The 502,071-nt window shown below is 38.9% G+C and overlaps 10 protein-coding genes and 2 long non-coding RNA genes across 32 annotated transcripts; 6 read left to right on the forward strand and 6 right to left on the reverse strand.

Annotated features, from left to right (window-relative positions):
- The first annotated feature begins 8,916 nt into the window (after nt 1-8,916).
- AMD1 (adenosylmethionine decarboxylase 1) lies at nt 8,917-33,889 on the forward strand. The gene is made up of 10 exons (XM_083348860.1): nt 8,917-9,311; nt 9,402-9,545; nt 17,709-17,799; nt 21,876-21,998; nt 24,978-25,080; nt 28,595-28,637; nt 28,733-28,877; nt 29,508-29,600; nt 29,702-29,857; nt 31,054-33,889. The coding sequence occupies exons 2-10, from the start codon at nt 9,412-9,414 to the stop codon at nt 31,186-31,188; spliced, it is 1,023 nt and encodes a 340-aa protein (XP_083204986.1). The 5' UTR covers nt 8,917-9,311; nt 9,402-9,411; the 3' UTR covers nt 31,189-33,889.
- Nucleotides 33,890-37,494: 3,605 nt separating this feature from the next.
- Nucleotides 37,495-44,994, forward strand: GTF3C6 (general transcription factor IIIC subunit 6). Of its 2 annotated transcripts, none has more exons than XM_083374056.1 (6): nt 37,495-37,594; nt 40,411-40,491; nt 41,575-41,638; nt 42,924-42,968; nt 43,052-43,165; nt 44,247-44,994. In XM_083374056.1, exons 1-6 carry the CDS (start codon nt 37,508-37,510, stop codon nt 44,546-44,548), a joined length of 693 nt encoding a protein of 230 aa, XP_083230182.1. In that variant the 5' UTR covers nt 37,495-37,507; the 3' UTR covers nt 44,549-44,994. The 2 variants fall into 2 exon arrangements, with proteins under 2 accessions (XP_083230182.1, XP_083230183.1); XM_083374057.1 differs by having other exon boundaries at nt 43,055-43,165.
- Nucleotides 44,995-45,484: 490 nt separating this feature from the next.
- Nucleotides 45,485-62,993, forward strand: RPF2 (ribosome production factor 2 homolog). Its single transcript, XM_083349257.1, has 10 exons — nt 45,485-45,556; nt 48,020-48,152; nt 50,098-50,135; nt 51,089-51,128; nt 54,106-54,187; nt 54,771-54,847; nt 56,237-56,336; nt 56,732-56,834; nt 59,867-60,011; nt 62,227-62,993. Exons 1-10 carry the CDS (start codon nt 45,534-45,536, stop codon nt 62,401-62,403), a joined length of 918 nt encoding a protein of 305 aa, XP_083205383.1. The 5' UTR covers nt 45,485-45,533; the 3' UTR covers nt 62,404-62,993.
- LOC310632203 lies at nt 53,559-59,549 on the reverse strand. The gene is made up of 3 exons (XR_014490808.1): nt 58,071-59,549; nt 57,457-57,570; nt 53,559-53,764 (listed from the first exon to the last, which is right to left on the reverse strand). It is a non-coding gene; the product is annotated as an uncharacterized lncRNA (long non-coding RNA).
- Nucleotides 62,994-85,565: 22,572 nt separating the features above from the next.
- On the reverse strand, nt 85,566-94,787 carry LOC310645988. Of its 2 annotated transcripts, XR_014493624.1 has the most exons (4): nt 93,713-94,787; nt 92,610-92,642; nt 86,944-92,399; nt 85,566-86,879 (listed from the first exon to the last, which is right to left on the reverse strand). It is a non-coding gene; the product is annotated as an uncharacterized lncRNA (long non-coding RNA). The 2 variants fall into 2 exon arrangements; XR_014493625.1 differs by having other exon boundaries at nt 85,566-92,399.
- Nucleotides 94,788-97,593: 2,806 nt separating this feature from the next.
- Nucleotides 97,594-147,250, forward strand: SLC16A10 (solute carrier family 16 member 10). 2 transcript variants are annotated; one of them, XR_014494239.1, is made up of 7 exons: nt 97,594-98,301; nt 120,336-120,480; nt 122,159-122,591; nt 136,341-136,484; nt 141,410-141,638; nt 142,383-144,072; nt 144,157-147,250. XR_014494239.1 is itself a non-coding variant. In XM_083377877.1 (6 exons), the coding sequence occupies exons 1-6, from the start codon at nt 97,893-97,895 to the stop codon at nt 142,616-142,618; spliced, it is 1,596 nt and encodes a 531-aa protein (XP_083234003.1). In that variant the 5' UTR covers nt 97,594-97,892; the 3' UTR covers nt 142,619-147,250. The 2 variants fall into 2 exon arrangements, 1 of the variants encoding a protein (XP_083234003.1); XM_083377877.1 differs by having other exon boundaries at nt 142,383-147,250.
- A 6,349-nt stretch (nt 147,251-153,599) lies between these two features.
- MFSD4B (major facilitator superfamily domain containing 4B) lies at nt 153,600-166,949 on the forward strand. Of its 2 annotated transcripts, none has more exons than XM_083367847.1 (4): nt 153,600-154,022; nt 158,881-159,049; nt 161,388-161,504; nt 163,367-166,949. In XM_083367847.1, exons 1-4 carry the CDS (start codon nt 153,714-153,716, stop codon nt 164,584-164,586), a joined length of 1,815 nt encoding a protein of 604 aa, XP_083223973.1. In that variant the 5' UTR covers nt 153,600-153,713; the 3' UTR covers nt 164,587-166,949. The 2 variants fall into 2 exon arrangements, with proteins under 2 accessions (XP_083223973.1, XP_083223974.1); XM_083367848.1 differs by lacking the exon at nt 153,600-154,022 and adding an exon at nt 156,075-157,037.
- A 6,303-nt stretch (nt 166,950-173,252) lies between these two features.
- On the reverse strand, nt 173,253-249,313 carry REV3L (REV3 like, DNA directed polymerase zeta catalytic subunit). The gene is made up of 32 exons (XM_083367370.1): nt 248,762-249,313; nt 233,796-233,985; nt 229,456-229,530; nt 226,475-226,635; nt 222,768-222,858; nt 221,718-221,812; nt 221,209-221,313; nt 218,170-218,254; nt 217,946-218,085; nt 216,809-216,931; nt 214,248-214,473; nt 212,814-212,950; nt 207,429-211,500; nt 205,770-206,662; nt 203,041-203,129; nt 202,055-202,180; nt 201,725-201,923; nt 199,148-199,259; nt 193,074-193,189; nt 192,329-192,447; nt 190,429-190,547; nt 188,371-188,512; nt 187,590-187,834; nt 185,510-185,618; nt 183,775-183,981; nt 181,490-181,599; nt 181,041-181,155; nt 179,913-180,050; nt 179,499-179,689; nt 178,247-178,493; nt 176,522-176,731; nt 173,253-174,110 (listed from the first exon to the last, which is right to left on the reverse strand). The coding sequence occupies exons 1-32, from the start codon at nt 248,898-248,900 to the stop codon at nt 173,970-173,972; spliced, it is 9,267 nt and encodes a 3,088-aa protein (XP_083223496.1). The 5' UTR covers nt 248,901-249,313; the 3' UTR covers nt 173,253-173,969.
- Nucleotides 249,314-254,923: 5,610 nt separating this feature from the next.
- Nucleotides 254,924-305,537, reverse strand: TRAF3IP2 (TRAF3 interacting protein 2). 6 transcript variants are annotated; one of them, XR_014493869.1, is made up of 12 exons: nt 305,476-305,506; nt 302,898-303,042; nt 301,625-301,692; nt 300,375-301,130; nt 298,845-299,034; nt 294,466-294,662; nt 292,087-292,175; nt 291,039-291,107; nt 288,805-288,921; nt 272,899-272,973; nt 268,157-268,773; nt 254,924-255,243 (listed from the first exon to the last, which is right to left on the reverse strand). XR_014493869.1 is itself a non-coding variant. In XM_083374559.1 (11 exons), exons 2-11 carry the CDS (start codon nt 302,933-302,935, stop codon nt 268,615-268,617), a joined length of 1,758 nt encoding a protein of 585 aa, XP_083230685.1. In that variant the 5' UTR covers nt 302,936-303,042; nt 305,414-305,520; the 3' UTR covers nt 267,361-268,614. The 6 variants fall into 6 exon arrangements, 5 of the variants coding, with proteins under 5 accessions (XP_083230685.1, XP_083230684.1, XP_083230687.1 ...); XM_083374559.1 differs by lacking the exon at nt 254,924-255,243 and having other exon boundaries at nt 267,361-268,773; nt 305,414-305,520; XM_083374558.1 differs by lacking the exon at nt 254,924-255,243 and having other exon boundaries at nt 267,361-268,773.
- A 13,322-nt stretch (nt 305,538-318,859) lies between these two features.
- On the reverse strand, nt 318,860-427,548 carry FYN (FYN proto-oncogene, Src family tyrosine kinase). 7 transcript variants are annotated; one of them, XM_083350065.1, is made up of 15 exons: nt 427,307-427,548; nt 378,649-378,712; nt 377,888-377,927; nt 359,255-359,332; nt 347,770-348,027; nt 345,956-346,052; nt 343,446-343,544; nt 342,136-342,239; nt 341,452-341,601; nt 333,494-333,658; nt 331,129-331,308; nt 326,627-326,703; nt 326,381-326,534; nt 320,910-321,041; nt 318,860-320,563 (listed from the first exon to the last, which is right to left on the reverse strand). In XM_083350065.1, the coding sequence occupies exons 5-15, from the start codon at nt 348,014-348,016 to the stop codon at nt 320,355-320,357; spliced, it is 1,614 nt and encodes a 537-aa protein (XP_083206191.1). In that variant the 5' UTR covers nt 348,017-348,027; nt 359,255-359,332; nt 377,888-377,927; nt 378,649-378,712; nt 427,307-427,548; the 3' UTR covers nt 318,860-320,354. The 7 variants fall into 7 exon arrangements, with proteins under 7 accessions (XP_083206191.1, XP_083206192.1, XP_083206194.1 ...); XM_083350066.1 differs by lacking the exon at nt 377,888-377,927 and having other exon boundaries at nt 359,255-359,328; XM_083350068.1 differs by lacking the exons at nt 333,494-333,658; nt 377,888-377,927 and adding an exon at nt 332,916-333,071.
- Nucleotides 427,549-461,963: 34,415 nt separating this feature from the next.
- Nucleotides 461,964-472,523, forward strand: CCN6 (cellular communication network factor 6). Of its 2 annotated transcripts, XM_083350393.1 has the most exons (5): nt 461,964-462,675; nt 467,750-468,041; nt 468,660-468,905; nt 470,571-470,764; nt 472,175-472,523. In XM_083350393.1, the coding sequence occupies exons 1-5, from the start codon at nt 462,625-462,627 to the stop codon at nt 472,454-472,456; spliced, it is 1,065 nt and encodes a 354-aa protein (XP_083206519.1). In that variant the 5' UTR covers nt 461,964-462,624; the 3' UTR covers nt 472,457-472,523. The 2 variants fall into 2 exon arrangements, with proteins under 2 accessions (XP_083206519.1, XP_083206518.1); XM_083350392.1 differs by lacking the exon at nt 461,964-462,675 and having other exon boundaries at nt 467,774-468,018.
- A 624-nt stretch (nt 472,524-473,147) lies between these two features.
- TUBE1 (tubulin epsilon 1) lies at nt 473,148-495,970 on the reverse strand. 5 transcript variants are annotated; one of them, XM_083367590.1, is made up of 12 exons: nt 495,647-495,970; nt 493,074-493,126; nt 492,886-492,945; nt 491,980-492,032; nt 490,724-490,839; nt 489,559-489,680; nt 487,943-488,130; nt 486,543-486,718; nt 485,010-485,150; nt 481,423-481,563; nt 474,476-474,650; nt 473,148-474,032 (listed from the first exon to the last, which is right to left on the reverse strand). In XM_083367590.1, the coding sequence occupies exons 3-12, from the start codon at nt 492,920-492,922 to the stop codon at nt 473,874-473,876; spliced, it is 1,308 nt and encodes a 435-aa protein (XP_083223716.1). In that variant the 5' UTR covers nt 492,923-492,945; nt 493,074-493,126; nt 495,647-495,970; the 3' UTR covers nt 473,148-473,873. The 5 variants fall into 5 exon arrangements, with proteins under 5 accessions (XP_083223716.1, XP_083223715.1, XP_083223717.1 ...); XM_083367589.1 differs by lacking the exon at nt 492,886-492,945 and having other exon boundaries at nt 491,980-492,037; nt 495,647-495,720; nt 495,861-495,926; XM_083367591.1 differs by having other exon boundaries at nt 495,861-495,909.
- Between the last annotated feature and the right edge of the window lie 6,101 nt (nt 495,971-502,071).

Consider the following 502,071-nt stretch of genomic DNA (forward strand, 5'->3'; position numbering starts at 1 on the left):
GATAAAGAAACAGAATATTCCTAGAAGATACTGCTCATCAACTCAAATATTCAATTTGTGAATTCAGCCTTTGTTGCAGGGTGGTACCATTTCTGATTTTGCAACTGGGCCATGTTGCTATGCTAGTATCACTTTCTTCCAAATTCTAACAGGCAATATCTTAATGCCTGAATTAAAAAGACCATCCACCCTCAGTATTTTACAATGCTGTCTGAAAGAAGCTAAGTTTATGTCTTATTCTATATATTGGAAGGGAGCACAATGTTAATCTATACAGAATGGAGTAAAATGTACTGAATGCACCAGCATCTCCAACTACCATTATCTTATCATCTGTGTAATAAAACACTATAGCTTACCATTTGTGTATGCTTTAGATTTTTTTCTGTCATGTTGTGATTGAAAGTGCTGAGGACTTTTTCTGCACTGCAACTTTAAGGTGCTTGTCTCCCATTTGTAAACTAGAAATGAAGCCCGCTTAAGAAATCCCTTTCTGGAATTCAGCCTCTTCCTCTGCTTTAATCATGGGAATAGCCAGGTGTTGTATCTGGACTGCAGTTAACAGAGCCCCCTACTTCTTTTCCATTTATTCTAAGAAAGCAAATGCCAATTGCTTTTGTTTCTGTGGTCATGTCTTTTGAGGACCAGTGGAAAAGTAAAAAACCACTACTGCTTTATCATTCTTCCTGTCACTTGTATTAAAAGAGGAAACTTGGCAGAACTTTAGTAAATTTTACTTTTAAAAATCGGCTAAGCCAGTTAAGAAAAAAAAACACCAGCTGCAGCCAGCATAGCCAGTGATAATGAAAACAAAGTTGTTTCTGGATATCCTACATTGAAGTTTACTTCAAAGTTGTAATATATATTGATGCACTTCATTTTTTAAAAGAACATTTTATGATAATGGCAGTATTAAAAATCCCAGTCTGCTTCCAAGCTACAATTTATATGGAATATGGTAACATAAAAGGGAAGATAAGTATATATCTTACTGAGAGTGAAATCATATATAAGACAGCACTAAGAATTATCTGAGTTTAACATATTTCTTTTGAAAGTTTTGAAATATTCCTGAATATTTTGGTTACAACTAATAATAATTCTGAACTAATTGGTTCGAGTCCCACCAGGCTCAAGGTTGACTCAGCCTTCCATCCTTCTGAGGTAGGTAAAATGAGGACCCAGATTGTTGGGGGCAATTAAGCTGACTTTGTAATAATGCCGCTTGGGGTGTGTGTGTGAAAGCCCTAATAAGCAGGCATATACATAGAATGAAGGCTACTGCTAAGCTTGTAAGCCGCCCTGAGTCTTCGGAGAAGGGCGGGATATAAATGGAATTAAAAATAAAAAAAATAAAAAATATTTCTTGTTAGTACTAACATGCAGAAATTTTAATGACAGTTGTTTAGATCAGAGGTCCTCAACCTTTTGGGTACCAGGGACCGGTTCCATGGAGAGAGGTTTTTTTCTGCGGACCAGAGGGGGTTTGGTTTTGTGTGCTGCCTATATCTCGCAGATGGGGATTTGCTTGTTTGTGTGGCCCAGTTGCTGGCATGCCACAGCCCGGTACTGGTCCACAGACCAGGGGTTGGGGACCCCTGCTTTAGATGTTAACTGATTGATTTATGGCTGATAAAGAGTTGATCATCTGGAGGACTGTATATAGCCTTTTTTCATCTCTATTGTTAATGTAAAAATATCCTTATAATGGTAATTACTACTCATTAGAAGATTTTTTTCATATAATAGGAACAAGAGAAAAGTCAACTGTTTTATATGTTCTGTTGCAGCATGAATATTAAATAGTTTTACATTAAATTTTAGTTCGGAAGCACTTATTTCTGATTCTTTAATTTCTAAATTAATCCATTTCTATTATAGAACATTTCCCCTTTTTAGTATAGATATAAATACTCAGCATGACAAATAATAAAAGCCACTCAAAGTCACTTTTCAGAGTGAGCTTTGAAGCATATAAATTTAATAATAAAAACAAAAAGTGCAATGCAAACCGATAAAGACCTATAAGTAAATCTACAGAGACAATTCCATAGTTAGGGTAACTCAAAAACAAAATAACAGAGTTGGAAGGGACCTTCTAGTCCAGGGGTAGGTTGCCAAGGTTGCCTGCCCCTGTTCTAGTCCAACTCTCTGCTCAAGCAGGAGACTCTACCATTCCAGACAAATGGCTGTCCAGTCTCTTCTGAAAAGCCTCCAGTGATGGAGCACCCCAACATCTGAAGGCAAGCCATTCCACTGGTTAACTGTTCTGTTAGGAAATTTCTCCTTAGTTTTAGGTTGCTTCTCTCCTTGATTAGTTTCCTACATTGTTTCTTGTCTTCTGGTGCTTTGGAAAATAGTTTTTCTGCCCTCTTTCCAGTGGTCTCAACATCTTTTTAATAATATGGTGACCAAAACTGGATGCAGTATTGTAAGTGTGGTCTTACTAAGGCTTTATAAAGCGGTACTAATATTTCATGTGATCTTGGATTATCTACTATAAAGGAATTATCTAGTTAGCATCTATCAATACTAATTTAATCTACAAAGATACAGCATTTCACATTGGACCCGATTCAGACTTTAAATATATTCAAATGTTCACTTACCTCTAAGTCTCATACCTAGCTCTCAGTTTAATAAATAAATTCAGATTGGTTACATGACTATAGCTAAATGATTGGAAGACTAAACTTTACTGGGCAGGATTTTGTCTTATTGAACATATTTTCAAGTATAGTTTAAAGTATAATTTATAAATGGATCTAAGACTTATAGTTTCAGTAAGTACAATTCCAGGTTTAGACCTGGAATACTTCTCAGGACTTCCTTTTCTTATATTTAATGGAAAAGAATTATAAATGAAAGTTATCAATTTCAAATACTACCCAATTATGCAAGCTAAATTTTCCAGATAATAAGGGCAAATACCTGGCATGAGAAGTAATATTTCTATTTTTTGTGTCCTATTACATGCATGTTATTCCACAGTGATAAGATGTGGTTTAGTAACCACTATGTCCTTACCATTATGGGACATGCTGCAAGTGATATAATAAGATTAAAACTGGTAACTTAGTCCACACTTTCTAAAGTGTAGAGTAAAAAAAAATTCAATGAAAACTTTAACCAACTGAAACCATGATTGATAACAGAGGGCAATATTTATGGGCACATGTGGTGACAAGCATATACTGTATATGGCAATTTATGATGTAGAAATACAAACAAGCAGTATGGATGAGTAAAATGAACCAAATAAAGCCACGTTCTATGTTCGGGAACTCAAGATAAGGCAAAGAATGTACTATGGCTTAATAAAGGTGGGCTAATATTGGCAGGTAGAATTGGTGAATCTCTCAGGCTATTAAATATATAATTACAAATGAAATAACTAAATTGTAAAAGAGTATAAAGTGGTGTTATCTAGATGTTTATAAGTACATGAGAAAGCAGGAATCTATCAGTAAATGACACTTGCATGTTACACTGTGTTGAATGATAAAATGAGATGAGGTGAAAATTCTGCAACATTCTGAATAAATTATTTTGTTAAGTGGTGTTAACTAAAGGATGGGAACAAGATGAGAGGTTTAAAGAAAGTGATTGGGTCTTTCAGAAATTCAATAATGAATGATAATTTATTTGGGAATATTTGGGAGAACTGTAGGAAGATGTACAGGTTCTGTATGAAAAAGTATGAAAAGATAAATTACTCTCCCACTCTCCCATGGAAATATGCAGAAACTACTTATAACAGAATGAAAAGAATGGTTAAAAGTGCCACCAAACTCAACAAAATGGGGAACTGGTTAGACTGAGGAAGAATTATTAATAGTAGCAAGTGAGAGGTTGAGGCTGTAAGAATTGCATGAGGAGATGGCAGCTTGGAGCAGCTTTCTAATGCCCTTTTCTTTTTCAACTATCAGGTGGACTTGCAACATTCCACACCCTCCTATTTTCCTTGGTAAATAGAGTCTGGCAACGTTGCTGCATGGATGATGGGCATGATTTATTGTCAATATTTTTCTGGTTTTCCTATCCTGGACTTTTAGTTCTGGTGCTTATATTTGATATTAAACTATTGCCATCTTTTTAATATTTGTGCTAGTTGTTTCTTTCAGTACAGGCAATCTTATTCTGTTGTTTTTGTGCTATTCTAGATGCTCAGTTATTCTTTGTTTCAATTTGTCTTTGTCTGAGGAGAAGGCAGAAGAGAGGGGCCTGGTTTGGAAATGAAAATGATTCAATGTTTATGCTGACTTCTTATACTGCCAACTCCTTTTGTTTGTCTCTACAGTCAGATATTTCTGGCAAGGCTTCATTATTATTATTATTATTTTGCCCTCTGTGAACCTCTGCAGTTCTTCCAATTCTGCATCTGTGAATATTTTATTTTGTATTATAAATGATGTTGATTTGCTGGCCTCTGTTGTGTTATTATTGATTCTGGATGCTCTTTCCAGAACTGGTGCATTCTTTTCAGATATCCTCTTCTCAAGAGGATTTGTAATAGCAAATCATTTTTCTTTGTTTTCTATCTTGGTGACATTGGTGCATGGATGAAGGGTGTAACTTATTGTCATTATTTTTCTGGTCTTCTTAATCAGGGCTTTTAGTTATGCTCAAATCCACTATTGTTTTAAAACTGTATTTTCCTTTTCCCTTACCTACTTTTCTTCCTCCAGCTCTAACACTAGGATCTCCTTATAAGGTAAAAGGTAAAGGTTCCCCCACACATGCGTGCTAGTCGTTTCCAACTCTAGGGGCCGGTGCTCATCTCCGTTTCAAAGCTGAAGAGCCAGCGTTTGTCGGAGGACATCTCCGTGGTCATGTAGCCGGCATGACTAGACGCCAAAGGCGCACGGAACACTGTTACCTTCCCACCGGAGTGGTCCCTATTTTTCTACTTGCATTTTTACGTGCTTTCGAACTGCTAGGTTGGCAGAAGCTGGGACGAGTAACAGGCGTTCATGCTGAGCTTGTCGATCAGAAGGTCAGCAGTTTGGTGGGTCAAATCCCGAGTGCAGTAGCTTAACTGGGTGTTATTACTATTAAACTTATATTGCTTTATTGCTAATTTTGTAGGATCAGCAGAAATAATTGGAGAAGGCCATACTGCAGATATACATTGTAATATGACGACAAGTATCTGCCCAGAGTTACTCTGCAATGAGCGGCCAATAAATTTAATAATAAATAAATAAATCTTGAATTTCATCTGGAAGCCAAATAGTAATAAGTGCGCCTCACAAAGTATAAGTGTAATATGGACAAGTGAAAGCTACATTTATAGATCCCTAAGCTTTTGGTGCTGGAGGATTATAAAAATGTAAACAAGATCAGAAGCAAAAAGCCTGAAATCAAGCCTACTGCACTATGTTGGGCAAGGGGGGGGGAAGAGACCAAAACTAATTTTTTTATTTTATTATAAATAGGACTCATAACTGATACATACAAGTCACTGGAATTGTCCCTTAATAGTTTTATTAGTTTTTCTACAATCATTCCTATTTATCATGGAGTAGGGCTCCAATTCCCCTAAAGAAGGCAGATTATCTGAATCTTTTTTAGTTAGGTTTCAAACCAAGGATATCAGTTTGTGCTGGATGGTGACTTATATGGGTTCTAGATGGGAGGAAGGCTCCTTTCCTGATCCTTTTGGATCTCAGCAGCATGAATACCATTGATCATAAGATTCTTCTGGACCACTTGTAAAATGTTTAAGTTTACTTCTGCTTCTTCCAAAATGTGGAGTTGGCAGAGAAGTGGGAAGAGGTTAGATCAGACATAGTTCAGCTTTTCTCTTGTCTAATTGTTAATATTTGCATGATATAACTGGGAAATGTCTTAATATGCAAATTATACGCAATTATACATCTCCATCAGAAAGTCTTCACCCAGTGTGTGTCAGGGTTGTCAGGATCTTTCCTGGGAAAAAGGTGAATCATAGTGAGACTAAGTACTTCAACTTATATATAACATAATGAAGACAGAGTTGTTTTGAGTTTCTTCTCATACTTTCTACTTCCCAGGAATCAATTATTTTTCTGTAATGCCTTGATAATTCTCCCACAACTGAATCAAACCAATAATATTCTTTCTGGAAGAAAGAAATGCTGACGACGACTCTCACTTACCCATGTATAGATATTACAGTGCAGGCTACATGGGATTGGCTTTGAAGAATAGCTGAAAGGTGCAATTTATGCAAAATATCACAGGGCTCGTCATTTGGAAGAGATACTTCTCACATATAATGCCAATTTTGCAGGCTCCATGATAGGTACCAATAGGCTCCCAGGTACAATTCAAAGTACTGCTTTTCACTGATAAAGCTCTATAAGCTTTGGTGCCCAGAGATTTGCAGCACAATCTCTTTCAAACCAAACCTACCTATCTCCAGTTAGCATGGCTGATGTGGGAATGCTGAGTACCCCATGAGAGATTTGGGGGTAAAGTCCAAAAGTTAGTGCTTCCCAGTGACAGCTCCTAACCTGTCGATAGTCTAACCATGGAAATCTACATGGCACTCTCCCTCCTTATATTTAGAAAGGTGATTTAGGCGACCCTGTAATGTTTAAGATCCTATTACTTGAGAAACTATAATGATAAAAAGATATATGATTTTATAGTGGTTTTGTCCCTAGGTACCTTTTGAGAACATATCAGTATAAAAATACACATATAAACCTATTTTGTTTTTCTTATGCAGGGGTTACTCTAGCATATATTAGGTTTATCCATCCATCTATCTATCTATCTATCTATCTAATTTGGAGACCACTGACCTCACTCAGTGAGTATTGCTAATTTATTCTGGATAACAATACTTTAAAAAAATAATATAGAATTATAACACCACCATAGTGCTTACTGATTTTTCTGAGAAGTAACAGCTGTTTTCAGAGAAGTGTATGTTGCTTTATTTTTATTTTTTAAACAAATCAAAGTTGAGTAATATCTTTGATAGAATAGCCAAAACAACTGTTATAATATCAGAGCTGCAGAAACAATTTTGTTATTAATGGACACGACTAATTTGGCACTACACATACCACTAACAATTTTGACACCAAGTTTGAACTGTAGACCTGGTTAAAATACCATTATAAAATGTTGCTCTTACTTGATTTTGTAACATTTTGTGGCAAAGAATACTGAGAACTGGAACATTTTCATCATTTTATATCATTTTGTTAGTTCCAGTAAAGATATTCCATTATGGTTTTTTAAGGGAGCAATGAAGCTGTAATTGATTTTATAATTCTTGAAATAATTACATTATAAAAGTATATTCCTCTGCTCAATTTCATGAATTATCCCAATAAATGTGGACTATCTTAATTAAGGTAGATGTTAAGCCTTATTCTGCAGTTCTTATTTTTGGTTAAAAGTTTATTTCTTTGTCTCACTTCTTTTTTAATAACATGAAAATGTTTAATAACATTTGTAGCATACAAACAAGAGATAATTGTTTAGATTTGTGCCCTGTATTTTCCCAGCATAGACTCATACATCTACTTTGTGGGAGGTGGTACAAAAGTCTCTGATAGTGGATTAATTGTAGTTAATTCTGAGCAGAAATCTTTCTTAGACAATTATTTCAACATATTTTAACATATTCTCATTATGTAGCTTTATTATGGAAATAAAGATATTGCATGCTTTTACATTTTATAGACATTTACTGTTAGTATGAGTATACATATTTGGCAACCATGTTCCATCTTGTGCTGCAAAAGCATGATTCTGTCTCATGGTACTGAAGAATTCCCGTCTATAATGATACTTTACAAATTACATACAGACTCAGTGATTGGATATTTATGACTAAAAAGACACAATGCGTACAGGCTGGAATTCTAAATATACTTATTAAGGAATAAGCACCATTTCCAGCTACAGGACTGTCCTCCAAGTAAACATAAACGTATTGCACAACCAAAGGATACATAATGGGGCTTTATGTGACTATTTAAAATCTTAGCAAGATTATAAACTACAGGATAATTTATCTACTGCTAGTGGAATTGTAATAGTCTTGATAGTACCATTGGTATGATTGTCTGGTTAATTGGGTTAAAGACCGAAGAATTCTTAAACAGTCTTTTCCATTAAGCAGTTTATTTTTTATTATTATCCCATATTCCTCATTGCAAAACAGCAGCCCAATAATGTCCTAGAGAAGATAAAAACTATAGTCACCATAAATACAAATTAATATCCTAAAAGCAGTACTAAAACTTTTAGAAAAAACCCTCAAAATCAAAATTAACTGTGTGCGTGTGAGAAAGAAGAAATTCTTAAACCTTAAGCTTCATTATGCAATATTGTTCTGCTTTCAGTGACATACGCAGCCCGATTCAATGTTTCTTTATTCAGAAGTCTCTAGGAAGTTTTATATACAAATATACTCTTCTATCAGTTAACACATTTCCCATGCGCTCTTTATTTTTTAGAAATAATTGTTTCTCAAACATACACGCCTTACTTTACTCATCCACCGTGACTGAATTTTAGAAACCCCCAGCAACAATAGTAAATTTGGGAATTCTGTAACTCAAAAGTAAATTTCAACCAGCGCCATAGTGTCTTTCAGAACCAGATATCTTGATCACTATGTCACAGAGGCATTCGTTGTTCTTTTTGTATCGGCTTTTAAAAAAAGAATAACTCCCTGCCGATATTTTCTTCCTTGCTTGTTTCAACCCCTCGCATGTGCCACCCGGAGCCATCTACAGCGCACCTCGGCGGAGACCGCACGAGCTGGAACAGCCAACAAACTGGGACGAGCTCCTAGTGCCTGTCTGACAGTTAGAATGCCCTATCAGCGAAGGAAGTGGGCGGACCTAACGAGCGGAAGTCCAATAGCAGCAGACCCCCTGTACCTGTGCAGTTATAAAAACTCTGCGTGGCTTCCCTCACTTCGCTTCCACAGTATGGCCGGCGACATTAGCTAGCGCTCGCTCAATGCTCTTCTCTGTAACGGGAACACACGGACTACAAGGAACCGAACCGCACCGCGTCGCCTGCTCGCTCGCCTGCCTGCCTACTCCGCACTTCTCGCCTTCCATTTCCCTCCTTCCCCTACCCCAAAGGACCCTAATAACCCGCCACCCTTTCTGCAACCGCTCGCTGATATATATTTATATATGAGCGCCCACATACACACACGTATTTTCTCTTATAACTTAATATAAGATTACTGCCCCATCCAAGGTAAAACCTGCTTGGGACGGGCTGAGACACCAAGAAGGCGCCGCGGCCCTGCCCAGAAGCAACAGTCATATCAGCTGTAGCTGGTGTAGGTGAGGAGGGCGGCGGCGGCGGCGGCAGCAGCAGTTTGGTCGTTGGGGGGGTTGTCTGTCGTTTTAATTTCTGTGGTTGGTTTTGCGGAGTTGTCTCACCATGATGGAGGAGAACGGTGCACACTTCTTCGAAGGGACCGAGAAGCTACTGGAGGTGTGGTTCGCCTGGCAACAGCCCTCGCCGCAGGAGCCGCACCAAAGCAAGGGCTCCGGCGACCTCCGCACCATTCCCAGGTGAGTTGGCAACCGGCAGGAGAGCCGGTGGAAACGGGCGGGTGGAAGAAGATGGATGGAGGGGGGGGGGAGGAAACTAGCCGAGCCGAGCGAGTGCGGGAATATGCCCGGCCGGTGGCGCGCATGCCCTGGTGAGCTCCCGTCACGCCGCACCGCTGGGCGGGAAGCGAGCGAAGCTAATGGCCGGGGAAGAGGGGCGGGCATGGCGGCTGCTCCATTCAGGACGGCGTTGTGTTGCGCGAGGCGAGGCAGGGACGGGGCCCGCCTGCTCCGAAGGGAGGGAGGGAGGGAGGGACTTTCACCGGGACGGCCTGGCGGGGGGGGACGGGGGGGGAAAAAGAGCGATCGAGCGAGCCGGCCCCTTCAGTAACGGCCGCTAACGTTCCCCCTTGGCGCATGCAGGCCTGGCCTCAGCGTGCCGTGGCTGACGGCAGGCCTTTTTAAGTTCCCAGTAGGCCGGCGCTCTGAGGAAAACTTAAAAAACCCAAGACCAGTTCACGTCGGGAAAAGGCGGAGTTGTGACCTTGCTAGGGCGGGACGTGACCTTTCGTTCATGGTTTCTCCCCTCTCTCTCTCTCTCTCTCTCTCTCTCTCTCTCTCTCTCTCTCTCTCTCTCTCTCTCTCTCTCTCTCCTACCACCAATGCATGGCGGGCTTTCACGAGGGCCCCCCCCCTTATTTGCCTTTGCGCTGGTTCACAACGGAGTGTGAGCATAAGAAGCGTGTCTTATACGGGAGGGAGGTGTTTGATCCTGTGGGAAAGTCGAGGGCCGCCGGGATTCTCTCGCAGTTTTGGATCGGAACCGAATTAGGAGACGGCTAGTAAATTGTTGGTATAATAAGCACTCGACGAACCCTACCTCCCAAGCTGGCCATCGCAAGTGGCGGGCAGGGCATCCACGGATTATCTCTGCACCAGCATGATCTTTAAAGGGTGGACTGTGCTTGGTTCGTGGACTCTTGGAAAGGGAACTGGACTGTTCGTTCTTTTTCCTCTGAAACTGGCTGCAGCTTAGTTGCCTGAGTCTTGATGGCCAAACCTTTTGTCAAATTGTCGAGGAAGCAGAGGAGTTTCTTCTGGGTTTTTTTTCCTGATTTCTTTCAAGGTCTAGTAAAAATAATGCAGGCTGTTGGGGAAGCTGGCAAGGATGTTTCTGTAGAACAGGGGTCTTCAAACTTGGCCCTTTTATGACTTGTGGACTTTAACTCCCAGAATTCCTCAGCCAGCTTTGCTGGCTGAGGAATTCTGGGAGTTGAAGTCCACAAGTCATAAAAGGGCTAAGTTTGAAGACCCCTGCTGTAGAATTTACGATTTGTTTGTTTTGCTCCTTATAGGGTTAGCAAGAGCATGACTATATAGACAGTGGCTGGAGTAGGAGATTTTATGTATGCATTTGCCCTTCTGGAATTCAGGCAATACAATGGGATATAGACAGAAGCCCCTTCGGTGTTTAAAAAAAAAAGATTGAGTTAAATAGGCTTCAGGCTCAAACTCCAGATGAAGAAGCCTCTCCTCCATTAATGAGATCAAGCATTACTTTTTAGTGTTACTTTAAGGGTTGATTGTGGGACTGTCATCTAGTGGGCATTTCAGGAATGTGGAGGAGGCGCCAGCTCCTCAACAGTTATGGGGGAAGGGTTGTATTCTCTACAGCCTTAAATACACACTATTAGTACTTGTATTTTACTTGCATTGCACGTACAAAATAATAGCTTGAATCCGCTTCAATAGAATTCAGACACTTGAAAATTACAATGCTTAGTCTATATGCATGTTTGAATGAGCTACATTTAGCAGAGAGAATAATTAAAGGTAAACTGGAACAATGTACCCTTTCTATGTATGCTTATTCTCCTCTAATAATGTACTGCTAATGTGCTAGAAACACCAAAGAAATAATGGATAGTTTGGATAGAAAGAAAACTGCCTTATAGAAATTGATATCTGTTCTCAGCTTTATGTAACTTTATGCATTTGTATTTTTTGTTAGCAAAGAGTAGAGAACTGCAGGAGCTACTCTACCAATAAACCACCTAAGTGGAGTGCTCTTGCAATAATTAGTGCACTTGTAACTTCAGATTTTTTTCTGAAAGCAAAAAAAAGTCAATTTGTTTTTTTATAAGTTTTTATTGATTTTTTAATACAATTCAAAAGTACTTATTCAAAAAATGTGTTGTCTGAGTTTATCATTCACTAATACAAATTAAATTCCTAATCCCTTGTTTGTTTCTCCAACCATTGATAAAATAAGTCCCAAGTTTGAAAATATTCTGTCTCTTCTTTTTCTTTCAGCTTCAGAGTAAGTCTGTCCATTTCAGTATAGTCTAATATTTTTTTAAAATTATTTCTTCCTCTGGTGGTGTTACTTCATTTTTCCAATATTGTGTGAATATAATTCTTGCCGCTGTTAGCACATGTAAAATTATATACTTTGTCAAGCTTTTCTGGTATTATACCTAATTTTAAAAGTTCAGGTTTAAAATCTACATGTTTTCCCAACATCCTTTCTAGCCAAGTATGTATTTTTGTCCATCTCTGCTTTAACATAGTCCACCATACATGATAATAAGTACCTGATTTGTGATCACATTTCCAACATTTGACATATTTTTAAACATTTTTGCTAACCTTGCTGGCAAGTGCCATTTATAAAACATATAAGTTTTCTTTATAAGAAGTTGACATTGTCAATTTATAATTTCTTTCCCACAAGCTTTGCCATTTCTCTAAATCTATATTGTATCCAAAATTCTTTGCCCCTTATCATTGTTTCTTGTTCATATTCCATTTTCAAATTCAATAAAAAGTCATACATTTTCTTAGTTTTCCATCAGAGGTTAATATCTGATCAAACAAGATCTGCTCTGTATAAAATCCATATTTTTACCATATCTCACTTGCATTTGTAAATATGACCACCAAGAAAAACCAAAAAAAGTCAATTTGGAAGGCTATGTCAAATATCATTAGGTAAGAGTTGCATTATGAATCAATTTGCCTACTGTGCAAAAATACAAACAGTAATAATTGGGTTTGTATATTTTTGACTTCAAACTACATTATGCCTAGGTATACCAAGTATGTAGTAGAATAATTTAGTTTTATGACAGTTCTATATTGTCATCACCTGATGACAAACTGACTTGTGATTTGCATTGTTCATTTTCTAATGCTAAAACTATAAATAGCAAAAATATAAGAAACTGCATAGTTCCAAGTACCTAGACTAGATATCTAATTATTTTTATATTCTCTTTCCTCCACAATGTTCACATCATGGTATAAGTGCTTTCCTTTTGTCCAAATTTGTCCTTGAATAATTTTTTTGTATTAAGCTAGGCTGAAAAAGTTATTGGTGCATATCACCGATCTTGATCGTACAGCATGGAATGTTAAATATCAGTGTGCATATTCAATAGTTCTGGTAAATGTTTAATTATTAAAAGTTACTAGGAATTTGTCCATTTTTCTATGGATGACAACTACTATATGTGTTTCCCTATAAAAGATCATGAAGAATGTCAGCACCTACTCTGATGGTTTCAATAATACCCCAAATGCTACTACAGGAATTACTAAAATTTATGATGGATCATAGACCAAAATTGCATTAAAATTATGTAATGTAAAATACATTATAGCATATATAATAAATTCTGTTCTTGTGTTTAGACTGCTATCATCAATACATGAATTCTATAGGCTACTTTTTGACAGCAAAAGTTTCCCTGGAATTTATTATCTGCCAAAACACACTGTACATAGAATTTGTTTGTCCAACCTGGAAATGGGCTAAGAAGATGCCTTAATAACTCATTACAAATGTCTTGGTAAAATTACAGTAAAGCAGAGCATAACCCTGTAATTTAATATGCCCATCTTTATAAGGACAAAGTTTTCCATCATATGGGATTTTGCAGTATTTACTCTCCAACACTGTTGACAGTAAGATATTAAACTCTGGTAGTGTGAAGGCCCTCTGAGACACATTTATAAGTTGATCCAAACATAATGCTAGCTTGAAATAAAATTTACTGTGACCCAGTTTTGCTCTGATCATGTTAACTACTTGGGTAATAAAATGTCTGCAAGCAAATAACCAAGCTCAGAGATCACCAAGGTCTCCATATCAAATAACCTTTCTTTGAAAACTTCCACTGCCTGATCTTGTCCCTGGAAATCCACTCCTCTTGAACTAAGAAAACTTTTATATTGTATAAATCACACATAATATGGCTAAGCTTCATAAGCTGATTTACAACATTCTGTATTTGCTTCCAAACTTGTGTGTGCGTTTAAAACAAAGGAAAAGAAAACATAACATCTAATAAGATAAAAATAAGGTAAATATAAAACTAAATAGAACATTTTTGCTTTTGCTATTCTGCATCCATGAAGGAGGGAGCCATTTTGATCTCTATTGGGAGATTGTTCCATAGGACTGGAACTACTACTAAACGGCAACACCTTTGGGTTTTAGTTCCCTTCTGTAGGGGGGAGGGGGAGGGAGTAAGAGCAGTTTTCCCTTTTTAATCTAATCAGATGGATCTGTTCAGGTTGGAGTAAACAGTGTTATAGATACCCAAATTCTAAGCCATAAAAAGATTTGCAGGTCAAAATTAACATTTTAAATCATATCCAGAAATCAATTGGTAGCTGGCACAAGGTTCATGGCGAATGACACAGATATAATGTGCTGAAATACTCTGAAGTGTTTTTGATGTTTGTATGACAAGAAATATGTTAAAACAAAAATGTTCTATGAACTCCAGTCCTGAATTATTCTTTTTTTTTTTTTGAGACTGGCTTCAACCATAAAACTGTTTCCACTAAGCACAAAAAGTGTAACAAGCACCCCTCTCACTATAATATTATGAACAGATGTCTTTCTAACTTTCAGAGATGCATGGTACCTATCCAATCTTGGTTAGACATAATGTATGCATTTTTCCATATATTCTAGAGTTAGAGAACTTACTGCCTTCCAGGATGGCAAGTGAGGAATATTGCTGAGATTTGTTAACTTGGCAGCAGCGAAATGGCTATGATTTCATATTTCTGGCCAATTTGATATTAATCCAGTAGCTTTCCGCATAATTCATTGTCCCCTCATTTTTTAAAGAGCCTGGTATGGATTGTAAATTGCCTAGTCTGAGAAAGTAGGTGTTATCCTATTGTTTCCTGAGGAAACTTAAGAAGGAGCGTGATCTTGTTTTGCAAGGCTCAACTGCTGAAGCAAGAATGTAAGGAAGAATGTGCTTCAGCAGTCAGTTTTGAAAACACACAGCTCTCCTGTAAGAGTGTAGTGACTGCAAACAAGCTATTGAGTCAGCCAGAATTATGTAGACCTTTAAACAGTACTGTACTTCCTGCCAAGAAAATATAGATAAGGTTGCCATTTCCTATGAGTTGGTCATTATTTAAAGGAGCACAAGGGTGTGCAAAACATTTCATGCACAGACCAAATCCAAATAAAGTATTCAGCGATTCAGTTCAGTCAGATCATGACCAATCTGGAAGAGTCAGGAACATTAAGCCACAATCTACTTGTTTGCTGTATTAACACATTTTCTAGTTTGTACAAGCCTCTAGAAGAGTAGGGTGAGCTTACTTACTACATGAAAGAAATATAGAGGCCTGTGCAACAATATCTTTGTTTTAAGAGAACTCTTGCTTTCCTGTATACAACCATTAGGAAGTATAGAGGTTTAATCCTATAAAATCAGTCAAAAGGATTAGTATTCTGTCTGACAACTTAGTTTATCCTCAGTTCTGTCTTAAGATAATGACTTAGGTATTTGGCTTGCTGTGAAGTGTGACAGGCTTGGCATGTGTGCATGAAATGGTTGGTGGGAGTTTGAAAATATTCAAGAGATCTATATAGGGTTTTTTTCACCCAATTCTGAGGAAATAAGAATTATTCCAGATAATCTGGGATGCATATTTATTTTATTTTTACCCCTTTATTAATTTTTTAAATAAGTCAGCAAGTTGTTTTATAAATAACAAAACCCTTTCCTCTTCCTATTTTCCCTAGAACAACAATCCTATTAGGTGGGCTGGTGGAGAAAGAATGACTGGCTCAGATAGTTTGAACAATGTGATGTAACTAGTAGAATGTTGACAACATACTTGATCAAATATTCAAAATTAAGAGTAATTGTGATTATCTGAGTACTGTAATGTCTTTATAGTCTGTAACATCCATATACCGTATTTTCCGGTGTATAAGACTACTTTTTAACCCATGAAAATCTTCTCAAAAGTCAGGGGTCGCCGGGTGCTGAAAATTTAGGGACAGGGCTGGCTGGAAAACCTGGAGTGGATCTCCCATTTAGTCTGTGCAGGGAAAGCTGGACCAATTGGAGAAGAAGCTGCAGTCTGTGATTTTTTACAGGCTGGGGTCTGGGCGTCTTTCCTTCTAAAGTTGAAGAGCAGCTGTAGTATATCCCAACTTGAAAGGCAGGTGGGGAAGGCAGCAGCCAGAGCAGCGGCTTAGCTCTAAGGACACATTTGACTCAGGAACTGGGTGGGCTGGCTGGAAAACCTGGAGCGGATCTCCCATTTGGTCTTTTTTTTTAAAAAAATCCCATTTATATCCTGCCCTTCTCCGAAGACTCAGGGTGGCTTACAATTTAAAGCACAAATCAATGTGCTTAGCAATAGCCTTCATTCTGTGTATATGCCTGTTTATTAGGGCTTTCACACACACACCCCAAGCAGCATTATTACAAAGTCAGCTTATTGCCCCCAACAATCTGGGTCCTCATTTTACCTACCTTGGAAGGATGGAAAGCTGAGTCAACGTTGAGCCTGGTGGGATGCGAACCTGCACTAATTGCAGGCAGCTGGTGTTACTTAAGGCTCTGCGCAGGGAAAGCTTTAGAGTGAATTAGGAAAAGTGAAAAAGTGAATTAGGAAAATAGGGAACGGTTGCTGGAATTGGGTATGTGTAGTTTAACGAAGAGAAGGGTGAGGGGTGACATGATAGCAGTAATCCAATATCTCAGGGGCTGCCACAAAGCAGAGGGAGCCAAGCTATTCTCCAAAGCACCTGAAAGCAGGACAAGAAGCAACGGATGGAAACTAGTCAAGGAGAGAAGCAACCTAGAACTAAGGAGAAACTTCCTGACAGTTAGAACAATTAACCAGTGGAACAACCTGCCTCCAGAAGTGGTGAATGCTCCAACACTGGAAGTTTTTAAGAAGAGACTGGACAGCCATTTGTCTGAAATGGTATAGGGTTTCCTGCAGGGGGGTGGACTAGATGACCTCCAAGGTCCCCTCCAACTTATTATTATTATTATTATTATTATTATTATTATTATTATTATTAATCCACTTGCACTGTTTTATGTTTACATGTTTGATGACAAACAGCCTTATGTTTATAAGTGACAGTTTTCCTAGTAAGCACCTGCATGTCATAAGCATTTGAATTAAAATTACCATACTAAAATCAAATCTGATGTTTTTTAATTTTTATTTGGTGTGCGTTGGAAGAGGGGTAGTCTTATACGGCTAGTGTAGCCCAAACCCTATAATTTAACAGGAAATGTAGGGGGTCGTCTTATACGCCCAATCGTCTTATACGCCGGAAAATACAGTAAGTTTTAAATTTAAATAAACTGCACATTTTTCTCCTCATGAACTATGGTGGTGACATCAAACTCTATAACATAGTTTAAATTTACTACCAGTGCCTAAAGCTTTAACACTTGTATACTAGTATCAAAGGGCATTGGACAAAAGGTCAAAAATAGGCATTCAATTTGGTTTATAGGAAATCTGCAGTATTTTAATATGCCAAGTTCAGGAGAATAAAATGGTTTCCAAGATATTAGTAATAGAAGTTACCAAGAATCCATAAAATTCAAGTAAGTTTACAAATTCAAATAGTAATTTCTGACTTTCCACACGTTGTCTTGGTATAATTTTATGTCATTCTTAAAATAAAAGTTTTTTAATAAGTAATAATGAGGTTGATAATTACTATTTCGTTAAGCTAAATCTATAGATATTGTACAATAGTTTGCACATTCTGTTAAGTTTCCTTTTTGATATTGAAATGCAGATTGGTCTTTTGTGATTCAGTACATAATCCCCTCTTATTTAAAAAACTACAAAATTCATGTATTTCCTTTATTGTTTTCCTTTTGGCAGGTTTGAGTGGGACAAACTTCTGGAGAATGTGCATTGTTTGATCATAAGTGTGACAAAAACTGACAAGCAGGAAGCTTATGTACTCAGGCAAGTAAATACCTGTACACAAAGAATGGTCTTGATTTTAATGTATTAAAGTTTTACATAAATATTTATTTCCTACAAAAATATAAAGTAATGTGCAGTGTACAAGTAGTCCTCAACTTACAACCATTCATTTAGTGGCTGCTTGAAATTACAGTGGCACTGAGGAATACCAATTGCTCCGTTAGCCTTCCTGACTAACTGGTTAGGATGTGATTGATCCCATTATATTAACCAATACTTCCCTGTGGATGGGGAGTGTTCCCCTGCCTCAAGGAGGTAGTTATAAAAAATTATTGAGATCATATCATGGTATGCTATACACTTTTAAGCAAACTAATTTTTTTGGTTTATGGAGAAAGTGGCAGAAAAGTAGTAACATAGCAGTTTCTGACACATCTGGGTAATACTGTTCATACCCATTTTTTAAACAGCTTTTGGTAAGGATATACAAAGGCTAAAATGATTGCCTTAAAGGATAAGCCATGGTGTAAATGGATATAGGTTATTCGACTGGCGTAATATGGCCTGAGTACTTCACCGCAGATAGGGACTGCAGCCAAGAAATTAAAAGACGGTTGCTCCTGGGGAGGAAAGCCATGGCAAACCTAGACAGCACACTAAAAAGGAGAGACATCACCCTGTCAACAAAAGTGCATATAGTCTTCCCAGTTGCAATGTATGGCTGTGAAAGTTGGACCATAAGAAAGGCTGAGCGCCAAAGAATTGAAGCCTTTGAACTATGGTGCTGGAGAAGACTCGTGCAAGTCCTTTGGGCTGCAAGGCGATCAAACCAGTCAGTCCTAGAGGAGATCAACCCTGACTGCTCTTTAGAAGGCCAGATCCTGAAGTTGAAGCTCAAATACTTTGGCCCCCTAATGAGAAGGAAGGACTCACTGGAGAAGAGCCTAATGCTGGGAAAGGTTGAGGGCAAGAGAAGAAGGGGACGACAGAGAATGAGGTGGTTGGATGGAGTCACTGAAGCAGTAGGCGTGAGCTTAAATGGACTCCAGAAGATGGTAGAGGACAGGAAGGCCTGGAGGAACGTTGTCCATGGGGTCGCGATGGGTCGGACACGACTTCGCAGCTAACAACAACTTTACCTAGATTTCTGTGCATCTTCTAGTAACATTTAACACTGACTTTATCTCAACTTTCTGATTGTAACATATCTTGGGGACCTGCAGCCCTTATGCTCAGAAAATGTCAAAAAATGTGCTGGGGATCTACTAACCAATATACAGTATATGATTTTCATTTTGTCCCACAAAAACTGCATGGTAATTGGGGTTGGGGGGACTCAGAGATTTGAAGTTGAACTATTTGACTTTATCATCCATTTCTAAGGAACAGTACTGTTAAATCCTGAATGAATTCAGTAGTGATCTAGATGAGGAACAATACAATGAGCTTAAATATAAACAGTGTTGAATTATTGGATTCAATCCTCCAATTTTGAGGACTGAGGGTTCAACCTGTTCTGGGGAAGTTTAGTGACAGTTAAAGATCTGTGTTGGTTAGCAGTCTATTTTAAAGAATTTGCACTGAGCTTTAAAATTCTATATGGCTTAGGACTGGAGTACTTCAGAAACTGCTTTTTTTGTTGTTAGAAACTTGTCTGACAAGTAAGAGCTACAGGATACGCCCTTTTGAAACTATTCCGCTTTTGGAGGCTTACCTTTTTGGCAGAAAGAAAGGTCATTCTTTGCATAACTCCAAGGCTATAGTAAAATCTCATTTTTATAGACTCCCAAACAGTATAAATGTATTCCTTGTTGTACAATCACAATTTTTAAATATTCTTAGTCTTCATCATTGTTCTTGTTTTTGAAAATGAGATTGGGAATGAATTTTCAATATTAAATTGTAATAGAAAATGTCCCAAAAGTGCTTTTCAAAAGGCAACATGGACTTCCTTGGTTTTTTTCCCCTTGAAAACATTTTGCTTCTTATCCAAGGAGCTTCTTCAGTTCTCTTCAAGGAACTGAAGAAGCTTCTTGGATAAAAAGCAAAACATTTTCAAGGAAAAAACCAAAAAAGTCGAATTGCTTTTTGAAAAGCACTTTTGGGACAACCATGACTTGGATGATTGAAAATCTCCATAAACATTTGTAACAGAAAATGTTCCTCTGCATGTTATATGAAGTAGTCTTATCACATAAATAGAAACATTTCATTAGACACCATTGTAATATAGGTTAGAGTTCAGAAAAAAAGTACTTCCTTAACTGTTGATTATATTGCATGTGATGTGGTAGGTAGTTTTCACAAGGGAGTGGATTCTAAAAACACCCCATTTATAACTTGTGGACAAATACGTAATGTTCTTTTTTTTCAAACTGCATCTGCACAGACAAAAAAGATTTTCATTTCAACATTATTATAATAAGAGTTTTCTATGTCAAGGCTTTATTTAAAATATTAATATATCAAATTAATACTTATTTTTCAAATATTAAAAACAGTATTAAATGTTCATTTTAAAATTAAGGTTAAATATTAACATATCGTGTTACATATTAAATATTTTGAAAGAATACTAACATCACTGTAAGTGCAATATACCCACATCTCACTTTGATTTCTTTGAACTTGTGTTGTATTGTCTGAGTGTTTTAAATATTCATGCAGTTTGAAGTTTGTCAGCCATACCTATTTTTGTATCTTGTAGCATGTGATGAAAACAATCATTATGTATTATAGTAATGAAGTAAATTGGAAGTTTCTATAAACAATTGTATGAAAAAGAAGTGAATGATATCAGAACAGGGTAAAATGCAGCAAGAGGAGTTTATTGTTAAATATTGTTATTTAATTATCCACAGCACCTTGATCGATAATTGCTACTAGACTCATGCTGATGGTTAAGCAAGTTAAGAATATGATAGAATTACAGAACCTAAGGTGGAAATCAGTTTATTATTTGTTGTAATACTAGATACAATGTAATGAAAATCTTAGCAATGCAATATTTGTTATAGCACCTTCAGAAGATATTAGCTGTATATCATTATTATCACATCTTTACTGCAGAATAAGCCAAATTGTTAGCATAGTAAGTAACATTTTAGTGTAATTGTGTGACTTTTTCTTTAAAAAAGAATTCTAGCTTATTAGAGTTTTAAGACCTATGGGAAGTACCATCTTAGAGAAATAATTTCAAATTGAAAAACAAATTAAGGGTAGTAGTTTTCTCATATGTCACAATCTTTTTTCCTCTTTGTCTCTTTAAATTTTATTTTGGTTAACATGATGTAGTGCTTTGCCCACAATACCTGTTATTGCAGAAGTATCTTTCAAAATCAGCAATATCTGTATTCTTATATTTATTTTGTAATAACTTGCTTTGCCTCCAAAGAGTTCAAGATAGATTACACGGGGTTCTTCTTAATGTTATTGTCTTCTTAATGTTATCTCAATAACAGTATTATTAAATAGGTTCACTTGAATGAATTAATAGCCTAAGTTATCCAAAGAATTCCATGGTTAAATAAGGATTCAAACTTGGTTTAATACTCAAGTATTAATCACCATTCTGATTCTAATATTTACCTCAACTGTATTTTGAAATCTTTTAATGTATTATGACATATTTCTTTACCTCAGGATTACATACCTCTTACTTACCTTTCTAATCAGAGTTGCCCAATTGGGTATGGAAGGGTCAAAAGGGACAAATGATGAAAACAGTGTTGCTATAGCATAATGCAAATTTGATCTTTTTTATGTGATGCATGCATATCTAAAAGGGGGCAGTTTGTATCAGAACAGCACTGTGCTACTTTTGGTACTTTGATGAAAGCATCAAAGCCTGCAGGAACTTCTTACTGTAGAAAAAAAGGAATGTTTCATGTTACACCATTTATACAGAGAGTAGTTGTGCAAGAAATCTACTTGATTTAAAGCCCAGTATATGAGATGAACCTTTTCATACCTACAGAATTCTCAAAGGAACAGAGATCTGTATTGACTAAGCCAATATTTTTGTTGTCTCTAATTCCTAAGTGACTAAAGCTATTTGGAATTTCCAAAATCTATTCAGATACAAAATATATTAATTATATCATTGTGTTTTTCAGTGAGAGTAGCATGTTTGTCTCCAAGAGACGTTTCATTTTGAAGACATGTGGTACCACCCTCTTACTGCAGGCACTGGTTCCCCTATTAGAGCTTGCTAGAGAGTACTGTGGGTTCGACTCGATTCAGGTAAGAAAAGAAAAGAAAATGCTGAGACAACTTGAAAGTTGTTAACAGTTATATATTAAATAATTTATTGACTTATTTTTTGGTATATATTTACAAAATATATCAGTACTAAATGCTGAGCATTTAATAGTATTTTATTATTGTACAATATGTAAGATGTTTTTCAGGTTAATTCCCCTCAGATGATATTTCTGGGATTTTCATATCTCATTCACACTCAGTCTTTCTTGCACTACATATTATCTTGTCTCCGCTCTTGCGGTGCTCTGCCACTCATGAATGTCATCTTAAGGTTGCTGGAGATGCAGGTTTGTCAGTAGTCAAAAGTTTATGCAGAAATACACTTAAACACTTCAGTGAGGTTTCAGTGCTTCTGGGATCTTGGATCGGCAAGTGTCTCAACACAAAGCCCACAAAGGTTGCCACTTTTAGGATGACATACAGTACAAAATCACTGATCAGTAATTGCTAATAGTTTTATTGGTGACACATAACCAGTTTGCCCAATATTTTTTTGAAAGCTTTTAAACTTATTTTACCCCACCTCTGACTTACGGTATAAATACATATGCCTATTGACTTGAGTTGCGGGAGCAGGAAGAGAAAATAACATCTTTTTGAAAATGCTGAATAAAATGCCACACCTTTAAAACATAAGATACCAACTTCTAAGTGGGAGCACAGACTTAATCAGATAATCCATATTCATAGTAAAGATGAAATAAGCTATTGCCTCAAATAGGTTGGCTTTAAATGATGCCAGCTTAAGGTGGGGGATATTCAACAGATGCCATTGGAGGCTTCAACATGAGGCTTGTAAAATGGTCAGGAGGAGAAGGAAAGATCTAAGAGCACTCCCTTAATATAATTGGCATATATTTTACTAAAGTTCTTGATTCTCTTTTTCTATACTCTTGCTGAGACCACAAGTGCTTTAAGAAGACTGTATCCAACTGTACTCTTTACATATTTCCTGGCCAAAAAAATCCACTTAAAAATGCTAATAATATATATTCATTGACTGTTCTTAAATATAAATTCTGTTCTTCATTATACAAATATGTCATGAACCAATCATTTTGAAACTTTATAACAGGCATGTCAAACACAAGGCCCGGGGGCCAGATGCGGCCTCCGAAGTGGTTTCATGTGGCCTGCGAACCCATCCTGGAAACAGTGAGGGAATGGCCCCCGCTGCCTTGTCCCTGGCTCAGGCCGGCCAGGAGCCAATGTACAATTTCGTAGTGGCCATCTATGCTGAAACACATTCAGTCTTAGCTCCACAAGGCCGTCCGGAAACAGCGAGGGACCAGCCCCTGCCACATCGGCCCTACCCACTTGGCGTACGCTGGGGAGGTATCACCCTTTGTGAGGAATGAAGAAATGCACCATTGCCTGGAAGTGGGCAGCACATGGCCATGCCTACTTTGGGCAGGCTAGGGGCTGGGCAGCGTTGCGCTTCTCTTCAGATTCATGCCACCTGGCTCAGCCTCGGCACTGTGAGGAGAGCGCCCCATTGCCTGCCAAAACTGGGCAGGCTCCAGGGTGGATAGCATTGCATGGGTAACATTGTCTCTCGTGCTGCTCATGGCATCCCCTCCCCCAGAGCCCACCAAGGCAGATATGTGAAGTAGGTGAGGGCCATGTGCTGGCCACTTCCAGGCAATGGTGCATTTCTTCATTCCACACAAAGAATGACACTTTCCCAGCTGCGTTTCTTGTCTGTTTTTCTCCCTCATCTCAAATATTTTCCCACCACTCTTAGGAAAGAAGGAAGGAGAGGGAGCGTCTGAGGGAAGTCCTGCCTTAGTCCTTCCCTGCTGCCCTTTCACCATCCCCTTGCCCCCTCCTCCTGGCCTATCCTGGGGGGGGTCTCCCATCCTATTGCTAAGGAAGCTTTGGATACAAAGCCAGGTTTCCTCACATGGAGAGGGAATGGGCCTTCCTCTTGACTTTGCCCTCGTATCCATCATGAGCAACCTAGCTAAGGAGAGCAAGCACAGCAGCAGCAGCAGCCTTGAGGAGGGAAGTGCAGCTGGGCGCCCCTTGGGGAATTGGGGCTAGGCTTAGTGCCTTGGGTGCTTGAGGGCTGGGCTGGGCATTTGACCTCTGCACCACCATCCAGGGCCTCCCCCCCACATGGCCTGAGAGCAAAAATGAGGCTCCTCCAGTGGACCATGCCTTGGCACTTGCCCAGTCCCATCTCCTTCTGCCAGAGACCCTCAGATCTGTCCCACTCCTGCCCAAGCCCCCATAGGTACCCTTGACGCAAATGATGTAGAGCTGACCATACCCACCCAGTAGGCCACACGCACTCCAGCCACGCCCACCCAGTAGGCCACGCCCATCATGGCCACACCCACCCAGCCCCCTGAAGGCAACTGCAATGCTGATGCGGCCCTCAATGAAATTGAGTTTGACACTCCCTGCTTTATAATAACAAAATAGATTATCCTTATTTGAAGAAAGAAAATATAAAAGCTATTGCTATTTCAGAGTTGTTTACCATACAAGTATGCATAACCATCCTAGTCATCTACCTTCCTTGGTTTTAGGTAAATATAAACCACACTGTTGTGCCTAAGCAGAGCTTTTGTTTTTGTCTCTTTAGCTTCTTCATTTGCAATAACAAGAATATTGGGGATGGGGAGTATAAATGTGAGGTTTCAGGTAAACTGATAGCATAAGATCATTAAAAGATAAAAATAGTTTATAGTTGAAAAATCTTGTCCAGTTGAGAATAAATGTTATTCTAAAGATGCCACTTTTTAATATTTATATTCCATGTTGGTATCTTTTATGTAGCAAATTATATTGTTTATGAATTTCTAAGGGATTACTGCATTCATATATTGAAGCATAGATGCATGTCTATATGTATAAAGTTGCAAAACCTTGTACAGTAGATAATTTCTTTTTATATAAGGATGAAATTGAGGAAATCATACTTATTTTATTTCAATTCTTGGTTCCCTTCAGAGCTTCTTTTATTCACGTAAAAATTTCATGAAGCCTTCCCACCAAGAGTACCCACATAGGAATTTCCAGGAAGAAGTAGAGTTCCTTAATGAAATATTTCCAAGTAAGTAAATGTCTTAATATCTTCAATTTACAATATTGTAAATAAAATCTGGCTATTCAGAATGTTTATGCATAGGAGACTGTTCAAATAAGTCATGATTTCATAGCTAAACGGAAAGATATAACAAGTAAAAATAATAAAGCAGAAGATTGCTCAGTCAAGTACAGCATTTTATTTAACTTTTTCAAAACAATTATCCATGAAGATTTTTACACGTGCAACAGTGATGCAGTGTTGTTGCTATAACCAATCAGTTTATGATAGTAAGAATGAAAATGCCATTTGTAAGACCTTGGTTTTGGCATGATATATGTAATTGATTTATTTGCTAATATTTGTGGAGCATGCATTTTGTTGAAATGCTGTAGATTCTTGTACTTAGTAGTATAGAAAATGATGGTACAGGTAAAAAATAGAGGTGTGCATTATTTGGATCTGAAGTGGCAAAAGGTGCTTTGGATCCAACATGAGCACGCTGCGTATCTGTTGGTTTCTTAAAGAAGCTGGGTTTGCTTAACTATTAACTTGAGTGAAAAAGATAGTGACAGTGCATTGCCTTGTTAACTCAAAGACTGTTTGGTGTGGAAGAGTGAGCTCACCACCAAGATTGAGTAGGCATTTCTTTTCCCACCGGGGATTCCAGGTGCTATCTGAAAGGTGGGTTAAAACAGACCCATCCCTTCCTTAATTGGAGAATATTTCCTAAAACGAACCAAAAATGAGCATGGGCATGGGTGTGTCAAAAGGAGTCAAGCCCGGGAGACAGCAAGAGACTGGGGAAAAGAAACCACCAACCCAAAGTTAATTACCTAAGCAGCAGTGCCTAGACAGCAAAAGATAAAGCAATTATTGGAGCTGAAGAATCAGCTGAGAGTGGAGGGAGCTTGACCAGTGTGCAAATCCAAGCAAGTCTGCAAACCGAAGTAAGCCCACTGTGTGCGACAGTCCAAGTGCGAAGTTCCACAAACCAGCTCCAGAAACAGGGCTGGGGAGTGCTGGGAGTGCCTCCTACAGAAGAGTGAGGAGTTCACATGCAAATGGACTGGGATTGGCTACAAGAGCTAAAGACCTGGGGAGAAAGGAAAGGTTTAAAGAGCTAAGAAAGAGTTAAGATGGGAAAAAGCAGTGCACTAAATCATAGAGATTGAGCCACAAACATGGAAATTTTTAGACTGAGTAAGAGAAATAGTTATAAGTGTAACTAATAGGAAGGTAGTAGAATAAGGTAAAAAAAAATAGAAACAAGCAGGGCTTTTTTTCTCACAGAACGCTCAGAACTGCATTCCGGCACCTTTTTTTTTTTTTTTTGGAAAAAATAAATAAATCTCCCTCTATTGGCTTTAGGAGTAGGCAACCTTGTCTCTTTTTTATGACTCGTGGACTTCAACTCCCAGAAATCCTGAGCCAGCCACACTGAGGGGAAACAGAGAGGTTTCCAAGCTGAGCCATGCTGGCTCAGGAATTCTGGGAGTTGAAGTCCTTGAGTCATAAAAGAGCCAAGGTTGCCTACCCTGCACTAGAGGAGGACATTAAAAATATTTACAAGGTTACTTCTTTAGGAACTAAACTTTTAGAATCTAAAACAGCTAATTCAAAAAAGCCAACAGGAAAGAACCTCACATTTTTCATCTGCTTCTATCTTTTGGAAGGTAAAATTAAATAACAAAATAATCTTATTTCCTATGTTAACATCTCTGCAATGAAATCAATAAAGGTAACAGGAAACAAATGAGAAACATTTTTCTCAATGTAATATGTCTAATTTAGCTGATGCTAGAAAAAAATAGTATCTTTTGTACACTCCTGAAAACTATTTTGAATCTATAGCCATCTATTACAACTAAACCACTTCAAACAATTCTTAAGAATGAAATATTCTTAATTTGGACTTTATTTTTACTGTTTGGACTGTTGTGTGTTTTGGAAAAATAGATTATTTAGAATCTAGTTATGTTGCACTTCAGTTGTTAAATAATTAACCTAGTATATACATAACAATATATGATGTTTTCCATGGTGAGCTTAACATCAATAACAACATTAAAAAGGCTAAAATAATTTCTGGTGGTATTATCTGTACATTAAAATTTTGTTTAGTCACAATCTTTCACTTTTCACATTCTGGACAAGCAGTGGTCATGTATCCTAGCAAAAGCCGTTACATATGTGCATAAGCGTAGTCAGTAGCATATGCCTTTTTAAAAATATCAAACATGCAAAGAAACAAAAATAACTCCAAAATATCTGTATTACATCCAGAAATGCCAACTTTGCAACCAATATTTCTCATCCATAACTATGGCACCCTAAGGATACCTTCATACATGCAAATGCTTCTCTGGGATCAGTAACACAGCAGGGATTGCTTTTTCCTTCCAGTAACAGATTGCTGGGAAATACCAAACATGGCCTTGAGAATTCCAATGTTTGTTACAAATTTTTCTGGATGTGGTTGGAAAGAGGCTGTTTGGCGCCGGAGACCACTGCCACGAGGAACACAGCTCTGGGTCGGTGTTTGGAGCAGCTCCGGGTGGGGGCTCAGCATGGGCTGCGGCGTGGCAACTGCAGGGAGGGGAATCCCCACGGCATGTGGCTCCGAGTCGCAGGGGTGCAAAGGATGGGCAGCAACGCCGTAGCAAGACACCGGCATCGCTCCCAGTGACAGCACCTCTTGAGTTCTAGCACCTTTTTTTTTTTAGAAAAAAAAGCACTGGAAAAAAGTATGGAATTAGCATTAACTTTAAAAAATAGGATTTTTGTTCAATAAAACAAAAATTGTTTTAATGTTCAAAATATTGTCTGTGTTCTGTACCATATTAAGAAAAGCCCTAATGTGGCTTCTGTGTTTGGTCAAGGAAAGGTGTAAGTTCTTTAAGGAGCCATTGAGAAGTTGAGTAAGTATACCTACACCAGCCCCAAAGCTCATTTTCTGCTTTGGAAGAAAATTCTGTACGCCTGTAACAAGAAACTGCGACTTACTATAGCAACTACAGTAAATTACTCTGATACCAATAAGTATGGTATGGCTATTGTTTTGCTTTACAGAATACTTTTCTTTCTGCCTAGTGTTTTCTCCTGAGTGCGGGGTCCGCTCTTTTCTTTCTTTTGTTTAACCAATCAAGTTGCACTAGTTGCAAGAGGAAATAGCTGACCAGTTTGTCACCCATCCTGGCAAGATGGCTAAGAGAAAGTGACTCGTCCGAAGTTACCCAGCCGGCCTTCATGCCTAAGGCCTCCTTGTTTCTAGCCTGTGCCTTAACCACTATATACTGCAGTAGTAAATAATTAGGAAAAAATTATTGATAAAAAAGATGTAATAGTAAATATCTAAAGCCAAAAAACAATTGATTAAAAGCATTTATTGATACAGTGTCCCAAGACTTCTTTATGAGTTACTGGTTGTTATATAGATCTATATGTTCATATAGTCAGGTTTAATCCAAGAAATACAACATAAGGAAAAGAAGGTAGTTCTTTGTATAAGACCACTTTTCACTTTATGTATCTGCCACAGATGGAGCAGCATACTGCATGGGCCGTATGAATTCTGACTGCTGGTAAGGTTGCTTCTATCAGTGTAACATTTGGAGCAGTATAAATCTGTTATACCAGTTTAGAATATTTTTTTCTGAAATGCATTTTTTTAAAACAGGTACTTGTACACTCTGGATTTCCCAGAGAGTCGAGTAATCAATCAGCCAGATCAAACATTGGAAATTCTGATGAGCGAGCTTGATCCAGCAGTTATGGACCAGTTCTACATGAAAGATGGTGTTACTGCAAATGATGTCACTCATGTAAGTCTTAAATTATGGTAATTAAAATAGATTAGATTAATTCAGTGAATAATAGAACTTTTTGTCCTGAACAGCCATTCATTTTCAGGCGTTTCTAACAAGTCAGTTCTGAGTACAGGTTCAAGAAGAACTTGAGATGGATCCCTTTCTAATCTAATCTTTGTGTACCATATCTTTGTATACCATATACCACAAGTCATGAAAGGGCCAAGTTTGAAGACCCCTGGTTTACGCAATTCAAAATTAACAAAATACCTAAAGGGAAAACAGTGTAACAGAATATTAGCTGGAACAATGTTTTAATGTTTCATTAAATATTTAATAATGAAATACCTCTTATCAGAAAACAAAAAGTAACAATAAAACCAAGTAATGTTTTTAAAAAGGAGCAAAAAATGGTAAAACTGGGCAGTAAGAAAAAAATATATGGGCACACTATTCAGAAGGGGCTTCAACCACCTTAATAAAGAACCAGGTCTTCAGGACTCTGTAAAACAAGATGGGTCTTAGATGGGACCTCATCTCTTTGAAACAAGAAAAGTAATGATTTGGATGAACAATAACTGTGGTAGACATAACATGAATTTTCTGAAATAATATTCCTCAGTATGAATCTTCTTTATTTTATAGGTGAGTGGAATTCGTGACCTGATACCAGGTTCTGTCATTGATGCTACGATGTTCAATCCTTGTGGGTATTCAATGAATGGGATGAAAACAGATGTGAGTATGATATTTTTTTCTATATTCCATTGAGTATTTGCAGAAATAATGTAACTACATTAAAAATACTAATATAGGTTATCTATTTTGCTCCTCTCCAGGGAACTTACTGGACTATTCACATCACTCCAGAACCAGATTTCTCATATGTTAGTTTTGAAACAAACATAAGTCAGACATCCTACGATGACCTAATTAGGAAAGTCATAGACATTTTTAAGCCAGGAAAATTTGTGACAACTCTCTTCGTTAATCAGGTAAAACATCTCTTATTTTGGGAAGATGGGACGGATCTTTTAGATATATTTTTTAAAAACTCCTAAGTCACATAAGTGAATAATTGTGTTTAGTTTGGGACTAGAAATCGTAATCAGTTCCCATCCATACAGAAGTAAACAACTGAATCTGTAATAGTTAAGAAAGGAACTCCCAAGTCTTCCAATTGACTAGCATCTTTATCAGTTTACGGAAAGTAGTTGAATTTCATCATAACAGACTTACTTGGCATATGTTCCTATGGCCATAGCTACCTCATTTAATGCAATCCTTATAAACTTATAGGGGGTAAATGTTATACGACCTCTAGAAATTCAAAGATGTAAACTTTGAGGCATATGTATTTTCAATTATTGTACATATCCTTAAGATAGATGGTTTATGGAAGTAGAACTGTTCTGTGGCAGAATACCTAAGACTTTTTCCACCATAACCAGTTTCTCAGAAATCAACAATAACTGCATAATCATTGTATTCTGAGGTAGTAGTTGCTAATTTTAAAATTATTGAATGTAATTTTCTGATTTTTGAATCATTCTTGTAAAACCATAACTTGCTGATCACTTTGCAACTGATTTGTGAAAGAGATCATGTCAGTTCTACATATCCAGAAGTTTGCTGCATACAGTATACATTTAATAAGTAGTCAAGCGCACATATTCTTATATTCTACTTGTTTATTAATCTGGTTGATCTGACTTTCTTGTACATATTTTCTAATAGATATGTTCTTTGGTTTGGAGAAGCCAAATTCTTAAGAATTCTTACTGAGTTCTTAATAGAGTTAATCCCTCAGATAAAGTTTTTTTGTACTGCTTTTCCTGGTTTCTATAATTCCTGAGTGCAATTGTTAAATCTGTTAATTTCATTTTAAATTTATCCTTTTCATTTTTCACCATTGTGGAACTAACATATCCTTTCAAATTGGTTTTATTTGCTACTCCTATTTTTTTTCTTCTACATAATCTTATCACTCTCAAAATTACTGTGAAACATTTCTTAACTTATTCCCACACATTCATTCTCTTGTTCTTTCAAATAATTATACCTACCAACTGTGGTTCTCGTCACCCAGCTCAGACAATTCTTATATAGGACAGGGCATCGTAATATTCCAAAGCTGATTTTATGTTTGATTAGTTTTCTCCAAGATTTTAGTATCTTTCTTTTCTTTTAGAGCTCAAAATGTCGCACCGTGTTTTCTTCAGCCCAGAAGATTGAAGGTTTTAAGCGTCTTGATCGCCAGATTGCCCAGTTTAATGACTACAACTTCGTTTTTACCAGTTTTGCCAAGAATAAGCAGCAAAGTTGATTAAGAGGAATGAAGAAGAAAAAGCGCAAAAAAATACCCATTAGAGGTGGTGGTGGTGGTTGCTTTCTAGTAAATGATACAAGGGGCCATATTTTTCATATCCACCTCGTAGTTGCAGAAAGCCCTAGATGTAATCATAGTATAATTTTCAATTGTATGCATTATTATAACAGAGTTTTAGATATATTGCATGAACACTCTCTTCTGTGTTTAGATATTCTATTTCACTTTTGCTGTGAAACTGAAGCGCATGTAGAAACATTTTACTGTATGAGACTCTACAGCATTTATAAAAACATCTCAAATAGATTTACATGCAACATAGTTTTTCTCCAAGTATCCCCAAAAATTCCCCACAGACAAGGATTTCGTCCTCATTAGAATTTCCCCTAGACTTACTTAACTAAAAGTGTTAGTTGCCTATTTTTTTCACTTGTATGCTGTAACAAATTTTAAAACAATTATTGAATGTGTGGTTTCTAATTGGCACATTTTTGCAACAACTGAATGACAGATTAAAACTCACAGTTTAAGATATTGAAACTGATAGAACAAAACTGGATACACTTAGTGGGATATTTTCATTTTAAAAATATTGAATAATTTTTATCACATTGGATCTGCATACAATTCTACAATGAATTGAAGTGGCAATTTGCTGTGGTTAACACTTTACCTTTTCACCTATGGGTAAAAATGTATTTGTTTATTTGGCAAGTTACTTTGATAATTGTTTAATTTTTGGCAAACCCATTCTTGCTCCATGTCCTTTGTTTAAAGGCAACCTATAGCAATTGGTGGCAGTCATTGGACATCTGTTTTAAGTATATAAACAACATTTTGATAGTTAAGGACACAATTCACCCCAGGCTTTTCACAGAGTTCAGATGCAGTTTTGTCATCTAGGAACCTAACTGGTTAGGAACTTGGTGCGCTTTATGGTAATTTAGCAGAGCGATTGGATAGAAAACGGTGAAATGTGATTTACTGCACAAAATAGCTGCCGTTTCTTACTGTGAAATATGCTGGCTCAAATGTTAACTTTATATTCAAACATGGACCCTTCCAGTCTGTAATGTCCTGTGACAACAATGCATGTGATGTTTAAGCTAAATTTAGCAATATTGTGACTTCATCTGTGTTTCTTCCGAATTAATATACAGTTCTTTTTTACATGGTGTAGAAGGCATTGGATGATTTCGCTGCAGTAAGAAAATATGGGAGCCTAAATACAGTCATGTAAAACACTTATATGTAATACATTAGTAACAAAATAGACATGGATATTGCTTCATGGATATTAAATGCAAATTCCTGAGAGAGCATGTTCAGTCACCTCAAATGCTGTGGGATTTCAGCTGTTGAGACCAGCAAGTCTTATAGATGTGTCATTCTAATCCTTGGCTATGTTTTTGATTACGAGTGTTTTGTTCTTTTTGTATTTATAAAGGAAACATTTTTAGTGTTTCTATGTTATTAAACCTGCTTGCTTGGAAATCAAGCAATTGGAACATTTTTTCCTACCAAAATCAATAAATGTTGTTTCTCTGTAGCACCTAGCAGTTTATGGTGCTTTTGCTTTTTAAGGGCCAATTTTTCAAATGTTTTTTATAATAAAGTACTCTGAGTCATTAACACTCTTTGACTTGAGATCTGTTTAGCTGCAGATTCTTTGAAGTAATGCTGGAAATGCAGAACTTATAAGCCTTGGATAGAAATAAAGCAGTTCAATGGATCTTCATGAATAGTAGGCTGAACAAAATGGGAGGGGGATATGTTTGGTGTTTAAAATTATCTCTGGTGTTAGACATGGAACATTAAAATGTACAAAAATATATCTGTACCAGAAATCATAATGCTTCAATAAAAGTTTGCTTTCTAAGCTGTTGCAAATAGTAAAAATGCTACTACCCTGACTTAGATAATTCTGCTTTGTGTTTTTAACAGTGAAGCCTTGATATGAATTAACTGATGTTACCTGTATTTCCTCAATAGTCCCTATGTGCTACTGAATGATTCAAGAAGATTAAATCTACTGGAAATGCTATTCTTGTTAATCAAACTAGAACTCTGTTTCTATTCAATGAAAAAGCATGATAAGAATGAAAACATATTAAAAATCTTTAAAAGTTTCTCAAATTGTAATACTGTATAATCAATGTTAGAACGTTGTAAAGCTTCATAAGATTTTTACTACCCACTTTAATTTTAAAGACTGGTTTGTTGTTCAGAGATAATAATTTCTGAAATCTTCAAAACTAAATTTACAGATACTGTATGTTGGAGGGGGTAAGGAGCAAAGCTCTATGTGTTCTGCTTATTTTTTGCTTACTATAACATGTTAACTTGGATTGGTCTATAGTCAACTATGTAACTCTTGACTGCCCTCATGTATGAATTTTTATTTTACAAACCTTACAGGCTATTCCAATACATTTGCTAATATGTTACCCTCATCATGGCTTCTACTGTATATTAATGCTCAGGTTTGCAATTGGCCCCTAGAATATAAGTACAAACTTCAGAATCCATAAATTTTAATGTAATTGGACTCCATCAGAAGTCAGTAATTAAACAAGGATTTCAAGGTAGGGGTGGGGTTTGGTGTTTTTTTAAAGGAAAGAGCAGAGCAAAACGGAACATCAAGTAGAAAATAAAACTCAATGAGACCGACCAAGGTTGGTGAAGGTGTACCCCAAATAAATTCATCGTTGACCCACCACCACCCATTTCAAGGCACATGTTCCTACCCATTCATCAGCTCTGAGGCATACCAGATGGGGAGACAGTTATGAAATTTATATGGGTGGCAAAAGAATGACTAAATGTGATTTAAAAATACTGTACAGTAGTATTGCAAAAAGCATTGCTTTATTAAAGATAGTATACATTGGTAGGTCATTTTTAAATCTTGCCACAGGTTTATAATGGAACCATATATAATTGACAGAGTTCTGATTATTTACCCTGTGAAGTAAATTGCTTGGATAACAAAAATGTGTAAATATTACCTATGACTTCCTCTGACAGCGCTCTGCTATATTGATTTAAAATGTAAAAATACTTTGATTATTCAATATTGCTTCTCCATCTGAGGAAATTTCAGGGGTTGAATTTTTGCTTTTTAACTTTAATCATTGATTAAAGTGAATTTCTGCCTTTAAACTCTAATCATCAAGCTTGCACAATCTGAAGCAGCTAACATTCTCACAAGTTTGTCCATGGCTTCATTAGCTCCATTTTCTAGTCCAGACATGTTTAACTGAGATAAAATGTGATTGGGTAAACTTTAGTTCAATATTTCATATGAGCTTAATTCAAAATAATCACCAGATTGGAACAAACTAGATCAAAATGTTCATTACAGTAATCCTTGGCATAGGACTGTAATGGAACCTGCCCATTATAGTCATATAGCATGATGGTTTTTAAAGTGGCCATGTGATTTTTAATTTTTGTGCAAAGCAAATATGGTACTTGTAAAACAGTTAAGTGAATCCATTGTAGTGATTTTGCTGAGAAAATCACATGATCACAGGATGTTATAAGTGGCCATAAATGTGGCCATGTTGCTAAGTGCCTCTTGAAGTGTGGTCGTGAGTGCACGAGTAGTGGTGAACTGACCATCAAAACTTCAGAACCAGAGTGTATGCCCCGTTTTCCAGATAGGTTGTAACGTTGAATGGTCACTAAGTGACCAGCTATAAGTCAAGGACTATCTATATATTGTTCACTATGTTGTGGCAAGTCAGAACATACAATGACTGATGTACCGGTATCTACAAATTACCAAAGAGAATGTTTTTAAAAAGATGACAAATTGGAAATGCTTCTACAGTATCAAGATTAGCCCATAGGTAAAAAGGTAAAGGTTCCCCCGTACATGCGTGCTAATTGTTTTCAACTCTAGAGGCTGGTGCTCATCTCCGTTTCAAAGCCGAAGAGCCAGCGCTTGTCCGAGGACGTCTCCGTGTTCATGTGGCCGGCATGACTAGACACCAAAGGCACACGGAACACTGTTACCTTCCCACCGTAGTGGTCCCTATTTTTCTACTTGCATTTTTTTACGTGCATTCGAACTGCTAGGTTGGCAGAAGCTGGGACAAGTAACAGGCGCTCACTCTTTTACGCGGCACTTGGGATTAAAACTGCCGACCATCTGATCAACAAGCTCAGCATCCTAACCCGCTGAGCCACCACATCCCTCCTTTAGATAGGATAAGGCAGACCAAATAAAAGCATATATGATAAATTGGATGCAAAACTTCAAAGACCCAATAAAACGAGGTATTGTGGAACAAATCAAGTTTACAAACTGCTTTCAGAAAGAACTGATATAAAATATTTTACAGATGATATTCAACCCTGTCAATAATTGCTAAAATAGACAACTGATAGTAATAAATGCTGGAACTATTGTGCGACAGAAGGAACACCCAAAAGTATTGAAAATTGAAAAAGTGTACACAGCATAGTACAGAGAATCTTAAGGAACAAATTGGAAATGAAATCATTTTTTTCCTGAGTAGGTATAAGTTGAGAACATAAACTTTTATTTCTTTTTCAAGTCTGTTTCCACCAATTTTTCATTACTGGCACATAATTTTTACAGATGTTCCAATGTATCATTTTGGTGACATGCAGCCTTCTATCCAGAGTAAAATGAGGACCCAGATTGTTGAGGGAAATATGCTGGTTGTAAACCACTTAGTGCTATAAAGCACTATGAAGTAGCATGTTAAATCTAAGTACTATTGCTGTTCATAATCAGTTTGTGTGGTCTTCTTGCACAAGCTGAGTATATGACATGCAGTTTCTTCTGCAGTTTGAATTGTTTGGCAATTTTTTCTAATTCTGGCCTTGGCTGCATTGGTTGAAATAGTTAGGTTTTGCACAACCAAAATCAACCTTCCAGTTTTTCTTTTTAATGTTCCAATTGTAAGCTATTGCTAGCTTTTATCTTTATCCACTTTCCCCTTGATCTTTTGAAAAAATTACCATGTAATGGCTTTCCTTCCCTGCATTCTGTTCTTGTTTCTATTACACTATTTTTATGTTTTGTTTCCTGCACATTGAGTAAATTTCAGTTTTTAATTTGCATCAGTGCTTGTTCTTGGCTTTTACATGGAATCAGCAATGCATGCATTTTTTTTTCTTTTAACAGTTTGTTTGACCTAAAGTAAACCTCTGCCTCTATTTCTTCAGGTCAGGTATAATCCATGTCACAGTGGAGATGTTGTTGTTAGTTGGGAAGTCGTGTCCGACCCATCGCGACCCTATGGACAATGTTCCTCCAGGCCTTCCTGTCCTCTACCATCTTCTGGAGTCCATTTAAGAGATGTAATACATGGTTAATAGTCATTAGCTGTTTCTGTCTGAATTGTCCAGCTATGTTTGTTTCCAGTTAATAATTCCAGCAATGAATTGTATCACAAGTATGGTCCAGGCCTTGATGGTGTTTCTACCATTTTATTTTATTTTTTAAAATATTAAAATTTAAAAAATTATGAAGACAACCACTATGCTGTAGAAACGTCAGCTACACAACTGCAGTAGTATTTCTCATCCCTAGTGATGCTAATGAGCAGAGATGTTCCCCACCCTAATAGTTCACAGTAAATTTCTTACAACAAATAAAGTAGATGAAACCGATTTATAAAGAGGTTTTGCAGAAGTAAAATCATAGGATGTGGGAACAACAAAGTATCAATCACAGGACAAGGTTATCTTTTTTCAAACACTCAACCACCCTTCTCTAAAAATTAAAAACTGGGAGGCTGCTTCTGATTGATGAATTAAGTGCCACAAAATTATCGTCGACTCTTAATGACTGTCTAAATTGATGTTCTCCATCATCTGTCCTTAACCTGTCCAATCTGTATTCATTACAACTGTAACTGAGTCCATCCACTTTGCTGCTTGGTCGGGTTTTTTTTCTTCTTCCCGCCACCTTTCCCAACAAACATCCGTCTTCTGCAGAGAGTTGATTCTTACCTGATACTAGGACAATTTAAGCCTAATTCATTTATATTTCGAGAGAAAATTCTGGGCTGAGAGACGCTACTATCGAATCGTAAAGGAGGAAAAAGCAACGTTTGCAAGGCGAACTAGAGGGCTTCGGGCTACTTATTCAGCGCACCAGGCGCTTCTCCCCGGTTGAACGGATCCGCCGTTTCCTCAATCAGACGAAGTCGTGAGGAAGCCGCGGTAAAAGGAGGGCGCTGAGCTCGAAGTTCGCGCCAACCCACAAACGCCAAATTCCCCCTCCGCCCGCCTGGCGGCGCTCCTGCCGCGGGAGACGCGAGATGTTTCGGCTGAGATGGCGGCGGGACCGTCACGTGAAGCTGGCGGAGGCCCTGGTAGCATGGAGGCGGCGGGTGGGGCGCAGCAAGCCGAAGAGGTCGAGGTGGGTTTAGGGGGGGGGGGGGAACCCAGCGGGATGCGATGGCGTGCATTGCAAGGCGCCTCTGAGCGGCGTCCAAACGACCGTCGGGGAAGGGGGACCCTTCTCTCCTTCGGGATTGCCGAGTCTTGGGAAGGTATCGCGGGGGATTTCGCTGCCTGCGGATTGCCTTGCAGCCGACGAACCAATGCAGGAGACTATTTGTAGCTCAGTGTTGAAATGAGGGGGTCCTTGGTGCCCGCTGAGCTTGATTATTTTCCTGCAGACGTTTCGTTACCCAAACTAGGTAACATCATCGATGCTAGGATGTTACCTAGTTTGGGTAATATAAAGTCTGCAAAGAAGCAGGAGAAGCACCAAGGACCCTTCGCTTTTCAATGTGTTATGCTGCATTAATGCCACACAACACTTGCAGCAAATAAGAGCGCTCGCAAGTCGACTTATAGGCTGGCTGGCTGGCTTTTACGAAAGGAAGAATTGAAAGAAAGAAAGAAAGAAAGAAAGGATCTTCAGCCTATTCCTAAGGTGAATCCCCACCTCAGTCTAAGTCCCACTTCATCCGTCAGGAGGCGCCGAGGTTCATAAGGAGCACTGCTGCGCATCGTCCTTATTTTGAGCCGTCTCGGGCAGTTGAAATACTCCAGCTTTTCCCAATTTGCAGTCCTCCAGATGTTTTAGAGGTTGGTTCCCATATAAGCCTTAACCAGCACTGCTGGCTGGGCCTTGGTCCGTGTTTAGAGAACAGCGGTTGATTTAACTCTCTAGAAGAGGAATCCTATTCTATAGCTTGGCAGGAATCTGGATCTCTTGAGATCTAGCCCTTTTCCCTTTGGAAAAAAAAGGGGGGACACCTTACTTAGTATATAAATATTTAATTTGTATTTCATTTCATTTACTTGGTAACTTAACGTATTTACTACCCTTGTTAGAAAGAAATAACAATACCAAATGTGGAGAATTGCCTTTCCAAATTGCACATATGTAATTTTTTTAATGGTGTGATGTAGAATGACAGAACAGATTTCTGTTCTATATTCCAATTAATTTATGTAAGTTTGTCCTGTGTGTGTTAACTGTTAAGAGTAGTGAAGCACTATAGAGGCAATATAAAAAAATCAACTTTTTTGAGGGGGAAGTTTGAAATACCATGGTTACTTATTCTTCTGCTAGATTTAATCCCCACTAAAGGCAGTTTATATGGTGGCATGCATAAAATTCTACCTTATGTTTTTTCCTACAACAACCCTGTGGAATAGATCTGGCAGAGAGAGAGAGAGTGACTACTTACAGTGACCAAGAAGAAAACAGACCCTGGATCTCTTTGGTGCTAATTCCTATACCATATTAGCTCATTTGGTTCTTTAGTGACAAGGATAAACCAATATCAGAGGAAGATATAAATAACTTCCACAGTGTTTTACATTTGGATGAAATGATAGAGAAAGCATTGGATAGCTGCTTTTTCATAGTGTCACAGTCATACCTAAACATCCATATTGCAACATAAGAAATGATGATTGGGGTATATTGTGTGTTGTTCAACAAATGTCTATGACGGGTTCCCAACCAGGGGTGCTTGCTTGCACCCCTGGTGGTGTGAGAAGATATTCCAGGGGGTACGAAAACTTGGGTTTTCAAAATTATAGTATGTATGCATAATTTGTTGCCATTATTTCGAACTTTTGTAAGGGGTGCGAGAATATATCAGAAGCGTTCTAGAGGTGCAGGGTATAGAAAAAGTTGGGAGCTGCTGGTCTATGAAAACAATGTATATTTGCAAATGGGTATTTATTTATTTATTTATTTATTTATTTATTTATTTATTTATTTATTTATTTTTTAAATTTATATACCGCCCTATTCCCGTAGGACTCAGGGCGGTTTACAGGGAAAATTAAAATACATAGCATACAAAATTAAAATCAGTTAAAACTATTAATTAAATTACAGTCCCTGAAGTTAAACTAAAACCCAATTAAATTAAATTAAATTAAAACCCCTCAGTCTGGGCCAAACAACTCGAAGAACCAGGTTTTCAAGTCCCAGCGAAATGAGCGAAGGTCGGGGGCAGTCCTGAGTTCCGTGGGAAGTTGGTTCCATAGGGCCGGCGCACCCACAGAGAACGCCCTTCCCCTGGGAATAACCCGCCGGCATTCCTTAACTGGGGGTACCCTGAGAAGGCCCTCCCTGTGGGAGTGCACAGGACGATGGGAAGTTGATGTCGGCAGCAGGTGTTCACTTAGATAATCTGGACCCAAGCCATTTAGGGCTTTATAGGTCATTACCAGCACCTTGAATCTCACCCGGAGGGCAACCGGAAGCCAATGCAGCTCACGGAGAAGAGGTATTACACGGGAGTATCGGGAAACTCCCATAACAACTCACGCGGCTGCATTCTGCACCAGTTGAAGCCTCCGAGTGGTCCTCAAGGGCAGCCCCATGTAGAGAGCGTTGCAGTAGTCTAGCCGGGAGGTCACGAGCGCATGGGTGACTGTGCGTAGGGCATCTCGGTCCAGATAGGGCCGCAACTGGCGCACCAGGCAAAGCTGGGCAAAAGTCCCCCTGGTCACGGCTCCTATATGGTCTTCAAAATTGAGCCGTGAATCCAGGAGGACGCCCAAGTTGCGAACCCTATCAACGGGGGGTAACACCTCACCCCCCATCATTAATGATGGAACGGCCTGGCTAACCCAAGATGCCGGTATGCACAGCCACTCAGTCTTGGCAGGATTGAGACGAAGCCTGTTTCTCCTGGGGAGAAACTTGAGACTTGAGCTGTTAAATACACTATTTAAAATGTTTTGTAATTTTCTCCCTAGGAACAATTAGTTGTGGTAGAATTGTCCGGAATAATTGATTCAGAATTTCTGGAAAAATGTGATAATAAATGCAAGATTTTGGTGAGTGTTTTTAACATAGTACAGATTAATGTAGCTTTTTATTAAAAAGTACAGTTGTGATTGTATTCAAAATCTTTTGAAATGGCAGTAGTTTAATTTGTTTCTGCTTAACAGAGGGCACAAACGGCATCTTTTACTCAGCCTTTTTTGCTTCTTACAACAAATATTTATTACAATAGACCACATTCTTCCATTCATTACAACAGACTACACAAATTCACATTCTTATTCTAGATTTATCCACTGTTATAAACAACTTATAGTTATTCATGCCATTTTCCTTATCAAACAGAGCTATCTTAGATACATTGATTTCCAGATCCATATTCCCTACTACAAATTATCTAATATGTGCTGCAAAACATTTTGACTGTTAGCCAACGAATCAGAATCATTTGTATACAAAAGTATATATACAGTATGTTCATCAACCAACATACATCTTATACATTTGCACAATCAAGGGGACATCATGTATCTTGGCCCTGCTCTCTGTTTTATGATTTACTAAGTATTCTCATGGATGCTTTGCTTCCTTCATGTGCCATTGTTGTTGCATTTAGCAACCAGCCTGCTAAAGCATTCCATAATTGAAACCTGTTTATCATTGTTTTTCTATATTAAAACACAGCAATTTTTCTGCTATTTGTAGATTTCTTGGTGTCTTAGGGAAGAACAAAATGCTTTGCTCTGTTTACTTCCTGTTTGCCAAACTCAAATTTAGCTTATTGTCATCTCTTGTACTCTTTCCATCTGAATTTGGCAGAATTCTCCCCAAGTTAAAACCAATTAGGTGTGGTAAATATTTATTAGTAATACCGGTACTAAAGACACAACCAACAGCCCATTTTATCCAAGCTTGCTCATTCTAGAAAGCATATTCAGGGCACTGATACTGATACTCATGATACCTGGGTATTCCTGCTCATTACAAATGGCAGTGATAAATGTCTGTCCATGCACAAAACATTTTGTAATGACATGTCAATTTTATCAAGTTTAGAAATATCACGCAGCTTAGACCATGCTTTGAATCCACTGACTTCCTTTCTCCTAAACGTGCTTCTGTCTTTATGTTTTTAGGGAATTGACACAGAGAGACCTATTTTGCAAATAGACAGATATGTCTTTGCTGGAGAATATGAAGGTAAGAAAAGTAACGAGTAGCCTATTTTATAAGCTGTGATGTAAAGTAACATGTACCATAAGAACCACCTTATTTTCTTGTTGTTATTATTTTCTATAGAAACAGAGGGAACCTTCCTCATCTAGTCAATAAATGGATCGAAAAATGTACTTATAATCTCAAATCAGTAATTGCTTTGATTATGTAAAAAATCCTGATTGGGTGACCAAATTTAAAGTTAAATCAAGGAAAAGCATGCAGTTCTGTGGATACGTGCTCCACATAGGAGAATATTTGAGCCCAGATTGGGGCACTACTTATTGGGGCAACAATTAGAAGATATATAAGCCTATCTGAAAATCAAATGTTTCTGTTCAGACTTGGAAGTAGAATCTGTCTCATATGTGCTATTAAAATGTCCATAGTATACTGTTTCCTCTTGTTAATAGTCCACACTACCATTATGACCAAGGAGGCTGTTATCGTTCTCTTGAGTGACTATTCTTCAGAAACCTCTAAGAAGGTTGCAAGATTCTTATCAATAGTTATAGCTTTTAGAAATAGTCAAGATTGTTCCCCAGTGCTATTAACTGTTAGTGCTAAATGTTTTAGGATTCTGTTTATTTACTTATGTACTTATTCATTTATTTGTATCCTGCTTTTATTACTTTTACAAATAATTCAAGGCAGCAAACATATCCAGCACACTTCCCAGTCCTGTTTTCTCTACAATAACAACCTTGTGAGGTGAGGTGAGCTAAGACAGAGTGACTGTCCCAAAGTGATCCAACTGGCTTTCATGGCTAAGGCAGGACTTTTATGGTCTTCCCACTTGGACTTCAACTTCCATAATTCCTGAGTCTGGGAGTTGAAGTCCATGAGTCATAAAAGAGCCGAGGTTGCCTACCCCTGCACTAGACCAAGCTGGCTGTCGGAATTATTATTATTTTGCAGTTTTTATTTTTTTTTTACAAATGCTGTATGATATACTTCCCTTTTTACGACCCTATTGTTACTATTTGAAACTGGATGGAGCTGAGCATTTACTGGCTGGTGCCAAGTGGAGTTCGCAGCAGATATTTGAACTCAGCCTTCTGAGTGGGAGATTAGCACCTTCATCATTATACAAGCACACCACTTGAATACTGTACTATATACAAATCTTTTATTGTGTTTGATCTTGGATTGTAAATAAAATTTGAATTTATGCATTCAATCTTCTAATTCTTTTATAGAATTGAGTAAATATTTCTCTTTAAAATAAGTTTATATTTTCTCTCAGCAATTTGTTTACTCTCATCCGCAGATACTCTTGGAACATGTGTAGTGTTTGAGGAAAACCATGAACATGGTAAGCAGTATTTTGTATATTAGTTTTTCAGAATCTCAAAAAAATTTAAAAAACAAATGACATTCTGCTTTTTTTCCTGACAGTAGATGTGGAAGGCAACCAAAAATTGCAACTAAAATATAAATGCCACACAATGAAGAAACTAAACATGACGAGGACACTTCTGATTGAGAAAAAGGAAGGGGAAGAGAACATAGGTGATTTTCAAGTTCTAGAAATTCATCCTCTTTTTCTAAAACTTTATTTTTTGTTTCCTCAGTCTAAAAAACACTAGGTATATCCACCAGATCCCTTAATATTATATATTTCTTTTTGCTCTTTTCTACTCTAATTGGGTTCACAGATAGTTTAAATGGGGTTTATTGAATAAATATCATATTGCAGAATACATTGTTATAAACTATAGCAACATAACAATATTGCTTGTGTAACATCGTAAGACAAAGTTAAATTATTATGTGGGAAAACAGTCGCAGACTGCTTTACATTGCTGTTTTTCTGGCTTGTAAATACATGCTTTCTTTGCACCACTTCGACATCAGATTACTTTAATTGAGCTTTTATAAAATTGTAGCTCAGCAACTCTTTCTGTTATCCTAATGAGATCTTAACCAGTTGTTCATAATATTCTGAACTGTAAGTATTTATAAATTAGTTACTAAAATGTTCAGGATTGTTTATGTTCCCACCTCTTTAACTGATAGAATCAATTTGAGAAAATACAGAGTTAGTGTATGTTCTGTTTAATGTCAGAATAATAATCTTGCCAGTCTGGGAAGGGCAAGAGTCCCATCTACCTTCATTTATTCATTTTAACATTGCTTGTCGGATTTATTGCAGATTTACCCAAATCTGCTATTACTGGAATTCAAATCACCGTTGCCCATCATAAGAGGGACTTGGCATTGAAGATGAATGAGAGACAAATATTTCCATTTAATGTTTTTCAGTTGGATTTAGAATCCCTAAATTTGGAAGTGGTTTTTTCCCCTCAAGTTTTGTTGTAGTAGCTCATGCAATATTTATTTTTGTAATGCAGTATTATCTCAACATGAATCTTTTTAATCACAAGCAGCAGCCAAGTAATCTTTGATTTTTGCTATGTGGCATTTTCAATATACCATGTGGTATCATTTCTGGGAAACCAGAAAAGAGGTGATAAGAGAGGAGAGCAAGATATGAGTAAGGGATGAAACTGAATCTTCAATAAAATAGCATTTGTTTATTTATTTTCTTCTTACTCCTTCCTATCTCTTTTCCCTCTTTTTAATTTGGCAGGAGGCAGCATAGAATGGCTAGATCTTAGGGACAACGACTTCTCATACAGCAGACCAAACATGATTTGCAATTTCTTGCATGAAAAAGATGACGAAACAGCTGAATCCCAGGATAAGCTGGCAGAAGAGTCTGAGGAAGAAGCCAGTGACAAAGGAACCGTAGATTGGAATTTGGAACCTGGGATTCCACTTGACATTGCAAAGGATGATGCTGAACCCATTTTGGATACTCCAGATCCCATCATAGAGAATCCTTCCATAGAGAACAGTCAGAACATAGTTTCAGAAGAGCCTCTACATTGATATAAGCTGTTTGATTGAGCAGCAATCACTGTGTAGGATAAATTGACTGATATCTGATTTGTACATATTATCATTAGAAAGACTCTGAATTCATTTGCAAATTATTCTGTGAAAGTTGTGTTAGGATCACATTTCTTTTGTGATATTGATCTAATACATTTCCCAAGTTCTCTGTATCTCTATCAAAGGAAGTGGAAAGTGAAGAGGCTTCTGTTGAACTTGAAAGTCCTTATTTTGATTACAGATTCCTTTCTCTTGCCTTCTCCAAGTTACTACTTTTGCATACTATCTTGTCTAGTGAAGAATTTGGAGAACTCAAGTTTGTTTCCTATTTTGTGATTTTGATACAATAAAAGATGCAACTGTAATAAGGACTTGGCTTTTTCCTTTTGACCAATATAGCTGCCTTTGCTTTTTATAACGTAAAATCATTTAGCATAATTTACAAACTAAAAAAAAATCTTATGTATTTTCAAGCAGTAACCTTGCACGTGCAGAAACAGAAGCACAATGAACAGTTAACCCCTTCTTGAAACTCAAGTGGAACACCATGAATTAGGACATTGCCCATATCAAATGTGAACTAAAAGCAGGAGATAACGCAGTACAAAGCATGAATTCCTTGGCTCTAATCCAGGGATCTTCAAACTTGGCCCTTTTATGACATGTGGACTTCAACTCCCAGAATTCCTCAGCCAGCGTGCCTGGCTGAGGAATTCTGGGAGTTGAAGTCCACAAGTCATAAAAGGGCCAAGTTTGAAGACCTCTGCTCTAATCTGTTGCGTCTAACGTAAGATTCGAATTGTGCATGCAGTGTACTGAAGTACGGTAACACCTTCAAGAACCACCGCTTCTTAGGGTTCTTCATTTTCTATCTCTATGTTCAAACCACGGCGGATATGATGTCACAACGTGGTTTTATAACTTTCCGGTGTCTGTGTCTGCTCCACGTGGGTGCATTTAACTGTCCTCTACCACCGCGAAGATGGAGGCTTTAGACCGTGTGGTGTAAGTACCGGGTTTTCAGCACTTTTTTCCTTTTGGGGTTATTAAATGAAAGCATTTCTGGGCTCGTAGTGGGGGGGGGGGTGGTGAAAGTATTTTTAAAGTGATATGCGCAGCCTTTTTTTATCAAGTAGGTGCGAAAAAAGAAAGAACCGGTTTTAGGCTTGCGGTTATTATGGCAGGAGATTTCACGGGGCATCCCGACCTCACGCCGCTTATCTTCAGTTGGTAGAAATCTGCTTGTGGCATGGCTGAATATATCAATCTAAATCAGGGGTCTTCAAACTTGGCCCTTTTATGACTTGTGGACTTCAACTCCCAGAATTCCTCAGCCAGCCCTGGCTGGCTGAGGAATTCTGGGAGTTGAAGTCCACAAGTCATAAAAGGGCCAAGTTTGAAGACCCCTGATCTAAATTAAACGTCCAGTCTATCAGTTTTCCCTACAACACTGTCGGCGTTCACTAATACGCTTTGCGGGGAAAATCACTTAAGTATCTTGAAAGCGGTTAAAAAAAAATAAACTATTGCACTATTTAAGAGGCAACGGTGAAGTTCTTGGTGGGATGCAGCTAAACTGCAGTTTTTGTTAAGGAACGTTTCTGAATTTTAAGACTTTCGTGTTAATAAGGTTTTATGTATTTTCTCTGAGACGTTGCAGTTAAATTTCAAATGAGGTGAAATGAACGTTTATTTGGTAGGTGCCTCTGCCAGTAGTACACACATGTATGCCTCTCCATCTTTGGGGGTTTGTGACAATTGTACAGCAGACAGATGTGAAATACAGTCATTATAATCTGACAGTTGTTTGTAAGTGCCTTTTGTTTCCTGCCTTGTTTCACACCCTCTGGCGCTCTGATGTTTTGGTTCCGTGCTGGTGTTTGGATGATTACAAGTTTGGCTTTTATTTTATTCATTGGTGTATCAAATAAAGTTAATATTTTTGGAGAGAGTGCTAGTAGTTCTGATGGAGAATTATTTTTTCAAGTTGCAAAAGAAAAATCCTGAAGTAGATGATGTATAGTTGTACTGGTTTACTGAGTGAAATGAGGTGAGGAATGAAGAGATGAGATGGGTACGTAGTACCTATGGCAAGAGGTCATGCTTCAATAAACCAAGTTAAGATATGCTGTTTGTGAATATGGAGTATCTTAGTTGGAGAGAAGAAAAACATTGGTCAATTAGGAAGGGGAGATTCCAGGAATAATATTTCAACTTAGTTTTAATTTTTCAAACACTTCTTAGATTATCTCTTCCAGAAATATAAAAAATGTATGTTGCTTTAAAATAGAAAACAAGAATTAAATTATTTGCATGCATGGAAAGAATGTGAACAAGCCTTGCAGTCTTTTCTTTCTTTCCCTATGCAGAAATAAAACTTTAGGTTTAGGGCATGAGAGGAGAAATACAAATATTCAACTTTATTTTGGCCAATTCTTGAGTTGGCATTTGTGTGCATTGGAGATTATAATTTCAGATAAATTCTGTCCAATTGGTAAACAAGATAGCCACACAGCCAATAATCCAAGGTTGGTAGTTGGCTTATTTACGGTTTTAAATGTAATTTTGAGTTTGCACGTAACAACCTTGCAAGCAAACAAAATAAACCTGAGTTCCTTTTGGAAGAGTTTCTACATATATGTGGCATGCTGGCTCCCAGATTGTTCACTTTTCTGCTCTATATCTTATGGCAAGTTTTCACATTACATCTGAAAACATTTTCAGGCACTGATTCCACTGTAACCAATTTGAAACAGATAAACATTAGGTGACATACCAATTGCACATTCACATTCTGATCTCCCGTAAGTTATGTTTGGTGACTTCTGAAGTCATCAATCATTTAAGAACCAGTCATTTACTGGGGAAAAACCTCATATGAACTAGGATTGCTAGCAGAGTTTCCTAAAAAAATTGGGGCTCAAATAATCCCAGATTGTATAAAGAAGAGATAACAAAAAAAACTTAATACATCAGTTTTAAACTAAATTATTTTTGCCTATTTTTAACTTTTAGAGTTCCACACGCTAAACCCAGATACTGTACATAAAACCTTAGATAACAAAAAACACAAAACAGTTTTCAACTATTTTTACCCATTTAATACATACTGATAAAAAATTAAATTTTAAAATAAAAACCTAGACATCCACACTGGATCAAAAACCTGGTGTGAATCGGGCTATTCTTTTAAACTTGATGCCTCTCTTCAGTGGTCATGCTGAGAGGCAGGTAGTCTTTCTAAGATGCATTGGACATCATTTCTCTTTTTCATCCATAGATTCAGTTTGCATCAATAATGTTCTGCTAGTGGTTATATCATTTTTGTATTTTTTATGAATTGTCATGTTGCCATTTTATGATGGGAAGCATTTAGAAGTGCTAAACAAAATAACACCATTATAGGTCTTGATTAAATATTTTGTGAAACTTAATATGTTATTTGTTTGGGGGTTTTTTTCATGGCAGAAAGCCTAAAACAAAGAGAGCCAAGAGATTTCTTGAAAAAAGAGAGCCTAAACTGACAGAAAACACCAAAAATGCAATGCTCATAAAAGGAGGAAATGCAAGTTTAACAGTGGCAGAAGTACTCAAAAATATTGTAAGTATGTTTAGAAATTTCTGTAAAAGTAATGGCACTTCTTTGGGATTGGATCCAGAAAATATACTGTAAATCAGTGGTTCTCAACCTTTTCTTCACCATGGACTCCCTTTGAATATCTTTTGTGACCACAGACCACAGCCTCAGACCCCCAAGACTTAAGATTTAAATTGTAACATTTCTTCAAGCCCTCGCAGACCCCCAGGGATCTGTGGATCACAGATTGAGAACCATTGCTGTAAATAATTCTTCTGGAGAACAATTATTTATGTAGCATTATTCTCAGCATTATTATCAACTGCCAGTTGTTACTATTATTACTAGTTATTACCAGAATCTGGAGCACAATGAATTAGGAATTCAGTCATTAAAATCTCAGCATTTTATTTTTTAGTTCTTTGTGCTCCAGTTTTTTGTCTTATATTCCTTGAAAGACAATAAGGTAAATATGTCCTCTAGCACAGAGGTCCCCAACCTTTTGAGCACCAGGGACCGGTTCCGTGGAGTGAGGTTTTTCTGTGGACCGGAGGGGGCGTGGTTTCCTGTACTGTCTGCATCTTGTGGGTGGGGGTTTGCTTGTTTGCACGGCCTGGTTTCTGGCATGCTGCGGCCCAGTCCTGGTCCACGGACTGGGGGTTGGGGACCCCTGCTGTAGCAGTCTATTAGTTTATGGAATTTGAGGGAATGGTAACTTTTGTTACTTATACTGGAATTTTGTTGACTAGAAGCCCAAATCTTGAGTGCATGGAGCTATTACATGTGTTACAGAGGAGACCTACATTTGTCTCTTCATTCTCCCTACTCTGCCTTCCTAAACATATCTGTATTCACTTAACTTATTTCTATTTCTTGAGGGCTCAAGGGGACTTATCTTTAAAGGGCATCCATTATAAGGAGAAGGGACGCGGTGGCTCAGTGGGTTAGGATGCTGAGCTTGTCAATCAGAAGGTCAGCAGTTTGGCGGGTCGAATCCTGAGTGCCGCGTAACAGAGTAAGCGCCTGTTACTCGTCCCAGCTTCTGCCAACCTAGCAGTTCGAAAGCACGTAAAAATGCAAGTAGAAAAATAGGGACCACTACGGTGGGAAGGTAACAGCGTTCCGTGCGCCTTTGGCGTCTAGTCATGCCAGCCACATGACCACGGAGATGTCCTCGGACAAGCGCTGCCTCTTCGGCTTTGAAACAGAGATGAGCACCGGCCCCTAGAGTTGGAAACGACTAGCACGCATGTGCGGGGGAACCTTTACCTTTTACCTTATAAGGAGATCCTAGTGTTAGAGCTGGAGGAAGAAAAGTAGGTAAGGGAAAAGGAAAATACAGTTTTAAAACATTCCAGAGGAGGATGCCTTCCATGAAGCTGAGAGGTCATTTTTTTACTCTTGTCAGAAGAACTCCCCAACTTGGCAAGGGTGGGGTGGAAGTGACTTCCAACAGGAAAGTGTCACCTATTTAATAAACTCGTCAGGATATGAGAAGGGGACAACAGCGAAGGGTATCAGATGCTAACATAATGTTGCTGTTCCCTCACCTGTGGGAAAAGGTAATTGATCTGATACAGATGAAACCTTTTTAGTGCGATGACAGTATTTGTGCCTCAGTGCTGCTATAGGAGGCAGCAAGGGATTAACATAGCTATTTGGTAGACCCATTGCTGGAAACCTGTTAGTGAGCTTAAAGCCTGGTGAAGTCCCTCAGGCACTCATTAATCTAGGCCAGGGGTAGGCAACCTCGGCTCTTTTATGACTCATGGACTTCAACTCCCAGAATTCCTGAGTCAGCTATGCTGACTCAGGAATTCTGGGAGTTGAAGTCCATGAGTCATAAAAGAGCCGAGGTTGCCTACCCCTGATCTAGGCTAACAAATATATTTCCATTTTATTTAAAACATTTATTTGAAGAATGTTTCATTGTTAAATGCTTCTAAACTAAAATGTTTTTTTCTTATAGTATGCCCTGAAAAAGCCCTTCGCTGTCCTATATAAAAAGTGAGTGATATATTGCTGGTATATTTTTCTCTGGTATTCAAATATGATACAGATCTATGTGGCATTTGGTGTGTGTGTGTGTGTGTGTGTGTGTGTGTGTGTGTGTGTGTGTGTGTGTATATATATATATATATATATATATATATATATACACACACACACACACATACACATACACATACATGTATGTATGTATATATATGTGTGTATGTATATGTGTATGTATACACACATATATGACACATATGCATGTCCATTCACACATTGTAATAGGATTATGCAAAGCAGCTGAAAAAGGTGTGGAGACAGTTTTTTTCTGTGGACTGGAGAATGCGTGGTTTTGGTGCTGCCTGCATCCCGTGGATGGGGTTTTGCTTATTTGTGCGGACCGGTTGCTGACATGCCGCGGCCCGGTACTGGCCCACAGACCTCTGATCTAATCCATCTGGAGAGTATGTGCATGAGCCTTCTGTCACAGCACAAATACATTTCCAAAGAATTGTATTAGTAATGAGTGGTAGCTTGGTATTGGAAACCGTGATAAAAAGAGAGCCCCTATGTTTGGAAGAGGTACATCAGAAGCAGGAGACAAAATTTTTGCTAATAAAGTGCCCAAGAACATTTAATTAGTTGCTGTATGAATTGGTGAGGTAGTCCTTATGACCAGCCTCAAAAACAAATGGCATCGCAGTTCTCGGGTAAGAAAAGCAACAGTATTTTACTTTAGATCAGTTTGCACATCATGCTAAACCATGCTTGTGTTCAGACAGCGCCCATTGGCTTCTGCTAGTGGGTGCTATCTGCTAATTAGAAAGCTATAGGAGGAGGCATCCATGATTTGCTTAGCATATAATATGAACCAAACAAGGGTTTTTTTTGGGGGGGAAGGTTCCTAGTTTTCAGGTAGGTTAAAGCAGGTACTTAACGAGTTTTAAAAAATCTATGTGTTTCAGAAAGAACATTACAAGGCCCTTTGAAGACCAGTCCTCTCTGGTGAGTATTAAGTTTAGGCTTACGTATGTGAGATAGCAAAATAGACCCGAACACTTTCTGGAATCATGTGAAATTTAATTTGGCTACAAAATATCCAGTCTGTATTGGCTATCCCCAACATTGTGCTGAACTAGCTCTCTCGTGTCTGATGTCACTAAGAGAGTTTAGAATAGAATAGAAGCTGGAAGGGACCTTGGAGGTCTTCTAGTCCAGCCCCCTGCTCAAGCAGGAGGACCTATACCATCTCAGACAAGTGACTGTCTAGCCCAGGGGTCAGCAACCTGAAACAGTGAAAGAGCCACTCGGAACCGGTTCCCTCACAAAAGGATAAACTGGGAGCCGCAAAAAATGTGTGTGCATGCACGTACATGCGCACATGTGCAGAACAGGGTTTGAAGAGTGGAGCCAAGGCGAGATATGCACCTACCCTGCATATTTGAATTGATTGGTTGAACTTTTTTAGTCCCTTTTTTTTGGGACTGCACATAGCAGCAGATTGGGAGCCCCGCAGGAGACGGCTGAAAGAGCTGCATGCGGCTCCGGAGCCGCGGGTTGCAGCCCGAGTGTGAACATTTGTTTTTGTTTTAAGTTATGATCAACTTGTCATCTGAATCCAAAGCAGTTCTAAATACTAAATGTAACTTGGTTCAAACATGCCAGGATTAATCGCAACCTGACAAATATTGGGTGAATTAAATTACTGTTTGTGTACTACTAAAACCCTTGTTCCCATAACTTTTATTTGGGCAAAATGGTGCACCACAGGGCAACAGTTTTTGAACCAATGTATTTCAGATGGGCTAACATAGACAGTTTGTTCAAAATCTGGGACCCGTGCCTCCCATTGAATTGAAATTGTAAAATTTTATAAAACCTGACATAAAAATTATCACCAAACAGTTTATAACATAATAAAATGTCACAAAACGTTTCCTGTGGTCAACTCCTGATGTTTGTGCTACACAGTTCAACATGGAATATTTTCAAAGCAGAAGCTCTTCCATTGTTTTGCTTACCTCTCTGTCTCTATTCAGTCCTGTGGGAAGCTGGCAGGAATTAATTGGAGATTTGGAGGAATCTTATGAGAAAATGCCTCTGGAATGATGAGCCAGTGGGTCACAAGATATCTAGCTTAAGCTGAAAATGATTTCTAGATTTCCCAAGCTGATGCTCTTGTAAGAGTTAGCTTGATATAGCTTCAATTGGGCCATGGAAACAAGTAAAATAAATGTTGCAGTAGTTATTGTCTGAGTTCTCTAGTAATACTTTTTTTTGCCTCTAGATGGATCTGTCACAGAAGAGATAACTAATCCTTCTGATAATTGTTATTATATTTTTATCCAGCTTTTTAAAATATTTATATTTTGGCCAACTCAAGAGAGCAAAAATACCCATATTTCTGCCTCCTGTTTTCCCCACAAAAACATTTTCTAAGGCTTAAGAACAGTTTCCAGGCCTTAGAGAAACACACCATAGCTTGAGAAAGCAGAATATGGTTTTGATTATAAGCTAAAAAATGAGAATATTGTTTTTGCATAATGTTTCTTCTGGGTTACATTATGGGCGTGGAACAGTTATGAAGAAAAAGGAACAATAGTCCTATTGCTTTGGTTTATAACTTACCCTGAGGTCATTGTATTCTTTTGTAAAGAAGTTGAGAGAAGTTTGTTCTCAGTTTGAAGCTGCCATTATGTTAACCCAGAAGGAACTGGAATTTGAAAGAGTTCTGTCAGTCTGTGGAAAAAATGCAGCATTCGGCGTTTTATGAACAATATATTGCAGGGGTGTCAAACTCAATTTCATTGAGGGCCACATCAGCATTGCGGTTGCCCTCAGGGGGCCGGGTGGGTATGGCCAGGGTGGGCGTGGCCTACTGGGTGGGCGTGGCTAGAGTGCGTATGGCCTACTGGGTGGGTGTGGCCAGCTCTACATCGTTCGCATCAAGGGTGCCTATGGGGGCCTGGGCAGGAGTGGGACAGATCTGAGGGTCTCTGGCAGAAGGAGGGTCTCTGGGCCAGGGCCAAGGCAGTGGGGGCCGTTCCCTCACTGTTTCCAGGATGGCTTCGCGGGCCACATGAAACCACTTCGCGGGCCGCATCCGGGCCCCGGGCCTTGTGTTTGACATGTCTGATATATTGTGATAACAATTTCTATTCAGTTACTCTCTGAATTTCTGACAAAGGATAACTGCAAAATCTTTGCTGATTTTGATCTAGAGTACTCCATAGATTATTGATAAAAGAGAATATTGGTAGCTCAGACTTGAACAGTGGGGGTCACTGGTGCTCACTGAGCTTGGTTATTTTCTTGCAGACATTTTCTTGCTGTACTAGGTAACATCACCAGTGTGCTTTATAGTCATTGTTCATTTAGTGTCTCGTTAGCAACCATTTGCAAATAAAACTGTAATAAACAGTAGTAAAAAAAAATCATTTTCCAACCAATGCATGCATTTATGACCAGCCTTTGCAGACCACACAACAGGAGCCTTCAGTGTGAAACTGATTTAGGGTCTGGTCAGTTTAGGCAGTAGATGATTCTTACCAACTAATTAAGGTCACAGAGCTCAGCATGTTAACTTGATGTTAAGGAAAGCAGCTCAGGAAAAGACAACTTGTTTAGGCGATCTCTCCACCCTGCAACAGAGCAAAAAAAAAAAAAAGGACAAGAAATAGGTCAGGGACAGAATACCGTATGAGAACTTTATCTGTATGAGACCGCAGCAACTGGTGTTCTTTGCCGTGTCCATCCAATGTTTGCTTAGCAACCATGTCACTCAATGACCGAGTGGTTGGATCAGAATGTGTTTGCTAAACAAGGAGAAGGTGGAATTGGGAGTTGTAAGCCAATGGAATCTTCTCTTTTGGCAAAATTTACAGTGGCATAATAGCTGCTCAGTCCAATTATGTCCTGAAAGCTGGTTTTGTGTTCTGCGAGGCATTTCGATATATTTAAACCTCTGTGCTCTTATTATTAGGAATTTTTTTCCAAGAAGTCTGATTGTTCTTTGTTCCTGTTTGGATCTCATAGTAAGAAGAGGCCTAATAATCTGATCGTAGGTAACGTGTCTGGGTTTTATTTATATAATTATTGTCGGTTGGAGAAAGTAGATCAAGAGCCTCTCAGTGTGAAAACAAGCCTGTTCTTGCCTTGAGCCAAATAGGTGGAATTTAAAGAAAAGATCAGTGGAGGAATTGTGGTCAAGGCCAGCTTATACAAACTCATCTCTTTCAGGGTTATTAATCAATGCAGATAGGTTTTGATACATCTGCTTGGCTAACTTTGTCTGAAATCAAAGTTTCTGAATCATGTAACAAAAGTCACAATGCTTCTTTGATTACTCAGTGCAAACTAGGCCAGTGTGGTTTGCTTGTAGTGTAACTCACTACGTTGTTGAGTGAGTTTGAGTAAAAGATAGCGCTGGACTTGTTATGTTGTCAGCCTTACTAATGGTTTCTAATGCTTTAAAGAAAAACATAGAAGCTATGTTAACACAGGTATCAGAAAGATGCGTGAAGAATTTGTGAGAAACTTACTATATGTGTAAACCATGTACCCTAAAAAAAGCATTTATTTCTAAAGTGGAAATGTATTGCATTGACAGAAGACAAATTTTAATTATCTTTCACTCTCTTTTGGTAGGTCGAATGTATGACTATCATATTCTGGATATGATTGAACTGGGCATTGAGAAGTTTGTTGCCCTCAGAGATATTAAGGTGACATATTCCAAAATATTACCAGTTCCCTTACTGACGTAATCTGTTGGGGGTGTATCTCTTTTCTCTCTGATTTCTGCTTCTGAATTGCTGTTTGATCAGTCTTTTAATGCATTAATAAAGGAGAATATTTGTAGCTCAGGGTTGACATGAGTGGTCCTTGGTGCTCTCCGAACTTGCTTGTTTTCTTGCAGAAGGTCCTTGATGATGCCTGCAAGAAAACAAGCTCAGAGAGCACCAAGGACCTCTTTTAATGTATTTTGATCATACTTATTTATCTGTGCCTTTGAGTCAGCATTGATAACTGCCTGGATTAGTCTCTACAGTTTTCTTGACAAGATTTTGGAAGTGGTTTGACATTGTCTCCTACCTAGAGCTGAGAGTACATGATTGGTCTAAAGTCACCCAGCTGACTTCATGCCTAAAGCGGAAATAGAACTCACCGTCTCCCAGTTTCTAACCTTAACCGCTGTACCAGATAGCTCTGTTTAATTTAATTTAATTTTGTACTAAACACTTGTTTGTGTTAACACTTTTTAAACTGATACAGGAAAACCAGGGATACTATTTGAAACTCAATTTGACTATAAATCTGTGAAAGAGTATATCTTTATCCAGGAAGCTTTTCCCATGGTTTGTTCTCATTGGTACTTCAGCAGAATCTGTTTTTGAAACTTGGTGATGGGTATCCATGGAGAAGCTGTAGTTTGCTACAGTCCAGGTGGCTTGAAATTGTGTAGTCAAGTCCATCCAGCTGTGACGGGTTACTGCTTTTGATTGACACCATCAGCTGCTCTACTTGTTCCAAGTATTCCTGGATATTTAAGCTGTTACTTTTGGCTGACATTTGCAGGGCAGTGTTTTACCAGTGGTGCTGTCAAATGATTTAAATAAAAACATAGAAGATCACATTTGTTTCAGCAGCCTATGTCTGCCTATATCGAAACATTTTTAACCATATAGGAGCACTTGCTTTTTTTTTGACAGTAAATGTACATGCCACAATGCAGTGTCTTAGAAGAAACATTTTTCTAATACGTTGCCTGTCATTTCAGTTTTTAAGAGCACATCAAACAATAGTTAACTTTTAAAGTACCCAATTTGTTGGGTTACTGGTTTAATTGCCTTTTTTTAATTTAACTATGTTGCCCACTAAATACTTTCCACAATTCTCAGTTAGTACAGACGACAGCTTGGGGTGTAATCCCAACGTATCCAAAAAAAAAAAAAAAGGAACATCAGAGCTGCCAGTTAACATTGGCAAGCTCTACCCAGCAGTCTGTTCCTCTTATGAGTGACCTGGTCTTAGGTCTTCTGGGACACTTTTTCTCCTTCTCTTGGTCCTCTGCCAACCCTTTTTGTTCTTTAATCTTTTAATTTTTATAATAGAACAGCAAGTGTCCAGAAGGAACAAAGCCCATGCTGATATTTGCAGGAGATGCTTTTGACCTCAATGAAGAACACAGAAGGTTAAAAAGCCTTCTGATTGGTAAGCCATTTGAGTTAACCTGATGGTGTCATACAGACCTGTTTCTTAAACTTTTTGCTTTCAGGATCCCACTTTTAAAAATGATGGAGGACCCCCCAAAAGATCTCTTTTTGTATATTTATTTATATTTACCATATGAAAATTTTTATTGAGTCACGTAAAAATAATAATATTAAATCTAGTAGATATTAACATAAAATATTTTTCATGGAAAAAACTTTTAAAATTAATAAAAGTTATAATGAGAAGAGTTACATTGTTAAATGTTTGCAAATATCTTTTAATATCTGGCAAATAATTTTGATTTTTGCAAACCCCAGAGAGGGCCTTAAGGGATCCCTGGCATCGTTGGACCACCTTTTAACAAATGGCTCTTGCTCTTTTTTGCCCTTTAGATTTTTTCAGAGGTCCTGTTGTACCCAGTATTCGTCTGGCCGGCTTAGAACATGTTCTGCACTTCACAGCAGTGGACGAAAAGATCTATATAAGAAGTTACAAGTAAGTCTGTATGGTGGTTGGATACGTGCCACTATGTGCAATCATACACTGACTAGGACTAGAAATGGGGTGCATCTGTAGAGCAGTGTAGGAGAGGCATTTTAGGTGGGAAAAAGTCTAATTTCATCCTTTCAGGCTGGCTTCCCATGGTATTATCCCACATATTATAAAATATTGCATTGTGCGCTACACCTGCTGTCTGTATGAAATGGCTAAAGACCACTAAAATCCTCATCTACTTAGAAGAAACATAATGTTACAGGTATATTAATTGAACTTACAGATTTTATTTTCAAGCTAAACATGGTAAAAACTATGGATTCTCAACACTAGCAAAGAGTATGTACATATGAAACACATATGCCCACAAGCAAATTCTTTCCCCAAAAATCATGATTTCCCCAGAAAATGCTCACAAAAGTACCCTCCTTTTAACCAGGAGGTACACTATTATTTCTACAATATTCCTTGAGGTTCAAGCTATCCAGTTGTGATTGCTTTTATTAGTATTGCTCTTCCACTGTTAATATTTATTAACCTTTACTGTGCTAACACAGAGCTTAATATCGCCTACTGTATTCTACTGTATTTTACGCTTGAAGGTTTTTCTAGATTTAATTACCTATTTTGGATTGTTATATAATAACTGTTAGCTTCGTATTGCTATCTTCAGCAATTCGGTGTCTGGGATAGAGTGATTGTTGAATACTGATATTCCTACTTTGCTGTTCTATTTCTGCAAAAAAAAAATAGACACAAGACCTATTTACAAACTGTTGATCTCAAATTTCCTCTGCTTTGCTATGATATCAGCTCAGGTTTATTATGACCCACAAAGATATGTCTTAGTTTCTTAATACGTTTTAAATATTAGGGCCACTTGTCTTCTGTGAATATAAAACACATTACTACATACTGTATGTACTGAGACAAATTCTCAGAATTTTTCATACAACATGGCCATATCTGGAGTATCCCAAACTTTGAGAATTCTTTTTGAATCCTGTATAGAATCCAATCATAAACATTAAGTTTCATGTGGTTATGCAACTGTCCAAAGTCTGAAGCATAAAGCTTTACACTCTCTCTTAAGATAATAGAAGGAGGTTGGAACATAAGATCAGAGTATATGTTTACCAATCTTTATTATCCCCCAATAATATCAGACCTATTATATCATGCTTGGTTGACTAAACATCTCAGTGGAGAGAATAATGAGAAAAGAACAAATCATACGTATCAGTCTGAAGATTTGGAAACTGCTGCCACTCGTAGGCTGCACGTTATGGGGAAATTCCAACTGTTGAAAATGTTCAAATGCTTTAATTAATTTGATGAATGTCCTCAAAATTAATTGTAGTTATCAATCTACTAAATGTTAATAAGCAGGAATATAATTCAGATGTAATAAGAACAGGGTTTCTGATAAGGTTATAAAAGGAATTTGTGATAAATACAGAGAATACATTGTTTACCTTGTATGAGCTGGTACATCTCTTTTCAAACTTAGTCATGTCTGATATTAATACAGCTTTGGTAGAATGTGGCACTAGATACATGTTTTAAACAACTGGTATGTGCAGGGGCACTTGGGACTGATGAACCAAGAAGTATATTAACAATATTAATTCATTTATGTTAAAGTATATTAATTGCAACTAGCTGCTGTTAGGCTGCAATTGATTGTTTTTTGTGTGTAATTTCAACAAGGGATGGAGAAGACGTTACTCAGATATCCTGCAATTAATCCATTTCTCTTACAAGCTGATTGGGCTACTATTTTGGAAACTAGATTGCACCAAGTCCTTAGTTTTGAAATTAAATATGGATCAAAAACAAACGGATGAACAGCTGGATGTCATACCTCTCTATTGCTGCGATAGTAGATGGGGAGAGTATGCTCAGAATAAAGGAGACAGAACTGAATGATACCAATGGTAAAATGGGTGTAGGATGGTGAGGACAGTATCCAGCTGTCTTCTAGACACAGCAGAATGATGTTGGAAGTTTTCTTTTTTCTATCCAGCCTTTAGATTTGGAGGCATGCAGAAGGAGAAGGAAGAATATCTTGTATGGGTTGCAGTGCCAATATAGTCTAGAAATCTGCCTCTCCGTCATTGGTTGTAATGTTGTTTTCCAAGTGTAGACTCTAAAATCCAATTACTCAGTCAGATGTTTCAACCAAAAACCCGGCAGTTCATCTTTATCCGATGTTGACCAATTTTTGATCTTCCTTGCCCTTTTCTCCATGATTTCTGCTGTTCTCCCCCCCTTTTTTTCTTTCTTTCTCTATCTTCTTTATCCAAGCTGCATTCTAGTTGTATTTCTGTTATTTTTTTTCCTGCAATATACAACCTCAATTTCTATTTTATAACCTCTTTGATAATATTTTTGTCACTATTTGATCTCATGAAATTGTTCCCTTTGAAAGTTACTCCTATAGCCAAAGACGGAAGGCATTATAAATTTTACTCTCAAAATACTTCTCTGCAAAATAAGCCAAAGTATGCTATCTCTATGGTAAATGAAGCAGTATTTTCTATCTCACAAAAGTATATGGTCATTATTCCTCATAACGTTTCTCCAGAAAGAATATATGGAGAAAGGACTGCTAATATACTTTTGGGAGGCAAACATTATGGATTATTGCTCCTTTCTGTTTAGTTCTAATCCCAGAATCTTTTATTCAGTACTTGATTTTAGTAAGTCCATTGATACTATTAATGTAGACTTGATATAGCTTTGCAAGTTGGCATGAGGTATTGATATGAACTGCATAGGAGTGGTTTGTTCTTTGTGCTGAACGGTCTAGAGCAGGGGTAGGCAACCTCTGCTCTTTTATGACTCATGGACTTCAACTCCCAGAATTCCTTAGTCAGCTATGCTGACTTAGGAATTCTGGGAGTTGAAGTCCATGAGTCATAAAAGAGCCGAGGTTGCCTACCCCTGCTCTAGAGAAAGATTGCTACAAGGATTCAGAATGTTAGATGAACTAATCAATAAATTTTTGTTTCCCTTGTCCCATTTTCAAGGGTGTTATTGAAAAAGTCTGGTTGTAAGATACCAAGGATTGAACTTGAAGATATGGGACCTTCATTAGATTTGGTGATAAGGAGAACACATTTGGCATCAGATGATCTTTATAAGCTGTCACTAAAGAAACCTAAAGCTCTCAAGGTATGTAGAAAAATCTTTATACATTTAGGCCAGGAAAATCTGCCCATGTGCAGAACTGAAAGTGATATATAATTGAAAAGATTTTTCTGTTTGTGGAACAGAGCAACTTAACTACCCATTTTTCCCCAAAAATAAGCTCGGGTCTTATATTTATTTTTGGTCCAAAAGACCCATTAGGGTTTATTTTTGGAGGGTGTCTTATTTTTTTCATCACAAGGCTCAGCCCGGCTGGCACCCCGCCCACCAGGCGACTCTGGTTTCCCTCCACGGGGGAAGAAGGCTTTGGAAACTGCCTTTTCATTTACATTCATCATCAATATTGTAATCCGTCCCTTTATTTTTCAAAAAAAAAATGATTTGTATTTACCACGACTAGCCTCCTTGATCACCAGTGGGAAGGTGCAGTGTGAATTCTGTGCATGAGCTGTGGAAATACAGAAACTTGCACCCTCAAGGCTCATGCTGCTTCCTCATTCAGGGTGTACCACTGCTTTACGTGAGCGTTCAACTTCATACAAATCATCTTTTTGAAAAACAAAGGGACGGATTACAATATTGATGACGAATGTAAATTAAAAGACAGTTTCCAAAGCCTTCCTCCCCCACCGAGGGAAACGTGGGTCGCCTCCCAGAGTGGGGCGTCTCGGGATGCCCAGCTTTCTTTCCTGCCCTTCCGCAGAGGAGGAGAAAGCCGGCAAAGCCTGCGGGGCAGTGCAGACCACCTCCGGGGGCTGCTTTAGGGTGAGGGTGAAGGAGAGAAGCTGCTGGTTGAGGCCCCGGCCAGCCCCCACCTCCACCTGCCTGCTGGATTCTCCAATCCAGGGCAGGGATAGAAAGGAGACAGTCTCTGCTTGCCTGGCTCTCTTAACGTTCAGGCCACCTCGCAGCGGTGGCACCGGCAGCAGGCAAGGCGGGGGACGGGGGGAGGCATGTGATCCAGCCTGCCAAAAAAACCTACGGTGGGATGGAGTGGGCGGGGTAGGGCTTATTTTTGGGGGGGGGGGTAGGGCTTATATTAGGCCCAACCGCAAAAAAAAAATCAAGCTAGATCTTATTTTCTGGGTAGCTTGTATTTTCGGAGAAACACGGCATAACTCTTTACAGTTATAGCTACTTAATTAAATCCACTAATATGTACTTAATGTACTTTGAGGATTAAATCTGCTAAATAATTACCGTATCCCAATATGGGACTTCGGGAATGATTGCTACTTGCTTATTTGTAATCACAATTTATTCTGTTGAGGGAGGGATAGCCTGGTATGTATGCCTTCAAGCCAGTCTTGATTCCTGGCAGCTGCCTGGACTAGTCCCTGCAGTTTTCTTGGTAAGATTTTGGAAGTCGTTTGCCACTTGCTGCCGCCTTAGACTGAAAGAGAATGACTTCGTGCCTAAAGCAGGAGTAGAACTCACGCTGTTCCAGTCTCTCGCCTGATGTCTTAACCACTACACACTAAACACTGTGGATGTGTTTAGGTCATATCATAAAGAGCTAACCTGATATGACAGGGTTAGTTTAATTTTGTAATCCTTAAATCATTGTTTTGGGAGTTTTTGCAAATTAAACTAGTTTTCTCTAACTTGAGTGCTTCCCTCATCTGTGGCTCAACCTACTTATGGCTCTTGATGAAAATTCTGGGAGTGGCTGGGACATTGGAAGTCAGTAGAGGTACGAAGCACTGAGTTGAACTTGATCCTCAAAAAGAGCCTTGGTGGAGCAGTGGGCTAATGCCTCCTTAAGTAACACCAGCTGCCTGCAATTAGTGCAGGTTCTTATCCCACCAGGCTCAAGGTTGACTCAGCCTTCCATCCTTCCGAGGTAGGTAAAATGAGGACCCAGATTGTTGGGGGCAATTAAGCTGACTTTGTAATAATACCGCTTGGGGTGTGTGTGAAAGCCCTAATAAGCAGGCATATACATAGAATGAAGGCTACTGCTAAGCTTGTAAGCCGCCCTGAGTCTTCGGAGAAGGGCGGGATATAAATGGAATTAAAATAAAAAAATAAAAAATAAAAAAATGAGGCTTCAGCATAACTCCCCAGGTGATATTTGTTGTGTTTCTCCTAATTAATTCAAAATAGATGAAATGGTGAATTAACTAATTAGATTTTAAGTTGTAATGGAAGGACATTTTCCGGCGGGTATTGGACAGGGATTGCATTTTGAAGAAGTGTCACTCTAGATCAGAAAATGGGCACTGTCTTGTATTTCTAGCCAAAGAAGAAGAAGAACGTCTCTCACGATGTCTTTGGGACAAAATATGGGCGGATTCACATGCAGACACAGGACCTGGGTAAACTGCAGACTAGAAAAATGAAAGGTTTAAAGAAGAGACCATCTGAAAAGAAAGCTGAAGACGGCGGGGATGCAAAGAAACTAAAGTTGGAATGAGAAGTTTAGACTGGAATGAGCATTTGAATTTGGGTCCTATCAGCGAAATGCCATATAAAGCTAAATCTTACTTCAAAGTAAATTTTACTATTTTGCCTTTTTTGAAGATGTTTTTAAACAGTGGAGGATCTTAATAAATTTTTTTTACTCTTTGGTATAACTATGTCTATAATGGCTTCTGGCCATTACCAGTACTTGCCATAATCTTTCCCAATCTTCATCATAAATTATTTAGAATATAAAAAAAACCCGCTTGTTTGCTTTTTCAGGCGTTTGGAGCTGATTTGCTCAAAAATACATAGAGCTAATGGCTTGTATAGAAATGAAGAATAATTTCCAGAATGTTCTGATCCTATATCTTTTCAAATTGTTGTTGGTTGATTGCTCTGAGTTAAGTCTGTATTCTTATTTTTTATTGTTGCTGTTTACCAAATAGGGTTGCTGTCTCTCCATATATGTCTGGATTTCAAGTGCCAGAATTCTGAGCAATAGCCGTGCTGGCTGGAAATTTTAAGAGTTAATCCAGAGTTTGGGGAAAACTGGTTTATGTAATATATTTGATTTGTAAATGATAAAATCCAAAGTCCTACGTTATATCAAGAACTCATTTCTTTTGACTTAAGAACAAAATGAAAAGGAATCACGTTAGAAGCAAGTTTTTAAAGAACTGCAAAATGTGAAGGCACATAAGAGTTATAAGGTTGGGAGCAGCAGGTGACTTCTCCCCCTCTAGGTTAATATTTTTGGATTATGGTATGTATTCTTCTTTTAGGGAAAAGCAACAAATCAGCTGCAGGCATTGCAAAATAAAAGCAAACAATGTACATGCCTATAAACAAACTTATCCATCATGCTATGAAATACCTATGCCTAATTAATATACAGCTAGAAAACCAAAACATCCTTGCTTGGTAAGTTTTATTTGAGCGGAGTCCCATTTGCTAGCAAGATAGCTCATCAGCTTCTGCATTCATTTACCTATTTTCTACATACGGTATCCAACCCACGCAATCTAGGGACTCTTCAGCCTACACGGAGTATAAAAAATACCAAGCAAAGCATCCACAGCTTACCAACTCTAAAGAGTAAAACAATACCACCCAAATAGAAAATGGCAAACAATGAAAATAGAAAATGAAGGTGCCATGACAAGATCGAGAGAAGGTTCTCCACAATAACTGTCCTTAAAAACCTCCAACATATCAGCAGGAAGGAGGCTGTTCCATAGTGCTAACCCAGACCCAGAAAAGCAGTACCTCCCAAAATTGTGGGATCGTTTATTTTTTTCCCTTTATTTGATCTAATTGGTCATAGGACATAGGGTGAAGCTTTGTTTCTTACTGAAGTCTTCTTTTCAAAGTGTTTTCAGATGAAACTGTTAGAAAAACAGTTCAATGTCCTGTGCATTTGCAACAGACTTTAATTTAGTAGCAGAGAAAATCCTATTTTATGACCTCCACAGCTACTTCTGATTAAAAATCAGTGGTATGATCTTCTGCTGTGTTGAGATGGAACATCTAACGTCTGTGTAAATTTGAGAGTGTTTAATCAGCTTTCCTGATTCCTTCTTCCCCAAGAGACAATTGCCCTCTTTGCATTGTAGCTTTTTTTTTAATCCCTCAAAGCTTTCAGTCACCAAAAGATGATCCACCTTTGCCTTAAATAGTTGCCCTCTCTTAGCAAGGTTGTTTTGGCATTGACTCAAGAAGCTGGAGTTACCCAATAAATAATTCCCAAAAGAGAGATTTGGACTTATTACAGGTAGTCCTCACTTAACAATAGTAATTGGGATCAGAATTTCGATGCTAAGCAAGTCGGTCATAATGTGCAAAGTCATACGATCATGCCAGCAAGAAGGTCCCAAATGACGGTCACATGAATGCAGGATGCTGTTTTATTGTAATTATGAGCCAGTTACCAAGCACCTGAAATGTGATCACATGACCTTGGAGCTGCTACATTGGCAATAAGTACAATAAGATAACAATTGGACTGGTTGTAAATATCACTCATTCAGTACTGCTGTAAATTCAAATGGTCATTGACAGCATGGACCAGTGGTAGATTTTTTTGAGGAGATTCTTTATAGAACTTCAAATGGCTGGTTTTTATCTCAAGGTAAAGGTAAAGGTTCCCCCGCACACACGTGCTAGTCGTTTCCGACTCTAGGGGCCGGTGCTCATCTCCGTTTCAAAGCCGAAGAGCCAGCGCTTGTCCGAGGACGTCTCCGTGGTCATGTGGCCAGCATGACTAGACGCCAAAGGCGCATGGAACGCTGTTACCTTCCCACCTTAGTGGTCCCTATTTTTCTACTTGCATTTTTACGTGCTTTCGAACTGCTAGGTTGGCAGAAGCTGGGACGAGTAACAGGCGCTCACTCTGCCGATCTACAAGCTCAGCGTCCTAATCCACTGAGCCACCGCGTCCCTTTTTATCTCAAACCTTAGCCTAAATGGTTCATTAATAATGTTCCACAATGGTATTAAAGCTGCCATAAGCTCTTAATTTGGTAGAATACTTGAGATGAAATGTCTTCATGAAAGTCTGAAACAGCCATGATTCATTTCAGTTTAGAGTTGCTAGAACATCAGACCTCATGTAAAGGGTGATTCTCACTTAACAAAATAAGGGCAAGGACTGTTTCTTTTTAATAAAGAAGAATTTATGCTGCAATCTAAATTGAGCATCCATCTCATTCTGCAAACTAAAAAGCAGCTTTTAGGTATGAACAAGGAGCTATAATTGATTGCTTGTCCTTTATAACATGATATATAAGAGTTCATTCATTTATACCTTATTCAGGTTTCAAGTGGAAAGTTGTTTGTTCAAAATCTTTCCCAAATCTATAATTCATTGCTAAAGATGGCTCTTTTCCCTCCATATTTACCTCTTTGAAAATTAGTGTGATTTAATCATTTGGCATACGTGTCATAAAAATGAGTGGGAGGTAGTGAGAAATGTCATTTTCTTTTAATCAGTTGCTGCTGGCAATGCTTTAATTATATATTTTTTTACTGTTCATGAGGCCCTGAATAACATAATGTTTGAAATTATTTTGGTTTCCACTTGACAGCACGCCATTGAACAAGCTGCTTTTTGTGATGTATGTTGGAGAGATTACTTTCGTCCATTTTTCAGTTTCTTAAAAAAATGTTTGATGCTCCGATAATCATAAAGAGGCCACATGTGGAGATAATAAGTTTTTTTGAGCAGCATTAGATGTGTTTGGTTAATGAAGTCAAATGGAAAAGATGTACTTGTGATGAAAAAGCTGAATTTAAATATATTATTATTATTATTTAAATACACAGATTTTCTACCTTGATTTAGACCAAGATGAGAAAAGGCAATTTTATTAAAACTGATTTGTCCATTTACAATTATACGTTATGTTTAAACAGTCAGTACATTTAACCTAGATACATTTTTATAAGGGAAGTAACTCTTTAAAAAGCTAACTAGTCGAAATACTAAAGTTTTTCCCACCCAATTTGCTGCTCCTTGTTGTTGATATACATTGTGGATGTACATTATGAATATCTTCTGATTCACATACTGTATAAATCCACAGAATAGCTTGTTTGGCTAAACACATTGCATGGATTTGTTCATTGTGTTTTGTCACAATTTATGGCTTAGCATTATATGATAAGTGTTGATGTGTGTATGAGACTGCAGTGGAGTAATTTTTAAAAGGATCTATGTTAAAGGAATTTTTATTATTTTCATACTAAATAGATTTCTGCCGTCTGTTGCTCCTGTGTTTAATATCTCTGAATTACACAGGGAGTATTTTTTTTATGGAGGGAGATTATCTTCTAACCTAAACGGTTGAAGTCAGAACAACAAATTGCAGTGAGATAATGATACAAATTCTTAGATTTTGGGTGGGACATGGAAATGAGCAGTGGATAGACAGCATTTATAAAAGAGATGCAACCTACTGGTGATTTAAATTTTCAGAAAATGCTGTGAAAATGGAAATACATTAGTGTTGTTCAGAACATAAGTGGAAGTCAGTCATATTTCAGAAGCAGATTTACTTGGTGACCATATTATTTAGCTTTTACCATATAGTCATTGTACATATGTTTTATACCTGTTTTGGTTCATTTATAAATATGTGTATATGTAAGAGAGAGAGAACATATTTTGTGTCAGGTATTTGTATGAAAGTAAAAATGAACCTGTATCAGAGATACATTCAAAGTAGGATGTAGAAGCAGAAGGACTTGTTCTGGAAGATTTCAGTTTATGCAGCATGTGTAAAAATATTAGAATGAAGACTTTTAAGAAGATTTAGCAATAATGATTTACAGAACAAGAGACCATTCTCAAAACGTGAAATCTGCAGGACACTTGAGTTTCCATGTGAACTGGATGATGCGATAGCACTTAGGTGGAAAAGTACTAGGACGTACGAGAAGAATAGCAAGCTGAAACTGGCCAAGCCTTGTCAAAAATTATAAAAATAGATGGGAACAGCATGTACTCTGTTTGGGGCCCTCATAGCTTAAAAGCACCTTTTTGCTTGTAGCTGCTGCTGCATAGTTTATAAAATCCATGGACCGTGCAATAGAAATAATATTGTGATGTAATAATTGTTCTTTTTTTCACTATGTTTTTGTTGTGGCAAGGTGTGTGTGTGTGTGTGTTTAAATTATATGGATCACCATCCAGTCTTCCCATCCTTTGTCCCATTGCAACCCAGTCACATTGGGATTAACAATTTGTGTTAATCTATTTTGACCTGAATAGGCTCATAGTACAAAGGAATAAGTAACATTGGAAAGACTCACTGGAGAAGAGCCTAATGCTGGGAAAGGTTGAGGGCAAGAGAAGAAGGGGACGTCAGAGAATGAGGTGGCTGGATGGAGTCACTGAAGCAGTAGGCTTGAGCTTAAATGGACTCCAGAAGATGGTAGAGGACAGGAAGGCCTGGAGGAACGTTGTCCATCGGGTCGCGATGAGTCAGACACGACTTCGCAACTAACAACAACAACATTGGCTTGGTCCATACATCGTGTTAAGTGGTGATTTGTTTGATATTGGCTTAGTGTGTTGTATAAACGCGCCCATTGTGTCGTGTGTGGCATCAGTTGTGATTTTGTACTATAGGTGATATCAAATTTGGGGTTCATCAACAAACAGTAATTAATCTGACCGTAATATATTACAATATGCCTTAAAAACATTGCACTAATTTCCTTCACACAGTCCAGGTTTTTTTTCCTATGTCGGTGCTTCCATAGCAAAAGGACTTGCCAGTGATATCTGCCCAGGGGATGCCCATTTGGGGTCTCCTTTCAAATCCCCGTGAAGTTGCCCACTAAAATAGTATCCATTAATCTACTCATGGTCGCCCACTTTCAAACTGCTGGGGCAGCAGGAGTGTGTGACAGGAGCTCACCCCTTCCTGCAGCAGCAATGGGTCTCGAACACGAGGCTGCTGATCGGTAGCCCAGCATTCTAACCTTATGAGCCACCATGCTTCTTTTATAATCTAGGTGTTCCTATAAGATTTTGGGTTTGAGAATATTTGTTCCAAACCATGTAATTCAGTTACAGGGAATGAGTCGCTTTTTTCCCTCTCATTTTCCCTTGTGACTGAATAGCACGGAGGATTTGTTTGTCCTGTTTACAACAGTTTTGTAGTTTACATATGAGCAATTCTAGACCCAGCTCCATGGCCAGTTTCCTAAAGCAAGAACTGAGTGGGATTTTAGAAAATGATGAGATCTGTAGATTAATTTATACCTGAAAATAGAAGTAGCCCCAAACCTCACAGTATGGGAAGAAAGAACTGTTTATTCAAAGAACTGTAATTGTGCAGCTGAAATACTTACCCTGTGATCTTTGCTAATAGCTATGGAAAGCACCTCTTTGATCCCAAATACTGTTTCGAATATAAACGGCAATGAAGCTGTTGCCAGCAGGATGGGACTTGTTCAACTTATGCCTCCACTTACTGTCGCTTTGCAGTACAAGGGGAAGTCTGAAAGGCCTCTTGGTAGCAACAGATCTGATGTGAATCAGTCATCAAAGAGAAATACCTATTGTTTTTTTTTTTTTTTTAGAAAAAAGATGCAATTTCATTCCACAACCTCACTTAAGTTTTGTATAAATATTTTTTGCACATACAAACCCAAATGATGTCTTGGAGCCCCTTCAAATTAAGAATGGTCATTCCTAACAAGGCAGAAGAGAGAAATTGGTATATATGTGAGGATTAACTGTACTAATTAGTTGTCATTTTCTTCTGTGTTGTCTTTATTTCTCTTGACCCTATCTATCTGTTACCTGCCTGCCATTGAAATTCCATGGCAGCCTTCTGACTACCCATCACACAAAAATTGTGCTTTGCAGATAGGAATCTCTGGAGAATTGTGGGTGGGTGGGGTAGAATGAGGAAAGTTTTTTCACTGTCTTCCTCTACTTATGCATCATTACTATATATTACTGTAGCTTTAAGTTGTAGACTTGGAAAAGATCCTGGGCAGAAATCAGAAGCAGAATTTTATCTCACTGATGCATTCATAGGACCTGGACTTAAACTCAAGGATAAAGTTGAGAAGCTGCATTCTCTTTATTATAATGTCTTGCCGTTGCAGAAGAATCAGGTCCTTCCGTACTGTTGAACTGAAAGTGGTTATAGAGCAGTGATGGTGAACCTTTTAGAGATCGAGTGCCTAAACTGCAACCCCAAACCCACTTATGTATCGTCAGGTGTTGGGTGAGTGTGGCTAATTGGGTGGGCGTGGCTGCGGTGGTAACAGCAGACTCGGGACTAAAAAGTTTGATCAATCAATTCCAACTTTGCGAGATCTTTTTTTTCCCTGCAAGAAGTTAAAATTGATTGATGGAACCTTTTTTTGCACATGGCGGCAGAGCCCTAAAGCGAAAAGGTTTTATAAAACCCAGCTGAAGGCCTAGGACTGGGTCGATGGCGCACGTGCCCACAGAGAGGGCTCTGCATGCCACAAGTGGCACACGTGCCATAGGTTCGCCACCACGGTTATAGAGCTTTCGTTAGAGTGAAAAGAAGCAAAAAAAAAAACCCCAACGTGTCACTTGTGTAGTTTTGAGACCTGACCTACTACAGGTTTATAGTCCAATACAATGTATTTTGTTACCCCAGGAAATCTACATATCTGCTCTTTGCTCTGTAGCATTTTTAGAAGTTAGTTTTAATTTTAGAAATTGTGTTTGACAGATGCTGTGTTACCTGACCGGGCTAGGGTTGTCCCTTTCCATTATAGCTCTTCACACAGCTTGTACCTCTGCCTTCCATTCTCATCTTCAATATCTATATGCCCATAAAATTATAAATTAATAGTACATTTTCACCCTCCATCAGACAGATGCAACTGCGCATAGCAGTCCCCAATTTGATGCCCATGCACACATTTGGATATACCCCTCTGAATCCATTATCTGGGGATTCAAAGTATTGTAATCCAGATATAAGGAAAATATCAGACTGGGGAAGGCAACAATATGAAACAATATTTTGAGAATTCTGAAGAAGACCAAACGCATCAATCTCTGGAATGAGTTTTTTTTGTTAAAGACTGGAAAGAGTTTAATTGGAACTGAAATACATTTGGTATAATATATGTAGAATATATTTCTAACTCATCTCTGCACTTGCTAGTGTCTGTGGTATGTTAAATAATCACAGAGGCATTATATGTACTGTGTATATCAAAAAGTGCTCTCAATATGTTGCAGCTGTAGATCAATAAAAATTATGCACAGCAAGATTATTAGGGTGAGGAGTTGTAATAATAATAAAGGAAAGGAAACCCAATGTTAAATGAAGTACGCTATATCTGCAGGAATGCTTTTCTTCTGCCGTAAACGTTTCTCTCTTTAGAAAACAAATATAATTGAGGCTGGTGAAAAAGGCACAGAAGTGTAGAAGAATGCAATTGTGTCTATACATGTCCAAAAATATATATTTTTAAAGCTAGAAAAAAGCAATCTTCTAAAATGTAGCAATAGCAGTAGCACTTACTCATATATCACTTCGCAGTGCTTTACAGCCTTCTAAGCGGTTTACAGAATCAAAATATTTTCCCCAATAATCTGGGTCCTCATTTTACCGACCCTGGAAGGATGAAAGGCTGAGTCAACCTTGAGCCCATCAGGATCAAACTGCTGGCAGTTGGCAGTCAGCAGAATTAGCCTGCAACACTGTAACTCAAAATATCACCGTCACCTTTTTTTTCATCATGGTTAAATGCTTCCTTGTAAAGTTTGTGTCAGGAAACTTTCCTGAGAGAATTTACAAGAAATAGCTTTAAATTATAAAATCAAGATACAGAAGACATAAAGAGAAAATGGAATTGTTCCAAATTGCACAACATGGTTAAGGCCTGAATTCCTGTGGCCAATGACACATTAACTTGTAATGTGGTTGGCCCTTCAGCAAAAAGTGAAAAAATATCCTGAATTCAGTAGTGACTCTAATATGATAAAGCTGACTAATCATGTTTTATATCCTCATTTTGAAACTTGTCATTTTATTTTGGACATTGACAAGCAAAACAAATCTTTTGAAAAAGTCCTATATAAGTTGCTGAATATCAGTTCAGTTTATATACAGGTAGTCCTCGAGTTACTAATGGAATGGAGCCTGCCCATTCCATTCATAATTCAAGGATTTCTAAGAGTGAATTGCATACCTTGAACATGATCACTCCCTGCTTTCACCCACACATTCACTAATCGAATGCGTGGTTCGTTAAGTGCACATAAGGTATCTCAGGGTGGGGAGGGCCATGGGGGGCCTAGGGATGGAACAGGAAACATGCTTAAGACCTTGCACGGCCTCCCCCGACCCACTGAGATACTTCATGCTCCCCAAAATTGCTTTCTTCCCCCCCCCCCCCGCCACACTGGGTCACCTTTCCAAAGATCTAGCCAGCTGTCTCCAGCCTCTGCCACACAAAATCATCGTGCCCAGAAGCCTCCAGTCTCCCTAACAAATATTTGCAAGTTGACAGGAGGCTTTGGGTCAGCAAAATGGCTGACTCAAAGCATCTGGCCAGCTTGCAAACACTTTGGGCGCCGAGACTGGAAGCTTCTGGGCACTGTGATCTTGTGGGACTTCAGTTTCCAGTCTCCATGCAAAATGTGCTTGAGGAAAGGCCTTGGCCACCAAGAACGGAGCCCTGGATTGAGTGCGTGTCGCTCCTGGCCTCCATTATCATTGGCAAAAGCCTTTGCTCAAGGGCTTTGCTGCCAAGAACGGAGGCCGGGAACAACGTGCACGTCAATCCGGGGCTCTGTTCTCAGCAGCAAAGGCTTTTTGCAAAGATGGCAAAAGGCTTTACAAATGGAGGGAAGGCTTCAGTGTTTCAGACCTGCCCTCCCTTTTGCAAAGCCTTTTGCTGCAGATCTCGTCCAGGCCTCTGTTTGCAGAGGCTTAAAGTACCGTGAGATCACGTGCTACTGATCTCACGTGATCTTGCAGTACTTTAGGCCTCCATTCTCTGCGAAGGCCTGAAGCAGCGAAACAGGCCAAGAAACGAAGGCGCTCTAGATCTTTGCAAGGTGAGTTTACACAGGCCTAATGCCTATGGAGATCAGGTGGAGAGGAGGAGGGAATAGCCAGGGTGAATGTTGCAGTGCTTCTGCGGTCATTTGTAGGGGTGAACGACTGCCACGGTGCTGCAACATTCATAATTTCAGGACTTGTTCATAAACACTAGGAGGTGCTTATTGTGTAAATTTAAGCGTTCACTAAGGGAACATTAGTAACTCGGGGATTATCTGTACATAGAAACTGACTAGAATAAAATAAGCTATACAATCATAAGGAAAATTGTAGGTTTAAAAATTGGGGGCTTAAAAAATCTGAGGAATGCAATTTTAATAAGGTAATTAAATGATTATTTAGAATAGTAGGATAGACCCCATTATAATGCTAAAATCCATGGGGAAAATGTGTAATGAGTGCCATAGAGAAAATGCAGTAACATAGCATATACTTTTCCATTATGTGAACCCTTTGGGATTACGTGGAGTTTTGCATGAATTGGCCATAAAATGCACTCTAAACGTCATGTAAGTCACAACAATAGAAAAACACAGTCTGCTTAAAATAATACTACACAAACAGCTGTTATCATGTTTTAATTGAACATAAGATGGAAACATTCACAGTGCAGGGTGGAAAAAGTATGTGAACCTTTGGACTTAATAACTGGTTGGCCCTCCTTTGGCAGCAATAACCTCAACCAAACGTTTCCTGTAGTTGCATATCAGACCTGGAGTAATTTTGGACCACTCCTCTTCACAAAACTGTTTCAGTGTAGCAATATTCTTGGGATGTCTGGTGTGAATCGCTCTCTTAAGGTCATGCCACAGCATTTCAATCGGGTTGAGGTCAGGACTCTGACTGGGCCACTCAAGAAGGTGTATTCTGTTCTGTTGAAGCCATTGTTTTGTTGAATTACTTGTATGCTTTGGGTCATTGTCCTGTTGCATCACCCATCCTCTGCGGAGCTTCAGTTGGCGGACAGATGGTCGTACGTTTTCCTGCAAAATGTCCTGATAAACTCTGGAATTCATTTTCCCATCAATGACAACAATCTGTCCAGGCCCTGAGGCAGCAAAGCAGCCCCAAACCATGATGCTCCCTCCGCCATGTTTTACAGTGGGGATGTTTGATGTTGGTGTGCTGTGCCTTTTTTTCTCCACTCATAGTGTTGTGTGTTTTTCCCAAACAACTCAATTTTGGTTTCATCTGTCAACAGTATATTTTGCCAGTAGTGCTGTGCAACATCCAGGTGCTCTTTTGCAAACTTCAAACATGCTGCAATATTTTTTTTGGACAGCAATGGCTTCCTCCGTGGTGTCCTCCCATGTACTCCATTCTTGTTTAATGTTTTCCTTATTGTAGATGTGTCAACAAAAATGTTAGCATGTGCCAGAGATTTCTGTAGGTCTTTAGCTGACACTCTAGGATTCTTCTTTACCTCATTAAGCATTATGCACTGTGCTCTTGCAGTCATTTTTACAGGACGACCACGCCTAGGAAGAGTAGCAACAGTGCTAAACTTTCTCCATTTGTAGACAGTCTGTCTTACCATGGACACATGAACATCAAGGCTTTTGGAGATACTTTTGTAACCCTTTCCAGCTTCATGCAAGTCAACAATTCTTGATCGTAGGTCTTCTGAGAGCTCTTTTCTGCAAGGCATGGTTCACATCAGACAGTGCTTCTTGAGACCAGTAAACCCAAAACAGGTGTGTGTTTTTAAAGGGCAGGACGGCTGTCAGCAACACATCCAATATCATCACACTGCTACAGCTTCCTCAAAGAGCGGCACCTCTGCCCGTTCGCGCGGAGGTACGCGCGCACCTCTCCAAAGGTTTGGGGAGGTGCGCACGCACCTCCGGTCGTTCGGAGAGGTGCGCGCGCACCTCTCAGAATGGGCAGGGGCGCTGCTCTTTGAGGAAGCTACCGCGGCCCATCTGCAAAGCTGCTGAAAGCGGCAGCTTTGCAGACGGGCCGTCGCCGTCGGGCAACCGGGAACCGGTTCCATCTCACTTTTTAAAAAAATGGCAACCGCGTGAGTCCGCGCATGCGCAAAAAATGTTTTGCGCATGCGCAAAACTTTTTTGCGCATGCATGTGCATGGACACATGCACGCGGCTCCCACTTTTTTTAATTTGTGATGGAACCGGTTCCCAGTGGCTCTTTTCCTTTTTTAGGTTGCCGACCCCTGGGCTAGGGGTTCACATACTTTTTCCACCCTGCACTGTGAATGTTTACATGTTATGTTCAATTAAAACATGACAACAGCTAATGTTTGTGTAGTATTATTTTAAGCAGACTGTGTTTTTCTATTGTGACTTACATGACGTTTAGAGCGCATTTTATGGCCAATTCATGCAAAACTCACGTAATCCCAAAGGGTTCACATACTTTTTCTTGCAACTGTAAATATTTGGATTTCTGAGCAATATCCTGATACATATTATGAAAACACATGACAAATAATTAGAGGGCCAGGATGTTTTCTGTTGTTCCCATTCAAATGTTTGCCCTGGCATTCCCTTGATTACACTCTCATTCCATATTATTCAAACTGGATCATAAAGTGCATCTCAATAATATTGCTAATCCTCTCTCCACCCTTCAACCTGACAGGGTTATCTTTGCAGATAATTCCAAATGTTTTTATTTCCCCAATAAATTACAACTGATTACTTATGATTGTGCTCTCCATTCATTTAGCTTTGGCTACTGGGAAATGTTTCAAATGCATTCCTTTGCTCATTCTTCACAAGAATTTGCTCTTCCTGTCACATGACCTCAGTGCTGCTACTCCCTTATCTCAGAATGTGTGTCAAGTCAATCAGCAGGCCTACGTTTTTTATTTGACCTACTTTTTAGCTCTAAATCTGTTTAGATTTTTATTTGGGTTCTCTACTGAAACGTAGTTATGTTCAAATGTTTATATCTGCCGTTGGGAGAAAGGTGCATCCTAATATGGTCATTTAAAAATATATTTATTCAGTGTATATAGCTGCCTATCTGAAATGATGGTAAGAAGTTAACAATAACAATAATAAATAGACAATTGGCTGCTGAGACAGCAACAACAATACGACCACTAATACAAAATTGGTCCTTGTTTCGTGACTCCAAATGATTCTGGTAAAATGGTCACTAAGTGAACTGTGTGACGGAGAAAGATTGCTGGTTGCTGTTGTCTCATTCAGGTAAAACCTTCTCCTACAGTGTCCTGTGCCTGATCCTTTTTATCCCCTCGCACGGCAGAGAGATTGGCTAAATAAGCTGTCTCTTCTGAATTGGTTTTTTCTACGCCTCAAAGTCTCTAAAATCTCTTAACAAGTGCTAACTTCAAGTAAACAAGCTCAATTTTGTGGCCTTAGTTAGATATTTGGAACCCTTTGTTGCCTGAAAATGACTGCACTGAAGGATTTTTTTCTTGTAAATATGTGCATTGATTGAAAAATGATTTTTTTACCATTTACTATCATTATCTTTGTGAATGGTCACTATCTGAGGCAGTAGTTAAACTAGGACTACATTTATTATACAAATATTTCAGTAAAACTAATTCACAGGCTCCAGCAAACACTTCATTCCCCCAAGCCTGGGAATACAGCTATGTTTTCAGAACCTTGCAAAAGGCCAAGAAGGTCAGGGACAACACGATTTCTGAAGAGGAATGTTGTTCCACAAAGAGGTGCTGCAACATAAAAGGCTTTCTTCCTGATTCCCACCAAGTGGCCTTCTTTCCTAGCCTGGACACATAATATTTCTGAACTGGCCTTCCACAGAGCCTGGGCTATCTTGAAAAAAAGTCACTGAATAACTGTGGATGCAATAAAGGGAAAGAAATAGCAATAGCACTTAGACTTATATACCACTTTATAGTGCTTTACAGCTCTTTCTAAGCAGTTTACAGTCAGCATATTGTCCCCGATAATCTGGGTCCTCATTTTACCGACCTTGGGAGGATGGAAAGCTGAGTCAACCTTGAGCTGGTCAGGATTGAACTCCTTGGCAGTGAGCAGAGTCAGCCTGCAATACTGCATTCTAACCACTGTGCCACCATAGATATTTCATTTCCCTTGTTACCATAAGATAGGTTGGAACTGTGGCTCTAGGAAATGTTTTGTTGGGCTTACTCCTTGTCCTCCAGTGGTATTCTAGGTATCTTTCAGCTGTTTCATCTCCATCAACTGAGGGAAAAGAATTGATATAATCCAATCCAAAGCCCTCACAGTCTTCTTGCTCCAGGCAGCAACCAATGTCTTGGTTAAAATGTAGATCAGATAAGACAATCCCAATCTCCTCTAGAACCCTACAGGGTCCATTGGTCCTCTAGATTGTACCAATCATATAGTTGCTGTGATTCAGTGTCAGCCTGTGCTCCCAGCAGCTGAGTCCGATGGGTCTGAGGAGGAGGAGGAGAGGTTTGGAGAGCCTTTGGTGTCGGAGGGAGGCTCTGATACACTGCAGGCCTCTCAGCCTGGCCCCTCCAGTCATGTTCCTCATGAGTCTCAGCTGTGTGAGTACGAGGTGTCGGACTCAGAAGAGTCACGGCTGAATCTGTTCAGAGAAGCTAGAAGAAGAAGGCAATCCAACAGAGCAGAGAAAATCAATGAGTCAACTCAGTAGAGGAGGAGAAGGCAGTGAGAAGCCACACCTTGGGACTGATAATAAAAGGGGAAGGTGTGGGCGGGGCTGGTTGCTGAAGGCAACTGGAGACATTCTAAGGGAATCCTGGTCTGTTCTTAATGCTTCTGTTTAACTCTTGTTTGTTGACTCTTGTTTGATATTTTGATTCATTTATTGAAGGAAATATTCTGTTGCTTTTTTGTTTGAACTGTAAATAAATTGTTAGTTCTATAAGGTGCTGTAGGGCTTCATAGAACCGGTCAATTTCATCCTCTTCAGCACTGGTGGTTGGGGCATAGACTTGGACTACTGTGATATTGAATGGTTTGCCCTGGATTTGAACTGAGATCATTCTGTCATTTTGGGGATTGTAACCCAGTATTGCTTTTCCTACTCTTTTATTGACTATGAAGGCTACTCCATTTCTTCTGAGGGATTCTTGCCTGCAGTAGTATACCTGATGGTCATCTGAATTAAATTCACCCATTCCTGTCCATTTTAGTTCACTGATTCCTAAGATGTCGATGTTCAGTCTTGTCATCTCTTGTTTGACCACGTCCAGCTTTCCTTGATTCATGGATCTTGCATTCCAGGTTCCTATGGAGAAAAAATCTTTACAGCATCGGACTTTCCTTTCACCACCAGACACATCCACAGCTGAGCGTCCTTTCGGCTTTGGCCCAGTCGCTTCATTCTTTCTGGTGCTACTAGTACTAGCCCTCTGCTCTTCCCCAGTAGCATATTGGACGCCTTCCGACCTGAGAGGCTCATCTTCCAGCGTCATATCTTTTTGCCTTTTGGTACTGTCCATAGGGTTTTCATGGCAAAGATACTGGAGTGGGTTGCCATTTCCTTCTCCAGTGGATCACATTTTGTCAGAACTCTCTGCTATGACCTTTCCGTCTTGGGTGGCCCTGCACGGCATAGCTCATAGCTTCATTGAATTACGCAAGCCCCTTCACCACGACAAGGCAGTAATCCATGAAGGGGCAAGAAGCAATGGATGGAAACTAATCAAGGAGAGAAGCAACCTAGAACTAAGGGAGAAACTTCCTGACAGTTAGAACAATTAACCAGTGGAACAACCTGCCTCCAGAAGCTGTGAATGCTCCAACACTGGAAGTTTTTAAGAGACTGGACAGCCATTTGTCTGAAATGGTATAGGGTTTCCTGCCTGAGCAGGGGATTCGACTAGATGACCTCCAAGGTCCCTTCCAACTTCTTCTTCTTCTTCTTCTTCTTCTTCTTCTTCTTCTTCTTCTTCTTCTTCTTCTTCTTCTTCTTCTTCTTATTATTATTATTATTATTATTATTATTATTATTATTATTATTATTATTATTATTATTATTATTATTATATATTCTGGTAAACAATCATGTGTTGCAAAAGAAATTTCATTATCAGAAGGCAGTATTGTTGCTTTCTCTCCAAATTCCTAAAATAAGGTTAATAAGTGTGGAAACAACAAATTGTCTATAAGGAATACTTTCTCTAATCCATGATGGAGAGTGCTTTCATTTTTCAAAAAATTGTTATAAAATTGTCAGACTATTAGGCCTTGACTTTATCCTGCCATTCTTTTTGCCTGATAGAATATATGGTCATTCTACTTTTCTGTCAACAATGGCCCTATCAACTGAGATACCTAGAGACTTTTTAAAAACAAGTTTCCTTAAAACAGCCAAGGAACCAGCATTTGTTTAAAGAATGCAAGATATAATTTATTGCAAGCATTCACTTGATATCCTGAGTCTATACACAATTCTTGTCTGTTTAGTTTGTAGCAACTGGACATTTTCGTATCACAAAGTTTGCCTCTGAGAAAAAAATGGCCATACAAATCTCCATTATGCAATATCCATTAAATAGAGAGTACAAATAATCAATGTTACAACGCACTAACTAGAACAGTTTAAAGAGGGGGAAAAAGAAAATAGGGAAGAGGTTAACAGGCATAAATACACAATCTCCTTTTGATTCAATGAGTTTTAGAAATATTAGGTTGACGCTAGAAGTATTTCCTGAGGTTGGGGGTGAGTACATAAAATATACAATGTTTATTTGAACATGGTGAACCTTGGTTCGTTTATCTTGTGCATGAAACACATCCAGTAGACCATGTTGGGCACAGCCCAGACAAAATATAATACTTCTAATTAAATGTTTGGTTTCAGTGATCAAGAGTTTAGCACCTGCCCCATTCCTGGATGAAATCAACAAGTTCTAAAACTACTTAAGCTGATCTGGCAGAGCCACAAGCATTGTTTGGAAATTCATCCTTGAAAATAAACATCAATACTACACAGATATTGAATTGAGCAAAATTTTCTGAATATTTTTTCTTACCACATCCTTGCTCAATAAATAGATCAGAGATTAAGACTGCAGTTTGCATGAAGATCCTCGGGCTGTCTTTGGAACAAAAACAAGCTGATGGCAGGAAAAAGTTGGGCTTGCATCATTCACTTGTGACTCATCTCCATAACAGTTTAAGCAAAGCAAAACAAGAGCATGAGCTGAAGAAAACCTCTTATTCTTTTTCTTGGAAGGAAGTCTGGCTTCCTTCATGCTGCATATGAACCCTAGTAACTTAGGACCTCTTTGAGAAAGTAGTTCAAATCCTTAATTGCTTTGTACCAAATTTAAATGCATTTTTTAAAAATAATTCATTTGACCTTTCACATGTGTCACAGGGGGAGAGAGAGAGAGAGAGAGAGAGAGAGAGAGAGGAGAGAGAAGAGAGAGAGAGAGAGGAGAGAGAGAGAGAGAGAGAGAGAGAGAGAGAGAGAGAGAGAGAGAGAGAGAGAGAGAGAGAGAGAGAGAGAGAGCGCAGCTATATACACATTTGTCTCCCACTAATTGTGATGTTTCAGAATGGAGTGGACAAAAGAGCCCACCACCATTAGAGAAAAATGTTGCCAGATAGTCCTTGAGTCTTCAGTCTGAGCCCTCCCAGCTTTGTCTGTTTCTAAGAGGTGACATCTGTATGCATGCCATGTAACCATACCTGAAGTATCCATCTGCCTCTGGATGAAGGGAGTCTGGCAAGAAGAAAGCAAATTGCAGCTCTTTCAATGTACCATTGTTGCTATTTTGTGATGTCAGTCTTTGTAGTTAGTCTGTGCAATCTTCTTGCAACAACTAACCCAGTGGTCCACTGTTTCTTCAACTTCTTGCACTTACTATCTGTTGCTATCTTCTCAATTCTGGCTTTGTATGCATTTGTTCTCAAGACTTGGTCTTATGCAGCCAGAATTAGCCCCTCTCTCTCTTTCTTCAACTTTCCTGCCCTTAGCCATTTCCAGGTTTTGTTGTTGTTGTTATTGTTGTTATTATTGCAAGATCAGCTGGATTTGTCTGTCACAATGAATCATGAAGTATGATTCCTAAACAGCAGTATCTGGAATCAATGAATATAGTAAGCCGAAATAAGGTAGATCAACCAATGGCTTAATGTGATGTGTGAATCCCATCTTTGACTCTTCAAATATCTACACGCCCAAGTCTCTTACAGAGAATGGGAGATTTCTGGAGTAGTTTGGAAGTGTGAGTCAGTGTGTGGTGGGGGGATTCAGTGTGTTATGGGATATAGGTTATCCACTGCAGACCATTTTTATTCTTTTTTAAACCTGTACAAAGGAGGAGGAGGATTCAAAAGTACTTGCAAAAAAGGAGACAAAAGAAAAAAAATCTTCGTAAATATCAGAAACAAGCAAAGACCTTTTAATAATCATATGGCATTTTTCATTTGAATTACCTGTATTTTTTATTCAGCTGGATAGTTAACTGGAATTAATTTATTTGGTTTAAAAATTTTATTTTAACAGCTTTTACCAAGTTGAGAAAGGGAAGTACGGAAATGTTTTCTATATGTTGATTTTACAGCCGCAGCTTGAGAAGTGAAACTTCAGATGTATTTCTTGCTCATGCAGCAATAAAGATTTTGCAAACAGTGTAGCCTGCAGTCCTGTTAATCATACACCAGACTGGATGAGATACTAACAGAGCTGAAAAAAATTAAATGCAAAGGAAGAAAGGTTATTATACTCAATACAGAGAGCAGGAAAAGTAGATGTATTGTCAGGTACAAATATTTGTATTGGCACTGACTGCATTGCCAACATTGTCTGATGGGATGAAGCAATCAGTTGATACATTTGTTCCACGCTGAATATAAATGTTATCATTCTGTTTATAGATTGAAAGCTTCCTATCTGTCATCACAAAATTTGCAGAAGGACCTAACTACAGAATTTTGGTTGGATGTAATATTTGTCATTACTGGGGTGGAGTCACTTCAACCCCTAAATGTTTAATAATGATCAAGTCCTTTTTCATTTGTTAATAGGACCATCAGTAAATCTGATCAATAACAATTTGGACTTCATGCTAACTCATTTTGTTAACCATAGTTTGTTGAATAAGCCATACATGTCTGGATTCTCACAACACAATACCCAGCAAACTATGTCATCCCTTCACTTTGTAAAAATACAGTTAGTGGTTGGTTGAGAGGTTTAATAGAATAACAGGGATAACAGAGTTGAAAGGGATCCTGGAGGTCTTCTAGTCTAACATCCTCCTCAAGCAGGAGACCCTATATCTTTTCTGGGAAACTGCTTCAATTACTTGAATTCTGCAATGGGAAAAAGGCACCATATGGAAATAATCAATAATAATGTGCTAGATCTTAGAATTGGTGAAATGCTGTTGCATTCGACATTAACCAGCTTCATATTGTTCCCAAAGTGATAGGCATGCACTTTCCTTCCAGATGTTGCTCTTGTAAGTTCCAAATTGACATTCAGCCTTAAAAGTTAGCCCCCTGTTCATTTACCCAACTATATATTTATATTTATACACTCACACGTACATACAAATACAATCCATGTTCTTATTCATTTATATTAAAATATTTGTTTTTAGCCAACTGCATTTCCTTTGCCTCCTCTAAGTGTCAAACAGCAGGAGCCCAACCATTGATTAATAGCAAAGTGGCTCTTACAGAGAGGCATAAATTAATTCTATTTTGGGAAATGCCATGTGACGTGGATTGTTGTATTCCTTGAATAATTGTTTGGGTATTGAATGTTATTTTTCACGTACGTTGAATTAGAGTGGAATATTACAGGCATTGTAGCAGTGACATTTAAAATCTGGAAATAAGGCTTTGAAGAGTACGAACAGTGAGTGTTTACTGTATACTACATATGTCCTAATTGAAGTGATCTAGGGCACTAATAAATTGCTTTACCATAAAGTCTTTAGATGAGAGATCCTAGCTTCCATAGACTAGCCTAAGTATGCTATATGCAAAGTATGAACTTTGGTTGTGCTTGTGGCATTCTGGCCAAAACATACCAGAACTGACTAGTACTATGCTTATCTTTAGCAGGAACAATGGCATGGACATAACTAAGTCTGGCTGGTAGTCCAATATTTGCTTGCTTTATGTAAAAAAATCATATATGAAAATCCTCATTGGCATGGCTTAGCCATGGCAGACAGTAGAGGTCAACATCAGTGGTGGGATTCAAATATGTGAACAACCGGTTCTCTGTGTGGATGCCGCTTCCGGAAGTCCATTCTGGGCTGGGCAACAAAAAATTAGCTACCAGTTCTGCCAAAGGGGTGCGAACCGGCTGAATGCTACCACTGGTCAACATTCATGGGCATGCATGATAGCCAAAACATCTGACTTCATAATTTGCACTGTACAAGTAGAAAAATGGTAAATAGTATGAGTTTAAAAATTAAAAGAAAAAGATGTGTCCCTGAAACTAAGATAAAGAATAAGAATATAATAGACTTGAATAAAGGTAGTCTAATCTTGTGAATACATAGAGGGAAGGTGTATGTTTCACTGTGAACATAAGGGCTAATGTAAATGTCAGAAAGGAATGAAATAATGTTATCTAAGCTGTAGTTGGTGTGGATGAAAATAACAGTCCATAGGTTGATGACATTTGCAAAAATAGTCACAAAGAGTTAAGTACAATTAAGATTAAAAGACGAAGAGAAAGTGATTTTGATGGAAATAAATATTGGTTTGAAACTGGGTAGAGATTAAAAAGAAGCTTCCATCAAAACAAGTGGAATTAAAAATAAAAGAGATGGAAGTGAATTGAAATTAAACTAAAGTGAGAGAATTTAAAATGTACATGAAACATATAATATGTTAAAAAAATTAAATGAATACTATAAATGATTATAGCTAAGAAAAAATGATGAAAAGAAAGTAATAAATTCTGTTAGAATGGTTAAAGAAAAAAAGGTAAGTCTATTGGATTAGTACATTATAATAGGTACGGTATATTATATTATAGTTTTTTTATATAATTATGTGAGTATATTAGATAATCCTACAAGGCTATAGGATTAGTATATTAGTGTAATTGTATAAATGGGAAAATATAGATATGGTTTGCTTGCCAAATGGTGTGCTAAAAACGTGGGTTTTTTTTGTTCCTGATGGAAGATGTTGTTAATAACTAATACAGGAGTTAACAAAAGTAAATAAAAAACTTACAAGGGATTAGCTTGTTAAGCACTCTTGGGAAGAGCTTGGAAAAATTCTACTTACCTACCTTCATCCTTTGGGGACACGAATATGCATATTCTTTAGTATGCAAATGAGGAAAACTTAAATGAATTACAGCATATGCTAGATGAATTATGTGATGTAATAGAAATTATAGATCACAATTGCAATACTTAATAAAGAAGATATAGTACATGAATACAAAAAAGAGTAATCAGTAGTTAAGGCATCAGATTAGAAAGCAAGAAATCATGAGTTCAAGTCCGGCCTAAGCCATGAAACCAGCTGGGTGACCTTGGGCCCGTCAGTCTCTCTCAGCCCACACCACCTCAGAGGGTTCTTGCTGTAGGGAAATTAGGAAGGTTGGATATGTTTGCCAGCTTGAGTTATTTGTGAAAATAATAATGGTGTAGATGGTGGTGGTGATGATGATGATGATGATGATAATGTTGGAAGGGACTTCGGAAGTCATCTAGTCCAACCCCCTGCTCAGCAGGAAACCCTGTACCATTTCAGACAAATGGCTGTCCAGTCTCTTCTTAATAACTTCCAGTATTGGAGCATTCACAGCTTCTGGAGGCAGGTTGTTCCACTGGTTAGATAGATAGATAGATAGATAGATAGATAGATAGATAGATAGATAGATAGATAGATAGATAGATAGATAGATAGATAGATAGATAGAGATAGATAGATGATAGATAGATAGATAGATAGATAATAGATAGATAGATGATAGATAGATAGATAGATAGATAGATAGATAGATAGATAGATGATAGATAGATAGATAGATAGATAGATAGATAGATAGATAGATAGATAGATGATAGATAGATAGATAGATAGATAGATAGATAGATAGATAGATGATAGATAGATAGAGTATGCTGAAGTAGTATGTAGCCAGCAAGATATAATAACCAAGGTGTTGAAGATGGACATGCAGATATTAGTCCACCATCCACAGAAGCTCACTGGGTGACTGTCAAGCCCCGTGGGCCCGACATTCAATAGGGGGGAGGCGGAGCCTCATGTCGGCTCCTTTCCCTTTCTGGACCCTGGACACGTCATAGGGTGTCACTGGGCCACTGACCGCACCCCCGCTTCCCTACCCGGAACTGCCAACGCTGCCGAGCTCCTGGCAGGCCCTGCTGACAGTCAGCTGAGTTTGGGGCATGCAATGTGTCTCGCTGATGCCGCTGGTCACCCTGGGCGTCCTGTAAGAAAAGGTGAGATAAACATCAAAGGAATTTTTAAATGGAGAAAAGAATGACAGTCCAATTACAAAACAAAGCCATCAAGGAAAAACAAATTACTCAGGAAGAAGTGGAAGACTTTTATTTGGATATTAAATGAAATGCTGCAAACGAGATAGATAAAAATTTTAAGGAACAAAAGTGAATGGTGTTGGTATAAACTAGATTTAGCTGTGTTTCCTCTTCTGTTTCTTATCTCATGCCTTTGTTTCCTTATTTGTTTTGTCGTTTTCTATATTTATTTACATTTATTGTATCTGCCCCACTTCAATGGACTCCAGATGGCATACAAAATCCATAAACACCTAAAGCAGACAGTCCAGATTAAAACAATCTAAAATGGCACAAATCACACAAAAGAAAATACCCTCCCCCCAAAAAAATATAACAATACCCAGGCCTCAAATCAAAAGCCAGGTTTGAAGAGCTTTCCAAACTTAAGAGCTTCTAGTACTTTGCATAATACAGTTTACCCCCAAGTGGAGTAGTGACACAATATGAAGGGGACATTTATTTAGAACAAACTTCTATATCGGTCGCCATCATTAGATGCAGAGAGACCTGGCCCACTGAATTGCCAAGAGTTGGACACAAGTGTATGGATAACAACATCGTCATCACCTATACTAATAATACTAAGACCTCACAGTTTGCTGGGGTGCTTGCTTTTCTTTATCATCTCCAATACATTTAATTTTACTCTTAGATTTATGCCCATTGGTGGTTAGCATTGTGTGCATTAAGGCAGGAAGAAGGCTTTTCTATGATCCTTAATGGGATGAATCATAGTCTTTAAAATAATGTTTACTGATCTTTCCAATTTCATCAGCAAATTATTTTACCCATTCAACTGGGGAAGACAACCAACAAGAAAACATGTGATACAGGGAAACCTAACAGTTGTGTTGTCAGGTTTCAGCTGTGCAATCTGTTCTGGCAGCCCACAGAAGGGGTACTCATCTTACATGGGTTGTCCACTTTTCTTTTAAATCAATTATTTGCTTGGTGTCTGGTTCTTATTACTATTAAAAGTAGAGCTCAAAGTCATCTCAGATTTTGGGAATAAGGATTTATGCACAAGGTAATGGAAACTTTAGGAGGAAAATGAATTTATGACTTTCTAGGAAGAGTTTCTAAATAGAAGCAATGTAACACTGTATAAACGTGTTAATTTATAAAGAGCATATTCAGGTTCAAACAAGTTTTTAAACAGATTTACACAATGCAGTGCTTGCTCTTTTATTCAAATTTATTCCTATATTTGCTTACAGGGATATGAGTTGCAATGGGTAACATATGGCTCAAAGATTTTGCGCACTCAATGATTTGATTGCATGGTGTCCTAGCAGCTGTGTTAGCTTTTAGAAAATATGAACTAGTCAGCATAAACGAAAATGCACTTTCTTATTACAGGGCAATCAGTATCAGACATGACCTTTGATAACTGGTAATTGTTCTATAACTTGTTAACTATCAATGTAATTAGCAATAACAAATGAATATACTGGCAGGTTTTTATATAAATCAACATTCAGAAAACAGGAGAAATGATGGTCAACTATGCATTTAATAAATTATACAGTAGAGAGTAGACTTTGGAAATCAATATATAAAGGAATCTGTACAAAAGAATCAGCTGCTCTTTGAAAGAGAACAGCATTAACCCCACAGAAGCAATCAATATTCCAGTCTGAAAGCTAATAGATTTAAGATGTGTCACCTTCCTTCCCAAGTCAAGACTGTTTAAAATCTGAGTTTTAGAGAGAGAGAAGTTTTAAAATTTGCTGCAGAGCTTCATATTGTTAACTCTTAAAGAAATATAGAAGATGAATAGATATAGATGATAGATAGATAGATAGATAGATAGATAGATAGATAGATAGATAGATAGATAGATAGATAGATAGGAGTGAGTGAGTCAGTCAGTCAGTCAGATAGATCTCAATCTACAAATACTCTGTAGAAAATTACTTTAGCTCTCTACCTCCCATCATGTTTTTAAAATCCTGCTTAAAGCTCCACTGTACTCATTGTGGAAACAGTTACTTTGGAGACAAGTCACACAAACCTAGTGGGCCAATTTAAGGCTTATTGGAAAGATCTCCTGGGGAAGCTAAACTGGGTCTCTAATCCCTGTCTAGAAATGTATGACTAGTACACACAGGAGTCATGCAATTCTTCTCTAGACATTCAGCCTAAGAGGAATGGTAAGAATGGGGTTATATTTGGAGGGGACCGAGCCATCAATCATTTTGATAGGAAGGAAGTCATTCCTGGCTTGATTTTCCTTCTTACATAAATAACATGTTCCTTCCTGCCCTAGCAATATTTAACAAACAAAACCAATAAGCTGTATCTTTGAAATTTATTATAGTTGGCAGCATAGGGAAACCTATAGCTACTTCAAAAAACTCTGTAATGACATTTTTATGAGTAAGTGAAAAAGCTACCTTCCACAAAGATCTTAATCACTGCAGTAAAACTGACCCAAGGAATATTGGATACGTACTCCAACAAAGCTGAGTGTTTACTGGAGCATGTATCCAATGTTCCTTGGCTCATTTCATATGACCATGGAGCTGTGTCTCACTGCAGTCCATGAAAATAGAACTTCAGAGCAGGTCATTTAAACACTGAGCCTTCAGGGTTTTCTTAAAGGTATGAAGTGATACAATTTGATGGGTCTCTATTGAACATGAACAAGAGTGGGGTCACTGCAAAGCAGCCCTTCCCCTTTCACTTACCAATCAAATTGCTTTCAGGCAAACCAAAAAAGGCCCCAGTGCAAATCTTAATGTGAATCCAGGTTGGTGTGGGATAAAGCTTTCCATTCTTCCTTTTCTATACAAATGTCAGTATTCAGAAGCATCTTTCAAAGTCAGCAAATACTCCGTTGGGAAAAGAGTAACCAAAATAAATTTATTTTTTCAAAATAAATAAATCTGAAAAACCTTTGGGCCAGTTGCTGCCCAACAGTGCAGGATTGTTGTTATGGAGAAAATAGGAGGAGGAAGTAGTGTTAACTACATTCATCACCTTGAATAATTTATAAAAATGACAAGCGCAGGATATAAATAAATAAATAAAGCCATACACACCCTCCATTAGGTTGACCCTGTCTCTCTGAGTCTGGCTGGGTCTGCACAATGTACCAAGACATTGAACAGTTAGTGTTGTTTTGTCTTACTATGGTGATGGAACCCCATTTGTTTGAATCATAAGCTATATGTTAATAAGAAGCACTCCAATTGTTATATGTAATAATGTTTTAATACTTATTAATACAGAATCTGGTTTAGGGATTCCTTTTTGTGGGGCAGCTTGAGGAATCAGGAGCTCCTCATGAAGGACTAATGTCATCCTGACAACCCAAATCTTCCCCGCTTATTTACATGTTGTTGTTTTTTGCATCTCTACCCTGAAAATTGAATCAGCCTGAGGTTGTCCCTAAGCATGCCCATTTAAAAGTACTGTAGTTTCTCCTTAAAGTGACATTATTCCACCACAGCTTTTAAGATAAATAAAATCTGCAACCCTTTATCTCCTGTTATCTTGGAGGTGAAGTCAGTTAACCTGTTTTGGGTGTACAGACTATAGAATAACAGACTTGGAAGGGACCTTAGAGGTCTTCTAGTCCAACCCCCTGCTCAAGCAGGAGACCCTATACCATTTCAGATAAATGTCTACCCAATCTCTTCTTAAAAACCTCCAGTGGTGTAGCACCTGCATCTTCTGGGAGCAAGCCATTCCACTGATTGATTATTCTGTCAGGAAATTTCTCCTTAGCTCTAGATTAGATCCCTCCTTAATAAGTTTTCACATTTTACTTCTTGTTCTGCCCTCAGGTGCTTTGGAGAATAGGCTGACCCCACTCTTCTCTTTGACAGCCCCTCAAATGTTGGAGGACTGCTATCATGTCACCCCTAGTCCTTCTCTTTGTTAGATTAGATAAACCTTGTTCCTGTGACTATTCATCATATGTTTTAGCCATCATCCCCTTAATCATCTTTGTTGCTCTTCTCTGCATTCTTTCTAGAGTCTCAACATCTTTTTTTCTATCATGGTAACCAAATTACTGGATGCAGTATTCCTAGTGTGGCCTTACCAAAGCAGTGTAAAGTGGTATTAACACTTCAAGTGACCTTGATACTATCTTCCTGTTGATGCAGCCTAGGACTGCAATAGCTTTTTTGGCAGCTGCAGCACACTGCTGCCTCATATCATATTAGAACATAGCCACAGCCATTTTTCTCCAATCTCTACAAGAGTTTTGTTTCCAGAATTACTTTTATAACAGTTATCTCCTTTCCCTGTTTCTGATCCCAACTTTAGTCCAGGCTTGTAACAACAGAAGAGGATAGCAGACTTCCCTTATTTTACTTGGGGGAAAAGAGACATATGGCATGCTTCTGTATTAACAATATTGTCAACTGACATCAGTTGCTTTAGATGCAACAGTCTGGAACTTCTTCCAGAAAATAATAAATGATGATGAACTGTATTTTGTTGCTTACTTGTCAGTTTGTTTTGCTGAACTAAGAGACCTGGTTGCCCAGTGATGGTTAGTTTTTGTTATTTACACAATCTATGTATTTGTACAATCAGATCATGGTCTGCCTACCACTTCTGCTCAGATACCCTACCATATGTTTCTCTTTTTTTAACCTTGGGTGATGCTCAAATGGCACGTGGAAGGACCATGGGATATATTATCCTAGAGAAACCCAGGCAAAATCTGGAAACAGCACCTCCCTATTCAGGCTGTAATGCCTTGATTGATGGATGTTTTCCCTACTGGCTAATGGGATGTTGTCAAAGGCAGTAGAGAAAAGCAAACACTTTAGTTATCAGGAGTAGCACATTCACAGATCAGACAATACCATTTGGTAGCTATTTGGAGCAGATATAATGGAGACAAAATAGGGATCAGGTGGCCGTAAGAGACACGGTCAAATAATATTAAACATTAAACCACAGAAGTAGGAGCATGGTGGCCTAGTGGTTAAGACACTGGTCTGTCAACTGTAAAGTTGGCAGTTCGAGACCCAAGCACCATGGGACAGGGTGAGCTTTGGTTCTTGTCTCAGATCTTGCCAATCTAGCAGCTTGAAAGCATGCAAATGCAAGTAGAGAAATAGGTAACACTTTGGTGGGAAACTAAGAGAGTTCTGTGCACCTTAGTATATAGTTATGCTGGCCACATGACCATGGAAATGTCTTTGGACAACGCTGATTCCCTCGGCTAGAAATGGAAATGAGCAGCACCCCCCTAGAATTAGACATGACTGGGGAGGGGAAACCATTACCTCTACCTATTATTATATTATTAGGGACACGGTGGCTCAGTGGGTTAGGACGCTGAGCTTGTCGATCAGAAGGTCGGCAGTTTGGCGGGTCGAATCCCGAGTGCCGCGTAGCAGAGTGAGCGCCTGTTACTCGTCCCAGCTTCTGCCAACCTAGCAGTTCGAAAGCACGTAAAAATGCAAGTAGAAAAATAGGGACCACTCCGGTGGGAAGGTAACAGCGTTCCGTGCGCCTTTGGTGTCTAGTCGTGCCGGCCACATGACCACGGAGATGTCCTCGGACAAGCGCTGGCTCTTCGGCTTTGAAACGGAGATGAGCACCGGCCCCTAGAGTCGGAAACGACTAGCACGCATGTGCGGGGGAACCTTTACCTTTACCTTTATTAAACCACAGAAGGAATAGTGTTGACTCATTTCATTACTTGTTTATCTCAGTGTCGGGATTGTGGTTGTAGGGTTTTTTCCTGGTAGGGATTTCCTAGCTTGTAAATACCAGATAAGATGCTACTTTTCACCCTGGGGTCAGGTCACACTTTTCAGAATCTATTTGATTTGATTTGTTAAGGCCACCTGATTCCACAGGTTGCTGGGTGCTTATTTATATATAATTAAAACACACTTAAAAACAACAAAACTTCATTGCCCAGACAACAACATTCAAAGAAACACAGAAGGTGGTCCACTGGCAGTTTAACCCCATACCTGAGAGCAGAAACAGATCTTAAGGCACACTTGGAACAGTCAGAAAGTGAAAATCAATAGTATCTCTGGGAGGATATTATTCCAGGGGGCAGAAAAATGGGTCTCTGCTAGATCCCTTGAGGCTTAGAGCATTGGAAGTTTGCTCTTATCTGGTTTGGTTAAATGTTACGTAAATTGCTAAGGTTACAAACCTGTCTCTGGTTATCAGCTACAAACACTCTCCTTTCACTTACTCATCAGCAGTAGCTTTAAGCAAACATTGGGAAGTTCTCTGCTTTTATGGCAGAGAATAATTATAGATAACACTGAACCAGAGACCTCTAAAAACAGTTCTGTCTTCACAGAACCTATTAAAGCAATTGCAAGGCAAAACATGGGTGCTTAGATTTTCTTCTTCTTTGTCCTAAAGGTAAAGTAAAGGTAAAGGTTCCCCCGCACATGCGTGCTAGTCGTTTCCACATTAGCAACATGTAGATCTCTACTGGGTAGCTATACTTTGCCTCTAAGGAATGGCTGAGCTAAAAAGTAAACAAAAAAAACAAAAAAAAAACAAAATCCCACAGATGTGTGGAGCAATGTCATGGCTGAATATGTGCCAAGAATTGCACTGGCTCTCATCCCAAAGGCCAGTTCTCTTCTTCAAGCAGCCGTCTTCATCCTTCATCATCAGACTTCTTCATCCTTGGCATTATCTTGTTCCAGGAATGGTTTCAAGAAGTTACGCAACCAACTGAACCTCCAAATAACAGTCTGTAACTTTTGTGTGTAGGGTTACAAGGACCCTCACACTATTTTCCTCTTTGGCATCCCCAATGGCTCCACTTTCCCAGATGTTTGCAGCTTTGGTCTTCAGCCATTTATCTAAGTTGCCAGATGCACTGCACTTACGTAACTCCAGTATCTTGGTCTACTGCACTAGCCTATCTGAAAAACAAGTACCTTTTAAATAGTAATGCATTACATAAAAATGCCACACAAATTAATCCATACTCGGTATAAAACATTAAATGTACCAGATTCCCAAAACAACTTATCAAATGGGGGAGCAAATGTTATGCCATCACTCACACTGCTTTGCCCCAATTCAAGAACAGTTAGAGAGTATTTTAACTCAGGAAGGAGACAGACATTTAAGCCTGAAATAAATGTGTTTTTTTTAAGGAACATTGTTTACATGGTTCCTCTCCTTTTGTTTTTTGTGCTAATATTTTTCAATTGATCGTGGCTTCTGTGACTTGTTCAATAAAACACGGCTGAAATAGAGCAAAAGTCAGCAAAATGTGTGAATCGCTGTCTACTGAAATTCCCTGGGACAGAAACCTGGTATGCCTATTCTTCGCACAGGAATGGTCCAATAGCTCATTTCACAGTGTGATGGTGATGACAGTGATGATGGTAATGACGATGGTGATGGCATAAATAAAAGTTTTTTCCTGTATCTTTGTTACTTTAGGACTAGACTAGACTAGACTAGACTAGACTAGACTGGAATGGAATAGAATAGAATAGAATAGAAACTGGATAGGTCCTTGAGGTCTTCTAGTCTAGCCCCCTGCTCAAGCAGGAGAACTTATATCATCTCAGACAAATGACCGTCTAGCCTCTTCTTAAAAATCTCCAGTGATGGAGCACCCACGATTTCTGGAGGCAAGCTGTTCCACTGTTAATTATCCTCACTGTCAGGAAGTTTCTCCTTAATTCCAGGTTGCTTCTCTCTTTGATCAGTTTCCAACCATTATTTCTCGTCCTTCCCTCTGGTGCTTTGGTGAACGTGACCCCCTCTTCTTTGAGGCAGCCCCTCAAATACTGGAATGCTGCTATCATGTCTCTCCCATTTCTTCTTTTCTTTAGATTAGCCAAGTCCCGCAGCTGTTCTAGGAACTATCATAAATCTTGGGCTTCAACCCTATTCTACTTGAAAAAGTCCTGCATGATCAAAGGATCCATTTCCCCTTCTTGTGTGGAAGGAAAACAGTAATATCAGATGCTCTTTTTATCAGCATCACGTTCCAAGCCAATCCACCTGTCAAAGAGGAAAGAATCAAATTATTGATTTTCTATACTGGTGATCACTGTTCTATACAAATGCTGCATGAACAAAAAAAAGAATGCTGTAATAAGATATATCTTATACCAATAATGCTAGGACTATCCTCTTACATTCCACACAATATTAGCACAAGGCTGGCACTATACATCTTCAATTTATGTCTTCTGTTATCTTGAATTGTACCTTGTCTTGAGGACCCTCATGGGCAAAGATAATCTGTACTTGAAATCAATATACAAATTAGAAATGGTAAAACTAGATCAGGGTTTTTACACTGCTAGTTTAAGATGAGTTCCTGTTTTGACTGATTGGGTGCTAACTATGCTTTTTTTAAATAAATAAATAAATACATAAATAAATAGAAGCATCAAATTGTTATTTCAATTAATTTGTTCTACACCAAAATCAGAACATAGACTATCAGAGTCAGAAGGGATCTTGGAGGTCTTCTAGTCCAAGCAGGAGACCCTATCTCATTCCAGACAAGGGGCTGTCCAGTCTCTTCTTAAAGGCCTCTAGTGATAGAGCACCTGAACTTCCGAAGGCTAGTTGTTCCATTGGTTGATTGTTCTGTCAGAAAAAAAAATATGCTTCACTTTTTCTCTTTATTATTGTGGGGTCATTTGAGAGTTATACTGACTGGATAGAAGGCCATTTTCCACCTGCTTATACTGGTTTTTTTTATTCTGGACAATCTCAATGCTACTTCAAGAACACAGGAATGCTTATGAATAAATAATATACATTCTAGAAATTAATACTATTTTGTAGCACATAATCTATTGACCTTATCAAAGAAAATACTGCCAAGTCAGCTATCAGGTATAAATATTTCATTAAAACAAATATAAAGAAGAAACATTAATAAAATTGCTAATTATGAGATTTTTAAAAATCCAGTCATATATAAAGTTGGAACAATAATTCAAAGTCGACAATCAACAAATAACATTGTAGAATATATGAAATATTTTTATTTATCATATTTAGGAACTACCCATCTCCTTACAGAATGATTTTGGGTGGTGTACAAATAACATGCTAAAAGCATAAAAACAATATATAAAGTACATGTAATATTTGCATACACGGATGCAACTGATATATAAGATTGGCCAAAGTTATACACATTGCTATCTCTCAGAGCTTAATTTTTTTTGTTTTTAATCTTCTCTAAATTTATAATTAAATTACATGATTTACATTATCTCATATACCAAATATTAATGATAAGACCAAAAAGATATTTAGCAATAACTGCAAAAACATAATACATGAATGTTTACCTTAGACATAACTTCTTAGGAAATCTTAATCTAATGTCCAGAATCTCGATTTCATTATCTCCATGAACAGGAACACACACACACACACACACACACACACACAGATACATCAACAATTTATTTAATTACAGTCACAATTCTAGGTGACTTACAAATAGGACTAAATTAGAACAACAAAAACAACAAGGAAATAATCACAAACAACAATTTCACATTCCATGTTATAGAACAGTGGTGGCAAACCTATGGCACGGGTGCCAGAGGCGGCACTCAGAGCCCTCCCTGTGGGCACCCGCGCTATGCCTCGGAGGTGGCAACTGTCCCTCTTCAACCAGCTGCCCCCCACAGGTGTCCCTCCCCACAGGTGACATTGAGGTGACAACACCCACCTTGGCCACACCCATCCAATCTTCCATGGCCACCACAGCCACACCCACCCAGTAGGCCATGCCCACCTGGCACCCAGCGATAAATAAGTGGGTTTTGGGTTGCACTTCGTCTCTAAAAGGTTCACTATCACTGTTATAGAAAATAACAACCATTTACAAAATAATACAGAACATTCTTTGGCTAGCCAGAAGCCAAACTACCCAGCCGCAGGGCCTACTAAAAAGCCAGGTCTTATAAGTCTTAAGGGATCTCCAAAAGATGATAGTGTCAGGGCCATATGGACTTCCAGAAGAATGATGTTCCATAGGACAAATCTGGGTATAGAAAGATCTGCCCAGGTCCTGCCAGATCTTATCAGAAAAGCAGAAAAATATTCCAGAGAGGGGTAGCCAGTAGGCAACCAGGAAGCCAGGAAGAGCCTTATGGGAGACAATTAGTAGCTTGGATTGCATCCAAAAGTCAACTGTCAACCAGCACAGCTTGTGAAAGTAGTGATGTTTTAAGAGTGAAATGACATACTCACTGGTGCATTCCTTGCCTGCATTCCAAGTGGAGTTTAAGGGCAGTCTCGTGTAGAGTTGTATTGGGGTGCAGCTGATCTTTTAAATCAAAAGCCAGACTTATGTGCTTGATCACATTCTCACTACCAAACCAACTGGAACCAGAGAGAACTGGTTTGGAACTACTAAACCAGAGAAGAGAATGACTGCTATAGAATAATGTTCTCTATCCCCAACCCCAAAAGTGGTCCAGAAGGATATGATCAATTTATATTGAAAGTTGTAAAGAGATCAAGCAATACCAGCCAAGTCACATCAGCCCTGCCCTGTCCCACCAGAAGTCTTCCATAAGTGTGATTGGTGTCATCTTAGACATTCTAATCTAAAGTCTGACCAGAAAAGAGTTCAGACAATCTATTTCTTGGAGGGTCTTCTAGAGTTGCAGCCCTATCGCCTTCCCCAAAGCAGGGAGTCTGGAAACAGGTTGAAAAATCATCTAATGCTGCTGGGTCCTAAGATGGCTTTTTGAAGAAAATATACCTTTTCCTTAATACCACCTTTTCAAGAAAGCAGTTACACCTCCTAACTTAAAGATGAATTTACCACAACCTGAACACAACCAATGGCAATCATTTGGGCAGCCTTAACCAGCTAGAAGGGACAAACATCCAACAGCCATCTGGCAGCACTTATACCCCCCCAAAAGATCTGGTCCTTTGTCCCCAGGTACCAGGTACCAAAGCAAAACCCAGCTTCAATTAGCTCTATAGCAACTGACCGACCGAAGCCAAATGGATCTGAGTGATTTTATTCATCACATGCCTAGAGTATTCCTACAATGGCTCAGTAATTCCTTATCAGGAACACAGGTAGACTTCTTTAGTAACTGCCTCATTCAGTGATTATTCACATTTACCACAGTGATGAAAAAATAACTTTGTGACCAATCCTCACTTCTATGATCACCACAGGGAAGATCGTAAAGCAAAGGAAAGCTGAAGTAAGATCATAAGCACAGTTTCACTTAGTTTCGCTTAATGATGGAGTTGCTGGTCCCAAATGTGGTCACTAAACAAAGACATGTTCTTCATGCCCCTCTCTCCCTAAAAGGGCCAGTGTTAAAGGAACTACTGCTCAGCATTTTGCAAGCTGCGATAAGCTTCCCGCCTCCCCTGCTAAAATATTTCTTACACTTCTAGAAGCCTTGGGTTGCTCAACAACCACTATGTGAAAGGCTACTGAGGGTCACACATGCAAAATCTGTGCTGGACAGAAAGCATCAAGACTAAAAATAATTCCCTTTTTATTAAAAAAAAGAGTTAATAAGATTACCTCCAGTGCATTTAAAATTGCTTTATAGTGGAGAAAATAAATCCAAGAAATGAGACGGAGGCTGCACCCTTCCCCCCCTCCTTCCCCTCACCGGTTTTTTGGACATAGCCAGAATCAAACCCAGCTCCCCTCTTTGCATAATCCTATCAGCCCACTATTGACTATCCCCACCTCCCCAGACAATCCCATCAAAACTACATTGTAACAATCTGAGGAACCCCAACCTCCCGTCCTCAACCAGCCTGTTGACTTCAACATTCCCCAACTCTGCTGCTCTTCCAGAAGGCCAATTTTGTCTAGCCACAGGATTCCCACCTTGTAGTGCTTTGATAAGTTAAAAAAGAACTTGAAAAGAACTACAAGGTGGGAATCCTGTGTCTAGACAAAACGGGCCCTTTTATAAAAATCTGGCTTCCCAATTTTCAGGCCCCTCTTTCTTGGAAACCATGCGCCTAAAGATCAACAAAGCTTGATTCTTTTCAGTGTCGTGAGCTTTCAGACCGAAACCACAATACTTTCTGTATACTAAAGATTACAATTGGAGGCTTTCTGGTTTGTGGGTGGGACACCCAAGGCCTTGACATTTGTGCCGCCATGTCTTATAGCTACCAGATATCTCTCTTGAAAGAACACCTGCTGCTGTTTTTCTTACTTTAGTGATAACGCTCACCCTGAACATTGGACGTATTTGCAGTGATGTTGATAACCCTTTGACGATTAAGCCTGGGCTCCAGTCCAGAATGCTTTGTATTAGAATTAAATATACGATACTTAAAAAGCGTCTTTATAACAAACCCGATATACGGATCCTCTTCTGCTTTGATCACTTCGATGGCTGCTTTGTTAAAGAAGAACCATCTACCTGTCTCAACCTTGGTCAGATTATGCGGTGTGCACCTACTAAGTTAGCAATACTTCGTTGTTTCTTTTTCTGCTCGTCCCTACCTCTGACTCCTGCCCTTTTGCCCTGTACCTTGGCAAAAGGTTTGTTTCCCTACCGCCCTGCCCAACAAATCGTCACTAACTTTGGGGAGGTGGCTGACATCAGAGACACGCACGCAACAAAACCCTGCCTCTGAGACCGTCGTCGTGTGTACGACGGGGGTTGGGGTGGGGAAAGATCTCCTTTCTCACGCGACCCCGTCGCAGAACGCGGGTCGAGCAGACCCTCTCTCTCGCCTGCGGGCTTCAACTTTGCTCCTGCAGCAGAGAAGTAGCGGCGGCAGCTGCAGCGGCAGCGGCAACGGCAACGGCAACGGCAACGGCAGCGGCAGCAGCAGCAGCAGCAGCAATCGCCGTTGTCACCACCCCACCCACCAACCCCGTCCAATCGCCTCCCTCGGGTGGTCGCCTTCTCTTTGACTGACGGGCTGGATAAAAACCTCAAACCGCCCCCCCCCCATCCCCGCGCGCGCTTTCTCCCGCTCTGGTCTTTCCTTTACCCACGCGCGCGCTCTCCGCGCTTTGTCCCGGTTGGCCCACTTCGTTGGCCTGAGGGAGAGGGGCGGGGAACCTCCGCGCCCCCTTTATCCAATGAAGACGTTCGGAGCCTTGGAGGGGCCGCCGAAGAAGGTGGGGGGGGGGGCGCAGAGCCCATCTCTGCTGGAAGGCCACGCCTCCTCGTGGGCTGCTCCTTCAAAAGCACCTGGAAGAGGCTTCCCGGGAATGGAACCGCCTTAAGGGCTGGCTGGCTGGCTGGCTCGCGCGACAGGCAAGATGAAAAGGCAATCTATGTAAATTGAGCTCCGAGGGCTCGGAGTGGTGTCACAAGAGCGCGGGCAGAACGTTCTCTTGGCGCCCGCCCGCCCGCCCGCCCGCCCGGGCGGTCAAGTTCTGGATCGCGCTCCTCTTTTGCTTGACGCGGGGCATGGTCGCCCTGCCTCGGCATTGCTGAAGGAGCCAGGCAAGCGGCAAAGGCGTGCAAGCCCCAGGCCGCCTGGGCGCTTGGCTTGGCGGTTATGTCTCCCGTCAGCCAGGAGGTGGGAGAGGGGAACGCCGTGCCCGCCGCCTCCCCTCCGGAAGCAAGTGAGGCGGTGGGCGAGGAGGAGGCGGCGAGAAAGGAGAACGGAGAATGGTGCCCGCGGGAAGCCACGCTCGCCTCCGGGAGCGCGGAGCTTCCCCTGGTGCCTCCTGGGCTCGGGGAGACGCCGAGTCCTCCCGAGAAGGCGGCGGAGCCAAGGGAGCCGCCGCCAGGGCACCGGGAGACGGCCGAGCCGCCCGAGGGAGGCTGGGGCTGGTTTGTCATGCTGGCCTCCATGTGGTGCAACGGGACGGTCTTCGGGATCCAGAACTCGTGCGGGATCCTCTTCAACTCCCTGCTGTCGGAATTCGGGGACCCCAAAGACAAGCAGCTGATGTTCAGGACAGGTGAGAGGGAAGAGCCGACGCCCGGGGCTTCCCTTCCCAGCTGCCTTTAAAGCAGCCAGGCGATGGGTCCCCGGGATCCCCCAAAGACGTGGTGGTGGTGGGGAATGTCCTGTTAAATGGGCGTTCTTTTTTTATTGAAAAGTTTTACATTTTATCTTTAGCAAAACAAAACCCCTCCCAACCCCCTCCCCTCCCACCCTCTTCCCACTCCCCAACCCTTCCCTCCCTTTCCCCTCCCCCCCCCCCCCCGACTTCCCAGAGCTGAGTACAGGGTATAAAAATACAAACCATCATAATCTAACTGATGCAAACAATCCTAAACTATTTAAACTATCGCACTTTAACTCATATAGATAAACTCCAAACGTGTGTATATATATATATATATATATATATATATATATATATATATATCGTATCAGTAATTATTCAAATGCAAAATAATACTTTTTAGTCCCATATTTGCTCCGTGGTATCTCTCTGTTACAAATAGTCTTTCAGGTGCACTGAGATCTTTACCATATCCTCGAAATTAAAAACTTTACAGTCCATTCTTCTGTAATCAGTAATTCTACCTTTTTACTAGAAATCTTACTGCCATAGTTAAATTCAATGGGCGTTCTTGAGCACAGCGGAAAGGCGGCGAGAAGAAGGGACCGAGCAACTTCGGGGAATGAGGCTTGGAGTCCACAACATCCAGAAAGCCCCAAGTTGGAGAAGCCCATGGTGGGCTGCATGGCAGCTGGATACCCGCCTCCCAAGTGGGAGTGCTGCATGTCCGGCCAGCAGTGTGCTGCCAAACAACGACCCCCCCTGCTCCCCAATCTGTGCTCTGGGTAGTATGTGTGTGTTTGCACAACATGCAAAAACTGCTTTGAAATTTAGGACAGAACATTTCTTTAGATTGTGACATACCGTTTTTTAATGGTTTGCAAGGAAACTGTACCTCTGCCCTCCTGTAGTTCTCAGAATCAGCCTGCCTCAAAGATAAGGACATCTTTTATTTTGTAATTTTTTTTTTAGTAACGTAAAACTCTGTATCTCTCATATCTATACAGTCATATGGTCTGGGGGCCCAATTGTGAACGTTAGTGGTTTTGTTTGGCATCCTGCCTAAAACATTTTCTCTCTGGTATTGTCACCTTGAACTGCCCCCCCTCTCTCTTTTTTTTCTCTTTTTTCTTTTAGTTTTTTGTATAATGTAGTTGCAGGGAGGGATGCCAGTTGTGATCTGACAGTGGCATGGGGAAATTCCTTTGTAAAAAAAAATAGTTGATCTCTCTTGTTTTTGTGTCATGGGTGGCATCAGCGCTTTTTTTGTAAAAGAAAAAGGTGCCGGAACTCACACATGTCATACAACCCGCCTTGCCTACCCTACAAGGTTCCCTCCAAAAAAAGGTGCCGGAACTCCGTTCTGAGCGTTCTATGAGAAAAAAAGCCCTGGGTGGCATAAAGCATCAGCTTTGTGACCTGCAGCTCCCCCTCCCCTATCTAAAAGAATGGAGAAATTGCTCTTTTCACTTGTGTAAGGAAAGAAGAACATTATCCTGGAGGCAAGGATATCCTGGCAAATGCCACCTTGTGTTCTCTAAGGTTACCTGAATTCTACGTGGCTACTCTTAATTGTTAGTTGAGTAAAGCAAGAAGTGTAACAGCTCATGAAGCACATACTAGCCACGCAGTAGATCATTCTAGGTTGATTAGGGTTTAGCCTAGTGTGTTGTGCAAACCCAGAAATTTGAGCTAAGTAAACCACTTAATCATATATTAGTGAGCCTGTAAATATCACCAGTACAACTCAATAATCAAGGTGAAGTAATACTTGCTGGGCAAACTTGTGAAATACAAATTTAAAACAACTGCATAGTACTTAAAATCATGCAATTCTCATAGAAGTAACACTACAAGAGGGGGGAACTGAAGGCATGTGAACTTAAAATATATTTAAATTTAAAAATACAGATCTTTTTATTACACCTTTATTTTAGTCTTTATTTTGTGGAAATAAAAAACTGATAGAAATTACTAGAATGTAATTTAATTAGAAAAATGTGTTTATAATTCTTTTTGTAAATGACAGTGTTCCCCATCCAATTAATTTGAACTTAAAAATGATTTTAATTTGTTTAAAAATGCAACATTCCAGATCTAGATATGCATAGTTATATGAATTTTTAAGGAAAGTTTAATAGCTAGTATTTATGACAATGTGTTTTTCCCTTCAGTAAAAAAGCTGAAATTATGTTGACCATCTGTTGATTTCGGTGTAGACTACAATTCTCTGTCTGCTTGTGTAAGAGTTCCCATTGAACTCAACAGGGTATAGCAACAGCACTTAGACTTATATACCGCTTCACAGTGCTTTACAGCCCTCTCTAAGCAGTTTATAGAGTCAGCATTTTGCCCCCAGCAATCTGGGTCCTCGTTTTGCTGACCTCAGAAGGATGGAATCTTGAGCCAGTGAGAATCGAACTGCTGGCAGTCAGCAATACTGCAGTTTAACCACTGTGCTACCACAGCGTCTATTTATACTGCTCAACAAAATAAAGGGAACACAAGATAAGACATCCTACTATTACAGAACATTGTGTTGTTTAAGTGTTCCCTTTATTTTGTTGAGCAGTATATTTCCAGATATGTGTAGGATTACATTGTTGGTAACTCACTGCACAGTACATTTTTGGAGGTTGCTACTTCATTGTACAATGCAAATCTAAGCATTATACCGATTCTTTACCCAATTGCCATTTTCTGATTTGGGTTAATATTTCTGTACCTAAAACAAAATTAACTAATGCATTTATTTTAATTCCTGATAGCACCTTTATCAGATTATTTTGAAAATCAGTTATTAGGGGAAACTGTTGTTGACACACTGTGCATGAGTTTGGTCAGACTCAAGGAGACAGTGGAGGATGGTGTGTGTGTGTGTGTGTGTGTGTGTGTGGTTCAATGGCCCATGAGGTTGAGAAGAGTCAGACATGACATTGTGACTGAACAACAAGGTTGCATTTTTCCTAGTATGATTTCAATGACTGCAAATGTCTAGTTGAAACTGAGCATGAACTTCATGCAAAATACAGGGTACATGATCCCCATTATTTTTGCCCACTGGCGAGTAATGGTAAACTTTAAATAATTGCTTTGACTTGGGCTCAAGGAATTTTTCATTATTATAAAAGTATCTAAGTTAGAAAAGTATCCACTGCTTAAGTAATTTGAAAAGTCTAATATGGCTGCTTAGCTTGACATTGAATGTAGTGGAAATATGACATCATTACATCGTCGTTTCTTGTTGGAATATATTAATCTTTATTTTCAGAAGCAAGTCTTTCTGATATTTTATGATATGTGTACCTTGTGTAAATATCTATTTATATTAATATAATATGTCATCTTCTAGCTAGAATAAGGACTGATACAAGCTGAATGAATATAGACAGCACCAAGCATGGGCTGAACATTTTCAAATCTCTTGAAAGGAGATCGAAAACTATCTTGTTACTCCATACAGGAATAAGGGAAGAGAATGTAGTTTAGTATGCAGGGACTAGTCTAGGTAGTTATTAGGAGTCAACAGTGATTCAAAGGCACAGATTAAAAAAAAATAGGGGAGGAGGGGAAACAGATGGTTTGTCAGGAACAATGTCAAAGGATGTACGGAGCAGAAGAGAGATGCCACTAAGCTTCCTTCATTTAAATATATTTATTGCTAAGTTTTTGAAGCTGTTTTTATTATTATTCAATTTAAGAGGCTGCTTCAAATGCAGGACTAAGGCAAAAATAGATTAGATAGAATCTATTTCCTTTATACTAGGACAACTTGACACGGCCACCTTGCTACAGCCAACTCATCACAGCCAATGTGCTGCAGCCAAGTTGTGGCCAACCTTCCACGGGACAACTCGCCATGGCTAACTTGCCACAGGACAACTTGCTGCTGGACAAGAGTTACACAAATATCAAAGAAATTGTAGAATAGAATCATTAAAGAAAGGATGCTAAAAGAGGGATAACATGAAATGTGAATGACAAAAATTAAAATATTTTTAAAATTATTTTAAATAATTAAATTAAATTATTGAACTGTCCCGTACTGAGTTTTCTCATGGTGAGTTGGCCGTGGTGAACCGGCCGCAGTGAGTTGGCAGTGGCAAGTTGTCCCATTCCCTGGCAGAGCTGTTTAAACTCATCTGAATCTAACAAGTCTCTCTTTGCGTTCACAGCAGTGGTGGAGGATGGGTGTAAAGTTGTATCTTTCTTATAATCAGAAAACATTCATACCCAGTATCTTTAGAACTATGCAGAAGAAAAGCTTAGAATAGTAAAAGCCGTTTGGAAAGAAGTGAAATCAGTGCTTTTTTTGTAAAAGAAAAAGGTGCCGGAACTCACACATGTCATACAACCTGCCTTGCCTACCCTACAAGTTTCCATCCAAAAAAGGTGCCGGAACTCCGTTCTGAGCGTTCTATGAGAAAAAAAGCCCTGGGTGAAATAATTAGAATACTGTATATAGGATTAATTCCAGTGCTGGGTGTGAGGGACTGTTACAAACATGTCGCAAACAAAAGGAGCAACTATGTTTTCTTCAGACTTGTTTAAAATATGCATTCATTCAGCTTCAGATCCTCCTTGTGGCTCTCATCAAACAATTGCTTCTTTGTTAATTCTCTACCCCAAACCATTCATTTTCATATGTTTTCCAGAGTAAGTTGCAGTAAGCTATATGAAGTGTATTTGAGGGTCAGGTCTTTAGAGGACAGAGAAACACTGGAATGCTGAAATGACCATCTGATGTAAACAAAAAGAAATTTACAGAATAAAATCTGCTTTAGACTACTTGAAGATGCTATTAGCTTGTGGATAAAAGAGATGAATATAATAAAAATATTTGTTTTATTAGTGAATATTGAAGTGATTGTTGCTTTCAAAAATGCATTGCCAAAGTGCCTTGTTTAGTGACTGCTTTGTTTAGTGACCATTTGCAGTTACTATGGTGATGGAAAATCAACTCTGCTGGTTACTTGTTTTGAAACAGAAATTTTGGTGCATAAGACTGCACAAACTTTGTGGTTTAAGGTTTTGTTATGGTGATCACTTTTTTGTTTCTAATTCCATAAATTACTTTTTTGTTTGCAGAGTTAAATGAATCTGTAAGATTTTTTTTCAGAGTCTACTTTTAAGTGCATGATGCTCTAGAGTCTTCAAAATTAAAGATAAATCATTTGTTTTTTTAATCCTTTCAGGTAATTTGATAAATTTTTAATATTCATAAAGACTTTCAATTCAACTGTCAAGAGCAAAATTTAATGTGCCTCTTAGTGTGCTTTTTCATTCTTTTTTATTCTTATATAAATTACAAATCAGTATAATGCAATATGAGTCAGTTTGCTGTATTAATTAAGGCATCAGACTAAAAACCCGGAGCCCATGAATTCTAGTCCCATCCTAGGTACAAAGCCAGCTAGGCGACCTTAAACCAGTCACTGGCAAAACACTTCTGGAAAACCTTGCCAAAAAAAAACCCCTGCAAGGACTTGTCCAGGAAGTTTCAGAACCGGATATGATTGAGTGGAAGAAAAAAAAATGCATTATGTAACCCAAGCTAACACAACTCTCAGAGGAGAAAGAGCCAGAATCCTACATGAAAAATTGGCTACAAAAGATGACCTGACGTGCCAGTCAGCTTTCTGGCAGCTAGTGGTACAGTGGCAGCAATGGAGCTGATGGTATCCATAAGATCTGGACTGAAGCCTCGCAGCCACTCAGTACTGTGCCTTTCAGGCTGGTGGTGACTGTGAAAAACTAGGTAGAATATCCTTTGTGGAGGAGGCAACGTTTAGTGACCATGGATTTCAGAAAAGACCAATGGGCTGCCCAAGGCTGGTGGGCCACACTGCAGACCTTATGTCAGACTTATGGGCGTGATGGAATCAATGAACCTTGTTAGGGAAACTGATCCAAATAAGATTTATTGACAGCAATCTGAAATGTTTGTTATGCTAAACCAAGCGTTGTCAAAAAAAAAATTTAAATTAGTTTTACAAATGAATTTCTGCTATAGCATGCAAGGGGTTAGTGCCAAGCAACATGAAGTTTATCATTTTCTAATAATATGGCTATGGTGCAAAACTTGCATTTTTATCCATTTAACAATAGTCATAGCCAGCCTACTTAATGAGATTGTTAGGCTCACTAACAGAAGAAGAAGGTATGTAGATTCCTAATAGTGCATTATTTTTCTTAAAGTTTATAGACCAGCCCTTTAATACATTTGTTTTTGAACTGTTTAGATATCAGTCTAACTATTCTGGGATCATCTGGAATCATTTTTCTCCTATTTTTGAAGATTAAACCCTTTAGTCAGGCACTCTGAAGAATTACAGCTAGCTATAGTACTTGCTGATTAACGTATTTATTAATACATTTTATGACATGAATTATTCAAAATCTGTTACATAAAATTTCAGCTTTTAAAAATTAGATTTAGCTATTAAAGGTGCTGAAAGAAATATTAAAGATTTTGCTACTTTATTTTTCTAAGAACAAATTAAAAGAACATAAAAATAAGCCTTAATCAATGCTAATTATTATAAACAAAATATAAAGTTATCTTCTATCAGACTTTACCAGATGTTACAGAACTGTTCAGCTTTTAATGAAGTATCACTAGTTCATATTTTTTTGACATTTAGGTCTTATTTTGGTAACTGCTCAGCTTTTTTTTTAGCTGCAAAGTTGAAAATAAACTCTTTGATTTACAAATAACATCCATGAAATATTGCCAAAAATTATATAAAGAAACAATTTTACCGTATTTTCCAGTGTATAAGATGACTTTTTAACCCATGAAAATCTTCTCAAAAGTTGGGGTCGTCTTATACGCTGGAAAAATAGTACATAAATCAATCAAGCGCCCCCGTTCTTGCAAAGCAACTTCAAGTCTCCTTAGTCCAGTCCCCCCTCCAACATGACTCTCCCTTCCCACCCCCAAGAGCCTCTAAGCCCCTTCCCCTCCCCCTTGAAAATGCCAGACCCCGGGAGTGGCAGGAAGCCCCTCCCCCTCACCGAAGCAGCATCTGAGCATAAGCAGAGCGTGCCCTGCTACCCGCTATCTCTCCCGGCAGTCTGGACAGCGGTACTTGGTGGCCTGGTGCCCCTCTCGCCCACAGACCACGGCGTGGCCCTCGCCAGCCGGCCTCGGCATGGCCGCCCCAAGCCCGGCTCTCCAGCGCATCTTCCGGGCCCGCCTGGCTGACCGCCTCCTGGGTGGGGCTTGGCTCCAGATGCAGCGGCTGCTCCGTCTGCAAATGTGCTCTCAAAGCCGGATTGCGCTCAGCCATGCAGGCTGCCGAAAGTCGGGGACTCGGAGTTCCCGCAGTGGTTGCGGCTTCTGGCGTGCCATTTGCAGAGTCTGGCCTGGAAGAGCACGTTGTGTGAACGCAGCTCTTGCGTTTATTCCAAAGGGTGGGTGGAAGGAAAAGCCCCTTTGGGCTTCAAAAGGGAGGCTTTGCACCATCTGCATCAGATGAGGCTGAATCGGGCTTGTGTTGGACACTTGGCAACTGGCATGAAAGTATTTTCCGGCATATAAGATGAAAAATCTCGAAAATCTTCTCAAAAGTCGGGGGTCGTCTTATACGCCCAGTCGTCTTATACACGGGAAAATACGGTATATACAACATCTACAGCTATTCTATATAAGTGTAGAATAGTGAAATCAAATTATACAAAAACCCTAAGAATGCTTAGTACGGTAAATGTTTTTAAAAATTAACTCAGGAAATATATTTCAGAAACTTTGCAATGAATATATTAACATTTGTATTTGTTCCACCTTGAAAAAACCAATGGATTAATATTAAATTGTGTGCTGTCTAGGTATAAGTATACAGCAATAGCTAAACAGATAGGATCCATGCATTTTATGTATTTCATAAAGGAAGTTTGGATCTTTTAGCGTTTCAAGGCTGATTTTGTTGGATAAATCAGTTATCATCCATTCCTGTACTCCCAAGAGGTCAGAAATGCAGTGGAAGAAGTCAAAGGGCAATCTCTGTGAGGTTGTTTACATTTCCTCTGTGACTTGCTTGACACAATGAACTATTTACTTTACAAAAATCTGTTCCTAATACTCATTTATGTGCAACATAATGTTACTTCCCCCTGCTTTTTAAAAAATAGATAATAGCTGTGTTGTGTAGCAGAAAGCTAAATTAGATATTTTGGAGACAACTATATCGCTAAAAGACAGAGTTGACAGGATTTTGTCTGTATCTAGCTAGCTGGAGCTCTCTTATTATCTGACCTCTACTTTTATAGGCTGATCACACTTCGTAATATTCTTCACGTCAGTTTAAATAAAATCAAGGCAGTATAGTAGTGGTAGACTATGCCAGAGGAAATTGTTTCATTTTCACTTGATAGTAGAGCTCATGAGGGGTTTGGGTCTTTCCAGTTGCGTGGACTTTAGTAGTTTAGCAATGACCATACTAAAGAATTTTGTGAAAAGTCCTCAGATTGAAAGAGATTTTATAATGGAAGAGAATATTTGTAGCTCAGGGTTAAACTGGCTGTAGTTTTCTGATTGTCTGAGTTGGTAGTTCCTTGATTGGGGTATTATTCACTGCTTGATTGTTATTCTGGTATTAATCCTGGTGTTAATCCCTGCTTATCTGGGTATTGATTGCTGGCAAGGAGGTGTTTTGGTCTTTTTGTTTCCTTTTCGATAGTTAAATGTGGTTTATCTCTGTGTGTCTGTTGATGGCAGACTTCCAGGAATTTCGACCAAAGATGCCTCTCTTTTTTTTCCCATGAGGCAACTGGACTTTCTTGTTTTTCTTTGAAGATGTTTCACCTCTCATCCAAGAAGCTTCTCAGCTCTCACTGGATGGTGCTGGATAGACTATCCAGTCAGAGCTGAAGAAGCTTCTTGGATGAGAAGTGAAACATCTTCAAAGAAAAACAAGAAAAGTCAGTTGTCTCATGAGAAAAAAAGCATCTTTGGGACATTATTACCTGGATTACTGAGAATCTCCATAGATATTTAGCATTTTTGGACTTAACTTGATCTAGGATGCTCACAGTTTCCCAGCTGAAACTTTGCCACGTGGGTTGTACAATTAAGGAATTTTCATCATGTCTTCTGACTGCTAGTTCATGGATGTCTTCTGCCTGTCTGTGCTACATAGTGGCTGTTACAATCCTTATATTGTATGTTGCAGCTGACTCCTGTAGGTGACATCTTGTACTATTGGGTCTTTCAGCTTATTTAAGATGTTTTGGAGGGTTATAGTCTTATATGCTACAGTAATGCCATGCAGTTGTAATGGCTATTTCTCAGATTTTTTGATGTATGGCAGTGTTATCTTTTTCATAGCTTGTGTTGGTTGTGCTGTGTAGTAGGTTGAGTATCAGACACTTTTTCTGATGAAGTTTCATGGGTATCCATTTTGAGGGAAGATGTTGTACAGGTGTTCAGTTTCCTTTTCCTTGATGTTCAGGCAGCGTATTTGTGCTCATCTAAATAGAGTTCTTACACAGCCTCTCTTGTGGGAGATTAGATTGTTGTTTTGATAGTGGAGCACTTGGTTGCTGTGAGTGGTTTTACAATACACTTGTGTTTCTAATTTGTCGCCATTTCTTCTGCGGTTGAAGAATGTGCTACAAATTGCCAATCATTTTTCCTGTAGGAGTAGATAGCCCCAACTTCTCTTCTTTGCATTGTCCTGATCCAGAGTTTTCACATCCAGCATCTCCACTGGCCATCCGTATGACCTGGGTTCCCTCCATAAGCAGGATCTTCTTTTTTCCTTTTCTTCCATGCCCTTCGTTCGTTCTCCCTCATGTTTAATTTGCTCTTCAGCATTGGAACGAAAAGCTCCATAGTAACTAAACTCTGGACAAAAGTCCCCAGTGGTGCAACTGTGTATATTCTTGCCACCCCCCCTATGCTTCTCTTAGCTGAATGCAATCAATTCATTTTCATTAGAACTTTACTTCTATGAGCCAATCAGCTCAGTTCATCACATCTTCTTAGGGAACAGGATGCTCAGGCAGGGTATGAACAAATTAGCAAAATCTGCTGCTTTTATGGCAGATAACTAGGAAATTAGCATGGCCACTAAGACACAACTGTTGCTGAAGAATTGGTACACAGCCTCTAAATCAAGATCTGTCCTCTTATTGGAATCCTTCAAAGGTACTAAGCTATTCAGAGTCCCTATTTTAGGGTTTTAAAGTGTGTAGCTTTGTTAAACAAAAGTCCTTGACCAAGAGGAGTGGGGCTTCTGAATGTCAGTTTACAAGCTCTGTACTTTCTGCTGTTTCTTAGTGATAAAGGAGGGTAGGGGACTTCTCCATAAGGGGTTAAGCCTTCAACCCAGCAGAAACACTCACTTCCACTATAAAGGGGGAACAGAAACAACACCATCACAGCTTCTCCGTGGGTGTAAGGTTAATTATTTTGTCAGTCTCACTCCATAAAATATTAGATTTGTGGTTTCCTGCAGTTGCAGAGTAAAATTCACCCTTCCCTCCCTCCCTCAGAATTATTTCATCCCATCTGTGAGATGACTAAGCACGGTTTGGGCCACCAGGGCCCACTTGAAGTAATAGCAGATTATGGCTGGTTTGTCATCCGAATGGGAGGAGAAACAGAAGATTGGACCCCTTTCATTTTGTGTGATTTGTTTTGCAGACACATTTGTTTAATTTTCATGTTGATGCTTAAACTCATTGGAATACTGTATATTAAAACAATAAAAAAGAAAATGACTCCTGAGGTTCAGCTGTATGGACATGTCCAAGTTGTTTTCTTGACAATAGTATAGAAACTATTTGCTATTGCCATTTTCTGGGATAGGTTGATGATGATAATGAGGAGGAGGAGGAGGAGGAGGAGGAGGAGGAGGAGGATGGTGAAGATGATTATCATTTCCAAGCATAGCACACAGCCCTGGAATTTTCTATTAGTCTATCCAAGGTTCCATCAGAGCCAAACTTATTTAGCTTTTTGAACAGTGTTGCTTAATTTCTGCCACCTTGTAGTGACCATAGGAATACTGAAATTTGTGAACATTGCCATCCTTTCTCCATATAGAGCTTGCGATCATATTGTATTAGTTCTTTTTATACTGTACTAGGCTTCTATTAGATTCCTACCTTTTCGTACCAGCATTCATTGAAATCCTTAAGAATGCAGGTAGAACATTTGTTCTCACAGTAATCAATGCAATAGTAGTCTTCTGCTTACATTCCCTAGCAAGTGATATTTAAAAGATTATGCCGGCATTGTACCTGTAATTTGTTTGTCTGGCTAACAAATTGCAGAAATGGATCTGGTGGCAAGATATTTTTAGACACCAAAGTGTGGGCTTTCATAAAGAGAGCCAGTCTGATGTAGTGGTTGAGGTACCAAAGCTAGAAACCAAGAGACTGTGAGTTTTAGTCCAACTGGGCTAGTTATTCTTTCTTAGCCTTAGGAAGCAGGCAATGGGAATCCACCTCTGGGGAAAAAATACCAAGGAAATCTTAGGAACTGGTTTAGATCAGTGTGACAAACTGCCAGCCTGTGGGCCGGATGCATCACCAGGAAACCGCGCCCACCCCATTGCCGGCAATGGAGAAAAAGCTCTTGTTATGTATGGGGTTTAAGCAACAGCTCGGCAAATACCACCAGGTGTCGCTGTACCGTTACCGTATTGGCTGGTTAGCTTTCGGCGGGAGATTCAGATGAACGGATTGGCCGAAAGCGTACCTGGCAAGGTATATAAGGGGTACAGGTAACCCCCTTTGTTCAGGACAGTCCTACCCACAATAAAGAGCTGATGCTGTACTCATCTGCCTGCTGTCTTTCCATGCGGTCCAGAACCCACTACACAATACCGTATTTTCCGGCGTATAAGATGACTTTTTAACCCATGAAAATCTTCTCAAAAGTCGGGGGTCGTCTTATACGCCCAGTTGTCTTATACGCCGGAAAATACGGTAGCTCTGATACATCGTGTGACATCACGTGACATCACAAGTTTGACATGTCTGGCCTAGATGGTCCTTGTAACTATACTGTATTGCAAACTGTTGCTTTTAATTTGCTTGCTGAATTTTCTGATGCTTCAGGGTTTTAAAGATGGGAGAAATTGCACTGGTTTTTTTATTTTGGGTTTTGTTTTTTTCTTGTCTTTAAAATCAGCAGGAAAAGATGAATGCAACCAGCGTGAAACAATGAATGCGACCAGCTTGTCACATGGTAATCTGGGAAATTTGCCCATTTCTTAAATGGATGCCTTATAGAAATGAGAATGTCTCTGGCTGGTTCTGAACTACTCTATCTCTCTACCTATCTCTCTGCATATCCACCTATCTCTCCCTGGATTCTTAAAGTGCATCATTATAGCTCCCTGACTTTTTGTATTGAAGATGGCCTAACATTCTGTTTTAAATGAAAAAGATTGCATTACGTTCAAGACAATTGAGCACTTCCTTTTAAAAATTCATTTATTTATACATCCATTCAGTTTCAAGCCCACCCAACTCCACAGAAGCTTTGCATGGCTTACAATTAAAAATTGAAAATATTTTTTATGAAAAATTGATCAGTTGATCAGAAAGCAGAACCAAAAAAACAAAAGAAATCCAAGGGGAATTCAATCACCATCCTAGCCCAAAGCCTGGGAGAACAACCAAATCTTTAATAATTTGCAGAAAGTTAGAAGGGTGGGAGGAGAAAGGATTTTCTAAAAGAGGGAAATCACCTCAGGAGGCAGGTGTTATTACCAAAAAGGCACACTGGTCCAAATTTTCTTTGAAGACTTCCAGTAATGGAGAATCCATGACTTTCAGAGGCAAGTTGCTCTTATAGTCAACTAATTCTCATTTTGAGTTTGAATCTCTCTCTGTCTAGAATAAACATACCCAGTACCATTGACTGATAGAAACTATTAGAAGTATTACTAGAGAATTAATCAAGAAAAAAATAAATTTATTTTTTATTTGAATGGAAATTACTTTTGAAAATTAGCCAAACTTTTGTAGAAATGCACCTGATCCATTAAATTTATGTGTCACTGAAATCCAGAGGATCTGATTTATTTTTTGGTCCTGTTGGATTCACAAAATTGTTTGGTCAATCATAATTTATTATGTGCTACAGAAAATGTATTGCTTAGTTTCTTTTCTTTTTCTCATGCAGCATATCAAAATATGCTAGAACTTTAAAATTTCTACTAAAAAAGACAATAATTGTAGCAGCACTGGGCATTTGTCGGAAACATAAATAAGACAAATATTATTTTTAGATTTTTAAAATAATTTTTTTAAATTAATTTTATTATATGTGTTCATCATTAGATCATGCTCAGTGCATTTTGTGTGTGTGTGTGTGTGTGTGTGTGTGTGTGTGTGTGTGTGTGTAAGTAGCCTACATTGGATATTTTACTGTTTCTTACCATATGGCTGTAATAAACTGATTTGATTTAGTAAGCATTTTCTGAAAAAATATTTATAAATGACTTTATGATGTTGTGATACCTAGCATTAAAATGGTTGATAGCTATTTTCCAGACATAGAATCAGTGTTTCTCACGCTTAGGAGGTGGAGAATTTATTTCATTTTTACCATCTTTTCAGCTATATTTGCCATTCTGCTATTCAACATAGTGACTAAAAACATTATTTTAAATAAAGTGGGTATATAGCAATATAAATCAAACTAAAAAAAATAGCAACCATTTAGTTTGGTTTAAATTTTAGTTCCTTTTAAATCTCAGTATTGATGTTAATTTTCTCATTTTCTCTTTAAACGTTAATCATTTTTGTAACAACTTTAAGTCTATATAAAGTAATCTAAATTAAGAAAATAATAGCCAATATTACTATTTCAGCAAACCTCAAATGGTGCTTAAATACATTTCTGGCTCGCAAAGGCTTAAACTTTAAGTCTTCTCTCTCTCTCTCTCTCTCTCTCTCTCTCTCTCTCTCTCTCTCTCTCTCTCTCTCTCTCTCTCTCTCTCTCTCTCTCTCTCTTTCTCTCTCTCTCTCTCTCTCTATCTGTGTGTGTGTGTGTGTGTGTGTGTGCATGCGCACGCATGCACACGTGCTTTTAAGACTACAGTATTCCTTTATAAAATTATCTTGGATTAACCACTGCTGGCCAGAAACAAATGCTTAGCAGATATGTATCAGATTTACCTGGTAAACTGGTTTAGAAATCATGAGCAAAATGATAACCAGTTAAATTGTAGCAAAATAGGCTGATTATGACTTCCTCTGCCAGTTCAACCTTCTTTCAAGATCAATTCATGACACAAATGTTACAATAAATCCTGAAAGTTACAGAAGCAAGAATCCATGTATCAGTTTCTGGAAAATAATTTGTCTACATTGCATCAAAAATGATATCCCTTCCCCCAAGTCCAATCTGCCTAAGTAAGTTTTCAAAAATGGCTCTGTTTTCAAATTCATTGAATAAATTCTTGGTGACTATTTTCTATACAATTTGTAAACAATATGGAAATAGTTTGCCATTACCTTCATCTGGGATCTTCTCACGTAGCCAAACCAAATACTCATTGGATCTGAGACTGCTTTGTTTTGGGGAAGATCAAGATTGTTGCAATGTGACCTTTCTTCAACTCTTTTTCATACATTAATAATAATAATAATAAGTTGGAAGGGACCTTGGAGGTCATCCAGACCAACCCCCTGCTCAGGCAGGAAACCCTATACCATTTCAGGCAAATGGCTGTCCAGTCTCTTCTTAAAGACTTCCAGTGTTGGAGCATTCACCACTTCTGGAGGCAGGTTGTTCCACTGGTTAATTGTTCTAACTGTCAGGAAGTTTCTCCTTAGTTCTAGGTTGCTTCTCAAGCGAGCTAGATCATTGCTCTGTGTGTCCATTGTATGATAATGATAATTTGAGCCTAATAATTTGTGCTTTGAGTAAGCACTTGATTGGTTTTATGATCCATTTATAATAATAATAATAATAATAATAATAATAATAATAATAATAATAATAATAATAATAATAATAATATAAAGTTGGAAGGGACCTTGGAGGTCATCTAGTCCAACCCCCTGCTCAGGCAGGAAACCCTATACCATTTCAGGCAAATGGCTGTCCAGTCTCTTCTTAAAAGCCTCCAGTGTTGGAGCATTCACCACTTCTGGAGGCAGGTTGTTCCACTGGTTAATTGTTCTAAGTGTCAGGAAGTTTCTCCTTAGTTCTAGGTTGCTTCTCTCCTTGACTAGTTTCTATCCGTTGCTTCTTGTCCTGCTTTCAGGTGCTTTCCCTCTCTGTACTAGAGATACACTTTCTTCCTGCCATTATCCTTCCAAAGAGTAAAATAAATTTAGTCTTATTTGGATTTGGATTCAGTCTATTCATACACTATTCATCTGCCTCATTATAGCTATCAAACACTGTTTTCAAATTAAAGATAGTTTCTTTGTAGACACATACAACACAGACGTGCTGATGGCAATCAGTTCTTAAGCTATCTGGAATAAAAATGGAGCAGAGGTGAAACTAAAACTGAGGCTCCTGTATCCAACTCCGAGGAAAGCGATAAAGCCAAGACTTGTTGAGAAATAGGATAAAGTCTGGCTGCTTTTTAAAAGAAGGTACTGGTCTATTATATCAAAGGCTAAAGCTGCTGGAAGAATCAGAATTTGGGGCTCTAAAAAGTAGTTTTTGACTTTTTTTCAAAACTGTAGAGGAATCACGTGTCATCCAGGAATATCTGAAGTTTTTATGCTGCCATGTGGTCAATCACTTTGAGACAAAGAAGCTAAAAGTGGATCTAAGCATTAGCAGATTTTCCTTATCAAAGTATTGTTTTTCTGAAAACAAATAAATTAATGCTATCTTAAAATTTTGTGAAAACATATTCTTTCAGGGGCACAGTGATACTTTTAGTCAAAAAGTGCACAAAGTCAGCTTTTATATAGTATTCATTATTAGATGCCCTACCTCTCTTACATTTCCAAAGAAAGCTGAATTCAAGTGTATCAACATAAGTATAGTGTGAATAATAAGCTGTTTGAAAGTTGTGGCTTTTCCGGTAAGTTCTATGCAGAATCACATTTTATGCTAAAAAATACAAGCAAATCCTACTACAGGTAGTCATCGACTTAGAAGTGTTCGTTTAGTGACCATTCAAAGTTACAATGGCACTGAAAAAGTGACTTATGACCATTTTTCACACTTACAACCATTACAGCATCGCCGTGGTCACATGATCAAAATTCAGATGCTTGGCAACTAACTCATATATATGACAGCTGCAGTATCCCGGGATCATGTGATCTCCTTTTGTGATCTTCTGACAAGCAAAGTCAATGGGAAAGCCAGATTCACTTGACAACCATGTAGTTAACAACTGCAGTGCTTTGCTTAACAACAATTTTGCACCATGTATGGGGCAAAATTCACTTAACAACTGTCTCCCTTAGCAACAGAAATATTGGGCTCAATTGTGATCGTAAGTTGAGGACTGCCATGCAAAATGTTCTAAAAATTGCAACTAGTGGATGGTATTATCAAATACAGTATTGCAGGGGTGTCAAACTCAATTTCATTGAGGGCCGCATCAGCATTGCGGTTGCCCTCGGGGCTGGGTGGGTATGGTCTGGGTGGGCGTGGCCTACTGGGTGGGCATGGCTAGAGTGCGTATGGCCTACTGGGTGGGCGTGGCCAGCTCTACATCGTTCGCATCAAGGGTGCCTATGGGGGCCTGGGCAGGAGTGGGACAGATCTGAGGGTCTCTGGCAGGAGGAGGGTCTCTGGGCCAGGGCCAAGGCAGTGGGGGCCGTTCCCTCACTGTTTCCAGGATGGCTTCGTGGGCCGCATGAAACCACGTTGCGGGCCGGATCCGGCCCCTGGGCCTTGTGTTTGACATGTCTGCAGTATTGTATACAAGTACACCAGCTGCAGAGACTAACTTGGACCTTTCATTTCTGTCATTCTGAACTGATTTCCCAGGACAATGTTTCTTCCAGGTGTGAAAGACCAGGTCTACAGCTGAAGTTGCAGTTTAACTGAGTTATTGCTAAAAGCTTATGCACAGGAATCTTTGCAACTAACGGTCAGCACTTGGTTATATAGTTTGATAACAACAACAGCAATCAAGGAGGGACTGGACTTAGTTTGAAACGATTCTAGGCTGATGCTTCTTTTTCCCTCTCTCCCTGGCTCTACAGTTCCAAACATGGTCAATTTGGAGGGTTGGTGTTGGTTTGTTGGTTTGTTTTCTTTTGGGATCCTTCAGCACTGTGTTCCTCTGTTTTGCTGTGTTCTTTTCAGCTACTTAGTTTATTGTGTTTATTATACTAGGGATATAAGAAGGATAATATAGAGCTTGAACAAATACAAAAAAAGGACAACCAAAATGATAAGGTCGCTAGAATGGCTTCTACACAAAAAATGATTATTGGAGAAGGTAACGGGGAGGGCCGAGTCAAAATATAGAAAATCATATGAAGATATTGCCTGCTTGTTTGTTTGCTTAGAGACATTTCATTCATCATCATTGTGAGTAGGAGGTTTGCTGTTTGCATATATAAAGGTGGCTTGCCCTCCCAGGTTAAATGGGGTATGGTTTCTTCCTTAATGGGTCTTGATTATTCTATTGTTTTCTTCCTGACTGGTGTCTAAAACACCATGTATGGCACACGTAACATTGATATAGATTTTTTTCCCTCCCTCTCTAAAAAGGAGAAATTGTACAGCCTGATTAAAATGGAATCCAAGCGTTTGGTATATTCCCTGCCTGCAGCAAGAAACACGATCTTTTGGAAAAGAACTTGGCAAACTTGTATAATATAAGCAGAATGTTAAGAATGTAGTTGAACAGTTCTGTCTCAATTTGGACACCTACATTACAGAAGGGCTACTTGATGTAACTGCTTAACATTTTAAGGAAAAGAAGAGTTTGTACTTTAACACCTTAATTCCCTCGACAACCATTATGATATTAATTCGGAAATAAAGATAATGTTAAAGGCTGGGGTTAAAAACCACTGCTTGGTTAACTGACTGACTAACTGATTGATTGACTGATTGAATTATAGTCTACCTTTTCTCCTGTGAGCTCAAAGCGTTTTAAGGGAATAGGGCGTGAGTGGTTTCCCTTACTTTAGATCCAAAATAGCCCTGTGAGATAAATTCACAGTGACCATATTTTCTTGGAAAAAATAAATATCGTGAACAGTGTACAGTAATAACCGTTAATTCTTGTGCAGAAGGCAATGGAATTTACTTATTAATTCTTGTTCAGAATTTAGCTATACCAGTGGGCATAGTGTTGCTATGCCCTTTATGATAGCTTTTCCAGACTTCACAGCCAGCATAATCAAAATTATGGGAGGGCTACTTTCTGGTATACAGGCTCTATTGAAAAAGCAGACTACTCAATCTGTTTCAGAAATTTTTTTGAATAGGTAGCATAATAAGATACTATGCTTTTTTTTAGTAGACGAAGGTCCCACCCGTAAATGCTCAATTCCATTTTGCCTTTAGGCTTAAAAAGTGTGAAACAGGTAGCTCTCCTTAATGATGGTAATTGGGACCAGACTTTCCATCGGTAAGTGACTTAGTCGTAAAGTACAATGTTAGGTGACTGTGCTACTTAGTAATGATAGTTCTGACAGTCCATGGTTGCCACTGTTAAGTGAATTACCATGGTTTGTTAAGCAAGGACTTCAAGTGACTGTGATTTCTGACTTCCTGCCGACTTCTTCATCAACTTTGTGGAAAGTTGACAGGGATAGTTGCAAATTGCAATTATGTGACTGCAAAATGCTGCAGAAGTTGGAAATATAGTTCGGTTGCTGAGCACTCAAATCATGATAACATGACTGCAGGAGCTCTATGTTAGCCAGAACTTGGGGGAGTGTTTGTAAGTACTACTTGCTCAAAGCTGTGATAAGTTTGAATAACTGCTAACTGAAGACCACCAGTATAATTATGAAAAACCTCATATTGTTGTGATTCCAAGGTATTATGTCGTGGGCTCTGATGAGCAGGAACGAGAACACACAGAGGAGTACAGACAACACATACTTTATTTAAGCAGAAACTGTACTGAGAGATTGGAGTCACCCTGCCACAATATATAGCCAGGCCCTATGGTATTAACCAATCAGATTGAAGCTATACTTGCCGCCCAAAGTAGACCAATAGCAGGACTGGCGACATCCTGTCTGAGTTGCTGGAGAACCGTTAGTTCTCCAGCAAAGCACGTGGTGATATTCCAAAAGCCCAGTACATAACACAAGGTGCCAAATATTTACCTCTTTTACACTGTTCATTTTCTCTAAATTACTTTTTACATTTGAGTCTAATGAGGTGTAGAATCTTAATGGTTTAAAAGCGTACCCTTAGAATGCAGTCTATTAATTGAGTTTTCTGTAGTTCATGGGGATTGATTGTTAAAATTTATAAACAGCATCATTCCAGAGTTTCAGCTCATTAGCATACAGCTGGATGTGAGGGACAGAGCCCTGCTTCCCTTCTATTGATAGCTGTAGTAGATGAATAGTAATCTGGAAGAGAGCAGTTGGGAGGCAAAGGCAACTGGTGCCTTTTGCTGCCTCCTAAAATGTAGCAGCAAAACTTTTGAGTTGTAGGGGTTTGTTTTTCATTAACCCTTTTTAAGTTCCCAAAGCATAGTTATTTTTCATTTAATATCCATTGTCCCCACAAAACGTTTTTTAAAAAATTAAGAGTGCTTGGCTCTACCCACAGTGACTTCATTGTATAACCCAGGGGTGGGCAACCTCGGCTCTTTTATGACCCATGGACTTCAACTCCCAGAATTCCTGAGTCAGCTATGCTGACTCAGGAATTCTGGGAGTTGAAGTCCATGGGTCATAAAAGAGCCGAGGTTGCCTACCCCTGGTATAACCCCTTGGAGCTGAAACTATTTGCAATGAGTTATTCAGCCCTGGCTTTAAAAAAAAACCTGTCCATCTGTCCCCAACCTTTTGGGCACCAGGGACCGGTTCCATGGAGCGAGGTTTTTCTGTGGACCAAAGGGGGCGTGGTCTTGTATGCTGCCTGCATCCCATGGATGGGGCTTTGCTTGTTTGTGCAGACTGGTGGCTGACATGCCGTGGCTCAGTACTGGTACATGGACCGGGGTTTTGGGACCCCTGCTCTAAAACATCCAAATCTTAATACTACTGCAGACCATTGATAAGGATGACAGACCAGCTGTTCCAAAGGGGAAGATCTACCATAGATAAGATTTGCTCGGTGGTCTTTGAAGATGATCCGATGGGCAGATTCCATTTGGAGCAGGCAAGTCTTGCAGATATGCCTGTTGAAAGCCATAAAAGGTTTTAAAATTCATTACCATGCTCTTGAACTACAGTTAATTCAGTAACTATAATCAATATTAGTTGGTAAAGATTATCTCTAAAGTTTTACTAAGTATTTTATCTTTCAAAAAAGCTATGAAGTATTCTGTTTGGTTTGTAAATAATTACTTCATCCATCCATAGTTTTAACCTAATTTTGCAATGTGAGTTCAGGTGTAATATATTGGAATGGATTGCGAATTTCAGCTCAGCTCACCCAGTCCTTTTTATAAACTACAAGTAGTCCTTGCTTATTGACAATTTGTTCAGCAACCATTCAAAGGTACATTTGCACTGATAAAGAAATGTATGACTAGTCCTTGAATTTACAGCTGTCGCAGTGTACCCGTGGTCAAGGATCACCATTTGTGATCTTCACAGCTTGCTTCCAACAAGCAAAAGTCAATGGGAAACCTAACAGGAAGTCTCAAGTTGTGGTCACATTACTTCATGATTTGCTTAATGGCAGCAGCTGGAACTAACATCATAAGCTGGGTATCACATGATATTTTATATTATGACTACATTGCTTAGTGACAGAATTACTGTAGGAGATTAGCAGACTGAGCCTGAGAGCAGGGTCAAAGGTGCCGTCAATTTGGAGTCGTCATATTCTCACAAGAGACCAATGACCTGTGAATTCCATTGACCCTTATCTAGTGCCAATTGGTTTGACAATTAGTAGATCAGATTCTTGTGTGTCGGTAGCATGTAATGAACTTTTAATGCTTTGGACTCAACTCCTATTCCAGATTACTTGCACCTAACAATTACTGGTCCCAACTGCAATCAGTAAGTGAAAATTACTTGTATATCTAATCTATAAAATGAAAAACTATATGATTTCTAATCAACTTCTAGTAAAATCACATTAAATCTTTTTTCATGTAAGTTAACATTTCCTATGGTCATTCAATTTGCACAATCAGGAAATAAGTTCTGTATGTCAGTCTTGGAGTGAGTGTGTGTGTATTGTGTATGAAACATTATTGTGTGTAAAGGAAAAATATGAAAAGCATTTATCTCTTACAGATTAATTAAACAAGAAGCATCTTGTTAAGATATTTTAAAATCAAGTTATAGTTTAAAAACTTATATAAATAGTTCTGCTAAACATGCAGTCTCAGTTCCTAAATTATCCTCCAGAAGAGTCTCTGAGAAGTACAGTGCCTATTAATATATGGGCAGAAAAGATATTCAGATTGTTGTAATTGATTAAGGATCTTTCTAATCTCTGCAGTATCAGTCTTTATGCAAGTAGGAAAACCATACAATATCCATTTTTATTCTCAAGAAATTATTTCTGTCTTGTCAAAATCTCATTAAAAAATAGATATGGAAAACAAATGCTTTCAAATGGTGGTTTATCTGTATAATTATTTATGCACGTACAATAATTTATATATCTCCCACTTCCAACACTCCAAGTGCTTTTCAATACATTTTTATAATATAGCTTTATAAGTATTCGCAAATTTATAAAAAACATGTCTATACCAGTTCCTATCTTTTAAAAGTTAAACTTCAAGTCCGCTTGAGGTTTTCCCAAATGCAAATTATTATTCGCCTGCCAGATTTTGTTCCATGCTACCTGAAAACCGGAATAAACATTACACTGCATATTCTCAAACCTGCCAAGCTAAATATATTCTAATTTTTAATCTTTTCTACAGCATTGGTGAATTCTTTGTCGATGGGGATGATTTTCTTCTGTTCTCCCATTGTCAGTGTATTTACCAACATGTTTGGTTGTCGAAAAGTAGCTGTAGTAGGAGCAGCTGTGGCTTTCGTTGGGCTCCTTTCAAGCTCCTTTGTACGGTAAGAATAGTAATTTTCACTGACTTTTCGAAATGCAACTGGCCTCTAGCAGTATATTTGGGGTGCCCACTTGAGAACTCTAATATTTCTTCTACTGCACCTCCCACGTTCCTATCATTAGATCATGATCTTAAGGGTGCTGTTGGATTCTAAAGTGTTAGGATAATACTTTAAATGTGACATTTTGACTAAAATTGTGTGCTGCCTATTTGTCAATGCTTTGAAGGCAAACAGATTCCACACAGATCACAAGAACTCTGCTTTATGGATGTAGTATATAGGAGCAGAATCTTGAAAGCGTGACAGTTTCTCTCTTTCTCCCCGGAACCTTATACTTAAGCAAATCAAAGCCAGACAGTCTTGAGTTTCTTTGTCACACTTTCTTCTCTTTTAGGACTAAGTTGATGCTTATGTAATCGCCCTAGCCTTCCTTCTTCAAGGTTACCTCCATATGTCTCTACATCATTCATTCAAGACAAAATCATTCAGATCTTCCTTTTCAGATTTGAAAAGATTGTTCAGAGTAATTTGTAAAATGGCATGGGATTGCAAAATTGTGTACAGCATTGGGAATAATCTATTTTGCATCCCTGCAACATTAATGGTGCATCTAGTAGCACTTTATATCCCGTCTGAATGCTTAGTAGAGTTATTTTCTCGTATCTATTTAGTTAATCACTTCTGGAAATGCAGTGATTGTGTGGCTTTGCTTTCAGCTTCATTTACCAGTTCCAGTAGCTGGAAATGGTTTCTATTCATGAGTTCCAATCATGCTGTGAAGCTTCCCTTGACACTTCCAGTAAACTAATGAAATTTTCAGAAGACGCCTTTTTTATATGGCCACAGAAGAGATAAACAGTGCATTTATCAAATTTACAAATGATACGTATCGGTTTCAAAAATGGGATATGCATAAGATAATCCACTGAAGTGCAAGAAAGAATAGAATGTCTATATTTATCTCATCCTTTTAAAATATATATTTTGGGTGTATGTTTTATAATGTGCATAATATATTGCAATATTACTCCATGGATGTAATTTATAAATAAATAATATAGTGAGGATGCTCATTTTTTTTTAACTTATAAATGTATGCAATCAAAAGTTTGGAGACTGCGAACTTGAAAGATAAAAACAAAATTCAGTTTGATTTAATCTCCATAAATTAGAAAAATTGGATGAAAATAACAAAATAAAATATAGCATACACCTTGTTAGTGTTCTTCTCTTAGGAAATAGGAGCCAAATGATCAAGTATATGATGGGAATAGAAGCTGAATATGAATCAACAGTGTGATATGACTGCAGAAAAGGTCAAATGTACTTTTAAGCTGTAACAGAATTATAGTTTCCATATCACAAGAAATATTTTTCTTCATTATGCAAACCATGTGGAAAACATAGTCAGAAAATATATTTAATGCATAATTAATGTTGGTTTGAACTATGCAAAGTTATATTTTGGGGATAAAAATGTAAACATTATGGAAATATAGCCTTGTAGATATGACTTATAAACAATATTTTAGAGTACAGCCAGCATCATGAGTACTAAATTATCTTTGATTTTCTAACAATATCCAAAACTCAATATAAAACAACAATGAAAAATAAAAATAAAAAAAAGGAAAATACGCAGAAGACCACATTTAACCCTGTTCTCTGTTTGTTGTAGTTCACTTGGACCCCTGTATTTCACCTATGGAATCTTGTTTGGCTGCGGCTGTTCATTTACCTATCAGCCATCCCTGGTCATTTTGGGACATTATTTCAAGAAGCGTCTGGGACTGGTGAATGGCATTGTTACGGCCGGGAGTAGTTTGTTCACTATAACACTGCCTTTTCTTTTAGATGAACTGGTCAGATCTGTTGGCCTCTCTGGGACATTTCAAATCCTATGCATTTTTGTGTTTATTCTCTTCCTGGCTGGCTTTACGTACAAACCCCTCATGCCTAGGACCAAACAAAGTGATAAAGGGAAGAAGTTCAAATTGCCTCCAGCAAAAGCAGTGTGCAATTTTTCCATTTTCAAAATTTTGAGTTATAGAATCTGGGCTCTGGGGATTCCGGCTGCTTTATTTGGATATTTCATACCTTATGTTCATCTAGTAAGTATCCATACTTTTTTTTTGTTTTCATAATTTATTGCTTACATGAGTGAATATAATCAACTTTATGTTTAAAATATTTAGATTTTTTTAAAGACCTAAGCCCAAAATACCATCTTTGGGGATTACTGTTAAACTAGGAAACCTTCAATCAGCCAGTATTTCTTTTTTTTTATCTGTTAGGTTTCGTAGTTTGAAGTCTATTTAAGATACTAATTTATGCTACAGCTAATATTTATTTTTTGAGTGAATAAAAATCTGATTAATTAATTCATTATGTTTGTGTGCTATGAAAAGAAGAGCAAAGGAACTGGGGGAAAACATCTTGGTCTGTTTAATTGAGATACAGTCATGTGAATTTATTTATTAGATTTACATGCGATTCATCTCGTCTAAGATAGAATTAGGATATTATATAAGAAATGATAAACTTAACAAATCTTTAGGACAACTCTAACATGTGGACTGCAAGAATGGATTTGTTCTCTATGTCTGAACCTAGGATGAAATTTACTAAGGCAAAGAAAACTTATAGTTGGGTGATAAAATGATACAAGTTCATGTTTATTACTTAAAATGTTAATTCACATTTCATTTTAAAATAACCTTTCTTACATCCTTAGAACTTGTACAGTTTTTCTGAAACTGATTCAAATTAATGAATTTACAGTTCTGAAACGATTACTTTTTTTTTTAAGAAAAACTATTGTACCCTTTTCGTTTCTGCTTTATATTAGGAAAATATTTTTGGTGATCACTTTCAAAATTTCTAGTTTTCTGGCTATATGTTACGTGAGAAGGGAAATTTACATCGGTGCCTGTCCTATGTAGAACGATAGAACTGGAAATGTATAGTTATAATTGCAACTACACATATTTTAATATTTGGGCAGTTCTTCTTTGTTGCTCTCTTGTTTTCTATTACACTTCTTGCTCCATATCTTTTTATTGTACTGTATTCAGTTTTTATTTGCTGTGTTAGCTTCCCCTTTTTCCCCATCCACATCACCTTGGGTAAGTTAGAGGAAGGAAAAGGAATCCATTAGGGCCCATCTCTTTTGTTGTATTCTGTAGACAATGAATACTGATGAAAACAAAGATACAGAGCAGGACATCTGACCCCTTCTCAGTTTAGGATGTTTTCATGCTTGACAGAAAAATGTGGAAACCTTGAGATTATAATCGATACTTTTAATGCCTGGGAAATGTGATAACTGTAGTCCAACCTTGCTGACATTACAGTATTCCTCAATTCAGAACCGTTCATTTGGTGAGCGTTCAAAATTACAAGACTGAAAAACGTGTCTTATGACCATTTTTCACACGACCATTGCAGCATCCCCGTGGTCATGTGATCAAAATTTGGATGCTTGGCAACTGGTTCATATTTATGACAGTTGCAGTGTTCCGGGGCATGTGATCACCTTTTGTGAACTTCTCACAAGCAAACCCCATTGGGAAACCAGATTCACTTAAGAACTGTGCTACTAACTTAACTGCAGTAATTCACTTAACAATTGTGGCAAGAAAGGCCATAAAATGGGGCAAAACTCACCTAACAACATTTTTGCTTAGTAATAGAAATTTTTATCTCAGATGTGGTCTCAAGTCAAGGACAACCTGTACTTCTTCAGAGAACTTGTTTGGTGATTTATGAAGCCAAGAAATTTGACGTAGAGAAACTTGATGCTGAATAATTAGCTATTAGAATAGCTTGAACAATATAAGTTTGCATCTGGTCACAAAAAGGGAGTTTCTTGATTTCAGAGTCCTTGCCTTTGAATATTTTTTCCATCTGTTTTCTTGTTCTGTGCAGGCAATAAGTGAGTTTTTTTCTTCATGTACAACCATGCTTTTTTTTTTAAGATTACACTGACCTAGTTGACGGAAGAAGTGAATTTGGGAATAATTGTTCTAAGTGCATCTCCTTGGATCCCCTTGAAGCAACTTTGTTTAGGGTACAGCCAGGGGAATAATTCTGAGCTGAGGGCAGGGATATGGATGTCTCTCGGACATTTTGTGAACATGACATGAAATCTCTATGTTGGAAAAAAAATGGTGCAACAACATATAGAACAGTAGGCACTGGAACCAGGCACAAATTCAGAATAAGGGTAGCTCATATTTTTTTAAATTTGACTCTGAAGAGGCCAAGTCAAGACTGACAAGATTGGTTGGGCAAATTAAAGTTTTAATAAGTTAATTTTGAAACTGATTTCAATTTTCAATGGCTGCCACAGAGGAGGCTTGCTAACTCAAAAAAACAGCAACCAGAAATTCAACTACAAAATCTGAGAGTCAGTATGGTATAGTAATAAAGCTGTTGTGCTAGGATTGTGGAGGCCAGGTTCATCCACTCTCAGCCGTGGAAGGATATGGGATGACTTTGTGACAGTCTCTCTAAACTCAGTTTACCTCATAGGGATGTGGGGATAAAATGAAGGTAGATCCCCTGTAATTGTCTTGAGTAATAGCACCTGAAAGATACAACTTGAATTAAGGTGGTCTGATTTTATAAATGGAGCAGATGAATTCATGCAGCAAAGAAAAGGTGTAATTATAACTAAAAGGGTTAAATTTTATGTCAGATGTATGACATACAAATTATAGGTAGGTGTGAAAGTGGGAAACAACAAACTGATGCATGTTACATTCCAGTGAATGGAAGAAAAAGTGATGAGTTTGGGGAAACATTCTGAATAGATGCAATCTAGCAAAAATTAGCAATTTTTTAAAGCAAAATTAGCAAAAATTAGTGAAAAATTATTCTGTAGATTACATGAATGGGTGGAAATGAGACAGGAGAGTATAGAAAAGGCGACTGGGCCATTCAGAAGAGAAATATAAACACTGATATAATGTAATGGGAATAGAAATACTTAAGTGTTTATAATAAAATGTAGAGATAGGGTTGAGAATGAATGAATATTGCATGAATATGAATTAAATGCAAAAATAAATGGCAAGTATAAAAGTACATTGGTGGTTTGGTCATAAGAGAACCAATGAATCAGGATTAAATTGTAAATGCAATGTAAGGGAAAAATGTATGTATGAAGAAGAGAAAGACCAAATCAGCTCCTCAAAAACAAACAAAGAAAACAAAAACAGGGAAGGAAGGAAGGAAGTTTAAAGAACAAAAGGCAACATATAATTCAGTCTGTGATGTGGTGGAAATAAGGATGGTTGTGAAGATAGACAGTGTATAGTAAATGATATTGGTATAAAGGGGATTTAGTTGCATTTTTTCTTATATCTCATGATTAATTCGTTTAAATTATCTTAACCTGTGCTCTGTATAACATTGCATACCCAAAGAGAAATAATGTAATATGTGGATAGATTTTCTGCATTGGGCTGCAGCTTTCAATTTATTTATTAGGGGTTAGAGAGAGAGAGCTTTTGATAAAATGTGATATAATGTATAATGTGATACTAACATACCAGTGCCTATTTAATTCTTTACAGTAAAAATGTCATTTCATATAATTGCACTAAGGCTCATTCAGATTGGAAAATACAACTAAAATAGCCAAATTCTAGTTGATTTTTGGGAGGAATGTATTTTTGTAAAGCAGACTTTTGCCCACTTATTTTCTTTCTTCTATTTTTTAAAATATAATTTTATTGAAAATTGTAAACACAAGAATAAAACTAATACAAACTCTAATAGAGCAAACAAGAATCATCTTCTTTCTTCTAGATGTCCCAATGAAAATAGCAGTTCAGAGCTATCATTTTTGGATGGAATAAGGTCGGAAAAGCCTGGTATAGTCTCATCTTAATCTCTACAGATTGGAGTTTCAGTTTCTTCTTGATAGATAATAATGAACATTTTTTCTTAATAATGAATCTAAACTTCTACTGTTCATCACTAGGTTATCATAAAAACTAGTTAAAATATCTAATTAGAGGGACACTTGACGTGATATGTATTTCAAGTGAACGATAGTTCCTGACTCTTGTGCTTCAAATACACTGTATGTCAATAATGTGCACAGCAATTGACAGGCAACCTGACAAGACATTTTGGTCACCTCATGAACACAGCCCCTGTTCTGGCTTCCCTAAAAGCCCAGAAAAGACCAACTATAGTTTTCAGTAGACAAGCAGTGACCCATTGGGCCATTGTTTCAGAGATACCTCTTATTTGAACAGAGATACAAGAATGATTATGCGTGGGCAAAAAAAAATCAGTGTGAGTAGTGTCAATTACCCTACTGATTTCCCTTAGACCAGGGGTGTCAAACTCACAACGTCACATGACGTGTCGCGACGTATCGTGACTTTTTTCCCATTGCTGGCAATGGGGTGGGCGTGGTTTTGTCATGACGCATCCGGCCCACGGGCCAGCGGTTTGACACCCCTGCCTTAGGGGAAGCTGACAGTGACCTCATAAATCTACCTTCCTTCCTGTTCCTTCCTTGATCACTTCCTTCCTCTCTCTCCTCCCTTGCCCTCCCCTTTTCAACAGGCAGTGGCTGTTGCTAGGTTGGGGAGGAAGCAAGGCTAGGTGGGCTAGAGGTCAATGGAGTGCAAGTGCAGAGGACAGGTGGAGGATGGCTCATTTCTTCATTGATTTTCTCCTTGCAAGCTTCCCACAGGCAAGGACTTTGCTAGTGGGAAGATGGCATCTAGTGTTGGCAGTCACATTAGTTCCTTCTGGGTTTTCAATCAACTTGTGGGATGTTGTCAGGGAACATTGAAAATGAGGATCATGTGACTATAGCTGATAATCACAGCAGAACAATAGTACTGAATAGCAACAGCACAGTAGCATTCAAGCAGCAAAAAAAACAACAACAACCAAGTTTCATTCCCTCAGGAAGAATGGGTCCCAGCATTCTGAAGGTTAACCCATTTGAAAAACTTCAGTTGACAAAGTTTTACCGTATTATGCAGCATTTCACCCAATTAAAGGTTACAAAATATCAAATAGACACAAGAGTTTTAGTACCATATAGATCAGGCATGTCAAACTGCCGGCCCGCAGGCCGGATGCCTCATACCGAAACCGCACCCACTCCATTGCTGGCAATGAGGAAAAAGTCGCGATACATCGCACAACGTCACATGATGTCGTGAGTTTGACATGGCTGATATAGATGGACGGTTCTGTGTCACATCAGGTAATGTAGAGCCATCCTAGGATAAGGAGAATCTGGATTGTTCCCTGGCAGGTTCTCTCTCAAGGCTGTTTGCTAGCCAAGAGGTGTAGACTGTAGGCCTTAAGAAGCATAGGAATCTAGTTGTCAAGAGTTTTGATTTCAGCTGCACCCTGCTTATAGTTGATAAAAGGCAATGATTACTTTGGTAGTTGGTAAATCATTGTAAATGAAGAGTAATGGTAGTTGTGGGAGAATGTCCCCAAAATCAGATGTTGGAAAAAGAGGTATATTAACAGGCCAAAAATCACTTGTGATCGAGTAACCCTGGTTTAGGGTAAACCTAAGTCAGGATACGTGACACACTTCATAATTCTATGGAAAGACATCTTGGCATTTGGACCAGTTCAGAGGTAGGCAACCTCAGCTCTTCTATGACTTGTGGACTTCAACTCCCAGAATTCCTGAGCCAGCCAAGGTTGCCTGCCTCTGAACTAGTTCATTAATAGTTAAATATGCTATGGGAGCTGCAGATCGAGGTGAGAATTGCAGAACCTTTCTCCTTTCACATTAACAGGGATGCCTCCAACTGTCGTTATCAGCTTCAAATAGGTGTCATCTTTATCAGTACTTTTTCTGTATACTTTTCTTAATAATTTGAATACATCAAAATTGAAAAAAAAACAAATATATAGGGATTGAATGGCATCACTGCAAATTTCTCTAGGTTTTTTTCCCATATAAACTGCCTCAAGGGCAAAACCCAGTTGTAGCTGTTTTTTATGCTTCTTTATATCAGCTTACTTAGGCAAATATTCCCATTTACTTATAATTGAATTCAGTCTTATATTATTTAACTGTTTCTGAGCCATTTTTGTTTGCCTATTTGCCTTGATAGCAACTAACTGCTTCAAAGACATTATTTTGTGTTTTTCAATTATATATGAACCAAACAGTACTATTTTCAGGATTATTCTCTATGAATATTAGCCATAATTAATCATCCCATCATCTCTCTCCTGTCTTTTTCCTGTGCTCTTTGTCTCTGTGTCGTGTTTCTTTTTCATTAACTTTCTCTATCCGGATTTAATATGCTACTTGTGCATTAAAGTGTGACCTTGATTTTTAGATTAATATTTGTAAGGCCCCAAACTTCCATGACTCTTATGTGCTTTACTTGCTTTTCTAATCTTTACATTTATTTTCCTTCAGATTTCAACTTCTGCTGCAATTTGACAGTGCAGGTTAGTGCTTCCCCCCCCTCGCCCCCCTTTAACAGCACCGTATTTGCTATATCTTTACACTTAGGAGTTTTTGCTTGGCGGTATTTATGTTTGCTTTACTTAATTCTTTTTAATTGTGATTCACTCCTGCCTCTCTGTCGCTCTCTCTCTCTCTCTCTCTCTCTCCACAATGAAAGTGGAAGGAAATGTCTGTTTCCATATTATACTACAGTCTTTACAGGTACAGCAGGCAAAAGTGGTGATCAAATATTATAATTATTAGTGACCATTTACTTTCTTGTACATATTTTCTTAGAAGAGAGGCTTTCTAAGAATTTCCATGATAAAATTAGAGACGGGAAAGATTAGATTTTTTTTTAAAAAAAGATAAGGAATGAGAGTTAAATAAATTTAATCATTGGTCCATACAAGAACACATGACTGGTGTTAGTTCACTGTATTATATTAAAAATAATTGATATGCAGTGAATTTTTTTTATATGGATATCTTAGGAGGAATTTAATGTCTATTATCCTGTGCATGCCTATGTGGAAGTAACCTTATTTTAGGCAATGGAAGTCACTCCACTGAATATAAATTCTGTATTTATAATGCAAATATTGATAATCTTTTGAGAGAAGTTGGAACTTGTTCTGGGTGTATACATAGAAACCATGCAAGGAAATATCTGAGCCCCTTTCCAGCAAAACACAGAAGCAGTTTTCATGTCACTTTTTCAAACCATTTCCAAAAATGGTCTTATGCAGCTGTGGAAGGGAGCAGTGTTTGAGAAATAAAAAGCAAATTATATCATTCATATAACATTATTTGCCAACTTAGCATTTATAAACAGAGCTCTGGTAGGAGGAATGGTCCAAAAGTATATGATATATTATATGCAATATGCATCAGTATGGTATGGTTCTGCATTTAAAAGTGGGAACAATAATAATAAATAAAAGCAGGCAATTTATTTTACATGTATTTGTTTTAAATAATTGCAAATAAAAGCCATCAACAGTTTGGATTTAAAAGAAATAAAAGGAAATTTACTACAATATAGTAAAACAATAAAAAACAGATAAAAATAGTAAAGTTGAAATAAAACCAAACTAAATAATATTACAAATAATGGTGAAAATGCAATGAAGTTAAAAGATCTGAGAGAATAAAAAGGCTTTTGCCCAGTGCCTAGAAAAAAGAACAAAGAAAGCACTAGGCAGAACTTTGGAGGAAAATATTCCATAATTGTGAATCTAGTATTGAAAAAGACTGAAATAATAATAATAATAATAATAATAATAATAATAATAATAATAATAATAATAATAATAATAAAAACTGGATCACCACTTGAACACCATTGGCATTGACAAATTCACCATTAGTCAATTGCAAAAGGCAGCCTTACTAGGAACTGCTTCCATCCTGCGACGATATCTATAATACCATCAAACATCCACATCTGCCTATCCCAGCTCCTTGGTAAGGACTCGATAGGTAGACAAAAATGCCAAATCCCAGTCTGAACTTCTGGCTGACTGCGCAATGAATAATAATAATAATAATAATAATAATAATAATAATAATAATAATAATAATAATAATAATAATAATGTAAAAAATACAACTTGCCTGTGTCCAAAAAGTCATAGGAACATAGGGTGGAAAAAGTTGTTGAGAATGAGAGGGTGAAGATCTTGTGGGAATTTTGAATACAGACAGATCGCCATTTGGAACACAACATGCCAGATATCGCAGTCCTAGGGAACCGAAGCGTACAGCTGATTGATATCACTGAGTCAAAGAAAAAGAGCTGGAAGAAATTACAAAATACCACGACCTGTCCATCAAAACTGCACGATTATGGATGAAATGTGTAACAGTGATACCCATTGTCATTGGGGCACTGGTAACTATGTCCAAAAACTTTGCAAAATACATCAAGAAACTGCAGCTTCCTGCAATAACTCCAGCAATGCTACAAAAACGGCACTACTTGGAACATCTTACATTTTAAGGAGGTACCTGGTAAATACCTAGGATGCTGGCAGCAACCCGTGTGAACCATTAGTGCCAGTCAGTTTGAATGTTCAGTTGACTGAGGTTCATGTTTAATGAATAAAAGATTAATAATAATACTAATAATACTAATACTAATATAATAATAATAATAATAATAATAATAATAATAATAATAATAATAATAATAATAAATAATAATAATATGGTATTGTTACTTTAGCCAGGAGACTACAATGCTAATGCAGAGTAGTAGTTTGGCTGCCTATTTACTATTGTGGGTACACGTTCACAAGGTGCATCACAGGAGTGCAGACTAGCTTCACACCAGAAAGAAAGATGAGCATCTCTTTCTGCAGCATCAGCCAAGGCCCCCTCCCTCCACCAGAGGCATCTTGCAAATGAGCATCACAACCAGCAAGGTTCAAAACCAGTAGGAAACTGACCACCTGCACAGAGCACTAGCTCATCTCCCCACTGAAGTGGTACCTATTTAATCTTCTAGAATACAACACACTTTAGAACTGCTAGGTGGGCAGAAGCTGAGGCAAGTGTTGGGTATTCACTCTGCCATGCAGCGCTAGGGCTCAAACCGCTGGATCAAAGACCGTCTCCAGCATCATTATAACCCACTGAGCCACCAAGTCCCCTGTTCCAAAATAGCTGTCCAACATTTCTCAGTCTGCATAGATGCTTGGAGCAGGGCCTTCATGAAAAGCTTTGGTAGAAACATATGGGAAGAAGCATTGTTTTGTGTTCACTATTTCTCTACAAGGTGATTTCTTTGCTCTCAATGTATGTATTTCAATGTATATATTTCATTCAATCCCTTCTTTTTTCTCCCAAGAATGAATTGTACCCTCATCTATTATGTAATCATGTTATTCAGTATCAGGCCTGTCAAGATGAACCATTTAAATGAAAGCCCTTGTTTCATGTATTTACCACTTGTCAGCACCAGAATTTTTTTCTCCTTAATTGTGGCATTAAAATATATAACAGTTCAGATACTTTAAAAAGGAAAAGTGAGTAGACTTATAGCTTCTGCATATCTTACCTGAGATGAAAAAAGGGAAGAACCACTTAGAGACACATTCTTTTTAAAGAAGGAAAAGAAGGAGAAACCTTTGGTAGGAACCTGTGTCTCTTGTGAATAATGAAACCTTTATTCTTCTGTAGCGTCATGCAAAATGTGTTAAGCTCAAAGCCTTCAAGGTGTTCCAAGCTCAAAGGAGACGTGTGAGTTCCGTGTTCTTTCGGAACAAAATCTGACCGTTTCAAATACTGACATTTTGAGAACTGAGTCATAGGAAACAGCTTTCAAGCAAGTTGCTTTTAAGTTCAAAACAAAACATGCTTGTTCAGATAGTTTTGTTTCAGGATTGAAACAACAAAAATAGTTACATTTTGAGCTTTATTGAGGTGAAATGTACCCAGCTTGACTGATTTTGAATAGGACTATTTTGCTCTGAGGATAAAACCAAACAAGATTCCTTCTTCCAAGTCAGCAGAAGAGAAACATTTGATTCTCTCCTGTATCAAATGCAATCTTCATGTGATAAAAATTAAAACTATATTATATTTTTAATAGCTTTTGCTGGGTAAACAATTGATAAAAGTAAACTGCTGGTAGTGTGTGACTGTTTTTTTTTTAAAAAAGTGCAGGGATACAACTCCAACACTTTTTCCAGAGCAGGAGTGTAATGTTATTGATTCAAGCATCAGGGTACCAACAACTCTGGTGAATTAATGAGATAATAAAAGGCCGTTCAGGTCTTGCTGCTGAGATCACACATGCCAGAGAGGTTACATAGAGGCAGTCAGATAAAGAGAAAATAAAAGATGGGGCACTCTTTCTTATTTCACAAAACTTCTTTTAACTTCTTTAGAAGATAGTTTGCATTCTGTGAGGTAGCTGCATTTCAAATGGTTGAAAGCCTTTTATTGAAGTTCATGCACATTAACAGCCATGTCGCATAAGATGGTATAAATTTTCTCACTCTTTTTTTTGGGGGGGGATGTTTGTTTTATCTGCTTTATATATAAATAAGAAAACATATTTATTCATATTTGTGTATAGAATATATGTCTATCAATTTTAAATTTATTGTGGATTATGAACATCTGCATTTCAAAGATATACTTGCAAAGATATATGAGGCAGGCAGGATAATTAACAGAACACTATGCCCAACTTTTTTCCCCCTGAACTTGCTATTTAAGTTCCTGTGAAGTTTTCAGAGAGTCACAATAACAGAGATGGAATGGACAGACAGACAGACAGATAGCCAAAAGTCAGATCCCATAGATCAATGTTTTAGCAATCTTTTTCAATGAAAATGCTACTGTACGTAGGAATTTTTAAAGGCCATGAGTCAAATCACTAGGATATGTTCAGGAGAAAATATTTGAGTATTTAATAGAATTTATATAATAAATTGTCTATGGGGCCTTTTTTGGTACACTAGACTAGACAGATAGATGAATAGAAAGAGACAGATAGAATTTTCTCCAAGTGCAGGTCTTTTGTGTTGCTTTCCTTTGACACTTAAAAATGCATTTTTAGAGCATACTGAGTCTAACTAATCTAAATAGATCTTTAGAATTTGTTTTGTTAATGTTTTCTCAAAATGATTCTGGGAGGTGTGATCCCATTTTACCTTGACAACAGTTACATGAAGTAGTCTAGAATGTGAAAGCATCGTCTGGTGCAAGATAATCCAGTGATTTTTGACAATGGTTTATTTATTTATTAGTTGGCTTTGCAGGTCATTTAATTGTCATCTAACTCTGCAGAGAATATATAATCAGTGAGAAACATAATGAAACATTAACACACGCACATAATAGATAATCAACTGAAGGAATGCAAAATTGTAAGAGCCCATAGCATACCACAGGATTCACAAATAATCTGGGGCTAGGTTTGGTTGGAAGAGCCAGATCATTAAAATCTTCCTGAAGGACATTAGAATAGCTTATAGTTGAAGTCACAAATACTCAGTTTTGACATGGTATTCCTGAGAACATTTATTTGGAAAACATTCTCTGAAATACATTTGATATGCTTTCAGGTCCAAGTGTTTGTTCTTAGTATGTCTAAGAACAAGGAACACAGAAGTATATGTTAAGATAGTTAGAGTCCTCTTGCTTTTAAGCTTTATGGCTTTCAGATTTTGCTCAGGTTTGTCAGAATATTGAATTGGTGTTCCTAAATTGCAATTATGAGTTTCTCTCTCCATGTGCACCTTACTATATCTTGGCAATATCTTTTTTTCTGCTGCATTCTAATGAGATTGCTTTCATCCTGGCGCAGCTCATTAAGTGAGAGAGGCTTAAGTCATCCTGAGTTATGAAGTAATGTTGCCTCCTGTATTGTATTCTGATACACTCCACAATGATATCTGGAAAGTCGGTAAAATCTAGCAAGATTTTTGTCACTCATCCTTTGCAGGGAGCTCATACAATTTATTTGGGAAAGAAGAAACTGAAGCAAGAGAAGCATTAGCAGCTGGGTAGCCAATTTTATGCCAATTCATCTTTCTGCAGACTTAAAGTTGAGTAAAGAGCTTCTCAACTAAGTAGTGGAAAAGATCTTATGTAGGTAACCCTATGGCTTGCACCAGATGGTTCATTTATGAAAAAAAATATTGTTATTTGGTATTATAGATCACTTCTTCCTGTAAATATTAAGAACATTATAATGTTTAATTTCTCCTGTAGTAGCAAGGGATTAAATGAATTTCTTATGGTTTTAAAAAAGCATAAATCCTGTCTATAGAAAGAGTTCTGTGTTTACATACTAACAGTTCTACTTTTCAACAGTATTACTGTGTTTTGTAAAGCTGATACAATCTAAAACTTTCAAAATAGTATGAATAAAATGAACATTTAAAAGATAATTTTTAACAGTGGGGTTTATTGATTAGTCTCTTTAACCTTTCAGTTAAATGGGTTTGTGAGACAAATGAGAATTCTGGTTATGTTGTTTATATAGCTTTAAAGGCCTTCTTGCTTGGAGTGTCCAATAATTTGTGATATGTGCAGTATAATTCTTTTCTACTTCTAATTTTGATCCTTTAAATTTAAATAGTTCTTAAACTCATACAATATTTAAGAATAATTTCATATCTTCTTGACTCTTTTGATACTCTAAGTTTAATATTTAGATACTTTTCTTTTATAAAGTGTTTATACCTACACATAGCTTTGTCCTTGTTTATTTTTCTGAACATATTCCTTTCTTTATTGAACAAAAACAATTTGATTCTCATGAATTAACGGGTTATCAGGTTTGAACAATGAGATCCACATGTGAAGAGTTCAATTAACTACTTTATTGCTCATGCCTATTTCACAGGAATCTTCCCAGACTGGCAGCCTGCAGTTAGAAAAGAGTAGATAAGGTTCAGGGGCATTCAGGTGTGTGTGTGTGTGGGGGGGGTTCAGACCTTGCCCTTTTGTGCCTACATAAGGATTCCAGACTAATTCCCTGCTAGAATCCTCACCCTGGCTTAGCCAGTCTCTCTCTGACACAGGTGCTGGATAAGAACCCTTCATTCATTTTTCTTTTAACACATTTGCCCAGTAAAAAGTTGGTTAGGACCATAATTATGCTGAATAACACAGAGTGGAATATTCACTGACTTACATGTGTTTTTCCAGCTTACAAATGATGCTGTTAGAATTATCATTGGTTAGATGTTGGTTCATGGAAGACATTCTGCAAATATGGCAGCAGTTCATAGCTGCTTTTCTTATTACTTGAGCTTTTGATTATAAAGATTACAAAGTGTAGCTGTAAGACTTGTTTTTAACCCTTTTAAGAAAGCCATGGGTTTTCCAGTTCTTATATTTTTCCACGTCCAAGTCTGGTAGTTATATGATTGAAACCAACCAACTTTCTAATTACAATAAGAAAACTGAAGGCAATATGACCTAGTTACATTTGTATATGCAGATATTGTATCTTGTGAGTTGGTTCTATGATTTTTATAAATGAGAACAGCTTAGCTACATCCTTTCAACCTTATCTTGGTCTAATAAGTTGAGATATAAACAAGTATTTTATCAATGAGTGCTGTTTATTTGTCCGTTTATATGGGCTGTTATTAAACTAAGAAATCTCTAATTAGTCAGGATAGGATATTATGACTGGCTACAGTACAAAGCTAAGTCATAATTTGAAGCTGGTTCTGCATTCCATTGATTACATCACAAATAGAAGAACAAAAGTGGAACATTACTGAACAAATTTATAAAGCTGAGATATGATTGTTTAAACAATGTGCACAAATGTAATACTGTAAAATTTTAAAATATGGCTGATTTTAAACTAAAGTATTACTTCTTAGATTTTTTGTTATATTAAAATCCTGTTTTTCCTCCTTCCAAATAGCTAAAACATGTGAAAGAACGTATTGGTGACCATGTTCCAGATGTGACACTTCTGCTTTGTCTTGGCATTACTTCAGGAATTGGTCGATTGATCTTTGGCAAAATTGCAGATTATATCCCTGGTGCAAAAAAGGTTTATCTACAGGTACTGCTAGATAAATGATAGAAAATGCATTAATAATATATTTCTACACATTTCAGACCAATAATATGAATCTTTTGGTGGATTTTTTTTCTATATTTGCTGTCCTTAATATTATCAGATGTGCATAACTTTTGCAGAGTTATGTCTGGCATCTAAAGACAATTGAACTGCTAATACGTATTTAGTGGCACAAGAACAGTCCAGGAGATCTGAGATAGTTTTGTGTAGGCATAGTTTTCACCAATTATATCCATGAAGTAATGCTTCTGAAAATAGCATGTTACATCAATAGCATGTTTTAAATAATTAAATCTATAGATAAGCAATACTGAATACTGAAAATTGGCAGAGATATTGTCAGATGCCACGTATTTTCAATTGAACATCATTTTTGATGTATATAATTACTATACTACATTTCTTTAGGCAAGAACGAGACCTAAAGTTTGGAATAGGAATATTTCTTTGTGTGAATTCAAGTTTTTTTTAAAGGATTGAGTGGTTACTCGTGTTTCTTTGTATAGTTGCTCACTGCTTATCTACATAAGGAATTTCTTAAAAGGTCACAAAATAGTAATGTCAGGTAAAAAGTTGGTATTTGGCACTAGTGATGCTGCAGACTTCAGCCAATATGCCCTAATCAATTCAGATGACAGAAACCTTGGCAAAATATTCCCTTTTCTAGAGACAAAGTATTGATTTTTTTAAAAGTAACTTCTTAAAGAAGCACTTCTTTAAAAAAGTTGTTCAGAATGAACATTGAAATAACTAAATATATATAGCTTAGCCTACCTCAGAGAGTAAATATAGTGTACTTCATAGCTGCAGTAGTCTTCTATAGTTTCACATATACTGTGACATTTAAGATTAGTTAATGGATTGCAAATGATAAGCTTTAATTCTGAACATTTATGACATCAGACTTCTGCCCTTTCTTTCTTATCATATTCTGCATTAGACCTGTTCTTGTCATGATTCCAACTAAATTCATCATCATGGCAAGAACACTTTCAACCATCATACCTACCAAACTGGGATAAGAAATAAATGGCATAGAAGCCTCCCAATTATTATTGCTTCCATGACCAACATTTATAAATATTGTTCAGGGTTGCCAGAACAATGAGAAATACATTGTACCAAGCATGTACCAAAGTATCTTTCCTACATATTCTAGAAAATAACTGAAAATGTTTGTCTTAATGTCTAAGTTTTCATTCAATTCATGTTAATAACTTCACTATCCCATTTCTGGAAAGAGCAAGAGAACTAAAAAAGGAGAAAGACTCAAGATTTCAGGCTGCAGAGAGACCATTATACCTATCTTATAGGAATTTACCTAAGTTTACAGACAATGCTAGTTTAGTTTAAAACAATACTGAGAAATCAAGTGAATGCCCTCCATGTCTTTGTGGATACAGGAATTGGAGGAAATGTCAGTTGGGAATTTCTGCAGTCCAGGGTCAGGTGAGATTCATTGTGGTTCTGGTCATGTTGAGGTCTGCCTTTGCAAAACAAATATGATGGAGCAACGAAAGGCAGCAGTGGTTTCTGTTGGAAGTCTGTTTCCCATAGAAAGGGTAATAGAAATATAAAGACTTACTTTTATATTTATGCCTCAGCAAGATCACTTGTAAGACAGGGCATTGATCCTTTTTATTCCCCTTTTCAAAGCTGAGTAAAAATTTCCTCAGATAAATGATTAAGAAGACACAGATGGTTGGTTCACTGGAGTTTCACCTAAGAGGAACAAGGCATTCACTGTTTTTCATTTGAGGTTTTTTATTTGTCTCATTGCTAGGATATAAGGAAAAAAGGATTAGATCAACAATGAAGGACTCTTTGCCTAGCAGAAATCTTGAAACCCAATATCTTAATATTAGCACAGCATATGTTTTATACAGTATGTAACGTATAAAGTGTTTTCTTAAAAGATACAAGTCAAACGTAGGCATGCTTACTTTATCCGAAAGATATGAAACTTACAAGAAACAACATGGGACAATGGACAGGATACTGGACTTGGGCTGGCACACACTCCTTGGGCAGCATGTTACGTTTGGATGAGTTGAGCAGAAAATTACTCTCATTCTTTTAATGCTGTTGTGGTCACACCGGGTGGCATCATTTAGCTGACTGTAACTAATCTTGAGAAAACTAAACAAGATCATATCTGCTTAGAACTTAAATGGAAACTGGCAGGATATATCCAATTGTTAGGCCAGACTAGGATATTGTGCTAAACAACCCAAGATAAGGTGAGAGCAAATCATGACTGGATGTGACCATGCATTTAACAGGAAATGAGAAATTACAGGAAAGTAGAAATTACTGTTATATTAATTATCCTTATCATTGTGACAGCCATTACTTCTTTTCAGGATTTTTTTTTTAATCCCATTTATATCTCGCCCTTCTCCGAAGACTCAGGGTGGCTTACAATCTAAAGCACAAATCAATGTTTAATACTCTCATAGAGTCCAAACATCTAACATACATGAACAAATAATGTAATAGCATCTTATTATTAAACAAAAGAAAATGAACATTCTTAAAATATTTAAAGAATTGAGACCTTGTAATAATAATAATAATAATAATAATAATAATAATAATAATAATAATAATAATAATAATAATAATAATAATAATAATAATAATAATAATAATAAAGATGGAAGGGACCTTTCAGGTCATCTAGTCCAACCCCCTGCTCAGGCAGGAAACCCTATACCATTTCAGGCAAATGGCTGTCCAGTCTCTTCTTAAAAACTTCCAGTTTTTAAATAAAAGACAGCCTGAAATTTTAAGAAGACATCTCTTAATGATGGGCTGTTCTGTGTTTGATTGACACAGTGGAGTATGCCTGAATGCATTAGGCAGATCTTCATACTATCTGTGAAGGCTGAAAGCAGGTTTTTAAATTGGGCCTGGAGACAACCTTCAGCTAATGCAGTTTCTACAGATTAAGTGTAACCTGTTGCATTTGCCAATTTCCCACAAGCAACCTTCTACATTCTCTACCTAAACACTCTAAAATATCTTTTAAGGCAGTCTCGCAAAGAACATATTTCAGCAATCCAGTCTTAAAAGGAAAAAGAACACAAGCCAGTAACACAGCATAAATCACTAAGGCAAGGCCTGGTTCTTTTCTTGGGAAAATCCAGTTACCAAATCAGCTAACAATGGGGAAAAAATTCCCTGGCCTTGTGGCCATTGCCATTTCAATTTTAAGTAAAACTGTGTAGCGTAAGAGCATTTCCAAACTTCTTCTTCCTTGCTTTTTTAGAGGGAATGTAACTTATTCAAAGGAAATTGCACATCCTTCTTAAAATTGATTATTTTCCAACTTTGAATCTCATCTATTACAAAATTTCCTGTAGATGTTTTGGTGTTCCTACTGCTGAGGGGAGGACAATTTGTCCTGATAACCTTCCAAGTGGGCAGAACGTCACCTTCCATAGTTCTCACCCAGCGGAACCAGTGGAAACAAAGGAAAGGGCTGGATGTCCTGCACTTGAATGATGTTGCAGACCACACATCTGGATGAATTCTCAGAGTTGTTCCATGTGATTCTCTCTCTCTCTCTCTCTCTCTCTCACACACACACACACACACACACACACACACACACACACACAGAGAGAGCCCTTCACTTATAACCATAATTGACCCTGGAATTACAGTCATAAGATGTGTTGGTTGTTAAGCAGACCACCACATAACCACACCCAATTTTACAGTCTTTTCTGCGGTGGTCATTAAGCAAATGTCACAGTTGTTAAGTGAAGCCACATTAATTTTTCTGCTGGAAACGAAGAAAAACCAGAAACCAGCAAAAAGTGTAAAAATTGTGACTGAAGGATACTGCAGTCACAGCTTTAAATGTGAGCCAGTTGCCAAGCACTCTAAGTGTAGTCATCTGACTGCAGGGGCAGGAGAGAGTGTGTGTGGCCTTCAGAACTCTGGAACCTGGTCATAAGTAGCTCTGGGGAGGTTCATCGAAACTTTGAACGGTTGTTAAGAGACCAGTCATAAAGCAAGGATCACTGATATCCCACATTTATTTTTATAAATAATTCAAGACAGCAGATATACATTATACTCCTTCCCCCTTTGTTTTCCTCACAAGAACAATTCCGTGAGGTGAGTTAGCTGAGAGAGCGAGTGACTGGCCCAGTCACCCAGCCGGCTTTCATGCTTAAGAAGAGACTAGACCTCAAAAACATCATAGAGTTACGCCATGCCTTTGTAACAGTAGTGTTGCAAATAATAATGTGGACACTTTACAATAAATAATTAACCACAATATGTTTTTAATGATGTCCCTCAACTCATAGGAGGCCCTTTGCTCCAGTACTGGCTTCCATATGAAAAAAAGAGAGTAAATGCTAATTAATTTCTCTTTCTCTGGCAATGCACATGCAATCTTCCAAAGATGCCGTGAGGTGTCCGAAGAACACATTGAAAGTTGTTAGAGGGCTTTGCAGAGAAAAAAGGAATGTGAAAATCATCTACCTTTTTCATAGATACCTTCATCTGTCGATGGAAGAACTTTCTATCAGCAAGTGGATACAATTAAATAAATGGAGGACACTTTCCTAAGTCAAATAGAGTTCTGATTACTACATAGACACATCAATTTAGTTTTCTTGATAACAATAAAAAGTAGTTTGCTATTACTTTCTTTATAGTAGTAATTATAATTTTCTTACTCCCTAGTTTACTACTTTGGAATCTCCTTGTATTGGGGAACATAAGGAATTTAAGTATAACTATGTCAGATCCTGCTTAGATTTGTTTATGAACTACCAAGCTTGACCTAGGTAGTGCTACCAGTAATTTTTATGGAAAAAATCACTTGTAATGGATATAATAATAGAATTCCTTCCCTGTTTTTTATGGTTTCTTTTCCTCTTGTACAGGTGATATCCTTTTTGTTAATTGGCCTGATGTCTATGATGATCCCATTATGCAACTCCTTTGAAGCTCTTATTGTTGTCTGCCTTATTATGGGCCTTTTTGATGGATGTTTCATTAGTATCATGGCACCGATTGCTTTTGAGTTAGTTGGCGCACATCATGTTTCTGAAGCAATTGGATTCCTTTTGGGCTTGATGTCTATACCAATGACAGTTGGCCCACCTATTGCAGGTAGGCAGAAATGTTTAATCAATATGTAAAAAGCATATCAAGTAGTAATTCTGCTGTTATGTTTTTCATTTTAACTGTGTATTTTAATACATTGTAAGTTGCCCAGAGTTCTTTAGATTAGGTGGCCACAATACATTTAATATCATCATCACCTTCCAACATCTGCTTATCTTAAATCCTAGGAAAGGATTTGATAGGTTGATAAAAATGCCAAATCCAGATCAACCATAATAATAATAATGAGAAAGTGAAGGTAGTACCAATAGTAACAGATGCCTTGGGAGCAATTCCAAAACAACTGGAACACTTGAACATCATATCATCGGCATTGACAAAATCACCATCAGTGAAGAAGCAGGATTTAGTAAAGGCTTCTTGCTGGAGAAAACAGAACTCTTATTCTGTTAATGACTGTGATTTGCTTAACAATAAGAACTCCTTATTCTTTCTTTTGGAATGGCATAAAAATATTTACTACAAGGGGGATTGGAGAAAGTCACCTCCAATATCAATTCCCTGAGCCCAATTTGTATATGATCCAATAGTAGTTTCCCCCTTTCTGAGACTACTTTTGAAGAAAGGAAATGTTTTATTAAGCTACAGGATATAGACTTCGGTTGGATGATTATTGTAGGCATAGTGAATGTAGGATTATTGACATATTTTAAAAACCTGCTGAAAAATCTAGCTATCTCGCTTGTTTGAATGTTAATATTAGTGTTTTGGTTTTTTTCCTTTTTCCAGGAAAATTACGGGATCATTTCGGCACATACGATGTGGCATTCTACCTAGCAGGAGTTCCACCTATTATTGGAGGAACTATATTATGTGCTATCCCATGGGTGCATGCAAAGAGGAAACACAAAGAACAAGCTACACCTGTGAATGGAGAAACCACAGAAAAAATGCTGGAAATCAAAAGCCCCCCTGTGTCGGACTCATTTGAGAAACCTAGCAAAGAATCAGAATCCGTTATTTAATATTGCTATTTTTTCTACCAGATTGAATTTATTTTTATAAAATTAGGTAGCTTTCCGTTTATAAACTGAGTGCACCATGATCATGCTTTTTGGCAAAGCTATGGTTGAGCAGTGTGGAAATAATATCAAGAAATCTTTTCAGCTGTTTTTGGTTGCATTTACAAACTTTCCGACTTTTGGTATGACCAAATACATGCAGGTGAATGTGTAGGTAGGGAAACATATGAATGCGTATTTGGGAGTCAAGATCTGTCCTGTCTTATGCGTTGATTTTCTCCCAATTCCTTCACTTTTGTAATGATTCAGATGGAATTTTTAGTAGCATCTAATGGTTTTCAAACTATTACTGCTAATTTTTAAAAGTTCTGGGGAGGCAGATTCAGAATTTTTTAAATTGTGGTAACTTTTTGCAAAATGACATCTGCTCTCTAGCATGCTCCCAAGTTGAATAATTTACAAATGCCTCATTGTGTGGTTTGCTTCTTGGTGAAGGTTTGGCCTTGTTTGATTCAGTCCGCGGCATATTGCTTCTAAAAGGAATACGAGATCCAGCTTAATCCAAATGTATACCAATACTTAACATAACCTACAATTGGAGCATTTATTTTTACAATATTGATATGTGCAGGATAAAACAGAATTTTATAATGCAATAGTGATACTTATTAGTTTTCTGTAAATTTTCTGTTGCTTAAAGCTTTTAACAGTTCTGGTCTGTATTGCTTCAAGTCTCAATATAGATAGTACTATAGTAAAGTTAAGGCTATCTCATACTGAATAATTCAATTAAAGGCTGATTTTTGTTCATGTGTATATGGGAAAGTAGGTGTTGAAACACATGAATGTCATGTCATTTAGTGCCTAGGAATTATAGTTCAATCAATTTCTTGTTAATAAGATTTTAAAATTACAGGTAGTCCTCACCTTATGACCATAATTAGGATTGCAACTTTTGTTGCTAAGTGAGGCAGTTATTAAGTGAGTCATGCCCAATTTTATGACCTTTTTTGCCATGATTGTTAAGCAAATCACAGTCACAGGCCTCCCCCACTGACTTTGCTTGTTAGAAGCCCCCTATGTAAATGATCATATGAATCAGTTCACTATAGCTGTTGTGAATACATGCCAGTTGCCAAGCACCCAAATTTTAATCACATGACTGTGGGGATTCTATGATGGTCATAAATGTAAGGACCAGTTGTAATTCATTTTTTCCAGTGCCTTTGTAACTTCAACTGGTCGCTAAACAAATGTTTGTAAGTCAACCACTATACATATGTTAAGTACATTGACGTGATTTTTTTAGTTTTATTTGCATGTTTTTATTATTGAGTTTATTATTTTCAGCAATTTTACATGTAAATTTGCTTTTTTTGTAGTTTTATTTCAAATCAAAAGACATATTTAAGATAGCATTAATTATTTGAGTTTCAGTACTGTCATGCATTTCTCTGGTCCTTCCTGTGCATAGCACAGTTATTAAAAATAGTAATCCAGATTCTGATAGTAAGGCCAGATTCTGATTCTAACCTGCTCAGGTCCTGTGTTCTGCACCAACAGCAGAAACCAGCAAGATGAATACTGAGAATGACATGGCAACACCCACATGGGTTACCTTTCAGTATTTTGAATTTAAAGCTGCATTTGGCTGAATATGCCTTTCCAGGTATTCTATCCTTTTTCCCAACAGACACATTCTGCAGCATCCAGTTCATCTTGGTAGCTATTTAGGCCTCCACTGAAGGATGAAAACTGTCCATCCATTACGTACTATGTATGTACATACTCATCATACATTTTTTTACCTGCGTAAGAAACGTTATGCAGTGTGTAAAATAAGAAATAAGTGAGCTCTCCCAAATTAACACCTCAAGAAAACATGTGATTAGATCTGATTTAGTTTCATGCTAAAGCATTTCAACACTTCAAATTATTTCACTCTATTTCTCCACCTAAATCTCCAAAGCACCTGAAGGCAGGAACAAGAAGCAACGGATGGAAACTAATCAAGGAGAGAAGCGACCTAGAACTAAGGATAAATTTCCTGACAGAACAATTAATCAGGGGAATGACTTGTCTCCAGAAGTTGTGAGTGCTCTAACTGGAGTTTTTAAAGAAGAGATTGGACAACCATTTGTCTGAAATTGTATAGGGTTTCCTACCTGAGCAGGGGGCTGGATTAGAAGACTTCCAAGGTCCCTTTCAACTCTGTTATTTTGTTATTCTATTTGAGGGTCCGTATTTGGCCATTTTCACCCACTTCTAAAGTAATCTTTTTAGTTCCATCAAACTTTTCCTCTCCTCTTTCATTCTTGAATGCTCCTTGCTCTCTGACTGCATTTTTTCAATTATATTTCTTTTTTCACATTATGAAGTCTATCAACTACATTTTTATGCTACCTATTAGCATTACATCACATTACTTCTGCAGAACTTGGTGATTACTTATGTGCCATCAAGTGAGTGTCAACCCTTTATCAGCCAGACACATTTTCTCCATGACGGTCTGCCCCTAGCCTGATCCTTCAGCATTAGTGTTTTCATTCTGTTCCAGTGTCTAGATAACCTTCACCTTATCATTCATATTTTTCATGGAGGACTTATTATCCTACTGTGGTCATTCTAGTTTCAGTCATATTTTGTTTTAAGGTTTTCCCCATTAAGTTCTCTTTTCCCCTCAAATCCATTCTTCACACTATTCAAAAATGGTGGTAGTTTCATAAACACAATGTCTCTACATCCTTGCATTCTTTACTAATTCTCTTGACCTTTCATCATAATCATTTTTTTCTATGTTTTTACATGAATAAACTTATATTTAAACCACATATTTGAAACAGATTTTTCTAAGCACACACTCACTAGTCACCATTCTCATTTGTTCTTAGGTCTATAAATTGCTAATTTGTTTTTGTGTTTTCTCACCTTGTTCAAACCCATCCATTGATGTTATCCAACAAAAACATTTTTTCTCATTCAGAACATTGCACGATTTTACTAAAACTCATCGCTGGCATGTACATCATTCGTTAGAATGTAACCTACAGCTATTGTCAACTTATTGAATTTTAATTGGATAAGTATGTATAACATTTTTTTACAGCAATTCACCCTTTCTGACATAGATTTTAGCTTTCATTTGTTATTATATCTCCTATGCATGTATTCATCAACTCCAGAATATTAGATTATCTTCATTCACTTCTTGATTTTTGTTTGGTTTAAGAAAATCCTGTCAGAATGAGACATTTGTCAATCTGCTGGTGTTGAGTCCTAACAAACTACCACATCCTTCCCTTGGCAATAATCTTGCTGCAGTGCTATCTCCCATTTTTCCTGTTCTAGGAAAGTAGATTCCAATTCCTTTTTCTGGGTAGGTCTTACTAGACATACTGTATATGATAGATAGAAGACAGATAAGATGAGCAGAATGGATAAATACAAAGTTAAAGCATCAAAATGCCTATATAGACACAACAACCAGATTTAAAATAAATTCTTACTATTCCTTTGGTCTCCAACATCCTTTAGAGTGAATTTTAGCAAGAATGCTTTAATAGAAGTTTCATCATTTTTACAGTCATGAAGTAGAAAGCACCCCTTTGGACCTGAGGGTTAAATCCGACTACCCTAAGTGACTGGAAAAATGAAAAATGTTGCAGCTTTACAACATTTTAAAACTCACAGGGAAATATAAATGACTCAGGGAAATAAAACAGTAATTAAAAAAAAAATCTACCAAGTTCCAAACCAGCAACCTTCTACAACATTTGTTAACAGTGTTATAAACATTGTAATATTGTAGGATTCCTGGTGAAGGTTGTTCTGGAACACACAGTAGAGTAACCACTGATTCAGCTGTGAGGGCCACTCTTAATCTTTAAGATGTAGCCAGTGAGCTGCTGGGATTCGTATTAAAGGACACCAGCCAAAGCAGACAGAAGAGCCTAGTAACGGCACCTCGGCAGTGTAGATAAGCCCTTAGTTTTACAGACATGTAACATACTATATTTGCTTCTTTCATTTAATCAATTACTCCATGCTCTTCAGCATTTACTCTTATATCCCAAGTCACAATCTAACATATGTTGTCACTAGATGAGGCTATAACAACCCACCTCTACCACTCTACTGGTCTTTCTAAATATATATATATATATATAACCAAAGCCATTTTACACCAAATGCATACATGCTATGTGATGCAGGCTAAGTTATCTAAAGTCTAAGAGACTAGCTTGCATGCCAAAATACTGCTGCTTGCATCCCACTAAATGGAAGATATACAATGTACACACAAGTATACGCATTTGGCAAAATCCTAGCAAGACCAAGTTACTGTGGCTTCCAGTTCTGGTGACCTTCCATTTAGGGGTAGTCTTGGACTTGAGAAGTCATCTTGTGCACCAATTACACTGAAAAACTGTCTGTTCCTCTGGGGCCAAGGTATTTAATTATTTTTCAATGATTTATAATTTTGGTTTGGCTTCATTTTCTTCTGTTTTCTGTTGTTTTATCTGGTTCTTGTTTCTTCTGTTTTACTTCTGTGTAAGCCACCCAAAGTCACAATCTGTCAGTTGGGCTGCCATATCCAATAAATTGATTATCTAAATAAATGTGATCATTACAGCATCTTTTTCTTTCTAGTTCTTTAGCTCCAGGGCTCTTGTGGGGCACAGAAATGTAGCAAATGAATTTAAATGCCTTCTTCAAAGGAGATTCAAAAGTGCCAATTAGGCAAAGCTTTTGTCTATATTTACCAATAAAAGATACCCATGGAATGGTTTCTATTCTCATTCAAGATTTTGGCTTGTTTATTAGAAATAGCAAGGTGGTACTTCAACCAATTTTATGTTATGTATGGAAGAGGAACATATTCAATAAAGAATTTCATTTCTGGGAGGTATGTGTGTCTGTATGTCTGTGTTTGTGTACAACTACAGCATTAAACAGACAGAAAATATTGTCCACAGGCTGTTGAGATGCCTGCACATATGAAATTGTTTTATATTTTTGTTCATTTCTCACAGAGATCTACAGAGCATCATCATAATCAAATTAGACATTTTCTGTTTTTCTTAGATTGTAGCAAACATTTTTTCTAAGAAAGATAATTTTGTAATGTTTTGTTGAGAAAACAAACCAATCATAGACAGCAAATTTTAGTTATTACTTTTATGAGAGAATTTATCGTTGCCTTTTGTTGGATCAGCTTTTTTATTTCTGTATTGTTGAACTGTTTTTTTTTCTTTTTTACAAGTCCCAAAAGGAGCTGGACTAAAGTTCTTAAAGAAGCATGTGAACACATATGAAATCATTAGTCAAATGATGAAGAAACCATCTGCTTGTTTGGCTGGATATTTATTTTACAGGTTTTATAGGCTGCTATAGTTAAACCAATTCAAAGAGATAACTCAACTCCCCCTTTTGTAATATGGACTAAAACTAAAATACAAAGGATGACATAAATACATTTAAAACATCACACTGATAAGATCCTTGGAGTAAAACACAGTGAACCTTAAAAAAGGGTAAAGGTAAAGGTTCCCCCGCACATGCGTGCTAGTCGTTTCCGACTCTAGGGGCCGGTGCTCATCTCCGTTTCAAAGCCGAAGAGCCAGCGCTTGTCCGAGGACGTCTCCGTGGTCATGTGGCCGGCATGACTAGATGCCAAAGGCGCACGGAACGCTGTTACCTTCCCACCGTAGTGGTCCCTATTTTTCTACTTGCATTTTTACGTGCTTTCGACCTGCTAGGTTGGCAGAAGCTGGGATGAGTAACAGGCGCTCACTCTGTTACGTGGCACTCGGGATTCGACCCGCCAAACTGCCGGCCTTCAGATCGACAAGCTCAGCGTCCTAACCCACTGAGCCCTCACAGTGAACCTTACTAGTGTTCAAAACAATTTCCACCACCAGGGGCACAAAAGTATCCCCCCCAAATCTGTATCAATATCTGGTCCATTCTAGGCTTTCTAGATGCCAGATAGGAGGCGGGCAATGAAGAAAAAGCGCATTTCCATGGCTGCTGCAAGCGGCCATTTCTGAGCAAAGCGACATGGAAGGAGCCTCTTTTACTTACTGGATTTCCTGCAGATATCCTGGCCTTAAACCACGGATGGTTTTGAAGGAGAAAATCCTGCCTATTAAATTGTCTGCATTAGTCATATTAGTAGATGAGATCTTAACAATTCAATGTATAGGCATGGAATAATTATCACTAATAGCACAGAAAACAAATTGTATTTCCATGCAGATTATCCTCTGTATCCTGTGTAGTAAACAAGAAAATTCCCTTTTCTATGCCTTCAGAAGCTGAAGAAAATTGTGAAAAACAAGCTGACATCACTCCAGGTAGTGAATAAACTGAGAAAATTGCTGACCAGATAGGCATTCACCGAAAGCATTTTTTTTTGCCTTTGTCTCTCTATCTCAGGGTACTGAGAACACCTCTCTTCCATGGCTGATAGAAATCTAGAAATGAAAAGAAGCCTTAACGATCTTGATTGGAAGTCAGGAAATTAGATCACTGATTTCCCAGCCAGCTTTTAACAAGTAAATACTGATTATACATCAAGTCATTGTGAAATCTTAAGTGACTGCACAGATGGCCCATCTCTGGGACATCTGCCCTTACCCTGGTCATTCAGATCTCCTGATGCAGCCATCACTGCTCTAATAAAATACTTTCATCTTGTTACTGGTTATCTTTCTGTTTCCTTCGATCTTTTCTGGCACTATGGACTTCTCAAGCGAGCTAGATCCTTGCACTGTGTGTCCATTGTATGATAATGATAATTTGAGCCTAATAATTTGTGCTTTGAGTAAGCACTTGATTGGTTTTATGATCCATTTGTTAGTTTTCTCTGCAATCTATAGCATTCTCAGGAGTTATTTTCAAAGTGTCAGTACTCTTTTTTATTCAGCTTCTTGAAATTTCTTGCACGATTCTGTGTCTGCGTGATAATATGGCATCTGAATATATTTTCTAGGGTCTTCATTGCTATGCAATATAGTGCTAGTTTATAGCATATTTGCTAATTCCTTTGTTGGTAGTTCATTCTAAAAAGCAAAAACTATTGTTATTAACTTCATGGTCAGTTCTAAGGATGGTTGCCAACATGTTGTAGCCAGTTGGAAAACATTCCTTGTTTTTTTGTGTGTGTCTCTCTAGTTTTGATTGATGTCCTTAAATATTTTGCATTAACATTTTTTTGTCTCGTCTAACAGCTTTGAGAAATTCTTTCCTAAGTGCCTTTCCAAGAGCTTTATTTTTCTTGAAATTTGCTTCTCTTCTTGGCAATTTCCACCATTTGTTCTGACATGTAACTTGATTTCTTCTATTCCTTGGTCTTTTGACAGTTTCTTTTAATCCTTAACAACTTCCTTGATTTTGTTTCAGTTTCTGATCCTCCCCTTGAAAATGGTGAGCTTACACTCAAGGTGGTATGGTGGAGACTGGATGGCTTTGTTCTTCCACTTTAGCTTGACTTGGAAGATGCACATTAGCAGTTTGTGATCTGTTCCAGTTAAGTCTCTGGCCATAGCTTTCCTATTACACTATGATTGAATTCTTCCATCTTCTTGCACCAATAATGCAGTGTGATTTTTGTGAACTCCATTTGGATACAATCATGTACATTGGCATCATTTTGGCTGCCGGAAGACGGCAATGAAGAAATAATTGGATTGGATAGCTTATTATTCTAATCTAAGATGTTTTTCTGCTTCATGTCAGCTTATAGGCCACTTATCCAATCCATTTTTCCAATCCACTTTTCCTCCTTAATGTTTCTCACTTGGAAGCAGCTCATGTTGCTTGGATTTTTTTTATTTTTTTATTTGATTCCACCTTTATTATTTTTACAAATAAGGCAGTGAACATATCCAACACACCTTCCTTTTTCTATTTTCTCCACAACAACCCTGTGAAGTGACTTGGGCTGAGAGCGACTGGCTCTTGATCACCCAGCTGGCTGTCATGGTTGGCATCAGTTGAACTCATGGTCTTCTGCTTTCTAATTTGGTGCCTTAACCGCTCAACCAAACTGGCTTGGCTGTTTTCAGTTTTAGATTGAAAGTGACCATAAAACCTACTACCTTCTGCATTGGTAGTTGGAGAGTAAGACTGGACAACTGTTATTAAAATGGTATCTTTACAATTTCATTGTGATTTACCATTGCCTTCTCCCATGGAGTATGAAATTCTGTTTTTTCTGTTGTGATCAAAGTGATAATTCACCTCCAGCATCTTCTTAAATAGTTGCTGCCCAGTATATTACCTGTTTGCTTTAGCTCAAGGGTGTTAAACTGCTGGACTGTAGGCCGGTTGCATCATGTGGAGGCCGTGTCCACCCCAGCTCCAGCAATGCAAAAAAAGTTGCGATATGTTGCGACACGTCATGTGATATGGCGAGTTTGACACCTGTGCTTTAGCTGAGCAGCTGGGATGACTTTTACATTTCTGTGACACTGCTGAGAGTACATATTTTTGGTGTATACTCCCAGAATACTTTAACAAACTCAGAGAGAACCTATGAAAGATCCCATGGATGAAAATCCTAAGGGGAAAACAACCCAAGAATCTTCAATATCTTCATAAATGACTTAGATGAGGGAACTCATCAAATTTGCAGATGACACCAAACTGACAGGAGTAGCCAACACCCCAGAAAACAAAGGATCCAAAAGGATCTTGACAAACCTGAACAATGGGCCCAAACCAACAAAATGAGTTTCAATGTGGAGAATAGCACAGTTTTAGATTTAGGCAGGAAAAATCAAATGTAGCTGGGTCTTAAAGAGCGGGAAAGGAAAGACAAGCTATAAAAACGTCTGTAAGAGAAGATAACTAGCAAAAGAGGAAAGAACCTATTTTTTCTAAAAGGTCACAAAAAGGGGGCCAGAACCCAGGCAACTGAGCATGTGCAATTAGTTGATTAATATTAACTGACACACCTTGCATAAATTATCTCTTAATTTTAATGTACACGGGATGTATGATTTGGTATGTAGCAGGAAATATGTAGGAGGCGGTCGGAAAGAATGTAACCTCATAGTACCTCAGCCAATGGGGAAAGAGGAGGGATGTGCGGCCAGGGCCAGGGATCTATAAAAATGGGAATATTTTGGGTTGAAACTTTGGAGAGAATCAAGTTTTGATAGCTTCTCTCCCCGCTTATTGCAATAAATGAAACAAAAGGCCTTCACTGCATCTTGGCTGGTTATTGGTCAGGCGAGCTTGTCTCTGGTCGTGAAGGAAAGTAGCCAGGAGCACATAACAGATGTAAGATGAGCTAGCTAGCCAACAAACAGGATGGTCAAGCGACTTCCATCAGCCCCTGTAGAGCACGCTGCTTTTGAAAAATATTCTTTTGTTATAACTTAGAACTTACCAACAGCAGCCTTATAGCCCAATTCTACGCATATAAATGGCTTCATTTTCCATAGGCAGATAAAGTTACCCACGTTTGTAATCACAAGGATATCCCACCCATCAATTACCAATGTCCACAGAGGGCAAACCATTTTGTGAATATGAGATTTTAATACAAGAGCCAAATTCTACTTTTTCTTTCAAAACTAACCATATTTCTCTGTGCCAGTTCGAGCAAAATTCTCAAATTATGGATCAGACGCCATGGTATGTTCACCTCTGCTTGCTTCAGCCACTTAGAACAGGGGTAGGCAACCTCGGCTCTTTTATGACTCGTGGACTTCAACTCCCAGAATTCCTGAGCCAGCCATGCTGGCTCAGGAATTCTGGGAGCTGAAGTCCACGAGTCATAAAAGACACAAGGTTGCCTACCCCTGACTTAGGAGAATGGACTAAGCTTGTTCCAGGTGCCCAAGGCAAGGTAGGGAAATAACGCCTGCAATTCAGCTGCACCTGCCAAGAGTCAAAATAAAAAAACAAATCTTGTTTTCGGAACATTTCTTTATTTGAAGTCTCGGTTGAATTGCCAGCACTCTTTACTAACACGCGGCCATTAGCCTCCATTCTCCCTTTCTCCAAAGTCTGCCCGACCTTGGTCCCGCGAACCGCTCTGGAAATCAGCGGCCGCACTATCCGGTTCTCGCTTCGGACGGCCCTCTTCCTTCTCGTACACGTGGCAGACCTCGACTCGCGCGTAAAAAAAATCCTACACTCCGGGAAATGAGAGTTGCTTGCAACGGCGACTCTTGACAATCTCGGGATGCGTGTAGCCAATTAGTCAATCAACCCAATCAATTTTGGCCGACTGTTAAGAGCGGCGGACTTTCCTGCAAACAACTAATTCAAATCCCTCCCTCGCGTCCAGTTGGGGTTTGCGAGCCATGCTTGTTTGTTTCCTTACAGTCAGACCCGAGACTGACTTATTCACTCGTCCTTTCGTCTGCGATTTTTAATATTTCTGAACGGGCATGGTTTTGTATAGGCCAGGGGTAGGCAACCTCGGCTCTTTTATGACTCGTGGACTTCAACTCCCAGAATTCCTGAGCCAGCTATGCTGGCTCAGGAATTCTGGGAGTTGAAGTCCACGAGTCATAAAAGAGCCAAGGTTGCCTACCCCTGGTATAGGCAATCAATCCTATACGTTTTATACATTTTTTCCGTCGATTCGTAATGAAACGCAGGGACAGCAGCAGCTTCTCTACGGTGAAGAAACGAAAAGGCGATTAACCAAAGGGATCAATCTCCTTTGCTGCGCTATACTCTTTCCTCGGCGCTCCGCTTCTCTTCGCGGATTTGGCTAACTAACGTTAACTTTTAACTCTCCAGCAAGAGGGCGGGAGGAATCACATCCGGGCACACGCCCCTCTTCCCTTCAGTGGGCGTAGGTCACGTCAATAACCGGAGATGCGAATTAATTCGCCCGAAGTTAGCCAATGGGAGCCATGAGACAAGCTTGGCGTGAAAACAAGAGGGAACGTGACTTTTGCGGCGACACCGCAAAAAACAAAACAAAAAAAAACCACCACTTTTGCGGTGGTTTCTGGGAGTTGTGGTTTTCAAGGAGAGGCACTTCTCGGCCTGCCAAGATGCCGCCGGCTCCGGGATTAGTCGGTTCCGTGTCGCCTGCCCGGCTCTGCCTCGGCGGCCCTCGGCTGTAGACATGGCGGGGGGTGTGAAGAAGCAGGTCCGCTTTGCCCGGCTGGAAGAAGAGGGAGCGCCAGAAGCGGGAGCCCTCGGGGACGCCGCTGCGGAGAGAGCGGCCGCCGGAGAGTCGCCTTGGAAGGAACCACCCGGAAGCTCGGCGCGGCTTGCCCTTCAGCCGCCTGTAAAGGTGGCAGATGGCAGCGGTCGAAGAAGCCGGGCAGGAGGTGGCCTCGGCGCGGGAAAGCAGCAGGCGGCGGCGGCGGCTTCCCGGCGAGCCTCGAAGTGGTGCATTTCGGCTGCTCTTTGCGCCGCTTTCCTGGGCCTGGTAAGGAGGCGAGGAAGTAAGTCAGGCGGGCGAGCCAGCCGGGCATGGCGCAGGGTGGCAGCCGGCTTCGTCTTTCGACCACCCGCTGCCCCGCGGGCTCCCTGCCCTTCTGGCCGGGCCCGCAGCTTCCCGGGAGGGAAAGAAGTCCGGGGTGGGCGCTGCCCTCTCGCGCCCTTGGAAGAGCGGCAGTCGGCAGACACGCCAGCCCAGACCGAGTGGTTCTGCCCGGGGCTCTCTGTCTTCCCTAAGGAGAAAACATGGTCCTGCTGCGCTATGAACAAATGCAGACCCTCGGCCTTGGTCTTCAAGCCTAACATACAGGGAGTCCTCGAGGTACGACCGCACTTGAGCCCAAAATCTATGTTGCTAAGGGAGAAATTTGTTAAGGGAGCTTTGCTTTGCCATTTTATTTTATTTTTATTTTATTTTATTGAATTTATATACTGCCCTTTCCCGAAGGACTCAGGGCGGTTTACAGGGTATAATTTTTAAAACATTAATACAAAAATTAAGACCAATTTAAAAAAGATTAAACTAAGTCCCTGCAACATGTAAAACCCCAGTTAAAACCCTAATAATAATAATAATAATAATAATAATAATAATAATAATAATAATAATAATAATAATAATAATAATAATAATAATAATTTAATTTCTATACCGCCCTTCTCCCGAAGGAGTCAGGGCGGTGTACAGGGCAATACAATAAAATACAACATACAAAAAATTAAAAAATATTAAATATTACAGCCCAATTCAATACAATTAATACAATAACATTAAAATACCCCTAAACCCATCAGACCAGGCCGGCTTGTTCAAATAAATATGTTTTTAGGTCACGTCGGAAGAGGAGCGAAGGTCGGGAGCCATCTGGAGCTCCACCGGTAAACGGTTCCACAGGTCTGCTGCGCCCACAGAGAACGCCCTCCCCCTGGGGGCCGCCAGTCGACACACATTTTATGACTTTTCTTGCCACATTTGTTAAAGAGAATCACTGCATTGTTAAGTTAGTAACACAGTTGTCAAGTGAATCTGGCTTCCTCGTTGACTTTGCTTGTCAGAAGGTCACAAAAGGCGATAGGCGTGACCCCGGGACACTGCAACCGTCATAAATAGGAGCCAGTTGCCAAGCATCTGAATTTTGATCACATGAACATGGGGAATGCTGCAACGGACATAAGTGTGAAAAATGGTCATAAGTCATTTTTTCAGCGATGTAACTTTGAATGGTCACTAAATGAACTCTGGTAAGTTGAGGACTACCTGTACAATACACTCAGTATAATGCTGATGATCACAACCACTACATGACGCTGAATGTTTACATCCCACTCTTGTTTTGGAAATTTAAAATGGCCTGCCTGGCAGGTTTTCTGGTTTCATTTTTGCAACAATCATCTAGGTTGGGATGAGAGACAGTATCTGGCTCAAAAGCACTTTGTAAACGCTGTGGTCATCTTGAAGCTGGGTAACCCTGACTTCGAACCAGCATTTTAGTTTCCCTGCTGAAGAATAAATAAAATACTTCCTTTTGTTAATGAGTAGGTCATGTTCTTCATGATACCACTAGATGAGATTAACAAAAAGGCTTGGACTCAGATACTGTAGATGGAGGAATGTTATTTGGCTCCTTTTTTATTAGTGAGATATAAAAAATGTAACAAACATGAATTTACATATCAATAGAAGACAAAATAAAAGTCAATTAACTGAAGCTTAGCTTAGGTAGACGAAGTTTCTGATAGCAGAACTTTTTGGAGTGTGGTGCTGGTGAATGACCATAATAAAATTTGATTAGTAATGGTAAATTTATTTTGGATAGGGCTTCATTGCCCTTGGATGTTACAGGAATAATTCCTTATGGAGATGTTAGAGATGTTAGATATAGATGGATATTAGATGATATAGACAAATTGGCCAGAGATCTCTGGAGTGCCTGGGTATTTGTATTTTCATATTGACACATCTGTTTTCAAAAGATGTCCTTGAGGCCTATTGTGTAGAACCCCTCCTGATACAATTTGATAGTTGATGATTTGAGAAAGAAACCTCTTAGAGCAGGTCTAAGAATTTCTGAGAAAGAAATTTCTCCCATGAATGAAGGCAGATATATGTGTCCAGGATCCTGCAGAATTTTCTCTATTCTGGGAAATCTTCATGGGAGATTTCACCTGGTATGGTGCAGAATTTGAGTGTGTGAGCGACCTGATGCATAAGCACACAAACTCCACTCCAATACAACTATTCTTGTAAGCATAGATGCTTCTTCTAATAAGATGTCAGCAGTTGCAACTTTGGCCTTATCCAGGTGGTTTGCGTGATGAGTTCTTGGAACTTTTTCTGTGACACCTAAATAGGGTTATTATGGTCTCTAGTCGAGATAGCGAGGCAAAGGCCCCAGGATTGGCTCTACCGCCTCATCCTCCGGAAGAGAAATGAGGAGGGGGGCAGAGACAGGAGAGGCTATAAAAAGAGGCAGTTTGGGCAGGAGAGGGAGAGCCTTGGGAAGAGGAGTCAGCTGGAGCTGCACCAACGGGAAAAGGAGAAGGGGAGAGAGAGGAGAGGAAATCAAATAGGTCGGCCGGGAGCTGATCTACAACTTCTTTGGCAGCCATCTATGCTGGGCGCGCACACAGGTGGCAGCGACAAACAGGCAAGAAATGCAGTGGGGGAGGGGGTTGCCCTCCACGAGGAATGAAGAAAGGCAGCATCGGCTAGAGGAGAGGCATGTAGGGAGGGAGGGAGGACATGGCAATGAGAAAGAGGGAGGCAGAGAGCAGGAGGGAAATGGAAAGGAAGAGTTGGAAGAAAAAGCCGGGGGCTTGCTTTCCAGCAGGGAGGCTACACCTTTAAGAGAAAAGAAAAAAAACCCTGAAGCACAGCTGTTTGAAATAGGCGAGAGGTAGCGAGAGGAGAGGGGACGCGGTGGCTTAGTGGGTTAGGACGCTGAGCCTGTCGATCAGAAAGTCGGCAGTTTGGCGGGTCGAATCCTGAGTGCCACGTAGCAGAGTGAGCGCCTGTTACGCATCCCAGCTCCTGCCAACCTAGCAGTTCGAAAGCACGTAAAAATGCAAGTAGAAAAATAGGGACCACTATGGTGGAAAGGTAACAGCGTTCTGTGCGCCTTTGACGTCTAGTCATGCTGGCCACATGACCACGGAGACATCCTTGGACAAGCGCTGGCTTTTCGGCTTTGAAACGGAGATGAGCACTGGCCCCTAGAGTCGGAAACGACTATCACACATGTGCAGGGGAACCTTTACCTTTTACCTTAAGGTGAGAGGAGATGTTTATTGGCAGAAGCAAAGTTCCCATTTCAGCACTTTGGTTCTGGATCAGCTGAACAACAAACTGGGAGGGTGGAAGGATACTTAGGTGGTTTTGTGACTTTGAAGTTCTAGGATTTGTGCAATGTGGGCTTTGTGTTCTTAAGGGAGCGTTTGGCAATTTCTATTGTGTCTGATGGCTGATGTCCCATGTTGGATTTTGGGTTCTAATTCTATTGCTCTTCTATTGTTAGCTGTAAGTTTTGCTGCAAGGGATTTTGAAGTATTTTTTGTCCTGAATGGATTTTGCCTGTAGCATTCATTTACTTATGAATGGAGCTATTTGGGGAGGCTGCCTTAGCCTGCAGCCGGCTCCTTAACTTTCCTTTCTAGACAATAGCTAATTCTTAAAGGGGAATGTGCCTTTTTAAGCTAGTTCCCTCAGCAGCTTGTCTTTTCTGTCTCTGGAAGCTTTTCCTTGTTTGATAAAAATATGGAAGAGGGAAAATATGTTTTTTTTCCCAAATTCTTCCTTCAGAAGAAAGGAGATGGAAATAAGAGGGAGGCAGAGAAGGAGTGAGGGAGGGAAACAGGAAGGAACAGAGGAGGGAGGGAGATTGGAATGAAAGGGAGGGAGGGTCTGAAGGAAGTCCCGCCTTAGCACTTGTCCACCAGCAGCCCTGCCATTGACTTTGCTTGTCAAAAGGTTGCAAAAGGGGATCACCTGACCCTGGGACACTGTGAGTATCATAATATGAATCAAGTGCCAAGCATCCAAATATAAATCTTGTGACCCTGAGGATACTGCAACAGTCATAAGTGTGAAAAATGGTCATAAGTCACTTCAGGGCCATTGTAACTTTAAACAAGTCACTAAGCAAATTGTTGTTAGTCGAGGACTACCTGTACTTGATCACTTTTTTCCTTTTTTTGGGGGGGTCTTCCAAGTTTTTGACACCTTGCTAGGTGGTACTCAAATATTGCCATATCCTAAAAGTGATACAATCTGTAAAAAGGTTGAAAAGCCCTGCTCTAAAAGAACAATGGGACAAGCTGTTTGGTGAAGTGATTAAGGCATCAGGCTAGAAACCAGGTGACTGTGAATTCTATTTCCATTTGAGGCATAAAGTCAGTTGCGAGATCTTGAGCCAGTCACCCTCTCTCAGCCCTAGGTAGGAGACAATGGCAAACAGCGGCAAACCACTTCTGAAAAACCTTGCCAAGGATACTGCAGAGAGTTGTTTAGGCAGTTCCCAGGAGTCAAGATTGACTTAAAGACACCAAAAAAGAAAAGAAACCCTAAGCAATATAAGTTGGAGGGAGCAACAAATGGAACTAGTTCTGCTGCCAGGCCTTGTTTTGTAGGCTTCATAGAAACACCCTGTTGGTAATTGTGTTATTCTATGGTATCTGCACAGAACAGGGAGGGTAGATGTAGTCCATTAACTTCAGTCAGCCTTATTTCCAAATAAGCATGTTGAGGATTCTAAAGGTTGTAAATTAACTATTGAATTATTTGAACAATTTTGCAAAGCTTTATTAAGAACAGCTATTTTTTATTTCCTATTGATTTTATTTCTTTCTAGGGGATGGCTATTGCTATTCTAGGACCTACATTTCAAGACTTGGCTGCAAATGTGAACAAAAATGTCAGTCAAATTTCATATATCTTCGTAGGCCGTTCAATGGGATACTTTGGTGGTTCTCTAATTGGTGGAATACTTTTTGACTGCATGAACTCCAAGTTTCTTTTGGGTAAGTGGAAAAAAAGTGAATATGAATAATATAGATTGTTGTCCTTTTAGTAGAAGAGATGTTGCATATCTATCCCTAAGAGAGTAATACTTGTGTTTGCGGATATACTACTGTATTATACAATAATGAGAATTAGATAAAAAGCAATATACAAAGTTGAAAATCCTTCTACTTAGTGGATCAGAAATGGGACAGTAATTGCATCAGCTCTTTTCTTTTAACCTCTTCCTGAAGTTTTCTAACTTCATCTACATGTGTGTCCATTACAGGGATGAACAAAAATATTAGAGGGGACCTTGGAATCATGTAGTTCAGCTATCTGGAGCAAACTCCAGAAGAGTAGATTCTATCACCTCTTAAATTTCTCCTTACAAGCTCTTGGTTTTCTTCTGATTGTGCCCTAGTTGGTGCTCTTCCTGAAATGTAATGCTCAGAACTTAATATTCTGATTGCTGTCTTACTAAGCAATAAATCAGACTATTTTTACTCTGGCTTTTAGCTGTATTTAATCAAATGTCTCTACTGCATCCAACTTTCTGCAGTGGAAACCCTCAACAAAAACAGGATGAGTGCATCATTTGTAATATGCTGTATTCTTTGGAAAAGTATCAGGACTGGATTCTTATAGTCTTAGGCCAGAGGTCCACAACCTTTTGGGCACCAGGGACCGGTTCCGTGAAGAGAGGTTTTTCCGCGGACCGGAGGGTGTGTGGTTTTGCGTGTTGCCTGCATCTCGCAGATGGGGCTTTGGTTGTTTGTGCAGCCCGGTTGCTGGCATGCCACAGCCCGGTCACTGGTCCATGGACCGGGGGTTGGGGACCCCTGTCTTAGGCCAATGACTTTAGGATGTCATTCAAAAGCAATTTATATCAAAATAAGGAGCATAGAGAACTGAAATATATTGATACTTTCTGTTCAGCAATGCCGTCTACTAAAAAAGGTGAGTCATTCCCTCTTTAACATGGTCAAGGAAGTGCATTTTTATAGATTGCTTCCTTATTTGCATTAGTTATTTAGAACATTGTTTCAAGTTCTTTTTTTCTCATTTACTCAAGTGTTCTCAATCCTTTTGCCTTGGTTTCAGAGTCACAATTCTTTATTAACAAAGGACTTTTAAATATATAAAGATGTATCACATAGAGATACCACTGAACTGTTGTGCAAGTTTACTGGCATTGCTATATGAGACTGCCTTCCTATTTTTTATGTAAGATTTCCTTTTGCAGTCTACAGACTTTCAGTTGTATTTGGAACTGGCTTTTTCAGAGCTCCATTTTGTGCACCATTCCTGAGTCAGGGAGCCTTGCTTACCTCCTATTTCAATTACTGTAGCAGACTGTACATGGGACTGCCCTTGAAAAGCATTTGGAAGTGACAGCTAGCCTAAAACATGACAGGCTGGTCAAGGATGAGTATTTTCCATTATACATGGGTGACCCCATTGCTTTGGATGTTCCATTGGTTGCCAACTGGCTTCTGAATGCCATTGAAGGCGCTTATTGTCACCTTTAAAGTCTTATGGCTCCAGACTCAGTTATCTGAGGGACCACCTTCTCCATGTTCATCTGCCCATCCAGTCAGATGAAATAAAGTAATTTCTGGCCAGGTCTCATCTGTTCAAGAATGACACCTGAAGGCTCCTAGGAAACGGGCATTTGCAGTTGATGTTTTTATGCCTTGGATATAGTGAGCCCCTTCTCTCCTGGGTTTTAGAGAGCAGAGAAAACTCGGCTTTTCCATGTAGCCCAGAATGTTATGAATTTGGATGTAGTGGTGGTCATGTGACTTCATATGCTTTCCTTCATCTCTTTTTTTAAATTCATTTGGGGTGGATTTATTTGTGTAATTGTTGGAGGTGTTGTTGTATGAAGTTTGTGATTGTTAGTCACTTGACGCTTCAGGAATGGACAGCATACAAATAAACTCTTCAGAATTCTGCAAAAGTCAAGGTTTGGGGAAGGATGATAAGCAATTTTAAATTGATTGAAGCAAATTGTTTTCTATGCTGCATTATTTCTAAACTATTGAAGCAATATTTTCTAACCTTTGAGCAACCTTCTTGAACCTAAATCCAAAATATACTATTAGGAAGAAAGCCCCATAAAGATCAGTAGCATTATTCCAAATTATAAATGCTGATGACCGCAGCCTAAAACATGACTTCATTTGATATAAGACTGCTGCATTAATAAGCTACATTTCTCCATGATTTAGTAATAATTGTAAATACAAATCAAAATTATACTGGCTTTGAATTTAGTGGATTTAAAATAAAACACGAGCAATTTTAATTCTTAAAATGTTCTATTTGAATTTTTTTAATTATTTATGTTTATAGGCTTATCTATGCTGGGTACAACAGTAGGTCTGTATGCTATTCCATGGTGTAAGAAAGCCATCTTGTTAACAACCGCGATGTCCGTCATTGGTTTTGCAATGGGAATTCTGGATACAGGTAAAAAAAAAACTTACTACACATATGGTCTTTTTTCCCCTTCCATCATGTTGAGATCGTTCAGTAGAACTATGCTACATTCCTTTATAATAAATTATATGTTCCTAATACATTGCTAAGTGTGTATCGTGTGCATACAACATTTGAACCTGCAAATTTCCTTACTTGACTAAAGGCCAAACTAAATTTCACCACTTGGTTATATTTGCCTTTTCCCATTTGCATGCTATTTTTTGGGGGTGGTGTTGGTAAAAATTCAGAGACTGAGAACTGTATGTACTTTAGTCCTAAGATAGAGCTGAAGAGTCCTAAGACAGAGCTGAAGAAGCTTCTTGGATGAGAACCAAAACGTCTTCAAAAACCCCCCAGGAAAGTCCAGTTGCCTTGTGAAAAAAAGCATCTTTGGGATAGTCCTAAGAAAGTTGATTTGTATGTGGAAAAATTTCTTCACATAGGTGCTTTAACTACTTCAGTAATGTTCTGGCAATGGTTACAGGAGATCGTTGTTTTTGCTGAGGGGATCAAGAGAAATACTATAAAGACATGGAAAAGTGACTCAGAGTAGGACTGAGTGAGAGAGCAAGGGAGAAAACCAAAAGATTGTTTAAAAGAGTAAGACTAATAGATACGGTTCATGCGGTTTTCTTAACAATAGCATGGAGTTGGCTTGCCAAATAATATGCAGCCCTATAATTCTCTGGTAGTCTTAAGTTGGTCTGATCCTGCTAAGCCTCTAAGTGGGTATTGAACAGAAGTATAGCTTAGAAATCATAGAAAGTAATAGTTCCGCTTTAATCATACAACCTTTAGTTTGTGTATTGTGTTCAATTCTGAACACCATATTTAAAGTTTTAGAGAAACAAATACATTTAGGGATAGTTTGAAGAAATTAAGAATGTTTATCCTTCAGAAGACTGAAGGAGAATATGATAATACTTTTCAAATACTGGAAGAGTAAAATAATTGGAAGATCAAGGTCTGCTTTCTAGCGTTCCAGAGTGCAGGATATAGAATACTGTATTAAAGTTACAACAAGGAAAATTCCAACTGAAAGTTGGAAATAATTTCTTGAACTGTAAGAGCAGTTCAAATGGCTACTTCCTAAGTTGGGCTTCATTGAAATATAACATATAGGAAAGTGTAGCCATAAGAAAACGTAATTTAAAGAAATCAAAAGATGAAGAGAGCATATAGAAGAGATGGCCCTTCTGTAAGAATAGAGTATCAGATGAATGGCAGTATTCTTGGAACTTATTTTATTACTTTTGGTTAGATTTATATTCTGCTTTTCTTCTAGCAGCTTCCTCCTTCAGTTTTTCTCCACAGCAGTCCTGGAAACTAGGCTGGACTATGAAAGAATAACTAGTCCCAATTCAGCCACTGAACTTCCATGTCTGAGGATAGAGTTGAGTTTGGACCTCCCTAGTCTGGTACTAATAATAGGCAGCCTTGGCCTCTAGAGCAGGGGTCCTCAACCTTGGCAACTTTAAGGCTTATGGAATTCAACTCCCACAATTCCTCAGCCAGTTAGAGATTCCAGTTCATATTACTCCTGTCCACATTAATTTGGCCTGTTGGGAAAGGAGTCCAGCAACATCTGGAGGATCACAGGACTCCCTCTCCTCTGCTGACTTTGTGGTCATTTCACAAAGTTGAAAACGGGAATGACCTGTAATGATAAAGAAACAAGACAGCGAGGCAGAAGATTGCTTTGGTGAAGACAAAATTGCAAAAGTGTAGTACCTACCTTGAAAAGATGCAAGTTGGAATAGGAAGGGAACGGCATGTGTTAGGTGAAGATGTCACGTAACTCTATGAAACTTTTTCATGTGAAAATTTGACCCTGAATCTTTATCTTTCAGGTGGGAATGTTCTGGCTTTGGACACGTGGCAAGCAGAAGCTGGTCCACACTTACAGGCCTTGCATTTCAGTTTTGCCCTTGGCGCTTTTGTAGCTCCCATCCTGGCGAAGATGGCACTGGGTGGTTCTGCTCTTGAATTGCAGATACATCTGGGTAGCAGTATTGATAACCAGTCAGCTATGAATTCTCCTGGTGCTACGTTGTTGCCAAAGCTTCATTGGAACTGGAATTTTGTGTGGTCTTATGCTGTGATTGGCACTTACCTCTTACTTGTTGCATTGTTTTTCTTTGCTTTATATTTGAGGAGCAGTCCTGCTCGTGGTAGAACAAAACTTTCTGTGCAGAAATACCAAATAGCAAAATATCACCACGCTCTTGTACTACTTCTTTCTGTGTTTTTTTTTTGGTATGTTGGAGCAGAGGTCACCTACGGCTCCTACATCTTTACTTATGCAAAAACCTATGCCCATATGAAAGAAACAGAAGCAGCAGGGTTGAACGCTGTCTTTTGGGGAACCTTTGCAGCTTGCAGAGGATTGGCAATCTGCTTTGCTACCTGCTCTTATCCTGGATCTATGATCCTGATAAGTATCGTGGGCTCTACTGTGTCGTCACTCTTCCTGGTCCTCTTCAGTGTACACTCAGTTGCTCTGTGGGTTGGTTCCGCAGTCTATGGTGCCTCAATGGCTACTATCTTTCCCAGTGGCATTTCTTGGCTAGAGCAGTACACCACTGTTCAAGGGAAATCTGCAGCAATGTTTGTAATGGGTGCAGCTCTAGGAGAAATGTGTATTCCTGGGGCGGTTGGCTTCCTTCAAGGATATTTTCCCACTCTCCCAGTGCTCATGTACACTTCGTTGGGAGCCGCTGTCATGACAGCAGTACTGTTCCCTGTGATGTATAAATTAGCGACATCTCCCGATGATGCTAAATTGAAAGATGCTGGAGACAGGGAAGTTCAAGAAGCTTTATTGTCCAACACTTATCCTGAAGACGATGATGAGGATAATGAAATCAGAGAATGGAATGAAGTAGACTTTGAAATAATTGAGATGAATGACACACTAAAGAACTCTGTCATAGAGACCTCTAAGAAGATTCAAGGAGAATTTACTACCGCCATCTCCAGCCAGACTCCTTCAGAGAATTTGTCATTTAATTCTTCTCCTGTACTTGTCATCAGATCCCAAAAACAGAAGAGTTCAAATAAGAATGATTAAGCTGTCTTACTTTAGTGGAAAAAAAATTGAGATCAGAATTTCAACCCTAAGGTCATATATTATTTCAATATTGGTGGGAGGTTTGCTGAATTCTAAGCAAGTCCTTTTTATTTTAAAGTATGAGGGAAGTGGTAACTTCTAAAGAGGAATGGAACCCCTTTATTTAACCATGAGAGTGACTGAAAGACAAAGTATGTTTCCTAAATTTAATATTTTTTCAGGAAAGTGAAAGCTGTAATTTGAATAAACAAAATTTATGTGTTCTCCAGCAGTTCCCCCAACCTTTCCAGCTTGGCGCACCAGTGGGGGTGTCAGGTGGAGAGAGGGGAGGGTTTCGTGTGTGTGTGTGTGTGTGTGTGTGTGTGTGTGCCACTTCCACAAATGCAGCTTTGTGCATGCATGTGCACACTCACTCACTGCTTGTGTGGCCTGGTTACCAATGGGCCACGACCTAGGCCAAGGTCGGGGACTGGGGGTTGGGGAGTCCTACTCATCATTGGCTTATAAAATGATGTTTATAAACTATGTACTGTACCTGAAGGGGCTGAAGATTTAAGAATCTTCAATTCATTGATGTCATCTCTGGAAACAAGATAAATCTGGAAAATCAATCCTTGAAGACCTCTGCGTTTCTAACTCAACAGTTCCATGCGTTTAGATTGAATCCTAAATATATTCTATCCTAGTTAACGAATGATTTTTTTAAAAAAAAAATAAGTACATGACCACAGTCATGGTTAAATTAGCAAATGCATATTTTAAAATTTTGCTCAGAAGCACTTTGTATAACGGAAATACTTGCTGAAAAGTATTTGAGTTTATACTGATATAATAGTTATAGTAACCCTGTGGATTGAATAAACTGGAGGTTAAGATTGCTCATCGAGTTTAGCAGTGATGAACTATAATCTCAGGTTATGCTTTAAAAGCAGAGAACAGTCACCTGCAATTCCAACAGGAATCCCATGGCATTTTGGGTTTTCTAAAATATATGTTGTAGTCCATTGAAGACTTTAAGGGGTAAGGAAGGTGAATCTGTGCCTCAGAAATTTGATCAATTTCAAAATGCAAAGAGGGTTGTTTTTCTCTACCTGCATTTTCAAGTACGGATTATCCTTTAAAATAAAATGGTGTGTTTGTTCTCATCCCAGCTGCACTATAAAGTGACCTTATGTTTAAATAGCATGATACTATGGTACTTGATACATTCATGTAACTTCTTGGATAATTCAATTTTAAAATTAAAAACTAAGAAACTGCCCCTCAGAGATGTTCTATTATAAATGTTCTAGTATAAATTGGCAAAATCGGATGGTATCTTTAAAAAATTAACTTTCAGCAAATTGTTCAGATATAGTGGACACAACTATATTTGAAAATTCTAAATCTGTCAAGAGTTGGTGATGTGCACTGAAGACACCTTTCCCAATTTGTGCCTTCTGGATGTGTTTGAATGCAGCATTCATAATTCCTAGTCAGCAGGATCTTTGTGTTGGACAAAGATTATAGGAATTTAGAACCATAACATTTAGACATAATCAAGCTGGGGAGGTTAACTGAAAAAGTGACTTTCTTAATTATTAAATATTATCTGTGTGAAAAGAAAAATCAACGCTAGTTATTTTTACAGTACCAGTACGAGAAAGCCTTATTGTGGCTAGCATTGGACAAATAATGTTGAAATTTTGATCATTTGTTAAAAACTCTTGATGAAAATATATTCACTGATAATAATTTAACTGCCAGGATTAGATGCTTGTAAGTGTAAAATGAACACCAGGTATGATTAAAATTCATTGTTAGTATTTCTATACTACTGTAAATAGAGACTGAGTTGTGATGATGAGGATCATTTTAATGATTCTTATTCTTACTAGATAATTTAACTACAACTACTGCAGAAGCTTTCGTAGTGGGCTGACTGAAGTTACTGAATAGTAATTTACATGTGGAGTAGACAATTTTGAGTGTTTGGGATCTGCCTTCTCTCTGTGCACCAATAAACACGAAGTTATTCTGACGGCACTTTGGGTGCAGATGTAAATGTGGGGAAAGGAGACCAAGAAAACCTGAGGGCGATGAGTGGGCATTTTCTTACGTATTGTTGAATGTAACCCTTACTATCACTGGGGGAGATCATGGCTCCTGACAGTGTATGTATATTACATCTTTTTGGATGTGTGCATGTTGAAGTTAACAGTACAAAAAACTATGAAATTACTTTGACTTGTACCTTTTGATACTTTGTTCTGTTCTACAGTATGTTTTCCTTAAGTATTGCAATTATTGCTTGAATATGTTTTTTTTCTTGTGTGTTCCCAATGTTACAATAATTTTGTAATAAAAATGAAATAGGGAGTGTATTTACTGGGGAATTGGAAAATGTGATTTTTCTTGAATAATAGACTTGTTTATTAGGGAATCAAGTACAAATATTCGATTTTTTGTTAGAAAGTGAAAAAGGATCCAGTTGTCTTTCAAAATAAGCTATCATAGCCAGGGAAAACCAGAAGATGAAAGCCTTGGGCAACATCAAAGATGTAATACTCAGTATAGACTTTAAATAATTATTAGGAAAGGCTAACTATTTTGTGAAAAACAGCAACAAACAGGCAAGCTTTTATAAAACAAGAAAGAATTGGTATTAAAAGGACAAGAGAAATAAAATACATTAAAATGGGATTACTCGTGAGTAACCATGGAGATTATAGAGGCAAATGAGAGTGATAAGTAATAGAAAAATTATAGTGGTGTTCTTTACAAATGTGATTCTAAAATGATAAATATTTGTAGAGGGAAAAGACATACAAGAACTAATTGCAATAGATCAGACATGTCAAACACAAGGCCTGGGTGCCGGATCTGGCCCGCAAAGTATGTGGCCCACGAAGTCATCCTGGAAACAGTGAGGGAACAGCCCCTGCTTCCTTGGCCCTGGCCCAGGCCGGCCGGGAACCAATGTACACTTTCATGGTGGCCATCTATGCTGAAACGCATTCAGTCTTAGCTCCACAAGGCCGTCTGGAAACAGTGAGGGAAACAGTCCCTGCTGTGTCGGCCCTGGGGGCGCGCTGGGGAGGTATCACCCTTTGTGAGGAATGAAGAAATGCACCATCGCCTGGAAGTGGCCAGCACATGGCCCTGCCTACTTTGGGCAGGCTAGGGGCTGGGCAGCATTGTGCTTCTCTTCAGATTCATGCCACCCTGCTCAGCCTCTTGGCACTGTGAGGAGAGCGGCCCGCTGCCTGCCAAAACCGGGCAGGCTGGGGGCTGAGCAGCATTACGCAGGTAACATCGACTCTCATGCTGCTCATGGCATCCCCTCCACCAAGCCGTATATGTGAAGTATGTGAGGGCCATGTGCTGGCCACTTCCTGGCAATGGTGCATTTCTTCATTCCTCACGAAGGATGACACTTCCCCAGCTGCGTTTCTTGCCTGTTTTTCTCCCTCCCTCATCTCAAATATTTTCCCACCACTTGAAGGAAGGAAGGAGAGGGAGGGTGTGAGGGAAGTACTGCCTTAATCCTTCCCTGCTGCCCTTTCACCATCCCCTTGCCCCCTCCTCCTGGCCTATCCTGGGGGATCTCCCATCCTATTGCTAAGGAAGCTTTGGATACAAAGCCAGGTATCCTCACATGGAGAGGGAGTGGGGCTCTTTGCCCTCGTATTCATCATGAGCAACCTGTCTAAGGAGAGCAAGCACAGCAGCAGCAGACTTGAGGAGGTAAGTGCAGCTGGGCGCCTCCTTGGGGAAGTGGGGCTGGGCTTAGTGCCCCGGGTGCTTGAGGCCTGGGCTAGGCATTTGACCTTCGTGCCACCATCCAGCCCTCCCCCGCATGGCCTGTGAGGAACAGCAAGGCTCCTCCAGTGGACCATGCCTTGGCACTTGCCCTGGTCCCATCTCCTTCTGCCAGAGACCCTCAGATCTGTCCCACTCCTGCCCAGGCCCCCATAGGCACCCTTGACACGAATGACGTAAAACTGGCCTTGTCCGCCCACTAGGCCACACGCACTCCAGCCATGCCCACCCAGTAGGCCGTGCCCATCCTGGCCACACCCACCTGCCCCCCCCAGGGTAACCGCAATGCTGATGCGGCCCTCAATAAAATTGAGTTTTGACACCCCTGCAATAGACGGTGATCTACAAGAAGCAAGCTGCCAAACAGGAAATTACTCATGTAATACTTATGGAGCTGTTTAATTTTATAGTGTTCCAAAGTTTTAATATACTAACTACTCTATATTGATATGACACTGATATAGAGATTAGAATGCAGTGATGTAAAATGCATATGCTGTGATGAGCCTGCACTCCATCATAATACAATAAATAGAAATATTAAAAAAGAATTAAATTATGTCGAAGTCCCACTAAAACCAATAAAAACATTTAAAATCATAATTAAAACCCCATTATCATCAGTCCAGGTCGGTCTGTTGGGAAAGATAGGTCTTAAGGTCATGACGAAAGGACCGAAGGTCTGGGGCCATCCGGAGCTCCCGGGGGAGCTGATTCCACAAAGTAGGTGCCCCAACAGAGAAGGCCCTCCCCCTGGGGGTCGCCAGCCGACATTGTCTTGTTGCATACTTATAAATACCAGACAAAAACTTTGTAGTTACTTTGTTGATAGGGATAGATTCTCACAGGAGTCATAGAAGGTGGAGTGGCAGGTGGGCTGGAGTCAATATAAGCATGAGATGTGGAGCTTTTAAATGCTACTTGAAAGGATTTGGGGGCAAAAAGGTTGGAGAGAAGCTGCAAGTGAAGCTGGTGGCCTGCAGCTTAAATGCCATAATTGATTTTGCCCATCTAGTCTAAACATAGTAAGAGAAGAATCCCTTCTCCACAGTACATTTTCTGTCATGGCACATAGGGACAAGGCATAGGTAACACCATGTTTCCTTGTGTTCCTATGGTTAAAAATATTTTAGCATGCTATTGGCCTTAGGTGGAATGTCTGGTCTACAAATATTGTCAATATATACAATTTTTTTAAATTTTTCAGAAGACAACTATTTTTTTTATTGACTCTAGAAAGTTTTTCGATTGTGTAGTTCATGGGTCAGGAAGAGCAATAGAGAGTCAGATCCTGCCCCTCTGCCTCTGTGGGCATGGCTGAAAGGTCTGCAGGCCGGAAAGCATGGCAACCATTGAATGGCACTGTTATCAACAAGGAAGCCACCAATAGGCCTGGGCCACCTGCCCATCATTCTTGGCTCATGAGCTGCACAAATACAGACAGCGGCCTATATATATGTGGAATTTATTAAAACTATTGGATGTGTCATATTTGAGCATGTTTCTGAGAACCTTTACAGTAAACAAGCTACTGTAGGAACAGAATTTGGGAAAAAAATAGGATATTGAAAGATTGTTGGAGTTGTTTCTATTCCAAGATTGTACTAAATAGAAGAATTGCTTTAATAACCACTTTTTAGTAGAATATTAGGAGAACTAATATTAATGGAAGTGAAAATACAAAATGTAATCTCAGGGCTAAATTTTAAGATAATGTATTATTTATATAAAATAAACAAGCTGTACATTTTATAGACCTAAAACTGATGGTGAAGAATAATGTTTTTCAGCTGCAGCCACATGTGGACTTCAACAGTTCTGTAGCAAGTAAGGCTGTAGAAGTTTTTTATTTATTTAGGTTTAAAAATGGATATGTGTTCGAGACAAATAGATGATTAATTCTGGGGAGGGGAGGCAATAACAAAATTCAGATTATTTCATGACAGATGAGAATATTTCTGTGACATTAACAGATATTTTTCTTCCAATAGTCCTTTACAACAGTGAAAGCTGAATATAAAGACAGAACAGAGGGAAAAAGATTTGATGGTTATTAAGTATACCATAAACTGCCAGAAGCAGCAAGCAATAAGTCCCTGACCAATAAGCCTTGAGGCAACTCAATAAGCCCTGAGGTGATTAGGGTAGGAAAAAAGATCTATTTGATAAAATTGGAGGAAATAGGGAGAAATAACAGATAAGGTAAACAGACATTTTCAGAGAGATAACATACATGAAGAACCTATAGATAATCACTACAGCCAAGATAAGGTGGCAGTGTTTCTTCTTAATAGCTGCTGAAGCATTTGGCTTGACTTGATGGCATTGAACAATGACTGAAACAAAGGTAAATGATAAATGATAAAAGATAAATTTAGTATTAAGCTAAATACGGACAACTGATTGATTTAGGGAAATTGGCTTAGGAACCTAAAATGTAATCTAATTAAAAAGTAAATTTGGACATTTTCATTTAATATATTTATGAATTGTAAAATTAAAAGAATGGTTTACATTGGATCAAATTAGAAAAATTCTAGATCAGGTGTGTCAAACGTGAGCTGCGGTTTTGGTGCGAAGCATCTGGCCCGTGGGCCGGCAGTTTGACATGCCTGTTCTAGATTGAATAGTTTTGTAGGAAGAGAGTATTTTTTTAAATAGATGATGTATAAAGATGTATAAAGATATGTATTTATTTATTTATTTTATTAGATTTATATACCGCCCTTTCCCGAAGGACTCAGGGCGGTTTATATATAAAACATTGAGTTTGGGGAGGAAATGCAAATGTTACATAAATTGACCTTATGTGAAAGAATAACCATAGACTGATAGCCAAGATCCAGAAGCTATAGCTACACAATTCCATGTGTTTTGTCTGGTTGTAGCCAACTAGAAGGCCTTCAGATCCACTGGATATTTTTGCTGGAGGAAAACACTATTTTTTTCCTGGTTTTCTGTTCAGTCCTTTTCATCTTTGTCTTGCAGAATTTGATAGATTTTGATAAATGAACATAAAAAATGGCTTTGGTTGCTATGATCCATGACCTTTGTGGGAACCAAGATGAAGGGAATGTATTCTCATAAGTCCTATTACAATCTCTCTGAATATTTGATACCACTGTTTTTTGTTGTTGTTTTGGAACTGCTTGCAAGTATTAGAGAATGAAAGCACTAATTAGCAATAGCTCTGCTTGTACCGAAGTTGGATAGTTTCATTTGGCGTTGTTGAATAATATGGAAATAAACAATTTTTGTCACCATTTATATTGTGTTTTGCTTCTTCACAATGATATTAGGAAATCTCTGAGAAAGACTACAAGTAATAATTGAGCAGTTGTGCACTATGAACAGAGGAAAAAGCTTAGAAACTAATTTCTATACTGATAGTAACAAATATTTGTGGTTTGCTTGAAGCCTGGAGAAGTTTTAGTTGGTACAGTATAAATATGATACTGAATGTTTGACTATTGACCGTAGACCCCAAAAGGGAAAGCAATGTGTGCTTGTCTCCCATTAGGAATTTCTTTCTAATAACATTCTATGCTACACTTATGAACTAAGCATGGATTGACTCCCGCAACGGGAATGAATGTTGTATCTGGGATTGCTTCATAGGACTCAGCTTTCTTCCCTGTTAAAATTTAAACGAAGCTGTTAATTGGGGCAAGGCACAACTGTTAGACTAAAGATACCATTAGGTGGAGATCATGACCAGTTTTCATTGGTGTATCATTTCAAGCCTTTTTCTACAGGAGGCCTTGACAAAAGTGACATTCCTCACACCAGATATAACACATTTTACACGCGACAGCTTTTGGAACAATCTTAAAGTTGTAATTAATCCATAATATGAAACTTGTCTGCCTACTGGTAGGTCTGACAACTGTGCTACATTTGCTGTACTGGCTGCTGGTTTGGTTCTAAATCCAATTCAACATACTGGTCATTACCTTTAAAATTGTACAGTCACTCCAGGATACTTATTGGATTATCTTTCCTGACCAATTGCATACAATAAGCACCAAGTTCTAATATTATGAACTGGGGACCCTCATATCCCATTTCCTAAAAGCTAGATATTGTTTATCTATGGCTGCCCCCATAACTGAAATACATTGCTTCCTGGGGTATAGGGTGTCTCAATCCTCTTGGCTTTGAACACTTAAAAGCTACTGATTTAATAAGACACTTAGACTGTTTAGTTTGGGATGAACACTTTTTTAAAAAACATTTCTATAGTTAAAGAGCAAAAAATATTCAGTTTTCAACAAGTTGAAAATAAATGTGATGCTACTACTTTTCACCATCATATAAACACAAGTATTGACAGAATTTTATGGTGCAGCTCATGAGTTTTTATATTCGCTGTAGTTGCTTGAATAATCTAGCTATTTCTGCACCCATTTTTCTCCTCCAAAGATCGGTAGGCTATAGCGTTTGCCAGCTCATATATTTTTAAGGGCCACATTCTTTCAGGAAATTCTTCAGTAAAATTCAGAAGATCAAAATACTCTTTATTTTACATATTTGTTATAGACTTTTTGAATAGCAACACTGAACAATTTCTACTCATTAAAGAGATTCATGTCACTTTAGTAAGATTGTTTAAAAAATTCCAGTTCAACTACAATGAGATTTAAAAATGCACATTTATTTGATTTTATTAAATTTACTATGGTTGCAATAATTTTTAAAAACAAAATGATTTCCAATTAAAAAATGTATTGTGACCACATAATTTCTCATTTTATACAGTTGTACAAATATTCTAAATACACATTTTCTTATGATGGCAAATAAATTTTAACTGTACAGTACATAATGAAATATTTAAGCATATTTAGAAGCAATAGAAACGTCTATACAAAAGCAAAAATGGATTTTTTTATTTAAAGTATTGCAACAGTCCCACAGTTTTTTAACAAAAATGTCTTTGCACAGTTCCTCACAATGCCCCCATTAATAGCCAAAGCAAGACAGTGATTTTAGAAAAATGTTTCAAAAATGCTACACTTACTACTGTTTGCAGTTTCATCAAAACAACAAATCTACTTGGAATCAAGCAAAATGAAGAAATATCCCAATCAACTTTAAAACTGTATAAAATCCATTGCACATTATTTTAGTCAGTTATTTGAAAAGTAAAAAAGTGTATTTACAAAATATTTTGCAGTCAAAATTTAAAGTTGATGAGATACCAGTAACACACATCCTGATAGTTCAATAAAACACAATAGCACTTTCCCAAAGATTTTCAGTATTACTACAGAAATCCACAGGGAAATTTTTTTTAAAAAATTCTGAAATGGGTCTACAAGATGTTAACACAGTTATTTCAACATTTGTATTATAAAACAATGTTAAAAAGGCAAAAGAATGGCATCGTTAAGAATGAATTATTAACAGATTACCGAATGTATTTTTTAATTTACTCAGAACAAACATTCATTATTTTTAGAACAAGTCAACAATGTATGAAAATCCTGGACAAGATGAAATTGAAGGACCATGCATGACGGTTTTAGAATGGTAAACACTGAAAACAAAAATAGCACCTGGAATCCTGTGACATATGCAATCTAAAACTGATCAAGTAGTTGGCGAAGATATGGTGCCTTAGATAGTTCTCGGCTCACTCTGGAGACTTTGAAAAGCACCGGACAGTTCAATGAAACACAGGGTATCTGTCGATCAAAGCAACTTGTACAATTCTTGCATATCTAGGGGAATATATAATCAATTAATGCAAAGTACACTTAAATGGAAAAAAAAAACCATAATTAGCATTCAAACTAATTATGCACAAGACCAGACAGAAAAGAAGATATTTTAAATTTTCTCAGCCTCTTAGAAAATAAATAAATTAAAAAATAATAATAAAATAAATAAAAGGAGGCTGGGAAAACTAAGATTGGCTCAGGAACATCTCAAATGCAGGTCAAACAGTAATGTGGCCATCAAAAAAAGAAAGAAAACATGTTAAAAATGTTGATAATTCATGAAATTGTAGAATTTTTCAAGATTCTAGTTCTTGATTTTGGAAAAAGCTTTTAAGTATTGTATGCCCTGGAATATGGGCGACTACACTGCCTACTACTGCTCTAAGGATTGACACAAGGTGATTCTGATTTCATGCATGAAAACACATGATTTCCACCAAATCCTTACCAACTCATTTCAAATCTATGGTCTTCCACAGACCCTGAAGATCTGTGGGCCCTGAAAATCAGAATGAAATATGGTGTTGAAGACCGTTATGGATGCATAATGGTAAATGGCACACATGGTCCATTGGATGAATGCCATTACTTTAAATATTAAAACAAAATTTATACTGGACTCAACCATTTGTTAAGTCTTTAATTTCTAAAATACTGACATAAGTTTCTTTACTGAAAAATACTGTATGCCTCAAATGCTTGTCAGTATCTAGAGGACTATGAAGTGATCCAACCTTACTGGAGAACTGAAACCTTTTTATATGCTAAAAGATAAAAAGTTTCCCTGGGTCAAATTGTAATGGTTACATTAATGTATTACAGGTAGTCCTTGTCTTAGACCACAACTGATTCCAACATTTCCATAGCTAAGCAAGGCAATTGTTAAGTGAGTTTTGCTCCATTTTATGATCTTTTTGCCATAGCTGTTAAGCGAATCACTGCAGTTAAGTGAATCGTGTGGTCATTGAGTGAATCTGGCCTCCTCCATTGACTGTCAAAAAGCTGGCTGGGAAGGTTACAAATGGTGATCACATGACCCTGAGACAGTGCAACCACCATAAGTATATGCCAGTTGCCGAGTGCCCCAGTGTCATGTGACTGGGGTTGCTGCAATGGTTGTAAATATGAAAAACAGTCATAAATCACTTTTTTTCATTGCTGTTGTAATTTTGAACAGGCACTAAACAAATGGTTGTAAGTTGAAGACTACCTGTAATGTTTTCTTGGCAACAGTCGTCTGGGATTTTTTTTAAATCCAGTCTAACTTTCAGCCTTGGAGCCTCTAGGCAACTGCACAGAATGTTGCAATAAGAGAGGGATTTGGGAAATATGGAATGGAAAAAAATCTGCCACTGTTTTCCTTTGGAGTGACATGTTATAATCTACCACTCTGGATCTAATTACAGCATAACCAGGAGCAATGTACAGACATCCACTAGGGTACATGCTGCATACTCTCATATTTGTACAGAACAATAGAGATGGAAAAGATATATGCAAAACACATGTTTCTAAAAAATGCAATTTTAAAAAAGTATTCAGTATGGTGTAAGTTGGATATTTTGAAGTTTGTATTAAATGAAAAATGCACAGAAAGGTTATGGATTTCCTTCCAGGTTTTATTTTAAATCATGGGAAACTAGCTTTTTGTTAAAATTCTTCTAAGCCTCCCCATCTTAGAGCAAAAAAAACAAAAATCTGACGGAATGGAGTAAGGAATGCATACAACGTTGATATAGACCACATTTAGACTGATCAGCACATCACAGCTTCTGACTGAATGTAAAATGCCTCTTGCTTGTTGAAATGCTCTCTGGATAGAAATTAAGAGCAAATAAAAAAAAAGCAGTCTAATAAAAGTATAATAAAGTGCCACGAAGAGCACAATTCTCATAATCTTATACAATCAGTGTCCTCGGGCGGGGGGGGGGGGGTTGACATTGTCACAAAAATGCCATGCTTTTCATATCCATCAGACATTGAAACACAATTACATAATATTATTATTTGAGTGACAACATAATTTTACATGTTGATCCTTGGTCGTTATCACTGTTTACTGCAGAGATTACAGTACAAGTCAGAAAAATGTGAAAAGTTAAAAAAATATCCCCCAAGTTCTGAGTAAAGCCACTAAACAAAGCTCCCAGTCCTTCCACATAAAAAGTATGCAAAAAGTTATTTTTTTCTTCTTACTCTGTTAGAAAGCATTTAAACTGTTTTTAAGAGTTCCAGCCTCCGTACTACATGCATTAAGAAAACTGTATCTAATAATTATAATTAACATGTAACAGTTTATCTGCTCTATCTTTCAGAACTCCACTTGTAAAAATTCATAAATTGTTTCAAATAATGTGTCCCAGTTACTAAAAGCTAAACAAACTATTGTTCTCTACCAGTTTTATTCCCACCTTGGTTATTTGTTCATGTTTACGTTCCAACTCTCTGATTTCCTGATTTAGCATTACGATAACACGCTGCGGTTGGCTCCTACATTTATTGCAGATTCCATGCTGAGTCAATTCATCACATACAGGGCAATGTAGAGTGGTAAAATATTGGGAAATTGTCCCTTTTCGACATTCTTGCTCAGTGCGAGACATTGTGGACACTTTCTGGATCTATATGGCACAGCAAACAAAGCAAAATATATTTAGTAGGTTACATATGTTTTCCACACACACACACACACACACACACACACACACACACACACACACACACACACACACACATATATATATATATATATATATATATATATATATATATATATATATATATATATATATATATATAGCAAAGCTCAACCAAATTTATTTTATCTTTGAGAGCCTGAGTTTCAGTTTTGAAGGTATGGTTTGATTTAAAGGAGAGCCAATGGAATCTCCAAGGTGTTAAATTAAATCAAGTACCTCCAAATTGCTTCAGAAAGACTGAAGGGCGATATAGAGATTCATTGGATTTTCTGGCTTTGTATAGTTTCAAGTATTGTTGTAACTTTTCCCCCTAGAAAGTTCTCTAAACATCAATTTAAGAAGCTGGCCAGTTAAGTTTATCACTCTGCAACTTAATGCATTAGAATAGTGGGAGAATGCTGTTCAGTTTGTGGTTTTGCTCTTCTGCTAGAATTTGTTTTAAGGCTTGTTTGGAACCAGGGAGGAGGCTTAAAACGGTAAGTACTTTGTGGACCTGTCTCAGACAGTACTGTTAGGTTTGTTCTGATACTTTTTAACTACATGATTTATTTGTACTTTAGTATATTATTATATTTTTTATTTATTTTATTTTAATTCCATTTATATCCCGCCCTTCTCCGAAGACTCAGGGCGGCTTACAAGCTTAGCAGTAGCCTTCATTCTATGTATATGCCTGCTTATTAGGGCTTTCACACACACCCCAAGCGGCATTATTACAAAGTCAGCTTAATTGCCCCCAACAATCTGGGTCCTCATTTTACCTACCTCGGAAGGATGGAAGGCTGAGTCAACCTTGAGCCTGGTGGGATGCGAACCTGCACTAATTGCAGGCAGCTGGTGTTACTTAAGGAGGCATTAGCCCACTGCTCCACCAAGGCTCATTATATACTCAGTAGTTGTAACATACAAATACATAATGCTCTTTCGTGGACTAAAAATGAAGTGCACAAGCAGTGCTTAAAAGTTGCTTTTTAAAAGTTGGCAGTTGTACATTGCAGTAGCTTGTTGAACAACCTGGTGCAGTTCTGGTTTCATAGTCCCTGTTATCTGTGTCTTCAAAGAGCCAGAGAAATAATATTTAAAAAATGTATTGTGGTGGAAACTATGAGGATGGCGATGTTCTCTAAAAAGTCCATCATTTCTGCCATTAACAAGCTGCTGGAAATTTCATGCTTCTTTAATACAGCTAGCGTTGAATAATTCAACGCTAGCTGTATTGAAAAAAATCTTTTAAAAAATTGTCTGTTGACATCTGAAGTGGTAAGAGAGGAAGTAAAGAAGTTGAATAATTCAGCTCAAATCTTGCCACTCTTAAATACTGAATTCAGTCTGAAACCCAGGTAACTTGATACATTTTAAAATTGGTATATTGTAAATATCCCTATTGTTTTCACTTCCACTGTTACAATCATGCATTATATTTACTACTTCACTTACCCTTGGTAATTCATTATACCAACTGAAAACATCTATGCCAATGAGAGAAAAGATCCTAGCCAGGGGAGGAAGAATCTGCTTGGTTATATAGTAGGTTGCATTCAGTCTCAGATTTGGGTCTTGCAAAACATCTATGGGCCGTCTAACCAACTGTATGAGAGGCAATCCTGGCATGCCATAAACAATAACATATGGAACTCTTTCACCAACACGTGGTTCAGACCGTCGGTCATAAGCAAGCATCTTTCTGTGGGGAGATACAACATTAGATTTCAAAATCTATTTGCTGCATGTGGAAGTGACAAAAACCCAAAAATTCAAAGAAACTTTAATACACTAATTTTATATTTTTATATTTATTTTTAAATGTATTTCTTGCAGTTCCTTTACATAGGTTCTGCCAATTATTACTATGCAAAATATACAAATGAAAGAACCATAAATTAAAACAAAGATAAGAAAACTAAGCTGCAAGAGCCACTCTGATTTAGGAGTTAATGCTCAGGAGACTCTGAGTTCTAGTCCAACCGTAGGCATAAAAGATGGCTGAGTGACTTTAGACCAGTCATTTTCTCTCAGCCCAACCCACATTAAAGGGTGGTGCTTGTGCGAAAAATAGGAGGCTGAAGGAGTATTTGGTATGTTCGCCATTTTGAATTATTTATAAAAATACAGCTACTCCTCGACTTACGACCACAATTGAGGCCAAAATTTCTGTTGCTAAGTGAGATATCTGTTAAGGGAGCTTTGCCCCATTTTACTACCTTTCTTGCCACAGTTGTAAAATGAATCACTGCAGTTGTTAAGTTAGTAACACAGTTGTTGAGTGAATCTGACTTCAGAAGTTTGCAAACATAATCCTGGGACATGGCAACTGTCATAGAGGCCAATTGCCAAACGTTTGAATTTTGATTAAATGACCATGGAGATGTTGCAATGGTTAAGTGTGAAAAATTGTCTGAAGTCACTTTTTTCATGGCAACTCTGAATGGTCACTAAACGAACTGTTCTAAGTTGAGGACTACCCGTATTGAAGGTCATAAATAACTAAAATACATACATATACACATAGAATTTAGACCCGGCTGATGCTAAAAATGTGAATCTACAAACACCCATCCCCACATTTTATACCTTAACAAAATGAAACCTTTCAATATTCCTTGAAGATATCCTAGTATTTCTTCCTACTCACCCTTATATGATTTAATATCAAATGAAATATTAACATCCTATTACTTATTGTCACTACCTTGTGATCTCTAGAGCTGGAACACAAGCACCAGGTCTGTATGCCGAACTTCCTCGGTACTCCTTTGCAAAGATGAAGTCTTGCATGCTAGCCTTCCCTTCTAATAATTTCATGCATTGATTTTGCACGTATTGCTTGATATGACTTATATCACGTGTTTCAAATAGTAGCTTAATGGAACGCTCAAGTATCTGGAAAAGAAAAAGAAAGCATGTTTTCAGTTGTCCTTTCGAAACTCATTTAAAGATAATTGAAATGATGGTGGCATTTTGCAACATTACACTTGTATAACATCTGACAATTAAAATGCTCTGGACAATTTACAAGGAAGTCATCCCTCCTTTCACAATTGGTACTTAGTCAACCAAAGAATGAACCCTCTTAACAAAAATGCATACTTCATGTCTATTTTACCTTGGAAACAGCAGGACAAGCATCTCTTCTGACAGTTTCTATGCCTTTTGCATCAAATACTGGATCTTTCTGATCCAACGTTTCATACATATAGCCAACATATCTCTTTTTGGTTTGCAATATACATGGCAAATAAACCTATAATAGGGAAACAAATGTTAATTTGTATCAAAACTGCAAATGTTTTTAAAACTATACATCTTTCATAAAAATCCTTAGATGTAATCTTCCGACAAAGCATTTAATTTAGACTCTTGAGTGATAATGTCCATATGTGACAGGCTTAGAATTCCATTTGCAAAATTAGTTGCTGTAGTACCTGGAAGACTGCCCTCTGTGCCATGCTATTGGGCTCGGCCAGGCCTGGCTTCGCATTGTCCGAAGGAGCTTCCCGGTGTCTGTCATAGCTCTGAAGCTATGAAAAGCACCAGAGTTATGCTGCACCAGAAAGTCCCTTTGCGCAGTGCGAAACCCAACCCCAACCCCAGCCTCAGTTGCTCGTGCCACCCTGTCCTCCAAGACTTTTGTCTTCCAGCACTGCTGCAGCAGCTGCTCCTTGCCATCTATTTGCTTCCACAAGACATGTCCATCCTGGCCCTTCACGGGGCTATCTTCCTCAGGTCTCTTGAAGAAACTGCCACGTGCGATCTCGAAAAGAAAGTTTCATCAGGCTGGCAGCTGCCTTATGAAAAGTGAGGCTGACCATGTTCGGCCACAGTGGGAGCAAGAGGGCAAAAGTCAGTATAGAAGGGGAGATAGGCTGGTGGGGGGAGTTCAAGCATCCTTGCAGCCGTAAGTGAGGATAGGCTATCAAGTGCCTGAATATTGATCACATGGCTGTGGGGACACTTCAATGGCCATAACTACAGGCAACAATTTAAGGCCCTTCAATATGATCGCTGACCGAATGGTTGTAAGTCAAAGTCTACCTGTAGAAGTCAATTTGGGCTAATAAGTGTGATGAAATACCTTTCACATGATTTGAACATGTGAAAGACTCCTAATTTAGTCTAATAAATATAAGCACAATGAAATTATTATAAAATTAAAGTGCTTTGAAATATTGCATGAGAAAATTAATAGTAAAACTATCTTGAGTGCAAAAATACCTTTTCAAACTTGTCTTACCTTTTCAAACTTCAATTTTACTGGTTTGGGATTGGTAGCTGTTACTGCTTCAGCAATTTCTTGACCAATTTTAAATGATTGTTCCTTAGTAGCTCCTTTCAGTAGTACAAACATGCTAAAACAAGAGAATTGGCTATTTAATTTTCCCTCAGAATTGTTTAAGCAGCACAGTAAGAGTTTATAACATGGCAAACGGCATACAGGCACACTTGCACAAATTAGCATCCAGGATATCCAGACTGTTTCTGCTTACTTTAATACTTTATTTCGATTTCTGCCTTTTCCTGGAGAAGAAATTCTGCCAACTTCCTATTCTACTGTTTAAACTATATTCTTATACAGATTCAAAAGTTCTTATATAAACCTGTCTGACATGATTAAGAGAACAAAAAACAAGTAAACACAATACTGGCTGGCAAGCCTCTTCATAAAAAGCCAGTCTTAATTACCTGTCTGTGTCCCCATATACAACCCGTGCTCCCCATTTCTTTGTATCATTCACTAATTTTATTGCACGTTCCAAGGTCTCTCTGGCTTTGTGGACAATACTATCAGCAATCTGGAGATTAAAAAGACATATTGCAAAAATCTTAGAATACAGTATTTTCTTTCACCTAATCATGCATTTTTCATTCATTTACAATACTCTTACTACTGTTTATAAAATTATATGATTTGTTCCATACATCCTGTAAAATCTTTATAGCAGAGTAAAAATAAAGATGGATGATTAAACAAATCTGCTAAGATACATTCAAATTAGCCTTCTGATCATTACATTCAAAAGACATTAGCAAAATATATGTACTTATTTCTTGGAGCCAGAAACTACACAGATAAGAGACCCCTTCCCTTACTTCCATCAATTGACACTCCTTGGATCCATGTGTTTAACAGTGCTACCCAAGCAGTTTTAACTGCTCTTTTGAGGAAAAAGTGAAAAATCCTCTCCCATGTGGCAAATACCCAAAGGGTGACAATGACATTTTCGTAACACCTCTGCTGCAGATCTCAATGGCTGGAAAGGTTTATAACAGGAGTTTAGATGTCTCTTAACAATTTCTAATTTAAAGAATAACAGAATAACAGAGTTAGAAGGGATCTTAAAGGTCTACTAATCCAAAGTCCTGCTCAAGCAGGAGATCCTATACTCTTCCAGACAAATGGCTGTATAATTTCTTCTTAAAACTATGCAGTATGGGAGCGCCCACAAGTTTTGAAGGCAAGTCATTCCACTGGTTAATTGTTCTAACTGCCAGGAAATTTCTCCTTAGTTCTAGGCTGTTTCTCTCCTTGATTGGTTTCCATCCGTTCTTTCTTGTACTTCCTTCAGGTGCTTTGGAAAATAGGCTAACCCCCCCCCCCTGTCTTCTTTGCGGCAGCCCTTAGATATTGGAACACTGCTATCATGTCACCCCTAATTGTTCTTTTTATTAAACTAGACATAAGAGATTCCTGCAACCATTCTTGTTTTACCTTCCAGTCGCCTGATCATTTTTGTTGCTCTTCTCTGCACTCTTTCTAGAGTCTCAGCATCTTTTTTATATCATGGCGACCAAAACTAGGTGCAATATTCCAAGTGTGGTCTTACCAAGGCTTGTGGTACTAGCACTTCACGTGATGTTGATTCTATCCCTCTGTTAATGCAACCTAGGATTGAATTGGCTTTTTTGGCAGCTGCAGCACACTGCTGGCTCATATTTAAATGATTGCACACTAGGACTACAAAATCCCTCTCACAATTACTACTATTGAGCCAGGTACCACCTATTCTATACGTGTGCATTTGGTTTTGCACAGTTTGTGCAGAAAAGAGCAACAAAGATGATAAGAGGTCTAGAGACTAACTTATATGATGAACACTTGTGGGAACTAGGGTTGTCTAATCTAATGAAGAGAAGCACTGGGATGACATGACAGCAGTTTTCCAATATTTGAGGGGCTGTCAGAGAGAAGAGTGTCAACCTATTCTACAACCTAGAATTAAGGAAAGATTTTCTGACATTTAGAACAATTAATCGGTAGAACAGCTTGCCTCCAGAAGCTATGGGTGTTCCAGCACTGGAGGTTTTTAAAAAGAGATTGGATAGCCATTTGAGGACCCAGATTGTTGGGGGCAATAAGCTGACTTTGTAATAATGCCGCTTGGGGGGGGGGCGAAAGCCCTAATAAGCAGGCATATTCATAGAATGAAGGCTATTGCTAAGCACATTGGTTTGTGCTTAAAATTGTAAGCTGCCCTGAGTCTTCGGAGAAGGGCGGGATATAAATGGGATTAAAAAATTTGTTCGAACGGTAAAGGGTACAGGGACTACATGAGCAAAGGGTTGGTCTAGAAGACCTCCAACCCACTTCCAGCCCTGTTATTCTATGTTCTATGTATTCTTCAGAATTATCTGAACTAAATCAGCATTCCTGTGCTACAGTTGGTAAACCAAACCATTTTTCTTCTAATGTGTTAGGCTAAATTTTGTGTGTCTTTCGATCCAGTTTTTGGCTCTTCATGCTGCCTGGACAAGTCCCTGGAGTTTGCTTAGCAGGGTTTTTTGGAAGTCTTTGCCTCTTCCTAGGATTACAGATCCTGACTATTCCTAGGGCTGATGGTGATTGGCTCAAGGTCACCTTCTGGCTTCATGCAGAAGTAGAACTGATAGGTTTCCAGTACCTTTAGCACTATATCAATATGAGCCTCCGTTATTGTTAATAAGTTAACATTTTGTTTTCAATTACTTACTTCACTACATGGCATCCTTCCAGAAAAATTAGCAGCAGTGTAACCGAAAGTGACGTTTGCTATAAGTTTAAGGCCAAGCTGACGGGCTTCAAGCATTCGAGTGATAGTTTTGTCAAGTTTGTAAGCTTTCATTGATTGCTTCACCATTATCCTAGTCTTCAAAATTTCTTCCAGCATTCTTGGCAGTACACCCTTTCTTACAGAAGGCTATCGCAAAACAAAAACAATAATTGAAAGGTTGATAGTAATAGCACTATTAATCCTCACGTAAATACTTAGTGATATGTTGAGGCAAACTGAAGTAAATCCTGACTGATATTAGCAGCAGTGTGGCCATGTTTTGCCCACTAATCATGTAGTGATCTTTTCACACAGAGTACCATGTGAAGAGGGTTATTGGCTGGAGGATAAGTAAACTGGTGTAGAATTGTTATTCAGGTGAATGATTGTCTTTTTACTCTGCTACATAAATCTAGGAATAACTTTAGAAAGTAGCATGATTGATAAGATTGGGCAGTGACAAGAAGGGAAAAAGGTAATTCAGAGCATGTCTAGGGATACATATAGCACCAGTCAGCACCTCTTTAAATCAAATTTCTTAAAGCTTCTTTAAAAAGTTGCTAGTAAATAATCCAAAAGTGCTCCCATGCGCTCTGAATCACAATTTTAACCTATTTATTTGCACTTAAGAACTTTTTTAATATCCAAGATAGGACAATTCATCTTATTACATAAACATATTATCAATCTGATGTTTAAAAACACACTGGATCACTAATATGTGTCCCAAAATGTCTCTAATACTTCGACAGCCTTTATGGTTTCCACTCAAGTTTTCTGACTCATTTATTTATACATACACTGGACCACAGCTTCTCTCCATCTTCTTTCTTTAAGATGGCTTAGGACTCCCTTTGAGTAGGGCAGCTGTGGAAGTGCTGTGTTATTTTTAGTCCTTTCTTTGGGGTAGGGATGTGTTACTTGCAATTCTGCATCAATATGGGTGAATAAGCTAATATCTGAGTATTAAATTTTTCCTTGTTGTGAAATGAGTACTTTTTTGTGCCTTTGGGATCGAATTTTGTAGTTGGCATTTGGAAGCTCAAATACAATGTCCACTTTCTACTCAATTTCCTATCTGGTCAACTTGCCCTTTGAGAATACGATAGCCTCATATGACAGCCTTAAACAGTCCTTTCATTTCATTAAAGCTCTCCCCTGTTAATACTCCTGCCTGTTAATTCTTACTTTACTACTTAGGGGAAGGAGAAGATTAACGTGGTTAAAAATAGGATAGGGATCCCACAAAGTCAAAGCAGGAGAATTTTGTCTTATTTCAATTCTCTATCCAATTTCTGGTTAAAACTGAGTTTCTTACTTTAAATTTTAAAAAATTCTATGAATGAGGTGAGAATCAGAATCAGAGGGAACCTTCTCCCTTGTTTTTCTTCCTAAGGAATGAATCTCTTATTTGGGTGTCACATCATTCTGAAGCCGAGCAAACCTGGGCGCCTTCAGAGACAATGCTGCTCATCACACTTTTTTACCACTGGTTGCTAAAAGGACTATTTCTTTAGTTAATGTCAATACTATTTATCAATACCTATTATTTCCCCTAAAATTCTATAATTTTTCCTATATCTATTAGAGTATGAAACTGAATTTATTTACAAAGACAGAATATAAACAAAAAGTAACTTTTATAAACACGTTATTGTGCTAAAAAAAAAAGTACCTTAACAAAAGCTATTCCAAGGGGTGAGATTGTGATATCATGTCGAAGCTGGTACAGCAGATCAGGAGATACTTTCAGAGATGTGCATCCAAATTTAAATTCATCATTTCTAAAATATAAGGAAAAATGAATTGTTCTAAACTGTCCATTTTTTTCAGTCTCTCTCATGATACAGTTTTTCACTCACTTTTTTGCTATTATTTTCTCCTTATGTAAAATCTTTTTTTAATCTGTTACAGTTAAATATGAATGCGTTTTTGCTCCTCTTTTCAATTGAGCAAAAATACCAAACTTCTTACAGCAGACTAAAACTGACATGTCAAACACAAGGCCCACAGGCTCGATTCAGCCCACGATGGGCCCAGGTCTGGCCCATAGGGCTGCCCTGGAGAGCCTAGCCGGGTGCCCCCCAGTATGCTCACAGAAGGTGTCTGTCAGCAACCGCAGCCCACCAACCCCTTGGCTGGCACACTCTGCAGGTGTGCAGCTTAGGTGGGTCTGAGCACTGCGACCGCCGGGCTGGCCTTCCAACAGCAAGCGGAGGCAGAGGCGTGGGGGGAGGCATGCAATCTAGCCTGCTGGACATGCTGGGTGGCTGCCTGCCCCGTCTCAGCCATAGTGGCCATGGACAAACAAAGAGATGGTGGGGCTGTGGCAAGGCAGTCCAGCTGGTCAGCCCCATCATCCAACCTTGTCCTCCAGTGAGCCTGCCACCCGTCCCCATTCCCCGATGGCCCCAGCAAATAGGTGGAGAAACCCCATCCCTAAGAGGCAGTCGGGACTCCCCTCCCCACTCTGAGGCTCCTCTGGTTGATCATGCCCCGGCGCCCCTCTGGTTCCGCCCCCCCCACCGCCAAAGACCCTAGGACCCCCTCCAGTTCCACCCGGGCCCCAGACATCAAACTGACCAAGTTCACCTAGTCAGCAGTGACCAACCAGCCATGCCCCCACGAGGGCAGCCACAATGCTGATGTGGGTTTGACACCCCTGGACTAAAACAATATCCACAACAATACCACTACAAAAAAAGCCAACAGATCATAAAAACTGGGTTATTAACTATACGTTTGGGAAATAGGATGTTTTTAATCCATCAGCAACAGAACAAAGAGTTGCACTTATAAATTTCTTTTGAGAAAAATACCAGTTTCTATTCTGTTGCTGAAATCTCACTTGTTTCACTTATTTCTCTCAATAAATTTAATTATTAATCTTTTTAGATCAAAAGAAAAATACTTTGTAATCTTCATTTTTTATGTCATGAAATAATTATAATTTATTGTTAGGAGTTATGTTGGGTATCTTCTCAGCCTATTTATATAAATCATGTCATAAATTAATACAATTAACAAAATATGATAGATTTGAATCTGCACAATCACCCTAGTGTTTTCTTTTTGTGTAAGCAAATGCTCTCTCCAGATTGCCAATTTAAAATTTGCAAATATACAGATTGTCACTGATTTACAATCACAATTGGGACCGGAATCTCAGTCATTCAGCAAAGCAGTCATTAACTGAGATGTCCATGTGAGTGACACAATCCCAGCACTCCCAGTTGTTAAGGAGACAGATCAAGAGAGCTGCCTGCTTGGAGGACATCTTAACTCCACATGGAGCTGAGATTTCCTCCCCACTCTGATCAGCAGCTTTTTGAGAGCTGTTAGGCAAGAGCTGAGATTCCCTCCCAGCAGGCAGCTCTTCAACAGTGACTCACTCTATGTGCGTGTGCGTGTGTGTGTGTGTGCGTGTGTGTGTGTGTGTGTGTGTGAGAGAGAGAGAGAGAGAGAGAGAGAGAGAGAGAGAGAGAGAGAGAGATTGATTTTGTCACTGGTCTTAACTGCTTTGCAGACCATAAAGCACCCTTTCTCAGTCCACTGTGATTTTGAGCCCTTGTTATGCAACTACTTGTTAAGTGAGGACTGCCTGTATTGTCTCTCTACAGGGAAGAGTTTTTTTAAAAGAGAAATTTTAAGTACCCTAGAATTCTATAGCCACTTATGTAATCTGAGAAAGAGTGCTATACATTTATTCTATTATAGTGCAAACATGCACAGAGATTTAAATGATTAATACTTACTTCCCCAAGTTTTCAATATGTCCCAAGCATGTGGAAAAGCAATAATTATATGCTATCACTATGGATGGGTATAAAGACTGAAAATCTAGCACAAGGACAGCATTGCTGTAGAAACGGGATTCTGGCTCCATTACTAAAGGAATACACTGAGGAGCCCTCATTTGAGCTCGCTGTTGAACGCTGGGTGTCACAGCAATGTAATTCATTGGTTTGGCAATACGTAGCATCATTGATTCCACACGATACTAAATAAAACAAAAACTCAGTAATTAGCAATCCAACCTAGAAATTTACTGCATGTCTATCAACATTACGCTGAACAAAAATCTAAGAACTCAAGAGCAATTTATTCATGAATATTAATAATTAAAGCTATAATGTGGAGGTCCCAGCATCATTGGTTGGTATAGGACAATCAGGAAACAAAAGCTGTATCCCATGTTTATTTTTCAAATCACAGAAAAATAGACAAATTTTGTTCGGAATGCCAATCTACTCAAGAACACAATTCTGAGACCAACAGCAAGTGCCAAAGTTAAGAAAACAGAAAATATAATTTATCCTAGAACTAATTCAGGAACCAAAAGTATTTGTGTCTACTTCTACCAAGGAAAATGTTAACTCTCTTCTCAAAGGGGAAGGATAGATATAAATGATTGGCTAAAGCAATCTACCACTTGTCTGTAACATAAAGTGATTGTTTATGTTTACAATAATTCTCTATGAATTAAAAAGGATATGTTCATTTTTAAACAATTAAATCAAAGCAATTAACGGTTACCTGTGATCCTCTTGTCAATACATGCAAGAACTGAATTCCAAACAGCCTTGCCATTTCACTTGTTCTGCCAATCAAGTCCACTTGTTCTAATAGCTGTATATTCCCACGAACACGACTAATATAATAATCAACAATTTTCCACCTTTAAAATAAAAGCATTAATATGTAAAACCTTCAAAACTAAATTACAAAAAAGTATTTTGAAAAAAGCCCAAGAATTTGCTATAAATTTTTAAAATGGAAAGCAATATAGTATTATTCTAGAAAACTGGTATATGATGGCTCTGCTGGAATACAAACACTTATGTATTTCAGATCTATCTGGCTTTCTCTACAATCAGATTAAGGGACGCGGTGGCTCAGTGGGTTAGGACGCAGAGCTTGTCGATCAGAAGATCGGTAGTTTGGTGGGTCAAATCCCGAGTGCCACGTAGCAGAGTGAGCACCTGTAACTCGTCCCAGCTTCTGCCAACCTAGCAGTTCGAAAGCACGTAAAAATGCAAGTAGAAAAATAGGGACCCCTACGGTGGGAAGGTAACAGCGTTCCGTGCGCCTTTGGTGTCTAGTCATGCCAACCACATGACCATGGAGACGTCCTTGGATAAGCGCTGGCTCTTCAGCTTTGAAACGGAAATTAGCACTGGCCCCTAGAGTCGTAAACGACTAGCACGCATGTACGGGGGAACCTTTACCTTTACAATCAGATTCTTCATGCACAAAGGTGCAAATTTCATATTTAGATGTGTCAATCCTAAGGCAGACAGCTATATTCTTCTCCAGGGCTAATGTGCACATAGAACTTAACTTCTTTTCTCTCTCATATATAGTACTATGACAGGGGAGGGGAGCTAATACATCATAGCTCCTTTTGCTTGTACTCTACCCAGTATACTATAATGTGTTTGAATCTTGAGATGAAGGGGGAAAAGTAACCCCTATTTGATAAGCGTTGCAGGGAAGATTGTAGCTGCCAATTTCCTTGGTGTCCTTTGATTTGGATAAACTGATATTAATATGGTAAAAACTTAGTTGAAATCTGGTTTGTGGCTTCAGTTATTTATGGAAATAAATCCATGTTCATTTTTATGAGGTACTGTTAGACCTCAGAAAGGAGGTAGTTTACTGGGATCAGCTAGTGGTATCTAAGTGACCTAACGTACCTCTCTGTGGAAAGTTAAAAAAAAAGTTGTGAGGAACATGGGGAACACCAAATGCTGCCACTTTTTCTGTGGCAAATTTCCATAAAGCGGCAGAAGCTGCACTGTGAATCTTTACACAATTAAAAAGTCTTTGTTATTGATTACCACCTATTACCTCAGAATACAAATTGTCTTGTGAAGATTTGAGAAAATATGAAATAATTGCAAGTTAAATAGATTAAATAATTCTATTTGCTTACAATAACATTGACCTGATAATTCATAACATGTAAGTTTTCATGCATTTCAGCCAATTCCATGGGAATTGTATTTTAAATGTAAAAGTAGAATGGTTTACTAAGCTTACTGTATTCATAATTAACTGTATAGCCAATTTACTTTTAGATAGCACAACACCTTTCTATTCAATGAACAGATAATAGAGCTAAAACACTATGAAAACAAGCAGCAGCAAGCCTCATACTTGCAACAAGCTGAAACGGTCCACTTCATTTTTTTAAAAAAACCTGAGGCTTGTTCTGAATTGAATCTGATAAATTGAAGAGTTGTTTGATAATATAGGACACTATTACTCCACTAGTCATGCAATGCCTTTCCTAAAAAAACCACAATTAAATATAGTTCAAAGTCCAGAATGACATTCTAAGCAATTAATCGAGAATGCAAGTATAACCTTCTTTTTCACACTTCCAACAGAAGAGAAAAAGATCAGGGGGAGACTGGAAGCAATTTGATCAATCTCAAAATGTGCCTGATGACATCAGGAAGATCAATATGGAGGTCTGATCTATAATGCTGACCTGCTGATTTACAACTTCAGTTTGGAACTACAATTATAATTTCACATCACATTTGGTACTGGGCAATTAATTTTAAAATGATCATTACAGACAATTACCGATAGGTGTCTGCCTTGTTGTCAAACCAATCAGACAGAACACGAGAAGTGAAGAGTGGGAAACGCTGATGAAGTATATGAAAGCTCACATTTTCAAATGTATAGTTGGTCAAAGCCACCTAAAAAATAGAAAATTTAGACGATTGTATTTTTCTATAGTTTATATCCAGAACACGGAATGGAATTCAATAGAACAATTACCCAGAGAATAGGTTGAAAATTGCCACAACTTTTAATAGTTTCATTTTACAAAGAGTTTGGTACAGAACAGGGCAAGGATTCAGATTTCAAACAGCCTAAATACTGATCAAAATCTCAAAACACATGCTGGGGGTATGTTGAAGGAAGCAAGATCAAACCCTTTATGCCACAGAGACACCTTGTGCTCTCTCACAGTGACCTTGAATTATGACAGGCTTTGCATCACTAAGCTAATCAGAAATGCAGTTAAAAATATTTCCCATCCCTATCAACCAATAACTAATATGTTATTGCTGCATTCCAATGAGCACTGCAAGAAAAGCTAGATGGGAGAAAAATCAGCAATGAACGTGCTTCAATTCTATTTTTATATCTGTCTCGGCCAGTCAGATATTAAGGCCACATTAAAACAATTGAAAAAATAACCCTGATTCAGTATCTCTCATCCAACTAGCATAATTGCCCCTCCTCCACTCAAGAAGCAAAGACCATTTGCTTTCCCCCTAAGAATATGGAAAAACCACATTTTATGTGAGTGATAGTTATTACTTCATCATTACAAAATTCTAAATAACACACTAAAGGAAAAACAAATTAGCCAATAAAATTAATTACAGCACAACTAAAGAAACAAGAGTTGATTTTAAAAATCAAAATATTTAGAAACTGATGATTACCCATAGGACGCTGCTGGGAAATTCTGTTGAGTTTATATTCAATGGAAGAGAATACCTATAGTTCAGGATTGAACTGATGGGAGTTCTTGCTGCTCTCTGAACTTGGATGCTTGCTTGCAGACGTTTTATTATCCAACTAGGTAACATCATCAATGCAAATGACTGTGGCGTTTGCTGCCTGTTTATATGTAGTACTTGCTCTGCCTCTTTGGTGGGGAAGTGGTTTTCTCATTGGCAATTCTGCACGATTGTGGGGTCCTTTGTGCTTTCTGAGCTTGGTGCTTTTCTGCATGATTGTTCCTGCTTACCCTCATGTGGGCTGCTGGAGGGGATGTATAGTGTTTTTGTTTCCTTCCTAGGTTTTTTATTGTCTCTTTTGTATAATGTAATTTATCTGTATACATCTATTTAGCACGAATTCATCCTTCAACAACATCTTTGAAGGAATGATTATACGCAAACAATACTCAACGCATCAGACACATGAGGTTGGAGAAGAATGACTTACAATAGAAGAGAATGACTTAGACTGATACTACACAGACAAGTTTAATTAATATATTTCAAGTGAAATAATGCTAGGTTAGTAAGCAGCTGGTCTTTAAGCAGAATACTGCCAAAAGATTAACCAGGATATGCTACTGAATTACCCAGCAGTAGGTATCTAGGTATTTTGCTCTACTTAACCTTTGCCTTTCCCTCCACAATTCAAACCAAATTTGATTCTCTCTGTGGTATTCTGAAGTCAGCAAAAGTACAGTCAAAGAAATTGTTCTCTGTGTGCTTTGGATAGAACTTTACAACAGTGAAGTGTATTTCTTTTTTTTATTACTTTATTACTTAGAAGCAAGTAAGCTGCCCAGATAAAGAAAAGTCCATTAAACATATTTCTATCATTCTGAAAATGAGTAGTTTATTTCAGAATAAGCTCTTTAGAAATGTTATTTTATAATAATTTGAATTTATATACACCTAATAATCCTATTGCCCTTTCCCAAGTTTATAATTTTGCCATATGTTACCTCATGTCTCATAATTCTCCAGATATTTAATATAACTCTTCCAACAATGTTTATTTCACTCATTGTATCTGCTCCATATTCATCTAGATCTGAAGCAAATCTGTTCTCTTTCTTATCATCTAAAATACAAAAATAAATAAATTTAATGATAAATACTAAAGATGCATTTATCAGAACAAAGCATTCATGCTTAAATCTAAGTTTACTATAATGGTAATAAATCATCCTGGCAAGTTGTACGCTACACTTCAACTTAAGGATACAAATGCAATTCTCATTTTTTCCCCTTGCATTACTGAGACAGGAGAAGAAACATAACACTTTAAGAAACAGACCTGCAGGTCTGAATTTATGTCATAACAATGCATACCTTTGGCTTGTGTTCACAGGTAATAAAAATCTAATTGCCTATTCCTCTGTGGCAATGATACTTCATATCTGCTGCCAAACATCAGGTTGATTAACTAAGTATGGAATAACAAGGTGACCTTAATTTATTCACATTAGATTCATATGCTGCTTATTTTGGTAGCTGCATCTCCTATTTCTGTCCCTTGTCAGAAATAAGGGTTAGAAATAAAATATGGGTACAGCTATCTAACGTCACAAATTTAGTAAGTCAAATTTCTCTGTTAAACTGATAAATTCTTACTATAGGGGCAGAATACAAGGAATGCACCCAACTAATGGTCATTTCAAAAAATGGACAGAAGACTCATAATTAACACATGGTTCACAAACACACCTGGAACACGAGAGATCATCTGACATAAATCAACATCCAGAGCAGCAGCTCTCTGTAAGAGGTATCCCCAAGAATGCATTTGGACTTCATAGCCTAACAAAATATCTGGATCATACCTAAAAACAGAAAGATATGTCTTTATATAACCAATTATTTAATTTAAATTTATTCATTAAAGCTGCAAATGTCACTAAATTAAATACATATTGTTATTTGGTGAAGAAGTTTAATTCCCTATGTTGTACTGTGTGGTAAGATGTATACAAATTTGATCTTAAGTACTGTGTACCGGTAGTCCTCCACAATTGTGACCACAATTGAGGCCAAAATGCCTGCTAAGTGAGACAGCTGTTAAGTGAATTTTGCTCCATTTTACGATCTTTCCTACTACAGTTGTTGAATGAATCACTGCAGTTGATAAGTTAGTAACACAGTTAAGTGAATCTGGCTCTCCCTTGATTTTGCTTGTTAGTATGTTGCAAAAGGTGATTGAATGAGGGTCACTGCAACCATCATAAATATTTTATTTATTTATTTTAATCCCATTTATATCCCGCCCTAGTCAGTTGCCTAAGAATCTAAATTTTGATCATGTGACCATGGGTATACTGCAACAATTGTGTAAAACATGGTCGTCACTTTTTTTAGTGCCATTATAACTTTGAATGGTCACTAAATGAACTGTTATAAATTGAGGACCACCTGTATTGTCATTATTTGTCAAATAATTGAACTGAAATTCAAGTGAAGATGACAAATTATTTTGGAACCTGGAGTTTTTTTTTTTTTTTTGAATTCTAAGAAAAGCTCAGTCCTCCTGACTAAAGGCATCATGGAGTTGGAGAACATTGGTTCTTTTTTAAAAAAAAACAAAATAAATGGATTGAATTTACAGTTAAAAGGAAAAAAGTACACAGCGTTATCACTGAACTCATTAGTTTCATAGTAGATTTCGATATATGAATGTATAACTTAGTCTAAAAAAGGATTACTCTTTTATTACTCTTAAGGCAGCATTTTTTCAAAATTTTAAAAAACTGAGTTTCTAATTCAGAGAAACCATTTTTATAGATCAGAAATGTTAAATGTCTATTGTAGGTTATGCTATAAAATATGTAAAAACAAGAGTAATTTTTATGGCTATTACACTTCATTTTTAAGGTGTGAGTATTCTACAAATTAGTTTCCAGAGAAACTGAGTAAAGTAGTCCAATGTAAAAAAATTACTTCCTTTTCACAATTGGAAAGGAGAAGCTGGCGGCTATTTGCAGTGATTAATTTTCTAAAAAAAAGTTCAGCAAATATTTGACTTGCTTTTATTTACAATGATAGATCCCTGTATCGCCTTAAACTTATTTTGCATCTCTTTCACCTAAAAATAAAAAAGGCCAAATAGCCTTGTGTTAGTAGATTGTTAGCCGTGCCAAACTAGATGTAAAACATTTTGGTTTCCAATTAATAAATTCTCTGCTTTGATTTAAAAAGACAGTCTGAAAGCTTTAATTCTCATAATGTATTCAGATGAATGCTGGAAAGATTCCTAACGGTGTTACTTCAAATAAGATGAACATTTCTATCAATTCTGAGCAAGCTTTGCATGACTAGAAATTTGTAATTTTCCATTCAGATAAAATTTTGATCCACGATAGATGACTGTTCTAATGCTAATTAATTACCCAGTAAAAATAATCAAGAATCCTTTTAACAGAAACATTAGCTGAAAAAATATATACATGTACAAAACTATTTTGCTTACCCTTGTGCAGAAAATGAATATTTATATTGAGAATAATTTCATTCTTATCAAGACATTAATTCTGTGCCTGAATTGTAGCATATCAAAGCTTCAGCTGGTGGATTCACACATGAATGAATGCTTCTTATAAAATATTTTCTCTACATGGAAAACTAGACCTAAAGATATTGACTAGCTCAGTGGTAATACGCTATGTGCACTAGGTAACTTAAAGCAGAGTGTAAAGGAATTTTTTAGTGCAACATGTTTTTGAAGTTTTTTTTTAACACAAAAACCAAGTCAAACTAAGCCAGAAGGGCATTTTTGTAGAAAAAAAATATCCTTGGATGCTTAAAATTGTAACAGCCTTTATACAATATTTTTCTGTGTGTCTTTAGTTTCATCTCTTTTGGGGTGGGGGATCTTTCTGATAGGCAGAAATGGAGCTCTTAACTCTAACTGAATCTTTTTTGGGGTATTCTCAGGATGACCCGTCTCATTCAAACAGTAATACAACTCTCTTGTTCAGAAATCTACCTAGCTGATACTCTGAAATAATAGTAGTTTGAATAAATAGCAACAATTGGGTGCACATGCTTTGTAGTCTCTTAAACATTTCAGTTACTTTAATTCTAACTGTTTTGTAACCACGGAGTTATGTATGTATGGATGTGTGTGTGTGTGTGTGTGTGTGTGTGTGTGTGTGTGTATTCGAATCTTAGAAGGGTATGGCTGACTGATGAAAACAAATAAGTTTGAAATGCATATCAGTCTCCCTTTAATTCTTTGTTAGCAATCTAAAATTTACACAAATATGAGCTGTCACTGTTGTGACTACTGCCTGTGGATGGCCTTCGGTTAGGCCGAAACAGGAAATAAAGATTTGTCCCATGTTTGGGGCCTAGCAAGGTAATCTAAATAGTTAACAAGCATTTAACACATATCTCCCTTGCTTCTCAGCTAACAAAGTGATAGAGCTTGTGGCCTAGAGGTTAAAACAACTGCCTAATGTGCAATCAGCCCAGGTTCGAATCTCAGAAGGGTATGGCTGACTGATGAAAACAAATAAGTTTGAAATGCATATCAGTCTCCCTTTAATTCTTTGTTAGCAATCTAAAATTTACATATATATATATGTATAAAACAATATGAACTCTTTATTATCAGCTTTTCTTCAATGGAGTCATAAAAATTGATGATGATGTCTTCCACAGTTAAAAGTAGGGCATCTATTATTGCCCTAATGTTTATGATGGATATTACTAACTTGACAGATAGCATTTCTGTGCACGTTACCAAATTCAAATCCAGTATTTTCAATTAAATAATATTTAGAGCATGCATTGTTTTTCCAGGAGTTCAAAGCAGACTACATAAATTACTTCTTACAATTTTTCCCACTGATCTCAAATCATCCAATGAGCTTTCACGGCTTAGAGTGGAATTGAACCTGGGATTCCTTGTGCCAATCAACCCCTCGACCATTATATTAGTCTGGTTCTCCAATTATGTTGTAGCAAATCATATCAAAGACTCCTAACTGACATGTTGGAGAGTCTTAAGTCTATAACAGTAGACAGGACTCAGATATATAAGTAAATAGACTGATACGTAAAATAGTTCTACTTGTTTTGTTTGCAAATTTTGCCAAAACTTCACTAAGTAAGCCATAGATCAGAAGAAGTTTATTTATTTGAAATCTAAATTATGTCATACTGTTTTGTCCAACTTTAATACCCGAAAATCTTATCTGTATTAATGTGATGGATTCACTGAATAATTTCAACATCCTGATAAGACAAGCAAAGTATTTATTAAATTTTAATGGAATTTAAAATTAAGATATGTAACTTGACTACAGAAATGCTACATATTTATTGCTAGTGTTATTTCACATTAAAAAGATCACTGCTGATGTAATGTGAGTAGCTACAGCTATTAGGTTTCTTTTTATTCCATTTTCAGTTCTAATTGTTGGTATAGAATTTGTAGGAACTCAGTTTATAAACTAAAAACCTTCATGGAGAAAGCCACTGCAGTTTAACTAAATAACTTCTGTGAGTGAAAATATATTAATATATCTATAACCAGGAAAGTTTCTTCGATAGGCACATATATGTGTGCCTCAGATTTAGTCCATAAAGACGTTTTTTGCACTGGTCACTTCAGAAACCATTTGGCTATTTCTGCACATTTTGTTTTGTATTCCTCAGTTATTACTGATAACCAAACAATAAAAATTATAGTCAAGTACACTGAATATATACTAGGAAATCACCATTTATTCAGCTGTTCTGCTAATTTTTATTTTTCTACCACATGAAGTTCATAAACATCAAAGATTATTAAACTCTATAATTATACGGTTGTAGTGAAAGCTTGACCATTTCTTCTCTCTGCTGTTCTAGTAAAGCTATGAAATTTTCATTTCAACTAACAACAATTTAATGTGTCATCCAAATTAAAAAAAATCATTTTAGCAATAATAGGAAGGAACAAGAAAGGTTTGTAAAGTATAAGTTAAAATAGCTTGTTTCTACTAATCAAAATTAAAATGAACTATAGTTCTTAGGTTGAGCAACATAAGCCACACTTAATAGGTCAGTCATTAAGTTGTTTCAAAGGAGAGACAATATACACATTCAAAAATTACCTAGCTTTCAATTGGCAAGACAAACTACATAAAGTTTAAATCTAAACCATATTTTAAACCATTCTCATATTTATTTTATCTGCAAAACAATACAGCATGATCTTTATATGAAGCTGACTGGAACTAGGAAATGAAAATTAACATATCCTAATTCGTGTCTTTGTCTCATTCAAGAGTTATCCAATTTCTACTAAATCCAACAAAACTTATAACTTTTGCAGTAATAATTCATAACATTAGCAACCAAACCTATTCTGAACACTGTTTTGTCCAATATAATATTTAATTAAATTAATGTCATAGCCAAAAATAATAGGTTGGGAAAGAAAAGTAATAAAAATTTCAAATATACTCAATTCCAGGAAGTAATTTATTTGAAATATAGTTCCATACATATCAACATAGAATTATTATTTTGCTAAATGAAACCACTGACTGAAAGTCTTGCATCAACTTGATTTTAGAGGGGGTGTAATTTTTATCCCTTAAACAGTAAAAATATTGAATAAAAAATATCTGAAAATACACATCATACTTCAATCATTGGCCAGTCCTAGCTGACATACAGCATTTCAAGAAGTGTTTACCAGGTAACAACCCAGATGTTTGGTTTGCCTTTTTCATGATAGAGAAATCAGTGTGCTTTCTTCATTCAGTGAAGCCTTCAGCTGTCAAGTCTTCGTTTTTTGATCTTCAGAGATAAATAAAAATTGTAATGTTCTGTTGTTTGGAATGATTTTTTTTATGTAGACAAGTGATATTTTTCCTATACTTCCAAAATGGTGGAAGATTTTAAAAAATTAAAAGAATAGAATTGGTTTGCAATTTCCAAGTTGTTTTGTAAGTCAGACGGAGCAGCGGATTCCCAAAAAAGAGAAAGATAAAATTAATTTCCTTACCTGTAATTTTGTCTTCTCTGAACAGGAATCCGCTGCTTCGTCAGGACCCACCCTTTGCTGGTTGCTTTCAGCAACTCTAGTATTCTGGTTTCCTGGATTTGGTCAATGCCATTCTCATCAGAAGTTTTCTAGTTGGAGAGAGAGAGAATTGCAAATGTACTCTGCCTAGTACACATTTTCCTTGAGAATGTATTCCAGCCAGAAGTTTCAAAGTTTAGCTTTCTGGATAAAATAAGACTTCAAAGCTTTGGCAGTTGACCCGAAGAAAGACACATCTGAACTTCTATAAGTGCATGACCAGAGGATGCTATAAGAGCATGTAAGAAACTTGAAAATGATACACCAAACCAAATTTGGAAAAGGAGAAGTTTCCCTTTGGAGAAGACATATGTAAAAAAAAAATTATGCCTACCTATTTATTTTTTGCCTGCATCACTAGGAGCAATGAATTTTCCTATGAAGTTGTCAGAAAAATCACCTCTTTCCTGCCTACTGGTAGATTTTTTTAAAGTTGTATTTTAAGACAGTAAGACGTTTTCTAGATTTCACATGCATCTTAAGGATATTATAAGTTCAGTAGCACTGATGTGAATTCTGGTTTAAGAGATCTGAATAAATATACCTTAAAAGATAAACATATTGTTATGAAGACCCAAAGCAAACATTTAATAAAAGTGTTAAAATATGGGGACACAAGAAAGAGAAGAGAGACCAAAACCTGAACAAACTTAATCAGGAATTTATAAGCTGGAAAACAAAACAAAGCAAAACAAAAAAAGAATACTACCTTTTAATAATATTCACTACCTCCTGGAAAAGTGCTCTCTCATCAGTAGCATATGAGACTTCCAGCCCTGAGATACCAGATCTTGCAAGCAAAGGGGCGTGTTCTCTATTACCTGAAAAGCAAATTGGAATGCATTTATTTCTTGAGGAAAAACGTGATCATTTCAGTTTTGACAGTGAGCAGTACAAATAGTATTCCAGTACCCTTCCTCCACCTGCTGCAGACAAAGCATGAACAAGTTCATGGCAATTTTGCATTTAATTCTATCATACTGAAAAGCATATACACGTTTTTGAATGCTACACCACTGGTTTTTCTAAGGTTCATATGTTGTAACTTTTCACAAACATATATCACAATAAATGATCATAAACACAATTTTATTAATCTATACTAGAAAAAAAATCACTGCTGCGTTATTTACTATAATGATACTAAAACCTTTCTTTAGATTTGAATTCCTGCTACCAATCTTTGTTATTCTACAATATGAATATGCCTGATTCAGAGGAAGAAAACCATGCTACATTAATCTCTATCAATATGCACCAGGTTAATGTTGCTGGTCTAGCACATGGCAAAGAGGGAGATTATTAATTAATATAGATGCCATTAACAAAACTGCCTTGGTATCCGAGCACTGAACTCTCTGTGCAAAGAGCACCTCGCTTTCTCTTATATGAAAGATCATGGACTATTTTTTACCAGGTATTCTTCATATAGGCAGGAAATAAGCTGATAGGAAGGATTCTAGACAGAAGTAGCTACTGAACATTTCAGTGTAAGATAGGGTAAAGACTATGATAATCAGCTGAGACTAGGAATGATCAATGAACATTATGAAACATGGCTTTTCAGCAACTACTATGTAACCTAAGGCCTAGGGCGTGTAGAAAAAATATTCAATAGTTAGAAATTAATTGATATCCACATCAAAACAATTAAAAACACATTTATTACTTCTAGTTCCAAGTAAATTATTTTTTTAAACAGCCACAAAACACATACATGGCCAAAATCAAGTTGAGACTGAAACACTTTCGTAGATGTTTCTATTTCAATTTGATTGTGATTTTTGTTATAATGGTCCAACATTAGTTAATGTGTTTTTAGAATTTAAAAAGTTCATGGTAGAATAATCAAAATGAGATTTTACTTTGTCAGCCAACAGTATCTTAAATAAATCAAATATTCAGTACTAATAACTCTGCAACATTAAGTACAATCTCTGTTTTTTTAAAGAAAATATGCTAAATCTAATATGGTTGAATTCAGTCTATACATTTTCTTTCCAGTTTCTGAAGGCAGCCTCTAGAAAGACATAATTTAATAAAAACAATGTATTGCTTTAAAATTAAATATTTTAAAGAAAAATGCTATCAAAGGATGCTAAAGGTAAGAATAGGAATTACTTAATATCCAGAAATAAAAGTGGACGAAAAGATATCTTTTGTTATCATGTTACATTATGTTATTCAGAACTTTAATAACAGCATAAAGTTATTGAATATAAATCTAAGAGTTTGCTACTTTATTCTTGTAATTAAGTTTAAGGTTTTTTCACTAGCCTAAACCAGTGGTACTCAACCTTTAACAGCTGGAGAGCCACTTCACCATTAACTGTTGCAGAGCATAACATCAAACGTGAACATTGCAATCTTTTCTTCATGGTGCTACCTAATTTTTGGTGGTGTTCATCACCACATGCAACATTTACTGAACCATGTCATGGCATATCATTTTTTTCTCTCCACTGCTGTTATCCTTGTTCCTTATTGGTTGCTGGGGAAAAAAGGGGAAGATTCCCATTCTTTCCCATGGCTGCTGGGCTGGAGTGATTTCTATTCTTACCTGGCAGGGGGATCCCAGCAGCTCCTTCGCTTTCCTCCTATGGGAGGAGGTACTTCAGTGACTCCCACACTGCCGGTCCTTTGGTCAGTGCTCCCCGCGCTGCCTGATAAGAGTGGAGCGCCGATCAGATGCCTACACTGCGAGAGCCGCCTGTAGGGCCTCAAGAGCATCCAGCTCTAGAGCCACAGGTTGAGTATCACTGGTCTAAACAAAGCCAAAAAGGTACAATACAATAAGGGCCCTCTTTAGACCCTACAAAGATCAGAAAACCACACAACAACCCTTATGCAACATTTAACATACTCCATGTTCTATCTTTATTCAAACCAATTAAGACAGATTACCAAAACTGAATTTTTTGAACAGTCCCAGGAAATTAAAAAGGACTAGTTCAGCACAAGAGTTTTGAGGCCTGCCACCTAGGGTATGCTTTCCTCTTTATATCTTCAGGACTTCTGCAGGAGCATGCTACAAAGATATTAAACGTTGTTTAATATACACCTAGGCAGATGTTAAACATTATAGCCCTTGCAAATGTTCATAAAAAGATATAAGGTGGAAACCACCTACTGTAAGTCCATGATTCTACAATGAGATGACACGAATTTAAGCACTAGCAAACCTCCTTCAAAACCACATTTTTATTTACTATGTTTATTAATACCTACATACAACAAATTCAAAATATTGACATTAATTTTAAAGAAAACAAAATGAAATAAGGACCTTGACTTGAGATAGTTCTTGCTCTGTCTTTATCGATCACTACAGCACCAGAGATTTCCATTTTCTCAGTATCTGGCAATGGTGTGTCAGATGAGATGCAGTAGAATAAAGCACAGATAGGATCAAATTCAGGATCCGCCTCCAAATCTCTTCTTGTTCGAGCATGCAATTCTATACTTAGCAGTGTAAGATACTGTACCTACACAGAAAAGTTTATATTATTAGCTTTGTTAAGTACTTTGACAAGTACTTTCATTTTGAAAACTTCAAAAATGATGTGAGGAACATATATTGGGCATGTAAAGCATTTTCAATAAAAAAATGAGTTACCTCATGTAAAGCCTTTGCTTCTTGAAGGTTTTGTACACTTATTTTAAAACCGTAAGAATTGTTCAAAGATGGTCCTTCAATCTGAGAAGTTTCTTTCTTTTGAGTAGTTATAGTAGTGAACTGATTCTGTTAAATAAAACAAGAAGCTTCTAACAATTAAGACTATTTTTTTTATAATTTAAATAATTTAACTCTCACAATCTTGTTCATCTCCATTCAACTGGTGGGTATAATTAAATACTCAGATCATATTCCAGGCAGAAAAGCACTGCCATATTGTTATAATTTCTAATGCTTTTTTCACAACTACAATGGGAGCTTCTTTCGGTTAATACAAGACTTACACCAGGAACGTGTCTCTAAAATAACCACATGGAACCATTCTCCTCTTCAATATGATGCACTCAATTATAGCTGATTACAAAAGACTGGGAATAGCTGCACAGCTAATACTGACTGCATCAGTAATACTGCGGTTTTAGCATTTACAGGTATGTTACAGACACATAAATTGCAACTTATACCACAGAAATTGTTTCCTAGGTTGTTGCTAATGTTTATTAACATATCCTTCAATCAAAAATATCAAACTCAAGATGTCATATGTGTTCTTCAAACATGGTAAGTTCAGGTTCCAAAAAAAGCATTAAATATTCTTTACCATCAGTGTAATCTTTAAATGCATTTTCAATAGGAGATGCATACTTTTGTTAACAGTTAGCAACAAGTTTTTGTATTAAGTCAGGAGAAATAAATCTAAAAGTGATTTCTGATATCGTGTATCATACAGTCATTTTACAAATAATTCCTAAGCAATTTTTAGTAGGTATTTATTTTACTCTTCCAAGCTAATTTCAGCCTGCCCTTTCGTATAAATTTCCACAAAGCAGTAAACTAGAATGCAACAAAGCTGGATGATCTTAAAACAAAACGTAAAAGACAAAAATCAAAACCCAAGTTAGTATAGTTTCATTCCTTCTTCTTACCTTAATTTGTGTTGTTAAAAGTACTTTACGAAGTGCATCAACATTTCGTCCTCGTCTAGAACTAAACTTCTGAATATCTCGTCCTATGGCTGAAAAAAGAATATTACTTTCTATTATAAAAAAATCTATGCATTTCAGTTACACAGCTCTACGAAGCTTAAAATATAATGAGCATACACACTAACAAAACAAGTAAACTTTAAGATCAAATTACATAAATACAACTCTGAATTATCTTCAATTCATCGTACAACTGGACAGTTTCTTGTCAGGAATATTACAATGACCTCCAAAGGTCCCTTCTCTCTCTGGTATTCTGTACAATGGACTAAATTATGTACAAAAACTTTAAAGGTTTATTTTAATTCAAAAGTTGCAGAGCACATGCTTTGCATTCAGAAAGCTACTGGTTCAATCATTGGCAACTTCAAATAGTGAATAAAAATAAAGTATTTTCCAGTTAGAATACCTGTTGTACATGAAACAAGCAAATATTAACCCCAATACTAAATCAGGGAATGACATTGGATCACGTTATTTTGATCTTATATAAATTAGATAAAAATGTTGCAAATTCATTAATGGTTTATTTACCTGGCTATAATTAAGATGCCAATGTCTTTATATATTCAAATATTATGGCTATTTTAAATGAGTAAATATTAAATGACTATCCATTATGTTTTAAAGCCAGATTTAATGTTATATGGGCTTTTTGAAGGATAGGCAGTCACTCTAGTCTTGCAGGATATGGTGGTATCATCACTAAACCTCTCCATTCTGGACAATTAACATCTAGTTTGCAATCCAATCCTCTCTTCGTGAGGAAGACTGTGGAGAAAGTATTCAGGTGGCAGCTACAAATCTTGGAGAAATGGTTTATCTTTCTCTGTTTCAGACAGGGATATAGTAGAGGTAAGGATAGCTGTGCTTGTCAGTGATTTTTGTGGAGCTGGGAAGGAAATGGTGCTCCATCCTTGCGCTCCTTGATCTCAGCAGCTTCTGATACCACTGTATCCTTCTTAACCAGCTAGAGCTGGGAGTGAAAGACACTTTGTCGCAGCAGCTCACCTACTTTCTCAGTGATTTGTTTTCAGTTGGCATTGATGGGAGGTGGGAGATCATGTTCACAGCCTCTCACTTGTAGAGTACTGTAAAGGTATGTGGAATAACCATGAGAGATAGGAAGAAAAGTTGTGCTATGGGTTGAGGCAAATTTTGTCCCAGTTGTGTTAGTTGTATCATGGTGTTCCATAAACTGCTTACTATCTATTTGCTGTTGGTTTTGCAGCAATCCTGCAGCTCAGGAGAACAGAAGTGGCCCTTGGGGATTGGAGGCTATTTCTAAAACTCTAAGATCTTCTGCTTCTCTTAGAAACTTGCAAGATTGATGTCAGCCCTTTGAAGTAGTCTAAAGAAGACACACCAGCCATGAGTACTAACAATATTTTTACTGTAAGGCTACAGTAACAAAATATTTCAAGTCTGAAAGCATTTCTCGCCTTCTATACTTTTACTTTCCAGAAAACTGGGAAGGTCCCTTTTAAGACTGCTTCTGTGGTCTGAGATACCTGTTGCATGATGGTTGTCTAGGTTCTTCTTCCTTTCTCCCAAATTTATTCCCACATCCTATTACAATTACCTCGGGTTCAAAACTCTGCCCCTTCCTCTGTAACATCACTGTTGGATGTGATTATCCATCAGTTCAGGTTTTAGTATCATGAATACTCAATACCCAATTCTGCATCTCAACTCTAGGCTGCACAGCTGAAATGATTAGTTACTAAATCAGTGTCTGGAGGCCATTTAGGTCTGAATGGAGAGAAACAGACTTTGCACTCAAGCCTGACAAGAGTGAGTGGCTGCAGTTTTGGGTTTCCTTGTGTTGGGTATGTTTTCACTGTTGGTCTTGGATGGATTTGAGATTAGTAAACAACTCTCTGGTCTTTCTGGACTAACAGCTACTGCTTGATGAGCAGGTGGCACTTGAGGCACAAATTCATCTTGTGTGCCAGTTGTCTCCTTTCCTCAACCTGGAGGTCCTACAGATAGTTACTCACGCCCTGGTCATCTAATGACTGAAATATGAAATGTGTTCTACATGGGGCTGCCCTTGAAGACAATCTGAAAGGTACAGCTATTTCAAAATGCAACGGCCTGAGTATCTAGTTATGCCCCCGTGTCATTACTGCTACACAAACTGCAGTGGCTGCCAGTTGACTTCAGGATGCAAAACAAAATATTGGTTGTTACCTATAAAGTTCTTTAGGACATAGGGGCTCATTTTCTCAGGGACCACCTATCTTTTAATACTTTCTACCTATCTGGTACATTCAGGCAAGAATAGATACGCCCCAGATCCCCTCAATTAAGAACTGTCATCTTGGGGAACTGAAGAAGTGTGCCTTCTCTGACTCTGCCCTCTGGAACAGCACTCTCAAAATAAGTAAGGTGTTAACTTTCCTTGGGACTCCAGGCTCTAAAGATCAAGTCTGAGGTTAGTGTCTCTGTGGAACTCATCAGATTTTTATTGGTTTGGTTGTTTTTAATTTGGGGGTGCTACTTTTTGTTTCATGCTTTTAACTTTTTAAATTGTGTATCTGGATACTGTAAGTCACTCAAGTGTTTTGGGGTAGGCAGCCATAATAAACTTAATATAACAAGTAAATAATACAGTAGCTGACTGAATTTATTTTTTAATTGCTGCATTTCTTTGGTCATAAGCTTACCTGATAATGGAGTATATCCAAGTGCTTCTGGTATTCCTTGAGATATATGCTCCCTGATAGGTGTACTATGAAAGCAAATATCAGAATTGCCATCCAGTTCTTTGCTCAATGGGGAGACACAGGATGGTATTTTGCTTTCCTTTTTGACAGATTTCTGTTCTTTCTCAGGTACAGATTTATTTTCTTCTAGAGAAGACAATACACCCTCTGAGTCTTCTAAATTAGATTGCTTAGATTCGGTGGATACAACTTGTTGCCAGGGAGGAAATACTGGTGAATCAGGAGAACTATAATTGGTATAATCTTCCTCTTTTTTGTCCTTATCTATTGCTGCAGCAACAAGTGGCATTGTCTTTTCTTTAACGACAGTCTTACTCATTTCAGAGATATTTACACCAAACTTTTCCATAGCTTGAGGTGATATGGGATTTGAAAATGAAAAGCACAGATCTTCTGATTGTACAGCAGGTTTGCTTGGTATATCAGAACTCACAGCAACCTTGACTATCTGATGGGATACATTCTTAGGCAAAGACATATTGGTCAAACTCTCATCAATCTTTTCCATTTCAATTGATTTGATGACAGCTCTTTTTTTAAAATATTCATAATCTTCTTTGGCTTGAAGCCATGACTGAACTTGCTGGTAGCTTGGTGCACATTTGCAAGGCATGATCACTATCTTTTTGTCATTAATTTTACGGATGTTCCTTTGTTTTTTATCAGTAGAGAATTGGCTATTTCGAAGGGGAGAGCCTGGCCTAGGACTCTGTGCCATTGCCAAAAATGCAGTCTTCCAGAGTTGTAGTCCCTCCAAAGAGAAATCTCCTTCAAATTCAAGTAGACCATTTGGAAGTCTAGATTCTACTGTAAGTACTCTTCCTCCAATCTCTCTGTAAAATAATTACTTTAATTATTTTTCTCATAAACATAATTTATTTTACTAGTAAAATAAATATTTGTCCTTACTGTTTTCCTCTATCTAATACCATGCAAGTATAAATTTATGGTATAATGGAAACTTTCCTATCCTCTACTGAAGCCCTCAAATCTATTCTAGAAGGACTTCGGCCTCCATCTCAGATTTGGAAAGTATGGAGGGGTAAAGAACACAGAATCTGATTTACCAGGAAAAAAGCATTATCTTCAGCACAAAATTACTATATACAATAAAATATACAAGTAAAATATGCAAATATACAATAAAAAATAAAATGTGGTTAAATTATCTAAGCAAAAGAATAAACTTAAGTCAAAATCCTTTAGGTTCTAAGATATTACATCCAAGTTAGTAAATTTAAGATAATAATCGATTATGAATAACTTTGTTGTTACCCAAGAATATTTTTCTAAAATGGTAATTTATCCAGTTTCATTTAAATACTTCTGAGTAATACCCAATCATTCTTACATGTCATGTTCATAATGGTTAACTACAAAAATAAACTGGAGTGTCTTACTTTTATAGATGAAATGTAATTGTGATTTTATGTAGCTCTAGCCTTCACCTTGTAGCCCTTATTGGTCCAGAAAGGAAGGCTACATTAAATTGTATCCAACTTTTTAATTCTTATGTAAAGATGTAAATATTTCTAATGATATAAAAAAGAGAGATATAACTACAGAAAGTCCTATTGACTATCTATATAACCACATTACCTTGGCTTTTCAGGTACATCAGAAGGATTGCTGCAAAAAGGTTCTTGATAAATTGTTTCTGCCAGGTCATGATCTAATAAAGTTGACATGATTTCTTCACGACTGGGCGGTGACATTAGAGGTTTAAGGATGTGAGCAGCGCGAGCTGTAGAACTCCCATTCTTTGACTGTGATGGAGAGCTTGTAGATCTAGGTGAACTGTCAGGGGTTGGTGTTAATCCCTCATTGTTTCTTGAAATATACAACTCTAAATCTTCAGAAGCAGCATCCATAAGTTCACCATCGGGGGAAGATAAAATAGAAGAAAAAGAAATACTAACTGAGTCAAGTGACTGTCCAGGTTCAGAAATGACTTCCTTTCTAAAGGGATTTTGACTCCAATCACCATTTGGAGATGAAAGATTAAGAAAAATTGCTTTCTTCATAATATTTCTATCCAATTGAAGTTGTTCTTTATGACACATTTCAGCCTGCTGACCATCTGCTGGTGAGCCAGGTTCAGACGTAGATGGAAGAATGTTTTTCCATTGATTGTGGAGATGATTTTCATTGTTTTCCAAACATCTTTTATCAAAAAGCTGAGGGCTTTGTTGGCCAGATCTTAACCAAGATTGAGGATCTGAATTATGCATATTTTCTTCTTTAGATATTCTATGATTTAAAGAATCAGTTTCTGCTGTTTGACCTGGATAATGGTCCTGGGCTACATCACTCAGAAATTTCTGTGGTAAATTTTGATCTGCTGGGACAAATTGACTTGCAGAATACAAACTACAAAATCCAGTCTGACCTATAGCATTAATATCAAAATTGTAATTATGATCAGGTGACAGACTATCTTCAAGTGAGTAACAGCTTTCAAAACCCGCATCTGAATAAAGAATGGAACTATCAGCAGGTGTAACATGGCCAGTTTTATTACTTAGTTGTTTTGCTGAATCTTTTAAAAGCTTGACCGCCTTTTCTTTAGATTTTTTATCCCTGGGAATACGAGGCTTTCTTGGAGATGTAACAGAACAAAGTTTTTTAGATGCTTTATTTGAATCGAGAGGGATGGAAGCATCTATGTTCAACTGAGATTTAACTGATGCTTGTTCATGGATGTTGTTCATATGCATTTTCTGTTGTCTCTTTTGGAGTAATTCTTTCAGAACTGCTAAGCCAGAATGCCCTTCATTGAATGCGGAAGGAGTTAGCAGACCCTTGCTTTTACACTGAGAATCTGTTTGGGCTTGAGAGACTGTTTCTGATACAACCTTTTGTTTTGTATTTTTTTCAGGGTTAAAATGTGACACATCCAAAATAAACCCCCTCTGTTTGTGTTCCCATTCTAATTTTTTCACTGGACTTCTTAAAGAAGCTACAAAGCATTTTTTTGGTAACTGATAAGATCCATGGCTTTCCTCAGACGTTTTTAAAAAAGAAATATGATCAGCATGCTTTGCTGCTTCTGACAAATAAACTATTTGCTGCTGATTATCTTTACAACACAAGAAGTTACTAGGATGAATCTGATCAGTATTGATCACCTCAGAAGAAATACAGTTTTCATTTACTTTTCCCACCGAGGATAAAAGTTTGTTTTGTGAATTAGTAACTTCTTCTGTCTTTTTAAGTGCATCCTTAGAGTTATATGCATTCAGTGCTACCTGAGATACACAGTTACACTGGTCATATATGTTATTTTGAATTGAGGATTCTTCCATTCTAAATATACTACTCTGACTGTTAGATCTTTGGAAATTTATTTTGGCTTTTTCCCTTCCAGATATCAGAGAAGCTATGTCTGGATGAAGATCCTCTGTCAAACTGGAACCTTGATGCCCAATAGGCTTTTCATTTTCCAACAATGATTGGAAATAAATCAATGGATTTACTTGGGCATTAGTTGTTAATGAAAGCTGTGCTGAAGATGGATGTCCTGTAGAACAGCCAATTGGATGTGAATTTCCCAGGTTGTGAACATTGTCAGGTAACTCCCAGGGGTTTGGTGTAAGTTTAAGTTCTGCTACAGGAGGAATACTATTTTGACTATCTGCAATTGTCACCAGTGTGGACACTTTTTTAAATTTTTGTTTCTGTTTTGATCTTGGCTTTCTCTTTAAATTATTTCTAGGTTTATTAGACTGATTGCTTTTTTTGTTGCTTCTTATAGTAGCATTAGCAAATTGCTTTCTACACTTTTTAACCTGAGTTTTTGACTGAAAGTGTTTTCCCACATTGGGATTAACAGTTTTACTGCTGAACGTATTAGTATTTTTAAACACTAATGTTTCTTTTTCTAGATTACATGCAATTTCTTCGGCATTTGGCTCAGTGGGAGACCAGCAACGGGGTGGGGATACACTAACTGGACTTGCACTTCTTTCCGGCAGAAAACCTAATTTAGACATAACATCACTATAATTCAAGTCACAGTCTTCAGTTTCAGCACTGTATGATGGCAGAGGAGGGGAAAGAAAGGCATGAGTCCTCTTTCTGAAATATAGGGTTCTTCTAATAGTTTTACTTTTTATATTTTGTGGTTTCCCACCCGGCCTTTTCTTGGCAGACTTACATTTTGCTTTTCTTTTGTTACTTTTCTTTGGTGTTAATGGATAAATAGGATATTTGGTTGCAGGTGAATCAGGAACTTTTGGCCAGAAGTCCTTCAAAGGTGCAAGCTTCTTATATAGATTCATTTTCTCTTCGGTAAGAAAGACTTGTTCCTCACTAGAATCTATTTTTCCCAGCTTAACAAGCATATTTTTCCGCCCCCTGAACCTATTAATAATAATATATTTTATAATAACAGGTGGCAATTTTCTAGAAAGTCGCCTTCGTTTTCTACATTTTTTAGAACCATCCACATTTTCATCATTTTCTGCAGAATGAGGTAGTGTGATTTTTGAATTATGTATGCCCAAACCAGATTCACTGTCTTCAGTTTCATAATTTATTTTACGTTTAGCTCTGAGTGTATATTTATTACCACATAGTCCAAACGTTTCCTCAGATTCTTGAGCAAAATCTTCAAAATGACAATCAGTATAGTTCCTGGTGTCTGTGGACATTTTGTTTTCAAAAACCATATGATGAACTTGAGTATCATTCCGTAACAAAATGTCTCTATCGGGAATATTGCTACTTGCATTATCTTGTACATAGCAGCTTTCTTTAGCGGATAAAGCATCCATGGCATTTGCAGACTGCTGATTGCTAAGAACCGTTTTCTTTTTATTTCGTTTTAGCTTAGACTGTTTTTTTCCTTGTTGCAGTTTGTATGTCACAGGGCCCAACTTCTGCGGCTGATTGAGACAATTAGAAAGAACTACACTAGGAAAGAACATATAGTGTGCTGCCTGTTGATTTACATTTGTTTTTTCATTCTTGTGTTCCTCAAATTCTTCATATCTAAGCTTAAAGTTATTAAGGCTATCTCCATCAGTGCTTTTTTCAGAAGAAAGAATAAGAGTCTGATTACTCTCTGAGCAAGACGTGGTTTCACAGTTTTCTGGTGCTGGGAAAAGGCTATTTAAATCGGTAGTGTTTGCTTTTATATTTATTTCAGAAGGTGTTTTATTTTTGGAATAAACTAAATCTATAAAATTGGACTTATTTGTTAGAATATTTTCACTAATTTGGTGGTTCATATGCTGAGATACATCCTTTGCAACCTTTCTAATTCCAGTATACTTTCTGCTAGGCAAGTGTCTGCTTACAGAGGAGATGTCTTCACACAAAACAGAGCCTTTTTCACTTTTATTATTTTCCTGATGTGGCTTTTCAGAATGGAGGATGTTGTTGAAGGATGCTGGGTATTTCATGTTGTAAATACTTTCGTTTGAAAGAGAATGGATGGATAAGTCAGGTCTTATATCAGTCATGCTTGGCTGAGTAAGGCCTTCTAAGTCACCAGTATTCAAAACATGAGAAGAAAGGGCACTTGTGTGTTTACACTGAAAAGTTATTTTAGCAGGTGATGGGGGTTCCAGAGTAGCAGCATCTTTATGAAAAATTGTAGTCTTTACAGTTTTGCTTGTTGCAATTGCAGAGGTGTGGGTCCGTGAACCTTCATTGTTCAAAGGATTGTCTAGAACAGAACAGATGATTTTTTTTTACTATTTTCTCCCTGAGGTTATATTCTTTAAAATATCAGCAAGTATAAAGATGTTGTTTAGCCAAATAATAATTACTGATGATAAAAGAATATAATTAAAGAAATTCTAAGGGCATCAAGAAGTACAAGATCATTATGAGACTAATAACATGGTATGAGGGACACTTTAGATAACATTCACAGAATTCTACAATATTTATAACATAACAAGATTATGGAAAGCTCCTAAGATTTGACAACTATGTTTAATTCTGGCCAATTAAGTTTTTGCTGATGAACCACTAGAAAATATTGCCTCTATGCTATTATTGGGGAGGTTGAAAACAAATTCAACAGCTTCACCTAAACTTAACTTTGCAATATACGTGGGGCAAGATTCCTATCCAACGTTTCTACAAAGCACCTAACCCAGGGGTCAGCAACCTGAAACAGTGAACGAGCCATTCGGAACCGGTTCCCTCACAAAAGGAAAAACTGGGAGCCGCAAAAAATGTGTGCACATGTACGTACATGCGCGCATGCGCAGGACAGGGTTTGAAGAGTGGAGCCAAGGCGAGATATGGCAGAGGACTGGGAGCCGCAGGAGACGGCTGAAAGAGCCGCATGCGGCTCCGGAGCTGTGGGTTGCAGACCTGTGGGCTAGACAGTCACTTGTCTGAGATGGCATAGTTTCTCCTGCTTGGGCAGGGGGCTGTACTACCATACAAGACCTCCAAGGTCCCTTCCAGCTCTATTCTATTCTAAATCAGACTGGTACTAAGTTATGGCTGGCATATATGACAGCCAGAGATAAAGCTGGAGTTGTCTGGCTGTTCCAATGTCTATCTGTTCCCAATCTCTAACTCAAGATTATTACAATATGCAAATTAAACCCCAACTGATATTTTCAGTACTAGTCTCATACTTAAGGAAATTCAAGCCTAAGTGGATAATAAGCCCTGTGATATAGTTGAAAAGCTTCCAGAAACGAAATACAATTCTGCTTTCAATTGTCCATCAGGACGCTGAGCTTGTCGATCAGAAGGTCGGCAGTTTGGCGGGTCAAATCCCAAGTACCGCATAACAGAGTGAGCGCCTGTTACTTGTCCCAGCTTCTGCCAACGTAGCAGTTCGAAAGCACATAAAAATGCAAGTAGAAAAATAGGGACCACTACGGTGGGAAGGTAACAGCATTCCGTGCGCCGCGGGTTGCAGACCTGTGACCTAACCCATATATGTGACACAGAGATCACAATGAAGAATTATTGTTTCTGAGAAAAATGCAAAACCCTTTTAAGTATACTTACCACTGTTTTCATCTGCAGTTCCATCTAACTGAGGTATAGAAAGGCTTGCTAGAAGCATGTTATCATTCCAGTCCATATCATCTTCAGAAGAACTATCATCTTCACCTGAACTTTGATTTCTACTTCTGCCCATTGACCTACAAGAAATACAACCTATTTTACACAACTAAAAACTTCTGACCATAATCGGGTAGTTCAATAGTTATGACACATTGAATCTTGGACAGTAAAGACAAATAAATCTATACAATTCACTTTCCAGGAGGATGACAGCCTGATGAAGTATTATTGTTGTGATCAGATCACTTCCTGCTCAGAACTAAGACTGTAGCAACTTTTTCTCTTCAATGGGAGAGAACTATTAGATTACTTTGATCCTAGATGCTAATAAATCAGAGGGCTCTGATTATTTCCTTGGGTCAGTCTATGGAATACAGATAGTTGAAAATCTCCTCCTACACTTTTTCAATCTAGCTAAGAAAAATCAACCTAACTGGGATACCGTTAGAATGCAAATGGCAGAAAACTAGTTTAACACCAGTAAAAAATGCATAATTGAGCTCACTTTGTGGGAGTGATGATGAAGCAGGATTATTCGCTTTTTTCATTATTTTGTCTCAATGAAGATGTGTATAATTTGTCAACCCACTTATCACTTTGCTCAACTCTAGCTAGTTTATTATATCTAGTAGGAAACTTCATAACAAAGAGACCATTCCTAATAAAATAAAGAAATTGGATAATCAGAGTAATTATAAGTGTGGTTAATATCTCCCTCCTGGGCAAAGCTACTGAGCTGAAATAGCTGTTCAGACTGGATGAAACTAAATTTCTACATACATTTCAACTAGGGTTTAAGTCTGGTTTGAATAACAACTCTTTTGTCCATCCTATTAGATGGCTTTTGCTGAGACGTAGATAGGCAGAGTTGCTTCTCCTCTATGATTCTTGATACAATTTACCATGGCATGCTATGGAGATGCTTTAAATTTAATCGTACCTGTTTTAATGAGTTGCAAATAGATGCTACACGTGTCTTCTAATGCACCTCTTTCAAATGAAGCACTCCATAGGCTTATTTCTTCCCTCCACCAACAAGCCTAATCTCTCCTCTCCTTTATCAAAATCCTTTCCATTCTTACTATGGTTTTCAAAAATACGACAATTAGGGCTAAATAATATTTAGAGAAAACCAGTATGACTATGCTTTAATTAGGGCTTCTAGATTACCTTGGTTCAAGTTGTACCTATTGCATATTAAACTGAGTTTACATTTATTCCTATACCTTATCCTACATATATTTTCTTGATATTATATTAGATCATGGATAATATATAAATTATATAGATTTTCTTCAATAATATGGAAGGTTCAATACAGGCTGATCAGTACTTTTATCAGATATGCAACTGTACAAAAAAAAAAGAATATACCTTCGCTTTGCATCAACTTCATTTGAGATGCTATCCCATTGTTGGGACATTAACAAACTGAGCTCCATTTCTTCTTTTTCAATCTGTGGCTCATTTTCTTCATCATCACTGTTCTGAAGATTTCTATAGTGTCCAGAAGATGATGCATTTTGTTGTACAATCTCATATCCATCATCTTCCAACCCAGCTAAAAGATGTATCATGGCTTGATCAGCACTGTTATTCACTATAGGAAAAATAGAATGTATTTTTGTATTTGTTTTTTTAAATCTCTGCATTTTTTTAATAAAACCTAATAACCTCACAATCTCAATGCCATAGATGAACAAAAATACACAAGATTTTTTGTTTTTATTATCATTTCTCTCATGTATCCTGACGTGTTTACTGAACAGTGAGATATGAGCAATATTATGTTGACTTGCATGTTCCATGTTGAGCGCAAATGAATAGTTTATTTATTTACCATATGGCAATGGTATATTAGCTAGGAGACTACAGGGTTAGTACAGAGTAGTTGTTTGGCTGCCTAAAGCTGCTAGTCCATTCAGTTCACACTTGCATGCTATCTAAGATGCACCACAGAGGTTAAATTGCTCCGTACTCAGAATGGTTAACAGTATTCTGCAGTGTCATCTGGGGCTTTTCCCTCTGATGTCGCCTCGCATTTGGGGGTCACATTAGGGTAAGTCCTGCACCACTTGAGATCATACTTCTGTACAAAGCACCTTTATTTTTCCCACTGAAGTGGTACCTATTTATCTAATTGAATGTAACATGCTTTTGAACTGCTGGGTTGACAGAAGCTGAGGCAAGTAATGTGAGCTCCCTCTGTCATGTGATGCTAGGACTTGAACTGGTAGAAAAAAGACCATCTACCGGTTTTTAAGCCACTGAGCCACTGCGCCTTTTTACAAATTAATGGTGATAATGGAATAAACAGCTATGAGTTGGGGGGGAACTGTGCAACCTTCTGAATGACTGGAACCTAGAAGAAAAAGTTATATTAAGTGGTATGAATAGACGAATGGGAACCAAACAAGAAAATGCAGAAAAGTAATTTAATAAGTATTTTTCAGAAAAAGGTTCATTTGTTTCAAATATTTGGCTTCAGCATATTTATACATACACCTAGCCAAGGAAGGAATCTAAAGCATTATTGATTATAAAAGATTGAATTAGTGAAGAATACCAGAAAGAAGAATTATTTAAAGTGGGACAGCCACATCCAAATGTGCTAAAAATGGATTTCGGGGGTGCTGGTGGTGATAGATATGGAAACGAAGGAAAATAATGTGAAAGAATGACTGAATAAGAGTGTAAGTTTTGTATGATAAATACAAGATAAATTCCAAAGGAGTACAAGAAAAACTGTGGAAAGTACTTGAATCAGTGTTTAAAAAATGGCTTTAAAGAATGCTATAAAAGAGAACAAAGGTCAGAGTAAGAAAAATATGATATTGAAAGAAATAAAAACTATATTAGAAGTGGGTGAAAAGGGTTTAAACAAAGTCTTCAGAAGAGTGTACGGAAATGACATTGAAATAAATACTAAAAAATGTCAGTGTCCAGGAAATATGTGTATGAAAATTCACTGAGAATGTTGAAAAATGGTAAGGCTACAAGATCGGGAAAAGTACCCAGGCATGTGCGAGAGACGCTGTGTCGATTTGATAGGGCACATAGGGGCACTGATGGTCAAAAGAGTGCATGGAAGTTATAGGGGATGCTAAGAAGTGCCATGGGGATCAAGTAGGGTCTAGAGGAGGATAGCAAGGGTCAAGAAGGGTGCATGAGAGTGTCATGATGGTCACGGATGGCATGTAAGGAGGTGATGTGAGTTGGATCAGGGAAGGTACATGTGAGTGGTATGGGTTCGGGTGGGTGTATAAGAATATACAAGAGGTGCTACATAGGCTGGGGAAGGCATGTGGGAAGAGCAGATGGAAGGTGTATGGGGCCAGCACAGGTCTGGGGAAATACACAGGGAGGTGACATGGAAACAGAAAATAAAAGAGGATCAAATCATACATGCACAAACCAAATTTATAAATATCAATAAAGAATGAAAAGGAAAGAGAAAATCAAGAATCATGTTTGGAGAGAACTGATGAGAAGTTTAAAGAATAATCAGGAGTGTGTTAATAAGTTTAAGGGGATGGATAGAATCAATGATCATTTGCAAGAGCAGAGAAGAATAGAGAGGCATAGCATTGTAAAAATAGATTTCCTTTTTCTCCTATCTTTTGCCTTTAGTTTCTTTTGCTTAATAATTCTTACTTTTTCCACATTTTAGGTATGTGTATAATGTGACGGGTATGTAAAAAATAAACCAAATGCATGGATATACTGTAAATAATAAAAATGGAACACACTAATAGTTATTATAGTACTTTTTAATTATCTGATTTCCTGGCCTTTTAAACAAGCAAGACAAACAGGGTGATTAATATAATAAAGCTACACAAATTAATTATAACCAAAGTAATTAAAACAACTTAATATCTATATCTAAATATACTTAATCCTTACTTAGAAAAGCCTTTGTGAATTATACTTACTAAACACAGGAGTATTATTAAATCTCTGAGATACTGGTTGGAAATATTGACTAGTTTCCATTATATTCAAAATGGCTTCTTCATTTATAAGTGCATCCTCTTTATATTTGCTTTCGGACTCTTCTAAAAAATGAACAAGGATTCTAGGTAAGCTGTCAATATTTTTTAACAAATGTCATAAGACTATCAATCAACTTATTAAAATGTGCATTTACAGATTCTGAAAATATAATATATTGAGAACATGCTTGTTGTTCAAGAGAATTAAGATATATTCATACTCCATTTTAATAAAGTGATCCATAAAGAAGCTTTCTTTTTCTTAGCTATTTGTTCTTTTTGTATATACATTCGTTTTCTCTTGCTCAACTGTGCCCAACTCTTGGAGACTGCCCAGACAAGTCCCAGCAGTTTTCCTGGCAAGGTTTAGCATTGCCTCTTTTCCAGGATAGAGAAAAAGTGGCTTGTCAAAGTCACCCTGCTGGCTTTGTGCCTACGGTAAGGCTCTAACTGACAATATCCTGGTTTCTAGACTGATATCTTAACCACTACACCAAACTGGCTTTCATATTATATATTATTTATACATACTACATATACATATGTAATACATATTACACACACTCAAATGTATGTACTAAATTTCCTTTATCTCCAAATACTAAGTAGCAATAAATATGAATTTGTTCCTTTCTTCAGCAGAATGGAATTAATCAATATATCTTATATATAAATCTTATCAGAATCTGTTGAAAATTTAAGAGTTAAAATGTTCCATCTTAATTACCTTCATATTACCAATATTCCTAATAACACATGTAGTTATAGCATGTTATGTATATAGTTTTAAAAGTTCATCGTAAGCCAAAGTTAAATAGTTAAGATATTTACCAATAATAAAAGGCATGTTAACATTAAATAGGATTATAGACACTGATGAATAATCACACAAAGTATATCAACAAATTGTTAATAAAGGACAAAATAAAATACAGATGAAAACGAAGGTCAGTCTCTTTAGTGGAAGAGTTCAGTCCTTGTGTTCATTTCAGTATCTTCTTCCATTCTGAATAAACCAGTTCTATTAGGACAAGTCATGTAACGGAGGAAAAAAACTGCTGTATAAATAATACTAACCTCTGTGCAGCTCCTTATCACCGTGTACTTCTATCATATTTGCTGGTGAGCATGAAATAACTTTAGGTACCTCAGAATGTAATGTCAATTCAGCAGAGAATTCTTGTGATTCATTATTGCTGTCCATTGAGCCAGATGTCCTAATTAATAATAAAAAAATATTTAACGTGATTGTTGAATCCAGAGGTAATGACATAAAGATTAACATATAAATTAATACTTACACAGAAAAATCACTTTGTTTGAGTATTTCTTTAAGTCTCTTCTGAAAGATTCTTTCACTTTCTGTGATGGCCACAAATCCACGATCTTTTTTTCATGAAAAAATGTAGGAATTTAGAATCACTATATTAATATTCTCTCTCCTTAAGAATTGTTACTCAACATTTTTAACTATAGATAAAGCAATATACCATCTGTAAATTGCCATGCCCATTTAAAAAAAAAGAATCTGAATCAACAGAAAAAAATTGAATTTCTCTGACATATCCACAAAACATGAATGGTAGTCCTCAACTTATAACTATTACAAATATTTATATATTATTTTAATATATAATGATATATATATTATGAAAGGTTTAATGACCTAAATCACAACAGTGCTGAAAAAAATGGACATGACTCATGTGCAAAATTATGACTGTTGCAGCATTTCCACAGACATGTGATCAAAATTCAGATGTTGGCCACCCACCTGCATTTATGGCCACTGAATGCTTCAGCTCCTCCCAACTCCCTCCCATCTATGCCTTTTGGCTGTTCTGCACCTGTCTTGCAGGGGTAAACAGTGGTTTGCCATTGCCTTCTTTCTAGGGCTGAATGACTGGCCCAAGGTCACCCAGTTGGCTTTGTGGAACTAGTCTCCTTATTCTAACTTGAGGCCTTAACCTTTACACTAAACTGGTTGTTAGGAGCAATAATACAGACACAAAATGGTGCAAGATCTTGAATTATTTGAGGAAGGTAACAAAATGAAGAAGTGAAAGCAAAATATACTCAAATTAGGCAATGAATTTTAGCCATGCACTTCAGAGTAATTTTTGACAACGTAACCTGTAAGACATAGGTGGGCAACTAAGGCTACATGACAAACTGGGACTGTTGGAGAGGGCTAGACCTACAGGCCTGTGAAAGTACAGAGGAATGCATGGACGCACGTAGGTAAGTTGACAAAAAAATAGCAGCCACCTTCAAAATAAAAGCAATGCAATTGTATTGCATGCATGTGTCAAAACACATTCTTCAAAGAATGCAAGCAGGAGTCTCCAAACAGGAACATGTGACAAACAAAAGAGGCTTTATTCAGCTCAAAAGAACAAAAGCAAAGTCAGCGTTGGGAGTTAATTGCTCCCAATACTTACATAGCCAGTCAGAGACAGGGCCCTGCCCCCAAACCACAAACTAGCATCTGCCCACAACCCATCATAATCCCTCCTTCCCCTTGCAACCCCCTTTGCTGCTCTATTCTACTCACCACCCTCCACGCGTCCATCAGTCTCTTCCCCCCACATCCAACAGTCTGCTGGAAACCAGGTAAGCAGTCCATGCAAACCCCACCCTTAATCCCAGATGTTCAACCCCGCCGTATTCGGCTCCACAAGCGGTGGTGCTGCTCAAACCGCCCCCAAGCCTCTGCTGAGGCAATTCAAGCCCTGGAAGCTTGCTACGGCAATGGCAGCCCTCCTGAGCGTTATGCTGCCAGCTGGAAAGCGGTGGGGCCGGCAGAGTCCGACGCAGCCAGCTGCGGCTGTGGCAGTGTGCAGGGAGGCGGCAGCACTACCGGTGGCTCAGTGGCACCCACCGACGTTCCCTGGGCCAGCTGGCAGACGGTGGAACAAGCAGGAGGCTCATGGCGGCCAGTGGCATCAGCGACACCCACCAAAGACTCCAAAGTCAGCTGACGGTCGGTGGGGTCTGCGCGGAGCTCGGTGGCATTGGCGGTGCTGGGCAGGGAGGCAGCAACGCGGTCAGCGGCCCAGCAATGCCCTCCGACGCATCCAGGACCCCAGAAGGCAAAGGAGCTGATGCGAGGCTCTTCCTCCCCCCTCGCTGAATGTCGGGCCCACAGGGCTCAACAGCATGGCATACACTTATTTGCATTTGATTTCTAGTTTCCGATTGAGCTCACACGGGCTGGACAGGGACAGCCAAAGGACCAGATGTGAGGACCATAAAATGCCCAGGTCTGCTGTAAGATACCATATTTTTCCGTGTATAAGATGCTATTTTTTTCTTGCAAACACCCTGTTCAAAAATCAGATGCATCTTATACAAGTGCAGTGTCTTGTACACGAAAAAATAATGGTAACCTCCACAGCCCAGGGCAAGCCTGTGTGGGTTCTTTACATGCCCCTGCCATGCCCCCTGTGGGCTTGCCACTAACAGGAGGGGGGAGGGGGCAAGATCGTCAGATGGCGGTGTCCGGAGGGAGTGGATGGGACCAGTAGCATGGATGGCAGTGACAGTCCTTTCCTTCCCTCATACCTGTAATGCTGGCAGGGGACCCTGTGGAATGCAGCTGCGAGGCCATCCTGCTCGATAATAGCGGTCAGCCGAACTTCCGGATTTGCCGGCTCAGCTGTTCAGCGCTCTGCTGAACAGCTGATTGGCCCAGAGAAATGGCGGGGATTTTAAAACCTGCCTTTGCTTCCCTTGCCTTGCTGTCATGCCGGTGCTCACACCGGTTTACCAGGGTCGGATGGCTGCTGCTGTGAACTGATTATGCATGCTGGTTGGGGTGGTGGTGGTGGTAGCGGCGGTGGCTGGAAGGCGTCTATTTAGAGCGTTGGGAAGCGGTTGCTCCCAGCACTGACTTTGTTTGCTGCATGGAACTCGCATGTCAGAGCATCTTATACAAGGGTGCGTCTTATACACAAAAAAATACGCTATTAAACTAATGCATTCTTGAATTTTTAGCATCTTCCAGATGCTAAAAAACATGCAATTTACTTATAGATCAGTTCTTAGATACACTTTAAAAAAGAATGCTTTCTAACTTTAAGAACGCTCTTTCTTCACTCTTTCTGTTTTTTTTGGATCTAAGACTATACTGGTAATAGAAAAAAAAGAGTTTAAAATAAAATGAAATATAATCCAATGAGAACATATAAAAGCAACAAGCAAAGAGGGAAGAAATTCAGAAAATGATGTTATGATGCTATATTACATGATACATTACAATATTTTTATATCCTGCCTTTCTTTTAGGAGTTCCCAATAGCAGCATCCAATCAAAATTAGACACTTTTGTCCAATTCTACCTTGTGAGTTAGGAGGAGTAATCTGTGATGATTCTTTGTTCTTTCTACGCCGCTGTTTCTCATCCTCCCATATTGCTTGTAACCCTGGATTCTGACCAATCTGGTCTGGAACAGTAAAGATGCAGCAGAATCAATGGCAGTGTCAAGCTTATTAAGATACAGATTTACAAGAGGTTTTCTTGAATAGCAATACTGACAAATATCTGCCCTCAATCATGGTAATCACGTTAAGTTTATATTTCATCTTTTGCCCAGAAGCTCGAGAGATAACAACTGACTAAAGTCACTAACTATGACTTTATAAATTTTAATGGTTGAGGGTGGACTTGACTGGGTGCAGTTTAGCACCTTCTCTGCTGGCTATCAAACAAGTTATTTAACTTTTTGTAATAAAATATATTATTGCTTAATCGATCTCAAATATTTTAAGTGAAGGAATTATACACTGACCTTCAGAAATAACAAACCTGCAAATATACCATGTGATCACACAAAGAAAAATACTTTACCTTCAATATCCAATCTATTTAAAATATCAGCAGCTACTGCATCCACTTCCAATTCACAGGTACTCTGTGGCTCTATATCTTCCAATATCAAAGAGCTGCATTTAAATTAAAGTTAAAGAGTATATTAATATGCTGCATTTTTAAAAAAATGTATTATATTTAAATGTAAAAATTATATATAAAATTTTATATCAAAATACAGAAATAATCACAGATTTACAATGGTTTTAACCTTAGTTCAATTAAAGAATGAGAAGCATTAGATATGTAGAAATGATAATTTATTTCCTATTCCACTAGTGATAAAAGTGAGCATCTCCCAAGCTTGCATAACAACACGAAAGTAGGGGCTAAAGGTATTTGTAAGCCCTGGGGAGCAAGATATATAAGAAAAAAACCAGACCGACATCATGTCACAATCAGGTCAATGGAATTCAAGAACAAGATTAGAGAAGGGATTGTTGAATATGAAAATCTGATTCTTTATTTACAATGCAGGTACTCTTCAAATGTTAAGGGTCACACTTCACACAATTCCTCCTAACATAGCTAAAAGCCAAGGAGTGAAGAAGTTGCAATTTCAAACATTTGGAGACTATTAGAAGTGTGTATGCATGCATGTGGATGTAGGCTGACTATAAGTATTAGAACAAATGTTTACTTCAGTTACATTGCTGGAAAAATGAGTCAGCAGTATAAAATAGAGAAAATTGGGTCAAATGTCATAACATTTCAAAATAGTATCAATTATTTAAGAGATCTTCAAGTCCAGGACAATTCTGCCATTAACACATTCTAAGTAAATAAGAATACATAGGTGCTAGCATGTTCTCAGAAGGCTAACTCTATCCTAGTATATAAAACAAAATAAATTAAAAATTAAAAAAGAACTTTGATTATAGCCCACTGATTTAGATTTATGGCCCTACTACAACTTTAATTTGATTAAACTACTTAAACCTGCAGCTATATTTAGTACTAATACATGTATGTAGATATCCCATGGGTTAGGATACTTGCTAAAGCAAATATGTATCCAGATATGCCAACCTAGAAATCTCATTATCTTCCCACTGATGGGGTCTTGTAGCAGATCTTGTCCAATTATCTCCACAACTTCCAATTTCTTCAAATGCATCACCTATATATAAAACATAGCCAATATGTAGTATTAGAAAACATGCCAGTTTATATATTAAAAATTTGAAATACTGCTTGTTTTAACAAAAAGTTAAGATCATAGATCATTTATTGGCAAAACCCTGTAATAAAATAAGCATGGAATTAAATAGAGTTTAAGTTAATCCCCATCTGCATTTTGTTTGCTAAATGCAATTTTATCTAAAAGTCTTTTACATTGAGAGAACATTGAAAGTGCAAAAGTAGATCTAGAAAATTATCTTTTTCAGAGAAAATTACGAATTCTTAACTTTCAGGGTTTGAGATGCAAGGTAGTAGCTACCTTTCAGTTCTTCCGTTACTTAACAAAAGAAGTCTGCAACAGAGTATATGTGACAACATAGCAGCTCAGCATAGATGCCATCATACAAGACTATTGGAATATGTATTCATGATGATGCCTACTATCTTCTATAAAGAAGCAGCAATCGACAGCCAAATAAAAGCAACCCCCCCACCCCCCATCTTCCTTACGTTACAGAAGATCCCAAAGGGAATAACTGGAATTATGGCAAGAGTGTAAGAAACATGAGAATGATTTACAAAAATGCAACTTATTCCTACAATCAATGCTTAGCATATTTTATGCAAATGTACTATGACAGGCAGTCCTCGCCTAACAACTGTCTTGTTTAGTAACCATTTGAAGTTAGTATGGCACTGAAAAGGTTAACTTTACAACTTGCCCTTGCATTTATGACCATCGCAGCATCCCCATGTTCACGTGATCGAAATTCAGGCATTTTGCAATCAGCAGGCATTTATGACCATTGAAGTGTCCCGCACAAATATGACCAACATTTGTGCACTTCCCAGCCAACTGCTGACAAGCAGAGTCAATAGAAATGTTGGCAGTAAAATTGCAAGTCACGATCATATGGTGTCTTGTTTAATGACCATAGGTACTTTACTTGACTGTGCCAGAAGTGACATTGTAAATCGGGCAAAGTCAAGTTATTTTTCACTTAATGACTGTGTCACATAGTGCCAGAGTTTCCAACTGTGGTCATTAAGTGAGGGCTACCTGTAATTCAAAAATATGTCTACCTCTGTGTATTAGAAAATTAATATATTTATTCATAAGCCCAAACTTTAAAATGTATCACTGGCCGTATCTGTTATGACTGTGTCACAAATCTCTATATAACTGAATTGACAATTCTGGCAGAAGGTTTTTAAGAAATTGGCAATATTCAGGTAAAATATTTATCTTCCAAAAAACCACCTTTTTCCTCACCACAGCACCCTTAGAATTATGTACATCTTCATTTAAATTTAGCTGCAGTATTCATTATGGCAGACTGAGAAACTGAGAAACCTGCAGAAAAGCTCTCTCGTGTAATCAGAAGTGCAGTATGAACTGAGGATATATTTATGTTTTTTAAAGCAAGATCGAACAGATTCTAAATCCATTTTTCAGCCAATTTCAGAAACCTATAAAGGGCTCTTCAATATTTGTTTTCCCACTACCGTATTTTCCAGCGTATAAGACGACTGGGCGTATAAGACGACCCCCTACATTTCCTGTTAAATTATAGGGTTTGGGCTATACTCGCTGTATAAGACTACCCCTCTTCCAATGCACACCAAATAAAAATTTAAAAACTTCAGATTTGATTTTAATATGGTAATTTTAATTCAAATGCTTATGACATGCAGGTACTTAGTAGGAAAACTGTCACTTATAAACATAAGGCTGTTTGTCATCAAACATGTAAACATAAAACAGTGCAAGTGGATTAAACTTTTCCTAATTTACTAAAGCTTTCCCTGCGCAGACCAAATGGGAGATCCGCTCCAGGTTTTCCAGCCAGCCCGCCCAGTTCCTGAATCAAATGTGTCCTTAGAGCTAAGCAGCTGCTCTGGCTGCTGCATTCCCCACCTGCCTTTCAAGTTGGGATAGACTGCAGCTGCTCTTCAACTTTAGAAGGAAAGACGCCCAGACCCCAGCCTGTAAAAAATCAGACTGCAGCTTCTTCTTCAATTGGTCCCGCTTTCCCTGCGCAGACCAAATGGGAGATCCGCTCCAGGTTTTCCAGCCAGCCCTGTCCCTAAAGTTTCAGCACCCGGTGTATAAGACGACCCCTGACTTTTGAGATTTTCATGGCTTAAAAAGTTGTCTTATACGCCAGAAAATACGGTATTAACTTCTGACAGAAGAATGGAATACCCATTTTCACCAGTGATTTCATACATAAAGAGTTAGCTTGAGAAATCTCTCGACAATAAATGTGGTTGTATCTAAGGCAAAAACACAATGAGAATGGAATAGTAATTATGAAAAAACTTATTGCACCTGAAGCATCTATAAGAATACTTTAATAATTATAGACACCAGATGAAGAACTATCCCGACACGTGTAATAGAAAAACAAACTGCAGATCCAAAAGAAACAATAAAATAGAAGATAAAACAATAAATTATAGAAAGACTCAGCTCTTTCCTCAAATTAGAAGATAGCACTATATAAATTTCTATATAATCTTTCTAAATAGTACAAAAGAGCCACAGTACACTGAAAGTGATGAGGAATAGAGAAAGTTTGCACATGGAAAGTATCAAGGAAGATTGCACACTGCAGGAACAACAGCAGAGCCAAGTCTGACTCCAAACAGAGAAGAAATAACTGCAGGAAGCTTGCTTTATGCTTCTCCCATTTCAATGTTTTCTTCCTTATGCTGCGCTTTTATTTGATAAGTCTAGGGATTATATCCTTAATTTTCTAAAAATCCTTTTCCTTTGAATAGTAGTGTAAATACTTTAAATGAACAAACTCTATACTTTATATGCAGCCAGAGAGCAAGAAATTGTGACTTAGTTCACAAGTCATAAAAAAAATTACTTGCCACAGTTTCCGAAGCTATGTTTTATAACAGGACATGAAAGGAATAGTAATAAGAATTTTGATTTTCAGGCCTGGAATGTCTCAAATAAGTAGTGTTACAGTATACTGAACATAATGTTCTAAATACATATAATTTAAGATATTTAAGATATATCATTTAAGATATATTCTTCAATATCTCGTGCAGATTTTATGTGAGGAACCACGTATCTATGGGTTTTTTTAGAATAAAATTTCCTAAATGTACTCAATTTCAGTTCACTGTCATTGGATTTTCTTAAACTTCAAACATTAAAAGTATTAATTCTTTGTTTTCTCTTTCAAATGACAACTACACTCAGACAGCATTAATACATTGCATCTATCTTTTACATTTATCTATTGTACACCATAGTTGGTTAAGTAGCCACAATGACTAAGTTCAAGAAGTCATATGCTTATTTTTTACGCACAAGGAATAGCAGCTTTGTCATTCATTAGAACAGCAAGAGGGGTATAAAGTAAAAAAAAAGCATGGAGAAGTAATACTCAGCCATTATATCTGTAATTTTTTATTCTGAAAGAAGAGAGAGAATCTTGCACTATGCACCCAGCAGATATTAATGGTGAGAAATAGTATGGAACATAAACAATTTACAAAAGCAACCATTATTTTCTTTAAATTACCTTCCATAATTTACAGTTTATTCTAAAGGCTGAATTGTCTGAATACGTTTGAGATAACTTCCATACCTTTTTTCTTTATCTTTCTAAACTTGACTGCAGCCAGATTGATTAAGTTCATTCCATATAAATTATAATCTATAAAGAGCTGAAGGAGGTAGGGAATATGAGCTTCATGAGGTTGGTAAATTTTATTCATTATAGCTCCACCTTGTAGAAGCTCGCATACTCTATAATTAAATAAAAAAATCATCAGTAGTATTTCAACATTATTTTTAAAGAAATATTTAAACATGGGGAAATTATTGAACATAAATTGAATACAGCAGTTTTCTGACGTCTGTACGAAGAATTACAGCTACACATATAACATTTTAGATACTAAAAACAAGATAAAATGAACCTAAACACAAGCATTTGAGGTATCTACAGATGTCTGTGTCTAGCTGTTCAAAATATTTGTTTTAAGCAAAAAAGAAGCTGCATATAGGTAGACCTCACTTAACAACCACATCTGGACCCAGATTTTTCATCTAAGTTGTTGCGGTCATTAAGTGACTTACCCTGTGACCTGACTTGATTTTACAACCACTTTTATAACAGTTGTAATCATTAACCAAATCACATGGTCATTAAGCAAATTCAACACACTTAATGGATGTTGTTATTTTTTTGCTGCAAAATGACAAAAGCCGTCACAAATAACAGTCATGTGGCAGTGGGATGTTGCAACTGGTTGTAAATGCGAGCCAGTGGACAAGAGCCTGAAATGCAATCATGTGTCTACTAGGGCCCTGTGTTTGTGGTTGCCATAACTTTAAGGACAAGTTTTCACTTTTGTTGAGTCCATCATTATTAAAGCCATGTTTAATTCGAAGCGGAAACAAGAAAAGATGCCTTCTTTGTGACTGAAGCAAAGGTTAGTTGGAGCAAAAATAATAAATAAGCCCAAGTTTCACAATAGTGTACATCTTAATAAGTTACAAATTACAGTTACTATTGTAACAGCATTCAGCATTATGGCACTTTTTAAAGCTTTTTTTTCTACAGGCCAAGGGTTGCAAGAAGCACAGCAATGATGTTACTGAATTAATGAAAGCAGAATTTTTCAGAGTTCATCCTTTTGGAGATTAAGATTATCTATTAATTATTTTGCTACTGAATATTAGCAAAAGCCATCTACCTGGGGAGGAGTGTGGGTACAATGGAGGCAAAGAGCCGTGGTGGAACAGAGATTAAAATGCAATATTGCAGGCTAATTCTGCCCACACCCAGGAGTTCAATCCTGACCAGCTCAGACTTCCATCCTTCCAAGGTTGGTAAAATGAGGACCCAGATTGTTGGGGGAAATATGGTGACATTTGTAAACTGCTCAGAGTGTACTGTTAAGCAATATGGAATGGTATATAAGTCTAAGTACTACTGCTATCTATAACTCATAGTACCTCTGTGCATACTAGTCTTTGACTTACGAGTGCAATTGGGATCAGAATTTTGGTGGGAAGTTGAACAAGTTTTAAGTTAAGGCATCTGCCTGATCACATGATTTTTATGACCATTTTACAGTGGTCATTAAGTGGATCACATGGTCATTAGTTGAAATCATAGTTGAACAAATCATGAAACATTTTACAATGGCCAGAAGTGCTTTACAGGTGATAAAGCAGTCTTTCCAAAGCCATCGTAAGTCCAAACTATTGTCGTAAGTCAAAGATTACCTGTACAGATAGGCCTCAACTCATAACCATTTGTTCAGCAACCATTCAAAATTATGTGTCAGCCCTCCTGGCAAAACCAGGTAGGAAACACAACTAGATGAGCTAAATCTACTTTATTGTAAGGCTACATCAATAGAATCCTGAAGGTCTAAAAGGATAAATCTTCATGCCACCACTTTTAACTGCTTGATCCGTTAGAGACGATCCTTCCTAATTTCTTTCTCTGACCATTAAGCCACTGGAGCTTCTGCCTCTCTTGTCTTGTTTCCCAAGCTTTCTCCAACATCATTCCCACATTCCATTACATGGTGTTGCTGAATGGACTTATTACTTGTGCCCAAAGTTATGGCACTTGAAATGTCCCTATAGTCAGGTGGAAATGTGGCCATTTGACAGTCTGCCAGCACCTACAGCCACAGGAGTGCTGCAACTCTCCCCACTCATCTATCTCTCCCTCCATCTCAGCCGCCCATCTTGCTCCCCTGCACATCAGGCCTAGGAGGCTTCAATCATTCCCTATGCTTCCCTTCCCAGCAGACCCAAGAGGCAGGACTCAGTCCATCAAGCCTGGGAGACCTCAGTCTGTCCCAATCTATCACCATGTGCAACCAGCATGCACAAAGCATTCAATTTTACTGTTTTTCTCCAGCTACTGACAGTCATGCCCAGCTTATGCAAGGTTGCCTCATACCATTCTCCATTCTCCTGGTGCTTCATAAGCCTTCTTCTCCAAATCATGCAAGGCTTGGAGAAGGAGGCTTCTGAAACATCACAAGAATGGTGCCTGCTTAGAGAATGGCACCTGGAAGCCTTAGTGCGAAGGCCGTGCCTTGCAACAGCCGAGCATATCTGTCAGTAGCTGGAGAAAAATGGTGAAGGCAAGTGGAGTGCTTTGCATGTGCTGGTAGATCAAAGTGTAGGATGAGACCTTCTTGCTTCAAGAGAAGCAAGTGCAGGCCTCTCAGGCTTGTGAGCTGAAGAGGAGGCCAAAGGCTCTAGAGCTAGTGGGCCAGGGAGTATAGAGAGCAGACTTGGTGGGCTGAGGCCTCATAATTAATTAAAGTCACAGAGTTTAGCTCGTAGTTGCAGTTAGTGCTTTTTAGGTACACTGTGGGGAAAAGCCCTCCACTCTGTAAGGTGGAAGGGGGAAAAAAAGGTCAGCCATACACTGTGAAGGTAGTAAATGAGAGTACAAAGTTACCCTCAAAGAGTACAAAGTTACAATTTCACCAATTTTGCAACTGCAAGTATTCATTGTCAGAGGCAATTGCTAAAAAAGACTGCCTGTATAAAAAGATATACCATGGAAGTACTAACAAAAGAAATATTTACCTTTTTACCATAGCAGGATTGTAAAGATAGATCTTCATAAACTGCCTTTCTTTTTCATGATATCCATAAAAAGGCCTGGAAAACAAAAATGCAGTATCATATTATATTCTGGTTTGTCCTGCTCCAAATAATCACTTTGATGAAATGGATCCACATATGTCTTAAATAACCATCAGCAGAGTAATAGGAACCTTGCCCATCACAGCCCAATCTGGCACTGAGATTCACTTGTACATGTTATTTATAGGAGAGATTCCTTTATTGCAAGTCAAATATAAAATAACATAGAATGGATGATCAATTATTCCATTTCTCAGAAAATAGTGACTGTATATTATTTTTCAATCTGAAGTCGGCACTGCTAGTTAACGATTCAAAATAAGGCTTTTTATACTGCTGCACAAGTGAGAAGACATTCCGACACTTAGATGATCTCTGTACCCTTTGAAACTCTGAAAGTTTGAGAGAGAACATGGATTAGGTAGCTATTACATTGCCATGGTACAAGAATACTGTCATACACAGGTGCGCTAATGGCCCACCCCAAGGTCTTTATTTTGGAACACTGTGGCAGCTAGATCAACACACTTTTTTATTGCCTTTCCAAAATACAGATGATAGGATACTTTTTTGCTTACTGTGCAGCTAAGGACAATTGCATAGTAGCCCTGATAATAAGGTAGGGAATAGCAATCACAATTTTTTTTACTTGAATCCCAAATTATAAATTAAGGCTTTTAGAATAAATCTACACATTAATTCCCAAGAGTATTCACGTGCAAATTGAAACAAGTGATCAAATGTGGCATAGTACAGTAATGCCATAAATGACAGTCCTGCAGATTCCTACATTTGAAGCAACTTGAAATTTCTACCCATATTTATCTTGCCTTACAAAAGAAATATTTCTAGTTTTAAATATTGTTTCATAAATGTATAAATGTAATAACATTCTTCCAAAAGTTACCCCATCTGAACTGTTCATCAACTCTGACAACAGAAATCAAAGTATCCTTTATACCAACTATGGAAATGTGGAAGTATAAACTGCACTCTCATTTAAGAGTTAAGAAACCTTCAACTATAACTTAGAACCACTATTAAACTACATGGTGAGATTAAGAAACATAATTTATTTCTCCATTAAGAAATATGAGATATCTTCACTAACGTAAGGGCTGGGGGAGAAGGGAAGAGGTTGTAATACCAGCTAACACCAACCAACATCACATCACTGTCTGATCCTTCCATAATGTCTTGGCAGAAATAGATGAAAAATATTTGTTCTACTAATTCCCACATTAAATTGGTTTTTCATAATTTCTTTCAATTGCTCAGCCATTGTAGCTGCCAACCCCTAACTGACCTTGTCTGGACTTAAAAGCTAAGAAGGAATATAAGAACTATTAGCTACATCAGGAAGCTGAAGAACATCTGGAAGAAGGCAATGACAAACTACAATATTCCTATAATATTGCAAAACTAAAATCTATCCATAAAATCAACAAGGCATGAGAGGCTCAACTTCAAAAAAGTTTTATTTTTCTTCAGTTGTGCAGTTCTTACACACTGGTATCACAAAAAACACACAAGGAGATGAATAACCCTATAAACTATACATCTCATAATCTCTGAGAAAGAAGGGATCAAACTCAAATGTCCAGAGTGCTCCACATTCCAGACTGAACAAAGCTTCACACATTTAAAATATTTTGCTACAAGGAACAATTAGAACACAAAATAAAACCCTTGGTAATCCGTTTTTTTATTCTAGGGTTACAAAAGTGGGTAATAGTGATGAATTGTGTAATTCAATTGCCTATTACAGGGGTCTTCAAACTTGGCAACTTCAAGACTGGTGAACTTCAACTCCCAGAATTCCTCAGCCAGCATGCCTGGCTAAGTAATTCTGGGAGATGAAATCCACAAGTCATAAAAGGGCCATGTTTGAAGGCCCCTGGCCTATTACATATGCCTTGTTCTAATAAGAATTGGGTTAAACTTTAAAGACTTTAAATTTTAAAAAAAGTTATCATCCTCACCAGTTATCATCAGAAACAACAGAATCAATTAAACATGGTTCTACATAATCAATTCTAGAAACACAATAGAAAATGACACAGCATAATTCAGAGCACAAAAATTAGTAAAAAGTAGACTTTATGGCTATTGGTCTGAAGCCTCTTTCTCTTATTAATGCCCAGCATAGTATACATCTGTATTTGGTAACCTGCAGGCAATACACAATAAAAGCAATGCAGTTTTTATAGTTGGTATGTGGTGTGAAACATAGTAGAAATGTACAGATTGTATACATTAAATGCTCAAACAAAAGCAAAATGATCTTTGCACTTTGACTTACAACCTGAAATTTAATTACTAATGCTGGTTACAACAGCGAACTTTACATTTGTATAACTACACTCAACATAAAATTTGGTGGAAGAAGTTGTAAACAATAAATTGATTCAATGGCTCCACTGTTTATAATCTGATATTGTCTCTTAGCCTTTTATTGAAATTATTAAATGATTTTAAAATTGTTTTGTATGCCATCCAGAGTCATGCTATGTGAGATGGGTATGTGTATAATCAATCAAATCTATCCAATAAAGAGAAGGTAAGGGAGGTCTTTACCAGAATTTAGGGTTGGGATCAATCATTTGGCATGCAAATTGAGTACCCTGTCTCATCCATGCCAGTTGATGAATAGGACCCAGCAGAGTCTATATCTAACAATATAATAAAAAACTGCTTCTTCTACCTCATGCCCCTCCGATGACCTCGCTCCTCACTAGTATTGACCCATGGCATCAAGGGTAGAATCAGGAAAGAGATTAAAAACTATGCTGGTGACAGGCCTTGAACCTCTTGGAACATGTGAAACACTTCACAAAGCATCTCAATTTTGTTGTGAGCTTGGAACAAAACCAATGTGCTGATTCCAAGATTAGGCCAAGCTTGCAGAATATGTGCACATTATTGTGAGGTTAAAAATCTTGTAACTGCCTTTCAGGTCTGGAATATTTGCACATATCTATCACACAGCAGCTTATTGCACATGTATTATTGGCTATGTGGCACTTCAGTAATGAGTCAGGAAATATGTTTCAGAGCACATGACAGCATGAAAAAAGCACTAATCTGCAACTCTTGAAAGCAGACATACCTTTGCTCAGGATTGTATGGCTGGTCTTTGCAATTACATTGGTGCCTCTCTGTGCTCCAAAATATACTGCTCAAAAAAATAAAGGGAACACTTAAACAACACAATGTACTGTATTTAATAGTAGGATGTCTTATCTTGTGTTCCCTTTATTTTTTTGAGCAGTATATATTTTCAGAATCAACTCTGAAGTATTGCACAGTCCTAATACATATCCTAATACATACCGTATGTTAGTTTTACTCATTAATACACAGACATTACTACTTCATTATTTATCAAGTTGTGGAGGAATGTGCATTCAAATTCCCATCTAGCAATGATAGATTTCTTAGTTACTATCTTTTCTTCTAAGTTTTAGAGATGTAAGAGGCTCAAATTCTGATAGGTATACCAATGCAAAAATGACATTCACCACTTTTCCTCTGTATATGAATTATAATCTTTCAGCTATTGTCTTTCCTACTCCCTCTCCACCTCTAAAATCCTCCATTTAAAAACAAGGGCAAAAATAAATAATTACAATGATAGTTTATTCAGTTGCTGCTTTTAAAAATATTAAATAATGCTGACAATCCCACCTATACTGAAAAACTCTGTAGCCAACTTTGTTAGAAAAAAAAACGGACTTAGTTCATTATGAAAATTAAAAGGCAGGTATGGCTACAGTAAATAGAATATCAGTTTAAATGTAATGAAGAGAGTAGGAATCTGTTTTGTTTATATAGATACAAATAACAGACCACCCATGACCCCTGAGACATGCTTTCAGAGATATTTCCTTATCTAATAACAGAATGACCGTGAGGAGGCAAAAAATTAGTGGGAGCTATTTCTGACTTCCCCTACTGACTTTACTGGCAGTGTCAGAAATCACAATCATATGACTGCGGCGGCACAGCACATAATACTATTGTAGCCACACTTTTGCCATTACAAAAGGTCTGGAGATTCTTGACATTTCAATCTGATGAGAACAATTTGGGGTGCATTCTTTAAGTTAGGGTTTGAGGTACCTCAATTCAAAAAATTGTTGCCCAATGATGCACCATTTTGTCCAATTGAAAGTTAGAGACAGGCAGAGGAGTTTTAGTAGTACATAGATTAACCCTTTGAAGATTCTCAAAAATAATTTTATTATTTAACTGTGTTTAAAAAATAAATTAATACTTACATTCCATATACTAGTGACACCTTAAACACATGCTGAACAGAAGAAGATGGATTTCCTAAAGTAACATTGAGTGCCCGGTCAATGCTGAATGCCAAACTACGCAGATAATGATCTGGCAAATGTCCATAACCATCATATGGCACATACAAGTAAGGGAAAATACCATGTAAATGGAGACAAGTCTTCTGGCCTGAAGAAGAAACAAATTGTTCAGAATAATTATGAAAATTAAGCAAGTCATCACTTTCAAATAAGTGCTAAAAGGAGGTTTGAAATATACACATATAAATATACTACCATTTATGCTACATTACAGACTGCAGTTATTTACCCTTTGCAAATGATTCCAAAGAGGTATGGCACAGTACTTTTCTGATATTTATTAAAGCAGTTCCTTTAAAAAAAATAAGGCTGCTTTAAGGACACTATTGAAATGCAATTCTTTTAAGAGTCCTCAGGCTCAAAACATGCCTCAAAAAGAGAGGCTTCTTTAATAAACAGCAGAGAAGTATTACACTTGTTACTAATGTAAAATGTCACTCACTCATCTACTATTTATTAAAGAAGCCTCTCTGTTTGCCAGTGTTTAAAATCAGATTTAGAGCAGTAATATGTTAAAATTGTATTATTAAATTAAATAATTAAAAGTTCTCAGTTTCTTAAAACAGCATGTATAAATATATTTTATTTATTTATGATATCTGCATCCCCCCTATTCCCATAGGTCTGGGTAAGTAATAAGTATAAACAGATACAATACCTCCCCAAACCACCACAGACACATGTACACTGAGAGAAATCCAATGACAAATACATTATTGATTATATTATTATTATTGAAGTAGATAGTTCATTTTTAAAACATTTCTAACAATAAAAATATAAAATAATTAATCTGAACAGATCAATCCAGTAGGTCAATATATTTAACCATAGCAAAAATTTAACAAGACAAATAATGGTCTTTTTATGCCGAATGGAAAAAAATATTACTGTTATAAGAAATCAGCATAGAAACTTCAAATTAGTACTGTGATATGAAAAGAAATTAGAAATCTAAATTTTGCATTAATCTACTTTGCTTCCAAAAAATAAAATTTTGTGGGGTTTTGCTGTCTTCAGAAAGCAACCTGAAACCGAGGAAGATTGCAGAAGCACGAGATCAGCGTTTCTGAGTAAACGCCGATTTGCGGTTCTGGCAATCTTGCTCATTCGCTTTCAGCTTGCTTTCTGCAAGCAAGCGGGATGCGGAGGCAAGATCGGCATTTCTGAGCAAACACCGATTTGCGGTTTTGGCAATCTCGCTCGCTCCCTTTCAGCTTGCTTTCTGCAAGCAAGCGGGATGCGCAGGAGGCGAGATTGGCGTTTCTGAGCAAACGCCGATTCGCGGTTCTGGCAATCTCGCTCGTCCCGGAGTCTCCGCTGCCGGAAGCCTGCGATGGCGGCATAACAGGGCTTGCAAAAAGTGGGGCGGGCGGCGGCAGCTACTCACAGCGCTGGCCAAAAGCAAGCAGGGCAAGGCCGCTATCAAGCCCCGGGCTCGACAATCAATTTGGTGGGTGTGGGGGGAGGAATCCGCGCAGCAAACCAGCTGATCGGCAGAGCAATGAGCAGCTGGCTTTGGTGCGTCTTCCCTGCACTGCGCTCTGTCGGCAGCTCAAATCCGGAGTCTCAGGCTCCCAGCTGATCAGCGGAGCAACGAGCGGCTGGCAGGCCAGGTAGACGGGTTGCTGCACGGATTCCCCCGCCCCAACCCAGTTGATTGTCAAGCCCAGGGCTCAACAGCCGCTCCTGCTCAAAAGGCAGGGTTCGGCGGCCAGCAAGGCACTCGCGCGGGGCTCTCTTGGGGCTGGCAGGCGATGGGGGAGGAGGCTGATCGCGTTACTGGTACCTGGGACTCCGACACGCCTTCCTGGCCATGTATGCCCCGAAGAAGCGCCGATCAGAAGTCAATCCGGTTGCTGCACAAGTCCCTGGGGAGGGTGGGGTCTCGCTCTGTGCCTGCACACGCCCTCTGTAGGGTTGCTGCAGGCTGCTGCCAAGCAGCATGCTTTCCGGCAGCAAGTGAGCTGGAAAGGAGCAGAGCGCGGGGGTGGGGAGGAGAATGCGGGGGGTGGGGAGGGCAGGCGACGCCACGTACCACCAGCCAGGTGCTCATGTACCACTAGTGGTACGCGTACCACCGGTTGAAAAGCCATATTCTAGGTTGCTTCACTCCTTGATTAGTTTCCATCCGTCGCTTCTTGTCCTGCCTTCAGGCGCTTTGGAGAATAGCTTGACTCCCTCTTCTTTGTGGCAGCCCCTGAGATATTGGAACACTGCTATCATGTCACCCCTAGTCCTTCTCTTCATTAAACTACACATACCCAATTCCAGCAGCCGTTCCTTATATGTTTTAGCCTCCAGACCTCTAATCATCTTTGTTGCTCTTCTCTTTCTAGAGTCTCAACATCCTTTTACATCGTGGTGACCAAAACTGGATGCAGTATTCCAAGTGTGCCCTTACCAAGGCATTGTAAAATGGTATTAAGACTTCACATGATCTTGGCAGCTGCAGCACACTGCTGGCTCATATTGAAGTGATTGTCCACTAGGACTCCAAGATCCCTCTCACAGTTACTACTATTGAGCAAGGTTCCCCCTACTATACCTGTATTTGGTTTTTCTTGCCTAAATGTAGAACCTTGCTTTTTTCACCATTGAATTTCATTTTGTTAGATAGCACCCAGTGTTCAAGTCTGTCCAGATCCTCCTGTATCTTAAGCCTGTCTTCTGGAGTGTTGGCTATTCCTGCCAGCTTGGCGTTGTCTGCAAATTTGATGAGTTCCCCATCTATCCCCTCGTCCAAATTGTTGATGAAGATGTTGAAGAGCACTGGGCCCAGAACAGAGCCCTGGGGCACCCCACTACACACTTCCCTCCATGCAGATGTGGTTCCATTGAGGACTACATACTGAGTACGGCCGGTCAGCCAGCCAGCCAGCCAGCCAGCCAGCCAGCTATGAACTCTTATATAGCTCAACTCCAATGTATCTTCAGGATAGTCCATTCTGAGCAGAATCTGCCTGTCCTTATGCAATCATAAGAAGATGCTTAGGTCCTAACCTCATAAAAAATTAAGGGGAAGGGGTCCAATTGACATATATTTTCAGTGGTGGTACCAACATGTGCCTACCACCTATAGCTTATTTAGCTCCCACCTTGCTGGCATTCCTGAAAGCATTAAAAAGTAATATGTATTGCAGTCTCAGGTCCTAACAAAAACAAAAACTACAGGTAGTCCTCAACATACGACCACAACTGAGTCCAAAATTTATGTAGCTAAGTGAGAAATTTGTTGAGTTTTACTCCTTTTTACGAGTTTTCTTGCCACATTTGTTAAGTGTATCGCTGCAATTGTTAAATATGGTTAAGTTTGCCCACTGACTTTGCTTGTCAGAAGGTTGCAAAAGGTGATCACATGACTCCGGGACACTGCAATCGTCATAAATGTGAGTCAGCTGTCAATCATCCGAATGTAAATCATGTGATCATGGGAATACTGCAATGGTCATAAGTGAAAAATGGTCATGTCACTTTTTTTAGTGCCATTATAACCCTGGTCACTAAGCAAACTGTTGTTGTAACTCAAGGACTACCTGTATTTAATGATCCACTGCATCAGTTTGGTAAAAACTGTAATGCATATTAGTTACCTGCATCTAAAAAGGTAAAGGTAAAGGTTCCCCCGCACATGCGTGCTAGTCGTTTCCGACTCTAGGGGCCGGTGCTCATCTCCGTTTCAAAGCCGAAGAGCCAGCATTTGTCCAAGGACGTCTCCGTGGTCATGTGGCTGACATGACTAGATGCCAAAGGCACACAGAACGCTGTTACCTTCCCACCGTAGTGGTCCCTATTTTTCTACTTGCATTTTTATGTGCTTTCGAACTGCTAGGTTGGCAGAAGCTGGGACGAGTAACAGGCACTCACTCTGTTACGCGGCACTCGGGATTCGACCTGCCAAACTGCCGATCTTCTGATCGACATGCTCAGCGTCCTAACCCACTGAGCCACCGCATCCCTACCTGCATCTATCGTACCTTAAATTGGATTGTAATTGCAAGTCATCTACTGGTAGTTCTCCCTTAACAACCACTTGTTTAGCACCAATTTGAAGTTATGATAGCACTGAACAAGGGGATTTACAACTGGTCCTTGTAGATGCAGCTACTGCAGCATCCTCAGTCACATGATTGCAATTCCAGCTTGCAATTACGATAATTGCAGCATCCTGAATTCATGTGATTGCCCTTTATAAGGTTCAATACAGTAATTTGTCTGCCTTTTATTAATCTGGGGAAAAATTTACTGACAATAAGCTCCTCTTAACTGAAAGAGATCACTTCCAATTTAAGTGAAACATCTATGTCAGGGGTGTCAAACTGCCGGCCCATGGGCCGGATGCATCACACAGAAGCCGCGCCCACCCCATTGCCGGCAATGGCAAAACAGTCCTGATACGTTGCACGTCACATGATGGCACGAGTTTGACATGTCTGATCTATGTGATTATTGTGTATTAAATATATGTGAGAAAAACTAGATTTGAACAGATTTAAACATTAAGATATGTAAGATAAGATGCTTACCTTAAGACAAATAGTACTGCATTTTCTTGTGTTATCTGTTTCTTAATATCAAGGGATCGTTCTTTCCCCCAGCAAACAATTATAAGTGTATTCCAAAGGGAACACAATTTCTAGTAAATACTGATAATTTTGATTCTCCTCTAGACTGGAATTCAAGAGCATTTCATTTGTGCACAATCATAATGTACTGAGAATCTCTAAATCTTTTGTTCTAGAGCTCTCATATAGTCAAGCAAGAAAAGTAAAATTAACATTAGGAAATTTGCAATAACTTTCAAAAATGCATCTTAATCAAAGTAAGAAATTAGGATGGTAATTCCATCTGAAATATTTAAAACAGCTGGTTGAGCTTCTAAATCTAAAGCAAGATATAAGAATGAAAAAAGAGTACTAGTTAGCTTGTTGGAATATAGATTCTGGTTTCATAAAATTAAGGACAGGTGTTGCCTACTTTTACTTCTTTACAATGAAACTTAAGACTTAATGGACCATTCAGGAGAAACCCAAATATACATGCAGCAAAAACTTATTTTAATGGGGAAACCCGCAATTTCATAGGTATTTGTGCATTTTAACTATATTTATTGATTGAATTTTGGTGCTGCCTGACAATATTGAAGGCGTAGAATTAAAACAAAATTCACTGCATCCATAGTTTCCTAAACTGAGGTTTGTTGAGGCTTTATTGTATTAATTTGATGCCATTCCCTGGATTCTTAGAAATGATACCCAAAATTTCATACTTTAAAAAATGTAAATATTTTATAAAACAAGCATATTATCAAACAAGATTTTAAACTCAGGATAATTATAAATGAAAGGCTATCCCCAGCTTGGAACCGGTGACTTCCCCAAAACTTCGTTGGAGGGGGATCCCCCCAGCAAGGTATCTGTTTGTGAGGGTGCTTTCTCAAGGCGCAAACAGGGGCAAGGAGAAGCTACCTTTCACTTTAAACACTGCGTCTTCAAGGGAACCTCTCGTTTGCACCTTTTCCAAGGTTGCTGGGCTTGCGCAGTACCCTCCCTCCCTCCCTCTTTGAATGGCTTTCTCAGCACTTCCTCAACATGCTGAGTCTTTGGCTTGCTTTGCTGGAAGGCTGAATTTAGGATTGCCTCTTTCCCTTCCCACTTTCTTAGAAGCAGAAAGTCACTGATTCAATCTAATACAATGTAATAATAATAATAATAATAATAATAATAATAATAATAATAATAATAATAATAATAATAGAAATAAAGTGCATTATTTATTTGTTTACTCAGAAAATTTAGAATAAATATAATGAATCATCCTGAAACCTCCCCCCCACAGTCCATGGAAAAATTGTCTTCCATGAAACCAGTCCTTGGTGCCAAAAAGGTTGGGGACCTCTGATGTACACAATTTAATTGTTAATTTAGGCACTTTTCACTGATAAAATGAAAAGCATAGAAATTATACAAAAGTAAACTATTTGTTCATTTCAATTAACTGAAACGTTCAAAAACATTCTCACATCTGTTACTTGGCACAAAAAAAATCTTTTCCTATAATGAATGAATGCTAAATTCATAAACATAATCATACAGTGAGGGGAAAAATTATTTTATCCCCTGCTGATTTCGTACGTTTGCCCACTAACAAAGAAATGATCAGTCTATAATTATAATGGTAGGTTTATTTTAACAATGAGAGACAGAACAACAACAAAAAAAATCCAGAAGTGCAGTTAAAAAAAACTTATAAATTGATTTGCTTTTTAATGAGTGAAATATGTATTTGATCCCCTATCAATCAGCAAGATTTCTAGCTCCCAGGTGTCTTTTATACAGGTAAAGAGCTGAGACTAGGAGCACTCTCTTAAAGGGGGTGCTCCTAATCTCAGCTTGTTACCTGTATAAAGTACACCTGTGCACAGAAGCAATCAATCAATCAGATTCCAAACTCTCCACCATGGCCAAGACCAAAGAGCTGTCCAAGGATGTCGGGGACAAGATTGTAGACCTACACAAGGCTGGAATTGGCTACAAGACTATCACCAAGCAGCTGGGTGGGAAGGTGACAACAGTTGGTGCGATTATTTGCAAATGAAAGAAACAAAATAACTGTCAATCTCCCTCGGTCTGGGGCTCCATGCAAGATCTCACCTTATGAGGTTTCAATGATCATGACAACGGGGAGGAATCAGCCCAGTACTACACGGGAGGATCTTGTCAATGAACTCAAGGCAGCTGGGACCATAGTCACCAAGAAAACAATTGGTAACACACTATGCGGTGAAGGACTGAAATCCTGCAGCGCCTGCAAGGTCCCCTTGCTCAAGAAAGCACATGTAGAGGCCTGCCTGAAGTTTCCCAATAAACATCTGAATGATTCAGAGGAGAACTGGGTGAAAGTCTTGTGGTCAGATGAGACGTAAATTGAGCTCTCTGGTATCAATTCAACTCACCGTGTTTGGAGGAGGAATGCTGCCTATGACCCCAAGAACACCATTGTCAAACATGGAGGTGGAAACATTATGCTTTGGGGGTGTTTTTCTGCTAAGGGGATAGGACAACTTCACTGCATTAATGGGATGATGGACAGGGCCATGTACTGTTAAATCTTGGGTGAGAACCTCCTTCCCTCAGCCAGGGCACTGAAAATGAGTCGTGGATGGGTATTTCAGCATGGCAATGATCCAAAACACATGGCCAAAACAACAAAGGAGTGGCTCAAGAAGAAGCACATTAAGGTCCTGAAGCAGCCTAGGTCTCCAGACCTTAATCCCATAGATGATTTGTGGAGGAAGCTGAAGGTTTGAGCTGCCAATCTTAGTGACTTGGAGAGGATCTGCAAAAAGGAGTGGGACAAAATCCCTCCTGAAATGTGTGCAAAAAATGTCTGATGTCTGTGATTGCCAATAAGGGTTTTGCCACCAAATACTAAGTCATGTTTTGCTAAGTGGTCAAATACTTATTTCACTCATTAAAATGCAAATCAATTTATAACTTTTTTGAAATGTGTTTTTCTGGATATTTTTGTTGTTATTCTGTCTCTCACTGTTAAATAAATCTACCATTAAAATTATAGACTGATCATTTCTTTGTCAGTGGGCAAATGTACAAAATCAGCAGGGATCAAATATTTTTTCCCCATCACTGTAAGTGCTGCATTTATACTATATAACAATAAATATAGGGTTACAAGTATATATACAAAGATGAGAAAGAAATCATCAGAGGATAATCCCAGCAACCTTTTGGCTACTATATCATGGCTCAAAGGAAAACAAACAACTGCTAGAACAGTGTAGAGATTTGAATTCAAAGAGCAAAATATGATTCTGAATATGCATGGACTTATCTGTCAGAAATACCTTAAACAATCTATATCTCTTTCTGGCCTTGCACAACTGTTGTTCTGGAAACACATGCAGTTGGTTTAAAGTACACCCAACAGATGCTCTATGTTTATTTGTAGGAGCTCTGAATCACATTTTGCCCTTCAAATCTGGATTGCTACACAGCACAAACCTTTGCTGAACACTTAATTTTTTATATGCATATCTGAAATATTTTATATACACACTGTAAAAACAGCAATTCAAAATTGTTAGTATTTTTTATTATATTATATCTTTGTTGCAGGCATAGTAATTCTAGAAATAAAATCTAATTCTAGCAAAGAAAAAATAAAAATTAGCCTTTAACTTTTCTCCCCAAGATTAAGACAACAAACACTTTGTCATATTGTTAAACTTTAAATTAAAAGGCTCACAGAAATTGCTGTTTCAGCAGCTTGTTCCTACATACCAACTGGATAAGTGGATTTGAACTTCCATATATTCAACACTGCTGTTTAGGAAATGAAACCGAGAGAGACAGGGAACACTTTCTCATGCTGGAGAACATCATATAATTCTTTTTATTGTGAGACTGCACTGTATCTAGCTAAAGTTCAAAGTATCACAGATACTTGAAACATGAGGTAAAGCAGAAAGGAAGATATTATACAAATGTATTAAGAATATTAAAATCATAGCATTCGTAAGTTATTTTGTTAAAATTTGCTTTAATTTAGATTTTTCTAGTATTACTAGGACAAAAGTAGGTTCTAACAAAACTTAAACCATTTTTTAAAATATCAATGTATCTATATTTAACTTTGTCTTATATTTCTCTCCCTCTTTCAACATATTCTTCTAAAATCTCCAGAGAAAGCTGCACCTGATTTTGACAAGGCCACATTTGGCCTCTGGTAAAAGGCCTTGTATGGGCTGCACCTGCCTCACAAAGGCAGCAGGTGGGATAGCAGAGCACAGAGTGGCAGAGGCCTCAAAGCGAAGGGTCCTGAGGGTGACTGTGGATGGGACTGGGCTGGGATGGCTTTGGCTTCCTCGGGCACGGCAGCTTTGGGCTGTGCTATTGCAATTCACAGGGCGTTGGCAACCCAGATGCTGAGCTGGGGTGACTGAGACTTCCAGGGATCCCTGCGGGTTTTCCACTATGGCTCAGGGCCTTTTTGCAGCCCCTGATACACACTGTGGCAAGCAGGCTGGAGCAGTGCAGTTTTGAGATTGCTTGCCACCTTTCAAGACAGGATGCAGTGTGATCAAAAGGGCAGAAATGGTGGCGGTGGTGGGGAGATACAGGTACGGTAGTTCTCCAATTAAACTGTAATTGAGTATGGAATTATGGTCATAAGCTGTTGCAATAGTAAGTTGAGGCATCATACAACCAGAACTTATTTTCAACACTTTTGTGGCGAGCATTAAGCAAACTCCATGGTTGGCTGCACTGTCATTAAGTGAATCAATTTTCCCCAATGGGTATTTTTTGCTAGAATTCATAAGTAAACACTGAAAACCAGCAAAAAAGTGGCAAAACCTGGTCAAAATAGGATGCAGCAAACAGACATAAAGGTGAGCCACTTGCCAAGTGCTTAAAAATGTGATCACCGTCATAATTTCCAAACAGGTTGTAAGTAGCTTTTTGGGGGGAGAGGGTCTGTTGTAACTTAAAAGAAGCTATTAAGTGACCAGTCTGTGGAGATTCTCAGTCGGGATGTCTCATAGTTGTCTCAAAGGTGCTTTTTTTCTTTAAAAGGCAACTGGACTACTTTTTTCCTCGAGGAAGCAGAAAATGTTTTGCTTCTCATCTACGAAGCTTCATTAGTTCTGATTTATTCCCTCCACCATCCCCCCTGCTATCAGAACTGAAGCTTCTTGGATGAGAAACGAAATGTTTTCTTCTCCCTCAAGGAAAAAAACAGTCCAATTGCCTATTGAAGAAAACACCACCTTTGAGATAAGCAACTAGTTATATAGGTCAAGGTCTTTAGGCAAGTGGAAGGGGGGGGGGGGGAGAGTTGCAGTTGGGAAGAAAAAAGCCCAGAATGGCTAGGCTTGTGGATTCTTGGCTAACAACTGGTGGAATTTGTTTTATGATGCGAGAGCCAGGATTCTTGTGTGCACTCAAGTGAACTATTTGTTAATATTACTTTTTGTGGCTACACTGAATTTTTCTGGCTACATTTGATTAGGCAAGAGAGAGAATTCAAATGTAGCATTTTTCTCTGAAGTAGTAGACAGGTGGAGTTTGGGGCCTAATGCATCTGGAGCAGGAAAGCAACTTGAGGTAACTTTTGAAGTGAGTTTTGGAGACTGCACCTAAGCCTTTCAGAGGCAACATGCAATCTTATGAATTCAGGTGTTGCATCTCTACTCTTTGCTTCTCACTCTCCTAATTGACAAGGTCTATTCTCTTCAAAACTGTTTAACAGAACTCTAAAACAAAAGCACACTTGCCTTTTAGCCAAAAATGTAAATATCTTTCTACTTTCTTACAATCTGCTTTTCCCTCTCTGCAACTACTAACTTTCTTAAGAAAAGAAAATTGTTAGCCTTATACTAAGTCTGAATAGAAGTTTATTATCTTATACAGGTGGTCCTTGACTTACAAGAGTTCATTTAATGACTTTTCAAAATTACATTGGCACTGAAAAAAGTGATTTACGACCATTTTTCACACTTATGACTGTTGCAGCATTGCCATAGTCATGTGATCAAAATTCAGACACTTAGCAACTGACTCATATTCATGATGATTGCAGTGTCCTGGGGTCATGTGATCACCTTTTGTGAGCTTCTGACCAGCAAAGTCAATGGCAAACACAGATTCACTTAAAAGCCATGTTAACTAATTTAACAACTGCAGTGGTTCACTTAACAACTATGGCAAGAAAGATCATAAAACGGAGCAAAATTCACTTAACAGCTCTCTTGCTTAACAATAGAAATTTTGGGCTCCATTGTGGTTGCAAGATGAGGACTGCCTATATTTAGAAAGGAATCTATTGAAACATAGTTTCTTTTTCATGAAAACCACTGCAATATCATCAGCACATAATCATTTTTTAAACAATGACTAATACAGGATACCTCCTCTTCATCATTTTAGTGGTCCGCAACTTACGACCACAATTGAGTCCAAAATTTCCATTGCTAACCAAGACATTTGTTAAGGAGCTTTGCCTCATTTTACTACTTTTCTTGCCAGTTGTTAAGAGAATCACTGCAGTTGTTAAGTTAGTGACATGGTTGTTAAGTGAATCTGGCTTTCTTATTGTCTTTGCTGGTCAGAATGTTGCAAAAGGTGATTTCATAACCCTGGGACCTGCAACCATCATAAAATTACATTGAGTTGATTTAAGGTTAAGGTAAAGGTTCCCCCGCACATGCATGCTAGTCGTTTCCGACTCTAGGGGCCGGTGCTCATCTCCGTTTCAAAGCCGAAGAGCCAGCGCTTGTCCGAGGACGTCTCCGTGGTCATGTGGCCGGCATGACTAGAAGCCAAAGGCGCACGGAACGCTGTTACCTTCCCACCGCAGTGGTCCCTATTTTTCTACTTGCATTTTTACGTGCTTTCGAACTGCTAGGTTGGCAGAAGCTGGGACGAGTAACAGGCACTCACTCTGCTACACGGCACTCGGGATTCGACCCGCCAAACTGCCGACCTTCAGATCGACAAGCTCAGCATCCTAACCCACTGAGCCACCGCGTCCCTTGAGTTGATTTATAGCAGCTTAATTACCACTAGAAGTCTGCTGAAGTAGAATTGATATAATGCTATGAATCACAGTCCATCTGCCCTATAAAAAGGAGTGAAAATAATCCAATTTTCTCCATAAAGATTAACAAAAAGAGATTCAAGATCTAAAGTTGATAAGAGTAAGTTGCCTATTAGAAATGAAGGAAAAGGAAATAGTGTAAACACCAAATGAACCTCTGAGGAATGGAAATGAAAAAAGATCTCAGTAAAATTAGTACTATGTAATTAAAACGAAGAGTGTGGGGAAAAAACTTGAAAAAGTTAATAGTGATAGAGCAGCTATAAAAAGCTTTATGGAGCAGCTTTTGAATTCAAGCCTCAGCAGATAACTTGTTGACTCTGGCTGAATGTGATAGGGATGGCCTTAGTTAATGTTTGGGATGGGGAATGCCAGACTCTTGGCAAGAATGTCAATTTCTTTTTAAAAAATCCTGGAAGGAAGCAGTGGCAAACATCATTTATGATGCTGTCAAAAAATAATTTGTGTATTTTTCTGAAAATAAACTCAATTTAATTCACCATTTAGAATAGTGCCCCCCAACCTTTGGGGCACCAGGGACTGGTTCTGTGGACAGAGGTTGTTCTGTGGACCGGAGGGGGCATGGTTTTGTGTGCTGCCTGCATCCCACGGATGGGGCTTCCCTTGTTTGTGTGGCCCAGTTTCTGGCATACTGCAACCCGGTGCCGGTCCACGGACTGGAGATTGGGGACCCCTAATTTAGAATACAGTAAGCTCTCTTCTGTTTAAATGTTATATGTGAAGAATAGGTGTCATGTATTTGGGAGAAGAATACAGGTAGTCCTCAACCTATGACCACAACTGAGCCCAAAATTTATGTTGCTAAGTGAGAAATTTGTTAAGTGAATTTTGCTCCATTTTGCGACTTTTCTTGCCACATTTGTTAAGTGAATCACTACAGTTGTTAAATTAGTAACACGTTTGTTATGTGAATCTGGTTGACTTTGTCAGAAGGTTGCAAAAGGAGATCACATGACCACAAGATACTGCAACTGTCATGACAATCAGTTGTCAAGCATCTGAATATAAATCACATGACCATGGGGATTCTGCAATGCTCATAACTGTGAAAAATGGTGCTAAGTCATTTTTTTCAGTTGTAATTTTGGCTACTAAATGGTTATAAGTCAAGGATTACCTGTACGTTTCCCCATTGATGGCCCTGATTAAAAGGTTTTCTCAAAAAAAAATAGTAATGTTTTCTGTTGAATAGAATAGAATACTTTATGGGACAAGGGTGGTTGGACACACAAACAATTTGTCTTTGTTGCATAAGCTCTCAGAGTACACACAAGTAATCTACTCTCAGTGCTATTCGTCTAGTTTGCTCATTACAGATTGCCCTATCAAGGTTAATGCTGCAATCTAAAATTTTTTTTAAAAAATTGTCATTTGCAATCTTCCCAGCCAGCTTCTGACAAACAAAATCAATGGGGAAGCAAACTGCATATGGATAAGGATAATTTTATCTTGACTTAGTTATCAAAAATCGTACTACTGGTCATTCCATTCCACACTGATCTATATACCTAATGCAGAGGTAGGTATTTTCCTTTTGTATTTTTTTTCTGGAAAGCATTAAGATACTTTCCCTTAATTTAAAAAAAACCAGTAAGATAAAGGGGGAAAATATCTTTATTCCCAAAGCAACCCATGGGCTGGATGAGACAATGTTATCTCTACCTTTGATGGTTGTTGTTATTTTGCAGAATATTTTCTGATCCTCCTGTTACACACACACCCCTTCTGTGCCCTAGTGAATAAAACATAAGCAATCCCCACCTGTGGAATCAACACTTGCTGCTATTGTTAAGCAGATTTGTGACAAATACCATTACCCAAAGGGAAATATCAGAACCAACTGTAGGACTCTGGGAAAAAAATGCTTTATAAGAAACTGCAATTATACACAAAAGAACCAGCCTTTTATAAAATTATAATTTTGTAAGATTAGGAATTATGAAAAAATATGCTGAGATCTATATTCAAATATTCTCCATTTACAAGAACTGAGGGATTAAACTGCAAAATAGGAATTATTCTAGCTGCTACAGCGAGGTACGGAGCAAATAAATTTAATAAATAACCAAATATAGGAAACATGCTATTAAAAAGTGTCACTATTATCAGTATTAGTTTTTTTTGTAATTTAGATTGAGTGCCTTGAGTTCCTGCATGTCTTTTTTGTGCAGTTTCCATTAATCATGTCACGAATATCCCAATGCCATGTTATTTGGCCCAGCAGTATTTACTTGAGTAGGCGCGTGTGCACGCGCACACACACACAGAGAATGTGTGTCTGGGGGTTTACATGACATTTGCTAAACCTAGTTTGCTAAAAGCAGAAGAGAATATTATTAACCAAAATAATAATGGTCTTACACGGATTTTATTAAAGAGCAAAATATTGTTTTAAAATCCTGTGTGACAAGATGTAGAATCATCCTCTTAAGAGCAGAAATATCTACCATTCCCGATAAATTTACGATCTTTTTAAGATAGCAATTTAAAGATAGGCTTTATCAGTGATTAAGAATCTCCTTCCGTTTATCTAGGATTAATAATGCATTTGAAAGCTCATTCACACTTACACGCTTTACCAGAAACAGAAACTCTATACTGTACCTCCGAATATTATGTTTGGCAAAAAAAAAGAGGGGGGGGAGGGAGAGAAACAGCCAAGGTGAGTTACAGCTTAGCACCGCCATCAGACAAAAGCAGTATTTATACAGCTGGATTTCATTACGGTCATAATACAAGGAAGGCGGGAGTAGAGAGCGAGCACTCGCTTCCAACAACGCAGACAGACGGATTGTGCTCTTTACACAGAAACACGCCGAGATCCTCCACCCCACCTCCCGGCTGCACAACTGAGGGGCACACGGCGCAGTCCCTAACGAGGGAAACGCGGCTCGCAAGTCGCCTCCGGCACAATGCTCAGACGTGCAGGGGGGTTGCCATTCCTTTCCCCGCGATTCCCCCACCCCAGGCGGGGCCCCGGGAACCGCCGAGGTTGCTCAACCGCGGCGGAGGCGGCTGAGGCGGCGGCGGGAGCAGGTAGGGGAGGCTCCTGCTGCAGCGCGCCAATGTCGCGAAGCGGAAGGCGAAGGCAGAGAGGAGGTCGGGGAAACCCGGTCCATCCGTCCCAAAAAAAGCAGAGCAAGAAGGCAGGCAGGCAGAGGGTCCCAGGGCCAAGAAAGCCTCCTTCGCCCTGGCCGTGCCCGGGCCGAGCGGTCGCCCGTCCTTACCCGATGGAGTGGCTCCGAAGACTCTCACCACGGGCACCTTCTTAACGGGGGCCTCCCTAAAGGAGGACTGGCAGGGGTCCAGGCCGGGCAGCGGGCTGCTCATATAGTAATCGGCGGTCACGACCCTCACTGAGAACATGTTCGCCGCCACGAAGAGAGGCGCCGCTGAGGGCGACCGCTGGGCGCAGCCCGAGGCTGGGGCTTGGCGCACCCGTCCGCAGCGCGAGCGCAGCCCCCGCCTTCTTTCCTCACACGCCCGGCGCGCGCGCTCGCGCTCGCGCTCGCTCGCTCGCTTGGGCGAACGAACGGCCGGGCGGTCCTGGAACGGCCGGGGAGCGAGACGCGCACGCGCTCGCAGGTTTCCACTTTTTTTTTCCTTCTTCTTCTTCTTCTTCGCCACCCCTCCCCTCCCCTCCCCGTCCTGCCTCCAGGATTCGAGCACCAACCGGGACGAGGTTCTTTAGAACGAGGCGGACCGCGCGCGGCTCGTGAGCAACTCCCACTTTGTCCGTGGCGTGGAACAGCGCCAGAACGGGAGCTTCTCGGCTGCGGTTGTTGTTGCCATGATAATGACGTCACGAACCAGACACCTTGGAGGGTTAAAGCAGGGCGGGGTGTGTGTGTGTGTGTGTGTGTGTGTGTGGTGGGGGGGGGGAAAGGGTGGCGGTTGGAGAGCGAGAAAGGCTGGACTCTCTTCTTCGAGTAGCAGCTTCAGCTCCCAAAGCGAATTTTAGTAACTCGCGCCCACGCGTTTGGCTTAAGGGGAACCGTGCTATCGATAAGTTCGGCTTTTGAACTCCCAAGGGCTGGGAAAAGTTTATACGGAGAGCGCAGTCGCGGTCAGGGACTGGGACTGGGAACTTGAGGGATCGTGTTTAGCCGCCATTTCAGAAGTCGAGCCCCTTAGCTCCAAGGGAAGGTGAGTTCCTTGGGCGCCTTGGAAAAAGGGCGTTAGAGGGGAAATGCGTGACGAGCCGAGTTACGTTTCCTGCGCGCGCTTCTCTTTCTCCTCCGCCCCCTCCTTAACCGTTCCTGCCGGGGGAAGAGAAAGATGAATGGAGCGCAGCCTGCTAAAAGGGCGGGAGTGGCAGGAAGGGCGGGGCTTCAGCCGCGCGCTGCGGAAGAGGAACGTGCCGCTCGCTTCTCCCCCTCCCCCCCAGCTGCGGAGCTCGGCGCTGACAGCTGTTCTGCGGTGGCGCGGGACTTAGGCGGGGGCTGCTGGCCAGGTGGCGGGACAGTTGTCGGAGCGTGCGCTGATCTGGTGGTTGGTTGTCTGAAACCTGCCAATCAGGGTGACAAATCAGCGGGCGATCGGCTTTTTAATGGGAGGGTGCGCGCGATGAAGACCTTCTACAACAAAGCGACGCGCGCCTGCACAAATGGGTTTTTTTTTCCAATTCAGCTACGTTACGGAGTTACCGTAAGGCGGTAGCCAAGTCCCCTGATGATTTAGGAGAGGGTCAGGTGTCGTGCGTTTGTCGCCTTGCTTGCCCCTGGTCCGACACAACCGTCGAACTGCGGCCATTATCGGAATTTATTATTTATTATTATTTATTTAGATTTATATACCGCCCTTTCCCGAAGGACTCAGGGCGGTTTACAGGGCATTTAAAAAACAGTCAATACAAACGTTAAAACAAAAATTTAGAAATCGAATATCTGTTTCACTGATAAATGAAAACATTTTGCTGTATAATACTTTCTCGGTGATTGCGTAACAAAACGGGTCTATTACTGAAGTAAAAAAAAAAATTCACCACAAATTATATATCTTTTTTTTCCCTTTTGCTCTTTTTTTTCCACTTAACGTACGCTATACGCGTATTCTGCCTTTGTTTAAGAAAAGGAATGTTATTCTATGATAACCGAGGCAATGTACCCAGAACAATATTATGTTTCTCCAGTTTGGAATAATTTATTGTTTTGCTTATGAAACTAATATCCTAGTTTTGTATTTGGTTTCTTCCAGTAATATATACAAGCTGAAGACTGGCTATTTTTTAAGTTTAGGAACTGCCAATGCTTTTGTAAGGTATTGTTCAAAAATGTTGGATCAAGTATAAAATTATGCAGAATGAGGAGAAGAGGTACAAGTTTTGAGTGGTTATACTATGAAAGTGGATAGAAACTTGAAAGTACATGGGCTTTGTTCACCCAAGACATTTATGGTAAACCTATCTATCCATAGTTAATTTAACAAACTGTTCTGAGGTCATTCAACCTATGAAGCATAAACCATATGGACTGGCTTCACACTGAACACTTGATTAGAAGGGCAGCAACAGGCTAATCTTCTCTAGACTCAGAAACTGAGCAGGTTTGGGACTGGTTAGTATTTGTATGAGAGACCAAATAATAGTAGGGCTGTGCGTTGAATTAGGAAGTCAAAAGCACCTTCCTGAAGAACATAGGGGCAAGCCATTTCCATATTGCTACTAAGAAAACTCCATAGTTATATCCATTATTGTGCTAGGGGTTCTATTGAGAATTCTCTATTGAATTCTCTATTGAATGAGAATTAAATTCAGTATATTGTTTGAACACAATCATGATGCAGGCTACAGTCTGGTAGTCTCTCTAAGTAGATTTTCTTCCCCATGGATGGAGAGAAAGTACAGTCTCAAAGGAAAACTGACTTCATATGCAATATTTACTTTTTATTGGAAAAGGAATAAATGTGTCAGTCGAGACTCTGGGTTTGCTGATCCTAAGCTGTTGCAGGGTATTAGATGAACTGTATTAATTTACTTGTGTTCATCTCAATGCAATGGAATTTGTTTTTTTTTTCAAAAAACAGAAACAAAAAAACTTACCTTCACTGAATCCAGGCTATTTCAGGCATGGGGGGGATTCTCACTGGAAATAACTTGTACAACCTTACATTAGCATTCTTTTTTTATTCCTCAGTTTTGAATATATGCATACTTGCTTGCCTATTGATTAAATAGAAATTTTATTAAACAATTTTTGTGTACAGCAAAAAAATGTAATTTTATTTAGTACTCAAAACAGCAAATCCAATCGTACCTAAAACAAAGACCTTTGTCCATTGCCCTTCAGAATGTCTAATGTGTGTTGCTAGGCAACAATCCCAATAATGAGCTGTAAATTTGAATAAGCTACCGATATCAATCAAACCAACTAAAGTAGCTTAATCTTAAATATATTTCTTAACTACCTTTCTGCCCTAAATAACCTCTAGATTTACATATCATATTAAAAAAACAGCAAAGCTGGGTGCACAAGCCAATTGAGATTTAAGTCCTCTGCCAAAATAGATGATTGCTGATATTAAATTAGTAACTATACCAGAACAGGTGTAATACTAGGATGCAAAATGTTATATTGTTACTTCAGAAATCTGAAAGGATGTAGAGACCTCAGTTTCTTAATATTGTCTTACTAGGGGCTTGGCCATACATAACATACTTCCACCTTCTCAATACCTCAGTACCTCTCCCCGGCAGGATACTCCATAGTAGCCTTATTTACCTTTTGTGTTCTTGGTCAAATGAACACACTTCCAAACAAAGCACCTTCCATCTTTTTTGTCTGTTTGTTTTATGAGAAAGCCTACTGGCCTATTTAGCCCAGAAGCCTTTTTAAAAATAAATATGCTGTAAGCTGTCACTTTATTTTTTTAAGTTGTCTTTTTCCTTTTTTAAAATTTTTTTTTTGTAATTAAAAAAAGTCAGGTGAAAGAGCTTGGAAGGCGCAGGGGCATATTGTAGAGTCCTTATTAACTAATAAATACAAATTGCATTAAAAAAGACACAGTCTTACATAACAGATGGACTCTGCTATGTCAATTTTTATCAGGTGATTTTATTCGGTCATAAATATACCTAAGTAATTCTATATATCTAAATATAATGATGGCAGAAGGAATATTGATTTTATGTTTGGAAATGTTAGTATAGTATCTATACAATGCATAATTTTAGTTGCAATATTTAAAAGAAAACAGATGAGTAGCCATTATTTTTTCAGTGTTTTTAGGTCTTGTTTCAGCTTTTTCATCAAGTCAACTACCTCCTCTTCCACAAAACCATTTTAAAGGAAAGTCAAAGCAAATCAAAAAATGATGTAGTCTTTGTAGCATTGCCTTCTTAAAAATTGGGCTCATAAGGAATCTGCATTTGTACTGTCCTGACAGAAAATATAAGAGGGCAATGTGGATGCATGGAGAACTCTTGAGGGCTCACTGGGTACCTTTGAAAGTCATGAAAACCAGAATAGAGGCACATAGAGAATAGTGCTGGGGCAGGAATATTCATGGGCATCTTATAAAAATTAGTCAAGCAAGGTGCAAAGGATGTAAGAGCAGTGAAACAAGTTCTGTATGCTGTGGGAAACAAAAATACTAATCCTCGTCAAGGGGGAAAGAAACCAGCCCAAATTAATGTTGTTCCTTCCAGTATTCCTTCTAGGCTGATATTTCTCTTCCTGTGATTTTACCTCAGGCATATATCATATTTTAATCAGAGTCTGTGTCAGTGTTTTTATTTGGTTTTCCACAGTTGTTGTCCATCTCAAATTCCTTGCAATTACCTTTTGGCCCCTTGGGAACCTGGGAGATATTACTTTAGATTCTAGCTTACTCAGTTTTCATAATCTTGTACTCATTTGCATTCCTTTCCCATACATAGTAAATCTAATAAAGAAAAACAAAGGTTCCTTCAGATACAAGGAGATTCCTGGTTTGTGGTTTAAGTCTCTCTTGGATTAAACACACAGATATACATAAATAAAGGGAGATCATGCTGCTATATTTTGTAGCCTGTCAATATGCATTCTACTCATGCTCTGTGTTAATCAAGTATTCAGTAGCCAATTTACATGCATATAGTTCTGCAGAGAAATCCAAGATTCCTACATTAGAAGTACTGAAAGTACACTTTTCATATTGAATCAAAAAAGTCATAAAAATTGTAAGAGACAGAAAAAAATCTTGGTGATTTTGTGTGTGTGTGTGTGTTTCAGGCCCACTTTATTGGTTTACTTTACTAAGAATATGGCAGAAGTTATTCTTAATACTGTTTGTGATCTCGATGCGCTATTTATATTACATATTTGTACTATATACTAAAACCATAAAAATACACAAATGCTGTAGTTAGTTCTCCTAAATATTATCAGAAGTTCAGGATTGCAGAGGAAATAGCACATAAGCCTGCCTCTCTCATTGGCATAAGAAATCATTCATCATGTTGGCTTCCATCCCATTCAGATTTCTTTGACCTTTTCCTTGATTGTAAATGCCTAATGGCCAATAACACATCAGACATTATTATATATATTACTCCGTCTTATCAGTTTCCATTTCATAACATAGCTTTTTGTATACTGGTAGAATTATGTCTGGAAAACCCTTGCTTTAATTATTTGCATTTGTTAATTGATTTATATGTTGCTATTTCCTAAGATTTTAGATAGCTCCCTATAAACGAAAACCACATACAGCAATAAAACATTAAAAATAGTAAAGTGGATTCTGAACTGAATACTTTCTCTCTAGGTCACCTCCTTCCAGTTAAGCTGAACTCTTGTGTCCTGAAAGTGCAAGAGGAAAGGGCCCATTCCAGTCTGAGGGCAGGCAGTTTCAAAGTGGGGGGAGGAGGTTGTTCAGGTAGAAGTGGGTGGGGGAAACAGCCATTGAGTTGATTAGAAGTACATTCACAAATACACGTAATCTACCAGCGTTTAACATGGGTAGCAGATTTTATTCAGAAAATAAAAAAGATTTATAGGCTATCCTGGTGAAGAAGTAGTAAGCTAAAGGAAGCTTATAGCAATGTCTCAACATTTGGGATGGAAGAAGGAAGAAATTTAAATGGTAAAGACTAGGAAGCTGGCAGATGGAAGAAAAATATGTCGTAACAGAGGTAAAGTCTTTAGTGCCAAAGTTCAGAAGACTTTTTTGGGGCAAAGAAATGCAGTGATTGTTCCAAAGATTGGGGTTCCAAAGACTAGTAGTCCAAAAGAGAATACAGTTGTTTTGATTATTTTTATAAGCTTTACAAAGGTATTTTTAGTCACACAACAAATATTTAAATCAAAGTCATTGAAAAGTTTTTAGAGAATTCATTTTTCTATCCCAAACTAATTTATAGGTGTATACTCATGCATGCGTGCGCACACACACACACACACACACACACACTATATTCAACATCTTTGTATAGATCAAGTAGATTATAGCCAGGTCTTTTATGTCATAGTCATAATTGCCATATAATCTTTCTGTTTTTACTACAACAATAAATATGGTTACAAAAGTAAACCAAAACAATTTCTGAAATTCTTATTTAAAGGATGATAATCTTGATCTTGGCAAGAGAATAGGCATTCTTAAGTCTGAGTCAAGAATGGACAACTTGTGTTTCATGTGAGCTTCCAGCTTCCTTTTGTTTTCTTGAGGTCCCACAGGTGGTAGTATTCTGTAGATTTTCAACAGAGGAATGAAATAGATGCCACAGTTTCTGATAATAAAAAAACAAGGAAAGTACCCTAAAACCCTATCCTCCAGTAATATTGTGCTATTACAGTCCTACGCAAGTAGAGTAATACTAATTAAAAGCGAAGCAACCGGTCATGGAAAGATTACCTGCCCTATGCTTAAGTGGACTGAAACAATGTCATTAGAATTCAGTACTCCCAACAGCCACTTGATAAATTGTATTATATTAATTTTTGTTGCATTAGGAAGCAGACAAAAATCTAGGCCTAGGGATCTCAAGTGATTGGAAATGACAATATAAAGCAGGGGTCTTCAAACTTGGCCCTTTTACGACTTGTGGACTTCAACTCCCAGAATTCCTCAGCCCGGCACGCTGGCTGAGGAATTCTGAGAGTTGAAGTCCACAAGTCGTAAAAGGGCCAAGTTTGAAGACCCCTGATATAAAGTATCCATCCGAATGGATATACTAATTTGGATTTTGCTTTTTAATTAATTTAATTTATGTTGTGCAACTTCTACCTAAACATTCCTGTCCATTTTAGACCTTGTTATTGTTTCTGATGTCTAAAGCAGCTGTCTCACTCTTCATAAAACATGGCATGCATTTGTATGCAAACAGGAGCTCAGTATGTCTTGTTTTCCATATCCTTCTCAATTTCAACAGTGAACTGAAAGTTCATGTAGAATTAGTAGTATTTATCTGATCAGTAGTTAGTTTGGAATTTTGATGATGAAGAGCAAATAACTGCTGCAAAATGGCAAAAATTAAAATTTAGATCTAGTGAATAAAAGGGATCAAGAATTTGCATTATTTTTTATACTGGATCCCTGGGTAAAAAGTTTATATTAGAATCTGTAGATTGAAGAATAAACCCATATCTTTTGTTTTTCTAAGTTTTGCCAGGGCACAATAGCATGTATAATGTGCAAGGGGATTTGAGTAAATAAATGGTCATGGCTTCTCAGTAATGAGACAAATGTAAATATGATCTGCATCTATGTCCTCACTTGAACTTGGAGGACTCTTATATCTGTAAAAGATGACAACTCTTGCTATAACCAGACCAATATGAATGACTATTTTTAGAACTGAGCAGCCTCCTTATTTAGCCATGATAGAACTGAACGGGTTGTTTGCTATAGCTCAGCAATAAGCTGTAAGTAATGCCAGATATAATTGTGCCTTCTCTAAAATATAACAGAATAAATGTGGCTTGCAAGTAGCCAATCATACTTCTAAGTAAAATAATAGCAAAACAGTATTAAGAAAATTGTACTAATAACATAATTTTAGAAATAGATATATTCCTCCTATGTTGCATTCTGTAAATTAAGAATGTGGATTAATCCAGGGCTTTTCAACTTTTTCACCCATTGTACCACTTTTAGGATATGGCAACATCCGAGTACCACCAGTCGCCTATCAAGGTGTCAAAAACTTGATGACCAAAAAAAAAAGGAAGAAAGTGATAGTCCTCGACTTCACTTAGTGACTGTTCGAAGTTACAATGGCACTGAAAAAAGTGCCCCCCAAGCCACAGCTGAGCAGGACGCCTGCCCGCCTGGTGGCGCTCTTCCTCCTGTCCAAGGTTTTCATTGTGAGCATTTCTGTTGAGGATTAGCAGTGGGGGTGGGGGGTGTTTGTTTTTTATTCCCCCCCTTTTCTGGGTGGTAGCAGAAGGTTTTGGTCACTTCACATGACCCTGGGTCACTGTGACCATCATAAATATGAATCAGTTGCCAAGCATCCAAATGTAAATCACAAGACTCTGGAGATGCTGCAACATTCCAGCTGATTGGCGCTTCTGGGCTCAGCAGAAGTGCCAGGATCAGCGCCGAGCTCCAGCTGGAGCCTGGCGCTGATCCTGGCTTTTCCGCTCAGCCCTGACAGCCCTGCAGCTCCAGCCATCTGCGGTGCTACCACCGGTTCAGCTCATTCCCCTCCCTCGCTACCACCTTTCTAGGATGGTTGCGTACCACCTGCTAGGTGCCAATGTACCCCAGGTGGTACCTGTACCACTGGTTGAAAAGCCCTGGATTAATCTACCCATCTACCTACTTATCTATCTACCTATGAATATATTGAAAGCCACATAAGAAGCTGGCTTTTAAATAGCGGATGATTTATCCTGGTTCATTATAGTCATGACTGCATTGATATATTCTGCTAACCACGGTTTAATTTGGTTTTGGTTTAATATGTGAATGTGACTGGTATGGGGTAAATTAAGGATTATTATTTGGCATGTTGTTTGAATTTAGCCAGTTGATATTTACTCTGTAAACCATGATTGAACAGGCAATGTGTCAAATATAATCTTTACTTTCACATCTTTTTATCAAAAAATGCCGTATGTTTCAAATCTATGTTTCAGGCTGAAGCTATGACCTTAGGCTTTTCCATGGGAGATTTAATCAGGCCCAAGGTCTGTCCCTGTTTTGAAAAGTTGAATTCACAAGTTAAGCTTTACTACCATATATGTGACCAACATGTGATGGCAGTATCTTCTGAGCACCAGGGCTACTTGATTGATGGCAAAAAGAGAATGCAAATAGAAAATCAGTCTGCTTTCTGGGAGTTAGCAAAAGCACCCCTGTATTGCAACCCTCAAATAGGTGGCAAGCATTTCTAAAAACATGCTATTTAATTCCAGTAAGTATCATACTATTCAGTCTGCTTTGTATAGAAAAAAAAGTCCCAGCAGTATTGGTTATTACCTCTTTAGCCTAGCTTAGGCTACAGAGATATTGCGACAATAAGCTAGTAACCTTGACCTATATTAGTCCAGAGAGCATTATTCTGCAAATTGCATAAAAGACTTGGTTGTAAGACAAGGGGAGTGACATAAGCATCTGTTTTGTTTCCAAAGTGACAGTCTAGACCACCCATGCTTGATATTAGAGGCAACTAGCGGAGATCTTGTATAAAATGTTAAAATAAACAATTGTCTCCCTAACAGAAATGTTTCTCTTCCATGAATTTTATAGCAATGTTTAAAGAGACAAAATGGGGAGAAATAATATAATGAATGAAAAACAATTTACTTTCCTCTCACACCTTATTGCTTTATTACAATACAGTAAAGGACTCAGGATTGGGGCTGTGTTCAGTCCCATTTTGAACTCAGTATTCCTGTATGTCGAAAGGAAGATGTTTCTGAAGAGTCTGTTTTCATTTTCTGTTTCCTGAAACCCCTTTTCTCTCCAGGTTGAAAGATTCAATACTCTCATTTGATCCTTATCAGGCTAATGGAGCCATTCAACTCATGTTTTCCAAGCTCCCACCTCAGAGCCCACCAGGAAGCTGGAAGCCTCCCTAGACCATTTGCCATTTCCTTGGCTTAAAAAGGGTTTTTCCCCCCTTTTCTGAGCATTTGGAGGAACTTTTTTTATGGAGAAAATTGATGGCTGTTAGCCATTTTGAATTCTGTGTAGTAAATGAGGTAAACATTTAAATAATATGTAGATAAACAAGTTCCTCACAATCTATCATTTTCTGTCCTTGAAATAAACTGTTTACTATCTAACTTATATGAGTTTATATGATTATACGCCTTGTTTCAATAATTCATGTTATTTTTTGGATCGAGAAAAATACACCAGAGGCACATCTGTTATATAACTTGGGATGGGCAGTCTTATATCTAGGACAGTGGTGGCGAATCTTTTAGAGACCGAGTGCCCAAACTGCAACCCAAAACCCACTTATTTATCTCTGGGTGCCAGGTGGGTGTGGCCCACTGGGTGGGGGTGGCTGTGGTGGTCATGGAAGATTGGGTGGGGGTGGCGAAGGTGGGTGTGGTTACCTCAATGTTGCCCGTGGGGAGGGACACCTGTGGGGGTGGGCAGGGTTGGGGGAGCTGGCAGGTGGGGCGGTAGGCAGGAGACTCATCCTGTGGGGTGAGGCGAGGCAAGGTGGGGGTGCCATTGCCATGGGGCAAGGCAAGGGCTGGGGCAGCTGCTTCCTGACACCATCGGCCCCCGCACACAGACGCCAGCGAGTGCATGGGGGCCAATGCTGTCCGTCAGTAGCCACAACCTGCCGGCCCTTCGACAGGTGCACTTGGGCTCTGCAGCCCATCGCCAGCGGTTCAAAGAAGCTGCCTCTGAGATGGATGGTCGGTCAACAGCTGAGGAGGTGATGCAGTGGGTTGTGCCTGGATGGGGGGGAGGGAAACCAGCTGTGCCAGGATGCACTCAGCCACGTGGGACCTCGGCGAATTAGCAGGCAGCTGGTTGAAGAGGGACAGTTGCCACCTCTGAGGCATGGCGCGGGTGCCCACCGAGAGAGCTCTGAGTGCCGCCTCTGGCACCCGTGCCATAGGTTCACCACCACTGATCTAGGACATACGGATCCCTTTGTACTCACTGCACTGCTGGGAAGCACTTTCAGGGTGTACTGTTGAACAAACAAAAAGGTCTGTTTTCAGATATGTAATTTTTCCTAGGCTTCTCCCCCTCCAAAATGGCATTAAAAGGAATGCCTGTGTCTTAAAGGGTAAAGGCTCCAGTGGTGCTGTTAAATCCCTTTAAAAACTCCGCTCCAGCAGTCAGGGCAAGCCCAACCATCTACCCTGTCTTTTGTTGCCTCCAGTCACGGGCATGGTCAGTATCATCACTGAAGTGATTAGGGACACGTTTTTCAGTTTTTAATGTTCGGGGTCTGAGAAGGGATTTAAAATAGCCGCATGGAGATCTTGAGGCTTGATGACTAAAGGCACCTCTTATGCTACCTTAAAACTTCTCAAAACGCTTCTAAAAATGCTGATTTTGCTTTTGGATTTCAAAAAGTGAGGGGCAAAATGCCTTTTAAAAGCCCTATGATGTAATTATACCATTGGCCGTGCTCCTGCCACGCCTGGAGGCCATTTTTAAAACTTTTAAGTCTTGTTGATGTGGTAGCTCTGTATTGTTTAGCCATGATGCAGGATGTCCAGATACAGGAATTATGAATAAAATAACTTTCCCGAGAATTGGTAGCAACATTTAAAAAATTGTTTTTCCCTCAGATAATAAAAGCTTGAAAGTATGAATTGCTTGTGGCCAGCATCTTTTTTTTTCTTTTTGCAACAGTACTGTAAATGATGTTCTGCTTTGGATACGATAGAGATTGGAAGCGTAGGAATAGAGGAATAGAGAATTAAGTCATAAACTGAAAAAACAGTAGCATGTTGTTGCTGTTCACTCTGATGTAGGAAAAGGAAAGCTTGCTTTCTAATGTTTGCTTCTTTATGATGAATTTGCTATGCCTTGAGTGATGCCTGGGAGATTTAGTGTTTTATCTGCTAGGATTTCCAGGAGCAACTGAGAAAAGTCATTATGCATATTTATCACATGATCCAGTTCATTATACAAACAGATCAGGGAGAATAAGCCATCCTCCTACACAAACTGTTTACTGACGCACAGTCTTCCTTGGTCAGAGAACAACGTATTCTTTGGTAGTGGAATGAATGAGGCAGGAAGTTCATTCTCTCGTTTTTCTTATTCAGGATCACTGAGAGGAAACACTCAAAGAAAGATGTCTTACAAGGAAGCTATTGAGCTGGTGGTATAAATCAGTAAGCTAGCTAAGAGACAAAGCCTAAACACTCGTCTTTCCCATCTACAGCCCATTTTACTTCGTAGCCAGCAAATTTGAAAAAAAAAACAATTTTAACATTTAAACCAGTGTTTTTCATCCTTGGCAACTTTAAGATATGTAGATTTCAGCTCCCAGAATTCCCCGGCATCCTGACAGAATTTGCATCGCACTCCTGGGTCAGGCTGGGATGAGCTGGGCTTTGTCTATGAAAATTTTTTAAAAAGCCAACAGCAATTGCAGAGTCATGGCGTGCTAGAAAGCTTCTTTGCAAAAAAAGCTCCTGGGCCGGGCTAGCCTGGGCTTGAGCTGTCCCAAAAAAGGAAAGAAAAAAAAAAGACAAAAGCAGCTCCAGATCCACGGGGAGTCTCAGAAAACCCTTTTGCAAAAAGGACCTGAAGTCTATAGTGCAAATACACAATCTTACGTACCTTACTGAAACTCGGAACTAGGAGGGGTTGAGCCTAGAATGCCTTGGATATGAGTAGGTACTCAAAGAGCTGCAGTACTCAGTTAATGATGGCAACCCACCCAGGACTATGGTCGCATGACATCTTGCTTTACGACTGCGTCAGTTAGCAATAGAAATTCTGTTCCCATTGTGGTCATTAGTCAAGGACTGCCTATACCAGGGGTCTTCAAACTTGGCCCTTTTATGACTGGTGGACGTTAATTCCCAGAATTCCTCAGCCAGCGTGCCTGGCTGAGGAATTCTGGGAGTTGAAGTCCACCAGTCATAAAAGGGCCAAGTCTGAAGAACACTGGCCTATATGTATGTTGTTGCAGCGGTTTGTAGCTAAGATTTGTACCAGCTCAGTTTGATGCAAAAGCATTTCTTATATAGTACAAATGCGAGCTTATATTTACATTAGGTACATTTTAAGCAGGAAGTTAAAGAGTGGTCATATGGTTCTGGTGACCAATAGCACTGCAGTTGCAGCTTTGGGGTGGGGTAGGGTGACTTAGTCAGCCCTCCTGGGTAAAACATGGTGGGAAACATAACTAGAGGAGTTAAATCTATTTTATTGTAAGGCCACATTAAAATCTTGCAAGTGTGAAGGTCCAACCTTCCCACTGCCATTTTTAAACTGATCAATGAGGGTGGGTCCTTTCTAAGTTTCTCTCTGACTATTGAATGACTGTGAATTCCTCTCGTCTGATTTTCCATTACTGGCATGCACATATGTGCATAAACACACGCGCTCACACAAAACACACCGTGTGTGGTGTGTGTGTCTGTGTCTCTGTGTGTGTGTCACTACTTAGTCAGCCCTCCTGGGTAAAACATGGTGGGAAACATAACTAGAGGAGTTAAATCTATTTTATTGTAAGGCCACATTAAAATCTTGCAAGTGTGAAGGTCCAACCTTCCCACTGCCATTTTTAAACTGATCAATGAGGGTGGGTCCTTTCTAAGTTTCTCTCTGACTATTGAATGACTGTGAATTCCTCTCGTCTGATTTTCCATTACTGGCATGCACATATGTGCATAAACACACGCGCTCACACAAAACACACCGTGTGTGGTGTGTGTGTCTGTGTCTCTGTGTGTGTGTCACTACTTGATTGTTGTTGCTGTTTATAAAAATAAAAAATAGCATCCCTTAGCAACATTCCCCAAATGAATCTGGTAACACCATGGTATTGAAAACCACAATTATCATAAAAGCCCCTTGTAAGGAAAAAATGGATAGATTGAAGCCATGTGGTAAACATTTATATCCTCCCCATAACAAATTTCTCCAAGCAGCTTACCGTAAATAAGAGCATAATAAAGTAAAACCATATAAAGAAGAATGTCATAAATGCAGTGGTATAATTTGAGATGTGTCATGCAACACTGTTGCAATTTGACCTGGGGATGAACATAGCAGAATTCTAGAGAACATAGTGTGACTTGCATGGAGGATTCTTGGCCATGTTAATTTTTATGAAATGATGTTCTAGTCACAGCTGTGTTGAAGCGTTATTTTTAATGTAAGGATCAAACAGCTGTGATTGTGACACAGTGGAAAACAGTTCAAGCTGAAATGTGAATCGTCATGGTACAATTATGGCAAAGGGAAAAGAGCAACATATGAAACTAGAAAGCTGATCTTGGTTAAACACAATCCTATATGTATTGTTTACTTGAATTTAAATTTAAATAACTTTAATTAATCTATTTAAATTAGGAACATAACATATTTGTTTTACTGAGTCCAAACCATTGGTATAATTCCTACTTACTTGATAGCTGTATTGATATAACACCTATGGTAGACTTAACCATGGGGTTTCCAGGGGAAAAAAAAGGGTGACTGAAGATAGCTCAGCAAAAAGCAGAGCTGACAACCACAGCAGAATTAAGAGTCAGTGAATACACCTACTCTTTGTAATTCCTCTCCAGACAAAGAAAGAACTTTGAGATCACCCTCAAAGTGCTCCAGACAGGGTGATTAAAACTTTGATCTTACAAATAGATTTAAGGGTCCAAATAGATTTGAAATAAAATTTTGGAATTAATTATGAAGAATCCTACCCATGAGAAAATGCTTTTGCTTTGAATTTTTTTTAAAAAAGCGTGGTGAGACAAGATTTTAAAAATTGGAGATTAGAGGGAACTTGAGTTAAATTAAAAATTTATAATTAAAGGAGAAGGACATTAAAACTTAAAATTACAGAATGAAGCAAAACATTTTAACATTGGACATATTGAAGAATATTTTTGAACTTTGAATCCAGAAGTTAATTTTAATAGTGTTTGCTTGTACAGATAGACTTGTGTTTAAAAGATGTTATGGAAGATGAACAAGTTCTCCCTGACAAGTTAGAGACTGATGAGAAAGTGGGTGCAAGAATGATACGAAAAAGGTGTTATACTGAACAAAGAAATCAGCTGATATTTACAAATAGCAACCCAAGAAAATGACTTGGATAATGTTCCTATATTGGATTTACAAAGACTCTTGTTAAAGTTTTTGAAGAATTTTGTGAGATGGGGCAAAAATTAAGTAATAAGTTCCATTACATTAAGATCAAGATTGTTAGAAGTAAAAGCAAGTAATATAAAGTTGGTGGTTTTGATCAAGGTTAAAGTAAATACATTATCTCTAATAACTCTTAATGGACTTTTGCTGAAATCAGGAGTAAAATGATGGTTCTATGGATTTGTTTATAGATAAGAAATGGGATATGGAAAGAAGAGATCTATTTGTTATAGTTTAATAAAAGGTGATAAGTTACTGAAAGTGTTTATACTTGTGATGGAGAAGTAACTTGTTTAGATTTGTTTTTCTTCACTATATTCATATTTTTTTCTTTTCTATTACCTATTCTCTTTCTTTTCTGCACCTTTTCCTTTTTCCTTTTTAGTTTATATTAGTTTTTATTGTTGTAATTATAATCTTTAATAAAATTACTATCAGAAATAAATTTAAAGAGATAAACCTAATCACTGAATATTCAATTAGCCAAATTTTCTGTGTTCACATAGCTTATTGAACTATAAACAAATAGCATGGACTGAGTTCATAGACTAAAATGTGGGTGATTAATTTGTGGCTCAATGTATCACGTTTCAGCTAGCTAGTGAAAACTTTTCTTTGGTTTCAAAAAGAAGCCTTTTTAGGGAAGCTAGGGTTGAACTAGGAGCCTGATTGCTGTTTTTCTATAGATGCTAGCTGGTAGTTAACTGAACTACGATTTATTAACTATTAGTTTGCCAATCTGATAATATACTGCAGACATGTCAAACACAAGGCCCAGGGGCCGGATCCGGCCCGCGAAGTGGTTTCATGCGGCCCGCGAAGCCATCCTGGAAACAGCGAGGGAACGGCCCCCACTGCCTTGGCCCTGGCCCAGAGACCCTCCTTCTGCCAGAGACCCTCAGATCTGTCCCACTCCTGCCCAGGCCCCCATAGGCACCTTTGATGTGAACGATGTAGAGCTGGCCACGCCCACCCAGTAGGCCATACACACTCTAGCCACGCCCACCCAGTAGGCCACACCCACCCGGCCCCCTGAGGGCAACCGCAATGCTGATGCGGCCCTCAATGAAATTGAGTTTGACACCCCTGATATACTGAATGATAAACTACACTGGCTGAGGTCGGACAGTATTGGATCCAAACTAGCAATAATTGCTAGTTTAACTTGTTATATAAACCCAGCTTCTCTGTCCCAAGCATGTGCTTTATTACTGAGGGTTAAGATCCACAATTTTCACATAGCCTTGGAAACAACAAAAGGCACTGAATTATTAGTTTTAATTTATTGTGAAGTGTTTTTGAATAAATGCCAGTTAAAAAAAATGAATGGTGATGCACAAAGATGCTGCTGAATGCTTTGTGCAGTTTTTAGATCTACAAGGTCTGATCTACAGGAATCCAAGCATCACTAGAATAGTAGCTGATAGGTTCGAACTGTTACTGCAAGGAGTATCTTGGAGATTCTTAATCACCCAAGTTCATGGTTGTCCCAAAGGTGCTTATCAAAGGCAATTGGACTTTCTTGGTTTTTTCCCTTCAAAGGTTTCACTTCTTATCCAAGAAGCTTCTTCAGTTGTAGCTGAATAGTGAGGAATGGAAGGATTTACAGTATATTCCTTCTAAGGATGCTAAGGAAGACTGCTAAGGAATATAAATAATTCCATTCCCCACCATTCAGTCAGAACTGAAGTAGCTTTTTGGATGAGAAGTAAAATGTTTACAAGGAAAAAAACCAAGAAAGTCCAGTTGCCTTTAATAAGCACCTTTGCATTACTGCAAGGAGTTTTAATAATGGCCACAAAGCGCTTTGGAATCAGAGAAAAGATCTGTTAAACACAGGCACACTGTGGGGACACTTGCCTGATTGTCCTTTTCAGGAATAGGGAACTCTGAAAAACATACATGCTATCATTACCGTATCTGTATATCCAGCCTTAAATATTGTGGAATTACTCCTCTCACTTCCTTAGAAATCATACCTTTAACTCTAAGAACTCAAGATATTCTGTTGCAATTTGGACCTTGTAAATAACATCAGAACAGTTGGATGAAAAGCACTAGCCTTTGTCATGCTTTCAAGAACAATCATTCAACATAATGACCAGAATCTATATAGCTTCTTTTGCAAATCTGTCCACTGCATTTATTTCAGCCTGCAAAAGGTTACACTTATATCTGAAAGTAAACAAAATTGTGGGGTTTTTTTTGTGATAAGGGGACTATAAGTGGTTATTTTCCGCTTGTTGCTATACAGCTTTGCTTCTTTTAAAACCCAGGTATTCAGCTAAGCTTCATTAATGTGGACATGTGATAAATTATAGTAATTATCTTTCTCCTTCAACAATCTGCTTCTTTTTTGTTGCACAGCTACGAATTATTTCTCCCTTTGAACTTTGCTGTAGTTAGAATTAGCAGTCATTCTGATTTCTGCTCTGCTAACACAAGATAAGAGACACTGGGTTTTTAACAAGAGCCCTTTTAAATTAAGTAGCTTTTTGGACTAAGCACCTTTGTTTATCTCGTTTCACATGTAGTAATAGGTCTTGGCTTTCTCATTTAAATTGTGTTAAGCAAAGCCTAAAGATGGAATAACCAGTTTGTTTTTCTTTTTAACTAGTACATGCTTTTCTCCTGGGCTGTTATTTTAGGAATACAGTTTTTCCGCAGAACCACAAAGGAAGGAGATTGCCTACATTAATCCTTTTCCCCACCACCATCTCCCCCGCCATGTGCTCTGATCTCAACCCTGCTACTGACTTCATTGTTAAGAGTGAAAAGTATCTATTTTGAGCCTACACTATGAGAAATGAGCAATTACTGGTACAGTATCTCAGCGGTTCTGAGATGAATACTGTAAAGTATAAGTATCTTTCCAAAAGTTTATCATCCTCTCCATCTTAAGGTGAACTGTAAGGGTTCAGAGATGTGAATGGTGTGAGGGTCCTTCCTTGATGCACAATTATGGGCATTTCTGCAGTGTAGTATTTGCACCAGTTTTTCTACTTTCCAGTTCCTAAAGAACACTGCAGGACTTACAATAATTGTGAAAATAATGAAAACAGTGGTAAATGAGAGAAAAGACCTGGATGTGGTGAATGTTCCCAACACTAAGGGAATAGACCTCCCAGAAGCTCATTATAAATGTCGTACACTTCAAGAAATGTAGCTGGCTGGGATTTCATATATAATGCAGTAAGGTGATCAATAAATCAGATTTTGGACACAATATTTGCAAGAACAGATCTAGAGCTAACTCACTCTGCTGCAAAGATACAGTTATGTATGTAAAAGATATGTGGTAATACCTTTTATACAGGCATGACTACAGTTAACTTTAAATGTAAGGAAACATCAGGCAGAAAGATGTTAGATCTCATCTTAGCTGGTGTATAACCTTTCTGAAAGCAGCAAGACACCCATTTCATTTTATTTTCAACGGAATTGGCTTTGCAGAATTCCTGATAGCCTTTCTTAAGTCGCTGGTAATTTATGTCTAACTGACAAATTATTGGCTTGTCCTCATACCAAACACAGTACTGCTCCCACTCTGTATGCAGTAGCTTTATTTTTATTTATTTATTTTTTTAAAAAAGAAGCACTCGTTGTTATATTCTACTTATAGTTATGATATCCACATTCAGTATTTTTATAGATATGTATAATCCTATGACCTGATGTCATTATATTCTGAGTATTTCTCAGATTGGTTCCTTCTACTTGATGGAAGCTATAGTCTTAACATATCAGGAAGATACCGGGTTAGGGAAAAGTAAAAGAAATCTCAAGCAATTAGAGAGGCTTAGTCCAAGATAATGGTACTTTTGAGTGAGGAGATAGAAATAACAGAGTGTTCTGACTGAGTGACAAGAGGACAGTAGGCACCATTAGATCTGTGGGCCATTTGGAAGATCTCTTGTTGCTGAATGACTAGGAGATCCTAGCAGATAGCGATAATACACTACTCTTTTGGCTGATGGATACCATAATTCTTCCAAAAGGCTACTGAAGTTTCTTGCCTACCTCTTCCTCTGAGCAACAGCTTGAATCAAACCTCTTGCCGTTCTCCATGTCACCTTAGCAGATATTCCCTAGCATATTTATAGTTTGCCATTATTGATAAAGAGATGTTAAACCATTATTATAACCAATAGCATCTGTTATTAGGGAGACCCTATGATAGGTATTCATTTTGAGAACAGCCATATGGGAAATGTAATACATAGCTTTGCTCTAAGACAGAGCAAGAGAAAGAATATTCTTAATTATGTTGTGGATCATCTGCAAACTATGTTTAAAAAGATAAGTGCCTAACTAAATAGCATGCTTGAAGATCATGATTATGCTTACCAACAATAAAAATATTAAAACTCTCATGTTTTTCTTACCATGAAAATGGCAGTCCATATGAAAAGTAATTCCTTTATCATGTACACGAAGCAGCTTTGCGATATTATTTTACAATATATGTTCATCTGCCTGACAACAAAAGGTGCTGTGAGCCAACAGGAGTATCCCCCCCCTTTTTTTTTGGCATATTCAGCCTCATTCTAGTGTTGGCTTTGTCGCAGACTTGGAATGTTGCTCAAGACAGAAGAAAAGCAACCCTCATGAAATACATTTTTCCATTTGCAGTTTGTTGAAATGTAGCGATGTGCCTGATCAGCATCAGAAAGAAACATTCAGAAGGGAAGAAAACACATTAGCTTGCTGTACTCCAAGACAATTCTATTTGTGGTGGGAAGGGGAGAGTCCGTTCATCATGCCGTTCATCACCCAGAAGAGTAGCCAGGAAAATCCTGGCCATCAGCCAAGAGAATCTTACAACATTTTGTCCATGTGTGCTTCAGATGTGTGGTCCTAATGGAACAACCTGGAGTGTGGGCAGAGGTCCTATTGGAGGTGCAATATACTCTTCTTCTCTCAGCAACCGCAACAGAATGTTCTTTTTATTCCGAGGCCAATGGTAGATGTGAGTATTCTGAAGCCAGATAGGTACATGTTCCTGTGAAGAAAGAAAAGGTCAAAAAAGAGAGGGAAGGGTATGGGTAGGAAAAAAGACAGAAAGAAGCCATATATAATCCCACCTGATTCTTTATGGCAGCCTTTGAGACATACTCACCATTAGAGTTACAGACTCCACATTTGAAGTGAATTCCCCAGCCTTCCTCATGTTTCTTTGCCAACAAACTAAGCAATTAGTTTTAAGCTTTGGGTTTCTTTTCTGAACAATTTCAGTAATTCCTTGTGAAATCACTTCTAGGAAGCATTTTTCCAGCATGTTTATTGCTTTTTACATCATTCAGCTGTAATGTCCTATAAGTACATCTGCATTCCATAGTTACAATGTTTGAGGTACAGTAGAGCTATGTAGCACCCTTATAGCTCTGATAGCAAAGCTTCAGGAGGATCTTGATTAACTTATTTTAGATTATGTTAGCAAGTTTTCCCATGGTGATTAAGGAAAATTGAGAAAGAGATAGTAGTTCCTACATTTCCTTGTATGTGATATTACAAGGGGAGCAGGAGGGCTTATTTTGATATTTTTCTAGTGTTTGTACAGTTTCATACATATAGTAGTCTGTTTGAATATGATTATGAGTAGGATCACACCTCATGCTAAGTTATAACCAAACAAACCAGGATTCATGTTGTAAAAAAGGAGAAGTCACAAAGGAAGAATACAGCATCTGGAATTGTAGAGATGTCAGGAACATTAACATTTGGAATGAATTGAACTTGGCAAAGAATCTTAAGACCACCACCCCTTCTCAAAAAAAGCTTCTAAAAATGTTCAAAGTAAAAGAGAAAATAATCAGTATATCAGCTTTTCAGGAAGGTAACAAAATGTTAGCAGGTAACAAAGAAAAGGCAAAACTAGTCAACTCCCATTTTGGCCATTTTATTTAACCAGTATGTAGGTATGTGTTTCACTGAGCTGGTTCAAGGAGCAGGATTGAAGTGTTTGACCGATAAAATACAACTTTTTAATATTTTGAGTCAATTCAAATTTCCAGGGTCAGATCAATATCAACCTAGGGCACGGGTCGGCAACCCGCGGCTCCAGAGCCGCATGCGGCTCTTTAAGCCATCTCCTGCAGCTCCCAGTCCTCCTCTGCCATGTGCAGTTCCGAAAAAAAAAGTGGGACTAAAAAAGTTCAATCAATTCAAACTGCTAACAAAAAAAACCCTAGTGAAGTTTGAATTGATTGGTTGAACTTCTTTGGTTTGTGGGACTGCCCACAAACCTCTTTGTTTCTTCAGACTGCACATGGCGGCAGCGGAGGAAGAGACGGGAGGACTGGAAAGCTGAGTGGGCCTTTTTTCTACCTGCTGCGCGGGTGGGGGCAGCCAGTCTCAGGGTGTCCCAGGCCTGCCTCTTCTCTGCCTGGCAGGTCTCTCCTTGCCCTGCTCCACCACTGCCTCTGCTAGCCCGGAGAGGATACGCCGGGGGCCTCAGAAGCTTCCCCTTTCGGCCCCCGCCTTTTGGCTGTCCCGCAGGTGGCGGATCTTCCAAGAGATTTCCCCGCGGTGCATGCCAGGCCTGCTGACCTTGGCAACAAGTCCAAGCCATTGGCGCACCTCCCCTGTCGCCTTTTGTGCAGGGACCCGGAGGCATCCCCACCCCCGTATGGGGATCTGCAAGCCTCTGCCACCCCCTTCTCCGCTGCCTGGCCCAAATGAAGAACAGCCAGAGGCAGCAGCTCCGCAAGCCTCTGCCTCTCCCTTGTCTTCGCTGCCTGGCCCGAACGAAGAAAAGCTGAAGGCAACAGCTCTGCAAGCCTCCACCGCTCCTCTTCATTCGGGCCAGGCAGCGAAGAGAAGGGGGAGGCAGAGGCTTGCGGAGCTGCTGCCTTCGGCTTTTCTTCTTTCAGGCCAGGCAGCGGAAAGAAGGTGCTCTTCCCTGCCTGGCAGGTCTCCCATTGCCCTCCAGAGTCTTGGCAAGTGCGCTAGGCTGCTGTAACAGCAGCTGCCACTGCTGCTTTCCTGTTGCTTCCACCCGGCAGGTAGGCGGTGCTGCTCCTGCCACCAAAGTTGCCAAAGACGGCGAGCATGGCGGCTACTACGCCGGGCCTGGAGCACCTCCACTGTCTCAGCGAGTGCGCTAGGCTGCTGGAACAGCAGCCGCCGCTTTCCTGTTGCTTTCCTGTTGCTTCCACCCGGCAGGTAGGCGATGCTGCTCCTGCCGTCAAAGTCACCAAAGATGGCGAGCGCAGCGGCCCCACGCTGAACCTGGAGCACCTCCAGCATCTCTCAGTGAGCACACTAGGCCTCCCGAACAACAGCCACTGCTGCCGGAGCAATTGCCCGGCCCGCTGCTGCCATGGGGGCCGGCACGGGAATTTGTTTCTGCGGGGGAGGCAGAGGCTGGCAGAGATGCGGCAGACCTTCAGCCTCTCGCCGCCGCCTCCACTGCTACTGTCGGTTTCCACTATGGCCGAACCCAGGCAGCCTCCTCCACCCCCAGCAGTGGCATCCGGGGGGTTCTCCAGTTTCATCGGAACTAAGCAGCAAGTGGAAAAGTTAGCAGTAGCAGCACTACCAGGAGCAGTTTCAGTCATCACCTTCATTGCCAAGCGTCCCCATGGAAGTCAATGGAGGCGCCGTGGCTGGCCTTTCGAGTGAATGAGAGCGAGAGAGAAGCCTTTTCGAGCAAAGTGGGAGAGGGAAGCTTTTTTGAGCAAAGTGTGAGTGAGAGAGCAAGAGAAAAGCTTTTGCAAACGAAATGTAAGTGAATGAGAGCGAGAGAGAAGCTTTTCCAAGCAAAGACGAGTGAATGAGAGCAGAGGGGGCAGGGTGTTTGCATGTCTCGCCTTAGGCTCCACTCTTCAGTTAAGCTCCGTTCTGCACATGTGCGCACGCACACGCGCACACATTTTTTCTGGCTCTCAGTTTTCCCTTTTGTGAGGGAACCAGTTCCGAGTGGCTCTTTCACCGTTTCAGGTTGCCGACCTCTGCCCTAGGGCCTTTATGAAATCTTGAGAAATTTGAGATGATGAATCAAGTGTCAAATGAAATGAGAATGAAACATGTTTGAAAATAGGACTGAAATTACAGAAGTCAACTTGGATTTGTCAACTAAGATACATCACTAGAAGTATAGTTTCAAAATCACTGGAACTGCTTACTTCATTAAGCATTGGTCAGACCCCCCAGTTATGGGCATCATACTTAAAGAAGAATCCAGATTAACTAGAAGGGATTCAGAAAAGACCAATGAGGTAACCCAGGAAACTACAAATGTAATCTGAACAAGAGACATTAACAGACTTCAAGAAGATTAAAGTGGTGGGAGGATAAGGTAGAACTTGAAGTACCACTTGAAATATCCAAATATCACAAAGAAGAAGGCCAAGACCTATTCATTACTGTCACAGACAGCAGGACAAGTAATAATTTAAATTATTATAAGAATGCAAGAGTAGTTCAATAGAAGAATACCATAGGGTTGGTGGTCTCTGGGTCATTGGATGTGATAGATAGCCACATGACACTAATGCTTTAATTTGGATTATTTCCAGTTTTGTAGTTCTACAAAATGATATGCTGGCCTACACAGTATGAGAACCTAGTTGGTGTGTCAGAATCTGCATATTCTGCAGAACAGATTTTGGGTAGGATTGAGAGGAGACGTATAGATATATAGAATAGGTTATATCCATTAGAAATCATGGAAATTATAAACCTTGAGTTTAGTTCATTCTCTATCACATAAAATAATAAGACAAAACAAAATTTATTTTAGCCAAATGGTGTTCTTCAAGATGGACAAGAAAGATTTAAGCAGGTAAAAATGGACAATTGAAGCAATGTAGTTATTGTTGGGTTATGCCTGTCCCACTTTATCTCTAGATAAAACAGAAAATTAAGGTACTAAGAAAAATAAAATCCTTTTTTTATTTCAGGAAATTGGTGCTAACTCTTAGACACTTCAAAATAAAAAAATGTTTTGTTCATTAATAAGTTTGATATAAATTATATTTCTGTCTTAAGAATATTGTGAAACATTTCTCTAAATCCAAAAAGGGGTTTACTTAACATTCCCAAATATTTTTTAAAAAATGTTATATATCTAATTTAAATTTTCAACAAACACCGAAATGGAATTATTCTGCCATTGTCATATTACCTTTTTTGCATTGGGAAAGAGGACAGGAATGAATCTAAAGTTCATGCTTCCTTGCTGTATAAATTCAATTTGCATCTGAAAAAATACAAAAGAATTAAAATTTGTCAATGTTAATTTCCAGATGTATATATTCTGATTTCTAATGTTTTATGTACAAATGGCCTTCAGCTATAAACAGATCCGTGTCCCTACAGTAGCACACTGGCACAGGCAGATAGACTTATGTGTGTTTTTCTTGGATTATGAACTGCACAGAAATCACAACGATGAAAGTAGATTGTGATCCAGTGTTAGACACAACATGTAAGTGCCCTGGTCTGAGCAACACTATTTTCCATTCTAGACTTTTGGAAGTAGGGGGAGCCTGGGTGTACCAATAAAACAGAATATTTGTAGCTCAAGGTTGAAAGGAAGGATCCTTGGTGTTCTCTGAGCTTGATTGTCTTCTTGCAGACACTTCCTTACCCAAACTAGGCAATATCATCAGTGCAAGAAAACAACCAAGCTCAGAGAACACCAAGGAGGCTAAGTGTTAATTACCCCTTATCACTGAGCAACAGATAAGCATGTACAAGATACACATGCTGTTCTGTGAGGCCTGTTGCTGTGTATTTTTTTGTTGGAAGGCCCTTGTCTTGTTTTTATACAGTACACCTGTTGAATGTTACTGTAGATTATGCAACAAAGATGCATTTGTGCTTTCAAAAGAAATAAAATATGTACACTCTATACGTTTTACCATGAACTTTTCTTGTTAGGTAAAGGTAAAGGTTCCCCCGCACATGCGTGCTAGTCGTTTCTGACTCTAGGGGCCGGTGCTCATCTCCGTTTCAAAGCCGAAGAGCCAGCGCTTGTCCGAGGACGTCTCTGTGGTCATGTGGCCGGCATGACTAGATGCCAAAGGCGCACGGAATGCTGTTACCTTCCCACCGTAGTGGTCCCTATTTTTCTACTTGCATTTTTACGTGCTTTCGAACTGCTACGTTGGCAGAAGCTGGGACAAGTAACAGGCGCTCACTCTGTTATGCGGTACTCGGGATTTGACCCGCCAAACTGCCGACCTTCTGATCGACAAGCTCAGCGTCCTGATGGACAATTGAAAGCAGAATTGTATTTCGTTTCTGGAAGCTTTTCAACTATATCACAGGGCTTATTATCCACTTAGGCTTGAATTTCCTTAAGTATGAGACTAGTACTGAAAATATCAGTTGGGGTTTAATTTGCATATTGTAATAATCTTGAGTTAGAGATTGGGAACAGATAGACATTGGAACAGCCAGACAACTCCAGCTTTATCTCTGGCTGTCATATATGCCAGCCATAACTTAGTACCAGTCTGATTTAGAATAGAATAGAGCTGGAAGGGACCTTGGAGGTCTTCTATGGTAGTACAGCCCCCTGCCCAAGCAGGAGAAACTATGCCATCTCAGACAAGTGACTGTCTAGCCCACAGGTCTGCAACCCACAGCTCCGGAGCCGCATGCGGCTCTTTCAGACGTCTCCTGCGGCTCCCAGTCCTCTGCCATGTGCAGTCCAAAAAAAAAAAAGTTCAACCAATCAATTCAAATATGCAGGGTAGGTGCATATCTTGCCTTGGCTCCACTGTTCAATCAAACCCTGTTCTGGGCATGCGCGCATGTATGCACATGCGCACACATTTTTTGCAGCTCCCAGTTTTTCCTTTTGTGAGGGATCCGGTTCCGAGTGGCTCTTTCACTGTTTCAGGTTGCTGACCCCTGGTCTAGCCTCTTATTAAAAATCTCCAGTGATGGAGGACCTACGATTTCTGGAGGCAAGCTGTTCCACTGGTTAATTGTCCTCACTGTCAGGAATTTTCTCCTTAATTCCAGGTTGCTTCTCTCTTTGATCAGTTTCCAACCATTGTTTCTTGTCCTGCCCTCTGATGCTTTGGTGAATAACATGACCCCTTCTTCTTGATGGCAGACCCTCAAATACTGGAATACTGCTATCGTGTCTCCCTTATTTCTTCTTTTCTTTAGACTTGAGCTAGGGCTTGTCTCTTTTATGACTCATGGACTTCAACTCTCAGAATTCCTGAGCCAGCATGGCTCAGCTTGGAAACCTCTCCCTTTCCTCTCAACATGGCTGGCTCAGGAATTCTGGGAGTTAAAGTTCACGAGTCATAAAAGAGCCAAGGTTGCTTACCCCTGGACTAGCCAAACCCAAGTCCTGCAGTTGTTCTTCATATATTTTAGTCTTCAGACCTTTGATCATCTTAATTGCTCTTCTCTGAATTTTTTCCAAACTCAACATCTTTTTTGTGATATGGTGACCCAAACTGGCTGCAGTATTAAAGGTGTGGTTTTATAAAGCGGTACTAATACTTCATGGGATCTTGATTCTTTGCCTCTGTTTATACAACCCAGGATTGTATTAGCTTTTTTGGTTGCTGCTGCACACTGCTGGCTCATAGTCAAGTGACCGTCCACTAGGACTCCAAGGTCCCTCTCACAGTTACTGTTTTTGAGTGACGTCTCGCCCAATCTGTACTTGTACCTTTGATTTTTCCTGCCTAAATGTAAAACTTTGCTTTTCTCCACACTCAAACTCATTTTGTTGGATAGGGCCCATTGTTCAAGTTTGTCAAGATCTTTTTGGATCCTGAGTTTGTCTTCTGGGGTGTTGGCTACTCCTGCCAGTTTGGTGTCATCTGCAAATTTGATAAGTTCCCCTTCAATTCCCTCCTCTAAATCATTTATGAAAATATTGAAGAATACTGGGCGTAAGACGGAACCTTGTGGTACCCCACTGCTTACTTCTCCCCATGTGGATGTAGTGCCATTGAGGATTACTCGTACGGTTTGCCAGCCAGCTACAGATCCATCTGGTGGTGATGTTGTCTATTCCAGAGGTCTCCAAACTTTTTGATTTGGCGGCTTGGAAAGGGAGGCAGGCACTGCTACATGCGTGCATGCAAATGGGCCGTGCACGTGCATGTACAAAAATGAGCCCTGTGCACGCGAACACAAATGGGCTGCATGTGTGCACATGCGCACATGCAGATGGCCGCACACGAGCACATACGCACATGCAAACGGGGTTGCGCAGGCGTGAGTGCTGCAAATGGAGCGGTGCTAGCGCTGGCGGGACGCCATGGGCGGCACTATGGGTGGGGATGTAATTTGTCATATCCTGGTGATTTATATTCATCAAGGTCGGATAGGTGTTCTCTTACCATTTTTTGCTTATTTTAATTTTTGTTTCCAGTTTGTCTTTTGCAGTGGGTTTTTTTGGTATGTTGGGCTATAGTTTCTTTTTTATTTTTTTATTTTTATTGAAAAGTTTTACAATACATTTTTTAAAAGACATAACCCCTCCCAACCCCCTCCCTTCTCCCCAAACCTCCCCAACTCTTCCCTCCCCTCCCCCTCCCCCCCTCCCCGACTTCCCAGAGCTAAATACAGGGTATAAAAATACAAACAATCATAGTCTACCATATGCAAACAACAAGAAAATATTAAGTTCTATCGCACTTTAACTCTTATTAAAATAACTACAAGTAATTTATATATCACACCAATACTTATTCAAATGCTAGGTGAAACTTTTTAGTCCCATATTTATTCTGGATGTAATCAATCCATCTTCTCCACTCCACAATATATCTGTTCTGAACCAGCCTGCTACCGGCCTTGCAATAAGGCAAACCCCTGTTCAAACAGTAGAGACTGGAGAGCGTCTGAGGCTGAAAAGCGTCTGCCAAGATTTATTACTCAAACAACAGAACAAGAAACAAAAACACTGGAACTTGAATCCTCAAACGGAAGGGTTGCTTTCAGCAACCAGCCCTTCCCCAAACACTCCTTTTATTTAGAGTTCAGGGCGTGGTCTCCCTGTGCCTCCTCCCGAGGAGTCCCACAGCCTTTCTCTGCTTGGTCCTGCTCGACTGCCTCCTGCGTCGGGCGTCCTTGAACAGGGCCAGCTGTGGGTCATCATCCTCCGCACTATCGGGCTCACGCAGCTGAGAAGAGGGCCCCGGCTGGGGGCTCTGCGAAGCCTCCAAGCCGTCATCAGCCAGTTCGTCTTCCACACCCTCCTCCTCCCCCTCATCTGAGTCATCCGAGACATCTGAGCCGGCTGCCGGACCCACAGGCTGGCCCTGAGTCACAACAATATCTCTGTTGCGACTGGTCTTTCAAGTACGCTGAGATCTTTGCCATTTCCGCCAAATTGGAAACTTTTAAAGTCCATTCTTCTATAGTTGGCAGTTCTTCCTTCTTCCAATATTGCGCTACTAAAAGTCTCGCTGCCGTAATTAAATTCAACATCAACTTAGTGTCCACAACAGTAGTATCTGTAATAATGCCCAGTAAAAACAATTGCGGACAAAACTTTATCCTTTTCTTGAATATTTTTTGCATATTCCACCAAATTTTAATCCAAAAAGCTTTAACCTTTTTACAGGTCCACCATATATAGTTTCTTTTTGTGTGAAGACTGTTGCAAAGTATCAGTTAAGCACCTCTGCTTTCTCCCTGTTGCCTGTTATTTCCTTGCCATCTTTTCTCTTTAGTGGACCTACAGTTTCCTTGACTTTCTTCATGCTCACATGCAGCCCTATGTTTTTTTATTATCCTTGATTTCTGTTGCAAGTCTTTGTTCATTTCGAGCCTTTGCTTTCCTGACTTCAACTTTGCTTGTTCTGGCTCTCTGCTGATAATTGGCCTTAGTTATGTGCCCCTCTTTCCATTTTTTGTATTTGTCTTTTTTTGTGTTTCAGTTTGTCAGAGAGATCTTTGTGCAGCCATGTTGGTTTCTTCTTGAGTTTCTGGTTTTTCTTTTTCAGTGGTATTGTGCTGGTCTGGGCTTTTATGATCTCATTTTTCAGAGTTTCCCATGCTTCTTGGGTTGTTTTCCCCTTTAGGACTTTCATCCATGGGATCTTTCCTAGGCTGTCTCTGAGTTTGTTAAAGTCAGCTCTTTTGAAGTTTAAGACACTGATTGGATTGTTTTCTATTGCTAGTGTTTGCATTATATTAAATTCCAGTATGATGTGGTCACTTTCACCCAAGGTTCTGGCAACTTCAACTCCCTCTATCACTTCTTCTCTATTAGTAAGAATTAAGTCCAGTATAGCTTTACGTCTAGTTCCCTCCTCCACCTTTTGGATGACAAAGTTGTTGGCTAGGTTGGTTAGGAATCTGTTTGATCTCCTGCTTGCTGTAATTTGTCTCCCAGTTGATATCTGGACAGTTGAAGTCTTCCATTACTACTATAGTATGCTTTCTACCTACATTTGTTAACTGGTTGGCAAAGAGTTCATCTATTTCTTCTGATTGGTTGGGTGACCTGTAATATATACCTATGGCAAAGTCACTTTTTTTCTCTTTTATATTGACCCATATACCGGTACATTCTGGAGAGATTTTATCTTTCATCATGTGCATTTCTGTAGATATGTAGTGTTCTCTTACATATAGTGCAACTCCCCCTCCTCTTTTTGTAGACCTGTTTCTTTTGAACAATTTATATCCATCCATCAATCCGTCCCACCAGATTTCTGTAATGCCAACTACATCATACCTTCCCTTGTGTACTATTGCTTCTAGTACGCCCTGTTTGTTCCCAAGCTTTGAGCATTTGTATATAAGCATTTAAGACATTTATGTCCGTGGATATGTTTCCTGCATCTCCTGATTGTTGTTTGAGTTTTTCTTTTTTCTCATCACTGCCTACCTCATTGTTTGATTTGTTTTTTGGGGATTTATGATTAGTTTGGGGTTCTAGAGAATACTGATGAGAGCACTACTTGTGCTCCTAGCTTCTTAACTTTATTGCCTAGTTGTTTGTAATCTCTTACTATTGTACTCAGGTTCTTAGTTGTGTCATTTGTCCCAATGTGGAGGAGGAGGAAAGGGTAGTAATCGGTAGGCCTAAAAATTTAGGTTCTCAGCCACATCTTCGATTTTTGATCCAGGGAGACAACATACCTCCCTAGATTGTACGTCCGGGTCTGCAGATGGATGAATCTGTTCCTTTGAGGATAGAATTTCCTATTACCAACACACGCCTTCCTTTGGGGGGGGGGCTGCAGTCTAGGGTGCTTTTCTGTTTATCTCAGGTGTGTTTGTTGATGTGAATTTTTTAGGGATATTAGAAGTGACTTTCAGGGATATTTGAAGTTGTTTCTTTGCTAGGTGTCTGCATATTTTGTTTGAGGGGGAGGTTGTGGATCTGCGTGTTTTGATCTAAGGGGGAAAAATCAATGGCTCAGTTTTAATGGGGCTGCTTCTGGTTGGGTTGGATTGGGAAGAAAGGGTTTGCTAGTTGTATGCTGCTTCTTTCTCTGAGTATTGTGTTTCCTTCTTTGTGTGACATACCTCCATTTGTCTTCCTCCAAGGGTTTATCAGTAGGGTCAAATTCTCTGGGCGTTATTTGTTCATTATTTGGTTCGGTTTGGGTATAGCTTTCTTTCATAGATTGGGGTTTGGCTAGAGTTGCCTCTTAAGTGCCTTACCTTTTCCTCTAAAAATTCACATAGTTTACATCTAATGCATGTATAATTTGGGTGTTCTTTGGGCATAAGCACATATATGGAACATGTATTGCATACCACTATAGTATCAGTTGCCTGTTCCATGAGTTTGTTGTTTGAAAATCCCTCTTTTTGGTTGGTGAATGTGCTTTGCTGTTAGCCTTGTTCCTTCCTTCTCTGTTCTAGGTAATTGTGCCTGTTTTCTTACTATCCTTTTATCTGCCTGTTTGTGCTCGTTTTTCTACTTTGTTATTTATTTAACCTTCTTACTATTGTGTTAATTTTATTTATGCTTTTCTTCCCTCTATTTTTTTTAAAAAAGTTGTTGAGCTCCAATTCCTTTTTGTTCTTTACTGGGTGTCTTCCCTCCCTTCCTATTGGGACCTCAGACTTAATTGTTGCCTTCGCTTCTGTTGCTCGCTACTCTGGCCTGCCCCTTGTTGTTTTCTCTGCCGGCTCCCTTCTGTCTTTGGTGTTCATCTCTGCTCTGGTGAGGCCTCCGTTCAGCTTTCTGGTCGGCTCAGTTGCTCTGTCTGGTCTGCTCCTCTCAGCCGGCCACTCAGTTTGAGAGGCTTGAAGCCTCTCTGCGGCTGCTGCTGCGTTTCTCCCCCTCCCTCAGGTTTTGCTGCCTCCAATACCTCACAGCAGAGGGATTGCTGTAGAGGCCTTTTGTCTTCCACCGGATCAGGCTAGCAGGAGGCGGGGGAGGGGGCTGCTGATCTTGCTGGGGTGGGAATGCCAATCCAGTCCTCTACCTGAGGCAAGTCTCCCCTGGGGACGGCTGCAGGGCTGGAAGGAGGCAGGGAGAGGGCTGTGCAAATCGGGCTGTCTCTGCTTTGCTAGGCCCTGGGTTGGGCTGTCTGGCTGCCCCCTTGAGCTGGGCTGCCTTGATTGGGGTGTGGGCCTAGGCCAGACATACGTATGGGGACTATTTTGCCATTGGCGGCAATGGGGTGGGTGTGGCTTCCGGATGATGCGTCCGGCCTGCGGGCTGGCAGTTTGACACCCCTGGCCTAGGCAACTACTGAATCAATAATATGACCCACCGGTTTTTGTTTCTAACGGCTTCCCCCCTTGTCTGCTGTTCAGATGCTGGTTCAGTGCTCTCAGTTGCCTTTTTTCCCAAGCGTTGGGCTGCTTAGCTATGCTCCGGAGCTGGCTCTCTCATTCTCTGTTGCCAGCTGCCTCCATGTGCATTGCACTTGTAATGTATTGGGCTTTGTCTTGTTAAGGGAACACCACGTGGGTTAATTGCTGGAAGGTTGCTCAAGCTGGGAAGCTGGCTAACGGCTCCCAGCTCCTCAGACAACCTGTCTCCAGCGCCACTATTGGTTGCCTCTAGGGTGGCAATAGGTCACTTTAAACCTATTGGCCGCCGCCTAGAGGCCAGGGTATTGGTTGCTGCATTTGCAGCCCTGTTTCTCAGTTCAGAGCCTGCAAGCAATAAACAATTATCTTTGTTGAACTCGCCTCGTCTCGTCATTGAAGCAATGAACCCAGTACATAACATTGACGATGAGGATGGGATCCTGCTCCTCCAACTGAGCTGAAGAGTCACTAGGGGAGAGGCAGCGCATACCTGGCGGGAAAAGCAATTCCCCCCCTACGGTCAGCTAGCATAGCCACACTAATGGCCACACGCCCAGACGACCAGTCCCTGGGCAACGGAGGAGCAGGACAAGAAGACACCGAGCACCAGCCGTGAAGACCAGCAGAAATGGCCAAGGTCGGAAAGCTGGAAGAATTCAACATAACTCAGCCAGAAGGATGGTCCTCATACTTGTCCAGGGTCGAGAACTACCTTCGAGTGAACCAGGTTGCCGAGGATGGACTGAAGGCCGCCATGCTCCTCTGTGAGTGCGGCCCAGCAACGTTCGATATAGCGGAGAACCTGTTCGCGCCAACGCCATTGGAGTCCGTATCATTCGTGGACTTGAAGAAGCTCGGAGTCCACTTCCAGCTCAAGCTGTCGGTAATCACTTGGCGCTATGCATTCAAGCAAAGAGTCCAGCAACCAGGTGAAACTGCGTCTGAGTTCATCGCGGCTTTGAGGCAGGCCACACGCCTGTGCCAGTTCTCTGATGTCAAGGAGAGGCTACGAGACCGGCTTGTCTGCAGTCTCCGCAACCGAGAGCTACAGCAGAAGCTCTTCGCCAGAGACTCTGTCGTTCCCAGACACACTGAAGGAAGTCATGGCGGACGAAGCCGCCGGCAGGGCTGTACAAGCCATGCAGCCTGCCAAAACTGCACAACGTGAAGAAGCCGTCCACCACGAGGACGCCAAACACACAGAAGACCCCGAAGACGACACAGAAGTCGACAAACTACACAGACACCACGACCAGCAGCATCACAGTGACAAGCAACATGAGGCCACTTACAAGGCAAATCCCTTCCTTAGATGCCCAGGTTGTGGCAGCCGCCACCAATGCTTGGACTGTAGGTTCTGGACAGCCACATGCAGGCCTGCAGAACGACGGGCCACATCGTGTCCATCTGCAGAGGTCGCCAGAGGAACCGGCCATCGAATTGCCAGTTGGAAGATCCGACCAGGAGAGGTACTGGGGCCCCAGGACAGTATAGTGTGGGGGTTTGCTCCAGCCGCAGAAGCATTTGCCGTACTGGGGCTCGCTGCCCAATTGAGCAAAAGTATAGACTTCAGGTGGAGCTGCAAGGGGTCCCCTGCAAGATGGAGCTGGACATGGGCTCCGCCATTTCTATTATTTCCCTTGAAACATTTAATTTCGTTTGTAGTCGCAATAAGAGATGGGCCAAGCTGAGGCCATCTGATATTGTACTAACTGATTTTCAGAATGCCAGAGTCACAGTCAAGGGTGAGGCCACACTAGCCATTAAATTTAAGGGGTTTTCGGGGCACCTGGAGGTTGTCATAGTAAGGGGTCGCGAATGAGCCTGATCGGGCTTGACTGGTTTGATGCACTAGGCATCCAAGTAACTGGGATCAACCGGACAGAAGTCGAGAGTCTAGCGACAGTATGTGAGGAATTTGCAGATGTGTTTGATTCAGCTCTGCTGACATACACGAGACCGCCAATAGCATTTAAACTAGATCCAAATGTAATGCCAGTCAGGATTAAATCTTGTAGGGTTCCATTTGCTCTTAAACACAAGATAGACACTGAACTAGATAAACTTGTTGAACAAGGCGTACTGCAGCCAGTAGATGGGGGTGAGTGGGAGACGCCAGTCGTAACACCACTTAAAGCCAACGGGGAGGTCAGAATATGTGCAGATTACAAATGCACAATTAACCGTGCACTGAAACAGCACGCATACCCAGTACCAGTAGTAAGCCATATCCTGGCATCGTTACAGGGTGGCACCATTTTTGCAAAATTAGATTTGGCTCAGGCCTACCAGCAGCTCCCTGTTGTTGAGGCCACAGCCATGGCACAAACTATTGTAACCCACAGGGGGGCATGTAAAGTAAAGCGCTGCAATTTGGGGTCAGTGTAGCCCCCGGCATTTTTCAGGGCATCATGGAACGTACACTCAAGGGCATTCCGGGAGTTTGTCCCTATTTTGATGACGTGCTCATCACCAGTGAATCCACTGAGGTGCTAGGAAGGAGGCTTAGAGCCATCTTGAAGCTTAAAAAGAATAAGTGCAGTATCGGAGTCCCCTCCACTGAGTTCTTGGGGTTTCGCATTGATGCTCATGGCATCCACCCTGCTGAGTCTAAAGTAAAAGCCATTCAAATGGCACCCAGCCCTAAAACAGAAGAAGAGCTGCAGGCATTCCTAGGCCTCCTAAATTTTTACCACGCGTTCCTTCCTAACAAGGCCACAGTGGCAGAGCCGCTACACCAGCTCTTGGATAAAAATGCTACATGGAAGTGGACTAGTGTTCACGAAAAGAGTTTCCAGGAATTGAAGGCCCTTCTATCCGTTAGTTCCACTATCACTCATTTCAAGGAGTCAAAACCAGTTTGCTTAGCGTGTGATGCATCCCCATATGGGGTGGGTGCAGTCCTAAGTCACTTAGAGAGAGATGGAACTCAAGTTCCAATTGCTTTTTATTCAAGGACACTGTCCTCCGCTGAGCGTAATTATGCTCAAATCGACAAAAAGGCACTGGCCATAGTTGCTGGAGTTAAAAAATTCCACGACTACTTATACGGCAGGGACTTCATGGTCTTCAAAGACCATAAACCACTATTATGGTTATTCACTACAGACAGACAGCACATTTTATCACCTAGAATGCTTAGATGGTCCATTTTTTTATCGGCTTATACTTTTAAGATGATTCACAAACCCGGCAAGGATATGGGCCATGCAGATGGCCTGAGCAGGCTTCCACTGCCTCAAATTGAACCAGATCTGGCCCCAGCGGCCTGCGTTTTGTCCATTCAGGACTTGCCGGAGTTTCCCCTCCATGCAGGGGACATAGCTGCAGAAACGGCAGTGGACAAGACACTAAGTAGAGTGCTATCTTGGGTACACACAATGTGGCTGGATAAAAGCCCAGGTCCTGAGTTTCAGAGCTATTTTTCAAGGAGACATGAGCTCTCAGCTCACAAGGGTTGTATTCTTTGGGAGAACAGGGTCATAGTTCCTACCTCACTAAGAGACAGCATTTTGCAATCACTGCATGAAGGCCATCCGGGTACTGTTCGCATGAAAGCTTTGGCTAGAAGCTATTTATGGTGGCCAGGATTAGATAAAGCCATTGAGGCCCAGGTGCATGGGCATCACACATGCCAGCAATCAAGGCCTGAAATGCCGCACGCTCCAGTTCACAGGTGGGAGGAGACTCCCAATCTCTGGTCTAGGATTCACATAGACTTCGCTGGGCCCTTTCAGGGACAGCTCTTTCTTATAGTGGTCGACAGCCACTTGAAATGGCTAGAAGCTATACCAATCACAAACATGACTACTGGTAGGACCATCCAGGTGCTTAGGAAACTCTTTGCCACGCATGGACTGCCAGACGTTGTAGTGTCCGATAACTGGGCCCAATTTACTGTGGCAGAATTACAGGCGTTCCTTAGAACAAACCTCATTAGGCATGCAACATCGGCTCCATTTCACCCATCTACTAATGGTCAAGCCGAACGTATGATTCTCACCACAAAAGAGTCATTGAGGCGTATAGTGACTGGGGACTGCCACCACAGGCTGGCTGACTTTTTGCTTTGCCAACATTCCACGCCATGCACGGCTACAGGGAAAAGCCCAGCAGAGCTGCACTGGGGGAGGCGACTAATCACAAAACTGGACAGGTTGCACCCAGACTGGGTGGCAGCAGAGGCCTCTTGCCCTAAACCCCCAAGGGGGCTGCAAGTGGGTGATGGGGTGTGGGCCAGGAACTATGAGCATGGGAACTTGTGGGTGCCAGGGAAAATCACCAAAACGTCAGGCCCTCTCTCATACGAAGTGGGCCTAGAGGGCGGGCAAGTTGTCTGTTGCCGTATCGATCAGCTTAGAAATGGGCTGCTTGAGCGTTTTCCAGAATGGCCACAAAGGCAACCATTTTTGGTTGGCTCAGCAGGTGAATAATACATCTCTGGTCACATTCTCATCTTCCCCTGCAATAAACCATGTCCTTCTAAACTTCATCTTACAGAAGCTTTTCAGAACTCTATAAAGTATTGCGTGCAGATCGTGTGAAACCCAAAGGAAAAATTCCACGGATTATATCCCCAAATGGCTAAATGTAGGTGCTTTGTCAGAATTTTGTGGAAAGGTGACTCCTCAGGCCAGATTGCATCCAACTCAAGGGAGCATAAAAGACCTGTAATCTGAGATCGTGCTGCACTGTTTCCCTCTTAATTTGTACAGTGACTAGGAGCCAGTGTGTGAGTCCATTTGTTAACTACCCATCTTCAGAGTTCAGCTATAGGGTCAAGAGGTCAGGGTTCCACACTCTATAAAATTACTGTCTGCCATACGCACTAGCTTTTAGATTTATCAGTTCCTAAAGAAAAATACCCCTTCATGGATTACTGCCTTGAATCAAGGAAAGCTGGATGTGGTCGAACAAGAGATGACAAGACTGAACATCGACATCTTAGGAATCAGTGAACTAAAATGGACAGGAATGGGTGAATTTAATTCAGATGACCATCAGGTATACTACTGCAGGCAAGAATCCCTCAGAAGAAATGGAGTAGCCTTCATAGTGAATAAAAAAGTAGGAAAAGCAATACTGGGGTACAATCCCCAAAATGACAGAATGATCTCAGTTCGAATCCAAGGCAAGCTATTCAATATCACAGTAGCCCAAGTCTATGCCCTAACCACAGGTGCTGAAGAGGATGAAAGTGACCGGTTCTATGTAGCCCTATAGCAGCTTATAGAACTAACACCAAAAAATGATGTCCTTATCATCATGTGGGATTGGAATGCTAAAGTAGGAAGCCAAAAGATAACCGGAATAACAGGCAATTTTGGCCTTGGAGTACAAAATGAAGCAGGGCACAGGTTGACAGAATTTTGTCAAGAGAATACAATGGTCATAGCAAACACTCTTTTTCAACAACCCAAGAGACAGCTATACACATGGACATCGCCAGACAGTCACCCAGAAATCAGATTAACTATGTGCTCTGCAGCCAAAGATGGAGAAGCTCTATACAGTCAGTAAAAACAAGACCAGGAGCTGACTGTGGCTCAGACCATGAGCTTCTCGTTGCAAAATTTAGGCTTAAACTGAAGAAAGTAGGGAAAAGCACTAGGCCATTCAGGTATGAACTAAATCATATCCCTGATGAATATATGACAAATAGATTTAAGGAATTAGATCTGATAGACAGAGTGCCTGAAGAACTATGGATGGAGGTTCGCAACATTGTACAAGAGGTAGCAATTAAAACCATCCTAAAGAAAAAGAAATACAAGAATGCAAAATGGCTGTCTGAGGAAGCTTTGCAAATAGCTGAGGTAAGGAGGAAAGCGAAAGGCAAGGGAGTAAAAGAAAGATACACCCAACTGAATGCAGAATTCCAGAGAATAGGTAGAAGAGATAAGAATGCCTTCTTAAATGAACAGTGCAAAGAAATAGAAGAAAACAATAGAATAGGGAGGACCAGAGATCTCTTCAAGAAAATTGGAGAGATGAAGGGAACGTTTAATGCAAAAATGGGCATGATAAAGGACCAAAATGGCAGGGACCTAACAGAGGCAGAAGAGATTAAGAAGAGGTGGAAAAATTACACAGAAGAACTATACAAGAATGAGCTTAACGTCCCTGATAACCACGATGAGGTGGTCACTGACCTCGAGCCATACATCCTAGAATGTGAAGTGAAGTGGGCCTTAGGAAAGCTGAGCAACAACAAAGCTGAGCTATTCAAAATCTTAAAACACGATGCAGTAAAAGTTCTACACTCAATTTGCCAGCAAATTTGGAAAAGTCAACAGTGGCCACAGGATTGGAAAAGATCAGTTTACATTCCAATTCCAAAGAAAGGCAATGCCAAAGAATGTTCGAAGAGGCAGAGGAACTAGAGATCAAATTGCTAACATGCGCTGGATCATGGAGAAAGCTAGAGAGTTCTAGAAAAACATCTACTTCTGCTTTGTTGACTATGCTAAAACCTTTGATTGTGTGGATCACAACAAACTGTGGCAAGTTCTTAAAGAGATGGGAGTACCAGACCATCTTATTTGTCTCTTGAGAAACCTATATGCGGGTCAAGAAGCAACAGTGAGAACTGGACACAGAACCACCGATTGGTTCAAAATTGGGAAAGGAGTCCAGCAAGGCTGTATACTGTCGCCCTGCCTATTTAACTTATATGCAGAGCACATCATGAGAAAGGCAGGGCTAGATGAATCAAAAGTTGGAATTAAGATTGCCAGGAGAAATATCAACAACCTAAGATATGCAGATGATACAACTCTAATGGCAGAAAGTGAAGAGGAGCTAAAAAGCCTCTTGTTGCAGGTGAAGAAGGAGAGTGCATAAGTTGGCTTAAAACTTAACATTAAGAAAATGTCTGGCCCTCTCAATTCCTGGCAAATAGATGGGGAAGAAATGGAGGTAGTGACAGATTTTATTTTCCTGGCCTCCAAGATCACTGCAGACGGGATCTGCAGCCAAGAAATTAAAAGACGCTTGCTCCTCAGGAGGAAAGCCATGGCAAATTTAGACAGCACACTAAAAAGCAGAGACATCATCCTGTAAACAAAAGTGCATATAGTCAAGGCTATGGTCTTCCCAGTTGCAATGTATGGCTGTGAAAGTTGGACCATAAGAAAGGCTGAGCGCCAAAGAATTGAGGCCTTTGAACTATGGTGCTGGAGAAGACTCCTGCGAGTCCCTTGGACTGCAAGGCGATCAAATCGGTCAGTCCTAGAGCAGATCAACCCTGACTGCTCTTTAGAAGGCCAGACCCTGAAGTTGAAACTCAAATACTTTGGCCACCTAATGAGAAGGAAGGACTCACTGGAGAAGAGCCTAATGCTGGGAAAGGTTGAGGGCAAGAGAAGAAGGGGGCAACAGAGAATGAGGTGGCTGGATGGAGTCACTGAAGCAGTAGGCGTGACCTTAAATGGACTCTAGAAGATGGTAGAGGACAGGAAGGCCTGGAGGAACGTTGTCTATGGGTTCGCGATGGATCGGACACGACTTTGCAGCTAACAACAACAAAAGGAAGCCAGGAGAACACATTACAATCTTGGCAGCAGGCTTGTCACTACCACAAGGGCTAAGGCTCCTAGGGATCCTAGTGAGAAAATCCTAACTTCTATCAAAAGCAATGGAACAGGATCAAGATATGTGTGACTAAAATCTGTGTCAGGAGATATTCACTGCTAATAAAGGGCCAAATAGCTTTTCCTGCCTTCTCTGTCTCCTTCCCCATTACTGCCACTGAAGGAAGCTTATCTTTGCAGATCTAAAACATGCCTTTCCTCCAGCTGTACCTGTCAGTCTGCTCTCACTCTGTGATAAATCTGTCCTGCTGGAAGCTTTCTAGACAAGCATGTTATAGTATTTCTTTCCTACTATAGCTGAAAGGCAGGAAGCTCTGTTGCAGTTTATTCAATCTGATCAGAGGAAACCCTAGAGAGAATCCTCAAACGTGTTGTCAAGCTGAGTCTCTGTGGCAATGGAGAAGCCGTAGGGAGACAAAGATCAAATGCACAGAGAAAGAGAACACAGTAGCTCAGGTGGATGTGAAAGTGTAGCTAGAAAAATTCCTCAAAATACAATTCTGTTTGTATTTTTCAGTCTGCCATGTGTGTGTGTGTGCGTGTGTGTAGCAGCTCAGTGTGTTCCACATGTTCAGTGCAGGCATAAGATATCTTCACATGATAGTCATCTGTGGCAAGGCACAATGATGAACAAAGCAGGGCTTAACTACAGCACAAACGACAATTATTTGGCAGAAGAAGAAGCTGAAGACTTCTTTTTGAAATGGCAAACACGTGTCCTCACTCACCATCCTGTGAATGTACTTAGTATGTAAACCATGCTCGTCCTTGTCCAGCTGAGATCCAGCCCCTTCAACATCCTGTTTGTATTTTGGACTGATTGCTATGATTATCATTACTGTCTTCTGTCAGAAAGAGAAACACTTTTGTGAAATCATAAAATGCAGTACAGTTGGGCAAAAACAGCTGGGAAATCTGCCAGCTGGAATTTTACGTGATCTGATGTTCCCTGGAAGCATAAGACAAGCCAGTTCCTTTTGGCAGTGAAACGGTACAGTATACATTGGAATTCCTCATACCAGATTTCCTGGCTCTCCCATGAAGCTCAGCTTAATTTAACAGTGAGAGAAAATATTTTTCAGCATTGGCCATGCTGAATCACAAAGCTCACCAACTCATCCAATTGGACATAATTATGCATACTGTACAACACACACACACACACACACACACAAATGCATATTTATAATGTTGATTCTCACAGCTTGGAATAGCTAAGAAGCTGTGGGAGAAACACCTCTTATTTTCCAGAGAAGAAGATTTAAAACTTATTTTAGGAGGTAGGTTTAAAAACAAACAAGCCATAATCACAAAGGTTCTCCTTCTACATGCTGGCTCAGGAATTCTGGGAGCTGAAGTCCACGAGTCATAAAAGAGCCAAGGTTGCCTACCCCTGTCCTTTCATAAATACTAGATTCATACACTGTACTAATTCACACTGTGGCTTTAAAAAAATTACTTTGTATCCCATCTGAAATCAGAAGGAGCACTAAAATTTACAGCAGGACTGGATGACTTTTTCTGCTTGGCAGAGCATGCTTTATTATATTATCATCTTCACTTCACTGAGGGGTAGAAGTGACAATAATGTAATAAGGGGATGAAGCCAAAATTATCAATTTGTTCTTTGGGGAGTATATGTGTCAATTTTGTAGGTGTATGAAGCTTACTGGAAGTGTAGCACAAACTTCCTTTAGGTTATCACTGAACACTGGCAGGATATTGGTTTGGGGGATTTACCACTCACTTTGGCTTGCAAATTGTTGAGGTATTAGGTACAAAGCTTTGGAAACTGCCTTTTATCTACAGTTCATGATTTCCTTATCTAGTCTTACATGTATAGTAAGCCAACATGTGCAAAAGTATCTATCCAGCATGCTATTTCTAGCAACTGATAGATTTCTTCTGGGCAGCACAATCATTTTTTTCAAGGCATACCCACCTATCTCATCAAATTATTAAAAGTGAGCAGAACCTAGGTTCACATAATGAATGGATTCCTCCTCCTCATCTGTATGTCCAAACAGAGCTTCAGCTGTAGCTGGTGTGAGGTTATTATCATATAAGAGCCTTGGTGGAGCAGTGGGCTAATGCCTCCTTAAGTAACACCAGCTGCCTGTAATTAGTGCAGGTTCGCATCCCACCAGGCTCAAGGTTGACTCAGCCTTCCATCCTTCTGAGGTAGGTAAAATGAGGACCCAGATTGTTGGGGGCAATTAAGCTGACTTTGTAATAATGCCGCTTGGGGGGTGTATGAAAGCCCTAATAAGCAGGCATATACATAGAATGAAGGCTACTGCTAAGCTTGTAAGCCGCCCTGAGTCTTCGGAGAAGGGCGGGATATAAATGGGATTAAAATAAATAAAATAAATAAATAAATTAAGCAACAGTTTAATCTTAGTTTATCAAATAAGCCCCAATTACCTTGGTTTACATGATCTACTTGGTCAAAAGCAAAATATGCCCAACTATGGGTTAATTCAGTATGTAAATCAAGTTCTCTTGCTGCTCATATGTTTCTTTGAATCTAATCCAAAATATACAGCATAGCTAATTGATGTGCTTGATGTATGTTTTTTTCATACACACACACACACACACACACACACACACAGAGAGAGAGAGAGAGAGAGAGAGAGAAAGAGAGAGAGAGAGAGAACATGTACATTCCTGTACATAATACAGACAAGATGGATAGTTCATTACTCAGAGAAAGATTCCTCGAAATGCTCAGCAAAGGAATGTTACCGATAAAAAAAGAGCCAGGCTTTCTTCTCTCAGTTGCTTCCATTTTAAATTTGAGGAAAGGGGAGGAGACAAGGCAGGAAAAACATTAATAATTAAGCCACATGGGAAGGGGGCGGGGAACAGGTTCCTATTTTAATTCATTGGGTCTTAGGAAGAAGCCTTATGTATTCAGTGCAGGAAAAAAGTACAAGATTTACATTTTATCATTACTTACGTCACTTAGATAACGTTCCATCCACTTGATAATATCAATTCCTCGAATGGTGTCCTCAAATATGTCAATCTGTTAAAAAGTGAAAATATTAATATTTCTTTAGCCCTGACTGCTCCCTGCGAGGCTACTTTAACCTTAATTCAACATTAGCATCCTTTGCAAACAGTTGGATTTAAAAAGCTTTTAATGCAAATGTACCTAACCCAACAATACTGTCAATTTTAAAAAAAATCACTATAACATTTTTACAGTTCATATCTTAGTGGAGAAATTGGTTGTTAACTCAGTGCACCCTGGAAAAAAACCACACACACACTTGTGCGATAAGGCCTTGCCCACTTTGCACCTGTGCCATCCCAGTGGTGACCTCATCTGCCCCAAAGGTTATACTCGCCTGCCATAAGCCATGGTTTACAAACCACAGTGCTCACATTCGCACAACACATTTTGCCAAAACTATGAGCATCATGTTAAAATACTACAGACTGTTTTGACCCAACCAGGATCTTTAGGAGTCCCAGAAAATGGCCCTCCTTTGTTCATGTTAGAGTAAGTCAAATTTCTTGTGTGCATAGATTGCAAAATGCCAGGCCAGCTTCCGCCATTTCACATCATTAATTGGTATCTACCACTTCAGAGTATGTTTCACTCAGTCTTAGAGGAAGATGTTCATGAAGTTACTGTCATGGAAGAATAAAATGTAAACAGAAATTCTTGACGTGAAAGTAGGTCTGTTCCTACTAATATTGAAGTCAACACCTGTGAATGTTGTTCACACATGCAGGGTGCTGCTGGATAAACCTTTTAGAAATAAGTTACAATTCCAAAACATCATTTCCACCCAATACATCCTATTTAAATTCACATTTATATGTATGACTTAAATGAATTTTCTGTCTCTTCTATATAATATTCATTATAAAATATAATGTGCAGACAGGCACATTAAAAACAAACAATACCACTTTGAATTTAGAATTGCCTCTCTTCAGATATTCTCACTTTTTTCTCTTTGCAGTGATTCAGGCTTCCAAAATAAAGTACCTACCGCAGTCTGAAATCCATTTACAAATAAAAAGTTCACAAGTTTCATGACCTCCACAGCTGCATCCACAGAATAGGTTATAAAGACTTTACCTAGGAGAAGTGACATTATCAATAAATAAAACAGGTGTGCTTTGAAACAAACTAGTTCTGAATTCCAAAGAATTCACAAAGGCAGCCTACCATGAGTAGCTGCAAGATGATACGCTGCAGGTGGCAAGAGGCCCTTTGCACAAGTACATCTAGTGCAGGCATATCAAACATGCAGTCCATGGGCCAGATGCAGCCCATGCAAGCCACACCCAACCCGGCTCCACAAGAGCAAAAACCATCCCAATATATGGCCCGCGATGTGATCGAGCTTGACACCCCTGATCTAGTGCATCAATTTCATCCTTTCCTGGACCAGGAGATTCTCCAAACAGTCACTAATGCATTGGCCACCTTACAAGTGGACTATTGCAAGGCATTCTACACAGGGCTGATCTTGAAAACTACCTAGAACAGACATGTCAAACACAAGGCCCGGGGGCCGGATTCGGCCCGCGACGTGGTTTCATGTGGCCCGCGAAGCCATCCCGGAAACAGTGAGGGGACGGCCCACCCTGCCTTGGCCCTGGCCCAGAGACCCTCCTTCTGCCAGAGACCCTCAGATCTGTCCCACTCCTGCCCAGGCCCCCATAGGCAACCTTGATGCGAATGATGTAGAGTGTGGCCATACACACTCTAGCCACGCCCACCCACTAGGCCATGCCCACCCTGGCCATACCCACCCGGCCCCCTGAGGGCAACCGCAATGCTGATGCGGCCCTCAATGAAATTGAGTTTGACACCCCTGACCTAGAAGGTATAGCTGCATGCACCACTACCATGCAGTGATGCTGTCAGAACCCATACCTATAGATCCCATATTTCTTTTCTCCCCTCCTCCAGCTCTTCATCTATTCTTTCTACCCTGACCCAATTCTCACTCTCTTCCTGGGTTCTGCCATACTCCTGGAGGGGAGGGGGGAGTGCTTGTGGGTTATTGCCTTGACTTCCTCTATTGCTGCAATGTAACACTTTGCTTTCCTGCATTATTTCTCTGTGAACTTTCTTCTTGCTTGATGTCAACTAGCAGAGGGGGGGAGGAAGAAAGGAATGTAACCTCCGGCAACTGGTTTATCTCCGCGCTCCCAGGAGAAGGTGCGAAGAGCCGCATAAACATCACTGCTACAATCGGAGACGGCCTGATGTTATCTCCCCTTTCCCATGAAGGACTTAACACCTGGGGATTGGCTGATTTGAACCGTCCGAACTATGGGGTGGGTTTTGCTTGGGACACTTTAACATATCGATCTGCGTGGGAAATCCTCAGATCCTGTCTAGTATGCCTGCTATCAACTTCTCCTAATGAAAGTTCCTTTTGGAAGAAATCGCTTCCATGAGTTCTGCTTTCTTGGGATGAAGTTCTGAAGTGGGCCCTGACAGGCGCAGACAGCCATGGGCAGACTGCATTATGCTGAATGTATGTTCTTGCAGGGGAAAATTTATAAATTTATTTTCTCCAAATGGAGTGTCGGAGAACAGATCAAATTCTATCAAAATTTGCAGAGAACGCCTGTCTCACTTATGCGAAGACCTTTGAAACCCATGCATGGTGGTGATGAAATTAATCCACTCAAATGCAAATGAAATATTGGCCACTAACCTCTTCAGATACAAAGAATTATGCACATTATCCTAAACTACAAGAAACATTGCTAAAGCTACCACTGTCACACTTTTCTGATAACCAATGACTCTGCTAGTCTTAGCCGGAACCTTACTAAATAAATTAAGAGGTAGAGTAAGTGAAGGATCAGAACTTGTCACTGACCAGTACAGCCTCCCTTTTAAGGAGTTCAATTTTTTGCTCCAGAAATATCTATATTGGCTTTGTAGATTAGTCCAAACTTTAATGCCCAGTGTATTGAATGCATCCTCCAACTAGCTGGTTCCTCTTTATGTAGGAAGAAACTGTACTTGGGCCTCTTTTTACAGGAGAAGAAGCAACAAGATAAATTCTTCAAAAAGACTGTTTTCCTTCAGCTTTTTAAAACTTTCTCCCTGTTTGTGTTTTTAATTCTGTTCGGTATCTTTAGGTGTTTTTCTTTTCACTTTGCAAACAGAGTCCCCCAGAGTTACGTGCTGAGTAGGCTAGCTATATAAATCAGAAAGATTTATAGGAATGTTCTTTCAAGCTTTTTATTAATATAGCTCTAGAAATCTCTTAATCAGTAGAACTCAATCATGCAAAAATGGTATGTGATACATGTTGGGGGGGGGCGATGATCCTTATTTATTTCCAGCACATACTGTAAATATATACAGAACTAACAAACAGGAAACAGCAGAAACTTACGTAGCTCTTCAGGCAAGTTGCTGGTCCTCAGTGTCCCTCTAGCTGCAGAATTATTCAGGGGTCTTGGGATAGCCCCAGGGGTGGACATGCTGCCAGACTGAGCCATGGAATCAAAAGGAACTCTCTCTATGCCCTCGTGGGCACCATATATTTTGAATGGTGTGTTATTATCAAGCATCTGCTTCTGAAACCGGTCACTGAGAAGAGAAAGAAAAACGGCTGTAAATTCTGAAAATGTTCAAATCTAATGATTATGAATATATGTTTGGTGTCCTTTCTTAATAATAAAGGCATAAAGATTCTCTGTGTTCAGAGGAAGGAAGGAAAAACTGCATTTATAAGCCAGGAAAGATTTAGCGTTCCCCTACCCAAAAGCTCCTTTTGTTTTAAAATGCAAAAGAAATGAATTGAGCTTTCTCCTATTTGTTGAAACAGAATCGGGGTGGACCGGATTTAGACAAGTCTGCCACCATTTGTACTTGGGGCCTGCCAGTACTGAAGATGCTCAGTGACAGTGCAATCCTGCAAGCTAAAGTCCGACCATGTTTCCCTGAAAATAAGATCCGGTCTTATATTTTTTTTTGCCTCCAAAGGAGGTACCAGGTCTTATTTTCGGGGGCTGTCTTACCTGCTTACCTTAGGACCGCTGCAGCCTCCCATGCCCTCAAACCTGTTGTACCACTGCTTGAGTTGTTCTGTGGCCACTTGCGGCCGCATGCCATGTGGCGCATCGTACCAGTGCCGCTGCTCACGGCAGGTGGCCATGTGGCGCATTGCGGCCTCCAGCCGCCAGCGGCAGCAGTGGCACAATCACCGTGATGAGCCACTTGGTGCCTTGCTATGAGTGGCGGCGGCAGCACAATTGCCACGACAAGCCATGCGGCGTCCTGCCACGAGCAGCAACATTGGCGCGATGCATCACGTGGCATGCGGCCACAGAACTCAAGCACCAGCATGATGGGTGTCAGGGCGTGGGAGGCCTGGCTGCAGCAGTCCTAAGGTAAGGAGGGGTGCAGGCCATGTGGGGCAGCTCCACACCCCTATCTCCGCCCTAGCTTGATTTTTATGTCCCTGGCCCCAAAACTAGGGTTTATTTTGGGGGTAGGGCTTATATTAGGCGCATGTGTAAAAATCAAGCTACAGCTTATTTTTGGGATAGGTCTTATTTTCAGCAAAACACGGTAATTAGTTCAACGGCTTGTTGCTCAACATAAGAATTGGAGGAATTCATATCAATACTTCTTAAAGTATACTTTCTGTATGCCAAGTGTATCCAAGCTCTTGAAAAGGCCATCAGGATTTTAAGAGGTCGGTCACTAGCATTTTTTACTTTTTTAAAAAAATTTCAATTATTTATTTTGTTCTGTTTAATATCTTAAAAATTAAAGAGAAATCCTGAAGCATTTGATAGGAATCTGAGATCTCCTCTTCCTGTGGGATAAAAACAGTTCTGTGATTTCAATCAATCCTGAAGTCAGGGTGACTGTAGCAGCCAATCCTTTATGAACAGGGAATTGTAAATCAAAAGGTGATGTCAAAGCTCCATTACGGGTTGGAGCAGGAAACACATGTATGTTAGTCACTACCTGCATTGTATGGCCTCATTCATTTCAAATAGACTTGGCCCCCAGAGGAGAAGCAGTAACATACAATACAGGGAGTGCAGAATTATTAGGCAAGTTGTATTTTTGAGGATTAATTTTATTATTGAACAACAATCATGTTCTCAATGAACCCAAAAAACTCATTAATATCAAAGCTGAATATTTTTGGAAGTAGTTTTTAGTTTGTTTTAAGTTATAGCTATTTTAGGGGGATATCTGTGTGTGCAGGTGACTATTACTGTGCATAATTATTAGGCAACTTAACAAAAAACAAATATATACCCATTTCAATTATTTATTTTTACCAGTGAAACCAATATAACATCTCAACATTCACAAATATACATTTCTGACATTCAAAAACATAACAAAAACAAATCAGTGACCAATATAGCCACCTTTCTTTGCAAGGACACTCAAAAGCCTGCCATCCATGGATTCTGTCAGTGTTTTGATCTGTTCACCATCAACATTGCGTGCAGCAGCAACCACAGCCTCCCAGACACTGTTCAGAGAGGTGTACTGTTTTCCCTCCTTGTAAATCTCACATTTGATGATGGACCACAGGTTCTCAATGGGGTTCAGATCAGGTGAACAAGGAGGCCATGTCATTAGATTTCCTTCTTTTATACCCTTTCTTGCCAGCCACGCTGTGGAGTACTTGGACGCGTGTGATGGAGCATTGTCCTGCATGAAAATCATGTTTTTCTTGAAGGATGCAGACTTCTTCCTGTACCACTGCTTGAAGAAGGTGTCTTCCAGAAACTGGCAGTAGGACTGGGAGTTGAGCTTGACTCCATCCTCAAGCCGAAAAGGCCCCACAAGCTCATCTTTGATGATACCAGCCCAAACCAGTACTCCACCTCCACCTTGCTGGCGTCTGAGTCGGACTGGAGCTCTCTGCCCTTTACCAATCCAGCCACGGGCCCATCCATCTGGCCCATCAAGACTCACTCTCATTTCATCAGTCCATAAAACCTTAGAAAAATCAGTCTTGAGATATTTCTTGGCCCAGTCTTGACGTTTCAGCTTGTGTGTCTTGTTCAGTGGTGGTCGTCTTTCAGCCTTTCTTACCTTGGCCATGTCTCTGAGTATTGCACACCTTGTGCTTTTGGGCACTCCAGTGATGTTGCAGCTCTGAAATATGGCCAAACTGGTGGCAAGTGGCATCTTGGCAGCTGCACGCTTGACTTTTCTCAGTTCATGGGCAGTTATTTTGCGCCTTGGTTTCTCCACACGCTTCTTGCGACCCTGTTGACTATTTTGAATGAAACGCTTGATTGTTCGATGATCACGCTTCAGAAGCTTTGCAATTTTAAGAATGCTGCATCCCTCTGCAAGATATCTCACTATTTTTGACTTTTCTGAGCCTGTCAAGTCCTTCTTTTGACCCATTTTGCCAAAGGAAAGGAAGTTGCCTAATAATTATGCACACCTGATACAGGGTGTTGATGTCATTAGACCACACCCCTTCTCATTACAGAGATGCACATCACCTAATATGCTTAATTGGTAGTAGGCTTTTGAGCCTATACAGCTTGGAGTAAGACAACATGCATAAAGAGGATGATGTGGTCAAAATACTCATTTGCCTAATAATTCTGCACTCCCTGTATGTGGGCATGCAGACATACATCCTTACTATGCAAGTTGAATTGTCTGTGTTGAAGGACAATCTATTTCCAGACTGAATAACCTGCAGCTCTCAGTGGTCACGTGGCCTTCCAACTAATTTCATAAAAGATGACAAGATGGTATATGCAATTCTACATTGCTGCAAACTTCACCCACTTTTAACTCCAAACCCTCCTATGCTTTGTTATGGCTGGTTGACTTATCCCATAAGTTAGTGACTCTTCATAGATACGGTTACTAGATAGAGGCTAACTCTGGGTGAATAATCCAAAGAGGCAAGAAAAGAGAAAGCACTATATCTAGAAAAACTGGAAGCTAACGAGATGAACAAGGAGAAAGACATAAAATTACTGAATCAAAATACATAAGATTTTGTTTTCCTGCCAGAAATCAGAGGCTTGTCAGAAGCAGCAGAGATTCATATCAACAAGGCAATTCAGCCTGGGAAGACCACTCAATTTGCCTCAGTGAAATTATTAGGGAGGTTTTAAATTACTTTAGGTTTATATACATTTTGTAGATGATCTCACGGCAATAAATTACAATACTCTGGAAGTGAAAAGTTTAGAGAAATACAAAAGGTTTGCACTTTCACTCAGAACCTTTAGATGAAACTCTAAGGTACCGTAATTTCTCTATTAACGACTTACTGTGTCTTCAAGAATCATCCAATGTGTCAAAATAACAGCAATGACAGTCTTTATATCCCATCAATCATGGCCAAGTGATGCTGTAAGTCACTAGCAATGAAATGGCCAAATCCACTTTACTTAACTATTGTCAAATGATTTTTCTAATGTCCATTTCTAGTGTTCTCTTTAAGTCAGTGGCTTAGTAAATTTAAGCTTGTCTGAATCTGAAGCAGCCATTCTTGATTAAATTTGGAACAAATAACGACTAAGTCAGTAGTTTGAAATTCTGGTTCACAATAACCAGAAATAGAACCCATTTGCATATACTTAGCCATCAGCCTTGATTATAAGAGCAAATGAGATGGCAGGTGAAATGGCAATACATGTGTTGATGTCATCCAGGCAAAGATTAGCATACCGTTCACACAAATATGATGCTAAAACAATCACAATTAGCTTTGCCTGGGGGGAAAAAATGAAATAAGCTCCAAGCTTGGAAGATACTTACTGAAATCTCTGAAGTCCTTCGGAAGAGCTTTCCCCCTCAGGCAGCCTTCCTTCATGACACTTAGGTCCATATGGACTAGAATAATGCGGGATTATTTGCTGAGCAGGGCGGATGACTCTCGCACCAGGGCCAGGAAGAAGAAGCTGCACTTGAGGTGAACGTGCCAAATGTTGATAGGGGGCTTGCCCATCTAAGCATAACAGGAAATAAAAATTCAGGCCATTGTATAAATGAGACTCCTTTCCATAGCAGGTAAATAGATGGTACAGACAATTCTCGACTTATAACGGTTCATTTAGTGACCAAAGTTACAATAGCATGGAAAAAAGGACTTCTGACCATTTCTCACACATACAATCGTTGCAGCATCCTCATGGTCACGGGATCAAAATTCAGACACTTAGCAACTGACTCACATTTATGACAGTTACAGTGCCCTGCGGTCACGTGATCACCTTTCGCAACCTTCTGACAAGCAAAATCAATGGGAAAGCCAGATTCACTTAACCAGGTTACTAACTTAACAACTGCAGGGATTCCCTTAACAAATGTGGCAAGAAAGGTTGGAAAGAGGCAAAATTCACTTAAAATGGTCTCACTTAGCAACAAACATTTGGGGCTTATTTGTGGTCGTAAGTCAGACATGTCAAACTCACGACGTCATGTGACATCGTGCAACGCATCAGGACAGTTTTGCCATTGCCGACAATGGGGTGGGTGCGGCTTCCATGTGACGTGTCTGGCCCGTGGGCTGGCAGTTTGACACCCCTGTCATAAGTCAAAGATGACTTGTATGGTCAAACTGGATGCATTCATTACACCAAGACATGGTTTTATTTATTCACATTTTATTGACTAAACTCCACATGCAACTCACTAAGGCTGCACACGCTTCAAAACCAATTTGGAAGAAGTGCTTGGGATTCCTGCAAGCACACTATCCCTCTGCTATTCATTAAATTATGCACGGCATTAGATAATGGTAACATCACACTAATGTGTGATTGTTTTCTTAATTCTAGCTTATTGAATAATCTGTTGGGTGGAATCACTTGATTAAGGCTGCCATAATGAATTCTTTTTTTAAAAAAAATTCCATTTATATCCCGCCCTTCTCCGAAGACTCAGGGCAGCTTACAAGCTTAGCAGTAGCCTTCATTCTATGTATATGCCTGCTTATTAGGGCTTTCCCCCCCTCCCAAGCGGCATTATTACAAAGTCAGCTTAATTGCCCCCAACAATCTGGGTCCTCATTTTACCTACCTCGGAAGGATGGAAGGCTGAGTCAACCTTGAGCCTGGTGGGATGCGAACCTGCACTAATTGCAGGCAGCTGGTGTTACTTAAGGAGGCATTAGCCCACTGCTCCACCAAGGCTCTGTATTCATACAACATATGAAACCAAAGCCCAATAAACTACAATATTACAGGTTAATATGACACAGACCTAGCTAATAGGACCACCACTTTACGCAAATACAGTCAATGCATGTGTGGCAATGGAAAAACCATTTATGACTAATGAGCTTACAGGGATTCTGGCAGTACATATTACGATTGTAGTATCTTGGACGCCACTGAGCTTCTGGTGAAATATAAAGATGGGGCATCTGTGGAAATAAAGGGTATGACTGAGAGTCCATCTGTGGGTATTCTCTAGACATCAGAGGCTTTGGAAGGTCGTGTGGGTTCAAAGCAGAAGTAAAGGACAAGAGAAGCTCAGCTTGTCCAATGCCCAGAGGATCCTGAGGCTGAGAATCATATCCTGCATCTTCTGTCCTTAGGTCTACTGGCACCCTATTATCGTGCTGCCAGTTTGGCGTTGCCTTTTCCTGACTTTCACCAAGTGAATGCTGGGATATTTCAGATGAACTTCTTTGCAAATTACTAGAACTGTGCCCGATGTCAGGAGAATCAGTGGATGGTTGAGACCTCAAGAGCTGGTTTGTTTTGTGTTGAGGCAAATGATTACATTCTGAATGATCTGCGGAGTTGCTGGATGGGCCAGGAAATTGCCCACTTCTAGAATCATAGGTGTCTTGTGGAAGACTGTGGCCATCAGTTTCTAGTATGCCATTATTATAATTGACACGATCAAGGTGCTTATAGAATCCTAGCTGCCCATTCATCGGATGAGACATTTGAGATGGATAAGATCCCATAGGCATTGAGTTATTTGTAATTTCTGCAGAAGGGTCCAATGCCTCTTTCAGTAAATGTTCTGGAAATGGAGACCAGTCAATAGTTTCATCCACTTCAACTGGCATACTTCGACCCATTGCAGCACCTAAAGTGGAAAAAATATATACAGTACAATTTTTTTATTATTATTTACTCTGCATAAAAGTACTTCATATCTAATTCAGATCTGCTCCCAGCAATAAAATGGGAAATCTGAGAAATGAAAGCAACACTTCTGGAAGATAAGGTAAAGTTGGGATTGGTTGAATTTTATTACATAATTGGGAATCTTATGGAAATACTTTAAAGAGATTCCTGACTTGGCAAACACCTGCCTAGGTGCCTGAAAAAATTTAGACTGCCATAGTCAGCTTTGATTGCTCTCTTTACCAGAGTTCTTTTTGCTTTCCACCCAATCCTTAGGACTTAGTCAACCAGTGGAGGGAACTGAGCTGGCAAAACCTTCCCCAAAGGTTTTTGAAAGTCTAAAATTTTCTAACGCATTTGACATAATTCATATAGACAACCATGATCTGTTTTATTGGCGCTGGTTCGGTCTGAATAAAAAGGCTTTGCAAAGTGGCGAAACAAAACACTAACCTTGTAAGGATGTCATTTCAATCTTTTGTAGGAAATCTATGGAAATAGATACCAAGTGCAAGTGGTAGCTAGAGAGTAAAAAGAAGAAAATACAAATCACAACAGAAATAAACTATTATGATCATCATTCACAGAGAAGATAGGAAAAAGATTTATTTCCATAATAATATGCTCATTTCCAAATTTCCACTCATTGAAGTGGCTGAAGGAAGACATAGGGGATCCCATTTAAGCAATGCTTGTTTTATGCCTTTTTGCTTTTGATTAATTATATAATGCTCTGAGATCTATGGATATAGATTATGTGATAAATATTTAAATAAACCAGTAGTCAACAAATAAAACACTTTTCTTCACTTTAGAGTTCTTCAGATGTTTGGGAAGCACAATAGGAAGAGGAAGGACTGGGGAATGTTCACTGCCTTTAATTACCTATAAAGTAATAAAGACAGGATAAGAATACAATAAATTAATAAATTTTAGTCAACTCATCTTCAGTCAATGATGCTTTTGTATTTATGTCAAGGAAACATTAAAAAAATTATCTGAGTTGTTGTTTTGGTAGAGCTGGGCGGCACTATAGGGCATTGCAGGTCAAAACAACTAGACACGGGAACAGCTTTTTCCCTCACGCCATCACTGCAGAACATCCAGTTCTCACAATGCTGTCTAATGTCTGACTGTATTTACTCATGTAGTATGGCCGTAGTATTATTTATCCTTCCAATTATCTTCTTTCCTCCCCCCTCTTATTGGTATTATTATGATTATTATCATTATTCTGTTGCTTTGTATGCACACTGAGAGCTTCTGCACTGGAGACAAATTCCTTGTCTGTCTAATCACACTTTGTCAAATAAAGTATTTAATTCAATTCAATTGTATCTAAGCTTGTTGTGATGTATGGCTAAAATATTCATCATCGAGTTCCCAATTTCAAAATTACACATGCATTTTTTTATCAGAATCAGTAAGCTTCTGTGATATCATAAAAATCAATGAGGTTTGAGAAGCTATGGAAGCTCCTACTTTCAGTCTTCTAAATATGAAAAAAAGCAACTGCGTGATTTACACAGGACTGTATGTTGGCTGGAGAATTCTGGGAATTGAAGTCCACACATCTAAAGTTGCCAAGGTTGAGAAAGACTGCAGTAGACCAACTAGTCCCTTTGCCCCCCTCACTCCCACCACACCGAAGCTGTCATTAGCGAAGGGAGGAAAACCTTCAGGCTTAGGATCCTAATAAATGGAGTATTAGTTTCTCCGTTCTGACCTGTGCAGCTCTCTGGTCCAAAAATCAATGCATTTCATTTGAGGAAGCACATGTTCTTCATAGTTAATTTTCTTGCCAAGTTTGGAAAAATAACAATGAGTTCCAGTAGAGCTGACTTGAAGTATTTCTTCAAACCTTGCTCACTCTTCAGTTGCATAAAGGGAAATATTCAGTAATGAAATGAAACACATCCAAATTATTTTTTTTTTACTTTTTGCAGAAGAGAAACAGCTGAGAATGATTTTAAAATAGCAAGAGTTCTACACATTTTAATATCAGTCAATTCCACAATTTCAGAAAAAAGACTTACAATGTATTTATTTCTACAGGATAAAGATTCACTCTTCAATGAAACTTCATAAGAAATAAGTTGAATCAGAAAACTATTCTGAGTCTCTGAAGTATCAGATTAAATTTCATCCTGACCCAAACATTTGCAGCATTTAAAACATATAAAGGAAAAAAAGCGCAAATTTCTCTTTATTATGTTGCCACTTTCTCATTTCTACTCCTTCAGTCATCTTATAATTCAACTCCTACAAAATTAAACAGAAACGAAGAATACAATAGACATACATCTATCAAGTCCACAGGTACCTAATTCTGAAATATAGTTCAAAATGTTGGGCTTACATCTATAAGGACTTTAAAACTGCCGCATCTGAGCAAGGAAGCAATTTTATTCTCTAGTATTTAAGAACACTTATTTTAATTTCGTTTCCTTTCCTTGTCTAGAATTATCCAATTCAAGAATCTTTCTGTAGATAATCCTGAAGGCCTTCAACAAACTGAGATGCAGAAATCTCACCCTTACAAGCAAAAGGACCCAGCTGTTGAATCTGTGCATCCTGCATCTGCCCTGTCAGTATGGCTGAAGGCAGATGAAAAATTCAGGGATGGGGGAGCTGTTTCCATTTGGCTCAAACACCAGCACATAGCAGCAGTGTACACATTTAAATGATTGCTGGATAATGAATCCAATCAGGCTGTCAAGTGGGAAAGGGGAGAGGAGTCAAATAAGATAATTTGTTTGGGTAATTTGCCCTGAATGAGTCCATATTAAGTTTTAATTCATATTCAATCATGGCCAGCATTTTGGAAGGAAGAAGAGAGAAAAAACAGAATCCCTTGTGCTCCAACTATTTCTTAAGACAATTTGAACCTCATTGAAATCTCTGTACTTTCCCTTTTAAAGGCATGTGTTGGCCTATGAAATCTCCAAAGAACAAGGCTGACTCTCTCTGCTTTTGATTAAATCTTTTCTGACAGTAGAGAAGAAGAATGCGGAGTAACACATGGCAAGCTAGGTAGATTCCAGCTTCAAAGGCCACGCTGTTAGCTGAAAGAAACGGCTAGAAAATAAGAAACAGGGAGGGGGGTAGATAGACTGTAAAGCTAGCCTGAGCATGCAACAGTACAATCATGGAGAGAAATGCAGTTTGGTTTACACGCTTTTTCAGCAAAAGCATTCTTCCTAAATTAGGATATGAAAAAGAGATCCACAGCCTAACTGAGACTCCCTTCTCCCTAATTCTAATTTCAACTATTGTGCTATCAATTTTGGATTTTTCAGATAAGTAGATGATAATTCTAAGGATTAAGAGAGAATAGTGGGATATAGAATTGCCTTAAAGTTGTGCCAGTCTCAGCATGGCTGGTCAGAAATAGTGCTGGAAAAATCACACTGAGGCACCACCACTAAGATAGCTCGCTCCTGATACCCACCAATTAAACATCTAATAGGGAGAGACCACTGGGGACTTATTTCCTAACTAACCCACTGTGGCTTAACTCACTTTTTCATTATAAGTGGTAAGAGAATGCACACATCACTAAAACAGGCAGTTTATTGTTTTCTATTCAGATGATATATGTAGGCATGCAGAAATTTTCTTGCAGTTGGGTAACCTTAACAAATCCAACAAATAAATAAATCCTAACCGTGATATATTTCCGTTGTCAAAATGTCTCCACTCTCTCAAAGAGGTATGTTGCAAGTTGGTTTTTTGAGTAATATTTTGGCAACAAATCAGAGGAGAAACACAATCTGCTCTATGCCTATACTCAGGAGGGCATTTCGCGCATAAGAACGGCTTTACATATTTCTCCCCTGGTACAAGAGAAGCAGATTGGGGAACAGAGCCTCCTGGAGAAAATCTATCCAAGGCCCACTAAGAGTTGACACCGGCTTGATGGCACATAATCAATCAAGCTTATTTAGAAGCCAAGCCAAGCCCACGAGAGCCAAACCCTGGGCCTCTCAGCCTTCTTTCCGATGACAACACCGATTTATTGGCAGCAGAATCACGGGGTCTGCATTTTCCGAAGGGCTCCCATGGCCTGAGATAATGGCAGAGCCCAAGGTCTCAACTCCCACCTAGTCTGCTGCGGGGAGTAAATCAGCAATCAGGAAGTGAAACAGGCCCCAGCCGAGAAAAAACAAGAGCAGGAGAGGAAAAAGTGGGCCAACAGCCAACAGCCCAAGAGCTAAAGGAGGGGAGCTTTTAACAACTCACCTTAGACAACCCCCTCCCTCCCCCCCCCCCCCAAAGGGGATCGGCAAGGCAGGGCAGACCACCTGGCCTCGTCTGTCCTTCCTCTTCTCTCCCCAGATGGTCGCCTCCCGGAGTTTTTCCCGGCTTCTCTCTCCTCCTTTGCTCTGACAGGTAAGTTGCTGAACAGGCTCCGCACCAGGAAGTAGAGCTGTGTATGCAAATCGCCGAGTTGGACGCCTCTTTTTGAAAAAAAGTCAAAGGGCTGTCAGGGGGGAAGGAAGTGCCACCGATAACGCTGGTTGTGGAGGAGGGAGCATTTGACTGAAGAGCGGTTGTAGGTTGGGTTCCTTGGATTTTCAGCTGGAAAAGGGAAGGAGAGCGGGGCGTCCAGATTCACTTCGGCCATTGACCAGAGCCGTCTCCTGCCCGACATTTTAGAAACAGAACAGGACAAGTTAAGCAGGTGATCCTTTATGCCTCTACTGCAGGGGTCTTCAAACTTGGCCCTTTTATGACTTGTGGACTTCAACTCCCAGAATTCCTCAGCCAGCTTTGCTGGCTGAGGAATTCTGGGAGTTGAAGTCCACAAGTCATAAAAGGGCAAAGTTTGAAGACCCCTGCTCTACTGTGCGACTTTTAACGATCGATATCAGGCTTTTTTTTATCATCAGGATCTGACAGGAGTTAACGTTGGTAATATACACTGACGGGCATTTTTTTTGGCAATGTTGCAGCCCGCCCTCGTCAAAAAAAACAAAAACAGAAAAACGCCATCCAAAATCAGAGGTCCGGAGGATTTGTTGCGGCATATGACCTAACGACTGCATAAGTTACAAGAATCTGAAACACTCGGGCTTCTCTAACGGAAGCTAACCAGAAGCGGGTTGCAAAAATTGGCACTGATCGGAGCGTGCAGCAAAGAGATTCAGAAAACGACCCTGCCATCTAGTAGTCATCTGGATGTTTGCAGCCTGGATCCAATAGCCTTACTACTAAATCTATTTTTTTTTAAAAAAAAATGTCTAAACTCTAAAACATAAAATAACAACGTTCTCCCACCCCCCACGGCTTGTTTAAAGCCGTGTTTCTCAAACTTTCCAACTCTTAAGACCCGTGGAATGCTGGGAATTGGCCTACACGTCTTAAAGTTGCTAAGTCTGAGAAACGCTGCTTTAAAGGAAGAGGTGTCAACCTTTTGGCAGCCCGGAGTAGCGGAAAGACAGTGTGATGTGCTTAACGTGTGGAAGTGAAAACAGGGATCCCCAAGGTTCCTCTCCCTCCCTCCCTCTCTCTCTCTCTCTCTCTCTCTCTCTCTCTCTCTCTCTCTCTCTCTCTCTCTCTCTCTCTCTCTCTCTCTCTTGCCTGACCTTTCTTCCAAACTTGATGCTGTGGAGAAAAATAGGTCTTGCATGGTGCTAAGATATAAACACAGGTACCATAAAAAATATAGGAGAGGTGCTTGACAGCAATCTGTCAGTGACTAGACAGTACTAGAAGCCATGATGTTCTGATTTTTCCCACTGCATGCTTTTTTAAAGAATGGGACCGTTTATTTTATTCTATTACTTATGTTATTCATGTTTTAAAATTGTCCTTCACGCCCCTGTGTGAATCATTAGTCAGGCCTCAGTGAAGAAAAAAAAAGGAAAAGAAATAGACACTGCAAACTCAAGATTATATGAAAGCAGATTAGGAGGGTATATGTTCTGAAAAGAAAAAGCAGGATGGCTACATATGTCTAAATGTTTTGGAAGCCTGACTGAACTAGCACTTCAGTACTATGTACCAGCAAGACGTAACCATGGTGTTTATGTATTTTGGTTATTGACATCTCTACTATAATTTCAGTAATCCTCGACAATTGAGAGCAACATTTATGTTGCTAAGCAAGACATTTATCATTTGACTATGAGCCAGCAGTGTGCAGCAGCAACCAAAAAAGCTAATACAATCCTGGATTGTATAAACAGAGGCATAGAATCAAAAACACGTGAAGTATTAGTACCGCTTTATAAAACCCTGGTAAGACTACACCTGGAATACTGCAGCTAATTTTGGTCACCATATGACAAAAAAGATGTTGAGAGTTTGGAAAAAATCCAGAGAAGAACGGCTGCAGAACTTGGGTTTGGCTAGTGAAAGAAAAGAAGAAATAGGGGAGACATGATAACAGTATTCCAGTATTTGAGGGGCTGCCACAAAGAAGAGGGGTCACGTTATTCACCAAAGCACCAGAGGGCAGGATAAAAAACAATGGTTGGAAACTGAACAAAGAGAGAAGCAGCCTAGAATTAAGGAGAAACTTTCTGACAATGAGGACAATCAACCAGTGGAAGAGCTTGCCTCCAGAAATTATGGGTGCTCCATCAGTGGAGGTTTTTAAGAGATTAAACCAGACATGTCAAACTCACGATGTCATGTGACATCGCGCAACGTATCGGAGCTTTTTTCCCATTGCCGGCAATGGGGTGGGCGCGGTTTTGTTGTGATGCATCCGGCTTGCGGGCCAGCAGTTTGACACCCCTGGATTAGACAGTCACTTGTCTGAGAAGGTATAGGTTCTCCTGCTTGAGCAGGGGCTGGACTAGAAGACCTCCAAGGTCTCTTCCAGTTCTGTTCTATTCTGTTCTATTTTATTTTGGGTTAAAAGGTAAAGGTAAAGGTTCCCCTGCACATGCGTGCTAGTCGTTTCCGACTCTAGGGGCCGGTGCTCATCTCCATTTCAAAGCCGAAGAGCCAGCGCTTGTCCGAGGACGTCTCCGTGGACATGTGGCCGGCATGACTAGACGCCAAAGGCGCACGGAACGCTGTTACCTTCCCACCGTAGTGGTCCCTATTTTTCTACTTGCATTTTTACGTGCTTTCGAACTGCTAGGTTGGCAGAAGCTGGGACGAGTAACAGGCGCTCACTCTGTTACGCAGCACTCAGGATTCAACCCGCCAAACTGCCGACCATCTAATCGACAAGCTCAGCGTCCTAACCCACTGAGCCACCACATCCCTTTATTTTGGGTTAGGATGTGCTATTTCCAGCCAATTATACTACCTAAATTACATGTTGTTCCTAAACTACCTTGGCAATGCTAATCCAAGTAATGTTTGTGGCAAACAATTTCCATTCTTCTCAGTGAGCCTCCGGCCTCAAGTAAAGATTTTACTGATAAGACTGAAATAATGGTCTTTTCTATAGAAGTAGTGCTTAGGAATTTTAAAAAAGTATATATGGTAATTTCTTTACAGTTTGACTACAAATAAAATGACAACACCCACCCAACCCCCCAGCCCCTTTTATATGTTTCTAGAAAAGCTAAATCATCCTTTCAAGGGGTAACACCCCCTCCCCCACGTTTGTTACACTCCAAGATACAAACAAAAGAATAAACACAATCCGTTGATTTATAAGCAACTTCCAATTAATTCTCTCTTAATAATAAAAACCTCTCTTGCTATTTATTAAAGTTTTCCCCACAGCAATACATATCTCTTTAATTAAGATCAGCAATGAAATAACGCTTTCCTTATTCCCTGTTGCTTTCAATTAGTCATTCATTGATCATTATCCCAAAAACACATGACAATTTATAGAAGAACAAACATCGGATAGATTGCTTAGAAATTATGCTTCTGGAGGTATAATGGGGAAGGAAGTAATAGGGGAAGTATTGCAAGGAAAAACTACTTGCTTCATACAGTACTGAGACAAAACTATAGCAGCATTTAATATCAGATTAGATTTTACCCAATGAGACATGCCTTGATTTTATAGAAAAGCGAGCTTCTTTGAACAGATCCCTTTTTTTGAATTGGGAGTCACTGGCATGAAGGATGGTAAAGAATGAGATGCTTTACATCAAGGGTCCCCAACCCCTGGTCTGCGGAGCAGTACCGGTCCGTAGCATGCCAGCAACTAGGCCACACAAATAAGCAAAGCCCCATCCACAGGATGCAGTCAGCACACAAAACCACGCCTCTTCCGGTTCATGGAAAGACCTCTCTCCATGTAACCGGTCCCTGATGCCCAAAACACTGGGGACTTCTGCTTTACATGGGATTAATGCTGTCCCTTCTGAAGCTCCAGTCAACATTTTTCATGGGAATTAACCTGGAATTTCTCATGTTTGACTACAGAAATGTGCTGTTCTTACAAATAGGAGAGTGTGTATTTAGTCCCTTTTCATAATGAGAAAATGAATTTCAAAATATTTCTTTTTTATTTATTTATTGAATTTATTCGCTACCCATTTCATAATGAAATGATTCTGGGTGGCTTCCAGGATTAAAACACTAAAACCCTAACAAGTAATGCATATATTATTTTATGTTGGACAATTCAGACATTTGAAGTTCAGATGAAAAACTTTCCTTAACTGCAGTTGAAACCAATTGGAGCTGCATTCAACAATGGACAGAGTAAGCAGAATCACAGGTGTGATTCTTCCCTTTGCACAGTACACAGTGGCTATGTTGCCATGACTTGCCGAGGGCAAAAGAGCCAATCACATTTTAGTGTATTATGTGGTGGAAACCTAGCCTGAATGGTTAGACCATTGTTCAGTGAGTTGTACAAGTAATTGTGCTGAGTAAACCTAATTAAGTTAATCCTGAGTAAGCATACTAAAAGGACACGGATAAAAAGAAAAAAGATATCATGGCATACTACTTCTCCTGCTTCTGCAAGGTTCTTTTCCTCTGTTTTGCGGGGTGGTGGTGGGTTAAACTGCTTTTTTAAAAATAAAACAGAACAAAGGGGAAAAAAACTGCTCTTCAGCTATTAGACAGCATGTAGTTTGGGAGAAGACTGATGGACTGATTTCTGGTTTGAGACTTCTTTGAGTAGAATGTGATGAATAGTCTGGATCTTCCTTGCTTCCCATCTAAAGGAGCTACTCTTGTTTCCAAGGAGATCTGTCTCGCATTTTTGCTCTACACTTACTCGTGTACTCAAGGGTTGCAAGAAACAACTCATGGCTTGCTTTCTCTAAGAAGCTTTGTAAAAAGGTGTAGTAGAAACAAAAATACTAAAATAAAGCAATGGAGAAACGATTGGTGACAATGACAGAATTTGCTAAGATCACAAAACTGATGTGTTGGATTAGAGAAAGGACAAATGTCAATGATTGGAAATGGTTTATGGACTTTTTGCTGAAAATGGAAAAACGAGAACTTGTGTTTTATGGGTTTGATGGTTAGAAAGGGTAGACAATAAAGGAGAATATTTGTAGCTGTTGAAATGAGGGGTCCTTGGGACTCTCTGAGCTTGGTTGTTTTTTTGCAGATGTTTCATTACCTAAACTAGGTAATATTATCATGCTAATAGGGAGTGGGGTTTGCTCTCAGTTTATAGTCTAGTGCAGAGCTCCCCAACCTTTTGAGCACCAGGGACCGGTTCCGTGGAGAGAGGTTTTTATGCGGATCAGTGGGGGCGTGGTTTCATGTACTGCCTGCATCCCGCAGATGGGGCTTTGCTTTTTTGCGTGGAATGGTTTCTGGCATGCCATGGCCCGGTACCAGTCCACGGCCCGGGGGTTGGGGACTCCTGTTCTAGTGGCTTGCCCTGTCAGTGTTGGTGGGCGAGGTTTTGGTGTTTCTTAATTGGGCTGTTTATTGTTAAGTTTTTTGGCAGTTCCTTAATCGGGGTATTGTTTACTTCTTGATTGTTGGTCCGATGTTGATTATTATGTTAATCTATACTCATCTGGGTGTTGATTGCTGGTGGGGAGGTGTTTTGGTCTTTTGTTCCTATATTTGTCTTGTTATCTTTTTTATATAGCATGTAGATGTTGTTTATGTCTATGTGTCTATTGATGGCTTCTTTGTCTGAGTTCCAGACTTCCAGAAATTCTCTAGTATTTTTGGACTTGGCTTGGTCCAGGATGATCATGGTTTCCCAGTTGAAACTATGGTTAAGTCTGTCCTTATATTGTGAAATTAAAGAGTTTTCATATGTCTTCTGATTACTAGTTGGTGTTCATGGATGCATTCTGCTGGTCTTCTGCCTACATAGTGACTATTGCAGTCTTCACACTATTCAGATTGCCCTCAAGTTACAACCATTCATTTAGTGACTGAAGTTACAATGGCACTGAAAAAAGTGACTTATGACCGTTTTTGACACCTGCGACCTTTGTGGCATTCCCATAGAAACATGATCAAAATCTAGATCACCAAACCATATTCTACTACTATCTTATGCACATCTCTCTAAAATCCAACTGAGTTGAATGTGACTGGCTTCTGGAAAATATATGCAAGATTTAAGCTACCTCTCCCTCCACTTTTATAAACTAGTGTGTGTGAGACCAAATGAAAAAATAATAGGTCAAGAAGAAAAAAATATAAGGAAACAAAGCTCAAATAATTGTAAGCCATCTTGGAACCTGTACACTTTCTTGAGTAAAAAGGAGAGAGTACACACCCTTGATGTCTTGCATATCACACAATCCATCTATCCGACATCCACAGGGACAGAGTAAATATCTGGGATCTGAGCACAAAAACATGTGGAGGCCTTTGCATGAGCTGAAACCACACAGCTTGCAGTTCTCTTGCACCGACACACAAAGCCCTTTCCCTGTAGACATTTATGGTGTAAACACAGACATCCAGAAGAATGGCTCCGTGACCCTTGGGAGACTCCCTGCTCTGTTCCACACGCCCATCCCTGGATTATAATATAATTGGGTAAAAAATAGGGTGGGAATACTAACAAATTATTCTAGGGACAGAGGAGAAATTGCTGAGTGGTTTCATGAGCATGCAGGAGAGAAAAATAATTGTCTTAAGAACCAGCATCTTGTTCTTAAAATCTCTATGTTAAAAGGATTTGCACTTTGTAGTATCTACTTCATTCTGTTTGTAGTCTTATTTAACAATGATGATTGTGTTTTTTCCCCTCCTTATTCATAAACATTCACATAGCTTTCTTGCTTTTATTATTTGTTTGTCTTCCCGTGAAAGGTTGATACAGATGAACAATACTTTTTTGTCTGGTAGACTAGGAGTCCTTCCATCTGGAAACACCTTTGTTGCCAACTCTAAGGTAAGACTACACAGTGTGACAAGATGTGATTTCAATATTGCACATGAAATAAATGGAATGCTCTGCATATCAAATGGAGGCATCATAAGCACTTTCATTGCACCCGGTTCTGTCTTCCTCTACATGTGACAGTGTGGTTTTGTGCAAATGGAACCTTTCTTTGCATCATGTTGAAGCAGGAAGAAGCCAGGAACTAGCCTTACAGCAGTAGGAAGGTGGGTTCTGGCCCAATGGGGAAAAAAAGGCAATGACATCAGTGCCTGATAAGCATGAGGTTTAATTTGCTTCCTGTGCAGAACTAAAAGCTACATTTGATGATGGCTTCTGATGATCTTGCAGTTATAATCTGTTTGCTTTAATTTTCCCAAGGCACTGTACTACAATTAATTTTGGGGCCTGAGATTTTCCTCGAAGAAAAGGCAGGTCACCATCTCCCAGGTTGTCTTAAAACCAATCATGTCTTGCTAATGACTATTATTGAGTGTCTCCAAGCATGAGGATAATAGGCGAGTACTGGAGTGTTGAGATGTGCAAAAATGTTTTAAAATGCAAAACACTGAGCTTGGACTGAGCTGTTTTGTGGAACAGACCATTCCAGATTTGAAAGAATATTCAGAACTAGAGAGACGTGGATTTAGATCTCTGCCACTGACGTGATAAAGACAGGTGGGAGGCTGTATCCCAGTCTTTCAGGCAAAGTTTAATGGCAAGAATAAAAACCAGGCCCATCTCTAGTTTAGAGAAAAAGCAGTTTCTGGGTTGTTTGCTTCCTCTTCCATGCCAGAAAGATCACTCAGCCTCCCCTCATGCACACAAACACACTAGCTAGCCAGTTGCTATGGGAACCAATACAGACTTACTCCCCCTATCCTCCCTTGGCAGCTCCCCAGAGCCACCAGTCTTGCCATGCAGAGTCAGTTGGAGGTGGAGAGTCCCCCCTCCCTTCCTGTTGAATGATGACCTGAGCTGGACAGTACATCATGGTGGGAAGGACAGAATCTTCTTAGTTCTGAGCCCAGTTCCTATTGATAGTTGGGGGAGATTACAGGTATGAGGCTTGTGTGGGAATTTTCAATGAAACTGCTGGTCATCTGTTGTGAACTCTCGGGGTAAGCATTCCAAACAATTCCTCCTGGCTCCGTTATCCAAAGTACATTCCACTTCTTTGTTCACCAATATAAGAAGGGGAAGGGAAGGAACAGTTTTCAAAAGTAAGGAGCACGGGGGGGGGGGCTGTCATAAACCAGCAAGGCACAATGGAAGACCAGATGAATCTTAACAAGAGTAGACAATTGCAAACAAAAGACACAGGATTAATTTGCTGGGTAACTGGAAAGGAACCAATACATTTTTGAGTCCAGCTTTTTAGATGAGCAGGCAGAAAGTAAACATTTAACGGAAAGCCACGTCAAATTCCCCCAAAGCAATCTTGCCCGTGTGCTTATGTAATCTGTTTGTATGTAGCCTCTGCTAAATCTGACCAGTGAAAGGATTGGAGAAGCCTGCTTTTCCTGCAGAAAGTCTGAGGCTAAAGGAACTTCAGATGCTGGCATTCTGAAAAGTGAGATGGGAGGTGGAAGTGGTGGTAGCCATAGACCGCCTGAGAGAGAGACATGCCTATGGAGAAAGGTACTGAGATGTGATATACGAATTCTTCAAGCAACAATTCAGTCCAATTGTCTTGCTGATAAAGACCTAGCATTTCAAGTAACTGTTCTAGCAATTGGTTTTACCCTCTCTATTAATGGACTTAGCATTTTAAGTAGCTGTTCTAACAATTGGTTTATCCTCTCTGTTTTCCCATTAGAGGCCCATTAGAGGATGGATCACAAATGAATTTGAATGTCTAATCGCTGGAACAGGGCTTTCAAAAACTGAATGTACTGTAAATTGAGAGCTGTAATCTGGGATCACATAATTGACTAGGCCCCTGTACATAAAAATGACCAAACAAATGTTGTGCAGTTTGCTAGGCTGATGGAAAGCCCTTGCAGGTAATAAAAATGAGCTTATCTTGATAAACAAATTGTCTACCATAAAAAATGGTAGCATTTTTTAGTTAGTAGAAAAGAGCCGTGGTGGTACAGTGGTTAGAATGCAAAATTGCAAGCTAACTCCGCCGACTGCCAGCAGTTCAATCCTGACCGACTCAAGATTGACTCAGCCTTCCATCCTTCCGAAGTCAATAAAAGGAGAACCCAGATTGTTGGGGGCAACAGGCTGACTCTGTAATCCACTTAGAGAGGGCTGTAAAGCACTATGAATCGATATATGAGTCTAAGTGCTATTGCTATTATACTGTACTGTACATGAGAAAGATTAGCAATAAAACCCATTGAAACAGAATCCTATACTCCCAGTAGGTAAGGGAGGAACTAAGGTAAATTGGCCAGAGCTTCAGAAATATTCTAACTCAGTCATCAATTTTTTTTACCACTTTATGGGAAAACAATTTTAGCTATTCAATTCACAATTAAAGCCACACTGTCACTTCTTTTCATGTTTTCCACTCTACATGATCAGATCACCTGAACAGAATAACAGAGTTGGAAGGGGCCCTGGAGGTATTCTAGTCCAACCCTCTGCTCAAGCAGGAAACCCTAAACCATTTCAGACAAGTGGTTGTCCAATCTCTTTTCAAAACCTCCAGTGATGCAACATCTTCTTCCCAATCCACCAGTTCTGTTCATTTGCACAATGCGTTCAATTTGAAGAACTTGTCCACCATTCATTTCTACAAGCACAGCTTTCTCTACCAATTGTGTGGACAATTTATATTCTTGCACTGGGGATTCACGAATGAAGCTGGCTATTGCACCTGGATGTAAGGGCAATGAGAATTGAGACTGCACAAAATATGAAAGGGATAATAAAATACACTTGCCTGCTGTCAGCTGCCAAAGCTCTTCTTGTCTGAGATCAAACTTGCTGAGTTCTTGGGAGCGAGCCCTGTAAACATTTCAAAAGATGAGCTCAGGCACTTGTTTGCTATGTGGCCTGCAGGTCCACAAGTGTGGCACTTAGCAACTGAGGCCTATACCTTAATGGGGCAAACCTTAACTAGGTGTCCTGGTGCTCGAATATAGAAATGCAAACCAAGATCTTTCCTCTTCTGTTTTTCTACTATGGATAGAATCTAACTGTTCCTATTGTATGGATTGCCCAGCCCTCCTCTCGAAGGCTATGGGGAGGAAGAGGTGAATAGATCCATAAAGGTTCTTACCCTTTTCCCCCTGTGCCTTGTCTCCTCCATTCACCCATTAATTAACACACAATTTTGGAACAATTGGTCCAAATTCTCTGGTGTGCCTTGATTCACTAATTCATTCCTGAGTTGTTCATAAGTTCTTCTTGGAACTGATCAATTAGAGCAAGGTCATTCCACCACATATCCCTGACATACGATTGCAAATCTGATAAGAGTCTCAAACTCTGTGGTTGCCCTGTTTCATCATCTTTCATCTCTCCATTTCCTGTTGCTGTCCTGAGTTGTTAAATGCAGCTATAAATTTTTGCATGCAGTTCATACTTATTCAATAACAGATCCATGCCTTCAATGAGGGACATAGTTCATTTGGCTGAGGCCACTTTGAGGATGTTCAGAACAAAGGTTATTCTGGATGATCTCTAAAAAAATATGCTTGGCTAGCATGGCCTAAACAATTTACAATGAGTTGTGAAAGTCAGAAACTGGTCCTGGGTTCTTCCAACGTCTCCAGAAAACTCTCGAGGGTGAAGAAATACCACTTAGGCTGCAGTTGTTGAGCTGCTTCTGGTGGTGTATCCCAAATGCAGAATTACTTGTATCATGATTCAAAATGCTTCAGCAAATTCTTCTGCAAACTTGAGTTCCTTAAGGATTGACTGCCATCTCCATAGTCAAAGACAAGGGCTGATGTTTCTCTGAATAAAGAATAGGAGGCTTTCAAAACAGGTATCAGTTCTTTGATGCAGGCCAGGAAGCAGACACCATAGGACTACTGAAACTCTTCTCTACTTTTGGAGGCTACAACAACAGACTCTTGGAAGCCTGACTTAAGTTTAATTCTGCATCCTCTTATTCTAAAAAGAATCAAGGTAGGAATGTCTTGAGAGTTTCTCATCCCTTCTTCCTTTCCAAGACTAAGCAGAGCTTACAATTTTTGCATTCCTTCAAGATTAGTTCAGTATTCCTCCACAAAGTGCAGTTAAAAGTTTCTTCCTGGATTCTCTTAATCAAGGTTTGGTATCAAAGTCCCAACAGGACTGTTTTCCTTAGCTGGATTTAACCTCTCCAGCTTACTTATCCTGGTGAATTTGTTTTGGTTTCTACTTCTGTGAAATGAGGGAGCTTGAGGCTCAGAAATGTCCCCTCTAAGGAACAGCCTCCTGCTGGAAATAAGATTGGCTCCCACGTTAGTGATGTTTTTTTAAGCTTCTACAACCTGAATTGTTTCTCATTGCCTCAGGGGGATGAGAAGTTGCTTTGGTTTATGATGCCATTCTTCCTTGATTTATTTCAATCTTACAGTATGAATATTTTATTATAATGATACAATATTGTTTATTGCCATGTGGTCTGCATGCAGTGGCACGTAAATATCTAATAAATAAATAATAATTCCATTTGTCAAAGGTTATATACACACCCACAGTGATGATCTGATTTTTAATACCACCAACAAAATGCACCAGTATGATCACATTAGAGATTGTGCTAGTTCATTGCTGTAGTTATTAGCTGAAAATTAATTCACAATAGATTGTCCCATGTTGACAATGAATGAAAAATGATACCTTTGTCACTATTAAAAATGGTTTAATAGGCAAAAGAAGATCTTACAGGGAACACAGAGCTAGAAATCGAATACTGATCTACAGTATGTGAAATAGTGCAGCACTACATATATGTTGAGAACCAATTTGGTATAATGGTTAAGGCACCAGGAGACTGTGGATTCTAGTCCAGCCTTACACACAAAACCAGCTGGGGCACCTTCAGCCAGCCACTCTCTCTCAGCCCTAGGAAAAAGGCAAGGGCAAACTACTTCCAAAATCTTTCCAAGAAAACTGCAGGGACTTGTCCAGTCACCAGGAGTCAAGACTGGCTTAAAGACAAAGACACTTCTATAGATCTTATCAAAGAACTCCCCCTTTCTGTATTTGAAATCACTAAGGCTAAGAATATTTTTTGTTTAGGTAATCAGATAAAATCTTAACATTTAATGAAAAGCTAGCTCTTAGAAATCACACCAAATGGATCTACATGCCTTCAGTTTCATCACAAAGTAGACTGCAGGTATTTCTGATTGCTTTTCAGGGTGGTTCAGAGACTGCCTGACGTTTGACATTCCTTTGTTCCCCCCCCCCCCTTGTTTTTCTTATGCAACATCAACAGCAAAGAGTTGAGCAGGGCAAAATAAAATAAGTTGACAGTGCATTTTGATTGATTTGTCAACCTTCAGATACATTAAATCTCTTCCCTTTAATGCATCTCTAAGAACTAACTGGGCAACATGTTTGACTAGAATAGAAAATCTTTTTATTCTTCCATTTTAACAGTGTGAGGATTTGTATCCCCAGACTATGAAACAACTAACCACTGGTTTCCTCTGCTTAATGCAACATTTAGAAATTATAGCAATAAAGCAGCATGTTTATCTAAAGTGGATACTCCTGTTCTTCCACAAAGACCTCTCTCTCTCTCTCTCTCTCTCTCTCTCTCTCTCTCTCTCTCTATATATATATATATATATATATATATATATATATATATATATATATATATATATATATATATATATATATATATATATTTCCTTGCACCAGTTTCTTAGCAACAAGACAAAGGCATCTATGAAACTGTTTTTAAGTTCTTTGTCTACAACTTGAGTAGACAGAGGCAAATTCTGAAGAGAACAATGCAATAATACTCATTACTTGCAAATAAATAAATAAATAAATAAATGTGAGTGTATGAACAAAAACCTCCTAGTTTCTTCTTTCTATAAGAATAAAGCAGTAATAAAGGATGAATACATACATACATATAAAATAAAAAAGTACCGGTAATCTATACCACGACATCACAAAAATTCTGAGAGAAAAAACTGTATCTTCCTTTTCTAGCCAAAAGGTAATAATGGAAGAATACATGAAAGCATTTGTTGTTGTTTTTAAAATGAAGGCTGCTTGTCAAATAGAGACCTTTTTTTGCACCTTTGAAGATCCAGTGACCCCTGGTGATACTTTGGAAGGCCAACTGATGCTTGAGAAGCATTGATTTGCATGACTGCTCCTAGGAATACTTCTTCATCTTACTTTATCATTGGTTTGCTTCAACTATTTTTGGGAAGGAATTTCCAGGTTAACTGTTACGCAAAATGCACTCCTACACAGAATTCTACCCAATGCCCTCAGTTCCAACCTTAAAGATGGAATTCTGGAATAATAGCAGAGGAAATATATTGTTTGAACATCCTGTAGAGTTGGAATCCAGATAGGTCACACCAGGGTCTAGGAATAACCATGCCCAATAGCCAAATAACCAAACTCTACCTCTACCTGTGATTTAAACAAATCAACGAAAATCCAAATGTAAAATGGTCTTTTTAATTACTAAATTAAGACAGTTAAACATTTAAAAAAACATAAAATTGCAAATAAAACAATAACAAAATGTAATTAAGATCATAACATTATTTTTTTAAAAAAACTTAAAAGAGAAGTAGAAAGGAGTGGGGTTTTTTGTTTCTTTTGGTTAGAAAAAAGGAAGGAAAGAATTCAAGGTTGATAGAGACAACTGAAGAAGTAATACTTTTGTGCATCCCACTGCTCTCATTTCCCAGAAAAGATGTGCATAGTAATTCTACTGAAACACTTGCAGACATATTGAAAGTAACTTCGTTAGCAGTACAGGATATTTAAAACACCTATATAATGATGGAAAATGGTACACAGAAAAGATATTCTAGCTGAGCTTGATGAATGAAAAAGCATCTCAATATGACTAAAAGGCTATGAGGTTGAGACTACTGAATGGGGTTACAATGTTTATTATTTTTTGTAAAAATCAGAAAATTCAGTTTACATATTTTGATACACAAAAGCACTTGCAGTTTCAACCTTCTGGTCCAGGCAGGGGTACTTTTCACTGTCTGTTTTAATTCCGATCTCAAAATCAAATGACACACTTGGCAAATGTTGAAATGTTGTACATGAGTTTTGAAAGATCAAAACTTACAACAACCTACGGGTATATAGTAAAACCAAACAGTGCAATCCAATTTAAAAAGTCATGCTGGGCAAAAGCCAAATATCCAGTCACTGGTTTTGGAATCATCACCAGCGTTCAATGTCCCCAGGAAAATCTTTCTGGGTGCTTCAGCATTATGGAATCCGTTTTTGAAATGAATTTCCTTTAGCTATAGCACCTGTGGACTATATATACAGGTATGTATATATTTTACATATTTCTATATATAAAAGAAACAAAACAAAAGCCCCAAACACTGGTCCTCATTTTATTGTGTTAGAACATGAAAAAATGTAGACAAAAAGAGGCCACTTCTGGAAAATAATACTTTAGTTGAATCAGGAGAAAACTAGTTAAAATCACATAATTCTGCATTTTTTTTAAAAAAAGGAAAGCACTAGGATAAATTATTGGCACTGAATTACTATTTACAGTGAACAAAGATTTTGCAGTTTACATAACATTAAAACAATGCAGTTTCAAAGTCTTTGATTAAGAAAAAAACCCCCACGTGTTCACTTTTCTGTTCAGAGAAGATATTCAGATTTTTAGGACACATAGTTCTAGAAGTTCTCATCTTCTGGCTTCAGTATATTTGGTGCTCTAAGATACAGCCTTGAACCATTCAACCTACGTCAATTGCAAATGGAACACCTGGTAACCGGTTTGCACAGCCCCCTCCCCCCAAATTACAGGTTATCCCCTGGCTGGTACTGTGGTTCAGTTGCTGTAAAGTAGTCTTCCAGGAAACCCTGTAAATACTCAAAAGTTGGGCGCTCTTCTGGGTCTTTTTTCCAGCAATGGATCATAAGCTCATGTAGAGAGATTGGGCAATCCTGAGGACATGGCATTCTGTATCCTCTTTCTACCTGTTCTAGGACTTCACGATTATTCATACCTAGGAAATATAAACAATTTTGAAGAGATGTAAAGCATATAATCTGAGTAAGCGCGCAATATATTTTTTATTTGAATTTGGGCTATTTATTTGGAAAATGGATTCCCCCTCCCCAAATGTTTATGAATGTCTTATCAGACAGGCATCCCTAAAAATCACTACTATGCCATGTGTGCTTCATGTAATTGATCTTAAACGATCAGTGTTTCCTGACTGAATCGTGAAATAGTCAAAGGTAGCATTTTTCATGCAAAATATCAGTAACCTATCACTTATTTGCATCTATCAATTAAAATGTTTGATGTAACTTTGGTTCTCTTTTCTTTAATTTGTATTTTTCTCTTACCTGGATATGGAACTCTCCCTTTTGTTACTAATTCTGTTAGCAATATCCCAAAGGACCAAACATCAGATTTTATTGTAAATCTTCCATATAGTGCAGCTTCTGGAGCAGTCCACTTGATAGGAAATTTTGCACCTGAGAGAATACAGAAATTATCAGTAAGCCTTTCGTTGTGAATTAATGGCTAATAAAGCTCTTATAATTCAAGAGAATAAAAAATTAAAAAATAATAATTCACTACATTCTTGTGAAAAACCTTGTCCTATATTTTAATAAATGATCCAATTTGAAACACAATTCAAACCTTTTTATTTGACACTGAAGTCTGAATACTAACCTGTTTCTACATCTCCTATGTGAGGGCTTTTCAACCTTTTCACCCATTGTACCACTTTTAGGATATGGCAACATCCGAGTACGACTAGTCACCTAGCAAGGTGTCAAAAACGTGATGACCCCCCCAAAAAGGAAAAAAGTGATGAAGTACAGGTATTCCTCGACTTACAACAGTTCGCTTAGTGACTGTTCGAAGTTACAATGGTACTGAAAAAAGTGCCCAAGCCACAGCCGAGCAAGACACCTGCCTGCCCGCCCGGCGGCACTCTTCCTCCTGTCCAAGGTTTTCATTGTTATGAGCATTTCTGTTGAGGATTGGCAGCAGGGGTGGGGTGGGGGTGGGGAGTTTGGTTTTCATTCCCCCATCTGCTGGGTGGTTGCAGCAGGTTTTGGTCACTTCACATGACCCTGGGACACTGTGACTGTCATAAATTTGAATCAGTTGCCAAGCATCTGAATGTAAATTACAAGACCCTGGAGATACTGCAACATTCCAGCTGATTGGCACTTCTTCTGGGCTCAGCAGAAGCACCAGGATCAGCGCTGATCTCCAGCTGGAGCCTGGCACTGATCCTGGCGCTTCCACTGAGCTCTGACAGCCCTGCAGCTCCAGCCGTCTCTCGCTCAGGCTTGTGCGGTGCTGCCATTGGTTCAGCTCATTCCCTTCCCCTGCTACCACTTTTCTAGGATGGTCGCATACCACCTGCCAGGTGCCAATGTATCACAGGGGGTACCCATACCACTGGTTGAAAAGCCCTGTCTTAAGCCATGTAAATTCTGATTGTATTTTCAAATAAATGAAAGGCAGAACTTTCAAATGGTGTGTTTGTATTCATGGAAACCATATTTATGTTCTATGATCTAAATGCTCAATTACTTAAGCATTCTAATTGTTTTCATGATTATTAAGTCTACAGACTCATTACATACCAACTGTGATTTGGTTAGCCTTTGAAGTGTTTTGCTGTAGCTCTAAACCTTTATTATGGCTGGTTGCACAGTCAGCCAGATGTTTGGATTGGATTTGGCATTTTTATTGCCTATCCTTAGGATACGCAGATACTATTGTTTGATGGTGTTAAAGGTATTGTTGCAGGATATAAGCTGTTCCAAATAAGGCTGCCTTTTGCAACTGACTGACGGAGATTTTGTCAATGCCAATAGTGTTCAATGGTGCCCCAGCAGTTAGGGGACAGCATCCAAGTGCCTATTATTATTATTATTGCTTTCTTTTTCCACAGCCGCTCTACTTTATTTGCAGGATCTTTGTATTTTGTTGTCTTCTTCAGTTCTTTCTCTTCTCTTCAGCCGTCTTCAAGTACTACAATGCCCACTATCCAGACTTTTGGCTTTATTGATAATTGTTAAGTCCAAGATGTTATGTGACAGATGCTTGTCTGTCTGAATTCTAAAGTACCAGAGCACTTTAGCTTCTTCATTTTCTATTACTTGGTTTATTTTGTGATACCAACAATTGTTGCTTGCAGGCAAATGATATTTATTGCAGATATTCCAATGCACCATTGTTGCTATGCTATATGCTGTTGTTTGCAATCAGTCTATGTGATCTTCTTGCAGCAGCTAATTATGTGGGTATTATTAGTATTATTTTGCATTGTGGTCGGTAAAGTAATAAGTATCACTTTGTTTTAAGTGAGTCAACAATTAAACCTGGGTTTCTGTTCTGCTAGAGAATTTAGCTTTGTCCCAATTATAAAAGAAGATTTGAAAGAGGAAAGCAGAAAAATGTTGATACACCTAGGAGCAGGAAACCAATTAATTTTGATAAAAACACTATGATCTGCTGGAACACTTGAGTAAAATGCTTACTTAACATTCAGGAGGTACTAGTGACTGATATTTTTCAATATTACAAACTATTCACATGATATCAAAGATACATGTCTATTGGCTTAGGTGATTTGCGGTTCTAATACCTGGAAAAAACATACATCATTATCAAGAGTAATTTTTCAAAGAATGAATACAAAGATTTATACAATTCCTAGGTAAAATGATCTGCAAAGCTGTTTGAATTTGCATTGTTTCAAATTTGAAACAATTTGACAAAACAAAGTTCTTTTCAAATTAAAAATGGTTTATCTTGGGTGTGAAACAATTGCTTCGAGCATGAAATGGGAAGTAGTCCTTGATTTATGACTGTTTAACAGTGGTCCTAATTATGACAACTACAATATGGATGATAAGGCCTATAAAGCACGTCTGGCCATCGTAAAATGCTCCATCCTCCCCGCCTCCCCCCATCACACAATCATGATCTGGGTGCTTGGCTAGGTATTGTTTGCATTTATGACTGGTTGCCAACCTCCCCTAACATGTGATTGCCATTTGCAATCTTTTCTGCTGGCCTCCCCAAGAAAATCAACAGGAAGAAGGGAAAATTCTCCAATGGGCTGCTGAAATGGAGCTCAGAAGATCTGAGTTTTGTTCCTGCAGCACTTCAAAGGGATTCCCTTCCATGCAGCTCTTTAGCTCTGTCTGCTTAATGACCTGGGTAACTGCTTAACAACTGCAGTAGTGCCAGGATTGTGGTCATTGAATGAAGCAGTCATGTGGGCATCTCGCTTAATGACTACTTTGCTCATAGCTGAAATTCTGGTCCCAGTTGTGTTTATAAGTCAAGGATTACCGGTACTTTGAACATTTTGAAAGAAAGGTTCTCTTAAGCAGAAAACTTTTCTAAAATGCTTTGAAGCAGAAGTCTTCAAACTTGGCCTTTTTATGACTTGTGGACTTCGACTCCCAGAATTCCTCAGCCAGGCACGCTGGGAGTCGAAGTCCACAAATCATAAAAGGGCCAAGTTTGAAGACCCCTGCTTTAAAGATTTCAAAACCTGCTCGAAACCTGTTTTTATGTTCAAAATGGTTTATTTCATTTGTCAAAATGGCCATTTTGAATTCAAAATACTTTGAATGATCTTACTGACTGGCTTTAACTGAAGTTACTAGAAAACCACGTCTGTCCTACAGCTATATTAGCGCAATAGAAACCAAGTAATATGTGTAGAGACCATCCAAATAAGCATTTGAGAAAGCTTGTCTCCATTTATGCTAAATCTTCCTGTTTTATTAAACAAAATTATCAATTTGCCATTTCACACACAGAACAAAATAACAACAACCCAAGTATATCCTCCTTTGTGTTTGTAAATATTAAAGTTACTATAAGCAACAGGAGAAACCTGTTAGAAATATTCCCCCCAAAAGATACCGTATTTTCCGGCATATAAGACGACTGGGCGTATAAAACGACCCCCCAACTTTTGAGATGATTTTCAAGATTTTTTGTCTTATATGCCGGAAAATCAGCGAGCCTGGGAAGGCACGCCCTCCCCTCTCACAGTGGAGGAAGCAGGGCAGGCTGGCGTCCTGCTTCCTCCACAGTGAGAGGGGAAGGTGTCCCTTCCCGGGCTCGCTGATTTTCCGGCGTATAAGACGACTGGGCGTATAAGACGACCCACCAACTTTTGAGATGATTTTCATGGGTTAAAAAGTCGTCTTATACACCGGAAAATACGGTAATTTCTTCATAGCTTAAATTAACACAAAGAAATTCTAAGCACCTAACACACAGCAGATCCTCAGAATATATCCAATATCCCCTTTTTTAGCTAACTCCAGCTATTTCTGCACTCACTGAAAACTCCATTAACTATTTTGTGTTATACAAACACATAGCCTTTCAATACTTTAACCCTTCAATCCTACCTGTACAACTTTTTAGCCTTTCTATGAAACATCTAGAAATATTTTAACATGACTTGATCACTTATTATCAAATTTGGGATAGGACAGGGTACTGAAGATAGAATTCAGAAATTGCTTTTATTTGCCAATGTACATCCGTCTCTTGCTTATGATTTATGGGAAATAATGTTGATAATCCTATTAGTTCTCAACTTACAGTCAGCATAGCTGTTAGAAATCAATAGAAAAAGAATCAGACTGAACTCAAAATTTTATGTCCTGCAAATTAACTGGGGATGGATATCTTAACACCATCTGCTTCCTTTACTAATTTCTTCAGAGATCCAAGAAAGCTTTTGGGGGATGGAAGAGGCAGGAAGTCAGCCCAATTAATGTCAAGTACACAATACTGGTAAGAAAAAAGAAAAGTCTGTTTTTGAAATTCAGCCTTCAACTCTTCACAGGGGTGAGCACTTCCTGTCTCTAGAAGAACTGCCAGCCTGCATCAGATTTTCCCAGCCAGTCTTCAGTTCCTGCATGTCAAAACCCTACAGGAACACTAACCAGTTAGATAAACAATCAGTCCTCTAGCTGCGCCCCAGTGGAAAATCTACGTGATGGAGTCATGGAAAAAGGAGGAGGGAGAATGCATGCCAGAGTCTGTAGAATTAAGATACCAAGAGCAGCAAAAAAGCATTTGATTGCTATATTTTAAATATAAAGAACATATTTAGAGAAACTCTTACTTCTTAAATGTGGTCTATACTATACGAAGACTAAACTAAAAATGTAACTATGGCTGTCTCTAATATACCTAGATAGTTTTTCAACCTGATTACAGTTTTCACCATGAAAAGATTTCCTATTACATACTGTACGGGTGAATTTTCTAGAATGCAATCAATGCATTTTAACTTTATTTTAATAGGAAATCACTTAGTTCCATTTGTGGAAGTAATAATTGACCAATAACTTATGAAGACCTATTAAAAATAATTAGGATACTCATTTTTTTTTTAAAAAATGAAGTCACTGTGAGATAACATCTATTCCAAGATGTGTCCAAAGGCAGCAGATATTTTTTAAAGGGGTTCCACCCATTTACAGAAATTACTGATCAGAAAAGGTGGTAATAAATTATTTATCTTGCTTAAATGTTTGGAGTTATTTGTTTTAAACATTTGGAGTTATTAAGCTGTTCGAATTGCAATCTCTCTCGCTGAAGACTGCTATTATTTCCAAACTTGCCAGAGAGGTGATACGTACCTTTGCTATCCAGTGGACTTGGCAATAACAATTCCTTATCTCAAAAATTAAATGCAGATTACATTTAAAACAAGTATGCATCAGAAAGCCACGACTTGGGGGCATGTCTTTCTGCACATAATATTCACAACTATAACAATGGTTATATTGGCCACTCATCCTACCTTGTCTGGCTGTGTATTCATTGTCTTCAATTAATCTTGCTAATCCAAAGTCAGCAATTTTGCATATTAGACCATTCCCCACCAGGATGTTTGCAGAACGCAGATCTCTGTGTATATAATTCATTCGCTCTATATAAGCCATGCCTGCAGCAACCTGTTTAATTCACAATACATGACATACGCTAGTTAATAAATACAACTTACTTTCACATTCATACCTTGGATTAATGACACATTCATATTTACCTGTGCTGCCATGTCTACCAGATTTGGCAATTTCAGAGCTCTTCCTTCTCCATCTTTTAGGAAATCTAGCAAGCTTCCTGCAATACAAATAAAAATAAGTTCTTAAATAATATTTCTTTCAAAATAGTTAAAATTTACATTCTTAAATGATGATGATAATGATAACAACAACAATAATAATAGAAATTTGCTCTTCCCAAGCAATGGGGATTAAGGGAAAGCTAGAAATTTATTCCATTATCAAAGGAACTCCAAACCATTTCTCCTTGTTTTTTATTTTTCCCAAAATCTCGTTTTTCTAATGTTGTGTTAATAATTTTTTAGCCATTCTTCATATACAAATATAATTCAGTTTTAAAATCAGCAATGATTTACAGTCTATCAAAATAATTTTATGGATCATAACTCTGGAAAACCTGTGCTACATATTTATTTATACTTTGCATTTGTCTCCAAAGATTAAAATCACACAAGTCATGGAAAAAGTCAGGTTAATATAAAATTCAACCTATTGAATTCTAGATTTAATATATCATCCCACTTCAGAGGTAAGAACATGTTTGATAATGGGGCAAAACTTTTTTATTTGTTTTGGGACTAGCAATAGATAACAGGAAGTGATATAGTGGTATGGGTGATGCCTGAATTTCTAGGAATATGTGTTAAGAGATTAGGGGGTTTTGGTGATTAAAGCTGAAGACACTTTAAATACACTTGGAGTAATTCTTAACTTCTGGCAACTGTCTGGAAAGTCCCTGAAGTTTTCTTGGCAACATTTTTGGAAGTGGTTTTTCATTTATCTTCTTCCTAAGGCTGAGATAACCCAAGTCACTCAGCTGGATGTAAGAAAGGACCAGAATCCACACTTTCTATTTACTAGCTTGGCACCTTTAACCAGACCATTCATCTGGTTCTCTCTTCTGCTACCCCCTCTCCGTTTGCATACAACAGGGAAATTTTGTGTGTTGATGATCTCCTGCCAAAAACACTATTGCAATTTCTCCTGGCTTAAGGAATTACAAGGGATTCACTACTGATAGAAAAGAGCAGAAAATGTTACCCTTTGTCTAAAGCGCCATTAGATGCAGGCTTAAGTTCCACATAACTCTGGATTCAGGTCCTTTCCCCCTCCAATATAGTTATTCTACCCCTAAACAAAAATAATTCTCTATAATGCAGAGCAGAAGGGATAATGTTCCTGGAAAACTGATTTACTGAAGTAAATACCAAGTGAAAAAAAAAGTACATTTGGTAATATCAGTTTGCATAAGGCAAGCACAACAAAAAGGAATCCTTCTGAGGACAAACAAAGCATTCTATATTATTATTTAAAGAAGCAGCAGTGCCCAGTCATGAGTAAATCATTAAAAGGAACTCTCCCCACCACTTTATCATGTGCACAGAACTTTTGTTTAGATGATATATTTAAAGAGTAAGTTCAGAATGCTTACTTAAGCATTTCTGGAGGGAGAAAGTAGTCACACAGCAATGCTGAGCTCAGCAAATCCATGAAGCCAGGAAATAATTACTTTAGGATGTGGAAATCAATAACCCTTGCCATTTAAGGGAGAGTAAGATGCAATAATAATATATAAACATTTTAAGATATTGTGATAACAGCCTGGTATAAATCAGAAGAGTAGAAAAGAAAAGGGACCATCTTGAGATATTTCTGTGAAAGTTAATCACAAAGCTATAAAAAACGAAGGAAGTAAAAAACATAATAGTTGTGGATATTCTCAGAAAAATACCGAAATGTGAAATTACTGGGAAATTCTGGTATTGTCTGGAAAGGCCTTAACTATTCTATCTGGATCATGTCAATAATTTCCAAAAAATTCATTTTTAGTGTCTGTGGATTAGATACCTTGGATACCATTCAGTCCCCTCTAATCTTTGTCACTCCAGTCAAAGAGACAATGCTAACTTTTGAAGTTCAAATCATGGGTATTGTGAGAATTTGGATACAGGAGGCAAACAGTTATGACCACAGGAATTTATGGATATTTAATTAAGGTTCTTGTCCAACATAAACTTCTAAGTAATATATGAGGGAATGTTCAATCCTTTTACTCACACAAACTTTTTTGTTCAGAATCATTATAAAACCATCAATGTTCAGAAAAAGGAATGCAATATATTGAATACCAGATCACTCAAAATATAAAAAAAACACTAAAAAAAGAAAAACAAAAATTGCTCTAAAAAGTTCTGAGTGATCTTAAACGATACAGATAACTGAGTCACTAACGTGAAGATACAATTAAAATACATAAAGAAAGCACTTTCTTTTCAACCATTTAAAATTGGATGTAAAACGGTTGAAAAGAAAGTGCTTTCTTTATGTATTTTAATTGTATCTTCACGTTAGTGACTCAGTTTCTTTTCAACCATTTAAAATTCAATATACTCAGCTACGGGCCAGGTGGAAAGAAGATCAGAAAAATGGTTTTACAATGACTGATGAAAATCTGATGAAGCAAATTAGAAATCAGGGTCCAGCACATATCAAACGGATATATCTTGCATTGATAGAGATTGACTCAGAAACAGAGCTTGTTAAGGATTGTATGATAAAATGGGCCCAAAATATTCAGGAAGTTATCACAATGGACACGTGGGAAAAGATTTGGGTGAGGAACGTGAAATTTACACAAGCTCAAAATTTAAGAGAGAACTTTTATAAAATGTTTTATAGATGGCATCTAGATCCTAAAAAGCTTGCAAGTATGTATCCGAATTATCAGCCAAAATGCTGGAGATGTGGTGATGAAGATGCAACATATTTTCACGTATGGTGGACTTGTAAAAAGGTTAAGGCCTTCTGGATAAAAATTTGGTGGAATATGCAGAAGATCTTCAAGCAAAGGATAAAGTTTTGTCCGCAATTTTTCTTGTTGGGAATAATTACGGATGCTACGGTTGTGGACACTAAATTGATGTTAAATTTAATTACGGCAGCAAGACTTTTGATAGGTCAGTATTGGAAGAAAGAGGAACTGCCGACCATAGAAGAGTGGACTTTAAAGGTCTCCGACCTGGCAGAGATGGCGAAGATTTCGGCCTATTTGAAAGATCACTCGCAAGAACGTTATATTATGGAATGGAGAAAATGGATTGAATTTATCCAGAACAAGTATAGGGTCAGGAAGTTTCATGTAGCATTTGAATAAGTCTTCTTTTTTTTTCTTTTTCTATTTTAGCTTTTATATATATATATATAATATTACTAAGGTTTGTTTTATCCTATATAAGCTAGAGAGTGATGGATTTTAGAGTTTATGGTTGTTAGTATATGGTTGTTTATGATTGTTTTTTTTATATATATACCTTGTATTTAGCTCTGGGAAGTCGGGGGGGGGGGAGGGGGGGAGGGGGGAGAGGGAGGGGGGAGGGAGAGGGGAGGGGGAGGGGGGATTGTTAAAGATAAACTGTATGTTAAAACTTTTTAATAAAAAAAATAAAAAATAAAATTGGATATAAAACAAACAAAATCTCGGCTAGATTTTTACCCAGAATGAAGCATAAGAAGGAAGATGCAAATGAAAGGATTTTATAAAGGAATAAACCAGGTTTTGGATATTGCAGCTCAAACAGATTTTATATTGTCTTTCAGTAAGCAACTAAAATGGGCATGAAGAAACAGAGGTAGTTTTAATTCTTTGGTGGCAGTAAAACCTTTTGTGTAGTTGGGGAGATCTTTCTAGTATTACAAGGAAATCTTAATTCTTTGTTCCTTACCTTTTTTTACCTTATCAGTAATTTCTATGATATTATGTTCCCTCTTCCTACTCTAACACCATAAATATTACACCCCAATGGTTCTTAAGAGTTGGAAAGAATTCTAGAGGCAATGTGGCATGTTGTAATGCCTTATCATCTCACTATATTTGACATAGAACACTTTGTCAAAAAATATCTGCTTTTTAAATTGATATGGGAACATACAGGGCTTTTTTTGTCATAGAACGCTCAGAACGGAGTTCCGGCACCTTTTTTGGATGGAACCTTGTAGGGTAGGCAAGGCGGGTTGTATGACATGTGTGAGTTCCGGCACCTTTTTATTTTACAAAAAAAAAGCACTGGGAACATACATGCTATTTACAAAGATTTTATAGGTTTGATGGCAAGAAATCTAGTTAAGAGAAAGGTGTAATCATAGGTAAGACTTGATATTTAATGAAATTATATTAAGTGATCAATTTCTGTATGCTGCAAAAGCATTTTATGCTATCCACTTTTTAGTTCACCAATTACATTTTAAAAGGGAAAGAATTCTAGAAGTCGTGCCCTACATGCTTTCTCTACATTGTTTAATTATATTGCAGTGGTTTGAGGGTTTGGGTTTTCATTTATGCATTACTATTTATTTTCTGTTTTACTGCTAACTGCCAAGAGTCAATTGGCATAAACATTGTATAATTAATTAAATACAAGATAGCCTAATAGCACAGTTAATTTGCATTCTGCAATCTATTGAGTACACATGCTTCTTATCTTACCTTTACCCATATATTCTGTGACAATGTAGATGGGTTCTTCTGATACCACAGCATAAAGTTGGACCAGTTTGTCATGCTTCAGCTTTTTCATGATCTGGGCTTCTTCCAGGAATGATTCTGGTGACATAGTGCCAGGCTTCAATGTCTTTATTGCCACCTTAGTGTTCCCATTCCAAGTACCTAGTACCAGATGGATAGATAAATAAATTTTACACATGCCCGACTGAGAGCTAAACTACAGAATGTTATTTGTAGATATTACAGCAGTCTTTCCCAATCTTATATTCTCCAAATGCGTTGCCTTTAAACCAGGGGTCCCCAACCCCTAGTCCGTGGACCGGCACTGGTCCCCGCATGCCAGCGAGCGGGCCACACAAACAAGCAAAGCTCCATCCTTGGGATGCTGGCAGTACTGAAAACCACACACATACATTTGGTCTGCGGAAAAACCTTTCTCCATGGCACCAGTCCCTGGTGCCCAAAAGGTTGGGGATCTCTGCTTTAAACTGTCAGAATTCTTAGCCACAGTTCTGAAGAGCACCAAATTAGGGAAGACTGCTGTGATATGAAAAATGAGTTGGAAAAATTAATCTGTAAGTGTTACATATAAGAAGCAGTGAGCACTAATGCAGCTGCAGAACACTGGTGATCCAACTACTTTAATTTAGGTTCATCCTCTACAGTCGAAAGAGGAATGACAAACATGAAAAACCTGTCTTAATGACTTAGCTCATTGGGTGACATAGAACAAGGTACTTGAGGCAAATGCATTTCACAAAGCTATTGCCCAGCCAAGATACAGCACCAAGCTCCTGGGGGATGGGGTAGGGTGGGGTGAATGAATTCACCTTGATTAGAAAGTGAACAAATTTATTGGGCTGAAATGTATTGATAAATATTCTTCTGCTAGAATTGCTCTCTTTTATTTTGGAAAGTCATTATAAAGAAACCTCTTTCTACTGGAGAAAGCCTGCACATAGGGTCAAAGCAACACACAACATACTATTCTTTACAATATAAATAATAGTAAAACATGAAGGTAAGGATCCCATGGACTCTTGTCAAACTAATTCTCCTGTGAACTAGAAATTATGAGGATGCCAATGAATAAGTAAATTCATATATCAGCTAAAAAAATTCTTGTGATTTTATCTGTCTACAGCTCATAACTGTTTAATTTTGTAATCATCGATGGAACTATTGTCATTAATATTCCAAAACTGGAACCTTTTATTTTTAAGGGAGGAAAAAAAGATCGAAAGCTAGACAAATGTTAACATAATGAATTCATTTTCACATATACTGTAGAGTTGAAAATTCTCATACTAAAAGAAATCTATAGCCATGTGGCTCAGCTACTTATTAGTAATTAGCAAAAGGCTGTCCCAATAATTGGAACATATGAAAGCTATTTTGCTATAGGGGAAAGGTAAAGAGTGAGCCCAGAAAATTGCCCTGTTTGAGATTAAATCTTCATTACTATATCAAAAGGATTTGCATCCCAAATAACAAGATACTTTATTTGGTCTCATAAACGCTAACAAGAGCTCCAAGAAATGAACCAACACACAATAATGGTGTGGACTATACCCAATCTTGGACCATATAAATAATAGTGAAACTTGGGACTTGGAAACCTCCAGTTCTAGAATCAACAATGCATTTTTTTTACAATATAACACAGATATATAACAATATACTGTTATATACTGTGCTTGTGTGGCCTAGAAAGTCTTCTGATGGCTTTAAGCATCCATCCCAAACCAGAACAGTTTTCGCTGCCTTACCACTCCACACTTCAGCGAAACAGCCCTGACCCAGCTTCTTTTCCAGAAACAATGAATCTCGTGCAACTTCCCATGCATCCTTAGCCAATCCGACAGTTTGTGGAGTATAATTCGATGCAATCACAGTTAAGTTAAAACATAAACCATCAGCTTTCTCTACAGAAAAGGAAATTAATAAAAGAAATACTTATAATTCATAGAGTAATTGCATGCACAGGAAAAGATGGAAGGTGCTTTTTCCCCTCATTAGTTATTTGTGTTCAGTAGTAGTTCGATTCTAGATAGTAGGCTCATAGTAAATTTTTGCATAGCTATCTGATTAATGTACTTGAAAACTGAAGGCAGCTTGTCAAAATTAGCAAGTAAACTCAGGAAGCCCATTGCATTATCTGTCTTTTTATCATTTTTTTAAAAAAAATGATAATTTTTCAGAGAAGACCATATTACTCTAGGTAATGGAAGACATCTGCTCTTCCTGATACTGATCCCTATTGCTTTTGCTTCCACCTTCCATCTTCCACACCTGTCCCCAATAGCTGGGGGCTGAGTAAATAAGTTAAAATATTGTCTCAGCATACCCATCCATACTTCCCCAAACTGCCCATTTCCCAGTCTCTTGATCAACTGTAGTGATTCTCGTGGAATTTCCCAGACATCTTTGGTTTTGACAGACAGGTCAGTAAGCCTTGGCATTCCTTTATGACAAGGGACTACTAAGCGGCAGCAAAGGCCCGCAGCTCTCTCTGATGAAGGAGAAGTAAAGCACAGGGAAAGAAAAGGGTAACAAACATCAAACAAACATAGCAAGCACAGAAGAAAAGAACAAACAAAAATAGTGCTAGTGAACAAGTTAAAATGTCTGTTAGTAGCATTCCAAAATAAGCTTGATGCTTAATCATCCTGCATACCACCGGAGGTGAGAACCGCTTCCATCCTTTTGGAAGACTATGAAAACTTGGCTTTGCTGGTTTGCCTAGGGCCCCCAGGGGGCGCTCTCACCACTGGAAGTGGCTGACAGGATAAGAAGACCTCATCCCCGTCTCATCTGTATCTCAGCTCTGGTTTCAGTATAGTTTTCAAATCTTAAATCTGTGCAGTTTTAATGTTTTAGTATTTTAATTAACTTGTTAATTAAAAATTAATTTGTAAACCACCCAGAGTCACCTTATAGGGGAGATGGGTGGTATAAGTACTTAATTAATAAATAAAAAGTAAACCCCTAAAATTTGTACTTCTATTCATTCTGAGGCCTCTGATGAATGCTTTCTTTGGTTTCCGCCAAACATGACTTTTGGTACTGTGGTCAAATAAGTCTATTTCTGCCTTAGCTATCCAGAGTACGTTGTTCCATAAATCTCGTTCTTTGTTATGCCGAAACCGTGCCTACCCCATTGCCGGCAATGGAAAAAAAGTCATGATACGTTGCGACACATCACGTGACGTTGAGAGTTTGACATCCCTGTTCTAGACAGTAGAATGATTGACAGCTAACTGTTTGGCAATCTTTTAAAATTCCTTCCCAAATCCATTGACATATACTATATTTTTCCATCCATAAGATGCACCCTTGTATAAGATGCTCTGGCATGCAAGTTTCTCTGCACCGATCAGCTGTTTGGTGGAGTGCCAAACAGCTCAGCTGGCAAATCCAGAAATTCGGCCTGCCGATGATCTTGCCCCATCCCCCCTCCTGTTAGTGGCAAGCCCACAGGGGCTTGACACTTGCAACAGGCTGCATGGCAACCCACACAGGCATGCCCTGGGCTGCAGAGGTTACCATTATTTTCCGTGTATAAGATGCTGCACTTGTATAAGATGCACCTGATTTTTGAACAGGGTGTTTGCAGGAAAAAATAGCGTCTTATACACGGAAAAATACTGTATAATCTTCTTTCTGAATGTCTCAGAGAGCTCTTTTGATTTAGGCATAGCAATCTCACACACTTCAACAACAAAAAGCAATTCATCTAAAAGAGGTTTAAATAAGACTGGTTTCTCCCAAAGCCTCTCTCATAATGTTGTTTATCTACATGTGAAATTAGCAATTATGTTTATTTAAATTACACAATGGAGTACAAAATGTAAATGATTAATGTATGTGTTATATCCTCTTCCTCTATCAATATTATTGAAATGAAGATCAAATACCTATACGTTGAAATATGTTTAGAAAGGGGGAAAAATTCAGTAGGGTGTACTTTTTCCCATTACTATACATACTATATATGTTAAATGTTGCTAAGTAGGCACTATGCAAAAATGAAGGATGGTCACAGGGATTATATCAGTAGAAATGGAAGTTTTAAATCAGGAATGTTAAAGTTACACTTAAACTAAAATTTACTCAATCGACTCCTTAGGAATAAATGTACTCTTTCCTACATCTTTGGTTGTTTTTTTTAAAAAAGAAGTAATATTGAACAAACATCAAAGACACAAAGCACTGAAATGGCAGATTTTTAAAGTATTTTTTTAAAATCTAGGAAAAGGCAGGGTGCCAGTCACTGTTGTTCAGGAATATATGGATATCAGACAGTTATTTCCAAGAAATGGAAAAAATAGTGTATATCTTCACATAATATAAAGAGACAGTACTTTCAAGTTTGTTCTGTAGGCTCCATATTGAGCTAAATATTGCAAATGGAGCAAAAATATGGAAAAGCAGATTTGATGTATCAGGAGCCAAATATATTGGCAAGTTCTGGAAGCCTGTATATTATATACACCCAACTGGCTACTTCAGTCCTGGATTCAGTTAATACATGGAGATCCTACTCCTACTGTCTAGTGCTTTTCTTGTCACAGCATAAGAATAATTTCTGACACAGAATCTGTTGTTTGAGAATAACTGTTTCTGATATTCCAAACTATTGGCTGGGATCAACATGCATAGAAAAGTATTCACTGAAATTGGTGAACATTTGGAGGAGAAAGATTAGGTTTTTGTCATTTACTAGAAGATACAGGGAGGACGTCAGCTAGAGTAAACCACAGAGGCTAAAAAGCATAGGAAATCCTTTGAAGGGAGTCTTAGATACAAGTAGTTTGCGTATCTATTTCCAATATTTTTATTCTATTCTCTCATTTTTCAGTATGGTTTAGATAAAAAGTTGGTAGCATTCAACAAGCAAATAAAAAAGCATCTGTTCAAAAAGCCACCATCTATCAATCTGAATTTTTGAAGATTACTGAATTGAAAAGACATAAACAAAATAGAAAGGTTTTCATCTGACACCAAAAAGAATTCAGACTTGGCATCAGGTGAATGCATCGTATAATCTGAACTTCACAATCAGTGAGGCTTTTCTTTCTTGTCTGATGAATCCAAAGAAATTTTTTTAACAAAGATTATGACAGCTACAAGGTTCACGTTTGATTCAGTTTTATAGATTTAAGTTACTGGTTTTAACTGTGTCTGGATTAAACTTGGAGCCACCAACACAGTTGCTTTGTGTTGTTAGCATTTGTATTTTGATGGCAGTTCAACTACTGCCATCACAATAAGCTGTTTTGGAAATATGTAGGGCACATCATATATTCTAATAAAATATTAAGGTAGCCCGAGGCTACTGCTTTCTTATTTCATTGTTGTACCCTTCCCCAATTTCCCAGAAGAGACTTGATGTTTGCTAGAGATTCTATAGGCAGATTTATCCTATCTCTTCTACTGTACTGTGACTAAATAAAGGATTCTTAGCCTTCCTATTCTTTTTGGTAACAAGACCCAAGCATTCTCTTTTTTTCCAAATTGGACTAAGGCATGACAGAATTATTTTTATCACACCTACCATGAGATTAATGAATGCTAAAACCTGGTTAGGGTAACAGAAGCAGAGTCATAACATAAGTCTTAGATACTGTGGCATGTTTCTGAGCATGTTCAAATCATCTTGGGCCCAGTATGAACTTTTAACACTATTATCCTAAAATGTTTTTATTCATTACTGTGGTCTGAATGCTTCAATAGGAACAAAACAATCTCTCAGTCAAGTCAACCTAAGTCTCTCTGTTTTTTTCATGATATATGAAGAAGTTTTAAGAGGGCAGGGGAAAGGAAAGCTGGTGATGATTTACTAAGGTAGAAATAATAATAATAATAATAATAATAATAATAATAATAATAATAATAATAATAATAATAATAATAATAAGAAGAAGAAGAAGAAGAAGAAGAAGAAGAAGAAGAAGAAGAAGAAGTTGGAAGGGACCTTGGAGGTCATCTAGTCCAACCCCCTGCTCAGGCAGGAAACCCTCTACCATTTCAGGCAAATGGCTGTCCAGTCTCTTCTTAAAAACCTCCAGTGTTGGAGCATTCACCACCTCTGGAGGCAGGTTGTTCCACTGGTTAATTGTTCTAACTGTCAGGAAGTTTCTCCTTAGTTCTAGGTTGCTTCTCTCCTTGACTAGTTTCCATCCGTTGCTTCTTGTCCTGCTTTCAGGTGCTTTGGAGAATAGCTTGACTCCCTCTTCTTTGTGGCAGCCCCTGAGATATTGGAAAACTGCTATCATGTCACCCCTCACCCTTCTCTTCGTTAAACTACACATACCCAATTCCAGCAACCGTTCCCTATATGTTTTAGCCTCCAGTCCCCCAATCATCTTTGTTGCTCTTCTCTGTACCCTTTCTAGAGTCTCGACATCTTTTTTACATCGTGGTGACCAAAACTGGATGCAGTATTCCAGGTGTGGCCTTACCAAAGCATTGTAAAGTGGTATTAGTACTTCACTTGATCTTGATTCTATCCCTCTGTTAATACAGCCTAGCACTGTGTTGGCTTTTTTGGCAGCTGCAGCACACTGCTGGCTCATATTGAAGTGATTGTCTACTAGGACTCCGAGATCCCTCTCACAGTTACTACTATTGAGCAAGGTACCACCTATACTATACCTGTGCATTTCATTTTTCCTGCCTAAATGTAGAACCTTACTTTTTTCACCATAGAATTTCATTTTGTTATAGCGCCCAGTGTTCGAGTCTGTCCAGATCCTCCTGTATTTTAAGCCTGTCTTCTGGAGTATTGGCTATTCCTGCCAGCTTGGTGTCGTCTGCAAATTTGATGAATTCCCCATCTATCCCCTCATCCAAATCGTTAATGAAGATATTGAAGAGCACTGGGCCCAGAACAGAGCCCAGAGATGAAGCAGAAAGCAATCAATGGCTGACACTAAGATTTTATTTTCTGAAAATGAAATCCTGCTTCTTTTGTAGAGCACCTCTGTAAAAAACAGCTGGAATGGCATAAAGCAAATACACAATTGGTAAAACACCATCGGTTTTTGTCAGGATCTTACCTGATGATGTAATTGGCCATGACCAAAATACCCTCAACAGGCCCATCATTAATTTTGTCTCCTATTCACTCACTGTTCTCTGGCAATTATGGATTGCTTGATAAAACTTTCAGGCAAATCTCTAGATTGGCATTCTGGATTCTGATATCCTCTAGAGCAGGGGTCCCCAACCCCCAGTCCATAGACTGGTACCGGGCCGCGGAATGCCAGCAACCGGGCCGCACAAACAAGCAAAGCCCCATTTGCGAGATGCAGGCAGCACACAAAACCAGGCCCCCTCTGATCCACGTAAAACCATTCTCCACGTAACCGGTCCCTGGTGCCCGGTTGGGGACCTCTGCTCTAGAAATACTGCTAGGAAATTACATATTTTGCTATCTGAACAAGTGGATGGTACCAGGCTGATAAAGATAGATCCAGAATGATACTCCTGGAGAAGCATATACCTTTTAAGTAGCAATTTGTCCAACTAGTAACAAAAATATGTCATGGATTACTTCCAATATTATGGCAATAGAAAAAAAATGAGATAAAAAAAGAAATTATTAGACGTGGAAAGATGCAAGTGGGCAGAATACATGGAAGCATAATAGCTCTATCTTTGATGCAATAGAGAGCAAGGAGACAACATCTGAAAGTTTCATGCAGTATTAATTAATGTATTAAACAATAGATGAAGCATGAATGTATAAATACATTCTAGTTAGCATGCATCCTTGGGCGAGCAAAAAGAGAAGAATGTTTAAATGTGCCTGAATATAGGCAAATGAATATTGAATAATGTTACTAAAAAGATAAAATAGTTCAAAAATATTGCTAAACTCATTAACTTCTAAAACAATTTAAAAAACGGTTTAAATATTGAACATTCTTAGAATAAGTAAATATATTTCTAAGTATCTGGAATGTTAAGAACTTTGCACAGAATATTGTATGCATGCACACAATAACACACGACCGTTCTAAGACATAAGAAGGCTATTTTTTAAAAAAACAAATTGTCCTAGAAACATGCATTTTTACTTATTTTACAACAGTGGATAAGAGTAGATAGTAATTAGCCAATTAATACCGCCTACATTCAGTGAAATGAGGAGGACAAGATTCCCCCCCCCCTAGCATGCTATGTGTTCTCAGAAGTGTTTAGGAACCTTTTAATTGGAAGAGGGCAATTAGAGTCTTTCAGGGGAAGGAGCAATTTTGTTAAATGAAAAGAAGTCTATTTGCAAGAAACTGGATATCTCCCAGTGCTAGAATAAAAACTATGGATTACTGCTCAAGATACAGGAAGTATAAATGCATTTATTATCCACAACTGTCTAAAACAATTAAGAGTGTAGTTTTATAATTTGTTTACATGTAACCCCTACTAGTATCAAAATTTGCTCACTAGATGAAGAAAAAAATTAGGTGTTTCTAGGAATGTGGTTTGTTGTTGTTTTTTTTTAACCTAAAAACAATTCTAAAAACAATTACAGTCCGCTCTGTAATTTTAATGTGCCATATACTACCTTTGGTACAGTGGGACAGGCTAAAAACTAGGAGACTATGAATTGCAGTCCCATTGGGCCACGCTGGTCAATCACTTTCTTTTAGCTCAAGGAAGAAGCTAGTGGCAAATGACTTCCAAAAAACCTTACCAGGAAAACTGCAAAGATTAATCTAGGCTGTTGTTGTGAGTCAACAATTACACAAATGCACACACACACACACACACACAAAACTCAGCAACAAAACAACAGAACCATCTTTGCATAAATACAAGACTAAGTATGGTTGAATCTTAGCCATATCAAGCAATGAGCATGAACTAAAGGCTTTCTATTTCAGCACTGTTTATAGCCCTAGCTGTCAAATAGAGGAAAAGGGAGAAATATAATAGTTGTGGAATGCTTGTGCTAAATTGTACAAGATGTACTCAATCAGAATATACAAGTATAATGAGGTGATGATGAGGGTCACTGGAAGGAAGGAGGAATGTTCTGTCACTTACTTATAAGGTGGCATGAGCTGACAAGAGCAATTTCTTCTATCCGATCCTGATTTGTTTACTGTCAGCTTCAATCCCAGCATTGCAGAGAATGAGGGAACGGCTGTTAGGTGCATAATTTCTTAACAGAAATATGCGAACAACTACACAAAATTCAAGGCCAGATCCTGAAGCTAAAACTCAAATACTTTGGCCACCCAATGAGAAGGAAGGACTCACTGGAGAAGAGCCTAATGCTGGGAAAGATTGAGGGCAATAGAAGAAGGGGACGACAGAGAATGAGGTGGATGGATGGAGTCACTGAAGCAGTAGGCGTGAGCTTAAATGGACTCCAGAAGATGGTAGAGGTCAGGAAGGCCTGAAGGAATGTTGTCCATAGGGCCGCGATGAGTCGGACACGACTTCGCAGCTAACAACAACAACAACAACACAAAATTCAAGAACTAAGCAAGTGATTAGGCCAGGTCAAGTATCCCGATGATAGGTGAATGGAGATTTCTCTTAAGTGCCATAAGTTATAGCAAAAAGGCCTACAAATTCCAGCATCATTAAAGTCAAGATTACTAAGATGACTAATTAGAGTTAAACCTAGGGATAAAATGTATGCATCCGTTAAAAAAATCAGAATGTATCTTTTCTAGGAAAAAGATTTCTATTTCCCAAGAAAGACTAAAATTGTGTGGCAGAATTTTGGGATGGAGGGGAGACAAATTAATTTTATCGGAAATAGAAGGGAAGCCACAGAGATATTTAAAAACTCAATACTATAATAAGGACTCCCTCACTTTTTTAGTTTCACGAGTTTATGCCTTCAAGCCCTCAGAGTTCTAAAATTTAGTTTAAGATGTTAACATGAAAGCAGTGGTGAATTTTGGGAAATCCAGTATCAAGATGTGACTATAAGAAACCAATTTATGCATTATATTAATAGATTACCCAAAATGTACTTTTCAGATAAAGTGGTTTATACTGAAAAACCATGCAATTATCAAAAAATGGCTAATGAAGCTTATGTTGTACAGAAATGCTCTGAGGTTTATATAATGAAAGTCGTATTTTAAAATGGTGAATCTTTATGTGTTCTGATAATATAAGAGATTCATCTATCTCCAAACTAAAGACCAAAAGATAAAAGAAGAGTCTTATTTAATTAAGACTTTCTATTTAACAAAAGTTAATAGGGAGGCGTTATATCAGTAGTAGGTTTATTTTAAGGAGGCTGAATTTATTTAACAACTGAATTTTCAAGGTTACCTGAATAATGCTGAACAAGTTGTTGAAGAGTTTCAAACTGTGCCCTGGTTGTAATATAATATCCTCCACTGTCAAGCTTACGGATTTTATAATGTTTGACATGATCACCTTTCATATCATCCCAATCACGAATGGACAATGAATAGGCACCTATAATAAGAAAAGTAAAAGATACATGTAAATAAAAAAAATAGAATATTCTAACCAGAAATAATTTAAATTATTTTGGTAGCACGTTACTATAAAAATGGAGTATCCAGTATAATTTTTTGAATTTAAGGAAAGCAGGAAAGGCCTTTTTAAAGGCACAACATTTAACAGTAATTCTGAACTGCTCAAAAATTTAGAGGACCTTTTAAAATTCTTTATTCTTCATTATATACAGCTATATTCAGAATTAGATCTCCTTACCATCGTTTGCAACTTTCAATTTTCAGAGCAGAATTTGAAAAATAAGCACTTCTGAAAAGTCAACTCAAAAGTTAGACGCTATTTTTCTTTATGTAAGACACAATCACACCCAGCACAGATTCTATAAACTGAATGTGATGTTTATCTAATAGGTTCTGTTGAATTTAAATTATTATGAAAAAAATAATCTGTTTATGGTATTTTTTGTTTCATCTGAGCATGTCTCATTACCTTCACCGATGCTTTTACTCTGCTTTTTAATGAAAACATTACCTTTGGTGGTTTCACTTTCACGAATCAAGAAGGTTCCGCGTGGATTTCCAAAGGACAGTAGCTGCCTCTCAGCATCTTTTCGTCCAAGTTTCCCAAAGTACCATCTGAACAAACATGCCAGAAACAAAAGGTTTCAAACTGGAAGCGGACTTGTTTTTTTAAGGATATAAAACAATTAAGCTTACGTAAAGACCATCTGTGAAGATCATTCAAGTTTTTCTTGTATCTTCAGCACACTTACATACAGACTTATCCCAGCAGTAAAGCATTGATATCTAATAATTATGTACAAGCAGAAGGGAGCCAATTACTAATAATGATTCCTGAGACATGATGAGCACATAAAAGGTTGGCAACTGTAGTCAGATTAATTTGCACACTGATAGGCATACTCTGAATCAGAGATGTCAAACTTGCGACATCACATGATGTTGCGCGACGTTATCAGGACAGTTTCGCCATTGCCGCCAATGGGGTGGGCACGGCTTCTACGTGACGCATCCAGCCCATGGGCCGGCAGTTTGACACCCCTGCTCTGAATAGTCCATTGACAATTGATTACGTATGATCATGTAATCCTAATCACAATTTAATGTAAAGCACTGCACAGCAGAATCCAATGCAAAAAAGTATTTCTGATAAATTATAGAAAAAAATATCTCTTTTTTTTGCCTTGCACATGTATACATAACCCGAACTAGACTGTTGTTTCTCTGTGTCATATATGTGGGTATATGCATAATTCTGTATTTATTTATTGTCATATTTATGCAGCGTATATCGGAGGTGGTGACCCTGAATGCAATGAAATTTCATTTTAATGTATGCCAATTAGTGTACATTCAAACTGACAATAAAGTTATTATTTTATTCTGTTCTATTCTAGATAGCATTGTAGGTCTAGGAGTTCATGTTTATTCAAATAATGTCTTTAGAAAGGCTTCAATATTTCCTTTAGTGTTCATATTTAAAAACTGAAATAATAAATGTTGTTCCATCTGCCTTTATTATGAATTGAGCTCCGGCCAGTTAACTAAAATAAAACCTTCACAATCTCAGTATGCTTAAACCCAGTACACGAGAAAGGTTACATTTCTAAACCAGAAGATTCTGAATATTTCTACTCTGATCTGGTAAAAGCTAGCTCAGTTTTCCCCCCATCTTTCTTTTAATGACCCAAGTATTTAGCGAGTATAGTTGAAAAAGGAAGCTAAGGTAATGTGTAATTCCTTGAAAGTCACCACAGTTTCAACTTCTCTCTATCCAAAACAATCGTATTTTTTTTTATTTTTATTTTTTAAAATACATACTCTTCTGCTTGGATGGAGTCAACTGGAGCCACATAATTACTGGGAATATAACCAGTTTCTCCAGTAGTCAGGGATCGGGCTTCCCACCAGTCTCCTTCCCTGCAAAGCAAGAGTTAGAAAAAAACAGAACATTGTTTTAAAGATAGCCATCATAATTTGCCTACCTTGGTCCTGGTTCAGTAAAGGACTCCATCCTTTTTGAGCATTCATAATTAAAGAAACAGACAATGGAATGCATTTTTCTTTTGTTACTATTGCCTAGAAATTCCACTAGATGGAGATCTTTTATAACAGCCATAAGCACTGCAGTTTGTGCCATGTTATAACAGAGATTCATTCAGAAAACAGAGAAAGCAAGCATTAACTGGTATTACTGTGTTTGTACAGTTTGCTTCCATGTTAAAAGAATGTATCAGTGTGGGTGGATTCCACAGCTCTGTTGAAAAAAATGCATGCTTGTGAACTTCATTGACTTTCAAACTACTGCACTCTAAAATGACTGACAAAAGACTGAAAATGTTTAAAGTTGAACTTTAAAAAAGAAACTAGAATAAAAAAAAAGATCCAGCACAACATGGGAAAAAATGATTAGACATCCTTTGGGTATTTTTGCCAATATACATATGGATAACTTTACTACATTCAATATCCCCAATAAAAACTAAAATTAATTGTATACAATGTACTCTTATGTACATCTGGATAGCCCAACTGCAGATTTAGAAAACTGTAATAAAATTGCTTATTATTCAATTATGTTATCTTTATCTTCATCAGGACCATTTGAGGCATAATGAAAATCAGATATTAAATGAAAATTTAAGCAAAATATGATTATGAACATGCTATTCTTCTTAAAGTAAATTTTATTTCAACCAGCAATGATATTTAGCCACAAAGAATCGCAGAATATTCCACAAATTACCTTGTTTTTTATTTCAGTTTTATAATCCTTTGGAAAGATATTGTTTTGATTTACAGAATCTTTGTTAATATTGCAAGGATGGAATTGCCATTAAATACATGAAAAGCACATGATGCATTTAAGGAATATTTTAAAACTGTAGGTTTTTAAAATAAATATTTAAAGTATTTAAAATAAACACTGAATTTCTAGAAAGACTGATTCTTAAAGGCCAAGTTTTCAGTACTTCTACATTTATTTTAATTGTCATTCTGGGACAGAAATATTAATCCTAGACAGTAAAGGCCAGCTAAAAGATGAGAGATGGAAGGTTCAGATTATTCCTCTTCATAGACGTCCGTAATTAACTACAATAGCATCAAAACAACAAAACATTAGATCATAAAATCTATTTGAGGCATGGAGTTTGCATCATGATGCAGATTTTGTCAGCCCCATCTCTGGAATGTCAGATTCTTTCTGTTCTACGATCAATCAATCAGTATATTTATAACCAATGACCAACGAAGTTCATTGTACAATATTGGATGATGTGCTTTATAGTGCATTCAGCAACTCAGTTCCAAAGCTCTTCTCATCAATTGTAGAAATAATGTAAGGGTGAACATCTCTTGCCTTTTGTTCTGATGGTAGCATACAATTTAGATGAATGGCAATAAATTTAAAAAGACATGAAGATGTGGGGAGCAAATTAATTTAACTCCTTTCCCCCACTCCCATGTTATCCGTCCCTCTTTACATACATCAGACATCTACAATATTACTGGTTTTATTTATTTATAAGATATCTACTCAGATATTCACTGATAAACAGTAACAGTGATTACTGTCATCAGAGTAACAGTAGCTCTTTACATAATTAACAAGTAACTATTTTCTCTCCTCTTTTATTAGCTTAAACAATCTGTAATCTAAATGTCCTGCCTGATATGAAATGTCTCTCAATGGCAGAAATTAGCTCTGTATAATCTTCAATTACTTTAATTCAGCTTACATTTGTCACAATAATAACCTATGTTCTTTCTTAAAAAGTTATAAATTGAAACCGATGACCCTAATATGATACGTTACAGGTAGTCCTCGACTTACAGTCATTTGTTTAGTGATTGTTTAAAGTTACAAAAGCACTGAAAAAGTGACTTACAACCATTTTTCACACTTATGACTTTTGCAGCATCTCCATGGTCATGTTAAAAAATATGGATGCTTAGCAACTGGCATGTATTTATGACTGTCATATCCCAGGGTAATATGATCACCTTTTGCGACTTTCTGACAAGTAAACTCAATGGGGAAGCCAGGGTCATATGATCACCTTTTGCGACTTTCTGACAAGTAAACTCAATGGGGAAGCCAGATTCACTTAATAACCTTGTACTAAAACAACTGTGGCAAGAATGGTCACAAAACGCACTTAACTATCTTGCTTAGCAATGGAAATTTTGGGCTCAATTGTGGTCGTAAGTCAAGGAGTACCTGTACACATTTTAAAAATTCATATACACAGGAATTTAATATATCATTTCTATCTAGGGAACAAACCATCTAGGCATTAAAAAGTAAATATATAGTAAACAGAACTTACGAATTGTTAAGTATTTGGAATTTTTCTCCTTTATGAAAACTTAAATCATCTTCTGTTCTTGCTTCGTAATCATATAGAGCTACAAAAAGAGTTACGCCTATAGAAAGAGAGTAAAATTGAATGCAACTTTTACAAATCAGAGTGTTTTTTTAAAAAAAATTATTTCATTTTTTTCATAATGGAAGATAAATTTTAACCTCTCATTTTATTTTTTATACAGCATTTTGCATAGGAAGCCCAAAACATTTGGTTATATACATACTACCTAAATTCTAATATTATCTTTTTCTAAACTGCTTTGTATGTATTATCTTTGATCAATGTTGTCCAGCAGGACTGGAGATTCTAATGTGGTTTGCAGGGCACCAGTGTGCCAGTGGATATTTTTTTGGTGCTGGGTCAGGCTCATCATTTATTTAGTGTATTAAACAAATTTATTACTACCATATCTGTGAGGCTCTTTGCCTCCCCCATTTGAATTAATAAATCGTATCTTAGCATGCTGCAAGCTAAACTGACAACTTCTAGGAGTATATTTATTTCCAAGAACACAACTTAATAATGAGTTCACAAGCATCATAAGCACACCACATCATTAGATGCCCATGTAATATAAATCTAAGAAACAAACAACATCTCTCTGTTCTGGATATCTATGGGAATAGTATCATACACCATACAAAATAATAATATGGTTGGTTTGGCTTTGGCATTGTATGTTGCAGGAGCATACTGTGATTTGTGATTTGTAAATCATGGTTAATGGCTTAGTGTATTGGCCTGCTTGTGTCACACCACAACTTATTGTGCTGGGTTAATGCATACACTGATATTTTATTTAGGACTATCTATTAATTTTATAAGGGATGCAGTTGCTCAGTGGGTTAGGATGTTGAGCTTGTCGATCAGAAGGTCAGCAGTTTGGCGGGTCGAATCCCGAGTGCCATGTAACAGAGTGAACGAGCGGCTGTTACTCGTCCCAGCTTCTGCCAACCTAGCAGTTCGAAAGCACGTAAAAATGCAAGTAGAAAAATAGGGACCACTACGGTGAGAAGGTAACAGCGTTCCGTGCGCCTTTGGCATCTAGTCATGCCGGCCATGACCACGGAGACGTCCTCGGACAAGCGCTGGCTCTTCGGCTTTGAAACGGAGATGAGCACCGGCCCTTAGAGTCAGAAACGACTAGCACGCATGTGTGGGGGAACCTTTACCTTATTAATTTTATGGCTGGTATCAGCAACAAACATAATGCACCTCTTATGCTGCTTCAGAAGTTATAGAAAATTAAACCTTACATCTAGAAGAATATATATATACTGCTCAAAAAAATAAAGGGAACACTTAAACAACACAATGTACTGTATTTAATAGTAGGATGTCTTATCTTGTGTTCCCTTTATTTTTTGAGATGTGTGTGTGTGTGTGATATATCTATATCTATATCTATCTATCTATCTATCTATCTATCTATCTATCTATCTATCTCTTAATTTTCAAAAGTTGTGTGAGAACTGATTCTGTAAGAATGTTGGGCTTGGTATATTAAACATACATGATGAGAAAATAATATCTACTAAACCTATATGACTGAATTTTGTCAATAGAGTAACAAACAATAATGTCAGAGTATGAATAGTAAGTATGTGCATATCTGAATTCATGCACTGGCAAACCCTGATAATTCTTTCATCAAGTACAAGAAATATGTCTGAGATAAAGGCAAAGGGATTTAAAGATTTAAATACACTTATTGAGGAACATAAACATGCTTTAGGAAAGGAATGGATTCAGTTGCTCTTGTTGCTGTTATTCACCTGTTCCTCCTCTTGTACGCAATGTACCAGTATGTGATGAAGAATTAACACCACCGAAGACCGTCAATCCTTGTCCTCCAGCTGTGGGAAAATTGTTGTAGTTTGGAATTGAAGTCACACCAAAAGTTGGGTAATGCTGGGGGGTAGGATCTGTTCCATAGCGATAACCTGAACTCTGGTTTAAACTACCATCCCTCTCGTCGGTCAGTTTTGTTGCTTCTTTATCCTTACATTGCACACAGCCCATTATCTAAAATCCTGCAAAAATTAAAATAAAATATACAGTATGATGCTTATACATTTCAACTAAAGCATACAACACATGCATATTCAGGAGTGATAGAATTAGAGTCATGGGGGTGGGGGGAATACCTAGGCATCCAATTGCTAAAATCAGGCTAACTTTTATTGGGGTGAATTCTAATAAAAAAAAATCTTGGACTACAGAGATAGCGTTTGAACTTCAAATTGTAAGTATGAAAGGATATCACATTTCTGTGGGGCTAAATATACCAGTTCAGTTTATGCCAACTCCATTCTTGCTGCCATGAGGGCAAAAGTGGATATTTTATCAGTGCCATTTATGGCTTCGGATATTAATGTTATTAATATTATTTGACATGTTCAAAAGGCAGGGAATCATAGATTTCATACGCTGTACAATACACTGGAAAAAACCTTCACACCTTACAGGCTTTCTATGCTCATGTTGTTGACAATGGTATTATTTTCTTTGTTCTTGTTGTTAGCTGCAAAGTCGTGTTCGACCCATCGCGACCCTATGGACAACATTCCTCCAGGCCTTCCTGTCCTCTACCATCTTCTGGAGTCCATTTAAGCTCACGCCTACTGCTTCAGTGACTCCATCCAGCCACCTCATTCTCTGTCGTCCCTTTCTTCTATTGCCCTCAACCTTTCCCAGCGTTAGGCTCTTGTCCAGTGAGTGCTTCCTTCTCATTAGGTGGCCAAAGTATTTGAGTTTTAGCTTCAGGATCTGGCCTTCTAAAGAGCAGTCAGAGTTCATCTCCTCTAGGACTGACCGGTTTGATCGCCTTGCAGTCCAAGGGACTTGCAGGAGTCTTCTCCAGCACCATAGCTCAAAGGCCTCAATTCTTTGGCGGTCGGCCTTTCTTATGGTCCAACTTTCACTGCCATACATTGCAAATGGGAAGACCATAGCCTTGACTATACGCACTTTTGTTGACAGGGTGATGTCTCATCTTCCAGCGTCATATCGTTTTGCCTTTTGTCATACTGTCCATAGGGTTTTCATGGCAAAGATAGTGGAGTGGGTTGCCATTTCCTTCTCCAGTGGATCACGTTTTGTCAGAACTCTCTGCTATGACGTGTCCGTCTTGGGTGGCCCTGCACGGCATAGCTCATAGCTTCATTGAATTACGCAAGCCACTTCGCCAGGACAAGGCAGTAATCCATGAAGGGGTATTTTTTCTTTAGGAACTGATAAATCTAAAAGCTAGTGCGTATGGCAGACAGTAATTTTATAGAGTGTGGAACCCTGACCTCTTGACCCTGTAGCTGAACTCTGAAGATGGGTAGTTAGAATTTCTTCACCTGCTCTTCCTCCTCACTAAGTTTTCCTCTTCGCACTCCTGTTTGCTCACTCTGGTCATGAACTCCTAACCAGTTTGGCCTTTTCCAAGAGAGCTGGATGAGACTGAGCTGTTGGCTGGGAAAGAAATATTTACCTAGTGCCTGTCTCCTGATGAGTGAGGCAGAGGCAGCCTTAGCCCCTTCCCTTGTGACTTTGTGCTCAGCAAGCAAACATCAGCCAAGAAAACAAAAGAAAAAACAAATGGACTCACACACTGGCTCCTAGTCACTGTACAAATTAAGAGGGAAACAGTGCAGCACGATCTCAGATTATAGGTCTTTTATGCTCCCTTGAGTTGGATGCAATCTGGCCTGAGGAGTCACCTTTCCACAAAATTCTGACAAAGCACCTACATTTAGCCATTTGGGGATATAATCCGTGGAATTTTTCCTTTGGGTTTCACACTATCTGCACGCAATACTTTATAGATTTCTGAAAAGCTTCTGTAAGATGAAGTTTAGAAAGACATGGTTTATTGCAGGGGAAGATGAGAATGTGACCAGAGATGTATTATTCACCTGCTGAGCCAACCAAAAATGAATTAACTTCCTAGTTACCAAAAGGCGGGGAAGGGAAGAAAGCAAAGAATAAAGTAATTCTTCAAAAATGTATGACCTTAGAAAAGTTATGCCAATAATGAATATACCTAAAACCTCCAAGCCATAAAAGATGACGATGGAGAGGATGGTGACGATAGTAATAGTAGTAATATTTCAAAGAGATAAAAGCCTATCTGTACAAAATAGGTATTTAATTAATGGACTGCAACTAAATCTCTCCCTTCTGTTCTGAACCAGCCCTCTTCTCGCAACCCCTATTCAAAAAGAAGAGACTGGAGAGCATCCAAGGCTAAAAGGCTTCTGCCAAGATTTAATTACGCAGTTAACAAAAACACTAGAGCTTGTCTTCTCAAGCGGAAAAGTTGCTTTCAGCAACCAGCCCCTCCCCAAACACTCCTTTTATAGAGAGCTCAGGGCGTGGTCTCCCTGTGCCTCCTCCCGAGGAGTCCCATAGCCTTTCTTTGTTTGTTCCTGCTCGACTGCCTCCTGCGTCGGGCGTCCTTGAACAGGGCCAGCTGTGGGTCATCATCCTCCGCACTCTCGGGCTCACGCAGCTGAGAAGAGGTCCCCGGCTGAGGACTCTGCAAAGCCTCCAAATCATCATCAGCCGGTTCGTTTCCCTCCTCCCCCACATCTGAGTCATCCGATACATCGGAGCCGGCTGTCGGACCCACAGGCTGGCCCTGAGTCACAACACCTTTTTTGCTGGCATGTATTTTCTGTGAAAGAGATGGAGGAGTACGTGGAAATGTTTGATGAGAGAGATTCGCCCCCCACCTTTTCTGTTGTCTTTTTCAACTTGGCTCGGATATCTAGGCAATGCATTTTTAAAAGCGTGATTGGAGGACTACATAATTTGTGACAAAGGGTGTAACCTACATGTTTTGTTTTTCAAACCAAGAATTAGAAAAGTGATCCATTTTTTTCTTGAAAACTCCATACATGATATCATGGAAAGCTTAGTTAAGAATGTGGAGGAAGTAACAAAAGTATTACTGGATGGGATCCCAAATGACTCCAGGGCTTGTGTAAGTCATTTTAAATGCATCCTCTATTCAGCTGTAGCACAGAGCACAGAGCTCTAAACAGCCAGAGCTACAGTTTTCATATCAGAAACATCACCATATGGTCCACAGGCATTTCAAGCTTTTAGCAAGCTAGAAACATATGGCTTAGCAGGACGATGGTGATATCATTTCATAAAATCTGAAAATCATTACGTCTACAACTGGTAAATAAGATTTTCATGTACAGTACAGTAGTTCTAAACTATCAGATCCCTTAATTATTTGGGCATGACTGGGTCGCATGACTGTTTCAGCAAATGACATTGGTTTTTCAAAATAAGTGTATAAAAAAGTTCAATTTGTATCTACTTCTCCAAAGCAAAACGAGGAAGGTGCTAATTAAAGCCCACAGAAATTATGAAACTGAGTGATATACTGAAATACAGTACTGTACGTATTTCCTCATAAATTCCAGGGCCTGTTTGCTTTATGAAATCAAGTAGTAATTTTGTAACCACGTGATAATATGACTGCAGCTGCAGCATACAACTGCAATCTTACAATATATTTTCATAGAAATAACTCCTAATGATCATTCAGTAGAAGGGTGTGTGTTTGTGCATGTGTGTGTGTGTTAAATCCTACAAGTATTACCTAAGGCAATAAGTTCTATTCTACACTGTACAGAATTACCCTGCAAGTGACAGATTGCCTCCTTATGCAAGAATACATGGATATACTGATTGGAATGATGCAACAACATGCAAAGGAGCAGATGGACAAAAATTAGGTATCAGCAACATTCCACCTCTTACAACGACATCCAGATTTTAAATGTTCTATTTGCCAATGTACTTATGTTGCAAAAAGCAAATTGTCATCATCTTTCAGAAACTTCAGCTGTTCATATGTTTGATCATGAACACTTTAATGTTACAGTCAAGAATTAGAAGAAAAAGCTCCACAAAACATATTGTGTCTTCTTTAGAAATGCAGAGGTTTGGAGTTAAATAAGTTTCTAAATAACTGAAAACCAGATAAATGTTTATATAAACTCTTGCTCTTAGTTTCTTCCCACTCACTGTTCATCAATTCTTCACAGCAAGGAAAAGACAAGCCAAACAAGTAGTGTCCAATTGAAGCAGGTGCTATTTTTGCTCTTATTCAAGAAACAAGCTACAATTTTAGGCAGTTCAATTGGGATACCAATCCCTCCACAAAAAAGTTATACTTAAATAATTCTACCCACTTGAAGCTTGGAACAACAGCCTAGTCAAAAGATAAGAGTCCAATAACACAGCACATTCTGGGCTTAGCCAACCCAGCAGTCTGCTGTCCTCCCATTGTTGTGATGAGAGATAAGTATGATTTCTGGAAAAGCACTGTCCCCAGGCATTCCTACAGCCAGATGTCTGAGATCAGAGTGGCGGAGACTTCCTATCAAGAGCTTTGGCAGGAAGGCTGCTGGTATAGCACAGTAGGTCTGCCTTGCAGTGTCACAGCCAATTCATTCATATGCAGAGTACTTGCTACAAGTCCTATCACTACTATCATCTCAAAAGAGTCAATCCAACTACCTCTTCTTTTCTGTAGGAAGACTGGTAGCAGCTAAAGTGAATGCCCTCTTCCTGAGAATCGGAAGGGATCAGCCTCACCACATTTACACTGTCTGGAAGGAAGTGGATTAACTTTGAGGACAGTAGGGGAAGTGGTGCACTTGAATGAGGAGAAAGGAGGAACTGCCATTGGGAATCTTGCTAATGCATAGCTCCAAATAGGGTAGCTGACCTCTTTGGGGTTTTTTGTGCACAAAGGTTATTATTGACCTTGTGGAAGACCTTGATATTCCCCTTACTGAAAAAAAAAATTGGCTACCACATGAAGGTCTATTCTTTCCAGGAGCTAAAGCACAGATGGTCATGGAGACCCAGAGCCCTGAAGCCAAAGGAGAGAAGGGGAACTGGCAACAGATCAACTGGAGCCTTGCAGGTCATCACCTTCCATTTCTCCTTTCTGCAACATAAACGTTCCATTTTCAGGGAAAACACCAGCATTTCCTGCCAGCTCACCTCAATCCAACTTTAGCCTGGCTTAGCAACAGGCTGACACTGAGATGGAGGCATTGTTGGGAGAACTTGCCTGGAACAAAGAGTAAAAAGCCTATCACAGTGGTAAGGCAAGGAATGTGCACGAATGAATCTTCTGCTAAGATGTTGTGCTCTTGCATGTTTGCAAGCAGTGCCCCAACTATGTAGGACAGGATAAACTTGCACAACCCAAATTACATACATATCAAAACTACAAAGTTAGAATAAAAGTACACACAAAGCAGAAAACTCACTGGGACAAGTCACCTTCAGGCAACAAATCAATTCACTTCCGACTACTAGAGTAGAACATGCATTCTTTCAAGAAATTACATACTAAAGAAATATTCTAAAAGGCTTTAACCACTATATACTGAAGCAAAGACCATGTATAGATTTCTAGTCAACATGTCAATCATGGAGGTTATAATCCAAAGCATCTGAGGAATGTCAAATGGCGTGTGTGTGTGTGTGTGCACGTGTGTGTGTATGATTGCCAAATTATCTGAGAATTTTTATTTGGAAATAATGTTTATTTATAATCAATTATAAATCATTCAACTCAGATGACTTTGCATGACTTACAATAATAAAATAAAAACGAAATATCAAACAATGAAAACTCTACCAAAATATTGCATATGCAACAAAATGTAGTAATACGTTCTATCAGATATTCACGAATTGGTAGCAAATTAAAATATATATACAAGAACATTCATATAAACACAATATTAAAAGAGAAATTAAAATTTAATCAAATTCTGCTGCACTAAATAACTGGGAACTAATCTTGCATAAAAAGGCATTCCCCTAATTTGGAAGCAATGTAAAATATAATTATCTGCATATGTTACACCTCTAAAAACAGGCACTCAAAAATGTCATTTGCATATTTTGGAACAAGATAGTTTCATAATGGGACTGCTGTTGCTAGCTTCAAATCAATAGGTTCCAGAATTGTCTTAATATCTAGAGATAAATTTGTATCTCTGGAAAGACTGCAACAACTGAGTCCCTAAGACTGAAATAGACTAGATTAGACTAGACTAAAGCTGGAAGGGACCTTGGAGGTCTTCTAGTCAGCCCTCTGCTCAAGCAGGAGAACCTATACCATCTCAGACAAGTGACTATCTAGCTAGCTTCTTCCTACTATGTAGCAGCACCAAGACAATAAGAGAGTCAAAGCTGGCAAACCATAAAAAAGGACCACTAATGGACCACTTTTCTGGGGAATGGGGAGAACTATACGACAACCGGCTATGGGTTCTTCTTTCCTTGCCTTACAGCTCTGCCATGATGATTAGCTGGACAGTTCAGAATATTTAAAACTATCCACCCCTCCTTCTCTGAGACCTTTGGTGGCCTTCTACTAGAGATATCAAGGCCTGTGTTTCTTTTTGAAAAATCAAGCTTCCTGTTAGGAAACCAAGTGGACCGTTGCACTTTATAACTGACCTACCACTTAAGGGCTGATGTGCTATTTATGGTGGATAAATGTCACTAAGATCAAGTCTCCAACTCTATGTAAACTGGCTTGATCTTTTATCTATTACTGTGTTCGCTTATAGTAACTCCAATAATGCCTCTGCTCAGATGTTGCCATTTCAGGCCACCTATGGTTACTACCTACACCTATTGCCATATGCTTCTCAGTCCCTCAAATTTTGCCTCTCCCTTTTTCCACGAATGCTGAGCTCTTGGCACCTTTTCATGGATCAACTGGATCACACCAGGTCTTGTGTAAACATTCTATTGACAGTCAGCAGCAGGAAGCATTTTCCTCTCCTCCTCCACTGTCGCTGAAGATCACATCTGGCTTTGTATCCGATTTTTCCCTGTCACCCAACAGACTTAAGAAACTAGATGTAAGCTGGTTGATCCATTTGCCATACTTGCATAGATCAATACTATAGACATTATTTTGCAGTTTCTAGCCACATTAAAAGTTATACACAGATTCTCTCCTTCCTTGTGCATCTTTGAACCAATTTGTGTTATGGGTTGAGGGAAGAAGCATTGGCATGGAATGTATTTTAGAGTTTCACTGCAGAAAGACCAGACCTAGAAGACATGATTCATTGGCAGTTACCCAGATATAGAAATGTCATGGGATGTTGCTGACAAGATTCATGCTCTGTACTTTCTCTGACATACTTTCACAACCAAAATGACCTAATTGGTGACCAATTCTACTTTTGGCAATAATCTGAAGTTCTGACTCTAAGAGAGAAGTAAATTGTTTGGGGGATAGAAAAGGAGACATCTGTGCAACTAATGATGAAGATAAAGATTATCCCATTCAAAAGGAAGAGTTTTGAAATGGGTGATGCTCCTGATGAAGAAAATAGATAAGATGGAAACTAAGCTCTGCTTTGAGGAATCAACTGGAAGTGGAGATTGGGAGAAAATAGGAAATTATCTCTTATTTTGCAGTCAAAGGAGAAATAGAATTTATATATATTATTAAGATCCTTAGGTAGAATGAGGGAGTATAGACATTTGAGGGGGAAGTTTTGTCAGCTCCAGTTGGCAAAGATATGGAAACAGACAGAGAGACACAATGCCCTTCAGTCTCTCACAGACTGAGGGAGGGGAAGATCCATCTGGACCTTTAAATAGGAAGGAGAAAATAGGGAGGAAGAATATAAGAGTTGATAGTGTTGACGAAGAAACCAACCCAGTTCAGGCCAGCTGCCTACTAAACTCAAGGCTAGGGAAAAATGAATAAGAGACAGTTGATGCAACAAGATGAGAGGAAAATGCTTAGGATAATCTCTAGCTCTGTCACTCATTCATAATTCATGCATATCATTCTATGTTCTGCAATACACAGACTGCCTGTGTGAGTATAACTATTTTTTTCTGCAATAAAGCAATTTATCCAGGTGTTATCAAAATGACAAAAGTCTGCTAAATTGAATATGGGGTTGATTTTCTGAAGAGATATTTAGATATAATCTGTGGGCACAACGGCACACATTAAAAATGAAATTTAGTTGCCCACTCTCAAAGTGAAACACATACATGACACACACCTAAAACATGCTACAACATTGCTCTGCTCATGTTACCTCACAAATAGACAGTACTGAAAGCTGCAAAAATGTTTACAAGAATCAATAGGACTACAAAATGTTGCCCAATTTCCAGTTTGAATCATTCACTAGGTGACTGAACACTGTCAATCCTATTTCCTAGTAGTTGAAAGCCTGAGTAAAATGGGTCCACATAAGACATGTCATTTGCAATCCTCTCACTTTTCCTGATGGCCATTTGCAAGAATAAATAGATTCAAGTCTACAGCTGAATAAAGAATCTTTATTCCACCAACAACTGGCATTTTTCGAATGGCATCCAAAGGAATAAGTAGTTCAATGGAAATAGCAATAAGGATGTGTTTCTTCATGTCACATGTAACAAGAAAGTTTTCAATCATTTTCTTCCTCCTCACAACTGGAGCCCAAACTAAACAAGGTGATTGTTAACTGAATCACACTACCAATTTTATGATTTTTTTGCTTCAGTTGTTAAATGAATCATCATGGTTAAGTGAATCACATGGTCTTTAAGTGAATCTGGCTTCCCCCATGGACTCTGCTTGTCAGAAGCCAGATGGGAAGATCACAAATGGTGATTAGGTAACTCTGGGATGCTGCAACTGTCATAAACACACGTTAATTGCCAAGTGTCCAAATTCTGATCATATGACTGTGATAATACTGTGATGGTTGTTAAGTGCAAGGACTGGTTGTAGGTCACTTTTTTCAGCATCAGTGATGACTAGCATTGATGAAGTTACCTAGTTTGGGTATTGAAACGTCTGCAAGAAAACAACCAAGCTCAGAGAGCACCAAGGATCCTAACATTGTAATTTTGGACAGTCACTAAACAAATGATCGTAAGTCAAGGACTATCTGTATATCTTAAAAAACACATTGATATGACACAGCAGTGTTTTGATAAACCTTTCTGGGGGAAGAGGGAAGCAAGGGTGATCAGCACTGTCTCTATACTCCAGACAAATATGTGGTTTCCATGCCTCAAAGTTACCATCGAATTATAATTATTTAGATGACTGTCCATTAATATATGGACAGTAATTCTATTAGTATATGCAAAAAAAATGAAATGCATTTTAACTGAGCTTTAAATTAAAATGAAATGTAGTTCACCCACTTTGGGGAGAGTACCTGCAACATGCCATTCAAAGGCCAAATGTAGATCTTGGCTCCAAAGCCACTTTTCAAAGTGATGTTATATAATGTTACTATGAAGGGCACAAAAGAAGCAAAAAGCAAAATAGAGCCGCATGTAATTCTGAAAAATCAAGTAGCCATCTAAAGGAAAAATAAAGATACCTTATTCATATATGCTCAATCATATCTGCACTTGTCTGTTGAATCTACAAAATATATGCTGTTTATTAGCTGCTAGATCTAACAGTTCTTTGGATGACTGAAAATTTAGAATTTAAATTACTTTTAATGCTATCAGTAAAGATTTCGTAGGCACCCAGACAAGACTCTCACCATCAAGGAATATCCCCATTTTATTTCTGGCCTGCTAATAAGCTCTGGAAAAATGAAAGCAGTGGCAATACTGGAATAGGAAGTGTTATTTTTTTATTTTTGTTTCACTGGTTTGAGGCTATTTAATCGCTGGTCTTGCTATGTCTTACAACTGACTCTGTTCTCAATATATATTCATATTACTTTTTCCATCCGCATTTCTCAGAATGCAGAAAGGCATTCCAATCTTATGATTCCGGAAATGAAATTCAGGCTTGTTCTGCTTTCTATTCTTAGGGGTGTCACACTTTAAAAAGAAGTCTTTTACTGTAGGTCCAGTGGGAGGAAGCATCCAAAATTGTCAGTATCTGGCAAGCCTAGACATGTATAAGCGGACATTCCATTCCATTTGACACTTTTTTCCCAACAGGGCATTAAAACAGAAAAAGAAAACAAATTCATAAATATATTTTGATCTCATAATTATTACTAATTTCATGCTACATTATATTTGCTGCATGGAATTTATAATTCCTAAGGAGATAGGAAAAGAATAATTTGCTCAAATATAAGGCACATGTTGGAACCATAAACAAGCATTGCTTGACAAGGAGAGGAATGCTTAGAAATGTGAGAATTATGGTTTCTTTAAAACCATAATTCTTTTCTTTAAAAGCAAAATAGTGTGTGATAAAAGCAGTTGTCTAAATAAGCAAAAAAATCCATACGGTATGAAAACATAATATTCTGAATTATTTCTCAAATCAAAAGTTTTGTATCAAAGTGTATTCCTACACTAAAATACGGTATATTTGGGAAAACTGCATACTAAAATATATAAGCTTATAAACAGTGCAGAAAATAAATGAAAGATAACAAAGAAGTTATACTGCATATAGAAAATATAGATAAAAAATCTACCCATACAAATATTAATTAATGCAATCTAGACTGCTTATCTGCAAATGTTGAAATTCACTGAGGAATAAACATACCAATCATATACTGGATGCTGGTTTTTGAGGTAACTTTGGGATGTATGAATAGAATAATGGTAACTGAAATTAATAGTAATGCATTCCTGAATCATAAACCTGACAGATTTGATGTGAGCACCCTACTGAAACTGTGAATTATGTGCAGTAGCTGTACTTTAAAAAGCAGGTTAAGGGGAAGAACAAAAGCTAAATTCAATTTAAACTTAGATTTAATTACTTTTTAATGTATTAAAAATGTAAAATGATAACTCCCTTGTATTTATCCTTTTTGACATATTAAAAATGATACTTCTGTAGGGCCTCTGGAGATTGTAATAGCAGTTTGGGGAAATATGTGTAGCTTTGGGCCATGCTGTGCATTCTGATCCAGCACATGCATTTTATGACACAAATAAAAATCAAGAAAACCTTATGCACTCTGTTACTTAAATCAGTGAAATGTTAGAGCATTCTGTAATATTTCTATTACCTGAAAAAGTAATTGCTGTAATATGCTAAGGAAACAAGCCTCATCAGAAGCCCTCTCAATTATTTTTTTAAAAATGTTGAGGACTGTTCTGCATGCTGAGTCCAGAGCAGCATCCTCTTTTTATTTCTAAGATAATTTCTTGTGTTCATTATAATAATTTGTACCTATTCCATTTGGCTTCTTAGTCCAAAGAAAAGTCTTGAAGGTATTAATAGAATGTAGCTAATTTTGTTCAGCTCACCTTGAATGAGTTCTGCTTCCACCCACTGCTCCTTTGCTTTTACGTTGCTCTTCCAACCACCTTCACTTCCCTTTCTGCCTTTAAAATAGAAAAGACAAATGAAAAGACAAATGACTTTGCAGCAACCATTAATTAGTACTAAAGTTTTATCATATACATACAATGATACCTGAATCTGAAAGGTAATTCTCCAGTCTTTCTTCACCCAGAAGCTTAGTTGAGATGGCAATGGGAATAAATACCTAGGCCACATCCTACCACTGGTTTCACAGTGCCAGTCAGTGGCAAGCCAGGAGGCACTACCCACAAATAAATTAGGACTTGGAACTAAAAGCAAGACCAGAAATCCAAGACACTCTGAATATTGAACTATATGTGATTTAGAGCATAGCTTAACTCAGGGGTGTCAAACTCAATTTCATTGAGGGCCGTATCAGCATTGTGGTTGCCCTCAGGGGGCCGGGTGGGTATGGCCAGGGTGGGCGTGGCCTACTGGGTGGGTGTGGCTAGACTGTGTATGGCCTGCTGGGTGGGCGTGGCCAGCTCTACATCGTTCGCATCAAGGGTGCCTATGGGGGCCTGGGCAGGAGTGGGACAGATAGTGTGTTCCTAATAGCTCAGAAGGTAAGCTAAGCTCAGAGGCACTAGATCAGGGGTCTTCAAACTTGGCCCTTTTATGACTTGTGAACTTCAACTCCCAGAATTCCTCAGCTAGGCATGCTGGCTGAGGAATTCTGGGAATTGAAGTCCACAAGTCATAAAAGGGCCAAATTTGAAGACCCCTGCACTAGATGGTAGACAAAGCATTTGACCATTTTGTGGTCTGTCTTATTTAGAACAAATGAGCAATAGAGATGAATGCAAAACACTGAATGGTGAGTTATTGTATTAGGACATTACCATTGTAATATTGAGCTTAGTTTCTATGACTACTTTTATCAATCCAAAGTATTTTAAAAATGCAAATGATGACAAATTATTGCTGGTAGGACAATCAATTTTCTGATTATTCAATAAAAAAGCCACAAAAACATGACACTACATGAAGTATGCATCTTATTTTTTTCACTTACTAGCCTCTCTTTTGTGTAAAGCTACAGAACTGTCACCCCTATCACTTCATTGCATTAGTTCAGTCCTAGAATGGGTTCTATATTTACTGACAATGAATACAATGTTGTCGGAACAGCTCTGGCTGTGTTCCCTTTCTCTGGGAGAAAAACCAGGAACAAGTCTAGATGATTACTCCTTTGCATATAAATCTCAGGACTAATTGTATATTGTGAACTGGATTAACTTCAGACCCTAAAATCCTTACTTACAAAACTATCCTACATTATACATGTACTAAAAGCTAATTACTACTCCATAGTATAAAGAGTGACACACAGAGAGAAACAAAAAGTACCTTGCAAAACCTCATCAAAAGCTATCTTTCTAGTTCTGCTGTTCTGTGAGCAATCTTTTAGTCTTGCACTGAGGTACTCCATTTATTTAAATTTAGGATATATTCACCACCAGCTGAACCCTTCCCCCCATGAAAATCAGTGTTTCATCTGGAAAGCAGTAGCAAAAACTGACTTCACTTGCTATGCTTGTTTAAGGAACAGTTACTGTGGTGGAATTGGCTGGGTGCCTGTGAATCAGAGGTCACCTGGCAAATCCACAAGAAAACACATTAGCACAAAGTGGTTGTTTGAGCAGACGTGATAAAAAAAAACCTCTCCATTCGGCCTACCTCCATTGTCTTTAACAAAAGGCCACATGGCTGCTTTTCTTGATTTGTGCAGTAGTTACACTGCCAAATATTTCCATGAGTGGTAAGGACTCTTCCACTCCCCCGCCCTTTTTTTCATTAGGAATTCTTTTTCATTTGTTTTGTTCCAGTTTCAGACAAGGGGAAAAACAGGTTTAAATTGGTGGAATAGCATAGGCAAGAATAATTGCTCAACAAAACTGTACCAAACCATAGACTGTTTTTATTTTTGCTTAAGTGAGGTACAAATTTATAAACTGAGGAATCTCCTAACTATATTTTATTTTTCACCTTAAAGTTTTATTTAAATACATTTGAATTTGAATGAAATACCAACTTTGTGATAGAGGAATATTAACTGTTGTGAATTCGGTAGCAAATTCACTTAAATAACACTGCTTTGATTTGAAGCAGAAATATCGATAACTTCACTGTTCACTGTTGAAATGTATACTACTATAATATTAGATGTTGTCTCAGAATTTCTGCCCATTTTGATAAATTAAACTTGGACTTTCAACTAATATTTCAAAAGATACTCATTTCTACTACTTTTCATGCTCTTGGGAAAGGATAGTAAGTAATTTCACATTCCAGTTTCTATGCTGACTGCAGGGGGGAAAAAATCTTACGCCTAAATTTCTTCTTAAAGGGTCCTATAGCTTTGCCTTATTCATTGTTGTATGGAACATTTAAAAACCATAAATTATTTATGTGAAATAGACCTGCAGAAAGGTCAAGTAATCTTGAATATCTTTCTTTTCAACAGTTGTTTCAATGTGATATGCTTTTTATTGGAATTTTCAAACTTTGTGATTCTTGTTCCATGTAACGGTTATTTATCTCTGGCATTTCTCACTAACTAATCAAATCTCTGCTAATCTCCAAGAAAAAAAAAGATTTCATTGGATTTCTATGTGCATAAATTCAGTCATTTTAAAAGATGCAAATCGTGAGGAAAAGCTTTTAAGTTGATCTAATTTGCACCTAATTTGCTTTCTATGTGGCTTTTCCTGCTGCTTTCTGTTTGGGTCAGGAATACATTCAGTTTTGGATCGTTGTTTGGATGTGATTGTTGTTTTGTCTTTTTGACTTGAGAACCATAATTTATCACCACCAAAGTAATTTAAATGAAAAAGGGCAAAAGGACTTGTCTATTTAACCAAGCAAGAAAGGAACAAAGTAGTCCAAAGCAGTATATCCTTAACCTCACAGAGATTTTAAATTTAATCTATTGCAATGCCAAGAAGAACTTTATATATTAATTTTAAGTAGTTAAATATATTTTTCCTGAAAATAAGGTGGGAAAAAATGATACTATAATTTTGGGTTTTACTGATTAGACTGATTTGTTGATACAGAAATGGCTAATTTATAATATAGAAATATAAACTTAATGTCTTATTTTACTGCAACAGAGGGAGTTGGAAGTCAACACCATTTGCTTCTTCCCCTCCCCTTCTTCATTTTCCTTTTTCCCACTGTCATCCCTTACTATTTGCTTTTGTATTTTCATATTTTTTGTTATAAATAAACTTATTTTTTAAAAAAGCACCCATAGTTGTTGGAAGTCAGATAGTGTACATATTAAATAAAAACTAATATTTCATAAAATAGAACTGCCTTGATTCTGCGACAGTACATTCTTGCCAAGGCTTAGTGGGAAATCTAGGATGATACATTACATTTATTTTTAATTACTTTCAATTTATTCATTTTCCACAATCCCAAGATCTCCACACCATATATAACAGCAAAACAATTTTTCTTTGGAATAAATTTATGGCAGATATCTCTAGATGTTCTTCTGAAGGAGGGGAAAAAGGAACAGCAAGTTTCATAGATATTATAGCTGTTGTCTTCTCATATGATATATGAGCCTTGAAGGACACAATGCGAGAAATAAATATCAAGATATTTAAATGAACTTCTACTACACTGCCATCAAGAGTCCATTTATGTTTACGGGACTTTTCAGACAATACAATTTTTGTCTTCAGGGTGTTGGTTTAAAAAAATTTCATTTCTGTAATATTTGCTGAGGATCCTTCCCATATCAATTTGTGTTTTGGACAGTAATACCTATCATCTGCATATGGCAATATAGAAATCATCTGTTTATTGATGAGTGCAGGGGGGGAAAGGAGAGGAAAGCAGTGGATATTAACTAAAATAAATCAGACCACTGCATATCATTTATCAATAAATTAAATGTATGTTATCTGAAATACCTTATTTTAATAATATAAAAGCATCCTTTCTGAATTAAATAAATATAATTTGATTGTCACATATTTGAGTCTTAAAAACATACATGATTATCCTACAAAATCATCTAAATTTTTATACTGACCCCATGACCTTGGTGTTAGATGGCTTTCTGTAATATTGAGAATTTTATTATAATTTCAAATATTTCCCCTAAATTGGTATTAAATTAATGGACACTATTTTGAATATTAAAAAGTAGGGTTGGCAATATTTTGGATTCAGTTCTAAAATGTTTCTTTCAGTGTACAGGAATATGCCTGTCTGCAACTTTTCACTCAATCTAAAAAGTTCTATTTTGGTCTCATCTATCCACAGAGCATTCTCTTCCAATAGTTTTCTGGCTTATCCCTATAATATACATGCTGTCCTTGGTGTTCTCTGTTAAGGAATTTGTTGTGCTGAGGTCTCCTTGTGCTACCAAAGAATTGCACAGACAAGGAAGGGTACTGAGAGCAGTAAGAGTCACACAGTAACCACAAGAGTACACTGAGTTGTAAAAGCAAAAAGTAGTTTACTTTAAGGTGGTGTAAAAACAAAAATGCACAGTCAAAAATAAGCAGTCCAGGTCATACACAATAGTAACAGTCCAAGTAGCAATCCAAAATACAAAGTCTTCTTACCGGTCCAGAGGTCAATACACAGTTCAGGTAACAGAGCAAAAACAGTAATAGTAGAGAGCAGTGAATTCAGAGAGAGAAAGAAGCTACCTTACGAGCTCCCTCTTATGGCCATGAGAACACTTACACACCCATTGGCCAATTAACATCTTAAAGACATAACATCATGGTTAATATATTTTCAACCCAACATTGTAGGCTAACACCATATGCCTAACATTCTCCTAGCTTTGTTGTTTTCTTGCACATGTTTCATTACCAAACTAGATAATATCATCAGTGCAAGGCCTTCTCCTTGCAATCTTTCCATATGCAAATATGTAGCTTTGGATCATTTTCCTCAACAATTAAATAAACAAGTATAATGTTCTTGATTCATTTGTTTAATTGGATTCTCTTTATTTAGTTTTAGGATTTGTATAGAAAACAATCACATTTTATGTCGTATTTATGCAGAAACATTGAACATCAAAAGGATTCCAAAATATAAGCACCACTTTACTTGACATGGTCAAAAACAATCAAACATTTAAGGAAAGGCAAAAATTTAACCACTGAGATTTAATAGTCTGAGGTGTTGGGTTTTAAAATCTGTTTTTATTTTTAACATGCATTCTAAAAAATCCTGCAAAATAGTATTTTTTTAAAAAATGTTTTAAACTTACAAAAATAAACATGTTTCTCTCTCCTTGATAACTGTCATAATACCTTATTCATTACACTTTAAAAAAAAACACAAATGGACTGCAGTTGCTGCAAAAAAAAAGGCAGGGTGTCCATCTCTTCTTATCTTCTGCATAGGCACTTTTTCTTTGGTTTGTTCAGTATCACTGTGACATTCTTGATGATAAATGATACATACTTGTGCATCTGTTCTTTTTCTGAATAGGCTTTTATAATTCTTTGAAGGGCACAGGAAGGATGTGGGATCCTTTTGATTCAATTGAAGCAAATTAGCCTTATGTTGCATGCTACAAAGTAATACTCATGGTACATTTAAGCATGAAAAAAGGAAGGAAATGCACCATACCGTCCTATGTAAATTAACAAATTTGCCGAATTCCAAATTGCCTTCCTCCTCATAATAATTCATAAATGATAATTCATAAATGGTTACTTCAAGGTAAAGTATTATGTTTACCAAGAAGTACTGGGAAGATCTTTTTTTTAAAAAGCCAGCTATTTATTTATTTTATGAAGGGATGACTACTCAGACACATGAGACGGAATATGAATAAATGTAATGTTTTATCAATCCATAAACCAATCATCCCTTCATAGAATTGGAACTGCAACTCCAAAAACTGCCAGCCAGTATAATCCTTGGTTAGGACTCATTCCAACATAGCTGGCAGATGCCAGTTTTAGAGAAGGCTGTTTGGTAGGTTCAAAGAAACTCTAATTGAGTGGGCATGTTTCCTTTGGTAGAAGGTTGTGTAGCATGGCTGTGTAAAGCCTGGAAAAGGCAGGCTCTGTAAAGCATCTTTAGCATAACTAAAGTGTGGTAGTCCTCTGCAAAGTGGGGAGCAGCCAAGCTATTTCAAAGCTTGTACAGATGCTTCAAAGGTTGTCCTCAGCTGTTTGCATGTATATGCCAGGGAAGCAAGTGTGCATGCAGCAAATGTGCAAACAGCTGAGGACAATCTCTGAAGCTGCCTTGTGAGCTCTCCAGGGGTTACAGCTGCTTAAACACTTTGAGAAGGATTGCACTCGGTGTAACATGTTCTGCAAGACTTCTCAATTGCAAGCATTTCTAGCAGTAGAAAGAGAACTATCACTAGATCAGCAGCATACTCACAGTCAACTCTTTCTTTCTCAAGTTAAATAGCAAGGCACAAGTTTGCTTGAAGCTTTTTTTTTTGTAATATCCAACAGCAGGAAAGGAAAAGAATCTTGTGGCATAAAATCTTTTACAACTCAGGAAAGATTTTATCTAATCCAGACTGCTAGTACGTTAAGTGCTTAGAATAGCATTAAGAGTTTGATTATATTACACATGTGCTCAAGACAAATAACTAGCTTCCTTCAAATCTATTTTTCTGTGACGCTTAATCTACATTGGTCCCAATGTTGTTGTTTTTTGTTTGGTGAAACCTAATTGTTTTTCTTTAAGTCTACCATCTGTCCATTTTTATTGCTGTTGTGTGTTCCTTATATATCTAAATCAATGTTAAACAAATATGTTTATTGCCATTTTATGTCTGGATTTTTAATGTGCTAATATACAGGTAGCCCTCAATGTATAACCAGAAGTAGGATCAGAACTTCGGCCATGAAGAGAGGATGTAAGTAAGTCACACTAGATTTTATGACCTTTGTAGCTATGGTTGTTACGTGAATCTCATGGTCTCTAAGTGAATCTGGCTTGCCCCATTGAGCTGGGAAGTCACAAATGGCAATTATGTGACCCAGGGACACTACAAACTTTGTAAATAAATGCCAGTTGTCAAGTATCCAAAATTTGATCATGCAACCATGGGGATGCTGTGATCGTTGTTAAGTGCAAGGATCAGTTGTAAGTCATTTTTTTCAGTGCCGTCATAAGTTAGAACAGTCGACAAATGAACAATCATAAATCAAGGACTACCTGTATTTCAACAGACCTTGACCTTATTAGGCTGAGTATCAGATAATGGCCTAAGATACTCTCATATTTCTCAAGTAGCAAAACTGGCAGGCAGGTTTTTTGTGTGTGAATTTTTTTTGGCCTTGTTCCTATTATCCTGACTGAGTATGGGTGGCAGTGAATAACAGTTGAAGGACATTAAACACTGCCCTAGCTCAGGCTATCTTAGGTACAGCAACCTAGATAAGTGAGTGAAAACCTTGCAGTTTCTTTCAAATGCACTGCAGAGTCTTAATACAGAGGCTTTCCCCATGCTCTGAAGCAGAATCAAAAACTTTGTATAGTTATTGTAACTTTTACATTCACTGAGTATGCTAACATTGGAATAACTGTGTGCACTTTACATCAGTATTCCTAAGAGCCTGAAAGGCAACTTGAGGCGCTTCAAAATGCTGGAAGGACAGATAAAATAAGAGACAAAACCAGACAAAATAAGACGACAACATTGATACCTAACATATTAGAACACATATAATTGAACACAGCGGACTTAGTAAAACACATAGGAATCTATAGAAGGACCCAGCAATCTCCTCACTTCTATATATTGATGCACTTCAGCCAGGATGTTTTTCATTTTTTTAATCTTCCCAGCCATTCCAAATCATTTTTCTTTCTTTCCTACTTGCTGCCACTGCTTCCAACAGACTGGGGGGGGGGGGAAAGCCCTCTGGTTTTAGCCCTCTTTCACTTCATGTGTAGCAGAAATAATCATAAACTGCAGGATCCAATCTGCGTCGGTCACCAGGACCAGAGGTTTGTTATTCCAAGCTTTTGGACTTGTGCAAGAGCCCATCCACCAGCACGAATCTGAAAGCTTGAAAGAACAAACCTCTGGTCCCGGTAACTGAACCAGATTGGAACCTGCACCATTATCCTGGAAAATGTATATTTTCCTTCATTCACATAATCATAAATTGCCTAGAGAAAATTGTTGTCTCTTCCACAGATGGGGACGAGTGCGTTTAATCCCTGATTGGCCACTTGGGCGAACCAGTTGACAGGGGAAATTAATTTAACCCAAGCAAATCAGGCACTGTTTGAAACTAAATCTAATTGAATAGAATAGAGCTGGAAGGAACCTTGGAGGTCTTCTAGTCCAGCCCCCTGCTCAAGCAGGAGAACCTATACTATTTCAGACAAATGACTGTCTAGCGCAGGGGTCGGCAACCTGAAAAAGGAAAAGAGCCACTGGGAACCGGTTCCATCACACATAAAAAAAAGTGGGAGCCGCGTGCGTGCGTCCATGCACGCGCATGCACAAAAAACGTTTTGCGCATGCGCAAAATGTTTTCTTGCACATGCACGGATGCGCGCGGTTGCCATTTTTTTATGTGTGATGGAACTAGTTCCTGGTTGCGCGACGGCGACAGCCCGTCTGCAAAGCTGCCGCTTTTGGCAGCCTGCAAACGTGCCGCGGCAGCTTTCTCAAAGAGCGGCACCGCTGCCCATTCCGAGAGGTGCGCTCGCACCTCTCCGAACGACCGTAGGTGCGCGTGCACCTCCCCAAACCTTTGGAGAGGTGCGCGCGTACCTCCGCCGCGAACGGGCAGCGGCGGCGCTCTTTGAGAAAGCTGCCGCGGCCCGTCTGCAAAGCTGCCGAAAGCGCTTTTTGCCAGTAGTGCTGTGGAACATCCAGGTGCTCTTTTGCAAACTTCAAACGTGCTGCAATATTTTTTTTGGACAGCAATGGCTTGCTCCGTGGTGTCCTCCCACGTACTCCATTCTTGTTTAATGTTTTCCTTATTGTAGATGTGTCAACAAAAATGTTAGCATGTGCCAGAGATTTCTGTAGGTCTTTAGCTGACACTCTAGGATTCTTCTTTACCTCATTAAGCATTATGCGCTGTGCTCTTGCAGTCATTTTTACAGGACGACCACGCCTAGGGAGAGTAGCAACAGTGCTAAACTTTCTCCATTTGTAGACAGTCTGTCTTACCGTGGACACATGAACATCAAGGCTTTTGGAGATACTTTTGTAACCCTTTCCAGCTTCATGCAAGTCAACAATTCTTGATCGTAGGTCTTCTGAGAACTCTTTTCTGCGAGGCATGGTTCACATCAGACAGTGCTTCTTGAGACCAGTAAACCCAAAACAGGTGTGTGTTTTTAAAGGGCAGGATGGCTGTCAGCAACACATTCAATATCATCACACTGATTGGAGTCAAGGTTGGCTCACTCCTGGCTCCAATTAGCTCTTAGAGAAGTCATTAGGCTAGGGGTTCACATACTTTTTCCACCCTGCACTGTGAATGTTTCCATCTTATGTTCAATTAAAACATGACAACAGCTAATGTTTGTGTAGTATTATTTTAAGCAGACTGTGTTTTTCTATTGTTGTGACTTACATGATGTTTAGAGCGCATTTTATGGCCAATTCATGCAAAACTCCACGTAATCCCAAAGGGTTCACATACTTTTTCTTGCAACTGTATAGCAGATCCAAACTTCCAGCTTACCCAAGCATTAACTGCCCACCATTTCTAGAGAATACGAATGCATGAATTTGTTCTCAACCATGTCCTAGCAAGCAGGCATACATAAAGAGTTCCAGCTCACCCACCAAGGTCCAGCTGCAAGGGACCTTGTAGGTCTTCTAGTGACTAGTCCAACTGAATTGATCTTTTAAAATCCTGCTGCATACTGGTAATCCTCTACTTACAACAATCTTTTTAGTGACCATTCAAAGTTACAGTGACACTGAAAAAAGTGACTTCTTTCACATTTATGACCGTTGCAGCATCCCCATGGTCATGTGATCAAAATTCGGATGCTTGGGAACTGGCCCGTATTTATGATGGTTGAAGTGTCTCGGGGTCTTGTTAGCATCTAGTATGTGACCTTTTGTGACCTCAATGGGGAGGCCAGATTCACTTAGCAACTGTGTTATTAACTGCTACAGTGATTCATTTAACAACTGTGTATTTGGACATAACTGAATAAGGAACTCCTAATACTGTATGACTTGCAGACTTATATATTTATTTTTTGAAACTTATGGTACGTTTTACAATAAAATTATTATAATCTCCTATTCACACTAGCAATTTTGTAATGTAAAATGAATTGTATTTTAGCAAAAATCGAGTTAATTTTATGTCGGATATAAAGACTCATCTCAGTGACAAATTTTAACCCGGTTAACATGCTTTGGGTCCTCTCCAAAATCTTTTAGTTGTAAATCAGGTTCTTATCATAAATTTCACACAAGATGCTAACAAGGCTGCCATATAAATAGTTCACTGCTCTTGTAGTAATATATGTTTGTAAGAGTGCATAGGTACAGATATACTATGATGAAAGTACCATAGAATTTATCTTATTTTGTATATTTACAGAATTACGGTTAGGTAATTTATCTGATTTTACAAGGTAAGAGAAGTCAATAAGTAATTTAAAACTAAAAGCTGAATCTGAGGAAGCCGAAGATGTAAAAGAGCTAAGATTGAGAGAGGCAAATCATGTATATAACTTTTTAAAAACCACATACACTTTTTCCATGCAAGAGAAAAAATAGCTGTGCAAATAACCAGTTAGCGAGTTTGATAATCAAGCATTAATTTAAAAATATCTGCCTTCAGAGTAATAGCTTTTTATTGTCCTACATTGTTTTACATACTTTTCCACAAATAATTTAATAGTAAAAAAAAGACAAACTTGTTCCAATTTAATTTTGAGAGAGCTTTAGGAAAAGTGGAACAAGGAAGGAAAGATTTGTGCTGGCACACAGCACAGACTTAGAAAGGTCAGAGGAAGAGTGTAAACAGAATTTGTAAGTTCATGTGTTGAGTGGGTATGGAACAGATTTTTACAAAGGAAGCAAAAAATCAATGCCACTATTAAATGCATGGTTAAGCATGATAAACTAAGTTATTGTAGTAAGACTTAGGCATACCCAATTCTGAACAGGAGGAGAAGTGAAAACCACAAAGAAACACTGGATTTAACTTGGTCACAGCATATAGACAGAAAAAGACCGCAGAGAATGTACATCTGTGTAGAAATGTAATTATGTCTGTGTAAAATACATGGTCTCAAAGGAACCATGCTCCAAAATAGTTTTGGCAAATTTTATGAGGCAGATACAGTATGTTGCTTTACTATAATGATGAATTACATTAACCAGCTTTGTGAGATCCTTTTTGATTCACTGCACTCCATTTAAGTTACAGCAAAGAAATAATTTTGCTGCAGAGTTACCGGGATTGCCATATTTTGCCTGAGAAAACATTGAAATCAGTGACATATTATTTTTTAAAAGGATAATTAATTATAATCAGAATGACAGTAACCAGTTAAGTAGTAGAGGCAACTTTTGCTGGAGACTTATAAAGATAAGGTAAAAATGAAACACATACTACAGCGAACTATGCTTGTATATGTGCTTTGTGCATGGGGGGGAAGAGCACTACTATTAGAAGAAAAATTGTTTTGGATTTCTTTGCAGAGGTGATTTAGGAGCAATGTGGTGTGCAATGTGATTCAGTGATAAAAGTGCACAGCTAATGCAAATGCAGAATGGGAACATACTTATTTGACTGTAAAAATTGTCATTCCTCAGTACAAGCTTGCTTCAGTGAACAAAAGGGCAAGAAGGAACAGGAACAGAGAGAGAGAGAGAGAGAGAGAGAGAGAGAGAGAGAATGAGAATCAATAGCAGAGATTGGCAACAAAGGAAATTTGGCCAAAATAATAATAATAAGCAAGGTAGGAGAGCTAAAGAGAAAACCTTAAACACCACTTTTTAGCCAGTGTTTCAATCATACCACTTTGAGTTTCATACAGGCCTTATAATCCTCCAACCCCTTCTTAATATTGATAGGCAACGAATTCTGAACCTGTAGGGCATTTTGCTGTTCCAGTTTATGCAAGGATTCATATTCATGAACATTAATTTCTCCTATAATCTTTAGAATAAAAAATGCTATTATACAGCACTCGTGGAAGCTTAATCGTATGCTGAATAATGTGATCTGTAAACGCAACGTTTCTCATGAAGGTAATATTCCATAATTATAATGTTAGTTCCTAGACTCTAACAGGTTAGTTTTATTCCCAGTCTTAAACAGTTGTTCTTCCTAATGATAGAACAATGCCTATAGTAGATGCAAAAATAGAAACTATAAAGTTGACTTGAAAATGTTTTGCATTCTACTATCCAAATCTGACTACAGTATAGTTTTAGACTAAACTCTTATTAATGCTTGTATTATATTTTAGAGTAGGTCCAAGTGATCTGCAAGATCATTACGAAACAGAAACAGCACCACAAAGCCCAATATAGTTGTGTGGATACCTGGATGGGAGACCATGTATAATATTAAGAGAAGAAGAACAAAATGAATAAATCTTATGAAGCAATGACAAACGTTGCCAAGAAAACCTGGCAATAAATCAAATTTTACTGGATGAAACCTGTGTCTTAAAGATCACAAAACACAAGCTTACTATCTTAATATGAATTTTGATGTATCCTCTCATATTCTTTGTACATTCCTTAAAAATTCTGATTGTAGCCTGAGGTTCCAAGAGACTAAAGAGATATCCTGAGAAAATAAATGATAGTCACATATGCCTTGATGTGAAATAGGCAGCAGTGTTTTTTTAAGCTACAACAATAACAAAACACAGCTGCATTTCTACTTTACTGTTTGCAAGCTTTCAAACACCCCTTTACAATCAAAACAGTCCTCAAAATCTTTGCAACATTTAAAAATGTTTAAATGATTTAATACTATCAAAGTAGAAGAACAAACAGAAGAGCCAAATATAGATTTCAAACACTGCATTATACAAGGACATTAAAAAGTTAGTTTTGCAAAGCCATTTAGGTTTGTGAAAGACAGAAAAACTGCTTTGACCTTTTCTTCATGCCACTGGCATTCAGTTTAATTGATTATCTACATATACAGGGTAACAATCATGTTAATTACCCATGGGGTTTAAAGCAATCAAGTTACTGATGAAGTAACAAGACTGGCACATATGTCTTGCATCCAGACAGTCTCCATCCCTGCCCTTCATTTTAGATCCTGCAGTGTGCAGTGTGCTTTAATAAAAGAATCAACTCTGCAGCTGTCCCATAAGCAGACAAGGAATTATTCCTATTACTTTACATATAGCTGAAAATTCAAAACCTACGTGGGAAATAACTTTGCAACAGATGCAGAGCAAACACTATCAATTTTGTGCAAAAATATCTTCTCAAAATATTTGAGATACTTGAAATCCGAGGAAAACAGTATCAGCTCTGTCATTTTGCTGCAAGCCTGAAATAATTCAACATTAGCTTTAGAACACAGGCATTTGCAAAATTCATGTTCTAGTCTGAGATAGCTAAACCAAACGATAAAGGATACCTCCAATAATTAAGTATTCATTATGAGTGAATTGAGAGAATTAGTGAAGATGCAGGGGGGAAGGGAACTTCTGAATAGGACTATTTCTTGGCAGCATTAAGAAAGTTATACAGCAGAGAAAATCCAGGTGGAAGGGGGAAAATTTAAGGTGAAAGTAGAATAAAAGTAGAATGACAGCAGAGAGAGAAATATGAGTTGTATGAAAAAACCAGAAGACAAATTAATTTTCCAACCGAATGAATGGAAAGTAGATATAAGGAAAGTGTTTATAGAAGCCAACTGTCACTGGAAAGGAAAGGATGTGGATTTAACCAATAGGAAATATTAAAAAAAATGGTGACATGATTTAATGAAAAATGTCAATGAAAAGAAATGCATATACAAGAATGATAGTTGCAAAAAAAAAAAAGATAAGTGAAAGATATTGTGTAATGTATACAGAGGGGGAAAGGAATGTAATAAAAATGGAACAATTAAATAAGGCAGGGACAGTGCAGTCTTACTACTGACTTCCCACTTACAGAACTATTCCTTCTATTTTTCCAGTAAGCAGGACCAAAGATTTATTTTGTAGCTCTACATGACTGTACAGAGCAACCTCTCAGCCATTTAACTGTACAGTAATTGTCAAAGCTCGTCCTGCAGCAGGCAGACCGAAGAACCGAAACAGGAACGACAGACCTCCACTGCGAACTGAAAGCACTTTATTCCTCAAGGCAACAGCCACAGCAAGAAACAAAGCCAGCGTTGGCCGCTACCCGCAGCCAACGCTGCTATATACACGCCCAAAGCACCCACCCATACTCCACCCAAACACGCCCACGCCCTCCCATTCCCTATACCTTCCCCACCCCTCGAATGTCGGGCTCCCGAGGCCCGACAGTAATATTACAAAGAGTTTCATAGCATTAAGACAAATAGAGGTAAAGACAAATTATTCCAGAGGCAATTCTTTCCAAAGTATAACAATGCTTTGTCTTCCCCGAGAGGGGAAAAATCTATAAATCCTTATTTATGGTGTGAAAAGCAATTTTAAAGTAAGACTATGGCATTTTTGGGGGGGGGGTGTTTGAGGACATGCAGTGGCTCAACAGTGAAAGAAGCTGAGCTTGTCAGTTTGAAAGCTGATAGCCCCGAGTTCGAGACCCAAGTTCCATACAATGGAGTGAGATCCCATTCCTGCCCCAGATCCCACCCACCAAGCAGTTCAAAAGCATGCAAATAAGACTAAATAGGATTTAATGGGAAGGTAACAGAGTTCTGTGCACCTCGGCATATAATCATGCTGGCCACATGACTGCAAAAATGTCTACAGATAATGCTGCCTCCCTCAGCTAAAAGAGATGACTAGAGTCAAACGCGACTGGACAGGGGAAAACTTTACCTTTATGGCATTTTTAAAAAAAAAAAAATCTGTTATTGTAGGGCATCCTCGGTGTTGGTAGTGAGCAGTGCATCATCAACAAAATGCAAACTACTCACTAGGCAGGCCTGCAAATAAGTCATTATTTCTTGCAGGGCTTGTCAACTATCAGCTTTTTGAGCACTTCACATTAAGCAAGCAAAGTTATGAATGGTAGTACATTTCTGCCTCAGTAACTATTGTCTTGGTTATGGTTACAGATCTTCTTCCTGTTCCTTAAAGTTGTTCTTACTACCCATTACATCAGGTGAAGCAAGCTTTGGGTGAGGCCATTAAACAATGTAATGCCTCAGAAACAAGAGTAAGGAAAATAAGTTGCATGGTAGTTTTAATGCAAGTAGTAGTTGGGGTCTGCTATGCTCACCCTCCAGGGAGGCATTTACAGCCATGTTGGGTCTGGATAAAATTGGCCTCTCTGTCTAAAGAGGTCAGGGCTGATGGGAAAAATCCACAGGGAACTCCATGGGTCAACTGGAAACAATAATGATGACTTCACACTTTTTTATTTGCACTTGCTACAAAATGAGAGTCTGCCAGAGGAGTCATAGGAAAGCTAAAGACCCTTACATCATGCAGACATTCAGGCAAATCTTTTTTCCATAGGGAGCAGGGCAATGAATTCATGCAATTTGCTGTCCTATAATCCAGAGGTCACCAGCCTTTCTTGGTTGGCGGATCAGAGGGAAAGGCAGGGGGAAGCATTTTACTTGTGCACGCGCACACGGCCACGAGCATGCATGTCACACAAATGGCTAGCGCTTGTGTGATACTTGCTAGCCCTGCCCTGTTCTTGTGCACAGTGCCATGTTTCTGTGCTCCGCAGTGCACGGCAGTGTCATTTTTTGCTCTGAGGCGTGGCATCATCCCGTTTTTCCACCCCAAGGTGTGGTGGCATCCGTTTTTGTGCCCCAAGGTGCAGCAGTAGTCCGTTTTTGCACCATGCGGTGCAGCGTCCTGTTTTCGTGCCCCACGGCCGTGGAACTAGCGCAAGTGGGGGGATGTGCACATACACTTGTGTGCGCTGGCCAGCCTGTCCCGCGGCCCGGTGACCAGCAGCCCACAGCCCACCACCGGGCCGTGGCCCACAGGCTGGGGACCCCTGCTATAATCTGAAGGATTCTATGAAGGATTCTATTCCAAGATTTTCCTGGAATACCTGTGGATCTAGGGTTCAGTTTCCAAGATCCATGCTGCTGAAAGAGACATGTAATATGGGACTGTCTATTTACAACATCCTTCAAAACCTTTCCTATGAAGATGTGAGGCATATCATGAGTGGGGATTTTTCAGAACTAGCACGATGGTGACAAAGTAAATATCAAATTCATAGTAAACATCAAATTTAGAGTGCTGGATTGATTTGTGTATGTCTAGGAAATTTACAGTCTTTCAAAGATTTGCTGCTTTCATTGCTAAGGCATCGACTTCACGAGTCATCTTTAAAATAATATAATCATTAGGACATGGGAAAGTCATTCCTATGTTTCTAAACCAAGGAAGCTAGTGGAGATCTATCAGTAGTTCCTTTAAAGTCTTTGACATGATTTGGAACAAACTATTGTAATGTTTGGCTATATTCTTGATGAATCTGCTCAGTTTATCAAGGAAGGGGATATTTGCTGCTGTGTCTTAAGCTACAAGACCTATTTTAGCTACCCAAAATGCAAGAATGACTGGGTAGGTGATAGGACTGTATTTCCTGAGTGGATTTTATAGATTTAGGGATTTAACTAGGAAAATGAAATTGCTTTGATAAATCAATCTCAGAGAGTTCGTGGTAACCATTTTTAACTCTGACGCCACCTCTACTTGCTTCTCTTCTTTAGTTCTCTTTCTTCCCTATTTAAATGCCTGGAAGAGAGAGAGAGTCATTGGGTGAGATGAAATCTGAGGAAGCCTTGCTCAACATTCCAGGAGATTATCTTTTTTGAGTATGTGAGCTGGGAATTTGCTTCCTACAGAAAGCCTCTTTGGGAAGTCCGAAGATGAAAGCAAAGAGGAAGTACGGTACACTGGCCATTTTGCTGTAGTCATTTATAAAGGTTCTGTTCCCACTGTGTTCTGAATTGGGTGAGGCTTTGCTCTCCTGGAAGTCTTCAAAATAACAAATGCCATAAGTTTGACAAACAACTCAAGACAGTAGCCACAGGCTCCTGTAAAAAGTGCACATACTTCTTCATTTGAGATCCAAGTGAAGATCAAGCAACAGGGTGAAATATTCCACGTTTCATGTGGAATTCCTGGTAAGGAGAAGGGAGGGATGGGAAATTCAGACTGGCAAGGTATATGAACTGAAGGAGTGACACCAAGTCAAGGCTGGGAAGAAATAGAAAAATTGGACAGGTGGTATGCCAGAGCAGTGGCTGGGAAGAGCCACTGACTGGGTGAAACAATAAGCAGCAATGGCAATTCATTTTCCATAGCCTCCTCCAGTCTCAACCAATGCTTCCTTGCTCTCTAAGCAACTAGAAAAAACATGGACCCTCAACAGTCTCTATTATGGTGCTTAGTGAACTGCTCAGAGCTTTTCTTCCTGTAAGAAAGAGCATCTCTCTAGTTAACCATTGGGAGAAGAAAATAAAAAGATGGGATCTTTGGATTTAATGTACTTTCTGCCAACTACATTAAATCAATGTTTTACTGTAAATAAATCAGCAAGTGATAAATTTTGAGAAATGTGTGTGGAAAGGGATTATTATTATGGGATTATTCAAGCCTATTTATTCAATTAATAAAGGGATTTAAAATTTAATTTAATTTAAGGACCATTTATTTGTCTATGTTCTTTTCTAGTGTTTGCTTCATCTGAAGTCAGCAAACTGATTGATAACCAGTACTACTAAAATTCTGTTTTTCCCCACCCAGTATAGGGAAGAAAAGGAAATAAAGAGAAAAGAAACAGAAAGGCAGTGGGATTGTAATGCATTTATTACAAAATGTATGTATTTCCCATAAATTCCAAACTTATTAGCTGGTCTGAATATTGAATAATGCATAAAATATTCAAATATATCCTGCATTTAAGGCAATGATAAGTTTTAGCAGCGTGGATGTATCCTGCATTTAATCTTTTAATACCAGTGGCATTCACATAAAGCATATTGCAGAATAGTGTGAAACTTATTGTGGCAATTGTCTATCTTAGCTTGAGGCTTAAAGCCCATTTATGTAAAAATAAAATGAGTGTTCCTATGTTCACAGCTTACAGAAATAAAGCTGGAGGAAATCACATGTACTTTTCAAATATGTACCAGTATGAATTGTGAACAGACATAATTAGACAGATTTTCATTTACAGTACTTTCAGATTCAAATCTGTAGCAAGAGATTCAAAAGTGAGATTTCATTTGTTGCTGCTTTTAGATGAGGTGGCAATGGATAACATCATGGAGGTAAAATTTATTCCATCTTGTCCTCTGATTGCCGTACAAATCCCCAACAGATTACTTCCTAGCATACACCATATTTCAGTAAATAAATGCCCTGTCTTGGAGCCTTTCTGATTTTTAAAAAAATAAGAGTTAAACATTTCTTCAGTGAGTACACTTGAAAACTGCTGGACAAAAATAAACACATCCTACCTGGATTAACTCCAAGGTATTTTATATGTCAATGTCCAGTCTAGCAAAAACAAAGAAAAAAATCTTAAAAGAATCAAACTAATTAAAACTAGAACAAGAAATAGTCATGGCCTGTCAGTCCCAAGTTTTCCAAATAAAATCATTTCAATGTACTTTTCTTACAGAATAAACAATCACTATTCTTAACTCCCAACTGAACTATGAGTTTTCATGGTGATATAATCAATTTGCTTTTTTTTTGAAGCAAGATGTTATTATATCCTTGCCTTAGATTTTAGACCTAAGTACTTTATAAAAGCCACAGCACAGTGTGTAGAAGCTGGTTTGAGAAATTAAATTGTTCAGTGCGCTCCTGGCCTGAAAGCTCTGCTAGATTTCTTTCAGATTTAAAGAGGAAAATATTGCTAATATATTAATCACCAACTTTGTAAAATTATAGTTTTCAATATACCAAATTAAACTAAAAATGATTGAAAAAAATAGATTTGAAAATTGAGCTGTGGTGGTGCAGTGGTTAGAATGCAGTATTGCAGGCTAACTCACTGCTCACAAACAGGAGTTCGATCTTGACTGGCTCAAGGTTGACTCAGCCTTGCATCCTTCTGAGGTCAGTAAAATGAGGACCCAGATTGTTGGGGGAAATATGCTGACTCTATAAACTGCTTAGAGAGGGCTCTAAAATACTATGAAGCAGTATATAAATCTAAGTGCTACTGCTATTTAATTGAAAACACTCCTGTTGTAAAATGAAAGTTGCTTACCCCCCTGAAAACACAGCGAGCTTTTATTCACCACATTTTTTCGGCACCTTCTTTAAGACAGAGTCTGCAAAGAAAGAAAAGACTTACTCAGTTATGCTTTTCCATATTGATGGAACACAAACAATCTAATATTCTGGCACTTCTCATAAGCTGTCTTCTTTAAAAACTACTGACATAAAGTTACTATGTGCAATACTGAAGATGGGATATTGGGCCACTTCCCTTTTACAAAACTTAACACGTTGTATGCTCAAAAGATAAACTTGTAGATAATGAGAGCTCTAAACTTTATTAGCTAAGCAAAGGGCTATGATATGCTTTTCAACATACTGAAATTTCAATTAAAAAATTGAAAACATTTACCAATTATCAAATGTACTCAATTGCACAATGAAGCAAATTATTCCCATAGAATAATGAACTCTAATTGAGTGCTAGATATACAAATAAAAACCCACAGGACTTATTTTAATTGCATTTTAATTAATTCTCTATTTTATTTTTTTAACTTCTGATCATTTTTCCTGACTATAGATTCATTAAATAAAGTATTAATAAAAAATCTTCAAAAGGAACTATATTATTAAGCCTATTTTAAGTCATATTAATATCCTAAGTTACTTCAAAGTTGTTTAGCATAGCTTCCTGAGTTGTTGGCTGAAAATACATGAAAACACCAAAATATATGTTCATACAATATGACCATGGAAACTTGGCTCATCAATCATACCTGGTTGACTATAAACTTTAAAATTTCTTAATTTTCAAATCCATTCAAATTCTTAATATTTTATTCTCTCTCTTAAAAACAAATATCACTGCTATCACTATTTTATAGAACTCCACAGGTTTATTGTGAATCAACGTTTATTGTAAACAGCAAAAGTATATTTATGAAAAAACAATTTATCAGTTACAGAAAAATTGCCAGACATGCATGATCCAGTTTGAATAATTTGAGAATAAGAAGGCTAAAGTGGACAAATAAACAATTTGCCAATGCTAAAGAAATCTTTGTGGTAGCTATTCCAATTCTTTCCTTAAGCTAAAAATAGAATAAAATACCTTACAGTGCAGGCAATTTATACTGACAGAATAATTTTTTAGCAATTATTGGAGAGAAAAAGCATGTGCCTTGGGTAAGATCCTGCTAATAAAAGAAACAAAAAGGTGGGATACAAATAAATAAATAAATAAATAAAATGATTTCAAGGAAACAGGAAGAAAGATGTACTATGACAAGTATATACTGACAAAAATAGGAAAGGAGATTTAATATTTTTTTATAGTGACTCTAAAACTATTGGTTCAGCATCAATTTTCTAATAAGACATGATTTTGGAACTCTGGTGAATTAGCACTTGACTAAAAGCCACTTAAGGGATGCGGTGGCTCAGTGGGTTAGGATGCTGAGTTCGAAAGCACGTAAAAATGCAAGTAGAAAAATAGTGACCACTACGGTGGGAAGGTAACAGCGTTCTGTGCGCCTTTGGCATCTAGTCATGCTGGCCACATGACCACGGAAATGTCCTCGGACAAGCGCTGGCTCTTCGGCTTTGAAACGGAGATGAGCACCGGCCCCTAGAGTCGGAAACGACTAGCACGCATGTGCGGGGGAACCTTTACCTTTACCTTTTAAAAGCCACTTAAATTGCAGATTATGCCTTGATATATATTTTAATTCCATAATCCAGTTGAATATAATCACACAGCTATTATTGGATAATAATAAATTGGAAGGCCAAGGATTATATTGATCTGTATGTAGAATTTCTGTCTTTCAAATTTGGTACAAGTAAATATTTCCCTCCAATTGTATTTATTTAATCTCCATATGAATCAAAGAGCATTCCAAACAATGCACAATGAACACCATTACCTAAATTTTAATAATTCTTCACAACTCTTTCTTAAAGTTAAGTATATGTAGGTGAAGGAGTGGCAGAATCTGCGGGCAGGGTTAAAAAAGGGATCAGCCTACAATCCCTACATAGTCAGAAACGAACAAAGTACAACCCCTCTTGAATTCTGTTGACCCTTATCTAACACCAAATAGCTGTTAACTGTTAGATGAAAAGATTCTTATGCATAGGCATGGTTCACAATAAATCAGTTTAATTGGACAGTATGAGAAAATTCCAGAGCAGCTTGCTTTTCTCTTAAAATCCTCCTTGGTGTACTTCTGAGGTTGGTAGATGGATTTTCTTGGTAAGGCATTTTTCTAGTGACAAATGTAGATTAATTTTGGGGATGATCATTTATTTACAAGAAACGCAAGAAGATATCAGACAAAGAATCATCCCCAACGTACAATGCAACAGACAAAACAAAACACTCAGCCACGATCCCAAATCCTTAATCTCTACCCAGAAATATTGTTCTGAAATAATAAAATAAATTGGAGAAAAGACAACCACCAAATAATATATTCAAATCTACAGTGGTATTATGGAAAGAGATTAACCTTTTTCTGATCCTGAAACAGTATTTAGCAAAACTGAGCCATGCCATTAAATAACAATAATACTAAACAGAACTGTAAGATAGAAATTAAGCATATTAAAGTATTGTGGGATTTCCGAACACAAACTGATAAATTCCTGGTATATAACACCATCACACGACTGTGGTTGAAAAGAAGAACGTGTGGGTAATTGAGGTGACAAACTGGGGGATAGTAAAATAGAAGACAAAGAACTGAAAAAGTTCACAAAGTACCAAGATCCAAAAATCGGAATTGAAAGATTAGGGTATAAATCAGTCTTAATGGTTATCGCCATACTGGGTTCCTTACTTGGACAAGCCTCAGAGAATCTGTGCATTGACAAGTTTTCCATCTGTCAACTGCAAAAGGCCACATTGCTCGAATATGCACATACACTATTAAAACATCGTAGATTTTTGGGAAGAGCTCAATGTGTATGAAGGCCAATACCAGATCAAGAATGGACAGTTATGACTTCACATTACTGTGAACAGATAAAAATAAAGATCTAGGTTGAGTTTAACAACGAGGCCCAAATGATGATCCTGGTTTGTCAAAAAACTGGGAAACTTGTAGTTAATTAATCATAATACATTAAGCCATGACAATTATACTTGTTCCTAACTTTTTAAAGTATAATTGATGAAGCCTTGAATGTCATGTCTAACTTAGAGCATAGCAGAATTTTTGAATGTGGAAGAACAATATTATGTATCAAAGAGCTTTTTCCTCTTTCTTGACTAGACTAGGAGCTGAGTTTCATAATACTTTTTAATATAGGTCTACTCAGAAGAAGAAGTGCAGCCAGAAATAACAATATCCTAATTATTGTTTCAATTTGATGTATATTGTAAGAAGCATGCCAACAACATATTACTACCACTTTCTATGCCTCTATTTTATTGTTATTCTCCATTCTGAAAGTAGAGTGAAAAGATAACAATTTGAATAAAAGTAAACCTACTGTCTCATGAGCATTGTGACTAGGCATTGGATTCATATTTCCAAATATTATATCTGTAATATAGTGAAAATCAGTTTATAATACTATATAATGTGTAAAGTTAAAGGTAAAGGTTCCCCCGCACATGCGTGCTAGTTGTTTCCAACTCTAGGGGCCGGTGCTCATCTCCGTTTCAAAGCCAAAGAGCCAGCGCTTGTCCAAGGATGTCTCCGTGGTCATGTGCCCGGCATGACTAGACGCCAAAGGTGCACGGAAGGCGCACCTTCCCACCGTAGTGGTCCCTATTTTTCTACTTGCATTTTTACGTGCTTTCGAACTACTAGGTTGGCAGAAGCTGGGACGAGTAACAGGCGCTCACTCTGTTATGCGGCACTCGGGATTCGACCCGCCAAACTGCTGACCATCTGATCGACAAGCTCAGTGTCCTAACCACGTCTCATTCATATATATATATCTATATATATCTCTATCTCTATCTATCTATCTATCTATCTATCTATCTATCTATCTATCTATCTATCTATAGAGAGAGAACCTTTATCTTTAGACACACACACACACACACACACACACACACACACACAAAAGTTAGCCAGGTCCATAATAGCTTTATATTTCCAAAAACAGCAACGCAAACTCAGGTAAGATCTTGAACTAAATGAAATGGTTCTTGGAAGTAGTTAGTATGTATTCTGCTCAGCTTGTATTCAGGTCATATAGAGAGCCATTTACAAAGGTCCTTTATTACAGCAATACACAAGGAAACACTAGCTGTCTACTGTGAGGCTTCCCACCTGCTCTAAACAGGGTGAAGAGGGGGAGGAAAAAGACTATTATACCCAAGTTTCCGGGAGAAAGAAAAGAAACTCAAGCCTACATGTTCTCTGAATATGTATACATGCACCCACATGTAAAAAAAAAATAATCTTTCCCATGTTGAAGTCATACTGAAGCATATGTATGATATGAATTGCCATACTGAATAGAGCCTATAATTAAAATGTCACTTCTTCCAAAACTGTTGTCTGCTCCTGCCAAACGACTGATCTCTGTTTGATCAGAAGTTCATTTTTATCAAGGAGATTAATTCTCTCATTTAAATTTACAGGTGCTCTATATGAATGCTTTATCAAGAAAAAGGATAGCTCTTTATAAAACAGCAAAGCTTACTTGTATTACACAAACAACAATGTTGGTTTCCCTGAGAAGCTTTTTCTTGGGGGGTGCTAAGACAGATTTGACGAGACATGTGTTCACATTGAAATGGGCACAGATATTACGTGACAGCCGCATTCCAAGCATTTCGAAGGCCAGAACAAGGCTCCTATTTATAGGATTCTTTCAATGAATGGACTTATGTTAAAACAGTGAGTTGTTTATAACGATTTCAATAGACATGAATTGCACTTGGTGGCAGCTCTTTTTAAAGAAACTGAATTTCATATTTTTAAAAATGTTCTGAATCCCAATATTTTATAAACTGCAAAGGTTTGTGCCATTGCATGTACCCACCATTTCCTATTATATAAGGGACACAGGATCTCACTGTACTCCTGGCACAACTGTAATGGTATTTAGAATAAAGAGAACCAGATGTTCATTTGCACAGTATTATCAATTATACTTCATACTGAGATTCATTGCTTAGGATATTCTTCCCATTCTGGTGGTGTCTGGTGGAGCATTTAGCTCCCATATAGTGTTAGCTGGACACCATGAAAGTGAAAATCTCCTATGTCCAGAATGCACTGAGGAAGATTGGGGTGGGAATGAGAAGACAAAGGGAGAAAGCTAACATTGATTGCTAGGACTCTAATAAAACTGTTTCAAGATTCCAGTATCTTTTTTGTTCAAAATCTTTGCAAATAATAAATCTATACACATTCAGGGCAAAAATATTTTCTGATAACATTTGATACAAATCCTACTAGATTGAATACCTGGGCGGCTTTCAGATCAAATCAGTCAATAAATAAGGAAGCATATTGCTTTCAATTTCAAGGGATAGTTTTGCTTGAAGCTTATCAAAACAACACTTTATAGGAAAGTTACTGTAACTGCAAGGAATGGCATCCAGGTATTTGGACTAAATGTTCATTAGTACACACAGAACATACTAACTCTACTTCTCCTAAATAGGACGTGGAACTTGGAGATTTGGGGGAGAAAACTGAGAATGAATATGCTCAAAATAGGGTTTGTGTTTTTAAAACAAGCAATAGGAGTAGGGAAACTTTTACAACTGGATATGACTTGGAAAGAACTAATGTACATTTAGGGAACTCTACACTAATAGGTGAGATTCAGTTGCAGTGACCAAGAGCAGTTTTAAAACAGCTTGTTCTGATATGCTAGTTGCAGCACTACAACTCTAAGTGGAGTTTACAATTTACTTATTCACACAATAGTCTAGGTTCAATAAATGAAGTTTTCTTCATGGAGCTATCTTGTAGAGCCGTGGTGGCACATGGTTAGAATGCAGTATTGTCTGCTAATTCTGCCAATTATCAGCAGGTTCAATCTTGACTGACTCAAGGTTGACTCAGTCTTTCATCCTTCCGAGGTAGGTAAAATGAAGACCCACATTGTTGGGGACAATATGCTGACTCTGTAAACCACCTAGAGAGGGTTGTAAAGCACTATTAAGAGGTATATAAGCTACTGTGGAAAATTTATCTGGTGCAGAACAAGGCCATCCAAGAGTGAAGAACTATTTCAAGCACACTTGTTATGCAGAATAATTAAAAGCCAAACTCTTTGTTTCTCTCCTGTGGTTGGAAAACTCAAAAAAATCTCTAGACATTGCTGATAATTTTTGATGGCCATTAGATTAGGAGTTCCCAAAAAGGAAAGTGAAAGCCAATGCAAGTAAAGCAATAATAAAAAGAAATAAGTAGATAAACTATTGAGATGGCCCTGGCCACACAAGAAGCTGGCAGAGCTTTCCAGAGCAAAGCAAGACTGGAATTGGAAAAGAAAGCTATCTTCTCCCACAAAAACTGATTTTAGAAGACTTTCTAGCCCTACTCTTGGGAATCAGTAGAAATGAAATGCTTGCTTCAGAAATACTTTATCTCCACTATAGAATTTTTTTTTTTGATCTTTGGAAATGTTTCTTGGGGAGAACTGAGGAAAAAATCCTCTCCAGTTGACTGTGAGAATCCTTATGAAGCCTAAAACAAACTGATCGTTAATGTTGGATGTCAAACATCAATTTTGCTTATGCAAATATGAAAAACAACCGCAAGAAATCTTGTAATTGGATAGAATTCTGAACAGCTGCTGGGTTTTTTTGCATTCATTCGACATGCAATTCTAGGTAAAAAGAAATAAAAGGCTTAATTTAGTAAACGTAATTCAATTTCAGACATTACTTTAAAGAAGATAAATCCAGGGGAAGCTACAATAATCTATAGTACAGTATGTTGATATGTAACAAATGTTCCATATAAGTTCACAATAGCTTTATTGTGTATGGGGAATCTAATGCCAGCATGGTGTTTGCAGATTCTTCTTCTAAATCATTTCCTCAAAAAATATCAGAACATGTAACTGTGATTATTAGATGTTAAATTCTTACTTTTTCACAGTATTTCTATTTTTAATCCAGAGTTCAGTAGAATTAATAGAAATGTTGCCTTAGAGAAGCTTACATCCAGTTAAATATATACAAAATTGCCCTACTGAATAAAAATGCAGTTGACATTATGAATTCAAAAGCTTATAGGTTTTAAAAAAGTTATTAAGACAGGTTCAAGTTCTATAGTGTTTACTTGCTGACAGTTGCCTAAAGAACAAAATATGTATTTTACACAAATACTTTGCTTTTCTGAACAAATGTTCAAATGTTTTCTCTACTTTCTGGCATTTATAGCATTTTAAGAGTTTTGATTGCTTTGTTGCTTTTAAAATCCAAATATTACAAACAAATGAAGAACAAGGACATTAACATTACTATTAATATTATAGATTTTGGATCTTATTTGCTGCAATGGGTGTAAATGCGAGGACCAGCTGCAAGTCACTTTTTCAGTGCCAGTGTAACACTGAACAGTAGCTAAACAAATGACTGTAAGTCGAGGATGACCTACATATTAATTATAACCAGTATTTTTGTAATAAGTCATAATTTTATAGCCAAGGGTTTTGGAGTAACAAGGAATGTTTATAATTACTAGCAATGGCAAATATAAAGTTTATTTATGAATTAAATGAAGGTAGTTTGAATTAGGGAAGTTCATAAAAAGCAACCACCCTTTTCTTCTTCTCTAAACAGTATTATTGAATAACCATTTCAGGGTACTACCAACCATTAAGTGTAGGCAGGATCTTGCCATTCTGATAATACATTTTTCATGACATCACGGTTCTAGAATATCCCAAATACTATATATATGTCAGCAGCACAAATTCTTATGCTATCTTTCAATAGTGAGACCTGGACAACTACATGCTAAGTGCTAAATGCTAAAAAGATAACACACGTTTGTCACACATCTACAAACATTTCCTGCTACGTGTAGCAAAACAGAAAAACAACCATTGCAGACTTTGGGGTTTTTCATATCTATCATAAAGACCACTTTCTCTGCAAGTCTTTTCCTGTTACGATCGAAACCTGCATTTCTCAACATAATACAGCTCCCACTCAAACATATCCAATTCAAGACCAATTTATTATCTATCAAAATGTTTTTTCAAGTTGCAGAATTTCTGCTATTTAAAAAACTTTGCTCTGCCTTTCTAAATGCAGGAACTGCCTTGATGCTTTTATTAGCAGGTTAAATATATTACTAAATTGCATTCAACGTTACGTTTACATGTAGAGGAAATTATGAATGCACTAAGGAGGGAGGAGAAATGGTAAACTATGGTAGCATAGAAGAAACCAACAATAAAGACTGCACATTTGCCTACGGGGAGACAAAGTGCTTGGGTTTTGGAGAATATCCAACAATTCTGATACCAAGTAATTTAACTGCTCATTTCTATGGCTGAAACAGCAGTTCAGAAGAACTCACAGCTGTTGATTCATCACATACTAGACTTCACGGGCAGCTGTCAGGTCCCATAAATTCATATCTTGTTTTTAGCAGGAGTATTTGAGAAATTCCATACAGCAAGAGATTCTTTTTGAATTTTAGGAACTTACAGTATGTGGATTGAGGAAGATGATCATACCGCCTTTCCCAGCAAGTTAATGTACCATTTCAAATCTTATCTGCAGTAAAACTACATACACAGACATATTCAATAAAGTCAGATTAGACTGAGCATTCAGTTAAAACCACAGATAACTTAGCCACACAGAAAGAAAAATATTTTTTTAAAAAAATAGTTAAAAAAAAAGCTACAGCTAAAGCTACATCAGGCCAAAACTGAATGCAGAGAGAAAAATTAAGTACCCTTCTGACCAAGTGATTAAAAAAGAGCAGGAGATGCTAAGCCTTTTCTAGAAGATCTCTAGAAGTTTAAATTTGATTAAAGAAAAAAATCACAGTAGAAAAAAAAGACATATATCTGTGCATAAATGTTTGCAATACATCAGTGTTTCATAAATATTGCATGGATAATTACTGTATTCAATTTAGTGAACTTTTACATGAATGGATTGTAAGGACTCGTAGGAGAGCAGTGCAATTTGACTGATAACCTTTCAATGCAGGCTGCTTAGTAGGCTTTTTAAATGCCTCAATGAGCTCATTGAGGAAGGAAAAAAGCCATTTGCTTCTCCTCCTCCAGAGCTCAGTCCGTTTCCATTCTGAGTGCCAGTGTGAAAATCAAAGCCAGAGGAATGACGAGGCACAGTGTCCTTCCACCACAAGCCTACTCATTCATCAAAGGACACATGCACTCACCGCATGAGAAGCCCTGGTTGATTATTGCTTTGAGGTAAATTGTCAAATCTGAGCTGAACAATTTTCAATGTATTTGGTTGAAGTAGGAAAGAAAAAGGGGAGATAAATGGATTCAGACTCTGAATTTGAACTGAAGCTAAGCAGTTCTGGGCCAGTGCCTGGCAATATGTAAATAAGAATTAGAATTTTGCAGAATTATTATAATGTGTAGAGTTAACAGAAAGGTAACAGAAGTTAACAGAAGATGAGAAGAAGACCCTGAAGTCTATTTCTCCACATCTTACAAGAGTGAGAAGAAAATAAATTAATACAGACAAAAATTCTGTGTTAATCCAGAGTGGCTAACTGAAATCAATTGCAAAAACTTTTCCTCAACTGGATGTATGTTCATACAACCAGATTTGTGATGTGTGGATTTAAACATACACACATACATCTCTATTTCTGCCAAAAGAGAAAAAACATCAAATAAATAAAATAAAAGCAGGGACCAAGCAACAACAAACATTTTAATAACAACTGATTAAGTATAATCAGTTTAAGTATTGTAAAGTAAGGTGACATTTTATAAGATCTATTAGTTCTCTCATTTGCATAGGCCAACTATTCTCTTACAACAAATCAAGCAAATCCATCTATTCATCCATTTACTCCCCCCCATTTTTAATTTTATTTGGTCATTTATATCCTGCCTTTATCATTTTTACAAATAACTCAAGATGGCAAACATATTTAGAATAGAATAGAATACACTGGAAGGGACCTTGGAGGTCTTCTAGTCCAGCCCCCTGCTCAAGCAGGAGGACCTATACCATCTCAGACAAATGACTCTCTAGCCTCTTCTTAAAAATCTCCAGTGATGGAGTGCCCAAGATTTCTGGAAGCAAGCTGTTCCATTGGTTAATTGTCCTCGCTGTCAGGAAGTTTCTCCTTAATTCCACGTTTCTTCTCTCTTTGATCAGTTTCCACCCATTATTTCTTGTCCTGCCCTCTGGTGCTTTGGTGAATAACGTGACCCCCCCTCTTCTTAGTGGCAGCCCTTCAAATGCTGTGATACTATAATAATCTCTCCCCCATGTCTTCTTTTCTTTAGACAAGCCAAACCCAAGCTCTGTAGCTGTTCTTCATATGTTTTAGTCTCCAGGTCTTTACTCATCGTAGTTGCTCTTCTCTGAATTTTTTCCAAACTCGCAACATCTTTTTTGTGATATGATGACCAAAATTGGTGGCAGTATTCGAGGTGTGGTCTTACTAGGGTTTTATAAAGCGGTACTAATACTTCACATGATCTTGATTCTATGCCTCTGTTTATACAACCCAGGATTGTATTAACTTTTTTGTCTGCTGCTGCACACTGCTGGCTCATAGTCAAGTGACCATCCACTAGGACTCCAAGGTCCCTCTCACAGTTGCTGTTTTTAAGCCAGGTCTCGCCTAATCTGTACTTGTACCTTTGATTTTTCCTGCCTAAATTAAAACTTTGCTTTTCTCCACATTGAAACTCGTTTAGTAGGATAGGGCCCATTGTTCCTCCTCCTATTTCTCCTAGAACAACAACCCTGTGAGGTGAATTGGATGTGAAAGAATGACTGGCCCAAGGTCACCCTGCTAGCTTTTATGGCTAAGGACGGACTTGAATTTCAGTTTCTTGTTTTCTAGCCTGGTGCCTTAACCACTAGACCAAACTGGTGTTCATTTCTGCATAAATAGCAAAAGAGAGTAAACAGGATAGAAATACAGTGAAAAAAACCTGGACTGATACACAATAAAACAGAAAAAAAACAGCAGAGGCAAAAAGAAAACCTGTGTAAGTTTCCAAGAAGAATCAAAACTCACTAGGAAGAGAGAGGGGTATTTAGGCTAATCTTCCAATTTTCAGCAGCCAGGATTGTCTTACTGTAGGCAAAATAGTTAAATATTAAACCTATTGCAGGATCTATTGTCAATTTATCTTGCCTTTGTTTCCAGCAGTTCCTTCTATTCTTATCGTAAATGCTCTCTCTTTCTCAATTAATAGGCAATTATTCAGGGGAGGATGATTTCCTACTCATGAAAACGAATTCTTCACCGTACTTAGTGAAACAGAAAGTTTGCCCAGAGAAAATGGCTATGCAGCAAAGTACAGATGTAATAGCCTGTTAAAAGAAAGATTATGCTGAACTATTATGAGTTATACTGAAACAATTGAGTTACTTTGTTTTACTCAATTTAAAAATAAAAGCCATTTTAAAAGTGTTTTTAAAGCTTATTCACATGAGCCAAGATAAGTTTAGTTGTATGTTTATTTGCACTTGAGGAAAAGATTTCTGCATCGTATCCCAGGAGAAGATACTATGAGACAACACATTTAAAACATCAGCATTTATTTTCTACTTGATTTTGCTGACAAAATCATTCTGATAAGAGTTCTAGGAAAACTACTCATAAAACAAAATTTGAAAAAGGACAGCTACTTTTTCATAGATTTTTAGTTAACCAAAGTAAACTTCAATCCCACATAAATTTTACAGTATATAAGAACTGTATAAATTACTTCTATGTAAACACTGTATGAAATAATATATAAAATTCATTCCAAAAAGTACATTTTGATCTTGTCAAAAAGACAAGTTTACTGAATCTTCAATTTAGCAGCATTAACAATGTGCCATGAAGATGCAAAAATGATAATAAGCACAAGATGTGTCATGGTGCAAATTCCACCCTCATATACCATAGTTGTATTCCAATATCAAACACAACTATGTAAGCTGCAATATTTTTGTCATAACAACATGATGTGTATTTTCTTACTGGTCTTCCTTATAATCTTAATTAATGTGACTTTCATGGGAAAACAAGAGTTTTTTATTTGATTTATTTTAAATCCAGGCAAATTCTATAATGTGTTTTCTATAAGCTGGCAGAGAGTTTTATTTTGAATTTTTAACAGAGTTTCCGCCTTCCAACTAGGGGATATTTTGTTTGGCACTGTACTGTATAATGCAAAGAGTGTTGGTCCAATAAACCAAGATAAATGTCAACCTATTTCATTAAGCAGTACTAGAGCCCCTATCTTGTCTTCATATAGCTCTGTGTGTGTGTGTATGTGTGTGTGAGAGAGAGAGACAGAGACAGAGAGAGTATCCTAAAAGCCTTAAATTTTCAAGAAGAAATATTGCTGTGGTGGCATATATTTATTCCCCCACAAACAATGATTTCATTGACCAAGCCATCTACCATTGCCTGCCTGGGTATAAAGAGGAAAATGATGTAATGAAGGCTTACCAGAACTTTGCTGGCATAAAGGTTATGGGGTACCAAGCACATCCTGGAAAATGTGGGTGGGGACTCTATATTCCCCAAATGTCAATTTTGACCCAATTTGTATTTTTGTGGGCTGCCAGAAGCACCAAAAAGATTTGGCTGGCTGTGGTTAGTGGCTGACTGTCAAGAATGTCATAACTTTGCAGATATAAGATATTATTTTACATATTTTCCTATCAGAGATAAGATGCATCTGGCTCTGATACTCAGGCTTTTTTCATTAACAAGGAATAAGCAACATTGTCACTCACTATATTCTATCCTGGAATCTCTATTCCAAATGATTTTGCTACATTTTAAGTTACATTTTTTAAAAATATGAGACAAACATCAATACCCAAATTCCTGAACCAGCCTTGCTGACTCAGGAATTCTGGGTGTTGAAGTCCACAAGTAATAAAAGAGCCAAGGTTGCCTACCCCTGGTCTAATCAGAAATGATTTAAATTGGTCTCTTCCACACTGCAGATTATTGAACAAAAACTCCTGGGTATTAAAAGGCTTTAACTTGCTTCATTCTAAGGGTTGCCACCCTAAGACATCTAGACACTAGTAAGGTGAAGAAACAGGATTTATTCTGTAGCATTTTCTGCTGGCAGCTAACAAGACCAGTGTAAATGATGTATTTTCAACATCTTGAAGTCCACTGATTATTCTACTAAAGTGTTGTATCATGACATTACAAAGAACATGTTAACATCTTTTTATGCAGAAGCATATCAGTCTCCTGAATTAAAAATGAGGATATTGAGATTTTATTTCTTCTTATTGAACTTGATTTCTGAATTACAGGGACAATAAGAGTTGTATTTGTGGGATCTAATGTTGGAACTACTGCTAGTGTCTATGTTGTTAATTTCATACCTTCAAAAAAAGTCCAAAAAGATTCAAACAGAAGTGGAATTCACTGCATTCTATTCCAGATGTAAATTTTAATTTGACTTATAACAATTACAGCTCAATGTTTCTAAATGTTTAGTCAAACTCTAATTTAAACTGCTGAGTAAGGCCCTGTTCCACCATTATATCATCTTTGGCTCTCTTCATCACTCTCTACCCAAGACCTTGGATGCTATCCCAAATTCACTCTGCTTTGCTTGACTGATGGCAAAATGACACTGTGTGTGCCGCTGCAGTATTACTGCTAGCCAGCTATTCCTAATGGGAGGGTTAACTGTGTAGTTGCCTGCTTGGCAATTCCATTCCTGGTTTTGCATATTACCAGGGCACTCAGTCTTCACTGAATTTATTCTGTTCCCAAATACTGCCACGTGAGCATTTGCATAAAACATCTTTTGCTCCTCAGCTCTGATCTTTCTTCTGCCTTTTTGTTCTAAACTAGATAAGGGAATGAAAAAGTAATAGTTTGATAGATAATTATTTTATTTCCAGGGATGCCACTTGATCAATGACTGATAGAACCACTCTTCTCGTCAGGTCCACCTCTACTGCATCTCTCTTTCCACTTTTTACATTTTCCCCACTGGTTAGCTAGCTAACTGGCTTGCAGCCCACCAGCAAATGTCACACACAAAAATGCTGTGCTGGCTCATTCAGTTTATATAATTTCATTAAAACAAGACTCACTTCACCACTTTTGGATTTGTGCAACCAGTGTGAGCAACATGAGCAAATAAAGCATGAATATTCACATTAAACAGGTAGAGGTATATAAATACATTGTGTGTGTCTGTACTTGTTTATTCATTTTATCGGTGGATTGAATTACCAAATCCTTCAAGACTCTTGGTGGCTTTCAAGAATAATAAATATATAATGAAAAATTATAGTTGTCAGGTTAATAATGCCAAAGAAACCCATCTACCTCCAACAATGACAAAATATATATGTGATAAAACAAAATATTAACACAATAGTGACAAACTTCCCCTTAGAAAAAATACGTTTTCACAAGTTTCTGAAAAACCATTACCAAAGAATCAAATTTCAAATCTAGACCAATGTTATTTCGCAGCACTAGTGCTACATCTAAAAAAACTAGTGCACCACTAATGTTGTTAAACTGGAAAGCAAGGGGGGGGGATTTTTGCCTCATACTTTCTCACTTCATGAAATGAGAACCACAAACAGTTTATCCTGAGTAGGTAATCTTGGGTGGGTCAACTTCTGGCTGGAACAAGTGATCCTGAAAACATCTTATTGTCAAGCAATATAGGGCTTTATAACTTAAAACCTGCACTTTGAATTACTGTACACTCAATAAAGAGCCTACTCAAAGCTGTGAGCTCTGGCCAATGAATTGGATGCTGTCTTTTGAATCAAATGCTCTTTCCAGGTGGTCTTCAAAGGTAGCCCCTCTTTCCAGGTGGGTCTTCAAAGGTAGCCCAATCAAGAGGTGCTAAGTCATTGTAGCTAGGTGTTTCCACTCTAGGTAGGGATGCAGCTGGTGCACCACTCAGAGCAAGGGAAAGGCCCTCCAAACCATGGCCTCCACTTGCACATCTAGCAGAAAGCATGACTCTAGGGCAGGGGTAGGCAACCTTGGCTCTTTTATGATTCGTGGACTTCAACTCCCAGAATTCCTGAGTCAGCTCAAAACACCGTTCCAAAGACTGATGTTCTATCAGACCTGTTTTTTAAAAGTTGAAATTGTGATTTCCTTATCGAAATTTGAATAAAAGCAATGCTTGGTTTTAATTACCTCAGAGTTCATATATAAAGTTCCTATTTAGAAACCACACACTCTATCCCAGTGTTTCTCAACCTTGACAACTGTAAGATGTGTGAACTTCAATTCCCCAAATTCCTTATCCAGCATACCTGGCTGGGGAATTACGGGAGTTGAAGTCCACACATCTTAAAGTTGAGAAACACTGCACTATATCCATAGCAAACAGAAGCTAGAAGAGATGCTAAAAAAGAATTGCAGATATACAACAAATAGATTGCTTCATACTCTACTCTATTTCCTGAAATGTCAAAAATACATATCACTCAAATTCCCCCTAATCTTCTCACATATCTTGTGTGAAAACAAAGTTTGCTATGATGCATAATTAATACTCCCATATTAATTTAATCAATTAATAAAATGTATGTTTTAGAAAATACAGAAAAAATCTTGGAAGACTCATAAATTGTTTCTGGTAACCAGTATTTACTTCTTCCATGCTAAATACCAACCCAATTCTTAAACATGAGAATCAAAATCAATATAAAGAAATAAAAATTTGAAGTGTGTTTTTTAAAGTAAATACTGCTGCAGAAGAAATGAAGCAAGTTTGCCAAAAATATCCTGCTTTTGGAATTTTTAGTTAAAAGCAAAGCCATAAAGTTTTATAGAAACTTATAGCTATGATTATAGGTTTTGTCCATATGCTTGTAACATAAATATAGCTGTCATGTTAACAACTTTCTAACCACCAAAGATTATTTTTAACTACACTCATTCAATTATAAATGTAGAATCCTTTCATTTGGGGGGAGAGGGCAATTGTCCAAAGCTAAAGTAACTTCTAAGATGATGCAAGCCTTTCTGTTCAAGACCTTACAATTTCAAATCCAAGCTTTTTATATTTATAGAAATGTCAAAGATGTTAACTGTATAATTTAGCTTGCTGACGAATCTGACTTCTACTTGTAGTAGATTAACATACTCATCTATTCATTTCAAACAACAAATGTTGAGCAAAAATATCAAGTATTTTATTGCCTTTCATTTTTCCCCTAAATGCAGACACAATAAAATAATCATATATAAAATAATCATTCCTTCTACAGAGAGCATTATCTGAATTTTAGTCCTAAAAAACAAAATTATCCATGTGTTTGACCTATTACATGCATACATAACAATATTCCCCAACTTTGTATACTCCAAGTGGGACTACTCTACATGGACTATTTATACTGCAAGCGTATTAGTTTCTATAAGGGACAATTTACTGGTAAATTATAAATGGTAATTTATTTATTTATTTGTAAAATGACAGATTTGTGAAAAGATGGTGTGACTGTCAAATAAGTAGGTGAATGCTGAAGCAGTAGACCTCACAACTAATCCTGCTTTGGCTCAATTTATTTCTGCCAATTCTGTGGTTTTATAGTAGGCTTAAGTTGATAGTTCTGCATGAAATAAAGCAATCACACATTGTAACCCTAAGCCACAAATTAGTACAAGCAGCAACCCATCGAAGTGTGAAAATGAGCAGATGCAATGGCAAAAATCAAATTTAGAGAAGCTTACTCCAGGACCTGTTTATGTCAAGTTTTAATTTATTTACCAGTTTAACTGCAATGTTTTTCTCCCAAGTAGAATTCAAATACCCAAGCCATCACTAATAGAGGCAGTAGTCAATTAGTCTAGCCCAGGGGTGTCAAACTCAATTTCATTGAGAGCCACATCAGCATTGCGGTTGCCCTCAGGGGGCCGGGTGGGTAATGGCCAGGGTGGGCGTGGCCTACTGGGTGGGCGTGGCTAGAGTGCGTATGGCCTACTGGGTGGGCGTGGCCAGCTCTACATCATTCGCATCAAGGGTGCCTATGGGGGCCTGGGCAGGAGTGGGACAGATCTGAGGGTCTCTGGCAGGAGGAGGGTCTCTGGGCCAGGGCCAAGGCAGTGGGGGCCGTTCCCTCACTGTTTCCAGGATGGCTTCAGGGGCCGCATGAAACCACTTCGCGGGCCGGATCTGGCCCCCGGGCCTTGTGTTTGACATGTCTGGTCTAGCCCCAAATCAGAGTTACTCTTATAATCAGGCTACAGATGGTTCCAAACACAATCGTCTGGATAGTTGAGAGAAAGCAAAGATATATGATTACCTTCTACAAAAAACCTCACTGATTTCAATTTTTAGGGTGACAAGCTTTTTTTATAATTCTCAATCCCATTCTTACTCAGTCTTTTTCCACTAGTTTGCTTATCCATTAGTTTGCCATTCATCTCATCCCTTTCTTCCAGAATATATGCTCTGAATTTCAATGTTTTATTTTGTTTAAAGATAAGGTTTCCTTTGTGATCCTCCTCCCTGATTTATTCACCTTTCTTGCAATTCATCCATTGATTTTTATGTTTGGGGGTATGTTTCATTTCTCCTAATGGCCTGTCTTCCAGAGTTTCTATCACTCTGATGAAAATCAACAACAATTTAATCTATTTACCATACTGTACTTTTTTGAGAAAGAACAACTTCTGTTTTTCTGAGATCAAACTGCAGGAAGGACTACTCCTTGGACCATGTGCATTTTTTAAAAAAAAAGTGTCTTCAGATCAGTTTTTGACTGCTGTGACTTCCTGGATAGTCCTTCTAGTTTTCTTGGCAAGGTTTTTCAGGGCTTGCCGTCGTCTCCTTCCTAGAGCTAAGAGTGGGCGGCCCAAGGTCAATCAGCTGGTTTTGTTCCCAAGGTAGAACTAGAACTCACTGTCTCCTGGTTTCTAACCTAATGCTTTACCCGCTGTACCAAACTGGCTCTCGTATGTGATGAGGCAGGCTATTTTCTCAATATTCATTCTGGTGAAAAGAAATCCAAGTAGCCTCTGCAGAACTCTACTTCCTACCTTGCCTTGCCTTTTTATGTATTACCCATTAATCTCTGTAGAAATCTATCTGATTAATTCTCCCACTAGTTGTTCTTTAGCAGCAACTGAGTACCAACTATACCAGTGGGTTCTCTTAGGACAGGGCTTTTCAACCAGTGGTACGGGTACCACCTGTGGTACATTGGCACATGACAGGTGGTACGCGAACATCCTAGAAAAGTGGTAGCGTGGGAGGGGAATGGCAGCACTGCACAAGCCTGAGCGAGAGATGGGTGGAGCTGCAGGGCTGTCAGGGCTCAGCAGAAGCGCCAGGATCAGCGCTTCTTTGGGGTTGTCAGGGCTCAGCGGAAGCGCCAGGATCAGTGCCAGGCTCCAGCTGGAACTCGGTGCTGATCCTCTGCTGAGCCCAGAAGAAGCGCCGATCAGCTGGAATGTTGCAGCATCTCCAGGGCCTTGTCATTTACATTCAGATGCTTGGCAACTGATTCATATTTACGATGGTCACACTGTCCCAGGGTCATATGAAATGACTAAAACCTGCTGCAACCACCCAGCAGATGGGGTCAAAAAAACCAAACACCCCCCATCCCACCCGTGCTGCTAATCCTCAACAGAAATTCTCACAACAATGAAAACCTTGGACAGGAGGAAGAGTGCCGCTGGGCGGTAAGGCAGGTGACTTGCTCGGCTGTGGCTTGGAGGGCACTTTTTTCAGTGCCATTGTAACTTTGAACAGTCACTAAGCGAACTGTTGTTAAGTTGAGGACTACCTGTACTTCATCACTTTTTTTTCTTTTTCTTTTTTTTGGTCATCAAGTTTTTGACACCTTGCTAGGCGACTGGTGGTACTCGGATGTTGCAATGGTACAATGGGTGGTACAATGGGTGGTACAATGGGTGAAAAGGTTGAAAAGCCCTGTCCTAGGATATCAACAGTCAAAGGTAGGAAGTTAGCACATGAATCACTTTATGTACACTGATACCCTGAACATAAATGTGAAGTGCGTGGGGGGAGTGTGCACCTAATATTTTATTGTTGCTGACAGATGCCAAAAAGAATGAACCTCAAAGAATTAACCTCTTTGTTTAGCAACTGAACAGTTGTGGCAGAGGCTGCTTCTCCCACACTGCTTAATGATTTGGCGGCATTAGAAAATAGAGGAAAAAAGCTTGTTCTGTTTCCATGACTATTCACCCTTTAGCATCTCAGCTGAAAGGGACAACTGATCCTATTGATGTCAACTCCAGCCATTACATTGTAAACTGCAAGCTACAAGCTTCATTTAATATTGGCCAATAAATATGCTAACCACAGTCTACAATAGTTGTCTTTTTAAAATGCTTAGGATTTTTGTTTTGTGTGTTAAAATTGCAATTGGATTGAGGAAGATTACTGTAGATTCATATAATCCATGCACCTTGGCATACTCTATTCCTATATTGTGAATAGAGGAAGAAGACTTAGATATATTATTTGCTATTATCTGCATTAAATGGGAAAAATGTCTACACTTACTTTTGCTTTCTCAGTATATTTATCAGTAGAATATAGCTAGCATTCCATTCTAGACTGTATATATACCAATGATTTATCATTTTCATAGCCTAGTATATAACCTACTCTGCTAACCTTTGCTCATGCTATACAGCTTCAAAATATGTAGGTTAACAGTAAGACAAAGTTAAGATTAATATGGATTTTCAAAATCATTTTGTTAGACATGTCATATTGAAAGTTTGCAACTGGCATAAAATAAGATTGACTCCCAAAATTTTTCTATGGTTGTCAACCCTTTTTAGAAAAGTAATGATAGTTACACAAACTTGGCTGACCTATGCAGACTTATTGACTTTTTCCAAAGGAGAACCAAATTAAATGAAGGGTTATATTTCTCAATGGTATGCTCAGTTGACAGAAAGATTTAAATTGAACCAGAAATTTGATTTTACAAATAAGAAAAACCAATTTTGAATTGGATATATGTACCATTGATGAGCATGTTATTAATAAGGTATAAATTTTTACTGAAACTGAATTATGAAAGATGGATTTGTTAAAGATTGTATGACTAAATGGGCAAAAATTGATATAATGTAATGCTTCATCAATGGGAAAATATGTGGAATAAAGAACAGAAATATATACTGAATTATAACATGAAAGAGAATTTTTATAAGAAGACGTACCTTTGGTATTTAACACTTGATAAATTATCAAAGATGTATAAGGGTGTGTCAAACATATGTTGGAAGTGTAACCTATTTAAAGGTACTTTTTATCAACTTTAAGGGACATGTAAAAAAGTTTAAAAATATTGGAATCAGATATATACCTTAATTCAGACAATTCTTGGAATAAATGTGCAATTGAAATCAAAATATTTTTCTTTTAGGTTTGATGCATAAAAATGCATATGCATATGCATTTGCTGCATATCTTGAAAATAAACATGGGATCCTGTTTTTATGTAAAATAACAGCAGCAAGACACATGCACTGAGAAGGAAGGCTTACAGATTCTACAATGCAAGTATCCAAAGAAAGTCAGAAGTTACTTTTTTCCTATTTTTCTTTTTCTGCACCCCTACTTGTTCCCCTCTTTTCCTTTTCTTTCCAATTTCTCTTCAGTTTTCTGTTTGCTATTTTACTTTTCATTGTTAACTTAATGAAGTTTTATGAAACAAATAAAGAAAATAAAATGTGTGTACTAAAGTAACCTCTATCCAGCTGCCCCATTCAACTTTCTGAAGCCTCACTTATCAGTTTACAGATACAAATTTACTACTAGTTATATTTAAAACTCCACTCCTGATTATTGTTCTTTCTTCTATCTGCTGATTACATGCTTTTGTCTTTGCTCAATTGTGCAGAGTTGCATATGTCTGGCCAAAATCGCATATACATTTTCCAGTGATTATTGTTCAGGAAAGTCTACCTACATTGTCTCTGCTAGTGATGAGACTGGTTCCTGGACTGTTTCCAGGAAAGTGAAATCACTTATGAGCACATAATCACCAAAGATCCAGTCAGCCATTTTCTAAGTCCTTCCAACTGCTGCAAAGCAGCCTAAGAGATCGTTATTTCCTGCATTTTTACTAAAGAAATGAACAGAAAATTTGAAAATCTACACTATCCTGATTAGTTTCATACCATAGCAGATAGATGGAGGTGGTCTTATCAACCTCCAATATTTTCTGTGTCATTTTCATCCTAAAAAGAAAATCCAGGACCCCGTATTATTATCTATTCAATTTATATGCCACCCATCTCACTGTCAAGCGACTCTATTAGCCTTGAAAGAAGGAAGGGAAGCCAACTTCCTGTGTGCGTTCAAATGATACAGCAGAGTGGGGGAATTAATTTAGTCCCAAACAGTCCAAGGGGCTCTTGGAGATGAAAACTAAATCCTGAATAATGAATGCAGAAACAATCTTAATATAATAAGATCAGTGACAATCAAAACAGCATCTTATGCTCCCCTTTTGTAACTGCTGGAGTTTCCATCCTTTTTCTTCTTCCAACTACAAACAGATGGCAGAGCGTTGTCAATCTCATCCATATCCTATTGTTCTTTTTCTACTTATTATATATTTAATAGCTCCGGCTGCAATGGTGGGGGTAGTAGATGGAATGGCAAAGTGACCCACATTGAAAAGGATTTCCCCTGACCATATCTGTTTGATTAGAGACTGAGGTGATGAGATGGAGTGGAAGAAATTAATATCTAGCAAAAGCCAACCGCAATGAAAAAGGGTAATTGAGTAAGCAAGTTTCATCTCTTAGTAGTGACTAAAAATGAATTCTCTACATGGAACACAGATCAAAATTTAAAAATATGTTCTCTAATGAAAAATAGGGGGACTAAAAAATATATCGATTGAAAATGCTTTCTTACCAATTACATGCAGAATGAAAAGTGATAGTGAACTCATCTTCATTATCTACAAAGCAATCAATTAAAAACAGGAAGCCAGCACCATTAAAAGTTTTTTTTTTCCTTTTGTACCAGCTGAAGAGGAGAACCTTAAGAGCTCATTTTGTCTCTGTGTGAAATCGGTCTTGACTTCTTGTCTCTGCCTTTATGACTCTTGCAGTGCTTCCTGTTATGTTTGCTGCAGCTGTATCCTCCATATCAGTCAACTAGCATGTTCTTCTTCTCACGGATTCCTTTCACAAAGGATTTCCTAAATCACCATTTCACAATTGGTTACCACTATGGAAACCAAATTCTGTTCTTTCTTTTGTTTTTGTCTAAAATAATATTTTTTATCCTCTTGATCCATACAACCTTCATGTATTTGTCTTACTATTCAACCCTCATTCATTCTCTCTCTACGACCAACTATCTTAACATACTTTGTTCCTTATTGGTTATTCATTTTGTATCAAATCTGTACTCACTCAGTACCCATTAATTCTTGACTCTATGCAGGGCTTTTTTTCTAAAAAAAAAAGGTGCCAGAACTCTCATCTTGTTAATATTTTATTTATATAATTTTATTTATATATTTATTTATATAATTAAACAATTATATATTCAATTCTTAACATACATTTAATTGATTGTATTTAAGGCAAATGTTCATAGAAAATTCCAAACTTTTGTCCAATTCTCCTCTGGCAAATCTTCTTGACTCCTTTCCTTGCTCTTAGTATCTATGGCCGAATGTCGTTCTCTGAGTAACCACAGATCGACGTACTTTGAAGGATTGAAAAGTCTCAGAGGTGGTCCGACAAGTTTGATGAACAAAAGTGCTGAAATTGTCTTACTCTTTAACAGAGCTCTTGTTGGGGTGGCAATTAAATTCATCTGTGAAAACCCATGTTCACATTCACTTGAAAGAAATAGGAATGGTATTCAGAGTCCGTATCAAATGCAACAGTTTTTCTGGATATGTCTTTTTGAGAATATATTCACGGAATCCACGAATCATTTCTCTTTCATTTAGTTGCAGTCTGATTGATAAGTTTCTAATTTCCACTTCTCCAAATGTCAGTTGAGTATTAACATCTTCAGGCCAATACGCCAACTCATCGTCTTTGCTATCAAGTAATCTTTTTTCAATTGACTCTTTCAATTTTGTATAAAATATACTTGGGTCAATGGGAGGATCCTTTTTTGAATCTCTTTTGTGAAGTAAAACTCTACAAAAGTGAAGATCACTTGCAGCAACAACAGCACATTTATAATAGGGCCCAAAGTTCTGCCTTCTTTCTTCAAAAACTTGTACCAGTATTTTTATTTTCTTATTTGCCTTATACAAGTCAATGTTGCGGTCCTGTAGATCCAAACTTAAATCTGACAATTCTTGGAGAGTGTCACATATCAATCCTAGGTCCAATAAAAATTCTCATTTTATACAACTATTTATTTTTTTTCAGCATGCAGCTCCCACAGCATCCAACTTACTTTTGTTTTTCTTGACATATCCAATTATTACTTTGATATAAGAAAGTGATCAAAAGTACATTCTTATACACAGCCATTTTCATATTTTCTCAAAAAAACATGTACCCCATGTAAAAGATCAGACACTATATATAGTACTTTTCTCCTAATATTTACACAATTTAAGATTTCTCCACCTGTTTCCCTATTTTTTGTAAATATTTAAAGTTCACAAATTCATATACTAGCTTTTTCGAATCTATTTTTTTGCAATTATTAATTCCATTTTCCTTGTCAAATATGACTGCCTTGGGCTTTGGCACATTAATTTTGAGATACACACCCCTTGTTGCTTCATATAATTTAACATTTGCTGCAAATCATTTGAATTCTCAGCCATAACATCGTATCATCTGCTTACAAAAATACACACACATTCATGGCTCCAAACATTGCACACATTTTCTAGTCACTTATGTATAAATAACAGAAGACAAATCACTTCCCTGTCTCTCGACTCAACATCAAATCATTTGCTATGAGCATTCCATTTATTTTTTACCTACCTACCTATTAAATTTGGTTTTCCCAGTTGTAATGTATGGCTGTGAAAGTTGGACTATAAGAAAGGCTGAGTGCCAAAGAATTGAGGCCTTTGAACTATGGTGCTGGAGAAGACTTCTGCGAGTCCCTTGGACTGCAAGGCGATCAAACTGATCAGTCCTAGAGGAGATCAACTCTGACTGCTCTTTAGAAGGCCAGATCCTGAAGTTGAAACTCAAATACTTTGGCCACCTAATGAGAAGGAAGGATTCACTGGAGAAGAGCCTAATGCTGAGAAAGATTGAGGGCAACAGAAGAAGGGGACGACAGAGAACGAGGTGGCTGGATGGAGTCACTGAAGCAGTAGGCGTGAGCTAATGGACTTCAGAAGATGGTAGAGGACAGGAAGGCCTGGAGGAATGTTGTCCATGGGGTTGCGATGTCGGACATGACTTCGCAACTAACAACAACGTATTAAATTTATATCGCCACCCATCTCACTTGCATGTGACGCTGGTTGGCATACACAACTAAAACAAAAGAAAAATCATAGTTTTCTTCCATGAGAAACAATTTAAAGAATTAAAAGCTATATTTAAATATGCAAGAAGAGTGCACTCTAAGTATGAACAATGTAACTTTTTAAAAAGTTCCACAATTCCTTGGGATATCCAAACCCAATGGCACATCCAAGTTTCAAGGGCATTGTAAAGGTATACAGGGTTGTGGCCAATCTTACCTCTTTCTATTTATTCTCATGACTTCTTTCATTTCATTACTCATGCTTTAGTTCCATATTTGTCTGTGATCCAATTCAGATGTATAGTAAATTTCAATTACATATTGCAAAAAATGTTCCATTATTCAAGTCTATTCATGTTATCATATGTTTTCAATGAATCAACAAATGGGCTAATGTATTTTTTCATATTCATACATTTCTTAATGATTTGCTAAAGAGCAAAAATCTGGCTTGCACATTCCCTGTCCACTATAAATCTGCACTGTACCAATAGCTGTATGTTTAGGAGAAGTCCCTAAGTCAGGGGTCTTCAAACTTGGCCCTTTTATGACTTGTGGACTTCAACTCCCAGAATTCCTCAGCCAGGCACGCTGGCTGAGGAATTCTGGGAATTGAAGTCCACAAGTCATAAAAGGGCCAAGTTTGAAGAGCCCTGCCCTAAGTCATACACAGCTGCTTCTTAAGGGCATTACCATCCTCTTAAAATACCACTCTGGAGCCAACATACAATGGCAATGAAACAGCAGCTCCACCTTGCTTAGGTTAAATTTCAGGCTGTTTTATCCAATCCAGACCTCAACACCCTCCAGACGCAACAACATTTCAACAGCATCTCTAGATGAGCCTGAGGTGGCAATTTACAACTGGACATCATCAGTATATTGACAGGATCCACACCAAGTCTCCTGATAATCTCTTTAACTGGTTTCATTGTAAATCTTAAGACATTATGGGGAGAGCACCAAACAGGGCATCCCCTGAGGAGTAGTTCAATAGTTGCTAGCACTTTTTATATTAGCTGCAAAGATCTTAATTCTCTTAGCAGCCTTCTGAGGTTCAGCTTCTGAGCATTTCCAGTGCCAGAAAGAATCCAGATCGACCGTTTTTCCTTTCTTTTCTCTTTTCTAGATGCCTTCCATCACCTTCCATTATCCATCATCCCTTTTCTTCTGCCATGATTATGTGCCCTATATGGTATAGTAACAGCTTAGGCAAGGATAGGTGGGCCTCTGTGGGAAGGAAAGGCCATGGAAGAACCCAGGAGTTACAAGATGGCGGTGTGGGGGAGGGAGGGGAGTGAAACTGATTTACATAGTGAATGCAACTAGTATATTTTAAGCTCTAGAGCTGGTTTTTCCATTAGAGAATGCTTGCTGTACAACACTGATGCTCAGAGTGACAAAGACATTAGTGAGATATGGGTTATAAGGGTAATGTATAAAATAGATTTAAATGAGATTTAAAGATGCTGGCTTTCAGCTTTCTTCTCAGAAAAATAAGCAACCAGAATGCCTGTAAATAAGAGAGGATGCAGAATATGTCTGCAAATGAACTGACACTTTACATACCTGCGCTGTAATTGTTAACATCCTGTTCCTGTCTAGACTTCGGCTCAAGGAGACAGTGCAAAAGACTCTTCTTGCAAGCAAAAATCCAAAAAGCCTTTTGAAAAACAAAACAAAGAAAACTTCTTGCACTCCTAATTAAAAGGTAGAAATCTAACTGCCTCTTGCATTCACATCCTCTTCCTCCTCTGTCTGGTTATGGACATGAAAAAAATGAGCTCACTCTTCATCAGTTCTACAGTATTTGCCAGAAAAAGCTCCAGTGTGGGTGCCAAAGCCTCTTCTGATACTACCAAATGCTGCTAGAACTGCTTGTCCACTTCAATATAAGACTAAGCACTTCATTAAGGTAAATCACAATGACTCTGCTTTGATGAGGACAATTGCACTGCCACCTGGATGTGATATGCCGTGTCATTTTAATAACAGGACCTTTAGACAAAAAACCAGCAGAGCATATCCACGAGCACCAACTAGTAGTTAAAAGACATGATGAAAACTCCTTAATCTTGCGACACAAACCCAAACATAATTTCAGCTCGGAAACAGAACATTCTTTTTCTTCTATTCAATCATGTCCAATTCTCAGAGACTGCCTGGATAAATACTTGAACTTTTCTTGGTGAGGTTTTTCAGAGGTAGCTTGCGATTGCCTCCTCCCTAGCACTGAGAGAAAGTGAGCAGTCTAAGGTCTTTGTACCTAAAGCAAGACTACAATTCACAGTCTTCTATTTCTAGCCTGATGCCTTAACTATTACGCTAAACTGGTTCTCTAAGAGAGCATCCTAGACCAAGCTCAATCCAAAAGTGGTAAGGATTTCCTGAAAGCTTTGCATTCAGACAAATCAGCCATCAATAGACAGACAGAGATAAACTTCATTTACATGCCATTCAAAATAGACAATAAAAAAGCTAAGGAACTATAAACACCAGAACATATCCTCTCCAGCAACCAACAGCCAGATAAGCAGAGAACAATATTCCAATCAAGGAATTACCAAGGAGAAAGCCCTCATCTGCCCTCCCAGCAGGACAAGCTACTATATATAAACAGGGAGCAAATCCCATACTCACTAGCACTGATGTTACCTAGAGTAATGAAAACAACCAATCTCAAAGAGCACCAAGGACTCCACAGTTCAATCCTGAGCTACACATATTTTCTTCTACTTAAAATAGACATAGCACTGAATGAATTACCCATTTCTTCCAGTTCTTCTCAAAGAACCAAGTGTTATCTTGCTTTGGAAAAAATATGTTGGTACAGTTTGTGCAATGGTAATTATCTTAGTGCTAGAGTACCTACCATATTGCCCCGAAAATAAGACACACCGAAAATAAGGCGCTTGGGGCAGCTCCACCCCTCCCCCTCCTGTCTGTTTGTGGGGATGGCACTGCACAGCGGACTACATGGCTTCCTGTTGGTGCCCCTGCCATGAGGCAAGGCATGTGTCGGGGGGGGGGGAATACTTCCCCTGAAAATAAGACCTACTGTCTCTTTTGGAGGCAAAAAACATATATAAGACCGGGTCTTACTTTTGAGGAAACACAGTATATAGAAAAATAAGTGTGCTTATTGCATGGATGGACACACACACATACCCTTCCATATAGCACTATTCTAATTATTAGTGCCAATTGATGCTATTTTAACAAACTGATTGCCTTTTTCTATATTTTAATTGAAGTATCTAAGCTGTAAGTCTTAAAAAGAAAAGAACACAATTAAGCAAAGATCTGAATAAACTTAAAGACATTCTACTTTTCTATTCAGCACCACTTAACACTGTGGAAGTGATTTCAGGAGCCAATTTTAGAATTATTTCTAAAACCCTTTACAGTATGTCCTATCGTTTTAGAAATGAAATTAGTCATCTAATAGTCAGTAATTAAAATAATATTTTATCTCAAATTAAATAACTGAAACATTTACTGAAAGAATAATGCATTCATAATTGTTCCTTTCCAACGCATATAACTGTTGTACTGAGTAGTATGGAAACACATAAACCACCATATCCCACCAAATGTAGAAACGTAGATTACTAGTACAACAGTTTTGTTTTTTTATAGTTTAAGTGCCTTTGATTTTACAGTACATCACATTTTATGAGATGGACAGCTATACAAACCTAATAAAGTAATCATGAAAGTCAGTTTAGTATAATGGGTAAGGCTCCAGGCTAGAAACCATGAGACTATGAGTGTAGTCCTGCCTTAGGGACAAAGTCCTTCTCTCTCAGCCCTCAGAAGCAGGCAACAGCAAACCACTTCTGAAATCTTGCCAAGACAATTTCAGAGACTAATTGAGGATTCAACCCTGACTCAGAGACACACATACAACAAAAGTAATAATTCTTCATGTGGCTTATTTATAGTTGGAGATCAATAACTGGTAGTACAGGTAGTCCTCACTTAGCAACTGTTCAAAGTTTGTTGAGTGCTTGGCAACCAATCAGCCTTTTCAGCCAGTTTCAGGGGGGGGAAAAACACTCATAGGAATGCAATGACTTAACCACCATTGTGTTCACTTAATGACCACCACAAAAAGGATTGTAAAATTGGATCAGTCATGTGGGTACCTTGACTTATGATGGATGTTCCTGGTTCCATTATAGTCATAAGTCAAGACTACCTTTACTACTGTGCTTTCACATTAGCAGATTCTAAGACAAAATGACTCGTGACTGAAAAAACAAAGGCTTATCTTCACCTTTTAATATGAGTCTATTTGAAGGGACGCGGTGGCTCAGTGGGTTAGTCAATCAGAAGATCGGCAGTTTGACGGGTCGAATCTCAAGTACCGCGTAACAGAGTGAGCACCTGTTACTCGTCCCAGCTTCTGCCAACCTAGCAGTTCGAAAGCACGTAAAAATGCAAGTAGAAAAATAGGGACAACTACGGTGGGAAGGTAACAGCGTTCTATGCACCTTTGGCGTCCAAGTCATGCCGGCCACATGACCACGGAGATGTCCTTGGAGAAGCGCTTGCTCTTCGGCTTTGAAACGGAGATGAGCACCGGCCCCTAGAGTTGGAAACAACTAGCACACATGTGCGGGGGAACCTTTACCTTTACCTAAGATAAATTAAGAGAATGGGTGAAGGAACTCTATGGAAAGCTTTGTCTTGGAATAGAATTTCCAACAGTAATTTAATCTCCAAGCAAAACATCCATGTGGGGAAAGCATTTCTTCTGTTTTCCTTGGCTTTTTTTCCTTCTTGAAACTAAAGTCACAATGATATCTGTTCTTCTTATTCCTTCAACTGCTAAGTGTGAACTTAAGTTCTTGCAAGTAAAAAAAATGCAATATTACAAAAATATTAGTGTCACTAAAATAATTTTCCTGAAAAGGTTTGGGGAGAGTTAATTGTATCACAATAAAGAGTAGCACCTTCCTTAGTGTACCTTAGAATATGAGACACAGCAATCTGTTCAATGACATGACTATGTTAAGATTCCAAAAAGTTAAGTCTTTTTTTTTTGCAGGAATAATTAAGAGTGGCTTTGACTACTGGTGGGAAATTTTTTGATCTTATTAGTCATATTATTCAGAGATCTACCTGCACCTAGGAACATGTTTTCATGCTTGCATCAGTTATACCCTCCATGACTTACACAGCTCATGAATGACACCACTGATCTGCGTTAAGGCATGACATGAATAATGGAATGTAATAAAAATAAGATCTTTGTCCTCATATTCAATCTTAATATGCAGCTAATTCAAATATTTTATATCTCATATAATTCAGAACTGCTCATATTTGACTTTTTTGCTTCCATTCAATTGTATGAAGCCATACAATTTTGGGTTATTCATCATATTCTTTATTTTGGAAGCATATATTATTGGACTGAAATGTACAGGACACATTTTCATGACTGAAACAGCATAATGAGTCTGACAAATAAACAAAGTAATCAATGTGATTTAGCTTAACATGGTTAGGAACCTAACCACTGTACTTTGTAACATGGTTTATGACTCAATGTGTTATATGAGTTGTGGTTTATTTAATAACCATGTTGTTTCAAGGTGTTGTTTCTAGTAACTGTGAGAGTAGTTTGGTGAACTGAATTACATTCGACTCTTAAACTTGTCTCAAAACAATAAACTCAGTTTTTAGGGAAACAGCCTTATTTCTCACATAAAACTCTTCTATGGGTAAAAAATCTTATCCAGTAGGGTAAATTCAATTATGCTCATATACATTCCTCTCTTTGAAAGAATATTATCAGGGAAAAAAGTGCCTTGCACCCATTATACAGACTGATTGGTTTTTAATAATTATTTCCAATGAATAGAATAGTGGGGCTCTGCTATTCTATCCACAATACACCATATAGCAATGTCATTTACAAAGAACTTCAGGAATTTGGGAATGGTTTTTATCTAGCACCAAGTAAAGCTAAGGAAGAAATTCTAGACAAACTTTCCTAGAGAGAAAGTTCCAAAATTACAATACTACTATTATAAAGATCATGTCTCTATTCATTACCTGCTTTATTTCAAAGGAGCTGTTACACTGCATCATCAAAGTATCATCCAACAATATTGTTGAAGTATTATTTTATATATTTGTTAAATTTATTTGCCACCTATCTCATCCGGGGGTTATTATTGCAGCTTACAATAATAAAAAGGAAGAAAATGAAATGAATGTAAACAGAAGTAAAATAATAAAACCCACAAAATAAACAATGAAAAAGGAACACAATGAAAATACATCAATATAACTGTTTACCTTTTAGGATCAGCCATCAAGAATAAAGGAACAAGCTGTCAAAAAATACACCAGAGACTAGCCCTTGGTAAAAAAGCCATGAAGGCCTTGGAAAAGATATTCAAATGCCATGATGTGTCTATACCTGCAAAAATGAGAAGGATGTCCCTAAACACACTAGGGAGCTGAAAGCTGGATTTTAAAGAAGCATTAAAACCAATGGATCACTGATCAAATCAACTCATCTCAAAATAACAAGACAAGAAATTTTGCTCTACATTCCAGCTTGGTTAGTAATAATGGCTTAAATTAACTAAGATGGCAAATGCTGAATATTTGTTCTTTAACTCCTCCCATTTATAACCTTATGTAGTAGTAGGGTATAAATGTAATAGTAATCTTCCTTCACAGAAAACCCATTTCCAAACCAGCTTTTCAACCTGTTCCATTTTCCTCCATGCAGATACCTTACAATACCCACACCTAGACTATAAGGTCTTTTGTAATCATCTTAATGCAGTTTTGTCTTTTAATGTGAAAAGCTCAAATGAGATAATTTTGTGGAAGTTGCAATATTTGGTAAGAACATTAGGAAAAAGAGTCCAGCTGTCTAACTTAATTAAATTTCTTCTTTAGGCAAGGATTTAGGTCAAACTCTGAGAATTACTGACAGGATTTTGAATTGCTATAATGTTTACTTGAGTTAAAATGATGCAATACAGTCATACAATTTAAGAATGTAGCTGAATTGGAACAGAAATTACTCCACTAAGAATGCATTAAAAAAACATTATTTTGCCACTAAAAATGTCAAGGTTAACTATAAATAAGTTATAATTATATAATTCAAGCTTTTTTAATTACATAAAATATTTACTTTTATTTATATAATTTATTTCATTATATAATTTAATTACATAAATATAATAAAAATTCCTGAAATAAAAATACAATAATACAGCATTTTTCAGATTAAACTTGCTTTAGCACAAACTCCAGAAACTGTCTGAAGAAACAATGTCATTGTTTGCCAATGGAATGACAAGTGAATTACAGTTAGCTGTTCTTCCTTGGCAGGGAGCTCCAGCACTGGGAAATAACCTCTGAAATCTCCTTCAGGGTCACTAATTTAACATTATCCAAGCCATCACAGTAGCAACTACAAGTTATTACACACTGTCTCCTTGGTCTTTTCTATGGGAAACTGCTAGAGGAATTTCAGTCTAGTTTCAGCCTGAATGCTAGCCATAGAGCAACTGCATCTAATTTACATATTTGATAATATCTCCGGAAGCACAAAGCATAGTGGGCACAAAGGATAGATTTCCAGTGTTTCATTATTATTAGCGTAAATAAAACTTAAGAGATTTGATTAATTTCTTTTTTTTTCAGAATTTCATGATCATCAATTTTCTTAGACCAGCTCTTTGTTTTTCCTATATCCAAAGGGCCGTGATTCTTGGAAACGCAAACGCAGTTTCAGTAGCACCTGGTCTCTGTTCTTCTCATCCAATAAAATAAAGTCCTAATCTCATTAATACCTGTCATCAGCCCACATAAAGTAGTTTATCCTACTAATGTTGCTGAACTACAATTCCCAGCAGTCTTGGACAATGATAAAGGATGCAAAGAACTATGGTTCAGCAATATCTATGGGTCACAAATTCTCCCTCTCCTCATGGGACAGGCTGATTTTACTGTGTAAAATTTGCAGTGAAAAAGTATTAACTTGGTTCAAATAACTAGTTTCCATCCCAGCCATGTACAGTATCTATTTCTATTTTTTTATCCTCAGCAGAAGCAAACGCTGGAAAAACTATGTCCTTTTTTATAACAGCAGAGCCTCCCAGTGTAGTGCTTATCCAGCTATATTAGTGTAAAACTCCACTGTTTTCATCCAGTATTAGCAGTGTGTTTCCTTTATTATCTTTATCAGAGACTCTAAAAAATTAGGCAAATATGTGTTCTGTGAAGTAGATTTCAATATAAATGTACTGCCTGGGGTGGATAAAAGATAATTTAGAAGAGGTGAGCTGAACTCTTCCGCATCTTAAAGAAACCCTTAATCTCCTCCAAATTAAAGAAGCAAATGAGATTACTCTCTAATGATCAAAAAAAAAGAAAAAACACACCTGTTCATAATATGCAGAGACAAACATATCTACAAAGTATAATCTTGTATATGTTTACTCAGAAGGAAATCTCATTGTGTTCAATATGGGATTAAGGCCTACTCAAAGAAAAAAAAGCATACATAAAAGATTATGTTCAGAAATATAGAGGTTTTCTAGTATTATGTTTGTTGCCAACTCTTGTGAATGTACTAGAATAAATTGAAAAATAATGTATCAAAGCCTTGTCTAGAACCAATATTGTTAAACTATTCTTAATCAGGAATTTGTATTTCTTTATGTCAGACTTTTCCCCAAAAGCTCTGAAACTCATGGCTCCTTGTATAAAGTAAATACATCAAGTGGGAAGAACAAAGCGCCATTATAATCAGGGATACTGATCCCATGGATAGTGGAAATCAGTGCTAAGAATTTACAGGCCCCAACTATAAGTAAATATTTAGTCTTATTTGTGCTCTCTTGTCCTTAATCTAGGTAGAATTGTTAAAAAGTAAAACATGAGTCAGCAACTTTTGCAGCACTCTTTGTTAGATCAAACGTTAGCAGAAAAAAGACAAAAAGGGCAGGGCAGGAATTATCAGCATGAGAACCATGCAACTTTGGAGTTAAAATAGAGACTGCAGAGATTATTAGGCCTCTGTGAGGCAACTGGGATTTGCTTAGATCACTTGATAGTCATTTTTATACAATCATTTTATTAAACATTACCATTAAACAGATAAAAATAATACAAAACCTACAAAACTACAAAAAATAAAAGAAAAAATAAAGCACAGAAAACTAAAAAATATATAAAGAAGTCACTTCATTACAAGTATAATTTTAACAATTTATCACTTTCTTAAAATACAACAACCTCTTCATCCCATCTCTCATCTCTTATCTCTAAACATATCCTTAAAACCTTTATTTCAGTCCTAGTCAGCAAAAGTCCATTAACGGTTACCAGAAATACAGATAATCCTCCAATTAGGATCAGGACCCGGAATCTTGGACATTGAGTGAAGCGGTTAAGCAAGATGCCATGTAACCGCTACACTCAATGACTACAATCCTGGCTCTCCCAATTGCAGTCATTAAGAAACTGCACAGGTTGTTAAATGGAGCATCAAGGAGAGGGCCCAGATCTCTGGGGTGGGAGAGGGTATAGAACTTTCTTTCAGGGAGAATAATCCACGAACGATAGTGTTCACTAGCATTTTTACCATATTTGAGTCTATTCTTCAGTCTACTGAGGGATTTCCTTCAGGGGAATCTCCTGGGCCACTGGAATAATAAACCTCAAATCTGGTGAAAACATTATGCTCAGAACTGTGGCATTTGCTAGTGTTTTCCGCTTTGGTGTGGAAAATGCTAACAAATACCAAATTTGGAAAGGCTCAGAGTGTTACCATTTGCTAGCATTTTGTTAGATTTGAGGTCCATTCCTCCAGCAGACAGGAGAATTTTCCCTTCCTGTATAGAGGGAAAGGGAAGTCCTTATGTGCATCAAGTAAGCAGATTTCAAATCCAATATCCCATCTGCTTGTGTTTTCTGGGGACAGTTTTCATTGACTTTCTGGGGAAACCAGCAGAGAAGATTGCAAATGGTGTTCACATGATTGCAGGGCACTTGCAAACTGGTTGTAAATGCAAACAGGTTGCCAAGCACCCAAAAAGTGATCATGTGACCGGGCAGCTGGTATGTTTTATTATAGATGGAAGTGCTTTAGGGGCCATAAAGTACCCATTTGGAGAACGTTGTGACTGCCGTTGTCAAATGACTAGTCATTAAGTTGAGGACTACCTGTAACAACATATTTATTTTAATTTTGATCAAGTAAACCCACCTTATATTCATTCTTTTTACTTTTAAAAATCCCAATCATTAATCCCTTCAAGTAATGTCCTTCCCCAAACTTATAGTTTTGGGTGACTTCAATCTACCATCCCTAGGAGGATCATCTGAGTTAGCTCGGGAGTTCATGGCTTCCATGACGGCCATGGACCTGACGCAAGTAATTCTTGGACCGACTCATGAGGGAGGCCACACCCTTGACTTGGTTTTCTTATCTGGACGGTGGTTTGATGATCTTGGTGGGGGCTCTCCAACTGTTATGTCCCTGTCATGGACCGATCATCACCTCCTGTGGCTGGCCTTCCGTTTTGCCACCCCCCGCCGTGGGTGTACGGAGCCAACTAGATGGTACCGCCCCAGGCGCTTAATGGATCCTGATAGGTTCCAGGCAGCGCTGGGGTCCCCACCTGCCTCTGCTGCTCACAACTCGGCAGATGCCTTAGTGGAAGCCTGGGAAAGGGCGGCCACGGAGGCACTTGACCGAGTTGTACCCTTGCGGCCCCTGACCCGGTGCAGATCCCAGCGAGCTCCATGGTTCTCCGTGGAGCTCCGGGAGATGAAGCGTCGGAGACGGGGCCTAGACAGCCGTTGGAGGTCCAGCCGATCCGAATCCGACCGGTTGCGACTAAGAACCCACATTAGGTCTTATCTCGCAGCGATGAGAGCGGCGAGGTCTAATTACTTCTCCACCCTCATCGCGTCCGCAGATAATCGCCCGGCCGCCCTGTTTAGGGTGACCCGCTCCCTCCTCAACCAGGAGGTGAGGGAGGAACCCTTGCAGGGTCGTGCTGAGGAATTTGGTCAATATCTGTTGGATAAAATCGCTCGGATTCGGACCGGTCTGGACTCCAACTGGGCAGAGTCTGACGATCAGGACACGGGCGGTCTTGTTGATGATATCTGGGAGGAGTTTGATTCTGTGACCCCTGAGGAAGTGGACAGGATTATGGGGAGGTTGAGCTCCACCACGTTTATTGGACCCATGCCCTTCCTGGCTGGTTTATGCAGCTTGGGAGGGGACACAAGGCTGGTTCCAGGCGGTTATATCTGCTTCTTTGAGTGAGGGTAATTTCCCCGCCGTCTTGAAGGAGGCGGTGGTGAGACCTCTCCTCAAGAAGCCTGCCTTGGACCCAGCTGTGTTAAATAACTTTCGTCCGGTCTTTAACCTTCGCTTTCTTGCGAAGGTTGTTGAGAGTGTGGTGGCGCATCAGCTCCCTCTGGTCCTGGATGAAGCGGATTATCTAGACCCGTACCAATCGGGTTTCAGGCCCGGGTACAGCACGGAGACAGCATTGGTCGCTCTGGTGAATGATCTCTGGAAGGCCCGGGACAGGGGATATTCCTCTGTCCTAGTCCTATTAGACCTCTCGGCGGCTTTCGATACCATCGACCATGGTATCCTGCTGCAGCGTCTCAGGGGATTGGGAGTGGGAGGCACAGTTTTTCGGTGGTTCTCCTCCTATCTCCTGGGACGTTCGCAGTCGGTGTTGGCAGGAGGGCAGAGGTCGACCCCAAGGTCTCTCGTTTGTGGAGTCCCTCAGGGGTCGGTCCTCTCACCTCTCCTGTTCAACATCTACATGAAACCACTGGGTGAGATCATTCATGGTTTTGGAGTTGGGTATCATCAGTACGCTGATGATACCCAGCTTTTCATTTTGACCCCAAACCACCCCAGTGATGCCCTCGCTGTGATGTCCCGTTGCCTGGAGGCGGTTCGGGTCTGGATGGGGAGGAACAGACTTCAGCTCAACCCTGACAAGACTGAGTGGCTGTGCATTCCGGCATCCCGGGATATTCAGAATATTCCACCTCTCTATGGGGGGTGAGCTTTTACCCCCCGTAGATAGGGCTCGCAACTTGGGAGTCCTCCTAGATTCGCGGCTCACTCTGGAAGATCATATAGTAGTTGTGACTAGGGGGGCTTTCGCCCAGGTTCGCCTGGTGCGCCAGTTGCGGCCCTATCTAGACCGGGATGCCCTGTGTACGGTCACTCATGCGCTCGTGACCTCTCGTCTGGACTACTGCAATGCTCTCTACATGGGGCTTCCCTTGAAGACCACTCGGAGGCTTCAGCTGGTACAGAATGCAGCCATGAGAGTTGTCTTGGGAGTCTCCCGGTACTCCCATGTTAGACCTTTGCTCCGCGAGCTGCATTGGTTGCCAGTTGTCTTCCGGGTGAGGTTCAAGGTTTTGGTAATGGTTTTTAAGGCCCTACATGGCATGGGTCTGGAGTACCTCGGGAACCACCTGCTGCCGGCGTCAACTTCCCTCCGTCCTGTGCGTTCCCACAGAGAGGGCCTCCTCAGGGTGCCTCTGGTCAGAGAATGTCAGCTGGTGGCCCCCAGGGGGAGGGCCTTCTCTGTGGGCGCTCCGGCTTTATGGAATCAGCTGCCGGTCGAGCTCCGGACGGCACCTGACCTTCGCTCCTTCCGACGCGGTCTGAAGACCCATCTATTTGAACAAGCCGGCCTGGCCTGATGGGGATATGTTGGGGTTTTAATGGGGATTTTTATATTGTATCAACTGTTTTAGCTGGGCTACTATTTAATTCTTTTTAATTCTTTTTAATTTTTGTATCCTGTATTTTTTATGTATGCCCTGTTCACCGCCCTGAGTCCTTCGGGAGAAGGGCGGTATACAAATACAATAAAACTAATCTAAACTAAACTAGAGCCGTGGTGGCACGCAGAGCTCTCTTTGTGGGCACACACGCTGTCAGCCCAGTCCTAGCCTTCAGCTGGGTTTTATAAAACCTTTTCGCTTTAGGACTCAATTGCCATGTGCAAAAAAAAAAAAGGTTCAATCAATTTCAACTTCTCGTGGAAAAAAAAGATCTCGCAAAGTTGGAATTGATTGAACTTTTTAGTCCCACCCTGTCTGCCGTTACCACCACAGCCACACACACCCAATGGGCCACGCCCACCCAGCACCCGACAATACATAAGTGGGTTTTGGGTTGCAGTTTGGGCACTCGGTCTCTAAAAAGTTCGCCATCACTGTCCTAGAGCTTGTTTTATTTTTTTCTTTGTCCCTTCTCACAAAATCCTTCAGAACTTTCACGTATCTCTTTTGTAAATCCAACATAAGAAAGTTACCCAAGTCATTATTTGATTTGCCATTTGTATATTCCTTTTCATTATTAAGATTGGTCTTATTTGTATATCCAGTGTAATATCTTTTTACATTTAATTCTTGTACCTTGTCATTTTTAAATGCAGTTTCAGATCAGACGTAGTCTTGTCTGTTGAAACGTTCCTTTTCCTCACCAAATGAATGCAAGCTATATATAACAGAAGATACTTTTAAGATTAATCTCTGGGTCCTTTACTCACAAGTATCTTCCAATACATCCAACGTTAAAGTATTTTGCTCCATTCTGTGTTAGTAAGTGAAATTTAAGTGTTCTCCTTTAATTGTAATATTTAGTTCCTTCTGAATCCCTCTACTGTCTAACATTAAAATTCCCATCCTATTACCACCTACCATTTTCCCATAGGAAGGATTCTAATGGTTAATTCAAAATGTTATTTCAAATCTATCTGTATCCTTAATACATTTACAATTTTCTAAAATCAATATTCTAATCTCCCTTTTGCTGTTTATTAAAAAAAAAGCGGTGGGTGAATTGGTCCTTAAACCTATCTTTAAAACTTCTTTTGCTAATTATTATGAATCCTCACCAGAAGTCCGTATATCACTTCACAGTCTTGACAGACACTTGTAAAAGCTGAAAAATAAGATTTCTAGTAGTCAGGTGGAAGCATCAAGACAAATCTATACAGGCAGTGAAGTCTTTTTCAGATATTGGAAGTACTAATCAAGGATGTGGTAAAGCTTTGTAACAGGACAAAGCAAAGCAATGTGGATGTTTCACTACTGGTTGTTGTAACTTCAAAAAATAGCTCTAAAGAACAGCCTAAATTTTAAGATAATTGAATAAGCATGTTGATTAAACTACATAGAGAATAAACAATATTGGTAGTAGACAAGGAAGGTAGTTATAGTATGGCTGCATAGCTGTTCACAAAATACATTCAGCAGCAATAAGATTTGTGTTTGTATATGGCGCCATTTTACACCCATAAAACACAGCTGTTTGAAATTTCAAGCTTAATTTATCATATAAATAGCTGTCCTCTTAGAGACTTAGAATATCATAAACTCAGTGCTATACTTGGGTTTGTTGCATATTACAGCAAGATAACAGCCATTTTGATTCCATGCAAAGAGCCCTATTTAGAAGTATTAAAATTGCACTATATATTTTTGTTAACTAAAGATATTCAGCATATCTTGCAAGCATAGTTTATATTAAAACTGCACATTCTTAGCAAACCTTGTCTTTTAAAACTTAGTATCTGCAAAATGGAATAGTGTTTAACAATGAAGCTGGTGATTACAAATTTAAATATGTATAAAGCTGTGCATTTTATCTTCAGAGCTTTTTGGAATGAGAGGAACCTGAAACAGAATTCCCTTGCAGAGGAGGTTCAGAGTAGGATGTCACTGACAAGGCCTTACACCTGGACTTCTTCCCTTGTATTTCGCATGATCTCATGTGGATCTCTCAAAAGGATATTTGGACTGGATGAGCAGAATTTTTTTTGGTAAAAGCAGTTCCTGATGTATCCTGGTGCGATGCTATACAGTTATTTTGACTACCAGAATTCTATATTTGAAACACACTATGCTGTTTCTGAAACTTAGAAATGGATAGGATAGGATAGGATAGGATAGGATAGGAAAGGAAAGGAAAGGAAAGGAAAGGAAAGGAAAGGAAAGGAAAGGAAAGGAAAAAAATTACCAGGAACTCCCCTGTTAGTTTACAGATAATGTAGGATTTAACTTTTAAAAACTGTACTTGGTACAAAAAAGATATCTGATCTATCTATGAAGTTCTCAAGAAAAAACATCTGGAAATAGTCACAAATTCATTGCTCTGGTTTCGGAAATGAGGATAGTGCAGAAAAAAAATCCCTTCTGTAATACTTAATTTATGGAATATATTTCTGAAAAAGATTTTCTGCCACCTTCACTCTTTAACTTTCAAACTACTGCATTAATATATGTTATTCTCCAAACATTTTAACTGATTTTATTACAGCAATCAATAATTTGAGTTTTTATGCTCTTTTTCCCCATATATGTTAAAATTTCTCAATTTTTGTTTTTATTGTTTTGCTTATTTATTTGATGCCCTCTCTATTTTAACAAATAGATTTGATATTCGAAAATAGTTGTTTTTAAAATGATTAGGACTATTTTTTGAAAACAGGATAAACTGATTTTATGAAAACAGAACAATCAGGAGCATCATGGTCCTTGAAATCAGAAGTCAAAATTGCACATTCATCTTGTGTAGAAGATATATGAGCCAGTAAAAATGTTATATTTTCTGTATGTGTAACACACGTGCGGTAATCAGTTCAGGTAGACTGGATATAAATCAAGCACTATTTGGTTTGCTCTTGACTTGCTTCGTTACACAGAGTATTGGCAAGGTCCTTGATGTGGAAGGGCAAAACATTACTGGCATCGTCAAGGGGAAAAATATCCACCTCACTGACTGTTCACACAGCAGAAAAGGAAATCATTTGAGCTTGACATTTAATCAGAATAATAAAGATTCACTCTATCCTATGCCCACACACTAACAATCCACCAACAGGTTAATGACTACCATGACAGAATCAGCAAAATATTTATTTTAAGTTATTTTTCCCCTCCAAAAGTGGAATCATGCATCAATCTACAGAAGTTTGTGCAATCAAAATCATGATTTAATACAAGCATATTTAAGCACACAGACATACCCACATCTATACACAAGATAAATAGCTCTATATGAAACTGGTATACTGTGCATAAGGAAATTCCAACAATAGAATAATTAAACTAAAGCAACATCTAATCCTCTGTATCAGATCCAAAAAAGCAGATAGGCAAAGCATGTCCATACAATTGTTTTTTTCTTCTTCTGTCAGTAGCTTCTTATTACTACCAGGAAGGCCTTGTCTGTGAAGAATGTTCCTGGGAGTGAAGTCTGCCATTTAGACAAAGAGAGAATAGGAAAACATAAAGGTACATTTGGATCACCATATGCAGTTATTTGGAGCCTGTATACAATATATGCATGATTATTATATTATTTGTCTTGTAGCTCACATGCAAGGACAAGTTCCCCACTGTAGTTGAAATGATTACCTGTTCACTTATGGCATAATATGGTTTAAGAGAGAAAGGGAGTGATTGTGGTGGAGATTGTGCACTGCTTCCCATAGCCTAAATCCTATTTGGAAATATATTACTTTAAAAGAGCTTGGATACTATCCCATTCCTGATGCTCTAGAAACAAAATATTTTAAGGAAACAACTTTTAATTTATCATATAGACATACTGCCTGATCAATACTCTTATAGTGTGAAAACAGTTCCAGACTTCTTTCTTAAAAAAATTATATAGATTTCTACAGAACTGGTTTTTGCCAAAGAAATGGAAAACTGGAAATATGACAGAGTTGTAATTACTGAGAACACTGCAGTGTATTAATATTTTTCTGAATCCCCAACATTTTTGGACTGATGCCTCAAAAGGAATTTTGAGAATACCTTTGGTGGCCAAATGAACACAATAGAATAAGCATTAGAATTAGGAAAGACACAACTAAATAATAATTTCAATATGCCAATTATTTCTGGATAAGAATAATGAAGTGAATAGCATATCTACTTTTCTATTATTCAAATTCAATTCTATGAAAATTATTTTGAAGTTAGTTATATTATTTTCAAAAAAGTAAATAAGAGAAAAAATAAAAAGTACTAATTCTCCAGTGATGGGTTTTTCTCTAAGATAGTTACTTTTCCCTATACAGATAGAAGTAAATGTTTCCACAGTTATTCCATTGTAGTATTATTTGAGACATATTTATCAGGTGTGTTTTTTTAACTGCAAGCATTCATTTACCAAATTTTTAACTATAAATACAGAAACAAACAATTTTTCAGATATAGTAAGTTGGCATCACACATGATCTTTAAGATTTTCCAATGACTAGCAAGCAAATTAAAGCATAAACTCATTGAAATTAAACAGATCCCATTGATTTCAACAGAGGAATTCTAAATATAGGCATCTGTTAAAATCAACAGGAGTGAAGTCTTTAATGTTGGCTGGATAGTATCTTTATATTTTTACTTTTTTCAAAATATAATAAGAAAGCATAATCAAGACAAAAGCAAAAGTGTGTAAGCACTCCCATCTTAGCATAATTACTTTATCTTCACTTAGCTTCTACAGCATTGTTTTTAATCATTCTTTTTCTGTTTTGCATTATCAGTACAAGTATAAACACTTAGTATAAAACTATAAATTGGTTGGAACTTCTCCTCAGGAATCCAAGGCAACCTACAGAGCATTCCTTCCTACTGATTCTACAAGACAACTGTCAAAGCTTTTATCATGTTTTAGTGAAAGACATTAAAAGCTGTTTTATATAAAAGGGAATTTCCCCCTTCTCTCCTCCTCTTCTGACTTATTGCCAAAGGACAATGGTTTTTACCCATCACTTGCATTTTCTTTAAAAAAAACAAAACCTCTTATACAAGTAATTTATAATAAAACAGAAGGCAGAATTTACAGCCTAGTATTTTGAAGATGGGAAACTGCTCTGGCCAGACGGAATAACTATGTAGAAAATTACTAGGAATATAAGAGCTTCCAGATGTCTTTTTTAAAATATTAGATAATTCATGAAGGCAAAATATGATACTAAATCCTGACTGCAAGGGTAGAATCCAAATACATCCAAGGGTCACTTCTGGAGAAAGGCAACAAATAAAGTTTGTTCATTTCCTGGCAACATTTTAGTCACAATGGGAAGCAGGAGGCAGAATACAGTGAATGCTAAAAGGCTCTTGTTAGGTTCTTTTTAGTTTGATTCTTCCTTCTGTGACAGTTATTTTTACTTCCATGCTGAAAGGAAAAAAACCCTGTATTTTCAGAATTTTTCATGCTTGCAGTCCCACTAATCATGTCTGAAATATTTATTTCCTGGTTAAGCTGCTATGTTATATACATATATTATAAAAATAGTTCCTTCTTGACGGGAGATCCGTTGGGACTATAAATATCTTTAGTGACCTATTTTCATACCAAACAATTATTCTATGACAGATAAAGGGAAAGGGTGGTTGAATTGGAGTCTGGGATCCACTAATAATGGTTTCCATAAGACAGTGTACATCGATGTGGATATTAACATAAGCACATAGAAGAGATATATGACATAATGGCACATATATGACTTTACTAACAGTTCATTTTAGTGGATGGATAAGAGATTGCAAGAGTAAATATTTGCATCTATGAACGTATGGACGATAAAATTATAAAAAGTGTTTTCCAAAAGGTTAGTTTAATGCAATTATTAATTGAAGCATGCTGCTTGAAAGAGCGAGTAGTTTTAACTTCTGCAATCAAATTTGCATTAAATTCATTGCAAATCATATTATGCCTAGAAATAGTGTTTATCCTAATGAAGCTTATTGGTATATAAGCCTCAAGGGTATTTTGTCCAACAATTCCACCTATCTATACTTGCATATTATGACTCAAGTTCCGGTACAATATATTATTTTCTATTAAGGCATAAAGAAGATTCATATTCATAGCTTTATAGATAGCAAGTATTTTCTACTGTTACCTCTTTGATGGAAAATTCAACAGACAAAAACTTTCAAAGCTGCCTAGCATCTGCATTGGCTAAAAGAAAATAGCAGATATATCTTATTACAAAAGCCCATTTGTCCTACTGATAATTAAAAGTCCATCTTTGGAGCAGTTAAGGAAATTACAGTCACTTCATTCTCATGACTGTACCAGTGGAAATGTGAATTGACTCATTTCTAATGAGCTGAATGATAAGATTTAAGGGACACATCAAGGGGAAAAATGATTTGACACTAGATATCCTGAAATGTTTTATTTTTTTTTAACTCTAAAACATGTCTGAATGTAACAAGATGCACTATTTGCTGACAAAAATAAAATTATTCCCCAGGCTAATACAGTATTCTCCAACTGGTACTGTATTACCTTGCAACTATATTAAAGGTAGCTAGGTGCACTTATAAATCTGCATATTCAACAGAATATGTTGTTCCACATATCTGGAAGACATCCAGTCAGGAAATTTTACCACCCATCTTCCTTATGGGATACAAATTATTGATTTTTACTATTACAATAGTGAATACCGTACATCTTTTCTGGAATTGAACTCTTTGAAAAACCATCTACACTCACTCAAGAAGTATTACTTCAACTGGGCAAGATAACGGCTCATAGAGATGTTCAAAATTACTTCTGTTCTGCAATTTTCACTGTAATCTGAAAGCCAGAATCCTCTTGTGTTTAAATTGTTTCCTGAACTGCTATTCTAACAAAAGAAATTACTACATGGTATATCAGTATTGCAAAAACAGAAGCAGCTCTTTAAATTACTTCCCAACAGTACTAATATCCCAGCTGCAACTATTAAATTCTTCCATTAAACAGTATAATGTTACAAAAGACATTCAGCCCTGTCAAAATTGTCTCATAAAGCCAATGCCTCTAAAGAAATTACTACACATCAGCATTTCCTCTAAGGTCGGACAGAAAAGTGAAGTGAAGTTGTTCCTTGGAACAAATATAATCATATTTGAATTGCTCATTATAATGAATCGAAGTTATTTATGAGTAACCTTAGTGCTATAGACATCAATGAGCTGATGTCTATTTACTAGTAGTTTATTTGAAAAACTACAGCTATTCTTCGTTGGTTCTTCAACAAGAAGCCTAAGAAACAATTCTACAATTCAGATGTTTTCATGCATTATAAGCACTACATTACAATTATTACAAAATATTACATTGTTTTTAAAATCTCAACCCTTACTTTTATAAAAACAATTTCATTAAAAATAAATGGACACAATGCAGATAAATTCGTGGAAGCATACATTACTTGTGATGTGATATATCTATCTACATTCACCTATGTAAAAAGTCAATGGCTATTGTTCCCATATTTTCAATTAAATATGCAAGTTAGTATGTTAGTGAATAGCTTAGGCCAGTCAAGACTCAGATGATCTTACTAAAATTATCACTTCCAGAGAACAGATTCACTGGGGCAAGAATCTTTAAACTTGGCCCTTTTATGACTTGTGGACTTCAACTCCCAGAATTCCTCAGACAGGCACGCTGACTGAGGAATTCTGGCAGTTGAAGTCCACAAGTCATAAAAGGGCCAAGTCTGAAGAGCCCTGCACTGGGGTGTGTGTCTCAGGTTTGTAGCATGAAAATATAATCATTGAGAGGAGAATCAAACCCTCTTCCCACCATTTAAATCTAATGACACAAATCTGAGCTGAGATTTACTTCTGATAGGAATCAGTTTTCTTGGCAACCGAAGTAGTTTTTACTCTTCTGAGGCTTGGGTGTTGATATTTTTCTTTAGTTTGCCAGTCTAGCCTACAAGGTTAGGTAGTGGTGAGACATAGTCCTCAACTTATTACAACTGTGACCAGAACTTCCATCGCTAAGCAAGGCAGTCATTAAGTCATTGTGTGACCACACCTGATTTTAGGAGTCTTTTTGCTGTGGTCATTAAATGAATCATGCACTTGTTAAATGAATCTGGCTTCCCCCATTGACTGTGTTTGTCTGAAACCAGCTGGCAAAGTCACAAATAGTGATCACCTGACCCTTGCATGTTGCTGTGGCCATAACATAGTCTTTTGAGATTTATTTCAGAAGGGTGTGTGTAGAATGATGTAAAAAGCACCATGGCATTGTGATGCAAACCCAATCACCTATGTACATGTGTTGTAAATATCATATGAACAAACAAAAGGGGTGGAATCTTCAGCACAGTATATGCTTTGGCCTTTTTGCCTCTTGGACAGTGTAAGCCACGGGTGTCAATGACGCAGCGTCACGTGATGCAACTTTTTTTGCATTGCTGGAGCTGAAGTGGGTGCGGCCTCCACATGATGCAACCAGCCCACAGGCTGGCAGTTTGACACCCCTGGTGTAAGCGATGAACATATTTAAGTGGAATTAGCATCTCTTTACATTTGTTCAGATAATACATACTTATAATAGATACAACTATGGGCAAATTAAAATATAATAAAAAGCTAGGGAATTTCATAAAACTATTCATCCCTTGCAATCGCAGAATACACCAGTTACTAACATAAGGACAATAGGACCATTTATAAAATAACTTCATTATATTAAATAGTAAGCAACTAAAAGTATTCTTTTATGAATTGTTAGTCACCCAGAGTCAATATGCTAAAATAGGCAGCCTTATAAATAATTAAAATAAAATTAATTCTACTAAATTTATTCTAGAGTTACAGGATGTGACATTATGTGACAATTCTGCTGTAAAGAAGTTCACTATAACTTACTTAGGTAGCATAAACAAGGATGTGCAATTGAAAATAAGAAAACCAGTCTTTTAAGCAGAGGTTTTAAATTCTATATATGCCAAACTAAACTGGAGTTCCCAGAACTCTCAACCAGCAATACTGAGAATTCTGGAAGTTGAAGTTCCCAGAAGTCATGTAGAACAGGGACACTTGAAACATCACATGATGTATCACGACATATCGTGACTTTTTTGGCATTGCCAAAAAAGGGCACGGTTTCACTATGATGCATTCGGCCCAGTTTGACACCCCTGAAGAAGGTACCTAGAAAGAGGTTATCTTCCAAACCTGTTTCTCTTTTGGGAGGATTCAGATCCATCATAGTATTAAAGGTCAGGTGAGAGAATAAAAGAGAAGGTCTGTGCATCTTTTATTTCACTTTTATTATGTGCATTATAGTTGCAGTCTTACACACCTAAATCCATTAAACTTAACAGGATTTGTTTCTGAATCAGCATGAATAGGACTATGCCTTTGCCATTATCCTATCTCAGAATGAATTGAATCATCTGCATGAATCACTCCTTCATTTTTAAATTAGAAAAATTCTGATTTTTTTTCCCCAGATAGAGCATTATATCAAACTCAAGTGCACCACAAAACCAGGCTTTTTAAAATGGTTTAAATGCCCTTTAAGATTGCAGCCACCAAAAATGCCGGTACCCATGGTGGAACATTTAGAATCCTTCGCTAGGGCTAAATGTTTAAGGAAAGTAAATGAGAATAGAGTAGTGGTCTCTCCTGAGGAAAGAGAACTGCAGCCCCTGGGAGGAGAAAGAAGAATCAAAAGGAGGAAATGAGAGCCCCTTTCAAACTTCAGTGCCCTTCAGCATTTTATCGCTCTCGTCTCTTAAAGCCCTCTCTTTGTCACTCTTATACAAATCCTGCAAAAATTGTTTGAAGAGGAGGGACGTTTCACTGTTTCTTCCACTCCCTCTTTTTGCAGCTAACTTACAGCAACATAAAGCCCAGGCATGGATCACTATGGCTCCTCCCATCCTTAGACTACTAAATTACTCAGTTTGTGCAAGTTAGAGAGTTTGAGAACTGATCTAATTTCACGGATATTTTTTTATTTTTTTTTTTTGCAAAGGACCCCAATGGAAGAAAAAAAACTTTACAGTGTGTGAAAAACCCAGCTGAACAGGAAGCTCATCAGTTATTAAAGGATTACATCATCAGAGTTATTGCCACTCTTTTCCACATTCACAAGCTACAGAACATTATCTAGTTAATGTTCTCTCACACCTCCATGCATTTCCATCAGGGGTTATCCAGTCTTTCTTCTCCAGAAGGCCACAGCCACACAGAAGCAGCAAGCACCCATTTCACAAAGCCTCAGTTCTGCAGATCTGTAAGCATTATCCGGTTTTGAACATTTTGTCATTTGGCACCATTAGTCCTAATCAGCAGGTCACAAGAGCCGGTCTCACAAATTCGCCAGCAAGTCTCACAAATTCGCCAGCAAGTCACACTAAGCCCCACGCTTTCTGGTGCGGATACCCTCCATGCCAACACATCATCGGCCAAATCTAGTGAAGAGCAACTTCTAATCTCAAAAGTCTTCCTCTCACGGACTTCCGTCCCCGAAAATAGCACAAGCACTCTTCTTACCCAACAATAATGCGAATGACACCCACCCCCCCACACACAACCGTTAACGCTTAGGACTTGGACTACACACCCTTTGTAAGCCTTAGCCACGGTGGTCTTAGCCAAGCTGGAGGTTTAATTCTCGTATACATTTAGCAGAACGCCTATAAACGGTCCGGTATTAAGTATATTTCTATCTAAAAAAATTCTGTAGAATTTAGGGGATCCTCACTTCCCACCCGGCCGCGTTCAACGACATAAATGAACCCTTCCTGCGCTGCGAACGCCAGCGATTTCTCTTCGTGCGGGTGGAGGAGGCTTCCCCGGCTACTCCTTCTTTGGGCCCATCCCCACCCACTCCGAATTACCCCAAATGCACGCCTCCACGTTTCTATTGCCGCCGCCTTTCCAATTCTCCTGCGGGAATGTAGTAGGTTCCTACATGGCCCCGGGGGTTGCAGGAGGGAGCTCCGAAGGAGGAGGAGGAGGAGGAGGAGGAGGAGGAGGAGGAGGAGGAGGAGGAGGAGGAGAGGAAAAAAAAACAAGGCAGGAAGGAAAGAGCCAATTACGCTCACAGGCACTTCAGGCAAAGAAGTGCGCACAAAGCAGGGCGAAGGGAAAGAAACCCAACGCGAGCACACAAAAGCCGGCGCACGCTTCCTTCCCTTTCCCCCTAAGGCGGGGCGGTGTGTCATTGTGTGTGTGTGTGTGTGTTTATGTGCAGGGGCGGGGGAGGGCGTCGCTCTGGCTCTTACCTGAAACGCAGCAGGACTTGGGTCTGCAGAGCCCCTTTCTCACCAACGCCCCCTCCCCTTGGTTTTTTTCCCTCCTCTCTGCAGGATCCTCAGGGCGGAGGCGGGAGTCCCTCGCGAAACGCTGCTCCTCCAGGTCCTTCGCTCGCTCGCTCACTTCCCGCCGCCAGCTCCGGAGCTCGCCGTTACAAACCCAAGGAGAACGAAAAGACCGCGGAGGAGAGGAAACGGGGGTGGGGGGGTGGGCGTCAAAAGTCCCTGCCTCGGCAGCGAGGCGAAGAGGGCGGCCGCAGCTTTGTTCGGCGCCCGGGCAGCCTCGGCGGGTGCTGGTGTCCGGAGAAGATGGGGTTCGGGAGGGCTCCGGATGGAAACGCTTCTTCTTGCTTCTTTTTCTTTTCCAAAGGCAAGTCTTAAGGAAAAGCTGCCTCAGTCAGTCTCCTCCCCTCCTTCCACTATCGCCGCCGCCGCCGCCGCCGCCGCCCCCCAGGCTCCTGACAGATGGCGCAACCGCAGCATCGCAGCTTTGGCGCTGCTGCTCCTCAGTAGCTCGCGCGGCTGGAGCCCGGACTCCGCTACCCTGCCTTGCCTCGCCTCGCTCTCGCCTCGCCTCCTCACCCCTGCGTCAGTTCCCAAAGCGGGGAAAGCGACTCAAGAATGACATCCCAAGCCGGCCTATGGCGAAGCGACTTTGGGGCGGATGGAAACGCTTCGGTCCTTATTGGCAGGAGCCCTATACGGGAAGGCGGGTATGCAAAAAAGGAAAAAAGGAGGGGGGGTCGTTTGCGCGTCACATCAGCTGCAACAGCGGCGGCTTTCCACGCGGTGGGCTGGGCTGCGCCTTCGGGTCTCTCTCGCCCCGTCTCGTAAAAGGGCTCTCTCTCTCTCTCTTGAGGCATCCAATTAAACGGAAATGGAACTATTACGGAGAATAGTCTTCTCTTTCTTGGCTGGCGTTCGGATTGGAAGATCGCCAATGAATCATATCTTCGGGAAGAAGATCCAGTCTGTGATTACCCGCCACCTTCCTGTTTCGCGTCCGATTTTTCTTTCCGGCCGCCCGTAAAGTACAATGACTACCGGCATTTCTGTAAAGCAATCTCTGTAATCCGAGCCCACCCGCTTCGTTGGGTTTGAAGTCAGATTGCCGCTTGGATTAACTACTAGGTGATTCTGCAAGCACTGTGGATCCAGTCACGAGCAGGGCGGAGAATTTTTATAGCAGGTAGTGGTGACCGCTAGGCAACTCTCATAAAGGGAATACTGGCATGACAGACAGCTGGAAAGTGGACATTCTTGGTGGACTAAAGTTTACATCATCATCATCATCATCATCATCATTATTATCATTATTATTATTATTATTATTATTATTATTATTATTATTATTATTATTATTATTATTATGTTGGAGGGAACCTTGGAGGTCATCTAGTCCAACCCCCTGCTCAGGCAGGAAACCCTATACCATTTCAGACAAATGGCTGTCCAGTCTCTTCTTAAAAACTTCCAGTGTTGGAGCATTCACCACTTCTGGAGGCAGGTTGTTCCACTGGTTAGTTGTTCTAACTGTCACAAAAGTGAGAGTTTAATGGGCAACAAATGTGAGATTACTTCCTGCCACCTATCTAAATACACTACCTCTCCCGCTTTCCTTCATTTCTTCTCTCATTTGGGCACTTCTCCAAATAGACCTCCCCCACCCAAATAAACCACTGGTGTGCAATCAGTTTTTCTGAACAGGTGATGTAGAGCCCAGAATATGTTGGCTGGGGAATTCTGGAAGTTGAACTCCACACATCTTAAAAGTTGCCAAGTTTGAAACACACTGCCTAGAGGCTTTCATTCTTTCCTCCTTCACTTCCTAGATATGTAAAGTCTCCCCCCTTAAATTGTGACTCCTGGTGGCATACAACAATTGAAAAATAATTTTAAAAAACAAAAACAACTTTAATCAACACACCATCAAAACTGGCAACAATAACATTACAGAACAGGCTCATCAGCCATCCCAGTCTAGTGAATGGGAGAAAAACCAGGCCATTACAGAAGGCCAATATGGCCTTGGAAGCAAAGTAATGGAGAATGGAAGTTCTGCTTTGCAATATCCTAACTACCAAATTAAAAATAAAATGCTTTTTCAAATAAACTTAGGGTAAAAAGCCCCATTTTGCCTTTTCATCCTGCCACAACACTTAAGATTAGGAGACAATCCTGGAACTCTTCCTTGTGGCTACCTTTCTCATCCCTGAAACGCTTCCCAAACTGTCGGGCACTGCCAAAATGGCTTGTGATTGAATTCATTTGAGTGTTGCAAGAATAACTCATATTGACCTTGCTCCCTCCATAAGGAAGTGTGGAAATTGGCATCTAGCTAGTGCCCTCATCCACCCCAGTTCTCCCTCTTCTCATTAATTGTGAAGGGGAAAAAATGTGGCCTGAGTGAAGATGAGTGTCAAATCACTCTTATACCCTGGAGGAATAAGGCCTGAGATCAGCTAGATAGGGACCAGTAAGTTATCCAATTTTCTGGTTCCTCTAACACCAACAAGACACTAGCCAACCATCTGTTAATTTAGACAGTAAGAGGAAGAAACCTAGCATTTAAACTGTAGTAATCAATTATTGTAAGTTTTCACTGTTGTCTATGATGAAATAGTAAGCTAGAGGAGCCACAGTTGAGAGCATGGCAGGTAGAGGCAGGAGAGGCATCAGTTTTCTAATTTTGGATATTGATCAATTAACTTTTTTTAAAAAAAATGATTCTCCACTGGTGCTATCAGTAGTATGGTACTACACCAGGATTGAGTCAAAGCCTACCTGAAAGTGCCCTTAATTTTAGGCAATATGGCATACTGTGGCAGAATTTTTAAGAGAGAATAATCAAAGAAGTTGGGACAAAGTAATACGACTGAAAAATAGAATTAAGAGTGGAAAATGGAAATGAAACAGCCAAGAGAAATGGGACAACAGGAAACCCAATATAGGAGCAAGGAATGGAAGAGGATCTTCATTGCTGGATGGAAGGAAGAGCTAACTCTGGAAAGATGAAAAAATATTATAGACCCTACAGGAGATATGTTTTGCTCAGGAGAGAATGTAGATCTTAGCTGTTTTAACATTAAGGACCTGCAGTTATGAACTATTTATACTAAAGTATACAATACCTCTAAACGTTCTTGTGGCATTCTGCCGTATCACACAAGCTGACTTAAAAGCACTAAGAAGTTCCAAAGATGCTAGGCTTTTGTAAGAATTTATTAAACTGGAAAAATTTAATCAATTTTGCTTTGCCTTTTGTTCTTGTAGGGTATGTGGGGAATGAGTGGAATCATTCATTTTCTGAATGTAAAAATGCTTTCAAATGGATGGCACAATAAAAAAATCAGTATTTATATACTTGCCCCCCTGCAAAAATGCCTGGGTTATTCTAATTATTATTTTTTCCTGGCTATTAATTTTTTTAAAAAAAAACATCTGTTTTTTATTCTTTAGTAAATGTGTGCACATTAATATATTGCATTTTCTGGGAGAGGGGAAATTTCATTGCCACTGAATTGCAAAATTATAAATACAGTCTTCCATGATTTTGTAAGAATGTAGTGTACCTTATTTTGCAATATCTGTATTCTGATGATAATATGGATCATGCTGATTTTAATTCAAATGACAAATAAGATAAATCAGTTGTTAATCCTGTGCTATGTAATCTGAGAATGCACAAATATACATCCACTTACATTGTGATTTATGTCATGCTTCAGTTCAATGTTATTTTTCTTCAAGAGCTCTTGCAGTAGTTCAGAATTCAAATTTACAATATTTTATTCATTTCCTTTTACATTTCTTTTTTTGAAAGGATAACAAATAAATGACAATTTGCATAATATTTGCATGCTTATGTATATATTAAAATAATTATTGTAAATTAAATGGAGATATAATATCTCTTACCATAAGAATACAAGAACACTGTATTGGATTTCATCAGTATCCCATTTAATGCATCATTCTGTTTCACCACTGTTAAATCACAGTTCCACAGCAAGCCGTAGTTTCCTTATACTAGTATTTTTCAGCAACTGGAATTTAGTGGTATCTTGCCTCTGATGGAGAAGGTAATATATAGCTCTCATAATTTAGTAGGCAGTGGAGAGTTCAATGAAAACAGTATTTCTCAATTGTAATTATCCAGCTTGTAAATAAGAAACATGTTTTCCTCTATACAGTATATTGCTTTTTTAGCTTATTACACATGACTGAAGTAGTAAACGAAGCACATCTGGCTTGGGTGGATGTTCCTGGACCATTTCTGCGGGAGTTCTGGTATTTCTGTTTTATATGAATCCATATGTGGGACTATTCTCTGGTTTGTATGTGTTAGTCATTTTAGATACTTAAGGTTTTATAAGAATTTTTGTGCAATACTTTCCTGTTAACTTTCCTGAGTTTTCCACCATTCATTCTCATTGATTCCAGCATTCTATCATACTCGCTCACATAAGAAATACGTTAATTCTATTCAGTTTCTCAATACCATCCATTATTTAATACACCTGTACCCATTTGGGGCATCTGTAGATGCATCCGTCTACAGTCAGCTTTGGTCAGATGCCATCATCCATGTCAAGAAACTGATCCAGTTCTGGTTTTGCTCAGTTGGTATGCTTCTAAAATCATATTCAATATGTTACATCTCTCTGAAATGCTACAGTACTACAGAGTTTGTGGGTGGTGTTTTCCCATTGGGAAGAACCTTTGCCTCACTCTGGCTCCTGGGCTTCAGCTGACATTGCAATTCACCTATTGTATTTAAAGGGGGGGGACTTTGACAGCATCACAAGTCCCCCTTTGCAGCATCCTCTGGCTTATTTGTTTATTTTGGTCAGACAAAGACACAGACTTTTTGCTGCTTCCACTTGGAAAGGCAGCAGAGATTATTCTGGACTCTTTTGACTCTTAGGCCTTTGCAACTGTTTCCAAGTGCACATTTCTCCTGATGAAGGAAATTGGGCTGAAACTGATAATAGTTCATCTTGGTTTTCTCCCTTTTTTTAAGAAGGAGGAGCAGCCAGTCTGTAAACTGACGCTCCATTTGAGGGTCCCCACCTCAGTTTTGGGCACAGAACAAGGTGCTAGCAATTCTCCCCACACACACACTTTTGTGTGATGTGTTTCTTCAGTTCTGTGTCACCTTCCCAGACTTCCTACAGGGAAATTTTAGCACCTTGTTTATAGTGTTCAGCTGTATTCAGAATTTCTCTTCTTCTCATCTTCATTCTGCCTTCTGCGACACCATGTGAACATAGTGACAATGACAAGGAAAAGGCCTGGTTACAAAATTGCCAGCACACTGTCCTTTCACCATGACTGCAAACGAGGGTTTTTTTGAATGCAAGACAAATGGTGGATTGGTGAGTTTGCAGCTCTTCTTTATAGAACAGCTGCTCAGCTTTTTTGCAAAAGGACTAGGCAAACACATACAGTATATCCAAAGCACCTGAAAGCAGGACAAGAAGCAACGGATGGAAACTAGTCAAGGAGAGAAGCAACCTAGAACTAAGGAGAAACTTCCTGACAGAACAACTAACCAGTGGAACAACCTGCCTCCAGAGGTGGTGAATGCTCCAACACTGGAAGTTTTTAAGAAGAGACTGGACAGCCACTTGTCTGAAATGGTATAGGGTTTCCTGCCTGAGCAGGGGGTTGGACTAGATGACCTCCAAGGTCCCTTCCAACTTATTATTATTATTGTTTTGTTGTTGTTATTGTTGTTGTTATTATTATTATTATTATTATTATTATTATTATTATTATTATTATTATTATATATTTGAAAATGTGGTTGGACTGCTGGTGGGGGGTGTCTTTGTCTGAAGTCTGCCGGCTTCAACTCCCCTCCGCCCTGTGCGTTCCCACAGAGAGGGCCTCCTCAGGGTGCCTCCGGTCAGGGAATGCCGACTGGCGGCCCCCAGGGGGAGAGCCTTCTCTGTGGGTGCCCCGGCTTTGTGGAACCAACTGCCGGTGGAGCTCCGGACGGCATCGGACCTCCGAACTTTCCGTCGTGGTCTGAAGACCCATTTGTTTGAATTGGCCGGTCTGGCCTGATGGGGGAGTTGGGTTTTAAATTGTCATTTTAGATTGCATTATTGTTTTTTAATTGGGCACTGATTTAATCTTTGTTTTAACTTTTGTATAGTATTGTATTTTTATTTATATGCCCTGTGAACCGCCCTGAGTCCCCAGGGAGAAGGGCGGTATATAAATTAAATAAAACGTTCCAGACTATGCAGCAATTTGAATTGGACACCAATTGAATCCTCCTCCGGTTATCAGGGGTAGGCAACCTTGGCTCTTTTATGACTCATGGACTTCATCTCCCAGAATTCCTGAGCCAGGTTGGCTCAGGAATTCTGGGAGTTGAAGTCCACGAGTCATAAAATAGCCAAGGTTGCCTACCCCTGGGTTAGATGGAGGAAAAGTATAAAAGTATTAATATTTCCACCTGTTCTCTGCATTTCAAGTTTGGCAGAACTGAAGATAATTGCCATTGCTTTTTGTTCAAATTGTTCTACATAGTAAAGAGCCTTGGTGGAGCAGTGGGCTAACGCCTCCTTAAGTAACACCAGCTGCCTGCAATTATTGCAGGTTCGCATCCCACCAGGCTCAAGGTTGACTCAGCCTTCCATCCTTCCGAGGTAGGTAAAATGAGGACCCAGATTGTTGGGGGCAATTAAGCTGACTTTGTAATAATGCCGCTTGGGGTGTGTGTGAAAGCCCTAATAAGCAGGCATATACATGGAATGAAGGCTACTGCTAAGCTTGTAAGCCGCCCTGAGTCTTCGGAGAAGGGCGGGATATAAATGCAATAAAAATAAATAAATAAATACATAAATGTGGATACCTTGCTACTCAATGCTGGTTGCAGAACTGTTATAAACAATTAAAAGCTTGATCCCTATACTGATTCTTGGGGAACCTTTGTACACATCTCCATGGGACGTTCTGTCAATCTATATTCCTTTAATCTAGTCTGTTTCCTGCTGGCTACTAAATTTTTTAGGGGAATGTGGAGAGAGGCTATGTTATAATCTTTTGAAAGTCACTTTGTTGATATCCAGTTTAATCAATTAGTAATACGGGGCTTAACTTTGCAGAAGCCCCGTTGATGCTTCTTTATCAAAGCTCATTTTTCTCTATCAAAAAGAGGCAATTTATTTATGACCAGAGGAGAAAATTCTTTGGCAACTTTTTGGTGGTTATTAAAACTTTTGGAAGTGATACTGCTGGTTCTGTGACTTTTGTAAAAGTCACTATGTCTCAAATAGTTATACAAAAACCTACGCTGAACTTCAAAGATATAAATTCTACTCTGTATGTGTCTATGCATATGTATATTTACACACACATAACTATGGGAAAATAGTACGTTCCCATGAAACAAAACTGTAACGTGAGAAGCACCATTTGTTCTTTTTTAAAAAATATGCTCTGTTATATACTTATATGACGTTACAATATTATTATTTTCTCTCATTTTGACCTGGAGCTGGGTCTGGAGTGTTTCCTGTCCTGTTTTTTTCTCTTTCAGTTCCAGGGTTATTGGTCAGACTTTTAAAGAATTATTTCAAAGTTGCATCAATTTAGAAAGGCAATTTCATATGTAATGTTCATTTTGAAAACAGTAAGCGTCTACAGCAGTTCAGATACAGAGGCTGATTTGGGACTGATTTAGGCTGATTTAGGGACAGATTCTGCTGTGGATGATGAGATTTCTCTTGTGACTTTCCACATTATGCTTGGAGCATATGTTCTCCATATGGACAAAAATGGTAAAATACAAAGCTCAGTCTGATATTTTCCCCTAGAAATACAATTCTGTGTCACTGATCTATAGTACTTAATCATATAATACCGGTAGTCCTCGACTTACAACAGTTTGTTTAGTTACGACGACACTGAAAAAGTAACTTATTTTTCACACTTAGGACTGTTGTGGCATCCCTATGGTCACATGATCAAAATTCAGATACTTGGCAACTGACTCACATTTATGATGGTTGCAGTGTCCTTGGGACAAGCAAAGTCAATGGGGATTCACTGAACAACTGTGTTACTAACTTAACAACTGCGGTGATTCACTCAACAAATGTGGCAAGAAAGGTCATAAAATGGGGCAACATTCACTTGACAAACATGTCATTTACCAACAGAAATTTTAGGCTCAATTTTGGACATAAGTCGAGGACTACCTGTATGTACAGAAAAGATTTATCTATTTGATTTCTATCTTGTTTTTCTGCTCTGATAAGCACAACTTCATTAATATGGGGCCTGAGAGCAATAACTACATATGGGGAAATAAGCTCTTTTAGCAAACAGGCTCTAGGGTACATTCCACTGTGCAACATTACCTCTCTTTCAAGGTGTTAAAGCATAAATCCCACAATTAAAATGCAATTGGTAAAATATACAATTGACAATATCATTGTTGCTACATCCTTTAGATTAGACATGTGCGACTTCAGATGGGAAACCCTATGTGCCATATTGGGATCTACATTTTATGGGGTGATTAAGTATCTGCAAACCTAAAGGGATCTGTTTTACTTTTTAACCTCCCTAAAATTACAAAAAGAGCATAATGTTCTGGCCCCATTCACCCTGGGGCTCTGGGCCTTCAAAAACAAAATGCTGACAGGCTGCCAGCTGCCAGGGGAGTGCATTTGTGCAGCCTTCCTTTAGACTTTTATGGCTCCCAGGCACAAGAAGCTTATAGAAATGCAGGTGGTTTCATTTTGGTGTCAAAACACAACTAGAGTGATTAAACAAGTGAAATTAGGAGATTTCTTTATGCAATCATTAGCAGTGTTCTCTTTGCACCTGGTTTTAGAGAGAGATCATGTTACCTGTAGGTTTTTAAGATAGGAATTAAGATGGTTGTCATAAAAGGGACAATGTCCAGGACTGCTTTGGCATCCCATACATTGAATAATGTGCCAAAGTTGAAGTGAAGTGTGTTTCTAACTGTGAGGGTCCCTTTTTCCTCTTTCTTGTTGCAGTTTTTTTTAAATTTCTTAATTCACACCTTGCAAAGCCTGATCTTTTGGTGCCACTAAGTATTGTGAAGAAAGTATTGAAAAGTATTGTGAAGAAGTAACATGAATGATATCAGGGAAAAATTCCTACCTCTATAACACCTCCAAGGAAGGGACAGTAGCTGCTGGTAGCTTAGTATGACTATTGTTAAAGTAAAGAGACTGTCAGTGTATAAACTGGGTCTCCACAGATAATGAAGAAATGTTTGAAAAGAGGATGAGAAACAACTGAAGCACAGAAAACAATGAATCCTTAATACTCTTAAGAAGGCTTCCTGATAAGGCACAATATCAAATACCTATATGGCACTGCCAAAATATGGGGGAGGCTTCGCCCTGTTGTTATTCTTAGTTGCGAAGTCGTGTCTGACCCATCGCGACCCCATGTACAACGTTCCTCCAGGGCTTCCTGTCCTCTACCATCTTCTGGAGTCCATTTAAGCTCATGCCTACTGCTTCAGGCTTCACCCTAGGCATCCTTTTAGACACATCCAAAAATAGAAATATTATTTCTACCTCTAGGTTCATCTTTGGCTAAAAACAATGTTCTACAATTCACTTTTCACCATAAAAAAGAGTTGCTTAGCTTTTGCTTTCCTTTTTCTTTGCAAATTTGCAGCATTTTAAAAATTCCCCTTTAAGCTGTTTTGTCAAATATCTTAATATATTTATATCTTTGTTCAACTCATACTCTTTGCACTACAAAGTTATTTGCTCTCATGGTATTTTCCTGATCTTCTCCTAGTATAGTATAAGAGGGTTACATATCAATAAACCTTTAATTGGTAAGTTACAGAATTCAGGCCACATAGAATGTGGGTGATTAACCAGGATTATTATGTACCAACCTGGGACTGAAATATAAATGTATGACAAAGTTCACATTTATTTAATTTTAGGATTTATGGCAGAATCCAGACTGTTAATTTTGCTCCAAGCCTTCTTCACACATTTTTAATGCATTAAGAAATTTTGCAGTCCTCCAGCATTGAGGGTTTACCATTGTTATTATACATTTAGTAATTTTAAAATTAAAATGTAACTACTTATGGTGAGCAGCAGATGAGCTGAAATCAAATTCTCAGGAGAAGCAAGATAAGTTGGAAAGTGTTTTCATCTTGGGGGTCAAAATAGGTGAGTCTGATCTCTCTCTAATCCAATACTGGGTGTTGATATTTAGGTCTTGGTCAGTATCTCTGGATTCTCAGTGCACCTTGAAGGGTTTTTCTGTAGAAATTCATTAAAGCAAAAGGTTTGTTGCTTATGTCATATGCTGCAGTGAAGAGAGAAGAGTGATAGGAATTACTTGATTTTCATAACCAACAGTCTTGTTCTCAAACATCTTTGCAACCCTACCACTTTTGATCACTCTAATTATGCTCTTCTTTAGCATGGAGAGATGATAGAGTGAAGATATCCACAGTTTTGCCATTTATGTTACATGATTGTGTCAACTGGTGCCAGTCATTCATCTTGAAATAGTAGTGTGCAATACCACGTGGATGATTCTGGGTACCATTCCCTTCTGAAACTCTTTGAAGAACATTCAGCATTTAATTTCAATGGGCTTCAAAGACTTTAATAGGTAGTCTTCTGAGTTAAGCCTTCTGTTAAAGGTCTTTAGTATTTTCAAGGCAAAATATATTTTGTTTGCAAGGACAGAGTCAAGATTTTTTTTGCTTAGTAAATTAAAAACATCTAATTTGTCCTCATCTTCTGCATACAGAAGATCAGACTACAACTCAACCCTAGCAAGAAGGAGCTGCTTTGAATTTTTTTGGGGGGGGACCTGAATTCAGGGATTTGTTTGTTCTGTTTCTGATTTCAATTACATACTCTCACAATTGCTATGGAAATCAGCAGTTTACTCAAGGGACATAACAGTACACAAAGAATGCAACCCAAAACAGAATCTTTGAAAGAAATTTGCCTGAATAGTTTGCTTTTAACTAGAGCGTATAAAAGAGTAGCCAAAATCCAGTTCACCGTTACAAGATCCAAGTTAAGGTTGTCAGCTAGTCCAGAATTTCACAAACAGAATTCACACAAAAGCCAAAGATCAGACAATTGATTCCAACAAGGGATCATGGGCCAGGGCTGCTTCTTAAATCAAACTGCAGCCAGATGTCTTTAATAAAGAGATTTATATCCTTGCTTGTCAAGAAACATCTTAGAACAGCTCTGATGTGCTCTCTTTTTTTTTGCATTTGCCAGGTGTGGGAGTCAGGAAGCCTTACATCATCCCCACCTAAATGCTCCACCTGCCTAGGGGTTCCTGTTTTAGATCAGCCTCATGAGATTCTTGGGTTTTATGTCTCCTTAGCCCAGGGGTAGGCAACCTTGGCTCTTTTATGACTTGTGGACTTCAACTCCCAGAATTCCTGAGCCAACTGTGCTGGCTCAGGAATTCTGGGAGTTGAGGTTCACGAGTCATAAAAGAGCCAAGGTTGTCTACCCCCTGCCTTAGCCTGATATTTCACAGGCTCCGTTGGAGCTGCTTCTTCAAAGTCAGAATCAACTGGAAGGTGAGCTGCACTAGCTCCTGTTAAGCTTTCAAATGCAAGGTGCTGGTTACCATTTTAAAAGTATGGCAGACATACAGAAGTGTTGCAGTAGTCCACATTACTCACAGAATCACCTATATATTAGGGTCTCTGCCTGCCTCACCAGATCTGTCAGGGCAGGTGTGCTCCAGGCCCCCTCTGTTAAACAATGTCATCTTGTGAGTCCAAGGAGTAATTTTTTTGGACTGGGGGGGAGGGAAACATCCAACATCCAGAGGGGCTTTACTCTCGGAAAGCTGTGAATGCTAGATGATCCCAATAAAGGTGGAATTTGTTATATGCTGGTTGGGTTACTGCATTGTGAACAATTTAATTCTGTTTCTGTTTGATTTATAAAGGTTTTGTGATAGTTTTTGTTATTTGGTATTAGCTACCTGGAATTCATATGTACGTTGGACAACCATATACACTTTTTAAAATGAATACCATATTTTCCGGCGTATAAGACGACCTGGCGTATAAGATGACCCCTGACTTTTAAGAAGATTTTCAATGTTTTTCGTCTTATACGCCGGAAAATACTTACATGCCAGTTACCAAGTGTCCGACACAAGCCCGATTCAGCCCCGTCTGATGCAGATGGTACAAAGCCTCCCTTTTGAAGCCCAAAGGGGCTTTTCCTTCCACCCACCCATTTGAGAGCACATTTGCAGACGGAGCAGCCGCGCGTCTGGAGCCAAGCCCTGCCCAGGAGACGGTCAGCCAGGTGGGCTCGGAAGACGCGCTGGAGAGGCGGGCTTGGGGCGGCCATGCCGAGGCCGGCTGGCGAGGGCCGCTGCATGGTCTGCGGGCGAGAGGGGCGCCAGGCCTGCCGGAAGTCCCCGGAAGTCCCTGGAATGGGCTGGCAGGCACGCTCTTCCCCGGCCCGCCGGAAGTTCCCCAAACTTGGAACGGCCTGGTGGTGGGCGGGCGCTCCCTCCCCGATCCGCCGGGGAGCGTCTCCCAAAGCGCAGCGTCTGGCGGCCGGGAGTCCGTCGGCCTGGTCGCTGGCGAGCTGGCCCGCGGCTAGGGCCGGGGCCCAGGAACAGGTAGCCGGGTGCAGGTGGGGGGAAGGAAAGCCGGGCGTGGGCTTCTGCGGCTGGTTGTGAGGCCGGATGCGGGCGTCTGCCGGGAGAGATAGCGGGTAGCAGGGCGCGCTCTGCTTATGCTCAGATGCCGCTTGGGTGAGGGGGAGGGGCTTCCTGCCGCTCCCGGGGTCTGGTGTTTGCAAGGGGGAGGGGAAGGGGCTTAGAGGCTCTTGGGGGTGGAAAGGGAGAGTCACGATGGAGAGGGGACTGGACTAAGGAGGCTTGAAGTTGCTTTGCAAGAACGGGGACGCTCGACTGTTTTTTTCCCCGGCGTATAAGACGACCCCCCAACTTTTGAGAAGATTTTCATGGGTTCAAAAGTCATCTTATACGCTGGAAAATATGGTATCTAAAAATTAAAAGCTAAAGGAAAAATAATGCATGTTCTTTTAACAAAGACCACTGCTATACTTTTACCACTGTTGAGACACTAAAGACTTGTTTGTGATCCCTTGTCCTGAAGAAATTAACTTCTTGATTAATCCTGATTGCCTCTTTATAGAAACTACTTGATTGTGATACATAATTTGCTAGTACTGTTTTCTCCCTTTTTATTTTTAACATAGAGCTTTATAAGTAGAATGATTAAACCTCGTGGTATCTTTTTGCCTTGCTATTGAGATTTTGTTTTATATTTCTAAACTTATTGTTAATGCCGTTAATGGAATCCATTTGCATTTTAAAGAATAAAACAGTTGCAAGGCAACAGCAGTCTCACAATCCCAGTGTTAAAAGATTTTAGCCCTTCAAGTTTTATTGATTGCTCTATGGTCCTTTAAGTGCTCAGTTTGCAATTCTTATTCAGTGATCAAATGATGATATAAACTGCTGGGTGTCTGTACTGCCTATTAATTGTTAAAGTGATTGTAGATGGAACCTGCACAACTATGATAGTAGACGTGATGAAAAATATATGGAGATGAGACGAGGACAGTGACTTCTTAAAGCCATAACAGAATACATTACTTAGCCAAATCTAAGTTAATCTTCAGGTTATTAACGCTTAATTTTAAATTTGCTTGGTTTTGAAGCCTGAGTGGGAATTAGAATATTGTTGTCCTCTGAAACCAAAGGTCTTCTGAATGTTGAATCAAAAATAGGCCCCAAGGAATTTGAATTTCAGGATGTTTTGTATGCTATAGGTTAATTGTGTAATGGTATAATGGGAATGACCTTGGAAAATAAGAGGAAGAACTACAAACTAGGCCACAGTCAGAAAAGAGGCAGCTGATCCTGCAAAAGTAATGAGGGCGTGGTCCTCCCTAGTTTCAGATTTGCAAGTTTTTGATAATGTAATCTTACAATAAAGGTAGTTCTAGTACTCCTGGATATGCTTCTTGCAGGGACTACCTTGCAAGACCGACAAATTGGGAGTTTCCCACAAGAATGTCAGAATTTATCCTTCAAAGACCATATATACCCAGTTCAGTAAGTAGGTCCCTTTAGGATTTCAATATCTGTGTCAAAATGATGCAATGAACATGGCATACGTACTGGTTAAAGTGCAAGTATGATAGGCTAGACTTTGCATCATGATATCACAATACCTAATATTTGTATTATCACAGTTTGTACTGGAAATCTCTGTGCTGTTAGGCTTTCTGAAAACATCTAGGTAACAGAAATAATGGACTGTGTGAATTCATGGATCTGTCCACTTTTGGTTAGGCTCTTTTGTAGCAGCAATGGGAATCTTTTTTTTTTTTTGCTAGTGGCTGTTTACCCACAGAAATAATATTTGGGACTATATGTCAGTAATGAGATAAAGAAGGAATAGTAGTAGGGACACCCATCCCTTTATTTTTCTCTTCTACACAGTCATTTTTTCTCCCCACTTTCCTTATCATAGTTGCCAGCCATTCTGTCATGTCTGACCTTCGGCCACTCTATGGATCAGCACTCTCAATACTGCCTCCTTCAACCCCCCCCCCCGGTCATCCCGGTGTCATCCTTTATAATGTCCAGCCAGCGGGTATTAGGGCGGCCCCTTCTCCTTTTCCCCGCTAATCACTCCCAACACGATTGACTTTTTGAGTTGAGTCAGCTCTCATGACATGTCCAAAGTATGACAGCCTCTTTATAGTACTATAGGTGGTATCTTACTCAATAGCAGTAACTGTGAGAAGGATCTCAGAGTCCTAGTGGACAATCACTTAAATATGAACCAGCAGTGTGCTGCAGCTGCCAAAAAAGCCAACACTGTGCTAGGCTGCATTAACAGAGGAATAGAATCAAGATCACATGAAGCATTAATACCACTTTACATTGCCTTGGAAAGGGCACACTTGGAATACTGCATCCAGTTTTGGTCACCACGATGTAAAAAAGACGTTGAAACTCTAGAAAGTGTACAGAGAAGAGCAACAAAGATGATTAAGGGACTGGAGGCTAAAACATATAAGGAACGGTTGCTGGAATTGGGTATGTCTAGTTTAATGAAGAGAAGGACGAGGGGTGACATGATAGCAGTGTTCCAATATCTCAGGGGCTGCCACATAGAAGAGGGAGTCAAGCTATTCTCCAAAGTGCCTGAAGGCAGGACAAGAAGCAACGGATGGAAACTAATCAAGGAGAGAAGCAACTAAGGAGAAATTTCCTGACAGTTAGAACAATCAATCAGTGGAACAACCTGCCTCCAGAAGCTGTGAATGCTCCAACACTGGAAGTTTTTAAGGAGAGGCCATTTGTCTGAAATGGTACAGGGTTTCCTGCCTGATGACCTCCAAGGTCCCTTCCAACTTTATTATTATTACTCATCATCCTTTGCAACCCAATGGAAAACTGTAAAAGAATTACATAACAATGTTTGGGATTCTCTTTGTATCTGCCTGCCTGTCTATCCTCAAAGTAGTTCTCTGCAAAGAGAACAAAATAAGACAAAATTTGATGTGATGAGAGAAGCTGGCAAAACAGATGTGCTGGATAGAGCAGGATGCTGCAGAGAAAAACATTCCCGAAAGTGATCCCCAATACATCCCATTGGGACAGGCAATTGGGAAGTAACTTGTGATTCTGGCCATTCTAAGCCTCCTCCTTCGTGGTGACATGACCTGGAATGGAGCATACAGCTACTGTTGCCCTGCCAGTCCTGTCCAGTGCCCCTCTCTTCTGGCTGCAGCAGCACTGAGTGAGGTTTTCCACCCAAAATAAAATACAGATAGCTCCTAAGCAGAGTATGGAGGCGTTTCATTGGCTTGCACACTTTCAATGATGTGAAGATGGTAATTTTTGTTTACAATGAAAAAATCAAATACTGTATTCACTGCTTTTCATAACAACATATCCCACTGGACTATTGGTAAAAGTGTTGGAAAGATCTTGTGATCTAGAAGGGAGCAAATGAAGTCCATCCCACTTCCCCAGTATAGACGTACCACAAAGACACACATACAACACAAGGGAGAACTGAAACACACACACACACACACACACACACACAGAGAGAGAGAGAGAGAGAGAGAGAGAGAGAGAGAGAGAGGAGAGAGAGTTTTGGTTTGGAAAAAAATACAATTTTGTGGACAAGAACATCAAAAGAGCAAATAGCAAATGATGGTTACCAACCTTTCATAGGAGTGTTACTAAAAATGATGCTCTCTGTGTTTCTCCACCTTATTTCCTTCTCTGATTTCTTTCTCCCTTTCTCTCCTCTCTGCAGAGGGTTGCTAGAGGTGGGACAAATTGGCTTTGCTGGTGAGAAATGGACAGTCCTCAGAAGGCTTTTTAAAACAAGACTAAGTGAAACATGAAATTGGATTAAGCTTCGGATGTGGCTATTTGGTTACAGACTGCTCAGCTGACTGCTCTTTTTGTACAAACATTGATATTACTAATATGGAGAAGTATCCCTTATCTATGAAATGTTTAAAGACTTTGCATTGTATTTCAGTGGCATTTATAAGATATGAATCAAATCCATAGGATACATGGGAATTGCTATTATTAACACTTAGAAAGACCTACATTAATTGTGACTGATTCTAGGCTCATTAACATCAACAGTAATGCTTAAACTTTTAGCAATAAAATATAAACCTATACTCTTTTATAACTAGGCTGAATTCAATAAGGGTGTAAAAAGGTTTGGCAGTTCATCTTGAATAAAGAAAATGCTAGGATATGAAGAGATGTTTCATTTATTTACATATTTACAACTGTATGAAAATGGTGTTTTTTTTTCTCTTCAGTGAATGATCATGTACATTTTATTGTTTTTCACAGAAATGTATTTTAATTAAAATGTAAAGGAAAGCTGCAGCTTTTAGATAAGTGAAATATATTTAGACGGTCGTAGATTGTTCATATATTGTCAATACAGTATGAATGCTGCTATTGAAAATATTCTGCAGCAACTATAATAGCAAACAGTAGTGTCCAGGGTGGGGTGTCGGAATCAAAACAAGAAAGATATTGATCAAAACACAGAAACCTCATCTCTTTGTACATGTGTAAATTCTTCTGGATACATATGCCTTTTATTTATTTATTTAGCATACAGCGATGTTACATTAGCCAGGAGACTACAATACTAATACAGAGTAATAGTTTGGCAGCCTAAGACTACTAGGCTTGTTTGGTACACGCTTGTGTGGTTTCAAAGAAGCTTTCCCGCAGCATCATCTGGGGCCCTCTCCCTCTGCCAAAGCCACCTCATAAATGGATGTTGCAATTGGGAATGTCCAGCATCAGCAAGATTCTAAACATCTCTACAAAGTACTGGCTCATTTCTCCACTGAACTGGTACCTATTTATCTATTCACATATATAACATGCTTTAAAACTGCTAGGTGGGCAGAAGCTGAGACAAGTGATGGGAGCTCACCCCACCATGTAGTGCCAGGGCTTGAACTGCTGGAGCAAAGACCTTCATCATTGAGCCACCACTGAGCCACAACACCTCTCTATGCTGTTGAATACACTACTTACAAATGCTGTACCTGTAACAAATGCAATCTCTCTCTCTCTCTCTCTCTCTCCCTCCCTCCCTCCCTCCCTCCCTCCCTCCCTCCCTCCCTCTCTCTCTCTCTCTCTCTCTCTCTCTCTCTCTCTCTCTCTCTCTCTCTCTCGTATTCACTGACCCTGAAGAAAAATAAACAATTTTTGTGAGGTCCACCACGCTGATATCTTGGCATGCCAAGTATCCATAAATCAAATTATGTTCACAAGCAGTGCTTTTTTTGTAAAAGAAAAAGGTGCCGGAACTCACACATGTCATACAACCCGCAAGGTTCCATCCAAAAAAGGTGCTGGAACTCCGTTCTGAGCGTTCTATGAGAAAAAAAGCCCTGTTCACAAGAATATATAACAAATGCTGCAAACACATAGAAATATAATTTTCTCTAGAAGCCTGCAATGCAGCTCTTTATTGGGTTTATTTTTCTTACTGAACTCAGGAGTGACTAGAAAGCAGACTCTATAGGATGCAGGAACTGGGTGTGGCTAGTCTAGAGAAAAGAAGAACAGTGTGTGTGTGTGTGTGTGTGTGTGTGTGTGTGTGTGTGCAGACATGATAGCAGTCTTATAATATTTGGGGGGGGGCTACCACAAAAGCACTAGAAGGCAGGACAAGAAGCAACGGATGGAAACTAATCAAGGAGAGAAGCAACCTGGAATTAAAGAGAAACTTCCTAGCTGTTAACAACCAGTGGAACAGCATGCCACCAGAAGTTGTGGGTGCTTCATCAGTGGAGGCTTTTAAGAAGAAACTGGACAGCCACTTGTCTAAAATAGTATAGGTCTCCTGCCTGAGCAGGGGGTTGGACAGGAGGACCTCCAAGGTCCCTTCCAGTTCTATTCTGATTGATTGAACATCAAATAATTAAATTTATGCTTAACACTGCATAGTCTTCATCATAATGAACAATGCTACTTGGAAGCATCAGAATATTCAGTATGTATCTGTGCCTGTAGTCCTAAATGTACTTAGTCATCTCTGACTTTACTTCCTTGTGTGATGTGCCGCACAAAATACCAGAAGGCATATATTTAAAGAGCTTCTTCGCTGATTGAAGTTGTTAGTTGGCTTTATTGATGCATATTGTTGTGGCAGTATTGATGCCTTCTTTGGGGATGTTGATAAACCTCATGCCCCAGGGGGAATATGCCTTTCCTAGCTAAGACATTTGGGAGCACTTAAATCTATGATGCAGGGTTAAATACATGAAGCAAATTATTCAGCTGCCCTTCTTTGTGGGTTTGTCTTATCAAATGGCACAGAACAAGAGCATGTGATACATGAACACTCCAGCTAAGTCCCACATTCTTCAATGTCCTTCAAATGACATTTGCAGTATAAAAAAGTCCTAATTCACACGGAGGCCAAGATGCATACAGCTTTATGGCTTTCCTTTCTCCGATATTATTCAAGGATACGAAGGAGGGAATTATCTTGAAGTCTCGTGGTAAGTGCTTTGAACAAACAGACTGGAACAGTGAGCTGATTTCAGTCAGGAGTTCTGCTTGGAGGGAAAGGGTGATCTAATTCCCATCTTTTCCACAGGAAAAAAAAAGAACAGGAAAAAATGCATATTTTTTACATAGAAACGGCACTGTAATACTTCACTGGCACCAAAAGCTTTTCATTTTGTTTTTGTTTTTTTTAAAGAAAAATCCTACATCTTCATTGGAAGGTAGGTGTGAGTTTTTCTATTAAAAAGGCCTGAAAAAGTTGATTGATTGATTGATTCCTCTTTTCTTTATTGGGCAATCGTTCTCTTCCACGTGCAAAAAAAGAAAACCTGGAAAAGCAGCTTTAAAATATAGTTGCACAAAGCGTTCCAGAGTGTCGTCGTGCCCTGTGCTTCCACAGTCCATACTTGTGCTGCTGCTGTGTAAAGTGAAAGTAAGTCCATCACCTGATCCATGTTTGGGTTTATATAAGGAAGGGAAAGAGTTAGCTCAGAGGGTTGCAGTTTTAAACATCTGTCTCCCCCAACCGCTCTAGGCATTTACATCACTCCTGGAACTTTGCCTTTGATGGAAGAGGATGATAACTGATGTTATGTTTCGGGTTCGGACGAGCAGGAAAGACGCCAGGCAGATGAGTACAGAAGAATAGTTGCTTTATTCATAACTGTAACTGTACTGAGGGTTAGGGGTATCCATGCAGTCTTTAGATAGTCTCTCTCCCATAGTCTGAACAACCAATCAGATTGAACCCATCATTCCCGCCAAGTTGACTGCAGCCTGGACTGGAAAGTCCCATCTGTGTTACTGGAGAACTGTTAGCTTTCCAACGTACACGTGATAAGGTCTTCCCAAAAGCTCAGTACATAACAACTGAGACAGAGGGTGTTGTTCTTCGGTCAAGGATATGGAACAGATGTGCCCTCCTCCCCTGCTAGAAATTCAATCCTAGTGTAGCATTTGTCAAAACAAATATTCACCTGGGAAACCAGTTTAATATATTGATACGTATCTGGACATTGTAAGGACGCCTCTTCCAAACTGAGTTTCCTTGCATCATGAAAAGTGATGACAGATCATTCTATGGAAAGGCCTAGCTGGATGATGACATTTCTTCCACAAAACACTATAAAGTGATGTTACGTAATAGTAGTGCAAGACCTCTTGGCTGGAGACAGTATGAGGAAGCCCAGCTGACAAAATATATTATGAACACTGCTGGTAAGAAGTCCCTGGGCAGGATATGCCACATGAAGATGTGCAAAACATCAGGAACTCCACAACTTTGAAGGAAATAAAACAGGAAACATGTTCCAAATAATCTTGGAACAGGCCTACTAAGACAAGTTGCTGAGTCAGGCAAAAAACAGCGAAACACTAACCATGAACGTTGCCACTCAAATAAGTTATTCTGACTGACAGTCTTGTCTTCACATGCTTCGTAACATTAGCAGAAGAAGGAAAATCTATAGGGATATATAAATCCATTTTTAAAAAATTCTGGACATTCAACAATAAAGCAACACTTGTCCCTACAGCAGAGACATAGAAGAAGAGATACCTTGGCCAAAAGAGCATTGAAAAAATAAACAGGAAGATGTCTCATGATCATACAGAATAATGGGGGTGGGTGGGAGGAAGCGGTGATGTGGCAGTGGAAAATTTTCAATTTCATGAGCACATTTGTAGGGACTAACACACTTTCAGGAAGTGTGAATCAGATTTGACTCAGTGTAAAATGGAAGCAATTAGTATTGTCAAAGAAACTAAGTATCCCAACATAACCCCAATGAAACAAAGCTGCACTCTGAAAAATGTGGCCAAGAAATCAGACAGATTTCTTAAGGTACCTAAAGTGGTACAATCCATCAGAATTTTTCAATACCTTTCTTTGAGTTTTGTTTAACTTACATAATGTAAAGACAGATGGTACTATCTTTAAATGTTTACACTGAATTTTTCTAGAGTCATACAACCATCACTGTACCAATATGACAATACTGTACTAAGGACAGGTGGCTGATGCCAACCTGTTACAAGGAGCTAGTTATAAATTACACGTACTTGGGGTGTGTGTGTAATATCTTAGGTCTGCTCTAACCTTTTCTAGTATTTCATGTCAAACACTTGGTTAATGTGACAGATCAAGCCAATTACCTTTGAAAGTGTTACTAAATGCAATTAAATTGCCTAATTCTTTAGGGCAGCAGAATTTTCTGCAAAACCCACATCATTAGCAAATAAAATTGTTTTTAACTGCTTGATTTTATAAGCCACCTTAGAGTCTTTTGGAGTAAGCAGTCATAGTAAATTATAATGGCAAAGCAGATAACAATAAGACGCGGCAATAGCTTAAAGCAGGAAAGTTGAAGAAAGAGACACAGGCACTGGTGGGATTCAGATATGTGAACAACCAGTTCTCTGTGTGGATGCCACTTCCGGAAGTCCATTCTGGGCCTGGGCAACAAAAAATTAGCTTCTGGTTCTGCCAAACTGGTGTGAACTAGCTGAATCCCACCACTGGACACAGGGGCCAATTCTGCACAAATCCATGCCTTAAGAACAAATACAAATAAAGTCAGAACTGAGAAGACATCAATTGACAGCAAATGCCGCCTCTGCAAAGAAACTGAAGAAACAGTGGATTACCTAGTTAGCTACTGCAGGAAGATTGCACAGACTGACTACAAACAATGGCATGACAAAATAGCAACAATGAGGCATTGGAATATCTGCAACAAATACTGTTTGTCTGCAAGTAACTGGTGAGACCACAAAACAGACAAAGTAATAGAAAATGAAGAAGTTAAAGCACTCTGGGACTTAAAAGATTCAAACTGACAAGTATCTGCCATATAACACTTAACAATTGTCAATAAAAAGGCAAAATCATCTGGATAATGGACCTTGCCTTAATGATCTTAAATCAACACAGAACAAGGTATATGACAAGGTGATACAATATCACCTATCCTTTTCTCAGCCTGCCTTGAAGAAGTATTTCACAAAGTAGACTGGGTAAAAGATGGAATAAAAATCAATGGCGTCTATTTAAATCACTTAAGATTTGCAGATGATGATGTTCTCTTCTCACAAGACCCAGAAGAACTACAAAGACACATACAAGAGCTGCACAAAGCAGAAGAACTATTTGGCTTAAAAATAAAGCTGAAAAAGAGCCAGGTTATGTTTAATAAATTCACCAAGGAAAGAAAAAAAATTATATCTGGAGAAGAGCTAGACATAGTAGACCACTACATATACCTTGACCAACAGATCTCAATGGAAGGTGATACAATTAAAAAAATGGAAAGGTGTATTAAATGTGGTTGGCAGGCATTTGACAAGCTAAGCTTAATTTTCAAGAACAACTTCTCTCCTAGGCCTGAAGAGAAAAGTTTTTGATCAGTGTGTGCCACCTGCTCTGACATATGCCGGTGAAACATGGACACTAACCTCACAAGCAATACAAAGGCTAAGAATGGCACAAAGAGCCATGGAAAGATACATGCTTGGCATTACCAGACAAGATAGAAAGGCCTGCAACTGGATTAGAGAACAAATGAAAGTATACGATATCGTCAAGAGAGTAAAAGAATTGAAATGGAAATGGGCTGGTCACATAACAAGAAGAACTGATGGCAGATGGACCAAGGCGGTCATAGAATGGATTCCACTTGATAAAAACCGTCCACGAAAGAGACCTAAAACAAGATGGATCGATGATGTCAGCAAGGATTGTGTGCCCAATTGGCAAAAGAAAGCTCAGGTCTTTTACATGCAGAAGAGGCCTTCATCTGGCAGTGGACAGACAATGGCTAAAATGATGATGATGAATGAACATTGCAACATCTGGAGACAGCAAAATAGAAGAGAAAGAACTGGAGGAAGTCACACAATGCAAAGACCTGCAAAGAGAACAACTGTAGCAAAAGATGCCTTGGATGACAATGCCAAAACAGCTGGAACACTACTTTATTCCCATTGGCATTGACAAAATCTTCATAAGTAAATTGCAAAAGGCAGTTTTACTGGGAAGAACTCATATCCTTTGATAACTTGAACACCATCAAAGAACAACATTGCCTATCCCAGCCTTAGGACAAAAGTAAGTGGACAAAAATGTCAAATCCAGTCTAAACACCTATAGCTGACTGTGTGGAGAACTATAACAATACAATTTATATGTTGTTTGTCTCCTGGTGACCTGGGCACTTGTGTAAAGTGATGTATCTTATGTATCTAAAAGTATTGACTGATTGCATTTTTGGTCAAGGAACAGAAGAAAATGACAGTAACACCATAAATAAATAGCTAGCTAATCTAAATATAATTCAAATGCAGTACCTTCTAACACCAATCAAAATCAAACCAAATTTAGCAACTTTGTCAGACCAATTTGTCTAGTGGAAAGTGCACAACTCTATTTTAGGCTAACTTGTGCATTCATTAAGGAGGATGAATATTATCTTAGAGCACCAAATATAGTACTGGGGAATGCACAGCAAGTTGTATGAGGCTGGTTGGATGGCTTTATCTGAGAATGGATAAAAGTGCCCTGAATTTATTTATTTGTATTAATGTATATGACTGCCCATCTCACCAATATGACTCTGAGTGGCTAAAAAGAATTAAAATACAATATAAATACATGTAAATGGGGGGGAAAACCCACACCATTCCCAGGCAATTAACACAAGTAGAAGATATGTGATAAAGAGGATTTGAAAACATTTTTAAGAAACATCTACTTCAGAAGTAGCAAGTTAATTATAATTGGGTAGGCTGGAAAGTTTTATTTTTAAATTGCTATTAGCATTATACGAAGTGGTTAATGCACTAGATGAAACAGGAAACCATGAATTCTAGCTGTCCTAAAGATGCTTTTTCACAAGGCAACTGGACTTTCTTGTTTCTCTTTGAAGATGTTTTGCTTCTCATCCAAGAAGCTTCTTCAGGTCTGACTGGATGGTGGGGGAATGGAAAGATTTATACTCCTTGCAGACAGCTGTTCATTTGCATTCTGCAGGAGTATAAATCCATTCCCCACCATCCAGTCAGACCTGAAAAAGCTTCTTGGATGAGAAGCGAAATGTCCTCAAAGAAAAACCAGAAAGTCCAGCTGCCTTGTGAAAAAGCATCTTTGGGATAACAATTAACCTGGATGACTGAGAATCCTCGTAGACATGAATTCTAGCCCTGTCTTAGACACAAAGCCAGCTCAGTGATCTTGAGCCAGTCATTCTCCATCAGTCCTGAGAAAGAGGCAATGGCAAACCAATTCCAAAAATCCTTTGCCAAGAAAACTGCAGGGGCAGTCATGTTTTAAACAATTTTTGAGTGTGCATTCTGAGTGAAATAATGAATGGCTTTCAGTTTCTCTTAAATGATGTATTCTTTTATTATAAGAGTGACCTCTAGTGTGTAGTTTGTGTTGTGATTCAGCGTCAGCCTGTAATATCGGCAACTGAGTCTGAGTCTGAGGAGGAGGACGGGTTTGGAGAGGCTTTGGTATCAGGGAGGCTCTGTACACTGCAGGACTCTCAGCCTGGCTCCTCCCGTCATGTTCCTCCTCAGACTCAGCCATGTGAGCACGAGGTATTGGATGTAGATGATTCACAGCTGGATCTATTCAGGGACGCAAGGAGCCAGAGGCAATCCAGCAGAGCAGAACAGAGGAAGGCAATGAGGCAACTCAGGAGAAGGCAACGAGAAGCCACGCCTTGGGACTGCTGATAAAAGGGGAAGGTGTGGGAGGTGCTGGTTGCTGAAGGCAACCGTTTGAAGATCTTCTGCTAGAGTCCTGGTCTGTTATTCCTGTTTAACTCTTGTTCAAACTTTTGGTTTCTTGTAAATAAATTTGGTTGGGTTTTTCCAGCCTGTTGACTATAAAAAGGGGTTGTTCCTGACATTCAAACAGGGCCGGTCGTAGGCTGGAACAGAACAGTTTGCAGCACGTTTTTCCATGGCGCACTCATTATTAAAATGAAAGGGCATTCTATTGTTTAACAGAAGGATGAAAATTTTCTTGAATAATTTAATGGTGCACTCTGAATTTTAATACAGATAAAGAAACAAAATCTCCAGAGGGCAGAGCATCTGGGAGAGCAAACAGTGATAGAGGATATCCTTTGCAAGCAGAAGACCCCCCAAATTCTCTCTCCAGCATTTCCTAAAAGGACTTGAAAAATTCTTCCTTCAGTGCACAAAGAGCCATTGCTAGTCAGTGTCAACAAAGTCAGTGTGCCACAGAAGTAGCCTAAACCCTTTCACTAATTGCACATAATCACATCGATCATGTTCTCACCACAGCAGTCTCCTCCTTTCTCCGCACAATGTTGCTCTTCCCTCCCAAGCCCATGAATTAGTCAGCCTTAGATTGTCATGAGACGTATATAAATAAAATTAATAATAATAATAATAATAATAATAATAATAATAATAATAATAATAATAATAATAATAATAATAATAATAGTATTAGTTTCTAATGCAGTATTTCCTCATCGAGCCAACACTACTTCACATTCAAGATGCATCAATCCGTAATGGTTTGTCAACACATTATCTTAAAATCAGGTGATCCCTGAGGCAGGTCTGATCAAGGTTGGATTAAGAAGTGCAAGCATTCCCTCCTTCTCTGGCCACCAGTCATCCTCCACATGGCTATTCTCTCCCAGCATTTGCTTCCTTCATTAGTACCTCGCTTCATCTTCAGTTTTTTTCCTACCCGTCCTTCTTTCCCTTCTCCCTACTTTTGACTCCAAACTCTTTAAGGTTCGTACAAGATAAAAATCAGAACAGCAGAGTGCTACTATTTCAGTGGGGGAGAAAAAGGGCAGCACACTTATGCTTATCTGTTTTAACTGCATTCTGAAATACATCTTTATTTTGAGATGTATCTTTATTTTAAGCTGCCCCACCTTTTCTCACTGTAAAGTCAAGAAAATAATATTAGGCTTTTTAACAGGGCTTTGTTGTTGTACAGTTCTGGTGTATTTTTTTTCAGTTTTAGTCATTCCCTCATTACCTCAGCAGCTAGTCATTTTCAATTCTCCATCAATATGGGCCTAATTAATTGCACAATCATTGCTGATTTGCTTCCCTCCCCTTTAGTATTCTCTCTCCCTCCCTCTCTCCCCAGCTTACTTTAATTTGAAAAATATTCAAGAAGATTCTGACAAAACAATCCAGGCTGGAACCTGAAATCAGATTATTAGCCCCTCAATATATTCCAGAAAGAAGCACAATTATGAATACTAACTGTATTTTTTGCAAGCCTGAAAGTATTCTCTCTTTTCCTTTTACTCTCCAGAAAACTAGGGAGGTTCCCTTTGGAAATGCTCCTCTGTTTCTGTGAGATACTTTTTGCATGACTCTTCCTCCTATCTCCCAAGGTCCTTCCCACATATCATTACCCCATTTGTTGTTTCCCTGATTAACCTAAAGAAATAGAGTTGTCGCAAATCAGGAGGACAATATTCAGCCACGTCTTAAAACAGATGCAATAAAAGCAGGCTAGAGATCAACAATGCATAGAGCAATTTTTATGCTATTATTGTTTGTGATATCTAGAGCAGTGATGGAGAACCTTTTAGAGACTGGGTGCCCAAACTGCAACCCAAACCCCACTTATGTATGGTCAGGTGCCGGGTGGGTGTGGCCCATTGGGTGGGTGTGGCCCATTGGGTAGGCGTGGCTGCGGTGGTAACGACAGACTGGGTGGGGCTAAAAAGTTCAATCAGTCAATTCCAACTTTGTGAGATCTTTTTTTCCCTGCAAGAAGTTGAAATTGATTGATTGATTGAACCTTTTTTTCTGCACACGGCGGTGCAAAAAAACCCAGCTGAAGGCCTAGGACTGGGGCGATGGCGCACGTGCCCAGAGAGAGGGCTCTGCGTGCCACCTGTGGCACCTGTGCCATAGGTTCGCCACCACGGATCTAGAGGATAGACATCACTAATTTAACTCAGTAGTGGGGAAAGGGGCTAAGGAATGTACTGCCAGAGACAGATCTGTGATGGCCATCTCAGGACACCCGACATTGTGGCATGTTGATGAGTAATGTGGTCTTTGACTGCAAATCAACAAAATAAATAAGATTTGCATGCATGGTTAATATGGGGGTTACTGCATGAACATCTTTTCCATGCTAAGCTACCATACCAGTTATAACATTTAATCTGATGACTTCTGTTTGCCTACATGTCTCATACGATAGCATTAGTTCGTGTTGATTACTCTCTGTGTATCTAATGGAGAATCATCACCAGTGAAAAACTTTAAGATTGGTGTATAACGAAAGAGTTGCTATGCTAGTGCCTATCTTACCTTTTGATTCTATTGCTATTCTTGCATCTATTATTTTGCTGCATGGTGATCCTAGCATAATTGTGGCTAATGCAATGGAAGTCCAGATTAGCTTGCTTGTTCTTGACAAACCACGCTACTGGTAACCACCTACCATTAATGCTGTTACAAGTGCTCTAAAGATAGATTGGCTTTATTTATTTATTTATTTATTTATTTGTTTTTATAAACCGCCCTTCTCCCGAGGGACTCAGGGCGGTGTACAGAATAAGATAGGCATACAGAATGAACCGTAGTGAAAAACAAACAATAGTAAAATACAAATTGGGACCCCAATAAGAGCTATCAGGCCAGGCCGGACTGCTGGAACAGGTAAGTTTTTAATTCGCGCCGGAAGGTGCGGAGGTCGGGGGCCATCCGGATTTCGGTTGGCAAGCTGTTCCAGAGGGCTGGCGCACCCACTGAGAATGCCCTCCCCCTGGGGGCCACCAGCCGACATTCCTTGAGCGGTGGCACCCTGAGGAGGCCCTCTCTGTGGGAGCGCACAGGACGGTGGGGCGTTGACATTGGCAGAAGGTGCTCCCGCAGGTAGTCCGGACCCATGCCATGTAGGGCTTTGTATGTCATTGTCAGCACCTTGAACTTCACACGGAAGGCAACTGGAAGCCAGTGCAGCGCACGGAGGAGAGGTGTGATATGGGAGTATCGGGAGGCTCCCAAGAGTGTCCGCGCCGCTGCACTTTGCACCAGTTGAAGCTTCCGAGTGGATCTCAAGGGCAGCCCCAAGTAGAGAGCGTTACAGTAGTCTAGGCGAGAGGTCACAAGAGCATGGGTGACTGTACGTAAGGCATCCAGGTCCAGATAAGGCCGTAATTGGCGAACTAGTCGAACCCGGGAGAAGGCCCCCTTGGTCACAGCTCCTATGTGATCTTCCAGGGAGAGCTGCGAGTCAAGGAGGACACCCAGGTTGCGGGCCCTATCAACAGGGGGTAGTAACTCGTCCCCGATGTTAAGGGATGGGATGTTCTGAGTATCCTGGCTAGCCGGTACGTACAGCCATTCAGTCTTGTCCGGGTTCAGTTGAAGCCTGTTCCTCCCCATCCATTCCCGGACCGCTTTCAGGCAGCGGGACATCACGTCGAGGGCATCACTGATGTTGTTTGGAGTTGAGATGAAAAGCTGGGTGTCATCAGCATACTGATGGTACCCTACTCCAAAGCTGCGAATGATCTCGCCCAGCGGTTTCATGTAGATGTTGAACAGGAGAGGCGAGAGGACCGACCCCTGAGGTACTCCGCAAGCGAGAGGCCTCGGGGTCGACCTCTGTCCTCCTGCCAACACCGACTGCGAGCGACCCTGGAGAAAGGAGGAGAACCAGCGCAGAACCGTGCCTCCCACTCCCAGTCCCCTGAGGCGTCGCAGCAAGATACCATGGTCGATGGTATCGAAAGCCGCCGAGAGGTCTAATAAGACTAGGACAGAGGAATGGCCCCTGTCCCGGGCTCTCCAGAGATCATTTATCAGAGCGACCAATGCCGTCTCCGTGCTGTACCCCGGCCTGAAGCCCGATTGGTACGGGTCTAGATAAACCGCTTCGTCCAGGATCTGAGGGAGTTGGTGCGCCACCACGCTCTCAACAACCTTCGCAAGGAAGCGAAGATTGGAGACTGGACGAAAGTTATTCAATGAGGATGGGTCCAAGGTGGGCTTCTTGAGGAGAGGTCTCACCACCGCCTCCTTCAAGGCGGTGGGGAAGTGACCCTCACTCAGAGAAGCGGAGATGACCGCCAGGAACCAGCCTCGTGTCCCCTCTCGAGCTGCATATGCCAGCCAGGAAGGGCACGGGTCCAGTAAGCATGTGGAGGAGCTCAACCTCCTCATAATCCTGTCCACTTCCTTGGGAGTCACAGGATCAAATTCCTCCCAGGTGACGTCGACAAGACTGTCCATGTCTTGTTCTTCCAACTCAGCCCAGTTGGAGTCCAGGCCGGTTCGGATCCGAGCAATTTTATCCAGCAGATATTGACCGAATTCCTCGGCTCGACCCTGCAAGGGTTCCTCCCTCACCTCTTGGTTCAGTAGGGAGCGAGTCACCCTGAACAAGGCAGCCGGGCGATTATCTGCGGACGCGATGAGGGTGGAAAAGTAGTTGGATTTTGCCACCCTTATCGCAGCGAGATAAGACCTGGTGAGGCTTCTTAATCGCAATCGGTCGGATTCGGATCGACTGGATCTCCAACGGCTCTCTAGGCCCCGTCTCCGACGCTTCATTTCCCGGAGCTCCGCGGTGAACCATGGGGCTCGCTGGGATCTGCGCCGGGTCAGAGGCCGCATGGGTGCAACTCGGTCCAGAGCCTCCGTGGCTGCCTTCTCCCAGGCTTCCACTAAGGCATCCGCCGAGCTGTGAGCAGGGAGTGCATGTGCGTCCCCAAGCGCTGCCTGGAACCTATCAGGGTCCATTAGGCGCCTAGGGCGGTACCATCTGGTTGGCACCGTGCACCCACGGCGGGGGGTGGCAAAGGGGAAGTCTAGCCGCACGAGGTGATGATCGGTCCATGACAGGGGCATAACAGTCGTGGCACCCCCACCGAAATCATCGCGCCACCGTCCAGACAAGAACACTAAGTCTGGGGTGTGGCCTCTCTCATGAGTCGGTCCAGAAATTATTTGCGACAGGTCCATGGCCGTCATGGAAGCCATGAACTCCCGAGCCAGATCGGACGATCCTCCCAGGGACGGTAGGTTAAAGTCGCCCAAGACCATGAGTCTTGGGAATTCAACCACCAACCCTTTATCACTAGTCTGCTGCAAAATCAAAATGGATAGGCCTCATTACTCAAATTATATGTCCTCAGAAGGTCTTTCACACAGGGCAATATTAAAAAGCACATTTAAATGGAAAGCAATTTTCTCTCTTTGCTGCTTTCTGTATTCCCTTATGGGGCATTTGAAGTAAAAACTTTCCTTGGTGCTATACTAATTTTCTTTTCCTCCTTTAACCCAACTGTGAAATCATAAAACTTAATGTTCATGCCAATAATTTGTGGAGACATTTATGATGTCATGCATTTATTCCCATGATATAATCTCCTGTGGTGCAAATAAAACAGAAATATGTGTTGTGTTATATTTAGGGGGAAAAGGTGATTTTTTTTTACATTTTGTTTTTAAACCTTCTGGCTCCCCCTCAGTAATAAGTCTTCTATTATGAACTTTGAGATCAACCATTATATTATTTGAATTACTCTGAAAGAAATTCTTGCATGTCAGCCATCTTTCACCCATAGCTTTCTTTTGTAAATTTTGATTCCCATCCCTCTTAATAATATATTATTATGCTTTTGGCAGTTACACCATTTTCTTTTGGCCTAATTTTGTTCTGACATTTGCATAAAATTATGCAAATGTTATCATATCCCAAAAACCAAAAACAGCTGTTTAACTTTTGTCCAGAAAGATTTTGGAACTTCATTCAAAACCCATGGATTGTAGTCAATAGTTTATTTAACAAAATCAGTAACTAATCTTAGAATTATTTTTAGACACCCTGGATTTTTACTGCATATAAAGTAAAAATTTGAAAGAATGAAATCAAATGAATTTGAAAGTGCCAGTAAAAGATAATATTTATAGCTTGGGGTTGAATTGTGGAGTCCTTGGTGCTCTGTGAACTTGTTCACTTGCAGACATTTCATTAACAAACTAGGCAACATTATCAGTAATACCACAGAATTTGAAAGTGATATTTTTTATTCAAAAATAATGCAGATAAAAGGACAAGAATTAGAACACAAAGGGCCTTTTTGCAGAATTTAATCGGTATACTATATAGCAGTAATATTTTACTACTAGACATGAAAAATGAAAAAAGAACTAAACTATAATTAAATGACTAAATTTTAAACATAAAGAAGTCTAAACTAATGACAACAAGTATAAGAACCAGCCTCAGAAGTCAGAACTGACAATGAACATCCTGAAATGGTGGATAATGTTTGCCTTTTATGACTGACTATCAATACTAAAAACACCAACAGGAGATGGCAAGCCTGAAAAAGCTCAAGGTCTTCACCCCCCAGCAACCACCAAAGGAGAGGAAAGTCATTGGCACAAGGTGGGTTTTCAAGGCCAAACCACTTGCTAATGGCCTCTACCTGTATAGATACACTGCAGACTAGCCCTTGGTCATGTAGCACTGAAGGTCTTGAAAAAAATATCCAGATGTGGGGATATGCCTGCACATCATCACAAAGATCAAATAATGAAGGCAATAATTTTCTTTATGATACTTTATGGAGGTGAAAATTGGACTTTGAAGAAGCAAGGTAGGAAGACTATTAATGTTGTGAGCTCTGAAGAATACCATAGATAGCCAAGAAAACAAACCAATGAATCATAGACCACATGCATTCAGACCTCTCACTTGAGGTACAAATGACTAAGATCAAATTATCATATTATGCACATGTTATGCAAATATCTAGCTCTCTTGAGAAGTCTATAACACTTGGAAAGGTGAAAAGTAAAGAAGTACCAGCAGCAAGGTAAATAAGATTTAATTACAGTAGTGATGGATACACAGGACCCAAAGGGCCAGGATGGGGACAGATCATTCTGAGCAACTTCCATCTATGAGGTCCCTCGGGGTTGACATAAACTTCTCCAATCTCTCTGTTCTGCAAGGCAGGGGATGGGGGGAGGGGAAAAAAAGCAATTTCTGTAAGCAATCTTTCCTGTACCTGACCCCTTCGCCCTCCATGCATTCCATATCATGCATGTCCATATGTCATAGTTGTCAGCAGAAGGGTGGGGGGGGGATAGATATTCATCTTCTCCATCCATCTTGACTTTGGTCAGTCGAGGCTTTCATATAACTTTTTTAAAAATAAAAAAGAAGTTGTAGACTAGATTGCCAATCTTAGTCATACCTATGCCATATGCAGCATCCAAGCTACAATCAGTTTTGACACATTTTGCCAGTGTGCGTCGAAGGAAAGTCTTTTATGCATGAGCATGCTTCTATGTCATTTAATAATTTAGATTACTACAATTTCATTATGTGCAAATTAGCCTTAAATTCATCATTACTTTCTTGGATCATTCTGACTTGGGTACTGTTTTCACAGCTTTTTATAGGAGATATATTTTGCAAAACACAAGCCATCGCTAGCATTCTTGGGTCCAAAAGGAATATTAAAGCTGCCTCCCCATTTCAACAGCTGAACGTAAGGGAATGCTTTTATGCATGGCTTCCAGCTGGCATTTCCATGGAAACAGAGAACTTGATTATCCATTCACTCACATGTGTGTAAATGGGTGAATAGTATTTCCCATCACAGAACGTTTGTGATGTGAATTTTTTTTAAAAAAAATAACCTCAAGCCATCTCTTCTTTATGGAGTTTGTCATTGAATACATATTTCTATACCAGCTGTATATAAACCCTTGAACTGACTGGCAGAAACAAAGATGTATATTGTATTTCAAAAGGGGAATTGATATCTGAATCATTATAGCAATACCAATTTATTCTATCTATTTCTATATCTGTGTCTCTGTCTCTCTCAATATATTCCTAAATCCAGCGATTAATGTTATTCTTTCATAAAAATTCTATGACCTTATGGGGTTACTTAGTTTACATCTTACTATCCAGCAAAAATTATATTAAAAGTAGCTCACCATAAAGTATAAAACAATAAACAAATAAATAAATAAATAAGAAGAAGAAGAAAAAAGTTAGATCGAATTTGCAGCTAGGAAATGTAAAGTTTAAAGAAACAGAACAAAACTCTTGTCACTTTCTTGAGAAACACTGAAATAATTCAGAGGCTTTCTCCTTGGTATTGCTGTGAATCAAGATTTTTTTTTTCTTCAAACTGTTCAACTTTCATCCTCTTGGTAACCTGCGCAGTTGAAGCAGGCATGCTTCCCAAAATTTGGACATTGGAAATGCGGTAGAAGTCACCAACTTGCTTGTGCTGCAGCCCTAAGACAACTTTGTTGCTGTAAAGAACATTGCAAACAAATCTTGCAAGATACTGTATTGTCATGGTTTCCTTCAGCCTGAAGCTCCTGGAAAAAGGGTTAGGGAAGCTCACCATCATATTCTAAGGAGCAGAAATGTCTCTCGAGTGGTTACAATGAAGAGTGAAAAAGGAAGTTGTGGGAGGGTGGGGGGAAATAAAGTACAATGTGGACATATTTCAAGTGAAGAAGCTTCTTGGATGAGAAGTGAAATGTCTTCAAGGAAAAACACTTGCCTTTTGAAAAAGGACCTTTAGGATGGACATATTTGCTTTCTCTGACATTTCTCGAGAACTATTTTTCCACACTAATCAATGCTAAAATTTCCCTGAATAATTCTCTATAAGCATTCCTTAAGCAACTGGTAATGCTGATATTACTATTTTACAGAGCTAGAGAGCTATAAGACCAACTATGGCAAATCAGCAAAGATCACAACCATAGATCTTTTACGTGGCATAAAATTCATGGCATAAAAATGGCTGAATTAATCCCTACAGTGTTTGCACGTTTGTATAATTTTGGGAAGCAGTATTAAATGTTGCACGGTCATCCAGTTCAGGAAATGCCAAAAAAGAAAATATCTGCCTAAAAAACCACCTTGATTGCTGCTGTAAGCAATTTTGCATTATAAATGAAAAGAGCAAACGATATCTCAGCCACGTCATGACATCTATCTTCCTCCTGCCTTCATTGTGTGTGTGTGTGTCTGTGTGTGTGTGTGTAGATAAGGATGGATATTATCCTTGCTTATACTGGCTAGCATCTGTTCCCCTCCCCGCCCAGAATATTTATTTATGGGAGTAATAAAAATCTCAAATTCACTGTCCCCGGGGGTCTATCTAGAGTTTATTTGAATTATATTTATGTCCTATGCTTTGAAATCAATGGAACTTGAGTTATAATGAAATATTCACGTCTTTTCATAATAAAAGCATTAACAGGAAACTTCCTGATACACACTCTAGAAGACAGACTTTACCCCTGACAGGAGATTACTCCTTAATATGAAATTCATAGACATGTTTGGTGGGACAGAGTCATCTTGGCAGTCTGCTAGATAAGTTGGGAAAAGGTTAAGCAGAGACACCTCTAATTGGTTTGTCAAATGGAGCGTGTCTGCTACCATACTGTATTTAATTATATCTGCTTAACTTGCTTGTATTCTTTTCTTAGGAACTGGACATTTGTTAATATTGCCACATCCCAATACTGATATTCTCATGGATCTATAAATCATTCAAATAAATAAATAAATAAGCAAACGTAAATGTAAACCCATGCTTTCCAGGGTATGTACCAGAAATGGGCAAACAAGACTTCACCTTTGGCATCTGCTGGATCTAAATTGTAAACTCATGGAATGCTTCAGGCTCCAAAACTGTTCTCAGATGAGGAAGAAGCCTTTCAAAGGAAAGACATTTCGAAAAGTCATTGTGACCAAACCATCCAATGGAAGAGACGGTGCTCCAGAAGAAAGAAAGAAAGAAAGAAAGAAAGAAAGAAAGAAAGAAAGAAAGAAAGAAAGAAAGAAAGAAAGAAAGGAAGGAAGGAAGGAAGGAAGGAAGGAAGGAAGGAAGGAAGGAAGGAAAGAAAGAAAGAAAGAAAGAAAGAAAGAAAGAAAGAAAGAAAGAAAGAAAGAAAGAAAGAAAGAAAGAACTACGGTACTTGACAGACTGAGGGCAAAGCTTCATCTCGGTGGAGGATTCCAAACATGAATCTGTGGGTCTTTGTCAATCTGCTGAAGAGAGGAACCTGGCAGGGTATACAGAGGCCACTTTGTCAACAGCCTGGGCTCCCACACAGCTCAGCCAGCTCGCTCACTCTCTGCTTCTAACTTCTGCCATCCCAAGAAAATGCAGTGGGTCTTCATCTCCACCCTTCTTATAATCCCTTATACTCAGCAGGTAAGTAAGCTCTCTAGAAAGATGATCTTGTCATATCAAAGGCTGATCTGTTACCCGAACAAGCAAATCTTACTTAGAGAAAAGGGTAGGGCATAATAATCAATTGCTGCTAAAAGTTTGCATTAGTTGCCTTTTTTGAAGTCACATTTTTGATCACGATTTCTTGATTGAAATCCTTTCCGCCCCCAACTTTTCAATTTGTGTATAACATATATGGGTTTATAAGTATAAATAACCACCACAATATAAGCTGTTGGCTCCTTTTTTAAAAAGATCCTATTGTAATTTCATAGCACAAATTATTCATATTCTAAAGATACAGAATGTTATAGAGCTGCTTTCATTTCAACTGCATCTACCCATCTTTGCATGACCACTAAGAATTACCCAAACTTATCAGAAATAGACTTTATAAAACAAGTTAATTCTCTCACTTTTTACTATGGATTTACAGAAGAGGCATTTTGCTTAATAACATTTTTTCCTCATGAGATTCCTACAAAGTGCTTCTATTTTAATTTTTGCCCTATGAAGTTAATTGAGAAAGCTGAAGTGTTAATTCTTATAATGTGAACACAAGAAGACCAAACTAGGAATATATTGTAGAACATTCAAATGATAAAAAGTCAGATTACTGTAAGGGATAAAGTGGGGGACATCTAAAATTTTTAAGGTGATCTGATCTGTTGATTTGTTAAGCATATGGGTTATTAAGGGATAATTTTAATATACTCTTCAAAACTCAAATTGTTTATCTCTTTTTATGGTGAAAATATGCTTCCTAAATCATGCTATAATTTAATTAACATAAATTAAGCTATTCTTTTCCATGGATCCAGTGTAATAGGATTATGTCATATGATATTAATTGCAAATTGGCTTTTTGTTATCTTAATAGAATGAAAGTCCTACTTAAATTGGTGTGAATATTTCAGAATGACTCAAAATTCCTTTCATTTCAAAGTGTAGGACATAAATAATCCGGATCCACACTACAGTCTACAGTAGGACGGATTAAAGGTTTACCTGAATTTACTGATTGCATATTCAACAGTTACCAGCTTAGGGCTGCAAAAATCTGGGTAAGGTAGTATTTTGTACGTTGCTTTCCTGCCATCTGGTGGTTCTCTGGATTTTTGCAGCTAAGATCTGGTAACGTATTTTATTTTATTGCTTTTTAATTTTATTTCTAATTAATTGCTCAACTCGTTAGTTTTTTTTTTAATTCTGGAAAGGACTTTTGAAAGATTGACTTCTAGTTGATTAATCAAACCAGAACTAGAGCTGAAAGAAGAGCTGTTATAGTGTATGGAATTAAATACAAAAAAGAAATAAAAAGGAAAAAAATGATTTTAGATATTCTCAAACGTTTGGGTTGCATGAAATATGCAAGTCCATTATGCCTCCAAGTTAGCATCTCAAGTAAGACCTTCATCTCCCTGAATGATACCAAACAGCGTTACTAAAATTATATTTTTTTAAAAAATAAAATGATAAAGATCATTAACATTAGGGGCATGAACATTTTCATGAGCAGAAAACTTGATGTCTGACTACCACAAGGGAGGCAAAACACCACAGTTGAAGAATGAAGCTAGCTTTTTTTAAATTTCAATTTAAGTACAGAATCTAGTGCTTTGTGATAATTTGGGACTGCAATTCAAAGAATTCCCAACTGGAGTCCAGGTTGGAGAATGCTGTTACCAAGGATATTACCCTGTAAAAGTGGATTCAGTCACTGCAACATGTTGTGCTTTGTTGAATAAACTCCAGATGGGAAGATTTACAAATTACACCAAACTATATTGTTTTGCAAGTTACAATGATTGGTGCATGCAACAGGCTAAGCCAAATTTTAGTATGGATTAAAGTGCTATATGAACCTTCTCTAAATGAAAATATGGGAAGTCTCTGTAGGAAAGCAAATGTTCTTTGTTCCAGAATATCTTAATCTGGTACTTTTTTTGTCCTGCTACTCCAATCATCTTTGGTTAGCATGCCCACTGGCTGTGCTGATTGGGGGTGATAGGCGTCATTGTTGTCAGCCATTTAGTCATGTCTGACCCTCAACCACTCTATAGACCAACACTCTCCATGCACCTCCATGCACCTCCTTCAGATCCGCCATAGTCATCCCAATGTCATCCTTCACAGTGTCCAGTCAGCAGTTACTACAGTGGCCCCTTCTCCTTTTTCTGCTGATCACGCCCAGCATGATTGACTTTTCGAGTGAGTCAGCTCTCATGACGTGATCAAAGTATGACAGCCTCTGTTTGGGGGTTTTGGCTTCAAGTGATATTTTTGGGGAGATTTGGCCTAGCACTTTGTTTGTTATTTTTGCCGTCCACAAGGTGTGTAGTAGTCGCTTCCAGCATCACAGTTCAAAGTCATCCACCCTTCTCCTATCTGCCTTTTTCAGAGCCCAGGTTTCGCAGCCATAAATAGCAATTGGAAAAATTATTGTGTTAGCTAATCTTTCAAGTGTTATATACCTTCTGATCTCAGAGCTGCATTCATCACTTTGGTCGATTTAAGAGCCCCGGAAGATGAATTCCTTTACTGTTTTGATGGTATCATTGTCGATCTGCACTCTGACCTGTGTGTTCTCTGAAGTTGTTGCTATCTTTGTTTTCTTGATGTTAAGGTGCAGTCCAAATTTGGGGTGATAGGAGCTGGAGTTAAATCCATCTGTAATGTATTGAATCAGAGAAGAAAATAGGAAACATCTAGGAAACATCCTTAAGTATAAATGTATCTGTCTGAAATAAGGACACATTTGCTGGTCTGTGTTTTCTATGTGGACCGAGAGTAAAACTGGATCAAAATATTTTGCAACATCAACATCCTCCTCCATGAACTGCCCTGATCCACATATGTATATACTTTGAAGGCCAATCAAGTTATTGTGGCCATTTACCCTGATTGGCAAAGAAATATAGTAATGAACCTGTTCCCTGAGGAAATTGTCTTGACCTGCCTGTGTGCCCTGAGTGATATGGAATCATTCCACTCCAATGCAACTCCAGACAAAGTCTCCTTTCATCTGGATCCTTAATGCATGTATTGCTGAACCAAGCCCATTTGACTTGGCTCTTTGAGATATTAAACAGAGCTGAAGAGAACACACAGATTGCAGTCTGGTTAAATTAGTTTTCACTATGCCTGCATGCCAAGAAATGTCATGCTTAGACCAAGATGTGACACAGATGTCCTATTTGGCATCATTTGCCTTGATAACCCTGGTAGCGGGTGTTTGTCATTTCGTTCATAGTCTTATGGCTGCACAACTTTTCTATGGCAAGGCTAATGGTTGTCTTTCTTTAGCCAAGAAAGATAATCATCATCATCATCATCAACCACCCACCAAACTGTAGAAGAAGAAAAATGAAGTTTGAATGACTATGTAAATCAAAGCACAGAAAAATTGCTGCAGGCTGTGAAAACAGAGAACATTATAAAAATAACAGAAACAAAGGCAGAATATAAGGAAAAATGGCTGGATGACAGATTAAATAGATGGAAAACCAAAGGTTTGCATGGACAACATTTTAAAAACATTGAAGGAAAATGTGATAACAATTTTGGCTTAAGATGGGAACCCTCAAGAAAGAAACAGAAGGCTTAATACTGGCTGCTCAAGAACAAGCACTACAAACTAATTCCATGAAAGCGAAGATACAAAAATCTACTGACAATCCAAATTGCTGACTTTGCAATGACAAAGTTGAAACTGTTTCACATTTAATATGTGAGTGCAGCAAAATTGTGCAAACTGATTACAAAGCTAGACATGACTGAATTGCTAAACTAATCCACTGGGCATTGTGTAAAAAATACGACTTGCCTGTGTCAGAAAAGTCATGGGAACATAGGGTAGGAAAAGTTGTCAAGAATGAGAGGGTGAAGATCTTGTGGGACTTCCGAATACAGACAGATCGCCATTTGGAACACAACACGCCAGATATCACAGTTGTAGATAACCGAAGCATACAGCTGATTGATATCGCTGTACCATGAGATGCCAGAGTCGAAGAAAAAGAACTGGAAAAAATTACGAAATACTGTGACCTGGCCATCAAAAGTGCGCGATTATGGATGAAACGTGTAACAGTGATACCCATTGTCATCGGGGCGCTGGGAACTATGTCCAAAAAGTTTGCAAAATACATCAAGAAATTGCAGCTTCCTGCAATAACTCCAGCAAAGCTACAAAAAACTGCGCTACTCAGAACATCTTACATTTTAAGGAGATACCTGGTTGATACCTAGGATGATGGCAGCAACCCGTGTCAACCATTAGTGCCAGTCAATTTGAGTGTTCAGTTGACTGAGTTTCATGTTTAATGAATAAAAGTTATATAATAATAATAATAATAATAATAATAATAATAATAATAATAATAATAATAATGATGATGATGATGATGATGATGATGATGATGATGATGGAAGGGACCTTGGAGGTCATCTAGTCCAACCCCCTGCTCAGGCAGGAAACCCTATACCTATACTATTTCAGATAAATGGCTGTCCAGTCTCTTCCAGTGTTGCAGCATTCACAACTTCAGGAGGCAGGTTGTTCCACTGAGTAATTGTTCTGTCAGGAAATTTCTCCTTAGTTCTAGGTTGCTTCTGTTTGGTTAGTTTCCATCCGTTGTTTCTTGTCCTGCCTTCAGGTCCTTTGGAGAATAGCTTTTGTCTCCCTCTTCTTTGTGGCAACCCCTGAGATATTGGAACACTGCTATCCCCTCTCGTCCTTCTCTTCATTAATAGATGATAGACATATTGTCCTCTTGCTTTGGTCCTGAATCTTCAATGGCTCATGAGATCAGGCTGTAGGGAAACACATTAGGCATTACTTTTAGGACTCCTAGGTAGACTTGTATCCATTATGCTATTTTGTGTTTTAGGAGTCATTGAGGTGGAAGAGTAATTGCACAGGTTGTAGAGTATCCCACCCTCTTGTAATAAAAGGGTATTAATATTCAGGATTTTGTTGCACTTGGGGGAAAAAAAAGTCGTGATATGTCACTGCAAGCTTTCCAGCTCTCAGATGAGTCCACCTGTATGAAAGCTTTCTTTTAGGGCATCAGGCCAAAGGCAGCATCAAGGAAAGAGTGGAGAAGGTGCAGCCAACAGTGAACCGCATCAGCGCCAAGAGTTATGTCACTGGCCCTGCAGATGCCCACCTGTGCCAAGCTGCAGTCCTGGGGTGAGCCTGCTGAGAGATGGCTGCGGATGTTGCTGGATGTGTGCCAAACAAGCAAACACCACATGTAATGAAGCAGAGGTCTGTGACCATCACAAGGGACTCTACTGTGATTACTCTGCAGATAAGCCTAGGTATGAAAGAGGAATATGTGCATGTAAGTCTTCACGGTTTTCTTTCTATTTCTTATCAAGGGGCTGCAGGGCTGCAAAGAAAGGGCACTCCCAACTGACCCACGTTCTGTACCCTACTATTTTTCTTCCGAAACAGAGATAAGGGAGCACGCCCTGAAATAGTGGCTTGTATCACTCTCTGAAATAACAGAGGAACGTAGTCTTTAGCTATTAATGACACTGGAAATTAATTGAACAAGTGAATTTTTGAACCGGAACTTTCTTAATTGTTAGGAATCTAATCCCACCAAAGCTTTCCAAAGCTAACTAAATAGATTTCCCCTTTAAAAAGGATTTTTAGGATTAGAAAGCTGAGATAATGGAGATTTTACCATTAGATCCTGTTTTTTTTGTCTATGGAAAATACTGAAGAACAGCAGAAAATATGAAATAGCAAGAATGCTTCAACAAAGCTGCATGTGTTTTTATGTGCATGCAAACTGTTTTGAATAATGTGAAACATTCTTTAATAATAATTACCTGCTTCATTATTAAATTTATATGCCATCCATTTCCTTGATAGGTAACTTCAAACATATCACCTGCAATATTTATATTTAATTGATTTCCCTGACACTTATTCACTGTTTTGCTATTTCAAGATATGATAGCCGTTGGCTGTGAGCTAAATGGTATATACTATACCAATGGCCAATCTTTCCAGCCTTCTCCTGTGTTTTCATGCCTGTGTGTGAATGGTGCCATTGGCTGCACACCGGTATTCATCATCCCGACGTCAGCATCATATGACTGCGCATTGCTCAAGGACAAAAAGAAGGATGGATATTCCAACTGTGCTTTAGGGCATTCGGAAGAACGGCGATCAAGACATTACCGAATAATGTCAGGTATACAAGGTTGGACCAATGAAATATTATTAGTGTTAAAAAAGAAGAAGACGTGTCTCATTAATTAAAAAAAGCTGATATTTTATTTGTTAAATTTAGTTGCCATCTATCTTGTCATAGGCTGTTTTTTTTTAACCAAAAAGCAACAAGATTTGAGAACAGGGCTGGCCTCTCCACATCTGCCAGATATCCATGAATATTCTACTTCCCCAGTAAATTAGAATCCATTCAAAATCATGCACATGGCTGCTAAAGTTTCAGGATAGTCTGGCGTTATCGTGAGGTCTTGTGTGATTTCTGCAATCTCAGACGAAATGTCTACCTTGAGAGACTGGTTTTCTTTGCGAGGGCAGGGGAGAAAGGAATGGCTGGCCTACTGCGTGATGTCAAACTCAGGGCCAGCTTGCTGGGAAGCTCCGCTTTTTAATTTGGGGTTCAAGGATACCAATCCTTTTCTCACACCTGACATATTAGGATAAATATTGGTGGAGCAGTGGGCTAATGCCTCCTTAAGTAACACCAGCTGCCTGCAATTAGTGCAGGTTCGAGTCCCACCAGGCTCAAGGTTGACTCAGCCTTCCGTCCTTCCGAGGTAGGTAAAATGAGGACCCAGATTGTTGGGGGCAATAAGCTGACTTTGTAATAATGCCGCTTGGGGTGTGTGTGAAAGCCCTAATAAGCAGGCATATACATAGAATGAAGGCTACTGCTAAGCTTGTAAGCCGCCCTGAGTCTTCGGAGAAGGGCGGGATATAAATGGAATTAAAATAAATAAATTAAAAATAAAAAAATAAAAATAAGCAATTGTAGAAACGCTGCCTCAAATTCTAAAAACCAAGCAGCTGACCACTTTTATGCTATTAATACATGGTTTGCACGCAGCATGATAAATAATTGTTTTCACAGTTGTTTATTTTGCCAGATGCAAAGCTTTATTGGAATGTCCGCTGTCTTTCTTGCTTTTTTCATTTACTGTCCTAGTTAACAAGTCCCTGTAGAAAACGCAATGCAATTACGTTATATACAATAAATCTAAATATATCATCTATTAAAATATGCCATTTTGTAACCTCGCTTTATTTATTTCAGATCTGTGACAGTTTTTTACTTTGCTTCCTGCACTGAGATTTTAAGCTGCTGTTTACTTCCCAGGAATCCTGGCTCTTCTGCTTTATCCCTTGAGCTGTGCATTGTTTACATCTGGTCAGTCATCCTCTGAAACTCCCATCAGGATTTGCTGATGGAGACTTTAAAGAAACAGTTTAACACATAGAACCGTTAGTGCCCAAAGAAAATCAAATTCATACAGAATTAAGTTCAAGAGTAACAGGTACCAAAGTTCTGTGAAATTTCATGAAAATTTGAAGAGGAACACATCCATTGGCCAATTCTGCAAAAAACCTTAAGCTCATGAATTTACATCAGGGGTCTTCAAACTTGGCCCTTTTATGTCTTGTGGACTTCAACTCCCAGAAGGAATTCTGGGAGTTGAAGTCCACAAGTCATAAAAGGGCCAGGTTTGAAGACCCCTGACTTAAATATAGTGGCATTTTTAAAAATCATTTTTGCCATATTTTATCTTATATTATGGTTTGCTTACTATCATTCCATATTTTTAGCCTTTAGTTTAAAATGTAAAAAAATCAATATATTTCTGCCTTTTAGCTTTCAGAAATGTTCCTCTTGTTTTGAAAAAGAAATGCCTCATACAAACAACTCCATGGACACCTTGTTCCCGAACGTGTGGCATTGGCATCTCTGACAGGGTGACCAACGGAAACAGCAAATGTGAAATGAGGAAGGAAAAGAGACTGTGTTATATTCAACCCTGCCAAGCAAATTTTACAAAGATGCTGAAGGTAAATTGTAATGCCCAAACTGCCTCTTTACTCAGAAAGCAAATGTTTAATGAACACAGATTTAAAAAGAAACATAGTGCAGACTATCATTTTGCCCTTTAGTTTGAGTTATGGGCTAGGAAATAGTAGGGTTGAGGAACAGGAGTCAGGATTAATAGCTCAGTCATTTAGTTCTGTGGGCCTTTTCCTGCATTGCTTTTACATCTACCAATAACTTCTAATTAAGGATTTGTTGCCTTCTGTTTGTTTTAGTGGTTGCTGACGGAGGGGGTAGGCATTTTACATCAGTTGCATTGAGTTCTTGTGCTGGCAGCCCATCCTGCTCAAACAGAGAGGGGAGGAACCTTAGCCATCATGGCTAACTCAAATGTCTTGAATATATATATATATATGGATCTTTGGTCATTCAGGTTTTTCCCCGCGTAGAATTGAAGGTGTAGGAGCAACGTTTCGACGGAATCCCATCATATATATATATATATATATATATATATATATATATATATATATATATATATATATATATATATATATATATATATATGAAGGGATGTGGTGGCTCAGTGGGTTAGGACGCTGAGCCTGTCGACGATCAGAAGGTCGGCAGTTTGGCGGGTCGAATCCCGAGTGCCGCGTAACAGAGTGAGCACCTGTTACTCGTCCCAGCTTCTGCCAACCTAGCAGTTCGATAGCACGTAAAAATGCAAGTAGAAAAATAGGGACCACTATGGTGGGAAGGTAACAGTGTTCCATGCGCCTTTGGCATCTAGTCATGCCGGCCACATGACCACGGAGACATCCTCGGACAAGTGCTGGCTCTTCGGCTTTGAAACGGAGATGAGCACCAGCCCCTAGAGTTGGAAACAACTAGCACGCATGTGCGGGGGAACCTTTACCTTTACCATATATATATATATATATATATATATATATATATATATATATATATATATATATATATATATATATATATATATATATATATTGTTTTCTGAGGTTTTTGCGGGTGTTTGTATGTGGATCTTTGGTCATTCGGGTTTTTTCCCCGCGTAGAATTGAAGGTGTAGGAGCAACGTTTCGACGGAATCCCATCCGTCATCCTCAGGCTGGTGGCTTCAGCTTCCTTCTTCTGGAAGAAGCATGCTGAAGCCACCAGCCTGAGGATGACGGATGGGATTCCGTCGAAACGTTCAATTCTACGCGGGAAAAAACCCGAATGACCAAAGATCCATATATATATATATATGTGTGTGTGTGTGTGTGTGTGTGTGTGTGTGTACACACACACACTCTATAAATTTACTTGACCAAATTATGTAAGGGCATTTAAAAAGCTGCCCTAAATTCTACTATGTAATCCAGTGTGCATATTGACCATAATTTTCTATCTTTTCTGTGTGTATTTTTGAGATTCCAAAAGGAAAAACATGTCGGCCCACCTTTCAGCTTGCTAAAGCTGAGAAACTAGCCTTCTCTGGATGCACAAGCAGACAAATATACAAACCTGTGTTTTGTGGAATCTGCCTGGATGAGAGATGCTGCATACCCAATAAGTCTGTAATGATTACAGTACAGTTTGATTGCCCTGAGGAAGCACCCATCAAGTGGAAGATGATGTGGATTACATCTTGTGTTTGTCAAAAGATATGTGATGATCCAGGAGACTTGTTTTCTGAACTCAGGCTTTTATAAGTAATGTGTGGAAAGAAAATACCCCCCCTTTTTTTGCCATGAAAAAGGTGGCCACGTCCATACTGAATGCAATTCACTGCCCAGTATATAAAATATTAACCAAAAAGATTATTTTTAAATAGTTTTGAATGTCTTTAAACCCTAAGAATAAAAAGGAACTATATGAGAAAAACACTTATTTGCAGTATTATGGTCACTCTTGAGCAAGAAGCAAATAATTAGTGGCCTAATGTGTTGATTTCAATTGGTGTGTTGATTTCAACACAATTCCTGAATATAATAAAAACAGATTTATTTCAACCTGGTTATATACTTGAGAAAAACATCTTCATGCACATGAAGGGATCCATTTTATGTTAGAGATATGGCTTGCTTGTTATAACTGTCAAATATTCATGTTTCTGGAGTTGGTAGGTAGCTTTTTCAAAATATCTATGCATCATAATATGATCCAAAATGTCCACCTTTCATAACTCAACATCCCCACATAATTTAGTTTGTATTTAGCAGTAACTCCACAAATCTCAGCCAACAGCATAGCAAAACTAGCAATATATATTTTGTAGACTGTAGAATTTCATTTTACTCTCAAACTGAAGATTTGCTCTATAACTGCTGTTTTTGTTAATCTTTCTACCCAACCATCCGTAGGAACAGGAAGGATCCTGGTCTGCATAATGATTATAATAATAATTAATAATTATGACTGTTTTATTTTCAAGAACACACAGACAAATGCATCTCATTCAAAGCCACAGACTTCTGAAAGACTGCATCACACTTCGCTCTGAATCAGAATAACATCCAAAGAAACTAGCAGTGTGTGCGCCTAAACCTCAGTTAAATTGGAGCAACTGATAGAATCCGAAACAGGGAACTGGATTCTAAACTAGACAGCTTTTACTTCATATTGGGATTTCTGTCTGCAGTAAACCTCATAGGTCAATAGGACAGTCAGCAAATATTGCACAGGTAATAATTCCAAATTCAAAACAAGGAATTATTTTACACTTAAAGTATTAATATAAAAAACATGAGAAATATTTATATTCAAAATGGTTTCATTTCAAAAATATATACATACAAAATTACCAGTGCTTGAGGTAAAAGTGCATTTCACAATATAAGTTGAGATTTGTATTATCCAATCTTAGTACAGTCTCTGTGCAAAATAAAAAACATACGTTATGAAACAGTTGGGCAGACTGAATGTTTCCACTTTCTTTCAAGAGTAACAGTAATTCTGATTGTCATAAAAGATTATTTGTTAACAATTTATCAACTAGAACTGGCCTTGTGTTTGTCCAACTGAATCAGCCAACTTGAGTGGTGCTCACCATGGGTTAGATTGCATGCGCGCGCGCGTGCACACACACACACACACATTGCAAATGATTGCATTTTTCCTACTGCATAGCTACATCACTATCTTCAATCTTGGTGGATCTACTGCAGGCCCACTGTTAGCAGCTTCAAGCTGATTATAGTCCTCTATTAAGTTTGACAGCGATGAAAGTGCTTCAGAGAAACAGTTCTGATCCATCCCATCAACATGTAGGTAATGATGAAGGTGAGCCTGCAGAAACAAGTATTAGCTTCAATTATGCAGCATATCCTTTGCTGGGATAAATATTTCACATAAATGCAATTGTACTCCTAAAATTGAAAAGTAACAGAACAAATGACCACTTATGGTAGAAAATCTACGTAGTTTTTTAAAAAAATCTAGATATCATCTGTCACCTGCACTCTTTCTCTCTTTCACACACAAAACACACACAGACTTTTTCTTGTTTCCTCTCTCTCCCATTCTGATTATATAATTTTGCACTGCAGCCAACTGGCCATTGATATACCTTCAAATATAATACAACCCTACTACAGTCTATAAACAGGGAAGCCAGCTGACATAGGTACATAGTTTTTTGATACAGAGGGCATTTCCTTATACTGAGAATAACACAAGTATAAATGAAGTAATTAAAATAGTTCCATGACTTTTCATTTTAGGGTATATACCTTTTTCTTGTACAACTTCATGAATCTCTCTCTGAGTTCAATGAAAGTTGGTTTAATGCAGGTGTTATTTGCCAGTGCCAACAAAGAATGGGAATGGCCAACTGGAGGTACTGAACACAAACCAGTTTTCCATCCTTCTTGATTCCAGGATACAAACTGAAGTGAAGGCTTCAACCTGCAACCAGAAATTTAGGGCTGAAATAATAGCAAGCAATTATTAGTGCTATATTATGCTTCCTAAATGGACTCTAATTCCAGGCAATAAAGTCAGATTATGATTAATAAGATTAGATTAGCATATCTCAAGGGTGCCTGGTTGGAGAAGATGCCATTACACAGAGCAAAGTTAGCGGCAGATCTCACTATTTCCAGTGACATTTAAACTGATGTCCTCAGCACTAGTTTTATTTATTTATTTATTTTTCTATACCGCCCTATTCCTGAAGGACTCAGGGTGGTTTACAGGGCAATATTTAAAAGACAATATAAATTAAGATAAAAATAGAATTAAAAACAATTAAATTACCGTAATAATAGCCCAACAATAAAACAATGTTAAAATTTAAAACTAAACCCCCCCTCAGTCCAGGCCGGATAAATCGAAAAGCCAGGTTTTCAGGTCCCGGCGAAACGAGCGCAGGTCGGGGGCAGTCCGGAGTTCCACAGGTAAATCATTCCAAAGGGCAGGCGCGCCCACAGAGAATGCCCTCCCTCTGGGGATCACCCGCCAGCATTCCCTGACCGGCGGCACCCTAAGGAGGCTCTCCCTATGGGAGTGCACAGGACGATGGGAAGTTGATGCCGGCAGCAGGTGTATGCAATAAAGACATTCTAACTATCCTTTTAATGGAAGTGCATTCAAAAGCATTTGTCAAAAATTGATGCTAAATCTGTGTTTTACATTCTGTGTGCTAGTTTCTAAACCATGTATCAAACCGATGCCTAAAGATGCCTAAAAGATCTTGGGAACACAGAAGACGCAATGAGACTCTTAAGAGAGAAAACAGCTTTGTTACAAAAGAGATTCTTGAGTCCAGTGAGATTCTTGGGGGGGGGGTGAACATGAGAAAAATAATAGTTCTGCCTTAATACAGCAGGTGTAAGTCCCACAGAATAATGACTCTGTAGGGCTTTATGATTCTTACATATTCCTAGCAATAAAAGATTTTTCTAGAAATCCAAGTGATTCTTGTTTTCTAAGTTGGCCAGACTCGCAGGGCTTCTGAATGTTACATGTACATCAAATTCTATGTTCAAGAAAATGTAAGATTAAATTACCAAAAGCTTCTGTATTCTCAACAATACGATCATTTACAACGTAAGTGTACTTGTGCATTAGGAAGAGATGACACTAATCTCAAAAATGCTGTATTTTGGCCTTTTGAAAAAGCAATTACCGTATATACTTGAATATAAGCCGACTCGAATATAAGCCGAGACCCCTAATTTTACCCCCCAAAAATGGAAAAAGTTGGTGACTCGAGTATAAGCCGAGGCTGGGAAATGTAGCAGCTCACCTTATGCTCCTCTCCAGAGATCTTCCCTCAGCAGCGGCCGGCAAAGTAGCTCGCACGCGAAACAAGCCCGGCAGAGGAGCCGGAGCGGCGAGCAGAGGCGCCCGGCCCAGATCCTGCAAAGCCCGGCCGAGACGCGCCCCCAGCAGCGGAGCTGCTCCGGCTCCTCTGCCGGGCTTGTTTTGCATGTGAGCTACTTTGCCTGATGCTGAGAAGACCCGCTTGGGCACTCGGGTTGTTGTCAGTCTCCGCAGGCCCTTCTCGTTTCCAGGAACGTCAAGCGCGCTTGGCTCTCCACCCCCACGGCAGGGCAGGGCAGGGCAGAGACTTGCTCGCCCTTCTGACGGCCCTGAAGAGAAACGAAGGGCTTGCAAACTCCCCGCGAGAAGCTGGGCGAAGCGCGCGGCTGGGCGAGTGTGTGCCTGCGCGCGTATTTACGAAAGAAACGCTCCGAGAGTTCTTCTTTCTCCGCCCCCTTGGGGGGAACTCTAGCGACTGCTGTAGCCGCGCTTCTCTTCTCGGCTCCGAAAATAGGGATTTCTACTCTCTCTCTCTCTCTCTCTCCCCTCCCCACCCCGCATTCTCCTGCCTCTTCGATTGCGACAATAAAAGGGCGAAGGGTGCGCTGGTTTCTTCCTCCTTCCTCCCCCCCTCCCCTCCCCTCCCCGATTGTCAGGTGAGGCAGCTGGAGGTCTGGCCGGGAGATTGTAGCCGTTTTGAAACGCTGCGTCTTGAAACGCCCGATCAGCTGATTTTCGGGTGGAAGAGCCGCGGCTTGAATCTGTTTGCATCTGCCTGAATTAGACCGAAACGGCCTGAATTTGACCAGAGTTGCTTTGTAATGGCTGGAGGAACTGCAGAGGAGGTCTTGCCGGGAGATTGTGGCCGTTTTGAAACGCCGCGGCTTGAAACGCCCGATCAGCTGATTTTCGGGGCGGAAAGAGCCACGGCTTGAATCTACTTGTATTTGTTTGAACTTAACCAGAAACGGCTCGTAATGGCTGGAGGAACTGCGGAGGGAGTGAATGCTCCAGCCTGGAATATTTGGAAAGGCTGGGGGAACCGGATGAACTGCAGCTTAAGCGACTGTTGCCGGAGGAGCCATGGCTTGAAACGCCCCAGTTTTGGGGCAGCGTTTGCTTGTTCCCTCCCTCCCTCCCTCCCTCCCTCCCTCCTCTCTAAATCCTTCCTTCCTTCCTTCCTTCCTTCCATCCTCCCTCCCTCCCTCCCTCCCCTTTCCCTCCTCTCTAAATCCTTCCTTCCTTCCTTCCTTCCTTCCTTCCTTCCTTCCTTCCTTCCTTCCCCAGCCCTAATCCGGAAAGTGGAAGGAAAGAAGAGTAAAGGCTGGGCGGAGGAGGAGGGGAAGTTTAAAAAGGGGGCGGCGTTCCCTTTAAAAAGCCGTCCGCCACGCCGCGCTCCCTCGCAGCACTCGCGGCGGCTGGCTTCTTGGCTCCCGGTCTCCCCCAGGCTTCCCGGCTGTGATTGGCGAGCGAGCCTCCCGAGCTCCGGCGGCCGTGACATCAGCAGAAGCGGAGCAAGCAAAAGCGAAGGGGGAAGGAAGTTCACCAGCAGCACCTCGAGCCCGCTCCGAGCGCTGGCGGACGCGGAGCCGAAAGAGAAGCAGCATCTCTGCGCGCCCGGGCTGCTGGGGTGAAGTTGCAGCCGCCGCACCAACCAGCCGAGAAGACTCTCGCTTCCCCCCACCCCCCACCCCCCACCCTCCCTACATCCCGAGCCTTCCAGATCTTCGCCTGCCTACTCGCGAGCAGGCATGTTTTCCAGCCAATCCGGGCCTGGGAGCAGGGCGCCGGCGGCATGTCCACTTTCCCCGCACTCTCCGTTCAGACGGCGCCCTTTGAGCCTGGAGTGATGCGGACGTCGGAAAAGGGCGCCGGGCGAAAACAGCGAAGCGGGATTGCCGCGTGCCCCCCACTCCTCCTCCTCCTCCTCTTCTTCTTCCTCCTCCTGGTCGGCTTGACACCCCCATTTCGGCTGCTTCGCAAACTGCTTCCTCCACCCCACCCCACCCCACCTCACCCCTCCCCGCAAAAGATGCCGGGGTCGACAGCGTTTTTTCTACCCGGAACAAGCAAACACGCAGGCAACCCTGCACTATTCAGCTCAGTGAAGTCACACTTGAAACGGCTTGAAACGCCCGATCAGCTGATTTTCGGGGCGGAAAGCGTGCGGTGTTGTTGTGTTTTTTTTCCTCCCCCCGAAAGTGAACGGCAGCTTTCCGTACTAGTGTATTGGCATGTCAAGACACCAGCACAAAGACCAAGGTACAAGCAGCTCTCCTTCAGTCATTATTGAAACATTTGATCAGCCCAACTTCTTCTTCTTATTATTATTATTAAATCTGTTTTTTAACCAAGCGTGACTTCACTGAGCTGAATAGTGCAGGGTTGCCTGCGTGTTTGCTTGTTCCGGGTAGAAAAAACGCTGTCGACCCCGGCATCTTTTGCGGGGAGGGGTGAGGTGGGGTGGGGTGGGGTGGAGAAAGCAGTTTGCGAAGCAGCCGAAATGGGGGTATATAGAGGATGGGAGGTTCCCACCGAGAGAGCCAGCAGAGTTGTTGTCGAAGCGCGTCACACGCCTTTCCAACCACCAGAGAAGGGAGGAATAAGAAAGAAACACACACACACACACACACACCAGGAAATCGAGGAAGCTTGCGTAAGATCTGAAGGAGACACATCGTGGGAAAGGCACCGAGCGTGCCGTGGAAAAAAAAGAAAGGGTGGACTTGGGCTCGGCTGGTTTCGCAACGGGAAATGGGAAATCCCCGCAAAAGATGCCGGGGTCGACAGCGTTTTTTCTACCCGGAACAAGCAAACACGCAGGCAACCCTGCACTATTCAGCTCAGTGAAGTCACGCTTGGTTAAAAAACAGATTTAATAATAATAATAATAAGAAGAAGTTGGGCTGATCAAATGTTTCAATAATGACTGAAGGAGAGCTGCTTGTACCTTGGTCTTTGTGCTGGTGTCTTGACATGCCAATACACTAGTACGGAAAGCTGCCGTTCACTTTCGGGGGGAGGAAAAAAAACACAACAACACCGCACGCTTTCCGCCCTGAAAATCAGCTGATCGGGCGTTTCAAGCCGTTTCAAGCGTGACTTCACTGAGCTGAATAGTGCAGGGTTGCCTGCGTGTTTGCTTGTTCCGGGTAGAAAAAACGCTGTCGACCCCGGCATCTTTTGCGGGGAGGGGTGAGGTGGGGTGGGGTGGGGTGGAGGAAGCAGTTTGCGAAGCAGCCGAAATGGGGGTGTCAAGCCGACCAGGAGGAGGAAGAAGAAGAAGAGGAGGAGGAGGAGGAGTGGGGGGCACGCGGCGATCCCGCTTCGCTGTTTTCGCCCGGCGCCCTTTTCCGACGTCCGCATCACTCCAGGCTCAAAGGGCGCCGTCTGAATGGAGAGTGCGGGGAAAGTGGACGTGCCGCCGGCGCCCTGCTCCCAGGCCCGGATTGGCTGGAAAACATGCCTGCTCGCGAGTAGGCAGGCGAAGATCTGGAAGGCTCGGGATGTAGTGAGGGTGGGGGGTGGGGGGAAGCGAGAGTCTTCTCGGCTGGTTGGTGCGGCGGCTGCAACTTCACCCCAGCAGCCCGGGCGCGCAGAGATGCTGCTTCTCTTTCGGCTCCGCGTCCGCCAGCGCTCGGAGCGGGCTCGAGGTGCTGCTGGTGAACTTCCTTCCCCCTTCGCTTTTGCTTGCTCCGCTTCTGCTGATGTCATGGCCGCCGGAGCTCGGGAGGCTCGCTCGCCAATCACAGCCGGGAAGCCTGGGGGAGACCGGGAGCCAAGAAGCCAGCCGCCGCGAGTGCTGCGAGGGAGCGCGGCGTGGCGGGCGGCTTTTTAAAGGGAACGCCGCCCCCTTTTTAAACTTCCCCTCCTCCTCCGCCCAGCCTTTACTCTTCTTTCCTTCCACTTTCCGGATTAGGGCTGGGGAAGGAAGGAAGGAAGGAAGGAAGGAAGGAAGGAAGGAAGGAAGGAAGGAAGGAAGGAAGGATTTAGAGAGGAGGGAAAGGGGAGGGAGGGAGGGAGGATGGAAGGAAGGAAGGAAGGAAGGAAGGAAGGAAGGATTTAGAGAGGAGGGAAAGGGGAGGGAGGGAGGGAGGGAGGGAACAAGCAAACGCTGCCCCAAAACTGGGGCGTTTCAAGCCATGGCTCCTCCGGCAACAGTCGCTTAAGCTGCAGTTCATCCGGTTCCCCCAGCCTTTCCAAATATTCCAGGCTGGAGCATTCACTCCCTCCGCAGTTCCTCCAGCCATTACGAGCCGTTTCTGGTTAAGTTCAAACAAATACAAGCAGATTCAAGCCGTGGCTCTTTCCGCCCCGAAAATCAGCTGATCGGGCGTTTCAAGCCGCGGCGTTTCAAAACGGCCACAATCTCCCGGCAAGACCTCCTCTGCAGTTCCTCCAGCCATTACAAAGCAACTCTGGTCAAATTCAGGCCGTTTCGGTCTAATTCAGGCAGATGCAAACAGATTCAAGCCGCGGCTCTTCCACCCGAAAATCAGCTGATCGGGCGTTTCAAGACGCGGCGTTTCAAAACGGCTACAATCTCCCGGCCAGACCTCCAGCTGCCTCACCTGACAATCGGGGAGGGGAGGGGAGGGGGGGAGGAAGGAGGAAGAAACCAGCGCACCCTTCGCCCTTTTATTGTCGCAATCGAAGAGGCAGGAGAATGCGGGGTGGGGAGGGGAGAGAGAGAGAGAGAGAGTAGAAATCCCTATTTTCGGAGCCGAGAAGAGAAGCGCGGCTACAGCAGTCGCTAGAGTTCCCCCCAAGGGGGCGGAGAAAGAAGAACTCTCGGAGCGTTTCTTTCGTAAATACGCGCGCAGGCACACACTCGCCCAGCCGCGCGCTTCGCCCAGCTTCTCGCGGGGAGTTTGCAAGCCCTTCGTTTCTCTTCAGGGCCGTCAGAAGGGCGAGCAAGTCTCTGCCCTGCCCTGCCGTGGGGGTGGAGAGCCAAGCGCGCTTGACGTTCCTGGAAACGAGAAGGGCCTGCGGAGACTGACAACAACCCGAGTGCCCAAGCGGGTCTTCTCAGCATCAGGCAAAGTAGCTCACATGCAAAACAAGCCCGGCAGAGGAGCCGGAGCAGCTCCGCTGCTGGGGGCGCGTCTCGGCCGGGCCTTGCAGGATCTGGGCCGGGCGCCTCTGCTCGCCGCTCCGGCTCCTCTGCCGGGCTTGTTTCGCATGTGATTCCGGGCCAGGTGCTGCTGAGGGCGAGCAGAGGCACCCGGGCGACCCCAGCAGCGTCAGGCAAAGTAGCTCGGCCGCGCGCAAGTCCTCGGTAAGTTCTTTTTTTTTGTTGACTGGAGTATAAGCCGAAGTGGATTTTTTCAGCCCAAAAAGTGGGCTGAAAAATTCGGCTTATACTCAAGTATATACGGTAGTAATTCTTGGGAACATATGTTTTAGTACAAACCGTTCAATATTTCTACGAAGATCTGAAACCTGTACGTTTCCTCTGACTAAGAGGGCGCAAGCAAGGTACAAACTATGTCTTGGATCAGCGCGTAACAGCTGGTGTTCTTTGCTAAAAGCATCAGAAAACATTTGATCCAACCTAAAAAACAGAGGAATTATTTAACAGCATTAAGAATATATGACAAATAAGGTACATATGTATTTTGTATATATTCTGGTTTGCAAGCTTTTGGAAACTATACTGTAATTATATGAATAGTAAGAACATATTTGTGAATTTTATTTCATACAAACCCCCCCCCCCCGGTTCCCGAAAGGCCAGGTACATGTCGTATAGAATCTCAAAAAAAAAAAAACTTCCTTAAAAGGAAAAGAAAATCAGATTTGTAGATTCTGACAATACAGCAGACTGAACAAGAACAATACAAATTGTATTACTGCTAAGCTTGTAAGCCGCCGTGAGTCTTCGGAGAAGGGCGGGATATAAATGGAATAAAAATAAAAATAAATAAAAATAAATAAATTCTGGCCAAGTGAACAGCAGGCCTCACGTCTCCCGAAGAGGTGTAGTTAGATTAATACAATCCTTAAGTCAGAAAGACCCTGTGTTTTGATGATATATTACCTGAAATAAGGAAAATGAATTTTCCCATTTTTAGCATCCTTATTTACACACATCAATCAAACTGGTCACTTCACAAAGGGTTGAGAACTGGCAATAATATCTTATACACAAAAGGGTAACACGAAAGATAAGCCAGCTGCTTATCTTCTCAGTGCAGTTAGCAAATAATATGCCAAAGACTTAAAACTATAAGAATGGATGGAAATGGAAAGCATAACTAAAGATGAGCAAGCAGGATTCAGAGTATTCTTGTACTATACCATCTCATACAGAAAATGTTCAGAAAAAGAAATCCTCTGCATACTTGACCTTCTTACATTTCAAAGCTGCCCATTGTGCCCCTGAGGGCAAGACAAGAACCAATGGATGGAAACTAATCAAGGAGAGAAGCAACCTAGAACTAAGGAGAAACATCCTAACGGTGAGAGCAATCAACCAGCCGAATAGCTTCACTGGAGGCTTCCAAGAAGAGACTGGACAGCCATTTGTCTGAAATGGTATAGGACAGGGGTGTTAAACTGCCGGCCCGTGGGCCGGACGCATCATCCAGAAGCCGTGCCCACCCCATTGCCGGCAATGGCAAAACTGTCCCGATACGTTGTGCGACATCACGTGACGTCGTGAGTTTCACATGTCTGGTATAGGATCTTCTGCTTGAGCAGGGGGTTGGACTAGAAGATCTCTAGGGTTCCCTCCAACTCTGTTATTCTTTGTTATGTTATGATGTGTTATGTAGAACTATTCCATGGGAGAAAGTTAAAAAAAATATTTATTGACAGGCACCTATACTGATTCACAATTAGCACTAATTCTTTTTTAAGAACGAGATGCCATTCGCAAGGGACTTTCTCTGACACCCTATGGCTATGCATACAAAGAGGAGACTGCCAAAAATATATTCAGTTCTGTTCAAACTGTATATCAACTGCACGGTAGAAGTCCTAACCTACCCAGACTTCCGTCCACCTAAAAAGGCAGGCCATAAGATCCCAATACTCCCTTTATGCAAATGACATTGCAATCACGTTGCAACTCCCGACTAGGCTTAAAAGCAAGCTAAATAGTCTGATATTCAGTTTTAAAAATATCTAAAATATTAACTTTTGGTCTATAAGGCAAAAACTAAGGCTGGATTACACAGGGGAACAGAATAAAACAGATGTATATCTTTAAATATTTGGGGCAATTTTCTATTCCAAAGAGACCTAGTATGCCTAATCTAGTCCTAACCTGTTCTTGTATACCAGGATTACATCTTCCAGTCAGCTTTAAAATCGTCAGCTGCCATAAAGGACTTTATTTAAAAAAAATCCAGTTGGAGAATTAATATCTTAAGCATAAAAATTCTTTAATGATAGAACCTTAACCAAATCATACATGCTGCACAAGTGAGAATTTATGCTGAGTAGAATGCATTAAAGCCAGTACAAGCCAAGCATTTTGATCAGATTGTAGACAAGGATGCCTAAAACTGAAGTTCAAGTTTGGAAACGGATAATTATTGGTTAAAGATTCAGTTTTTTCTAACAAATTGACTACCTCTAGTTTTTGTTGACAATTATTGGTCAAACTAGAAAGTTGCAGTAGAACAAAGATTAATACCATGGGGGGTGACCAGCATTATCTCTATGATATGAACAGGTTGGAGAGCCAATTATGTGTCGTGGTTAAAGCATTTGGCAAAAATCCTGCCTTTGGTAGAAAGCAAGCTGGAGGATCTTGGGACAATCGCTCTCTTTCAACTGTGAAAAGGAGGGAAAGGTAAAATACTTCCAAAAAAATCTTGCCAAGAAAACTTGGCAAGGGACTTTCCAGGCAGTTGCTAGGAATCAAATCTAAACTGAAGACACCAAAAAGAAAAGAAAAAGATGTTGACTAAACTCAAAGATTAACAATATGGAATGTTAGTTTAAATACTCTTACCTTCCCCTGTATGGGGGAAAAAAACATTTTTTGGGCTTGACACGACATCCTTCTCTCTGAAGGGTAGGTATTCTAAAAAAAACAAACCTCATTTGTGGAGGGCAGCCTCCCTGCCTGGATCCAGGGAGAAAGAAATTTGCACGTTCTTTTATTGTAGCTTCCATGAGGATATTAAGAATGGTTATTATATCCTTGCTGTGACAATACTTAGGAGGAGTGGATAAGCACTATGTGAACCTCCTTCTCAGATATAAAACCTTCTACTACCTGTTTTATGTGTTCAATATGAAAACAGCCGACACAAGGCTAAACATTATTTTTTCCTTTAAATATTTCATTTAGACTGCTGATCACTAAACAAAAGAAATTTGTTAAAGAAACTAATTTGATGTTGAATATGATAACAGCAGCACGGTTACTGGTGGGACAATATTGGAAGAAGGATAGTTTGCCTACTATAGAAGAATGGGTGTTTAAAGTTTCGAATCTTGCAGAAATGTCTAAGATTTCTGCTTACTTGAAAGATCATTCACAGGAAAGATATATTTCAGTTTGGAGGAGATGGATAGATTATATTCAGAACAAATATGGGTCTAAAAAGTTCCATTTAGCTTATGAGTAGATTTTAGTGGGATATTGTTATTGGTACTTTGTAGGTAGATATGTTAAAGGGGAGTTAAAGCACATTATGAATTTCGTTAATTGTATATTATGCATAATTTTTATTTAGAATATGATTATTATAACTATAATCCTGTATTTAGCTCTGGGAAGTGGGGGGGAAGTGGGCAGGTTTGGGGTGGGGGGGGATTTGGGGATATATTGTAAAATCTTGTTTTTGTAAAACTCTTTAATAAAAAAAAAGAAATTTCATTTGTTTTCACCTATGGACGTTCCAAAGCAGATTCATTTTCAAGTTACTTAGCATACACTTGTCATTTACATGTAAAAACAGCCAAGAGCGGAGAGTCTTCACAGCATAATGCTAGTTTTGACAGGTTACCCTTCTAGGAACAATGCTGAATAAAAATACTCACCTTCGAGAAGGCACATTAACATCAGCCAGAGTATAAAGAGGAGTCAAGCTGGAAACTAGATAATGAAGTCGAGGAAAGGGCACCAAGTTCATGCTGATTTCATTAAGATCCATATTAAGAGAGCCTTCAAATCTAGCCGAGCTGAAAATAACGTACAAAAGTTGTATACGATCAAACAGTCCTTTTCATGCTTGAGGAGGTGATTACAGATCTTCTCTGCCAAGTTATGTGGTGCTTTAAAAGCTCTGAGTTTAACAATCAGACTAATCATAATACTTATTTCAGAAGGGTAGAAAAGGAAAAAAAATATCCTGTGACTTTGCCCTTGCTACAAGACCCAGACTAGTGGAAATTCTACATAGGGATATGCTGATATTTTGCAAAACTATACCTATGTTTATCAATTATACACAAATGCTACAGAAACAAAGTTTCAAACTTCCCATTCAAAGCCAAACAGGGCCTCAACAAAAAGAATGAATTTTATTCTTTCAATTTAGCAAGTGTGCTCAGGGGCTTTACAACAATTTATTTTCTTTCACTGCCCCTCCCAGCACCTGGCCTTTTAAGCTTCTCAGAAAAACATCAACTCATATCATTTTTAAGGAGATGGCTACTTGTAAATAAGCAAGTGACTATGACCTGTGGAAAAATGTAGAACCTTCATTTCAACAAGATAACATATTTTAGTATAAGTACAATATATATATATATATATATATATATATATATATATATATATATATATATATATATATATATATATATATATATATATATATATGTGTGTGTGTGTGTGTGTGTGTGTGTGTGTGTGTGTGTGTGTCTGTGTCTGTGTCTGTGTGTTAAGTAGTTGTCAAGTCTTTTGAATACACCTTGCTAATCAAATCAAAGTCGCAACTTACGACAGCTCATTATTTGTGTAAATAATTCAAAAATTCAGATAAAAAGGGTATGACTGACTGATGAGAACATAAGAAGTTCAAAATGATCATATCAGCCTCCCTAAATTCTTTATTAGCAATTTGAATAATTTACACAAATAATGAGCTGTCGTAAGTTGTGACTATATCCTGTGGATAGCCTTGAGTTAGGCCAAAACAGGAAAGAAAGATTTGATTAGCAAGGTGTATTCAAAAGACTTGACAAATACTTAACACATATATCTCCCTTGCTTCCTAGCTAATAAAGAGAGAAAGAACCTGTGGCTCAGGAAGTTAAAACAACTGCCTAATATATAATCAGCCCAGGTTCGAATCTCAGATAAAAAGGGTATTACTGACTGATGAGAACATAAGAAGTTCGAAATGATCATATCAGCCTCCCTAAATTCTTTATTAGCAATTTGAATAATTTACACATCTATATCTATCTATCTATATCTATATCTATCTATCTATATATACTGCTCAAAAAAATAAAGGGAACACTTAAACAACACAATGTTCTGTATTAATGGTAGGATGTCTTATTTTCTGTTCCCTTTATTTTTGAGCAGTATATATATATCTTAGAAGGCTTAAAAAAATTCACCTGGTCAAATTCAATAGTAAGTTAGCCACAATGTTGTTCATAGCATCAAACGGTTTTTCTTGAAGATGTTTTATTCCACCTGCACTGGAAGTCACCAGGCTGCTTTGTTTCACCGTTGATCCTAGCTTTCCAGAGTTGGACATCTGGTTAATTTTACTAACTATGTCAAATAAAGACTTTGGAAGAAGAAGAAAAAACAATGAAAAATATTTATATTATGCAAAGTCAATAATTATTGTATAGTTCTAATTAAATCCATTGAGCAGGAAAGATATTTTCAAAGTATTTCATCACAATGCAGGAATGCAGCCTTATTATGTTTCTAATTTGTTTCAAATACATGTAAACCTTAAATGACAAAATAAGCAAAACTACAATGGACTGGATTTTATAATAGAATGACAGATTTAGTTAGTCTTAGAGTAGCTCCATGAAATGGGTAGAGCTTATGATATTCTAAACAGTGCTTTCAATCAAGGAGTTGGACTAGGAAGATGAAAAATCCAAGATCAGGTGGATTCTCCACCATGGATATTCAATAAGCGATTGTGGATTGTAAATATCACTCAGCCCAATTCACAATGGAAATATGAGCAGGAGAATGCAATTTACACTGCCTTGGGCTTCTAGAGATTGGATATACACATAAATAATAACATTGTTATTAAAACTAATTAGAAAAAAATAATTTAAAAAACTAAAAAGTTGCAAGATGCTTCACAAATTTAACATCCAAACATATACTAAATCAATGTAGAGCAGGAGTCATCAACTTTTCTGGATTGGCAGCCCGGTGGGAAAGGAAGAGGGAGGCACCTTTATGTGCGCATGCGCACACATGCAAATGTGGCTGTGTGTGCATGAATGGGGATGTGAACATGTGCGCTCCACAAATGGGGCTGCTAGCACCAATGCGCGGATCAGTTAGCGCCAGCACAAGAGAGTGTGTGTACACGTGCATGCGCATGTGTACTGGCCAGCCACTCCTGTGGCCCAGTAACCAAGAGGCCGTGGTCTGGTAGTGGGCCACGGCCCATAGGTTGGGGACCTCCGATGTAGAGAACCAAGCAAAATATTTAATTCCTATTAAATGCAGAATAAACATATTCACATATACATATAATACATACACATGAAAGGCTAAAAATTTACACAATACATACATTGCTCATATACTACTTTAATAAGGAAATATTTTGTTTTTATTTAAAAAGTGCAAAAATGTCTCTTCCGTTCACTTTAAAAAGCAAAGCTGTCATTGGTCTTGACTCAGAATAGTTCCACAATGGAAAAAGCATGCAGAAGCTATCAGTTCAGAATTTCTACTTATAAAGTTTATATTAAAGATGGAAAAGAACTCCCCTTCTAAGGTCAATTCTCAGGCCTTGACAAAAGCTCACCTCATTTTCAATGGGCAAGACGCAGTCGGCATGTTCACTGAGTTCCTTCATAGCCAACACACTGTTATATGGAGACGTGATGACATCATCCTCACGAGATGGATAAACTGAAGTCACAAATCTATACACTTCTGGAAATTCATCTTCGAGCACTGTTAGTAAAAATGTACCAAGACCAGATCCTGTTCCTAGAAGAAATAAGGGAATAACTACAATGACAAAATGACCTGTCTTACAAATTATAGATTTTTTTTAAAAAAAATTCAAAATCAATGTTTACACAATTTACCTCAGGCAACATCTATTGGAAAACTTATGAGAAAATGTGTTAGACATGCCCTTCCCTAGTTCACCCAAAGAGAAAGTGAAGGAGAGGGGAAGTCCCGACCTATTGGCATTGATTTCTTAGCCTGGTCTACCTTGTAAGGCTGACATTTACACATTCATTTAAAGGCTGCCCTTAAAAAATCCTGATAGATTCAGGCCACAAAAAGAATAATAATGTGCAAGATGCCAAATACTTTTGCGGGCTCAGTATACTGGGCAGGAAATCAATGTTTCCTAACCTAAATCATTACAGGAACTAACATATGTGACTGACGATGTGTCCGTACAATGCTGTGTTGCAGGGTATTCTTTCTAAGATACAGCCTGAAAATGCAGGATTTTTCAAACTTTTTCAGGCTATGAAACCTATTACATTTATTTATTTATTTTTGCAAGATTTCCATGTTGAGAGGCAAAGCTCTACTGTTAAAAAATTGTGTTCGAGTGAACCTTTTTTGGCCCTTATTTTCTTATGGAACCCATTTAAATGTTCTAGTGTTCTGTGGAAGATAACTTGAAAAGCCTGGCATTATGAGAAAAGCAGAGGAACACAATTAATTACCTAAGTATTCATGAATTGTTTCATTATAAGCTAACATACAATGACAGTTTCTCCTCACGTAGGGAGTTTAATACTATGCAGGGGATAAAGCCACATCTCACGTTTTGTTGCACATGAAATAGACAAACATTTTCCCTTCCTGAAGTCCCCTAATTATGAATAAACAGAAAGTGGACAAGCATTGTTTTTGACCCAAAATATTGTATCTCAGAATTTTTCTTGTGCTCAAGGGCATTATGAAGTGCAAGAACTCTCATATATATCAAAGAACTCAAACGTAAGCTAACAGCATTATGATTTTTGTAAAGTATATAAACAAAGAAAAATGTAATTTAAAAAAAAACCATTGAGATCCACTAATAATTTTAATGAATATATCTTTTGAAGCCAATGAAACATTGCAAGATATCTCCTTTATTTATTTTAAACATCTGTTTTCAGTGTTTAAAATAGTTTAAAAAGTTCAGTGAACTTTTTTTTACAGCATTTTTATAAACCTCAATTGGCATACTTTGCCCAGTGCAACAGCACTTCCTATAACATGACCAGCAAGGTGGAAATGGAAAGAAATGAAAAAATGTTGCCTCACAGCAAATAGAAAAACAACTGTGATGTTGTATTCAACTCTCAGAAGTCAGAAATTTCTTTCCAATTTCCAACCAAACGGAAATTTCTTATTGGATCTAAGAGTATATGGCTATATCTCTGGGACTAGAGCAATACTTACCCCCTCCCATGGAATGAATAACAAAGAAGCATTGCAGACAGTCACAGTGTTCTGCAGTTTTCCTCAATTTTTCAATAATATGCTCTTGGTACTGACATCCATACACATTGTGACCCACAGCCCTGAAAATAGGAGATTTTTTAATATGCTACCCTTCTATTTCAGTGCTAATATTAACATGCCATCTTTTGAGCTCATATGCATTAGTATCCGATTTAAGTACAAGCAAGATGATAAATGGAAGCAGGCCTCTTAGCCCCTTCTTCCTCTCTTGGTCCCACTGGTTTGCTTCTCCCAGTCCACGGCTAGCAAAGGCAAAAAGCTGGTTGACATGGACAGAAAGGGCAAAGTGTTTTGTCTGTTTAAGGACATTCTTTGACGCCACAAAGACAAAATATATTTGAAATTTAACCACCACCCCCCCCGCACTAAACGATTAAACTGACACCAATAAACCACTCTTCATCTACATTCTTCTAGTCTTCCCATGCAACTTAAGATGATTGTGGTCATAAGTCAAGAAATTACCTTCTATGTAATTTGAAATCTCTTTTAAGAGCACTTGTGTGAAGTTGGGTTTGGGGGGGGAGGGAGGCTTAAATGTTGAAATCTTCTCTTTGGTTAGCTGCTCCAATTTGTTCTTAGATGACCAAATGAAATGAAGCAGCAGCAGTTAGGAACAGATGAGCATGTGCCTGATAAAAGAGAATTTGGACCAGCTGGATTCCTCCCCCCCAAAAAAACCAGCTATTACCAACTGTCCTAAGAGAGTTATTTCAAAAGGCAGTCAAACAGACTGTCATCTGGACAGTTTCCTTTCCTCAAGGGCTATTTATGACCAACTGTCCTAATGGAATAAATCTAAGCCATCACATACAGTAAATGTTTATAACCTGAAAATCAGGATACAAAGTGTACAATGAATAGATCAATACAATTATATGCAAAAAATGAAATATCTATTTATGGAAGCATGAAAACAGGCAATATATTTGGCAAAACAATTATAATTTTGGGATTTAAATAGTCATCTTAATATCCTCCTTTCAGGGATTGCAGTAAGTGCAAAAGATAGAAAAAAAGAGTTCTTAAAATTTCAATTGAATATGAAGTTTTTCAAATAGAATCTGGTTGAAGAATTTTATGAACCTGAATTTATTCTTACCAATTGTTCCCTGAGCCAGAAACATCTGTGATCAGCTGTTTGCTATCAAATACCTCTCTCAATGGCCCCTGAAGTATTTCATTCACTACACCCTCTTCCATGTCAATAAGTAGAGCCTGAGGGAGCAGAATAAAAATAATTTACTTAGCATACCTTCAAAAACAGGGCACAAAAATAAAGTAGATATGCTTTGATTAATTTTCACATACACTTTTAATTTTAAAAAAGCTGACTCCAGAAAAATATATCCTGAATTCTCATATAAAATGAAAAAATAATTTCAATTATTGTTATTAAAATAGCTCCAAGATCAAATGTACACAAATGTTTAAATACAAAACAATAAATGTAACTTATACTCAAAACATATGCTTTTACTAAATACTTTCTATTATGTCTTAGTTAATTGGATTTATCAATGTGATTTGTCTCAACAAGCATATTTTCTAAGCTCCAGCATGAGTTTTTTTTGAAGTATGAATGATCCTTTATTGTCAAACTACAACCATGTATACACTGAGATTGGCTGAGTTTAATCTCTGATTAAACTTTGTACTTTTAATAATGATATTCAAGCCAAGAATACCTCTGCAGCAAGAATGCTCAGGAAAAATAATGACTCTTAATACTATATATCAACCCTTTCTGACAACTAAATATAAAAAGGGAAAAGTTAGCCAACAACCATAAAGACATTTTTCATTAAGAGAGGCATCTGTGCAGGCAGATTTTTCTATGTAATCCTATTCCAAAAGTGTACTTATTTTCATTTTTTAAATTTCATATTCAGACTATACTCACAATAAACATATTAAACAAAATTTTTTTTAAAACTGTAATAGATATATATTGTTAAATATTTAAATATTAATGTCTAAATTAACTACTTACTTTATTGCTAATCCTACACTGTGTGTACTGTATGTGTGATAAATTATATCTGGCATGATGCAACAGTATTATAACTTGCATAGGAAAGTTTCTTCTAATAGTTCACTTTTCAAGGAGACTATACACCATTGCATGCCCTGTCCTATCTATTTGAAAATGGGGGCAAAATATGAGCAGGTAGTATTATAGAGTTTTACAAAACAAAGCTGAAAGGCACAAAGACCTCACTTGTTTAACCAATCACATAAATATTATTTCAATAGTTACAGAGTAAATATGTTTGATAATAAAACTTTCCAAGTTAGGAACATTTTATAGTCTACAAAGCAAAAGAAAGGGTTAAATTAAATATTTTCTCCTCTTACACGTGCTTTTAAGGAACAGATTTTTCCTCTGGAAATGTCAGCATTGTCACCATCTGTTCTAGAAAGATCGAAAGTCAGTTAGTTATAATCATGGATAAAGATCAGCCAGCCTTTGCAGGTGACATCACACTTTCTCATTTTATAGAAGAAAGACACTGACATACAAAAACTGAAAAATACTTTTCCTAATATGAAATAAAGAAACAAGAGAAATATAAAAACTAATAAAAGAAAAAAAGAGGCTTGGCATATGTAACTCCTTTTGCAGGATTTCAAATAGATAACATCAGAAGACTATAAAGTTATCAGCACTATTTTCCTACTATCATGGAAGATAAAAAGCAAGACAGATAAGAGGGGTTTTTTTGTGCAACTTGATAAAGTGATGAAGTTATAGCAAGTCCACTATATTAGCAAGCCAGAAAGAAACAACTATACCGTGAGGCAATGGAGCCCTGGCTTGGAAATAGCTTTTTGTTCAGACTATGGAGGATAATAAATAAAATTAGAGCTACAAAAATTTGGATGAACAGTCAACATCCCAAATCTTTGCTGCCAGCTTATGACCTAATAGTTCAGAGACTGAAAAACGGAACTATGATATTATTCTAAAACAATGAATACCAAGAATTATGGCTCAGTCAGAATAAGTTAAGTCATGACAGTGGTGTAACATTTAATTAATTAATCCAATTTCTATACCCACATCTCATGTAAGTGATTCTGGGTGGTTTACAAATAAATTTATTTTAATTCTGCTACAACCATTGATATGAGTATCACTACAGAATCTGCCTATTTACCTAATCCAAAAATAAAGAGATACAAGCTTCAATCCTATACTCACTTAATTAAACCCCATTGAATAGCTAACATACAGGATTATAACAAAGCAAATTTACTTACACAGCATCAATGACATAAGGATGAACAATAAATTCATACCATTAATGCCAGAACTTTTATCTTTCATAAAATAGAAAATGCAAACTTTCAGCAATGCAAAGCCTGATACAAAAGAATCTCTCAAAATATACAGAACAATTTTAAAACCAAGTGTCTCAAATAACATATTACTTCCCAAAAAAACTTACCTAGTGTTCACATTTCTAAAGAAACTGCTTATTGCTTCATCATAAAGTCCTTTCTAAAATAATAAAAAATACTTTAAGTAAAAACTGAACTTGGGACCTGCGCTATAAATTATAGCACAAATATTTAAAAATAACTTTGTGAGATTATACTCCGTTGTATTTAAAAAAACCATTGGTGTAATTCAAAACATACATGATGTGTTTATTTTGTTTTCTTGTACAGATATATATTTTAACAACAATTCTGCAAGATGGCTTTGGATTTTTTGATAGACCTACTGAACGCTAGTGACTCAAAATCTTACAGTAAAATTCATGTTAAGAACTGTGTGAAGAAATTAGAAAGGACAAATTAGCAGTACTATTCAGAAACAAATAACACTACTGTAATATCCAACAAATCTGGGATGTTATAATACTGTTAATTAAAAAATTAATGAGGAATTTTTTTAAAAAAATGTTAAAAGCATAACAGCTGTCATTTTTTGAACTACAGCTCATTTCAACCTTATTCTACGGTGCTAGGCTTGCTATACGTTTTAACATTTTTTTTCTGATTTTAGATCTAGTTCATACTGTCACATATACTTGAGTTAACCTATCCTTTAATTTATGTAAGTTCAGCCTCCCCTCCACCCGCAGATCTTCAAATCAGATACAATGGAACCCGATTAGACTTCGTTCCCATTTGTGGATGGTTTCTCCAGCTTTCCATTGTAGGCAGCAAAAAAGCATCCCCAAGAAAATTGTAATGTGTATATCTTGTTTTGGGTAAATAACATGGGGCAAAGAAGTGTGTATTTTGAACTTTGGTTCAAAGACTCCTGAGAATGGGTCTATGATAACTCACCACAACCAACTCATCATGGCCAACTCACTGCAGCCAACTTGCCTGCAGGACAAGAGTTACAAATATCAAAGAAACAGTGGAATAGAATAATTAAAGAAAGAATGCCAAAGGTAGGACAAAAATGAAATGTGAATGACAAAAATTAAAATATTGTTTTAAACTACAGGTAATCCTTACAACAGTTCATTTTAGTGACTATTCAATTACAACAGCACCGAGAACAGTGACTTATGGCCTTTTTTCAGAGTCACAACCTTTGCAGCATCCCCGTGATCAAAACTCACATGCTTGGCAACTGGTTCATATTTATGACCATTGTGGCGTCCCGGGATCCTGTGATCACTTTTTGCAACCTTCTGTCAAGCAAAGTCAATGGGGAAATGGAGCAAAACTTGCTTAACAAGTTCTCACTTAACAACAAAAAAATTGGGCTCAAACTGTGGTCGTAAACTGAGGACTACCTGTATTTGAAATAATTACACTGAATTGTTGAATTATCCTGCAGCAAGTTGTCCTGTGGCAAGCTGGCCACAGTGAGTTGTCTCGTGGCGAGTTGGCCTTGGTGAATTGTCCCATTCCACCTCAGAACACCGTGGTCACACAATACAACAAAGTGATGGATCACCGAAGAGTCCAGAGTTCTTATTTGAGGCACACACAATCAAGGCTCAAATTATTCCTACTCCCTATGCACTCATTCTCTAGTAAAGGATGAGAAAGGGGGAGGGAAAGAGAAGAGGGCCAACAGCAGCAAGGTGGAGGGACTCGGTTACAGCGGGGATGAATGCACCATTGGAAGACTTGAAGGATCAGGTTGGAGAGACAATCAAGGAGAACACCTGGTTGCTGGATGCCGAAACTACTTAATAATAATAAAGTTGGAAGGGATCTTGGCGGTCATCTAGTCCAACCCCCTGGTACACAATTCATCAATAATCGAAGAGGCTTATCCGCGCGAAGCCATGTTACCCAAGGAAGGAGAAGGATCCCAGTCGGGAAGCCGAAACTACTTAATAATAATAAAGTTGGAAGGGATCTTGGCGGTCATCTAGTCCAACCCCCTGGTACACAATTCATCAATAATCAAAGAGGCTTATCCGCACGAAGCCATGTTACTCAAGGAAGGAGAAGGATCCCAGTCGGCTCTTAAAGTAAAAAAAGAAGTCAATGGACTCTAGTAGAATCACATCCCACGTGAAGGTTTGTCGGGAAACTCCAGAACAGGGGTCTTCAAACTTGGCCCTTTTATGACTTGTGGACTTCAACTCCCAGAATTCCTCAGCCAGCAAAGCTGGCTGAGGAATTCTGGGAGTTGAAGTCCACAAGTCATAAAAGGGCCAAGTTTGAAGACCCCTGCTCCAGAACATCACTGGAATCGTAGCCATGACAACAGAACGCCGGGCGGGACAGTAATCACAGTAACCAGTCGCCGGAACTACCCGGAACAGAAGGGCTGCAGCGCCTCACCCTGGCGGCAAAAATGACGGCTGTGGAGGCAACCACCTCGCCACAAAAGAGGAGATCTTCGCTGCTGCCTTCCCACTGTTTGCTGTGGTCTTATGCGGATGGACCACAATGGCAAAACAAGGGAGTAAAGTCACCCTCCCCCCATTTTTTTTTTAAAAAAAACCATTTTAAACAACGGGAAGGAAAACGGGTGAACAAGTAACCTTTCAACAGCATAACTGCGCATGCGCTCGTACTAAGAGGTGGGGCTTGTTACCTTATTAACGGTCGCGTGTTCGCGCAGCGCCAGGTCCCAGAAGCGGCATCCTATTTGGTTTCCGCATTGTCCCACTGTATTGAGAGATTAAAGGGAAACACAGACACACACAAAAAAAAGGTGGAGGGAGGCAGCTGTCACGGAGCAGTACGAAGGAGGAAAAAAAGAAAAAAAAGAGACTTCAAGAGGGACTGGGAATTACGTGCACGCTCACCCTGGACTACTACGGACTGCGTCATAACTGCTGCTCGCGCGGCTCTCGCGCCTCAGGCGGGTCCGGCCTGAAAGATGCTCTCCTCCCCCTCCCCTTCCTCTCCTCGTTCTCCGTTTGGAAGCGGCTTAAAAGGCAGGAACGCAGAAAACCCAGCCCCCCTCCCTCCCGCCTTGTTGATTGGGCATTCGCGCACGCGCAAAGCGACGGACAGCGGGCGTGAGCGTTTCCAGGAGGAGGGGAACGTTTCAGCGTTGGCTTTCAGCGCGTGCGCGGTCGCCTTTCACCCATTAGAGCGGTTTTAAACTCCCGCCGGCGGGCATGACGGGTTATTTCGGAGAGGTTTTCAGCTCGTTTGTTTGTTTGTTTGTTTTTCGCTTCAGGATGGTGACCGGCACGACGCGGCCTATTTTTGAGTTGTGGGTGCTGCCTCCTCCAAATAAACGAGCCCTTCTGAATCATTCCGCGTGTCAACTCCCACAATCCATACATAATTCATAATTAGAATTAGACTGCTTTATCGGCCAAGTATGGTTGGACGCGCAAGGAATAATTCATATAACTTCACATAAGCAAAGTGTTATATGCCTAAATGGAAGGGGCCGTTCGAGCCTGTCTGGATCTTGCCTCCCAAGCCCATTTAGGAAACACCTTTTAAGCTGAAACAAAAGGAGAGTATAGGTAGTCCTCGACTTAAGACCATATTTGAGCCCAAAATTGAGCCAGTGACTTGGCTTGTCAGAAGATCACGAAAGGGGATCACATCTTGGGTCACAGCAACGGTCATAAGTTGCTCTCTACATGGGGCTGCCCTTGAGGACCACTCGGAGGCTTCGGCTGGTGCAGAATGCAGCTGCGTGAGTTGTGATGGGAGTTACCCAATACTCCGGTGTAACGCGTTTTCCATGAGTTGCATTGGCTTCCAGTTGCCCTCCTTGTGAGATTCAAGGTGCTGGGGATGACCTATAAAGCCCTAAATGGCATGGGCCTGGATTATCTTAGGGAGCACCTGCTACCACCATCAGCTTCCCATTGTCCTGTGCGTTCCCATAGGGGGGGCCTCCTTAGGGTGTCGCTGGTCAGAGAGTGCTGGCGGGTGATCCCCAGAAGGAGGGCATTCTCTGTGGGCGCGCCTGCCCTATGGAATGACCTACCTGTGGAACTCCGGACTGTCCCCAACCTTTGTTTGTTTCGTTGGGACCTGAAAACTTGGCTCTTTGATCTATCTGGCCTGGACTGAGGGGTTTTAAGTTTTAAACTTTGTTTTAATTTGTTGGGCTATTAATTTAATTCATTTTAATTCTATTTCTATTTTAACTTTTATATTGTCTTTTAAATTTTGCCCCGTAAACCGCCCTGAGTCCTTCGGGAATAGGGCGGTATATAAAACTAATTAAATAAATAAATAAATAAATAAATAAATAAGTATGAAACACTTGCCAAGCATCTGAATTGGGATCATACGATTATGGGGATGCTGCAAAGGTGGTAACTGAACAATGGTCATAAGTCACATTTTTCAGTGCTGTTGTAACTGGATAGTCACTAAACAAATTGTAAGTCGAGGACTACCTGTATAGTATTCTGAGAGGAAGATAGACCATAGAGCTAGAATATGTTAGTTTTTATTTTCTCTTATTTTAAAACATATTGATGCTTGCTAGTTTATATAAGTCTTCATTTTACTGTTTAAATTTTAACACATACAGGCATCCCTCAAGAGATATTAGTGGTTTGTTTTATTACCAGTGCAATAAGTAGTGAATATTACAATAAAACAATCACTTTTTGTTTCCCATTGCATGTAAAAGGTTTACACTGCATTTAGTCTATAAGTGTGCAATAGCATGTCTTAAAAATGTGCTTACCTTAATTAAAAGTACGCTATTGTTAAAAATGTTAATCATTTGAAACTTCAACCAGTCATAAGCTTTTTGCAGGTGGAGGGTTTTGTAAAAAAAATGCAATACCTACAAAATGCAATAAAGTGAAACAAGGTATGTCTGTATATATGTTCATAACCCTGTGAAATATTATATAATGATGATATAATGCTGATATAATTATCACTGAATATGGGATTTATGGCTTCTCAATCCATTATTTTGACTGAGAAATTAGATTGCTTTTCTAACATTAAAAAATCCCCCATTAATTAGTACTGATAAATAGAATAATACATTGTAATTATTTCCCAGATTTCAATAATTTCATGATTAGGAGAAAACACAAAGTACAGCTTAAGTCTCCACTTTCAAAAAACACACACCCATAGAACATCTTAAAAAAATAAACTATTCTTAAAACAATATGGCTTAATACGAGTTTCTTCATTTTGTGTGGTTTGGGGGGGTGCTATTTGTTTGTCTAACTGTTGCTTTTTTGCTTTTTGTAATCAGCTTTTGCACCAGAGAAATTTCATGCAAGCTTGGGAAAAATGTACCGTATAAGACGACTTTTTAACCCATGAAAATCACCTCAAAAGTTGGGGGGTCGTCTTATACGCCGGAAAATCAGCGAGCCCGGGAAGGCACGCCCTCCCCTCTCATTGTGGAGGAAGCAGGGCAGTCTGGCGTCTGGCAGGAGCCGGCAGGGCAGTCCTGCGCACGCGCGCGCTCCCCGGCTGTTAAGGAGCACTCCTTAGCAGCCGGGGAGTGCGCGCGTGTGCAGGACTGCCCTGCCGGCTCCCGCCAGACGCTCTTCCCTCTTGAGGCAGCATCCCCGAGGACTCCTTAGGAGCCGGGGAGCGATGCTGCCTCAAGAGGGAAGAGCGTTTGGCGGGAGCCGGCAGGGCAGTCCTGCACACGCGCGCACTCCCCGGCTGCTAAGGAGTGCTCCTTAACAGCCGGGGAGTGCGTGCGTGCGCAGAACTGCCCTGCCGGCCCTGCCAGCTCCCGCCAGACGCCAGACTGTCCTGCTTCCTCCACAGTGAGAAGGGAGGGCTCGCTGATTTTCCAGCATATAAGACAAAAAATCTTGAAAATCATCTCAAAAGTTGGGGGGTCGTCTTATACGCCCAGTCGTCTTATACGCCGGAAAATATGGTACATGGATAGGATATACTGAAGGAGGGAATAAGGGAGTGTACAGGAATGATTGATGTTTTTCTTATGATGTAATGGCTCTGTTGTCTGATTTTCATTGGCTAACAAAGTTTATAAAGCAACGCTACCAATTTTCTAATGGGTGGCACTTCTGGACGTAACTGCCAGCGTTCCAGATCGTTGGCCACCCAGCTGCTTAATTTGATCAAATAAAGTGCTGCTTGATCAAGAAGTCTCTGCTTGGGTTATCTGATTAGATTGATATGGTATCTCAGGTTCAAGTAAGGAACTGGGACCTTTCACTACCATTTGCCAAGACAGTAAATTAATCTGAGTTGAATATAAGAAAAGGATGAGTCTATATCATAATCTTGAAATAGGTGTGCTCACACTGATTTAACCTGCTCTCGCTGCTTAAATTGAATGTGTATGGCCATTGAATGTGCAGCTTAAGGTCTGAAATCAGGAATATACTAGGATGGTGGTGTTGAAAGAAAAATCTTCATCGGGTCCAGTTCAAGCTGGGAATAAACAAAATGGAGAATGTTTTAGAAAGAAGGCTCTAGTTTATTGAAGAGCAGAACCACAACAGCATGTCGCTCTGGAGCAGCTGAATACATGATGCTGAGAGTGGTGGGTTTTTGTACCTTCTTGTTTTGTGTTCGGAGTTGTTCCTGTTCCTATGGCATGAACTTTGACCTGAGCTTTTGAGCATGTCCTTTTGGTATTCTGATGGTGGTGGGTTAATCCTATTATGTCCTAAAGGTCATGTCCTGCTTCCCTAGGAATCTTTGTCTTTCAAATCCCATCAGCTCCAAGCTTCCTGGCTCTAGTCTTTCTGAAAGGATTATCAAATATGCATTTCTACAGAGCTGGTTTCTGCTTGGGCCAGAGAGACTTGGGTGTGGTGGTTTCTGCCTAAGATTTTCTCCATTATTCCTATGGGGAAATATAATATTCTGCCTTTTTAATATTCCCCAAAATATTTCTTTCTCTGGGTGGGTGTGTGTGTGTGTGTGTGCTCTCTTTCTACAGTCTTTTGTCCTGTTCCTCCATTGAAAGCATTACTGCATTAAGCTATACCACTCTAAGAATTTTGATTGCTCATCTCTCTTGTCTGTTTTTAATACCAAATGTTCTAAGCCTGTATACATTTTCAGTGTAAACCAAAGATTGCTAATATCATAATTAGGATCACAACTGAACATGATGTTTTTGCAATGATTTTGTAATAGCCAAGATAATTTAGGCCAGAGTTCTTTCTGGCTTTGCGGACTGGCTAGATGTGTGTGTTCTACATGAGTGGCGGGCAAGTGCGCACATGCATGCAGCTCCTTTTGTGTGGGCAGCAGGCATGCGTAAATAGAGTGCACGAATGCATATACTTGCCCACTGGTTGTGCAAGCAGTGATGCTCATGCCCGGGTGCATGCCCGCCACTTCTGCAGCCCAGTTTTGAATGGTAGTAGGCTGTGGCCCGGGGGTTGGGGACCCCTGATCTAGGTTGTTCTGAGAATAAGGAGGTAAACCAACGTAGTAAATGAAGTAAAATGAAGTAAAAACTGGGTGGCCCTGAAAAAATATCAGTACTGCTTAATCTTTTAAATTTATTACTCTCCTTTGAGACTCACTAACGATGACAGTATTGCAATTTTCCTACTGTGATATGTTTTTTTTAAATCAAAAATAGAAATCTAGTCTGATATGTGACTGAAGTTGTTTAATAGCTTTTGTTATTATAAATGAATGCTTCTGCCTCAAAGAAAAAAATATTCTGTGGTTCTTAGAGGAATACAAATTTGGGTAGCAAATTCAGATTTTTTTTATAAAACTGTTTTTCATTGACATCATTGGAATAAAATAAGGAAATAAAAGGAGGACATGGGTAGTAATATAATCTGATGACATTAGGGCATTATACATGCAGGTGAGTTATATAATATACAATCAGAATATCTATAGAATATCTATAGAACTACAATCAAGCAGTTTAACAATCAAGTATGCAAATTTCTGACAACCAATTAAAAATATTCTTTTATAATGAAAATGGTTTACTGTACAGATAGGAAATGGAAACTGGTATATTTATTCAAAAAAGTGGAAGTGTTCTGGCTTGCTGTTGTCCATTTAGTAAATATGTTGACCTTCAAATGCTAGAAGATATTTATTGCTTGTAATTTTTCCTCTACTTATTTTGATAAATAGAAGATTATCACTGACTGTTTTTCCCATGCTGATGGTAAAATGCATATGAAGCAGAAGGAAAACTTGATTGCATGTGCTGCTTCATCAAGAGATAGGTTTGACCTTTTATATTCTTGCAAAGAATTTTCCATGAAGAAACATATTTATTAACTTGCTGTGGCTGTGTAAATTCTATAGAATCTAAGAATTGATATTTTATCTAGTAATAGTTTATTATTTTTATAAGGGTTAGGGTTTTTGCCTAGTGTTTTGCCTAGTGTTTTTGCAGTATTTTTGCTCATGGGCATCTGGGGAGGGGGAGAGGCAAGTGATTCATAATCAGCTTGTATCAGATGTTTGCATCAGCTCAGACTTTGCTCTGGATCCCAATTTTCACTTAATGTTGTTGGTATTCAAGAGCAAAGTAATTTCACCCCATTTTGATACCAGTTTATCTGAAAGTGGAGCTAATATGATATTTTATCTCTATGCTGCAGATCATGTTCATTTTCCCATTGGGGAAAATGTTTGCCTCATTGGTTCTTTCCCCGGAGCTTAAGTATCACTTAGGACAGGGGTGTCAAACTGCCGGCCTGTGGGCTGGTTGCTTCATGCGGAGGCCGCACCCACCCCAGCTCCTGCAGTGCAAAAAAAAGTCCCAGCAACGTGTGTTCAGCTGCTCCAGAGACTCATGTCTTGTGGTTCTGCTTTTCAATAAACTCCAATCTTCTTTCTAAAGCAGTCTCCATTTTGTTTATTCCCAGCTTGGACTGGACCCTGATGAGGATTTTTCTTTCAATGTCATGATATAAACTATTCCAAGAGGGTTTTTTTTATAAAACAAATTTACATATGAACTACAGTAAAATATAAGTTGGATGGTGTGTGAGATTTGTTTTCTGTAAGTTTGGGATTGTTATTATTTTTATTATACATTGATCTGCAGTAATTTAAGCAATAAGGGCTGATTATTGTATTAGTCTT

The sequence above is a fragment of the Vipera ursinii genome (assembly GCF_947247035.1).
Source record: "Vipera ursinii genome assembly, chromosome: 1".
NCBI lineage: Eukaryota > Metazoa > Chordata > Lepidosauria > Squamata > Viperidae > Vipera > Vipera ursinii.

What these genes read in the sequence shown, in the direction of transcription:
- AMD1 (XM_083348860.1), top strand. Translation starts at nt 9,412, where the DNA reads ATGATGGAGGAGAACGGTGCACACTTCTTCGAAGGGACCGAGAAGCTA. An exon ending in CCTTAATGAAATATTTCCAA is followed by an intron (nt 25,081 to 28,594) that starts GTAAGTAAATGT and finishes TATCTGCCACAG; the next exon opens with ATGGAGCAGCATACTGCATG. An exon ending in CTGCAAATGATGTCACTCAT is followed by an intron (nt 28,878 to 29,507) that starts GTAAGTCTTAAA and finishes TTTATTTTATAG; the next exon opens with GTGAGTGGAATTCGTGACCT.
- GTF3C6 (XM_083374056.1), top strand. Translation starts at nt 37,508, where the DNA reads ATGGCGGCGGGACCGTCACGTGAAGCTGGCGGAGGCCCTGGTAGCATG. An exon ending in ATAATAAATGCAAGATTTTG is followed by an intron (nt 40,492 to 41,574) that starts GTGAGTGTTTTT and finishes TTATGTTTTTAG; the next exon opens with GGAATTGACACAGAGAGACC. An exon ending in TGAGGAAAACCATGAACATG is followed by an intron (nt 42,969 to 43,051) that starts GTAAGCAGTATT and finishes TTTTCCTGACAG; the next exon opens with TAGATGTGGAAGGCAACCAA.
- RPF2 (XM_083349257.1), top strand. Translation starts at nt 45,534, where the DNA reads ATGGAGGCTTTAGACCGTGTGGT. An exon ending in GTTAAAAAGCCTTCTGATTG is followed by an intron (nt 56,337 to 56,731) that starts GTAAGCCATTTG and finishes TTTGCCCTTTAG; the next exon opens with ATTTTTTCAGAGGTCCTGTT. An exon ending in AGAAACCTAAAGCTCTCAAG is followed by an intron (nt 60,012 to 62,226) that starts GTATGTAGAAAA and finishes TTGTATTTCTAG; the next exon opens with CCAAAGAAGAAGAAGAACGT.
- SLC16A10 (XM_083377877.1), top strand. Translation starts at nt 97,893, where the DNA reads ATGTCTCCCGTCAGCCAGGAGGTGGGAGAGGGGAACGCCGTGCCCGCC. An exon ending in CTTTCAAGCTCCTTTGTACG is followed by an intron (nt 120,481 to 122,158) that starts GTAAGAATAGTA and finishes TGTTTGTTGTAG; the next exon opens with TTCACTTGGACCCCTGTATT. An exon ending in CAAAAAAGGTTTATCTACAG is followed by an intron (nt 136,485 to 141,409) that starts GTACTGCTAGAT and finishes CCTCTTGTACAG; the next exon opens with GTGATATCCTTTTTGTTAAT.
- MFSD4B (XM_083367847.1), top strand. Translation starts at nt 153,714, where the DNA reads ATGGCGGGGGGTGTGAAGAAGCAGGTCCGCTTTGCCCGGCTGGAAGAA. An exon ending in GAACTCCAAGTTTCTTTTGG is followed by an intron (nt 159,050 to 161,387) that starts GTAAGTGGAAAA and finishes TTATGTTTATAG; the next exon opens with GCTTATCTATGCTGGGTACA. An exon ending in AATGGGAATTCTGGATACAG is followed by an intron (nt 161,505 to 163,366) that starts GTAAAAAAAAAA and finishes TTTATCTTTCAG; the next exon opens with GTGGGAATGTTCTGGCTTTG.
- REV3L (XM_083367370.1), bottom strand. Translation starts at nt 248,900, where the DNA reads ATGTTCTCAGTGAGGGTCGTGACCGCCGATTACTATATGAGCAGCCCG. An exon ending in TAGAAAGATAAAGAAAAAAG is followed by an intron (nt 222,859 to 226,474) that starts GTATGGAAGTTA and finishes TTTTATATATAG; the next exon opens with GTGATGCATTTGAAGAAATT. An exon ending in AAGAACTATCTCAAGTCAAG is followed by an intron (nt 199,260 to 201,724) that starts GTCCTTATTTCA and finishes TTTGCTTTTCAG; the next exon opens with GTAATAGAGAACACGCCCCT.
- TRAF3IP2 (XM_083374559.1), bottom strand. Translation starts at nt 302,935, where the DNA reads ATGAAATGCATTGATTTTTGGACCAGAGAGCTGCACAG. An exon ending in TGAAATGACATCCTTACAAG is followed by an intron (nt 301,131 to 301,624) that starts GTTAGTGTTTTG and finishes TTTCCACTTTAG; the next exon opens with GTGCTGCAATGGGTCGAAGT. An exon ending in TCTTTCCCAATGCAAAAAAG is followed by an intron (nt 268,774 to 272,898) that starts GTAATATGACAA and finishes CTTTCTTCACAG; the next exon opens with GAACATGTACCTATCTGGCT.
- FYN (XM_083350066.1), bottom strand. Translation starts at nt 348,016, where the DNA reads ATGGGCTGTGTGCAATGTAAGGATAAAGAAGCAACAAAACTGACCGAC. An exon ending in TGAAAGTGAAACCACCAAAG is followed by an intron (nt 341,602 to 342,135) that starts GTAATGTTTTCA and finishes TTCTTATTATAG; the next exon opens with GTGCCTATTCATTGTCCATT. An exon ending in TGAATACACAGCCAGACAAG is followed by an intron (nt 321,042 to 326,380) that starts GTAGGATGAGTG and finishes GTATTCTCTCAG; the next exon opens with GTGCAAAATTTCCTATCAAG.
- CCN6 (XM_083350393.1), top strand. Translation starts at nt 462,625, where the DNA reads ATGCAGTGGGTCTTCATCTCCACCCTTCTTATAATCCCTTATACTCAG. An exon ending in TAATCCCTTATACTCAGCAG is followed by an intron (nt 462,676 to 467,749) that starts GTAAGTAAGCTC and finishes CCTGTATGAAAG; the next exon opens with CTTTCTTTTAGGGCATCAGG. An exon ending in TGAAAGAGGAATATGTGCAT is followed by an intron (nt 468,042 to 468,659) that starts GTAAGTCTTCAC and finishes TGCTATTTCAAG; the next exon opens with ATATGATAGCCGTTGGCTGT.
- TUBE1 (XM_083367589.1), bottom strand. Translation starts at nt 495,885, where the DNA reads ATGACGCAGTCCGTAGTAGTCCAGG. An exon ending in GCAGTCCGTAGTAGTCCAGG is followed by an intron (nt 495,721 to 495,860) that starts GTGAGCGTGCAC and finishes CTCTCAATACAG; the next exon opens with TGGGACAATGCGGAAACCAA. An exon ending in TTTAGAAATGTGAACACTAG is followed by an intron (nt 492,038 to 493,073) that starts GTAAGTTTTTTT and finishes CGATCTTTCTAG; the next exon opens with AACAGATGGTGACAATGCTG.